General features: G+C 40.9%; 2 protein-coding genes, 1 long non-coding RNA gene, 1 other non-coding gene and 3 pseudogenes across 13 annotated transcripts; 2 read left to right on the plus strand and 5 right to left on the minus strand.

Moving 5' to 3' along the window:
* Positions 1-34,605: 34,605 nt before the first annotated feature.
* On the minus strand, positions 34,606-34,735 carry LOC121492291. Its single transcript, XR_005988187.1, has one exon. It is a non-coding gene; the product is annotated as a small nucleolar RNA SNORA1 (small nucleolar RNA).
* A 3,765-nt stretch (positions 34,736-38,500) lies between these two features.
* Positions 38,501-310,191, plus strand: EML6 (EMAP like 6). 7 transcript variants are annotated; one of them, XM_041754174.1, is made up of 42 exons: positions 38,501-38,723; positions 39,565-40,291; positions 151,962-152,121; positions 154,668-154,766; positions 157,369-157,437; positions 164,665-164,850; positions 166,445-166,580; positions 196,750-196,951; positions 198,627-198,764; positions 200,574-200,830; positions 203,223-203,435; positions 207,530-207,697; positions 208,912-209,018; positions 212,288-212,406; positions 214,482-214,668; positions 216,681-216,786; positions 224,430-224,523; positions 235,380-235,480; positions 236,819-237,021; positions 239,328-239,439; positions 239,714-239,841; positions 244,240-244,381; positions 247,281-247,433; positions 247,596-247,727; positions 255,436-255,524; positions 259,212-259,388; positions 266,758-266,959; positions 267,074-267,200; positions 289,152-289,230; positions 291,336-291,465; positions 293,087-293,185; positions 294,175-294,348; positions 298,037-298,245; positions 299,050-299,207; positions 299,871-299,985; positions 301,584-301,772; positions 303,145-303,317; positions 303,720-303,882; positions 305,204-305,307; positions 306,124-306,277; positions 306,634-306,734; positions 308,200-310,191. In XM_041754174.1, exons 2-42 carry the CDS (start codon positions 40,095-40,097, stop codon positions 308,222-308,224), a joined length of 5,877 nt encoding a protein of 1,958 aa, XP_041610108.1. In that variant the 5' UTR covers positions 38,501-38,723; positions 39,565-40,094; the 3' UTR covers positions 308,225-310,191. The 7 variants fall into 7 exon arrangements, 6 of the variants coding, with proteins under 6 accessions (XP_041610108.1, XP_041610103.1, XP_041610104.1 ...); XR_005987687.1 differs by lacking the exons at positions 294,175-294,348; positions 298,037-298,245; positions 299,050-299,207; ... (6 more) ...; positions 306,634-306,734; positions 308,200-310,191 and adding an exon at positions 288,038-288,072 and having other exon boundaries at positions 293,087-293,224; XM_041754169.1 differs by lacking the exons at positions 298,037-298,245; positions 299,050-299,207; positions 299,871-299,985; ... (5 more) ...; positions 306,634-306,734; positions 308,200-310,191 and adding an exon at positions 288,038-288,072 and having other exon boundaries at positions 291,368-291,465; positions 293,087-294,209.
* LOC121490467 lies at positions 213,944-219,538 on the minus strand. The gene is made up of 3 exons (XR_005987688.1): positions 219,440-219,538; positions 214,600-214,696; positions 213,944-214,123 (listed from the first exon to the last, which is right to left on the minus strand). It is a non-coding gene; the product is annotated as an uncharacterized LOC121490467 (long non-coding RNA).
* Positions 310,192-310,239: 48 nt separating the features above from the next.
* On the minus strand, positions 310,240-381,535 carry RTN4 (reticulon 4). Of its 4 annotated transcripts, XM_041754175.1 has the most exons (9): positions 380,707-381,535; positions 362,775-362,831; positions 359,690-362,095; positions 326,651-326,858; positions 322,088-322,226; positions 312,681-312,750; positions 311,895-311,941; positions 311,649-311,707; positions 310,240-311,248 (listed from the first exon to the last, which is right to left on the minus strand). In XM_041754175.1, exons 1-9 carry the CDS (start codon positions 381,272-381,274, stop codon positions 311,206-311,208), a joined length of 3,597 nt encoding a protein of 1,198 aa, XP_041610109.1. In that variant the 5' UTR covers positions 381,275-381,535; the 3' UTR covers positions 310,240-311,205. The 4 variants fall into 4 exon arrangements, with proteins under 4 accessions (XP_041610109.1, XP_041610110.1, XP_041610111.1 ...); XM_041754176.1 differs by lacking the exon at positions 359,690-362,095 and having other exon boundaries at positions 380,707-381,521; XM_041754177.1 differs by lacking the exons at positions 359,690-362,095; positions 362,775-362,831 and having other exon boundaries at positions 380,707-381,520.
* A 15,173-nt stretch (positions 381,536-396,708) lies between these two features.
* Positions 396,709-397,930, minus strand: LOC121491560 (annotated as a pseudogene).
* A 10,340-nt stretch (positions 397,931-408,270) lies between these two features.
* LOC121492324 lies at positions 408,271-408,427 on the plus strand (annotated as a pseudogene).
* Positions 408,428-442,636: 34,209 nt separating this feature from the next.
* Positions 442,637-443,273, minus strand: LOC121491762 (annotated as a pseudogene).
* Between the last annotated feature and the right edge of the window lie 86,325 nt (positions 443,274-529,598).

Genomic DNA, 529,598 nt, shown 5'->3' on the forward strand with positions numbered 1-529,598 from the left:
GAAGCAGTAAAATACGACTGTCAGGATATGAAATGGGTGTTAATTGATTAAAGGACGCTGTTGTCTCACTTGACCATCACTGAAGTTGAATGCATCCTCAATTGATGGTACCTCAGGGTTGTGTTTTCTTGGGGTACTTGAAGTGCTGCTGCTGCTTCCAACTAGTGTCCTCTTCAGTGGATGAAATAGAGTGTTATCAGACTGGGTGGTGGACACATCGTTACCACCCAGTGCTTGGCGCTGTTAGGGTTGGTTGTGTGTGGAGGGTCCTATGGCACTTCTCTCTGCGTATGTTATTTTCATTTTTTAGTTGGAATCCTTATTTTCTTTGGTCTAGTGGTAGAATTCAAATAGGAGAGGTAGGATAGGGCTGTGGGGGTGCTGAGTCTGTTAAGTATCTGCCTTTGGCTCAGGTCATGATCCTGGGATCCAGCTCCGCACTGGACCCCCTGCTCAGAGGGAGGCCTACTTCTCCCTCCGCCTCAGCCTGCCACTCCCCCTGCTTGTGTGTGCACACACCCACGCACACTCTTTGTCAAATAAAATCCTAGTTTTTTTAAAAAAGGGAAGGTTGGCTAAAAGCTTGAGTCTTTCCCATCATTCAAACTGACTTTTCTAAGGACACCTGGGCGGCTCAGCCATTGAGCGTCTGCCTTTGGCTCAGGTTGTGATCCCAGGGTCCGGGATCAAGTCCCACATCAGGCTCCTTGCAAGGAGCCTGTGTCTCCGCCTCTCTCTGTGTGTCTCTCATGAATATGTAAAATCTTTAAAAAAAATAAACCGACTTTTCTAAGCATGACCCATACACCAAAAGCCATAAAAAAAAAAAAAAGTTCAAGGTTTCTCTCACCATTGAGAGTCACAGTGAAGCCTTTCACTTTCTACCTCCCAATGCCAACTATCAATGGAATTATCCTCCTTGAAAGATGTCCCATCTTTGGCTGGTGGAAGTCCCTTCAAGTTGGCTTCTGAGTCCTTTTGATAAAACCCGAGTCACCTTTAATACTTTTCCTCCCTCCCTGGCATGACAAGCCATCCCAGGCTCACCAGTACATTTCTTACCCCCAGACCTGCAATCAGAACTCTCTAAGAAACCCTGATTTCTTTGAATGGAAAATGATAATTTCAAAACCATAATTTTTGTGTTAGAACTGCTCTTTGCTATTGGGTTGGTCCTTTTTTCTGTGTGAATCGGTAGATAAAAATAATTCATGAGTTCATACTGCAATTCAGGGTTTTTTACTTGACGTTTCCTCTATTATGGCATAATCTTTTCCACCCAGAATCAGCACTCAAAAGATCTGGGGGCATAGAATTAGAATATCTTAGGGTGACTCACTTGCTTTATCACACACATAAACTCAGTATAGCAATACTAATACCACCACCAATAAGAACAGTTTTGGGGTTTGTGGTGGTGGTGGTGGTGGTGCTACTACTTTTTTACGTTGTGGTACTTGTGGATTGATTCACACGTGGTTGTAAGAGATAACTGGGTTCCCCTCAGCAGTGCTCCCCATGGTCACATCCTGCAGAACTGGAGTGCAGTGTCCCATCCAGAGTGTTGCCACCGACCCAGTCAGGAGTCCACGTTTCCCCAGCTGCAGGATCCCTCCTGCTGCCCTGTTACTGCCACACCTTGCCAGCAACCAGCCGCCTGCTCCCCGACGTTAAGACTTGGTCATTTCAGAAGTGTCGTTTCAGGTATGTGTGCATGCAGTCACACAGGGTGTCACAAGCATGCAGGCCTGGCTGCTTTTCCCACTCAGCATAAATCTTCCAGGTTCCCGTCTGTGCGCTCACCCACTGAAGGGCATCGGGGTAGCTCCCAGTCTGGGGCTGTTGAGGAAGAAAGCTGCGATGACCGACCGTGTGTGCGGGGCGCTTGGGGTGGGCCTAGATCTTCATCTCTCCGGGGTGGGGGGCGGGGGCGGGGGAATGCCCAGGAATGTTGAGAACCGTTTTTAAAAACATTTTGCACGTGCTCCCTCGGCCCCACCCGCCCCTCGCCCCCAGGGTGTCCGGGCCGGGGCCTTCCGAGCTCGCCCCCTCCTGCCCGCTCGCGCCCCCTCGGGCCAGCCCGCGCTTCGGGTGAGGCGCTCCCTTGACCCCCAGGCCGCGTCAGGACTTCCCAAGGGAGAAGTAAGTGCGAGTCCCGAGTCTTGCAAAGTTCGGACCTAACATAGCACAGGCCACCCTAGAAAGAGGAGTTCTTCAAGGTTAAAAAAAAAAAAATCCAACTGGCTCGAACGTGGGAAAGGACGTTACCTCCCGTTGGGAGCGCGGAAGGCTTTTTTTTTTTTTTTCTTTTTTCTTTTTTTTTTTTCTAAAAGATGGGCCTGGTCCTGCAAGGGATTCAGGAAGCAGAACTGGAGGGGCCCGGTGTCTCCGGCGCTGCCCGGGTGCTCTCCCCGGCTGGGGAAGCGCCACCGCGGAGCCTCCCGAGGACGCCCCGGGCTGCCGGGGGGGGGGGGGGGGGGGTGCAGGACGCCCCGTCGGGCTGCCGGGAGCTCAGAGGGGCCGGCTGGGGGGGCCCTGGGGGGGCCCGGGTTTCCCGGGCCTGGAGCCTCCAGGCGGCCCTCGGGCTGGCTTCCCCGCGGGCGGGGGCGGCACAGCAGGAGGCCGCTGCCCCGAGCAGGGGGCCCCGCCCCGCCCCGCCCCTGCTCCGGGCGTCCCCGCGGCGCACGCGTCCTGGGGCGCGGCCGGGCTGGCACCAGCCTCCGCGGGGCCCTCGCTGGTCCGCTCGGGTGCGTGTCGGGCTCTGGGGCCCCCTTGTGCCCCCTTGTGCCCGGGAGCGGGGGAGGGAGGGGGCGGGAGGGGGCGAAGAGCCGCGGGGCGCGGCCCCTGCATCCCGCGGCGGGGGGAACGGGCCTCACCGCGGCCTCCCTGGGACGCGACCCCCTCGCAGTCGCCGTTGGCGCGGGAAGGGGCCCCCCGGAGCCTCCCCTGGTGCCCCGGGCGCCCTCGCGGGGAGCAGGTGGGGGGGCTGGGGGGGGCAGGGGGGGCTGGGGGCTTGCCACCCTCCTCACGTCCGCTTCCTCAGAACCTGGCTCTTCCAACCTTTAAAAGGGGACTGAAGGGGGCCCCCGGGTGGCTCAGCAGTTTAGCGCCTGCCTCGGGCCCAGGGCGTGATCCCGGGGTCCTGGGTTCGAGTCTTCGCCAGGCTCCCTGCATGGAGCCTGCTTCTCCCTCTACTGTGTCTCTGCCTCTCTCTGTGTCTCTCATGAATAAATACATAAAATTGTATAAAAAGGGAGGGGAGCTGAAGGAATGAGGTGAAGGCCACTGCCCTCCAAACCCCTTCCCCAGGGCCCCGTGCTGCTCACAGGAGGCCTCCCTAAATTTGTGCGAGGGCGCTGGCGGCGGGTGACAGCGAGCACACACCCGCACACCCACCGTGGGGCACGGCGGGCCTCGGGCCCAGGGTAGGACTGGATGACAGGTTGATTTGCTGCCCACGCTCCCGATGGGTCGGTATGTCTGTACCGTCCCAGGCCCACACTCCCGCCTGCGTCACTGTCACTCCTGGCCTCAGGCTGGGCTCCCTCCTGGTGGCAGCAGCCCCCCGTGCTCCCAGGGTCACATCTAAGAGGAGGCAAAAGGCTCCTCGTCAGGGATCCCTGGGTGGCGCAGCGGTTTGGCGCCTGCCTTTGGCCCAGGGCACGATCCTGGAGACCTGGGATCGAATCCCACGTCGGGCTCCCGGTGCATGGAGCCTGCTTCTCCCTCTGCCTGTGTCTCTGCCTCTCTCTCTCTCTCTGTGACTATCATAAATAAATAAAAATTATAAAAAGAAAAGTTGTTACTGTGCTCAATATACCTAAACAACTTAAAAAAAAAAAAGGGCTCCTCGTCCAAACACAACACAAAGGGGCCACAAGTTTCACTGGAAATGGATTGACTTCGCTCTCGCATCCCTCCCTGAACCACAAGAGAGATCACCTCAGGCCACCCAGATGCCCCCTGGTCTACCCAAACCACAGGTCGTTACAGCAGGGACATGGGTGGTTGGGCCCTCAGTGTCCCTCACCATATAGGATTGAGAAAAATGACATCATCAAAGGGTGGCTTGGGTGAGGTACAGTGGGGGGGGGGGTTGATGGAATCTGAGTGTGGGGACGCTAAAGCCCCCACTGTCTGCCCAGCTCCCCAAATGCTGCATATCTCCACATAAAAGTGTTGGCTTCAAAAGGGGTGGGGTTTGAGAAACCACTACTTTTTCTCTGAAAAGGAGAAACGGTGTTTCTAGAAGGGCCTCCTCTTGAAGTTAGGTTTGAAGCTCATTTTATTTAATTTTTATTTTATTTTGGGGGAGAGAGAGAGAATGGGGAGGAGGGGCAGAGGGAGAGAGAGAGAATCTTAAGCAGGCTCGACACCTAGCGTGGAGCCCGACGTGGGGCTTGATCGCATGACCCGAGATCATGACCTGAGCCAAAATCCAGTCGGACGCCCAACCCACTGAGCCACCCAGGGGCCCCACTCTTTGTATTTTAAAGCACATTTGCTAAGGTATTCAAGGTTGCCCCTGACCTTGCCCGTGTCCATACTGCCAGCGGGCTTTCCCTCCACGACGCTCGTTTGGGGTGCACCTGGCTCCAGAGAACAGACGCGGGCTACTGAGTAGGAAGGGCCGGGAGGGGTCTGGGCCCTCTTGCTACTGTCCGCAGGGTCCCCTTCTCCAGGGTCCCTGGAGGGTTGCCTTAGACACTAGGAAGCCCAGCAGCTGGAGAAGGTACTGGGATGCTGGAAATGTATGAATTAACCAAACATTTGGATAAGGAGTTGCATTTTTTTTTCTTTTGAAACCCAGTTCTCCAAAAGGTGCTCATTATCGATCTGGGGAGTCCTGAGGGCCTGAGGTAATGGTCGGAACGTCATTTGGCCAAGACACAACCGTGTGGGTGCGCGGTGGCCCCGGCGGCCCTCCCCTCCTCGGATCAGCTCCTGTCAGCGTGTTCCTTACAAAATCCTCACGGCGGCGGGCGGTAAAACCACCCCAGGTGTTCGTGTCCTAGAGGGCCCAGGGGTCCCCTGCAGCCGAGCTGGGGGTACTGAGCGGGCCCAGGGGGGCGGCCGGGCCTGGTGCCGCGGCAGCCCCCACCGCTCCCCTGCGGCTGTGGAAGTGAGGGGTGCAATGCCTGGCGTTCCTCGGGATTCACATTCCACAGGACAGTTTGCAAAGACCAACCGGCCCTTTTCATTGCGACCCTTGGCGTTTTCCTCATCTCTCTGTGGCGCTTCCCCCCGGGGAGGCCGCCCGGCTGGGGGACTGCGACCCGAGGGCCCCTTTGCGCCGCAGACCCTGGCGGGGGGCTGCCTTCAGAGCCCCGGGCCACCCAGAGGACCCTTGCAGGGGGCAAGCGGCGTGACCTCAGTGACCCGGGGCCGTGGCCCTATGCCCTGGGCCACGTGGGTCAGCCCGCTCGGCGACCGCGGGGAAGCAGAGGCCCAGCCCGAGCTGGTAGGGAGCCTACAGGGAGGGCGTCCCAGAATGTTCTGGAGCTCCGGCCTGGTCAGCCGCCGTGGTGGCCTCGTCCCCGCCCAGCTGCCTGGCGATCTTCGGCCTCTGAGCAGGGTGTTGCCCAGGCTGCCCCGGCACCATGTGCAGGCCACGAGCGAGCACAGCCCCATGGGAAACAGGAGCTGGTCTCCACCGGGACACGGGAGCACGAATGTGCCAGAACAGCTGGGAAAACCCGGCCAGGGACTGAGGCCCAGGCCTCTGAACCTCTGGTGTCCTGCGCTTGTTCCCCAGACAGGTGGCTTGGGCTTGCTGAGGACGGCGCGGCCTGTGGGCAGGGTGCTTAGCACCCTGAGTCTCCCGAGTCCTCAGGGCGACCCTGGGGCGCCGTCGCCTCCTGATGGTGCAGCGGGGGGAGGCAGCTTGGGGAGTTAAGTGCGGTGCGAGCCGCGGCTCGGGACTCGAATTCCGACGTGCCTCCCCGGGGCCACACTCCGTCCCTACTGACTGCCCTCCTGAAGCCGCTCGCCCCGGTTGGAGACCGACCAGCGCCAGCCAGCGGAGGGAAAGGGGGTCTCTGCGCGTCAACCATCCCCGGAAAGGGGGCTCCTAGGGGCCGTCCACCTAACTGCCACGAAGCCTGGGTCCCAGGCTCTCGGCCCATCGCCGGCCCCTCAGCACCCGTGTTCCTCTGGAGCTTAGTGGCCGAGCTGTGGGGTGGCCCCCAGAGCCCTGTGCGACGTCACTGCAGGCTGGCGGCTGCCTGCTGCTCGCAAGTCTGCAGCCGCCCCGACCTGGACTGTCCACGCACCGAAGGCCTTTCTGGGTCAAAGTGAAGGTCAAGCGGAGGACATGGGGACACAATACATGTTCAGAAGGAAAGACGAGAAGAAAGAGGGGGGAAAGGGGGGAAGCATCCTCCGACCAGCTGGGTCCTCTGTGGCCTCAGGTGGCAAAATAAATCATGGCTCAGCCCCGAACGCCGGGCCCAGGTGTGGTGTTTAAAAACCAGGAGAGGAAAGGAAGAAGGTCAGCTCCCAGCCTGTGTGGACAGGTTCATTCAATCTCCTTCACAGCTGAAGGCGGTCAGGACGAGCTATAGGAACTGATGGGCTCCGGTGCGGGGGGGGGGGTCAGACCCCAGCTCCGCGACGGTCACAGGCCCCTTTGTTCTCTGACTTGTCATTTCTCATTGCTCTGAGCCCTGACTCTCCCGCTGCCCACCAGACTCCTGGCTGTCGTCCCCGCCTGCGTAGAATTCCACGCGGTGAAACATCGTATGTACTTCTCTGTATAGTATTTTCTTTTTTAAAGATTTTATTTATTTATTCATGAGAGACACAGAGAGAGAGAGATACAGGCAGAGGGAGAAGCAGGCTCCATGCAGGGAGCCCGAGGTGGGACTCGATCCGGGGTCTCCAGGATCACACCCTGAGCTGAAGCCGGCGCTAAACTGCTAAGCCACCCAGGCTGCCCTAGTATTTTCACTTAAGCTTATGTCACAGTCTTATTATGTATTATACTTTGTGGGTTTTTTTTAAGATTTATTTATTTATTTGAGAGAGAGACAGAGAGAGAGCATGAATGGGGGAGGGGAAGAGGGAGAAGGGAAGCACCCACACACACACACCGAGTGTGGAGCACTAGGAGGGGCTGCATCTCAGCACCTGAGATCATGACCTGAGCCGAAACCAAGAATCAGATGCTCAACCATCCCGGGGCTCTAATATACTTTCTGATTCTTTTTTTTTTTTTTTTAATTTTTGGAGGATTTTATTTATTTATTCATGAAAGACACAGAGAGAGAGGCAGAGACACAGGCAGAGGGAGAAGCAGGCTCCATGCAGGGAGCCCTATGCAGGACTCAATCCCAGGATCCTGGGATCACGACCTGAGCCCAAAGGCAGACGCTCAACCACTGAGCCACCCAGACGCCCACACTTTCTGATTCTTATTTCAAGGGCGATATGTAATTGTCCATTGGGTCAACGCACCACCAGTCAGGAAAACGTTCTTCAAATTCTAGGCATTTAGCAATAAGATCACTCCCCACCAAAGAGACATGTTCCTAAAATTATTGCTCTGACTTGCTTCTTCCCAAGGCAGTTTTCCGTGGCCGTTAACTCCATCCATGTAGGGCCACTTCACAGACCACATTCCCCCGTAATTCCTTCCCTCAGTACAGCTTACAGACCTCCAAAGCTGGCCTCTTCCCACCCTTGTGGAGCTCATTGCCCTTTTCAGCTCAGAACTTCAATCTCAGCCACCCTGACAGCTTTGGGAACTTCACATTTCAGGAACTTGGGATTGGGTCTCTATCCTGTTGCTCCCTAAGATCTTCTGGGGTCCTAATGCAAATCTTACCCACAGCCCAGCACATTTTAGGACCACATCAGTAACTCCTCTCATATAGGCACACAAAAGATTAAGCCTCATCACACCTTGCCACATTTTCTTGGGAAAATGCTTTTTTGCTTCATTTTCCTATTACCCCTTTCTAAACCATCTATCCACTTAGTTGCTAACTATAAATAAGGGTAACAATCTTGCCCCTCCCCCCCCAACATTTTTTTTTTTTTTGTAGTAAATGCAATATAGCATCTCAGGCTTGCTTTGAGTTTCTTTGCCTACAAGCTAAGGTTAACTGGCTCTCCTATGTTTGACATTTCTTTTTCCTTTTGAGTGAATTTTCTGTTCAGACCAGGATCACTGAGGCTCCTGGATCACAAGTCATGAAAACCAGCTCTGGCTAGTTGAAAAGAATTTATTAAGGGCCCCAGGATGTCCAGGAGGGCCAGAGCACCAGGCTGAGGGTTTTTACAGCCAGGAGTGATGCCCAAAGTCCTGCTGCCTGCTTAGGACGGGCTCCTTCACCTTGTTGCTGGGTGAGGATGCACAAGCACCCACCACAGTCACGCTGCCTCCGGAGCTCCTGCCCTGCCGCCTGTGGTGACAGCAGGTCCTGCCCAGGCTCTCCTCCTTCCCATCGCCAGCTTCCAATTCAAAGTCGTGCAGGTGCATTCGATCGCTGACTGGGGCCCTCACCTCCGGGAAGGCTGGGAAGAGGCGTCCTAATTCTCTCTAGAGCGAGGGCCTGCCTCAAGAGGCGGTAGGTTCTGCAGACATAGAAACGGGGTTAAAAAGCGGGGTGGCCCTATTAGGTTTCTGTTGCTGCCACAACAAGTTACCATAAGCTTATGGCTGAAGACAACATAATTTTTTTCTCTTACGGTTCTGTAAATTAGAAGTCAGACACTAGTGTCTGTGGCTGAAATGTAGGTGGTAGTGGGGCTGCTTCCTTTCTGGATGCGTGAGGGGAGAATGTGTTTCCTGGCCCCTCCCGCCTGCATTCCTTGGCTTGTGGCTCTCTTTTTGCGTCTTCAAAACCAGTAATAATGGGTGCAAGTCCTCATAACACAGCACTCTGAATGTCCACATCTCTCCTCCACTTTTAAGGACCCTTGTGATTATACCCCACCCACCTGCTTAATCCAGGGCAATCTCATTTTAAGGTTAGTTAATGGGCAAACTTTATTCCTCTGTCATGTAAAGTAACACATTCCTAGGTTCTAGGATGAGGATGTGGATATCTCTGGGGGGCTGTTGCTCTATCACAGGTTAAAGAAAAAGCCACATGTCCACCACAGCATCTGTAACCTACTTATTTATTGAAGTCATCATGGTTTGGGTTATGCATTGAAATACTTTCTCTAGATTTTTTACTTTTATCAGTTATAGGGAATCAAACTATTTTCCCCAGTCTGCTCTTTGTTTTGGCATGGAATTTAAAACATTTAAATGTTAAGATCCACCCATTTTTTTCCCCTTTGTGACTTTATTACTTCATTACTGAGGACATTCATCTTTCATAGATCTAATAGCCTGGTTCTTTAGTGCTTTTATTTTTATTTTTATTTATTTATTTGAGAGCAGAGGGAGAGAGACAACTTGACTCTGCTGAGCCAAGAGCCGGATGCAGGGCTCCATCCCATAACCCTGAGATCCTGACCTGAGCAAAACCCAGAGCCAGATGCTTAGCTGACTGAGCCACCCAGGTTCCCCTTATTTTGTGCTTTTCACTCAATGCTTACCTTTGAATACATTCTCCTGAAGTTTATTTTGGTGTCCTTAATAAGGAGTGCCTCTAACTTCAGTTTTCCCCCACTTTCAAGCCAGTTACCTCAATACTACCAGTAAACAAACTTCACTTGTCCTCTTTTGAACTCTAATGTCTGATTTTAATTGAGCATCTGATATTTATTTAACACCGGATACAGCTTACATTATTTACTTGTTGTCTCATTGCACAAACACAACGTGAACTGGGGCCCATGTGTTTAGTTCACTGGCTAAGCGTAACACACAGCATGCAATCAGTAAGCATTTGTTAGGTCAGTGAATGAAAGTGTATTCATAATAAATTTTTTTTTAATTTTTTTATTATTTATTTACGATAGTCAGAGAGAGAGAGAGAGAGAGAGAGAGAGAGAGAGAGAGAGGCAGAGACACAGGCAGAGGGAGAAGCAGGCTCTGTGCACCGGGAGCCCGACGTGGGATTCGATCCTGGGTCTCCAGGATCGCGCCCTGAGCCAAAGGCAGGCGCCCAACCGCTGCGCCACCCAGGGATCCCCTCATAATAAATTTATATTTCAGTCCTATAAATTTATATTTATTTTGATTTCACTAATCCACCCTTTGATCCTCTTTCTAGTTTCTTAACTATATATGTTTTTCCACCAGCACTGTCTATTTTACTATTGGCATTTTCTAATTCTAAGAGTTTAATGCTATTGGGTTTTTTTACAGTTTTACTTTGTTGACACAGTACTTGATCAGATCTGACTATCTGTGTTTTAGAATGGGAGAGGTGGTAGGCAAGTGTATCAAATGGAGAGCAAAAACAGTACTGATTTAGCTCCAAGAAGGTGGGTACATTTCCTCTTAATGTTACCCAACTTTTCATTCTGTTGTCCTCTCAGGTTTAATGATTGATGACCTGTATAATTTAAATTCTTCAGCATAGGCACTGTGATATTAATATGTTCTTTCATCTACACTCTGTGAGTATTCAATTTTCCCAATTCAGGAATATACACTCCAGGGATCATTTGGCTACTAAATGTGCATCAGCTCTCTTGGTCTCTGATTAGCAACAGAAGCTCTGGTAAATAGACAAATGGATGTCATCAGCCAAATGACAGGTATACAAGATGGGGGTTGGAAATTATAGACAATTCCACTGTAACCCTAACAGTTTTTAAAATTTTTGGTGATAGTGGATTACCATCCATTGAATAAAATATCATGAGTTCATGCTGAAACCAAGTTCTTCCTTGTAATAAAAAATAAACAGGGATCCCTGGGTGGCGCAGCGGTTTGGCGCCTGCCTTTGGCCCAGGGCGCGATCCTGGAGACCCAGGATCGAATCCCACATCAGGCTCCCGGTGCATGGAGCCTGCTTCTCCTTCTGCCTATGTCTCTGCCTCTCTCTCTCTGTGACTATCATAATTAAATTAAAAAAAAATTAAAAAAAAATAAACAATAAATATAAATGATTGAATTAGAAACTCATCGATGCTACCTAAAATAGTAGGTGAGTTTCATGACAAACTGTGTTTTTACAAATTGTCAAAGTATCTTCCTGGTGATTGCTTATTAATGACTGTGTGCCCCACACAGTCAGAGTGCCCCTTTGTAACCAAGTCATCAAAGTTAACATCACCCAGTATTGGGACAAACCAGTGTCATGTGCTTCCTGATATGATGCATGGCATCACTTCTGTAGCATTCCTACCAAAAATGTACAGCCTTAATTTAATCACAAGGAGACATCAGGAAAAGCCAAAATGAGGAATAGTCTACAACCTAACTAGTCTTTACTCTTCAAAAATGTCAAGGTAGACAGAGGCACAAAATGATTGGGGTGCCATCCCAGGTTAGAAGAGGCAGACAAAAAAAAAAAAAGAGGCAGAGAGACTTCATGACCACTTGCAACCTGTGATCCTGGAAGGGATACCAGACCAAGACAAAAAATAGGTAGAGAGAACATTGCTGAGACAATGACAAAATTGGATATAGACTGTGAATTAGAAAAAATTGTGCCTATATCTAACTATATCCTGTCACCAGAATATTATCCTATTTGCATCTAGTTAACTTTCCATGCACAGAACAGAGCTGGGACTTCACAGAGATCCCAGAAACAGGTTGTAGGATTATTTCATGCCTGCTGGCTAATTAACATTTACATGAGTGAAGGAATTCAATCTAAGACTCACTTTCATTATAACTTGGTAGTGAGGTTACAGTGGAGGCCACAGATATTGATGAAAAGAGTCTGTTGTGAATGACATTGTTTTAGAGGGGTTTGCAAGCAACTGTTAAGTGTATGGTCCACCAGGGGGTGCAGCTATCTTGGGAGAGGTCTGCAACTCATGGGGAGGGTCCTCCTCCTACCCTTGTGGAAGAGGCACTGTTTTCTTTGGATGTCCTACAGATGGCAGGTGGGCAGACGGGTGGATTTATCAAAGCTAAGGATACTGATGCTATGTGACCCTCCCTTGTTCAGCTCCCTGCCATGGGCTTATGCTTAATTTTGTATTCATCATTTTATGTTCCCTTTTCCTTAAGCCATTCCCTCCCTACAAATTGTATAAGGTTCAGACCCCCCCACAATCTGCTGGGTAGTTTAGGTGTTGACGGCAGAAGGCTCTGAGGTGGGTCACATCCATACCTTAAGCCCCAAGGTTATTGTACACAGAGCTGGACATACCTGGTCTGTTTCCTACCCCGTTTATTTTTTTTAATAAATTAATTTTTATTGGTGTTCAATTTACCAACATACAGAAAAACACCCAGTGCTCATCCCGTCAAGTGTCCCCCTCAGTGCCCGTCACCCATTCCCCCTCACCCTCCGCCCTCCTCCCCTTCCACCACCCCTAGTTCGTTTCCCAGAGTTAGGAGTCTTTATGTTCTGTCTCCCTTCCTGATATTTCCCACACATTTCTTCTCTCTTCCCTTATATTCCCTTTCACTATTATTTATATTCCCCAAATGAATGAGAACATACACTGTTTGTCCTTCTCTGATTGACTTACTTCACTCAGCATAATACCCTCCAGTTCCATCCACATCGAAGCAAATGGTGGGTATTTGTCGTTTCTAATGGCTGAGTAATATTCCGTTGTATACATAAACCACATCTTCTTTATCCATTCATCTTTCGATGGACACCGAGGCTCCTTCCACAGTTTGGCTATTGTGGACCCTGCTAGAAACATCGGGGTGCAGGTGTCCCGGCGTTTCATTGCATCTGAATCTTTGGGGTAAATCCCCAACAGTGCAATTGCTGGGTCGTAGGGCAGGTCTATTTTTAACTCTTTGAGGAACCTCCACACAGTTTTCCAGAGTGGCTGCACCAGTTCACATTCCCACCAACAGTGCAAGAGGGTTCCCTTTTCTCCACATCCTCTCCAACATTTGTTGTTTCCTGCCTTGTTAATTTTCCCCATTCTCACTGGTGTGAGGTGGTATCTCATTGTGGTTTTGATTTGTATTTCCCTGATGGCAAGTGATGCAGAGCATTTTCTCATGTGCATGTTGGCCACGTCCATGTCTTCCTCTGTGAGATTTCTCTTCATGTCTTTTGCCCATTTCATGATTGGATTGTTTGTTTCTTTGGTGTTGAGTTTAATAAGTTCTTTATAGATTTTGGAAACTAGCCCTTTATTTGATATGTCATTTGCAAATATCCTACCCTGTTTAAATCAGACACATTGGGGCAGCCCGGGTGGCTCAGCGGTTTAGCGCCACCTTCAGCCCAGGGCCTGATCCTGGAGACCTGGGATCCAGTTCCACATCGGGCTCCCTGCAGGTAGCCTGCTTCCTCCTCTGCCTGTGTCTCTGCCTCTCTCTCTCCCTCTCTGTGTCTCGAATGAATAAATAAATAAATAAATAAAAATCTTAAAAAAAAAAAAGATTTTAAAATAAATAAATAAATAAATAAATAAATAAATAAATAAATAAATAAATAAATCAGACACACATTGTTTATCACCAGAGGTTCTTTGATGAAAGCAAATGATAACGGTAAGATACGCCACACATAAAATGCAAACATTATAAAGAGGCCCCAGATGTGGACTATAAATTCCTCATCCATTATAAATTATCAGGGAGAAAGGAAAGTTTAAAGATTAGACCTAGTTGTATGGTAAGTCCAAAGGAACTACATTTTGAAATCAAATGATCTTCCTCTTGAGTCAAAGTCCAAATAAATGAAAGTCTAAAATTGACAAAAATCCATCTCCCCACCCCACTCCCAATTCCAAATGGCTCCCTGTCTAGAAGGGTCTCCAGGCCTGGGTGAGCTGAGGCTCTTGTGGCAGCTCTAACCTGGGCCATCTCCCAGGAATGGAAGCAGTTCCTTAAGACACAGTCTTGGTTTCCACCAAATTAAGGAAATGAGTGACTTTCCACTCCTGGATAATTTTCTCAGGATAAAATATGTTCTTTCTGTTGTCAGGAAAGGAAAATAGAAGAAAAAAGTCCCTTCTTCCTCTGACATGGACCCCAGTCTGAAACAACTTTCTGAAGGATAGGAGGTCTTGTGGAGCTGTGGGAATGAACAGATAAAAGGTTGAACGTGTCGCTAGGCATTGCTTTCATGCAATGAAAAGCACTGTGACCAGTGGTGCCGTGCACTGTGTCATGCTCTGGGGTGTAGAGGTGAACAAGACAAGTGAAGGTGGGGCGCATGCATCCTCAAATGCAAGCGGTCAGGGTTCCCTCTTAGCTTGAAGGAAGAACACCTTTGCCAGAACAGGGTGTCATTGGCACTCATATCTTACCCACCCCCCCAACCAGGAATAAGAGTGCATCCTAATTTTATACCAGAATAATCCATAAAGAGAGCACCCATCTAGGAGGAGAAAGGGACAGAGCCACTAGGTCAGAACACACAAATAAAGAAGAAAAGCAATTGAACATTTGTTTCCTCTGGCCTTCCAGACATTAAGCTATGCCAGCCTGAGGGGGCTTCTCCTTAGGGATTCATGCCAGTGTGCATCCTGACACCGATTTTCAGGACAGCAGTTGTTTATTAAAGAGGTTGCCCACTTTACTTTTTTTTTTACTTTTTAATTTATTTGTTTTTAAGATTTTATTTATTTATTCATGAGAGACACAGAGAGGAGAAGCAGAGACATAGGCAAAGGGAGAAGCAGGCTCCATGCAGGGAGCCCGATGCGGGACTTGATCCCAGGACTCCAGGATCATGCCCTGGGCTGAAGGCAGGCACTTAACCACTAAGCCACCCAGGTGTCCCTTAAATTTTTATTTAAATTCCACTTAGTTAAAAAAATAAAAATAAAAAATAAATAAATAAATAAATAAATAAATTCCACTTAGTTAATACACAGTGCAATATTGCTTTCAGGAATAGAATTCAGTGATTCATCACTTACATAACAACACCCAGTGCTCATCCCAACACGTGCCCTCCTTAATGCCCATCACCCATCTAGCCCATCCTCCACCCACCTCCCTCCACCAACCCTCAGTTTTTTACCTGACATTAAGAGTTGCCTATGGAAGATGGCCCTGGTAGCTCAGCAGTTTAGTGCCTGCCTTCAGCCCAGGGTGTGATCCTGGGGACCCGGGATTGAGTCCCACGTTGGGCTCCCTGCATGGAACCTGCTTCTCCCTCTGCCTGTGTCTCTGCCTCTCTCTGTGACTGTCATGAATAAATAAAATATATTTTTTTAAAGAGTTGCCTATGGTTTACTTCTCTCCTCTGTTTCCCCCTTCTATATGTACACCTGTTTAGTTTATTAAATTCCACATATGAGTAAAATCATATGGTACTTGTCTTGCTCTGACTGACTTATTTCACTTAACGTAATACATTCTAGCTCTGTCCATGTCATTGCAAATGGCAAGATTTCATTCTTTTGAGGGCTGAGTAGTATTCTATAGAATATACACCACATCTTCTTTATCCATTTATCAATTGATGGACATTTGGGCTGTCTCCGTAGTTTGGCTATTGTAGATAATACTGCTATAAACATCATGGTGTATGGATCTGTATTTTTGTATCCTTTGGGGGTATTTGTAATTTACTATTGTAAAAAATGACTTTTTTCTTTCTTTTTTAAAAAGAGATTTTATTAATTTGACAGAGCACAAGCATGGGGAGTGGCAGGCAGAGGGAGAGGGAAAAGCAGATTCCCTGCAGAGGAGAGAGTCGGATATGGGGCTTGATCCCAGGACCTTTGGGATCATGACTTGAACTGAAGGCAGATGCTTAACCAACTGAGCCACCCAGGCTTCCCACAAAATGACCTTTTCTATCATTTTCCTGCTGCTTCTTAGGGCCAAGCCATTTCCCTTGGCTCTTTACTAGCTATATTGCTTTGAAATTCTGAACATGTTACCGACACTGCTCAGTGGAAATATTCCTTCTAGCTTGTGTGCACTACTTGAACATTCATCCTCTGCTAAATTGCGACCCCATCTTGACTTTCCTCTCACCGATCTTAACTGAGCAACAGGTGTTCAACAAATGCAGGTGGTTTACATGTTAAGTCCTTTCTCTTCACCTTTGTCTGCAGGGTGGAGATGTGCATTGTTAGGTAACTCTGATCAACCACATCTTTAACAGGAAGGGGGCTGCAGCCATTATCTGAGAGAAAGTTGGATATTTCGATGCTGGAGCATACACAGAATACAGAGGGAATTTTATACAGTTCTTAATTTTCCCCTTAAGACATCTGTCAGTCCATACCAAGCTTTCTAACCCCCCCCCCCCCCACCAACTCTTCTCTCAGTGTTTTTATCCCTTGTTCTCCCTATGGGTCTTCTTCATGGAGCAGAGTGCCCGGCTTCCCATCATCATAGTTAGGAGCTTGGGCAAGGTGGCTTTGCCCACCAGAGTTGGCTCTCGGGATAAGACAAAGGGAACCAGAGCCCAGGTCCATGTGTATCTAAAGGAGACTTGCAATGAAGAGGACAAAGAATGACCTCACTTCTTGGCCAAGATAGAGGGAAGGCAATATGGGTACCTCTGTGGCAGCACCAAGTGACAAATCTCCATGTCTTCCCAATTCTCTTAGGACTCTTTATCTGAACAAAGATGGTAGGCAGAACCAATTAAATATGGAACAGGCTCAGACATTGGGGCAGGTAATTAAAACCAACCACTGATTCAGCCATTCTGCTGATTTCTTTAATTTCCTTTCTATTTTAGGATTCTCACCTCTCCTCACCTGCAATTGTCAAAACAGAGTGAGAGTTAGCTGAGTGCGCTGCTCATGTCTAAATCAGGGATTATTCCTGTACTTGTAATTCATCAGCATTCATTCACATTTCTATTTTTACAAAGTTCCATGGTAACATCCCTAAAACAGGCTGTGTCCACAAAACAGTAAAATTGAAGGGAAGTAAACATTCAGATTACCCCGTTTACCCTGTTGATTGGCCATTGTGGTACCACTAATGATTTCTCCCCCTGAATTAACAGTTTCAGGCCAATTTAAGTGTCAAAACAACTTGTATTCCCAGAAAAACTAAGCTGGAAATTGTTTTCCAGGATAATAATAGAGCCACCAAAAGGACCAGATTCAAGGTAAATATATAATCTCTAACATTCCTCCATATAAGGAATAATTGGTTAGAAAAACATAACAGAAAGAGAGCCCTTCACAAAACAAAACCCATAAAATACCAAGGAATACTTCTAATGTGAAATATGGGTGACTTGTGAGAAGAAACCCAACCAACCAATCAAATTAACAAATGAAAATGGTAATGAGCTTCAGGAAGTCCTGACTAAATGAAAAGAAGAACCATGTTCCTTTTGGAATCAAGAATTTTATTTGTTTGTTTATTTGAGAGACAGCAAGAGAGTGCAAGCAGGGGGTAAGGAGCAGAAATTGAGGGAGAGAGAATTAAAAAAAATATATTTGTATTTATTTTGGAGAGAGAGAAAGCACAAGTAGCAGAGGTGGGTGGATGCGTGGTGGAAGGACAGAGGGAGAGGGAGAAGCAGATTCCCCCACTGAGCAGGGAGCCCAACATGGGGCTCTATCCTGAGGACCCTGAGATCATGACCTGAGTTAAAGGCAGATGTATAACTGACTGAGCCACAGGCACCCCTAAAAGAAAGATTATTAAACACACACACAAAACCAACCCAATTTCTACTCAAATAAATTAATATGTTTGACAAATTTCCAACAAAAACCATGGAAAATTTTTGAAAGATAAAATTATTTACCTGAAGAAGATGATGAATTAACATCAAGTTAAGAGATGGTGTCAAAGAAATGATCCTGATGATCCTGATGGGTTTGAGCACTACTATTTGTGAAAAGATGTTCTCAAACTTTAGCAAAGAGTGTGATACTGATGTAAATCAGTGGAACATTAGTAACTATTATAAAAACGGATGCTATCATGCATAAGAACCAGAAATATTATAGGGAAGGCCACAAGATCAATAGGAAAAGGAAAGATTATTCAAAAAATTCTATTAAGGAATTTCGATAGCCTTAAAAGTATCTATTCAAGTCTTCTAACATTGCACACAGATTAATTCTAAATAAATAAAATTTTTAATCAAAATATATAAAATTAAAAAAAATTAAAAATATATATATAAAATTAGAAGAAAATATAAGTGATACTTCTTTAGAGGAGTACAATGTACTCTTCTTCTGTCAAAGCATATATACTAGATATGAATAAACAAAAACCTAATACTCTACATGCAATAAAATAAAACAAAATGCAGGTGACAGAGGAAAAACATTTCTAATGAAAAGGAAAGATAAGGTGTCTAACACTTGCTAATAACTAAAATATACTTAAAAACTTGCAAACAAAGAAAGCCCTCTAAAATCCCAATATCAGCAAAGAACTTGAAAAAAATTTTAGGGGGAATTAGACTGGTTGGCACATAAATAGAAAAATTTTCATTTTCATTAGTTGCGAAAGAAATGTAAAGACAATTATAAAGAGTTTGAAAATTGCCTATTAGCAAATATTTTGAAAATATTAATCAATGCTAGTGATAGTTTAATGAACCTGGAGTTCTCATAAATTTCTACTGGGAACAATCCTTTTGGAAAACTTTTAGACAGTACATATCAGGCTTCTGAAAATATTTATACTGTTTGAAACAGAATTTCACTTTTGAGGATCTATTGTACATATGGAAAACTTCTTGTACAAACAAAATTATTCATGAAAGGATACAATAAAAAACATCCAAGTGTTCAGCTGTAGGGAAATGATTATGTAAACCTTGGCATATTCAGATAAGGGATACTAGATTGTACGTATTTGTGATTACGAAGTTTATGCATAGAAAAATAATACTAGGGATCCCTGGGTGGCTCAGCGGTTTAGCCCCTGCCTTCGGCCCAGGCTGTGATCCTGGAGTCCCGGGATCAAGTCCCACATCGGGCTCCCTGCATGGAGCCTGCTTCTCCCTCTGCCTGTGTCTCTGCCTCTCTCTCTCTCACATCTCTGTGTTTCTCATGAATAAATAAATAAAATCTTTAAAAAAAAAAAAAAGAAAAATAATACTATCAATGGGTTTTTTTATTTGATAATTTTTAAATATTGCTTTTTACATTACATTAATTTTTTGTGCGTGGAAAAAATAGGAAATACAAATAAGTAACAACACAAAAATATGTGAAATCTTATCACCCAGAGGCAATCACTGTTAATATTTTAGTTCACGTCTTCCCAAACTTAAACAACCAACTTTATATTTTAAGTAGATAGTACGTTCATATGGTTTAAAACCCAGAAAATATAAAAAGGCATATAGTGAAAAGTTTCCTTCTTGGGTTTATTTATTCCCCTAGTGTCAGTTTCCTACTCCTGTTCTTAGGTTTTAAAATATATTATGCATACACGCAAATACAAATAGAGATTGCTCTCCCTTGTAGCCCAAAGGGTAGCATACCATACATGCTGATCTGAAACTTGTTTTTTTTTTTTTTTTCCATTTACTGCTGTATCCAGGAGCACTTTCCATGTCAGTACTGCAGAATTTGTTCATTGTTTTATCAGTACATAGTGCACCATTGTGTGGACCTGCTGGAGTGTATTCAACTAGTCCACTGCCAATGTTCATACTTTTTTTTTTATTTATTCATGAGAGACACACAGAGAGAGGCAGAGACACAGGCAGAGGGAGAAGCAGGCTCCATGCAGGGAGCCTGACGTGGGACTCGATCCTGGGACCCCAGGATCACGCCCTGGGCCGAAGGCAGGTGCTAAACCGCTGAGCCACCCAGGCGCCGCAATGTTCATACTTTTTTTTTGTAGGTAAACTTCCCTTTTTAGTTTTCTATGGCTTCCCAATCACCTTTAATACATTTACATTTTTAAAAAGATTTTATTTATGTATTCGTGAGAGACACAGAGAGAGAGAGCCAGAGACATAGGCAGAGGGAGAAGCAGGCTCCCTCTGGGGAGCCCGATGTGGGACTCGATCCCAGGACCCCAGGATCATGACCTGAGCCAACAGCAGGCGCTCAACCACTGAGCCACCCAGGCGTCCCAGTAAATTCACATCTTAACAAAAAAGGAAATTTTGGAAGCATAGAAGTCTAAAAAGATAAGCCCCATCTCTGCAGAAATCTGCTACCATGAAGGCAACTCAATATTCAGTGACATGGTCCTATGGCAATATTCTGTGAAACAATCTGTCAGCATTTTCCAAAAAAAGATTTGCAATGCCTAGAGCGCCAGCCAGCCGGGCTTCCTGGTAGAGATGTCAGGGAGGACAGGGCTGCACTGGGTGACATGTTTTTAAATAGCTCAAGGGCCAAAGCACACTGCAGGGTGTCAGGCATTATTCTGACATTTCAGTTGGATATAAATTTAGAGCTGAATTTTTATCAGAATGAAATATGTGCACAGTGATGCTTCCCTGAGAGGAAATCTAAGGTAAACACCCGTGTAATTAAGAAGGTAATTTGTTACCATGCATTTCAGCTCCCTATCACTGTGTACCAACTACCCCAAGCCAAGTAGCTAAACAACATGTTACTTCTCATGGTTCTGTGGGTTGACTCTGCTCCATTGGGAGGAACTTCTGCCCCATGTTATGTGGCTGAAGTCACTTTCGCTGTTGTATTCCGTTGACAGCTTGGTTGGAAGTGGAACATCCAGATGGCTTCTGTGGTTTCCCCTCACTTTGCCTTTCAGGGATCTAGCTCTAAGCTGAAGCCTTCCAAGAAAACAGCACCCCCACCCACCCCACCCACCGCAGGTACTTACTAATGTCTTATTGGCCAAAGCCAGTCATGTGGGCAAGGCCAGACTTGAATACAACAGGGCAAGAATACCAGGAAGTGTTAAACTGGGGGCACTAAAGTAATAGACTGTCACACCATGTTTCTAATATTTTGTTTGAAAGGATGGGCTTATTTCCCTCTGATAAAGTCACAAATAGGAAGCAAGTGAAACATGGAAATAGTGCCAGAGGTCACACAAGTAAAGTTTCTCTAACTTTAAAAAACATCTCTCAAAGATGTTAGAAAAGTAAAATGTGTAAACTGCAGCATAATTTTGAGAAAGTGTCAATTTATCCAGCTAGTGGGAGACACGCTTAATCTATGTGTCCTTTTGACTCTCCTGGCCCAGGATTCTTAAGAGGATCTCTGCCTCTGGCTCCATATTTCTCTGCAATTTCTGCCTTCAGGCTGAAGCAGGGAGACATGAGTGGGGCTGGATGATACAGTGTCGGTGGTCATTGCTACCAAAGGGCTTGAGTCTCACAAATAGTAAATAGAAAAAAAAAAAAAAGGAGAAAGGATGTTATCAGAAGCAAAGCATTCACATTCAAAAGACAATGCTGGGTACAGGATACACAATTAATTAGTGGAGGAATGCTAGCAAGACAATTGGGATTTTGTAGATAAATTGAATTGGTTAGAAGGAAAAACAAAACAGATCAACTAAATCAACAGACCAACTGAATCTTGGCCAGCTGAGAGCAGGCATATTGGCTGTTAATATGGAAAATTAGTTTGACAATTAAAAAAATTAATGACAGTGGAGAGGATGAATGTTCAAAGAACTGCTTAAGCCCTGAGATAACTTAGCAATATCAAGAAGGAAAGGCAAAAAGAAGATAGTAGTAAAATAAAACCAAGCATCCCTGCAACTATGAATAGATTAAACTTGTTCATGAAGGTTGTATAATTTGGGAAATGATACTTTTTTTTATTCTCTTTCTTCTAGTAATTGCAGAGTAAATGCTGAAATAGAAACATGGATTGCATATGCAAAAACCTACTTAAAAGAAGAAATAGGTTGGTAAAAATGTGGCCTTCTGGGTAAATTTGCTTTATGTAATTGTTTGTTTCTGCAAAAACTAAAGATTCTAAATGGTGATTGAACAGAATGGAGTGATTCACTGATCAAATTATTTGATTGGATCAAAATGAAAAACTAACAATTTGATATTTTAAGCAATGAGCCAGATTGATATTCAAGTTATACTGGCTAGCCCCAAAATATTTTCTCCTTTGCCTGGGATTGGCCAATACCAAGAACCATGCTTCTTCCTAAAACAAAAAATATTTTGATGAAGTCTTTGTAGATGGCGTAGTTGTGGCCATGATAATGGTTTGGATTTATTGGTACATAGTATGTGCCAGATACTGTGCTAAGAGCTCTACATGCTTATTCTCAGTTAATCATCACCCCCATTTTATAAATGAGGAAATTGAGACACAGAGAGATGTTAAATCACTTGCTGAGAGTCACATGTCTAGTAAATGGTGGAGATAAGATTTGAACCAGGCAGCCTGACTGCAGCTCCAACATTCCACTGATTTCAGAGCTCTATTAAAACAAGGGCTGAGTAAATGAACCTGGGAGTTACCATAGCAACCAAAGAAAGGAATCTGAAGAGTTGTTGACATACCCATCTCAGTATTTAATCTGCTATTCCAATTTTCTTCTTTCTACTCCCATCCTTTTTTTCCTAGTGCTACTTTTACAAAGCAAACAATCTATCCATATAATTCACCCTTTAAGCCAATAGGATACTAGAAAAAATATAGTTCTGTAGATATCATTTATTTACACTTTTTTTTTCTTGTAGATTTAGTAAGAAAATAAATTTTGAATTTTTCATTGTATTTAAACAGCACGGAGTTGTTCTCTTAGGATACAAGCGAGATTCCTGTTTTAAAGACATGGTCCTCTGTCGCCATCTTGAGGAAGAGTTTTAAAAATCTCCTTTATTTTGGGATTGTCAATCTCTAGCACCTGCATGATTCAACCACAGATGATTATAATGTACAAAGACATAAAAGCAGAATTAAAGGACAAATTTTGTAGTGGACTTTGTGGCATCCCAACGTTTCAAGAGGTTCTAGAAACTACACTATAGACTAGAGAAATATGACTCATAAAAAGTGGATTCTAACATTTTTAAGGAAAAGCTATGATTTTCATCAAGTTCTAAAGCATTGAACTATCTTTCAGCAAGTTCTAACGTGAACTATTTTTTTCATAAAATACACCTGTAAGTACAGTCTTTGCTATCTAAAGGTTTATGTGCCAGGGGGAGACAACAAACTGCCTCTCTCTCCAAGGTTATTTCTTTTGGCCCGGAGCCCCTCTGTTCTTTTGTTTTTTGTTTTTTTTTTAATTTTCTTTTAAAGATTTTATTTATTTGACAGAGAGGGAGCACAAACAGGGGAAGCTGTAGGCAGAGGGAGAGGGAGAAGTAGGCTCCCTGCCGACCAGAGATCCCCCAACACGATGCGGGGCTCGATCCCAGGACCCCGGGATCATGACCTGCGCTGAAGGCAGATGCGTAACCGACTGAGCCCCCAGGCTCTGTGCCTTTCGAACGCACTTAGGTCTTTGGGGGCAGCCCCTGTCTGGCTGGCTCACCCTATCCCTAGCCACCAGCAAGGTTTCTGGCCTGTCACAGGCCCCCAGTAAACATTTGTCAGGTGGAATGTTTTCCTTCTTGTGTTCCCTAATCTGCCTTTGCTGCCTAACTGTGTGGATGACCCAGAATACACCAAAAATCTTGGTCAGGCCCAGCCTGCTTGTTTTATCAGTGAATAAAATGCAATTTCTCCCTGCCAACTCAGCCTCCGAGATTAATAAAGTAAATGCCTCTTGATTTTCACAGGACCTAAAATTCCATTATGAGCAACCCCCCCCCTTTTTTAAAAATATTTATTTATTCATTCATGAGAGACACAGACTGAGAGAGAGAGAGGCAGAGACATAGGCAGAGGGAGAAGCAGGCCCCATGCAGGGAGCCTGATGCAGGGACCCTGATGCGGGACTCGATTCCGGATCCCTGGGTCACCACCTGAGCTGAAGGCAGGTGCCCAAATCTGAGCCACCCAGGTTTCCCAGCAATCCCCTTTTTGAGAATAAGAATATCTTATTAAAATATTCACACTTGGGCAGCCCCAGTGGCTCAGCGGTTTAGCACTGCCTTCAGCCTGGGGTGTAATCTGGAGACCCAGGATCGAGTCCCATGTCGGGCTCCCTGCACGGAGCCTGCTTCTCTCTCTGCCTGTGTCTCTGCCTCTCTCTGTGTCTGTCATGAATAAATAAATAAAATCTTTTAAAAAATAAAATAAAATGTTCACACTTCATAGGAAAGTTAACATCTTGAGTACTATTAACTCTAATTTAGTCTGGGTCAAGGGCAGCCTTAACCACTGGGAACTACAGGGAACTGTGAAAGGCAATTGGCTGAGGTATGGCCAGAAAATATTAGAATTTCTATTTATGGCATCTTTTAAATGTGTTTGTTTTTCATGCTTTATAAGGTACATAATTTATAAATATAGTAGTATATGCGTATAATTTATTTTTCTATGTTTCCACATACATTGATGTATTCACTCAAAAATTTTTACTAATAAGTTTGAAGGCCACAGGTGAAGACATATCTTTGCAGTCAGGCCTCAGCCTGAAGTTCGGCTCTGTCATTTCCAGGCTGTGGGAACTTGGATCGATTCTTTACCCTTGATGCCTTTATGTCCTCTCTCACAAAATAAGGATAATAATATTACTTTTGCAAGGCTGTGGTGAAAATTGGAAGAATTGTCTGTTAAGTGTTCTGTCCTTGGCCTGAAGATTTTAACAGTTCAGTAAATACAGCTGGTTTTGTGGGTCTGTGACCTGTGCAGTCACACAGGGTCCCATGTCCAGAGGGTCATGAGTTTGGTTTAATGCTCTGCTGTCAGTCTCTTGAAATTCTTCACAATTTATAAAAAAGATTTTATTTATTTGCTTGAGAGAGAGAGAGGGAGAGAGAGAGAGAGAGAGAGAGAGACAGCACGAGCAGGGTGGAGGAGAGGCAGAGGGAGAGGAGAAGCACACTCCTCTGGAGCAGGGAGCAGGGAGCCTGACATGGGGCTCCATCCCAGGACGCTGAGGTCATGACCTGACCCTAAGGTAGATGCCTACCTGCCTGAGCCACCCAGGTACTCTGAAATTCTTCACAATTTGGGCACAGGGGCCTTGCATTTTCATTTTGTCCTGGGCCAAGCAAATTATGCAGCCCGTCTTGGTGAAGGGTGATTCTCATGCTGGCCTTGACATTATTTCAAATATATTCCCAAGATTAACTCAGTCTTTTTATTTTTAAATTATTATTATTTTGTTGTTGTCCACTCCTTTTCTTGTCTACTCCTGTTATCTTCCCCACTACCATCCCTAAAACCAACTAAGGTCATTATTTCCTTCCCCCCAAAAGGTGCTACTTCATTCCCAGGACTTCTGGCTGGAGCCGCCATTAGGTTCTCCCTTCCTGAGCCCAGAGCCAGGGAGGGGAAGTGACACATGGTGATGGATGGATGGAAGGAAGGATAGACAGAGAGGGACGGAGAAAGTGGGACCTGAAGGGGCTACTGCAAGCAAAGTGCCCACCCTTTGCAGTCTTGCCTCTTGGGGGCAGGAGAAGCATGAGTGACCATCAGGGCCAGGCCGTCTACGCAGACCACAACCCCTGTGGCATAGGCCAATGACCATCGCGGATACTCAGCACACTGGTGCCTGCTGTTTCAAGGCTGCTGTGGCCACACACACCCGTTGGTCCTCTTGGCCTTGGTTCCCCAAAAGCCAGTGGTGGCAGGAAGAGGGAGGAGAGAAGAGCAGCCCCTGCCCTGGGAGCCTGGCAGGCTGCACCAGGAGAGTAGCCAGCCTGGGATGGAGGCAGCTGGATCCAGGAGTGGGTAACCCACACATCATAGAGGCTCTGGTTGGGTGGCATCCCCTGGGAAAGGGCATCTAGATCCCGGAGCAGCCCTGGTGGCAGTGTGTGTGGGGGGCATGAGTTTCAGGGGCCACCCCCCAGGAGGCTGGGCTGGTTGGAGGTGGGCACTGGGATGGGATTGGGGTCAAGGGCAGTACCACATTGGGAGTGTGGGTGGGCAAGTAGGAGGCGGGCAGCTACCCCTGACTGGACAGTCGCCCAGGGTCTGGGGTCTGGGGTCTGGGGTCTGGGGTATCCTGCAGCGAGCGGAGGGGCCAGGCTCTGCGCAGGGGAGAGGGGCGACAGCCCGCTGTGTGCCCCCTGGGCAGGCTCCCTCAGCTCTCCTGGGCCAGGGGACGGGGCCTCCCCTCCCCCCACTGGGCGGCTCCCCCTCCCTGGGGTCCTGGGGGGCGGCGGGCCCGGCCGGTGTCCTGCAGCCGCAGCGCTCGGCGACCCGGGGGCTCTGCGGGGCCTTGACCGTGGCGGGTGGACTCCTGCCCGCCCTCGGAGTCGGCCTGAGGAGGGGGAAGGCGCCGGGCGGGACCTTCGGCCTGCATCCCCTCGGCCATCGCCGCCCAGTGAGGTCTTCCTCCTCTTGAGCGGCTGGGGGGCGCCTGCGACCCAGGGAGCCCCAGGTGAGGGCGCCGCGGCCCAGCAGGGGAGGCTCCAGACGTGGGCAGGGCCTGCAGGGGGGAGGGCGCGGGGGGCGCGGGAGGGGGGCGGGGGGCGCTGGGCCGGGCCGGGCGGGGCCAGCCCACTCCTTGGGCTCTGCTTTGCTTTGCTTTTTTTCTCTTCTCCTCTCCTCTCCTCTCCTCTCCTCTCCTCTCCTCTCCTCTCCTCTCCTCTCCTCTCCTCTCCTCTCCTCTCCTCTCCTCTCCTCTCCTCTCCTCTCCTCTCCCCTCCCCTCCCCTCCCCTCCTCTCCTCTTCTCTCCTCTCCTCTCCTCTCCTCTCCTCTCCTCTCCTCTCTCTCTCTCTCTCTCTCTCTCTCTCTCTCCTCTCTCTCTCTCTCTCTCTTCTCTCTCTCTCTCTTCTCTTCTCTTCTTCTCCTCTCCAGACTCTTCTCTTCTCTTCTCTTCTCTTCTCTTCTCTTCTCTTCTCTTCTCTTCTCTTCTCTTCTCTCTTCTCTTCTTTTTTCGTTTCGTTTCTTTTCTTTTCCCTTTCCTTTTCTTTTTCCCTTTTCTTTTCTTTTTCTTCCCCTTTCCTTTCCTTTCTTTTCTTTTCCTTTCCTTTTTTCTTTTTCTTTTCCTTTCCTTTCCTTTCTTTTTTCTTTCCTTTTTGTCTTCCCTTTCCTTTTCTTTCTTTCTTTTTTAATATAGTGTTTTGTTTTTAAAATTTTATTTATTTATTCATGAGAGACACACAGAGAGAGGCAGAGACACAGGCAGAGGGAGAAGCAGGCTCCATGCAGGGAGCCCGATGCAGGATTTGATCCCAAGACTCCAGGATCACGCCCTGGACCAAAGGCAGACGCTAAACCACTGAGCCACCCAGGGATCCCTTCCTTTTCTTTTCTTTTCTTTTCTTTTCTTTTCTTTTCTTTTCTTTTCTTTTCTTTTCTTTTCTTTTCTTTTCTTTTCTTTCTTTCTTTCTTTCTTTCTTTCTTTCTTTCTTCTTTCGTTCTCTTCTTCTTTCTTTTCTTTCTTCTTCTTCTTCTTCTTCTTCTTCTTCTTCTTCTCTTCTTCTTCTTCTTCTTCTTCTTCTTTTCTTCTTCATTTTATATGTTTGAGGGACGCCCGGATTATCTGGACCCTCTCCAGATTATTTTTATTGAATTAGGCAAATTCTGACCTCAAAACATTACATTCATAAATATTTCGGCATGTATCTCTAAAAGATAAGATTCTTTAAAAAAAAAAACATAATCACACTGCCATTATAAACACCCCAAAAGGTTAGCAAGATCTTAAAAGTCATCAAATATTAAGTCAGTGCTCACATTTCTATGGTTATCTCATAGTGGGTTTTTTTTTTTTTAATAGTTTGTTCAAATCAGGATCCAAATAAGCTCCATGAGATTGGTATTTCTGTTAATTATCTTTGAATAAGCAGTTTCCCCTTCACCTCTCATTTTTATTTCTCGTAATTGATTTTTTAAAAATATCAAAACAGGTTGTCCTTGAGAATTGCCTGAAGTCTGGATTTTGCTGATTGTATCCCTACAGCATTAATTATTATGCTCCAATATGATGACTGAAAACATTTAAAAAAATGTTTTGACTTTATAGAGTCTATCCTCTGGGATATGTCCATTTTATTCTTTTTGTCCTAAGATGTTGTTAAGACTCTGGAGTTGATCATCTGACGTGTTTTAAAATCTGTGTAGTTTTTAATTTCCCTTTCTCTTATATTGAGCATTTCTTTTTTTCACATGATTAAGAATCCCTTTTATTTCTTATGAACTACCTACTCACATTTTGCCATGGAGTTAGTGGTCTTATTTTTATCGAAACAAGCTAAAATATTAGAGATATTTACCTACCACTGAGCCACCCAGGTGTCCCTTCTTCTCACTTTCTTGTGATATTCTCTGCAAAAAAATCTAAAGTTTTTTTGGTAATTGAATGTATCCATCTTTGCCCTTTTTAGTTCTGGATTTTGCATCATGGTTAGAAATGTTTCCCCAGGGGCTCCTGGGTAGCTCAGTGGGTTAAGCATCTGCCTTCAGCTCAGGTCATGATCCCAGAGTCCCAGGATTGAACCCTGCATCGGGCTCCCTGTTCAGCGTGGGGTCTGCTTCTACCTCTCCCTCTGCCCTTCCCTCCCACTTGTGTTCTCCCTCATTCTGCTCTCTCTCAAATAAATAAATTTAAAAAAAAGAAAAAAGAAATGCTTCTCCAGGTTATAGATGAATTAACTCATGTTTTCAGTCAGAACTTTGATTTTTTTTTTTTTTTACATTTATATTTCTGATCCATTTGAAATTTATGCAGGTGTGAGGTGGGAGGAATGGATTGGATCAAATTCTATCTTCTTGAGAACATTTTTTAAAATTCAGGACTTTATAAAAATAACAAAGGGATCTATCTGTTTGAAATGCCTGGACCCACATTCTCTGCTATAATAGAAGTAGATAGTGAAGGACAAAAGAAGCCTTTTGCTCTATTTCCAGCTCATCCTTATTGAGAAATTGGTGCTCACACCTAGCGCCTGAGGCCAGGAGAATATTCCAGGCTTGGGTCTACTTGGGTCTAGCTTCCTCTTCTCTCAGGTCTGCTGGTCACCCTCCTGTCTTAAGGACCCTCACCCTGTGCAGCTCTGTGCTGGGAGCGTAGCTTCTTTGTCTTACAGACCTTCCCTGGGAGTTATTCCTCACATGTACGAGTGCTGATGCGGAGTTCATGTTTGGTATGGAATTTCTGGCAGTTGATCTTTGCAAAGGGCTTTGCTTACCACCCTGTTGTACTTGCTAACCTGAAAAGTGGTTTTGCTTCTCTGTTTGGGCCTTTAAAATTCTCTAACCTGAGTGCTTGAACGTCAGTGTTCTCTTGGCAGACTATATTCTCTCTGGCCAGTGGGGGAAAGGAAATATTTTATTTTGCTACCTTTGTGAGAAGGGTCACTTACAATAATAATGTTATCATGGGACACCTGGGTGGCTCAGTGGTTGAGCATTTGCCTTCAGCTCAGGGCGTGATCCCGGGGTCCTGGGATCGAGTCCCACGTTGGGTTCCCCACAGGGAGCCTGCTTCTCCCTCTGCCTGTGTCTCTCCCTCTCTGTGTGTGTCTCTCATGAATGAGTAAATAAATTAAATCTTTAAAAATAATAACAACAATAATAATGAAAATGTATTGAATGCTTACTGTGAGCAAGGCAGCAGGCTTACCCCTAACACTCATCAGGCCAAGGCAAGAATCCTAAAGAGGTCCATTCCATACGTCTACACACTTAAAAGTTAGATATCAAGCAACCTATCAAATATGTTCTTTCCTCTTGTCAAATGTACCTTGTGAAGGTACATTTGACCTCCTGGAAGGACAGATTCAAATGCAAAGCTCTTAGAATCCCTAGAGTCCCATGCCAGAATGTGGCAGTGTGAGAAATTGTCCCTGCCTCTAGGCTGCCTCTCTTCTCATCCCACCTCCTACTCCACCCATGAGAGGTCTTGAACACAAGTTTGTGGGTACTCAGTCCATGCATCCAAGCTTCAGGTACACGCTCTCTCACTCCCCAGATAGCTGTCCCTCCAGGTCATCCTCTGATCTGGGACAGTACATTCCGGCAGAGCAGTTCAGAAGATAGTCTTGCAAGTGGCCTCAGGGCCATTTATGTAAATAATTCCAGTGTCTCAGATACCTGGAGTCTGGCCTATGAGAGATGGGGGAGGTGATGGATTCTAGGAGGGCATGTCTCCATAACCCTGCAAAATATTTTTTCCATAAGGAAAAGGAAAGCCCATATAGGGCTCCAGGGTGCCATATACATATTTAACTCATTCAATCCTTACAGTGATCCTATGAGGTAGATACTATTATGTCCATTTTACTAATGAGGAAACTGAGGTTGAGAGAGGTTAGGTAAACAGCCCAAGGCGAAAAGCCTACTAAGTGCAGAGTAGGGATTACAATTTAGGCAATCTGGCTCCAGAGCCTTATCTTCTGAACTGAAAGGATTTCCCTATCACACTATTCCTTGATGCTTTCTGTGTAACCTTATTAATTCCTCCCCACAGCAGTACTGAGTTATCTGTTTGACTCTACAAGCATTCAGTATAGTTGTTAGGGGTCTTCACTGCTCACCGTCACCTGAGCCTTCTTTACAAATAAAATTAAGGTATCTTTAAGATATTTTCCGGCTCCAGAATCCTGTGTTTCTTATGTAGACATGATTGCAATTTCCCCTTCATGTAAGCTTGAACAATGTTCCAGAAAGTGTACTAATGGTAGCACAAAACTACTACTACTACTACTACTACTACTACTACTACTACTACTACTACTACTACCACCACTACTACTATTACTACTACTACAAGTAGTAGTTAGTAATAATAAGTAATACATTATCATCATAGGAACCTACCTACCATTGAGATTGCCACACATCTTTAAAGTTTTGGAATACAAATTAACATCTTCTATAGGAAAACCCTCATTGTTTTTACTAGGAAATGCTGCAAAAATTTTAGAGAAGAAACATTAGCCTATATTGTCCACTTAGGAAGAATATGTAATGATGTCAGATGCAGTAATCCACATCTCACAACCAGATGTGACCTCTATTAACCTAAAACGTACTGAAATAGGGCACCTGGGTGGTTCAATTGTTTAAGTGTCTGCCTTTGCGTCAGGCCATGATCTCAAGGCCCTGGGATCAAGCCCCTCACGGGCCTCCCTGCTTAGCTGGGAATCTGCCTCTCTCTTCCCCTCTGCTCCTCCCCACTATTCGTGCTCTCTTAAAAATAAATAAAACCTTAAAAAAATAAAATGTACTGAAAGTATGGCATATGTTATTAGTTATATGACTAATTTTTCATTTTTTTCTCTTTGAGATTAGAGATCTCATGTAGGAGTTTCAATGGGGGCATTATTAGAAAGGAACACAATAACAATTATTACCAGGAGGAGAAAAAAGGAATTATACCAGATCCCATGTTTGGGCTAAGAAATACCAAATGTGTGCTGAGATTATAGATGTCTATACATTGCAAGTTGGTCTGCAATTAAATTAGACTGGAAGTTAGACTTTGCATAGAACTGTAGGTAATTACATTTGAAAGACAGACCCTGGATATCTGGGAATGCTTTTTAGAATAGTTCTTTTCAAACATGGATTAAAGAGGTCTTTTCTTACTTGTCTGATCTAGTTCTTTCATGTTATCTTTATTGAATAGAGAATATAGAGAAACTCTACCTTTAATGAAAAATCGTGGAAACTATTGATTTGATCTTAGACTGTAGTGTCTATTACAGTTCAAGAGCCTTCCTCTTTAACCTTTGTTAAAAAAATGAAAAGTGTGGGGAAAAACACTTGAAAAGTTACTTTCTCCACAAATGATGGATAATTGCCCATTTCTTTTAGCCCCACCATTCTGTACATTCTAATGTGATGTATAGTTTATCCAAAATGTTTAATATTTCTATAAAAACATTAAACATAGGATAAGTCCTGGATGCTAGATGAAAACCATGAACTTTAATTTAAAAATCAATCTTTTCCTCTATGAATAATAATTTTTTCTCTAAAAATGAATGATACTTAAGGAATTACATGAAAATCATTATTATGTATAATATACAGGAAATCAACATGCAACGACCACATAAAATAAGTTAAACACTGATTTTATTTTTATTAGCCCTATTGGAATTTACATACTATGGAATCACACATTTAAAGTATACAGTTCAATGGTTTCTAGTATATTCAGGGTTGTGCAACTAGCATCACAATCTAATTTTAGAACATTTTTATCACCCACCCAAAAAGTCCATACCCATTAGTAGTCACACACATTTCCCCCACCTACCCATTCTCTGCTCTAGAAAGCCACTAGTCTACTTTCTATTTATATAGATTTGCCTCTTCTGAATATTCCATCTGTAAATACCTTGTGTGGTCCTTTGTGATTGGTTTCTTTTGTCTAGAATATTTTTTAAAAAGATTTATTCTAGAGAGAGAGAGAGAGAGAGAGAGAGAGAGAGAGTGGGGAGGAGGGGGAGAGGGAGAGGGAGAGGGAGAAAGAGAATCTCAAGCAGACTCCCTGATGAATGAAGAGTCTGACTCAGGACTTGAGCCCACGACCCTAAGATTATGACCTGAGTTGAAATCAGGAGTTGGATGCTTAACTGAGCTACCCAGGTGCCCCTTTTCTAGAATATTTTTTAAGGATCCATGTTGTAGCTTGTATCAGCAATTCATTCATTTTCATTGAGGAATAATATGCCATTATATATAGTTAAATATATTTATTCATTCATCAATTGATGGACATTTGGATTCCACCTTTTGGCTATTATGAGTAATGCTGCCATGAACTTTCATGTACAGGTTTTTATGTGGTTGGATGTTACGACTCTTGGTATATATCTAGAAGTAGAATTGCTAGGCCACATGGTGACTGTTTAACTTTTTTGAGGAACTGCCAGATTGTTTTCTAAAGCAGCTGCACCATTTACATCCTCACTGGCAATGTATGAGAGTTTTAATTTCTTCACATCCTCTCTGAAGCTTGTAATTGTCTTTTTGATTATAGCCATTCCATGGGTATAAAGTAGTATCTCATTGTGGTTTTGATTTGCAGTTTTGTGGTGGTTAATGATGTTGAGCATCTTTTAATGTTCTATTTTTAAATCTTTTACTTGGTTAATAATGTGGAATTTAACCCCATTAGGTGATAGCTGGTAAAATATTATTGTCAGTTTTTAGTAGTTCATTGCTAATGAGGTCAAGGCTGCACGATCTAGCTCTAAATGAATTGGTTAGCTTTTATAGAGAAGATTGTGGTTTAAATAGCTACACTCATATGTCCTAAGTCTGTTCAATGATTTGACAGGCCTTGATCTTGCCACTTAAGAAGGTGTGGATGGATCAACCAAAAAGTATGTCCTAATGACTCCAAATATTATTCCAATAAAAATACAATATATTATCAACACATATTTTTAAGAGCAATGATTTATTATTCTACTAAAAATGGTATTTGCTCATTTCAAACATTTCTGAACCATCAAAAAGATACAAAGAAGAAAGCAATAAATTGTTCTAAATCTCAGTTTTCTAGAAATAACCAGTTAGGTTTTAGGGAACTGTAATATCTTTAAACATATACAGTTAGATTTAGGGCCAGATGGTTGAATGCACAGAAATAATTTCATGAGAATGGGATCATATTAGATCAGCTTTTTAAAAATAAAAAGGTATCAATTAATTTTACCTGAGTTAACAAAAAAAGAAAAAAATATTTAAGTGAAACAAAGAATGATTAAATTGATTTAAAGCTCACCTCCCATTTTGTTTACCATGACTTCTCCAGTTCTGATTTTTTTTGTTCACGTCTTGAATGGCTGAATATCATCATCAGAAAGTTTTTTCAGGACAGCCCGGGTGCCTCTGCGGTTTAGCACCACCTTCAGCCCAGGGCGTGATCCTGGAGACCTGGGATCAAGTCCCACATCGGGCTCCCTACATGATGTCTGCTTCTCCCTCTGCCTCTCTCTCTCTCTCTCTGTCTCTCATGAATAAATAAAATTAAAAAAAATTTTTTTCAAAAAGAACCCCCATAGGTGTGATAGCAGAAACTTTTGGTGAACCATTACTTTTCCATTTTTTAGTATAATACTCCCAATTTTAGATGTACACACTGCTCCCAAGAATAGAGTGTATAAGCCTAGCTTCCTTTGCAGGTAGATGTCCTCTAAGTTCTGGCCAGTGAGGTGTAAGTAGAAGTGTTATATGAAAATTACAGCAAATATCCTTAGAGGGGGATGTGCCCATAATCTGTTCTCCTTCCTGCTAGCAAATGCAAGTTGCTATGCCTCCAGACTTTTTATGAAACTTTATTTTTATTATTTTTAAAGTCAATTTTTAAGGAATTCCACATGTTAATTCCTTCCACTGCCAATTACCTTAGTCCCTCCAAAGTCAGAATCATAACCTTCAAAATAGCCCTTTTAAGAAGAACTTTTGTTCAAACCACAGTTCACTGTCATTCCACAATTGTTTTGGTTGGGCTTCTTTATCTCCACTCGAATATGGACATGCTTAAAACCGCACCCCCGCCCCCCCCCCCCCCCGTAATCTTTGGGATTCAATTTCTTCAAGCAATTTATTTTAGTGCCCTAGAAGTCAAATTGAAAGAAGCACATGAATTGCTATTTTGGCAAATGATCTAAAATATATAATTATTAATTTTCCAGTCTACTCCTGAGCCTGGCAGAAAATGTTACAAGTCTCATTGTCACCACTGCAATAGATCTGCTGTGATGGAAGCATAACTTGTGTTTCAATATAGCCACAAAACTTCTTTAAAAAAAAAAAACACAACTTTTTTTTTAAAGATTTGAGAGAGAGAGAGAGAGAAACATGAGCAGGGGAGGCAGAGGGAGAAACAGACTCCCTGCAGAAAAACTTTAAAAACACCTAGATTCAGCAATTGCTAATATTTGCTTTATTTTTTCTTATACATACGTGCATGTGTATGTATATAAATAACACATTTCTTCCTGAGTCATTTGAAGGTAAGCTGCAGACATTTTACTCTTAAATATCAGGATATGTTTCCTAAAAATAAGATTTTTTAAAAAAAGATTTTCATTTATTCACAAGAGACAGAGAGAGAGGCAGAAGGAGAAGCAGGCTCCATGCAGGGAGCCTGATGTGGGACTCGATCCTGGGACTCCAGGATCATGCCCTGAGCCGAAGGCAGATGCTTAAACGCTGAACCACCCAGGCATCCCAAAAATAAGATTTTCTAAAAAATAACAGCAATTCCCTAATATTCTCTAGTGTCCATTTTGTATTCAAATATCCCCAGTTATTCCTGCTCCCCACATTGCCTTTTGAAGACTTAAAAAAACCCTAAAACTAAAAAAACAGGATCCAAGATCTAATTACATTGTATTTGGTTTTTGCATCTCTTTAGTCATTTTTTAAGTTTTTATTTTTTAAAGATTTTATTTATTCATGAGGGAGGGAGGGAGGGAGAGAGAGAGAGAGAGAGAGAGAGAGGCAGAGACACAGGCAGAGGGAGAAGCAGGCTCCATGCAGGGAGCCTGAATGGGATTCGATCCTGGGTCTCCAGGATCATGCCCTGGGCTGAAGGCAGGCGCTAAACCACTGAGCCACCCAGGTGTCCCTGGCCAAAAACATTTTGTGCAGCTTTTCATACTGCATCACATCAGGAAGTGGAAGAGGCAGTTTGTTCCGGTAATGGTGTACTAATTTTTTTTTTTTTTTTTTTAAGATTTTTAGCTAACCTCTATACCTAATGTGGAACTCAAACCCACAACCCTGAGATCAAGAGTTGCATGTTCCGACTGAACCAGCCAGGCACCCTGGTGATACTAAATGTGATAATTTGATTAAGATGTTGACCTCTAGATCTATTTAAAGGTAGATAATCTGTGGGGATGATTCTTTAGCATTACTCTTTATCTAATCATTTTAGTATACATTTATGACCTCTGCACCAATTACGTCATTGAATAATTTTCTAAATCTATCATTTTTCTTATATTAGCTAGTATTCTTGGGTAAATAGCTTTCCTTCGTCAACGGAGGATAAACATCAGTTTCCCCCAAGACACACAGTAAATGCTTACGATTCCCTTTAATTACTAATTGGCAGAGATGGTATAATAGTCCTCTTTAAAGTTTGCAAAGGATTTTGAGGTATTATTCTTGAAGTTAAATAATTTTGTTAAGATAGGCCTCCATGAAGACTATTCTATATCATTTTTTTTTTCTGGTATACAGTGTACCTTTTTAATCTGTAGGTTCAGTTAATGTATTACTTTATTTCTGAATACTTTTTCTGTTCCATTTGTTGGCTTCTCTAATTTAGGAATACAATGATCTGTACGTTGGGTTAGCTTTGCTCTCTCGTCATCTATTTCAATATCCTGTCTTGTTCTTCTGCATTTCTTGTGATAATTTCCAGTGTTGTTTCCATATTGGTAATTTGATTTCCATGCTTTTTTTTTTCTGTTGTTTCAAATATATTCATTAGATTTGAAATTGTGTTTACATTTGATTATGCCTTTAGCTTGGATTTTCTTTTTGCTATCCATCTTTAAGCTCTTGATATTTTGAATTCATATTGTAACTAAATTCTTCTTTGGTAGAGAATCTGCTTCTTTGATGTAAACCTTCTTCCAGATGGGGTTCTTCATTTATCTTTCTCACCTAATGTAAATTTGAGGATTTCGGTTTGCTTGGACTATGTTCCTTTCTGTTGTTGTTGCTTGTTTGATGGGGCAAGTCTTTCCAAATTGTTCTGATACATTGTATATGGATTCTTGACATTCTCTGCATTTTATCTAGGAATAAGTTGATTTTCTTAGAGCTATAGCTTGGTGGTTGTGCGTTGTTTTGTCATTTTTCTATAGCCTAATATTGGAAAAGGGTGGAGTAGGGAAAAGGATGAGATCTACAGAGATTCAGTATAGCCTCTGCTAGGGAACAGGCCTTAGCTCTTTCTTGAGATCCTATGAAATGTCCGGTTACACAGCCCATTACATGCAGCCAATGGTGTATCTCAGTTCCGTGTATTTTGGCTTATTCTCTTAGCTCTGCACAGGAATAATGAATGACCTGATAATGGCAAGTCCTGGTGAAACTTTTTTTTCTTCTGCTAAAGACTACTGTTTTATTTTCCTTGTCAAGGAAAAAAATTTCAATGACTCTCCCATTATTTTAAGGATATAGTGCAAACCTCCACATTCAGCTCCATCCATAATCTAACCTTTCAGGCTTATGTCGTCCCCTTTTCATCACACACAGACTCTCTCTTGCTCCGATTCTATTTACTGTCTCTAAATCCACGTTTTCCTACATCTATCTTTTTATTCCATAGACCCATGTAGAATGTTCTTTTCACTTATCTTTATCTCAATTCTACCTATACTTCCTATTTCCTCCATGAAGTATTTCCTGACTTATTATAACTGCAAAGTCTCTTCGCCTTTTGAATTCCTATGTAGAATTTGTCTCTGTATGATTCACTGGCACTGTTTTCCGGCCTGGGCATTACCGGTCGTGTATATTTTCGCTTATGTCTCAAATCGTTTTCGAGAATTTGTTTTTGTTTTTGGCAGTACCCTTTATCTGCATGCACAGTGCCACCTGCCATATTTGTAGATTCCTGCTCCCTTAAATAATAAAACCCCTTCCCATCTTGATTTTTTGCAGGCAGCAACTGCTCACCCAGACTCGGGCACTTCTACCCTCCTGGAGACTCTCCTACCTCTCACAGGGCTATATTAAAGCTTGAGGTAGTTGCAGAGTTAGTGAGAGCTTGGAAAGGACAAGACAGGCCCAATATCCCTTGTATTCTTACAGCCTTAGTCACTGAGATCTTGAAATCTCTTCCCACAATTCCACAAATTGTGGTTGCAATTTGAAAATGGGCCACTTCAGAATTCCCAGTTCACTCTGGGCAGTTTCAGGAGGAATGCCACGGGCATCTGCGTTTGAAGGCCCCGGCTGGTGGTTCGTGGTGTGCGCCCCTGCCCATTTCCAAAATCTGGGTATCCTCAGGTCACTTGGGAGGTGGCTCCCCGGAAGGCGCTGGTTCTCAGGGCAGAGTGAGACCACATCCCCCGGCGTTTTTCCTACCCGTGGCAGCGCCGCACTTTAACTCGCCGGAACGCACCTGAACAAACAGGAAAACTGAAGTAGGAAACAAACCAAACTTGGGCTTCAGTCAGCTACAGGAGCCCTGAGGGGCTGGTGCAGAGGGAGTCCTCCGGGTGGGCCACAGAGATCGTCTCTACTCCGACTCCACCGCTCTTCATAGATGCACTCGCACGCCGGCCGCCGCCTCGGTCCCTTAGGGATCGCAGGGCGCTGACGAGGGGTCGCCCTCGGAGAGCCTGCTCCGCTCAGCGGGAGAGCCGCAGGAACCGCCGACGCCGGCAACGGCCTCTCCACACGGCCCCCTCCGGGCGTGCGGAATCCTGGGACTCGTGGTCCAGCTCCGCGCGCTCCCCGCCGGAACTGGCATTGAAGGGACTACAATTCCCAGGATGCGTCGGGGAAGCGCGGGGCCGGGGGGGGGGAACCTGGGCGGGGAGAGGGAGGGGGCGGCCCGGGGCTCTGGGGCGTCGCGGTTTCCAAGCGCCGTGCTCTCGCCTAGTAACCGGCCGCCGCGGTTCCCGAAAGCGGCGCTGTGGCCCCGCCCCCGGAGCCCCGGCTGGAGGAAGAATCTGTCTCCCGCGGCGCCCCAGTGACGAAGCCCGTCTTCGGGTGCGGGAGGCGGGGAAGGGAGGGCGGGCAGAGGATTTCGCTCCTCAGTGCGAGATCCGGGACGTGCTGGCGGCGCCCGCTCGGAGCAGAGGTTAGAGGCAGAGAGAGCTGGGATGCTCTGCGGACGAGGCTGCATCGGGTGTGGGAGGAAGGAGCGGGGACCCCGGCCGGGGGGCAGTGCGCGCGGGGCGGGCTGTCCCTGGGGGCTGGCATCCCTCGGACCTGCGGCGGCCGAAGACCGGGGTGTGTGCGCGCACGCTGCGGGGTGGGCTGGGGGGCGCCCCTGTGCCCCAGCCCCCGCCGGGCTGGAGGCTGACCCTTGAGCCCCGGGGTGCCCGTAGGCAGCTCCCACCTTCCTGAAGGGGGGGGGGGGTGGTACACGATTTTTGCCACTTGTTAATTATTTAATTTCCTCTGGACCAGGTGCATTAGTAGGTAGCGCTTTCCTGCCTCCAATTGCACTAGTATCTCGTTTCCTCCAATTCAGAAAAATCTTTTATGACGCTTGCAGTTGGAGTTGCTGATTTGTGAGAACTGCTAAGTTCTTTATGTTTTTTGTTTTTTTTTTTTTTTTTTTTTTCCGGCCAAGAGAGGGTTCACGAGAGCTATGAATTTTAAATTGGAGCATCCAAAAAAAAAAAAAAAAAATGACCAACTGCATATTCGCCCCGGCTCAGCGGGGGAAACAGAAAGTATTCTCTCAAATCGTATCAGCAACCACCCGCCAGAAGCAGTTAGGGCATATTTAATATCATTCAGGAGGTAGGTCTGGAGGGGGAAAATGGGAGAATAGTTGATTAAAAAAAAAAAAAAAAGACCCAACACTTGGTTTAGTTTTGGGGATCGTTTTCTTGGGCTGCTGCTGACTTATACAAAAAAAAAAAAAAAAAAAATCTGTTTCTTTCTTCCTCTCTCTTGCATCCTGGGTGTAGACTGTCCGTTTCGGATCCGACGGTGGTGATGGCCAAGCTTGCCCGGGCCCTCGGTCACATCAAAGCTGTCACAGGATAAATCCCATTGCCTGCTGCGAAGCCGCCCCCCGCCCCCCGCCCCGCACCGCAAACTTCAGAGAGCGAACTGGGTGATCGGTGTTTGGAGATGCAGATCCCCGATTTGGAAGGCGGGGCGGCGCCCCCCCGAGCCTCTCCCGGGGCCCGAAGCCCGCAGGTGCAGTGAGGCGTGCGCGTGCGGGAGCTGGCGCCCGCGAGGACGCCCTGCCCGGGCGGAGCAGCCGGGGCGCCCGGCGGGGTCTGGCGGCTCGTCTCCGGCGGCGGCGGCGGATGATGGTGGCGGCCGGCGCCCTGGGCTGTGTCTGTGCGTCGCCGCGGAAATCAGCGCCCGGCGCTGCGCCCTGAGCCCTTGCAGGTCCTCCGCAGCCCGAGTCTCGGCGAGGACAGACCCGGCGCGCAGGGGCCGCGGACCCGCGCGGGGGGGGGGCCGGGGCCGGTGGGGTCGGCTTATCATGGCGGATCGGACGGCTCCCAGCTGCCAGCTCCGGCTGGAGTGGGTGTACGGGTACCGGGGTCACCAGTGCCGCAACAACCTGTACTACACGGCCGGCAAGGAGGTGGTCTACTTCGTGGCTGGGGTCGGGGTGGTTTACAACACCCGAGAGCACAGCCAGAAATTCTTCTTGGGACACAACGACGACATCATCAGGTAGGAAGGGTTGGCCTGGGGTGCTGGGGAGGGGTTGGGTGTGCAGATTGGAAGTGGGGGCTGGGGGTGGGGGGAGAAGGACGACCAGCCCGGCTCTCCTGGGGTCCGATCCAGGAGCCCTCTGGAGTAAGGGATTCGCTCTGGAGCTGCATGGAATTACAGAAGGGCTGCTGATGCTCGGGCTAGGGCACAAACGGGGAGGGGGGCAGGGGGGTGTGCAGGTGGGGAGGGGGAGATCTCTCTCCTCTTCATTCCCCTGGAAGGCTCTTGCACCTCTAAGGAGTTGAGCGTCCGGATGCTTTTTGGGTGTTCCTTCCTGCTACAAGTGGAAGGATCCAGGGTAACCATCTAACGCTTCTTCCTGCCCTAACTAGGTAAATGTAGGACCAGTGATCTGAACGGTGGGTGTCATCTGTGGCAGGCTCCTCAGTAGGTTCCTCAACACGCAAGAGGATTTTAAAAAAAAAATCTAGAAGAAATTTTGCTACAGGTAATCTGGAATCTTCATCCCAGATGCTTTGAAACTGGAAAATTTCTGCAACCGGGTGGGGAGTTTGTTCTGCAATATTTCAGCTGGCAGTGTTTTAATGACAAAACACACACACACACACACACACACACACACACACACACATATTTATGAACTAAATGGAGACTTCCACAACATCACAGGTTATAAAAGGCTGGCAGCTGCTGGACCACAAAATCCTACCATTCAGCTCACCAAATGACCAACATCTGGTAGTGGGTGGCCAAGACTGGTTAGAAAAACACAACTGCATAAATAGCCATCTTAAGGGGCCTTCCCCCATTAAACTGTAGAGGGACATATTTTGATTCTTGGCCCTGTCCTGTCATCTCTGGACCAGACGCGTTTTCCTCCAGCTCTTGTTAGCTGCTTCTGTGACCCAACAAGGTGTGGTCCAGATGCTGCTCACAGGAAATCCCATTCAGCCTTCGGCAGTTCAGGAAGATTTCCGTATGGGAGCCTCACCCACAGGGCAAATGACTTGCTGAGGCTAGAACTGCAACTGACAGACCATATTCTGTGCCTTCCGAACTTGTATGTTCCTTGCTGTATAGAACAACTTCTATCGCATTTTCAGAATATTGCCACTGGTGCTCTAAGTTTGCCTTTCATGATGAAATAAATGGTTATTTGGTGTAATGTTAATGGTTTTGATTTCTCCTTGGGGAGAATGATTTAAAAGTCTCGCTTAATCCCCCCCTTTTAGTGTTGAGCTTATTCTGGATCCCCCTTTCTTCCTGAGCCCTAAAGTTGAAAAGCTGTTAGAAAATATAAACACTTAATATTTGAAAAATACAGTAAGATATATATATTTTAAAATCTTGGCTTTTAGGAAAATGAAGATTTTAAGTATTAGGAGCTCTACTGTTCCCAGGATTTGATGGAACTTAATAGTGTAAAACTTTCTTCATGTCACATATGAGAAAATAGCTTTTTTCTTTGCTCCCCAATAAAATAATGGTTGTGGCTAGGGCATCCCACTTGGTTCTGTCCTGGAGATTTTGCTTCTCTAATTGCCAGCCTGATTATTAAAGTCACAGGTGCAAATGATTAAAAGTGACTTGTGAAAAGGTTAGATGTTTAAAAATTTAAACCCATTATGTTTTTGCTCTTTTTAATGTGGTACTTTCCATTACACCATCCAAATAAGATGTGGTCCTTTGGGAGAAGAGAGAGAGTGGCAATTAAACAGGAAGTTCCCTGGGGTTAAATAATATTGTTGTGACAGTTCACTGAATTACTTTGAGGGTTTGAACTCCTCATCTTCATTTTTTTTTCTCTAATAGGAGAAAAAATAAAGAAATGTACTGTTGAAACTGATGATGGGAAAAGGGTGGAGTTGCAGTAAACTGCTGCGATGACAGGCAGCTGGACTAGTGGGATTGTGATGATATATGGCTTTAGTTAAACACTCAGATTTGAAGAAAAGGTGAATGAAGTTGTTTGTAAGGCTGGCTGCAGAAAGCCTCAAGTGATGAAAAGAAAAAAACATAGGATTTAGCTTCTGGTCTTTTATGAAGGTAGTTCTATCATTACACAGAATGGTGGCAAGCCTACCTTGGGAGACTGGACTTTACTGCTAAATTTTTCATGATATTTAGTTGAGTCTGAGTATGTACAGGTGAGCAGAATACTTTAATATCCATATATGTCTTTGTACAAAGGAATGAAGTTAAGTCCAACAGATAAAAAAAGCCCAAATCACAGATCATTATGTAATTAAGGGCTATAAAGTTCGACTGTTTATGCTGTTATTTTTCTTTATCATATATATGTATTATATATACATATATATATTATTTTATGATGAACATAGTATGCAAACCACATTTGTTTTTGGCCTTAGTATGTGGGATTCTTGACTGCCATTTCTTTCATAATTTTATTCCCAGAAACATATTGAATATTTAAAATTAATATTGTAAATTGTTGGGAATATATATGTATTAACTGTGGATATGAACAGGAGAATTACGGTCTTTTATCTTTATGAATTTCAACTCGTGTTCCTGTTACACTACTAATTTTCCACTTAACATAATGCAGTTAGCTATTGAATGAGGAGGACTATAGCTAAGCTTTCAGTGCAAAAATGTTTGGGGTTTTTGGAAACATTACATCAACATTCAAGCTTCTAACTCTTGATTCCATCGAAGGAGATAATGTAAGTAACTGCCTATTGGCTTTTGCCTTAGCTTGAAAGCTATATTCATAGTGTGTATATTTCCTACTGCTTTATTTGTTGTGCTACTTTCCCCAGAATATTAACTAGAAAGCAGCCAAACAAATATTGATACCACACTCCGTTTTATAAAACCGTGTGATCCCTGAGATCACGATGAACTTTAATAATAATGTAGGATTTGTCAGAGCTCACTAGAGCTTAGCATATGTGCCTTCCTGATTTGACAGACTATGTGTTTAAGTCAGATTTTTTTAAAATGTTGATATGTGAAGCATAATGTGATTTATGGGCTGTGGAGGCTTAGTTTTATTCTTTTGAATGATTACCCTTCAATACAGATAACAGATTAGAGGATGATGCCTGTTTCAGCCCTGCTAGCCCTGTGACAGGGCAGGTACACACTAGGAGCAGCGTGTGCTTGCAGGCTAACAACAGGACTCAAATCGGGCTTCAAGGCAAGGCTGGTAATAGAGCCTGGAATATTTACTAACTGGGTTTCTACTTCAAGTAGCAAATCATGACACAGCTGGAGTAAATGAAAGAAAAGGTCATGAACACATTTTGCTGTCTGTCACCTCCCTTCCATTTTCAGTGACTCCACCTAAGACATTTATCTCCTGACTCTGGATTGGTATATTGTTTCTGACTAGTTCCCTGTCTCCATTTTCCTTTTTCTTGTTTTTTCACTCTCTATCACAAGGGAAGTTTTTCTGCCCTCGTACTCTTTCTGGGGGGGTGGGGGAGGGAGGGAAGGACTTTGCATTGACTTTGACCTTGCACGCACTCAGTAATGAACCCCACTGTGCTGTTTACTGGAGTCATCTGAATGAGTGGCTTGACCACTCAAGGCCTTGTTTATTTGTGAAATGGGGATAATAATACCTAAGTTGCAAATTATGCAACTTGTAGTAATGTATAGAAATGATTTAGCCTGGGGCCTGATCATGAGCTGGTATTCAATAACTGTTTTTTTTTTTTTATTTTTTATTTTTTATTTATGATAGTCACACACACACACACACACAGAGAGAGAGAGAGAGGCAGAGACATAGGCAGAGGGAGAAGCAGGCTCCATGCACCGGGAGCCCGACGTGGGATTCGATCCCGGATCTCCAGGATCGCGCCCTGGGCCAAAGGCAGGCGCCAAACTGCTGCGCCACCCAGGGATCCCAATAACTGTTCTTTGTAGTAGTATTAGTAGTATTTAATTAAAAGCACACATATACACCACAAATAAAGCAGGTTGTTCATTGTCCACCAGCTGAAGCTCAAACTCCTTAGCTTTCCATTCCCTCTGGCCCTAACCCATCTTTCTATCCTTATTTTCCTTTTTTTTTTTTTTTTTTTTTAAGTATAAATTGTTTGCTTCCCACTTGCCATATAAAAAGATGATCTTTACTCTGATCTTTCCTGCATCATACTGGAATGATTTATCTCCCCATCAACACTTCCCCACAACAATGACAAAGCAACGAATTGTCACACAGACTCGATTTTATTTTATTTTATTTATTTATTTTTTTCAGACCTGATTTTAAACCTAGATCCACCACCAGTTGGGCGACTTGGGGTAATTACTAAACCTCTGTGAGCCTTAGCTATCATCAGTAAAACAGCTTATCTACAAATTGGAGATTTAAAGGTATCTGCCTTATAGTTTGTGGAGATTACATACAAGGTGCCCTAATGTTTGGCAAACAGTAAGTGCCCACCACAGGGAACCTGTTTGTATCTACACTCTGCGTGGCCCCATCTGCTTCAGCTTCACCAATCCCATGAGACCTCATACCATCCTTAGATGAAGGCATGTTTTGCACTCCTGAAGTTTTGGGTCTTTTGTAACCACTGCTGCTCACTTAATATGTAGCACTTAGTACCTTTCTTTCATTCTGAATATTTTCATTTGTAAGTGTATATAATAAGATCTTTGAGGATGAGAATAAATTTAATAGAGCCAATATTTCTTGAGTGCAGACTCAGCACTAAGTGTGTGTATAGATTTATCTCATCCATCCTCTTAACAGCCTCTCGACATTGGTACTATTGTTAGCCTCAGTTTACTGGTGGGGAAACCAGGGCACGGTGGGGTTAAGGATCTTGCCCATGGTCACTATTTAACAGACTATAGAATGGGAATTGGAACCCAAGTCTGTCTGATTCCAAAGCCCAAAATTGTTGCTTCACTGTTTCTAAACTTTAAGAAAAAAGTCAGGGTGGTCCCTACCACTGTGTCTTATTTCTAACCAGAACTTAGTGAGCTTTTTGCTTCTTGTAACTCTAATTTTCTGTTTGGTGCTTATCAGTTTATCAGGAATATTTGAAGCTGATTGGTAGAACTCAGTCAAGAAGTGGAACTATGTTCAAGTTCACTTCAGGAACATTACCAGCTTTGAAACAATGACCTACTAGAGATAATTTTAAAAATTAAGTCTCAATTGTGACATGGCTAAAGTAACAGGGTGCTGCAAATATAATTGAACTTGTTGAATTTGAAGAGAGGGGTCTAACAGCCATGGCTGGGTCTAGAGTGTGGAGTAAACAGGTTCACACGAAGGCCTGCAAATGTGATTTCATAATCTTTTTTCTTTACAAATATTTTATTCATTCATTCATGAGAGACACACACAGAGAGGCAGACATAGACAGAGGGAAAAGCAGGCTCCCTGCAGGGAGCTTGATGTGGGACTCGATCCCTGGCCCCGGGATCATGCCCTGAGCCGAAGGCTGATGCCCAACAGCTGAGCCATCCAGACATCCTATATTCAGCCCTTGACCAGTTTGAATAAGGGGAACATGAGAGTGACTATAAAGAACCAAACCCATATTGAGTTGAGTACCTGTTCTGTGCCAGTTACTTATATATATGTATGTGTGTGTCTGTGTGTGTGTGTGTATATATATATGTATGTACATATGTGTGTATCTATGTCATCTCATTACATTTCTCTCTCTCCCATCTCTGAGAAGTAGTCTTCTTATTTCACTCTGTGCAGGAGTGACTCTGAGAGGGAAAAGGCTCTGAGAAGGAAAGAGATTTAAGCAAAGTTACTCAGTAGTACCATTGACTGTTTGTTGGAGCCCGTTTATTTGCAAGAGCCTGAAGTGAATGGTTTTGATGGAGGTTTATGATCTGTTCATAAATGATATTATTATTGTTTTTCTTATTAATAAGCTACAGTCTATTTGGTGATTTTTTTTAAGATTTATTTTTTCCCTAAATTGGGAACATTTTACTTGTTTATTCATCAAAACCTCATTTAATCTCTAGAAGGTACCAGATGCAGGGAGCGTAGCAGTGAACAAGACCACGTTCTTGCCTCAATTCTGGTGGTGGAGGCCAACAACGAATGAGCAAGAAGACATGGTGACTATAGACTGTAAAAAGTACTGAGAAGGGAATGATCATAGAGAGGAACTGGGTTGGTGGGAGCTACCTGCCATAGGATTCCAGAGCAGCTCTCTAGGCTGGTGGCATTTAAGCTGAGACCTGAAGGATGAAAAGGGGCAGATAAGTGAAGATGGCATGGCAGAGGAGAGGTTATATGCAAAGGCACCAGGGTGAGAAGGAATTTGGTGTGCCCAGAATTCTGGTGTAGATACCCAGAGAAAGACCAAGGTCATTGTAATTCTCATCCAGGTCATTAATGCCTCAGGGGTCTTGATACCATATGTCCTAGATTTTCCTGGACAGTCACAAATATTCCATTCAATTATTGTTATAGATATACTTGTTCTTATCATATCGTGGGTCTCTATTTTTAATTCAGAATATATGACCATGTTTTTATTTAGAAAGAATGGATACTGTATAATGAGTCATTGTTTGACCAACATTGTACAGGAATATACTTTCTTATAAAGACTGATATTGGCCTCACAATCAACAGTCAATTAGAATGTAGATTATACTGTGGCAAGTGACAAACTGTTCCGTGGCAGCATCTCTAAGCAGAGCTGTCCTAAGACCTCTCCTACCCACAGGGTTTTGGATCTGAACAGTTTTGCAATGTAGGTGACATTCTTGCCACCTAAAAAAAGGAAGCTACTGAGAAGGCTGACTTGCTGGCTTTGCTTCTGGCACTTACTCTTCCTGAAGCTATATGGAAAGCCATCTTTAATTCACAAGACTACACATCTTCAGCAGTCAGGCTTTCCTGGTAGGTTTGACCCAAGTTTGTCACATGTGGATTGGTCTCAAATGTAATTAAAGTGTTTGAGAGCAGACATTTCTTCTCACATATCATTCTTTGTAGGAATCACCTGAGCACTTGCTAAACTCTAGCTTTCAGTCAGTAAGTCTGGTATGAGGCCTGACAGTCTGCATTTCTAACCAGCTCCCAAGTGATGCCAATGCTTTTGGTCCACAGGCCAATTAAGATTTTAGGGACCTCACTGGTATGTTTTAGAGCTCACTAGACCAGTGTTTTTTTCAACCCAAATGATATTGTCAGCTAGCAAAATAGAATTTTAATAATATATATAATCGATACATTTATTAAATTCTTAAATTATGAGATGCCTGGGTGGCTCCGTGGTTAAGTGTCTGCCTTTGGCTCAGGGCATGATCCTGGAGTCTGTGATCGAGTCCTACATTGGGCTCCCTGCAGGGAGCCTGCTTCTCCCTCTGCCTATATCTCTGCCTCTCTCTCTTTCTCTGTGTCTCTCATGAATAAATAAATAAAATCTTAAAAATAAATAAATGAAATAAATTCTTAAATTAACAATTAATTTTTTTATTAGGATGGTGCCTAGACCTGTGTTCTAAATTCTCCAGAAAGAACCAAGCAGGGGTTGATTGGAACCAGTTAAGGAGATGTTGAGTTTGGAAGAGATGAGCAGTGGAAGAGATGTTCACAGCCTTTGTGTAGACATGTGTTTTCTAGTCCTTTGAGTATACACCTAGGAGTGGACTTACTGAATCATATGGCAACTCTGTGTTTAACTTTTTGAAGTACTGCCAAATTGTTTTCCAAAGCAATGTATAATCCCACCACCAATATCTGAGAGTGCCAACTCCTCCATGGCCTTGCCAACAATTGTTATGTTCTGTCTTTTTGATTATAGCCATCCTACTGGATGTGAAGTGGTGTCTTGTTGTGATTCTGATTTGCATTTCCCTAATAATTAAGAATATTGATCATTGTTTCATAATTGATGATCTGTATATTCTCTTTGGAGAAAATGTCTATTCAAATCCTTTGCCTATTTTTTTCCTATTTTTTAAAAAAGATTTTACTTATTTATTCATGAGAGACACACACACACACACACAGAGAGAGAGAGAGAGAGAGAGAGAGGGAGAGACATAGGCAGAGGGAGAAGCAGGCCCTCTGCTAGGACCCCGATGTGGGACTTGATCCCAGGACCCCGGGATCATGACCTGAGCCAAAGGCAGATACTCAACCACTGAGCCACCCAGATACCCCTCCTTTGCCCATTTTTAATTGTTGTTTTATTCTTAAGTCGTAAAAGTTCTTTGTATATTCTGGAAATAAGTCCCTTATCTGTTATTTGCAAATATTTTCTCCTATTCAGTGAGTTATTTTTTCACTTTCTTAGTGGTGTCCTTTGAAGCACAAAAGTTTTCAATTTTGATGATGTCCAATTTCTTTTTTTCTTCAATCCCTTATACTTTGGGTGTTAAATCTAAGACATCATTGCCTAATTTAAGTCATGAAGACTTATGCCTACATTTTCTTCTAAGAGTTTTAGCTTTGACATTTAGACAGATGATCCATTCTGAGTTAATTTTTATATTTGGTGTGAGGTAGGGGGAGTCCTACATCATTCTTTTGCATGTGGATATCTAGTTGTCCCAACACTATTTGTTGAAAAAACTGCTATTTTCCCTTTAAATTGTCTTGGATATCTTTAAGTTTTGAATTCCCCTAGCAGAGGGTCCATTCTTTTCATTTAGAAGATACTGAACATTTGGAGACCCAGAAACTGAATCATTAAAAAGATAACTTAGAAGTAATAGAAATCCGAGGCTTTGGTTGCTATACTACTTGAAAAGATGTTAGAAACTATAAGGATGTGTAGATTTTTTATATTTAAAGAATATAACCGTATTTATTCTTTGAGGAACCAGTGCAGTATTTAGTAACTGCTGGTTTAGGGACCAGCAATGGTCAATACTTTGGCTTTGTTTACTTCCAAAGAGTCTTGCTTTTTAAAAATGAATTTCCAGCCTTCAGCCTTGCTGCTGGAGATAGTTCTCTTGAGGCAGCCAAAGGGAAAGCAGAGAGAGTAATCAGAGAATGTGCCCCTTGACTTCTACCTCTTTTTTGGTTCATTCCTTTCGTCCCCCAGTTGGACGATCTCAACCCAGAAGTTGAAGTATTCCACAGTTACACACTAGTTTCTTTTGCCACTCCTTTTCCTATTAGCATGAAAGAGGGGAGTGTGGCGGGCCAGCAATAACTCCCTGAGATAAAATAATCTTTTTCTGGACTGGTAGTGCATAAATAGGTTGGTCAGAGAATTATTCTAAAGTTATTGAGAATTATTTTAAGGCATGAGGATTATTGTTAAGTGTAGCTGCTATGTAACACTGTCATTAAAACATTTTTCTGTGTTTGTTGCAAACTGATTTTATGGTAAGAATAAAACAGGATCCGCAAAGCACAGGATGCCTTCTAAATAAGAGATCAGTTGCAAGAAATTGAAACTTTTTCAAAGAAATACAATTAAGGAGAGGATCATAAGATGACAAGAGAATCTTTGGGAACTCAATTATAGAGAGTAGGCTGGCCTTTCAGGCATTGCACAGTTATCAGGCAGGTATTTCTTTCTCTTTCCCTGGCTCTTTCTCTTGTAAGAATCACAGATTCTTACAGATTCATATCTCTCTTTCTCTCTGAATAATATATGCCTTAATTGTCTATGACTGCAGACTGGCTTCTTAACTCAGAGATCCATTTTGCACATAGTCACCCCTCTCCAGAATTCATCTTCGCTCCTCAGTACACATGACCACCCAGCTTGGTCCTACAACACCAATTGAATCGATCAGTCTTTTGCATCTTAATTCCAAATTTCCAGGAAAGAGAATCTAATTGGCTTAGCGCTGGACAGAATGTCCACCCAATCCAATTAGCTGTAGCCTCCAGGGTGGGGCCATGTTTCAGAGGGCTGCCCTGTTAAGAAATTTTATCTAATGGGCAGCCTGGGTGGCTTCCTTCAGCCCAGGGTGTGATCCTGGAGACCCGGGATCGAGTCCCACGTTGGGCTCCCTGCATGGAGCCTGCTTCTCTCTGCCTGTGTCTCTGCCTCTCTCTCTCTCTCTCTCTGTGTGTGTGTCTCCCATGAATAAATAAATACAATCTTAAAAAAAAAAAGAAATTTTATCTAAGATAACACTATATGCAATGGGTAAAACTCAGAGCTTTCCCCTGAAGGTTAGGAACAAGATAAGACTGTCCATTCTCACCATTTTTATTCATCATAGTACTGGAAGTCCTAGGTATAGCAATCAAACAACAAAAAGAAATAAAAGGTATTCAGATTGGTAAGGAAGAAGTAAAACTTTCATTCTTTGCAGATGACATGATACTATACATAGAAAACCCTAAAGGCTCCACTAAAGAACTACTAGAACTGATAAATGAATTCAGGAAAGTCACAGGATACAAAATTAATACATGGAAATTGGTTGTGTTTCTATACACTAATAACAAAGTACCAGAAAGAGAAATTAAGAAAATAATTCCATTTACAATTGTACCAAAAATAATAAAATACCTAGGAATAAACTTACCAAAGATGTGAAAGACCTATACTTTGAAAATTAAAACATTGATGAAAGAAATTGAAGATGACACAAAGAAATGGAAAGACATTCCATGCTCATGGATTGGAAGAACAAATATTATTAAAATGTCTACATTACCCGAAGCAATTTACAGATTTGATGCAATCTCTATCAAAATACCAACAGTAGTTTTCACAGAGCTATCTATCTTTACAATCCTAAAATTTGTATGGAACCACAAAAGACCCTGAATAGCCAAAGCAATCTTGAAAAAGAAAAAAACTAGAGGTACCACAATTCCAGACTTCAAGTTGTATTATAAAACTGTAGTAATCAAAATAGTATTGGTACTGGCACAAAAAATAGACACATAGATCAGTGGAACAGAATAGCAAGGCCAGAAATAAACTCACAATTCTTTGGTCAATTAATCTTTGATAAAGGAGCAAGAATATGCAATGAAGAAACAAAAATGGTGTTGTAAAAACTAGACAGCAGGATGCAAAAGAATGAAACATCATACACAAAAGTAAACTCAAAATGGTTTAAAGCCTACCTGTGAGACCTGAAACCATAAAAATCCTAGAAGAGAATATAAGTAGTGGTTTGTCTGATATCGGCCATAGCAACATTTTTCTAGATATGTCTCCTGAGGCAAGGGAAATAAAGGCAAAAACAAACTTATTGAGATTATATCAAAATAAAAAGCTTCTGCACAGCAAAGAAAACCACCAACAAAACTAAAAGACAACCACTGAATGGGAGAGATTTGTAAAAGACATATCTGTTAAAGGGTTAATATCCAAAATATATAAAGCACCAAAACCCAGCACCAAAAACGCCCAAATAATCCAATTAAGAAATGGGCAGAAGATGTAAATAGACATTTCTCCAAAGAAAACATACAGATAGCCAATAGACACATGAAAAGATGCTCAACATCACTCATCATCAGGGAGATGCAAATCAAAACCACAATGAGGTGTCATCTCACACTTGTCAGAATGGCTAAAATAGAAAACACAAGAGACAAGCAGTGTTGGTAAGGATGTGGAGCAAAAGGAACCCCGTGCACTGTTGGTGGGAATGTGAACCCCACAGCTACTGTGATAAATAGTATGGAGGTTTCTAAAAAGTTAAAAATGGTTGATCCAGTAAATGTGCTACTGGTATTTACGCAAAGAACATGAAACACTAATTTAAAGGGATATATGTACTCCTATATTTGTTGCAGCATTATTTGCAATAGGTAAACTATAAAAGCAGCCCAATGTCCATCAATAGATGAATGGATGAAGAAGAAGTGGTATAGATATAAAATGGAAATTATTCAGCTATAAAAAAGAAATCTTGCTATTTGTAACAATGTAGGTGGATCTAGAAGGTATAATGGTAAGTGAAATAAGCCAAAGAAAGGCAAATACCATATGATTTCACTCATATGTAGAATTTAAGAAACAAAACAGCAAGTAAGTAAAAAAAGAGAGAGAGAAAGCAAAAGTAGACTCTTAACTGTAGAGACCAAACTGATGGTTACCAGAGGTGAGGTTGGTTGAGGGGATGGGTAAAATAGGTGAACTGGATTGAGAGTATGCTTACCTTGATGAGCACTGGGTGTTGTATGCAAGTGTTGAATCACTATTTTGTACACCTGAAACTAATATAACACTGTATGTTGACTAAACTGGAATTAATATTTAAAAAAAGAAAGGTTGTCTAATAAGGGAGATATGGGCTGAGAAGAAACAAATGGCAGCTCTAATAGAGGAGAGAGATAAGAAGAGGAGGTGAATGATTTTTTTTTTCTTTTGAATGGTTTCTTAATAGAGAAAAATAGGACAGTGGTGAGAAATACTGAGTTGAGGGCAAGAAAAGGGAAGGAACGGGATATTAAGAGGGCTCAACTACAAAATACTGGAGATATGACACATCATGGAATTTTCAGTTCTCCAAAGAGGCCATGCCAGGGTGTCTCGGGAATGCTGGCCAATGGCTGGTGACCATAGCCTCAGGGAGCGAAGTGGACCTCACATCTTTGCCTACTGGGGTGTCAGTGCTACTATTGAGGGTGTTCTCTCTGCTGGGGTCTGGTGGGAAAGGGAGAGGGGATTATATGGGAATGGGAGCTGATGCTGCAGGCACCAGGGAGGTGGTCAGATGGCACTCATGGGAGGCTTCCTGGGACTCATTCGGCACAGCTCTTTACCGATTGGTGAAGAAATATTTTCATATTTTACCTGGCACAGATACTGGTGCACATCTTGAACATCAGCCTTAGATATGAGTGACATGCATGGACCCTTAGATGATTTTGTGAGGTTGGCCATCCTATAGGTGTAGAAAATGAATCTTCCTATAGCCAGACTTAGAATCCACCTGAGGCTCCCTATTGCACAGGTTAAGATCTGGTTCCTGGCTCCCTCCTCCAGCTTGATGTTCCTCTCTGTCCTTCTAATAGCCTCCAGCCACATCAAACCCATTGCAGTTCCCTGAACCCAACTTCCTATTTTGTATCTTCAGCCTTGCAAAGGCCATTTAGGTTGCCTGAAATGACCCCTCACTTCTCTGCTTATACTATCTTGTCCTGCCTTTAATCTCAGTGTGGTGTCACCTCCCCCTGAAGCCTCACTTGACAACTCAAAGGCCTATTTAAGCCCTTTTTCTCTGTATGTCCAGGCCACCTTCTGGAATCATTGCATTGTATTACATTTGTTGACTTATCCATCTCTCAACCTGATTTGAGTTCTGAGTATGTTCTCTTGAATAGCACACATTGTGGGCTTAGTAAGTGCTCAGTGTCGTTTTATTTGTTGTTCTTCATATCTTAAATTATTTGTAAGGAGTGAGGTGTGAAATGGAGATGATATTTCTATAGAACTCATTTGTACATACTTTGTGAAGAGAAAATCCTGAAAATACATTGTCAGCTGGCATATAAAGGCGGGATTCAGAATCTTGTTTTAAAAAAATACTTGGATGGCAGTGCTGACCAATTACTGCACTGCTCTTAAGTCAGATCCCAAATCCTATTTGACTCCTTCCTTTCTACTATTTTCCTGGTCTGCATGGAAAATCTAGCCATTAAAGACAATCTTTTTCTACTGAAGTATGACTGTGGATCTTATAATGAATGTAACACTTTTTTTTGAACGGCTTAAGATTTTTTGACTGTGTCAAAAAAGAAAATCTTTGATTCACATCCTTTTAGATTTAGGAAACATGGCAATCTTTTAAGCAACTTTTGAAAATATGAGGTGATGTTTGTTAAGAAGGATGTTTGCAGAGATTGTAAAGTAACATCTGCTAGATCTAAATGAGGTGAAGTCTTTCCTGGCCCAGAAGAGTTTCACACAAAGATACAGAAGTAGGCGTTCAAGGGTAGGCCTCCTAGGGAAAGTAACTTTTGAAGGATGAAGAGCAGTTTGGCAGGTCAGGTGGAAAGAATAGGGGAGGAAGGAACACTAAGGAGGGAATGGCTTATGCAAAGTCTCAGGGGCTTAGGAGCCCAGATCTCCTGGAGCGAAAGTAAGTGGTTGAGCACTTTGGGAGTGAGGAAGATACTGTGGGAGATGAGGCTGAGTATGTGGCTTGGGGCTGGATCACAAAAGGATTTACAGCTCCTCCTACAAATTATGGGGACCAGTGGGAGGATTTAAACAGGGTGAGACAAAGCTGATTTATATTTCAGGAAGATCATTAAAGGCAGAGGATTTCTACTTTATTTATATTAACCTTTTCTTTGAGATTCCTCCCCATGCTTTTTTTTTCCCCTCAGTGCCAAACTTCTCAGTAGCAGAAGCATGGGATCAGGTCCTGGGGGATTTAACATTGCACTGGCCCTGTCTCTAGTCAGATGCCTGACTTTGGCTGGTGCTTAATGTGGGCCTCATCTAAAAATAAGTGAGCTGACTGTGTGATCTCTAAGACCCTTCTAAAATCCTTTCTAATCAAGGTGCTGTGATTCTGAATTGTCTCAGTTTACTGCCTTTGTTTTTCTTGTTCACTGCTTAACATAAAGAACTGCCTTCTCTCTCTACCAGCCATTGCTATCATTTTCTAAGTGACTCCAGTGACCTCCACTGCTAAATGGGCTGTGTCCAGTTTAACCTCTTCACAGCATTGGGTACAGTTGGCCACCCTCTACTCAGTACCCTTCCTTTTCTGTCCTGGAGGTGGTAGCCCTTGGTTTTCTCTTACCTCCCTGACTCACCTTGGTCTCTTCTTCTCTAAGTCCACCTCTTACATATAGGGGCCCCTCAACATTGCTCATCAGGTTTTCCTGCCCAAATTCACGCTGTGAGGCTAGTTATGAGGAAACAGACCAATATAAAGTAAGGGACTTTCTTCAACACAGCTGGCCTGTTCTTTGCAAAATAAAGGTAATTCTTATAAAAGATAAGATATTGAGGAACGGTTCTAGATTAAAGGGAACTAAAAAGATTCAACTAAGTGCAAGCTGAGATCCTGCATGGAGGTGGGGAGGATTGTTATAAATGATGGTATTGGGACATTTGGTGGAATTTGAATATGGGCCCACATATCCACATATTAGGTTAAGAGCAGAATTCTGTTGTAGCAGTGTGGTTATGTAGGAGAAAACCTGTGTCTTAGGAGATGTGTGCTGGACTATTGAAGAGTGAAGAGTCATGAAGGCTGTATATTGCCCTCAGCCATTTCAGTAACAGCAGCAGCAAATACAACAACACTAATGTGTCTGTGTGTCTGTTTGAATGTGTGTTTGTGTTCCTCATGGCATCTGTTCTCTCTTCTCACTCCATGTTTTTTCCTCAAGACCTCTTATCCATTGCCTCCTCCCTGCTTCTGTCCTCGCCCTCTCATTCTGTTCTCAACACAGCAGCCAGTTGATCTGGTTGCATTAGAAGTCAGGTCATGTCAGTTCTCTGCTCAGAATCCTCAGAATAAAAGCCAAAGTCCTTATAATGGCCTTTAAGCCTCTATGGGGAATTTGGCCTCCTGTTACCTCTGTGACCTAACCTATTTTCTTCCCATGCCTTGCGTTACTCCAGCCACACTGACCTCCTATCTGCTGCTTGAAAACCCAGGCACTTTTCTGCCTCAGGGCCTTTGCACTCACTGTTCTTTCTGTCTGGCTCTTTCTTCCCCCAGACATCCATGTGACTTTATTCACCTCCCTTAGTTCCCTGCAAAATGTCATCTTCCCAGTGAGGACTTCCCTGACCACCCTATTTAACGTTCAGACCCCTCTCCAACACATTCTTTATTATCCATCCCTGTTCTGTTTTTCTCCTTAGCTCTTATTTATTTTGTTCCTTGTTGTCTCTCTTCACTGGGATATAAACTGTATTTGGGCAGGACTATTTTGGTCACTGCCCTGCCTGCAATGCCCAGAATGGTGCCTGGTCTGTAGAAGATACTTAATAACTATTTTTGAGTGAATAAATAAATGACTTGTGTTTGTTCATTTTAGGATAACTCCCTTGGAATTTCTACTTAAAAGTAGGATTTCTTTTTAGACCTCCTTTGACCTTATGAAGCCTATGGATCCCATCTCAGAGTTATAGATTTGTTTGTTTTGTTATATCCTTTCATCAAAGTATAATATAGGTACTGAAAAGTGCACATTTGGATCAATCTTCACAAACCAATGCACCTATAACCCGCATCCACATCAAGAACTAGAACATTACCAGCACCACAGAGACCCCCTTGTGCCCTCTTCCAGCCACAACCCCCACTGCAAAGTTCACCTCTATTCTGACTTCTAACGGTGTAGATTGGTTTTGCCTAACGTACTTTAAAAAAAGAATAGTATTGTATGCATTCTTTTGTGTCTGGCTCCTTTCAATCAACACTTTATATATGAGATTCATCTGTGTTTCTACATGATTATTCTCACTTCCATATTTTTTATTGTGTAGCAATACCATAATATATTGATCCATTCTGAAGATGGGCATTTGTGTGGCTTCTTTTTTCTTTTGGCTATTATGACCATTCTAGTATGAGTAAACATATACGTGCAATTCCATGCAGGAGTGGTATTTCTGGGGCTACAGGCTGCACGTAGGATCAGTTTGCTAGGCACTGCCACACAGTTTTCCAGAGTACATATATCAATTTATACTCCCACTATCACAGAATAATGTCTCCAAATGCATAAAATAAAATACATAAATGGAATTGTAAAGAAAATTAACTGTTTTTGAAATATAAAATATTTTAATGTCATATATCACATATGCTTTATTAACTCATACATTTGAAAGGTCTAGATGTTTTAATAATTATGATTTCAAAGTAGTGATGAGTATACATGATGTTTGAGAAATCTACAAGTGAAATGTAATATGAAAATATCTGTGACATTATTGGTCTCAAGGTGACAGATACTGCTAATACTACTTCAATTTGTTGCCTACATTCTGAGTGATAGGAAATACTAACGTCTGTTACGAGCTGGCAAAAGTAAAGATTTTTAGTAGTTTTTAGTCCATATAAGTACATAGATCTTCCTGAATTCTATTAAGGCTCCAGGTTAAGAACCCCTAGCTTAGAGGAACAGGAGTGATTTACAACAGAGATTTCTTGAGTGTCTACTATGTGTCATTCACTGTGCTAGGTCCTGGGTATCCAAAAGTGAATACTATGCATCTCCTCTCAAGGAAATTATGATCATGAGGGCAATACTCATAAATAAATGAACAGCTGGATTGGGGTGTCTAGTTCAATGATAGCCCAAAGCATTTGAGAACCTTAAGACATATACCTAACTTATTCATGAGAGAGGGTGGTGATCAGAGAAGACTTTCTGGAGGAAGGAGCATCATTATATTTAGGCTCTGGTCTGGTTACTCTGGTTACAGTGCCAATAATGGATTATTGCAGAGTGGAGGCACTTGTAGTTATTCAGGAGTGAGGTCATTATGGTGGTAATGCAAAGAAAGCAATGAACATATTCTGGAGAGTCTAGACTCTTGATTATTGGAGATAGGCAGTGGGGAAGAAGGAAGGTGTGAGGAAATAGTCAAGTTTCTGTCATAATCACTTGGAAGGATGGTGGTTATCATTTACTGAAACAGATTGGGAAGTACATTCAAGGCCAATGGGTAATGAGTTCAGCTTTGAACATAGATTGAGGTGTCTGTGGGACATCCAAGATGTGATTGTACATACATATGGGTCCCTTGCTCAGTAGAGAGCCGTGGGAGTTGCAGTGAGCTTGCAGGAGTAGATGAGATCACTTAGGGACCACATGGAGGAAAGAGATGAGGCCAGGGTTAGGATTTTGAGGATGGTCAACTTTCAGAGAAAGGAGTGTGACAGGAACAGTCACAGGAGTAGGAGGAAAACCAGGTAAGAGGAGTACCCTGGTGGCCAAGAGCAAAGAGGGTGTCAAGGAGGCCTCAGCGGTCCCAGTAAAGAACCCCAACGTAAGTCTGGAAAAGGGCCCGTGAATTGACAATAAAAGTCATTGATGGATTGCTTTTACTACGAAAATAGTGGGAATGATTATTTTTCTCTGGGTTGTACTTTTATCTGTGTTTTAAGCTTTCTGTTACAACAGTTAGAATTCAAGGATCATTTGCTTTTAGCTTTACTTTTCTTCTTACATCTCCTTTATATATTTTGCTCACGCTCCAGTGAGTTTTATGCTGCAGTGATAGTAAGCAGTCATTTCTGCTTAATGACTTCTATCTCATGCAGACTGTAGCTCTTTTTTTTTTTTTTTTTTGGACTATAAGAGATATGGTTACAGACATTGCTTCTTGGTAAAAAGCCTCGCAAGTCTATTATTCTGCATAGTAGGCATGAACACAATCACTTTGGCTAGGCCGTTTTTATCTATGTGAGAGCCTGCCCTGCTGACAGTGAATTCACAAGTCATCCTTTTTGCCTGGAGTAACATTCAGTTTTTAGTGCATATGATAAAATGCAATAGAAGAGATATAAACTGTAGAATGTTTTATAATTATTTTCTTCCCAGAATGTCACTTGGATTTTTATATAATCTATAGGAGGAAAGTGAGAGGATGTTCAATTAAATAAACATGTGTTCAGTGCTGACTGTGTAAATGACAGTGTGTGGGCCACGGCCATGACAGTTATCTAAGCAGGAAACATTGAGTGCCTCTTGCTCCCTCCCTCTTTCATCTCCATTATCCAGTCAGTCCCAAATATGGTTGATCCTGTCCTCTCTGTCTTGCTGCTTCTGCTCTAGTTTATACCCCTATTAACTTTTGTCTAGACAGTTCTAGCAGCCTCCTGACTGGTCTTGCTGGCTCTGCTATCACTCCCCTACTCAATCCTCTGTTTGAAACCTGATTAAACTTTTAAAACAGAGATTTATGAGCCCATTTCTAAAAATTCTGATTCAATAGGTCTGGTTAGGAGTCGCCCAAGAAATTTTAAAGGATTTCCCCATAGAAATACAGATAAAGGTGTATATAAATGTGTACACACATGTACACATGCAGTTTTCTTGCTCTGTCCATTGAGAGGATTGACAAGCAATGACATATCAACAGCAGGAACACACCTAGAACCCAGAACTTGGTTTCTAAATACTATTCTCCTAAAAATAATAATAATAAATAAATAAAGAATAAAAAATCAGATCTTCTTACAAAAAAAGGCCTGGGGTAGGAAAGATGAGTTTGGAGTAGCTTCTTATGCCAGAAAGTATGGCAGTGCTCAAAGAGTAAGTGAGATGTTAAAATGATGTAAGAGCCAGCTTAAAGGGACTTCCACTGGCCACATGTGGGAAGATTCAAGCACAAATCATAAACCATTGGATAAAATAAACATGCATGCATTTGTTGTGATATAAATAACTAATGGGGAGAAGAGAAAGCTCTTTCTTCCTTCCTTTCTTTCTCTCTTTTTGAGAAAACTCTTTCTTGAATAGAATGTCAGCTATTAAATATAGCTAGAATACCGGGTGGCTCAGTGGTTTAGCGCCGCCTTCAGCCCAGGGCCTGATCCTGGAGACCCGGGATCGAGTCCCTTGTCAGGCTCCCTGCATGGAGCCTGCTTCTCCCTCTGCCTGTGTCTCTGCCTCTCTCTCTCTCTCTCTGTATCTCGCGAATAAATAAAATCTTTTAAAAAATATAGCTAGAATAATGGAGTTAGAAAATCAATAGATGTTAACAACCAGTGATGAAAGTTTGTTGAGGAATATGGTATTTACATAGAACTCCACCACAAGATACTAATTACAAAGGACAAACAGTAACTACATTAGAGAACTGTGACAGACACTCACCTTAATCAGATGATTAAAGTTAACAATCACAATAAAGACACAAACCAAGTTACTAAAAAAAAAAAAAAAAAAGCCGGGGCGTGTGTGTGTGTGTGTGTGTGTGTGTGTGTGTGTGTGTGAGACAAGCTTCCCCAAGTGATTCTGGGTTCCATAATTCCTGCACAGTATTAGCAATGAGATTGTCCTTCAAAAGCACAGATCTGATCTTTCCCTGCCCTGCTTCAAAATTCCTGCTGGCTCTATTGCTTCCAGAATGGGCTTCAAACACTGGGGCATGGCCCCACCCAAACTTTTTGCCATCATCTCCTACCACAACTTTGTCCCCCATCTTATCCCACCCATATGGCCATCCTACCCTACTCTTGGCAGTGACTTGAAACGGCTTCCTCTCTGTTACTGCTCATGGCTCTGCTTAGAATGCCCTTCCTGATCTGTCTGTGAGGCAGATTCATCCAAGAGGCAACTCCAGCACACCATCTCTGTGAAGCCCTCCCTGATTTCTCGAGACAGAATAAATGTCTCTTTACCTCTTTACCCCATTTTCTCCACACCTCTCTTATAGCATCTCTCTTCTCACACTATGTTGCAAATTTCCATTTGTGTGTCTCCTTGCCTCACTTGCCCAGCCTACTGGCCTCTCTGTGTCCTGGAGTCCCTTTATATGGTGGGAAGAGCAAGGGCTTCAGAGCCAGTCAGACCTAGGTGTGTTTCTACCACTTACTGATTGTCACCCAGCCATCCTCAGCTTCTTCCTCCAGACCTACTGATAGGTTACTATGAGAACTCAATTAGGTAAAAGCATGTAAGGAACTTTGGAAAGTAAATTAAAGAGAAATAGAGAAAAGAAAGCTCACTGGACCCTAGGTCAGTTTTAAAAAACCCATACATATGAATATTTTACATATATACATTTTCTCTGTAATCCTGCAAAAATTCAAAGGTATACTCCCATAGCTAGAAATTAACAGACCTGGTTCGGGACCCATTTCTGTTGGACTCCAAAGCTATGCTCTTTCTGTTGCTTAGAGACTATAAACCAGGAAGGAGAGACAGAGAGAGCCACAGTGACTTTAACTAAGAAGCCCAATGTGAAAAATGTTAAGTTAGAGTCGAAGTCTCCAAGTCACCCCTTCATGGGAGAGGGTGGGTGGTGGTCAGAGCAGGTAGGTAGATTGAGACCCAGAGTAGACAGGCTTTCATGAGGGTGGCTGCCAGAACGGATGAGGGTGAGAGTCATCTCACAAACACTGATTGAGTGCCTGCCAGGAGACACTGGTGGTGATTGCCTTTGTGACATTAAAGGACAGCAAGTGAAGTGAAAAGGATTAGGGCTTGAGATAGAACCCAAGAGACACCCTTACCTTTAATTTGGGAGGGGGTGTGCTGAAGGGGCATGCAAATGAGTAGACAGACAAGGAGAAGGTGGGGAGTGCAGGGACTGGTAAGGCAGGGGAGGAGCAGATGCCTGTCTCTCTGTGTGTTGTGGAGGGGCTGGTGCCAAGGAGGTGGTGAAGGGGTTCACTTTGGAGCTCAGCAAAGAGATGAACCATCACTGGAACACAAAAGAAAGGTCAAGAGAAGAGCATTTTCATTCTAGTAGTATGGGGGCAGAACCCAGATGGTTAGAGCAATGAGTAAGAATGAACATGTGGAGGCAGTAGGAAAGTGTAGCCTAATTAGGGCTACATTCCCACATACTTGGGCAGATACTTCCTGGTACCTGGGAGATTATAAGAGTCATCTTACTCATAGGCACCTATTCTGGGAGATTAAACACCCCCAAAATGCCATCTGTTTCAGTAGGGAATACTGAATGAAGGTGCGAGTGACCATCAACTACATCTCTTCCTCCCAAACTATCCTTAACCAACGGGCATGTCTGCTTTAGTGAAAAAACAAATCATGGAAAATCCATTTATTGTTTTCTTTAGGACAGGCTTGTGATTTCATCTGGTTTCACTGAGATATGTGTCATTTCAAGACTTGTATAGCATTCACGGTGTGCCTGGGTGGCTCAGTTGGTTAAGTGCCTGCCTTTAGCTCACGTCATGATCCCGAGGTCCTAGGATTGAGCCCTGCATCAGACTGCTCACAGGGAGCCTGCTTCTCCCTATCCTCCCTACTCGTCCTCTCTCACACTTTCTCTCTCTCAAATAAATAAATAAAATCTTTTTTTTTTTAAAGACTCGTACAATATTTGGCTTAAATGCTTTACAAACAAGAAGAAAAGAAGAAAATAAAACAGTTTTTTTTGCTGTTCTTGCTTACCCTTATAGTCTGTCTACACTGTAAAATTAAATTATAGGCTCAAATTTCACATAATTCAGAACTTATTTTTTTTCTGAGTTAGAGTAGCTTTTTAAATGATTTTTGTGTTGTTATTTTACAGATGGAAAATGATTATCTGCTTATAGGTATATTTAATTCCATACATGTCCTAGTTTCATCCAAATCTCAGAAGCTAATTCAGCAGCTAGCTTTTTCCTTCTGGGTGCCACAAAAAAGTGAAAATCATATTTCTAGCAATACATCAATGGAAGTATTGAGCAGTAGCATGCCACAAATGATCTTGTACAGGTGCCATATTAAGGAGGCAGTCACTCGGGAGACGTTCCAGAAGTGGTTATAGGTTGTCAGTTATTGGAAGTCAGTTACTCTTCTCCTGCACTGTGTGCATTTCAGAGAGACTACAGTATAGCACTGTCTATTTTCTGTAGCCCATGCTTGTTTGAAATGAACACAAATCCTTGATCTTTTCCCTTAACCATTTTTGGGAATTATAACTGGGATTTTGAAAAGTAATTTAATGAAATGTCAGGGGGATACACATTTTGATAAATATGTATAAAGTATATATAATAATTAATAATTTTAGAACTTCACCAAATGTCTCTGTTCATGGATAAATGCTTCACTTGTTTTCATAATGAGACCATCCTATACAGTGATGTTCAGAGCTGGCCACTTTACTTTTCTTATTAAGAAAACAAACAGCAAAGGGCACTCTTCTTTTCATAAGTGTCCTTTCTGGATAATAAGGCAACAGATCGGCTAGATTGGTGTTTGGGTGGTGGCAGATGAAAAAAGGTAGCCAGAAAATCTACCACAAAACGAAAAATCCCAGGAATTCACAACAGTGGAAGATAATGAGATCAAAACTCTATTAAAAGAAAATTAGATTAGTTTTACTTGGGGATTCTAAAAACCCTGATACAGGTACTAAACAAATATTTGTGAAATGACAGAAGACAAAATTGTTAACTATACGTTTCTACTATAATGTTGCTTGTTGCCATGCTATGAGAAAACTAGAAAGCCCACATAAAAATGAACTTAATTCTCACTTAAGACTAAAATGGCAATGAAAAATGGTAATTGTAAGGAGAGTTAGAACTTAGTAAATTTATTTCAGGATCTTTGTTTCATTTTATTAGGGTCCTAACCACAACTACTACTTAGCATGATTGATTTTATTGTATGTTATTTATCCTTGGGATGTGTGGAGAAAAAAATCTTTGAAGTCGATATGGAGGAATGTCAAGGAGTTCTTGTTTCTATTACTATCCCTGTTTTAATCTTGTTTATTCATAACTACGTTGTAGAAATTTATCTGGGATTACTACTTTATATTGCTACTTGGAACTGAGCCACTATTACTCATCCTAATTTTGTGCCTGGTTATATTTTCTTATAATGTATAAATTAAGAAAATTTCATTTTAATATGTGTAAGGTGTGCCAGTCATTCTAGAGGGAACAGATTCCTTTTAGTGCAGTTTATTACAAAAATAGTAAAGAACAAATTGTTTATTGATTTTTGGCAAACCACCAAAAGGAAATTACAGCTATTTGACAGAAAATTCAGGAGAAATAAACAGTAAGATGATGTAAGAAATGATCAAAACTGTGATTCTAATGGTGCCAAAGAAAAACTCAATAAAGATTTATTTCCTTTTCATACAGAATTTGCCCCAGTGCTTTCAGTTGGCATAATTTGTAAAGGAACCTTTGTTGAAATTATAAAATAAAAATTATAGGTATTATTAAAAACAGTCTTATAAGAACTTACACATATTGGGAGAATAGGGAATCTGATTTTGGGTTTTCTTCTTCTGGCTAAAGAGTCAGAGTCTGTCTTGTTTACCCTTGTCCACATATGCTCAGCACAACGTCTGGCATGGGGCAGACACTAAATAAATTTTTGTTGACTAGAATTGACTCAGAGGTCAGACTCTCCCTGTGTATGGCTATCAGAAGAACCCCTAGACTTCTAATTTGTCAATTCAGTCACTGTTTTATGCCTCAACATTCCTCTTGATGGGCATGGCACTTTGTCCACTATTGCAAGCAATACTGTAGCACACATCCTTATATCTGCTCTCTGGAGTATTTCTGTAGCTGATATTTCTAGAAGTAGAAAGACCAGGATCAGAGAATGTGTACTTTGTATGTTGCGACAGATACTGACAAACTACTTTCCAAAAAGAGATGTACCAATGTACGTGTAGGAGAGTGACATTCCTCTGCAGCTTCTACTGATCTGGTATGAGATTCATTTTAACTCCTCTGAAGTCAGAAGAAATGCAGACATTTTATTTTTATTCATTTATTTTAAAGATTTTATTTTTAAGTAATCTCTACACCCAAAACTGAGCTCAAATTTACAACCCTGAGATCAAGATTTGTATGCTCTACAGGCATATAATAAGACCTTAAGGTAATTACTTTTATTTCCCTTTTACTGATGAAGAACCTGAGGCCTAGAGAATTTAGTAATTTGCCTAAAAACAATAGGTAAAACTGTTAAGGTGGGATTTAAACCTAGCCTCTCTTACCCCAGGCTTTTACCCCTAGCCTCTCTTACCCCAGGCTCTAATTTACCATTTACCTAATTGTCTGGCCTATTTTTGTCACTTAGTTATTGTCATCTGATGGTGAGAATCAAGGATTTTCTTTTTTTTAATTAAAAAACATTTTTTTTAAGATTTTTATTTTTAAGTAATATCTACACCCAACATGGGGCTCAAACCTGCAACTCTGAGATCAGGAGTCACTTGCTGTACTGACTGAGTCAGCCAGGTGCCCTAAGGCTATTATCCAGAGAAAAATACTGGCATGTGTCTAATATGAATACCCATTATAATATATCCCTTTGTGGCAATCAGAGTGGTCCCAGTTGAAGAATCTAGATCTCTTCTTCCAAGAACTTCTGCTGGGCCCTAGGTCCTGACAACCTTTTCCCTGATAGCTCTGCTGAAAACAAAGGTAACAATCCCTATCAACTGTCCCTTGAACAGGGGGATCAGTTACTTTCCAAAAAAAGACATTGCTTGACAGAAACACTGTGCTTCAGCACAAAGCAGGGTCCTGCTTCCATGAGCTCTAAGACTACAAAGTTCCCCTGCACACCTCATCCCCTGGCCTGGCAGCCTAGCTGGAAACCCTGGCGTCTGGCTTCTAGATGACACTCAGGTGCAATGCAGATTAATAATCCTTGGCTGCTGGGACTGGATTCGCTTTTTAGGCCTGGAATGGCCTGGAGTAGAAATCTGCCATTCAGAGTGGCTCCATGATCACTTATTCACCACTCAGACCACACCCTGAAACACTCGCTCCTCCTGTAAACCGCAAGGATTTGATGAGAGCAGTTAGTGATTGGCATCACCACCACTACAAGTTTCTGGTGTTTTAAGACTTTGGGTTCAGGGTAACAAGACATGGTTTAAGTTGGCCTGAGGAAATAAAGGAATTTAGTGCCTTATGTCACTTGAAAGTTCCAGATTGGTGCTGACATCAGGGCCTACAGGGACTTGAATGACATTGTCAGTACTCTCCATCTCTTGGCTGTTTCTCTCTGGCCATTGGCCTCATTCTCCTTTTGATGACAGATTTCTTCCAAGCTAGGGAAGTGAGCAGCATAGTGATGCCATGGCCATGGAGTGCTGGCAGGTTTTCAGCCTCTTAGCTAGAGACCTCAGAGGAAGCAGGGAGCTTTTCCAGTGGCAGATTATAATGTTGCAGAGAAGACACTCTGATTTGCCTTGCATGAGTCATGTGTCCGTGCTTTGGATCTAGGATCAGGTATAATCGTTGTCTAGGCAGTGTAGGGAATTGTGATGAACAGTCCTCCAGAGATACGTGCTGGGGAAAGGTAGAGGTGTTATGACTAGAAGGAAAAGAAATGTTGGGTTGCCTCTCTAACATCTTTTTAGGTTGAAAATCAGAACCATTTTTATGTGACAAAAACAATTTTCTTAGTCAAAGGGCAAGTGACATGGGCATGTGTAATAGCAAATATGAAACCAACTACTAGTGTGGAGAACAGGGCTCACTTGCTTGGTTTAACTCCTGAGGAATAGACCAAGGTGTGAGGAAGTTTGGGCAGGAGCTTGTTCTTATCTGGGAGGGCTCTGATGGAGTAAAATGGAAGCTGCTTCTTCTTCTTTTTTTAATATTTAATTTATTTGACAGAGAGAGCGAGCCAGAAAGCAGGGGGAGTGGTGGGCAGAGGGAGAGGGAGAAGCAGGCTCTCCACCAAGCAGGGAGGCCCATGCAGGACTCAATCCCAGGACCCTGGGATCATAACCCGAGCCCAAGGCAGATGCTTAACCGACTGAGCCACCCAGGTGCCCCAAAACGGAAGCTTCTTAACAGAAAATTCCCTTTACAATACTGAGTAGAAGATTCACAAGGAACTTCAGTTATTTTATGCAAATCACAAGGGAACAGAGAGGATTAAATTAGAGCTTCTACCTCTAGAAAAAAAAAAAAAGGATTGGGTTTAAAGAAAGAAACTTAAAAAGGTAGGACAAATGCTCTGCAGCACACAGTGTACCCACACCCTGTCCCCCATATCCTCGTTAAACTTTAGGTTCATTTTCTTAAAAATCACTGAAGCTATTTTGTGGGGTTATATTTAAAATGTATTTTGCAGTTCAGACAGAATGTTATTCCATGTGGCTACACAGTAGCCTAAACGTTTTCCTAGTTGATCAGTGCAAGGTTTGTTATGCAGAGCATACTTGTGCCATTGATTGTTACTTTTTGGCTAATAAGTGCCTTCACTTTGCTTTCTGAAAAGTAAGGCAATGTGAATTCTGTAATCAAGTTCCAAGAAATAAAAGCAGTGGAACTTTGGGTTTTATAATGATATCTGAAATGCTTTAAGTTTGTAAATCCCATGGTGAGTTACTTTGGAGGAAAATTTGAGCATCCTCTGTGACTTCGGCTTCCAAAACTTTTTTCCTGCTTCCCCATCTGAAGGATGAGTTCATTCTAGGTCATCATTGCAGCATGTCTAGCAACCCAGTGTTTTCAGTTACACTGTGTTTAAATTATACACTGTACTTGGATTTGTCAGAAACCTCACAGAATCTCAGTTCTGCTGTTTTTAAAAAGTTTCTCTCTTTTCCCATTATAATATCTACATATGCTCATTAAACAAAAAAAAAATTGAAAATAAGGCAAGAAAGGGAAAATTGTCCATAGCTGGACTCCAGTCTCTGTTTACATTTTTGTAGACTTTAAAATTCAAGTATGCCCATATAAAAGGCACACAAATTGTCAGTGTTCAGCTTGATGAAACTTGGTCAGATGAATATATCCACATAACTTCCACGGAGGTCAAGAAATATAGCACTGCTATGCTACAGAACCTCTCACTTGCCCCCTCCCAACCATTATTCTTATTGGAAGATAAGTGCTGTTCTCACATCTCACATAGAAATGTTTCACTTGTTGGTGAATTTTATATAAATTGAGTCATACAATATGAGTTCTTTTGTGTGGGGTTTGACTTGCTCAGCGGCTTATCTATGAGATTTGTGCATGTTGCTGCATGTAGAGGTAGTTCACACTTTTTCATTGCTGTGTAGCATTCTGTTATCTGGATGTAATTTGCTGTGTTCACTAGTGGACATCTGGGTTGTTTCCAGTTTGGGACTACTATAAATAATGCCTCTCTGGACAATCATACACATGTCTTTTGGAGGATGAATGTGTGCTTTGCTATTGGTATGTACCTAGATTCTAGGGAAAACACATGTTCAGTTTTATTTTATTTTGTTTAAATATTTTATTTTATTTTTTATTTTAGAGAGAGAGTGTGAGTGTGGGGAGGGACAGAGAGAAAGGAAGGGAGGAAATCCTCAAGCAGATTCCTTGCTGAGCTTGGTACCTGATACAAGGCCTGATTCTAGGACTCTGAGATCATGACCAAAGCCAAAATCAAGAGTTGGATGCATAACTGACTGAGCCACCCAGGCACCCTACATGTTTAGCTTTAATAGATATACTACTAAAGAGGTTGCCCATGTAGTTGTGTTAATTTATACATGAGCCATAAATAAGAGCTCTCGGTCCTACACATTTTTGCTAATGCTCAGTATTGCCTATCTTTTTTAGTTTTAGCCATCCTTGTGGGTAGTAGCACATTTTATTTTTACTTTGATTTTCTCTGATGATCAATAAATCGAGCACCTTGTTGTCTGAATAATGTCCCTCCAGAGATGTCTTATGTTCCAATCCCTGGAACCTTATGAATATGTGACCTTACATCACAGAAGGAATTTTCCAGATGTGATTAAATGAAAAATCTTAAATTGAGGAGATTGTCCTCAATTATCCTGGGGGCCCAATGCAATCATAAAGTCCTTATATGTGAAAAAGGATGGCAGTAGAGTCCAGGAAGGAGACATCATGGGGGAAGCAGCCGTGCAGTGTGACAGGGTCTGAAAGGCTGTTGCTGACTTTGAAGATGGAAGGGACCCGCTAGCCAAGGACTGTGGGCAGCCTCTACACAGCGGGAATGCATCCTTCTCTAGAGCCTCCAGAAAGAACATAGCACTAAGGATATCTCCATTTTTGCCCATTGAGGCCTACTGTGAACTCTAGACTTCCAGAACTGTGAGGTAATAAATTTGTGTTGTTCTAAGTCACTGAGTTTGTGGTAACTTGCTATTAACAGCAGCAATAAGAAACTCATTCAAACACCTTTTCATATGCTTGACCATTTAAATGCCCTCTTTTGTGAAGTGCCTATTCAGGTCTTTTAACCATTTAAAACAACAGACTTCTCTTTTTCTTATTGATATATGGGAATTATGTGTATAATCTGGACCTGAGTCCTTTGTCAAGTCTGTATTGCAAATATCTCCTTCCAGCCTGGAGCTTGCATTTTTACTCTTAAGGACGCTTTTTGGTCACCACAGATTCTTAATTTAATGAAGTCTAATCTATCAATCTCATACTTTATGGTTAATGCTTTCTGTGTCCTATTTATACAAGTTTAGTTCCTGATTTTATATTGATTACAACATGAATTCCTTAACTGTTTCTCTTATAGTTGGATATTACATTGTTTCCTTTTCTCTTTTCATAAATGATGCTCTGATGACCACTTTTCTATAAAAATTCTGTTCTGGATTTGGGATTATTTTCTTCAAAAGTAGAATTACTCATTTATTTCTGTTGTTGTTTGTTGTTATTTTCTCTGAAACTTTTAGGAACTTCTCTTTATTTCTTGCATGCTGAAATTTAATAATCATATGCTCATGTTTGAGTCTCTTTCCATCCATTGTCCTAGCCTCTTGACCTTCCAGTCTGTACATTCACGAGTCTCAGTTCTGGAATGTTTTCTTGTATTGTTACTGTGATAGTGTCTGCCATTCTCCCTACTTTTTTCCCCCCAAAGTCCTTTTTAGTAACTTTGGAACTTTCTTGGTTCATCTGTAATTATAATCATATTTTCCTTATCATTATTATGTTTCCTATTTTCTGGTAGATTTTTTGAATTCTGTCTGACAAACCATCTTTTTAAACATTTTATTTAGTTAAATTTTTTTTAAAAGATTTAAAAAATTTATCTTATTTGATAGAGTGTACGCATGCACTCACATGTCAGAAAGAGAGTGGGAGCAAGCAGAGGGCTGGGCAGAGGAAGAGGGAGAGAGAATCTCAAGCAGATTCCATGCTGATCTCACAGCCCTGAGATTATGACCTATGCTGAAATCAAGAATTGGATGCCTAACCAATTGAGCCCGTGCGGGTGCCCCTGTCTTTTTTTTTTTTTTTTTTTTTAAGATTTATTTATTTATGATAGACAGAGAGAGAGAGAGGCAGAGACACAGGAGGAGGGAGAAGCAGGCTCCATGCCGGGAGCCCTGATGCGGGACTCGATCCCGGGATCCAGGATCACGCCCTGGGCCAAAGGCAGGTGCTAAACCGCTGAGCCACCCAGGGATCCCCCTGGGTGCCCCTATCTTCCAGAACTTCTATTGAATTTTTATTTGTATTACCATATCTTATATTTTGAGAAGCTCTTTGAAATTTACTGAGTGTTTCTTTTTTTAATAATTTCCTGGGGGATCCCTGGGTGGCGCAGTGGTTTGGCGCCTGCCTTTGGCTCAGGGCGGATCCTGGAGACCCGGGATCAAATCCCACATCGGGCTTCCTGCAGGGAGCCTGCTTCTCCCTCTGCCTGTGTCTCTGCCTCTCTCTTTCTCTCTCCGTGTGTGACTATCATAAAAAAAAAAAAAATTCCTGTTCTTGTTTCAGTATTTTATAAGCATTTTCTCTTATTTCTATGGAGATAGTAATTATGTTTTTTTCCTTCTGTCCCTTTCATGTCTCTATTATTTCAGCATTCTCCTTTTTTCCCTATATAATTCTATTGGTGTTTATTTTTTAGGTTTGAGGCTTTCATCCCAAGTTGGGTAGCCTTTGGTTCCTTTTGTATTTAAGAGCAAGACTCTGAAAAGCTGATGGGCAGCTCCATGTGAGAGAGTGGGGCTTGTTGAGTGGCTTCACCATAGGGTGTTAAGGAGGTGAGCCAGTTGCTTTCATCGAAAGGATGATAAAATGTTAGAACTGAGAGGTATTTTCTCTTGTGTTGGCCAGTTTTCCTAGAAAAGTCCCTGAAACTCTTGCCCTGAGGGTGGGACAGGTGGGCTCTAGGCCTTCTGCCAGAATTCTAATAGCTAAGTGGGGAGGGGATTACAGTTAAGCAGACTTGTTTAACTCCCTGGTTAGGCTTCAACCCTCTGCTCAGCTTGGCAGCCTGCCCAGGGAGTCAACCTCCAGACTTCTGCTGGGTGGGAGGAGGAGATTTAGTGGACTAACCACTCTGTACAAACTGTCAACGAGTCCTCCTCTCTGTCACCCTCCACTCCTGCCTTCAGGGTTACCTCACACTGCTAAACCCTGAGCCTTTCCAGATTTCTTGCTTCTTCCCCACTCCTCCTTTCCCACCCTGGGAGGCTTAGATTGCAACTTTCTTAAGGCTCTCAAATCAGTTACCACTTTATCATTTGCTTTTTGCCTCCTCTTTTCTTTTCTTTCTTTTTTTTTTTTTTTTAAAGTTTCTTGTGCATGTTTTTTCCTTTTTTGTTCTCTGTGAATTTGTGTCTTTTAGAACAAGTACCTATCTTCTTAGTTTGGTTTCACAAAGAAGCATAGGTAAATAAATGATTTAAAACTGGAAATCTTGTACTGAATTTTAAATGCCAATGACTGTATTTTTCATTTCTACAAGTTCTATTTGATTTTCAGCATTCTGTGTTCTTTTTTCTTCTCCATTATTCTTGCCATGTGGCATCTATAGCTTTTTTTTTTTTATCTTATTGACTTTAAGTATATTTAGAATCTTTCAAATTCTATTATTTCCAAGTCTTTGAGTGTGTGTGCACACATGCATGCTCATCTTATTTGCTTTTTCTCCTGACTCTTCTGTATGGTGGTTTGTTTTCCTTCATGGTAAGTTTTTGGTGGGATATTGTTTTTTGTGGAAGTCCTGCCTACCCTGATTATGGAGATGTTCCTACAGAGCAGGCTTAGCTTTTGCTTCTGCTTGGCCAGAATGTATTACATGGTTTCTCTTATTTCTGGGCCTCTCTCCATACATGTGGTTTCTGGAATGTTCTATCTTCTCATCTTTACTTGGCTTTTATTCAACAGGTCTCAGTTGGGAAATGATTTTCATAATCTCCATTCCCTGTATTCTCCCCCAGTAGCCTGTACTTCCTCCATTATAGTACTTTAATTATCCTGTAGTATAGTCACACATTTATTTTCCTCTCATCCCCTGATTAGATTAAATTCTGGAAGGCCAAGATCATGTTATCTTATTCATCATTAAATACCCAGCTCCTACCAAAATAGCTAGCTGAAACCAGATGTCAGTAAATATTCTTAAATGACTATGATGTTGTATCTTATTTTAAGAGGCTTTGTAGGGATAGATTACAGGTTGGTCTGAAGCACTGTTCTTTGTCCTGGTTTTGCTGCACTCCAGGTAACAGTCTTTCAGAAAGCCTTATAAGGTGATTCAAGGAGGCTACTGTCCAAGTAGAAAATGTGCATGGCTCATAAGTTGCCTTTTAGAGTTATAGACGTTCTTCCTGTCATCATCACTTATGTATAATAATACGTAAATGGATCGTATGCTTGAACAAAAAAATAGTGGTGGAATGCTTGGCACTTAGCATATGGTACAGCTTCCTGTGTGGCTCACTCTTCCCACCCACCAACAAAACCTCTTAGAGGGCATCACAGGGGGAGCACTTGCAGTGCGACCAGTGCGACTGTAGCCCCATGAGATGGGGAGACCGCTGACACTGCCCCACTGCAAGCCTGCCGCAGCCTTAGGCCCCCTGAGTGCACAGAAACCAAACCCTGCTGGCTGTGGTGGATGGGGGGTGCTGTGCACCATGAGACCTTTTCTTCCTAAGGTCATTATATCAAGATCAGGAGATAAGCTAACTTCCCTAATACATAGAAACAAAATGAAGAATACAGGGAAATATGTCCCAAATGAAAGAATAGGACAAAAATCACAGAAAAAGAGCTGAATGAAACACAGATAAGCAATATGCCTGATAAAGAATTCAAAGTAACAGTCATAAAGATACTCACTGGACTTGGGAAAGGAGTGAAGTATCTCAGTGAGACCTTCAATAAAGAGACAAAATGTAAAAAGGAACCAGTCAGAGAGGAAGAACTCAATAACTGAAATTTAAACAAAACAAAATGCCCTGGAGGGAATCAGTAGCAGATTAGAGAATGTGGAAGAGTAGATCTGGGGTCTCTGCATCTCACTTTCCTGGACAATGAGGCAGCTCCCATTAAGGGAATGTTTTCAAGTCCTCTCTCATTTGTGAAATGTGTGACTATAGAACAGCTGTGTGACAACCTGTTGAATCCGTAGTGCCCTCATTTTAGGTTGCAAGAGAGACATTCTAAATAGGTAAATAAATGATGTGCATATCTGATAATTAGACCCACAGTTTACAATGGCTTTGACTGGTATTTCTAATAGCTACCCCTCAAAACTTGAGTTTAGGAATACCATCTAAAGTTTTTGGTGTTTTTTAAAATAACTGAATGAGTGATTTTGGTTTTCTGGGTATTTCTTATGGTAACACTAGAATGAAGAAAGTAGTGGTAATTTGTAAGATTGTAGGAAAACACTGTAAGGATCCACTTATTTTGGAAGTACCAATAACATTTGCTAACATTTGCTTATTGAGTGCTTACCATGTGCCAGGCGCTCTTGTAAAAACTTTACATGTGTGAACTCATTTAAATACAAAGAAAAGTTGGGTTTATAGCAGTAAATCTTCATCGTCAGCCTGTTATGTGAATGCTCAGGGGAAAGTATTCAGAATCTGTTTGGAATTGGGACATTGTAATTACATCCAAATGTTAGGCTGTGCTAAGGTGATAACCATGCCTGTAATTCTTTGACTGTATTCTAGTAATGCTCAGTAATGGTAGACTCGGTGCTTTGAGCCAATTATCCCAATGAAGACAACTAAAAGTGTTAGATGAAATATACAAATAAAATCTTCTAAAAAGCATCAAAAGATAGTAAGACTGAATAATTCCTTGGTTGAGATTTCAGAGAGGCTGAGAATCAAGAGGGGAGCTGTTTTCCTCCCGTCTCTAGAGGAGTCTGAGAACCTGGACTTTTGGAGACCACACTAAATGAAGAATTCCATTTAGAATTTCTTTTAATGTGGGTCTGCTGGTGGCAAATCCTCTCAGTTGTATTTCTAAAGGATATTCTTTAGGCAGAAGGAGAGTGATTCCGGTTGGAAAGTCAGAGATAACAAAGACTAGTGGTAAATATGTGGGTAAGTTAACACTGACTATGTAAAACAATGGTAATAATATCTTGTTAAGTTCTAAGAATGTATGTAATATTTCAAAAATGCATAACAACAATAGCATTTAAGTTGAAATGTGCTAAATGGACTAAAAGTGCTCCAGATACTTTCTGGAAGGAGGGTGAAGGTATGGATTAACGTTAGGCTTTTATTTATTTATTTTTTTCATTTTTAAAAAATTTTTATTTATTTATGATAGTCACACACACACACACAGAGAGAGAGAGAGAGAGAGAGAGAGAGAGAGAGAGGCAGAGACATAGGCAGACTCCATGCACCGGGAGCCCAACGTGGGATTTGATCCCGGGTCTCCAGGATCACGCCCTGGGCCAAAGGCAGGTGCTAAACCTCTGAGCCACCCAGGGATCCCCAACATTAGGCTTTTAGTAGTGAAGGGTGTATGTTATAATTCCTGGAGTGACAACCAGAAGAATTGCAATTACAAATTAATATGGAGCATAAGATAAATGTCATAATAAACCTCTCATCTTTTCTAGAAGATCTAAAATTTGCCAGCCTTCTTGCCAACAAGAGGCTAGCTAACCTTCTTGTCTCTTGCTAGTGCTATTTTCTTTTGCATTTAAGGAAATAAATTTACATATATGAGAGAACAGTTCCTTAAATCTTAGTTAGTAAGTTCAAAGCAAGCTGCAAATTAATGTATCCATTTTCTTTCTGGAAATTATTTAAAAGAAATGGATTCCTTCATCTTGCTAACTGCCTGTGTGTCCTAAATGTATTTCCCTAGACTTTGCAAGTTGTTTGTGTAACCCCTATTGAAAAAGAGCTGATGTTTTCTAGAGTCTAGCAACCTCTCTAAAGTAGAATGTCCCCTTCCCCTCTTGTTTTGTTGTTTCATTTTAAATCAAAGTTTTTCGAGAGAACTTTCTGCTGGCATTTCTCTTCCCATCACACAAATCTTTTTTTTTTTTTTCCCATCACACAAATCTTATACCTGATCCAAGATTGAAGCTTGAAGTCAGACAAACAAAATTAGATGTAATACTTGGGGAGACGTCCTTCCCTCCCTCCTTCCTTTGTTCCTTCCTTCTTTCCTTTCTTCTGAAAGGGTTTATTAAAAATTTTAAGTACAGCTGAGGATGTAATATAGTTAACTCTCTTTAGGAATCAGCAGGACTCATTATATGCAAAGAGATCAAGATTCAGACTACGATTCTAGGCCATTGCTCTGATGTATTAAAAATGTTCGTAATTCAAAGTTAGCCTAATTTTCAGTATTCCTCAGTTTCTATCATTTTATAGTCAAATAGACCTCTGTCTTAGATTCACTTAGTGTTTATTTTGATCCATCTCTTTAATCTTAGAAAATTAATTTTTAATTTACTTAGCTAACACATGAATACATTTTTCTTAAACTTTAGAACATCCTAGATAAAACTTTTTTTTTCCATTCTTGGTCTCCCTCCAGAATCCCCAGAGGTTAACCACTGCTATGAGTTTGATGTGTATCTTTTTAGATCTTCATATTCACATATCTACCCAAGAATTTACACGGTATTCTTTGTGTGTGCATTTATCTTCTCTTTGTAAATAAATTCCCTTGCTGATAGGCGTTTTGGTTGTTTTGCTTTTCAAACAGTCCTTTGGTTAATATTTGTGCACATGGGAGAATGTACTTCTAGGGAGGTTTCTGAAGGTGGAGTTGGTCAGTCATAGCCATGCCTGTTTTCAGATGCAATATATTTTACAGAATTATACTACCAAGAGGCAGCAGTGGTGGAAAAGGACCCATTTCCACATACCTTTCCAGTATATGATGCTATCAAATGTAATTCTTTTTGCCAACATAACTCTATTGGGGTTTCTTTCCTACATGAAAAAGTAAGCTTATGAGTGTTCCATATTTTCCTCTTACCAGCAAACCTTGACAGCTAACTGCTCCTTGTTCCCTAGAATTTACAAGACTTCAAAAATGGTACCCTCCCTCCCCAAACTCTTTACTGTTTGAAATGAAGGGAATCTATTTACTAGAAAAAGAAATAGAATATATCTACTGGGACAAATGGAAAGAATGGAGGTACCCTCCTTATCTGGGGGAGCCAAGAAATGCAAACTTCCTCAATACAGAGAAGAGCTGAGGCTTGGCATGATGAATGGTGATCAGTGATGTTTTTATTAATCAGGAAAATTCTGAGTTCAGTAATCAGTGTCTTTGAGGTTTATGCCAGTGAAATTAATCCAGAGTTATTTTAAAAACAAGATTTCCAGCTTCTCAGCTTTATGATTTTAAATTCCTAGTATATTCTCCTGTGTAGTGTAGCTGAATAACATTGTTGAGATATTGAGTAGTTGTTTTTCATACAGTAATTTCATCTGAGAATATAATTTTAAAGGGATTACAAAGATCATTTGACAGTTCTAGTTTGTGGAGTGAACTTGCTCAATGTTATAAACTTGACTTTTGTATAATTTTGTAGATTGGAGAGTAGAACAGTGAATAATATGTTTTGATTTTTAAAATAAATGCTAAATTGAAAAAATGCATAAATCAAGAGGCCTAGTTCCACTAACCTTGGGGAAATATCAGGAATTTAAAAAAATTTGGTGTCTCTACGTTTATGATTACTAAAAAGAAAGTCAAATAAGGTATTTTTTGTTTTCAGAGAATGTGTTGGTTTTACCTAAAGTATGCTTTAATATATGAATATAACTAAAATACCAAATATTTCTTTAATCATTTTGAAAATCACAATGGCATAAAAGGAGATATTTATGAATAATATGTAATTTGATTGAAAGTGCTTATTTCACTAACATAAATCATGAGCTCTGTAGATACAGCTTGACTTTAATTTGTCTGAATTATATTATGGAAACATTTAAAATGGTTTTTTATGTTTTATTTATTTATTTTTAAAGGTTTTCTTTATTTATTCAGAGACACAGAGGGAGAGAGGCAGAGACACAGGGAGAGGGAGAAGCAGGCTCTATGCAGGGAGCCCGATGCGGGACTCGATCCCGGGTCTCCAGGATCACACCCCAGGCTGCAGGCAGTGCCAAAACTGCTGTGCCACCAGGGCTGCCCTAAAATGGTTTTTTAAAAAAGCGAGTTATAGGTACCTATACTTTAAATTTATTTATTTATTTATTTATTTATTTATTTTTTAAAGATTTTATTTATTTATTCACAAGAGACACACACAGAGAGAGAGAGGCAGAGACATAGGCAGAGGGATAAGTAGGCTCCATGCAGGGAGCCTGATGTGGGACTCCATCCCAGGTCCCTGGGATTATGCCCTGAGCTGAAAGCCTGTCATTCAGCTCCTGAGCCACCCAGTCGTCCCTATACTTTAAAATATAAAGTCTTTTTCAATTTTTTCTTTTGAAAAGGTTTCTAACTTATGGAAAAATAGCAAGAGTAGCCCACAGATTTATCTATTTTCAGTTATTTTGACATATTTGCCTTATCGGTTTTCCTCTTTATAGATATATATTATTACTTTTCTTCTTGAATCATTTGAAAGTAGGTTGCATACATTATTGCCCTTCACTCTTAATACTAAAACAGGGAACTGCAAGAATAAGGATATTCTCTTACATAACCACAGTACAGTTATTAAATTCAGGAAATTTAATATTGACATAATACTATTATCCAGCCTATATTCTAATTTAGTCAGTTGTCCCAGTAATTGCCTTTAGGGCAGTTTTTTTTTTTTCCTGCTACAGGCTCCAGCCCACATCATGTATTGAACTTAGTTGTCATGTCTCTTTTGTCTCCTTTCATCTGGAGAAGTGTCTCAGCTTGTTTTTTTGTCTCTTAGGACATTGATGTTTTTGAAGAATACAGGCCAGTTATTTTACAGAATATTCTTCTAATTGGGTTTGTGATATTTCCTTATGATTAGGTTCCATGTATGCATTTTTTTTTCGTGTATGCATTTTTGGGTGGAGTACCTCAGGAGTATTATTATATCCTCCTCAGGGCAACATTTCTGGAGCTTCAGGATGTCTATTCGCTGGTTATTGGTGATGTTAAATTTGATCATGTTACAACAGACCACTAAAGTGTTACCCATTTTCCACTATTCCTCCTCAAGCTTCTCCCTCCCCCAAATTTAGTATCCATTGCTGCTAATTTATGTCTGAGTTTCTAATTTTTAACTCTGTCATTCCTTCTATGTTTTATTAACCAGCATTCTGCTGTAATGAAATGCTTCCTGCTTCTAGTTATTTTGATGTTCAGATTATCCCCAGGTAGCTATTTCCTGTATCCTTGTCACATGCTCTTAAATTTTTTTTGATACTTTTTGACACAATTAGTTGTTGAGGTCCATCTTGTACTCTCCCTCCTCCAGCACTGCAATCACCCATTTCTCCAAGGACCCGTGTCCTTTTTTTTAGTGGGGACTGGTATTTAAAACCCAAGGTCTGTGACCATTAGTGTACTACAATGCCATTGCTTCTTGACCTTCTCAGCAGAGATGGGAAATATGTATACTTACATAATCTCATAGGTGGAGTGAAAAATATGGAGATATATTTAAAAATCCTGAGTGTATACTGATACTCTCAGTTCTAACATAGCTCCCACCCCCAATTCTTCCTAGTCCTCCCCCATTCCTTGTTTGTATCTTCCTCCTTCCACAGTGAAAACCTGGCTCACAGAAAATATTAATACATTTACTCCTTTGATTAGTCCTGCAATGCATATAACATAGTTTCAGGATTGCTATACACTGTCTGAAAAACAGGCCTACCAAAAAAAAAGTTCAAGGCTATTTGCAGTTCTTTTTCTTTACATTGAAAGTAGCTAGAGTTCAGAAGTTGCTTGGATTAGCTCTGTTTTTTTTTTTTTTTTAAAAAAAATTCAGCATGGTAATGTTATTCATGTTGGGATCATTTATTTTCACTTGTATTCATTTTTAGGATCCTCCCCACCATCTTTGTTGATGATTTTAAAACTCAAAAGTATACAAAAACAGTATATGCTCAGAGAATTATTACAAGCTTCTTCATTGTTAAATTAAATTTAATTTTAAAAAAGATTTTATTTATTTATTTGAGAAAAAGCAAGAGAGCACAGCAGGGGGAGCAGCATGACCTGAGCCAAAAGCAGATACTTAACCAACTGAGCTACCCAGGCATCCCTATTTTTTTGTTAGTAATCTGCTATTAAAGAATATTGATAATGTAAAATCAAGTGTAATATATACATATATATTACACTTGATTATATATATATGTATATATATATATATATATATATATATATATATATATGGCTGAAGGTATCTGTGTTGTTTTCCATTGGGTATGTGGGTAGAGGATATTGGTTATCTATTCTCTGAATCATAGAAAAAAGTTTAATACCAGGAGTCTAAAAGACTGAATTTAGTTAAAAAATCGTTAATATCCAGATTGGGAGTAATATTAATTTCATTGGGGAAAAAAAGACTCAAAGATTAGGGGACTCAGAAAAAAATGTTGTTGTTTCCCTGTATGACACCAGGGGGCGCATTGGCTCAGATGGACCCGCAGGCCTCCTCTGCCAGGCGGAGTCTGGGAAATAAGATGTAACATCCCCAGCCCTGCAGACCTCCCGCAACTGTCTTCTGTGCCCTGTGTTAGACTTTTGATCCAGGAGTAGGGTGGGAGTTATGAGCTAGGGTCATTCTCAGGCCTCCGGTTCCCTCTTCTTTGATCTCTTGCTTTCTTAGTCAACATTTTACTTTGTTTAGGTTGGCAAGAATGGCTAAGAGTTAAGTAACCTGTCCAAGGTCATAATTCAACCTCAAGCTGTCTAAATCTTTCATTCTGCCATTTGAGTAATGTTGTAAAGTACAGCCATGCATACCGTGTGCCTGTCTGCATGTAAAATTAGATCAACTCCATATAATTTCCTAATACAAAACAAACTGGCACAAAGTGGACATGGAGGAAATATTAGTCACACATTAGGAAATCAGAAAATTCAAATGAGAGCCAACTAAAGTAAATATGGAATTAATGAGATTAGACCAAGAGGAAAAAAGTTGAACTATTAACTCAACGTCTGATCCCCAAAGTCGTCATAAATAATTTCATTATCCCTACTGCCTGTGAAACCTTGTGTACTCCACTTGTATAAGGAATCTGAGGTACATTATCCTTAAATTGCACTTGTTTGCCTCTTGCTGCATATATAGGCTTATTTGCAACGCTTACATTAATGCTTAGTCATTCAGTGGCTAAAGTGATATCCTCTGACTTTCACTTTGAGAAAGACAAATTTGAACTGTGCCCTTGTCAGTAAATATAAGGGTGAATTTATTTTTAAGAACATCACCTATCTTACCCGTGTAGTGACCAGTTAAATAATATTCTGCCCATAGCAGAATCAAACCCACCTTGGAGAACTGGGGCAACAGAAGGCCAAGGTGGGCTTTTTAGCTTCTATTCGGTGTATGCATATAAGAGACACCAGATTCTTCTGTTTAACTTCTTCTATTTACAAAAGCTCTTATGGCAAAATTTATTCAGGAGTACTTCCATTAAAGCTTTTATAGGATTTTTTTCATCTGGGGTTGTTGATATTTGATTACACGGAAAGAGTTAAGTGTCATGTATGAATAGCTAGCCAATGTATGTGCTGGCAGTGTTTATTTGTTTTCTCTTTTTTTCTTTCACATTTTGCAATCAGAATATTCTATTTTCCATTTTATTATAATAACATCTTCTGGATATCTTACTTTGGAAAAATTACCTGTATTTCAAATCCAAGTGATTACAGAAGTTTTAGAAGCAATAAATATTTTATTTAGTCTTTAATTCTTATGTATAATTATGTGCATGTATAAGCATACCTTTAGAAATTATTTACAAGCATATGTATAAGAATAAAAATGCTGTTAGATCTCATCTTTTTGGTATGGTTTGTCACGATTTTAACTCTTAAACAGTGGCTCAACTTTGTTATGAATCAATTATGCACATCTGTAATCTTTATTTTATTTATTTATTTGTTTATTTATTTATTTATTCATTCATTTATTTAATTTGAGGGGGAGAGAGAGAGTGCAAGTGAGAGAATACAAGCAGTGGGGAGAGGCAGAGGGAGAGGGAGAAGCAGGCTCCCCGCTGAGCAGAGAGCCTGATGTGGGGCTCGATCCCAGGATCCTGAGACCATGACTTGAGCCGAAGGCAGATGATGAACTGACTGAGCCACCCAGGGGCTCACACCTGTAATCTTTAGCATTTAATTAAATATCTACTCTTTTGAACTGTTCTCTGATTATTTTATTATGTTAATTCTTCTTTCTCTATAAGTTTAAGGGCAAAAACATTTCAAACATCCATTTTAGTGTAGTCCCTACAACACCTAGGACTATCTCTATCACATGATAGGTACTTAATTATTATTTTTAATTCTTGGCCATTATTTATGTGCATACATTCTACCTTCTTTTTTAGTTTACATTTTATTTTGAAATAATTTCAGACTTAGAGGAATGTGCCAAGATTAATACAATGAATACCCATATATGCTTCACCCAGATTCCCCAAATGTTAATATTTTTACACATTTGCTTCAATACTTTCTCTCTTGTTCATCCACTTCCTCCTTTCATCCTTTATTCCTCCCTGTCTCTCTCCTTTCCTTCCTTCCTTCCTTCCTTCCTTCCTTCCTTCCTTCCTTCCTTCCTTCCTTCCTTCCTTCCTTCCTTCCTTCCTTCCTTCCTTCCTCTATCTATCTATCTATCTATCTATCTATCTATCTATCTATCTATCTATCTATCTATCTATCTATCTATCTATCTATCTTCCTATCTACCTACTTAGCTATGTATCCATCCATCTATCCCTCTGTCCATCCATATATATACATGCACATGCATATATACAAACATGTATATGTATATGGATACATATTTGGAACCGTAGAATTAGTTGAAGACTCATTTGATGACTCTTTTCCCCGAATACTTAAATGTTCCTAAAAACAAGGACTTTTTCCCCCCACCTAACTACATATAATTCTCAAGATAAGTGAATTAACATTTAAACATTATTATCTGAGCTACAAGTCTGATTAACATTTTGGCAGTTTTCCCAATAATGTTCTTAAGAGCAAAAGAAAATCCCAGATCATGTGCTATATTTATATATCAAGTTTCCTTTGTGTTCTTTATTCTAGAACATTGGCTCCATCTTTCTTTGTTTTCCATGAGCTTGACGTTTTTGAAGTGTATAGGCCATTTATTTTGTAGAATGTGTCTCAGTTTGGCTTTGTCCAATTTTCCTCACAATTTGGGTTATACATTTTTGGCAGAAACATAGAGGTGATTGTTATATTCTCTGTACATATTATCAAGAGGCACATAATGTTGACTTGTACTATTACTGGTGATGTTAACTGTGGCCACTTGCTTACGTGGTATCTGTCAGATTTCTCTACTATAAAGTTACTATTTTTTCTTTGTAATTAAGAAGTGTCTTGTGGGAAGATACTTTGGTACTATGTAAATATGTTTCTCATCAAACTTTCACTCAGGAATTTTAGCATCAACTGATGATTCATGCTTTAATCATTCATTACTTTGATGGTCACCAAGAGGTGGTTTCTAATTAAATTCTGCTTTTTATTTTGCTTATAAATATCCTTTATTTAACTTCAGAATTCTCATAGTTCTCTTAGCACTATGCCTTATTCTATTCGTGCATTATCTGGTGTTGACCACAAATAACTTCATAACTAATACTTTTTTTGATGATAGAATCATCTGTTCCCCTTTATTTGCAATTGCAGCTGAAAGTAGCACCTAATATATTAAATATGTCTAGCAGAATAGCCTGCTTTCATATCATTTTGTCAGAATTACTCTCCTTGAGTGAGATAATCACAGTAGGATTTTGTAGAGTATCTATTTGCTGTCACTGTTTCTTTGCAGCATCTTGAATCCTTCCCTGACACTGTTGTTGTGACAAAGTATTAGCTGGTGCAGCATAAACACAGTTTAATTTAGTCTTCACATGACAGCTTGACAATCCCTAATCTGCTCAGGATGCTATACCAATGAAGAAGAACCTGCAGCTGGAAAAATTCTAGATTCTCAGGAATCAACACAGTGATAGTTTTGTAGTTTTATTATATGGTGACAAAGTAGAATCTGCTAGATAAAAATAAATAAATGTATGTATTTTTATCAGAACTTGAAAGCATATTTTATTTGATCTAAAAAAGTACCCAAGCTTATACTTTTTGTCTGTAGTCTAAAAAGATATTTCACATGCAGATGATTTTATTTCTACTGTTTCTATTTTAATTCAGTTCTATGTAACGCGTATTTATTGAGTAGCCTGCATGGGCCTATGCAATAATTAGTAATGTGAAAAGTAGGTATGTATATGTATATACACAGGTATGTATATTTATATATATAAACATATACAATTGTGATAGTTTTAGCTTGCAAAAAAAGTTGGAAGGAATACTTTTGATCTTTTTATTTTATTTTATTTATTTTATTTTTTGTTTCTAGTTAGTTAACATGAAGTGTAATATTAGTTTCAGAAGTGGGATTTAGTGATTCATCCCTTACATGTAACCCAGTGTCACAATAACTGCCCTCCTTAATATCCATCACCCATTTAACCCATCCCCCCTGCCGACTTCCCCTCCAGCAATACTCAGTTTGTTCTCTATAATTAGGAGTCCCTTAGGGGTGCCTGGGTGGCTCAGTTAAGCATCTGCCTTCCACTCAGGTCACGATCCCAGGGTCCTGGGATCAAGCCCAGAGTTGGGCTCCCTGCTCAGCAGGAGTCTGTTTCTCCTTATCCCTCTGCCCTTCCCACCCATGCTCTCTCTCTCAAATAAATAAATAAATCTTAAAAAAAAAAGTCCATTATGGTTTGCTTCCCTTTCTTTCTCCTCCTCCCCTTCCCCTATGTTCACCTATTTTGTTTCTTAAATTCCACATTATAAGTGAAATCATATGGTATTTGTCTTTCTCTGACCGACCTATTTTGCTTAGCATAATACGCTCTAGCTCCATCCATGTTGTTGCAAATGGCAAGATTTCATTCTTTTTGAGGGCTGAGTAATATGCCATTGTATACATAAACTGAAATACTTTTGATTTAATGTTAAATTCCCTTACAAACATCTGTATAATATCACATTCTGGTTAAAGATTCTTGCAATATTATGGAATGAACTTCTAGGTAAGTTGTTTACATTGGTTCAGGAATGGATCTCTTGAAAGGTGACCTTGTAGATGAGATCATATTTGAAGGATTCTTCCTGACTTGTGATAATCTTGCTTCAGTTCTCATCATAGTTCCAAAACAAATCAGAAAAACATTTTTTTTTGATAATTCACTGGCTTTTAAGAACACTGAAAACATTCTGTTGAGTTTTAGCTGATCACAGATATGCCACTTATTTAGGTACTTATATTTTAATTAAAAAAAGATTTAGCAACTGTCAAGAAATCTGACCGATTTAGCATTGTTTTGGCTTCTTATTGCTAGAACCTACTGAGGGATGTGGCAGCTCATGGATTACATGCAAAGACCTTTCTAGGTTTGTCCCCACTGCTATTCTTGTCAGTGTGAGTGAAAGCATTCTGAATTGACTCTTGAAGAGTTTTCAGTGTGGCAGGCAACAGTAATGAGAACACTTGTCAATGGTTTATTTACATTAAGTAGATTATATTTTATCATTGTATTGTCAATTTGTATAAATATCTCTCTATGAAGTTTTCCATGAGAATTTACCTTGTTCATGGCAAACAACATGGTAGAGATGTTAAGAGTCAGTAGACCCAGATTCTAGTCCAGGATCTGCTGTTACCTTTTTGTGTGATCTTGGACAAGCCCCCATCTCCTCTTGATCTGTTTTCTCATTTGTAAAAGTATAGATTAGATCACCCCTAAGGATTCTTACAGCTCTTTTCTAGTTCAGTATACTATTTGTAAATAATTGGTTATATTAAAAATTTTATCTTTTTCCCCCACGAAGTAAATGGGATGTTGGCTTCTCTACAGATGAAAATCATGCAAAAAATTCTAAATCCAAATGTGTGGCATAGTAGAAATTGAAATATGTCAGATTTATATCCTCATAATGCCAGAACATGTGGCAATGATGACTTAGGATCTTAGCATGACTTGGACAAATGAGGGATGGTTTCTGTAGTAGACAGGGCTCAAATAGCTTCCCTGGAACTCCCTCCATTCCTGCATCACAGAGCTGGAGTTGGGACAAGCTTATGTGTCTGTGAGAGCTGCAGGGACCTTGTCTGTGTAAGATTTTGGCTCTGTGGGTCTGAGCTTTCAGCTGAAAGCTGGGCATCTGAGAACCGCACCAGCCAAGAAGCTGGGAAGTGACGTATTTTCATTAATCAAAATACAGTGTACAGACAGGCTGGTTGAGATATCAGCATCTGATGGAACTTTGTAAGTAAACTGGCAGAGATTTAGATGAGACAGGCTGGCTGCATGATGCACCTGGTGGGTTGTCAGGAAGCTTCAATGAATTAGTAGTGATGTCAGGAGATCACCATAATTCTAGCCTTAAATATTGCCATAGAGGATGCTGCAGAGGACATCTGGTTTTGCTTCAATTTATCTGTCAGAGCCAACAGCATCGGGCGCCATGGGACTAGACCTGAAGATAGTGATTTTAATACCATGTACCTGATTCATCATGAATTCTTATTCTTGAGAAATACTTAAGTATTGGCTCTATTTAAAAAAATTTTTATTTATTTATTTATTCATGAGAGATGCAGAGAGAGAGAGAGAGAGGCAGAGGGAGAAGCAGGCTCCATATAGGGAGCCCCATGTGGGACTCGATCCAGGGACTCCAAGATCACACCCTGAGCCAAAGGCAAACGCTTAACTACTGAGCCACTCTGGCATCCCAAATATTGGCTTTAAATGAATGTAAGAAATCTAAATCACAAAAGTAATATATGTTCCCAGTAGAAGTAAAACAGTGAAAACTACTGAAGTGTATAAAATGAAAAGTAGGACTTCTTACCTCCATCCCCCCAAACTCTCACTCCTGTGGGCAGCCACTACAAACAATTTTATTTTGGTTTTCCCAGGCCGTTTTCTAAGCACACCACCATTTTGTATATACCATGATTTAATATTAACTGTTACATTCTGTTATCAAATTTGAGATTTGGTACTTTACAGATAATCTTGAATTCTATGAAGTGGGCTGATGAAACCTTTAATATTCCACAAGTAAATGGATAGTCTACTGATCTACTCAGATATTTGGCCCTAGCTTCTCACCCTGGACCAGTCAGGAGCAGTTTAAGTAGTGATCTTGACTTTATCTAAGTGATGGGATTGTTCAATGTTGGGTAAGGAGACAGTGAACTATAAATAGGGTAGCTATATAATTTATCACCCAAATCAGGACACTTGGGATCCCTGGGTGGCGCAGCGATTCGGCGCCTGCTTTTGGCCCAGGGCGCGATCCTGGAGACCCGGGATCGAATCCCACATCGGGCTCCTGGTGCATGGAGCCTGCTTCTCCCTCTGCCTGTGTCTCTGCCTCTCTCTCTCTCTCTCTCTCTCTCTCTCTGTGACTATCATAAATAATAATAATAATAAAAAAAACAAATCAGGACACTTTGTGAGTCCTTCATAATTACCCTGGAATAATGGGTGTAAACTGGGGCTGTCCACACATATGGTGGTGGACACTAAAGGTTAACTCTCTAAAGGTTGACTTGAGACCACTTGCTTTCCTGTTCTGTTCCATGGTTCCTGGTTCCTGTTGAATTATGTGGCCATGAACTCTACTGCATCTGGCCACTGGCCCTAAAGGACTGATTTCTTTTCTTGTCCTTTGGTTTTTCTAATAGAGAGTCTGCAGGAATTCTTAGAGAACCTGCTAGTACTTAGAGCTTAGACTGTTACATTTTCTTAATTATTAATGCAAGAATAGTCCAGCATCCCTCTTTTCCACTTCTCCCTTCCTGTTCTCTCCTCAGTCAGCTCCAACTGGGTGTCTCTTGCCACGACTTCACCAAACCTGCCCTGCTTAACGTCATTGATGATGTCCACGTTCACAAATCTGGGGTAGTCATCTCTTCTTATTCAATACACTTGATTATTTCTTACTTCTTTGAACATGTTCTTCTCTTATTTCTGTGACCCCACATTCTTCTGGCCTCTCCCACATTTCCAGTGTCACTTTCTAAGTGTCTTTGGCTGGATGCTTCTCTACTTGACTTCCCTGTGTTGAAGTGCCACAGGGCTCTTCCCTGTCCACTGTCTCAGTTTTGTGCCTGTAATTAGCATCTTTATGGTGACGCCTATATTGGTATCTGCAGTCCCGATCCTTCTACTGAGTTCAAGACTCAAGTATCCAACTGCCCACTTCATCTTCATGTGGGGATATAAACCTGACAGGCCCAAACAAAGCCTTTGATCTCTCCTGCCCCTGCCCCTCTTAAACCTAACCCTCTTCCAGCCTTCCCTCCTCAGAACAAGGCACCGTTCACTCACTTGCTCAGGCCCCAAGCCCTTGGATCATCTTTGATTTCCTTCCATCCCACCCTCTCCTTCCCTGCAAGTTCTGTCCACTCTATCTCTAATATTCTGTTCCTCCCACTGATGCCCTTCCCTGCAGGTTGCTATCATCAATGCCCTGAACGTTTTTAGTAACCTTCTAGCAATTCTCCCTTCACTCTCTTTTGCCTCCCTGCAACTCATTTTCTACATAGTGGCCAGAGAGCTTGCTTGTTTATTATTTATTTATCATTCCAGTATAGTTAATATGCAGTGTTATATAAGTTTCAGGTGTATAATACAGTGATTCAACTATTCTATACATTACCAGTGCCCATCATAAGGGTTCTCTTAATCCCTTTCACCTATTTCACCTGTCTCCCCCAACCTACCTTCCCAGTGACCAGAGAGCTTGTAAGTTACTTTCCTTCTCCAAGTCTGCTTGGTACATCACATTGCACAGAGAAAAAAAAAATCCAAACTCCTTGCATGACCATCTGGCTTTTTGTTTAGCCTCTTCTCTTGCTCCCCTCTGATTTGCTGGGCACTGACAACTCACTGGCTTTGTTGGTCCCCAGAGCCACCAAGCTCACCCTATGTCATGGTCGTTGCACCTGCTATTCCTTCTGCCTGGGTTTTAATGCATGACTAGTTTCTTCTCATTCAGGTTTTAGCCTAATTTCATCTCCTTAATGAGGCCTTTCCTGACTTTAGATAGCAGTAGTCCATATCCACATCAGTGTTTATGCCATTACTTTATGTACCCTCTCTATGGAGTATGTATTTATTGTCATTTCTCACCTCCTTTGCCTCCTGGAATGTACAATTCTTACCAGCAGGGATGCTGTCTGTTTTGTTTACTTTCATGTCCCAGCGCATAGAACAATGCCTGGTGCCAGTTAGGCACTTGATCCTCATTGAATGGATAAACAGTGGTCACTCTGATCCAGAATAACTTGTGTCCCAGGTAGCTCTTCAACATCCTAAGTGACCCCTATTCATTTCAAAACGAACTCTGTTTATTGTTCTGTCTCCTCTTTTATTCAGTGCTGCATGGTCTTCCTGCTGCAGGCCTTTGTAAGCCATGTACATGCTTTTTCTGTGGTCAAGTCATTACCTTCCTATGGTATTAACATGGAGAGTGGCCTACTTGTTAAGAGACCAATCTAGGCTGTTTGCTAGGTTAAGCTAATATAAGCACCCAAGTAGTCAGTGTGAAAATTCGTTCTTTAACTCCCCTTACCTATTCCTAAAGGGATTGCATTAACTCGGCACTTTGTGGAGATGGCAAAAGAATTAGTCAAGAGAAACAGCTCTGTCATCCAACCTATGTAATTTACTGTGCAGTTAATCCTCATGGTATGCTATGGACTTTGCAGTTCTAATTACAGTTTGGGTTCACTACCTTCTCATCAGATTATCCCTAAGACCCTTAACTTAAGCTAGCTAGATTAAGTGTCCTTTGGTATTCTGGTATCCTGGTCTTTTTTTCAACATGCTCATTCTCTGTGATCCTCTGAGTCCCTATGTCACCTGTAATGCCCCAGGCACCATTTCTTACTCCTGCCAGAGCCGATACCTTAGTTGTAGGCATTTCATCCCTGTCTGCAGTTTTTCAAAAGCCAATATTTAAATTAGATAGCTTTTCTGCCTCAATTAATCTTTATCAAGAGTTCATCAACTGGATTTCTTTTGCTAATAGAAATATGCTAATTACATAAGTAAATGCAAATGTGGGTAATTCTGGATGCAGGATGCCTTCTGTGAAAATGAATTCTCTTAATACCATTTTCAGAATGTCACTACAAAATGCCTTCTATGAAATGGTAGCTATCTTGTATATGTATGTTGTATGTATGTGTGTGCATGCTTATATAAATGTGTGTGTTACACACACATAGGGACATATATAGTTGGGGTTGAGACAGTTCCTCACAGTTGTCCAATAATCTGTTGACTGATATCTCATCCATAGTTTCCTTAATGTATAAAAGGACCGTACACTGGGCAGCAAAACTGCAGCCTGTTTTTCTACTCTGATAGTTTCATTTGTGTTACTTCTTAAAGATGAGGATTAGAATTAAATTGACTAGGCAAGCAAAGCTGAAAATTGAATTAATTTCAGATTTGTAATGAAAAATGGGATCTCTCTTACTCAGGGTTAACTAGGACCCTGTGGGCTATACAAACGAAATCGACAGTCTCTCATTAAAATGATATTTTCTCCAGCGAAATGTACTGGCACTAAATAGTTTCTGAAATGCATTATGCTCCAAGATCACAGCTGCCATAAGCCTTATAGAACTGAGAGCACTTTTTATGAAATACTTAGAATCCGTAGCATTTATTAAAGTCGGTGCCATTTTGCCAAGTATTTATGGAATTCCTCCTCTGTGCCAGGCACTGTGCTAGGCAATAAGAATTAAGGATGATCACAAGTCATGATTCTTATTATCAAAGGGCTTCCAATCTAATGGGAGAAGCAGCTATACTTAAAGCCAAGCTTAAGTGACTTGATTCGTGATGTGAGAGAAGTACTATACAAATACCGAAGGAGAGGGGAATAATTCCATCTGCTTGGTTTGGACCAAAATGAAATAGGTAATAATAGATGTGAACTTTGATGGATAACACCAGACAGAGAATGATCATCCAGGACTGTAGAAGTTATAAAACATTTCATGTCAAATAAAAAGCTGTGGGACCAATTTTAACTGTGTTTTGTACCTTTTTTATAGAGATTTAAGAATTTCATTCCAAGAAAACATTCTCTCTGAACTGCGGCTACCTTTTTGTTCATGAGAATAGCAAACATTTATTGAATACCTATCATATGACAGATGCCTTATGCCTACAGTGTACTGGATGCAGTCCCAGATAGTACTCAACAGCAGCTCTGCAGTATAGGTAATATTATTAATATAATTTGGATGGGAGAGGTCAAGAGACTGGCTGACAGCTGGTAAATGGCAGAGCAAGACTTCGTACCTAAGTCCATTTGACTCCAGAGACCATGTACCCTTGATTCCTGTCTCCTTTACACACAACTGTTGCATGTGTGACTGCTGATTGATGGAAGTGATGATATAGGCAGAGTCCATGTGTACTATTCTGGATTAATTTAACCAGATGTTACATTTGGCTAAGTCTTAGAATCAGGCACTTTTCAATATTTTGTTGGCTCAGTGATCTAAGAGCTCAAGTACTAATGGCCCAGGACAGGGCAACTTTGGCTTGTTCCTCTATCCTCTTGTAAGAGGGTAACTGACTCATGAAAGGTGAGGCTCAGATGCTCAAGAGAGTAAAAGAGCCCCTCAGTGATCCAGATGAGCTGCTTCAGGAGGGGTCAGCCTTTGAGCTAACTGTCAAGCTAGAGGCTGTGGGTCTTACTAGGTGCTGATGCTGCAGGCCTCTGGCTATACTAAGAGAAACCTCTTTCCTCAGGAGGAGCCAGAGCTACAGTAAGTAACCATTGGCCTTAGGGATCTGAAGGCACCACTTAGCATCAAGACCTAGTATGTAACCCAAAGCTGGGAGGACCAACCACTTCAGAGAGGCTTCAGACCTGCTTTCTCTGGTGCTTCTTGTATGCTCACCTCTCTCTGCCAGCATTCTCAGCCAGGCCATCACATTGCTTATCTCAGAGCCATAACTGAACCTGGTCTTCCTCTCCCCAGCCCATAGAGATGGATGACTAACTACTACTCCCTTCCTCCTCCATTCCAGCAGATCACACCTGCAGGGCAAGCTTTCTTCCACCCCTCATTACTCAAGACAGGGAAAGGCACGCTCAGTTTAGAAGGAACTATAGGCCTAGAAGATTTATTAGCCGACATCTTTATCTGTAGGTAAAACATCATTAAATCACTACCTCCCATTTACATTGTCTAATTTCTCAGATCTCCAAGGAAGGAGCCATATCTCTGTCCTCTCTTCTGTAATCTCCTACAATATTTGTGACTGGGAACATCTTTCTTGCACATAACTTAAAGTCTGCATGCTTTATTTGAACATTCATATCTCTTTATTCTTCACTCGGAAGATATGGATATTCATAATTTGTACTTCCTCTAAGCAAAGTTATCATGAAATTTTCCCTGAGAGGCAGCTCAGTGTGGTATAAGATCATAAACGTTGGTGTCAGGCCTGGATTCAAATCTAGCTCTGCTGCTTACCATTGGTTTGCCTTTGGCCACACTGTTTAGCTCTGAGTCAGTTTCTTCATTTGTAAGGTGGGACAATATTACCTACCTCACAGGACTAAGTATGAAATGGTCCCCCCTGCTGACTGGCATAGCCTCTTTTTATCTTATTGCTTTGCTGTCTTCAGGAAGGTTGCTGCTTCCACTCCAGTCTTCATGTCTGTATCCCAGCTGGCAGGAAGGAGGAATGGTGCAGGGCCCTTCATCTCCCATTAACAACACTCCTGGAAATTGTATGACTTCCATCTTCATCCTGTTGGTCGGAGCTTCTTGCAGGCTCTGACTGGTTCCTAGGGAACCTAGGAGATGTAGCTTTAGTCTTGGTATCATTTCATATGCCCAGTGGACACTTGGATGCCCTATTTCTGAGAAAGAAGGGGAGTATTATAGGTTAAATTCCCCAGGGAGCAGACTCTGAGACAAATCTTAGGTTGAGGGATATTTATTAAGGAGTGCTTCACAGATCAATAGTGATCAAAGGGAGGCAGAAGCAGAAGGAAATGTCAAGCTACCTTGTAGGCCCCCTGACAGCCTCATTGGGCCCTCACAGGTTGCTTTAGAGATGAGATGTGCAGGCCTTTATATTCCTATATTGATCCGTCATGAGGTATGGGCAGGCCTGATAGTAGGTGTGACTTTGCATAGGCAACTCTTGGCAGTTAAAATGACCCTTGAAGAGGCTGACATCTGGAGGCCATCTGCCAGCAGCACTACTGGCAATCAGGCCCACAGGTCCTCTATGGAAGGGGATTGTGGGTGACTCATTTCGTCATCCATCCCAGGGAGAATGGGGAGCTAACATATCTGCCACACCATGTCACATAGTGGCTGAGAGCAGCAAATAAAATGTAGAGGGCTTTTGCAGAGGGCTGGACTTAGGTTAGTATCCTGTCAGTCTTAGCTGCGCGATCAGTGTTTCCCTAAGTTATTTTAACAGGATATTTTCTTTTTTATCCCCTTGATTAAAGTTTTTATTTATTTTTATTTTTATTTTTTAATAATAAATTTATTTTTTATTGGTGTTCAATTTGCCAACATACAGAATAACATCCAGTGCTCATCCCATCAAGTGCCCCCCTCAGTGCCCGTCACCCATTCACCCCCACCCCCCGCCCTCCTCCCCTTCCACCACCCCTAGCTCGTTTCCCAGAGTTAGGAGTCTTTATGTTCTGTCTCCCTTTCTTAACAGGATATTTTCGTCCCACAGCATCCTGTGGGACTAAAGGAGTTGGCCATCCCTAGTCTAGTGATCAAATTTAGGAAATACTGGGTTGTGAAACCTTTTGTTTGTACCCCATGATGGCTAATGTGGAGTTGAGGCTTCTTCTTGTGAGTTGCGTCAGAGAAGAGCATTTACATTGCTTTTGACTTTGGTTTTCACGTAAGTGGAAATATAAAGAGTGCTTTTCTAGATTTCAGATTCTGTATTATTGATATTCATTGCTTCTATCAGCAAATCTTATTTCTTGAAAATAAGATTAAGAAATGAAACAAACAAATGGATGCCTGGGTAGCCCAGTGGTTGAGCATCTGCCTTTGGCTCAGGTCTTAATCCCAGGGTCCTGGGATTGAGTCATGCACTGGGCTCCCCGCAAGGCGCCTTCTTCTCCCTCTGCCTATGTCTCTGCCTCTCTTTCTTTGGCTCTCATCAACAAATAAAGAAATAATCTTTTTAAAAAATGAAACAAATTATGGGTTAAACAAGTACTTACCATGCCCCCTGGGTGGGTCTGTGCCACCCAGTGCAAGACAGCATGCTTCACCTGTGCTCTGCTGTCCCCTCCTGCCTGGTGTCATTCCGCTCCCCCCACCACCCTCCCCACCCCGCAGAGTGTTCTTTGCAGCAGCCAGAGTGATCCTTTCAATATTTAAATCAGTCTTATCACCCCCTTTTCTCTCAACTCTACAGTAGTTGTCTGGTGCATTTATAATGAAATTCCAAGTCCTGGCCATCCCCTGCCAGGCCCTGTAGCTCTGGATCTTGGCCATGTCTCCAATCTCATTTCTGCCCCAGCTGGTTTGCTCCAGTTGCATGGGCCTCTGTCCTTTTGCAGATACCCAAGCAAGTTCCTGAGCCAGGACTTCCATCCTTGTGCTTCCTTGTGTGGGAATGCTCTTTCCTCCATTTGTGCTTGGCTCACTCCCTTGTTCCATTCAGCTTTCCTTGCCCTTCTGCCTTACCAGAGGGGCTTTCCTGAGTTCTCTAAGGTGTACCATTTGTCTGGTATGTCTCTTTCTCGTTTTGTTTTTCTTTATGGTGCTTATGATTTCCTGAAATTGTGTATTTATTTGATTATCATTCATGGTTTGTCTCTCTTACCAGATTGTAGGAGCTGAGAGCAGGCTTTTGGTTTTCGTATTGCCTATCCCCAGAAGAGTGTCACCAAGCAGGCACTCAAGACATTTTTGTGAGTGAAGGAGTGAGTACGCTGGTTTCTGGGAATACAGTGATAACTAGGACAGTCATGGACTCTGCCTTCATGGGAGATATGGTCTACAAACAAGGCCCACCAAGGCTCATTCCAACAGAAGGTGCAATGAAAATGATGGCATTTTCTCTTTTAATATATTATAATAGATAATTTTAATAGAGCTTCTAAAGTTGAACTATCCTTGCATTCTTATGACAACCCTACTTAGTCATGATATACAACTTTTTAAAATGCTCTTCTTGAGTTTGCTATTATATATTTTGTTTAGTATTGGCACGTAAGGATGGTTTTCTGTAATTTTCTACTGTCTTTGTTAAGTTTTTATAATCATGAGTATTGTCATGGTTATGTCAACTTCATAGGAGGACTTGGGTTGCTACCCATCTATTTCTGTTTTCTGGAGCAGTTTAAGTAACATAGGAATCCCTGTTTAATCTAGGTTTGGTGAAACTTGCCTCTAAAACTGCTTGGTACCTTTGTGTTTGATAGAAGTTTGATTATCTTTATAATTTTTATGATTTTGGTCTATTGAATTAGTTTCCTTGTCTTGAGTAAATTTCTCTAACTTTATTTTCCAGAAAAGATTTCATTTCATCTAGATTTTCAAATATATTATAAATAATAGGCTCCTTAATTCTTCTTGTATCTATAATTGTGTCATTCCTAATATTGCTTTATCATTCCTAATATTGCTTATTTGTGTTTTCTTTCAGTGGTCTTAATCAAGCTTGATGTTTTATCTACTTTGTTATTTCAAAAAACCTCCCTTGATTTTATTAATCAAGTCACCTTTGTTGTTGTAATAGTTGTTTTGTTCTCTGTTTTGTTGGGGTCTCTTTTTATTCTACCACAATTGTGAAAGTAAGGATACATGCACTTCTAGACACAGCTTTGCTGTCCACCTCCATCTCTACTCTGGAGAGCTCCGGCATTTACCAGAGTCTCTAAATTGCTTCTCTTGGATCTCAACATTTCAAAGGTGGGGGGGGGGGGCAGGGTTCCCAGCCCCAAAGATGAATTTGGTGCATATCTTAAGGTTTTAGCATGCTTTTCACTGTCTGGTAATTATTGGGGGGCGGGAGGGAGGCTGTTTTTGGAAAGTCACTTAATTGAGTATTTTGATGACTTCAGAACCACTCCTGCTTCTCACATTTGTTGGACTCTGAGCTTGGACTTTTTTGCCCATTTCGAGTTTGCAGATTTTTGTTTCAGATTCTATGTACATTTGAGCCCTTTGCTTTCTGTATTCCAGATATAACTCAAAAGTTTTAGTCTGCTGGTTAGCACCCTTTCTCAGTATTTAATTTTTAGCGAAGCAAGACTGTCGTGTGAGCTTGACAATGCAGAAAAAGCTCTGGAAATCAGAAACATAATTGTTGTTTTGTTGCATCCTTAAGGGGCCTCACTTAACTTCTGTATGTTGTAATTGGCCATTTGGGAGAGATGGAGCCATGAGCTCCATCCAGCGCTAGAATCCTTTCCTCACTCTGAGAATGGCAATGGCCCTCAGCTCAGTGATTCCAGTGACAGAAGGAGCCTTCTCCATGCTTGAGCAATTGGCATGGAATGTTGTATTAATGTAAGCTCACTTGAAAGTACTCACGTTTTCTTTCATAATTATTTTATAATTTGATTCCTTTACACCAGATTCCTATTGCCTTCAAGATAGACTTTCTAAAATCAATTTAATAAAATGATTGGAATTATTTACATCTGAACAAATACTAGTAAGAGTTCTATTTTCAAATGTAAGATTATAACAAAAAGGAAAAAAATTTAATGTTTAAATGAAAAGATAATCTATAGATGTTTATCATGTAATCATTCAAAAGATTGGAAATTTCAACTTGACCAGACTTTCTGTTTTCTCTTCAACTGTTTGGGATCATTTAGACAGGATGGAGTAAGAATTCTTTCCTATTTATGTGTACCTGAGAATCCAGAAATGTTTGGTTTATTTGGGATTATGTCAGAGTGTGCAAATCCAGAATTAATTCTCAAAAGAAAATGAGATGAAATCAGTTTAAGGTGGCAGGTGAAGGATTTGTATTAGATCCCACTAAAGCTTATTAAGTGCTAAAATTTATTACTAAAGAAGGTTCAGAAGTGAGTGAGGAGAGAGAGAAGAGTTTTCTGTTGGGATGTTGTGAAAGTTCTACACCCCCTCTCAAACTGGAGCTGAATCATAATTCTGACCCCTGAAGCTGCTACATTTCCAAAAGATGGCAATCCACAGTCTCTGTTTTCACTCTGCTTGAGCTGTGGAAGCCAGGCACTAAGTCAGGTCCCACATGTTTCCTTTTATTGTGGTAAGAAGAGAAAAAACTGCAATATAAATAGAAGCACATTGCAAAGAATAAAATATATATATATCTATTAAATACGTAAAATATCCTACTTTATGCACTTTGTAATTGCAATGGTAAAAATGGTGACTACTTCATACTTTTCCTTGAGAAATGACAGAACTTCAGAATTTATCATTTTAATAAAATCCTAGTAGGTGTTTTAAATGAAAGAGCCAACAAAAGAGGAAAACCATTGTGGTCACAGTCTCATGAGCTTGTCAGCGGTAGGACTTGAGAAAAGAATCCAAGTTTTTGACATGTTTCTCTTAGCCCTGTTTGACATGACACTGCCTTGTTCTTTTAAAATATCCTTTAAAAAAAACAAATCTTTAAAAAGTTGAAAAAGTTAGTTGAGATGATTGTAAACCTTCAAATAAATGCACAATGTGGAAAGAGACTTCCCTGTACCCTCTAACTGCTACTCTTGTTTTTCAAAGGTCATTACTCTTCATAGTTGGGAACTCTTCATAGTTCTCTCATAGTGGGTCAAAACTCTTCATAGTTTTTTTTTTTTTTTTTTTTGTGCATCAATCGACCTTTAATGTCCAAAAGAGGCATGGATGCAGAGCATAGGAGATGTGGTGGGGTCTGAGCCCCTGCTCCAGAAACGAGGGAGAGATGAACACAAACCAGACATTTCCAACTGGCCACACAAGTCTGGGAAGGCAGGGGGAAACACAGATTTGGACATCCATATCCTTACGGACAGTCAATCTTTAAAAAGATAAATGAAAGATAATACTAGCATACAGTTTTCTGTACATGAGGATATACTCCCAAATAATAAAAGCAATTGAGTGCCTACTATGTGCCTGCATTTTCTGAGCACTTAAACATTCCCCAAATCCTATTAGATATACCTATTATTATGCTCATTTTGCATATATGGCACAGAAAGGGGAAGTATCTTATGGGAGGACACACACAGAGCTAGCTAGCCCCAGGTGGGCCTAGCCTGGGTGGTTTCTTTTTTTCTTTTTTTAAAATTTATTCATGAGAGAGAGAGAGACAGAGATGGAGACAGAGACACAGGCAGAGGGAAAAGCAGACTCCATGCAGGGAGCCTGATATGGGACTCGATCCCGGGACTCCAGGATCATGCTCTGGGCTGAAGGTGGTGCTAAACAGCTGAGCCACCCAGGCTGCCCCTGGGTGGTTTCTTAATAAGAAGATGTAGCTTGTGGCTGTGGAATGGGAAGGATTTTCATTCTCATAATTGGCTCACATAGAAATTAAAATATTACCATCATGCTTAATCTAAATGTCTAAAACTCTTCGAATTATAGCAGTTTTCCTCTACTGGTGAACATTTTGAAATATAATTGTATCTAGACAGCAGTAGTGACAAATCATTCAGGTTAGAGAGTCCTAAGTATGTCTTAAAGCTTATATCCAATGCTAAAGAGCCCACAAATATAGTGAAATACATGTGCAAATTTTATAAATTCATTTAAAAATTGGTTAATATGAATTATCTTTGCTTCTTTTAATAATACTACACATAACAAAAAGGTTTATGTCTTTCATGCCAGTAGACTGCATTCTATGTTGTATAGGAGTTAGGCGTAAAATAATAAAGCATTAAAAATAAATCTATGTCTTATGTGGATTATTTAGTTATATTCTAAATTTCTGTACCACCTAATAAGTGCTTTCTGTACCTATATTAAATTTTACCCCAAATAGTAAGTTTTCCTTTGTTGCTAATTTTATTTGGTGATTAGTTTCTTTTGGTATTTCCCTATTAGTAAACCTTTTTTTTTTTTTTTTTTTTAAGAGAGAGAGAGCATGAGTGTGCAAGGTGGGGATGGGGGTTGGGGGGGTGGGTAGGAGGGAGGGACAGAAGGCAAGGGAGAGAGAGAATTTTGAGACCCTTAAGCAGGCTCCATGCCAAGCCGGATCTCATGACTCTGAGATGATGAGCTGAAATCAAGAATTGAATGCCACCCAGGTGCCCCAGTAAACAAAAACCTTTAAAAACATTTACAAAGTGTCATTTTATTTCTTATGAAGTATCACTTGTTTTTGAAATCAAATTTAAATATTGGGAAGCATACTAAGAATTAGATTTTAGAGTAATTGACATAGTAGTTTGAAATATTAGGAATATTTCTTAGGGATATTGAAAAAGACATGATTTTTCTATATTGGGATTATTTCCTTTTTCTTGATCAAATTCAGGGTCTTGCTTTTAATTTCAAAGGCCTGGTTCTTGCTTCTGCAGCCCACCTAAGATACAAGCAATAATCATCTGTTAATTAGTTTGGTCTTCTGGATAATCAGCGTTCCTGCTTTCAGTTCATTGCTCATCCCTCCACTGCATCTCCATTTTCTAAGAGCTTGATTAAAAGCTCTAACCTCTGCTATTGATAATGTTTGCAGGGGATATTAGGGAGTTCTGATTAATTGAATTTTTAATTTCATTGAAAACCAATTAAAAAAAACAACAAAAACACTTGGGCACCTGAGTGGCTCAGTGGTTGAGCATCTGCCTTCGGCTCAGGTGGTGATCCAGGGGTTCTGGGATCAAGTTCTGCATCAGGCTCCCTCTGCCTATGTCTCTGCCTCTCTCTCTCTCTCTGTGTCTCTCATGAATAAATAAATAAAATCTTAAAAAAACCCACCACTTATTGTAAAAACCCAGATTTGTTCTAATCTGGATTTTTACATTCTTCCCCAAGCAATATATTTACTGAATATAAGTATAATGGTTACTATCTGTAGGGTCAAACAGTATTATGTTTTGGACCTTCACCACCATCTGTCTATTGTGTAACCCATGGTAAGCCCCAGGTGTCTCATTTGTAAAGAGAAGATGAAGATAGCACCTGCCTTAGGGCTGTTGGGATGATTAAGTGAAATAATCCATGTAAAGGGCTTAGCATCCTTTCAGTGCATAGTGAAAGCCCAGTAAATTGTAGAAATTTTTATTGCTGTCAGTAACTATTAGCTTTGTCCCTGTGTATTGTTCTATATGGCGGGGAGGTTAGTGTATGTATGTATGGCAAGCATACATTATGTCAATCAGAAAATAATAATTGATAAAAGTCTTAGACTACATGATATCCTACATGATACATTCTTTACGATGCCTGAGAAATGTCACGTACTGACCTCATATCTTGTCTTCATGAAACAAAAAATTATTCATGTACTATAGCAGTTGACATATATGCATATTTATTTTTTATTGTTATGGATGTTATATAAGTATGTAATGGAACACTAATGTATTGTAAGCAAAAACCACACTTAATCTTTATTTTAAATTTATACTTTAAAATCTTCTCTTTAACTAGTTAATGTTTTTAAATAAATAATCCTCAGAACATCACAAAAAATATTCTGTATCACCATATGGTCAGTTTGTGTCCAGTTTGTAAAATCCTTTTCCATATCTGGAACAAAATTGTATTTGATTTTTGAGCTTATCTAACTAGATAAGGAGGGGAAATAGAGACATACACGTCTCCTCCATCTAATTTTTAAAATGCAGCTAAATGTGGATATTTGATGTTGCACAGAAAAATGTCCATGAAGTTAGTTGTAATTTATAGTGAATTGAAGCTATCTTGACCCAACTATGACAGAGTTATATATACTGAAAATTTTGAGGCTTGACTTAAAAAAAAATAGATTTGGGGAAGATAAGGCTTTTATTCATTTATTTTTTATTTTTTAAAGATTTTATACATTTATTTGAGAGAGAAAGAGAGAGAGATCATGAGCAGGAGGAGGGGCAGAGGGAGACAGAGAAGCAGACTCCCCGTTGAGCAGGGAGCCCGATATGGGGCTTGATCCCAGGATCCTGAGACCATGATCGGAGCTGAAAGCAGACGCTTAACCCACTGACCCACCTAGGCCACCCCAAGACACGGCTTTTTTTTTTTTTAATAAATTAATTTTTATTCGTGTTCAATTTACCAACATACAGAAAAACACCCAGTGCTCATCCCGTCAAGTGTCCCCCTCAGTGCCCGTCACCCATTCCCCTCCACCCCCCGCCCTCCTCCCCTTCCACCACCCCTAGTTCATTTCCCAGAGTTAGGAGTCTTTATGTTCTGTCTCCCTTCCTGATATTTCCCAACATTTCTTTTCCCTTCCCTTATATTCCCTTTCACTATTATTTATATTCCCCAAATGAATGAGAACATACACGGTTTGTCCTTTTCCGATTGACTTACTTCACTCAGCATAATACCCTCCAGTTCCATCCATGTTGAAGCAAATGGTGGGTATTTGTCATTTCTAATGGCTGAGGAATATTCCGTTGTATACATAAACCACATCTTCTTTATCCATTCATCTTTCGATGGACACCGAGGCTCCTTCCACAGTTTGGCTATTGTGGACATTGCTGCTAGAAACATCGGGGTGCAGGTGTCCCGGCGTGTCATTGCATCTGAATCTTTGGGGTAAATCCCCAACAGTGCAATTGCTGGGTCGTAGGGCAGGTCTATTTTTAACTCTTTGAGGAACCTCCACACAGTTTTCCAGAGTGGCTGCACCAGTTCACATTCCCACCAACAGTGTAAGAGGGTTCCCTTTTCTCCGCATCCTCTCCAACATTTGTTGTTTCCTGCCTTGTTAATTTTCCCCATTCTCACTGGTGTGAGGTGGTATCTCATTGTGGTTTTGATTTGTATTTCCCTGATGGCTAGTGATGCAGAGCATTTTCTCATGTGCATGTTGGCCATGTCCGTGTCTTCCTCTGTGAGATTTCTCTTCATGTCTTTTGCCCATTTCATGATTGGATTGTTTGTTTCTTTGGTGTTGAGTTTAATAAGTTCTTTATAGATTTTGGAAACTAGCCCTTTATCTGATATGTCATTTGCAAATATCTTCTCCCATTCTGTAGGTTGTCTTTTAGTTTTGTTGACTGTATCCTTTGCTGTGCAAAAGCTTCTTATCTTGATGAAGTCCCAATAGTTCATTTTTGCTTTAGTTTCTTTTGCCTTTGTGGATGTATCTTGCAAGAAATTACTGTGGCCAAGTTCAAAAAGGGTGTTGCCTGTGTTCTCCTCTAGGATTTTGATGAATCTTGTCTCACATTTAGATCTCTCATCCATTTTGAGTTTATCTTTGTGTATGGTGCAAGAGAGTGGTCCAGTTTCATTCTTCTGCATGTGGATGTCCAATTTTCCCAGCACCATTTATTGAAGAGACTGTCTTTCTTCCAATGGATAGTCTTTCCTCCTTTATCGAATATTAGTTGACCATAAAGTTCAGGGTCCACTTCTGGGTTCTCTATTCTGTTCCATTGATCTATGTGGCTGTTTTTGTGCCAGTACCACACTGTCTTGATGACCACAGCTTTGTAGTACAACCTGAAATCTGGCATTGTGATGCCCCCAGATATGGTTTTCTTTTTTAAAATTCCCCTGGCTATTCGGGGTCTTTTCTGATTCCACACAAATCTTAAAATAATTTGTTCTAACTCTCTGAAGAAAGTCCATGGTATTTTGATAGGGGTTGCATTAAACGTGTAAATTGCCCTGGGTAACATTGACATTTTCACAATATTAATTCTGCCAATCCATGAGCATGGAATATTTTTCCATCTCTTTGTGTCTTCCTCAATTTCTTTCAGAAGTGTTCTATAGTTTTTAGGGTATAGATCCTTTACCTCTTTGGTTAGGTTTATTCCTAGATATCTTATGCTTTTGGGTGCAATTGTAAATGGGATTGACTCCTTAATTTCTCTTTCTTCAGTCTCATTGTTAGTGTATAGAAATGCCATTGATTTCTGGGCATTGATTTTGTATCCTGCCACGCTACCAAATTGCTGTATGAGTTCTAGCAATCTTGGGGTGGAGGCTTTTGGGTTTTCTATCTAGAGTATCATGTCATCGGCGAAGAGGGAGAGTTTGACTTCTTTTTTGCCAATTTGAATGCCTTTAATGCAAGACACGGCTTTTAAATATGAGATTAAAATCACTCCTTTTTTTTTTTACCACCACAAAAAACTATTTTTCATTTTGTGTAGTACTCTCTCTATTGTATGTATCATAATATACTTGTAATGAGACCATGATGCTATTTTGTATTCTGTTATTTTTGTTTGATATCAGTATAAGTAATTCGCATCACAACATAATTATTATTATTTTTTAAAAGATTTTATTTATTTATTCATGAGAGACTCAGAGAAGCAGAGACACAGGCAGAGGGAGAAGTAGGCTCTCTATGGGGAGCCTGAATGTGGAACTCGATTCTGGGACTCTGGGATTACTACCTGAGTCAAGGTAGTAATGGCTCAACCACTGAGCCACCCAGGCGTCCCTAATTGTTATTTTAAATATTTGCGTTCTGGTGTATCATGTTCATGTTCCATAATTTATTAAGCTGTTTCCTTAATGTTTGATCTTTATGTAGTTAGAAGCTTTTAAATCAGTTAGCAAGCAATTAACTCTATTGTGCCTCTTTTATGTTAAATTAGGATAAATACTTATGAATTACCATGTGAACAAGCATAAATACTAATAAAGCTTTGCTACATATTATCATGTTTCTAAAAGTGTTGTGATGTTTTACTGTACCACCAACAGTGAATATGTATAACCCTGCTTTGCCAACATTGGATGTTACATTTTTTTGCAGCTTAGGAGTATAACATGGCTTTTAAAAATACTCTAGAAGACATCCAGATGGCCAACAGACACATGAAAAGATGCTCAATATCACTTATCATCAGGGAAGTACAAACCAAAGCCATGATGAGATACTACCTCACACCTGTCAGAATGGCTAAAATTAACAACACAGGAAACAACAGATGTTGATGAGGATGCGGAGAAAGGGGAATCCTCTTGCACTGTTGCTGGGAATGCAAACTGGTGCAGCCACTCTGGAGAACAGTATGGAGGTTCCTCAAAAGTTAAAAATAGAACTACCCTATGATCTATTTGCACTACTAAGTATTTACCCAAAGTATACAAAAATACAGATTTGAAGGGACACATACACCCTCATCTTTATAGCAGCATTATCTACAATGGCCAAATTATGCAAAGATCCCAAATGTCTTTTGACTGGAATGGATAAAGAAGAGGTAGTGTGTGTGTGTGTGTGTGTGTGTGTGTGTGTGTGTGTAGAAATATATATAATATATATGGGAATATTACTGAGCCATCGAAAAGAACAAAGTCTTGCCATTTGCAACAATGTGAATAGAACTAGAGTGTATTATGCTAAGCGAAACAAGTCAGTCAGAGAAAGACAACTACTGTATGATTTCACTCATATGTGGAATTTAAGAAACAAAACAGATGAACATAGAGGAAGGAAGGGAAAAAAGAGAGGGAAGCAAACCATAAGAGACCCTTAACTATAGAGAACAAACTGAGGATTATTGAAGGGAAGTTGGGTGGGAGGATGGGCTAAATGGGTAACGGGGATTAAGGAGGGCACTTGTGATGAGCACTGGGTATTATATGTAAGTGATGAACCAATAAATTCTTCTCCTGAAACCAATATTACACATATGTTAGCTGACTAGAATTTAAATATAAATTTGAAAAAAAAAACAAAACAAAAAATAAAAATACTCTAATTTTGCTGATAGGGAATAAAAACATCTTCAGTTTTCTGTTGACCTCTTTTTGGGTATATTGTTTATTGAGCAGCCTTCAGAGCTAGCATTTCTTGAGTACTTTGTCTTGTTCTAGGCATTGTGCTCCCCACAGCCCCATGAATTAGGAATTCTTAGGTCCTCATTTTATGGGTGAGGAAACAGGCTGAAAGAGGAGAAATAACTTACTCGAAGTTATCCAGCTAAGGCAGCTTGGGTGGCTCTGCGGTTTAGCGCCACTTTCAGCCCAGGGCCTGATCCTGGAGACCTGGGATCGAGTCCCACGTCGGGCTCCCTGCATGGAGTCTGCTTCTCCCTCTGCCTGTGCCTCTGCCTCTCTGCCTGCCTCTCTCTCTCTCCCTCTCTCCCTCTCTCTGTCTTTCATGAATAAATAAATAAAATCTTAAAAAAAGTTATCCAGCTAAATAAGTAGTAATCAGAGATTTGAACTCAGGCCATAGGATTCCAAAATTAAAACTAAACCCTTCCTCTCTATGTACAAATTTTGACATTGGTTACATTCAATGCAAGTATTTCCAACAGTCTTTGTCCTTTTACTTTTGGTTTGGTTCTCATTCTACTGTTTAAATATGTTTATTTTTGAAAATATGATCTTATTCACGGTGTCTGTTGCTTCAAAGCTAAGAAAGTTATTATCTTGAACATATCTGGCATTTTTTGCCAGTAATTTAAATTATTAATTAATTTGCATTTTTTTGCTAGTATTTTAATTATTATATTTATTTAAGCTTTTGTGATTCCTCTGCAGTTTATTTTGGTCACTAGGTGCTTTTTAACTCCTCCACCCAGCATAATTTTTTTTTAAAGATTTAATTTATTTATTCATGAGAGACACACAGAGAGGCAGAGACATAGGCAGAGGGGTAAGCAGACTCCTTGCAGGTAGCCTGATGTGGGACTCGATCCCTGGACCGGGTCATGCTCTGAGCTGAAGGCAGATGCCCAACTGCTGAGCCACCCAGACGTCCCATCATAGTATTTTAAACAATCCCTCCTTATTCTTTGTCTTAGAAATAAAAATTTATGAACTATTAGTTTCTATGTATATATTTCTATCTCTATATTTGGGTTATTTCTCAACTGTCCATTTTTTCCCCTTGCTGTATGTATCATTTATTTTTTGTTCTGGTGATTGGTTTTGATTTGGACACATGTAGACTACTGTGTCAATATAATGAATTTGTGAATTTATAGTTCATCATTGCTTTTGGGACTCTCTTGCTAGGCCACAGGGAATTAGAATCCTGGACCTTTTTGTTATTTTAACTTTGCTGCAGTATTTGTTGAGTCAGAAGACAACAGAATAGTTTAGCATCATATATACAAAATTCTGTTACCTCTTTTCCATCAAAGACGGCATCTTTCCTCAATAGAAGTGGGGAGTGAAGGACAGGGCATCTGTGGCCTGGACACCCCTTACCACATTGACTTGCTTGTTCCAAATGAGTCTTAATGTGGATGAGAACAGACCTTTGAAGGAATACAACACCAGCAGTTAACACATTGACCTTGGGCTGGGCTGAAGTTTTTTTGGGTTGTTTGCAAAGACAAATTCAATTTTTAAGTGCCTCACTTTTTACAAAATAAGACATAAATGCTATCATGTTATTTGAATATTTTAATATCATTTTAAAAACTAAGATCATAAAGGGATGAACTATTGTAAGCTTTTTTGGGAGGGTTTCAATGATTTTATCTCAACTTGCATACTTTGTATTATCATGATGAAGATCACTAAATTATTGTGTAGGATTACTGCATAATTGTGTCATTTGTAAAAAAAAAAAGAAAAGAAAAGAAAAGAAAAAAGAAAAGAAAAGAAAAGCTATTGAAGGTATAAACAGAGTGATTGCTGGATTTGAAACCTGCCTCTACTCCCTGGCTTGTCGAAGCCTCCCCTCTACCACCATCCTTTCTAAACCAAGTGGAGCTCTAGAAGCCTTGCAGAGTTTTGTAAATCCTGGGTATAGCTTTCCTTAAAAAGGCTGTACAGAGCTTTACACAGCATGTCATTGAGCAGAACATCCTGCTTCATCTGTCTGCCCAAAGTTCTTCCCCAGTCTTGCCCCTCTTGGTTGACCATTCACGTTTGTTCCTATCATATCCTCCCTCCCCTTCACTTTCTCCATCCCATCTTCTTTGTCCTCCTTTGTTTCTGCTTCTTCCGTGCAACTCTTTTCTGCTCACAAAGCTTCCCAGGTGTTGCCCCCTGGGAAGTACAGCCTGGTTTCCAGCTTTACCTGCTTTTCTCTGAGGAGAAACAAGCGCAAAACTCCTGGTTCATGAAATCCCTGACTTACTAAAGAAGTTGACAAAGAACAATAATAAATATTCAAGGGGACTTGGTCTTCTAAACAGTCAGCCCACATAAGCCAGTTGCTTCCAGGAAGAGGCCAGGGTGGTTGTAAGCAGGAGAGACGAGCTGGTTGGGCCTGTGCAGCAGGCACGGCGAGTGCCAGGTATGATTAGAGGTGACAAGGTGGAGTGGCTGTCCAGGGTGCTGTAGTCAAGAAGTTAACTGAGAGCAGCAATTGTAGAAAAGCTTCTGTTTTCCCTTATATCATCAATTTGAGATGTCCATGGTTGGCAGTAGAGAAGATGAGATGACTGGACCTAGCAGCACCTCTGCTTCCACTGAAAGATTTCTCTCTGTACTTCTTTTAGGAGGGCTGCTCCCTCTGTGAGTCTTTGATTCCAGCCCTCCTCAGCTGCTTTTGTCTTAACCACCCTAGAGTCAGAATGCCCTGGGCTGAGGTCTCAGAATTCTTGACAACAAACAGAATCTACTCTAGTGGTATAAACAGAAAAGTAATAAATAGCAGGATGTTCACAAAATCTCTAGAAGAGCCAGAGACCACACAGCTCTCCAGCCACACTGCGCTCTCCAACTCCCCTCCTGACCCTGTGGTGAGTTGTCTCTGCACAATGAAGAGTCTGTTGTGCCCTCTTCAGGGGACAAAGAGGGTAGGTGGACTGTTTGCACAAGCTAATATCCACCACGCACATATCAAAGTCTTTGGATTCCTTCCTTTGAAACTTCCTAAGAAGTTTCTGGATTCCTTCCTCAGAAACTTCCTAAGAAGTTTCTGGCAAATAATATAGGTCACCACTGAATCTAGATTCCATAGATGAAATAGAGCAAACAATTGCAATTACTCCCAGTTGCTTGAGGGATTGGATCCATATTGGATCCTGAAGCTCCGCTGAGACAACAAATCTGTAAAGCCTAAGTTAAAATCATGTCCTTCTCTTCCCTTAGAATCCATCCCCACACAGATTTCCCAAATTTATACCAGCCAAGTGAAACTTGTTAAACTTTTACAAGTTTATAAAATATTGCCATTATTTTGGTTGCGTAAGCCTTTTTCCCCCTGATTTGACTTTTTCTTTGGCCCCTAGTGTAGTTGATATTAGACTGTGATTATGGGTCTGGAAATAATGATGCAGGCACTGGTGGGACAGGAAAAGACAGGTTCCCTTCGAGGGATGAGTGCCTCAGGTGCACTCTTATCTTGTCTCCAAGCAAGACAGATTCTGCCTAAGGAGATCCAGCAAGACTCAAAGGAGTCCTGATTGAGGATCCAGTAGAGAGGGCTTTGAAGAGGTCATCCAGAGGCTAGCAGTGCTCAAGTTGACCAAAAGCTCACATTTTCTTATCAGTATCCTAACTTTCACATAAAAATTTGGCTCTTGGGGAGCCTGGGTGGCACAGTCAGTTTAAGTGTCCAACTCTTGGTTTCAACTCTGGTCATGATGTTAGGGTTGTGAGATGGAGCCTAGTGTTGGGCAACTTGGTCAGCAGGGAGTCTGCTTGAGATTCTCTTCTCCCTCTGCCACTCCCTCTGGTGCTCTCTCTAAAATAAATACATAAAATCTAGGGTGCCTGAGTGGCTCAGTTGGTTAAGTGTCTGATTTCAGCCCAGGTCATGATATCAGGGTCCTAGAATTGATCCCCAAGTCTGGTCCCTTCCACCCAGTGGGAAGTCTGCTTATCCCTCTGCCCCTCCCCACAGCACCCCCCTCCTCTCTCAAGCAAATAAAATCTTAAAAAAAAAAAATCTTAGGAAAAAAAAAATCGGGCTCTCCCTGGTCTTGTCCATGTCAATATCAGAGATGAAAGAAAATAAAACTTTATTTGTACCTAGATGTCAGGTACTTATGAGAATTTCAAGAGTATTTATATTTTAAAAGGGAATCAGGAAGATTGAATTGTGAAAAGACTTTAAAGTCGTACAGACTTGAATCTGAATCCTAGCTCTGCCATGTACAGGCTGTGTGACCTTAGGCAAGTTCCTTAACCTTTCTGAATCTCAGTATGCTTAAGTGTAAAGAGGGATTATGTATCCATATCATCTGTATCCTATTGGATTGTTCTTGAGGTTAAATGAGATGCTGTGTAAAGTAGCATGTAGTAAGTGCCCTTTAAATAGTAGATAATAGTCATTCAGTGATTAATAAATGCTTATGGAATTGAATGCAGTTTTAATTGTAAAGTAGACCAACTTGCTAATGAGGGACTTAGAGTCATGTGTGGAGAGGTCTTTGGCTTGAGGGGCTTTCTTGAGGTCCCTCAATTCAAATTTTATGGAAGGTTTGCATTACCTTCTCTATTCCAAGGTAGTTTGTGTGTTTAAATGGAATCTGTTCACATGTCTTTGAAACTTAGTAAAATGATCAAACGACATTTTTCATTAGAAAAATAACTGGTTATTTGGCTGGTTTTACCACTTCCATAGAGTCTGACAGGCTGGTATTATCTGTGGTGGTATTGGAAATTCTCAAAGGTGTTATTTCTGTACTTGTTTGGTTGTGGGGATGAACATTAATTGGCTTTTTCTAATAGGACCAAACTTTTTGAAACATTCTTTCAGAAGTTGAAAATTTATTTCTCCTGAAGTTTTTTTAAGATTATTTATGTATGAGAGGGAGAGAGAGAATGAGAGAGAGGAGTGGGGGCAGAGGAAGAGGGAGAAGCAGGCTTCCCACTGAGCCAGGAGCCCAGTGTGGGGCTCGATCCCAGGACCCCAGGCTCATGACCTGAGCTGAAGGCAGATGCTTAACTGACTGAGCCATGCAGGCGCCCCTCTCCTGAAGTTTTTAAATGATGAAAAATGTAAAGGTAACCTATACATTATTTGTTTGAAAAATGTCTTCTCAAATTTTATGTAGATAATAATTTATATATCTTAAAACTTATTGCTAGTGCTCTTAAGCGGTAAGGTTGAATAATAGGCAGTTATTTCTAAGAAGCCAGTTAAAAAAACCAGGTTATTTTCTGTGTGTACAATGGCACTTTACCCATTTTATAATAATATTGTATCTCCCACTGTCTTTCCACACACGTATATATTGTTTTCATTGATACATTAGTGAGTTAATTAGGCTAAAAAATTTATATCGTACCCAAGAGAATGTAGAGATAGTTAATTTCAGATTTAGTCTGATTGGGGGGAAGTATCTTCATTGTGCTTTGTACTCTGAATAATAGAATAAATTTCCAAGGAGTGGGAAACATAAATGATATTTAAATGTTATACACTCTTAATCGGTGTATGCACTACACACACAATTGTTCTTCATTGTCACCACCCATTTTAAAGCTGAAAAGCCTGTTCTTATCTTGTGTCACAACATTCAGATATGGACATTTGGGAGCCAAAGGCATAGTTCTAATATACTTGGAAGCAAAATCAAAATTAGTTATATTTTAAAAATACTTAACACCAGGCTTTGCTACCTTTGATCAGTCATGCCAGTGTGAATATCAGTGCCCCATAATGTGTGATACACATCTGTAATTTAATTTTAAGCTTTAAAAACATAAATATTAGCGACAAGCCTAAGTTATTACATTGCCACCAGTTTCTTCTGTACACAAATAAAATAGGTATAGAAATTAATTCAGAGTGGGATATGAAGTTTTCAACTTTATTTTCTGCTTCTCTGGAGTTGTGTTTGGGAACAGAGATGATGTCAGGAAGTGCTATAGGCTGATGTTTGTGTCCCCTGCAAATTGATATATTGAAGCCTGGTCCTCAGTGTGAGGCCTTTGGGAGGTGATTAGGTCATGAGGGTGGAGCCATCATGAATGGGATTGGTGCTTTATAGTCCTACCTACAGCCCACTGCATGCTCATTCAAGTGGGTTTTTTTTTCTCATCTCTTTCATCCCTTTTATCAGCAAGGTGCTCACATTCAGTTTATTTAGGGAATTCATTGATAGTTTGCTAAGATAAGAACAAGTCTCAGTTCTTGCTTTTGTTTTTACATAAGTCAATGCACCTTCAAACGTGAAAGGAATCCAGCAGTATCCCTCCACCCCTTTTTGTCATACAAGATTTTTCAGCATCGGTAGAGTTCTCTAGCGATACAAACCCTGCAGATGATCAATTTGTCCTTACTTCTAGTCCCACTCAGTGTACTCTATAATTAGAAGGAAGAATTGCCGAGGGACTATAATAAAATATTTACCTTAGACAAAAAGCCATACAGGTCCCCCTTTTGTTTTTCTCTATGTACCTAAGCAGAGCAAACATTATGCCTGTGATGTTAGCCCATGTGCTAGAGCAATTGAGAATGTAAGATTTATATAACAGAATTATATTTGAAGTTCTGTACTGTCCACACCTCTGTTTGCCTTCTCCTTGTTATGTCCAGCCCTGGATTCTAACTCAGAGTAGCTTGTGCCCTTGGGCAAGTCATTTCTCTGACATTGGCTTTCTTCTAATCTGTGAACTCTGAGGGTGGGATGAAATTATATTTGGGTTTCCTTTTAGTTTTGATTCTATGGAGTAATAAATCTGTTTCACCCAGAAAAATCCCAGCAGATCTCTTTAAGGATTAGCATAATGTCTATTACAGGAAGTTCTTTAGAAGCTTCCACAGAAGCAGATCTCAGAAAGCACTAGGACCTTCCAAGACCATCCCCATTTTTTTCAGCAATCTTTTTAAAGTTCAGAAATGTGATTTGTAGGAGTAATAGAAAGGAGTTTAAATTATAGCGCTGATGGGAAAACATTAATCTTAAAACCATGTATTTCCTTTTCACTTTTCAACATCTAATATTTCCTCTTATTCCTGTTGTGTTGGGCACAATGAAAAATGGATCTCGATACATTTTGTCCCTTCACTTCTAGCCTACTTTGTTAATGTCCCTTGGGCTGTCTCTTATAGTATTGGTGCCAATTTCTCTTTTTAGCAAGTTATTATGCAGATCTTTGGGGATGACTGTCAAAATGCTTAATAAAAACTTGGTATCTAAGCTAATGCTTGCTTTGGGGCTTTGAGTAAGAATCTGATGACCCAGCAATACTATGCTTACATATTTACCCAAGTGAAATAAGGACTTCCATTCACACAAAAACCTGTAACATAAAGTTTATAGCAACTATATTTGCAATTGCCAAATACAAGAGGAAGACTCAACTAAAGGGGGACAAAGACAGGACTGTGGAAGGTGACAAACTGTTGTATATCTTGACTGTAGTGGAGGTAGTTATATGACCACAGGTACTTGTTGAAACTCACAGAAGTATATACTAAAAAGGGTGAGTTTCTCTTTATGTAAAGTGTATCTTAATTTAAAAAAATGTAAAGTGTGGCTTAATTAATTAAAAATTACTGTTAAAAAAGTATCTGGAAACAAAAGTATATTTCAAATATTTGTTGAAGTACTTTTTTTATTATTGAAGTACTTTTTATGCTTAATGCTCTGTTGGGCACTTTGGGATAAAATAGAAATCTAGATGTTACAGAAATATAACATGTTCTTCAAAGGAGTTACTTATACTTTATTTAAGGAGATCAAAATTTAGAATTTTTAAAAGATACATTATTAGGGTGGGTGCCAGGTGGCTCAGTCAGTTAAGTGTCCAACTCTTGATTTGAGCTCTAGTCATGATCTCAGGGTCGTGAGATCAAGCCCCACGTCAGGCTCGGGCTGGGTGTGGAGCCTGTTTAACGTTCTCTCTCTTCCTCTCCTTCTGTCCCTCCCTTTCATGTGTGGCTCCCCCCCTCAAAAAAACAAAGATTTATTATTAGGAAACAAAGATTATTGGAAGGAGTCACTTTTTGTCGTTGTTCTTGCCAGAAAGCTAAGTAAATATAGAAATTGCAATCATAAAAAAATTACTGAAGATATAAACTACATTTTAATTACAGTGTCTGGGTTTTTTTTTGTATGTTGGTTTGAAATTTTTTAACGTTTCAACCTTGGGGGACAGGAGAAGAGAGGAGAACCAAGTCATAAAATAAGTAATAAAACACAGATTAACCTTGTTTTTCTGAGGAGTTACAGGTAAGAATTTATGAATTTATTTTAGTGCCAGCATATAATAAAAACTATCTTTGATGACCTTCATTTCAAGGAACATTTACCTTATGCAGCATATTTATGTATGTTTAAATTTTCTGTGCAATTCAAGGAAAACAAATGATTACTGTAAACACTAAATCCATTTGAACTTCCTCACACATACCCAGCAAGGGCAATTATCATTTCAAGACTGTGGAAGAGACTGCTGGTTACCTACCAAATATCTCTTCTTGCCCTCCTTAGCAACAGAACCCAAATTTTTTCCAGGGGAGCAATGTATCCATAAAAATGGCATTTACCAGCCTTTATTGGAGTCAGATATTGCTGGATGACTGCATAGTGTGTGGATTTCCAGAAAGTCACTCTGGGGGAGTTGGCTTCACTAGGGTGGTAGGGGCCATGGGACCTCTGTCTCTCCCCTACTCCTGCTGCCTGGAATACAGGCATAACAAGTGGAATTCCAGCTTAGTTCTCTTATCTTCCCTCTTCTGCCCCCTCAATAAACCCCTAGAACACCACTCCCTCTTCACTGAGAGAAAAAGTCTTTACTTAACATTCGATGAACAATTTTCTTGAAATGGCTTTGTGGTCCTCCCCCTTGACCAGCCTTGGCCCAGTAAACATGAAAAAAGCTGACCTTTACAGAGCATTTTCCACTTTCCCAGCAGTGTACTAAGCACATTCCATACATCTTCTCATATAACTTTCACATCCCTAGGAGGTAAATCCTATTAGTACCCACATTTCACAAATAAAGAAATCAAAAGTCCAGGATAGATTACTTAGCTGGCCTCATTGCTTGGTCCCACAGCATGGGAGCTGGGATTGCACTTGAGGGCTCTCTGCTTCCAGACTGTGCCATAACACTATGCTGCCCATTCATCTTCACTCAAACTCTTGTTACTAGAGATCATTTAAATACATTAGAGACACCAATTCAGCATTGCAGAGTCCATGCAGCACCTCTTTCTCTGTCGCTGAATATCACTTTGCTGTATTATACAATTTTGTCGTAGCAAGAGTCTTAATTTGACAACTTGCCAGCTATATGATTTCATTATTAAAATATTCTCAATCCTCTCCCCTGGCAGAAACATCTGAGAGTGTATGTTTAGGGGAGAGGGAGGAGAGGCCAAGAGTCAGTTCAGTTCTCTTTAATCCAGACCCTTCCCACTCCACCCCTCTGGTTCCTTAAACTGGTCCAGATGCTCCACTAAGGATCTCGTCTGCCTGCTTTCTCCGTAAAACCTTAGTGCCCAGGCCCCTTTTCTTTTAAGTGGAGTCAAGTCTTGGTCATCTATGAATGTTTGGTGAACTCAGGAATTAACTTTAATAATAAAAGGTTCTAAGTGTTGTTGGGTGCTTGGGTGGCTCAGTCACTGGGGTGCCTGACTCTTGGTTTCAGCTCAGGTTGTGATCTCAGGGTCGGGAGATTAAGCCCCTTGCTTGGCTCCACACTCTGTAGGAGGTCTGCCTGGGAGTCTCTCTCTCTCTCGCTCACCCTCTAAAATAAATAATAAAATTAATAAATAAAATCTTTAAAAAAGGTACTGAGCATTCTTACATAACAAATGCTGTATTTGTTGTTTTTTGTAAATACCTAAAAGGGGGTCACTGGATCAGTAGGCTCTGGTACTGGGACTAAAGTTTTTAAATTTTTTTTTTGACTTTTTAAAAAAAGATGTATTTATTGAGAGAGAAAGAGAGAGCACACATGAGCATTAGGGGAGGAGCAGAGGGAGAGAATCTCAAGCAGAATCCTTTCTGATGCAGGGCTTGATCCCACAATCCTGAGATCATGACCTGAGCCAAAATCAAGAGTCAGACACTCAGCAACTAACATTTCAGAATGCTGATTCATTTGTTAACTCTGCTTTGACCACACCATCTACCACTGACCTACTCTTCTTTATTTCATCATTGAATAGTCTTTACCCTAGAATTTTGTCATACCATTGTATTATTTGGCAACTATTTCTGTAGGCTGGTTTTCCTTCTTCAACCAGGTTGTAAGGTTGCATGAAATTAGTATCGTAAGTCTCATCAAACACACATTTAGCTCCTGTATCATGGAAAGAGAGAGGGTAGGGTTAAAGCATGGCTGGCCTCCTGCTACTCTGCAAGGAGTGTATACCCCGAGGGATAGTCTAGTTTCTTCAAGGGGCCTCAGCACTGTTTACAGAGTCACATACACCAGCCACGTGCAGTGCCCTGTCCTTGATGGTAAGCTAAGGGACTAAGAGCAAAATATAGAATCCAACTCCTTGTAGCAGGTGTGACTCCACATATCCAATACTTGATAACTGAGTGATCCCAATTCCCTGGTTCCTGGAAGAAACAGTGAAAAACAGAGGAGCAGGTTAGGGAGGTATATTTTTAATGTTTAAGACAAATGGTACTCATTTGGCTTCAGAAGAAGCTGTTCTGTGGAATTTGCATAATTGTCTCATGGACAAATTTTTCAGCAGGTTTCAATTGTTAGCATTTAAAAAGCCGACACCAAAATCTACATGAGATATACTCTCATTATCTAACTTATTAAAAACATTGGATACTAGATAAAATTATATAAATGAATGAAACTACAGTCTTTCTATGTGTGAAAGTTTAAGGAGATAGAGATTTCAAAAGATTCTGAAAAAGGAAGGAAGGGAAAGTATGATGCATAACCCATCTCGAGTATAAATAAAACCTCCAGGGTATCATATCTATATATGACATCTCTATATCTCTATCTAACTTTAACCAAAAGAAGTTCCCTCGGGAATCAGTCTGATTAATGGATTCTAAAAATGACTGATGAGAGAGAAAACATCTCCTTCAGAATTTCCTATTCTATTCAGTCTTTACTTATTACACCCAGAATAACATAATAGGGGCATAAAGAAGCTAAATGACCTATTTCTTTAGAGAATCTATTTCTTAAAGGAGAAATGAGATATTACCACTTCAGTTGAAATTCATATTTATGTAACTTGTGCCTTTTTGAAGAACACTGAATAAATTGAGGGTTTTGTTTTTGGTTTTGGTAGATTTCTTGGTAAATTGAATCCTATTTGAAATATGCTTGGAGAGTTCACTATTTTAAAGGAAAACTTAATCCTTTTATAATGAAAATTGAATGTAATAAACATGCGTGAACACGTGCATGCAGGCATACTTAATCATACTAGGCCTACAGTAAAATTTTGGGGATTAACACAGGCACTTGGAAGGAAATTTCAGTTCTGTTGTAGCGACATGATGTGAATGCATAGAACAAACCACTTTGGAGCACCACCAGACCCTATAGATCCAGGGCAAAAGCAAGTAATTCAGACCAGCACTTCTTGCCTTATTATGCTTCTCACCTGAAGCTCAAGTCATGAGGTGGGTGGGAGGGGGGGTGGCTGGGGTGAGGTGGATGGGATCTTTTTAAAAAGTAAACTCTGATCTGGTAGGTCTGAGGTGGTACCTCAGGCTTTTACATTTATAATAAGCCTCACCTGTTGTCAATGCTACTGGCCTGAGACCCACACTTTGAGTAGCAAGGGGCTAGTGTAGAACAATTAACAACCATGAGAGTTCAAAGAAGGAAGAATTAATATGGTCTGGCATGGAAACCTCTTTCCAACTCTACCTTTAGTAATAGTCGTGTTTTAATTTTTCTGCTTAGGATACACAAACACACATTTAAGCAGACAAGGCATCATAACTATATGTATATATACATATATGTATAAAAGTATGGTTTTAATTTGTTTGAGCTGCTATATAAAGAATACTGGGTGGCTTATAAATGACAGAAATTTATTTCTCTCAGTTTGGGAGGTTAGGAAATCTAAGACCTGTGCCAGCAGCTGCAGTGTCTGGTAAGTGCCCACTTCAAGGTTGCAGACTGCTGGCTTTTCACTGTGTCCTCAAGTGGCAGAAGGAGTGAGAGAGCTTTCCTGGATGTCTTTTAGAAGGGCACTAAACTCATCCAGGAGGGATGGCTTAATCACCTCCTAAAGACCTCACCTTCTGATACCATCACCTTGGAGGTTAGGATTTCAACATACGAGTTTTGGATGGGACAGAAATATTCAGACCATAATATATATATATATATATATATATATATATATATATATATACACACACACTTCCACTTGATGGTTCTTAGGAGTAACTCAGTAAATGGAAATGCGGGGGCAAATTTTGAAGGAGTACTTCTGCAACATTTAAAAATATTACTAAAGTAAAAAGTAATACCTATGTAAAATAGGGACTCCTTTTTAGATTTGAGGCAGATATAATAAGTACTGAATTTTGCATTCTGAGTTAATTTTCTACATTTCTGCTGCAGCTGACCTCTTGAAAAATAATAGTGTTTATCTGATTTCTCTATTTTTTGAAAACATCCTTTTGCCCATCATTTTATTTATTTATTTATTTATTTATTTATTTATTTATTTATTTTTAAGACTTTTTGTTTATTTATTCACAAGAGACACACAAAAACACACACACAGAGGAAGAGACACAGGCAGAGGGAGAAGCAGGCTCCATGCAGGGAGCCCGACATGGGACTCAAACCCAGGTCTCCAGGATCACGTCGTGGGCTAAAGGCAGTGCTAAACCACTGAGCCACCCGGGCTGCCCCTTGTCTGTCATTTTAAACCCACATTTGTGCACCACATAACACAATGTAATTATGGGTTTGGGTGTCTTGTTCATTTAATGAGAACAGAATTGAGATCTTTAAGTTTCTAAGAAATCATTTAATGACTTAGAATTATCTTGGCAGTTGTTTTGCAGCCTAATTGTCAGTGTTTTCAAGTTTCTTACTGACCATCTTAAGACTGTGGAGTCACGTTCACATTGGATGATTTTCTTGACAATGGTTGTCTTGAGGAGTTCATGGAGTTTCAGACCCAACTGTACAATCAGAGGGCCAGGTTCCACTGAAGACCATCCTTACTCTGACACCAAATGCAAGTTTGGAGGTTCCCAAAACCACTCAGTTTGATGACCAGCAAGAAAGATTCAGAGAACGCACTGAAAAGCTGTTGCACCCACTGTTATGATTTATTACAAGGAAAAGATCCAAATGAAAATCAGCCAAAGGAAGAGGTGCAGAGGGCAGAGTCAGGGAGGTTTGCAAATGCACGTCTTCCCTTGTTCTCTCCTGGTGGCATGAGGGCATGTTCCTGTCCTGGTAACACTGTGTCCCAGTACACAGAGTGTTGCCAACCAGGGAGGCTCACCCAGACTTTCTTTTTTTTTCACCCAGACTTTCGTATTCGAAGGTTTTTACTGGGGCTCCATGATTGATTGACTGCCCTTATGTTTGATGTCAGCCTCCAGATGAACTGTGTGACCTACAGCCCCATTGTTGGTTGTATTGTTAGACTTTCTGCATGACCCAAGTCTAAACAAAGCCAAACAAAGACATTCTTATAAGGCGTACATTATAATGGTCCAGAAATTATTCACAATAACAGAGAACAAGGTCAGACCTGCTTTCTGGACAAGACCATATTTTTTACAACCCCTAGGAGTATTTTCTTTTTCTTTTTTTTTTCTACTACAATCTTTCTTTTTTCTTTCTTTCTTTGTTTCTTTCTTTCTTTCTTTCTCTTTCTTTCTTTCAGTTCAATTTGTCAACATATAATATAACACCCAGTGCTCATCACATCACGTCTAGGAGTATTTTTCAAACTGCTGGTTGATACCCATTAGTTGCCAGTGAAATCGATTTAAATAGTCCCCATGGGCATTTCACCAAAGGTCATATTTCAAAAAGTTTGAACAACACTAGCTTACTCTAAATAAAAGTGGAACAGCCTCACTCAACTTGGGACTTGTTCAGGTGAGATGCTCTTGACTCACTCAGCAGTGGTCCACACCTTTGTATAAATTCCTTAGGGTTCTTGTTTTCCTTGTTTTGAGAAGTCCTTACAAGTGCTTACTGAGCTAATGTGATCTTCCTGTCATTTTATTTATTTGTTTGTTTATTTATTTAGAACGTGAGTAGGGAGGTACAGAGGGAGAAAGAGAATCTCAGGCAGGTTCCATGCCCAACACAGAGCCCAACACTCATTAATACAATCCTGAGATCATGACCTGAGCCAAAATCAGAAGGATGCTTAACTCACTGAGGCACCCCGGCACTTACTTACTTACTTATTTATTTATGAGAGAGCTAGAGTGGGGAAGATCTTCCTGTCATTTTGAAACAAAACATATGGGGATCCCTGGGTGGCTCAGCGGTTTGGCGCCTGCCTTTGGCCCAGGGCGCGATCCTGGAGTCCCGGGATCGAGTCCTGTGTCGGGCTCCCAGCATGGAGCCTGCTTCTCCCTCCTCCTGTGTCTCTGCCTCTCTCTCTCTCTCTCTCTCTCTGTCTATCATAAATAAATATGTACATCTTTAAAACAAAACATACATTGATCTTTACAGTAATGTAGGCGAAGTATCAAAAATAAGAATATAAAAAAAAGGGCAGCCCCAGTGGCTCAGCAGTTTAGTGCCACCTTCAGTCCAGAGCATGATCCTGGAGACCAGGAATCGAGTCCTATGTCAGGCTCCCTGTGTGGAGCCTGCTTCTCCCTCTGCCTGTGTCTCTGCCTCTCTCTCTCTCTCTCTCTCTCTCTCTGTGTGTGTGTGTGTCTCTCATGAATAAATAAACAAATAAAATCTTTAAAAAAAAGAATATAAAAAAGGCAGCTATTAATACATTCCTGTTGGGAATAATTTATTTGCATATGTATTTGAAAGATATTGGTGAATTGTAAATACTTTACACATTTTCGTGGTTATTTGGTATTCTATGACTTGGTTCATCTAACAACAACTTATTACAGTTGGTTCTGGAATCAAACAGTTGTAGGTTCAAATCCCAATCCTGCTACTGATACATTGTGACTTGGACAAGTCACTTATCTTCTCTTAGCCTCAGTTCTCTTATCTGTGTAACTGGGATAAAAACAGTGGTTTTTTTTTGTGTGTTACTGTTGTGATGGTTAAGTATAAGTAAATTGTCTAACACAATGTCTGACATGTAGTGGGTGCTTAACAAATTATTATTATTATTAATATCATATTTTTTTAGACTGGTGTTGGTAGTAAAGGGTTTATGGGGAGCAATTGGTTTCTAATGAGTCCTTGTTATGGAGAAATAGTCTGTGTAGTGGTTATACGTACAAGCTCTAGAACCAGACTGCTGGAGTACATATCCAGCCTCTACCATTTATCAGTTCTGTGATTTTGGGAAAATTGCTTAACTTCTCTAGACTTCTATTTCATTGGTCCATTTGTTTATTGTTGTACCAATACCACACTTTCTTAATTATCATAACTTTATAGTAAATCCTGAAATCAATTATGTAAGTTGTCTAAGTTTGTTGTTTTATAAGACTGTTTGGCTATTCCAGGATCTTGGGACGTCTGCTTAAAAGTTTGAATCAGGGCAGCCTGGGTGGCTCAGCAGTTTAGCACCGCCTTCAGCCCAGGGTGTGATCCTGGAGACCCAGGATCGAGTCCCAAGTCGGGCTTCCTGCATGGAGCCTGCTTCTCCCTCTGCCTGTGTCTCTGCCTCTCTCTCTCTTTCTGTGTCTCTCATGAATAAATAAATAAAATTTTTAAAAAAATGAAAGTTTGAATCAACTTGTCAATATTTATCAAAAAGCCTGTTGAAATTTTAATAACGATTGCAATAAATTAATCAACTTTGAGAGAATTGGTATCTTAATATTGAATTTTTCAATCCATGAACATGGTATATGTCTTCATTTATTTAAATCTTTGTAATTTCTCTCTGTAATATTTTGTAGTTTTTCAGTGAACTGCACATCTTTTTTTTTGAACTGTACATCTTTTGTTAAAATTTTTCCAAAGTATTCTATATTTTTGATGTTATGTAAGTGGCATTTAAATTTTTTCCCCACTTCTCAGCCAGTATAGAAAAATACAGTTGATTTTTACACATGATCTTATATCTTGCAGCCTTGTATAGTTATTATTTATAGTAGTTATTTTAGATTTATTAATATTTTCTATATAAAAAGTATCTTCTGGGAGTGGAGACAGTTTTACTTCTTTTCCAACCTTTATACTTTTTCTTTCTTTATTCTTGCTTATTTCACTGCTAGGACCTGCAGTCCAATAATGTAAAGTGATAAAATTGACATACATACCTTGTTTTTCACCTTAAAGGAATGCATTCACTATTGTAACATTAAATATTTTAGTTACTGGTGTTTCATAATTTATCAGATTAGGAATTTCCATTTTATTTTTAACTTTCTGAGAATTTAAAAAAATCATGTATGGGTGTTATTAAATCCCTTTTGTTAAATCCCTTTTCTGCATCTATTGAGATATTCATATGGTTTTTTGCTTTGTTCTGTTAGTATGGATTTACATTGATTTTTGACTGTTAAATCAACCTTGCATTTTTGAGACAAACTCTACTCTGTTATACATTTACAAATTCAACTTGCTAATTTTTTGTTAGGGAAATTTTGGATCTCTGTTAACAAAAAGCATTCATTTATAATTTTATTTTTTACTTTTTAAAAAGATTTTATTTATTTGGAAGAGAGTGAGAGAGAGAAAGAGAGAAGGAGAGAGAGAGAGAGGGAGAGAGAGAGAGATAGCAATAGAGCCTAAGTAGGGGGAGAAGGAGAAGCAGGCACCCCCGAGCTAGAATCCCAACGTGGGGCTGGATCCCACGGTGGGATCATAACCTGAGCCAAAGGCAGATGCTTAACCAACTGAGCCACCCAGGTGCCCCTATAATTTTATTTTTTTTAGATATTGTTTGCCAAATTTTGGTGTCAGTTTTTCTGGCCTCATAAAATAAGTTGGAAAGTTTTTCCTCTGTTTTCCACAAGCGTTTGTATAAGACTGGCATTATTTCAGATTATTTTGGCTGTTCCAGGATCTTTATATTTCCATATAAAAGTTTGAATTAGTTTCTCAAGCCTATAAAATAGCCTGTTGGAATTTTGATTTGGATTGTATTTAATTGATCAATGTTGGTTAGTTTACCAGTGAAACCATCTGGGCTTAGAGTTTTCTTTGTGGGAAAGTTTTTTTATTATAAATTCAATTTGCACATAGAAATATATCCAGATTTTCTCTATTGTGTGTGTGTGTGTGCTCACGCGTTTGTATGTGTGTGTGTGTGAGAGAGAAAATATGGTAATTTGTGTCTTCCAAGGAATTTGCCCACTTTAAGTAGTTAAATTTGATGTGTTATGTTTTTTCTCCCCTGTATTTCTCACCTCTCACTCTCTTTCACCAGTTTTGCCCATTTCCTGCCCCCCAGCTACCATCAGTTTGTTCTCTGTATTTATGTTTTTTTTCTGCTTTTTGTTTGTTTATTCATTTATTTTGTTTATTAGAGTCTACATATAAGCACATTTGGTATTTATATTTCTCTGACTTATTTCATTTAGCATAATACCTTCTAGGTCCACCCATGTTGTTGCAAATAGCAAGATCTCATTCTTTCTTTATGGCTGAGTAATATCCCATTGTGTGTATCTGTGTATATCACATCTTTCTTATCCATTCTTTATCCATTCATCTATCAATAGACACTTGGGTAGCTTTCTTATTATCTTGGCTATTGTAAATAATGCTGCAATAAGCATAGGGGTGCATTTATCTTTTTGAATTAGTATTTTGTTTTCTTTGGGTAAATACTGAGTAGTAGAATCACTGGATCATAGGATATTTCTATTTTTAACTTATTGAGGAAACTATCCTGTTTTCCACAGTGGCTGAATAATTTACATTCCCACCAACAGTGCATGAGAGGTCCTTTTCTCTATATCCTCACCAACACTTGTTATTTCTTTTCTTTTTTATTCTAGTCATTCTGACAAGTGTAAGGTCTCATTATGGTTTTAATTTGCATTTCCCTGATTATTAGTGATGTAGAGTATCATTTCCTGTGTCTGTTTGCCATCTGTTTATCTTCTTTGGAAGACATGTTCTTAGCCCATTTTTAAATTCAATTCTTTGTGTTTTTTTTTTGGTGTTGAGTTGTGTAAGTTCTTTATATATTTTAGATATTAATTCTTTACTGGACATATCATTTTCAAACATCTTTTCCTATTCAGTAGGTTGCCTTTTCATTTTGTTGATGGTTTCCTTCACTGTTCAGAAGCTTTTTATTTTGGTGTATGTAGTCCCAATAGTTTATTTTTGTTTTTGTTTCCCTTGCCTTAAAAGACATATCTAGAAAAATGTTGTTATGGCTGATGTCAAAGAAATTACTGCCTATGTTTTCTTCCAGGAGTTTTATAGTTTCAGATCTCATATTTAGTTCTTAAACCATTTTGAGTTAATTTTTGCATATGATGTAAGAGAATGGTCCAGTTTCATTAATTTGCATAGAACTGTCTCATTTTCACAGCATCATTTATAGAAAAGACTGCATTTTACCCCATTGTATATTTTTGTCCACTTTGTCATAGATTAATTGATCATATAATTGTTGGTTTATTTCCAGGCTTTCTGTTCTGTTCCATTGATCTATGTGCCTATTTTTGTGCCAGTACCATTCTGCTTTGAATAATACAGCTTTGTAGTATACCTTGAAATCTGGATTGTAATACTTCCAGCTTTGTTCTTCTTTCTCAAGATTCTTTGGCTATTCTGGATCTTTTGTGGTTCTATACTTTTTTTTTTTGTTCTAGTTCTCTGAAAAATGTTGGTATTTTGATAGAGATTACATGGAATCTATAGATTGCTTTGGATATCATGGACATTTAAACAATATTTGTCTTTCCATGAGCATGGAATGTCTTTCCATTTCTTTGTGTCATCTTCAATTTCTCTCATCAGTGTTTTATAGTTTTCAGAGTATAGATCTTTCACCTCCTTGGTTAAACTTATTCCTAGATATTTCATTATTTTGATTCAATTGTCAATGGAATTGTTTTCTTAATTTCTCTTTCTGGTACTCTGGTATTAATGTATAGAAACACAGCTGCTTTCTGCATTATTAAGTTTGTGTCTTGTGAGTTTACTCAATTCATTTATTATTTCTGTAGTTTTTGGTGGAGTCTTAGGATTTTCTATATATAGTATCATGTCATCTGCAAATAGGGACAGTTTAGCTTCTCCCTACCCAATATAGATGCATTCTATTTCTTTTTCTTGACCCATTGATGTGGCTGGGACTTCCAGTACTATGTTAAATAAAAGTGTTAAGAGTGCATATTCTTGTCTTGTTCCTGATCTGAGGAAAAATCCTCAGTTTTTCATCATTGAGGATGGTGTTAGCCATGGGTTTTTCATATATGGTCTTTATTATGTTGAGGTATGTTCCCTCTAAATCAACTTTGTTAAGAGTTTGTATTATGAACAAACGTTGAATTTTGTGAAATGCTTTCTCTGAATTGAAATGATTATATTATTTTTGTCCATTGTATTATGTATAGTATATCATATTGATTTATTTGTGAATATTGAACCATCCTTGTGTCCCTGGAATAAATCTCACTTGATTGTGGTGAATGGTCCTTTTAGTGTATTGTTGAATGTGTTTTGCTAATATTTTGTTGAGGATTTTTGCATTTGTGTTCATCTAGGATATTGGTCTGTAATGTGTGTGTGTGTGTGTGTGTGGTGTCTTTGTCTGGTTTTGGTATCAGGGTAATGCTGCCTCATAGAATGTATTTGGAAGATTCCCCCTTTTTTTCTATTTTTTGAATAGTTGAGGAGAATTAGTATTAACTCTTTAAATGTTTGGTACAATTTGCCTGTGAATCCACCTGGTTCTGGACTATTTGTAGTTTTTTGATTACTGATTCAATTTATTCTTAGTAATTGCTGTTCAGGTTTTCTATTTCTTCCTGATTCAACTTTGCAAGATTTTTATTTCTAAGAATTTATGCATTTTCTATGTTATCCAATTTGCTGGCATATAATTTTTAATAATCATCTCTTACAATCCTTTGTATTTCTGTGGTGTGTAATGGTGTTAAATATTCCCCTATTCTTTTTAATGTCTGCAAGATCTGCAGTGATATCCCTTCTTTCATTCTTTATACTGATAGTTTCTGTTCTCCCTCTTTCTCTCCCTCTCTCTTAAATCAGTTCTTTTGGTGGCTTATCTTTTTTATTAAACTTAATCTTTGAAAAGAATAATAAAAAAAAGAATCAATCTTTGAGCATGTTAATTTCTGTATTGTTTTCAGTTTTCTGTTTCGTTGACTTCTGCTCTTACCTTTGTTACTCCCTTCCTACTTCTTTTTGGTGAAATTTGCAGCAGCTAATTTAAGGGTAATATATTCTAATCTTTTCAATTCTTTTTACTTGCTGTGATTTAATATTTAGGTAGTTCTGAAAATTTATAACTTTTGAAAGCTTTTTGGCTTTCTGATAGGTTTTTTTCATTGCTGCTTAAAAGGATATCTACTCTATGTACATGGATTAGATTTTTTTCAAAGTAGGCTTTTTTTTCTATTTAAATTAGCAATTCACATAAAGCCTCTGCAAGTAAAAAAACTTCCACTTCCATTTGATAATTCTGTAGCACCCCTACATGTCTTTTTTCCACGCTGCAAACGGAATCATTAAAGAGAATGCCACTTTTGGAGAAATGCAGTGAACAAGACACTTGACTCAATATTAGACTTTAGATGTCATGAAAATTCTATGTGAATCTATAATAAATGATTAATCTTTGCCATTACCATTAATACTTAGATTTAAGTTTAAAAGAATATCTTGAGTTCACTTCTAAATTGAGTTAACTTTAGCTTCAATTAATAATCCTTCTGTAAGTTCCTGTCAGCCCATCTTTTCTCCTTGCCTTTGCAGTACCCACGTCCCAGCCCACAGATAAGTCCATTGTATCCTCCACCTGCAGACTCTTCTGGCTTAGCTCCTGAGACAACTCTGATGGAGGTAGTTTTAGCCCCTTCCCTGGCTACCTGAACCCCTTGCCTATGGGCTTGTGCATTGTTCCCCACTTTCATACATGTGAATTGAGGTTGCTACTGTGTACTCCATTTTTAGGTTCCCTTAAGGAACTTGTTAGTTAACTTCAACAGAAAGTTAAAACCAGGAAAGCGATGCTGGTAAGACTGAAGACATATCCTTTGGCTCTGGCCACTGGCATGATCTTCATCATGTAACTTCCAAATCTGTGTCTTTAGCCTTAACCTCTGCTCGTATTAGTGTTCTTCCCTAGTAGGGGGGGGGTGGGTACTTGCTCCTGAGCCTTACCTGGTACCTAGGGCATTGCCAAGCGAAGCTTCTTCCTCAGCCCTGCTGGCCTGTGTTGATTCTGAACCAGCATGCATAGCTGTTCTTCATCTTCCTCTCCGTCTGTAAGACTGAAGCTCCCAGGGAACCTGGTTTTCCTCTCCTGTTCCTGCCTATCTGTCTCCCACTGTGAGCCCCTCTGGTGTCTGCACAGCTTCTAGTCTGAGTGAAATCCCAGGCTGGTTCACACAATTTCTGTCTATGGCCTTTTCACTTCAAGTAAATGGTGGTGCTTTGCCATATCCTGAGAAATGATCATTCCAAACTGTTTGTACAACTTTATTTTTTATTTTTTTAAATTTTTATTTATTTATGATAGTCACACACACACACACACACACACACACACACACACAGAGAGAGAGAGAGAGAGAGAGAGAGGCAGAGACACAGGCAGAGGGAGAAGCAGGCTCCATGCACCGGGAGCCCGACGTGGGATTTGATCCCGGGTCTCCAGGATCGTGCCCTGGGCCAAAGGCAGGGGCCAAACTGCTGTGCCACCCAGGGATCCCTGTTTTTTTTTTTTCTTTTTTTTTTTTCCAGAGCCCCCCACCCAGGAGGACCCCACCCCTGAGGTCCTGACTGAGAGTGTGGGGGGGAAAAGCAAGAGAATGGGGCAGTGGTTCCACTGCAGGCTGGCGGTGGGGAAGAGGGCCCAGCCCCCCAGCCTCACTCGCCACCCTCAACAAAAACCCACCCAGCCAATGGGGCTCCTCCACGAGTGCTACAGCAGCTGGTTGAGGAGGACCGAATAGGAAGGGCTCACAGTGGGCACCCAGGATCTCCCCGAGGTAGCCTGAGCCGCCACCCCAGCTCCCAACTGGCAGGGTCTGGGGTGGAGGGGGGTGAAGGCACCCAGAAACCTCGGGACTACATCATCCTCACTATCCTGTCCTGCTTCTGCCCCATGTGGCCTGTCAACATCGTGGCCTTCGCTTATGCTGTCATGGTGAGCCCCATGGGACCCTGGCCCAGGCCTGCTGTGGCTCCCAGCTTCCTGCCAGCACTGGGACAAAAACCCCAGGAGTAGTCTTGCCTTCCCTCTCCTCTCTGCATGGATCTCACTTCCCAAGTATGGGGTCTATTCTAGCCTCTCCCTAGGACTTTCCCGTCTGAGCCACCATTGCCCTACCCCGTCAGGTGGGAGGGATGTCAAGACACGTTTTACCCAGCCTTGCTGACCTTTGCCCTCCTCCCCCTGCCTTTCCAACCCTCTTTCCTCCTTTAACCACTGTCCACGGGGCCTGCCCGTCTCCTCTGGACAACTCTTTCACCTGATCCCTGCTGGGCTGCCTTCTCCTGACCTGGGCCCATGGTGCCCCAACAACTTTAGAATTTTGAAATCTAATAGTATTCTTTGGTGGTGACACTAAAGTAGTATGTCTGCTATTTAAAATTATTTATGCTAACTTTGTATAATCTTTTCACACATGAGAATTTAATTTTTGTGCATTTATTCAGTTATGTAAGCATCTGATACCTTTACTCAAAAGAGGTACTCAATAAAGATTGTTTATTTTAGTTTTCTTTATTATGTGAGCTAGAAAGTTCTCTTAGGGATTTGTAATGGATAACAAATCCCTTTTCATAAAACGTTATAAGTATTTTGTGAAAATATGATAAAATACTCTAAGCATTGTGTAACCCAACATATTAGTCTTATCAAATATATTTCAGTAAACACAAGCTCATAATATTTGCACTAATAATAACAATCCTGTTAATTGATGAGAATTATCCATATATGTTCATTATTGGAAGAAAAAATAAACCCACTGTCATTTCAATATCATCATCTTCCTGGCTTAATGACAAAGAACATGCTCCAGAACCAGAATGCCTCAGTGGGTAGCAAAAGTGTGTGGATTGAAAGAACAGTGATCTGGGGTCTCCTGTAGTCAGAAAGAGAGTATATGTTGTGGAATAACTTATGAGGATATATTAAGGATAACCACAAAGGAGAGAAGCAAACGCAGGAATGTGGACATCACCGAGAATGCCAAAACTGGGAAGGCAACGCTGGGTGAGACCAAAGACATACCTTTTGGCTTTGGCACTGGTGTGATCTTCACTGTGTAACTTCCAAATCCATGTCTTTAGCCTTCACCTCTCTCCAGAGCACCGGACTGAGATTCCCTACATTTACTAGGCCATCTGAAGCTGCCCAGAGCTCAGTCTATCCAAAATGGAAGTATTTACTACTTGAGCAGTTTCTCATCAGACCCCACTGTGTTTCAGGCACAGTTAACACACGAGGCATGGTCCCTGCCTACAGTTCATTATCTCTCCCCATTGGCTTCCTTCCTGGGTTCTTTCCCAGTCTCACCTGGATAGCTATGCTCCTGTCCCATGCACTGCTCCTGCTATTTTGTCAGCCTGCTGATCCCATCTCCAAGGTTTGCCTCCCTACCTGTAGACTCCTTTGTGTCTCTTTTCATACTGCCCTGGTTCAGTGGCTTCCAAATAGCTTTTTAAAAGAAATTATTTTTTAAAATTGTGGTAAGGACACTTACATGAGATCTACCTCCTTAACAAATTTTTTAAAAGGTTTATTTTGAGAGATTTATTTTTAAAAAATATTTTTAAAAAAGATTTATTTTTAGAGATTTTATTTATTTTATTTTTAGGGGGAGGGGCAGAGGCTGAGGGAGAGGGAGACGAGAATCTCCAATAGACTTCCCACTGAGTGCTGAGCCCCGTGTGGGGCTTGATCCCATGACTCTGAGATTGTGACGTGAGCCCAAATCAAGAATTGGACCCTTAACCAACTTAGCCACCCAGGCATCCCTCCTTCACACATTTTTAAGTGTACATTACAGTATTGTAGGCACAGTGTTGTCCAGTACATCTCTAGAATTTATTCATCGTGTATAACTGAAACTGTATACCTGTTGAACAGCAGCTCAGTAGCTGAGTTGCTGAAATGCTACTAATTTCTCAGTAGCTTTCTGAAAGGCCTCAGCATGCCCTCTCTTGCTTCTCTGTTCTGTGCTTCTGATACAGCTCATAGCTCACTGTTTTTGCTTGTTTGTCTCCTAAAGGATACTTTAAATGATGTGAAATTACAGGCCATCCTGTCATCAGTATATCCCTACCACCTCCCACAGTGGCATTCAGTAAATACTTGTTGAATGAATGAATGAGTAAAAAACAGTTCAGTCATGTCTTGGTAATGTGATTTAATGAATACAGTGTGAGATTTGAATCTGAGCCTCCTCCTGACCTGTGCTGTGATCTAGGTCTCATTGTCCTCATATTTATAGTGGGTATATCTATCTGGGGTGGTGTGATGGATAAAGGTAGATAATATCACTTAAAAACTTATCAAGCTGTTTAAATATTGTTATTAATGCACAAAATATTTTCAGTGGTTTCCTGCTTTCTAAATTGATATTTGTCAGCATAACATTTATGCTCAGTATGGTTCTACTGTTTCAGTTCCTCTTTGTCCTACGTCCATGTGAACTTTTTTTTTTTCATGTGAACTTTTTATATACTTCCTGGTTCTCATTTCCTGGACACTTTGGACACCCCCTGCAGGTACATAACTCAGCACTTTTGCTTATCTTGCTTTTCACCCTCAATTGTCTTCCCACACTTACAGTCATCCTAGGTCCAGCATAAGTGCCAAGGGTCTTAAAAACCTCTCCCTCCCAGTCAGATTTAATCATCCTTCTATTCTCCAGCACCATTCAACACTTCGATTATTCTTCCTTTTATTATACAGCCATGGGTTCCTGTGTTGTCCTTAATGCTAGTCACAGATATTCCAGCTGTCTCTTCTTCCCAGCCCAAAGTCCCATTGCACGTCCCCACCCTCTTAGCGTTAGGTGTGGCCATGTGACTTGAGTTAGCCAATGAAATATGAGTAGAGGTAGTAATGTGTTGTGTAAGCTTTAAAAGCCAGTGTGTACTTCACCATGCTTTTTCTGCTCTAGCATGTTCGAGATAGTGACCAGTCCACCAGTCTGGGCTCCTGGGAGAGCCTGTCTGCAGGCTCACAGTAGCTGTATGGCATGAGGAAGGACTGAGCCACTGAGAGTTTAGGGTTCTCGGTTACTGCAGCATAACCTACCCTATCTTATACATTGCTTACCTGAATGTCTTTCTTACTGAGTTATAAATGCCTTAAAGGCAGGTTCTGAGGGATCCCTGGGTGGCTCAGTGGTTTAGCACCTGCCTTCGGCCCAGGGTGTGATCCTGGAGTCCCAGGATGGAGTCCTGCGTTGGGCTCCTGGCATGGGGCCTGCTTCTCCTTCCGCCTGTGTCTCTGCTCCCCCCCTTTCTCTCTCTGTCTATCATAAATATATAAATAAAAGAAAAATCTAAAAAAGAGAGGTTCTGTAACTAACTCACTGTAGAGAGTTCACTTCTAACTTCCCTGCACCTAGTAGGTGCTCAACATAATTTTACTTGAATCTTCCTAGAATCCTGGAGAAAGACACTGATTTGGGAAGAGCTGGGAGTAAATGATATTTTAGAATATTATATTATATTTAGAATATGTATAATATTATGTTAGGGTAAATATCCTATTTCAGAATCTTAGAAGGAGAGAAATTTGGGAAAGAGGGGAAAAGCTCCAGGGTGCAGCCATAGAAGTAGATGAAGTCTGTCACAGAGTCATGCCATACTGTCACTGGGGAGTGTCAGCTTTGTGCTTTATAACATTGGCTGACAGGTTCTAGAAAGACACTTGAAGTTTTGGATGTATCCCAACATGCTTTTCATGAAGTTATAAGATGTACATGCCATATTTTATTCTCTTGTTTTTTATTTCTTTTTTTTTTTTTAATTTTTATTTATTTATGATAGGAACACAGTGAGAGAGAGAGAGAGGCAGAGACACAGGCAGAGGGAGAAGCAGGCTCCATGCACCGGGAGCCTGACGTGGGATTCGATCCCGGATCTCCAGGATCGCGCCCTGGGCCAAAGGCAGGCGCCAAACCGCTGCGCCACCCAGGGATCCCTTGTTTTTTATTTCTAAGTACATTTTTTCATTTATAAGTTAATCAGTAATTTGCAGTGATTTTAAAGTTGTTAGTATGCATTAATGCAACATTGTTGTACTGATATTTTTCCCAGATTTATTAGTGAGATGTCTGCTTCAACATTAATTTGTAGACATAATTTTTTTTATAAAGAAAGGCAAAGGACCTGAATCATTCTAATTAGATAAATGTACAGTTTCAATAGCATTAATAGGCCTATTCATTTTACTGGCTCGAAAAAAAGACTAATGGTTTACATCACTTGAGTTTCAATCAGTTATGTCTATGATTCACAAATGTACCTTCTGAGCAGCTGAATTTGGGCCTTCATGGCATAACTCTATAAGTCCATTTTTCCAGAGGAGGGAAGATTTGCCCCACCCACAACTGCTATCCCCAGCATTATACTCTCCAAATTCACTTGTAGCTTCTCTCTCTCTCTCTCTCTCTCTCTCTCTCTCTCTCTTTCCTCATCAGTGAACTGTATATATGTAGATCATATTTGAGATTGGTAACTCCACAGAAGATTTGTTTTTATTTAAAGGATTTTGGCATTTATTTTTAAATATCATTTTAAATATCATTAGATTATTTATATTTTTAGTTAGAAATCTATTGTTTTTGTTTTTTTCCTTTTACTTTTTTTCCCTCTTTCTTTCCATTTATACACCTTTGCTCTTTTTTTTTTTGGAAATAAGGTTCTGCCTGGAATCCATTCACAACCCATGCCTGAGAGTACTATCCTCTGCTTTCAACCGAGGAGTCTGGTCGAGTCCTTAAGACTGTGGCAAAAGTTTTCGTATGGGGCCCCTGGCCATTTGGTTTTAGAAATCTATTGGCTTCATTTTGTTTAAATTTACTCCTGAATCATACTTTGTATACCATGATGTTGTTACCCATTCTCCTGTGGGGAGACATATTGATTGCTTTCTTTCTTTCATTTTTCTTTTCTTCTTTTTTTTTTTTTTTTTGGTACAGTTATACCAAATGTGGATGTAATCTCACAATGTAATATTGAATGAAAGAAAGCAAGTCCTAGAATACCTATAATAACACAGCATTTAAATAAAATTCAAATGCAATCCTGCATACATGCATAATAAAACTATATATTAAAAAGACTAATGCTTGATAAAGACAAAATTCAGGGTAGTGATATTTTCTTGGGAAGGGAGGAGAATGTGACTGGGGAGCATCATTGTTGGTAATGTATTTCTAAAACTGCTAATGGGCCTATGGTGTTCATTTTATTTTCTATGCCTTATATATACATATGAGTATATATATATATACATATATATATATATTTGAAATATTTAGTAATAAAAAAGAAAAAAGTTATTTTCTCTTGTGAGCCACATGCTCAACATCAAAATTATGGATTTTGATGCTGAGAAGTAAAATAACCCTTTGGAAACTGGATTTTTAATCTTTTGACAAATTAGATTCTTAATTGGCTATTGGAATCCAATAGATACTAAAAGAAGGATGGTATAATACAGACTGGCAAATGACACCCCACCGACCAAATCTGGCTGGCTACCTGTTTTTGTATGGCCCATGAGCTAAGAATGATTTTACATTTTAAAGTTCTTTTTATTTTGTATATTTTTTGCTTTTGTTTTTCTTTCTTTATTTTTTAAAAATTTAAATCCTGCTTAGTTACAATATGGTTCAATATTGGATTCAGAAGTAGAGTTCAGTGGTTTATTATTTACATATAACACTCAGTGCTCATCATAACAAGTACCCCCCTTAGCTAACACCCAACACTCATATCCCATCCCCCACCCACTCCCCTCCATCAACCCTCAGTTTGTTCTCTAGGGTTAAAAGTCTCTCGTGATTTATTTTTCCCTCTCTCTCTTTTCCCCCTTCCTGTATGTTCATCTGTTTTGTTCCTTAAATTCACATAAGTGAAATCGTATGGTATTTGTCTTTCTCTGACTTATTTTGCTTAGCATAATATACTGTAGCTCTGTCCACATCATTGCAAATGACAAGATTTCATTCTTTTTGACAGCTGAGTACCATTCCGGTGTACACACACACACACACCACACCACACCACACCACACCACACCTTCTTTATCCATTCGTTAATGGATGGGCATTTGGGCTCTTTCCATAGTTTGGCTATTATTGATAATGCTGCTATAAACATTGGGGTGCGTGTACTCCTTTGAATGTGTATTTTTGTATCCTTTGAGTAAATACCTAGTAGTGAAATTGCTGGATCATAGGGTAGTTCTATTTTTAGCATTTTGAGGAACTGCCATACTGTTCTCCAGAGTAGCTATACCTACAACGCAAGAGGATTCTCCTTTCTCCACATCTTCAACACCTACTGCCTCCTGTGTTGTTAATTTTAACCATTCTGACAGGTAGGAGGAAGAATGATATTTCAATACATATGAAAATTTTACTGTCCATAAATAGTTTTACCGGAACAGATGTATTCATTCATTTACATGTTGTCCATGGCTGCTTTCACACTTCTATGGCAGAGTTGAAGAGTCGAGTAGTTGCCACAGAGATGCTATGGCCTTGAAAGACTAAGCTTTTTTTTTTTTATAATAAATTTATTTTTTATTGGTGTTCAATTTGCCAACATACAGAATAACACCCAGTACTCATCCCATCAAGTGCCCCCCTCAGTGCCCATCACCCATTCACCCCCACCTCCCGCCCTCCTCTCCTTCCACCACCCCTAGTTCGTTTCCCAGAGTTAGGAGTCTTTATGTTCTGTCTCCCTTTCTGATATTTCCCACACATTTCTTCTCCCTTCCCTTATATTCCCTTTCACTATTATTTATATTCCCCAAATGAATGAGAACATATAATGTTTGTCTAACTCTTTATTACTACTCTAAAGAAAAAGTTTACTGGCTCCTGGTATAGTGGAAAGGAAACTGGTATTAGAGAGGTAAAATGAATTGGCTTTAAATTTTCAGAATCAGGCAAACCTTCCTTTGAATCTTCACACAGGTCCTTATTAAATGGTGCTCTCGGATCTACTAGAACTTCTTTAAAAGGGTAGTCAATGTCAAAATGCCCAGCAAACTACTGGCGCACATTAAAGACTTACTTGTTTTTTCCTTTTGAGATAAAAATCTGGTTTACATTAGCCCAAAGGATCTGAGTAAGACTTTTCTTGATTCTTTGCAAGCTTATATTAGTCATGTTTGGATAATTTGCCTTTATGGACTGAGCTTAGACAAATCACTTCATATTTTGAGCCTTACTTTCCCCATCTGCAAAGTAAGAACATATTAACTATCAGCCAAGGATTAATTGAGGATTAACAAAAACAATGGTTGTTAACTGTTACTGGGTCAGGTCCTTTGCTCACAATCTGGTTATTTGTGTGGTACCTTTCTCCAGAGAACATGTTATTCATTTGAAATCCAGCATTTTTTTTTTTTTTTTAGGCCAGCAAGGAAGCTGAACTAACAATCTAGAGGTCAAGCTGATGTAGAGCTTTGCCACTAACTGGGAGATTCTGGGAACAACACCTAGCCACTCTGTACCTTATTTCTTTGTGGTTAAAGGAGGATCAGGGATGCCTGGGTGACTCAGTGGTTGAGCATCTGCCTTTGGTTCAGGGCATAATCCCGGAGTCCTGGGATTGAGCCCCACATTGGGCTCCCCACAGGGAACCTGATTCTCCCTCTGCCTATGTCTCTGCCTCTCTTTCTCTGTGTCTCTCATGAATAAATAAATAAAATAGTTTTTAAAAAAAGAAGGATCAGATAGCTGCCAAGAAAGATCAAATAGCTCAGGACTTAGGTGTTAAAGGCACCAACTACTATTCCATTAAAAAAAAGCTTAAATTAAGGAATACACTTTAGCTAGAATTTTTTGGGGAGTAACTGTTTTAAAACTATGGACATTTCTTATCATCAAACATGTCCTAAAATTATCACTGTGTTCAGAGACCCCCACTACATGCATGTTTTTATATTATTCCTAAAACTAGTATAAACTGGCTTAGAGGCTCATGGACCACACTTTGCCCTCCAAGATGGTAAATTTTTTTCTGGGCCCATTGACACAGCCTGCATTCCGTGCATTCTCACTGCACCCCCTGGCATATCAGATACTTGGATGGGGACATGCATGAACCACCATTCTGGACAGAAGGTACATTTTTTGGCCTTAAGCAATTCTTAAACTTTTTATCTTTATCGGGTGAAATCAGATATGGGGCAATGCGAGGGGAGGTGGAGGGTTTAACTTATGTCTACGTAGTATGTGTGTAGGACCCTCAGTTCCAGACTAGCGAGGCCCTTCTTGAGGGTTAAATTTGACCACATGGGCAAAGCCTCTGGAACAGGAGCTGACAGGTGACTCCCATTGCATTAAAGGTTAAGAAGCCTAAATAGTTTTCTTTCATATACTTTGTTTTCTTGGATTTACTTAACCCCAGACATTAATTTTTGCTCTGTAAAAACTTCCCATTAGAGTTGAAAATCATTCCTTATGACATGTCTGAGAATGTGAAGTAATGCAAATGGGCTAGGTTGGCCTGGACATTAAAATGCTGCTTGCATGAATTTCTGTCTCTGGATGGAGTCTTCTTTTAAAGGGAGAATTTATTCATGCCTGACTCCCCAGTGTGATGTCATGCCTCTGCTCTGAGGAGGGCATGCTTGTCCTTTTTATGAAATTATAGAATATAGATAAAGCTCTTTTTCTCCTTGCTGAACCATTTGTGCTGAACTAAAACACAAAGGAAAATCAGTGACCTTGAATTAGGCTTGTTTGCTGTGTTCTTGGCTTTTAAAGACCCTTTCTTCATTTCTGTTTAATTAACATTTTTGCTATACAAACTATTATAAGGAATCTAATGTGTAATTTTTCAAAACCAATATCACAAACGTGGTTATTTTTAATTTTGTACCTAATTTAGTTAGAAAAGCATGCGACTCTATGAATTAAAATGTTATGCCAGAATGGCACTTGTGGAATTGGATTTTAATCTCCTGGATAATTTTAGATAAATATTTTTGGGAAACTATTAATGTCGAGTACAAACTGCATTTTTCATGATTTTTCTTCTCTACAGAGTTTGTGATGGAAATTATATGCATGAAGGCTGCCTATATCATTCAATGTGTTCCTTCACCTGTCTTCCTCTTATTCAGACATTCAGAGCTATGTGTGTTGACTTATTTACCAATTCAACAATTATTTATAAAACATCCTTTAGGTGCCAGGCACTGTGCTGATCCAGTGTCACTGATGAGAAAACAACTACAAGAGGGCAGGGATTTTAGTCTAACATTCTTTGAAAATACAGTAGAATGGTAACTAGTGACCCCAAGAAGAGAAAGAATGAGACAAAGATAATCATTTCAGTTTTATTTTCCATATCTAAAAATCAAAATAAGTAACTTATCTCACATGTTTAAGGTTTTAAATTTAGTTCGCTTGGTAATAAATAATTTTAGTTGTCATGCTAAAGGCCTTGTGCCTTATAGCTTCTATTTGTTGAATGCTCCTTGAGTCCCAGACCTTGTGCTAAATATTTACATTTACTCCATTCTGCAGATAAGAAACTTGAGGCCCAGAGATATTACTTAACTTTTGACATTCCTACAGTCAGTAAATTGAAATAAGGTTGAGATTCAAACCAAATGCAAGTCTTTAGGATTCCAAAGTTAGATTTTTTATCCATCACACACATTTCCTTCATCCAGGGTCATAGATCAGGAGCAGAAATCAATGAAATCACAACATGTACTCAGAACAAGAACTCAGATGATCACCAAATCTAGAAATCACAAAGTATACAAAAACAATGATCCAGATATAAGTTGGACATCAAAAGTTTAAGATATGAAAATAAAATGTGATTTACCTAAGTCTATAGTGAGTGTTTTCTGTGCAAGGCACAGTGGTATGCATTGTGTGTGTGGATAAGAATATGTAAGGCTGGTGTGTATGAAGGTAGGTGGATGAGTGTGTGTGTTTAATGTGTGTGCGTTTGTGTGCTTGTGTATGTGTGGTAGATGGTGGCATTGGGAAATAATCATTAAATCAGGCTATCCTTGTATAGCTCACAACATGAGATGCATGTTTAAAACAAGCCCAATCATGATGCTAGATAGACTGTGGTTAAGTGCAATGAAGGATTATGAAGTGCTTTCCTAAACACTAGCAAGGGGCCTAAATCAAAGCAGTAGTAGTGAGACTGCAGAAGAAGGGACAGACCTCATATTTTTAGAAATGTGCAAGATCAGATAACTTGAACAACTTTCCCACTGAGAATAATTAGAAATGCTGGATAAAATATTTAAAATATAATTTAAAATTTATTTCTGAATAAGCTGGTAAGTCCAGGAATGCTTAGAGCCAAAAATGCAGTGAAGGTTGAGACCCAGAGAAATCAGTCAGTATTCAAGATGGTTTTTGCTCTGGGGCATGTACTAACCTCTGCTGTTTCTGACCTTCCATTTGGATGACCTCATGGGGTGTTGGTGACAGAGATAAAAAATGGTCTAATAGTAGATGCTGGTATAGCTAGAACTCTAAAGACCTGGACCTACATTTTATTTTATTTTATTTTTTTTGGACCTACATTTTAACAGTAAACTAGAAACAAAACAAAGCAACTCCCTTGTATAAGACATAAGACATTAATAAGGAAGAGGGAAATAAAATTTCCTTTTTGAAAGTTTATGATCACACAACAGCTCTCATATAGGCTTCAAGCACAGATTCACTCTGCTTGTGTGGTCTGACAAGACTTCACACAATGATCTTTGCACATGGTATGCCCAAGTGTGCACAGAACCAAGTACAAGTCCTACAGAGGAATGTATACTTTTTTCCTGAGTTTCAAAGAATTCCCACAGATAAAATTCCAAGAAGCATGAGACTTCAGTAAAAAAAGAAAAAAAGAAAAAAGAAAAAAATCACAATGTATATGAGAAAATTTTCCCGAGACAGGAAAATGTATGGAACAAAATCAGGTCCATGAAGACTTTAGATATTGAAAATGAGTATGATTAATATGTTTAAAGAACTAAGATAAGAAATTAAATACAGATTAGGAGCAAGACACTATTTATTTATAAAGATTTATTTATTATAGACAGAGAGAGAGAGGGGCAGAGACACAGGCAGAGGGAGAAGCTGGCTCCATGCAGGGAGCCTGATGTGGGACTCGATCCCGGGTCTCCAGGATCGCGTCCTGGGCCAAAGGCAGGCGCTAAACCACTGAGCCACCCAGGGATCCCTGCAAGACACTATTTAAAATAAGATTTGAAGAATTGATTAGAGCTTTGAAATAAAGATAACTGAAGAAAAGAAGGTATTTCTGAATAAATGGTCGAGGACAGAAAGGTTTAGAAATGTGGAGAATACTGTGAGGAATCATATTAGAATTATGTATCTGATGAGACTGTATTTCAAGAACAGGAACAAAATAAAAGACATTTGCAGGTAATCCAAGAACTTTTTCAGACCTCCACTAAAGGAATATAAGAGATATACTTAAGATGGAAAGAATGATCTGAGACTGAAATGTCTGAGGCAGGAAAAATGAGAGCAAAATAATTGATAAATGTATAGATAACTAAACATTAACTGCATGAAATAATAATAATGTCTAACTTTGTAGGTTTAAAAAAAAAAACTAAAGTAATGGTAAAATTAGAATGTGATGTGAGCCAGGACAGATAGGAATTAAAAAGTGTTCTCAAGCTCTTATGTGGTTAAAGAAGAAGTTACAGATAACTCTTTAGATTTTTGTAAGAATGCATGTTAACATTTCTATATTAATCTTCAATAAAACAATAGAAGACCCAATAATTTTTAAAAAATGGAAAAGAAGAATGAAAAAAAAAAGAAATGAAAAAAGGATTAAAAAGAGAACAAAACCCAGAAAACAAAAAACAGGATGAATAATGCATAAAATAAATGGCAGAAATAAATCCAAATATCTCAGTGGTTACATAAAGTATAAATAAATTGTACTCTCTAGTTAATAGCTACAGATTTTCACTTGGGATTTAAAAAGTCCAGCTATGTATTTTTTAAAAAAAGATTTTATTTATTTATTTATTTGTTTGAGAGCGAGCGAACAAGCATTGGGAGGTGGGCAAAGGGTGATGGAGAAGCAGACTCCCCACTGAGTAGGGTGCCTGACTCGAGTCTCAAACCGAGGACCCAAGATCATGCCCTGAGCCAAAGGCAGATATGCTTAACCAATGAGCCCCCTAGGCACCCCTCAGCTACATCATTTTGTTAGAGATACCCCGAACAGTTAAGAGTGCAGAAAGGTGGACATTAAGAAGATCAGAAAGATACACTGGGTAAATCCTAGCCAAAAGGAAGCCTATATAGCTCAATTAATATTTTACAAAATAGAATTTAAAACATAACCAGATACTAGGGCTAAAGAAAGTAGCTACATGATAATAAAGTTGTTTACCAGGAAAATAAAAAGTTCTAAGCTTGTCTGTACCTAATAACATAGCCTAAAAAATAAAAAGCCAAACTCAACAGACTTAATTGGAGAAATTGATCCATTCACAATCAGTGGGAGATACTGGCTCTCCTTTCTGTGGTTGTTAGATCAAGCAGTCCAAGAAAACCACAAAAACAAAAAAGCAAAACAAAAACAACCAGTAAAGGAAGGGACATCGCAAGAGGCATTTCTGAGGTTGGCTGTTGTCAGTCTTTAGAAAGCCCAGTCATGAGAAGAGTACTCTTCCTCTCTTTTGGCATAGCAGAATCCAAGTTATAATTAGTTTTTGCCCTTAGAGCCTGGAGGTCTAATAGCACTCTTTGGCACCTGGTCTACTAAGGGCACAGATGCCAGGTACTTGCTCAGCAGTTTCTTATGGTAATCACCCTTTTAAAAATACTAATTCATACCCCCATGAAAAAGCCAGTTTGCTTATTCTGGCCCCTTCTCCCTGGGCCTCTGGGATCACATATTCTTGCTTTACCATAGGACACAAGTGATTCAAAGACAGATGATCCTGCATCATATTTTGATCTTTCCAAATTGCCCACGTTGCATTGAAGGTGTCTGTGGTGATGAGAGATAATGGTAGTGGGAGGGGACTTTCCTTTGTAAACCATCTCGGTAGAAACAAATATCCTTGCACGTATGGATCTTAAAAAGATTTTAATTAGTCATTATGCCGAGTTCAGTGTTATTGTTACAATGATTGAATTCCAGCTGTTCAGAATTGAGGGTGGTGGTCAAAAGTCAAGTGTTGACTTCTAGTTCTGGCAAACATATGGGACTGAGATGACAGATGCATACCTTCCCACCCATCCTGCTCCTCTCCAAACACATAGAAATGCTGGAAAAAATATAACACCCCAATGTAAAGACAGAGAAAAACTTGAAAGGGAGGAAAAGAGGGGAAGGAAAAGGAAAAAAACAAAACAAAACAAAAAGGGAGGTGCTGTCATCCAAGAGCAAAATAAAATAAAACCAAAGCTCTAAGTGCAAGAGTTGCTGTAGTGATGGTACCCCTAGTTCCCAGATGCTCAGGGGGTGGTTTGGAAGCAACAGTTCCATAAATATAAATCCTGATCACAGTCAACTAAGTCATTAGATATACAAATCTGGCCTTTATTAGGAGAAAATGGGGCTTCAGCTGAACCTAATGCTTAGCCTTAGAATAGACTTGAGGTTGAGAGTGGCAATAAAATTTGGGGCTCTTTTCTAGCTTTACCTTTGCTTTGTATCTTCATCATGCTACCGAAATCCTCCTCTAGCAGCTCCAAGTCCTCAGTGATGACTTGGGTTTAAGTGTTTACCTTAGACACCAATTGCCATTGTCAATGCATTGGAGAATACCTTGTATTTTGATCCAGCTGATTAGCGAATTAGCAAGTCAGGTTAACTCTGCATGGTCAAAGAACCAAAACAATTTTAAGATAGTCATTTTATGGCACTCCCACAGAGTTGTGCAACTCTGTAATTTTAAAAAATCAAAACCGGCCACTTTGCCATTTAGATGACCATCCACACAGAGGAGGTACTTCTAGGGTTTTTCACATAATGGAGTATTATAATCTCATAGGTGTGAAATACAGCTGGTTACCTCTCCCTGTGGTTATGACTCTCCAGTAACAAATGGAGCACCATCTGAAATGTTTGATGTAGAACGTTTTTAGGAAATGGAAATAACAAAATCACTTAGAATTCAGGAGTGGAATAAGAGGCCATATAATACTGCCTTGAGATCTTGTGGCTCGTTGGCATGGTGTTAACATAGTTGTGAAGCTTGCCTTCCACCTTCCAGATCCCTTGGGAATATAAACCAGGAAATAAGACTTACCCTGAAAATAACTGCATGCTATTTTACAATAGAATTAGAATATTCCAAGAGCAGAACAGATAGAGGTAGTAACATTTTGCCATCTGGCAAAGCCACTAGACCAGATGGATTCACTAATGACTTCTCTAAAGTATTTAATCAGACCTTACTGAAACACATGACTGGCATATTTAATTATCCTAAATTAACAGGACTTCTGCCAAATATAGCCCTCAATGCTTGAGTCATGCTCCTTGTTTGAAGAGGAAAAAACAAGATGAATAGCTTCAGAAAGCTGGGTTTCACATGGACCCCTTTCATTAGTGAACCTTCTCATTACCAAATTGTTGTGTTACAGTCTTAAGGCAGTATTTCTCCTTTTTCAAAGAATGAATTGTAAGACAAGCCATGCTGATCAAATTCATTTTATCAGTAACAATTGTACTTGATGAGAACATCTGGGGGTTGATAAATCTGATATAGTCATCAGATATCCCTTCCTACTTCCTGCCTGTGGAAGACTTATAAACCACCAGATACATTCTTTTTTGCACAACTGAGTCAATTTTTATTTCTCTGTAACTATTTTTTGTTTTTATTTGCTTTAATTTTTATATTTGTATCAGAGCAATATAGATACACAAACCAAAGATTCCTGAAGGCTTTATATAATGAAAAACTGCCACTGTTCCACCTTTTCCTATTCCCAATCTACTTTCCAAAGGAACACTTGTAATTCTTAGGACTGTTTTTTTTTCCCCAGGTGGTTACCTTCACATCTCAAATCAGTATAATTAATTGCTATTTTGTGATTAATCCATTTTAGAATCCAATCCATGATTGACTTCCTTCTAAGATACTTAATGATGTAGTTTACATATGCCATTCTTCCTTTCCTTTCCTTCTCTTCCCCAAAGGGCTATTTCATTATTTGTAATTCCCTTAACATTTACCTTTGTCACTCTAAGTTATATTTTTATACCTTTGTTTTTGGAGTCATCAACTCTGGACAGCATCTCATGGCTCCCACATTTGTATGGTGAAGTATTGACATGAACATTCCACTGAATTCTCTAGGATTCTTTCTTCAGTATGTTTCTGAGTCATCCGTGTTGATGTGTGTATCAGTAGTTCATTCCTTTTTATTCCTGAGAACAATTCCACTGTATGAATACATAATAATTTCTTTATCCATTCACCTGTTAATGGCCGTTTACATTATTTTCAGTTTTTTGCTTTATAAATAAAGCTGCTGTGAACATTTGTATATAGGTTATATAGGTTAGACATATTTTTTCTCTTGGGTGTCTAGGAATGGAATTGCTAGATCACATAATAAGTATATAATTTAACTTTATAAGAAACTGCCAAATACTTTCCAAAGTGACATGTCATTTTACATTCCCATCAGCAAGGTATGTACATTGCAATTGCTCTATATCCTCAGCAACACCTGGAATGTCACTTTTTAACATTATAGTTGTCTTTGACAATGTTTAAGTCTTTTGGCCATATTTTTAATTTGGGTGTTCTCTTACTATTGAATTGTAAGCATCCTTTATGTATTGAGAGCAAAAATCCTTTGTGAATTTTCTTTACCAGTCTATGGCTTGCCTTTTTTTTTTTTTTTCCTAATGGTATCTTTCAAAGAGCAGAAGTTCTAATTTTGAAGTCCAGTTTACCACTTTTTTTTCTTTTATGACTTGTGTTTTTTGTTTCTTCTCTAAGAAACATTGTCTTTCAAAGGTCACAAAGGTTTGATTGTGTTTTTTTTTTCTACCAGTTGTATACTTTTAGCTCTTATACTAAGATCTCTGGTCATTTGAGATAACTTTTGTGGATGATGAGATGTAGATGTTGAGGTTCATTTTCTCCATGCAGATGTCTAATTGTTGAAAAAACTATCCTTTTCCCTTTGATTTACCTTAACACCTTTGTTGGAAATCAATGGACCATAAAAGTGCGGGTCTGTTTCTAGACTCAATTCTGTTCCATCAATCTATATGTCTATCCTTATACCATACTATACTGTCTTCAATCTGACTCTTTTCTATAAAGGCTTCACACAGAGCTTTCCCTTCTATTAACATTTTTACTCAGATGTATTGATTCTAGTAGTGGAGTCTAAATTCTCTCACCATCAATTGTGACTGGGTTAGATTTCCAAATCCTGTTCTTGCCTAGGATATTTTCTCCTTAGCATAGCTTCTTTAGATAACCAATCCTGTACATTTCATGTGGTTCTTAACAGTTTAATTCTCAGAGGGTAGTCTTATTTTAAAATTTTGAGGCTTAGTTCACAATAAGTCTGTGGAGGTGAGTTTCCTTGGCTTAGAATGTCAATCCTCAGGGGTGAAGGGTGGGTTTCATATATATTTGTTTTGAGCAGATTCTATCACGTGGCAATTAATTAATAATGACAACACCTGTATAATGCTCACTAGGTTTTAAGCATTACTGTTTTAATAGCTGCCTTAGGATTTATTAAACCCTCACAATTATACCTACCTTCTTTCAGGTAGGTACTATTCTTCTTCTTCTACGGGAGAGAAACAGGGCCACATAGACGTTGAGTAATTTGCTGAAATGATTTGTGAGAAACTATTTTGTGCCAGTAAGTAGAGGAGATATGCTTCAGTGATGTACTGATGCCTGTTTTATAACCGACATATACCCTCAAAGGTTTGTGATAAATTTTACTGGTATAAATGATGGGTGGCACATAATTTACAAATAATAAAAAAAATAACACTCTATTGTAAATTCTACACAGCCAATTGATTCTCATAGAATGCTTTCATTGATTTTTGTTGAACTCATGTATCTGTGGCCAAACTTTGGTTGCAGTTCAACTATGATCTGACAAAATCAGACAAGGAATGAATGCTTGATTACTCTCTGGTTCAGAAAAGAAGTCCCTCACATCATTGACAAATGAGTGTAGTTTTGACATGAATGTTGGTATTTTCGATTTATTACCAAGACAATAAAGATATATATTAGAACTTTAATCATTTGCCAATGATGTAAGCAATTTCTCTGCTGACCTCGATGGTATTTTTTGTATATTGGAAGAATATTTTCTCATTTTTTTTGTGTTATTCACAATATAACAGCTATAGACATGATACCCTTTATAAGTTTATTCTGCATTATTAACATTTTATCCTTGTATGTCTTAAGTGTAGACAACCAGCAAAACAATATATCAAGCCTTTATTTGTAGTTGATTGATTTCCATGATGTAAATACTCCCACAATGGCTGATTTCAAACCACTAATGTGATAGTATTGAAAACAGAGTTCAAAAAAGATGTGCAGTAGCACATCATTCTATAGTACTTCTACCATAGAGAGAGGAGAATGGAAAATAACCTCAAGATAATAGTTAAATGTAGTAAAATCATTAGGAAGTAATGAGTTTTATTTTTTTTTTAATTTTTATTTATTTATTTATTTATTTATTTATTTATTTTTTGTTTTTTAGTAATGAGTTTTAGTATGCATTTTTTAGGGGTAAGTTTATATAATTTAATATTTGAGAGTGGTTGCATTTAACAATTGATTCTCAAAATTGCTAAAATTCAACAGTTCTTGCTGGTCAGTCTGAGCTGGCTTCAGCATGCCACTGCACGCTTTGATCCCAGGCAGCAAAACCACTATGCTCTTGAGCCGTTCTTCAGTGTGGTATTAAAGTATTACTAGAATATATTTCCATACCAATACAGGTATGGTGGTATGAAGCAGGTAAGATATATTGCATTTCTTCATTTTCCTAAATCACATTAATTCCTATTAGATGTACCACTCATTAAGATTGTTAAGGAGTCCAACTTGAGGAACCTCCATGCTCAACCATACAGGTACCCTCAGGCTCACACAGGTCAGGAACATGGCAATGGACCATTGGTGGTCTGTCCACATTGCCATCACTTCATTCATCCTCCCCAGGCCCACCTGAAAGGCAGGGCCCTCCCCCTTGGTGGTTTCAGATAAGGTCCCAGTACTGGTGATGGCACTCTAGTGCTAAGGGTGTCCTGGGGGATAAGGCCCTGAGCACAGCCACCTCCATCTGTGGCCACACTATCTCCAGGCTAATGCATTCAAATAAAGCTTTCCTTTGCCTTTTCTTCCTCTGGTGCATATCCACTGAGGCTGGCCACTCCCTCTCCAGCCCAGCAAGCAGCTGCCTCCCCACTGCTCTCAGACAGTTCAGCCCAATCACCTGGATGCACTTATATCTCCAACATTGGGAAGTTTCTTTCAGTGTTATCTGTAGGATAAGCAGGGAGAAAGCTTTCATGCTTTCCTGGTGAGACTACTTTAAAAAAGAGACAATAACATTAATTTATTACTGAGAGAATCACTGAAGCAGCCTGGGCAAAATGAAATGAGGCTTTAAAAAGTAAAATCGGGGAGGGGTGCCTGCCTGGCTCAATCAGTTGGGCTGGGCACCAGACTCCTGATTTCTTGGGTCATGATCTCCAGGTTCCCTGTTGGGCTCTCCCTCCTTCTGCCCCTCCTCCCCTCAAATAAATATATAAAAAAATTTTTTTTTAAAAGTCAAGTCAGGGCCTCCTGACTCTTGATCTTGGGGTTGTGGATTCAAGCTCCACATTGGGTGTAAAGATTACTAAAAAATAAAATCTTAAAAAAAAGTGAAATCAGAAGCATGAACATTTTTTAAATGCTTCACTTGTAACAAGTACTCAGATATAATTTTTTGCCTCCAGGAATCAAGAATAATTAGTGCTGATTAGTGTTTTCTGTTTAACCTTTATAAGCAAGGCTCCCTCTTTCCACTACCCATTAATTCTCATCTTCTCCTCACACAACATATTTGGAAATCTTCCTGATTTCATTTGACATCAGAAAGACATGCTTTTGCCCTCTTGGCATGCTGGAGAAACAAATCAATTCCTTCTCCCAGATAGGGTGATGAAAGCCCTTCTCTGCAGTGCTTTCTATTGCTATGGTAACAGAAGATGGGATTTCCCAAGGGAACAGATTTTTATATACACAGAGAAAGGCATTCTTTAAAAGCTTGATCCCTTTTTTGTTGCTGCGTGTATCATACTATCAATGTAATAAGCTGAGTACTGAAGAAAAAATAGGATGACACCAAACCTTTTCATATAGGTGTGGAGTAAGACCTCCATTGTATCGAGACCCTCAGTGAAAGGGAGTCAGTTTTTAAAGTTTTTTTTTTTTAATTTTTTTTTTTTTTTTTAGTTTTTAAAGTTTTAAATATTGTGGCTTTGCTATTATAAGTAGAATGATTTGCAAAATTTGCAAAGGGCAAGTTTTCTTAGAAGAACATAGAAGAGATTTGATTTATGAACTCTCAAATGGCAGATAGACTTAAAATATAAGTAAGTAGTATCAATACTTCCAGTCACAGGAAGACTTACAACAGTGTGATATGGTGAAGGAGATGATGAGAGACTTAGAGTAGAACAGATATTTTGTGTAATGGTGGTGCTTTCCACTTCTGTAATTTCCTCCCTGGAAAGTACATAATAGTTGGACATTTCATGGACGAAATCTTATCAGAAGGAATTCAGGAGGTATGATTCTTTCCATGGCAGCCCCTCAATCAGATAAGGGGACCCAACCTCCTTTAATCTGTTGGCTCATCTAAAGGCATTACTGTAGGGTGGCTTTTTAGGCTCAGGCACTTCTGTGGAAGGAGCAAAGAACAGTTTTGAAATATGCAGCAGGGCTGGATTTGTTGTTTTTTTTTTTTAAGATTTTATTTATTTATTCATGAGAGAGGCAGAGACACAAACAGAGGGAGAAGCAGGCTTCTTCCATGCAGGGAGCCTGACGAGGGACTCAATCCCAGGTCTCCAGGATCACACCCCAACCTGAAGGCGGTGCTAAACCACTGAGCCACCCGGGCTGCCCTGGATTTGGTTTTATGTGAGGAAAATACATACAGATATACACATCTGTCATATGAGTGCTTCTTAACTAAAACTCCAAAGATGTTTTGGGACTGGACAAAAGCAGATCCTGCTCAAAATGACTTTTCTGGAATATCTTGAGTTCCTAAATGGAGAGGTTTGGGAAGAAGGGAATAAATACCTTGATGGGGCAACCTGGGTGGCTGAGCAGTTTAGCATCGCCTTCGGGCCAGGGCGTGATCCTGGAAACCCAGGATCGATTCCCACTTCGGGCTCCCTGCATGGAGCCTGCTTCTCCCTCTGCCTGTGTCTCTGCCTCTCTCTGTGTGTCTCTCATGAATAAATGGGTGAAATCTTAAATAAATAAATAAATAAATAAATAAATAAATAAATAAATAAATACTAAATAAATAAATACAAACCTTGATGGTAGCTTCCAACCTGCTTATTATAGAAGTGCTTCTGCAACTGTCCCATTACTGACACCTTATATATTATGCTCTTGCAAATCCAGAGATTAAAGTTTGTTGGTTTTCCCTCTGGTCTCTGATGAGGTTTAAAGAGCGCTGTTGAAATGATATGACAAATTTAAAATAAAGGTAAAGTGCCACTTGGCTGTGCTCTAAAAGATACACAGATACCTTCATTCTGTTATCAGGTAGAAGGAGTGACGTTTCTAGGGAGCTGATGAGAAGGTAACAATTGGCAAAGTGGGTAAAGGTTGTTCTCTGTTCTCTCTATTCTTGACAAGGACATGGATAAGTAGAAACATTATGAGTCATTTTTTTAAGCAATCAAGTTGCAAGCAAGCCAGAGAGGTGAGGTCAGAGAGTCTCAGCTTACAAGAAGAGAAACAGGTAACTGATAATGTATTCAAATGGCAAAGGAAGAACCTGGATCAGTGGCAATTATGTGCCAGGAAGAGATGGTGTAAAGAACAGCTTAAAAGAACTTCTGACAAAAGATTAAAAAGTAAAAATTTCCAATGTGAACTTTTTAATGACTGTGATAATGTTATGACCCTTGATGTAAAGGAAAAGAACAAAAATAACCAGAGTAAAGATATTTGAAATCCATAATGAAATGTTTTTGGGTCATACCACTAATTGAGTAATTTAGACTGGGAAGTTATTTTGAAGGTCTCTTTCAAGATTTCTTGAAAGCTGCCTATTTTGCCCTCCACCCCATTCAACAAAGCGAGAAAGGTTAGGGATTTTGAAATTATAGTAAGAAAACTGCCTGGAAGAGCGATTTTTTAAAATTCTGGGAGCTTCGGGACCCTAGAAGTCTACCAAGTATCTCAAATATTTTTTTTAAAAAGATTTTATTATTTTAGGAGGATGCAGAGGGAGAGGGAGAAGCAGACTCCCCACTGAGCATGGAGTCCGACTTGGGGCTCAATTCCAGGAGCCCAGATCATGACCTGAGCTGAAGGCAGACCCTTAACCGACTGGGCCACCCAGGCGCCCCTATCTCAAACATTTTTAAACAGAAGCTGTGATCTAGCAAATGTTTCATTTATGTCTCATGATAATGTCTCTGACCATCTAGGGGGAAAACACTCATTCCTCTTTAGTTTCCAGTTCCTGTGTAGAACCTACTGCCTAGGTCAGTGTGGAGAGGCAATACGGCAGCCGTGATTGCTGGCATTATTTGCTTCCTCTTCGGCAGGCACTTTATTGCTTACTCTGCCATATAATGTTCCAGGGACTGTGTGTAGAGTGATGGAAGCAGCCCCTGCCCTCATGGATCATACTATCCAGTCAGATCCTCTTCTTCATAGCCCTTAGGACTCCAGGGGTGGTGCTAACCTAAGGCGTCTCCTTGGTTTCCTCACTAAAAGTTGGGTTAAGGCCATTTTTTTTTCCATGATTACACCTCATAGGCTTTAAACTCTAGGGCTGCAAATTCTGTGAGTTTAAAAGTTGCCCATGCAAAAAACTTCAGTCAGCTTTGACATGCTCAGGCTTTTCCTTAGCCTTCAGCATCCGAAAACTTTTTCTCTTTCCCTTAAATATCTCTTGACTCATCCTTTTTTCCAATCCCCTCGACCCCTCCTTCTCTCATTATCTGTCACCTGTTCCCTTAATGGCCTCCTCGCCTTCTCTCCTAACACTTCTCATCCATCTGTCCTTCCCACTGCCTCACTGCTGCTAGAGTTACCTTATTAAAAAATGCAACTATTCATGCCATGTCCTCTAATAATTGGCAGTGGGGCCCTAACTTCCCGGCCCGCTTTAAAGGGCTTACAAGGCCGCCCTGGCCTACCTGACCCATCTCATTTTCTGCTACTCTCTGCAAGACTAACTCTGAGTATTGCCTTTGCACACGGATGCCCTGCGCACCTTTTATACGTGTTCTCTTTTTCTGGTGCTCCGTGTAAAGACCCCCGAGGATATATTTTCCAGCAGGCACTTGTTAGATGGAGACTCAGATCCGGGGCCACCCAGGGGTTCTTACCCCAGGACGCCGCTGCAGGCCGTCAGGACTCCCGAGATCCCGCGGGGATCCGAGATCTTCCTCTGGGGAGGGTGGTGGGGCGGCAGCACCCGGGCCGGTGCCCGCGCCCCGCGCCCCGCGCCCCGCGCCCCCCCTGCACGCTGTGCCGGCCTCCCGGGCGCCCCCTGGCTGCCCCTGCATCTGGACCTGCGCTCAGCCCCGGCGCATCAGAAGCCCGGAGCCCCCCGCCCCTTGTTTGCCTTCCTGGGAAACCCCGCACACTGCCCCCCCGCCCCCCGCGCAGGTGCACGGCCTCCCCGCCCCTGTCCGCAGGGAGCATTCGCGCACCGAGGGGGCTCGGGTGAAGAGGCCCGCGGACCCTCGCAGGGTGGGCCCCTGGCTGCCGCCGGCGGGACCCCTGAGGATGTGCAGTGACTTGGACCTTCGCGGTGGTCGGATTGGGCCCCCTGGGGGCCGCCGCCTAAGGCCTTGGCTGTCCGAGTCCTCCCTCCCCCCTGAAGGTCGTAGGCTTGCGGCTGGGGTACGTGCCTTGACTCCCCGGCTCTGGCCTCGGGCGGTACCGTCCCTGCGTAGCCTTTGGGCCAGAACCTGGCCCCCACGCCCGGCCTGGCCACCGGGAGGAAGTACCCCACATGGTGCCTGAGGGCGGGGGGAAGGGGCACGAGGCATCACGGAGGGTTGGCGTGTGCTTGACAGGTGATGCGAAGCCAGACTTCTTGCAGAGGGGTCTCCTGGAGGTGTTACTCATCTGTGAGCCCCCCCCCCCACCTTAGGTCACGCTGCTTCGGGCAAGAGGTGTTGCAGCAGCACCTGGGGCCTGATCGGGGTCCTTGGGCCGCCAGCCCCTCCTCTCCCTGCCCCTGCATCTGGCCCCACACCTTCTCTCCTACAGCAACGTTGCGCACCGTGCGGGCTCCACCTGCACCCCCTTTGTTTAAAAAAGAAGAAAACAAAACCGTCCGGCGTGGGGAGCAGTACCCAGGACGAGGGGGGCCAGGAGGAGGTGGGCAGTGGGGGCGTAAGGAACACCTGGGAAGACAGCGAGCGGCCCTGCGGCACCAGGTGCAAGGGCCTGGGGGGGGGGGGGCGGTGCTCAGGAAAGGGGATGTACTCTTAGGTCCTGCGCTGAAGACCACACTGGGTTTGGTGGGAGGCCAGGAAGGGAGCTCAGTGGGGCGAGGACGAGCTCGCCAGGACAGCCTAGGGAGCCTGGTTGCTGCAGAATCTGGGGGAAGCACACCTGGAGACCCGAGAGAGGCAGGAAGTCACCTGTGCTTGAAAGACGCCTTGTGTCCACACACAGATGCACGTGTTGGTTGTATCTAGATGCCAGATAGACAAATGATCATGAAACTTGCTTCGGGTGTTCTGAGCCTGGTGCTGTGCTGAATGCTCTGTATTTTACCTACTTTTACGTTGGAACTCCATTATTATAGACGAGACACCTGAGGCAAAGAGATGAAGGTCCCCCCAAAAAGCCAGAAGGGACTTGGGACAGCAGTGTGCAGATCCAGATCTGATTATACAGCATATGTCTGTATGAAAATCATGCTGGGACTTTGCGACGTCCTAAGCTCGAGCTAAAACAAAACACGGGAAAAAAAAAAAAAAAAGTAAAATGCCGAAGTTTGAAAAAAAAAATTTGTCTAAATAGATGTTGAAATTGAAAAGGAAAAAAACTTGTGTAAACAGTCATCTGCTAGTTTTTCAGATAGGTGATGTGCCTTTTAAAAAATTCTCAACACCTATTTTTAGAAAGGTACAACTTCTTTACACAATGATTTAAAAACAGAGTAATTGCTCATCTAGGAATGATAATGATGACATTTCTCCCTCTTGACTGCTATACACTCTGAAATTCTAGTTGGTATTTGACAAAGTTTTATTTTGATTGGACTACAGAGGAAAAAATGTTACACAAACCACAAGCATAGTAATTTGTGGTTCTTTTGGTGTTACAGTGATTTATGTAAAATAGAAATTTTCATTTAAAATACATAATCTATGGCAACCGACACAGAAACAGCACTTGACTCTGAGACCCCTCCGTGTTTTGAAATCCTAATGAGGATGGCATCCAGAGCTTGTGCAAGCAGGTTTAATTAATTCTGAGAAGTGCAGTTTTTCCTAGCAACAGCATCTTTTTTTTCAAATTAAAGTCAAAAGCTAACTTGAAAAAGCTGAGTAATATCTTCAAAGTAAGTAAATATCCTGACATAAAGCAATTATAGAACTATCTAGGTTTTCTAATCATAGAATTATTATCATAATAGTGTCTAATTTTAAGGTAACCAAATAGGTAAGATCAAAAGAAATTAGTGTTAAACTGTGCTAAGCTTCTCTTTGCCATTCAACACTTCCATTAGAGAAGTCAGGTAATTTATCACTTTGAGGACAGTACAGACGCTTTCTCTTGAGAGTGTCTTGTTAGATGATTGAAATGAGAAAGAAATGTGGATAAAAGAAAATCAATGCTTTTCTTAACTTTGTTCAGGAGGATATGAAAAAGAGGCCTTTTTTTTTTTTTTTTTTCTTTTTCAGCCTTGCCTTACACCCAGATAAAACTCTCGTTGCAACTGGCCAAGTTGGGAAGGAGCCATATATATGTATATGGGATTCCTATAATGTCCAGACTGTGTCTATTCTTAAAGATGTCCATACACATGGAGTCGCCTGCCTGGCTTTCGACTCAGATGGACAGGTGTGTGTCTTTTTCCATTTCCGTTTTCTTTAATGACTTCTCACAAGTCACCCAGAATTACAGTGCACATAGCGTATAGGCTCAGAAGGCCCACTGACCCTTGCTGCTTCCCCTTGTCCACCTCCTAGAATCCTCTCCTGTCAGAACCTTTCCAGCTGTCTCGTTGATACCCAGCTCTGGGTAGGTTCCAGTTTTGTTTCCCCTAGTCTCACCATCAGATGAAAAGCCTCCAGAAGGAAGTCATGAACTTGAGTTGATTGGACCTATTGTGACTCAGCAATTCCACTCTATCTTCCATTTTAGTTTCCTAAATTTGAAATCAGTGTTGGACCTAACCTTTTTCATAGACTTCAAGCCCTGAGCATCTCCTTTGCTTTTAGAGGATAGCATCCTTTTAGAGGATAACACCTCCTAATAATTCACTGAGAAGATTCTCTTTAACTCTTTACCTCAAGGTCTCTTCTAACTGCTGCTTCTCCCTATCCACTCCTGCAATTCAAGCAGCCACTGAGTTATGTGTGTTTGAGTATCTTTACAGTCCCTCTGAGTGCATTTTCACCTTCCAGTTCTCTGCCACCATCCTTTAGGTTCCAAATCCATGCCCTGCCTGACAGTTTGAATAACCTCTAACTTGGCTTCACACTGTTTCATGCTAACACATTTCACCAACTGAAAAAAGTGTGAGAGTATTATTTTAAAAAAACACCAAAAGTCCCATTTGTTCAGATTGGCAGTGGTTGACTTCCTGACTAAATTCAATGAATGTTAGCATGCAGACACAAGTACAAATGTGAATGTAGGCTTAGATGTGTACTCATAAGCACATTCTCTGATTTTGTTTTTGTAACAAACAACAGAATTTGTTCTGAAGCATTACAAGAAAAATGTAATGCAGCAGAAGGAAATCCAGCTTTAACATTGACTTCTTTGTTATTTTGTGTTAAAATCTTAGCTGTTCTCTTTTAGATTCCATTTGGAAGGGTGAGGGTTAGGGTGGACTGCATGGTACTCAACTGTCAGCTGAGAAAAATAACCTATTTGCTTGCCATGATGGATTTCCCAGCTTGTTGGTGCCTATTGCTTCGGGTCTGCCTTATTCCCTGGACAGAGTTCACTGGAATCGAGTGATATTTAGAAAATGACAAATGGCCCATCACCTCTCAAACAACAAAAGGCAATAGAAATGCTTTTTAGGTAGCTCTGGGGCCTGTCACTACAAATGGACGAAATAGATTACTTTTGGCTTTTTTTCAATCAAGAAATGTGGGTTTTACCTTAGTGCCCATGATTAAAAAAAGAAAAAAAAAAAGAATAAGCTAAATGAAATTCACACACTTCAAATTTTTCTTATATGGATAAAAATGCAACCACATATTATAATTTCCATTGCTGGAATGCTCTATTAAAACTTACAGCAGAGAAAAAAACCCTGCAAAGACACCCTTTCTTAAGGGCACATTTTTAAAACTTCCAACCAAGTATTTTTTTTATACTAAATGTTACTGATGTAACAGTTACAGTAAACCATCTTTACTGAAGAAAATGGAATAATCCCTGCAGAACGACACGTTTGCATTTAGCTAGATGTGACTGTGTCATTCTATATATATGCATACACACTCAACATACTGAGTGAAATACATAAGCTCAGATACTCTTATTACTTGGGTGCCACTGTGTTTTCAAAACCCTTTGACTTACATTATTTCACCAGTGCACACAATAATCCTACAAGGCAGACATAACAAGTATTTGGCATTCGTTTTACAAACAAGAAAACGTAATGTTAATTTTCCAAGTTCATATGTCTGGCTCCTCACAAGTCAAAAGAGAGGCCAGATCTACTTACACCCAGTCCAGGCCTCTCTGTCCATTACACAGTGCTGTTTCCTTAAGCAAGGCGTCTTGCTAGAAGCTCTTAATACATGTTTTGATGATCTCTATTTTGTACATACTTAGATGTGTTAAATTTTCTTTTCCCTTGAGAACAAGTTCTGCTATAAGCCCAAAGAATTTATGCCAGGAGATGAAGTACTAGATTACTTTTACCAGCATGTCCCCTGAAATGTTTGTGGAACTATGAAAATTAAGAATGAACATAATGTTCATTGATGGGTTTTCTTCCCTATGTGTTTGTCAAACCCTTTAATTTTGGCAGTTTGACAAGGCTTTTTTAGACCATAGAATCCTAGACTGTTTTAAATCTCACATTAAGATTTTAAATTTAAAAATTTAAACAATTTGAGAAAAAAAATTGAACCTTGCCTTCAGGTTTTGTTCCTCTGATGTTCACCAGTTAAATCAGAGGCTTTGAGACAAATGAGTTACAACTTCTAGGTTTTTGAAGTTTCAGTATATGCTAATAGAAGTCATCTCTGATATCTTTAGTTGTGGACTCTAGCTGGATTTTGAGAAATAATATTTTTTCCTATGTTCAGTTTCTGGCCCTGGGTGGGGTAGTCAGTGACCATTTGTTGAAAGAAGTCATGGATAATAAGAAATGTGCCCATCTGTTTCAGCTATTAAATTGTTGTTCTTATTCTTAGCGTTTGGCCTCTGTGGGATTGGATGCCAAAAACACAGTCTGCATTTGGGACTGGAGGAAGGGAAAACTTCTGGCCTCCGCCACTGGCCACTCTGACCGGGTAAGAGGAGCTTGTTGGATGGATCCATGCAGTTTCCATAAATGTGAGGGAATTATGCAGTAGCTTAAAAACAGTTGTACTGTTTTTAAAAGTAAATTTTCCATGATAAGATTTTTTCCTACATGTTCAACCTAAAAACTGACTTTAAAAAAATCACTTCATGATCAATAATTATGTCAGCATGATCTCTTCTGCTGATCGGTTGCTTTCTTTAAATTTTTACTACTTTTCATAGGCAATACAAGTTTTTGATACTGGCATTTAGCATCTTCATAGAATCAAAATAGGGTTGAATTTGAAATTGTATGTAAAGTTTAGATATATTCATTTGGAAATGGAAGTAGTTAGAAAATATTCACAAAATGTGTTTACAAGAGTATACATTTTAACTTTAAATGAATATAATGACAGTTCATTAAAACTGTGGCCTGCTTATCATAATGGAGTCCATGTGATCAGAAATAATTCCATATAGTCACAGCAGGCAAGATAGGTTATGAAGCAGATCATAAACATATTTCTCCATGCATTATCTTGCATAATTTAAATAATTTGACCGCTTTATTAATTTTCTAATTTCAAAAAAAGTGAATTTGCCTGACTATCTTACACTGATTGCTAGCTTTATATTTCCCCTCAGTGTAAGTGTTCATGCAGAACGAGGCCTGAATTAGATATTCACAGTCTCTTTCTTTATGGGAATTCTAAAAATTTTTTTCATCTACCGATGGAGAATCATGATTTTAAGGTGACTCTATAGTTGTTGCTACACATTTGGGCAAATTGTACTCAAGTATTAAGTTCTCAGGAAGTCCAGGAATGACCAGCAGTGGAACTTTGGTGTTGGAAGAGGCCCAGCACCCTCCTGGTCCCAATGGTTTCTACCCCTGGCCACAAGTAAGAATTCCCTATGGAGACTTTTCAGTGTAGTGATCCTTAATTAAGCTCTACTTGCAGGTTATTAACTTATTGGTAGTTAATTGGTATTAACTTCGTACTTAATGAACAGGTTGAAAATATTTGTGGTGCTCACATTTTGGATATGTTTCTGCTTATGATAATCCCATCATATCTTATAAAGTAAGTTGGATTAGACTATATCAATATGTGAATTTCTTACTGTTTTGCTCATGTATTTTACACCTTCCACTTAGAAGTAAATTGTGAAAAGTATAATGCTACTCTAGTGCAAACTCTATCATTTTGAGAGCCTAGAATGTTTTAATGAAATGCTGTTCTTTTAGAACACTGTTCTCCAAGACCCCATAATTTGTATCACACAGTTTTGTTCTTTATTACTGGTGCCAATATGAATTATTACTGGCTCCTTATGGGCAAATGATTATCTTCAAGATTATTTTAGTGGCTAAAATACTTAATCTGTAGCACTCATTTGTGTAATGAGTGCTTTATAGCCTATAAAATGATTGTAATACATTATCTTAATTGATCTCAGAACTGAGGGGTTATTTTATAGATGCTAAAACTAGCCTGAGATTGCATAGCTAAAATAGGCTCCGAGTCTCATTGGAACTTGGTACTTGGACCAAGTGCTCTTCAGTGCTCTTTCTGTCGTCTATAATTGTTCCTGTTTACCTAACTGAAGGTTATAGGTCCTCCTTTTCTCTCTGATGATTGGTCCATATTTCTCCTTCCTATGTGATGAGAAATTAGCAGCCTAAGCTCTTTCTCTGATTTAGACTCCAGCCTTGACAATTATTCCTTCTCTCTATTAGAGCTTCACAGAATGTGGTCCTTGGACTGACTGTATAAGAATCTCTTGGGGTCTGTTTAAGAATGCAGTTGCTTGGACCCAATTTCATACCCACTAAATTAAAATCTTTCAGCTGGGCTGGTGAAATATGCACTTTGAACAATTGCCACGGATGATCTGACCCTCAAGGTTGACCGGTTCTTCTCTTCCTCGTTCCCAAAATGGAAAACTGCCTGCAAACTGTCTGGTAGCTTTTCTTAAAGAATGATAAATAGTTTTAGTGGATATGTTTTCAGTTCCTTGGAAAACTGAAAATATAATAGTATTTTGAGTCAGATTAAAATGCTAAGCTAAAGGACTATTGCAGGTGGGCTAAGTTAGGTGCCAAATAAATGCCTCTGCCTTATGTTTATGAATATTAACTTCTATGATTATGAGAAAGTATCAGCCACATTGAATTGCAGTTGACTATTAAAATTTTCCTGCTTAAACAATTCATAATTCTTTTTATTTTTATTGCAAAGCTATCTCAAAGGCATTTTGTTATCATTATGGAGAGGTATAGAAAATTTAATAAAAAATTATTCTAAATCATTACAATTTGTTTACCCTGGGTGGACCAAGTTAAAATATGACACCAGCTTGTTTCAATGATGGTGGTTAATTATTATTTCTTTATTCAGGCCTAAGGTAAGTAGATATGATGCAACAAAATGTGTGTTAGCAACTCCTTATCCATTGCCAAGCCAAATGCCCCCATTGTTCAGTCTACGTAGGTAACATTGTGTTCTAAGTGTTAGGATAGAGTCTTGGCAGTTGAACTGATACCTGAAAGAAGGCAAAAATGCCTAAATGACCAACATAGCAATTTTTAATTGTTTTAAACAGATTTTTGATATTTCCTGGGATCCATATCAGCCAAACAGAGTGGTTAGCTGTGGAGTAAAACATATAAAGGTAAAGTAGTTTTTTAAAAAACATTTTTTGATACCTTGAATGAGAAGAATTTAACGTGCTTATGTACATAATTTGATGTTGAGAAGTGGCTCAGTTTTATTTGTGTATCTTAAATTTGGAGCTGTTTTACCTGTTTCTTTAATCTTGAAGCAAGCTGACATCAGCTGATGGGGCTCTTTCAGAACTACTATGAAAGGACCATCAAGTGGAGTCCCAGCAGGCAGCTGAAAAGAAAACTTTGTTAATTAAATGCTAAACTAAATACTCATAGTACTTCTAGGATTGCAAGTTTTAAAACAGTTCTGATTTTAATACTGTGAATTAAACTCTTATATTTTGATGAATGTTTTACACATACTGCATACCAAAACTTGGTTGTGTTGATACATTCTTTTAGAAGGAAGGTGCCATGTTGGGTTGGATATAGAAATAAAGGGATCCATAATACAAACCTACCTAGGTCATTGGTTTTTAAATGCCTCTGTCTTCCCCTAGACTACACAGACTGAATTATCACAGGTGGCCCAGGATCTACCTTTGGCTATTTGCTTCATTCCATTTTGTTAAACAGGTAGCAAAGTCAACATCATTAACTTTCTTTGCTCCAATATAGCAAAAATTTCTGCTGGGCCCTGGTATATACCCCAGGATCTTCTCTCTACAGGTTTGTAGCTAATTGAGGTTAAAGTTCATAATTGAAAGAGTGTAAGGATTACTTGCTTGACTCCAGCAAGTGGAGATCTCTGCAGGTGTATAAAAATATTGAGTTTTTGTCTGAATGGAGTGGGTATCTATATTATTCCCCCAACCAAATCCTCCTGTTTCCCAGTTCTTTTGTCCTTCTTCGAGTCTAGCTTTCTATGATCCTCCCCACTGTTCCTACTTCATGGTTAGAAAAGAATAGATGATGAGATGCTCAGAAATAAATATAATGAGGTATGCAAGACTTAGCTAAAGAATATTACAAATCTTTACAGAGGAATATAAAGGGAGACATGAGCAAGTGGAGAGATAACCTTGGTTCTGGACATGATGTCTAAAAATTACAAGCAATATCATTTCAATTATATTCAGTACAAGGTCAAATAAAATCTCCAGAAGTTTTGTTATTGTCATATGACTTTTCTTTTTAAAGATTTTATTTATTCATGAGAGAGAGAGAGAGAGAGAGAGAGAGAGAGGCAGAGACACAGGCAGAGGGAAAAGCAGGCTCCATACAGGGAGCCTGACATGGGACTCAATCCCGGGTCCCCAGGATCAGGCCGTGGGCGGAAGGTGGCGCTAAACTGCTGAGCCACCCGGGCTACCCATGACAATTCTTTTTCAATTATTCTAAGTTAGTCTGGAAAGATAAAAAAATGAGAATAACCAAGAACTTGGATTAAAAAAAAAAAAGGATAGTGAAGAGGAAACTATATTACTATTTACTAAAGCATATTATGAAATTAAAATAATTAAAATATATCAGACTGGGATAAGGATAAATAACAAAACAAGACTGAGAAACAGACTTTAAAAGATATAAAAATTTAGAATATAATAATAGTATCTACACCAGTGGGCCCTAGGACAGTTTGTTATCTATTTTGGGGAAAAAGTTATATATATAATTATTTCATACCCTACACTAGAATAAATTCTTTATGAATCAAAGAGTTAAATGTTTAAAAACCTATGAAATAACAAGAAGAATATCTAAGTAAATGTTTAACTGCTCCTAAGTGTGTGAAAGGCCTTTCTGAATGTAAAAGCAAAGTAAGAAACCATAAAGAATAACCATCATAGATTCAATTATATAAACACTAAAACATTCTGTCTACCTGACCCTCACCCCGAATAAACAAAGGAGGCAAACCAAAAAACGAGCAAAGTGTAAGCCACAAGCATGTTAGATAGAATTTTGGTTTGTCCTTGAAATGTCAAGACCTCTGGCAAACCTGTAAAATGGACAAAGGACATGTGTAATTGACAAAAATAGAAACATTGTCATCTAATAGATATATGAAAGTCTAAATCTCATAAATCAGGAGTAGAAATTTTAAAATAACAATGTTTTTATTTTTAATCCATTAAAATGTACTTTTGCCAAAATTTAGTGAATGGACATTCTAAAACCTTGCTGGTGGACAGGTAAATGAGTACCAGAAATGAGTGTTTCTGGTCTTTCATTTCAGAAATTTGGTAATATCTATCAATAGCTTTAGAAATGTTAATATTCTTTGAGCCAGTAACTTCTTTTCAGTGTTAGTATGTGTGGTGCCAAAGAGAGCACAGCAAATAATTGCATATCTTGGAATTTATCTCAAGGAAATTGTTTGGAGTATGAACCTAGGATGGGTTCATTGTTGAATAACTTACCAATAGCAAATAAAACTAGACAAAAGAAGACATGAAGCCACCTGACCTCAGGTGGTTAAATAAAATATGGTATATCCATAGGAAGAAATGCCGTGCAATCATTACAAGTTATGATTTAGATGATTATTTGATGTTATTAGGAAATATGCAAGATTCATTTACAGTCTACTGGTTGGGATAAATTTGTTGCTTTGATCATTTTTCTTTTTACTTTAGAAGTAAAGTATATTTTCATGTAGGAAATAAATTGAAAAGAGATCCCAAAATGTTACACAGTTAACCCTGGGTAGTGAGTTGATGATTAATTTTTTTCTTTATTTTAAAAATTATCTTACAATAACATGTATTTCCAAAATAAGAAAAAAGTAATGAAAAAAAAAAAACAGAAGACAAAAAGATAAGCCTATAGGTTCTATTATTCAAAGGTATCAAGTGTCCTACCAATACCTTAGGATTTCATTAACATTTTGTTATCCTTGTGCAGAAACCTGAGAATGTGTTTGCTCAAATACAGGAACTTTTTGCTTAAGTAGCAGTTGGAGGGTCCTACATTGGCTTATATGGGCCACCTGAAAGACTCGTTAAATTTGATAAACATTAATTGCATTCCTACCATGTGAAAGACTAAAAACTTGACCCTACTCTCAATTTGCTTGATGTATAGCAATTAAAACATTAAAACAGAACATTCTGAGAGAGAGGCAAACCCAAAATTCTCTAGCGATAAAGGGGAGATCCCAACTGGTTAGAGGAATTTTAGGTGTTCCAAGAAGGGAATGGTATTGTTTCTGAGCCTTGTTGGGAAGATGAGTGTTTGGTAGGGAGAGCTGCCTTCCAGGCAGCAGAACCAGAAGAGGGGAGGCATTGCCCTTTAATCAGGAGTTATAATGGGTAGGCATTGGTCACCCATAGAATCATGGGACTAGGGAGCAGAAAGGTCCTTAGCCCATCATATGTTCAAAGATTATCAACGTTTTCATCACTAAAGATCCTCTTTCCTAACTTTCCTAGGAAACCAGTATTTCAAAGAATTTTAGCCAGAAAATAACTAACTGATAAATAACTCCCTTTACATAAAGTTTTTATTAATCAAAGGTGTATGTATCTGCAAACATTTATTAATCAAAGGTGTATGTATCTGCAATCTAACAAATGGCAAAGGCACTGAACTGTTCTTTTACCAACAATTGAACAGTTTGTGAGATCATGATAAGCCTCATTTCCATTACGCTTTCATGGCTCTCTAGAAGTCTGGGGTTCTGACCCCAGAGCCATCATCCAACCCACATATCCTACAGTGAGAAAGTCAAGACATAGGAGGTTATTTGACTTTGAATCCTCATTGTTATCTCCTACTTGACTCTGGGAAAGTTATTTAATCTCCTGGATGCTGAATTTCTCTCAAACAAAACGAAACAAAACAAAAAACCAGAGGGTTGTGGATCACTACCTTCTGAATTTATAAAGAATTACATTAAACAGTGTATGGAGCCAGTGAGGGCACAATAATGTTCATTTTTTCCTCTTCTCCTGGAATCACAAAAATGATGGCAGAGAAGATTTAAACTCAGTCTCTAGCTCTCTGTATAGAACTTGTCCCACTTGGAAATTATTTCTTCAATGATCTATCTTGGCCTGACTTTACTCCCAAAAACAGATTATTAAAAATAATAGATTAGCTGCTTAATTCATGAATTATTCTCCAGCTTCTTCTCTATTTATTTCCATTCTTGGTAAACTCTTTTAATCCGTTAATTCTAAAAACAGAGATACACAAAACCCTGGAACTTCGTTTAAAAACACCAAGAGTGGAACGCCCGGGTGGCTCAGTAGCTGAGTGCCTCCCTTCAGCCCAGGGAGTGATCCTGGAGACCCGGAATCGAGTCCCACATTGGGCTCCCTGCATGGAGACTGCTTCTCTCTCTGCCTGTGTCTCTGCCTCTCTCTCTCTCTCTCTCTCTCTCTCTCTCTGTGTGTGTCTCTCATGAATAAATAAAATCTTAAAAAAACAAAACAAAACAGTAAGAGCTGTTTATCCCATTAAATTTGTTATGTTTTAGCAGACATTTTTTTCTAAGCAAAACTGAATATTTTTACCTCAAATGCAATAGTCTGCAAATGCCCATCTAGCCATCTTTATCAATTTTGTTTAGAAAGAACCCACAACAAGTTTTAGCAGGCTTTAGCAAATACTTTCACTATATGTATTTTCTAGAACCAATTTGAAGATCCCCACCTTTCCCCCCAATCCTACCTAACAGCAAATGAATGATTCCAGTGACAAGTTGAATGCAAAAATCTTTGATGCACTCCAAGAAAATATTTTTTACGAGAAATTTTTGCAGCTAGGGTGAAAACCTTTCTGGTTTTGCAAATTCTCAGTGTTTGGCAGATAGGTAAATTTCAATTATCTGAAATGAATGCTTGAAAACAGTAGCAGAAGGGACATTGGAGTTTACCTAGAGCCAGATGAACTCCAAGGTACTTGCCAGTTCTAACAAATTTAGCATTACAATCTGGGGATGGAGACTGGGGAAGATAAACAATGTCTGTTCATTTGATGTGGATTTACTGATGTGTTGCTACCTTAAATTGTCACTGTTTTTCAAATAGGAAATCCTTCTCAAGAAATAATTCAGAAATTTGCCGTTTCTACAAAAAGTTGCTTATCCTGGCATTACATCTATATATGCCTTTTTAGAGAGTCATTTGATTATTTGGGATGTTTCATGTTGGCACCGTTCTATCCTACTGGGTGATTAATCAGAACAACCTTTGTGTCTGAGGATAATGGTCTATGTTTTGTGTTGTCTGTTAGGAATATTTCTATAACTCGGCGTTGTATGTTAATGATGAGTCACTGAATGTTACTTCAGAAACCAATATTGCACTGTATGTTAACTACCTAAAATTTAAATTAAAATTGTTAAAATTTCAGTAACTCAGATCAGAGGTGCACATTCTAAGTTAAATAATAACTACGAAATAACTACTCTTCTTTAGGGATAATGATTACAAAATTATTACTCTCCTTTTAATCTTCCCATAGCGGAGACATGGTGAAAAAAGTAAATGTCTACCTTCTTTGGTTTTTGGCATGTTTCTACTTCTAGTAAGTGTTTATACCTGGTAGTTTGTTCAGGTTCAAGGGTAATACTTAAATAGGAGATGTTTTCTGAAAGCGTATACTTAATTATCTTGTCCCCAGATCTTTTGTTCCTTCCATGTGTACTTTCCATAAAGGTAATAAATACCCAAAGAAACAAATCACTAGAGTTGACACTTCCTCCTTAATTAGAGAAGAATCCTGTCGTGGCACACCTGCCTCTCCTCCTCCCTAAGGACCACCTCCTCCATTGCTGCCAGAGTCCCAGACTTCCTGGGTGGTACAACCATCCCAGAACTACTTCCCTCAATATTTTAAGAAGCAGCCATTTTTCCTCTCCCACAAGCACAGAATATTTGGCTTGTCAGTGATTTTTCCTCACACTTTTCTTGTTACCTGGATTTGCCTAATCCTGTTCTTTTGAACTCCTGTGCAACTTCTTCTTCCACTGATCCAAATCCTAGCCTTGTTCTTTCCAAAGAATTCAACACAGTTCTCTATTTTTGAATTTTCTTGCCACTTGTATGTAATCTGAATACACTACCTTGAAATTGTCTCTTGCTTTAATTGTATCTTCATTAGATTTAAAGTTCTCAAGGCAAAGATCAAGATTTAAATTTTTTTCATGTAGAACACCCATTAAGCCCTTACCTTCAGCAAACCATGTCGGCTTCACTTTTCCCTCACTTCCAAATGAGGATGATAGGAATAGTTGCATTAGCCTGTGCTCAGGGGTATTATGAATTAGGGATAATGATTATGAATATCAAATAAACGTAAGGAGTCTTTATAAACTAAAGGGCTGGGGATCCCTGGGTGGCGCAGCGGTTTGGCGCCTGCCTTTGGCCCAGGGCGCGATCCTGGAGACCCGGGATCGAATCCCACGTCGGGCTCCCGGTGCATGGAGCCTGCTTCTCCCTCTGCCTGTGTCTCTGCCTCTCTCTCTCTCTCTCTCTGTGTGATTATCATAAATAAATTAAAAAAAAAATAAACTAAAGGGCTATATACATGGCAGGAAAGTTATATCAGTTCATAAATTTAAAAAACCATGTCAAAGCAAAATACTTAATTGCTGTATAACCATGGAAGTTTTGCTGTTGCTTTCTATAGTAGCTCAAGCTTTATGCTTGATGGTCTTCCACATGATAAATTATGCAATGAAAACTGAAAAGCTTAATCAGTTATTCAGTTATATAGAAAGATAACTCATATTTAGAAAACTTTTTGAGTAACATTTCTACAGTGAAGATTTTTATCACATTTTTAGTTAGACATTATTTCCAAATACATATATATATATATACACCCAAAAATGTCTAGAAGATACATCAACATGTTAAGTGGGACATTCTAGATACCTCCATTTTCCTCTTTATATTTTCTGAATTTCAAAATTTCTTCACTGTGAACCTATACTGCCTCTGTAATTTGACTAAAAATTAAAGGCCTGATGATTCTTCCATTTTATTCCAACTCTGAGAACACTGATGTTTTGTGTTTAATTACCATTAAACACTTAGCAAATTTTGGGAATTTTGTTACTTTGAAAGTTTAAAAAATGCCATTAAAAGTTTTTCTTATACTGCTAGTAGTTGGCTAAAAGGTTTTTGCGATTCTGTAGGTTGCAGTAGAACAAGTTATGTGTGCCTCGTTTGGCTATAGCCAATGATATAGAATGCACTGAAATAGAAGCAAATACCAATAATGTGATGCATCAGAATGAGTACATTATTTTTGGATCTGTTCATCTTATTGCTTTCCAGTTTTGGATGCTCTGTGGAAATGCCCTGACTGCAAAAAGAGGGATATTTGGCAAAACAGGGGATCTTCAGACCATCCTTTGCCTTGCATGTGCCAAAGAAGACATCACCTATTCTGGTGCTTTAAATGGAGACATCTACGTCTGGAAAGGGCTCAATTTAGTCCGCACTATCCAAGGAGCACATAGTGTGAGTGTATCCATGTGAAATTTGGTGGTCGTTTATGAAATAAGTTGACATCACAAATATGTGTTTCTTCTCCTGTTACTTTAGAATCAGCAGACTCTGCTGAACACTCTCTAAACATTCATAAAAACTTTCCCAAATTAATTCTGTTCACCTAAACGAAATATTTCAAAAATGTAATAATTTAGCCTTCACCTCAATTATTGATTGAGTTGCTTAGTGTTATTATTCACTAACATCTAGAAGAATAGAACTATTTCATCATCCTTTTCATCTTATAGATTAATACTTCTCAAACTTTAAGGTACCTATGACTCTCCTGGGGATCTTGTTAAAATGCAGATTCTGTCTCAGTCTGGGATGATGCCACTGCTACTAGCCTGTGGCCCGTGCATTGAATAGCAAGAATGTGGATAGCTGTTGTTTCTACATTGGCTGGTAGGGGTAGATTGTCCTCACTCTGAAGGAGTGAGAATCACCTCCATATCCCAATTACAAGCTCTTAAGACACAAACAGGAACTATTGATAAAATTCTCTCTTTTGATGGTCTGTTCTGTAATAACAAGAGCAAACTTTATTTCTGACCATTCTGCCTTCTTTTGAAACATAGGATAATGGTTACATTGCTGTATCTATAGATGATAAAATAGAAATGCCCAGAGGAATGGGGAGATGTGAAAGCTGAAGCCTATTGTAGTAAATGAAGATTGGGTAAAAAATTTTTAGAAACTCCCCAGACCTATAGCTTATTGCCTCCACATTGGCCCCCTATTACTTGTAATATGAAGAAAAATTGAAGTGCATCTTAGCAAAATACCTTTCATTGTCTTGTATGTTGAACCAGTTTTCTTGGCTTCACTAATTATTAAACAGTTTTATAAACAATCCAGAGGTCCATAGTTGTCTTCGTGCATAAAAGCAGCTGCCTTAATGACCTAATTTCTCTTCACACTGGATCTTATGTGAACAGTATATACTTGTAACAATTTTCAATAGACCAGGTAAATATTTTCCTGTGGAAAAGCATCTTTAAGTTATGTAACTATTTCAGATGTGAAAAAAAATCATCTGTATATAATGCTTAACAAACTGACACAAATGTAATTTGTCTTCAGTTAGGATCAGGCGATGCCTTCTTAAGCTCACTGAGATGCATTTTGGGCACCTGCTTACCCGTGAAAGTGTTTATGTTCCTAGCTGGGATTATCTTTGTTTGATTATTTTGAATGGCAATTTATATGAAACACCTCCATTGTTGCCTTTTCTTTATAAAGATCAGGTGTCACATAAACAGTTTGATCTTCATATCTACTTTAACCAAGGAATTAGTGAATTTTTTTTTTCAATTTGCCGTCAATTCAGTAATGGTTTAAAGGAGCATTTGAACTAATTTGCTTTGGTAGTAATTATGATCAATTTTTAATGTAGCCAAAATGAAGGATGTTATAAATGGCTACCTGGTCTATTGTCAGGATTTCAATAGAGAACAAGAGATTTGAAACTTTTTTGTTTTGTTTTTGCTCTTTTTTAAAATGGTCAATACCAACTATAATGGCTATTTAGAATCATTTCAGTATTATCTGGCTTACTCAACAGGCTGGAATTTTTAGCATGTATGCTTGTGAAGAAGGCTTTGCCACTGGTGGACGAGATGGGTGTATTCGATTATGGGACACTGATTTCAAACCAATAACCAAAATTGATCTCAGGGAGACAGAACAAGGATATAAAGGTAATATATGTATTAATACCCATAACTTTAAGAGATAAGCACAATATGAAGTTCTGTATTTATATTGGTTTCTCTGTACCCCATCTTATTCCAGAAAGGACTTAAGGCAGTTTACATAAATAGAAAGAAAATCGAAAGTGTATTAAAAGTAAATGGATACCCCGTCTTCCTCATTTGCATGAAGGTATCTGCATGTATTAGTGATATTACTGCTACAAAGATCAAGGAGATAATGGAAAACTACTGAGTGGTATCTTGGGAAATGGGACTTTGAGTTATAAAACTGAGAAATTCTGGATAAATTGGTGACCCCAAATGAGACTGCACCTAGCTTCCAAAAATAAGTAAATAATTGTTGGGAAAAACAAGACCAAAAAATAGCTTTAAAGTAGTAGCCCATAGTAGTGGGATCAGAGTTGGGGACCTAGGTTCAAATCCAGATTTTACCTGTGATAGATTTGAGTCGATTTTTTTTAAACCTGTGGGCCTCAGTTTCCTCATCTATAAAATGGGAATGTCACTAGCAACAACCTCATAGAGTTGTATGAGGCTTAAATACACTTACAGAGTGCTTAGAATAAGTCATGGTACAGTCAGCACTCAACAAATATTAGCTATTAGTACAGTATACTGAGTATGTGTAGTAGGGAATACAAAGGAGTTTGTATACATCTTTTTAAATTCTCATGATAGGCTTATAATCTCATTTTTACAGATAAAGAATTTGGGCTTGAGAGAGTTTAAAGTGGAAATGTGAACAGAAAAGATAAGTCACAGGCAGTGTTAGTACACTAAGTAATGGAAGAGGCCCCAGATCTTGCTCATGGCTCCTGCAGCCAGCTCTGAGAGAGGGGTGCTCAGTACCATGAGTCATGCCATCCATAAGATGAAAATTTACTCATTGCTCAGGTGAAGGTGAATTTCTCTGACTGCTGAGATGGGAGAAGAATTACCTGAACATCTTCCTAGAGAGGACTCTGACATGAAATCAAAAGTCCTCAAAATGCATGGAGAGAGCTATTACTCATCAGATTCTTTTTCTTGAAGCCCCTCGATGCAAGCTGATGGCCATGTAGCCACAGAGGTTCCTCCAAAGGCCAAATTGCCTGGTGGTGCTCAGAGCTCTGTGCTAGGCTGAGGTAGATTCCAGAAGACTGAGAGAAGAACACTACCTATTCTTTAGGTCATCCTCCTTAAATAATGTTGTTGTCAACCAAACCTTGCTTAAAAATTAAGCATTAGGGAAGTGAGCAGAATATCATACTTCCTACACATATCCAGAGTCCAGCTTCCTTAAATATCTATTAAATATGAGAAGTCAGCCAATCTGGAGATTGGATTGTTGTCTTCTTATGGAAGCTCAGAATCTTGGTTTGGATGCATTTCTGAACATCAGGCACACGGGTCAACATTCCGAGTTGTAAAATGTAGTGTCCACCTCAGTGATCAACAAGGAGACAGCCAAGGCTCTTAAGGTCTTTGCTACAGAGATGAACCAGTATAACTTTATCCAGAAAGATATTTCAAGCAGATAGAAGCAAGTAAGCATCCTGAAGAGCTAGGTAAAACAAGTTATTAAAGCAGCCAAAAATGTTTGACCTTGAATCATGAAACTTCTTGCTGTATGTTTCAAGGTAAACTGAGAGAAAATCATATACTTTGGTAACAGATGAGTTAACTTACTGGGTGGGATTATTGACCATAAACTGGCTGGATGTTGGGCAGCTTCAGCCATCAGTGATGATTCCTTTTTGGCATCACTTTATCCAGCTCATCCAAAAACTGTATCACATAACTAGGGTATAGATTTAAGAGTGGGTATCAGAAGAGAAACCATATTTACCCTGCTGTACTTTTCTATCTGATGGTGAGTCCCTAACTTTGGGCTCTCAAAGGAGAGTTCAGGAGCCAGTGCAGAATGAGCATCCAGGTAACCAGGGGTTTATATTGTTTACATGGCCAACTCCTGTCCCCCGGAGTCAGAGGAAGATGGTCAGGGACACCCTGCATTTTGTGTCAGTCTCAACAGACAACACACACACGCACACATGCCCTTGCCAAGGTCAAAGCAGATACAGGTGGTGCATGGAATACAGGAAGCATGCCTGCACCTCCCAGATGCCGCCTGTAGTGTCTGGGCTTAGTTTATCAGGATGGAAATTGGCATGTACTTACAGATGGATGACCAGTGAGACAAGAGTCTCTATTTCTGTGGGAGTAATGGACTGTGCTTTTTAAAGGATCTTGAAGACCTTTCTGCAGTCTGAGCCCAAGGGAGCCTTGAAAATTTGTGCCATTCCTCAAATGGCAGCCATATTCTTCCCACCCTCTTGATTTTTACAATTACTGCTCACTACCAATATTCTTATTTTCTTAATATCTTACTTTGATTTTAGCTCACTCTTTTTTTTTTTTTTTTTTGCTTCTCACTATAAGCAGTAATATCTGTGAAATCATGGCTTTAATACATTGTTTATATATATGTATTTTTACCCACTAAGGCACTAACTATTGAAATAAAAAAAATTGTCCATGTAGTATCCACCCCTCCACCCCCATCAGCGGTGCCCTTGCCTGTCACATTTTTGACAACACAGTAACAGAAGTCCACTATGTACTAACAAACTTCCTAGGAAATGTTGATGTTTATTCTAGCTCTCAGTGGGAAAACAGCAAATGTATAGCGTCAGAAGAATGACAGCCTGGTTGAAGTGTTGGTAACAACCCCAAGTCCAGCTGAAGTTCCTCCAGTTTGTGTGGACAGGGCCAAGCAGGGGAAGCCTAGATGTGCTTGTGCCCTCTGCCCAGCCATAGTACATCCTCACCCTGAGGCAGGGAAGGAGGCTGTTGTGTCCAGAAGCACCTTGTATAGCTCAGAACGGGGAGAGATTCTCAGAGTAGCCCTGTCTGTGGTGGTCTCAGAGGCCGGCTGCCCAGGCCTCTGGTTTCCATGATGGTAGGAGAGGGGCCAGCATGAGGTAGGAGACCCAGCACAAGGATAGGGATCAAAATATGTAGGGTATGAGGAGAGGATTAAAAGTAATTGAAATGTAAACCATTTCTAATCCAGCTTCTTCACTAGCCAATACCTTACCATTGGTCCTCTGAGCATTTGCTTAGAATGTGGGGAACAGCATGAAGGAACAGGAGTGGAAAGGAAAGGGTGTGGGGAAAGGATGAAACAGGAGGAAGAAGAGCAGACAGGACATTTGGGTGTACTTTGTCTCATCTCATCCCCCACCCCCCAAGAGAAGTCTTGGCTTTCTCCTCCACCTTCGGCCTCTTGGCCTCAAAAATGGAAACAAAATACACTTGAAAGGAGCAGATTCAAGCACAGCAATGTTAGAACATTTTTGCTGTTGATTTGGACGTGAATCGACCTGTACAGGTGGCTTTATACTTGTAAGAATTTCTTGATGTAAATGAGCCTCCTTCTGCATTTTCGCTCTTTGTGTAATAATGACTCTTGAATTCGCTTCAGTGGAAATAGAGTGATTTCTCGTTTTACTCAAACAGCTTTCTAAACAAATTTAGCAAGAGAATTAATCATGGCCATGTCCCAATTTCCATAAGTAGTACCGATATTCCGTGTTTCTTAAACATAAAAGTGAAAATTTAGAAATTGCTCTTCACTAGCATTTGGGCCATTTATAAAGCATGCATATTTAGTCTGCTGCCTGTGAGGGCTGCTCTTGCCACTCTTGTAGACTTCCAGAAAATCTACAAAATGGCCATTTCCAAGTTGTTTTGTGTAAACAGTCTTAAGATATACATGTATTTGCTATTAATTGCTAAACATCAAGAGAGATGAAACAATGTTTACATTCAGATAAACACTAAGCTCAGGGGAAAAAAAGCAGTTGATTATATAGAGAGACAGTATCAATCAGTTGTCTTACTTCTTTTTAGTGTTGAGCTTGAGCTAATTTAGACCTTTGATTTCTAGTGAAAACAATGAACCCCACTCTGGATTGAAGGTGAAGCAGCTTTGGAGGTGGGTCATGCTCACATCCTTAGGAAATGTGCAGAGCCAGAGCTGATGCTTGGGGCTTTCTGGCCCCTCCCCAAGTCTTAAACAAAATGGGCTTCATAAGCCAGGAGGGGACAGCTCCGGTGGTGCAGTGGTTTAGCGCCACCTACAGCCCAGGGCGTGATCCTGGAGACCTGGGATCGAGTCCCACCTCGGGCTCCCTGCATGGAGCCTGCTTCTCCCTCTGCCTGTGTCTCTGCCTCTCTCTCTCTCTCGCTCTGTGTGTCTCATGAATAAATAAAAATAAAATCTTAAAAAAAAATAAGCCAGGAGGATCATTCTCAGTCAAAGAAATAGTAATAATTCATTTACACCAATGAATTTTACATTTTTGTGAGTGTCAATAGATTTTTGCTGAGTGGTGAATCTGCAAACAATTTTTTTTTGCAAACAATACACGATAATATAAACCAACAACTTAATTTGTCCGGGATCTCTTATCTACAGTTCTAAAGGCAAAACACTAGGAATTCCAAAAAAAATTTTTTGAGAACAATAAACTTTTTTTTATTGTGATAAACATTATAACCATTTTTAAAATTTTAATTCCATTATGGTTAACATACAGCATTATGTTAGTTTCATGGGTACAATATAGTGATTCAACAATTCTATGCATTGCTCAGTGCTTGTTGTAATAAGTGTACTCTTAATTTCCTTCACGTATTTCACCCATCCCCCCACCCACCTACCCTCTGGTAACCATCAGTTCTCTACAGTTTTTTGTTTTGTTTTTTGTTTTTGTTTTTTAGTTCTCTACAGTTAAGTCTGGTCTTGGTTTATATTATGTCTTCTTTGTTTCTTAAATTCCACACGAGTGAAATCATACTGCATTTGTCTTTGACTTATTTCACTTAGTGTTTTACTCTCTAGCTCCATTCATGTTGTTGCAAATGGCAAGACTTCATTCTTTTTTATGGCTGAGTAATATTCTACATTATATACATACCACTTCTTCTTTATCCATTCATCTATCATTGGACACTTGGGCTGCTTCCATAATTTAGCTATTGTAAATAATGCAACAAACACAGGGGTCCATATAGCTTTTTTTTTTTCATATATCTTTTTGAATTGGTGTTTTTGTTTTCTTTGTATAAATACCCAGTAGTGGAATTACTAAAGCATGTGGTAGTTGAATTTTTAATTTTTTGAGGAACCTCCATACTCTTTTCCACAGTAGCTGCCCCAGTTTGCATTCCCACTAACAGCACATGAAGTTTCCCTTTCTTCCACATTCTCCCTGACACTTATTTTTTGTTTTTGTTTTAACCACTATGACAGATATGAGGTAATACCTCATTGTGGTTTTGATTTGTATTTCCCTGATGATGAGTGATTTTGAGCTTCTTTTCATGAGTCTGTTGGCCATCTCTATGTCTTTAAAGAAATGTCTATTGATGTTTTCTGCACATTTTTAAAGTGGACTATTTGTTTATTTGGCTTGAATTGTATACGTTTTTAAAATTTATTTTGTTGGCTAACCCTTTATCAGATATGTCATTTGCAAATGTCTTCTCCCACCCACTAGATTGTCTTTTAGTTTTGTTGGTTGTTTCCTTTGCTGTGCAGAAGCTTTTTATTTTGATGAAATCCCAATAGTTTTTGTTTTTGTTTCCTTTGCCTTAAAAGACATATCTAGAAAAATGTTGCTATGGCCAATGTCAGAAAAATACTGCCTGTATTCTCTTCTAGGATTTTTAGCCTTTTAGATCTCACATTTAGGTCCTTAATCCATTTTGAGTTTATTTTTGTGTACAATGTAAGGAAGTGGTCCAGTTTCATTCTTTTGCATGTAGCTGTCCAGTTTTCCCAAAAGCATTTATTGAAGAGACTCTTTCCCATTGCATACTCTTGCCTCCATTGTCAAATAAATTGATCATATAATCATGGGTTTATTTCTGGGTTCTCTCTTCTTTTTATCCATGTGTCTATTTTTGTGCCATTACTGTTACTGTTTTGATTACTACAGCTTTGTAGTGTATCTTGAAATCTAGGATTAGAATACCTATTTTGTTCTTTTTCAACATTGCTTTGGCTGTTCAGGGTCTTTAGTGGTTCCATACAAATTTTAGTATTTTTTGTCCTAGTTCTGTGAAACATGCTATTGGTATTTTTTATAGGGATTACATTAAATCTGTAGGCTGCTTTGGGTAGTGTGGACATTTTAACTATTCTTCTGATCAATGAGCGTGGAATGTTTTTCCATTTGTTTGTATTATCTTTAATTTCTTTCTTGTTTCATAGTTTTCAAAGTACAGTTAATTCACCTCCTTGCTTAAGTGTATTCCTAGATATTTTATTACTTTTAGTGCAATCGTAAATAGGATTGTTTTCTTAATTTCACTTTCTGCTGCTTCATTAATAGTGTACAGAAATGAAATGGGTTTCTGTATATTGATTTTGTACTTTGTGGCCTTACTGAATTCATTTATCAGCTTTAGTAGTCTTTCAGTGGAATTTTTAGGGTTTTTCTCTCTATAGTATGTCATCTGCAAATAGTGAAAGTTTCATTTCTTCCTTACCAATTTGGATGCCTTTTATTTCTTGTCTCGTTGTTGTTGCTAGTGGTTCTGGTATTAAAATCATAGAATGATTTTTTAAAAAACTTGGTTGAATAGTTTGAGAAGAATAGGTCTTAATTCTTCTTTATATGTTTAGTAGAATTAGCATGTGAAGTCATCTGGTCCTGGACTTTCCTTTGGTGGAAGTTTTTTGATTACTGATTCAATTTCCTTTCTGATAGTAGATCTGTCCAAATTTTCTATTTCTTTATGATTCAGTTTAGGGACGTTATATGTTTCTAGGAATTTGTCCATTTCTTCTAGGTTGTCCAATTTGTCTAATTATTTTGGCATGTAATTTATCATAATATTCTTCCAGGGTTTTTTTTTTATATTTCTGTGGTGTCATTTGTTATTTCACTTCCTTTTTTTAAGATTTTAGTTATTTATTCATGAGAGACACACAGAGACAGGCAGAGACACAGGCAGAGGGAAAAGCAGACTCGCTGTGGGGAGCCTGATACAGGACTCAATCTCAGGACCCTGGGATCATGACCTGAGCCAAAGGCAGACCCTCAACCACTGAGCCACCCAGGTGCCCTTCTTCTTTCATTTCTGATTTTGAATCCTCTCTCTTTTTTTTTTTTTTTTTTGTGTTTGTGGTGGTGAGGGGCAGGAGGGAAGACCTGATAAAAACTTTCAATTTTGTTGCTTTATTCAAGGAACCAGCTCCTGGTTTCACTGATTTGTTCTATTATTATTATTATTATTATTATTATTATTATTATTATTTTAGTTTATTTCATTTATTTCTGCTTTAGTCTATATTATTCCTTCTATTGGTTTTAGGTTTTGTTTTTCTTTTTCTAGGTCCTTTAGATGTAAGATTAAGTTGTGTATTTGATTTTTTTTTTTTTTTTTTTTTTTTTTTTTTTGCTTTTTGATGTAGTTCTGTATTGCTATACACTTCCCTCTTAGAACAGCTTTTGCTGCATCCCAAAGGTTTTGGATCATTGTGTTTTCATTTTCATTTATCTCCATGTAAGTTTTGATTTCCCGTTGGTGTTTTGGTTGACCTGTTAATTGTTTAGTAGCATGTTATTTAACCTCCATGTATTTATGTTCTTTCTAGATATTTTTCTTATGGTTGATTTCTTGTTTCATAGAGTTGTAGTCAGAAAAGATGCATGGTGTAATTTCAATCTTTTTGTGTTTGTTAAGACTTGTTTTGTGGACTAATGCATGATCTATTCTAGAGAATGTTCCATGTGCATTTGAAAAGAATGTGTATTCTGCTGTCTTAGGATGGAATGTTCTGAGTATTATCTGTTAGATCCATCTGGTCCAAAGTGTCTTTCAAAGCCACTGATTCCTTGTTGACTTTCTGTTTGATGTATCATTGATGTAAGTGGGACATTAAAGTCTGATACTGTTATTGTAAACTATTGATACTTCCTTGATGTTTATTATTAGCTATTTTATGTATTTAGGTGATGTCATGTTGGGTGCAGAAATATTTACAGTAGTTATGTCTTCTCATTGGATTGTTTCCTTAATGACTATCTAGTGTCCTCCTTCTCCTCTTGTTACAGCCTTTGTTTTAAAGTCTATTTTGTCCAATATAAGCTTTGCTACCCTGGCTTTCTCTTCATTTCTATTTGCATGATAAATGGTTTTCCATCCCTTCACTTTTAGTCTGTATGTGTCTTTAGGCTTGGAACAAGTCTCTTATAGGTATAAAGAAGTGTCTTGCTTTTTTACCCATTCTGTCACCTTATGCCTTTTGATTTTAGTGTTTAGTTCATCTACATTCAAAGGAATTATTGATAAGTATGTAATTATTGCCATTTTGTTACTTGTTTTATGGTGGTTTTTGTAATTCTTCTCTGTTCCTTTCTTTTGCTCTCTTTTACAGTTCGTTGGTTTTCTTTAATGATATACTTAGATTCCTTTCTCTTTATTTTTTGTATATCTATTACTGGTTTTTGATTTGTGGTTACCATTAGGTTTTATATAAAATCTTATGCATAGAGCAGTCTATATTAAGTTGATGGTCACCTAAATTTAAACCCACTCTTTACTCCTCTTCTCTCCCCAAGTTTTAGGTGTATGGTTTCATATTTTACCTTTTTTAATTTTGTGAATCCATTGACTGATTTTTATAGATATAGTTATTATTTTGTGCTTTTTGTTTCCTATTTTTCTTACTCCTACTTATGGTCTTTCTTTTCCCCTCAAAGAGTTCCCTTTAACTTTTCTTGTAGGTCTGGTTTAGTGGTCATGAATTTCTCTAAGTTTTATTTGTCTGGGAAACTATTTTTTTTTAAAGATTTTATTTATTTGTGCAGCCTGGGTGGCCCAGTGGTTTGGTGCCGCCTTCAGCCCAGGATGTGATCCTGGAGACCTGGGATCAAGTCCTGCATTGGGCTCCCTGTGTGGAGCCTGCTTCTCTCTCTGACTGTGTCTCTGCCTCTCTCTCTCTCTCTCTCTCTGTGTCTTTCATGAATAAATAAATAATAAAATATTTTTTAAAAAGATTTTGTTTATTCATGAGAGACACATAGACAGAGGCAGAGACACAGGCAGAGGGAGAAGCAGATTCCTATAGGGAGCTTGTTGTGGGACTCGATCCTGGGACTCGGGGATCTCGACCTGAGCCAAAGGCAGGTGTCCAACCACTGAGCCACCGAGGCATCCCTCTTTATCTTTCCTTCTATTCTAAAGAATAGTTTATTGGATAGAATATTCTTGGCTGTAGGTTTTTTTCCTTCAACACTTTGAATGTATCATGCCACTCTCTTCTGACATGCCACTCTCCTGACCTGCAATGTTTCTGCTGAAAAATTAGTTTATAGTTTTATGAGGTTTCCCTTGTAGGTAACTGTTTTCTTTTCTCTTGCTGCTCTTAAAATTCCCTTTTTATCACTACTTTTCACCACTCTAATTACTAGATGTCTTGGTGTGGACCTCCTTGAGTTGATTTTGGCCGGGGCTCTACATGCCTCTTGGATCTGGATTTCTGTTTCTTTCCTCAAATTTAGGACTTTTTCAGCTATTACTTCTTAAAATAAATTTTCTGCCCCCTTTTTGTCTCTCCTTTCCTTCTGGAATCTATATAATGTAAATGTTATTATTACACTTGATGGTGTCACTGAGTTCCCTAAATCTATTTTCATTTTTTTTTATTATTTTTTTCTCTCTCTCCAATTTAGCTTGATTGCTTTTCATTACTTGGTCTTCCAGGCCAGTGATCATTCTTCTGCTTCCTTCAGTCTACTGCTTATTCTATCTAGTGTATTTTTAATTTCAATTATTGAGTTCTTCATCTCTGATTGGTTCTTTTTTTTTTTTTAATCTCTTTAAGGGTCTCACTGAGGTACTCCATTCTTTTCTCAAGTCCAGTGAGTATCTTTGTGACATTTACTTTAAATTCTCTATCAGGCATATTACTTATCTCCATTTAATTTAACTCTTTTGCAGTGATTTTTTTTTTCCCGTTCTTTCATTTGGGACACATTCTTCCATCTTCTCATTTTGTCTAACTTTCTGTATCTGTTTCTCTGTGTTAGGAAAGTCAGCTATGTCTCCTGTTCTTGAAAGTGGTGGCCTTATAAAAAAAAGAGGTCCTATAATGCCCTATAGTGCAATGTCCCCTGTTCACCAGAACCTGGTGCTTCAAGGTTGTCTCCTATGTGTGTTGTATGTGTCCTACTGTTGTGGCTGAGCCACTTTTGCCTTTAGTCTAGTCCTCTGCAGTGAGTCTGCTTGCTTGTTGTAGACAATGTTTGGTCCCTTGTATTGTCAGTGGGCCTTAGTCCAACTTGGGCTTGAGTTGAGTCAGAACAGGCATTTGCCAGAGATGTAGTAGCACTGAACTGCAGTAGAACATGAGAGTGGAATGCATATTGTTAGCAAGGTTTGCATAGGTCTGCCGTGGAAGGGACCTGGAGCTGGGGGCTATCTAGAAGGGGCATGTCCACAAGGGGACACAAAGGTGAGACATAGTATTAGCAAGTTAGGTAGGAGTGTTGGTGCTACTGTGCTGGTTCCTGCAGGTGTCTGTGTGTTTAGTGTAGGGGTGGGGGAGAGAAATGGTGCTTGCCAGCTCCTGTGTTCCTGGAGATGTCTCCCAATGACCCCTGCCCCTTCAGCATGCTTTGAGATTAGTAAACAAATTTACTTTTTCTATACTCTAGGCATTTTTCAAACTGCTTCCTTTATGCTGCATCTCCACAGAGCTGTTTGTTGTGCCCTCTAAGAGTGGGGACTTCGTTTCCTTTCACTCTCCTGGCTCTTGCAGAGCTGAGCCTGCTGATTTTTAAAGTTCAGGTTTTAGTCCTCACTGATTTTAAGAACTTACAAAATTCAGCCCCTCTGCTTTTCAAAGTCAAATGTTAAAGAGATTCATCTTCCCTGAGTGGGCTCCCTGGTATGAGAGTCTGTTTTTCTCTTCTCTGTACCCTCAGCATCTCTCCCTCCCATGGAAAGTCCTGTGGGTCCATTTAACTCCCAACTGCTTCTCCACCCTTCCTCTCCTCTTCGGTGTGGCCTCATCTATATTTAGCTGTACAGAATTTGTTCTGCTAGTCTTTGGGTCCTGTTTCTGGGACACTTAGACTGATGCGGGTATTATCTAGTTGTATCTGTAGGTCAGGGTGAGCTTAGGATCTTCCTACTCTTCCATCTTCCCTAGAAGTCCTCCATTTTAACTATTTCTAAGTGGGCATATCTGTGGCATCAGTTAAGTCCATTCATATTGTACAATTATCAGGACCATCATCTCCAGAAAATTTTTCATTTTCCCAAACTGAATCTTCATACCCATTACACAATAACTCTCCTTTCTACTCTTCTGGCCCCTGGAAGCCACCACTCTACTTGCTGTTTCTATGAATTTACCTATTTCAGGTACCTCATACAACTGAAGTCATACAGGATTTGCTCTTCTATGATTGGCTTATTTCTCTTGGCATGATGTCTTCAGGATTCATCCATGTCATAGTATATGCTAGAATTTCCTTCCTTTTTAAGGCTGAATAATATTCCATTGTATATGCCACATTTTATTTATCCACTCATCTGTGATGGATACTTGAGTTGCTTTCACCTTTTGGCTATTGTGAATAACGCTGCAGTGAACATGGCTGTACAAATATCTCTCTGAGACCCTGCATTCAATTCCTTTGAATATATATCTAGAAGTGGAATTATTGGATCATATGGTATTTCTATTTTTAATTTTCTTGAGAAACTGCCATACTGTTTTCCATAGCAGCTGCACTATTTTATATTCCTACCAGCATTGCACAGGGTTCCATTTTCTCCACATCCCTGCCAAGTCTTTTTTTTTAACAGCAGCTATTCTAATAGGTGTGAAGTGGTATGTTATGGTTTTGATTGGCATTTCCCTTAAGATTAGTGATAATGAGCATTTTTCATAAGCCTGTTGGTCATTTGTGTATCTTCTTTGGAGAGATTTCTATTCAAATTCTTTGCCTATTTTAAAATCAGGTTGTTTTTGGGGTGCCTGAGTGGCTCAGTCAGTTAAGCATCTGCCTTTGGCTCAGGTCATGATCCCAGGTCCCAGGTCATGGCTCAGATCATGATCGAGCCCTACATTGCTTCTCCCTGTCTCTTTACTGCGCCCCCTATTTGTGCTCTCTCTCTCTCTCTCTCTCTCTCTCTCTCTGTCAGATCTTTAAAAAATAAAATCAGGTTATTTAGTTTTTTTGTTGCCACATCTTAAGAGTTCTTTATATATTCTGAATATTAATTCCTTATTATATTTGTGGTTTGCACACATTTTTTCCATTCCATAAGTTGCCTTTTTACTATGTTGATTTTCTTGTGATGCATAGAAGTTTTTAATTTTGATGCAGCCCAATTTATTTTTTTGTTGCCTATGCTTTTGGTATCATATCCAAAAGAATCATTACCAAAAATACTGTATTATGAAGTTTTCCCCTAAAGATTTTATAGCTTTAGCTTTTCTGTTTAGGTCTTTGATTCATTTTGAGTTAATTTTTGTATATGGTATAGGGTAAGGGTCCAACTTAATTGTTTTTTTCCCCCATAATATTTTTAATAACTTATTTGATGGTGAAACTTGACCTGAACTTACATGAGGCTGTTTATCTTCATGTGTGTGAATATTCTTACACATCACTGCAGAAGCATTTGATTTCAAGGTGCTGTTCCAGACCCCATCATATCTATTACATGAGTCCAAAATCCAAAATCTTCTACCACAGTGCAACTAACCCCAAGGAATTAGATCATATGGTATTTCTAAGGAATCTCAGATATATGGGATGGTGGAACGCTCAACATATTTTTCAGTGAAAAATACTGGAATTTGCAAGCTGGTAGAGACATTGGATGTGAGCACACAGAACTCTCACCCTATGGATGAATATAATAAGGTCAGGTCATAGGCATCCAGCTAATTGTAGGATTTGGGCTCTAATTTCTATCTTACTTCAAACTTCTTGCATTTGGAGTCAGATCATTTTTTTAAAGATTTTATTTATTTATTTGTGACAGAGCAAGAGAGAAGCGGAGACACAGGCAGAGGGAGAAGCAGGCTCCATGCAGGGAGCCTGATGTGGGCCTCGATCCCAGGACTCCAGGAAGGCAGATGCTCAACCACTGAGCCACCCAGGGATCCCGGAGTCAGATCATTTTGAAAACAAATTTATGATCTGCATAAAATAATGAAGCTTAAATGACTTACATCAATAGCAAGAAAGCCAAAAATAATTCTTACAGCAAGGCAACCAAAATGAATTACATCAATGGTAATAAATACTTGGAGTTACTGGTTGTAAATGATTATGTCTAAAGGAACATAGTAATTATTCACATAGTATAAGCTGTACTCATTCAATAAACATTTATTAAGCTTCTCCTAGGTGTCAGATACATTCCTAGGAACTGGATAAGCTCTTCTAAAAAGCATGTTTCAGGCATTTTTTTTTTTAAAAAAGATTTTATTTATTTATTCATGAGACACACACACACACACACACACACACACACACACACACACAGGCAGAGACACAGGCAGAGGGAGAAGCAGGCTCCATACGGGGAACCTGACATGGGACTCGATCCTGTGTCTCCAGGATCCCACCCTGGGCTGAAGGTGGCGCTAAACTGCTGAGCCACCGGGGCTGCCCCATTTCAGGCATTTTAATGGAGTTTTTTTGTGTATTTACTTTAACTTCCAACACATACTTGTTGAATTGTGGCTCTAATGAACTTTCTAAACTCTGAATCCAGAGATATCTTGTATTATTAGGGCAGGCAGCATTAAGCAAGAGTAGGAGGCTAAACTCCCCAGGATAGGAGATGCCCCTTAGACTTTTCACCACTTCTGCTGCCCCATTACTGGCCTGGGCCACTATCTCTCCCATAGATTTCTGTAGTTGCTCTATACCTCATGTCCCTACTTCAAAAATTATCCTCAGACTAGCAGTTAGAGGGATTATTCAAAATTTACGCAAGCCAAATCACATTATTCTTTTCCTCAAAGGATCAAAGACCTCAGGATGGTCTACCAATGTCTCCCTCCTCATGCCTTCCTCCTCCTCCTCCTCCTCTGCCCTCCCATCTGCTCTGCTTACCACTGCTACCTGTGATCTCTGCGCTCCCGGGCTGCCCCCTCTCCTGTAACGCTCTGCCCAGCATCTGCATGACTACTGCCCTCTTCTTCAGGACTTTGCTCAGATGAACCTGTCCTAATGCCTCATGTAAAACTGAAGCCCACTCTGCCTCTTACTACCCCAGGCTTTCCCCCTCCCCTTTGCCAGATCTACTTCTCACCTTATAACAACCCACATAATCTGCTTTTTATTATGCTTATGGCTGTTGTCTGTTTCCACATGAGCAGTGATCTCTTTGTTCACTGACGCCTCTCAAGGGCTTAAAACAGTGCCTGGCACCTGCAGGTGCCCTGGAAACAGCTGCTACTGCTGAAGGAATGAAGAGTGCATGAAGAGGAATGTGAGTGACTGGGGCACAGAGCCTTGGGGAGGAGCACAAGTGACAAGGACACAGGACACACAGCTTGGTTTCTTTCTTTGTGTCATCCTGGGTGTTCAAGCTTAAACTCTAAATGATAGAAGGTCAGAGAAAGGTTTAGGGAGGTACTTATGGCTGTCACTTCGGATAAGTCACCCTGTTCTGGAGCAGGGGGCAAGATTGAAGGTGGGAATCCAGGTTGTTCTTCCCCACTGTTTATTGTTCTTAATACTGTTTTTCTGCCTCAGACAACATTGAGGATCATGGAGTTGAGTTCTCAATCATGGGTTATTTTGTCCACTAGAGGACAGTTGGCATTGTTTGGAGATGTTTTTGATTGTCCCAGCTGTGGAGTGTGACTGGCATATCTGACTAGATCCCAGGGACACTACTGAACATCTTAGAGTGACATTTGCTGTATGATCAGTGCACAAGAAAGAATTATCCAGCACTCACTGTTAACAGTGCTGTGGCTGAGCAAACTTGGTGTAGAATATTCAAGAGACTAACTCTCAAATCTCAGAACACCTTGCTTTGCTTCTTTTGTTTACAATAGAAGCAAAGCAAGCGCCTCCTATTGTTCTCCTGCTTCTCTGGGTGGCTTCCTTCCTTTCCCCTGTCCCCTCTCTCTCTCTGTCTGCCCACCATTGTCCTTGGGACCATGGCATCTCCTTCACTGTTGTTCTGCTGAGAACATGGAGGTGCTGCAGGGGACCTAGCACGAGCAGGAGGTGGGGATGGTAAAGTAGGCTGCCAAGAGATGTGTGTGGCATTGTTCATTCAGACTCGGGGTGGAATGTGGTGTCAGACAAGCAGAAGCTGACTGGTTCATTCTAATCCCCTCTAAACACTCTTTCTGAGCATATCTTACATAAAAACTAACTTGGGTGTTTCGTTGCTGGCTGAGATTGGTCATGTGTTTCTATTTTCTGAGGACCTGTTAAGCTGTGTAGATGCTTTAGATTTCCTGTGGCCACAGGATTTGGGATCTTGCGGAAAGAATTTTGAAGTAGTCAGGGATGGTGAAGAGTAACTTTCATTATGAATGCTGTTGGAATTCTCAGGCAGAGAGCCCATGTAGACACCAGCAGCAGGCTGTGGGCTTTTCGTGCTACAGGGAGCCTGCTGACTAATTTAGGGCTAGCCCCTGTCCGGCCTGTGATGAGGCCCAGCGGCTCATGTCGCAGCTCCCAGTGCCCACTCCGTGGAGATCTTTGTGCTAAGTGCTCTGCATGCAGGGTCCCATTTAATCCTTAAACAGGGAGTCCCCAGGTATAGCAGCTCCCAGGGTATGAGAGCTGTGTGATCACAGGTGACCTGTGCTCACGAATCCCCGAAGAGACTCCCTCCCTCTTGTTTCCTTCAGGTTCCCACACTCCACCTTCAGTGTTACCCTGAGGACACGAGAACCGCTGAGAGGGCCGGGAGTCCCTGGCCTGCTCTAGCCTCCCTCCATGACTTAAGTCAGCCCCTCCAGAGGGGAGTCAAGAAGCCTCAGAGGGCCCTGCTTTCATTTCCACATCCTCTCCCTATACTCATCTTCCCTCTGAGTGAACTCGCTTTTGTGAGTGCCTTTTTATTATCTTTTACCTCTTTACTGAGGGCTCTCCTAGTATTGCATCTTTAATGAGGTTGGGTTTATAGGAAAAAAAACATCACCTTATCTTGTTTAATTCTTGGTATTGGTCCTGGGAGCATATCCACAGAGAAGAGCATTGCCTTTGTGGGGAACAGTGTTTGCTCCAGACTTGAACTGAATCCTCATTTTTGTTCTTTGTCGCTTGCCCATTCTAGGACTTGAGGCAATTACTGTACATAGTCAATGTTGTCATTTCCTTATTTGTTCGATATTTCCTGTCCCCATTTAGGGCCTGGTGCTGTCCGTGGGGCCTCCTTCCAAGCCATTGTGAGCATTCCTAGTGTGTATGTAAAGTTCTGGGCTGACGTCTGGGTAATGTCAATGATGATCATTTTTGCCCATTTCCACAGCTAGCTTGTGTGACTTGGACTTCTCAGTGTAGCACTGCCTTTTTTGCTTTCTGCTCATCAACTTGGGATCTCTAATCTGCTAGGGCAGAATTTTCCACCCTATGGCTAAAGAACCATTGCATTAGAATCAGCTAGTGGTATAGCCTGGAAATCGGAATTTTCAACAATGTGACAAGGTCTCGTAAGACATGTTAGGTTGGGAACAGCTTGGTGGTGGTTCTCAACAAGTGGTTCTCAGCCCTGGACAGCACAGACTGTCTTCCTTTCTCGGGCCAAATAATTGGAGGGAAAGACCATTTTATTCCCCATATAGTTTGTCCTGTCTTTGTGGGTTGGACCATAACTTTCCCTTCTAAGAGTCGGTGGTGCTAGCACATCAAAATAACAAACAACAACACTTAAGTTGTAACACATGGAGGCAACTAAGAAACTCTGGGAAAGGTGCATGCTGTAACTTCTTCATAGCTCCTGGTGTTAACGCTGCCTGGAGCTGGAATCTGCATATACAACAGGGTGCTCTACACTGAGACTAATAAAAACTTGGTGGTTAAGATAATAACAACTCGGGGCACCTGGTGGATCAATTGGTTAAACACCTGCCTTTGCTCAGGTCATGATCCCAGGGTCGTAGGATCGAGCCCCGTGTCAGGCTCCCTGCTCGGCAGAGAACCTGCTTCTTTTTCTCCCTCTGCCATTCCCCCCTTGCTTGTGTTCTCTGGTGTGCGCGTGTGCCCACTCACTGTCTCTTTCTCTGTCAAATCTTAAAAAAAAAGATAATAACAACTCATATTTATTAATTTCCTAAGTGCCAGACCCTGGGTCAAGTGTAAATATATGATTATATTGATTCTTCATAACAGTGCTGTAAAGTATGAGTGCCAATATTCTCTCCACTTTACAGACAGGGAAATTAAAGATTTGAAAGCCTGAACAGCTTGCCATGGTCACAGCTGGGAGGGGCTAGGGATGGCATAGAAGACCAGCCTAGGTACTTAACCGTTCAGTGAACTGATGGAAAAATAAGCAACGTCCTTTAGGTCTGTGTTGATGTTTGTGATACTCATGGACTAGATCTACCCATGCCCTGGTTTCAGGACATTTGACAAAAGGATTGGGAAAATGCTGTTTACTACTCTCTGGTCTGAATATAAAACCCTGCAAAGGGCAGGTGAGATTTTGGTCTTTGCCTCAGAGGACTTTTTAAGTGGGTGGTTGCTCTTTACTGCCATCTGCTGGCTGTCTGGACCAAGCACAGGCCAGAGCGCCACATTTCCCCTAGAGCGGTGTCAGGGAAGGCCAGCTCACCAAGTCCGCAAAATACCTTCAGCTCCTACTGTCAAAAGTCTCCGAAACATGCACTTATCCAGAAGAAAAGAGCACTTCTGTAGTTTTAAATAATTGGGATTATTTTTTTTCCTGGTGCTGTCTTTATCATTGGTGAATTTCTAACCGTGTTCCAAATAATCCCTTCTGTTTTTTTGGACTCCCATAGCAGAAGGCAAAAGAGCAAAGACACCTTCTTAATTTCCTGCTGCAGTGGCCGCCTTTGCCAGTCGGGCTAGGAAACCACGGTTACATTGCTGTTCTCTGCATTTGTGTCAGAGAAGTTAAAACCAAGCCTCAACAGATAGAAGGCCGATGGTGTGAGGACACTGTTGGGGATCCGCCGCTCTCCAGGGTCTCTCCAGGACGTACCCAGGAGAGACTCTGCCGTTCTCTCGCCAGTCTTGCATGCAGAACAGCAGCTAGGTTTAGAAATGATGAAAACAAGATGTTATTAGGAAACTGGAATACAGTTACCCACTGCGGTGTTCTCAGGACGTGATTCCTGTTTTCAACGGTTATCTTGGAAGTCAGAGTGGCCCTATCCATCCTTTTAGGTAGACTCCTGGGGTTAAAAAATACTGTGACTCCTCATGTGACAAAATACAATTCATCTGTTGGAAGAAGGGAGTATTTGTGGAGAGCCTGAGTTGGTCCCTGGGCGGAAACTCTTCACATCTCATCAAGTTTATGTTGTAAACAATGAAAATGTAACAACTCCTTCCCTGCTTCTTTCTCCTTCCCCCTCCGCCCATCTTTAGCCAGAAAGAATCCGTATCAGTTTTACTCGACGCCCTTGCCCTCTATAAAGCCTCTCCATATGGTGGCTAGTTTGGTGGCAACCTGCTATGAAACACACACGGCAAGGTACTGAGGGAACCAGGGGTGGGGTCCTCAAACTCGGCCTCTTGGTCTCTTGTTTTCTGGCCCTCTCCTTGCCAAACCCCTGAGGCCCCATGGAGGGATGCAAGAACTCTGGACGCAGTCGGAAAGCACAGTGGGTGCTGTGTAACTTGACTGGCTCATCAGTTTTCACTGAGTTGGAGAGTTTTTCTTTGTTCCTAACCCTCTTTTAAAAAAGACAAAGCAAACATTTTTTAAATGTTAACATTTGGTGATTCCAGGTGGCAGATTATTTGTAACAATATTCTTGTACCTTTCTGTATTTGCTCCCCAAAATAAGTGGGTAAAAAACAGTTGGGGTAGTGGGGAGAAAAAAAAATGTATGCTGGACCAAATACAATGTCGGATCTTTGGTAGAAATTTCAGTTTTCAAGCCATTTAGCCTCACGGAGCAGGATATGCTGTCGGAGGCCATGGGGAAGAACAGGCGTGCTCATGCTATAGGGCAGCCGTAGGGGCCAGGCCTGCTGGGAAAGGGTCAGTCAGTCTTGAAGACAGTCAGTGGAATTATGGAGGGACTGTGGTTTGAATATTTAGTAAGAGTTAAACTGTATAACAGATTGCTGAGATCTGGGTGTACTATCTGTATGTGTATATCATTTTTATTGAGATACAATTACCTATTCATTTCCTGTGTACGTAATGATTCCATATCTGTATATGTAGCAAATGATCACAATACATAGGTACTTTTTTTTTTCTTTTAATGAGGACTTTTAAGATCTACTCTCTCAGCAACCTACAAATCTACACTACAGTATTATAAACCTATCATTTTCATGTTGTTCATTACATTTTCAGGACTGACTTACCTTATAACTCTGTGTTTGTGTCTTCTGACCACCTTTCCCCCTTTCACCTACCTTCCGCCCCTCTACCTGGGCAACCACCAATCTGTTCCTTGTATCAGTGAATTCAGGGGCTTTTGTTTACTAGTTTGTTTTTTAGATTCCACATATAAGTGAATTGGAATAATATTTGTATTTCTGTATCTGACTTACCTGGCTTAGCATAATGCCCTCAAGGTCTACCCATGTTGTCCCAAATGGCAGGATTTCCATTTTTATGGCTGGATAATATTCCATTGTGTGTATATCACATTTTCTTTATGCATTCATCCATCGATAAGTAGCACGAACCTAGAATCAGCCTATTATAAATAATGCAGTGAACATGGAGTTTCATTTTCCTTTTGAATTAGTGTTTTTGTTTCCTTTGGGTAAACAGCTATGTCAAATTGCTTGATCATATGTTAGTTGTATTTTTAGTTTTTGAGAAACCTGTTGCTTACCATAGTGACTGAACCCATTTACATCCCCACCGGCAGTGCACAAGTGTTCCCTTTTCTGCATGTCCTCACCAATGCATGTTCTTTCTTGTCTTTTTTTTTTTTTTTAAGATTTTATTTATTCATGAGAGACAGGCAGAGACATAGGCAGAGGGGCAGATGTACCCTGTGGGGAGCCCGGTGTGGGACTCGATCTCGGGACCCTGGGATCATGCCCTGAGCTGAAGGCAGATGTTCAACCAGTGAGCCACCCAGGTTCCCCCTTTCTTGTCATTTTTAATGATAGCCACTGTGTGGTGATATCTCATTGTGGTTATGATTTGTGTTTCCCTGGTGATTAAGGATGTTGAGCACCTTTTCATGTACCTGTTGGCTATCTGTATGTCTTCTTTGGAGAAATGTCTACTCAGATTCTCTGCCCATTTTTAAATTGGAGTCTTTTTTTGTTTGTTTGTTTTTTTTGCTCCAGCTGTATGAGTTATTTGTATATTTTGCATATTAATCCTTTTTATAAAAGATTTTATTTATTTATGCATGGGAGACACAGAGAGAGGGAGAGAGAGAGGCAGAGACCCAGGCAGAGGGAGAAGCAGGCTCCATGCAGGGACCCTGATGTGGGACTTGATTCCGGGTCTCCAGGATCATGCCCTGGGCCAAAGGCAGGTGCTAAACCACCGAGCCACCCAGGGATTCCCACATATTAATCTTTAATCAGATACGTGATTGCCAATATATTCCTCCATTCAGTAGGTTACCTTTTTTTCATTATGCTTTTACTTTCCTTTGCTGTGCAGAAGCTTTTTAGTTTGATGTACTCCCACTTGTGTAATTTTGCTTTTGTTGCCTTTACTTTTGGTGTCGGAGCCAAAAAAAATCATTGCCTGGAATGACTTCAGAGAGTTTATGTCTGTTTCTTGTAGGAGTTTTATGGTTTCAGCTCTTATGTTCCTAAATCCATTTCAGGTTAACTCTTGTGTATGATGTAAGATAGTGGTCCAGTTCCATGTGGCCATCCAGTCTTCCCAGTACCTACTATTGAAAAGACTGTCCCTTTCCTGCTGTGTATTCTTGACTCCTTTGTCATAAATTAATTGATCATATATGAATGGGTTTATTTATGGAATCTCTGTTCTGTTCCATGGATCTTTGTGTCTCTTCTTTTGCCAATACCATACTGTTTGGATTACTATGGGTTTGTAACAGTGTTCAAACTCAGGAAGCAAGTTGCCTCCAGTTTTGTTCTTAAGATTTGGCTACTCAGGGTCTCTTGTAGTTCCATACAACAAATTTTAGGATTGTTTATTGCACAAAAAAATGCCACTAGAATTTTGATAAGGATTGCATCAAAACTGTAGGTTGCTTTGTGTAGTATGGCCATCCTACATAGTTTAACAATCTTCCTCCAATTCATGTGAACAGAGTATTTTTCCATGGTTTTGTGTCATCTTTGGCTTTTTTCATCAATGTCTTATTTTCAGTCTACAGGTCTTTCTTGTTTAAATTTATTCCTACTTTTTTTTTTTTTGAGGCAATTGTGGATGGGTTTCTTTTCTTAATTTCTCTTGCATCTGATAGTTCGTTTTTAGCATGTACAAATGCAGCAGATTTTGGGGTGTTGATTTTGTATCCTGCAACTTCACTGAATTTGTGACTAGTTCTAAGTCTTTTTGTGATCTTTAGGGTTTTCTATGTATCAAATGTTATCTGCAAATAGCGACCGTTTTACTTCTTCCTTTCCAATTTGGATGTCTTTTTTTTTTCTTGCCAGTTGCTCTGGGTAAGACTTCCAAATACTACAAATAAAAGTGAATAGAAAGTGAGAAGAGTGAGCATCCTTGTATTGTTCCTCAAGAAAAAAGATTTCAGCTTTTCACCATTGAGTATAATGTTACCTGTAGACTTCTCATGTGTGGCCTTTGTTATATTGAGGTACATTCCCTCCATACATGCTTTGTTGAATTTTTATCACGAATGAATATTGAGTTTTGTTAGATGCTTTTTCTGTATAATGAGGTGATCATATGACTTATATCCTTTATTTTGTTAATGAGGTGTATCATATTGACTCATTTGCAGATGCTGTACCATCCCTCCATCTGTGGAATAAATCTGTCTTGATCATGATATATGAACTTTTTAATGTATTGTTGAATCTGGTTTGCTAATATTTTTTTGAGGATTTTTGTATATATATATTATCAGGGAAACTGGGCTATAATTTTCTTGCGGTGTCTTTGTCTGGTTTTGGTATCAGGGTTGTCTTGACCTCATAAAATCAGTTTGGAAGGGTTTCCTCCTCATACATTTTTTTGGAAATACCTTAGAAGGATTAATATTCATTTTTCTTTAAATGTGTCACAGAATTCACCAGTGAGGCCATATGATACTGGACTTTTCTCTGTTGGGAGGTTTTTGATTACTGATTCAATTTCCTTACTTGTTACTGGTCTGTTCATATTTTCTACTTAATTTAGATTGGATGTTTTTAGGAATTTTTCCATTTCTTCTCGGTTGTCCAGTTTGTATGCATATATCTCTTCATAGAGGTCTCTTAAGGATCCTTTGTATTTCTGTGATATCAGTTGTAATGCCTCCTATTTCATTTCTTTTTTTTTTTTTAAGATTTTATTTATTTATTCATGAGAGACACAGAGAGAGAGGCACAGACATAGGCAGAGGGAGAAGCAGGCTCCATGCAGGGAGCCTGAGGTGGGACTTGACCCCAGGGCCTCCAGGATCACTCCCTGCCGCTGAAGGTGGCGCTAATCTGCTGAGCCACCCCGGCTGCCCCTTCCCTCTTTCATTTCTCATTTTTTCTGGGTCTTCTCTTTTTTCTTGTTAAGTCTAGCTTAAGGTTTGTGTTTTACTTATCTGTTAAAAAACAAAACAAAACCCAACTCTTAGTTCCACTGATATTTTCTATTATTTTTTTAGTCTCTTACCTCATTTATTTCTGCTCTGATCTTTTACTTCTTTCTCCTAACTTTGAGCTTCATTTGTTCTTCTTTTCTAGTTCCTTGAGCTATAGATTTAGGTTGTTAACTTAATAATCTTTCTTGTTATTTAATGTAGGCTTTTATTGCTGTGAACTTCCCTCTTGGAACTGCCCTTGCTGCCTCTCCTAGGTTTTGGCATGTTGGATTTCTATTTCTATATGTTTTTCTCATTTGATTTCTTCATGACCCATTGGTTGTTCACTAACATGTTTAATCTTCACACATATATGAATTTTCCAGTTTTGTTCTTGTCATTGATTTCTAGTTTCAAACCACTGTGGTCAGAAAAGATGCCTGATAGGATTCCAATCTTCTTAAATTTATTAAGAGTTGTTTTGTGGCCTAACATATGATCTGTCCTAGAGAATATTCCATGTGCACTTGAGAAGAATGTGTACTATGCGGCTTTTGGATGGGATGTCCTTTAAATGTCTTTTAAGTCCATCTGGTCTAATGTGTCACTTAAGGTCAATGTTTTGTTATTGATTTAATGTCTGGATGATCTATCCACTGATGAAAGTAGGGTATTAAAGTCTGCTACTATATTGTATTGCTATCCATTTCTCTCTTTAGGTCTGTCAGTATTTGCTTTATATATTTGGATTCTCCTATGATATGTGTATAAGCATTTACAAATATATTCTTTTGTTGGATTGATGCCTTTATTGTTATATAATGACCTTCTTTGCCTCTTACTATAGTCTGTCTTCACGCCTATTTTGTATAGGTATCCCAGATTTCTTTTGGTTTTTGTTTGCATGGAATACCTTTTTCTGTTCCTTTACTTTTAGTCTTTGTGTGTCCTTAGATCTGAAGTGAATCTGTTGTAGGCAACACATAGATAAGTCTTACTTATTTTTTTTTCAATCTATCAGCCACCCTATATCTTTGGATTGGAGAATTTATCCATTTACATTTAAAGTAATTACTCACAGGTATTACTTCCTGTTGTTTTGTCAATTGTTTTCTGGCTATTTTGTAATTCCTTCATTCTTCTCTTGCTCTCTTCCTTTGTGATTTGATGATTTTCTGCAGTGTAGTGGTATGCTTAGATTCCTTTATCCACTATAGTTTTGCTTTGTGGTTACCATGAGGCTTTCCTAAAACAACTTATAACGGTCTATTTTAAGTTGATGATAGTTTCAGTTTGGATACATTCTAAAGTATAAATACATTTTTATTCCTCCCTCCCGTGCTTTTTTTTTTTTTAATTTTTAAAATTTATTTACTCAGACACAGAGACATAGACCATGGGTGAAGCATGCTCCCCACAGGGAATCCGATGCAGGCCTCAATTCCCAAACCCAGGATCACGCCCTGAGTCAAAGGCAGATGCTCAACCACTGAGCTACCCAGGCATCCCCCATGGTTTGCTTTTGATGTCCCAACTTACATCTTTTTCTTTTGTCCATTAACAAATAATTATAGTTGTTTTTACTTTTGTCTTTTATATGTAATTAACCCACCACCTGTGCAACATTAAATTATTCTGAATTTTACTCTATATCTACCTTTACTAGTGAGATTTATAATTTCATATGTTTTCCTATTATTGACTGGTGCCTTTTTATCTCAAAGAAGTCCCCAGAACATTTCTTGCCAGGCTCTTCTAATGGAGATGAAGACTTTTAGCTTTTGATTGTCTGGAAAAGTCTCTCTCCTTCAATTCTGAAGGATGACTGTCAGGTAAAGTATTTTTAGTTGTCAATTCTTTTCTTTTTATTTTATTTTTTATTTTATTTTATTTTTTTTAAAGATTTTATTTATTTATTCTTGAGAGATAGAAGGAGAGACAGAGCCAGAGACAGAGCCAGAGACACAGGCAGAGGGAGAAGCAGGCTCCATGCACCGGGAGCCCGACGTGGGATTCGATCCCGGGTCTCCAGGATCGCGCCCTGGGCCAAAGGCAGTCGCCAAACCGCTGCGCCACCCAGGGATCCCCTCTTTTTATATATATATTAAAAGATAGTTTATTTTACCTGATATGAAATATTTCAAACATATTAAAAGAATGATCATATAACAAGGATCCAGATTCCCTCTACCCAGCTTTGGCAAATCTTATCATTTTTACCTTCTTTGTTCTAAATCTTTTTAAAATTATAATGAAACATAGACATAGTAGAAGTCTATATATCTGTCTCTCTCATTTAATCTTTTCTCCCTCCTTCTAGAAGTTTACACCATCTTGTATTTGGCATCTATTCCATCCATGCATTTCTTTTATTGTTTACTTTTACTACAGATATAAGCATGCATAAACAATAGACAGTACTCTGGGATGTTTTAGATTTCTTCCTCTTCTTCTTCTTCTCCTCCTCCTCCTCCCCCTCCTCCCTCACTCCCCCCTTCTTTCTTCTTTCTTCTTCGCAGTTATTTTTTTTCAGCAAGTTAAATATATTGTGCCACTTTCACTGGCCTGCAAAGTTTCTGCTAAAAAATCAGCTTATAGTCTTAATGGGACTTCTCTTGTACAAAACACATTGTTTTTCTCTTGCTACTTTTAAGATTCTCTCCTTATCTTTAACTTTGGACACTTTAATTATAATGTGTCTTGGTTTTCTTTGGGTTGTCTTATGTGGAGCTCTCTGTACTTCTTTGATCTGGAATGTATGTTTCCGTCCCTATGTTAGGGAAATTTTCAGTCATTATTTCTGCAAATGAGTTTCCTGCCCCATTGTCTCTCTCTTCTCCTTCTGGGACCCTTATAAGGCCAATATTAGTCTACTTGGTGTTGTTTCATAAATTCCTAAAGCTGTCTTTGTGCTTTTTCATTCTTTTTTTTTTTTCTTTTTTGCTGCTCTGATTGGGTGAGTTCCACTGCCCTCTGTTTGAGTTTACTGATCTTTTTCCTTCTTCATCTAGTTTCCTCTTAAACCCCTCTAGTGTATTATTCAGTTCAGTTATTGTTTTCATCTCTGTGATTTCTGTTTGGTACTTTCTTATATTTTTTCTTTCTTTGTTGAAATTCTCACTTTGTTAATGCTTTGTTCCCCTGAGCTCAGTGAGCATCTGTGTGACTGTTATTTTGAACTCTTTATCAAGTAAATGACTTATTTCCAATTCATTGGGGCTTTTTCTGAGATTTTATTTTGTTCTTTCATTTGGAACACATTCTTCTGTTTGTTTTTTCTTGACTCTCTTTGTTGATTTTTCTACATTAGATAAAACAGCTACCTCTCCAGGTCTTAAAGAGATGCCCTCCTGTAGATGAATCTTCTTGTTCAAATTTGCCCTAGGTCTTGGTTGTCCCTTAACCCTTTATGATTGTATAAACAGCATACTTGGTTCTCTGTCTTTCCTAGTAGTTGAGGGGGTACCAGGACCTGTCAGTGTCAAAGGGGAGGATCTTAGCACCTATATTCAGTCTAATTGGAGACCAGACCTCAGGTAGCAGCTTTTAAAGTTTGTACATATACCTCTTTCAGGGAAAGAGCAGGAAATGGGCATTTCTGTTTGTTTTCTCTGCACTGAGCCCTGGGGTCATAGCTAAATTAATTGTTTGTGTGTTTGCTTGCCATGCTGTTGAACCTGTGAACATACGCTCTGGTGGCCTTTAGAACCAGGCTTTCAAGAGATGTATCCTCTGGTGGCCAGCCAAAAAAGCTGGGGTGCCACACCTGAGCATAAGCTCCTTTCTTTGAGACACTGATGACCTGGGGCAGGACAGAGGGAGAGTGCAAAGATGGTAGCCACTGGCTTCCCTGGTCTCTGGAGAGGATAGAGGTATGTATTTCTCAATTGGCCCCTCAGGCCACTGCTATGAAGATAACTTAATAGTCTCTTCCATAGAAAGACTGGGATTCTCATTCTGCTCTGTCTCTGCTACCTTGGGGGGTAGCTGGTTAAGAACTGTTTCTCCATTTGTTAGGGTGCTTTGGGAGCCAGGATTGTAGGCACTGCTGGCCTCCAGAGCCAGGAGCTCAAGGATGGCTCTTGGGCAGTAGCTACAAAATCCATGATGCCCTTGTGTGCACAGGCTTCTTTCCAAGAGATTGCAGCAAACTGGAACAAGGCAGAGGGAAAGTGCAAATGTAGCATCCCCTAGCCTCCCCAGTCTTTGAAGAGGATTTCAGTACGCCTCTAGATGTGTATTATATTAGATGCCTCCCCTTCAGACTGAAACTTTAAGCAAATAGTCCTCTTTCACAGAAAGACTACGTATTTCTGTTTCCTCTGCACAGGGCCCTGGAGGAGAGCCACAATGAACCACTACTTTTTAGTTTACTATAGCCTTGTTGAGCTCATGGATAGAAGCCCTATTGGCTTTCAAAGCTAAATATTTTGGAGGCTTACTTATCTCCCAGATGCAAGTCTTAAACATTGGGGCATGAGCCTGGCTTGTTCACTGTCCAAGCTGTAGTCTTGAGTATATGGTAGGTACTTAATAAAAACCGTTTGAATAAATGAATGAATATGTCCTTCCTTCCTTTCAGTGTTTTCATCGAGGATGAGGATGTTCTCTTTTATTTGTTGGTATTTCCAAGGACACAAGAAATGTCTGTGATTCTCATGTTTTATTTTAGTCAACCATTTTTATTGAACATATGCTACATGCCAGGCACTGGGCTAGGTACTCAGGATGCAACAGTGAATAAAACTGAGAAAACTCTTATATTCACACACACTAGTGAGAGGAAATGGATAACAAATATAATAAAAAGTAAATTATTTGATTTTTTTGCTGATGTTGGAATAGACTATTCCTCTTCTTGTTTCTGAAGAATAAAATGTTGAACCTCTTCTGTAAAAAGAAATCATAAGTGACCCAAAGCCAGCTGAAGCAAACAAATTTACTCTTGTCCTGAAAGAAATGGGAATATGTTAATTAGAAAATGGTAACTAAACCTCTGAAAAAGTGTGAAAAAGAGAGAAGGACAAAAAAAGGATCAGGGCAAAAAGATGGTTGCTACAAGGCAGAGATTCCTCTACTGCTGAGCTGCCTGCCCTGTCATTCTGCAATCTTAGCCTGGCTGCTTTCACCACATATGTGTCCTTCCCAACCTTGAAAGCCCATCATGATGTTTGCTGGCAGGATTTTGAGTGACCCTGAACTAGCCGTTGCCAAGGTATCTCTACTTACTACTCAAAGCAGGAATAATAAATCTGCCTATGTGCTGTCTCCTTCCATTTCAAGGCACACACAGTGAATTCAGAGCAAGGGGTAAAGAGAGTTACTGCATGTAAAAATAGCCTTGTGCCTTAAAAAAAAAAATACTTTTTTTCGTAAATAAATGCATCATCTCATTGGCTCCTTTTAAGACCACTGTGAGTTGATTAAGGTGAGGATTATAGTTAGTATGTCCATATAGCCCCAGTTAACCCTTCTTTTGTCCAAGCATTCCATTTGGCGTAGCACTTATCCTGGACATTTTAAAAAGATTTTATTCATTTATTTGATAGAAACAGAGCACAAGCAGGAGGAGCAGCAGGCAGAGGGAGAGGGAGAAGCAGGCACTCTGCTGAGCAGGGAGTCTGACATGGGGCTCAATCTCAGAACCCTGGGATCAGGACCTGATCTTGTCTTGAAGACAAGACGTTTAACTGACTGAACCACCCAGGCGCCCCCTGGATTTTTTTTATAGACTTAATTTTTTTAGAGCAGTTTTAGAGCACAGCAAAATTGAGTGAAAGGTATGGAAATTTCTCCTAGGCCTACTGCCAGTGTACATGCACAGCCTTCCTGACTATCCACACCCCCAGCAGAGTGGTACGTTTGTTACAGTGGGGGAAGCTACATTGACACATCATCGCTCAACGCCTAGAGGTCACGTTAGAGTTCGCTGTCAGTGTTACATATTCTGTGGGTTTTGGCACACGTATGATGACAGGTCTTTACCATTATAGTGTTGTACAGAATAGTTTCACCGGCCTGAAAATCCTCTGTTCTCTGCCTCTTCTCCATCTTCTGGATTTATCAGTTGGTACTCAAGTGTAATTATAATTTCATATTTGAAAATATTTTGATAGAAATGTTTACTTCAACACGGTAAAGCTGCTTTCTTGGTTAAAAAGTAAATATTTTTAAAGTACATAAGTTTAATTTGCCTTTCAGAGTGGTCCCAACGTAGGTGATAAGTTATGTGGTCTCCATAATCACAGTCTGCATTTAATGCGGAGAAAAACTGGTTTCCACAGAGAAAGGGACACTCCCTGGTGTGTCTGGCCAATCAGGAGTAGGGCAGGACTAAAGCCTTGAGATCTGAGTTCTGGTACTTTCTATACCAGAGACACGAGGCCCACCGGAGGGACAACTCAGGTCTCAAAGCTTACCACATCCCTGCTGTATTTAAAGTAGTTATGAAAACAGGATTCTATCTGTATTTCTAATTCAAGTATGAGAAAAGGCACTAAGTAAATAAATAACGTACCCAGTAAAGGATCAAAATAGACCACAAGAAGCCCAAGAAATAGAAAATCAGGCAGGCAAATGAAGACCTGTGTGGAGAGGATGTATTTCAAAGGAGTACTGTGCTTTTGGAGAGGATTCTATAAAATGTTAAGTCAGAGGAGAATAGCATCTTCACTGACAAATGTTTGGTGGTATTTTGAGACTGAAATTAGTTTCATTTGCATATTTCTGGGACATGGTACATCTGTTTATCCAGCAAAATGAGTCTAGGTTCTGATCAAATACATAGTAAACTTGCCCAATATGGCAATTAACCATTCTGTAGTATCGCCCACATGTAATTTTAATACAGTGTTAGCATCCTAAAGATTGAAGTGACTCTTAACTTTTACACAGCAGATCAGAAGTACATTATTTCAAAAAGGGGTCAGTTTTCCTAAAGACCAATTTCTCCTCACACTCGTTTTAAGATGTAGTATTTAAAATACATGCTGATGTAAAAAAAACACATAGTTACCCTACATCAGATGGGAGTGATTACTCGTGTGTAAAACCTAGATCACAAGGAGCAGGGTAAATGACCAACACATGCAAGGAAATGGTAAATAATACAGAATGGTGTGTGGAGTTGACATTTCCCTTCCAGGGTTTTTAAGATGCATGGCGTTAGATGCTATCCTGCTGAAAGGATATTTAGATGTTTCTCTTTATTTGTAAATGGTGTGAATATATGCTTTTATTTTATTTCTTTATTTTCGCCAGGCCTCTCTATCCGGAGCGTGTGCTGGAAAGCAGACCGCCTTCTAGCAGGGACCCAGGACAGTGAGATATTTGAAGTGATCGTGCGCGAACGAGACAAGCCAATGCTGATCCTGCAAGGCCACTGTGAGGGGGAGCTCTGGGCTCTGGCCCTGCACCCTAAGAAGCCACTGGCTGTGACAGGCAGTGACGACCGCTCTGTCAGGTGAGGCCTGGGCAATGGCAGTTGTCATCTCCCTGACTGCCTTGGGATTACAGATTTATTGTGCCCAAATTTGCTTGTTATTTAAGAGAAGGATAAACCATAGTACAGAAGCACACAAGTTCCAAGTGGAATGTTGAGACATTTAGCTCAACAACACTTGGCTTCTTAGCATTTTGTTGTTGCTATCTTTCTTTGGCTTCATCTTAAGTCATGAAAATGCTCCGAGAAGTGAAAATACACTGCTACTAGTTAGATAGGCTCCCATTTCTCTTTCAGTTGAAGATGTGCATTCATTTGTGGTAAGATTATATTTCTCCCTTGTATGTTGGGTCCTCTGTAGGGGGCTGCATGTGGCATTTCACACTTTTGTTATAGACATTCATCTCCATGGGTGAATTCATGAGTTTGTCTTCATCAGGACTTAAATTTCTGATTTTCAGGATTCTCTTCAGTGTGTGAGTAAACAACTATTTCTTTGCATATTCTCAGATGGAATTTTGAACATTGTCCTCAAACCAAAGGAAAGTGCTTGTTCCTAAGAAAACAGGCAATTTTATTAGGGCCTCAAGGATTCTTGCTGTGGATCGTTTGTTATTTTTTGAGAGCACAGCATTACATAAAATGAGCAAAATGAGCACACTTGCAGTATCTCTGTGACTGTTGGAAGGCTGATCATAGGTTTTGAGGTACTTGAGGAAGGCTGTGCCCTGACTTCAGTATTTCTGTATTTGCTGCTGACCTTTAAATGTGCCCAACAACAAGTAGGCCAGAAAGAGTGCCTGCCAGTGGCGGGGAGAGGCTTCTGGGTTGATTGGTTGATTGATTACTGCTTCTGGGTTCTAATAGCTGAATTAGAACATTGTAGACTAGACTGGAGGTTCCTGCTTCCCCTCTGCTCTTGTTCATACTGTACGCCTGTGAATCTGATCAAGGCACAGTGTGCTCACTAATGACGTATAAATCCAAAAGTAAATCCATTTTGTGATCTCTACCAAGCTCTGAAGCCCCCTCAATCTAAAAGATCACACTTGTGTCTCCACGTGGCCTAAGTATTTATTTGGTTGAAGCTTTTCTTTACTCAACTTACTCTATTTTCTTCCTTATCCTTGACTCTGAGCCTTCTCTCAACAGGCAAAATGGTGCCACCATGTTGCTCAAGCACCTGAGATACCCGATTTATACACATCCAGATAGAAATGATTTCAAGGAAAGTCTTTGGCTTTTATATTTTGGCAACTTTGATGTATCTTAGAATTGCAAACATCTCCAAGGAGCCCTGTCAGAATTTGTCTTATTCCCCTTAACTATGAATTTGGCTAAAATTACAAACAGTCTTTTACACTGAATATTGAAATTTAAGAAGAGTCTAAGTCCTAATTTCTTGAGAAAGATCAGCTTAGGGATTTTATAAGGATGGCACAGTCTACTGGGGAGTGATAGTTTCTGCATGCTAGTAAGGCAAAGCTTACATTGCTTAAAATAGTACAAGGCTAAAAACAGCGTGAGATGATGAATAATGGACGAGGTATCGAAAGACTACCATGAGCTTTAGGCCCAACGGTGCAGGCTGCCTCAGGGATCAGTAAGCTCTTCACTGTGCAGCTCCCCATTTTCAGGAGCATGCTTCCATCTGGACCATGATTTTGTTTTGTTTTTACTTTGTTCTTGTGCGTAGGCTGTGGAGCCTGGCCGACCATGCCTTGATTGCCCGCTGTAACATGGAGGAAGCAGTTCGCAGTGTGGCTTTCAGCCCTGATGGATCTCAGCTGGCCCTGGGCATGAAGGATGGCTCTTTCATTGTGCTCCGAGTCAGGCATGTACCGATATGGAAAATGATATCAGAAATGCTCTCTTGTTGAAACTAGTTCTCCTGGCCATAATGTATGCTAGGACTTCAGGAAAAATGCTTTTACTCTTTCAAATAGAACACTTTAGATTCACAGTGCCCTATCTGTAATTCCTAAATCCAAACATTCAAAAAATCCAAAGTTCTTGGGTAATTTATTTGACAGCACATCTTGACCAAATGAACTGATTTGAGACTGTTTATTGCCTATTAATCTCTCAATAGGAATAATTATCATGCGATATGCTACAAAATATTAATGTGGTTAATATGGGGTGCTGGGGATCCCTGGGTGGTGCAGCAGTTTAGCGCCTGGCTTTGGCCCAGGGCGTGATCCTGGAAACCCGGGATCAAATCCCACGTCGGGCTCCCGGTGCATGGAGCTTGCTTCTCCCTCTGCCTGTGTCTCTGCCTCTTTCTCTCTCTCTGTGTGTGTGTGACTATCATAAATAAATAAAAAAATTAAAAAAAAATATGGGGTGCTGCCCTAACTCATACTGGGGATGTTACATAATATATTGTATGTGAGCCTTTCTAAAATCCAGTGAATAATGAACTTCCAAGCTCAGCTAGTCCCAAGAGGTTATGGGTTGTAGGAAGCCAAGAAAAGAGAAAGAAATGATAAAGCAATCTCCAGCAGTGCCAGATTTTTAGAGGTGAGCTTGAGTAAAGGATTTCTTTCACTTATAATGAAAAAGAAGATGGAGTATCTCATATTTATTAACATCCTGTATTTACTGGACAAAAATTATGACTCACACTTGTAATTTCTCTAAGCACACTGGTTGTTTTTTTGGCTTACACAATTTGTGATTACAGAAAGAAAATGAAGCTGTAAATTAGATACTGCATGTTTTGTACATAGAAAATTCTATAAAACTTTGAAAAATGATCTTGGTGTAGTTTATTACACTAAATTCTCATTACCAGCCACACATAAGTGATTACTGAGTTGGTGGGCAACATTTTCTTTCTCTGCTTAGTGGATGGTGTGAAGAGATGGCCAATTACCAGATTTTTTTCTTTTTTGATGGATTTCCCAGCCAAAAATATCCCCCAAAACCCTATTTGATGACATTACAGTAAACTCTAATGTGAGTAATAAGAAATAGCAGGGGAGGGCAATTACCATGTAGAAGCTGATATTCGCCATTATTTGTGCATCGATTTTGTTGGGAATAGAAGAAGTTGTTGGTACTGGAACAGGGGACCTGCTAGTCACAATTCTATCTCATGGTGGCAACTTTCCAATAAGGGCAGCAGTTCTTACCAGAACCTGATCAGAAGGGACACAAGATATTCCAGTGTCTGATACATGTATGCATTGTTGACCTTTCATGGTGAAGATTAAATAATTACATGAGAATTTAACATTTAAAAAAGTCATTGAGAAAAAGTAACCTGATGTAGTTTACCTTCTTCCGGGACATGTTTTTAAAACACTTTCACAAACCCCAAATTTCTCAAAGCACAAATTTTAGGGAAAAATAATACATAATTGACCATGAAAGCCAATATGCATTTCATTAAATTTTGTTGTCTTTACTTTGGAAACCCAAAATATCATTTAAAATGTTGGTTGATGTTCCCTAAAATGGCCAGAAATGAAATGGTGTCTTCTATCTTTCTTCAGCAGTTAATCTCAGAGTTCCTGTAGGTGTCCTCTCCCTTTTGAAACAACATTTTCTCTGACATACACATTTTAAGACGTGGCTTGGGTTCCTGTTTCTAGATTTGCTGCTTATCCCCTTTTATTGCTGCTCTTTATTCTTATAGAGATATGACAGAAGTGGTTCATATCAAAGATCGAAAAGAAGTCATTCATGAAATGAAATTTTCTCCAGATGGCTCTTACCTCGCGGTGGGATCCAATGACGGCCCAGTGGACGTGTATGCCGTTGCCCAGCGATACAAGAAAATTGGAGAATGCAGCAAGTCCCTTAGTTTCATCACACACATTGACTGGTCTTTGGATAGCAAGTACCTGCAGACCAACGATGGCGCCGGAGAACGCCTCTTCTACAAGATGCCGTGTAAGTTACGTGGGCGTTGGGCATTGGAGAGAATCAAGACCTTGAACCACATGCAGCAAACATGTATGACTGTCGTCATGATCTCAGGGCAAGGAATATTTTCAGAGACGCCACCCCCCACATCTCAAACTCTCTAAGAAAAGATTAATACATTGAAACATATTAAAATAAAAACTCAAGGCACAATGAAAGAGGTCACAGCAAGACAAGGCACAGACTGGACGGAATGCTTGCAATGGTTATAATGGGCAAAGGATATACACCTAGAAGTTACAAAGAACGCCTAAAGATAAGTGAAAGGAAAAGGATCCTAGAAAGATACTGAAAAATGCTAAATGTAAAGATACTGAAAAATGCTAAATGTACCAGTATGCATGTTCCTCATTTGCTATGATAGTTTTAGTCCGAAATCGGTGTTCTTCATAAATAGAAGTCTTTAGGATATCATTTATTGAAATATGCTAAGTGGGATTTAAAACACAATTTTTAAGAAAGTTTTTATTTATTTGAGAGTGAGACAAAGGGTAAGTTAGAGAGAGCGAGCGAGAGGGAGAGAGCACAAGTGATAGAGGAGACGCAGAGGTGGAGGGAGAAGCAGGCTCCCTGCTGAACAGGGAGCCCTATGCAGGACTCGATCCCAGGACCCTGGGATTATGACCTGAGCCGAAGGCAGACGCTTAACCGACTGAACCACCCAGGTGCCCCTAAAAAACACAATTTTTACTTGTCACCTCCACTCTCTTTTTTAGAAGAGGTTCATCAGACTTCTATAATATTTAGTGACATTTAGTTTGTAACACTACAATGGCAGACATAAAAGGCAAATTTCTGTATTGTAATCTTTGCCTATGATTTTTTTTATAGAAGGGGATATTTTTAGTATTTATCATGAATCTTGTCATCAAATAATATTTTCTTAATCTTTTTGTTGAAAAATCATTTACTAGGAAATAATATATACCATCCAATGTAATTTCAGCTTCTAAAAGAATCTCTGCTCTGTCAAATTCATCAGCGCACCATCACTAGGTACATATTTCTGTGTGTCTACTTTCTTTGCTTGCAATTCTTTCATATATATTTTCCATATGTGAAAAATCATGGAATACATGTTTATCATTTTCAATAACAAAGTAACATTCTGCTCAGTGATAATAGCATAATTTGCTTTCTTGTCTTCTATGAGTGAGCATTTGGGCTCATTTCTGGTTTCTTTGCTGGTGCAGACGGTGCCTCTCCAAATATCTTTGTATAAGGGGTATTTTCTTTCCTGAGTTACTTCCTTGAACTGTATTTTACAAAGGAGGAATGCTGGGTTTAAAAACTATGGTGTGTCAGCTCTCTGATTTTATGTTCGTCTGAATGAATTTTTATGGGATGCTGTCACAGTCCAGAATTTCTGCATGCCAGTATTTGACATCGTACCAGTAATGTATGAGTGTCTGTTCTCGCAGATTCTTTATTTGAAAACGTTTGTTTATTTTTGAAGAAGAAACTACGAGATAATACACTAAATTGTCTTGATTTTTGAATTTCAAAATTGTATATGGTTAGACATTTTCCCAAGCATTTGTGTATCAGTGTGTTTCTGCCTTTGCATGCACCTGGGTGACGTCCCTCAGCAGCCTTTGGTACACACTGGGAGTTGTGCCATACACTTGAGAACATTTTTGGCACAACTGTCAGAACTATTTTCCCTAACTGCTTGTATTTACTTCATCAGAAATGGTGGATTTTCATTGTCTAATGCTTTTAAATTTAAATAATATCCATTAAATGTTTACACTAATTATTGGAGCCTAAATTTTTAAAAAAATCACTTCTATGGTTCTTTGAATTATGAAGAGTAGTTCAGAATAAACTTTTTTTTTTTTAAGATTTTATTTATTCATGAGATAGAGACAGAGAGGCAGAGACACAGGCAGAGGGAGAAGCAGGCTCCATGCAGGGAGCCTGATGTGGGATTCCATCCTGGGTCTCCAGGATCAGACCCTGCCTGGACTGAAGGTAGAGCTAAACCACTGAGCCACCTGGGCTGCCCCAGAATAAAATTTTAAACACGTAGCAAAATGTTGGTGACTAAATATATGATTTCATAAAAATTTTTTCATCAATAATACAAAGCATACTATCTGTATAGTACTTTCGAATATTACAGTAAAAACAATGATCATTTTCTTTCTTTTCTCCGTATCTGAGTTTTGATCATGCGCTCTCTCTAAACCATGCTGGAAGAAAAAAAAGTCACCAATTGGGAAAAGAGATTAAAATCTTGAGTTTCCTTGGTTTATTAAACTTCTCTAAACCTTTATAAGAAAAATGGATAAAGTAAATTAGAATGTGCTTTTTATTTAAATGAAACATTATGTTACTGTGTGTTGATTATTTCCAGCTGGGAAGCCTTTAACAAGCAAAGAAGAAATCAAAGGGATTCCCTGGGCCTCCTGGACCTGTGTGAAAGGCCCTGAAGTGAGTGGAATTTGGCCAAAGTATACGGATGTCACTGACATCAATTCCGTGGATGCAAATTACAACAGCTCAGTGCTGGTTTCCGGCGATGATTTTGGACTGGTTAAATTGTTTAAATTTCCTTGTCTCAAGAAAGGTAAGGCCACAAGAGAGATTTCACTGAATAAGTATTTAATCTAGAATGTATACACAGTGTAATTAAGACTGATTTTCTTTTTGTCTCTTCTTGCAGATTATTCATTTTTGTATTCATTTTTACTCTTTTACACTTTCAGATAAAATATGTTACTGATATTATTTACTTTTGATGTTCTAAAATACAGAATTTTACAAATTTAAGGCATAATTTGTTTACAGAGTTATTTCTAGCCAGTTTGTGATTCGTAAGCTTTATGTTTCATTTTTTAAACAAGTCCTAGTTTTGTTTTTATTTATGTAAATAAACACTCATAATTTAAGTTATGTATTACATTAAAATATTGCAATTAAAATTCCTTTATGCTGCACAGCTAATTGTGCTTATACATGGAATGCCAAGCAAAGTCCCTCTAGATATACTTAAGATAAAAATCTAAGATAAAAATCTAAAGGTGATTTTTGTGGTGATAACACAGTTCGCAGACCCCTTGTAGCACTAATCTTGCAAAGCTAATTTACATAACTGGTGAAATTTTTGAGAGGGAAGCTTGGTTCAAGAAAATTCTCCCCTTGCCTTTTGTTGTTTTGTTTTATTGTCAAAATCTTGTCACGTCTATTTTGTGGCATCTTCAGACTTTGTAGGATGTGACTGGAATAGCCATGTAATGACCCTGTCTTTTTCTTCCTTACAAAACTGAGCCAAAGCCCCTACACAGATTTTTCTGAGACCGCCCACCAGCACCCTGAAAACCTGATCTTCAGAAAGTGATCAGTGGGGACGTGCTGTGGCCTAAAAACTCGCTCACTTGAACGATTTTAAAATTAAGAAGGGAAAGGGATTGAAAAATGTAATCAGAAGGTCATTTTCGGTTAACTGGCAGTTTTGAAGCTGCAACAGTTACAGTTGAGAATTGAATATAAAATGCACAGCAAAGCTGCCATCATTTACACTTGACAAAATGGCCATCACTTTAAAATGCTTGAGGCACAAAATTACCTCAACATGCCTAATTCACACTCTTCTCTCCCTGATGGGTCTTTTGAGACAGGGCCTATCCTGTCAGATTGAGCAATGTACTTGAGGAACTTGAGTTAGGCAACCAGAAGCAATGAGGGAACTGACAAGAAATATCAACAGGGCCAGAAGCAATACTGTGGGTCTCGAGGATCAGGACTTGGGAAGAAGTTAACTCGCCGAGAATTGGTGTTTCCTGCGTATCACCCTGCCTTGTAGGGTGGTCTTGGGCCTTGAAATAGGAATGGAAACAGAGACGGTGGGTTTGTTGATGAGAATGAGGGAGGCACTGAGCAGTGCTGTCTGTCCAAGTGAGACACCTTGATGTGTAAAACACCCCTGAGGATGCTGGCGTACAGGAGACATTGCAGAATAAGGGAAGGTTGACAGCTGAGTGACAGTGTGGTGGGAGGAATAAAACCCACCTCAGCAGTCTGCGGAAGTATCCATATTTTCATAGCAAATTGACTTGTTCTACTTTTCATGGCACACGGTTTATAAATCTTGCAGTTTGCCTCAGAGACATTCAGACTTTTGTGGCCTTTGCGTGCCCGAACTCACACATACTTCCCTTTTGTGGCAGGGAAGTTCAGAAAAGCGTGCTGTTGACAGGAACAGTAACCGTTGGTGGAACTTGTTGCCCAGGGTACCAGTGGCAGGAATTCCTCCATGAGCAAGGGCTGGTGACCATGAGAAGTGTGGAGGCTGAGCAAGCATTGTAGTTTTCCACAGTGATTAAATAAAACTCACAATCAAGTTAATTGACACATTTGCAATTAATGTGTGTAGGCTTCTGCTGCACAGTATGTGGACACGAGTGTTCTGCAGTTAATGAAAATGCTGACAGTGGTTTTTACTTTTACATCGCCAAACTGATTTTTTTCATTTCATTTTGACAGTGTTTAAATCTTTTGAAATAACTAGTGTCGATACTGATAATTTTCCCTGATGTCATTTAGACTACATTCTGTTTGACCATCACCGTACAGAAAAATCCAAAGCCTTGCTCACGGACATTTGCCATGTCTTAGCACCTTGGCACCACTCCTTCTCCAAGGGAAGGCTCTCCTGTTTGACTGACTTGTGTGCTGCTGCCCCATTAATCCTTGACACAAACACAGCCATATATGTACCCACACAGTCCTTGAAGAACTCCCTCCTAAAATAAGTGTCCTGGATGTTGTAAGACATGGGTTGCATAAACTATGGACCTTGAGAAGAAAAGTATTGGGTTTTAGTAGAGCGTGGATGAGCTTGATGCAGTACAGAAACACAAAAGTCAGTGTGGCTGGAGTGTGATGAATGAGGGGAGCATTGTGTGATCAGAGGCTTGAGAGGGCAATGGGGACCGTGTCATGAAGGGCCTTATATAGCCACTGTTAGAAATTTGGGTCTTATTCTAAGTGTGGTGGGGAACTATTGAGGGCTTACAATGGAGGAGTGACATAACCAATCTAAGTTTTTAAAAGATCACCTTGATACCATGTGGGTTCGGTTAGGGAAGGGGAGGCTTCAAGTAGACTCTTGCACAAATCTAGGTAAGAGACGATGTGGCTTGGACAAAAGTATTAGAAATAGATGTGAATACAGATGCCTGAGGTTAGGAAACAGTGTTTAGATAGAGCTGAAGGTCTTGCTGATGGATTGGATGTGGGAAAAGAGAAGAACTGAGGGTGACTCGTAAGTTTTTGGCTTGAGCAGTGGGGTGGCTGGTGGCACCATTTGTGAAGATGGGAAAATGAGCATGGAAAAGGCTGTGTCTGTGTGTGTGTGAGAGAGAAGGGGATAAGGAAAAGGGGAACTCCTCAGACTGTATTGTCCATGATAAGTTTGAGACACCCGTTAGACATCGAAGTGGACATAGCACATGGGCCATCAGCAATCCAGGGAGAATTGAGCGTCAGAAAATGAACGTTTGGCAGTGGAGGGCATATCAACGGTACTTACAGCCGTGGGAGTGAGGGCCATCAGAGAGGAGATGAAGGCAGAGGCCTGAGACTTCCTCGTGTTTCACAGAACAAAGGGAGGCCTTGTAAAGTGACAGTGTCCTAAGCAAAGCCTGGGAAGAGATGGATGTGGCCTTCCTTTATTCAATAAACATTTGTTACGTACTGTTCTAGAGGCTGGAGATAATCAACAAATCAAGCACAATTCCCTGCCCTCATGGAACTTTTGTTCTTCTGAGGAAATAACAATAAACAAAATATAATCACATCTCGTGTTTAGACAGTAGAGTGCTCAGATGGGGCAGCTCGGTGGTGGTATTTTGAATAGTGTGGTCATTTTCACCTTCACATACACTTAAAGCATTACCTCTCCAATGAGCATTTGAATTTGAAACACGTTTTAGTTGAACAGATGGCTTTCTCTCCCATTAAAGAGGTTCCCTTAGAGGGCCTGTTTCTGAAGGAGGGATGCTGTGCTTGCTGGCCTCCTGAGCTCTCCCATAGCCTTTGGAGTACTAGGCTTCCACATAATAGGATGGACCCTGCTTGTTTCAATGACTGCCTTTGTGCTGCCCTGTACCAACCCTGTACTCGAGACCTTAGTGGTACAGCTACAACCAGTAAGTGCCGAGAGCTTTCCTTCTGCATTCATTGCCTGGGGATGGTGTTCACTGAGTAAAGCAATCAGTGCAAGGGAACAAAATTTCATTCTCCCAGCACTACATCCATAGGACCTTGAACAATAATTTGACTTTTTTTCCCCACAGAATTATTCTGTTTCCCTATTGCAAAGGACTTCCTGTCTTGTATTTAAATAAGAATGTGTAAGATAATCGTTCTTAGACATTTTATGTTCAGAATCAGTGAAGCAGTAGCCATTATCTGGAACAGGTTCAGACGTGTCTTCAGCTATAGGACTGAAATTTTAAGGCCATTTTTAGACTAATCCATACTGGAATCATTGAGAGAATTTTGGAAGCCTTTGCTTGTTATGATACATAATATTGAAAATTATGTTTTCTAATATACTTAAAGATTTTATTTTTCAACGTGAATAGGAGTTGAATTTTTTTAACCAGTGAATTTTATTTTTTTTCATTACTAATCTTCTCCTCAAAAATATGTTTTCAGGAGCCAAATTTAGAAAGTATGTGGGCCATTCTGCACATGTCACAAATGTCCGCTGGTCCCATGACTTTCAGTGGGTATTGAGCACAGGAGGAGCTGACCACTCAGTTTTCCAGTGGAGATTTATTCCAGAAGGTGTCAGCAATGGTCTGTTGGAAACAGCACCCCAGGGTAAAACCAATTATACTTTTTCAGCATTTTTTGTCAATAAAAATTTCAAGGAATGTCTTAACATCTCTCCAGAAGATAAAGACTTAAAGCAGTTTTGAAAAATTCATTCCTATTATAAAATTTAAAATTAAAAAGAAAAAAACCTTTGAGACACATATGGGTCGGTTGGGTAACTTCCTTCAAAGGATTTTGTTTATGCCATACAAGTTGAAGGTCAAAGGCTTACATGAAGAATTAGCCTTTGAGAATAACAGGAACAAAGACAATTTAGCCTCTTTAGGACAACTGAAACTGTGGCAGATCTCCGTGGTGAGGCAGCAGGGAGACAGAGTAACCTTGGGAGTAGGTGTTGGCTTCATAATGAAGTTCAAAGATTGGCCTGCAATTGGGACGAATGTGTTCCATTTCAGTGGATGTGTAGTCTTTCTATTTACTGTGATACCAGCAGAAATAGATGGCATCTATTTACTGTGATCGCCAGGCGATACAATTTAAAACCAGGTAGGAAATATTTTCATCAGGAGAGTTTCTGCAGATTTTGATGGTGGCAATTACCACCACTTGGTAGACATGGTGGCAAAAGAGTAAGGGGATATTTATTGAACTAAACAGTTGGATTTCCTTTTGCTCCAGGCTTCATTTTGGTAGAACCTTTCCCTGATCTTTTATTTCTTTTGTCTTTTTTTTTTCTCTTTTCAAAGTAAGATTTATCTTATTTTTTTTTAAGATTTTTTTAATTTACTTATTCATGAGAGACACACACAGAGAGAAAGGCTCTAGAGACAGAGAGAAAAGCAGGCTCCATGTAGGGAGCCTGATGCGGGACTCGATCCCAGGACTCCAGGATCACACCCTGGGCCAAAGGCAGGTGCTAAACCGCTGAGCCACTCAGGGATCCCCTCAAAGTAAGATTTAAAACTCAAAGATTTGTTATCTCATAGAAGTGTGGAAATGGGTTCATCTTGCAGGGAGTGGTAGGAGGAGGTAGTGGTCCTGGTCTGTTAACACTCCTGAAAGGGAGTGTGCTGATCTTAACCAAAAGATGGGCGGGGGGTGGGGGGAGTTGTTTTAAGAACCTACATCAAAGTAAGAGACAATGGCATAATGATGTTTAAATTTACTTTGCTAAAGTAAAGAAAATATTTTTTTAAAAATTATAAGCTGTCTTGGGTCTTAGAACTTTTGCTTGTTTCTCACGGGTTGTGTTTCTACAGAAGGTGGCACTGATTCCTACAGTGAAGAATCTGATTCGGATTTATCTGATGTGCCAGAATTGGACTCTGATATTGAGCAAGAAACTCAAATCAATTATGATCGCCAGGTCAGTAAGCAGAGAGCCTCAAAACAGATGCCTTACAGCCCAGAATGTCGATCTCCTTGGATTTGGATGTTGCACTAAAAATGGCCGGTACTTATGCAGAAGAGAATCAAGACAAGGATAAGGAAATCACTTACTTCTTGTCTTTAAGTACAGATTGAAAATAAGGCCTTTACCCATTCACATTATTAAAACTTTTTATGTGGGAGGTAGTAGCAAATTTTAAAACTGACCCCATGCAGGGTTTTCTGCCTCTCTAGCACCCAAAACTTTAAAATATTTTTTTTGCAGAAAAATATGCAAGTAAGCTACAGGAATTTTCATTTTCTTAACAGATCATAAAAGCATATGTTTTCTTTACAGAATTGGTAGCCTCAGAGCCATGGTCATTTGGAAGGGAACTGGTACCCTGCTTTCCTCTTTCAACTTACATAGACCATTATGAAGACCATTATCCATTTAATTAAAGTAAAAGCCCAAATACAATACGCGTGATCTCACATCAGAATTCACCTCTAGTAGAAAAATTACACAATCATAATCAAATTGGGTCCTAGGTTTTTGAAAGCAGACATTTCATTTTAATGCTAAACAGTGAGTGTTAAACAGAGCAGTCCTTCACAGGAATCTGGGGACTTGTCACTATTTATGGTTGATAACCATAGGTGTTCTATTTTCTTCCTTGTCATTTCACAGACGTATGTGAAGCAGACTCTGTACATGAACATGGAGTGAATAAGATTTCAGGCTCCAGACATAGCAACTGTCAGTGTTGCCCATGGAGATTAACCATACAGGCCTGTGGCAGCTGCCATGTGTCATGTGGCTCTACAGGGCTAGATCCTGTGCTTTACATATACCAAGTCCAACCCACGATAACCCCGAGAGGTTAAGGACTTTGCCCACGTCCACATCACCCAGGGTATTAAGAGAAGAATGTGGATCTGGGCTTCTCTCCAAAGTGCACATTCTGTGTATTGCTTGGCTTTGCCTCAGCAATAAGCACTGAAACCTTTCCAGATGACTTTTTTTTTCACCCCATAATCATCACTCACTGATTCAGTGTTTGAAAAATTAGTACAAAGGCAGTCCAACTGATGGTTTGGGTCAAGTTCGTGACTAAATCAGCTTGACTGTGCATCAATACAATGTGTTGTGCAATAAAACTAAAGGTGAGGATTGAAAGGAAATTATTAACGTGGAAATATGCACACACCAAACACTATTGTACCCTGATATCAAGGGGAAATGGAATTTAAGCAAAGTGAACATAAAATTTAGGGGAAAAAAAGCAATTTTCTTTTGTTGGGAATTTTGTATTTAGCAAAAAGCTGCTGGTTTAAGAAGGAAAGATTTGACTATGCTGAAATCCATGCCTAGGATTTATGTATTCTCCCTGGCATCTTATTTACTAAAGCTTTCATCTATATTATTTGATTTACATTATTTTTTGTTGCTGTGTTACTTGAGCAGGAAGTTTTATTCTGTTCTAGAGATGGGAATTTTAGGTCCACAGAGGTTAGGTTATGAGAATTGTTCAAATATGCAGTAGAAATGCCAAGCCCAAAATTCATTTCTCTTGAGTAGTTGATGAGCTGAAGAAAAGCATCATGGGCTCAGATAGATAATTAACTTTAGCTTTTATAAGCTTAGTTCATTGCATCTGCAATAGACAAAGCAGTAATGAGGTATCTTCTGATTTCCTTTTTTTTTTATTTTAAAGATTTTTGGTTAAATCCTAAACCAGAGACTTTATTACGATAATATATCATAATAAAGCTCTATCAAATGAATTTTTCCTTTATGAGGGTGAGCAATTATTAATAGATTTACTTCATCTTGAAAGTGTTAAATTGCTATCTCTTGATGGTAGGGTATGAATACATGATAAGAAAACAGATTACTTTTTATCTACATTTAGATTCAATTATAGGAAATGTTCTCTGAGTTAGTTGCACATTTTAGATCCTAGGTTAGACGAAGAGCTTTGCTCTAAATCTCAGAGTCTGATCTGTCAAGATACATGAGATCACAAAAGAAGATTATTCCAAAGAGTGATCACCAGGATTCATGGGGTCTGCATTTTGCAAATGTCAGAATCATCAAGAGATTTCTTGCCATAGAGGAAATATAGCAGAACATTTTATTGATTTTTTTATTGATAATTTTATTGAATAATATCCTTTCTTATTTACCAGAAAATTAATATATTTTCTGAATATACATTACTTAAACTCAAGATGATCTAGAATCCCAGTGATTCAAAAGGTATTTCAAGACAGTTTTGTTGGAAAGTAAAATTTATTCTCATTTCTTATGTCCTCAATTTGGTTTATCTTTTCAAAGAACCAACTCTTAGTTTGTTCACCTTTTCTATTGTCTTATTTTCGATTTCATTTATCTCTGCTCTAATCTTTATTATTTCCTTCCTTCTGCTAATTTTGGGCTTAGTGTGTTCTTTTTCTTATTCCTTGAGGTATATTGTCAGGCTGTTGATCTGAGAGTTTTCCTTTTTCTAAGTGTATGTGTTTATAGCTACAAACTTTCCTCTTTTCCTCTTAGGATTGTTTTTGTTGTATCCTGTAAGTTATGTTGTGTTTCCATTGTCTTTTGTCTCAGATATTTTTAAAATTTAGTTTTTGATTTCTTCTTTAGTCCATTGGTTGTCCAGAAGTGTATGGTTTAATTCCCACATACTTAAGAATTTTCCAGCTTTCTTCCTGTTCTTGATTTCTACTTTCATACCGCAGTGGCCAGAAAGCATACTCGATGTGGTTTCAATCTTCTTGAATTTGTTGAGACTTGTTTTGTGGGCTAACATATGATATATCCTGAGAATAATGCATATCCTGCTGCTGACAGATGGGATGTTCTGTATATGTCTAGTGGGTTTATTTGGTCTGCAGTGTTCTTCATCTACTGTTTCTCCATTGATGTCGATTCTCTGTCTGGATCATCTATCCATTGTTCAGATAGACATTTTCCCCCAACTATTGCACTACTGATGTTTATTTCTCCTTTTAGTTCTTTTAGTATGTGCTTTATATATTTGGGTGTTCTGCTGTTGGGTATGTATTTAAAATTGTTTTATCTTCTTGATGAATTCACCCTTTTATCATTATATAATGACCGACTTTGTCTCTGGTGACCATTTTTAGCTACTTATTTTCTCAAAAACTTGATTTCCTACAGTTAAAGATCTGAAAATGCCAAGATATTAATATGTTTGAAATCTGGAGAGTCTCGAATAAATGTTTCTGCTATGCTTTAAGGTTTACAAAGAAGATCTACCTCAGCTAAAGCAACAAAGTAAAGAGAAAAACCATGCAGTGCCCTTCCTCAAAAGAGAAAAGGCTCCTGAGGACAGCTTGAAACTCCAGTTCATACACGGGTGGGTGCTTGTCACCAGCCTTATCAGCAGACCACTGTGGTCCCCTCTTCTTGGTGCTGTCCCACTTCAGGCTGGCTCTTCTCTCCAGTGTGCACTTACCTGAAGTTAATATCTTAACCATGATTCTCTGTTCAGTTGTGTCAGTTGATGTTCTGTAGCCATAACAACGTGTGTCTTTAGATTTTTCATGCTTCCTTGACTTCCATGATGTTATGTTTCTGCGGCTCATTGTTACTGCCTTCCATCCTCTCCCCCAATCCTGCTCCTGTGACGCCCATATCTCTGGCTCTGTTTAGCTGGCTCCACCTAGGACAATATTTTCTTCAAACAATTTTGATCACATATGCCCAAAATAATTTTGATTCTTAAAAATACTGTACAATCTTTCACATTTGAAATTGACATCTAGAATTTTTCAATGTTAGGTTAAATGATTGTGAAGTATATAATATCTGGTGTTTTATAAATAGATCATTTAAGGGGATCAATTGGAACCTAAGTGTCATAGATACTTGATTCCCACCACCATCAATTTAAAAAAAGCTCATATTTCTATGCTACTTCTCCCATAGAGTTTATACTAATGTAGTATTTTTATGCTTGAAAGGCTTTTATCGATCACCTTACCATACTTTTTGCAAGGAAATAAATGTTTATAAGCGCAATTTAAATTTTAATCCTAACTCTCTAACTTGTGTTGTCTAGTATGGTATCCACTTAAAGCTGCTGAGCATGTGAAATATGGCTAGTCTGAATTCAGATGTGTCATATGTAAATGCACACTGTCTTTCAAAGACGTAGCATGAAAAAAAGAATGTAATATATCTCATTAAAATGTTTTATATTGAGGGGCGCCTGGGTGACTCAGTCGGTTAAGCATCGGACTTTTGATCTCAGCTCAGGTCCTGATCTCAGAGTCATGAGTTCAAGCCCTATGTTGGGGCTCCATGCCTAGCATGGAGCCTACTTAAAAAAATTTTTTTATATTGATTATATGATAATATTTTAGACATAATGGGTTAAATGTTCTTAAAATAAACTTCATCTATTTTTAATTCTTTTTTAAGGTAGAAAATTTTAACTTACCTACATGCTTTGCATAGTATTTCTATTGGACATTGCTGCTCTCAGTGTTCATTCTTTTTTGGATTGAATTTTTGTTGCAACTCTTAGTAGTACCAAGCTTATCATACCAACATAAATATAGCACAAATTCTAATAAGTGTTTACTAAATATAAGCAATTTTATTGGAAAACAATTTTAATAACATTTTTTCAGTGAGTTCCTATATATATATATATACACACATATTTTGCTAGAATGTAATAGGGTTTAGTGTTGATTCTATTCCCATTTTTTTTTCATTTTTAATAGTCATAAGCACTGAGAAAGCTTACTCACATAAATAAGTAGATGAGAATGGAAACAATTTTATCATAGCAACCTTCCTCAGTTCTTTAAACTCTTCTTGCAACACAGATAAGTATATCTTATAATTTTGATACATCACACAAAAATAAAGTTTAATAATCTATTACCTGACAATTCAGTTAAATCACTCTTCAATTTTGCTAAAAGCAAAGAACTGGAAACCACTTGATTTACAAAAGAACTTCATGTCCAGTTGTTGGAAATATTCACTTTCAACATCCGCACTTGAGTTTGTTTCAGTGTCCCAAGGCTCAACACTCCAGGGTGATATGCCATAGTAAGATTCTAGGTGGACAAAAGGAATGACTTTCTTAGAGGAAGGGGATAGAGGGGAGGTGGGAAGGGAAAACCTGCACCTTCACATAGGCATGTTCTCAGACTGGTCAGTTGTAAGAAAGGTTAGTTTCAGAAAGGATCTAGAAACAAATTCTTTTAAAATTATCAGTACCCATTTGCCCTTAAGACAGTGCTCTCTGAGGTCCTCGTACTCTTGTTGAAGATTGCGGACCTTAGCAACTACAGATACCTGTGGTTCTACTTGTGCATGTCCATATCAGCCTGTTAGCTTTGCCTTCTGACTTCTCCTTCTCTGTTGACTCACTGTCCATTCAACCCCTGTGCATTTCTTGGACCTGTGCTTCAGTTACAGAGGCTACGACTGTAGAAACAATCTGTTCTACACGCAAACTGGAGAAGTGGTCTATCACATTGCTGCAGTTGCTGTTGTGTATAACAGACAGCAGCACTCCCAGAGACTGTACCTGGGGCATGATGATGACATTCTCAGCCTGACCATCCATCCAGTAAAGGACTTCGTGGCTACCGGGCAGGTATATGTCTATCCTCTGAGATGGGGGCCTGCCAAAGAGAGAGAGGGTTTAGTTTTGCACCCAGTTTGCATACTAGTCCAAGAAATACTTGGTAGAAAAAAACATGAGGCACAAAGCTGAAGATTCAATGAATGCTGGGTCATTTCATGATGGTGAGAGCATCACTCCGTACGTTAGAGCACTACTGGGAAGCCTCTAAGGGATTTCATACTGACATGATATCTGTGAACAAGATAAACTAAAACCAAAATAAATTCCATAAATGCAGTCTCGATATATTTTCCTAATCACTATATACCCAGTACTTAGTATATCCTTTGTAATCAATCAATGTTTATTGAATGAACCATCTTTTAATAAAAGCATAACACTTGGTGAATAGTTATTCTTGTAAAACTTAGTCATGAATTTTGACTAATCCATTATTTTATATTTTAACCTTTCAAAAACCAAAATTCTATCAGAACCATTTTAGAATGCCTAAACTTTGGATTGAATCTATAATTAAAATGCCACTCAAAACAGAGCCCTGTATTCAATCATTTTGTGTGTAGAGAGAGAGAAAATCAACTTCATAAACAGAAAGTCAACTTCATAAACAGAAAAACCATTAAACTCAGATTTATTATCTTGTGGCAAAGCAATTAATGTTAATAGTATTTTCAGTTTTGTACTCTTTTCTTCCAATGTATGGGCTTCAGTTTTATTCAGTTTTATCATGGACTTTATCATGATTCTCAACATGTAAGTGGCAAATTCATGGAAAAACATGTGATATGAGGGTCAGAGATTAACATGAAACAACTATTTCTGACGCTTCACGTACAGGTAGTAGAGAAGTCTTTGCACAGAGTTCATAGCCTTGTGTTCATGAGATCAGTGGTGAGGTTGAGGGCAGGAAGGGAGTCAGTCCCCAGAAACATATGTAAGTGTTGGGGGAGGAAAGTCCATAGTTTTTATATTATTTATAAAAGGATTATAGTTCTTCAAAAGAAAAGTGCCATTAACTGACATGTTGGTTTGCTACCAACTATTTCTTCTGAATTAGCCGACATGGTTAAGTTTCATAGAAGTAAATGATGACTACTTTGCATTTTTACATTTCACTCTCCTCTCCTCCCTCTCATTTTTTGTTGTTCTTTTTGTTGGTTCATGTGTATTTAATAACCTTCCTTTGAAAAAAGAAACAGATTGGTTCTTTGCAAAGAAGCAAAGAACTGAGGAGATGCCATATTCTATTCTGTAATTGGCAAGAGGCAAACCAGTGACAAGTACACCAGTAGCCACCCCAGGGGTTCCTGGGCCTCCATATACCAGTGTAGGAATTGGCTAGAGTCTCCTTAGTTAAGGGCATCTTCTATGTCCCATTTTCCCTTTTATAGTCATTACACCCAACAGGGTTCTTTCTTCCCCTTACAATTAAGTGAGAAGATCCATTTTACTACTAAATCTTTTTCTGTTGTTGAGACTTAGCGTGAGAGAAGTTTGTATCCCCTTGAGGAGAATCCACCTTAAGACAGGTAAGCCCTGAAGCCATCATTTTCCTGGGCGAGAAGCAGGGCCAGGTCTTCTTTGGATGGGTAAAATAATTGAGATGGGTAAAAGAACTCTGAGGCCAGCTCCATAACAACATACAGGTCACTTCCCTGACCAAGAAATGGAATCGGAGTTGAGAAGGCAGGAGAGAGAAATGTTGAACTAACTGAGAAAGCACAGTGAACATCTGATTTGGAGTTTTAAGTACCTTCCCTGGGAACCATGCACCAGGTTAGACTGGACTGGCACCCAACTTGATGCCCAGGACAAGATTGTTCAACTCCTTGCACCTCCGTTTTCTCATCTGAAAAATAATGGAGTTGGACCAGATGATTTCTGAGAGGCCTCCTACTCTCCAAATGTGTGGTTTTGGATTTCTGTGCAGCACCTGACTCAAAGACTCTAACAATGACTCTTAGGAATCATTCCTGTTAAAAATTTTTAAGTAGTTAATAACACTCATCTTGTTATTTAAGGTTGGAAGAGATGCTGCTATTCATGTGTGGGACACACAAACTCTAAAATGTTTGTCACTATTGAAAGGACAACACCAGAGAGGCGTGTGTGCCCTCGATTTTTCAGGTAAGCACCATTGGAGTCCTTGATGGTTCTGCATTTACTTAGGGCTGGGTTTTTTTATTTGAGTTTTGTTTTTACAACCTCTTGTTTAGTCAAGTTCTCTGTGTAATAGGGTAAGCCCTTGGTATGTCAGCTACCTGGTTGCAGACCGGGAATCAGAAATGTGAATATCTCACAAAAAATGTGGCCTTTAGATTACACGTCCTTTCCTGGACCTTCTCATTTCCCCCCTCCCAAGTCATTATCCAGAGCTCACACTGTGCTCTGCATTTGCTTGAGCAGTTTGAACCCCAGAGCAGCTGTTGCTGTAGAAAATCTTAGTTGCAAATGTCTGGCAGCGACTCAGAACATCAATTTCATCTCTCCAAATAAGTAGGAGCAGGGCGCTTGCAATTTAAAATATAAAGAACTAGTAGGAGGGCTACAAATTCTCTGCAAAGGACCACTTTACAACACTTCTGTTTTAGAAATGAATTTCATATTGAAAAAAACAAAACTGGATTTTGCATCTCCTTAATTTAAGATTTGAACACAGTGCTATTAGAATACCAACTGATGAATGTAATTTCCTTTAGAGTGAGGCCATTTCTTTAAGCTACAGTGGGGAATGAGGGCTTATCACCAAAGGTGTTTCTACCTGGAATTTTTAATCCCAATTGTAGAAGTTAGATTGGTAAAAAAAAAAAAAAAAAAATTATAAACTTTCTCCTGAAAATTGGTTCTATAATTTCTTTTTTTCTAAATTCCAATCAGATGTTTAATATGTGGAGTGTGTGTAATGTTAATCATTATGTTCAATGACTCCACAACTCCATTCTCTTTCCTGTGTCCCCCCGTCTCTCTACTTTCCTTGCTCAAGTCTGAACTCCTCCTCATCTCTGCCATGGTGATCATGCTGGACTCTGATTCCATTCCCACTTTCTCTAGTCCATTCTACCCAGTTCTAGAGCTTTCTGGAAACTCAGCTGGCACCACGTGGACTCTTCTTGGCTGGCTGACTCAGGGCTGAGCCCTTGGTTGGACATTCATGGCCTTCCATGATGTGGCCTCAACCTTCCTTTGGGGTGTTTCCACCCACTTACCTATTCATGTGTCTTTATGTCTCCCTAACTGTGGAACCTAAATGCATGACTGTCCTTCATTTGCCTCTGCCCCTTTCCTCATTCTACTGACATGTGTCTGTTCAAGTCCTACCATCCTTTAAGATCAAACCGAAAGTTTCTAGGGAAAAATAACCTGTCCTTGTTCTGTATCCCTTAGCCCATGGTTGTCATTGCTCTTGCGCTGACCTGTCAGAGTTCATGTGCTACAGCAGTGATTTGTGCTATTGCCCTTCTCATACAATAAGCTGCTTGGCCAGCAGAGCCCATCTCTCTGCTCCCCACTGCACATTTTATAGTGCTGCGAACACAGGAGCTACTCCAAAAATGTGAAGAAATGAATGAGAATTTTGCCTAATACATTTTGTCTTGCCTTTCACTACTACTACTAGAACTTCACATTGTAAACCATGTTTGGGTGAAAATCACCTCTCTTTATTTTTTGACCTATAGTAATACAGAGCAGTTGGGGGGGATTTTTTTTGTGACACGCACATCTTCACATACTGCAAACTACAGCACAAATCCAGGCTTGGAGCCTGCTTCTCCCTCTGCCTGTGTCTCTGCCTCTCTCTCTCTCTCTCTCTCTCTCTCTCTCTCTCTCTCTCTCTCTGTGACTATCATAAATAAATAAAAAAATTAAAAAAAAACCAAATCCAAATTGTTATATCATTATTAGAAGTTATTTAATACTTTCTGTGGTTATTGAGCTAGTAAAACTCCAGGCTAAAGAGTCCCTACTCCATGCTGGCAGGCATGTGAGGTCGAGAAGCCATGAGTACTGAGGGAAAGAGAACAGTTCAGCATGCCACCTGCCAATGGGAAGCCTGAATTACACAGCTAGTAACTGTAAATACAAAGTAAAGTCCTAAACTTCCAGAAGTTTGATGGACCTACAGTTTTATAATAGGAATGTTGTATGTCCTTGATAAAATGGTAAAATCTAAAAGGAAACCATAATTTGAGTTCAAACATGTTTCTCTTCCAAAGATATGAATGAATTTTTTCTGCTTTTTTTCATTCTCCTACCCCTCAATAGCTAAACTGCCCTTTTCCTAAAATTAATTGTGCTAGCCAACACATATGTATATACTTAATATAAAAACTATACTACTATGTTCTAGAAAAGTAGTAAGATACCCATTAACAAAAATAAATAAAATACTAAAACAGAAACATGTATTAAAGATGGAGAATCGAATAGATTCATATTTTTGGCAACATTAAAAACTGACCCTCTAACTCCAGCAGATAATTTGGCACCATATAATAAAAGCTATAACTCAAAATGACAAGTATGTGGATTATGTGTATTTCATACATATTTATATATCAAGTTTAGTGAAAGAGAAAAAATAGAACTCACAATAGCATCTCTTTACTGATTTCCACTGAAAATGTGTATATGTGTATTAACATATAAGCAGAGTGGCAGGAAATTTAGAATAATATAGAAATAGAATTGAATAATCATTAGAATATTTTCAATGTAGAATTAATTTCTTGGTTTTTAAATTAAGATACATCAAAAGATCTAATGTCTGTTACTTACATACCTTTAGGAAAGGGATTAGAGGAATGTTGATCAAAGACATTGAATAGAGATGAGTTCTAGCGATAAGCTGGTACCCAGTAACTTGCCCTCTGCATTTCCGAGAAGTCCTCTCTCCTCTTTCCTTTGCAGAAGGAGAGATTAAGTGCATTTAGAAATCTTCGCCTTGTAAGGCAGCTCCTCACATCAGTTGCCCAGGGAGAGAAACCAGATGCCTTAGAAAGAAGTGGAGAAACTGATCCTATCACTGCTTCTAATTCCCGTTTTGGGCAAATAAATATTAAGTTATGAAATATTTTCTGTATAAAAAGGATATTTCAGTTTCAACAATACCTTCTCTATTGCCCAGATAACAATGCCTGGGGAGGAGCCACGTTTGTTCAGCAAACATGTTATTTTTTGATTGTGGAAAATTACATTTGTCTCAGAGTTCAAGTACAATGATGATACATAAATGGCAGAAAGGAAGCTAATTGATAGTTTTAGAAAACACTGCTGTTAAGGACTATTCGGGAAGACCTTCAACTAGTATCTCTTGTGTTTGATCCATCACTGTGAATGTGTAACCCATACATGAGGTAAATTATGGTGGGTTTTTTTTTTTTTATCTTTGTGCTCTCTCTGGCACCTTCTGAAGGTGTGAGCATAGGTCTCTTTGACTTAAGTTATATTGATAGTACTTTGTGTCATAATGATAAAACAGAAAGCCCTGTATCGCATGATAGATCAAGAATGGAGATCCAGAAAGTTTGGTGGCATGGTGAGGGTAAACAGCAAATGATGGCAGATCCTGAGCTAGAACCCAGGTCTTCTGGCCTTGGTGCAGTGAGAAGGCCACTAAGCATGGGGTTTTGAGCTGGCAAAAGCTATACCAGGAGCCCTCTTCCCTGAGTCGTCTTGCCTACTCCTGCCTCTGCCCTCTACCAGAGCCAGGGCAGGGTGAACTTGTAGCATGAAAGTCATAGCTGAAGTGCTCAGTGTCACTCCCTTGACCCAAAGGCAAGTATGTCCAGCTGCCCTGCCCCCACTTGCCAGTATAAAGGTGGAAGAGGCATAGTGGTGCATAGAGGCTGCCACATGAACAGAACAGCTCCGGGTAAAAAGAGAGCCTTGTCCTAGAACAGCTCTGAACCACACATTTATGTGAATAGGAACGGAAACAACTATTCCTTTTTCTTTTCTTGAAAAGTGGTAGAAAAGTGAGTAGCTTAAGTTAAAATGCCAAGAGAGATTACTTAGATTTCCCTACTGAACCACATAAACAGGGCACCAACATTGGCCATTATCTACCCAGTGGCACCATCTGTGTGCCTCAGGACCCCGTATCCATCCATCTCTTATAAGCCAGCTCATTTGGGGAGGTGGTGTGGAGATCTGATAGTAGTACATTTGTCTCTTATTAGGAAAAGAAATTGTCGTGGAAATACAAAGCAGGCAAATGATGTGAAATCTAGACAACAAATAAGCAATCATACACGGGAATTTAGATTATTCTTGCCATTGTTCCAAAGCAAATGAAAAGACATTTTTAATGAAAAGCATTTCTTACTACATAAACCGTAACTCTACGTAAACAAGAAGGAATGAATTTATCTCACTTAATTGAGCAACTCTTTAGCTTTGTTAATTTATTACCACCGTCTAGGGAAGATGGAGCCATCTTTGATTTTGTGCTTACAGGACAAAAGGTGCTTCCACATGAATAGAAAACCACATTAGGAACAGAAAGTTTCGACAACGTTAATTTTTTTAGCTTAGTATCCTACTCATATTTTTAAAAATCTTCACTGAATAGTACTGATTTCCACAAGGGCACCTCTAAGACTAACTGGATTTCAATGTGTTCAGTTCTGAAAATCTATGCATTTTTTATGAGCCCCGAATGCAGGCACCAACTTGTAATTGAGTAGAAATTTACTCTTTCTACTGTGCCCTTTACTGTTGACATTAAGTGCCTTAGAATTATTTCTAGACTATGTCACAAAATATCCATAATTAATACATACTGTGCCTGGAAAGATTTAAAAGGACATTACCTTGACTCTAAAAATATGGCTGGAAAAAAAAAAAAAACAAACTCCAACTGGTCAAGGAACAATGGATTTTCAAAGCTAAGGCCAATCTCTTTGGGGGCAGGTGGGGGAAGGTAAAAACTGGGAAAAAATAAAAAGGTAGCCAATTATATTTCCAGACCATGTGCTTTGCAGAAATAGCCTACACCTGCAGAATTTAAGAAAAGGTCACTGTCCTAAAAGAGAGGTATGGTTGTTGAGGCGCGACTGGATTTGTACTGTTTCTTCATTTCCCTCATAGTCACGAATTGGGGCAGAAAGGTATATAACCGTGAAGACAAGCTGGTAGGGCCTTGCAGAAATGCTAATAAAAAGACCCTCCCCCCCCCCCCCGCCAAAGAAAAACACTTTAATTTACCCTGAGACCTTCTCAAGAGACACAGAGCTTGAACCATCATTTTAAATGTGTGGACCCTTGTCTTCTAAGGACATATTAATATAGCTACACTGGTTATAAAGGGAAACACAAAATGTAGACTCAATAAATGGGAAAAGGAGACACTGAATATTAGTGCCATGTTTTTGAAAGAAATGATAATTAAAACAAAGTTTGTAGAGCTAGATAATACAGCACATTGTGTTTACCTTCGTATAACCCATCCACACATTCTTTTTTTTTTTTTTAATTTTTATTTATTTATGATAGTCACAGAGAGAGAGAGAGAGGCAGACACACAGGCAGAGGGAGAAGCAGGCTCCATGCACCGGGAGCCCGACGTGGGACTCGATCCCGGGTCTCCAGGATCGCGCCCTGGGCCAAAGGCAAGCGCCAAACCGCTGCGCCACCCAGGGATCCCCCATCCACACATTCTTGTCTTCTTTTTTTTAGAATTATTTATTTTAGAGAGAGTGTGTACGAGTGCAGGGAGGGGCAGAGGGAGAGGAGAGAAGCAGACTCTGTGGGGCTGGATCCCAGGACCCTGTAATCGTGACCTGAGCCTAACCAAGAGTCAGAGGCTTAACCCACTGAGCCGCCAGGGTGCCCCCATACACACATTCTATCTTTATCTCCCTCGTCCTCCTCGGCATCGCCAGTATCCTTAGTGTTCACTGGAAACTAGCTTAGTAGGAGGATCACAAAGGAAATGTGATATGATTACTGTAAGAGCTTATAATCCGAAAAGGGAGTAAGGAAACTCTGATAAATAAGTAAAATCACCGAAATACAGAGCCATACTACTACAGAAGCAGAGCCAGGCTACCCCAAGAAGTATAGAAAGAGTAATGTTGGTAATGAGTAGGAAGCCATTATCAATTCCCTCTCCCAAACATTTAGAGAGAGGCCTAAACAAATTAAAGCCTGATAACGATTAAGCCTAAGGACATACTCACTGTGACTGAAAAGACACATTTGTTTATAGTTATCACTTGGTGATCCTTTAGCACTCTTGGAAGGCATAAATGTCTCGTCTGGTACTGAGCCTAAGAGCTTGCAAGGGTTAATGTAACTCTCACATCCTTGTCTCATACTCAGTAGGAGTCCAGGATTGAGGCGGATTTGTTCCTTAAGCGAGGCTCTTCTTTCTCTGATTCTGCTCCTGCCCCTGGAGAAGGAAGCTTGGTAGCTTGAGGAGACAGTTTGGCACACGTAAGGGCACTCACAGGTTGGGCATTGGTTAGCACTTGAGGAGGGATGCCAGATTTAGCAAATAAGAAATGCAGGAAGCCAACTAAGTTTTTAGTGCAAAATGTTCCTTGCAATGTAAATATAAATACCTAATTTTAAATAATTATGTATTTTGTACCTATTTATACTAAGAAGTTATCCATTATCTGAAATTCCAGTTTAGTTAGACTTCCTTCCTGGCCACTCTTATGTGGTATCTACCCCAGACCTGCCTTTGAAAACACCAGTTAAGATCCTGAGTGGATGAGAAACAGTTTATCTTGTGTTTCTTTGCCCTCACACTGTGGGTCCTCTGTCATCCAGGAAGACACCTACTAAACTGATAGTGAGTCTGGCCACCCATCTCCCAGTCAGCATGGAGCTAGGGTGAAATAGCTGGCCCCAGGCCTTCTTTCTGTGAATCTGGCTTGTGAGGAAGAAGGGAAAGACTTACTGACTATATAGCTTTCCTTGGTCTTGAAGGGAAAAAGCATATTAACTATTTTGATTTTCAATTTAATTACACTGACAATGTATTTTAAGGGTTTTTTTTTTTTTTTCGGATAACAACCCAAGTGTCTACATTATAGTAGTCATTGATGATATTATAAATAATACTTCATACTAAGGGAAAAGGTCTACCATATTACAAATGAAAAAAGATCAGATAATAGCATGTTCATTATCATCCTGGTTTTTTTTTTTTTTTTAAATAAGCACATTTGTGTGGAGAAATGGGATAAACTCCAAAGGTAGGCCTAAAAACTGGGAAGATTTTTAAATTTCCTTTATATTTTCCAAATGTCCTATAATAAGCATACTACATTTGAAATGGGGAAACCAAGGGTTTAAGATTTTTTAATTATAATATCTTTTGAAAGACTTTTTGAAATTAAATTTAGTTTCTATAATGCTCTTATCTTGGAGGTTTAAATAGAACTTGGTTTTTTAAAGCTGGAAATAGACTGAATCACAAAGCCAAATGGCTCTTTGAGTAAATGTCATGAGATTTGTTTGTCATAAAATACACAGTGTTTTTGTGACGTACCTGAGAGGCTTCCCCCAGTTCCATGTATCAGACTGGAATGTTAGGTCAGTGGTTTAATTCATCAACTAGTTATGATGCATTAAGCTCAACTAATTACTAATTATGCATTTCATGCAGTGAGCTCTCTCTAGTATATGATACTTCTGATGTTTTGTAGCCTAAATAATATTCTTAAGACCCATTTCATATTTGTCTTTACAGTACATGAAATGTTTTGGTTTTTCATTGGAGAAATGAGTCATTTGCCATTTGTGTTGTTTTCATACAGCTGATGGAAAATGTCTGGTGTCGGTTGGTTTAGACGATTTTCACAGTATTGTGTTTTGGGACTGGAAAAAGGGAGAAAAGATAGCCACCACAAGGTAAGGCGGTGCTGGGGTCATGCAGCATCCTGCTGATGCTCTCACTTCAGTAAAGGTCAATGGTTTTCATTTTCTGGTGAAATGTCATCCTCAAACTCAGATGGAATTCACATGGAAAGCTTAACACCTATGTGAAGACATACTGCAATATTTCATGGCTAATATTTGTTTCGGGGACCTGGAAAATTCTGAAACCCTTTCCATAGAGTTACTCATCACTTCACTTTTTGTAATATATGCATTGTCTTTATCAAAGCTTTCTCCAGGAGCAGAAGAGTAGCTTTTCTCAGCCGTGGGCCTCGCCCCTTGTTTTTCGACTGTCTTGCATCTGGTAAAGGAGTGTCAATGTCACTCGAGTCAGAAGTACCATTTGTCATGAGGCCGTGGCATGCAGGAAAGGAGGCCCCATCGTGTGCATCTGCCACTCGCTTTCAAAGCAGACAAATTGTTTCCCTAATCTCTCCATCTTATAAATAGACTTTCCAAGACTGACTGCTGTTTATAAACCACCTGTCCTCCCTCACCCCAGCCTCCCTCCATGCTGAATCAGCCCTAAGTCTGAACACTGCTTTCTACTCCTACTTACATTGGGCTTAGCTGTTTGCCCGGCCGTGGTCAAGGGTCAACATAGTTGGCAGCCAAGGCCCAGTGATACAATTTGTTGCCCAAGAAAGGTTATCAGCTTACCTCTCCACTAGTTCTTCTCTGCATGATCTAACTTCCTTTCTGTCTTGCAGTATAAAGTCATTTTTAAGTTAATGGCTTTGAATCTCAATATTCACTTTGTAAATTAACATTTCCCTTCACAGTATTAAATAGGAAGGATGTTATTTTGGCAATTGGATTTAGTAAATGAAAATCTATAAATTGCTGGGGCCTAGAGCAGGAGGAGATGGACCCTTGAGGACTCCTGCTGACCATCTTAGGAAAAAAACAGAAGATTTTCTCGTAAGTGCTATTGAGACAAAATTCCTGGCAGCAAATGACAGCTCATAAATCTGCCTGCCCAACTGGGCTTTCTTGGTCCCTTTCTAGTATTCCTCACTGTTATATCATTCTCTGCCAATACTCAGATTCATCTCTTAATTAGAACTTGCTCTCCATTTAGACTAATATACCAAATTTTAGTTTAATATTTCTGATAACATACCAACTGCATTGCAGATTATTTCAGGCAAAGCCCATGTCTGCACTTCAAAAGCAACAGAAAAGCAATTTTCCTGCTAGAAAACCCTCTGTGGCTCCCCCGTTGTATGCCAGAAACATTCACTGAAACAGAAGAAATACTTATTAATATTTTAGAGGTATATATTTATATACGAGGTAGTGTTGCTTCTATTTAATTACTACAAAGTGACTTACACCATTATGTTAGTAACACACTTTATTTTTGGAATTGCTCCTAAGCCTTATGTCACATTCCCCAAACAGGACACCTGCAAAATTGCCCTCCAAGAATATTTTTGCAATTGTAACATAAACCAGTGCTCTTTCCAAGAAGGAATGTTAAGGATTGCTAAAGTTCTTTGAAGACTACTAGGTTTTAAAATAATAAATAAGTAAATATTTACATAAACACCTGCTTACATAATAATGTTTATATAAATTTATATAAATATAAATGTACAAATAAATAAAAACTCTTTGGTTTTAAGTCACATACTTGAGCAGATAGAAACTTTAAAAACTGGGGCATAGGGACGCCTGGCTGGCTCAGTCAGTAGAGCATGAGACTTTTTTTTTTTTTTTTAAGATTTTATTTACTTATTCATGAGAGACACAGAGAGAGGCAGAGAGAGAGGTAGAGGGAGAAGCAGCCTCCATGCAAGGAGATTGATGTGGGACTTGATCCCAGGACTCCAGGATCATGCCCTGAGCCAAAGGCAGACACTCAACCACTGAGCCACCCAGGCGTCCTTGAGCATGCGACTCTTGGGGGGTTGTGAGTCTGAGCCCCACATTGGGTGTAGAGATTACATTTAAAAAGAAAAAAAACCTGCGACATGAAAGAAGTGACAAAAACAGATGACTCTTTACTAATGGTACCTTACTGGCTTCAAGGAGTCTTCATACTTCCTGAGTGGGCTTAATTTGCCCTCAGAATGGTCAACTCTGTGACCCCTCACTTTGTACTTCTCTACTCAGTCATGCCTGTGTTGGGCACTAGCCAGGCTTATCAGTGAACCTCCTTCTGGCCACCTGCCCTGCTCTGGCCTGACGGTGTTCTATGACAATCCCCATCCCCCAGGACAGGAGAGTTGCCCATGGAGGGATGGGCAAGTTAGAAGCCATGACGGTGTCACCAGCAGTGCTGCTCACACCCAGGGCTAAGGTGTGCCCCCTGCATGACACTGCATTCTCAAAAGCCACCTCTAGGGACACCTGTGGCTCAGTGGTTGAGCGTCTGCCATTGGCTCAGGTCATGATCCCAGGGTCCTGGGTTCAAGTCCTGCAATCAGGCTCCTTGCAGGGAGCCTGCTTCTCCCTCTGCCTGTGTCTCTGCCTCTTTCAGTGTGTCTCTCATGGATGAATAAATAAATTAAAAAAAACACACCTCTAGTTGTGCAAATGTTTAACTGAAGCTCCTTTTTTATCAGCTCAGGGATGTTAGAGAAATTTAGGATTGGCATGTAGAGATCTTCTTACAAGATTTCTCTAAGACCTTAATCCCATCTCTGAACAATTCTTCTGCCTCTTGGCTAATTTCAATGAAAGATTTCAGTCACCTCCATTACAAATGAATTTTTTCACTTTTTTTCCCCTTTTGAAAGTCATTCAGATTTTAGTGTATTATAAAAGTAATCCATTTAATAACTGAAGCCAATCTCGTATGGGCAGTAGTTGAATCGCCTAATATTATTGTCCCTCAGAGAAGAATAATGACCTAATCAAGTGCTTCTATGTCCCTTTATCTGCATTTCTGATGCATCAGTAACAGGACTGTGGGGGACAGTGACCAATTATTCTTGACATGCTTCATCTCAGAGGTTTGAACAGTAGGCAAAAGGTACAGTTATCAAGGTACCTAACAAGAATTCTTGCACAGTCGGTGTGACATAATTGTGCTACTGGAAGCTTAGGGACAAAAATGTAGGCCCAGAAAGAGGAGGCATGTAGAAGTGCAGATTGTGTATTTCCATGTTGCATCTAGCGAAATGATAAGGTCTCCCGCATACCAAACTGGCACTTTTCTTTTCTCACTTTCCTTTATGAAAATGTGCAATCTCTTTTTAAAAATAACATTTATTACTCTTTTCTGTTTTCAAAATAATGTGTAATCATTAAAGAAAAGTTAGCACAAAAAAACTAAGAGAAAAATGAAAATCATCCATAATTCCATTACCCATGACCTAGCCAACAATTTAGCATACATTCTTTAGTACACATTGTTCTAGTATTTTTATTCATGTGTAAGATCTTCCACATATGGCTCTGTAACTGGCTTATTTTTTTCACTCACAAGTATGTCCTCTCACTTTACTTTTGCTATTACTTGGCTTATTCTGTATTATTATTTGATATTGTAAGCTGTTTTGTTTATTTTTTATGGGGAAATGTTATCCTTTTTATTTTTTTAATTTTTATTTAAATTCTAGTCAACGTATAGTGCAATATTGGTTTCAAGAATAAAATTCAGTGATTCGTCCCTTATATACAACACCCAGTGCTCATCACAAGTGCCTATCACCCATTAAGCCCATCCCCTTACACCCTCCTTCCATCAGCCCTCAGTTTGTTTTGAGTCTCTTAATGGTTTGTTCCCCGCCTCCCCCTTTATCCCCCTTCTGTATGTTCATCTGTTTTGTTTCTTAAATTTCACATATGACTGAGATCATATGATATTTGTCTTTCTTTGACTTATTTCACTTAGCACTCTCTAATTCCACGTGTTGCAAATGGCAAGCGTTCATTCTTTTTGATGGCTGAGTAATATTCCCTAGTATCTGTATGCCACATCTTCTTTATTCATTCATCAGCTGATGGACATTTGGGTTCTTTCTATAGTTTGGCTATTGTGAACATTGCTGCTATAAACATTGGGGTGCATGTATCCCTTCAAATCTGTACTTTTGTATTCTTTTGGTAAATACCTAGTAGTACAATTGCTGGATTGTAGGGTAGCTCTATTTTTAACTTTTTGAGGAACCTCCATACTGTTTTCCACAGTGGCTGCACCAATTTGCATTCCCACCAAAAGTACAAGAGGGTTCCCATTTCTCTACATCCTTGCCAACACCTGCTGTTTCCTGTGTTGTTAATTTTAGCCATCATGACAGGTGTGAGGCGGTATCTATTGTGGTTTCGATTTGTATTTCCCTTATGATGAGTGATGTTGAGCATCGTTTCATGTGTCTGTTAGCCATCTGTATGTCTTTGGAAAAATGTCTATTCTATTTCTTAACTAGATTACTTGTTTATTGGATGTTGAGTTTGAGTTCACTATAGATTTTGGATACTAACCTTTTATCAGATATGTCATTTTCAAAAATCTTCTCCCATTCTGTAGGTTGCCTTTTAGTTTTGTTGATTGTTTCCTTTGCTGTGCAGAGCTTTTTATCTTGATGAAGTCCCAAAAGTTCATTTTTGCTTTTGTTTCCCTTGCCTCCAGCAACTTGTCTAGTAAGAAGTTGCTACAGCCGAGATCAAAGACGTTGCTGCCTGCACTTTCCTCTAGGATTTTGATGATTTCTTGCCTTACATTTAGGTCATTCATCCATTTTGAATTTATTTCTTTGTTTATTTTTATTTTAGATTTTAGTTATTTTTTCATGAGAGACACAGAGGGAGAGACAGAGACATAGGCAGAGGAAAAAGTAGGCTCTCTGTGGGGAGCCCGATATGGGACCCAATCCCAGGACCCTAGGACCATCCTCTGAGCCCAAGGCAGATGTTCAACCACTGAGTCACCCAGGTGTTCCCATTTTGAATTTATTTTTGTGTATGGTGTGAGAAAATGATCCAGTTTCATTGTTCTGCGTGTTGTCCAGTTTTCCCAACACCACATGCTGAAGAGACTGTCTTTTTTCTATTGGATATTCTTTCCTCCTTTGTTGAAGATTAGTTGACCATGGGATGCCTGGCTGGCTCAATTGATTAAGCATCTGACTCTTGATTTTGGCTCAGGTCATGATCTCAGAATCATGAGATTGATCCCTGCATTGAACTCTGTGTCAGCGCAGAGTCTGCTTGAGATTCTCTCTCTTCCTACCTGTCTGCCCTTCCCCCATGCTTGGGTGCCCCTTCTTTAAAAAAAAAAAATACTGGTTGACCATATAGTTGTGGGTCCATTTCTGGGTTCTCTATTCTGTTCTGTTGATCTGTGTCTGTTTTTGTACCAATAGCATATTGTCTTGATGATTACAGCTTTGCAATATAGCTTGAGGTCTGGAATTGTGATGCTTCCAGCTTTCCTTTTCTTTTTCATGTTTGCTTTGGCTATTCCGAGTCTTTTGTGGTTCCATACAAATTTTAGGATTCTTTGTTTTTTTCTGCATTTTCTGCGAAAAATGCCAGTGGTATTTTGATAGGTATTGCATTAAATGTATAGATTACTTTGGGTGGTATGGACATTTTCAATCACGTTTGTTCTTCCAATCCATGAGCATGGAATTTTTTCCCCATTTTTTGGTGTCCTCTTCGATTTCTTTTATCAGTATTTTTTAGAGTACAGATCATTTACTTCTTGAATTAGGATTATTCATAGGTTAAAAAAAAGATTATTCATAGGTATCTTATGGTTGTATATTGTAAGCTGTTTTAAATCTTTTCTGAAGATGGGGTATAAATCAAACAGTCTTTCACCCTTCTAAGTTGTGGGCTACAACAGGAAAAAAAAAAAAAAAAGAACACAAATCACAGGACTAGGCCTCTAAGCAATGAAGGGTTCTGAATAGGACATTTGGAAGCCAACTCATCTGTGTGCAGCTGCCCTGGACTTCTGGAAGGAGCACATTCCTTCTCTCTCCCCCTGTGCTTGCCAATAGAGAGTACATGTGGCCCTATGTGGTCAGTTACTTATGACTCTGGTGTGAGGAATCATTATTAAGATTGCAGGGGGTGGGGGAGACAATCTTCTGCATTCTTACTTTCTGCTTAGGACCTGAAACTCCTGTTTTATTTTTTTTTACTGACATAGTTGTAGGCAACTACCCTAAAGATTTAATAAGTGTCTAAAGGAAAAATAGCTGACATATCCATGAATGTCCTTTATTTAGATGTTGCCATTCACTAACATTTACCTGCCATCATTCATCACCTTAGAACTTCAGCCACAACAGAAAACACCCTGGTGTTTTTATGACATCAAGAAATTAGATGAAAACTAAAAAGTGCTCTCAAACCATTTTTCCAACTATCTAAATAAATCACAAAACAGTCCTTTTTTCTGTGTGGGAAATGTAATTTGTAATGATTTAGAATCTGTGGGGATTTTCCTCCAATCAAGAAATCTTCAGACACTCAATGTCTTTTATGGTTATCTTGTCTATTTCTCTTCTTGGTGTTAAACATATTTTCTCTTCTTTCATATCTAAACTTTTGTCTCTCTGTCCTAATTTTTCCTGATACTTCCAGTGATATATCTTGGCCCTAATGTCCACACATCACTTTGGACTTTCAAAGAAATGAAAGTTCAAACATCAATTTCTTCTCCTTTCCCTGCCTGTCACTCTAGGGCACATGTAGTGGGCATAGAGATGCTCTGTCCTGTTCTTCTAACTTGTTATGGAAAGTTTCAAAGTTACACAGAAGTGGAGGAAATAGCATAATGGACTTCCTTTCACCCAGCTGCACCATCCTAGAGATGGCACAAATCTTTCCCTCCTCCTTTGTTTCTTTTACTTCTTTACTAGAACATTTAAAAAAAAATTTGAGACATCACATCATTTGATCTGTATATACTTCATTAAGCATTTCTAACAATTGAAGTATAGTTGATACGTTAGTCTCATGTGTACAAGATAGTCATTTGACATTTATATACTTTTTTTTTAAAGATTTTATTTATTCATGAGAGACAGAGAGAGAGAGGGGCAGAGACACAGGCAGAGGGAGAAGCAGGCTCTATGCAGGGAGCCCGACGTGGGACTCAATCCCGGGGTTCCAGGATCAGGCCCTGGGCTGAAGGCGGCGCTAAACTGCTGAGCCACCTGGGCTGTGCTATATACTTTTTAAAATGCTTACTATAAATGTAGTTATCATCTGTCACCATCCAAAGTTGTTAAAATATTGACTGTATTCCCTTTTGTAATTTTCATCCATAATTTATTTATTTCATAACTCTAAGGCTGTACTTCTTAATCCCCTTCAGCTATTTTGCCCATTCCCCAAGCCCCATCCCCTGTGAAACCTCCAGTTTGTTCTTTGTATTTATGAGTCTTTTTTATTTTATTTCATTTGTTCATTTGTTTTGCTTTTTAGATTCCACATGTCAGTGAAATCTTATGGCATTTGTCATTCTCTGACTCAGTTCACTTAGCTTAATACTCTCTAGGTCCATCCACGTGTTGCAAATGGCACGATTTCCTTCTTTTTAATGGCTGAGTAATATTTCTGTGTGTGTGTACACACCGTATCTTCCTTGTCCATTCATCTAGGGATGAACACTTGGGTTGCTTCCATATCTTAGCTATTTGTAAGTTATGCTGAAATAAGCATATGGGTGCATAGATCTTTTGGAATTAGTGTTTTTGTTTTCTTTGAGTAAATACTTAGTCATGGAATTACTAGATCCTATAATATTTCTATTCTTAATTTTTTGAGGAAACTCCATACTGTTTTCCAGAGTGGTTGCACAAATTTGTGTTCCTACCAACAGTGCCCAAGAGTTCCTTTTTCTCCACATCCTTGCCAACACTTGTTTCTTATGTTTTTGGTGTAGCCATTCTGACTGGTGTCAGGTAATATCTCACTGTGGTTTTAATTTGCACTTTTCTGATGATGACCAATGTTCAACATCTTTTCATGTGTCTGTTTGCCATCTCTATGTCTTCTTTAGAAAAATGTCTAGTCAGGTCTTACACCTATTTTTAATGGGATTTTTTATGGTGTTGAATTGTAGGAGTTCTTTATATATTTTGTATATAAACCCCTTATCATATGTATCATTTGCAAATATCTTCTCCCATTGACTAGGTTGCCTTTTTGTTTTGTGGATGGTTTCCCTTGCTGTCCAAAATTTTTTTATTTTAGTGTTCTGATAATTTATTTTTGCTTTTGTTTCTCTCGCCTGAGGAGACACATCCATAAATATGTTGTTGAGGTCAGTGTCCAAGACATTGCTGCCCATGTTTTCTTTTGTGACTTTTATGGTTTCAGGTCTCACATTTTGGTCTTTAATCTATTTGCATTTACTTTTGTGTATGGTATACGAAGGCAGTCTTGTGTCATTCTTTTGCATGTAGCTCTCCAGTTTCCTCAGCACCATTTGTTGAAAAGGCTATCCTTATCTGTTATAAATTCTTGCTTCCTTTGTTGTAAATTAATTGACCATATAGGCATGGATTTATTTCCTGGTTCCCTATACTGCTCCATTGATTTATATGTCTGTTTTTGTGCCAGTATTGATTTGTTTTGATTACTATACTTTGTAGTATATTTTGAAATCTGCTTTGTTCTTTTTAGATTTCCTTTGTCTATTCAAAGTCTTTGTGGTTCCATAGAAATTGTAGGGTTGTTTGTTCTAATTCTTGAAAAATGCTATTAGTCTTTGATAGGAATTGCTCTAAATCTTTAGTGTGCTTTGGACATGCTTGTAAACCATGAGCATGGTATATCTTTCCATTTGTTTGTGTCATCTTCAGTTTCTTTCATCAATGTCTTATAGGTTTTAGAATATAGGACTTTAACCTCATTGGTTAAGTTCTTATAGGTAACTTATTGCTTATTGTTTTTGGTACAATTATAAATGGGATTGCTTTTCTTAATTTCTCTTTTTACTGCTTTGTTATTGGTGTATAGAAATTCAACAGATTTTTGTGTATTAATTTTATATCCTACAACTTTATTGAACTCATTTATTAGTTCTAATAGTAAGGCCACATATGAAAAACCCACAGCTAACATCATACTGAATGGTGAAAAACTGAAAGCATTTCCTCTAAGATCAGGAACAAGACAAGGATGTACACTCTTACCACTTTTATTCAACATAGTACTGGAAGTCCTAGCTGCAGCAATCAGACAAGAAAAAGAAATAAAAGGCATCCAAATTGGTAAGGAAAAAGTAAGACTGTCACTATTTGCATATGACATGATCTTATATAGAAAATCTTAAAGACTCCACCAAAGGTTCCTCTATGTCTTCTCGATGGCTTGATAGCTCATTTCTGTTTATCACTGAATTTGCATTTACTTTTGTGTATGGATCACTGGTATTCTATTGTCTGGGTATACCACTTTTTTTTTTTTTTTACTTATTTGCCTGGACATCTTGATTGCTTTCAAGTTTTGCCAATTAGAATTAAAGCTGCTATAAACTCTTATGTGCAAATTTTCTACATTTATGCTTTGTTTTTTTTGTTGTTTATAGAGTCATTTATTTCATTATAGTTTTCAGTTGGTTTTTGTAAATATTGAAGTTGTTGATAAGTTGTTGATTCTGCACTTAAGTTTGTAAGCTGTAGCTTGACTAAATTATATTGTTTGTAGTTGTTTTTACATTATTTTCTTTTGAATTTTCTAGATATATAATTGCATCATCTGCAAATAGAAATAGTTTTACCTCTTCCATTCCAACTCTTATGCCTTTAATTTTTAAAATCTTACCTAATTGCACTTGTTAATATGCTCAATACAAGGTTAAATGGCAGTGGTAATAATCTTGTACCTGACTCCACTGGGAATGACATTAAGTAAGAATCTGACTTTTGAATTCACACACACCAAAACAAATCATGAATAAGCTACTGTTTCAGCACTTTCTGTTTCTAAAGGATAATGGCACACAACATCTGGAAAGCCAGCTTGTCTGTCTATAATTGTTTTTGAATGAATCTGGGTTTTTCAATGAGAATCTTCAGGGAAATATAAGTGACTAAGAGATAAGTCTCCATTAATTCCTAATTTATTGATTGCTGATTGTTTTTTAATCGCAAGTATTAGATTTTTGTCAAATACCTTTTCAGTATCTGTGAAAATAACACAGTTTTTCTTATGAATACTAAAATAATAAATTATACCATTTGAATCCTTAATAATAAACCACCCTTGCATTCAGTCATAAAGTATTTTTTAATCTGTTACTGGATTTTCTTTCTTAGAATTTTATTTAAGATATTAGTATACATGTTCATAGGAGATACTGGTCAGTTATGTTCTTTTTGTTAATCACTTCTATTTGCAAAATGAAAGTTATGTCCTAATATACTAGAGAAGACTATCAAATAGTCCATTAAATACAAAAAAAATCTACTAAGTCCAGCAAATCCTTAGGTTCTAATGTGAACCTACTCCAAAACAATATTTCCCTGGCACTATGGAATACCAGGTCTAAAGGTTCAGACCTATAGTCAGTCGTCATTTTTATATTTGTCCTTCTACATCTTGGGTTATGAACTTAATTTTATCTTATGGAGACATTTTGATCCATTATAAGTATTTCATTAATTTGTTGAAAGCATAATTGAATAGACTTTGGTAGCAGTATGAGGGTAAGAAGAGATGGCCACATGCAAAGAAAAGTCTAAGCTCATGATTTCTATATAGACCTTATGTCTATGTGTGTGTTTTAAATTATTTTCTAATTTACCTGTCCTGTTAGATGTATTTAGTGAAAGTTAGACCAAATGTATGCTTTTAATGAAACTGTGTCAAAGCTTCAGGACAACTAGATTTTTTTGTTTGTTTGTCTCTTACAGAGGACATAAAGATAAGATATTTGTGGTTAAGTGTAACCCACACCATGTTGACAAACTGGTTACAGTTGGGATGAAGCACATCAAATTCTGGCAACAAGCAGGTATTGTTGTTTGGATTTATCATTTATGTGGTTGAGCATTTAAAAAAAAAACCCAGCTGGAAAAAAAGAAGCCCACCATAACTAACTAGCTGGTCTCTGCAGTTTAAAATTAAAATGTACCTAGCAGACATTCTCTTCCAAATTCACCTTCGGCTGCTTAATGTGTCTGAGTTAAGAACTCAAAACACTCTGTATAATTCTATGTATGTTTATCAATATCTAGAAAGCTCTGGGAAATGTTCTACTGTGAAAATAATTATTTTTATATTTAATCATCTGTTCTGAAAGCTGTAATTATGTTGGAACATTGAACAGGAAATAAAATAATCACTTTGGGTGAATAATATTTTCAATATTTTGAGGGTCCTTTTATTAATTCATCACTGAATTTAGATATGACTTAAACTGCAACACGATACTTAGTAGGTGATCCAAATAAGTTTTTTAATATTGATATATTATAATATATTATAATATTGATAATAAGGATAAGTGAATTAGCATATCAAAACATGCAAGGATATCTTATTTTTCTCACTAATAAACCAGACCTATTATTAGGATTGTGAATTCTAGTATTGGCTTAGGTACCACACATAATCTTACACTGGACAAAATGTAAATATGCAACAGGTCCAGTACTTTCTGCTTTTAAAGGAAAGACAATGGCATCCAACATGACTGGAGAACCAGCATATGCATAGTTTTCTGGAATAGGTCTGGGTTTGTCAGTGCTACTTAGGAAGTGCCGGGAAATGTGGATGTCTCAAGGACAAATCTGATGTATCTTTTCCTACACAGTGATTTATTTTCTCACCCTAAAGTTCCCATGGTAAAAATGAAGGCAAAAACATACTTAACTTGTTTACATTTTTCATTACTGCTAGTGTTGTTCTCATTTTCTTTGATCAACATTCATGAATACTTTCCTAGCTACCCCAGGCACTGAGTCGCCCCTCCTCAGACTGGCACAGAACTGGCATTGAACATTGGTTAGATGCATGTCTTGTTGTTCTGAGATCCATCAGGGCATCCCCTCTCCAACCAGAACCTAAGTTCACTGAATGAAGAAACTCCTTCTCCTTGTTTTATACCCCAGCATTGACCCTACTGTGTCTACCACAAAAGAGGGATTCAGTAAACATTGAATTAATAAATGTGTAAATGAGAAAGCCTCGTATAATACTTTTGTTTATATTGTTTTGTGCCATCTTTATACATCTTTCCATATACATATAATATAGACACACTGGGTTTTTCATTGAAGACCATCATTCCAAATGCTCATAGAAAGTGTCAGTTTTTCAAAAAATAATAAATGCTCTTGGTCCACTTCAGGTGGGGGCTTCACCTCTAAAAGAGGAATTTTTGGAAGTGTTGGAAAATTGGAAACAATGATGTGTGTTTCTTATGGGCGAATGGAAGATCTAGTGTTCTCAGGAGCAGCTACTGGAGATATTTTTATTTGGAAAGATATTCTACTACTAAAGACAGTGAAAGCTCATGACGGGCCTGTGTTTGCTATGTATGCATTGGATAAGGTATGGTGTATTTTCATCATTAGCTTTCTAAAATTATAAATTAGTCTGAGGAAGGCGCACACTAGCAGGATGCTTGCTTGTCTCTAAAACCTGTCCAAACTGGGAAGTAATTGTCATGAATGGAGAAGAGTACAAATATTTTAAAAATTACTTTCATTTATAATTATTTATGTGCAGCTCCTCTTTTCATATTAATTTTTCCCGGCTCTTATCCCTGAGAGCCCCTTAAGAAGTGTTGGGATAATGTACACACCCAGTAGCAGACGAGTCCTGAGAAATACTTCAATGTTCTCTTCCTCCTTTGTACACAATAAGCAAAGACCTTAGAGTACCAAATGGTTCGATTATTGTCCCACTCAGTATGGTTGAGGTTTAGCTGATAACCAGTGTAGACAGGTTCAGCTTTAACAAGAGTGTTAGAGTGAAGTCTTTTCTTTGCCAATATTAGTTTTTTCCAGAGAAACAAAACCAATAGGATATGCATACACATAAACAAAAAAGAGATTATAAGGAATTGATTCATGTGGTTATGGCGACTACAAAGTCCCACTGTGTCATCTGCAAGCTTGTAGACCCTGGAAAGCTGGTGGTGTAATTGAGTGAGAGTCCAAAGGCCAGAGAACAGGGATGCCACTAGTGTATATCTCAGTCTGAGGGTGGGAAAATATGAGATGTCCCAGCTCAATGAGTGAGACAGGACAGACAGGGATAAATTCCTCCTTCCTCTGCCTTTTGTTCTATTTAGGCTCTCAAAGAATTGGATGATGCTCACCCACAATGGGGAGGGCAGTCTACTTTATTGAGTCCACCAATTCAAATATGAATCTCGTCTAGAAATACCCTCACAGACAAATACAGAAATAATATTTAATCAGAGCACCCTGTGATCAAATTGACACAAAATTAATCACCACACCTGCTGTGTTTCCACTTAAGCTCTTCTTTGTCCTGCTCCATCCAGTTACCTTCCTGCCTTATAGTGTTGGTGTTTTCTAAAAAAAGATCACACTTATTAAAATACCTTGTTCAACCACTTTACCAGAAAAATCCATTTTTTATTCACTGCCAACTTGCTGGTGGCACCAGTTTGTCTGTACTCTCTAACTTTTGAACTTAAGTATAAGCTGCCCAACACAGCTAACTCAGTCAAGCCTCATTTTACATTTACCTGTTCCCAGGGAAATATGCTGATCCCATTACAGAAGTAGATTCTTATACGTGCAACTACAATGGCTGTTTTTGTGGTTAGGCTATTTTTTACTGGCAAATTTGTTTTGGCTTAAGCTGTATGTTAGACAAAACTAACGTAGAAAGCAAAATTTATGTAGGTCTAGAAGTTGATGTGCTATAACTGGTTTAAACTCTCTCATTGCTTGGTAAGTTAACCTGAAACATCATGGAAAATACAAGGATGTCACAATGTAATATACCAGATTTGAATTTAATTGGAGATTGAGTCTCCCCTCCAAATCTGTCATGAGAATACAGGTATTTAATGTAAGAAACTTCAAAATATTATTTCCTTACGAACTTCATTGAAATAAAGGAAACTAAAACTCTCCAAGGAAACAATGAATTACTTAGTATTTCTCATTTAAAAAAAAGGATTTTCCTAAGAGCAGTTGGTATATATAATGTGCCTGGAAGGAAAACTAGAAAAGCCAGGAAATCATAAGCTCAGAATAAAAATAAGGATCGCTGTTTAGGAAAAACAAACAAACAAAAAACAAATTAAACATTTTACTTTACAGGTTTTATAAAAATTAATTTGGATTTAAATTATTATGGTCATTGATGTCCATTGAACAAAATAGGATAGTTTTGTTACATGAATTGCCTAAGTTGCTCTTAAAAAATAATGATGTTTTCTCCTGGAAGTAAATATCTCATTTAAAAATACTTAATAATCCTTTTTAATTGTGATGTTAATTCCAGTTCATTCAGTAGAAATAGCTGAAATACCAGAAAGTCTGCAAGGCTTTCCTGTTCCTTAGGCATCCACATTGAGGTGAGGGATTGGGTGCAGAAACAGCCATCCATGACCTATGGTGCCAAGTGCCAACCAAATGTCTGAGGAGAGTGTAAAGAACACACATTGAGAATGTGCTTTATCTGCTAGAGAAGTAGGAGAGAGATGCTTCCAGGAAATATTATATTAATATTGTATTATCAGGTTTTTCAGTCTCCTATGCTTAGGAAGAAAACACAGACAAAGCTGCTTTTCCCAAGGGGGTCCTCTTTTGAGGCCAGATGGGTAACTTGTCATTTTGATGTGTATTTAATCCTTCCTATGTGTGCCTTCACAGGGTTTTGTAACAGGTGGAAAGGATGGAATTGTGGAACTCTGGGATGATATGTTTGAAAGATGCTTGAAGACTTATGCCATTAAAAGAGCAGCATTGTCAACCAGCTCAAAAGGTGCCACCCACGAATATGTAATAGAAATCCTTCTTTTCATAGGAATGGAAAAGATGGTACCAAAATTCTTGGACAGCCATTACTAAATCAGTTCTCTTCTGCATTTAGACCTCTCACTCCTAGTAGAAATATCAAGGATGATTGCCTACTATCTAGTAGTTTTGAACTACAGAGACAGAATATATTATGATTATGAGGTTTTTTGTTGTTCTTGTTCTACTAAATACAATATTTGCAATATTAAATACAATATCCCCCCCCCCCCAACACACAGGCTTGCTTTTGGAAGATAACCCTTCAATTCGTGCCATCACTTTGGGACATGGACATATCTTGGTGGGAACCAAAAATGGGGAGATCCTGGAAATTGATAAAAGTGGCCCAATGACACTACTCGTTCAGGTACTGTGTACATATTCTAACGCACAGTTCCCATCAGAGCTGGGACTAGGGTGTGGCGAGGGGGCCGTTTAGCGTCTGTTGTTGAAGTAGGCACTTAGTCTCAGGATCACATAACTGCTGTGTTAATGACCTATTGCCTCATAACAAATTGCCAGCAGACTTAGGAGCTTAAAACAATACCCATTTATTATGTTAAGGTTCCTCTGCATCAGGAGTCTGAGCATTGCTTAGCTAGGTCCTCTGCTTAAAGTTTTACAAGACTATAGTAAAGGTCAGTGCTGCATTCTTATCTGAGGCTCACCCAAGGAAGGATGCCTCCAGGATCACTCAGGTTGTTGGCAAAATTCACGTCCTTGTGGTTGTAGGACTGAGGGCTGCATTTCTTGCTGTCTCTTGGCCAAAGGCCACCTACAGCTGCTAGAGGCTGCACACAGTTCCTCGCCACATGGGATTCCCCAGCATGGTTGCTTGCTTCCGTGAAGCCACCACAGTCTTATGTGACATAGTCTTATCAGATACATGTAATCATGAACATCCCACCTCTTTGCCCTATTTTATCGGTTGGCAAATAGATCATGCTATACTCAAAAGGAGGTGATTACACAGGAGTGAAAACCAGGACGACTATGAGGGTCACTTCACAAACGTGTCCACTAGTCTTCCCTCTGGCCACAATTATTACTGTCCCTACCACATGCAGAGTACATCCTCCCCACCCAGGGTCCCCAAGAGTGTTATCCCATCACAGTATCTGTTCAAAGTGCATGTCTCGATCAAGTCCAGATGTGGAGGAGGATCCTTAGGTATATTTCTTCTTGATCTGTCAATCTGTAAAACCATCAGGACAAATTATTTTCTCGACTCATACCAAATATACATGTGTCTCCTTAGGTTTTTTTGCCTTGTTCTAGTTTCAGCCTCGATGCATATAAACACCTGAACTACTTCTTACCCTTCCTCTCCCCTCAAGAGTTATATTCAAGTAAAATCACATTAAAATAAACATCAACAGAATCCTCAAAGATCAATGAAGTGATTAAAATCTCACTTGCGGGGGTGGGACTCCGTGGAGGTGATAGTCCCTGTCCATTTGGTGATGGACAAACCTTATTTATACATGGAAGAGGCTCGGGTAGTGTTGAGGGTGCAATTTCAGAAGGTGGAGTAAAAAGAATACACACTGATTATATAAGATTCAGGACTCCTGTGAGTCCAATGGAGAAGCTTCACCTCTTTCTCCTATAAACTTGCTATATTAGAGATGAACCCCCAAATCCCCCTGAGAGTGGCCGTCTGATTTGCTACATCCTTGGGAACAGATCTGTATACCCACCATGGTTCACAACACTATGAGGTGTTAAAAATGCATGTCCCCAAGCTCCACTCAGGATATCCTGCATAAGAGTGTGTTTAAAAAAGAATTCATTGTTAAAAAAAAAAAAAAGAATTCTTCGTTAAAAACAAACCTCAAAAACTCTGTAGCTGGGATCCCTGGGTGGCGCAGCGGTTTGGCGCCTGCCTTTGGCCCAGGGCGCGATCCTGGAGACCCGGGATCGAATCCCACGTCAGGCTCCCGGTGCATGGAGCCTGCTTCTCCCTCTGCCTGTGTCTCTGCCTCTCTCTCTCTTTCTCTGTATGACTATCATAAATAAATAATAAAAAATAAAAAAAAATTAAAAAAAAAAAACAACTCTGTAGCTGATTGTGCCAGGTGGCCAGGACTGAGAATACTCTACAGATACAACCATGCAGTCGGACTTCTCTATTCTCCAGCTGATCTTGAGTTTGTTGTTTTCCTCTAAATGAATTTCTTTGTCTTTCTGGTCATGACTATTTAATCTTATTGAAAAATGCTTATTTCTTTCTAATCCCCAAATGTTTGAGATTTTAACTTGTTTGCATACATGTTATATTGCTAAAATTTTTTTCAGTTCCATGCACTGATTTAAATAATAGAATAAGATTTAAGCTCTAAGTTTTCTAATTAAAAAATATTATAATTGAGCTTAGTTCATTTCAATATGTTTTAAACTTGAAAATAAAAGCTTTTGACCTTTTCATTCTCTATAATTCTGTTCTTTCCCATATTTCTTTCGATTGTTCTAATAAAAGTAGCCACAGGTACTGTTTATTGAGCACCTATTGTGTGTCAGGCAGTACTGTTGTACAAAATTTATTTCTTCACAACAGATTTACTCAGTTGAAATTGTTTTTTAGATGAGGGACCCAAAGCCCGGTAAATTGCCCACCACCCTAGGCTAAGAACTGCCGAGCTGGGTCTCTGACCAAGGTTTGTCAGATAACAGAGCCTTTCCTCTTTCGCTCCACCAGGCTGTTCTCCAGATGTCTCTTAGCATGGAGACTGCCGGAGAGCCATATAGAAGGCATGGCCTCCTGGGCTATGGGCAGGCAGTAAAGCTGCTGGAACCTTTAGAAAAAATGTTGGTTACTGCCATCTTGTCTCCTTAGACTTGTACTGATCTTTTCTTCTCTGTCAACATCTCTCTTTCCTCTTCTTGTCTATCACTCATTTTCCATTTCCTCCTAGCTAAGGCTAGCAAGTGCTAAGGCTAAGAAGTTCAATTGAATCAGCGTTTGTTGGGCTCCTACTGAGATCAGCCCTGTGTCAAATGCTGTACACAAGTGGAATAGGGCTTCCTGTCCTTTTGGGGCTCACGGTCCTGCTCCAAGAGAGGATAGACGCAGAGAGAAAGTTTAGGAACAGGTGGTGTGATTAAGACCATCCACTGTCCTGCTATGAAAAGATACGAGAACCACTTTGCCCGGTAGCATGGCAACTCAGTGTCATTTGGAATAAATTGCTTATTTTTTAAGAGAAGGAAGGGTGTGTTGGGGGACGAGATGAGTTCTGAAATTCCCATTGTATATTCTTTGAATATAATCAGCTCTCAGTTATGCAGCTATTTACTGCCAGCTTTACGGGTGGTCAGAAGGAAGGTAAGATTCCAAGCCCCTTCCTATACCACTCGAGATATGTCCAGCCTGTCTTGCTCATTGTCCATTCCTATGTTATACAGAAATCTGATCCTGTTAGATTTGGAAAATACCGTGTTTAAGTCAGTATACAAGGCAGCGGTTTGAAAGGGTCTCAGAGCCACACATCTCCGTCCTCAGGCAAACTGCAAAAGGGACTTGGTCTGGGAAAGGGCTCCAAGCAGATCCACCCTGGGAAAAATCAGAGTTGACACCTGACCCATTCTCTGACCATGATCTTTGGGGTGGGGGGCTTCTGAAAGAAAGAAAAAGTAGAAATCTGGGGATGTACTTAATAGTGTAGTTGAATAAATAAATTCAGAGACAGTATCTCCATCCTTGGCCCTTCTCAGATATTTGAATGTCAGCTCTATTTGGAACTTTGTATCTTCTGCCAAATTACTGTTTTGCTCAAACAGTTTCCCTGTTCAACCAGAATCATCCAGTTTCTCATCAGAAAGCCACCTGTTCCCACAAGCATTCCAAGTACAAACACCTTTCCGATGCCTTTGTATAGTCTTTCTTTTTGCTTTATAAGCAAAGCCTCTTTCTAAGTAGCCACCAAAAGAAATTCGGTGAACAGTCTGGTCTGTTCTATTGTTCTGTGCACAGAACAATAATCTATCCTTTACATTGTTTATTGAGTGATAAATTGTAGGAATTAGAGTAATTTTCTCCCTAATTGTTCATTGCTTTAAAACACTTTCATCTCATAATTTCTAAGCCAGTTTAGGTGTGTTTGCGATAAGATACAGATATATGGAATTGGTCCAATGTCTATTAAGCACTGTTCAGTTTCCTGATATTCACTGTACAGGATAATTTGTGAACAAACACTAAACCTGAGTTATTCCTAGGACACTTGATATGAAAACTGAGCTCTCTTTATTTTTGTTTGCCAAATGCTATGCAAAGAACTAATATTGAATTAAATTAACAAGAATATCACTGTCTAATTCCTCTGACAGAGATAGGTGCTACCTACATCTTTTAGAACGTGGGTTCATTCATAAAGGTGTTTTGTGTCATGATCAAGCTGTTTTACAAGTGTATGTGTCCCTTTAGATACTATGTTAGCTTGATATCAAGCCAGAGGATAAAATGCGGGTATTTTATTATTCACCCAGATGTTTCTAAAAGGAAAGATATTTGGCATCATATATACAAAACATGAGCAGTGAGTCCATGTTTTGCTTTAGCATCATGTAGGTCCATCCTTAGATTCAAGTTCAGATGAAAATAATTATTCAGCGCATTCATTGTGGCTCAGGGAAGCTACACCGTGTGTTTATTCATATTTGAACCTGTTTAGGATACTCTCGGCTGGGTGTGCAGCACCGTGCAGCAGGAGGACTAGCCAAGAAGCATGAACTGAGTTGATATCGCCTTGTTTCCCTTCCGCAGGGACACATGGAAGGGGAAGTATGGGGGCTGGCTGCCCACCCTCTCCTGCCCATCTGTGCAACGGTGAGCGATGATAAAACGCTTCGGATCTGGGAATTATCTTCCCAGCACCGGATGCTGGCAGTACGAAAACTCAAAAAAGGTACACGATCTCACCTTACACATCTGTAAACATATTTGCCAACAACAGAATGTGTTGTGTTCATTCTTTGACTAATGTTTACTGAGCGGGCCTGCTACGTGCTCCCACGTACGCTGGGTAACGGGAATTCAGTGTTTGTTGCTACAGATACAAATTCCAGAAAACTGGCCTGTTCTATTATTTCCTCCATTTTTCTTGCACTGCACAGACATTTGCCACCTGGGGGCAATATGTCCTTCTTCTTCTCATGGAGAGCTGTGGGAGTCTGTTGAAACCTAGCAGCTTGTAAGGAACGCTGTTTTCTCTTTATGCTAACAGTCTCTACAACTGATTTTATTATTGAAAATCATAAGTCAGTTTTATAGAACAATAAATAGTATCAGGAATTGAGTAAATATGTATTTAATGCCCTTCACCACTAGAACAAAGAGGTATACAAAGAAGTGCAAATTCAGCAAACATTTATTGAGTGGCTTCTGTGTGTCAGGGACTGGGGATCCCAAGATCCCAGAGATGGACAAATTCAAACAGAGTGCCAGTAGCAGATGGTCCATTCAAATAGGGCAATTTGAGAAGAGTCTAAAAATTGGGACCATTTGTTAAAGGGGGCGGAGAGGGTGTTGAGGAATGACCAGGGATAGTACAGCACCACACAGGTGGTAGCTACCAGGTACCTTCATCAGCCCTAGGCCTGAAGGGGCAAGAGGAGAGAGCAGTGCTGGAACCCTGAAAGTGAGAGCCATGTGAGATGACAGGCCGGACCAGAGCTGGAACCCTTGGCCCAGGGATGCAGCCAGTGCCCAGTGACCCCACAAGGGAGGCAGCTAGGGGGGTACATACCCCAAATCCCTGTTCCCCCTTCCTTCCTCACTCTCTTGAGTCTCCCATTTGTGATCCCCCTTGGCCAGACGCAGTCAGAAGCCAGAGGGCAAGGGAGGCCATAGATGCCATCTGCACAGGCCAGCGGAAGGCAAAGAGCAGGGCGGAGAGTGGCTGTAGAGAGACAAATGAAAGATGTCTGGCACAAGCACGCTTGTGTGGAGGCTCAAGAGAAGGCCTGCTGCCAGGGACAGCTTCAGCATGGAGAAACCCGAGAACTGAGGCTCAGGGCATTTGTGAGAGTTTGCAGGAAAGGATGAGATTGGGGTCTGACCCCCAGACATTTGTATGAGGCAGTTTTACACAGAGAGAGACATGGAGACTCTATGGCAGGGAATAAAATGACAAAAGATGTCAAGACAACAGGAACGGAGATGATGGCTGGTCCTGTAGAGCCCGTGACTGCTAGCAGTCTGCGTTTGGTCTTCATGGGGACCTAAGGAGTAAGGCTGTTATTGTTACCACTTACAGATGAGGAGACCGAGGCACAGAGAACTAAGGCTGTTTGCCTGAAATTGCACAGCTGGTGGGTGATTGAAACTGAATTCAAACCCCAACAGGGTGGCTTCTGAGAGCACAGCTGTGGCACTGCCTAAGGCTGCTTTTCTCCACCTTTTGCCTTTCTTTACAGTGGACTTGGGGCCTTAGTAAGCAGTGGGGCCGGGATTCAAACCCAGGTCTGACTCCGAAGCCCCTCCGAAGTCTTACCCACCAAAGACTGAATCATTTGACCACTGATTTATACCGGGAAAATTATATACCAGGACCTCCTTGTGAGTGACTTCAACATCAGACATTGGACTTTATCCACCGGGTTGAAAATTAGTTTGAAAGAACAACTGCTCGCATATCTTAGACGGAATGATCATTCAACCCGGTTTGTAGCGGTTGTCCTGGTGTAATTATTAATAGCTCTCCCTTCCATTCTGAGAGATGTCCTGGTTTGTACAACAAAGTGTACAGTTAACCTAATCTTGATGACTCTCCTCAAGGGCAGGCTTGTCTTTTGTTCTCTCGGCCCCAGCACCATGGATGACTCACAGTACATAGATAACTTGTTGCTAGCTGAGTGAATGAATGAAGATGTAATTTAGATAAGGCAATTTGAAATTACTGGTAGCTTTCAGCACATCATCAACAGTGATGGAGGGGCGTGTGCGGAAGCTGAGTTTGGAATGCCTTAACGCAAGGCTGTGTGACTATCCCCATCCCTGGGGCTGTGCTCACCAAAGTCTTGACAATAAGAAGAGAGGGTGGGGCAGGGGAGGGTGAGGAATATTCTTAAACAGGATTCCTACTGGACACCCACACACTACTGGACACCCACACACATAGAGTCCACACTCATTCAGAATGTCTCCCTGTGACCCTGCAAAGCAGTGGAAAATACTGCTCATTTGGCACTGGCAGCCCATACTGTTTAGTTTAGTAGATACCTTTTGAGAGAGTGTCATCCTTGACAGAAGAGGCAAGGTAAAATCTTTCTCGAATTATGCATTAGGATCCATGGATCAAAGACTTTGATCCATGGAGTGACAACAGTCTCACAAATTCTCTAAAGCAAGTTTTGTGTGTAAGGCATGATACCCAAGATACAGTTTCTAGAAAGTGAATTCCGGAATTCCCGTTCTTAAGTATCATCTCTTTTCTTGGGAGCGAAGATACTGGTTTCACTAATCTTTCACTCCTTTCCCCCATTCACTCCACGGGTCTTTTGAAAATCCCAGCTATTCAAGTAGTTAAGAAATAAAAGGATAAACCTTAAAGAAGTAGAAAATGTTTTGTTTGGTGGGTTGTTGTTGTTATTGTTTTAGCATTCTGATCAATATCCTTGGGTTTGAAGGGAAGATATGTTCTAAATTACAAAGTTTTAGTTCTTCTCACAAATATATTAAAGACACAGTCCCATGTGTCCCGTGTGTGTGTCATAATGCACATGTGCAAATATCTCCCTCTCTTCATTGAGTTTGTTTGATAATAGAATCATGGTAACAACTGTTCTTTGTGGATTCTTTTGTAGGTGGAAGATGCTGTGCCTTCTCCCCTGATGGGAAAGCCTTAGCAGTTGGCTTAAATGATGGCAGTTTCCTGGTCGTAAATGCTGACACTGTTGAAGACATGGTCTCCTTCCATCACAGAAAAGAAATGATCTCTGATATTAAATTTTCAAAAGGTGAAGACTACAGCAGAAACTTTCTAGAATATGTTGGGACAAAAATTTGTAAGAGTGGACTATTTGAATACTTCCTTGACCTTTTCCCCATTTTGAAATAAGCTCCTGGAAGTAAATTCCTATATAAAACATTTTGGTGTTAACTGCCCATTTTCTTTATAGATACAGGAAAATACCTTGCTGTGGCATCCCACGATAACTTTGTGGATATTTACAATGTACTTACAAGCAAACGGGTTGGCATCTGTAAAGGTGCTTCCAGTTACATTACACATATTGACTGGGACTCAAGAGGTAAAGTATATTGTGGCTTTTAAATGATAATTTTTGTTTTAAAAACGTCAATATCTATTCATATATTGTTTCCAAATAGAATAGTTGAGTTTTAGAGAAAAACTGAATGGAGAACCTACAACAAATATAAATGACTGTAATTTTACAACCCAGGGGTACCTGTTGTTAGCATTTTGAGTAGTTTTTCTGTCTTATTACTAGTACTACAGCTATTACTATTAATTCAAGCCATTGAGTTTTAAGACCTTTGAAGATACAGGATGCCTTCACTTACCCTAGAGAGCCAGTCCTTCACCTTTGGGTTCAGCACTCTGTGTCCTTGCCTTGCATCTCCTCCTCCCCATTTTCCCTTTTCCTATCAATGTTCCACCTCCCAAAGAACTGCCCAAGAGGTCGCCACAATTTTCACCTTCCGACAGAGGTAGAGAGCTACATTCAGCTCACCTGAAATTACCCTGCTCTCCAAAACTCCCGGCCGACCCCCTACTTCCTCCAAGTCACTCCCATAACAAATCTAGTTTCTACCATGTTTGAAGTATTAAAGCCAGAAAATCTGGATGATTCATAAGTAAGACACAGTTCCTACAGTTCTCCACAAGAGTTTATAAGTTCATTGAAATACAGGCATCCAAATGGTAAGGCATGGGAACGAGAAGCAGTGAGTCACAGGCAAGTGGCATGCAGGGCCTCTGAATGGGCCATGTCAGCATTAAGCACCCGGCGTGGAGCATGATTATTATAGGGTGGGTCACTTTTAGATCTCATCCCAGTAACTTGGCTGAAGTTAGAGTTTGGAGTAGGCATCTAGGAATGGGCAGCGTCCCAGCTTTCAAAGTTTTAGTTGACTGTGATAGGAAAGCACCAAGCCCAAAGGTGTTCAGAGGAAATAGCTCACAAGGGAATCCATGGAGGAGGAAAGAGCTCACAAGGGAATCCATGGAGCCTCATGGAAGCAATGTCCTTTGAGAGGGATCTTGAAAGATAAGTAGAAGTTCACCAGACGGTGAATTCTAGGATGAGCATTCCAGGCTCAGAAGGAATATGACATGTCAAGAGAGGAGGTGGGAAGAACTGGGGAGATTAAGAAATAGTGAGTAATGTTGAGTGGCTGAGGGCACAAAGCTAGAGGAATGTGGAGAGACAGACCAGGACAGAATGCAAAGGAACCTTTACGTCATGCTAGGGAGCTGAGCCCTGAACTTTATCCTGGAGGTATTAGGTAACTCTAAGGGATGTAGAGTGGGGCATTCCCTGCCACCTTGGGGAGGACGAATAAGCCTGGAGTTGGGAAGCAACTAAAATCAGCCAGGAGAAAGAGGTGCTGAGGGCCTCAACCAAAAAGAGATTATTTCAGAGTTGCCAGAATTTTGCTTCAAGTGTTTTTTGAAGTGCTAGCCATAGACAGACAGATCCTTCTGCTAGGTGGGTATGCATTTATGACTGTACTTGCTGCCCTAGAATATTTGGACTTTAACTGAGCCTTACAACCTGTAGGCGTTTTATGTAGCGCAATAGATAGACGAAAGTGTGCCATTTATTGTAAGGTGTAATTCCCAGCCAGGACAAAGGGAGATCAGATAAGTCCCTCTCACTTTCATGTCAGAGCCCTGCCAGACACAGGGCCGAGGGCCCCAGCTGGCATCTGTGAGCAGGGAGGACGCTGGTGGTCTGAGAGTCCTCTAGGAAGCAGTGAGGCCGAGGGGTAGAGGGAGACACTTGCTTTTCAGCACCACCCCCTTCCCCATTTTGGATGTTCTCTGCTTTATTGTTTAAAAAGAAAAAAAGAGTGCTTTCCCCCTGTGTAATCTCTTGCTAGCATCCCTATTTATGCCATTGTGGGAAGAAGGTTTAGAACAGTCAGGGCCAGCCTTATGCATTCATAGAATAGAGTGTGGAGCATTTTGTTGAGAATCCAACACCCACACACTATGTGGCACAACATGTGAAATCCCACCATTACAGTGACCATTGGGGGTAGGCTACCCTCAACTATTATTTACATGTTATAATTATTTCCAAGAGAAAATGGGACATAGGAAGAATATATTTCAGTTGGGAAGATTTTTTATACTAGTTTCAATTGCTGTAAACACAAAATTTACCGTCTTAACCATTTTATTTATTGAAGTTCAATTTGCCAACATATAGTATAACACCCAGTGCTCATCCCGTCAAGTGCCCCCCTCAGTGCCTGTCACCCAATCACCCCATCCCCCCACCCTTCTCCCCTTCCACTATCCCTTGTTCGTTTCCCAGAGTTAGGAGTCTCTCATGTTTTGCCACCCTCTCTAATTTTCCCCATGTTTAAATGTACAGTTCAGTGGCATTAGCTGCAACCATATTGTTGTGCAACCATCATCACCACCCTCCTCTGTAAATCGTCTTGTGAACCGACACTCTGTACCCATCAAACAGTAACTCCCCTCTTCCTGTTCTCCCAGCCCCCACTAACCTCCATTCTCTATTCTATGTCTCTGAGTTTGACTACTCTAGGTATCTCACGTAAGTGGAATAATATAGTATTCGGGTTTTTTAAAAAAAGATTTTTTTCATTCATTTTAGAGAGAAAGGGAAAGAACATGAGTGAGGCGAGGGGCAGGCAGCAGGGGAGAATCTCTAGCAGACCTCCCCAACCCCCCCCACCTCACCCACCTTAATACCCCCACACACACACTGCTGAACACAAAGCCCGAAGCAGAACTGGATCTCAGGACCCTGAGATCATGACCCAAGCTGAAATCGAGTCAGATGATCAACCGATTGAGTCACCCAGTGCCCCCAGTATTTTTTTTGTAACTAATTTATTTCACCTAATATAATGTCCTCAAGATTAATCCATATTGTAGCATGGGTCAGAATTTCCTTCCTTTTTAAAGCTGAATAATACTCCACTGTATATATAGATTACGTTTTGTTTATACGGTCATCCATCGACGGACACCTGGATTGCTTCCAACTTTTAGTTATTATGAATAATGCTGCTATGAACATGGGTGTACTAGACTCTGCTTTTAATTATTTGGGGGTCTGTACCCAGAAGGGGAATTGCTCAATAAGATGGTGATTCTATTTTTAATTTTTTGAAGAACCACCATACTGTTTTCCACAGCAGCTGCACCACTTTACATTCTTACCAACAGGGCACAAGGGTTCCAGTTTCTCTACATCCTCACCAGTACTTGTTATTTTCTGGGGGCTTTTTTAGTGAGGAGATCTTTTTCATAGTAGCCATCCTTATAGGTATGAGATGGTATCTTATTGTAATAGGTTCTTATTTGCATTTGGGGAAGTTTTCTTTTAATTCTGCAAATGTGTAGACCCTGTGTAAAATGCTAGGGGATATAAAGAGGTGTAAGTCTTAGATGGAAAGAGCACTTGGCCCGGATCAGTGGGTCGCAAGCATGTAGATGCCTATGTGACAGTCTTTATAAAGGCCCTCAGTGTGGAGCCATCACACCACTTCCATAATTCTGCTCTAAGCCAGTCTCTGTGATCCAGCTGGAGCTCAGGGTGATAGACAAGGTCCTGGGAGTAAGGAGGTTGAGGTCTTTGAAAAGCCTCCTCATCTCTTGTCCTAGGCGGCCCCTTGGTTAGCTGAGAGCATCAGATCAAACATTTTCTATGGACAGAAAGGAGAATAGAGTGTTTTCAGGGTGGGGTTCTACTATCCAGAGAATAAGTGCAGGTAGGCCCGTGGATCTTCTCTGGTCTGACTCCAAGGTGATTGCTGTGACATGTGTGTCACGTTGGTATGCCTGGGCTCGTGATACCCCAGTTCCCCAAATGCCTGACCTCAGAAATGTGCCATACTGCCTCAAAACCAACCTAGCTTTTCACGGTGAGGCCTCGAGGGTCTGGCAAGGGTAGAGAGCAGAATTCAGGAGCAGGGTTCCGTTTCATTCCTTTGATATTGTCAAAAATAGTGAACACATTTGCCAGAGCCAGCTGGTCTGTCAGGGGCGGGGGATGCGCAGTCAGCAGCCACTGCAGCCTTTCGTGTCCATGGCAACCACGGGTCCTAAGAAACCAAAAAGCGCATCAGGCTTTTGCAGAAATATCAGCTACCCCTGAATGAAAGCTCCTGTACAGAATGCTTAAGAAAGAAAAAAAAAAGGTGGAGAAAGAGAAAATATGGAAGAGTATTTTCTGGCTGATACTAGTTCCTTTCAAGAAACATCAGGATTGCAAGATTTTGACCAGTGAACAGTTTGGGTAATAATAGAACTCTCCTTGTCATTTTCAGTGCAAGTGGTCTGATACATTTGGTACATTTAGTATGAATTTCGGGACTCTTCTTTTTGATTGTTTTATTTATCCCTGAGAGATGCAGAGAGAGGCAGAGACATAGGCAGAGGGAGAAGCAGGCTCCCTGTGGGGAACCTGATGCAGGACTCGATCCCATGACCCTGAACTGAAGGCAGTTGCTTAACCACTGAGACACCCAGCTGTGGGACTCTTCTAACTTGTAAATTATTTAGCAACAGGGATGATGGATGTGAATCATTTTGTGGATTATATAGCTCTATACACCTGCAGGGCGTGTGGTTTCCTGTATACCTGCTTAGTAGCAAGGACATCTGGCTCTTCAGCTCTCTTCCTCCTTGTGAGTAGAGCTTTCTAAGTGAATAAAAATGTGCAGATTCTGAGAGCGCAGGGTTATTGTTACTAAGGGGGAACTATACGTGGATTATACAGTTTTTTTGCTCTTTTCTTCTTTCCAAGCTTATATGACAGAGCAGAAGGCAGCAGAAAAAAAGAGTGGTGACCTAAATATTTCCTCTATGCTTAAAGAAAAGAGTAATAACCACAGTAAAGAATAGGGTAGGGGGAGGAATCACACCATAATTCCACTTTCCTAACACAAGAATAGTTGCGGTTTTTAAAAAATTTCTTCATATCCTTGGCTGCAAGGAACTCAGGCCCACTCAGCTTACATTTTTTTAAACAATAATAAAGAATGAGCTTATTGGGGAGATTTGGGGATAGCTCGGAGAATCTAAAAGCAGGAAGCAATGTCTCCTGAGGAACTGGCTTTAGGAATGAACCAGAAAACCAAACCGGCACCTCTCCCCTCTTCTCTCCTCTCCTGCTCCAAGGCAGATCATTTCATTGTCCACTGCTGTCATCACTCTGGTGTCTGCTTTTGGCCCCTCCCTCTGCATAGGCAGCTTTCCTTATTCATTTGTTTGTGGTCCACTCAGTTGCCCCCAAATGCCACCCTCACTTCCAAAGTCCACATCTCATCCCAGCAAGGCACCCACTGATTGGGTCTCCTAGATTCTAAGTTCCCAGGAGAGGGGATGCCATCTCCAGCCTGGCCCCTCCTGGGTCAGTGTCCTCCTCCAGAGGGCAAACACGACCACAGGAGTCCAGCCCCCGGCGGGGGGTGGTTCTTAGGGAAGGACATGAGCTAGGTTGGTACCCCATAGGCATTATGTGCAGTTGCAGCAATTCTGGTGCTTGTCTCCTGTGTTTAGGTGGTGGAAGGGGAGGAGGGTAGGGGGTGGGGGTGACTGGGTGGTGGGCACTGAGGTGGGCACTTGACGGGATGAGCACTGGGTGTTATTCTGTATGTTGGCAAATTGAACACCAATAAAAAATAAATTTATTATTAAAATTTTTTTTCTAATAATCCTGCAGTCATGAAGTGCTTCACTAAACTGTTCTAATAATTTTGGGGTGTTCCTTAAGTAAAATATTATCTTTGAAACTACGGTGTAAATTGTTAGGATTATCTGGAAATTACAGTTCTTTTTGAGTTCTCTTGCCATTTAGATGGCCAGAAGTCATCTAAAATTAGCCACTGAATCAAAGGAGGTTTTCACTGAATCCTTTGATTCTTTTTCCAGATCATTTGTTATTTGCACTTCCTCCTGAGAATCCTAAAAAAATCCTTAAAAAAATATAGGTCTGTTTAATTCATTGGAAAAAACTGATTATTCATCTTCTTGTAATACCAAATAGCCGCAGCTAATTTAACTACCTTTTTTTTTTCTCGTTTATGTATGTTCAGGGAAATATACCCCTTTCAAAGGAAACTTCTTCAAATTCACTTGCTCCTCATGGCCAAGGCTTCTCATCACCATATTAAAACCCAACAAATTAGGAACAATTAAGGTTTTTCAGTTACACAATTGGAGAGCCTTATTTTTAATTCATCACTGAGAAATAGTCTCCAGAAGATTAGCCAAACCAGATTGCCAAGCCAGGTGGTTGCCACCTAAGCATTAAAGAGCATGATAGGAGCCACAAAGTTCTTATTTTGGTATTACATTTGCAGGAAAGACATTTCAAGACTACTAGATGTACAGGGTTATGGGGAAAAAGCAGGTGTAGAATGGTATGATGTAACATATTCTGTGTAATATACACAGAATTATTTACAGATGAGATATTAGGACATTTGAGGTTTGCTTTGGAATTATCTGGTGAAGGCTCACAGAACAGGGTTGGCCATGTGCTAATAACTATTGAAGCTGAACATTTGGGCACATGGGGGTTCTTCATACTCTTCTTATTTCTACATGTGTTTGAAATGTTCTGTGATTTTAAAATGCTGAAAAATTACTAGCGTCTGTATCTTTTGAGTCATTTAAATTTCAAGCCATAAAGGATTAGTGAGGTGTTAAGAGGAGAATCAGGGTATCTAATCTTCTTCAACATTAATCACATTGAATCCAACATTGTAATTTTATATCAGACCGAAAGACCATTTTTGCTTAAAACTTTGTTTTGGGAAAATCTTGGATTTCTTTACACATTTTCAAGTCAGGTAAGGGAGGAGGAAGAGTATTTATAGGTTGTTTTATGCATCCTTATCTTCCAGTTTCCAAACTTTAAAGGACAAATTTAGAATTTTGGCCTGGGTAAGTGTGGATGCTTGCCACAACGTTCTCACTTCTGATGCCATAGTTCTTGCCAATGCAGTTTCCTTTTATTGCACACTTGTGCAACCAGGAAAACGAGCAAAATACCTAGATTTTGTCAAGCTTTTGAAAAATAGGTACTTCCTTGCAACAGAGTAAAACATAGCAGGCTTGATTCTTTTTGTTGTTGTTGCTTTTTAAAGATTTTATATATTTGGGGCACCTGGGTGGCTCAAGTGGTTGAGCGTCTGCCTTCGGCTCAGGGCATGATCCTGGGGTCCTGGGATGGAGTCCCACATCGGGCTCCCTGCATGGAGCCTGCTTCTCCCTCTGCCTAAGGTCTCTGCCTTTCTCTCTGTGTCTCTCCTGAATAAATAAAATCTTTTTAAAAAAGATTTTTATTTATTTATAACAGAGAGACTGACAGAGCACGAATTGGGGTGGGGTGAGGGCAGGAATCTGGCAGAGGGAGAGGGAGAAGCAGACTCCCCACTGAGCAGGGAGCTAATGAGGGGCTCTATCCCAGGACCCTGGGATCATGACCTGCACCAAAGGCAGATGCTTAACCAACTGAGCACCCAGGCACCCAAGCAGGCTCGATTCTATGAGGGATGTGCAAGGTCGGATCTGATGAGGTCCGCATGAACAAACTCCTGCCTTCAGGGTTTATACCATGCCATGTAATTGCCTTTACATGAACTTCGGGAAAACTCATGATTTAGTTGCTCAATTTATGAGACTGATTAAAATGAATCAAAATAGTTGCAACCATGCTTATCTCTTTATAATAGGAAGATAAATGCAGATGTAAATTGTCTCTCTACTCCATTCTCTCATCCCAGGAAAATTACTGCAAGTTAATTCGGGTGCCAAAGAACAACTCTTTTTTGAAGCTCCAAGAGGCAAACGGCATGTAATCAGACCTTCAGAGGTAATAGTCATGCACAGAGCTTTTTAAAAAAGCGTTTCATGAAGATTTAATCTGTGCATTTTAAATAAAAACCTGTCAATCATTATCCACCGGTATGGGTTATATTCAGTGTACCTTTAAGCTTGCTTATTTCTTAACTCTGACTGCTTAGTCTGGTTCCCCACATCCTGAGAACCTGCGGATTCCCAGCACTGCTGATACAGCATCATGCATTCAGCCTTCAGCTGCTTCCTTTTTCTCTGTTGGAAGACAGTGACAAAGCTAACAGCCTGGATGCCACATATTACTTCTTCCATTGGACATGCCCTGTCCTTTTGTGCAAAGCTTTCTGGGAACAGAAAGTTTTGAAACTTGCCTTCTCACTCTCTACTATTTACTGTAACAGTATCTTCCGCAACAACAGGGAGAGAAATTACTTTTCAAAACCAAACGCATCTACAGCTTGACCATCCACTTATATCAACTCTTTGCCTTTTTCCTGTTTTCCTCATGTCATATCCTTCATTTTTTTAATTGTTGAAGGCAAAGCCTATATTCAATTTTTGAATCCTTGAACCTTTCTAAAGGTTCAGCTGCTCTTGTGTGCAAGTGCCTCTTTTGGGGTCTGCAGGGTATTTTCACAGAGGGAACGATGGCCATCAGGTAATTGGCTGATTGAACACTAAGAACCTCCTCTTAGCCCCAGGAGACAACCCAACTCCTTTATTTGCTACATAACCTTTGATGAAAGGAAAGGAAATCTTGCTTCCTGAGAGGGAAAGGGTCAGCGGGTACACTGCTGAGGGATGAGCATCTCCCTCTCTCTACTTCAGTTCGCAGGTAATAGAAACCATCCTATCATTGCAAAGTGCTCCCAGGGACACTGGGACATGTGCCCATTCATGTTTTCATGGTTTCTAAGAAGTATTTATGCAGTACATAGGAGACAGAAGTTATAGACGATGGCATTATAGTCCTGGAAACTGTTTCCTGATCATTTGCTCTCACTCCCAGATTCTGATTTATTTATCTCTGATCAGTTGTCATTTTAACTTTTTAAAAGAAACTTCTGTAGCCTTGGGTAAGAAATATTTTAAATTATGTCATTTGTTCCCTGGATACTTGGTGAATGTTCTGGGCAGTTCATATGCCTATACTTTTGTCTTCAGAACAGCCTCGTGTGATGGTTGTCAGTCCCGTTTTACAGATAGGGGAACTAAGGCTCTAGGAGAATAAGAGAACCATGGTGTGGTCCCAGTCGCGAGGGGTCTTTGTGTAGCTCAGCAGCCTAGGCCCCGGGGCCTCTTGGATTTCTTCTGTGTGTTTAAGCATCATTTTACATCACTTCATCTGTATTTTCCCTTCATGTTCTGATGCCCCAAAATAAGTATCCTAAAATAAAATTCAGTCTAACCAATTGGTGGAGGGGGAATGATGCCAAGTGGGGACCAGTGAGCAATTGCTATATAAGAAGGCTGTGCACAAGAGGGAAATTCATGTTCTAAGGCTTCTGTTGCGCTGTGGTACACAGCTGGTATTCTGGAGGCCGACCTCTGCTGCTGCTGTCTGGGGAGGCTATCCAGCTGGTGTTTCCGTGGCTGGGTCCCCCTGGTCTTGCACTGGAGAGGGCACTGGAGAGGCAGCTCAGCATTTCCATCAACAGTATTACCAGGCCCTTCTGCTGCATATGAAGGATTTGGGAAATCTTCTTTTCAAAAAAGTTTATTTTTTTTAAACAGTCATGGGGAAACTAATACAAAGCTTACTCAGCAAATTGTTAGGTATGACACATATTAAAATGTCTGTTTAAACCTATCTGACACAGCTCAGGGCAGTTAAAGCGACACTAAAGTGGCCACCTCTCTCAAGCTCGCTTCCCCTCTGCCTCCTAAGCCGGCTGTGACTTAAATGGCTCGCCTCTCTGGGCTTCGGTCCCTTCCCCTGGAAAGTCATGGTGGTAATGATATATCTGCCCAAGGCGAGGTGCTGTGGAAAAGACCCTACTCCCATCTCAGTTCCAGGACTTTTAGCAAATTTACCCCTTTGGGGTTTCGTGGGTTACAGGAGCCCTTCTTAGTGTTCCATTTTCAATGCAGTTTCCATTGCAAACAGCAACTTAGGTACCTGCTTAGGGACCACAGTGTCCAGATCTGGCCGAAGATGACCTGCTAGGGTGACCACAGGGTGGTCAGCCACAGCTCTCCCTCCTTTGGTGCCTCAATCATGAGGCTGGGGAGAGTGCCACACAGGGCACTGGCCCTGGGGGTGGGGGTGGGGTCTCAGAAGTGGGATCTGCAGCCTAGAGAGGAGTCAGCAGCCAGAAAGCCTACTTGTGGAACCAGCAGGAATGGTTTCCTTCTTCTCTTCCTGCCAAGGCCAGTGTAAGCCACCTCAGGTCACCTCAGTCTGTGGTCCTGCCTGAGGCACCCCTAATCACCAGGGCCAGCACGGCTCTTTGGTTCCAATTCTTTGCAGGCCAGGAAGGAACACAGAACATTAAATGAGGAGAAATTTGAGTCATTAAAACATGCCTAACGCCTCCCCATGTTGTCATTGAAACCCTAGCAGCGTCTTTATCTTGTCGTTTCTCTGTAATGCTAAGATGTACCAGCAGATCACATCCCTCAGGAAAATCTAATACGCAGGGAGGTTACTATTGTTTATTTTAAAAAGGAAAGCCTAAAAAAATTAATAAATAAAATAAAAAATAAATAAAAAGGAAAGCCTAGATTATAACAGGATTTAACCGATACGAATTTTAAATCTTCCATCCATGAATTTTAGACAAAATACTTTTCAAGGATAAATATATATTCATGGCAATGCAGTATGAACAGCTCTTCAGATGTTTAAGATAATCTCTCTGTAGCATACAGGATATTAAGGTAGCTAAACAATCTTATTACTCATTCCTTCTAGAAAGCAGTTCTTCAAAGCAAGAGTTGTATCTGTGACTTAAAAATATTTTGCTCACAGATTAGCCTCACTGATCAAAGTAGCTTAGTGGTTCTCACTTGGGAGCAATTTTGGCCCCTCCTGCAGGGACATTTGCCCCTGTCTGGAGACAACCTGGGAAGGAGAACTACTGGCATCCAGTGGGTAGAGGAGAGGAGTGAGCTCAAGTACTACCGTGCACAGGACAGCCCCTGACACCAGAGAATCACCGGGCCTGAGATGTTAATAGCACTGACACTGAGAAAACCTGGTCTAGTTTATGGCTTCAACAATGGCAAATACCTAGAGAAGAATGAAAAAACTTTCTTCTTATCAGATTTCCACAATTCCAAAATGTTGATTTTATCAGTAGAAAAATAGATGGCTACCTTGACTGTAGTGTTCATTGAGATAATGCTTATACCACTCAAATGCAGCTTAGCACTTCCACACCTCAGATCACAGCACAAATGCTTGAGGTTGTTAAAGTCATCAGTTAGAATGACTCAGCTTCATATCGCTTCTTTAAAAAAAAAAAAATTCAAAAAAAGATCACACGGCATAAGGAACGTAGTCAGTGGTATTGTCATAGAGTTGTATGGTGGCAGATGGCAGCCACACTTGCGCTGTGCGTAGCTTAATGAACGCATGGAGTTGTCCACTCACTTTGCTGTACACCTGAAACTAATGTAACGTTGCGTGCCAACTGTGCTTCAATTGAAAAATTTTCCAGGCTGTGTGAAAATATATTCATTTTCTTTCCTTCTTTTTCAGATTGAGAAGATAGAGTGGGACACATGGACGTGTGTCCTAGGGCCTACCTGTGAGGGAATCTGGCCTGCGCATAGTGATGTGACTGATGTCAATGCTGCCAGTCTGACCAAAGACTGTTCCCTCCTAGCCACTGGAGATGATTTTGGTTTCGTTAAGCTTTTCTCCTATCCTGTCAAGGTAATACTGCATGTTTATTATATATACTTGCTCAACCTCATTAATAACCTAAAATCTATGTTTTGTATCTAAGTGGATTGTTTTTCTTTTTTTGTTTTTTGTTTCTTTTTCTAAGTGGATTTTCAAATATTGAAGGCATAAGCAGTCAGTAATGTCACCGGCAGCCCTCTTGTTATGTATGCCGTCTAAACACCTCATGACTTGTTTACTGTCGAGGTCTGACTCTCGTCCTCATGGTCTGGAATTCCTCCTGGAAAGGCCTTCAGTGGCCATCAAATCCAACATCCAACCATGGAGGAGGAATTTCTCTACAGTGTCTTGGGCCAGTGCCCTTCCCGCACATACTAGCATACTCCAGAGAGGAGGGATGCATTACCTCACAAAGTAGCCCAATTCATCTTTAAATAGTTCATATGTCAAAATATTCTGCTCTATTTTCAGCTCAGAGCTGAAATTTCTTCTCGTTAGCCAAAGTTCTGCCTTCTGAACCATCACCACATAACCATGGTCCTCCAACGGCCTTCATATGGAGGAAAATAGTATGTAACTCTCCAAAACCTCATTTTCCTCAGCCTAAATGTGTCCGGTTCTTCAGCCATCTCCCACAGGACATGGTTTCCAGCTGTCCCTGCCTCTGAGCACGCTCTGTGTTATCAATTTCTTTCCAAACCGTCTCTTCTGAAATAGAATTCACCACTTGGGATGTTGACCAGCTCAGGCTCAAGTGGGACACTTACCTTCTTTGGATTTTCTATTTGGATTAAACTAAAATGTTACCAACTTTTTGAGCTGCCACACTATACAACTGAATCATAGATCGCTTTCCCCAAAAAAAAAAAAAAAATGTTCAGGTTATCCCTCATCTTATATGTACACCACTGATTTTCTAAAATTTGAACTTACAGAACTTTCTACTTGTACCCAATAAGATTCATCTTACTACATCTCATAATAAGATAACCTATCAACCTGTCAACATCTTTTAAATACCTTTTCAAAATACTTACTTTCCTTTCCAGATCACATTATCTTCTCATTTCACAAGTGGAGGTTTTAAATCATGGAGAGAAAAGAAGAGAGACTAGCACAACCAAACAGCACTGCCAGGAGCCTCATTCATTTTGATATTTGGCTTATTGATGTACACATCGAGTTAGAGTTCTTCAGTCAGTAACAGACATTGACACTCACCTGATTGTGCTAACACCGAGCTCACATTTCTATCTCTAGCCCAGTGATACATCATTAATGGCTTGGAAAATATCATGCTAAAAGCCACATGGACTCTATCTCTGGTATCCTTCATCTCTCCTTCTAATAAACCAATCAGTAAAAGATAAGTAGGTCATAGTGAACCCCCGTCACCGCCTAGTGATCATTACTTCCTTTTCCAAGTGCTTATTGACCTTTTGTGTAATAATTCACCTTAGAATTTTCCAGGGATTGCATCAACTCATGAATCAATATTTGCCAGAGTCTACTTGTTTCCCTTTTGGATACAGGAACTTTTTATGTTTGATGCCAGGCCTCCTGGTTTCTAAACTCCCCAACTGTTATTGACCTTACTTCTAAGGTCACACCAGAAGTACCTGTATGTAAGCCCATACCTCTGTTTTGCCCTTTCTGGTTTGAAGAGCATTTTCTGTATAGAGGAGATAAGTAAATCTGTTTTTTGCTGCTATCAAATAAATCATCAATCTAGGAAATGTTCCTAACTTTTGTCTATTATTTCCTAGCCCTAAATATATCTTTAAATTCCTTTCCTGTCTTAGTTTTTTACTTCAGCATTCCTGAAACTATATTAAAGTTGTCTGTGTGAGACTTTTGTATTCATCCTTGGTTATCTGCTCCTGCATCACATGTACACTTCATACCTGAACACACCAGTTCTCTCAGCAGCAACTTGGATTTCTTTAAGTGCCTTCCTCTTTGATTTTTCACTTGTTAGTATCCTGTCAGATTATTATTTTTGTAGTTTTTCCTAAGATACACTTCTGAATATGTCCAGTGTTCCCGTCATTATCCATCCCAAATTCCAAAACCACCTAGTAGCCTTCCCCCAGTGATTGATCACTTCACCATCACTTACTAGCCCTGCTTCCTATTTTCTCAGAGTTCAGTTCTCTTTGGCACTTTTCCTTCCTACTTCTACTTTTTCTTTTTTTTTTCCTTTTTTTTTTTTTACTTCTACATTTTTTGAAATGACCTTGCCCACAGGACAAGTCAGAAAATTAGTGATACCTGGTTTTATTAGACAGGTTGTGGCAGATCTTTAGATGGCTAAATTTCCCATGTATCGTGCTCCTGAGCTACATACATTTGCTCTTGGTCTTGGGAATTCATCTCCGCATCCCCAGCCTACCCAGATGGGCTGCTTATAGCAGAAATTTCAAGCTATGGTACTACAATTCCTGAGTTCCAAGGAGGTTCCTCAGGGACAACCCTAGGAAACAAGGTAGGGACCAACTGAAGGGGCTCTAGGGCCCAACCCCTGGTTTAACCAGAGTCACTCTGTTTTGTATTTTATACATTGAGTTTCTGTGTAAGATTTCTTCTAACATTTTGTCATGAAAATTTTCAAACATACAGATAAGGCAAAAGAATGATACAGTGAACCCCTGGAACCCCACCACCTAGATCCTACATATAATTCAAAGTAAACTGTAGATATCAGGATACTTACCCCTAAATGTTGCAACATGCCTGTCATCACCTATAGTTCAGCATTTGCTTATGACGTTTTTTAAGTAAAATTGTATATAGTTGAAATACACAAATTTTTTGAGATTCCTTTTGATGAACACTGACAAATGTACATGATCCAAACACCTATCAAGATACAGACCACTATCATCATCCTAGGAAGTTTCCTCATGCTAACTTTCGGGTCAGTCTCCAACCCCCTACACCTCTGTTCTCACATGAAAAGACTATTCCATTGTTTTTCCCCATAGATAAGTTTTACCTGTTCCAGAACTTCATATAAATGGAATGATCAAGTAGGTACTGTTTTGTGTCTGGCTTCTTTCACTCGGATGTTTCTGAAATTCCTCCTTGCTGTTCTGTGTAATAATAGTCTGTTCCTTTTTATAGCTGAGTGGAATTCGATTGTATGGATAGAACGGAGTTTGTTTATCCACATGGCTATCAACGGGCACATGCTTTCCCAGTGTTTGGTTGTAATAGAGCTTCTATCAAGATCTTTTGGACAAATCTTTGTGGACATGTTTTCTCCCTTTTATGTAAATACACATACAAGTGGAATTTCTGGGTCATAGGGGGAAATATATGTTTAACTTTTTAAGGAACTACCAGACCTTTTTCCTAAGTGGTTGTATCATTCTACATTCTCATAGAGAAGGTAAGAGAGTCCCAGTTGCTAACATTCAGTGTTGTCAGACCTCAAAATTTAGCTGTCCTGGGGAAGCAGATAATATGATCTCATTGTGCTTGTAATTTTTGTTTCCCTGATGACTAGTGATGCTCAGCACTTCTTTGTTTCCTTGTTGACCATTTATGAAGTGTTTGTACAAATCTTTTGTCCACTATTTTAAGTTGGATGATATCTCTTTATATTCTTGAGTTCTACTATGTAAGATTTGGTTGAAGAAACAGTTTTGTAATTTAAAAACATTTGAAAACCACTGGTCAGTGTAAACTGCTTTGATAGTATCACTTCTGGGACGTCTGGGTGGCTCAGTGGTTGAGCACCTGCCTTCAGCTTAGGGCCTGGTCCTGGAGTCCCAGGATCGAGTCCCACATCGGGGTCCCCGCAGGGACCCTGCTTCTCCCTCTGCCTATGTCTCTCTCTCTCTCTCTCTCTCTCTCTCTCTCTCTGTGTGTGTGTGTGTGTGTGTGTGTGCCTCTCATGAAAAAATAAAATCTTAAAAAAAAAAAAGATAGTATCACTTCTCTTTCTTTTCTTGTTCTTAATCTGATTTTTCTGGCACACTTTTACTCCTAAATATGTGGACCCAAGCTGATGAATATTTCTAGCTGTATTGTCATACTTCTCCAATGCTCTGAGTCTGCATGTTGGACAAAGTTCTCCATCTGTTATGGACTGAATGATTCCCCACCAAAATTCATATGTTAAAACCCAGCCATCCAATGTGACTATATATATAGAGAGAGGCATTTACAAAAATAATTAAGGTCAAGTGAGATCATAAGTCTGGAGTTCTGATCTGATAGGATTAATATACTTGTAAGAAGAGACACTAGAGAGCTTGCACGGGTACGCGCGTGCTCTCGTGCTCTCTCGCTCTCTCTCCCTCCCTCCCCCCCCTTCTCTACTCCTGTCCCTCCATGCACACACACACACACTGAGAAAAGGCCATATGCACACTTTGTATGTACTCATAGATGGATGGTGTGTCTAAACCAGGAAGAGAGCTCTCACCAGGAACCAAATTGACACCTTGATCTTAAACTTTCCAGTCTCTTCCCAGAACTGTGAGAAATGAATTTCTGTTGTTTAAGCCCCCAGCATGTGGCACTTTGTTAGGAAAGCTGTACCACATTAAAACACCATCGCATCACAATAATCTATCATTGAGTTCCATGTCGTCAGGTCATAATGACACCTATAAGATCTCATCACTACACTTAAACCTCTTTGCCCAAAATTCAAGTTCCAGACTATAATGTCATGTCTTCTTGACCTTTTTGTTGTTCTCCTTTTCTAGGAGTTACTTGGCCTCTATTTCAGGCAGTTTTCTTTCAATAACTAACAGGTGTTCTTACATATACAGTTTCACAGTTTAAAATCTTCTCAATGAAGTATTGGTCCCCTGATAATCACATTATTTCCGACCTCCATAGAATAAACTCTCCTTTCCCAGAGTCTACCTATTTTTCTAGTACCTTAAAGCATGTATCAGAAAACTCAGTTCTGTCCTTGGACACCATCTATATAGCCAGCCAGTTGTTTCCATAGCCTCCATTCCATTCCCTTGCAAGCTGTGCCCTTCCACTATACCAGCGAGGTTAAAATACCACTATGTCATTTACATCTCTCAAACCCACCCTCAAGGTCTCAAGTCTCCTTCTCAGAAAGTCAAAGGCTCTAGAGAATGGCTCTTCTGAGAGGAACTTTGTCCATTAAGTGTTAAAGGCAGAGAAATTCTATGTGAAATGTGAATCTGAGGAAGGGTACATCTCTTTCATCAAACTCTCAGGAATTTCTCCCCTAACAGCAGTTAACACCCAGCCCTGTAGAAACACATTCCAGATTCTCTGTTCTTTCATAACTCAGTGGAAGAGGAAAGCAGTGGTAGTGAGTACCGATGGGTGACACAAATGCATGGTTTGACATGATGACCTGGAAGGACAGCTCATCAGACTGGCTGTGCCAGGTCTTCAGGAGACTCCTTCCATAGGCCCTAAGGGAGCCACCAAACATCCCTGCTGACCTCTTCCTCCTGGGGGAGGAGTTGGTTTCCTGGAAATATCTAGTAACTGTGAATTCCCTTTATTGTTCCATGGAGCTGTGATCTTGTTTCATATTCTGAGAATCTTGAATCCCCTTCTGCTGCAAGAACCTCAGTTTTGTTAAATCACGTCAGAGACTCATAATTTTTTTTTAAGTTTATTTATTTATTTATTTATTTATTTATTTATTTATGATAGACATAGAGAGAGAGAGAGAGAGAGGCAGAGACACAGGAGGAGGGAGAAGCAGGCTCCATGCCTGGAGCCTGACGTGGGACTCGATCCCGGGACTCCAGGAACGTGCCCTGGACTAAAGGCAGGCGCTAAACCGCTGAGCCACCCAGGGATCCCTGAGACTGATAATTTTTCCCTCTTTCTCCTCTGTCACTTTCTTTCCCCCTGCACCCTGATTATGATCAAGTTATAATCATTTTTCTCCTGAACCTTTCTTTTTGGATTTCTTCTTCCATCCTGTCTAGAAACCCTATATACCATTATATAAGTAGGAGTATGGAGAGGCATTCCTCAGGCTCTTTTTCTTTGTCCTCCTCAAGAAATAAGCTTGTGTTGGTGGTAGATACAGTGGGCAGGTTGCTGTTTCCAGCTGGAAGACCAGCAGGACACGTGGCCACTATGCCTGTCCTCCTTGCTTCCATGTCTTCTGGATCTCACATAGATCTATGTGAGTAGTGGTTTCCCTTGGAAATCCTTATTGTGCTCTGCCTGTTTTCTAGCAAACTAGTGGCTCTGGAAGGCTTCCTGGAAATATGGCCTTCCTGTTTGCTTCCCTAATGTTTCTACACACAGTACTCTGCTGAGGGGTGGGCATTTTCACTCGTTGTCAGGTAGGGGTCCGCCAAATACCCAGAGATCTTAAACGAGCATACTTCAGAGTCACACACTCTGCTGCACCTGTCTCCTGCCATGTGTCTGTGCTGGTTTCAGTTTCCCTAGCATGCCGGTCCAAAACCCTCTGGAAGTCTCTTCCATTATTGAGTCCAGTTTCCATGGGGGATACCAATGGCCCTCTCACAACCTCAGGAAGAGCATGCAGCTTCCCACATTGGTTAAGATATTCTCTGATTGTTGCTGAGAGGATGGAAAAAAAGTCTCCCTCTTTAAAATGGCTCTCGCTGGAGCTGTTTTTGCCAGGCTGTGGCTCATGAGCCAAAAATGGAAGCTGGTTTCTGGTGGCAGCCTCAGCTCCCCTCCACATGTCAGGACTGTGAGCAGCTGACTCATATTCCACCCTCATCCTTCTCCACCTGCGATAAATATTGTATGGCCTGGGTATGAAACTCTGGAGAGCTTTCTACAATTATTCATAAAGTGGGCTCTTATATTTGGTTATGCTTGTTGAAAAGGAGCATACTTTGTTTTAAAACCAATTGTTTTAATGTTTCCCGTGAAAATTGTTTCTAGTATCCGTGGCAGAAACTGCTGTGTTTGTTTTAAATCTTACTTTGGGCCCCAGGATTCTAAGAAGTCCCTTGCTCTTCTGTCCTAGCCTGGGCTTTGGTACAAAAGCCACTATGGGGGATGACAGGGAAAACATTTCTGATCTCAAATGTCAGCCAGATTCACCATCAGGAGTTTACACTAGAGACCTGTGGGGAATGTACATTTGATATTTGAGAGAAACAAGTACTTAATTAGGCTCTCACAAGGAGGTTCTGTAGTCCAACGTTTTGTTCCTTCCCTCAGAAACCACATACTGAGGACATGATGAGCCAGGTAATGTTTTCAGTAAAAAGAGACCTAGTTCCTGCCCTCATAGAGCTTACACTCTAAAGAAACGGAGGAAAGTGGCTGCTTAGATCAACTGCTTAATTTGTATCCACCAGAAGCCACTCGGGAAAATAACATGGATGAAATAGTCTGAAGGCAGGACTCCTAAGACTCCAGATGGGGTAATCACCAGTTTCTGGCTTCACAGGGCCAGCATGCAAGATTCAAGAAGTATGTGGGGCACAGCGCGCACGTCACCAATGTGAGGTGGCTGCACAACGACTCTGTGCTGCTCACGGTCGGTGGTGCTGACACCGCCTTAATGATCTGGACGAGGGAGTTTGTGGGGACCCAAGAGAGCAAGCTAGTGGACAGCGAGGAGTCAGACACGGATGCGGAAGAGGATGGAGGTGAGTGAGCCCCACCTGCCTCTAGCCGGCTGCCCCTTCCCGCACAGCACCCATCCACCCCATCCCCGGCCCACTGCCCACCAACTCCACACCCGTTTCTTTCCATTGTTTGAGGCTATGACAGTGACGTTGCTAGAGAGAAGGCCATTGATTACACCACCAAGATCTATGCTGTGAGCATCAGGGAGATGGAAGGTACCAAACCACACCAGCAGCTGAAAGAAGTTTCAGTGGAAGAAAGGTATGGTGTCACCAGGTTTGTTTGCACTTATTACATCTGATGACAAGATTTCAACAAGAGTTTATTTTCTTTGCCCTCAGAGTTGCTACTTAAGCTAGTCTGTGGTGTATATGCACAGAGTCTTAACCTGCATACAGATTAAAACTGGGGAAAATTGCCCACGGCCCTTGACATATGGCAAAAGCAGAAGCTGGTTGTGGAATATGACTTGAATAGACATGAGATTTGGTTGAACCAGGCTTCCCCTTGCCTAGAGAGGGTGTCAGGATAGCCAAACACTGTCTGGAATGTGATGGCTAATGGGAGACATGCTGATTAGAGAGGTGGGAGGGTGGGAGGGCCTCTAAGGTCCTGAAGGAATATTTGTGGGTTGTGAAAAATAATCCTCTATTCTAACCAGAGTCTGTGCATTACACTGTATCACTTGGTGTACCTTCTCTCATTGTGTCTTCACCTGCCCAAGATTGTTCAGATGGGTTTAGTGATTCTAGACCTAACCAATTTGTTTTTGCCGTCTCAGGATCCTTATATATAAAGAGGGTTTGGGATGTTATTTTAGGCCTTTTTGATGTGCTGTTGTAAGTATTGAAAAGAGAAATAGCCAAATACTTAGGCATTTTTTAGGAAAAAAAAAAAAGCTCATAGCTACTGCAGTTACCTAATTTACCACATTCATACTAGGCAGGATAAACACTCACTAAAACTCTAACATCAGAAGAGAATTTCATGGATGACAAAGATGTTTGAAGAATTCTCTGTGGATATTGACATGGATTCCATGTTCACAAGTTCCCTGGTTCCACTATGAGACCAAGTTGCTTTTTTGCATTCAGTGTGGCTTTCTGCCTATTAGGCAAATTAACTACTTCAAAAATTTGATTTATCACTTCTTACAATTAGATGGGAATGTAGATATAAAGAAATAAAATATATAAAATATCCCCCCCCCCCGCTTCAGTCCATTGCTAGATGTTAAAATAAGCTTGGTAATATATGCCCACTGATGGAATCTGATTCAAAAATCCCTAATCCATCCCCAGCATCTTTGTTAGACGTCTACTATAAAGATTCGGAGTTCTCTTTTGATTAAAAAAAAAGTTACAGAGATTTTTCTGCAGTAATATATGAATTATAGTTTATCTTGCTTGCCACATGGTTTTTCTAGAGGCCACAGAAAGAAAATACTTTTAAAGGGCCTAATACTAAGAATAAAGAAAAAATGCCCATCTGCACAGAAGTGCCTAAATAAGCCTTGCTCTTAAATAATCCACCCTTAAAAACATTTGGCATAAATTAAACATTCTTTTGGGAAAAAATTACCAAGCCTCTCCAATGTCACATAATATTATGAAATGAGTTGACTTGGCTATTATTCCAAGGTTCTCCTGGCTGATTTCTACAACCCTAGTGCTTCGTCATGCCGAGACTTAGACTGTCCACTAAGATTTATAAATCTAAGCAGATTCACAATTCCAAACCCTGCAGCTGGTTTTTAACCTGAACTGAGGCTCATCTGAACTTCTCCTTGTCTCGATGTCTCTTTGGGTAGGTCTGTAAAAATTCCATCCTTGTTCACTTTAGGAAAAAAGTGTGAGAGTTGCAGGTACAGTGGACCTTTAAGAATGCCAATATCTAGAAGCTGCCTCACCATATCAGCTTGGGAACTGTCATAATGTACATTAATTAGCAACCACAGGATTGACTTTTTTATATGCACAAGAAAAAAAAGTGCTTCATAGTATTAAGAGATCTAGGGGTTGGCATTTCAGTACTTTGTTGACTTTTCAAAATAATTCACACCAGGGTATAACGAAGAAGACATGTAGTGAACAAAACATTTTTGAGATAAATACAGGGTCTGGAGGAATAATCAAGCCTTTTTTACACAGAGTAATATCCTTGGTAACCTAAAAGCCTTGACAGCTTCAGTTCCCAGAGTGGGCTGTAACCAGAGAGCAGGATGTCAGCTGCAAGGCATGCTGGGAGCAAAGCTCGACCACTGCAGGAAGGGGTGAGCAACGAAGGAGCAGCAAATGGTGTCTGAATCAACAGCCTCCATGAGGGCAAATCATAATCAGAACCAAAACAAGCAGTCTCCACCAGTCCTTGTCAGTAATGTTAGCAGAATGTGAACCTAAGATAGGATGGTGGACAGCGTCTGAACTGCAGAAGAGAGAAGGGGGTGCCAGACAAGGTGGGACGTTCAGAGACTTTGTGAAAAAGCAGGATTAGAGAAGGAAGGTGAGTGGAGAGAACTCTTGACAATAAGCTAAGCAAATACATCACCTGAGTCCTCGCCTGGGATAAGAAATGGACTCTGGGGGACGCCTGGGTGGCTTAGCAGTTGGGCGCCTGCCTTTGGCTCAGGTCAAGATCTTGGAATCCGGGATTGAGTCCCACATCGGGCCCCCTGTGGGAAGCCTGCTTCTCCCTCTGCCTAGGTCTCTGCCTCTCTCTCTCACTCTGTGTCTCTCATGAATAAATAAATAAATCTTTTAAAGAAAGAAAGAAAGAAATGGACTCTGTGGACTCCAGCATCCCAAGAAGAAAAGAGAGGGAGGCGCAGAGACAGAGATGCTGGGGACCTCATGGGATCAGATAGTACCTGGCTTCTCCCTACCAATATTCAGGACTGTCAGCCCTGACATTCTTCCCTTTCACTCCTTCAAGCCTTCCTGATTGGAGAGACAGAGGCTCTTCCTGACCTGCCCTTCATTGTTCCCTCCTGTGTATACCTGCAGATACCTGGGTGCCTTTTCTAAATACCTGGGCCAAGACACACCCCAGTAAGACTAATGGGAGACAAACATTGGAGAATTGCAAGAGGCGTGAGCCTGGACCAACCACTCAGTGCAAGGACTTGTTTTTGCCTTTTATCAGTGTTTCAGAAAGTTCTGCTTCTGGTTGAAATCCTTTCCCACTTTAGAACCGTGAGATGAGCGCAGGATCCATCACACTGAAAACAGTTGCCTTGCAGACAGCTGCACATTATGCATCAGTTAGTTTTTAAGCAACTGTGTTTCTAATTCCTCACATTTCAGATAGTGCTAATTAGACTCAGTTCTAATTAGACTCAGTTATTTGATTTTAAAAGAGCATGAGGCTTTGGATTGTGCTTCTTTGTACAATTTCTAACTCACCCCGAGTTCTTACTCTTCAGAAGTCACACGATCTTTAGTTCCAATCTTTTGAGAAGTAGGAAAGTGGAGAGAAATTGGTAATTGCTCTCAAAAGAATAGAGTTACACCTACCAATTACATAATCCCTTACAGGTGTGTTATCAAGTATCCTGGTCACCCCCTTGAACTGTGCTCTAGCACACTGGAGTGCCTTGCCTCTTTCACCTCGCCACACTTGTCGAGCCAGTACCCAACCTTGGCAGAACTCTTGGGTAATCCTGCTGCTCACCTGCCACGTGTGACATGTGGCTGAGGCAAGTCATGAAATCTTTTCCAGTTTGGGGAACCTATGCTTTTAGACCTCATCTGGACACTCAGGGCCACTGCATATGCTCTCCGTCATCCTCTGCTGACTCCAGTTCTGGTCTAAAGCAACCTTTCCAAAGCTCTCCTGCCTCTCAAGCTCCCACCTCCACCTTGACACACCCCTTGCTTCTGACTTTTGGCCTCATTCCTACCTTGCCCTGTTTTCTTAATATTATGCCTGTTTCATCCACCTGCAAACTTAAAAGTATTACTTAATAAATACTTTAAATGGTAGTTCTTTTTCAGAAAGGAAAAAAACAGGAGAGGGAAGCATGGTTTTCAGAGCAATTTAAGATACAAAACGCCTACTATCAGCACAAGGGATGATACCAAAATACTGTGTTCTCACTTCAATAAAAACAGTTCTGAATTCATCAGGTGACAAAGTCCCTGAAATTTGCTCAGCTCCAGATTCCTAGACTTGCCTATAAAAATTAAGAAGTTTCTTTCACCACATTACCAAGGCTATACGAAGTTTGTATGTCATTTTTTAATTTATAAGGTACCACTTGGTTTCAGGGAGGTCACCCAACCCAAATTGGCCTAAACAAAAGAAACCTATTGTCTGACACATCCAAAAATCCAGAGATTGGGTGACTTCGAGTGTCACTTGACAGAGAAATTCAAATCTTGCTGTTCTCTCTCCATATTTCAGTTCTGCTTTCTTTCAGTTACTGCAGTTCAAGTAGCAAAATGACTACAGTGCCTGGACCTTACAGTCCAGCAGGAAAGAACTGCCTCTGACTGACAAGTCCTCCAAATGGTTTATGATGTACTCTTGGCTCTGGTGTGTCACACGACCACCCTTCAACCAATCCCTGCTGCTCTATAAAATATGAGCCTTTTATTGACTGTTTTAAGTAAGCAGCCATATGCCGCCCATAGACTAGCAGTGTAATCACCTTTATCAGAAGTAAAAGTCCAAGGTGGTTAACAAAATTTGATTTCCGTATGAACCCAAAGCAGGACATGCCTTCTGCCCTCCCATTTTTCTTGTCATATACACACTCTTAAAATGCTCCAATTTAAACTATCCCACATAAATGATTGAAAACGCAGTCACCCCTCCCCAAAGAGTTTCCAGTTACTGTGTCCAGCCTCACATTCAGGATCTTCGGGAGCTATGAAGTTTTCTCAGTCGGGTCCAGATAAAGATCTTCATAGGCCTGTGACTAACAATAATGTTGACCACCACTACATGCCAAATAGTGTGAAGGGAGGACAGAAGGAGGATAGTCTTTTAAACTGCCTCTTAGAAGGGGAGAGCGTGAGATACAGTATATAGAGGTGTATACTATACTAGTATACTAGTCCATATCCGTTTACTAGTCCATATCCGTTTCATCCTCTGCTGGCTGAGACAGTCACAGACGCCTGCCCTTGCCATGGACATGTTATGCACGACTCAGTAGTAATACAGATGTTAGAAGATGTTAATAGGCAGAGGATGTAAAGATTGTGTTTGTCATAACAAAAGATACACGCACCAAGTGAACACAGAGTAGGGGTAACACAATATCCTCTCTGAGGACCAGCTTCCCCTAGTCTTTCAAATTCCTGCTGGAATATAAATGATGCACCTGTGGGTTAGGGATTCTGTGAGGCACCAGAAAGGACTGGTCATTCTTATAGGAGAACTGAATCCTCACCCTACCCCACCCCCATCCCACCCCACACTCCTCCTGGACTCGTCCAGAAACCCTGGCTCTGTGCTTGGCCACTCCCCCAGATGACCATGACCAGCGCACACAGTAAGACAGGGAGGAAAGGTCAACTTTGAGAGACATCTCCCAGAAGACCCAAGCTTTAGATCCGTCTAATTCCATTTTTATCATTTACCCTCTGACCTAAGGGCTGGCATTTTATGGCAACTTAGCAGGAAAAGGGCTTTTGACATCTCAGATTGGTAATGACTTGGAGTCTCAAAGTGAGTTGTATCAGTGAAGCACATTACTTTTTTTTTTTTTTAAATCAATCAAATCATCTTTCATTCTTTCTGCTCTCCTTTTTTCAGGATAAACTAAGCACCGGTTAATTGAATACTGTTGGTATATATTCCTTTTCAAAGGCATAGTTCTTATTTGTCTCTTCTTAGGTGCAGCTGATTCTGATGGTGTTTTTGTTGTCACTTTTTAATGTTTGAGCTGTCACTGTGATCTTTAGCAGACCTTTCTTTGGGTTGGTATATGTGGCTTTTTCACAATACCATCAAGTACTTCCAAAATTGTCCAAAAACAAACAAACGAACAAAATTGTCCTTATGTTTTGACAAGAGGTCAATCCCATATTCGGCATTGGTTTTCCTGTCCCAGCAGGGAATCTAGTTTCTGTGAGGGCACTTTAGTTCCTCATAACTACTGGAGGTGGCTTAAATTGTTATAGACCTAAAATAGAAAGAAAAAAAAGGGACGCCTGGGTGGCTCAGTGGTTGAGTGTCTGCCTTCAGCTCAGGGCATAATCCCAGAGTCCCGGGATTGAGTCCAGCATCGGGCTCCCTGCAGGAAGCCTATTTCTCCCTCTGCCTACTTCTCTGCCTCTCTCTCGGTATCTCTCATGAATAAATAAATTTTTAAAATCTTAAAAAAGAAAACTTTTTTTAAAGTCATGAGGTATACTGATATTTTAACTCTTTTTTTGCCTTGTTTTAATAGGACCTTTGCCGTGCTTCGGTGCACCATATTATATATACTGCATTTCTAAAGATTATATTGGGTGGTGTCATCTAAAAGATGAGAAAGCTTTCTTTTCCTTTTCTGGTTTTGATTCTTGGCTCTAGCTCTCTAAAGTTGGCTTCAAAGACTATAAAAATATAGGGCGCCTATTATATAGAATTTCTTAGAATTAGGGGACGATGAGAGAGAAAACCTAAGTGTTTCAGGTTTGACTTAAGCTCTCTGTCAGTTCTGACTCCAGCAGGAAAGCAAGAGCCCTCTGAAAAGGAAGTAATTTGGAGAGAGTTAAATGAAAGGCCTAGTAACAAAGGTGTGGGCAGGATATAGAGAAACGACAGGGATGGGGTAGCCCCTCCACCACCTTGGGTCTGAAGAGGGTGATGCTGTTGCCAGACCTGGGGAGCATTAGCTGTAGGAGCAGACTACCTGACAGGAGCTGAGACCTGGGGGAGAAAGTTGAAGGTAACCGATCTGAATCCCAGCAAGAAGCTCTCCGGGGAGTAAATTCCCCAGGTGTATTCTCCTCTGACCCTCTCACCTTCCCCTGATTTTCCCCTCAAGCTGAGGCAGTCAGAAGCTAAAGGACAAAAGTGCCTGTTGATGGGAGCCTCAAAGGTCAGCCATGGAGGGCTCAGAGCAGGAGGAGAGAAGGGTAGAGAGTAGAATGGAGGGGTGGAAAATACCCTGCTCATGCTCCTTTCATTTTTTTTTTTTCTTGATGGGAACTAGTATTATTATCACAGAAGAGAGCCTCTGGTCATTTTAATGTTGAATAGTAATTCCTATCATTTATAAATGCCTTTGAGTATATATATACAATCAATTAAAGATCCCAGTAAATATTACCAAATCAGTAGCAAGAATCATTACAGACATTTAAAACTCTACCCAGCTTTAAATGAGTCAGTTTTGATGAGCCATAGTTTTACACTGCTGTCAAGGGGTGTCAGAAGAATTGACCTATAGAAAGCATTAGTACACCGAGAATGGTTGCTTTCTAAAATTGGTATTTTCTATTCACGTTACATTTTTACATTCTCACATATCTTTAAAAATAACGTGTAAACATCTTTGGCCCATCTCCAGAGGTTTTTATCTTCACATTAAGAAAAAGAACAAATTAGAAACTTTGAGCTGTACAAATGTCTAGTGCCAATACCCAGGGCTTTTTTTGTATGGATTAAATTATCGTGCAATCCCAATTTTGGATTCTGAGGTAAGTGCATGATCACGACACAGGTGGATCACAAAGACATCTTTTTCATAACTTATCGACAGGATCCATAGTATCTCCAGATGTGTCATGTGGTCTATTATTAAAATCCGCAGGAGCTGACCAGCCATTGGTCTTTCAAGTTTCACGCGGTTGGGCCGTGGTTCATTGTTTGTTTTGAAATGTCTCCTGTATGACACACTTGTTCCCATCTCCTCCTCCCCAAACTGCTTAGATTAACCATCTGCATAGGAAATAGGAATAATGGAGATTTTTATTTGATATATTTAGTTGGGACGTGCGTTCAGACAAAAACCTAACTCTGTGATGAGAAATACAAAATAAATACCGACTGAACTACTTTTATGGAAATGGGCATATAAATATTCAGTAACTTCTGTTCCTCTAAGCGAGGGCTTGCGTTCTCAGGGCACCTGGGTCAGCAGGCTGTATTTGCTCAAGGTCCTTTATTAACAGGCACTGAGGCCTGCAGCTTTTGGCTGTCTGTCCAGGGATGAGGAAAAGAATGTGGGAATTGACCCTTTCTGTTTCTATCTTTATAATATATTTTCCACCTTTCACTTGATGAAGGAGGGGTTCAAACCCTTCCTCCTGCCTTCTCACTTCAGGAGCTGTGTCACATAGGGCCACCAGTCAGAATCGCACACTCAGCGTGAACATGTTTCCCCGTCCTCAGCCGGGCCCTGGGCTTGTGGCCACTTGTCCTGCCTTCTCAGACTGGGAAGGTTGTGTCTCCCTTGAGAAAAATGTCTGAGGTGGAAAAGTACATTTTTGACACCTAAATTGTATTGTCTTGGCACCAAGTTAATGTGGTTTACTTATGAACTATAGACAACTGTAGAAATGATGACATTTATAGGTTTCGTCATCTCTCGATTAGATGTACTTGGTCTAGCTGTTCAGCTGTCTGACCTGGCTCTGTAACATGTACCCAATCGTGTTGTAAAAAGAAGTTTCAAGAAGCAGTGTTTTTTATACACTTGTATCTAGCAAGCCTTATGTCTTCATTTAATACCATTTGTTTTCCAGAGAGGGAAATCTGTAATATAATTAGAAAATCACTTTTAAATTTGAATATCATCTTTAGTGCTTTTGTCCTAAATGATACAGAATTACAGGGTCGAGTGGCTGTCAGGAGAAACATTTAGTACACGTGTGTATCTTTTTTTTCATTTCCCTATCATCCAATAGTAGGTAAATATTAATATATCTCCTTTTTTTCTGTTTTCTTCCCAGTTTTATTGAGAAATGATTGACCTCACTCTATAAATTTAAGGCTTACAGATGGTATGATTTACATATATTATGAAATATATTGCCACAATAGCTTCATTGAGCCTCCCTCCATCCTCTCACAGAAATACAGTAAAAAAGAAAGAAGGAACAAAAACATTGTCCTTGTGATGAGGACTCTTAGGATTTACTGTCTGTCCTATATATCACACAGCAGCGTTAACTATGGCCCTCACGCTCTACATTACATCCCTAGCACTTAGTTACCTTATAACTGGAAGTTTGTACCTTTGACCACTTTCTTCCAGTTCTTCCTCCCTGTTCCCTTCTGCCTCTGGTAACCATAAATTTAGCTTGTTTGTTTCAGATGCCACACGTAAATGACAGCATATGGCAAATGGCGTGATTTCCTCAGTTTTTAACGGCTGACTAATATTCTACTGTCTCCACATCATTATCTTCATCCCTTAGGTTGTTTCCATGTCTTGGCTATTGTAGATACTGGTGCTGTGCACATGGAGGTGCAGATGTCTTTTTGAGTTAGTTTTTTTCTTTCCTTTGGATACATTTCTAAGATGTGGGATTATTGGATCATATGATAGTTGTATTTTTAATTGTTTGAGGAACCTCCATACTATCTTCCACAGTGGCTGTAGCAGTTTGCCTTCCTACCAACAGTGCACAAGGGTTCCCTTTCTCCACATCCACTCTGGTATCTGTCTTGTTGTCTTGAGGACGGCCGAACAGATGTGAGATGATGTCTCATTGCGGTTTTAATTTGCATTTGCCTTATGCTAGTGATATTCAGTATCTTTCCATGTACCTGTTGGCCTTTCCTATATCTTTTTTGGAGAAGACCTCTCTTGAGGTCTTTAGCCCATTTTTTAAGGTTTTTGTTTTTTTCTTTTGCTACTGGATTGTATGAGGTATATATATATATCATCATATATATATATATGATGTTGACCCCTTTTCAGATACATGATTTGCAAAAAAATTTCCCATTATGTAGATTGTCTTTTCACTTTTTTGATGGGTTCTTTTGCTGCACAAAAACTTTTTGTTTGATGTAGTCCCACTTGTTTATTTTTCAGTTTGTTGCTTGTGCTTTAGGTGTCATATATGTCATGGAGCTTTGTTGCTATGTTTTCTTCTAGGAGTTTCCAGGTTTCATGTCTCACTTTCACGTCTTTAACCCACTGAGTTAATTTTTGAGAGTGGTTTAAGATAGTGGTCCAGTTTCATTCTTTTGCATGTGAATATCCAGTGAACCCAGAACCGTTTATTGAAGAGACTGTCTTTTCTCCATTGAGTATTCTTGGCTCCTTTGTCAAATATTAGGTTGACCATGTATGCTTGGGTTTATTTCTGGGCTCACGAATCTGTCCCATTGGTCTGTATGTTTTTATGCTGGTACCATACCGTTTTAATGACTGTAGCTTTATAGTACAGTTTGAAATCAGGAAGTATGATATTTCCTGCTTTGTTCTTCTTTCTCAGGATTTCTTTGGTTATAGGAGTCTTTTGTGGTTCCAAATAAATTATAGGAATGCTTTTTCCTACTTCTGTGAAAAATGCCATTGGAAATCTAAAATGGGGATTGCAGTGAACCTATAGATGGATTTTGGTAGTAGTGGCATTTTAACAGCATTAATTCTTCCAATCCACGAACGTGGGATATTTCTTTCTTCTTTAATTTTTTTCATCAAGATCTTACAGTTTTCAGCATACAGATTTTCACCTCTAGCTAAATTAAGTCCTAAGTATTTTATTATTTTTTTTATTTTTTTTTTATTATTTATTTATGATAGTCATACAGGGAGAGAGAGAGGCAGAGACACAGGCAGAGGGAGAAGCAGGCTCCATGCACTCGGAGCCCGACATGGGATTTGATCCCGGGTCTCCAGGATCACGCCCTGGGCCAAAGGCAGGCGCCAAACCGCTGCGCCACCCAGGGATCCCGTATTTTATTATTTTTTTAAAGATTAAAAAAAATCTTTATTTATTCATGAGAGACACAGAGAGAGAAAGAGAGGCAGAGACACAGGCAGAAGGAGATGCAGGCTCCATGCAGAGAGCCTGATGTGGGACTTGATCCCGGGTCTCCAGGATCACGCCCTGGGCCGAAGGCAGGCGCTAAACTGCTGAGCCACCCAGGGATCCCCTATTTTATTATTTTTGATGCTGTTATAAATGAGATAAATTTCGCTGTTTTTTCAGAAAAGTTGTTAGCATCTAGACATGATACTGATTTTTTTGTATGTTAATTTTGTATCTTGCAACTTTAGTCAATTCATTGTTTAACCCTAACAGTTTTTTGGTGGAGTCTTTAGTATTTTCTATATATAAAATCATGTAATCTACAAATAGAGAAACAGTTTTACTTCTTCCTTTCCAATTCTGATAGCTTTTATTTCTTTTTCTTGCTTGTTTCTCACTAGGACATTCTGTACTATGTTGAATAGGAGGGGTGAGAATTGTTACCCTTGGCTTGTTCCTGGCTTCAAAGGAAAAGCTTTTAATCTTTCACAACTGAGCATGATGTTAGCCGTGAGCTTGTTTTATATGACCTGTATCACACTGAGATATGTTCCTTCTCTGCCTAATTTGTTAAGAGTTTTTTCTCATGAGTCAATGTTGAATTTTGTCAAATGCTTTTTCTGCATCTATTAAAATGATCATGATTCTTTTCTTTAACTCTATTTTGAGGTATCACATTGACAATTTGCTCATTTTGAACCATCCTTGCATCCCCAGAATAAATCCCACTTGGTCATGGTGAATGATCTTTTCAACGTGCTACTAAATGAAGTTTACTGGTATTTTATTGAGAATTTTGGCATCTATATTCATCAGGGATATTGGCCTCTTATTTTCTAGTAGTGTCCTTTTCTGATTTGGCATTGGGATAATACTGACCTTGTAAAATGCGTTTGGGAATGTTCCTTCCTTTTTGATTTTTATTGGAAGAGTTGGAGAAAAATTGGTGTTAAGTCTTCTTTCAATGTTGGGTACTTTTCCCTAATAAATCTACTTCATGTTGGGCTTTTCTTCATTGGGATAATTTACATATTTTAAAGTAGAAGTATTCCTGTTAAAATTTTTAATTTGAAATCATTCTCCATTTGTGGCCATTTTTTATAGCAAAGCTGTTAGTTAATAAAGTTTTTTTTTTTTTTTAATCAACTGTGTTATCACTACCATTGCCTCAACATTTGAAACCTTTGGTGTCTCTAAATTCCCCTTGTCTTTTGATTCTGGAGTCTTTAACTTTTACAAAGAGTTGGCTCAGTGAAAGTCAAAGCAACACTTAGCTCCCTTGGGGCTTTCTTTTACATCTAAAACCTCAATAGATGTCCAGTGTTTATCTGGAAAGTGGCTGGCTGCATTCTGGCAAGGGCCTGAGGGAGTCCTTGGCATTAATCCCACTCTGACAGCCATCTGCTTGGTCATCACAATAGGACAGTGATGTCAGTGATGGAAAGATGACAATACAAGAGTTAGAGATGTAAAGTTTCTTTAATTTTGGAGCATTGGAAAACCATAGGAATGGTTACATAAGGCAGGAACTAACAGCATCTCCCTCGCCAGTGTTATAACAAGGCTTCACAAGTCCCCAGAGGACCCCAATGAAACAGCATACTTATGAGAACTTTTTCCAAGTAAAAGAGGCTCCCCTTACTGTTCTCTTCAGGGTTTTATTTCATATGTTTTAATATTCCATCTCCTCCCCAAACACATACCTGAGTGTTCAGGATAGTCTGACTACATGCCTGCAAGCTCAAGAGGCATAACCACTTTAAAACAATTCTCACACACTACACCATGTTTGCATGAGATCAGGGGAACTGACTTCAGCTTTGCCAGTCTTGCCTCAGCATGCCCTGGTTTCAGGTTGTGTGAGGTTATCTCCAGCACAGTGAGATAGGGTCCTTGGTCATCCTTCTGCTTACCTGTTGTGCCTGCCAAGATCTTCCTTGTTTGTTCTTGTTCTTTGTGGCCAAGTCTGAGATTGGCTTTGCGGAGGATGACCTTTTTGGGCTTTGCTCTATTATTCTACTCCTGTTGGTGGGAGGCCTTAAGAATTGAGCAATCACAGGCCTCTGCTGTTTGCTAGGTTTAGAGATTCTCATGAAGCGCCTCTCCCGCAGCTAGGATGTCAACTCTGTGAAAGCAAAATTTCTGATACAGTGCCTCTTCTCCGAATTCGCTAACAGTGCCAGGACTCGGTAAATGATTGTTGATTGTGAATAAAGTCCTTAACAATTTAACAAGATTTAGGTTAATTTCTAGTTACTAATACCCACTAGGTATCAGAGTCTGAGATCCTGTTGGCATCTTGTCTTTATATCCATAATCCAGTTTGGAAATTTCTTCCTCTAAGCATTTGGCACCCCTGGCCATTTTTCCAGCTCTCAGGTTAGTCTCCCCCTGACTTCCGCCTTCAGGCAATTCCAAACAATAGCCCTTACTCTTAGTCTCTGTGGCATTGAGAGTAACTATCTCCTTTTTCTGGCAAGGAGTGTGTGACACAGATGATCAGGGATTATCCAGGGACCAGGCACCCCCTCCCTCATTCATATGTGCTGTGAGCTAGCTTCCGGGTGGATGGGTGAATGGTGCCTCCAGTAGTCCCCACACACAGGGATTTGTCCCTAGGCACCAGTGGCCTGCTGGTGGCCCCCTGGATCCACATTTGAGTGACCCCAGCTGTCAATATCGCAGTGTCTCTCCATAACCCCCACTTGTGGACCTACAGGTAAATCAGGACCCTGAAGGGTCATCATCTCCCCATCTCACTAGTGCTCAACTATGAAGGGGGCAGTTTGGGCACCCCCAAACATGCATGAGGGGGGTGCTTGTCCTCAATGGAATCCCTCCCCCAGTCCTCCATGGTGCATGAAATTATGTCACCCTCCATCCATCTCAGCTACCCAGTATGAGGAGATGCCGGGGTGGCATTGCCGGAATTATTCTTAGCAGGGGATTATAAAGAAGGAGTCTGTGAATACTCCTACATTAATATTTTAGTCCCTCTGTTACATTTTTAACTATCAATCTCTACCATATGTTCCTTGGGAAACCAAGAAGCTTTTACCAATCCACAATTAGAAACAGATTCTGAGCCTTTTATAAATGTTGGTTTCCTCATCTCTGAACAGTTGGGTCCCAGCACCAAATGACCGCAAGACTGCACTCTAGCACTAGGGTTTTGCAGACCTTTTCCTAAATTGTGCTTATGGCTGAATGGGGAAGGCCCTAAAATTTATCCTCTCCTATTTTATCACATATCTTCTGAATCAGTTTATACAGATTTATGAACTTAAGCAAAAAGAAAATCCTGTAAGGAAAACTATACACCATGTGTTTATAAAGAAACAATAAGGGAATTTTGGTTTTGTTTCAGCCCCAAATTAAGAGCCTCCTTTAATCCTTGGATCCTGAATATATTGGTCCATGGTGTCAAGATACTTAAAGTTCCACTGAATTGTCAATTTTGTGTGAGTCTCTTAGTTCCTCAAGGGTCAGCACCGGACTGTCCTGGTTACTGCCGTGTGCCTAACACGGTGCCATGCTCATAGTACCTAGTAAGTAAATATTTGTCGAATGAGTAGATGAATGGATGAACTTACTTAGCCTGCTTCTCTTAATATTTAAATCTATTAATCTGTCCTCAAAATGGCCTACAAATCCCTTCGTCGTCAGCAGCCACATCCATCCATGTAGAATCTGGCCACGAGACTGCTCTGGGTTCAATAATTTTATCTTCATACTATCTGTCTGTTAGGAATTAAATGACTGTTCGGTCTGAAGCCATTTAAATAGGCAAAAAAGACCTGAAAAGAAAAGTCTGCGTTATTGTAGCCATCACATCTATTTTACATACAAAGCTTCTTTGTCAGCAGATTTAAAGTGAAACAACATGTTCACAAGTGGTGAAGTATAAAAATATTGCAAAGGTTAACTAGATTGGCCTGAATTGGAAGAAACCGCCATCTCTAGGTAATCCCTAATTTTTCTTCTAACCTTTCCTGCTATGTTTAGGGAGAGAAACCTCTCCCAAGGTTGTTTTGTTTTGTTTTGTTTTGTTTTTATGCTGTATTTAGGGGCTCCTGCGTGGCTCAGTCGGTTAAATGTCTGCCTTCCACTCAGGTCATGATCCCAGAGTCCTGGGATCAAACCCCACATTGGGCTCCCTGCTCAATGGGAGTCTGCTTCTCCCTCTCCCCCACCCCTCTCCCCCTTGTGCACGCTCTCTCTCTCTCTCTCTAATAAATAAAATCTAAAAAATAAAAGTAATAAAAATAAATAAATGCTGTATTTAATCAGTCACTGCCCATTTCAGGTTTGCCTGAGGCATGATGAACTTGACAAATCAGGACTGTGCTCCCCTCCACGGGGAAATAAATGAATAAACAGCCTGGCACTTCCCCTTTCCTCGCTCCACTGGCCTCACAGAGGCCCTTTGTCATCACTGATCAGTAGCTGCTTTGTGAGCTCAGATGGTAAGAGCTGCTAAGAACGCACCATCTTGCTAACAGGTGCTTCTGAATTCACCCTCAAATTTCCCAGGTCTGAGCTGTCAGACCCGCTACACCCTATCCCAAAGTTTGGTCTGATAAGTGGGAAGGAGCCTCGAATTCTATGTTTCCATCCCATTCGTGCTGATGGACTGACCTTAGAGCCTAAGAATCGGCTCTTCAGGGACCTGCCGTTGCGTGGCTATCGCGTGGAAGCGAGGCTCAGACCTGCCTCCAGGGCCGCGATTGCACGTGTGCGGGGCAAGCAGGGCAAGCAGCGTCCCTGCTCTTCCAGGACGTTTCTCTCTAGGCTGAGTTGTTCTTTATTCTGTCCCTTAGTTTTGTCTAGTTCTGCTCTCCCAGCTGGTCTGAATAAGGTAGCAGGTTTCCTGTTCTTTAACAAGGTGGGAGGAAGTGAAGTATCCATTAAACTCCCCAGATGCTCCCCAAATGCTGCCATTAGCCATTCCAAAGGCCTATTGCTTGCCTATGTAGCTCTGTGGAAAGCAGAATAGTTGGGGTTTTTTTAAGGGAATGTAATGCTACCTTTATAAATGATTTCCCTTATTCAATTAATTCTCTTGATTTTATGTATTGTTTGAAGCAAAAGAATGACTTCTATGTAACTGACAATTTTAGGAATGAAACCTACCATAGTTTGTTTGTTTTTTATCATCAAAAAAATGTGTGCCAGGGCTTGTAAATGCAGAGGTGGAGTGATTTTTTTTTTTGAAAGATTAATACACCCAGGAAATCATAGTCTTACAGTATAATCAGTCAACTCAAGCCCCCTGGCTCATGGAGACCGCACACCACACATAAGTGAGCAATTTTCTGATGAGAGGAAGCATCTCTTTCAGGACAGTGACAGGGTTGGGTGCAGTTGTTTTTGTCGAGCCTCTGAACATCTCTCAGATTTCCATTTGGAGGGAATGGGTGCTATCAGGGTCTTTTCTACTGTTGTGTGGTCATGTTGTGGTAACTGGGGGGAGATGTTTGCAGAAACAATTGTTGGGGTGTGTGATTTGTACCCCTTGAAACAGCGTCTCTGGCTATAAGGTGTGGGGAATCTGGGTGTTTTGTGTTTGTTAAGCATATTGGCTCACTCTTTAGCCACCCCCACCCTACTCCTTTGAAGTTCCCGTCATGCTCTGCCATCTTCTCTCCCTTCCTGTTCTTGTCAGTTGTCAACTTCCTGTCTCTGAGGAGTTCCCCTAATGATCAACTGACTGACTGACCCTGGCTCCTGCCAGCCATGGGTTACATCATCACCATTGTCCATCAGTGACTTAAACTTCTCTCCTCTAGATTTCTCATTCCCAGTAATCCTGATCTTAATCCTCATGAAAGCATCTTCGCCTTGATGCCTCCATTTTTTCTAGATTCATCAGTTTCTCCTGGCCTCATTATCTTTTTGTCTGCCTGAATGCCACTTGTCCAGTCCTGTTGGCTCTTCACCCCTGTATTTCTCCTACAGCACATATCTCCATTCTTCTGACTAGAAAATTGCACTAGTGTAGATTGCCCTCACCAGCGTCCATGCTGCCAGCTGCACTGAAGCCCTCTCCAGTGCTCCTTCATGTTCATTCTTGTCTTTGGTTGTCCCCCTCTGCTAGTCACTCGATAGTCAAAGACAATTCTGTCCCTTCCTCATCCTCCTGCCCAAACCCTACCACCTCCACTCTAGGTACATGGCTTTTCTACCCTACGTCACTGAGAAAACAGAAGCTATTGGGCATGAACCACATCTTGGCATTTCTTTATCTCTTCTCTGTCTTGCTTCCCATTCTTCACCCATGTTAACCGTTCACTCCTTTTCTTCTTAGAGGAATGAAATCCCTCTCACCGAGACCAGTACCAAGTCTCTCCTTCACTCTCTAGCCCATTCCATCAGTCGATTAGGTGATTTTCTAATAATCACATTTAAAAAGTTAAAAGAGATGATGAAATTAATTTTAATAGTGTATTTTATTTAACCCAATATATTAAAAATATTATTTCCACATATAATTTATTGTGAAAATTGTTGAGTCATTTTATATTCCTTTTTAAAAATTATTTTTACTAGGTCTTCAAAATCTAGTGTTTATTTTACAGTTACAACACACTTTAATTTGGACTGGCTGCATGTGGCCAGTGGATACCACATTGGATAGTGAAGTTATATCCATTTTTCTCTCACTTACTTTTTAGAAACCATCTTTCCTGGCCCTCTGACTACCTCTTCACTCATTTCTTCTCAGTGTCCCTGGTCTGCCCCCTCTTCTAGCCATTGACATGCTGTTGGTCCTCAAGCTTCTACTCTCTTCTTGATCAGTCTTGTATATTCCACCCATTGGCTGATGGTTATCTGAGTCACACCTCTTAATTGAGCTTCCAGCCCTCTGACGTCCAAAGTTTACCATGCCACAATGCAGCTCATCATCTTTTGTCATGACTCTTCTCCTCCTGTCTTAGTCATTGGTACCACCATCCACCCAGGTGCCCAGGCAGAAAACTGGTATTCCACTTGGATTGCTCTCCCTCCTTCAACCCATAGAGCTAATCAGTTACAAAGTTCTTGAAGTCTCCTTTACCAGTATCCCTTTAAAGATTCATTTTTTTCCTTTTTTGCAACCTTTGCTTTAGTCAAGATCTCCATCATTCTTCCCTTAGATTATTGGAGTGGCCTCTTCAGTAGTCTGCTCACCTTACTCATAGTTCCCTCCTTTCCATATTCACCAAAAATGGCCAACTCAGGGACTGTATCCCCATTTTTGTTTTTTTAAAAAAAGCGGGGAAAGGAGGGGGCTGCATTATAGGATTCAGTCCAAAGCATTTTGAAGATGGTGGACTTCCCTCAGGGCATCCCATAATTCTCCTGTCTGACTCTCTCCCTTCCTCTCCATTTCACCACTGAGCAGTTTCCACAGGTGGTTCTGGAAGACCTATAAATACATTTAACAAAATCCAGCTCCTTCTATATTGATAATGCAGATCTCCCTTGGCTTTGTAGAATTTTCTGCAACCTGGATTTATCCAAGAGCAATGGTCCTTAACCTCTCACTCTCAAATCACATACGTCTTTGAAAACTTGCTTAAAACCTGCCTCATGTCCCCAGAAAAAATGCCCAAGTACAAACACAATTTAGCATGGGTTGTTAGGACTCATCGGAGGACAATGCTCAAACAGTGTTCAGATCATCTGCTGGCTCCCACCAAAAAGGATCAAAGGTAGCTTGGTTTCCCAAGACATTTTGAAAAATTCTTGGAGCATTTTATGGCACATTTTGGGATCTTAAGAAAGCTATGGTTCCTCCAAGGACCCTTTAACGTTGTCTGACTAACAACACTGAAAACAATTCCAAACTTGCATTTCTTGACTAAATGTAGCTGATTTTCTCCACACCCACACCCCTCTTTATAGAAGCTGTTTGCAACAACTTTGTTTCTTACCGGCTTTCTGAGCCTCAGTCCCCAGTTGGCTGTCATGTTGCGCTCATCTGAGGGTGTGACTGGTTTTCCTCACAGCCTCCGTCTTCTGTCCTCTCAGACGCTTCCCTAAGAACCTTGGCTCTGAGCCCTCTCCTGTGTATCTCAGGTCATCATGTGCTCCGCTCCCCCAGCACCCTGGGGAGGGGGCAAAGAGGGGTGAGCACCGGGCCCGGCCACCTCTGGGGGCCCCCGTGGGGTGAGAGGCCGTGTCAGTAAGACCCCACACATCTTCAAGGGAGTCTAAACTTTCTCTTCAGCAGCCCAGCTGCCGGATGACAGGATTGCAGCACCAGTTGACCTTCTCATGGTCCTTCCCTGCCCAAGAATGTGCCATTTCCACAGAGGACACAGGGCGGTCCCGTAGGGACTCTCCCCACTGACGTGGGTGGCTGTTGCAGCCTGCACCCCCAGCACTGGACGAGAACACTACCGCCTCCTTACTTAAGCCTGTCATATGCTCGAGGCCACAGGCCTCCCCTCAGCTTCTTGCCTCTACTCCCTCTTCCTTGGCAAAGCCGCTCTTCTGCTCTCTCAGAGCTCAGGCCCATTCGTCATCCTTGCTCCTGCTCATCCAATTTGTTTGCTCCTTTGCCAGGCTCCCTCCTTAAGTTTCTTGCCCAGTGGAAACTCTCTTCTTTGTTTACCTGAGTGGCCTCAGAGTTCCACTTGCCCCCAGAGGCCCCTTTGTATGTCTGCTCCACCCCTCCGGGATCCCCACCTCCTCACCTCCCAGGCTCTCCTCCACCTTCCCGAGTCTCCCCGCTAATCCCTGCTGTGCTCACTCCGGTCCTGGCTCTCCCTGGCTCTCCAGTCCTGAGTGCCCGCGGGGACAGCCAGCTATAAAGAGTTTATTGGACTGAAAAGTGAGTGAATGTTCTCATGCACCCTACTCTTTCCCACCTCAGCAAAGCTTTTCAGAGTCACATTTCCAATGGCATCTGAATCTGGAAGGATTTAGATCTGCTGAAAAATGCCAAACCTCCAGCATTTGGCTGTGTTTGAGATTTTTGGCAGTTCCTCCCACGTCTGATGTTATGAACGCTGTTTATAGATGCCTGGAAAGAAGCCTTTAATGCTTGTATTGTGTTTTAACTTGCTTTCCTTTGGAGGCAGGGAATTGTCAAGTAAGTATTCACAGCACTCTGGAAAAGCCCAGGTGTTCGATGAGCATCCAGTACTAAGCGTTCATGCAGAATCCACAGCCGCGAAGGGTCTATACTTACAATCCGCTGAATTTGCCACCATGCAGGTTTCTTCCTTTCGCCCCTCTCATCTTCAGTTTTGAAGCAATACAGCTATAAACATATGCTTGTGAAATAAGAAAGAAACATTCTGAGATTGCTTTACTTTTTCAGTTTTTAACTGAAAATCAAGGTGAAAAAAAAGCATCGGATTGCCTCAATGTGTATATATATACAATCTCGTGTATATATAAGTACGCAGTGTCTGTGCTTGTATGCATACTCTGTATACACTGTATAATATGGAACATATTATACAACCTGTGTGTACCCTGAAAACGAGCCCTGTGTTTAATCTCCAATTCCGCCTCTGAACCACGCTGTAGCCCCAGCGGCCTCCTGCTCCCATCTCAGACCTCGGCTTGCTTTTGTCACACACTTGAACATTCTAAGGTGAAAGAAGAAACCCACGGATTTCATTTGAAAGTCCCACTAAAACAGAAGAAAGAGCAGATGTCCTGGGAAGTGCTAATTAATGTGAAGGAAGTGTCTAATTGCGAGAACTGGCATGCCCCCAGCCTCCCGGTTTTGCTCAATTTGGCAGCAATGACATCAGCCGGGGGTGTCGTTTTTGCAGAGATGTGCTCACTCCCTATTCTTCAGTGCAGATAATAATACCATTTGATCCAATTATCACTTATGATTACATAACATGTTTTGATTGAAGAGTTTCTCAGAAAATAAAGGTAACTTGTTTTTCCCCAGCACAAAAATGCAGGCCGTTCCAGCAGGCAAGCTGCCCTACCAAGAAACACTGGGAATTATTAGGCTAAATTATGAGTCGAACTGGATTCGGAAACAAAGCGTCCATTGTGCATAACTCCCAGCGACATCCAGGAGGATGTTATTGTTTCTCTGACAACAAGTTTTTCCCCAGCACACTCTCAAATAAGCAGAGTCCCCAGGCGCATTCGCAAAGTCACGGAGAGTGTGCGGGAAGCATTGACAAGGCTTCCTTTTTTCTCCCCATTCTGTAGGCGCTTTAGTGCAGAGTTTGCCCAGAGACGCCAGGGTATGAGCTTTCTGAATTTGTAGACTGGTGCACTCTTTCATTTCTGTTTTAGTTCTTTGCTGGCATGCTCGGGAAGCATGGTTTGTGCCACACAGGAATGTCTGTTCACTTGGATAATGCTTGTGCATGAATGAGGTGGTTGCCAATGCGGCTCTAAACTGTACTAAGTTTCTCACTTGGCTTTGTTTGCTGCTTACAAGGGGATCAAGGTAATCCTTTCTCTTTGCATAGCCCAAGAGCAATAACTAATGGATTTGGAACAGGCAGCGGGAGCCAATGCAGGTCTCCCGTGCCCACCCCCCATTTCCTAAACCCCAAGAAGTCGGATTTTAAGGGAACCCCACGTTACAAAATGTTGGCCAGCTCGTGTAAGAGTGGGGAGCTCACCTGTCATAAAATCCCTTAGCTAAATCCGGAGGCTCAGATCCAGAACTGAGAAGGGAAAGGCGAACCTTGGCATGCTGGTAGCCATAGATCGTAATCCTGAGGTGCAGCGCAGAGTGGGGGGATTCCATCTGCTATCTCCCCCCTCCCGCCTTCCCTTCTGTGTGTGGACAGTGACCCAGGCACTGGGCCACGGGGGCCCGTTCCCAAGCCTGACTTGTAAGTCCCACTTCACACTGGGCCATGATCTCCAGCCACCTGATTCTGAACAACACAGGCATGTCCCTGCCTGGGAAATGGCCAGTGGGTTTAGGAAGTGCAGCCTCTTCCTTCTCCTTCTCAGGCTCCCCCTTAGTTCACAAATCAGCTCCCCCCCCCCACATTCTTCCTGGCCCCCGGAGGTGGAGAGCCTGATCCCTGACTGGATGCTTTAGGTGTGGGGAAGCCCACGCCAGCGCCCCTAAACCGAGGCCCTGTCATGCAGGACCCTTGATGTCAGAATCTACCTTTTCTTGGGGAGCTGGTGGGGAGGGAGCCGAACAGAACAAATCCGAGTTGGAGGGTCTGCTGAGTAGGGGAGGAGAGCGAGGCACCTGGCACTGCCCTTAGCTGAGCACCCTGGACGAGTAACCTTGCTGCCTTTCCTTCAACGTTCTGGTGTTTTGTTTTGTCGTTTTGCTCGCTCTCCGTTCCAGACCGCCCGTTAGCAGAGCAGCTCCCCAGCCTGAGAAACTCCAGAAGAACAACATCACCAAAAAAAAGAAACTGGTTGAGGTGAGGAGGTTAAACTATTTTGCTTTTAATCTGGTATCCGTGTTCTAAGACCTGCCTGGTGGACATCGCCATCCGCGCGTCCCGTAGATACCCGTGAGGAGGGTAGTTCTGCTGTTTCCATTTTACAGAGGAGGACACCAGCTCAGAGAAGTTAAGTGGCTGATGAGGTCCCATGCCCAAGATCTCCCAACGCCCAGCAAGTGGAGACAGATTTGAACTGGAGGATTGCCACTCTGTGGACCTGCTCTTTGCTAAGCGGGGCCTCGGAGCTGCTGTTCCTGCCCTCAGAGCCCCCCACCCCCGCCCCCTTACCCACGTCTGGCGGTCCTCAGATCTCTGTAACTCTTCATACTTCACCACAGCTCTAAGACCCAGGAGAGTCCCACACTGCCCTGGGAGATTCAAGTGCCTGGTTTCAAAACCTTACCCAGGAGCCACCTCCCAGCCTCAGCACCTGTGATTCACCACAGACCTCCAGCCCCCAGACACAGTACCTAATGTTCTCTGACGCTGCTGTGGGCCTTCAGGCCCTTGTGTTTTAGAAGGCGCCTCCTCTTCCCTCCCCACACCCTGGTCTTTCCAAGCTCTTCTCTGGCATCTTCCCCGTGCAATCTTCCCCGATTCTCCTTATCCTAAACCCTCCTACGCTCCCTCATGCACACCCCTCATCCACAGCTCTTGTCACACACGGTGCCACCATTATTTCTCACTACCTGTCTCTCCTACCACCCTGTGAACTCAGAAGAATCCATCTTAAAAAAAAAAAATTTTTTTTATTGGAAAAGGAGGACTAATTGGGGAGATTTATGATGGAACAGAGCACAGGTCGAAGATGCAGCTGAGCTTTAGGAAAAGACAGGATCCAGAAGCTGAAAAGCCATCATAAACCAAGATGGTGCTTCTCTCTGCCCTCAGGACCCTGTAGGTCTGGTGCATTCTTCTCTCTTTCTGCAGACTTCTTGAACTATTTTGGTAGATGATGGGTATGACCTCGCACCTGAGTTCCTGTCCTCTCACGTGGTTAGATAGTCAAGCCTACTAGTGTCTTCAATTCTAAATTCCTGGAAGAAACCATCTGACTGGCTCCATTTGACTCAGTTGTCCACCAGGACGAGGGGTCACACATTACACATGCAGCTTCTGGGAGACACGTGGGGGTGGGGAAAGGAGGAGATGAGTTTTCCAGGCAAGAGAGATTCTATTTTTTTATTTTTTTTAATTTTTTTTTTGCAAGAGAGATTTTAAAGAGCAAACTTCTAAAGATAGGGAAGCTCACGACATGTGGGCTAAATAGACAGTTGAGCTTGACCGAGGGGTACAGGGCACGTGTGAGTAGGAGTAACTGTGCCAGCTTAGGAGTTTGGGCTTTATCCCATAGGTGGTGAAAGTCAGTGAATGTTCTGGAGTGAGGAGAGGTGGTGATATTTTAGGACAATCAATCTAATGTTTGCACCCGATGAGCTCCGGAGAGAGAAACCAGGGAACCTGGAATCAGGAACCTAGAGGAGAGGACCCCCAGCTTCCTAACTTGTGTCGCACCAGCCAGCACAGTGCCTGGCGCAGACGAGCTGCCGACGGCCCGTGGTGTCCAGTCGCCTTCATAACGGGCCTGATCTTAATCGGCCGCTGCTCTTTGTCACGGAGGACAAGACGGGAAGACGGGAAAGGCTGGACGCCCGGGACAGTATTGAAAAAAACCCAAAAAGGCAAATGATGTAGCCACTCTGTAGGGCAGGCACCTGCAACAGGACGAGCGTGGCGTTTGCCTGTCTTGGGCTCTGCCCGTCCCGCTGGCGTTGGTGGAGGCCCAGCAGAGCTCGGGGCGCGGGCGGCTCCCTCAGGCCGCTCACAGAGCCTCTCGGTGACCGCACAGGGCGCCCGGTCAGTCCACCTGGACTCCCCTGCAGAGCCCGGGAGCGGATCGGGCCTCTAGAAAACTGTGCAGTTGTGTGTGAGCTGGTCCCCCTAGCTGCTCGGGGAAACTGAGGAAAGGGCTGCACTTTAGCCTCACGGGTCAGGAAGCGAGAGGCCTCCAGCGGGGGGGGCGGGGGGGTGTTGGCGGCCCCTGCCCGCCCTGAGGCCGCTCTCGTCTGCGTGCCATGCAGGAGCTGGCTCTCGAGCACGTGTTTGGCTACAGGGGCTTCGACTGTCGCAACAACCTGCACTACCTGAACGACGGCGCCGACATCATCTTCCACACGGCGGCGGCCGGCGTGCTTCAGAACCTCTCCACGGGTAACCCAGCCCCGGGCCCCCTCCGTCCCCGCGCTCGCCTGGGCCGAGGAAGGGCCGAGGCCAGAGGACACCCTGGGGCAGGGGGCGGGCAGACTCCTGTGGCCCGCGACCAACACCAGCGCGGCGGAACCTCGCTCGTTCATGTTTAATGGGGACCAATTTTTTAGCAGCTCAGAATTTCAAGTCTGGCTTCTTTTCACTAGTTAGCCCTAAGAATGAGAACTCTTTTTTTTTCCTTTTTTTAAAGATTTTATTTATTCATTCATGAGACAGAGAGAGAGAGAGAGAGAGAGAGAGAGAGACAGGCAGCAGGAGAAGGAGGCTCCCAGCAAGGGCCCGATGCGGGACTCGATCCCAGATCCCAGGATCACACTCCGAGCCGAAGGCAGACGCTCAACCCCCGAGCCACCCGGGCGGCCCAAGAATGAGAACTCTTAAACCATAAGCAAAAACACCCCCAAATGTCCCTAAACTGTAGGATGATTCAAAGGCAACAAAGAGTTTAAAGAGAAACACTGCAAGCCAACAGAAGCATCCAGAAATTCATTTGACACCCGTATCTTTGCCGCTGGACTTACATGTGTGCGCCTCTCGCCTCACTTGCTTCATATCTTAAAACAGACCCCCCCCTTTCTTTTTTCACATCTGTATGCTCCTTCCCATTTCTGCACACTAGTTTATGCATTCCTTTTTAAAAGATTTTTATTTTTTTAATTTATTAATGAGAGATACACACAGAGAGAGAGGGGCAGAGACACAGGCAGAGGGAGAAGCAGGCTCCATGCAGGGAGCCCGATGTGGGACTCGATCCCAGGGCTCCAGGATCAAGCCCTGGTCTGAAAGGGGCACCAAACCGCCGAGCCACCCGGGCTGCCCTATGCATTCATTTTTAGACAGTGAAGTCACTGCGCACATAATGATTTGTCAAAACATTATTGTTTTGGGGAGGAGGAGGGCCTTGACATTTTTTATATGTGTTCTCTTTTCTTAGTAGCCACTTATCATTTTCGTAGCACCGTGCTATTTCTTCGTCCATCAGTGCCATCACTCACCTCTCAGTTCTTGGGCGTCCGGTTGGGTTTACAGTGGCCTCCTAGGAAGCCAGCAGACCCATGTGCCACAGTAGACGATGATGTATTTCTGGTCCTTTCTCCTACCTCCTGTGATATACATTGAGTTAGGGCATGAGGGGGTGAAGACCTCACCTGTGTCATCCAGGCACCCAAGTGGCACTTTGAAAAATAATGAGGATTTTGAAGAGAGTCCCTAAGTATTTTCCTATTTCACAGCTTTCCCTTCCAGACGAGTAACTGGTGTTGTTTTGCTCATTTAGGGTAGTAACTCTGTTACCGTTTTTGCCCCGGGGAGCCTTGCCCTTGGACTGTGCTCTGGACCCACACGGGCAGTGGGAGGGAGGGGTAGAAGGGGAGCTCTTCTGCTCGGCCTGGAACAGAATATGTAAATGTAAAAACCGATCTCCTAAGAGATCTAATGATCCTAAAATTGAGACCTCGTGGCCTTCATGGCTCATGTTTACAGGGCATTTGCACACCCTGCATAATGTTTCGAGGCTGCCCCAAGAGGCAACCTCGAGGCTCACTGTCCCATGTCTGCCCCTTAGGGAGCCAGAGCTTCTACCTGGAGCACACGGACGACATCCTCTGCCTCACGGTGAACCAGCACCCCAAGTACAGAAATGTGGTGGCCACCAGCCAGATAGGTAGGAGGGTCCTGCAGCGAGCTCTCCCCAGCTGAGCAGGCGCCCTGACGGGCAATTATCCGGAAAGGGAGTGGGCGGGTTGAGCCTTGAATATATCTGTGTCACCTGAGTTGCAATACCCGGTGACTGGTGATTGGGAGGCGTCGTAAAGTCAGACCAGAGCCCGATAACCCAGATAAACGGATGCCCCATCCCTGTGGACTTGTGAGGATAATTCTCCAGACACCCGGCGTCAGATTAAGGAACCTCTCATCTGTGGCCTGGGATGGTGCTCGGCAAGGGTGGCTTGCCGTGTGTGTGCCTGGCTCTTCTGCACCCCAGGAAACTGCCAGTGACAAACGTGAACTGGCTCACATTTGTGAGAAGTCGTGTTGTGTTGTTGGGTTTTCGTTGTCGTTGTTGTTGTTTTTCGAACTTCGTCACTTCGAAGGCGGTTCCTACAACATATCCTTCTGCTTGTTTTCATTGAACCCATGTCCATTTTTAACTTTCATTTGGAGCTTCCTGATGCTGGTGTTAAGTGCTTCACTCGTAGAAACGTGACTTATTTTAGCTGTTGTCTTCCCTTGACGCTTCCTCATTGCCATTGTCCACCCACCGCAGTTGATATTACGGAGACCCAAGGTAAGGCGGCTCCATCCGTGAGTAGTTGGAGTCTGCACAGCAAAATCATGCCGCTGCGTCATGTTTGCTGATTGTATCTGGCTAACCCGCAGATACAATCACGGATCTCACCAGTTTCCTCGGTATAGACCCCTCCACGAGTGTGTGGGCCGCACGCAAATGCCCCCGGGCCTCTGGCTCCGAGAGCCCGGCAGATGTGTCTCGTTGTCCCTCGCCCTGGCCAGGTCAGGCTGTAGGCCCCTTGGGCCCAGTAACAGTAAGGCCCCCTGCTCACTGGTCTTAGAAAGGCTGCGGGGTGACCCCGGGCGTTGCGTGGGCCCCAGCGCGCTGCGGCCTCAGCTGTGTGTCCTGCCTCACGCATTCAGGAACCACACCTTCGATCCACGTCTGGGACGCCATGACCAAGCACACCCTCTCCATGCTGCGGTGCTTCCACTCGAAAGGGGTCAATTACATCAACTTCAGTGCGACCGGGAAGCTCCTGGTGTCGGTGGGAGTGGACCCCGAGCACACCATCACCGTCTGGCGTTGGCAGGAAGGTAGGGGAGCCAGGCGGTGTGTCCCTCGGGGAGGCTTGCCTGTGGCCGGCGTGGGGCTCAAGCCTCCCGGGGCCCCACCCCGAAGCCCCCCCTGGGCACTGCTGCTGCTGGTCCACAGAACCTGGGGTGTCTGGATCCCAGAGAAACTACTTATCAGCCCCCAGACTCCACGGCCCGGGGAGTCCCAGGCTGGCTTAGGGAAGGGTCTGTGGGCACTTGAGGAAAGTGCCCGAATGCCGCAGCCTTCCTCCTCAGACAGAAGACCTGGGTCTCCTGCATTTTGGTCCTAACTCCCTGCCTACCCAAATTTCCTTGCCCTTGGCGTTCCTTCTGTGACCTCTAGCTCCTGCTGTGGCCTTGCCACCCTTGTCACCTTATTATGGGAGCTGGGACAGGATTTTACCATTGTGGTCTCAGAAACACTTTTTTTTTTTTCATTTTAACTTTTTTGACTTTTTTATAATCGAGGTTTACGTTTAATGTAACAGGATTTCTTTCTTGCCTCACCCAACACACACACACACACACACACACACACACACACACATACACACACGGCTGCTACTAAATTTATGATCATGTTAGAATCAGAGATGTGCAATCTTTCGAGTGTATTCCCAGGTTGGCAGAACAGATCCAATTAGTTAGGACGTTAATGAGGTCTGTCTCCAGCCCGGCAGCCCGTATCTGGGGCACGCTGAGCCAGGCACACACAGAGGTGGCGCTTCTCCAAATCAGGGCTTCTACAGAGCTGGGAGCCAAGTTCCAATCCCTCCTGAGAAAAAGAGGTTGGGAACCTGCAGACTTTGATGATGAGACTTGTTCATCCTATTCAGTCCATTTCTCATTTTCTTGCTCATCAGAGCACTGTGTCCAAATGGCCCCATAATCTATTTTGGAGATGCAGCTTCATTTCCTGCCGTGTTGAGTTGGTCTTAAATAGATTCAGCCCCGGATGAGACATTGAGGGTCTTAAATGATAGACTCAAAGCCTCATAGCTTTGGAAAGACTGGAAAGTCCTCCTGACTGGTCCGGATCCACCCCAAGGAATAACAGTTCCTGCAAGTGCAGTCATGACAGGCTGACTCCCATAGTCGGTCGCATCCTTGCAGGAGGGTGACCCAGGTCACATTCCAAGGCAGCCCACCCACTACTAGAAATCTCTTGTAAAGCCCTATCTTGTGAGGGCCTCACCTGCTTCCATACGCCTTTCCTCCATGGCGCTGACTCTGCTGTCTGCACCAAGTCTGCCTCGTTCCTTGGAAGAGAGTCACCCTGCCGGGCCCCCACGCACAGGCTGGCCTTTCGGGTCAGGCCTGCTCTCCTGATGTCTGCCACCTGCCCCTCTGGGCAGCACCTGCTCCAGCCCTGCCCCAGCACAGACTCCGGCTCACTGGGGTGCCTTTCGACCTCCAGAGGGGGGTGCCTTTCGACCTCCAGAGGGAGGACTGGTAGAGCCAGGACTCTCTCTCTTTTTTTTTTTTTTTTAATTTATTTTTATTGGAGTTCAGTTAGCCAACATAGAGCATAACACCCAGTGCTCATCCCATCAATTGCCAGGACTCTTAAGCTTTTAAACATGACCGAGAAAAGCCTTGTTTGGGAACTTTCTCCCTTTGTCTTTGCTGGAACCAGCACTTGGGTGTCTGCAGAAGGGTTCTGAGCCATTAATAATGTCTACTGTCGTGTCACCAACCACCAGCTCTTCGGAGCCGATTGTGTGTGGTTTTCTCTTCACTTCAAGTCCCGCTGGCAAATGATAGTTTTGAGGGAGGCCTGTCTACGTTTTTGTTACCATTAGAGAGCATGTTATTTATTCTTCATTTGTCCAAGGACTGTTTTTGTGGCACTCCAGGTGTGTGTGTGTGTGTGTGTAGTTAAGAAACAAAGGTGAGTACAAAATGAGCTTATTATATAAAATGCATGGTGTCAGGTCCTGGATACTTGAATGAAACTTGTTCTGAGCAACATAGAAACCAATGCAAGGAGGGACACAGTAATCCCCACAGTTAGAAGTGTCTGTGGATTAAGACCAGGAAGAAACCAACAGTAGCTTAAAAGAAAGTGTGGGATAAAGCAGCATTTCCCCCATGACTACAGAGAATGATCCTGTCTCTTTAGTGGCCACTTGTATTGCTTCCCCTGTAATCCAGCTGTTCAAATGCCATTTTTGCTGGAGAAGAGAGAGTTGTTCATGTTTTGCCTAAGAGGTGTAGTTTTTTTTGTTTGTTTGTTTGTTTTTTTACTGATTGCTCACGTTAGCTCTTTGTCTCCTGTAAGTATTGCCAAGGTTTGCTCCCCTTGTGGTGTTTGTCTTTTAACTTTGTTTATAGTATCCTTGGGAACTGGGAGTTTTCAAACCTCTGAGCCCTAGGTAGGGAGGTGTTTGCTTTTGAGACTGACTGCCCTGAACTGTAAGGGGCGGGTCTCTATCCCCTTAGGGAAGGGCTCTGGGATGGGATCTGAGGGCCCGGGTCCAGCTGGGTGAGAATCCACCACTGCCACCCCGCTGGAAAGCCGTTTACAAGCAAAAATAATAATAATAAATAGTGAAATAGATAAAGAAGACTAAGAGTACACTTACTGCGATGAGCACTGAGAAATGTATAGAAGCGCGGAATCCATATAGTGCACACCTGACTCTAATATACCGCCGGATGTTAGCCATCCTGGAATTGTTTAAAGATGTAAGTGAGGAGGAGGGGAAGAAAAAAAAGGCCCCATGAGTAAATAGGGAGAGGAGATAATTAAGAGGAAATTGGAGCTAAAACATTAAGAATAAGCTCAAAGAAAATGGGAAGATATTTAAAATAAAAATTAAAAACTTAAAAGGCTGAAAATCATGAGGTAAAAACAGATGAGTGTAAAACGGAGGCTGAAAGGTGAGCCTGCAGGTCTAGAACCGATGGGGAGAGTGGCCATGGCACCAGCGGACGGTCCCCAGTCACTGTGCCAAGCTCAGCTCATGGGGTTTCACCTGTTCCAGACCTTTTAATCCTCACACCACCTTATAAAATGTGAACTCTCATTATCCCCAAATTACAGATGAGCCAACTGAGGCAACTTTCCCAAGGTTGCTCTACCTTGGTGGAGCTGGGATTGGCTGAGGATGAAAACTAAGGCTCTGCAGATGAGTCAAACACATAAATAAATGGGGTTGAGGAACAAACTGGTAATTAAATACAAAAGGTAGAATTTTTAAGCCCAAAAACCATAAAAGAAAAAGGAATGTGAAGGACTTTATTTTGAAGGACTTAAAAGCAGAGAATCTTGTAAAGACATTAAGAACCGCCTCAAGGAAGGAGCATCTCCAGTTACATTCCAGGGGAGGGTTCAGCTATTCCTTGGTGAGGTCAGAGACCAGAGGTGAGAAATGAAGGGTGCCCTTTGCCCTTTTTTCATACCTGGAAGCTTCCGTCTCCAGGGCCATCCCTTCCTGCTGTGTTCATGGGTGCCTGGATGTGTCTTGTGGGGGTGGAGTGGGGTGGGGGTTATTTTAGCAGCACTGCTACTCTGGAAATCTCCCAGACGCTCTCCTCTCTGCCTTGGGAGCCGCATCTGAGGCAGGAGGGGTGCTGTTGAGGAAGGAGGAACACCTGCAGTGTGCCCTGGGCCTGGCTGGGATGAGAGCCATCCCCAGCTGCAGTGAGGGAGGACCCACCTCAGCAGACTCTCTCACCCACACAGGCGCCAAGGTTGCCAGCCGAGGGGGTCACCTGGAGCGCATATTTGTGGTTGAATTTCGCCCGGACTCAGACACACAGTTTGTGTCCGTCGGTGTCAAGCATATGAAGTTCTGGACCCTGGCGGGCAGCGCCCTGCTTTATAAGAAAGGGGTCATCGGGTCCATGGAGGCTGCCAAGATGCAGACGATGCTCTCCGTGGCCTTCGGTGCTGTGAGTTCCAGCAAAGCTTCCTGAGAGGGGCCCTGACCCCTGGGCATGGGCATGGGGAGGGGGGCACATACAGCCACAGAGCTGCAAACAAGAAAGCGGTTTCCACATTTTCTCCTTTATTGGCTGACTTGCAACCATTTATTCCCTTTCCTTAGCATAGATGGGTGAGTTGACTGCATTTTCCCCAATTTTTCCTCTCAAAATACTCATGAGGAAAGGTAGGAGCCCCACTCAGGGCAGGAGCTTCATTGTTCTAGAGGCAGACTGACTTGCAAGCCTGTCAGGCTTGGGTTAGGTGCAGAGGGTGTGGGCCCAGTTCCCACCCTGGCCAGCCTCCCGGCTCCTCCTTTCTTGTGCCATAGATGCCCCAGCTGACACCCTTAGCCGGCACAGGCTCATCTGGGGACATTCTGAAACCCAGCCGACTCTGGGTCCTGCTGGTGTGGATTCGTGTGCACCTTGTTCGAGAGCCCAGGAATGTTTGGGCTCTTACCTCTTACTGCAGCCAGCTGGGGCTGGATCCCAGGATGGAGGTTCATTTATGTGTAGAGGTGCTCACCGTGGGGAAGTCCAATGCTCCCAGACCAACTCAGCGCATTTCAGAGCCAGGAAATTTTCTTATCATATGCACCTCGTGGTTTCCTGCCAAGTCTTTTGCCTTTCCTTGGCGCAGAAGGTCAACTGGAGTGTGCACTTCTGCTTCTCCGGCTCTAGTTCCCTAACCGGGGAGCAGGCGGCTGGGAGGGGACCCCTGTGAGAGCTGCTGTGAGGGTCCTGGTGTGGACGGTGTCCCTTTGTTTCCAGAACAACCTCACTTTCACGGGTGCCATCAATGGAGACGTCTACGTGTGGAAGGACCACTTCCTCATCAGGCTGGTGGCCAAGGCTCACACAGGCCCCGTCTTCACGATGTACACGACCCTTCGGGACGGACTCATAGTGACCGGTGGCAAAGAGCGGCCGTAAGCTGAGACTCCTCCAGGGACAGCTGGTCTTTCCTTACTGGCTTGGGAGACAGTGACAGAAGCATTGCCCCCCTGGGAGAAGATGCAGAGTTTCATTCTCCCGTCTTGTCTGCATCAGGGACCTCAATCTACTGTCCCGCCCAGAGGACCCCAGGCCAAACCCTTCAGAAGGACGAGTCACAGGGGGAGAGAGGTGGTTTCGTGGTAGTTGAAAATCCAGAGAGGTGTTCTTGGACAGCCCCGTGCTCCCTCCGGAGCCTTTTGGGGGACGGGAGGATGGAGAGGACAAGAGGGAAGCTCCTGTGGGGACAGAGATTAAAAATGAAGCAGGAAAATAGAGAAGCATTGCTCTTCGTGTTTGATCTGATAATAACATGGTTTGATTTATTTATTTATTTATTTAAATTTTTATTATTATGTTTTAGACTGCAGTCCTCTTTCCTTCTACCGTAGTGGCATTTGAAAGTATTCTAGGAAATTCACCAGTTCAGCGGGTTGTCACCACTCATTGGTGGGGCGGAGAAAGAGGCCATCCCGGAGGCTGTGCCCTGCTGGGCTCCAGGGGCTGTGACCTTGATGATAGGGACGAGGAGCCTGGAGTGCCATAGGCACGCCTTAGGACACGGGCCACCGTGCCAAGTTCCTCTTGATCCTTTTTAGGACCAAAGAAGGAGGTGCTGTGAAATTGTGGGACCAGGAGATGAAGCGCTGCCGGGCCTTCCAGCTGGAGACGGGCCAGCTGGTGGAGTGCGTGCGCTCCGTGTGCCGCGGCAAAGTGAGTGGGCTGGGCCGGCCTTCCCCCAGCTGTACCCCCCCTCTCCCCCCCGGGGCTGGGCCGGGCTGGGCCCGAGTGAGAGTCAGTGCAGCCACCCACTTGCCCGCCGCTGGGCCCTTGAATCCTGAAAACAAGCCTCCAAGGTGTGACTTGCACGGCGGTGGGCCGCACACCCAGGTAGCCCTGGCTGGGCGACCTTGGGTGTGCTGCTTAACCTCCCTGTGTCCAGCACATGGGTCGTTGTGAGGATCGCGTGCATTATAACGCACGGGGCCTTTCATCCTGCCTGGCCCGTGGCCACGTCCCGTGGATGCTAGCTGCTGCTGTCCCGGGCGTGTTGGGTGCAGAGATAGTCGATGATTTGCCCGTGAAGCAAATTCGCCCAAGCCTACAGTTACATGGTCAGTAAGTGGGGGGACTAAGGGGCCATCAAACTGACTCAGAGCCATGGGCATTCAAGTCATACCTGGGCTGAAAATCAAAAACAACTTGTGGGGTTAGCTATTTTGTTGTTTTGTTTTGTTTAAATATGGACATCCAGGCTCTTGGCCAGAGCCGCCAAATCAGAATCTTAGTTCTGATGTGTGTGTTCCTTTTCTCCCTTTTCTTTTTTTAATTTCCCAAGAAACTCAGAGATACTTGAAAATAAATTTCAACCTCTGTTTTATACCTTGTGTTTATATTATTGAATTATTATCAGCCTGAGAATTTGCCTTCTGGATGTTCCCCATAAAAAAAAGGCAGACATGACTCGGACAGACAGGTCTTGGAGTCTCCATAATTAGACATTGAGAGCTTTGTTTTTAAAAAGACAAATGGCAGTCATCTGGTAGGGTAATGAGACTTCTGGGAGGTGGAGGCAGAGCTAGGACCAGAACCTGGAAGTCATTAGGAGACGGCCTTTTGTTCCGTGTGAGGAGGAGCCTAGGAAGACTCTGAGCCGTCCAGGAGCAGAACCCGGCCGCCCTGCTCTGTCGGGAGCTGGCCATCAGAGGAATGTCCTGGCAGAGACCAGATGACAGATGGAGAACTTTGTGCAGATGCTCTTACCCTTGGTTGAGGAAGAAAAGGAAAAGTGAGAGGGTCACGTAAGGATGGGCAATTTAGTTATTAACAACAGAACCCCTCTAGGCCCTTCCGGTGTTAGTACCTTTGCCAGCAGAGCCACTTTGCCAATTTGCTCTGTGTTTTTCTGTACGTTTTATTTAAAACACAGATCTGCTGCTGCTTTTTTTTTTTTTTATCTTATCTTCATCTCTTTGCCTACCAGTCTCTCACCTACTAGATATCTAGTAGATGATAAAATTATTTCATTTTAAATTGTGGCAAAATATAGGTAACAGTTTACCATTTTAACCATTTTTGAGTGCTGTCTAGTGGTACATTCACACTGTTGTGCAACCATCGCCACCATCCACCCACAGAACATTTCTTACCTTGTAGAACTGAAACTCTGTACCTATGAAGTACTAACTCCCCTTCCCCCTTCCCACCAGTGCTCCACCGTTTGACTTTTCTCTGTGAATTGGACATGGTATGTCATATGAGTGGGATCATACAGTATTTGTCTTTATTTTCTAATGTTTTTATTGCAACAGGGAAAAATTTTAGTAGGAACCAAAGATGGTGAAATAATTGAAGTTGGTGAAAAAAATGCTGCTTCCAACATCCTGATCGATGGGCACATGGAAGGGGAGATCTGGGGCCTGGCCACTCACCCCTCCAAGGACATCTTCATCTCTGCCAGCAATGACGGCACAGCCCGCATCTGGGACCTGGCTGACAAGGTGAGGGGCCTCTCTGTCCGGGCTCGGATGCCCCCGGTGGGCCTGGAGTTAGGAGAGGTCCGGCCAACATCAGGCTGGAGATATGTGGGATGTGACGGGTGAGCAATTGAGTTAGAAAGGCTAATAATGAAAGTCCCACTCACACACACCCAATCCATCTGTCTTTTAGCTGCATATCCAGCTATAACTATAATACAAGGATAATCTGAAAATGATTTTTCTCTTGTTGTAGAAGAGTCCACAAAACCTTAAAAATAAAGAGATACATCTCCCTTGGATGGGAAGACTAAAAATGATTTATGATGTCAGATGTTGCCAAATGGAACATTTCAATCAAAATCCCAACAAAGTTCCTCTTGGAGTTTAGAAAAAAAATTCAAAATAAAAAAATCCATCTTGAGTAAAAAATAGCAAAGAGTGGCCTGGGGGAAAGATTATTGTTAGCAAGTCTTACCTGATATTAAAACAAGCAGTTAGGGGCTCCTGGGTGGCTCAGTGGGTTAAGCGTCCTACTGTGGCTTTCTTCCAAGATTGTGAGATCGCTCTCTTGCATTGGGCTCTGTGCTGGGCCAGGACTCTGCTCGGCATTCTTTCCTTCTCCCTCTGCCCCTCTGCCCCTCCTGCCAGCTTGCTCGTGCTCTTTCTCTCTCTCTCAAAAAACTGCAAAAATTAAAAAATAAATAAAATGAGTACTTGAGTTCTAACAATTAAAATAGTTGGGTGCATCACCAAATAGCCAGTAAATATTTAAGTAAAAGTTTTAGTATGAGGATGAAAGAACAGACAGGTAAGAGCTGAAGCAGGGTTGTCCTATTCACGTTAGTTTTCATAATTACTTACCGTGTTTGTTATTAACCACGGCTGTCATATAGTGAATACCTGCTCCAGTCAGGTGCTCCGCGATACACGACCGCTACTGCTTGCGGCCGCCTTGCCCAAGTGGCACTAATATCACCTCTTTCCAAATGGGAAAACGGGGAGGTAGTGACCCACCCAGGTAGTGACAGGATTCAGGGCTTCAGCCAACAGGTGTGGAAGCTCCGGCCTTTTCCCTGAGCAAGGGGTGGCCGGTCTAAGGGGGTCCAGTCCGGCTTGCTGCCTGTCTCTACAGTCAACCAGCGTCGCTTGTGTGGCAGCGTCCTGCTGAGTCACGCTGGGAGGGTGCAGTGGTTGCCAGAGACCACGTGGACCCCTGTGGGCCCCGCGATCACTCCCAAACCCCCAACAGGAAAGGCCCACCTGTCTCCGGCCGGATACCTGCTGCCTCCCAAGCTGCTCTGGGTCAAGCGTGCAGGCCCCTCGCTCCTGGGGGCACCCACTAGAGGCAGCAGGCGGCCTGGGGGCTCAGCTAGTGCCCGTCCTATCCACGTAGAAGCTGCTCAACAAGGTGAACCTGGGCCACGCGGCCAGGTGCGCGGCCTACAGCCCTGACGGGGAGATGGTGGCCATTGGCATGAAGAACGGGGAGTTCGTCATCTTGCTGGTGAACAGCCTGAAGGTGTGGGGGAAGAAACGAGACCGGAAGTCGGCCATCCAAGACATCAGGTGCGGAGCAGGTGGTCTGCACGGGAGAAGGGTGGTGGCCATTCCCCAAGAGTCGCGGCTGGAGAGCGGGACCCGTGAGGGGCCTGCAGCGCGGAGACTGTCGCTCGAGTCCCAGCCACGTGTCCGCTGAGTCCCTGGGCAGTGTTGCCCGAGGAGGAGCCACACCTGCGGCGCCCTTGTCCGGCGGGCTGCTTGTCCCCACTTGCTTCCTGCTGCAGGACGGCACCGGAAACGGCCGGATTCCCTGGAATGTATGAGGAGGGATGGACACGGAGTCCCCAAGGGAGGGAGTCCCCAAGGGAGGGCTGCGCCTCGGAGACCCCTCCCCGAGCGGACCTCCTGCCCGGCCCGTCCAAACAGCCCTTCTTCTCACGGGCCATGCTCTTGGATCGCTTTTTCTAGAATCAGCCCGGACAGCAAATTCTTAGCCGTCGGTTCTTCTGAACACACAGTTGACTTCTACGACCTCACTCAGGGCACGAGCCTGAATCGCATTGGCTACTGCAAAGATATTCCAAGCTTTGTCATTCAGATGGATTTTTCGGCGGATGGCAGGTACATCCAGGTATGCTTCAGCTCTGCGGAGCTCCCGGGCAACCAAGAATAGTGATGATGATGATGATGATGATGACGACGATGATGCCAGCAGTAGCCACAACAGTGGCGGCTTATGGCACCTGGGAGCTTGCCTTGGGCCGGGCTATGCATGAACATCCTCGTCCTAGAAACCCTTTCAGTCCTGTCCTTGGGTAAGAAGCGCAGGCGGTGGGGCCCCGGGCGCCCTCCCCGCCCCTCCCGTCCAGGCTTCTTGACCCCGTCTCCGGGGCTGTGCCTGCGCCCTGCGGCTCCTTCTACTTAGTCCTCTCAACTCCAAGTCGGAGGAGGGTGGCCCGTCCACACGGGGACCTGGACTCCAGGCCCCCACCATCCCCGGGTCCCCGGGGAGCAGACAGGTGGGAAGGGCTGGCGAGGGCTCCCGCCGCTGGGACTTAGAGAGCTGGAAAGAAGACGCTGTGGTCTCCAGCATGCGCCCCACTAGGCGCTTATGGAGCGGGCCTGGAGGTGGCTACGGGCCGGGGAGGGAGCGGGGACCGGGTCATCAGCCACCAATGGGGACTCGGCAGGCGCTGCCTGCAGGCACTGGGCCGGAATGGGGAAGGCTGATCACGAGATCACAGATCACTAGAGCTGATTGCAGAGGAGTGCAGGGTGCCGCGGGAGCACTTACAGGCGCGGGGCTAGAGACCCTTCCTCTCCCGCGGTGGGATTTGGGCTGCGGTGGAGGGTGTGGAGGAGTCAGCCACAGAGCAGAGGCGGGAAGGGGCCTCTGTAGGGAGCCCTGGCGCCTTCCCCTTCCCGAGCGGCGGGAAAAGCTAGGGTGCCTGGCTAGAGGGCCCGCGGGGCCCATGGGCAGGCTTCCTGGAACATGCTTCTCTCCCCCTAGAATATTCCCACAGAAGAAAGGGCCAGAGCCTCCAGGCTTCAGAAATCATCCGGGCTGCTGCCGTCCCTGAGAAAACGGGCATAACCCAGTACCCAAGGGCCTGTTTCCCTGGGGACAGGGATCCCCAAACCGGAGGGAGCATCTGACACCCGGAGGCTTTGGCAGAGCAGATGGCCGGGCCCACCCTCAGGGTGTCTGCCCTGCTAGGTGCAGGCGGCGCCCGGCCGTCCGTGTTGCCACCCAGCTGCCGCTGCTGCTACTGCCCAGGAAGCACATTTGGGGAACCCCTGCCGTAGGACTTGGGAAAAGAGCCAGAAGATGAATGGGGAAATGTCCCAGGCCCGGGGACCCAGAGGCCTGGTCGTGGTCTGGGAAACGGCGTACCAGAAGGGGAGCCCTCTGAGCCGGAGAGGAGCTCACGGCCCTGGTTGCCTCCCCACAGGTGTCCACAGGAGCCTACAAGCGCCAGGTGCACGAGGTGCCCCTGGGGAAGCAGGTCACCGAAGCCGTGGTCATCGAGAAGATCACCTGGGCCTCCTGGACAAGGTGACTGGTCGCAGGGAAGGTCACAAGGGAGTCTCGGGCCAGCTCGGCCTCCAATTCTGTGTGTGGCTGGGATGGGAAGAAGCTCAGAGAGGGCGGTCCGTCCTTGGGTGGAGGGGGGCGGGGGGGCAGGGAGCCAGCAGGCCTCTTGGTACCAGTCTGGGCCGCTGGCTTTGATCAGACCTGGGCTTTCGAAATGCAAAGACCCCCCCTTTTGTGAAATCCTACTGTGCCCAACCTCATCCAGCAAGTTCAGAGGGAAACGACCTCCCAGCTCTTGGCTCAGCCGGGTGCACCCCAGGGGGGTGACAGTCACACACAGGTGTGCCCCGAGGGGGCCCACAGTCACCCACAGGTGCGCCCCCGAGGGGGTCCAGTCACCCACAGGTGTGTCCCAGGGGACCCACAGGCATGGGGAAGGGGAGCCGCAGTCACCCACAGGTGCGCCCCCGGGGGCCAGTCACCCACAGGCACGGCCCGGGGGTCCGCCCCGCCACTTGGCAGGACGAGGGGTGCCTTGCTCGTTCTGGGGGAGGATGCACCCAGCTGTGAGCCTGAGGGTGCCCACCCGCGCACACACTCACATGGCCCGCAGAGGGGCGGAGAGAATCAAAGGTGGGGGCAGCTTTTCCTTTGGGGTGTGAGGGCCTGGGACAGAGCAGTAGGGCTGGGGGTAAGCGCAGGGAGTGGGAGGGGACAGAAGAGCCACGTGGTCAGAGCGGATGATGAAACGGCCCCACCCTTGTCCCGGGGCGAGGGTCCCCCACTGTGGGCGCCTTGTCCTGCATCTCTGTCTGACGCCCCCTCTTGTTCTAACAGCATTCTGGGGGACGAAGTCATTGGCATCTGGCCACGAAACGCAGACAAGGCTGACGTCAACTGCGCGTGTGTGACCCACGCGGGCCTCAACATTGTCACCGGGGACGACTTTGGGCTAGTGAAGCTCTTTGATTTCCCCTGCACCGAAAAATTTGTGAGTCGGGGGGAGCGTCGGCGCCACCGGGCTGTCCTGCCTCCTGCAGACACGGGAGGAGGGGCACGCTGCCAGCCACCTGGGGTCTGGGATCTAGGACGAGGGGACGCCCGTTCAGCCCCGGGGATGGGTGCGCCTAGCCTTCCTGTCTCCCTCTGGGCCAGGGGCCGTCCTGGAAGCCGGGGGAGGGGGCTGGAAGGGGCGCACAGATGCCCCCGGGCGCCCCAGGCAAGAATGGGGCCCGTAACCGGGCATGCACACCCGTGGGCGGGCGGGTGCCGAGCTGCCAGAGGGGAGCCCGGGGACCTGGGGGGGCCTGGGTCTCTCAGCCGGCGCCCTGCGCTTTTGCCCCCCAGGCCAAACATAAGCGTTACTTTGGCCACTCGGCTCATGTGACAAACATCCGCTTCTCTCACGACGACAAGTACGTGGTCAGCACCGGAGGAGACGACTGCAGGTACGACTGGCTGGCCCGGGCCTGGTCTCGTCCTCTCCTGGACCCCGCGCTGGTGCCACGGTGTCAGCCCCCCTTCCCAGGGACACAGGGAGAGCTGACGTCCTAATGAGCACAAGGGTTTTGAGTATGGTCTTCAGTGTCTGAGGGCTCCCCCCCCCAGGATGGGCCCACGTCCCCCCAGTGCTGGCCTGGCGGGGGCGGGGGGGAGGGCATGCGGCGGCTGGAGCCCGGGGGCGGGCGTCAGGACAGCAGCGAGGGGCACCATTGCCTGTAATCAGGTTAAAACCACCTCAGTCTGTCGGCCTTTGGGCTCCCAGCTGCCAACCCATCACCAGAGCTCGGAGGAGAGAGGATTAATCCACAGGCAGGAGAGACCCAAAAATAATAGCAAGGCTGTTCCCCTGAGAAACAAGGGTGTCCCCTGATTTTACATGAAATCAGACGAGGAGGGAGGCCGTCAGGCCAGGCCTAGCTGGCAGCAGAACCTCAGCCAGCGGCTTGGACGGGAGACAGGCCCGGGTCCTGCTGCGGCGTGGCTGGCCTTGGGGCGCCGCGGGAGGAGGACATGGGCCTCCTGAGTGTTTCCAAGGCCGCTTCCCTGTCCCTCCGAGGGCCCTCCTGACGCCCGCCTGGACGAGCAGGACGAGGCGGGTCCCAAGCCCCTCATTCTCCGCCTCTCAAGTCCTTGAGGGCTTTACTGCAACAGGAATGCTGGTTTCATTCCAGCCCAAGCCGAAGCAATACGGAGTGCAGGTATCTCAGTGGCCTGAGAGGTTGTGGAACAGGCACCTGGGGAGAACCCAGGTCCCAGCCCAGAGGACGGTGCAGGGGACGGCCCCAGAAGATGCTTTCCGGGCAGGCAGCCCGCGGGGGGTGGGGTGGGGGTGTCTCCAGGTGGCTGCTGACAGCCGCACTCACGCCCTTGAGATAACGCTGCCCGCCGCTCCCGCGGAGGGCAAACTCCCTTCAGAGCCGAGCCAGGCCCTGAACAAGAGACACAAGTGACCTGGTCACCCCAGTGCGGGAGATACGAGGTGACTTTTGATTTACTATAAAAGGCCTAGGAGTAACCTTTAAAATGCAGGGCCCCGAGGCCTCTGTAGTCCCGGGAGCGTATTCTGATCCCTGGCTCCGCGCTCGACACTAGAAAGGGCTCTTCTACTCAAGTGGACTCGATAAAACCTTTTCAGCAGCAACAAGAGAGCTGGTGTGAAGTCAGATCGCCAGCAGCCCTCACATTCAGCACTAGGCTGCCAAAAGAGCCAAAGCCAACAAAAAACAATAGACTTAAAAAAAAAAAGCAGGTCTTTAATTGGTGGCAAGATCCCTGGTTCATCTTTAGAAACTGGAATCAGCGGCCAGCGCACCACCTGCGCAGGGCTCCGGGGCACTTGGTCGAGACTGCCTTTGGTCTCTTGACACAGGGAGCGTGTCCGCAAGGTGAACGTCTTTTCTGCTTTTTCAGTGTGTTTGTGTGGCGATGTCTGTGAATGCCAGAAAGCTCTTTCTTGCTGCGGCTGCTGCTCCCCTCCCCCCAGCCACCGCGGAGGCACCCGAGGCCCCTCGGAGCCGCCAGTGCGTGCTTGCGCGAAGCGGGGTGACTGCGCCCATCCTCTGCGACCTGCGCAACTGCGATGCCAAGAAGGTCAGTTCTCAGATGGGAGGAGGGCTTGCCTCCGCTCCTGAGAGGACATACTAACCACACTGACAACAACCCCATCTGCTCATGTAGCCCACTGACAAAATTTGAAGCCTCAGTTACCCTAACCAATATGTAGCTTTTAATTTGCATCACAACTTTTACAGAAGACGTTTTGCTATTCTGTTTCTATATACTTTAAAAATGTTCATTTTTACAAATAAGTTGAAGACCGCTTCAGTTAGATGCACCTAAGCGCTAGAACGATCGATAGCCTCAGTTCTCCACATTTAGCTTTCAAAACCAAATGAGCCATGTATAAACAGGTTGAGAAACTTAATTTTTTAACGTTTCATTTGCAGAGTTTTATATCCATTAAGTGCCTTTGAAAGTTTCCAGTTGTGTGGGCTGCTGTCTCACCTCCCACAAATATTCTCCTTTCTACATATGGTGCTAAAACTTCAAAACTGAGGAGGGCTACAGGACCCTTAACAGATTCCTGGTCTGTCACCCATGTCATGTGTTTATGTCACGGCTTCCTAAATGCAAGACATCGGTTACCTGCTTGGGAAATAGTGGCAGGTGAGCAGCAAAGAAACGGAAATTCAGGAGGGAGGGGTAGAAGTGGTTTTCCACTGTCGAGTGCCAAACCTACAAAATCCAAATAGAAGTTAAAAAAAAAAAAAAGTACAAAACAAACCCCTGTACTATAAAATAGAAGGGGGGGGGGGGGGAAGCTCACATGGGTCTAGGAGGATGAACTCTTAATCCTAAAATGGTAATAAATGAGGTGACCCAAAGCCGTAGGGGGTCTCTCACCCCCAGAGCGGGGCTGACTTGACCCCATGGATTTGTTGAGGTGAACTATATAGGTCAAGTCCAGATGAAAAGGAAAAGAAAAATCTCTGCAAAACAAATTCCTAAGCCCAAGCAATATTTGATAAGATTATGAAACAAAATAAGCTAGCTTAGAGCTGGCTGGATGACGGAACGTGACCCGGACAATCGGAACCCTGCCTCGGTCACACGTCACCCTCGGCCTGCCGCGGACTCCAGGAGGGGCTGACCGCACACGCCGCCGGGAAGGCTGGTGAGGGGCTGGGGGCGCTGCGCACACACACCGATCAGTCCTCCCTGTCAGTGAGGCAAAATTCTGGGTCTGGCGTTACTGGCCATTTGCAGTTGTCAGTGTAGAGAAAGGGGAAATATGAAGCATTTTCAACTAAATAGACTAACATTTACCCAGAAGTGCTTCAGCATTCTAAACGGATTAGATCACTCATGAAGCTATTTTTATATGCCAGGTTATGAATGCCTTACATTAATCCCGATAGGCTGTTGGGTCCCCAGTTAGAGCCCCTGTGCAGTCCTAGCTCTGTCCTCTGTAACCGTGTGACTGGTGATGCCGAGAACCGTGTCTGCCGATACTGTACCACCGACCTTTCTTCGTCATCAGACCTTGCATTGACAGAACCACGTGGAAGACTAAATTGATCAATGAGGATATGTACAACTATATTTAAAGAGCAATAGTGTCTGTGTCAAGAAACTTCTTAAATCTTCTTTGTAAACATTTCTATGGTATGATTTTATGTATGTTCATAAATCCTGCACTGTGTTCTACTATATGTTAAAATATTGGTGCATGAGATTTATTTTCACTTAGCAGAGTATAAGAAATACAGAATTTGAAAGCATTTTGGTACGTGTCAAATAAATTTGATTATGTAAACACAGCTGCACTACGCACTGGGAAGCTTTCTGAGAGTACGAGCCACCACTCCCTGGTTGAAGCAAAGGCTACCCTACCCCTTGGGTATACTTTTCAGCTGCTGCCATTTCATGGAACCAAAATACCAAAAGTACTTTAAGTCTATAAGCTTTATTGATACTTTGCTTTTACAGTTCACAATGCATTCCACAGATTCAGTACAGCTTAAACCACAAATGTATAAATCTTCATTTTATAATTTTTTGCATAACAAGGTTTGATATTTGCAAACAACGTTTTTGGAAGCATTAGATTCAGTCCGGAGATTCAGAGTTTATGACAAAATGAACTACAGTAAGTCTGTGCAGTGAAGTTTATGTTGAGGAGTTCTATGTGCATGGCATCGCTTCATGTTGAAAACAGATGGTAGTGTTCCTAGAAATAGATTTTCTTTTTCTAGCTTATGTGCTTTGGAACTATACACGTATAACCAATGACGCTCTGAAATATCAAGCACTGTGGGGTAGCCGGAAGGTAAAGGTCTAAGCTTTGAGAAACACTATATATAGATATATATATAATCTATATTTACTTATATTGGCAATTAATATAACAGTAAAATTCACAATACACCTAGAACATACCAGAAAGGCAAGCTTTTTCCTCTTGCTTTAGTGGTATGATCTCGTCTAAACATATCATTTCAAAAAATCTGCATCAATCTACACAGACCATACACAGTGCACAAACTGTGAAAAGGATTATTTTTTTCAGCTCCACTTTCTCTGCGATTCCCCTCCCCCCTCCCCAAAAAACAGCAAGACTACCTGCAACAAAGTGTAATATACAGCTTTCTCAGATCTTCTTTTATTCACCAGTGCCTCATATAGGAAAAACAAATATGATTACGGTTTAAATCCATACATAGCAGCTTACAATACTTAAGATGATGAACACATGGCAGTCAAGACAGGTAATTTTTCCTCAGACACCGCAATGCTAAAAATAAAGATCTGTGAAGCTGCAATGTCAAGGTTTCCTTCTTCCCTGACCCTCCCCCATGTAATCAAATGAAGATCCCCTTTAAAGATAAACTCCTATTGTTAATGATTTCTGGCTTTTCATTCAGCTTTGCGCTTCAATCCGGGGATTTTCGCTTGGATTCTACAAATGAAAAGGTTGAAAAAAAAAAAGGGTCAATGAAATATTCTTAAATTTTCAGTATTTAAAAATGCTATCCTTCAAGAACTGCTTGGATATTGATCAGCTTCTATAAGACATGAAATCCTGAGGCTGTCAAACTGAACTATGAGCTGTAACTTTGCCACCTTGCCTCATGAATTAGCTTTAAAACCTTAAATACAACACCTAGCAAACACAGAAATCAATGATGCACATGAAGAGAAAGATCTTGCGGCAATTGTCGCACTTTTCAGGTATGATTAAGATTTGCTACTGATTAAGGTCTGTGAGGTGAATATCCCACACGTGGTTCTCTAAGCCCAGCACACCTTATCCTTAGTATGTATTCTTTTTTTTAAAGTTATGGATTTTAAATACTTACTTAGCCATAGCATCTTTAACACTCTTATTTGCAAGTCCTAGATAATGATCTATCTGCACCTGAAAGAGAGGTATGAAAGGAGTTACTAGAAAATTAACATTGTTAAAGAATCTTATTAACTGTTACTATGTTTCAGCAAGGTAAAGCCTTAATAAAGGATTTCAGAACCACATTTTTCATTTTTATCAGGCTTTGGAAACCAGCGCTGATAGGCTTGTATTCTGAAATCTACAGTTAAGAAATTACCTGATGCCGTTCATAAATAACAGGAACGCTGAAGAGTGAAATCAGAGCTGAAAAAAGGAAAGACACAACCTTTAAAAATAGACTGGTATGATTTAGGGAACAAACCCTGAAAAGCCATCAAACTAGTAAACTTCTCAGACAGCCAGGCAGTGTTCCTAATGAATGAATAAGCACTTGAGGTTCTCCTGGAGGCGCCTGCTGGTGGGGGGCCACGCGGGAGGAATGAACGAGTGAACGAAGCAAAGAATGCTGCAGGAACCGTTCCTCCCTTAAAATCATGTCCCACAGACCTTATGAAATACAGGCATCCTGCGTTAGTCTGATTGATGACTGCACCCTCAGGCAAGGCCAGCCTCCACTTGGTTTATCACTGTTACCTGGAGCATTCTTTAGGAACTTAACTATGCAAACGCTGGATTGACCACCCACTTACTGTGTGCCTTGGACAAGTCATTTAGCGACATTCTCAATCTCAATCATACAGTAAGAATCTTGACTTGCCTTATGACAATGACCTTATTTGCACTGACTACAGCTTTCCATTTGCAAAGCTGATTTAAAAAAAGTAGCATCGGGATCCCTGGATGGCTCAGCGGTTAAGCATCTGCCTTCTGCCCAGGGCGTGGTCCTGGAGTCCCGGGATCAAGTCCCACATATACATATATATTTCAGTATCAGCAATTTATTTAAAGAGCTCACAATGTCTCCACTAAAATGTTTCTAAGCTCCTGCAAACAATCTTCTCATATTGTGCAGTTTTTCCTTCAAATCATTTTGTAGACTTACCCAAAATCAGTAGTGTCAGACCATTGAACAAGGCACCAACATAGGTAAATACCCACATCAACACTGCAAACTGTAAGAAGATAACATTAGCCTATTAAAAACAATTCACACAAAGTCGAAGCTTTCAAATAGAAGCATCCCATCTGAATGCCAACCTACCAGAGGCATAATCGTTGGAGAAGTGGCAAAGTAATACGGTATTTCACCTCTGAGTGAAATCGAAATCTCAGAATCCTAGTAATAATTAAAACAGATTTGATTCATTTTCTCTGGACTACACTACCAAGTAGCTTAATTGTTTTCTCTGAGATCAGAAAACATGCCAAAGGTATACGTTACCCCTTCAGCTTATTACAGCATGGGAAGCCTGAAAAAGTATGAGAATTTGTGATTAAACTTGAGTTTAAAGCACTAACAAGTACTTCAAGATCTGCATGAGCTGAATGATTCAGGCATTAACACCTCAGCTGAATAAGCAACAATGAGGCAGGGAATAGTTATGATCAGAGAGAAGGGGGTTCAAGTAACAAAAATACCACCTCCAGCATCGTATTAAGGATCAGAGGCATTGTCTGCACAGTGATACACGTTTTGGTAGTGAATCCTGGAAACGAGGATGCCTCAAACTTGTATACCTGTTAATAAATCTGACCATTAATATTCTTTTAGCCACTAACTTCTGTATTTAACAAACACCAATATAGTTCTCACTATATCAACCGTGCCAGGCACGGTTTTAAATGTCTTACAAATATTAACTCCTTTATTCCTCTTAACAACTGGGTGAGGCAGGCGCTGTTATTACCGCGGCAGATGCAGGTAGCTCAAGGACGGAGAGGTTTGCAACCCCGCCTGCGGTCGGCTTTCACTGTCCCCTCTAGGGGCGGAGAACTGCACTGAGCTAACTCAACTCTCCTACTTCACTCATCATGGTCTTAAAATCTTGGTTTTATTTTTTATTTTTTAAAAATCATCAAAGCAGCTAGGCAAAGGCTGTTCTAAAAAGGGATTTCATTTTGTTAAGTCCTTTATTTGCTCTGCATACCTTATTTAAGAAAAGAAAGGCTGAACAAGAGGATTTCAGAATTTTCTTCCAGTTCTAAAATCTGGTTCACCTCTTACAGGACAGATTCGATGACATGCACAAAGCAGTTCTTAGAAGACTTAGAAACAAAGTCAGTCTGGATTTTATTATTCTTAATCAGTAATTCCTTTGCTTTCTATTACAAGGCTTCATGTGTCTGGCACCAGCTCTGCCCTAGTTAGTAGTTAACACAATAGGATGCGACCATCTACAGTGATCAGTCAGGTACGGACACGGTGTAAGTGAAAAGGAGAGGGGAGGGGAGTCAGTACCTCCGTCTCCTGAGGCAGGGATAGGCAAACCTTTGCTATCAAGACAGATGATAACCACGTTTGGAGTCTCTCAGATATTCTTTGGATGTTATCTCTGAAATTTTTTTGAGTACTATCCTTTACAAAATTTAAAAGCCATTCTTAGCTCCCAGGCTATCCCCAAACAGGCCATGGGCCAGGCAGTAGTTTGCAGACCCTTGAACTAAAGCATATATTCCTCCATATATTCACTCGTGCAACAAAATCTGGTTGTCTACTAAGAGCCGAGTACCAAGCCGTAATGAAGGTGTTCAAACTCTAAGAAGCACATTTTCAGCAGTTCGGGAACACGCTTTGGATTCCTCCCCCATCGGTTCTACACATAGCAACCTCTGATTACCCCTTCAACTGAATTTAACTAACGTCCAAGTGACTAGATGTCAAGCATTCTTAACACCTGCCAGGTGCAAATCAAAAATTAAATGCTGCCCTGGTCTCAGCAACTGCTGTGGCAGAAAGGTTTGAATCATGACTCCAGTTAGCAAGCCTTTTCCTTCTCACAGAAGGAGAGTTTTACAGACTCCTATTGCAGAAGCTAATTATAACTTCTGCACTTAAGCAAATTTGCTACAGAACATTTTCATGTTTTTTATCCATCGCCATCCACAAATCTAAAGAGAGAAGCATCAACCTTCCACGTTTTAGAAGAAATTGCTTTAGCAATGAGGATACCTGTGTCGAGACAGGATTCAGATACTCTAAGACACAAGCTAAGAAGTCCTAATTTGGCCATTAAGTCACCCACAAGGTCGTACTCCAAATCCACAAGGAGAGACACTCAAGATTTCACACCTAGGCTATCTAAAGGACTCAAATGGCACTGGACTTGCCTCGTGGGGGACACTTCCTAAAAGCCACACTACCCAAAGGCAAAGAAAAGAACCGGGGGAAGATTAAATGTCTGTGGGACCTGGCAGGTGCACTAAATGAAAGAAGCAGCATGGCTAAGGACTGAGGCAAACAGACATCCATACTCGCCCTCTCATGGAGGCTCCACAGACTGTCACCATGCAAGTATTCCAGGCCCATGTTACCATTAAAATTTCCCATTTTAAGAGAGAAACCAGAGATTCACATTTGTATGTGTTATCATAGAACTTTGAAATATTGTAACTAAGTCTGGAGAAAATTTAACATTTCAGGGGCCCAAAACAAAAATGCTAGGTAAGATTTTCCAGGTAATACACAACAGAAGAGAAAGACACAGTAGTTAAGGACATGCATCTAGCAACTGCTCAATCACTGGAACTGTTATATAATAAAAGCAACATTTTTTTTTTTGCAAATATATTAGGTCAGTGAATCTCATCACAATGCCAGAAGTGCTATTATTATCTCTATAGAAGACCAAACCAAGACAGAACAATTAAGCAAGATACTAGACCAGAGGTCACCGTGATCTCAGGCTTATCTGACTCCAGAATCAATCTGCTCTGCTCTACTGTAAATTCACCTAGAGAGCAACCATTATTAGTGGGAATTTGTCACGAATGTGCATGCTATCATAAAGAGCCAAAGAACAGGTCCATAAGCATTTTAAAGAAACAAAACAGGCCACTTGCATTTTGGACCTACAAATTCTATGCTAGTTCATGGCAACTATTCTGTGCCATGATAGCCAATGCATACATTAACAGGGAAATCAGATCATCTCCTTGGGCAGTAACGACAGGGGAGGAAAAAGGACTAAAGTACAATGAAGGTCTAATATAAAGTGAGCAAAGGCCATGGTCTTGTTTATCTTTTGTCCCAGGGGAGGAGAGAGAATTAAACTAAACTGTATCAAAAACCTCATTCAAGAGCTCCCTAGAGCTCTTTACTAGATGATGTCTCAACAACTCAGGGGCAACATTTGTTAAGGAAAATGGAGGAAGGACAGTGCAACAGAATTTCAGATATTACTCTGGCAATTCTGACGTTTTCAAACTTTTTCTGCATTCTTAAACTGAAAGTTCTTCGACCTTTTGTTACATCTTCAGCCTCATCCATTAGTATCACTTTGATTGCCTACATGTTTCCTAGCCCATTATGCTTCTGATTTTTCTGTGATCCGGAGAGAACAGAAACTGTCAAAATGTGTATGTTAGATTTTAATGTTCTTTTGGGTCAGCTATTTCTGGAGTTCAGGCCTCTTTGAGCTCACTTTCAGATTTAAGATTGTATTCTGGAGCATTATGTGCAGGCAACTATAGCTAAAAATTTTCTTGCAATTTTAATATGTATTTTCACTGAAAATCACAGAACTACAGTCATACAGAATCTAGTCTTTATAACCCAAAAGCTGTATTACAGAAAAAAAAAGAACCTTTGCCCAAATCATGTGGTCTTAATATCTCATAAATAAAATTACTAGATTTTTTTCTTCAAATTTGAGGTTTGAAAAGGCAGGATCCCTCTGATGAAACCTGGGAGACTGGGGGCGCCTGGGTGGTTCAGCCCATTAAACATCTGTCTTCAGCTCAGGTCATGACCCTGGGGTCCTGGGACTGAGGCCCACATTGGGCTCCCTGCTCAGCGGGAACCTACTTCTCCCTCTCCCACTGCCCCTCCTACCTGTGTGTGCACTGGCTCTTGTTCGGTCTCTCTGAAGTAAATTAAAAAACAAAACCAAGAAAACTTGGAGCCTTATTCAAGAAGCTGCAAAGCTGACCCCCGCAGGGACTGTCCTATGCCTCTTTTCCAGTGGGGGTGGTGGTGAGTGGGGGGTAGGAGTGGGAGAGGAAACCTACAGCTTGGAGTTTATAGCTTAATACCACTACTTTTAAAAACAGTAATTCTCCAAGCAGTATCCTCAGGAAAGTTCAATCACAATTTTAGGAGAAGGGACTCCCCTTCCTTCTCTTTCTTCCTTCACAGATACCAGTAAATTTTATAGCTCCTCAGGTGGTTCCAATGTGCAGCCAAGACTGAGAACCACCGTTTTAAAAGGAACCCTATCAAAGATCCCTTACGTGGAAGATCACAGAAACAGAATTTTCTTACCCCTTAAAAGTAGGGGGTGTAAACTACTGTATACTAGTTTTCTGGTACTCATGGGTATTATTTGAAAACAAGGTTAACAGATATCACTGGGTTCCATAAAGTTATCCTGCCCCTTTCTGACTTCTCAGAGGCTAATAAATGTACCAGATTCTCCAAGAAAAGGCTTTCTTTCCTTCATTCTCCTCCGCCGACCTGATGTCTGGCACTCAGTGGAACAAACCCACTCTAAGAAATATAACCTTTAAAATAAATCCTGAGGATTGGACAAAACATTTGGCTGCAGTGAAATTTTATACTAATATTTGAAGTAAGTTCTACTGAATGGAATTAGAAATATTTTGTTAGTGATTTTGCCCATAATATTTGACTAAAATTAATCCTTTGGGAAATAAATGCATTGTTGCTCCATCTGTGGATACTTGAAATCTTTTCTAGGGCTTAGAAGCTTGTAGTTAACGGCAAAGGAGCAAAACAAATGGAACCTTTTTTTTTTTTAAGGTTTTATTTCAGAGAGAGTGAGTGAGGGGCAGAGGGAGAAGGAGACTCCTCACCAAGCAAGGAGCCCACAGGAGGCTCGATCCCAGGACCTCAGGATCATGACCTGAGTCAAAGGCAGATGCTTAACTGACTGAGCCACCCAGGCACCCCACAAATGGAACTCTTACAGATTAATTTAAAAGGAGAAGTCTGTGAAACAGGTCTTATTTGTCCACCTCAACTGAAAGGTTGTCATCTGGACAATACTTAGGCCAGGCACAGTGATAACTACCATGTCATATCAAATCTTTTTCAGCAGGCAGGAGGCTTGATGCCTCATGAACTTTGGAGTTTGGTTATTATCATTATTTTTAATCACATTTGATTATGTGTGTGTTTTTTTTAAAATCATTGTCAAAAAAAGTCATGAGCAAGAAGAAAAAGTTTTACATACTAAGAATAGTGGCTTTGAAATTTTCACTTTCTGAAGAAGAAAGTTTCAAATAGAAGTAGTGGTAATTGTGACCTAGAATTTAGAAATGTAGATTATATAAATGTGAGGGCATCAAATTTATGAAGACAGTGAGTTACAGAGAAACCTCTTTCAAATTTTTGTTTAAAAGCTATTATTTAAAGTATGCCACAGAGCTTGATACCATGTATATTTTCGACATTATAAATTTATGAGACTCCACTGCATTTTCTCAAATTTAGAGTGATGTCCATTTTCCTAATGATGAATCATACAAAATCAAAGTACTTCCAGTTAGAAGCTGGTTCCTTAAGTTTTTAAAGATTCAGTGTTATTTCACAAGTTTGTCTGGAAACTGCAGAGACGATAGCTATTTATTAGCAAACGTTCAAAAGACTGAGACTCCAAATTTAAGGAAATAAATCAGTCTAATAGGGCAAATTGATTTCTTCTTTACACTGAAAAAAACAAAAAAAAATGAGAACTGAAAAAAACCTTTTTTTTTTTTTTGCTTGCTTTAGGGAGAATATCACTCTACTGGCTGCTGTGGCTTAAAGGCAAAAAGTAATAGAATCAGAAGGAAATAATTTTCTTTTTAAAAGAAAACACTCTAAAAAACTAGGGGAATAAGAGTGGTAAATGCTTAAGGAACTATCTATAGAGAGAGAATACGAAGTCATTTTTATAGAGTCAAGAGTGTTAAGGTTTTTGTCAGCTTTTTTCAATAAGAGACATTTTAAGCAAGTACCTTGTGTTTCTATAATACCCTTATTCAGTAGAAGTAAACAGAATCTGTACTACTCAGACACAATGACATAAAGATTTAACTTTAATAAAAAGGGGTCAATTTTTATTTGAATTTTTAATTTTAAGGGGGGGTCAAAAGGTAAAAAAAAAGTTTTTTGACTTTGGAGGTACCCTAGGTACCCCAGGACAGGAAGCAAAAAGAAAGAAAAAAGAAAAGGTTTAACTAAAGTCTCCCAAGTAATACAACCACCAGGTTTAACAAGGAAGACCCTCTGTGTATATCATCAGAATGTACAACTGAATTACCAAGTGCTTCATACCATAACCTTTGCATAGGGCAAGACATACCCAGCCTTATTCTTTTGCTTCACCAGATTTTTTAGACCTAATGCAAAGGTCATTCTATGTGTTAGTATGCTGAAGCACCTGTTACTTATTTGGAGCCCTGAATGAATTACCATGTGGAGAAGTCACCGAGCAGCTTTCCTGCAGCTCTGGGTTTGCCAAAAAACACTGCTCAAGAAAACCAAATAAGTTTTCTTTTTCTCTTTTCAAAAGTACTGCTGATTCATAAGAAGAAAAAGTATTAGAATATAATTCTAATGCAACTCCTTTTTTTCCCAATATTAAGAAAAAACATTTTTAAAGAAGAAAACTTCATAAAAATAGTATTTCAGGAAGTAAATCTGCCATGTTATGTGCCACTTTGTTACTCAAAAGTCACATACATAAAAGTCACTCAAAGCAAAAATTTATCAAGTTCAGTTTCTCTCATTTATGCTAGTTTCATCATGAATAATATACCTGCTTTAAAAAAAAAATCTACGGTAATGTTCAAAAGAAATTAAAAACTGAGATTTAACAGCAAAATGAAATTCTTCATCTTAGAGAACCAATTTATTCATAAAATTTCCTCATCCTTTTTCCAAGTATCTGTGCAAAATATTTAAAAAGGTGTTTAGAAACCTAACATTTCCATGCTCCGCTAGCCTTTGCCAAGTATTTCAACACAGAACTGTGTACACACAGGACTGTATAGAGGATAATAAAATCTGAAAGAACAAAGGAGTTTTCTTTTTACTGAAGACATGTGGAGACTTTAAACTAAAACCTGTTAAGTAAATCTGGAACATAATAAATATTCCCAGATCAATTTTTTTTTTGTTGTTTTTAAGCAGATTTAGAACGCCTCTTCTCTCAATATTATAGACATACTGAGCTGCCTTCATGACTACACTGTGCAAAAATGAAGGATGATTTTTTGTTTCTATCTGCTGCAACTTTTATTAAGTCTATCAAAACAAGGACTCGCTCCTCTATCAAGCTTCATGATGCTTTTGTTTGAAGTCACCCCCAGTCCAGCAGTTTAATCACTAAATTCAGAGATGGACCTTTGTTGTTTGAAGCTCTATTTATACTGCTTCTTCTCAACCAATACCCAGCCACAAACACTTCACCTTAAACTGTACTAATACCTTCTCGATTTTTCACACGGTCTACCCCAGCTATCAAGTTATGATACAGCAAATACGACCTCAATGAATAGGAACTGGTTCTTCTAGCGCCCATATGTAGGACGTTCTATTTCATTTACTCCGAAGTATTTTTGTTCCCTTTGAAACTAATTAATCAAACATCCCAAATAACATAGCTATCTTTTATTTACAGACATCAGATAATTTCAAAGCACTACTACAGAATGGCACTAAATGCAAGCACTCTGTACAAAGATATTAAGTAACAAAAAGAAACTAAATTATTTTCCATTGATGTTATCTGTAAGTAACTGAGAGTCCAGGTTGTAAGCTGAGAGAAGGACATAGTTGAAAATAATTATCTACTGGCTTATTAAAGTTGTTTGTTAAAAGCATTGAGCATTTAAACCTATTCTGATCAGTTCAGAAATTGTTTCACTGAGTCTAAAGGCCCTGTCATCGTATTGCTAGGACATCCCTAGTTTGCACGATAAGTTGCAAACTAGTACATATCTCTCATGAAAGAAAAATCATTACGTACTACCATAGTATGTTTCTACCTAAGCTTAGACTGAAATGAATCGGTCTTAAGCAGAGTCACAGGCGATAATACACAAAACACAAATGGTAAGTTCTATGTAAAGAATTAAAGTCCCGGGATCCCTGGGTGGCGCAGCGGTTTGGCGCCTGCCTTTGGCTCAGGGCGCAATCCTGGAGACCCGGGATCGAGTCCCACGTCAGGCTCCCGGTGCATGGAGCCTGCTTCTCCCTCTGCCTGTGTCTCTGCCTCTCTCTCTATCTCTCTGTGACTATCATAAATAAATACAAAAAAAAAAAAAAAAAAAAAATTAAAAAAAAAATAAAAAAAAAAAAGAACTAAAGTCCCAGTGTTTGCAGCTCATGTTTTAAGTTGTTTTGGGGCTTGCTTTGAGTTAGTGAGCTTCGGGAAAGTTTATTTGCAAGGTGAGACCCTAACAGCTGCTATAGCAAGATCCAAAACCTAAAGACTTCCAACAATTACCAACTGAAGATTAGTTGTAATTCCAAGTATTAAAGCATTTACAGAAAAAACATTCCAAAGAAGAGTCCAAGATATGAAATAGCTTATGTGTGTATATAAATGAAACATAAGCTAAGAAATTAAGTACCAGACTCTAAAATAAAGGCAAACAGATTAAATCCCATCTGGTATCAATTCTATTAGATAATCTTTATTCCCACAGTGAAAATTCCCTTTAGTTTTCTCACCATTTTTTTTTTTTTATTTATGATAGTCATAGAGAGAGAGAGAGAGAGGCAGAGACACAGGCGGAGGGAGAAGCAGGCTCCATGCACCGGGAGCCTGACGTGGGACTCGATCCCGGGTCTCCAGGATCGCGCCCTGGGCCAAAGGCAGGCACCAAACCGCTGCACCACCCAGGGATCCCTCTCACCATTTTTTTATTGCATTTTCTTCATTTAGTTTTTTATATTAATCCCAGTATAGATAACATACAGTGTCATATCAGTTTCAGGGGTACCATACAGTTTCAATAATTCTATACATTTACTCAGTGCTCATTATGATAAATGTATAATCTTCTCACTTCTAATCTTTCTGGTCTCCAAAAATATGAATTTGTAACTCATTTTCCTTTAAAAAGGAACAGTACTAAAAAAAAAAAAAAAAAAAAAAAAGGAACAGTACTTTCCTCCATCTTAAATACTTGACAGGATTCTGATTTTTGACACATAGATTTATAGTAACATGATTTCACTACATCTCTGTCATTTACTTTAAAAGAAAAGCAGAATTTTATACTCTACTCTTTTGATATTAAATTCTAGGTATGTCAGAAACGGAAGGCAAATAAACTTACCTTCAGAGAATCAACTAAATCATCAACTAAAAAGAGGCGTCTCAATTCCTTTATCGTGCAGTTCACATGACCAAGAGCAGAATTACTGTATTTCTGAACCAACTCCTCAGATATAGCGACTTCAGATTCCAAATATGCCCTGAAAAACAAAACACATCCTGTCACTGATCAGAGTATTTGTCCTGGATGTCTATCAATCAGCAGTAATGTAATTGTAAAAGAAGACATTAGTTAAAATATTTTACTATAAAACCTGGATTCCAAATTAAGCACAATGTGAAAATTCACCAATCGATGCATATTTCACGGACATGCACACGGGCAGCTGATGAGCACAGAAAAAGATCATTTCCTTTCAAGTCAGACTGCTCTGGACTTGATTCTTATACTCTGCCACTTACTTGTCTATGTAACTTTGCAGTTATTAATTATCAGGAGGATTCAATGAGTACAGTGCTTAATGCAAGCAGGCATAAAGAAGCATTCAATAAATGGTAGCTGTTATGAGGGATTTGGGTTTTTTCTCTTTAAGCTGACATTATGCAGTCTCATTGGGTTTTCCTAACAAAGATCCTATTCATTCCCAAATACTACAGTCTCTCAGCATAACTTTTAGAGGAAACTGCCCAATAGGTCAAGGTCCAGATTGTGAAATGGCTACCACAAGTATGGTGTTAATGCTAGTAAAACATAATAGTTACTGTCCACGTAGATACCCCATTCTATACTAAGATACCTGGAATCGTTCTATTTAGGAAGACAAACTGTAATGAAGAAGAAGAATCTTCGGCAGGAATGCAAGGAACTGTTTTATTAGTTATTATTTCAAAGAAGTCATTTTATCTTGGTAGAGTAGTACCAATTCAGAAATGCTAAGCATTGCCTTCTATCGTTGGAAGCAGCTCCTTATAACCCAGTCTCTCTTCATCACTCCCGATGCTGGTGGACACTAGTTACTCATCCTGGAAAGAACAGTCATCTGATAATTCCCTGTCCCATGGTTTACTCCTATAATATGTCCCAAATATGTCTCTTCATTTTTACTCACTATGTTATCTCTCTAGTTTAAGTGTTCATTATTTAAAAACTGGAATATTCTGTATCCAAATGAATCGCTCATCTGTTTACATACTAATCCATTCCTTTAGTCAATGCCAGGTGAGTTTTATTTTAGCTCTCTTAGGTAGTGCTACTTAGACTGAACTCAGGTAGGAGTTAGAAGACCTGCTACTATCTAGCCATGTAACCTTGCAAAGTCATTTGACTTCTCAGGGTCATGGTTCCCACTCTATAAAATTAGAGAAACAGACCTTCTTAAATATCCAGGCACAAACCTTCTGTGATTCTATGATTCCAACTTTTCAACCAGAACCCTCTTCAATCTTTTCAACCTAATATTTTACTACTCACTATGTTGCAGCCAAATATGAGCCATTAATCATTTTTTAATCCTACTACCTTTGTTCATCATACTGTTTTCCTAATCCACAATGCTCTCCTCTTACCTCTAGTAATAGCATATCCAGTGAGTTAGTCCATCTCAAATCCCACCCATATATGAGGCCTCTTTGGCTCTTTCCCTAAGATCTTATTATGCAATTCTAACAATGCTTTCTTTTGTGGTATTATTATAGCATTAGCCATATCCAGCCCTGACATACAGACATGTATGTGTACACTTGTATATTTTTCCTACTAGAGTATAAACTGTTTAAGACCAAGAAAATATATTTACAATGATGGCATAGCACTCAGACAACTTATTGATTACCAGCAGGTATCCAGTTGTTATTATCAAGTTAAAAATGATCGAATATTCATATCTACCCTTAAATCAGCAATAATTTATTTGTGCAGCTTTAAGAGACACAGAACAGAAGCTGATATAACTTTGAGTTCGTATTCTGCTTCTTTGTACCACAGTTTTTGTTCTTGCAGAAGACAAGATGCCTGGCCAACAGGCACAGAGTGGCACTCTCCATCAGTGAAATCCCATGGATATTTACATTCATTCAACTAGCATGTATGTAATATTAATGCAATGCCAGCACTGACATCACTCTTTTCCAGAGACCAGAGGTATTAGATATAGACAGGATGGTACCACCTTTAGAAATGTGACTGGGAGAACCTGGAAAAACTGTCCAACAGGATTAATCTGGCATGTTGGCTGAATTTATAATGACTCTAAAAAAATCCTCTGAAGAATAAAGTGTTTCTAAAAAAATAGGGAGTAAGACAGCCACCAGATTTTTTTTTTCCCCAAAAGTCTTCTTTAAAATCAAACAATGTCTCAAATTGATATTGCAGATAATTTAGAAGTTTTGGCTTGACAATATTTTTATATTATTTCAATATATCTAATTAAAAATCATATTCCTGTATGATTTTTGGCATGATATGGCTACCATTTTGAAGCTGCAATTTCAAGTTACTGAACTTCAAATGTTTCCCTCTCTGTGGAAAAGAAGAATACCATCTGTCTCATTAAGTTGTTATGAAAATTAAGTCTGTGCATAAAAGGCCAGGGACATATGAGCCACTCATAAATGTTGGTCTCTCTCCCAAACTTTTTTTTTCTCTCCCCAACTTTTATAGCATCATTACTTCATCAATATGAAGAGAGCTAAATAACCAATCTTTACAATAAGCAAAATAATATAGATTGCAAAGTTTGAAAATTGGTTTACATTTACCCCTTAATATCAACTATATATGTTCTAAGTAGTTATATACTCATTCATGCCCACAGATACCTGCCTTACCAAAATAGTTTTAAAATATTCAAAATCTATTTGAGAAAAAAAATGATGTCTAAATACAAAACAATTAGAAATCATTTCAAAGCCAATAGGAAACGAATTCTCAGCTCATTTGGAGACAGTATTAGGGAAGCCTTCAAAAAGTTACATCTTGAAATCAAACACAGAACCCAATAAAAAGTAAAATAGTTTGGGCAGCCCCGGTGGCGCAGCAGTTTAGTGCCACCTGCAGCCCGGGGAGTGATCCTGGAGACCTGGGATCGAGTCCCACATTGGGCTTCCTGCATGGAGCCTGCTTCTCCCTCTGCCTGTGTCTCGGCGTCTCTCTCGCTCTCTCTGAATGAATAAATCTTTAAAAAAAAAAAGTATAATAGTTTAGGTCATCTGAGAAGCTAAAAAGGCAGCATGAATGGGCACAACATCCTAGAAGAGGCAAATGAGAGACAAGATAAAGATATTTGGACTTGATCCTGTAGTGAACAGAAAGCCCGTTTGCCTAAAAATATAAAAGTATCTGAAGAAAATCTGACAACAGCTATAAAAGCTGAAACCTAGGTAACCAGAACCCAATTTGGTAACAAGTGAAGCCCATCCAGAGTAGACAAACTTCTTCTGTAAAGGCCTAGGAAAGAGCACTTAGTTAGGCTTTGAAGTCCACATGGTTTCTGGCACAATTGCTGCTATTATAGCATGATGAAAACAGCTAAATGATTGAGTATGCCTATGTTCAAATAAAACTTTATTTACAAAAGCAGGATTTGGTCCCTGGCTATAGTTTATGGACTTGTGTTCTACACTGAGGAAGCAGGAGAAAACAACATAACTTAGTTCTTTATGTGAGATGGAAACAGATAACATCAAAATTGGGAGCCTGAAATGAGGATAGCAGTGATATTACTGATAGAAATTGACAAGTTTGAGGGAAAAAACATTTATTTACAGACATGATCAGTTAGTGGCTGTCAAGGGCGGAGTGGGAAATGACTACCGATGGGTAGAAAATGTCTTTTTGGTGTGTTGAGAGTGTCTGGAACTAGATGGTAATGGTTGTACAATTCTAGGAACATATTAAAACCACTGAATTTTATAAATACATGAATTATATCCTAATTTTTTAAAACTGGGGAAAAAGACATGCTGAGTCTGAAGTCAGAGCAGAAGCTCCAAACTGAGGTATGTCCTAATTGGTAATGGCCAATTAGGTATGTGATGCAAGAGTGTACTTATAAAAATAATGGCAGAAGATGATCATTTCAAGACAAGAAACAGCCACACAGACACACACCAAAGGACAACAGGACAATACAAAAGTATGCTTTACGGAATAAGAAGAGAAAACCAGTCAGAAAAGGAAGGGCAAGAGAACACACAGGCACAATAAGATAGCATTATAGAAAAACACGCACATACTAGTGGTAAGAAAGGTATTTCAAAGATCAGATAGCATAAAAAACAATAAAGAAAACAGAACTTTCACCAATCCTAATCATGTTAAAAAGATATAGCTTCTATTAAAGCAAAATTAGATAATCAATACCTAGTTCTAATAAATATTACTAACACATAGAATTAGGCTAATGACATATAAACTCAGTTTTTTCCATCATGAGCCCATGAAATAAATTACCTTTAACCCTCAAAAATCTCAAAAGCAGATGCTTTGGGTATAGTTTTTTAAGCAAACATCTGCAATGATCTTTGAGCAGTAAAAAATGCATGCCTGTAACTCTACAGAATGAGTCTTAATATTAATCCTGTTTATAGTGTTGCCAATGTGTGCCTTGTTTTTCAGACATCTCACCTGAATGGGTGGCCTTCATCTGATTTCTGGATAGCTTGGATCACACCCTTATATATCCTAAAGCTGATAGTCACAGAGAGCAGGGCCAAGACAATGTAGGCCGTTACACTCACAATGCTGAATACTGTCAATGAAAGCAGCAGGAATAAGCTGGCACCAAACACTACTCCAGTCTTCTTAATGTCTCTCCAGTAGAGGAGGTCAACAACTAAAAATTAAAAAAGAAGAAATCTGAAATTAGAACATTATTTTATCTACATCTCGATTTCACACATTTCTATTTGTTCCACCTACAAAAATTAAAAGGTCTCTAGAGTAAAACGAAAACTTAAAGTACTAAATAATTAACTTTGTAAGCTACATTTTAAACCTCTTCTAATTTGTAAATTAGAATCATACTTGCATCTGTTTACCATAAATTTTTCTCATGCAAATATGTTTCCTTCATGTCCAAATCACTCTGGCTATGCAAGACTGTTCAATATTGCAAGCCCCGTATAGCAGACTTTTAATCCAAAACAAGTTTTCTGAAAAATCATCTTGAGGGTTTTCAACTTCATTCACTGCATGATATAAATACAAATAACAGAAAAAAATCCTAACTCACTAATGATGTAAAAATGTATTTATTTGCAAAAAAAAAAATCAGTAATTCAAAAAATGTTAAGAAACAAAACTATGAAAAACTACACATAAGAGTGCTACAAGCTTTGCTTTTAAGAGAGCTCTCTTTGAGAAACATGATGAAATTGTTTCCTACCCTGGCTATCATTAAAACAAAAATTTCCTACAAAGTCCAAAGACAAAGGGTAACAGCCTTTAGGTTACCTGAAAAGCTACTTCTCTTTGAGAGTAGATACAGTGCCTAAAAATGTAGGTGTCCAAGAAAAAGAGAAAAACTAAATGTGTTACACTGTTATATAATGTTTATTAATAGAAAGGAGTCAGACAAAGCCAAACTTAGTAAGTTTGCTCTTGGCTTATGGTCAGAGCCATTGTGGGGATCAAATAACCATAAGCCTGCTGTGGTCTTAAGGTTGGGTTATGTACAACACACAAAGAATTCTGCAGTGTGCCAAAGGATTCTTCTTGAATGCACAGGCTAAACATAATTCGTCTCTCTCTAGATTGTGAACCCAGGGAGGGAAAGGCTAATATTCTTATAGTAACATAAGTACGGGTATATTCTTCAGTACAATCTGAAGTACCTGTTAAGTTTTAAGATCAAGAAGGTAACAGAAAAATCACATTTCTAGGGGCTGCTTTGGTCTTGAGGTTCTCTAACGTATGTAACTTTCCTTTAGTTTTGTTCTATTCAATTAGCTTCCACTATTGTAAAAATATATAGTAGCACAACTGAGAAATCACCAGAACTTGAAGTAGTGTATCTATGCTATTAAAATATCATGAATAATGCCATATTGAATAAAGAGAAAGCAAGCAGTGCTAATAGTTTTGTGACATTCAGCAAACCTTTATTGAGCTGACTCTATTCAAGAAACTCAACCCAGTAGAATGAATTAAGAATCTGAAAATGGGGATGTGGGATTTTCTTTAAGGCCCTGTCCAACGATAAAACACTCCAATTCTAGTAAGACAATAAGACACATAAAAATAATGACAAAAACAAAAAATAACTGTTGCACCACCATGAGAATTCAGAAAAGAAAAAAACCTGAAGAAAACTTTTCAAGACTGTGAAAAAAGTTGAGGTGGGTCCTAAAGAATGGGTAGTCCTGAAAACAAAGATGCAGGCTTCATTATAAGTCTCTGCTGCAAACGGTTCTCATAATTAATGTATTTTTGTTGCTTTTTTTAAGGGGTACAATGAGAGGGTGGGGGAAGCAATGATAAAGACTGCCCTTGGTAACATAATTCTTTCCTGTGAGGCTTCCCTGTTCCTCAAACAAAGCACTTAGATTCTGGTGTTGGATCACCTACACTCAACAACTGGCTTCATAATTTATTAGCTATGTGACCTCAGCAAGTCACTACATCTCTCTGTACCTCTGTTTCTGTATCTACAGAATGTGTATGCAAATAGGAAAGATTCTATTCAGATATTGTGAGGATTAAGTAAAAAAATGAATTAACAAAAGCTTTCATTAGTAAGACAATGAATATAATGCACTTAATATAGTACAGGGCATATAATAAATTCTTAAAAATGTCAGGATTGTTATTTGTTGTTATTATGAACATCATCACAGTCACTATCACATTCTTACCGAGGTATTAAACAGAAAGAAAAGAAAATTTCAGCCAAGTTAATAAATTATATTGCTGTTATAAACATACTTTATAAGCCACATGGAAAAGGATTTTCAAACTCATTTAAGATTTCACTAATACAGAACAGAAAGTTGATAACCCAGAATAATCAGCAAGTAAAGTACACCCAAATTTTTAAATGAACAAATGCTGCCTTTAAAAAAGTATGGTTCTCAAGTGCTCCAAAATATTTATTAACCTTCAAGATCATTACTGGTTTTAAGTTAAAATAAATTCAGATATCTTTACTATTCCTTACCATCATTAAATAAATTCAATAAGACCTGATTATAAAAGAAATGACTTCCAACTTGAGATGTACGACATAAATGACTAACCTAATTACCTAACATAACAGCTAGGTAACTGACTGTTTCAATGATGAACTAAAAATTATTTATAATTGGTCTATGATTTCTAATACACAACCTAGTACTGGCTCTGCAACTGTACAACTCTGGATGAGACTCCCAATTTCTCTGGACCTCAGTTTTATCATCAGTAAACAGGGCATCAGATAGATGATTTTTCTTTTCCCTTCAGAACTAACACATGGTTAGTACAACAATACACAATCAGTCCTGCATTCAAATTCCCAATCAGTGGATGTGAATTAATGAGATTTTATTGTTGTATCATCTGTGCCAAATATAAATCTTAAAATATCTCCTTCCTTTTTAGTTTTTGATTTTCTTGAGAGGGGCTTAAATATTTTTATTCATACCAGTCCTTTGAAATGAACCTTACTAAAAAAAAAAAAATAAGTATCAAACCTTATTAAAACTTTAGGAAGACAAAAATTCGTATTCCTACAATTTTCCAATCTATTTTTAACTATATCATTATGATCACAATATGATAGAAGCTTAAAAAAAAAAAAAAAAGAAAAAAAGAAAAAGACTGAGAAGCTACATACCTTTTAAGTCTGAGAGATGTTTCAAAAATCTTTTCCAGGTTGCTGATCTACATTCTCCACACAACCCCCCGTATTGCCTGAGTCAATATTTACCAGGTTTACATTGTGCCAAATACTGTTTATACATTATATAACATTATCTCTTTCAATTATTAAAACCCTAAGAGGCCGGCTTTCACCCAAGAAAGTGAGAACCAGTTCTTATATGATTGGACTCAGATCACTCAATTAGTAAGTGGTAGAACATGGAGTTCAACACAGACTTCCTACTGATCAAACTCATATGCCCCATGTAAGATGAACCAAATTGAAGGTTTAGCACATTAATGTCCTTCAAAATGTCACATATACCTGTTGGCAGATAATCACCATATGTGAGATGAATCACAAAGGCCAAGAAAGTCAAGGTAAAACTAACAATAAGATAGGTTAATTAATAAGAGACACAAATTTTAATGTGCCTACTTGACCTACAGTTAAATCCAAAAAGGAGGAAAGAGCTCTTATTCCAATATACCTAAAGGTACTTTCTCACAGTTGAAAACTGTAATCAAGTTGTGAAAAAAACATCTTTAAAGAGCCATGTGAATCTAATTAAGTAAAATAAGAAACTGTATCTATGGAAAAGTACATCAAATTATGTAGCTAGTAAGGACAGTGATGTAGATCTATATTATTAAAGAAACATGTCCATATTGATAAAAACAAAATGTCACAGAAAGATTCATATAATAAAATTTTAAAAACAGGATAACCATGAAGTCTGAAAGGATATCTAGTAAATACAGTTCGTACACCTCTGGGTAGTAGGGCTAACAGATAAGTTAAATTGCTTCTTTATTTCTTTCTATGCCATTTGAAATCATCTCTCTCCCTTCCTCATGGCAAACATGAATTACTATTATACTTAACAAAAAAATTCACCCCTTTCCCTTCCTGTTCAATACCGCTAAAGAACCTTTTCACACAAGTGAGGCCTTCCCTAATAGGTTTTCCTATGGGGAGGAGAATATAATGTACACTAGCTTAATAAATATTTAGATCCAGGTGATGGTTAAAATTTTAACAGTAGATAACTAGGTTGGTAACTGTGGTGCTTTGGGTTGAATCAACTCAATTTCCCCAAAGTTGATGATACTGGAATAGCCATATATTATGTCCAGTAGTATTCAGTGATTACAGCCTAAAATAACTACATAAGGGTACAGTAAACTCTAACCTACTACTTTCTTTCTCCTATCGTTTGATTCCTAGAATACAGTCTTTTCAATAAATGGAAGACCTCTGAAAATCTCACGTGTAAGCCAATATCTATTACATAAACATATGCAAATAGCCATACAAGAATACTTAAAAGCAGATATGTTTGAAAGCTTTGTTAAAACAAGCCCTAGAAATGCCCTACTGGAGCCAGAGACTCTTAAAGCACTGAGGAGGAATAAAGGGAAGAGTCAAGAGAGATAAGACAACCAAGTAAAGAAGTCATACATAAGACAAAATTAATATATCCTAGAACAAGAAGGTCTGAGAAGCAGTCTACACTCTTACCAAAGTCACTATGCAAAATATAGAAGGATTTCAGTATTTTTCTGTAAAGAAATCTAAAAGATTGCTAATGAAGCTGTAAGGATGCAAAAATACTAAATTATAAAAATATTAGCATTGGGCAGCCCTGGTGGCTCAGCGGTTTAGCGCCTGCCTTTGGCCCAGGGTGTGATCCTGGAGAACTGGGATTGAGTCCCACGTCAGGCTCCCTGCATGGAGCCTGCTTCTGTCTCTGCCTCTCTCTCTCATGAATGAATAAATAAAATCTTAAAAAAATATATAAGCATTGTCCAATATTTCTATTCCTTCAGATTCTTTAAATTGGTTTTAATGAAGAAATTTAGCAAGATTTCAGAATTGTTTATTCTCAATTAGAGGGAAGTAGTCATAGAGTTTTAATAAAATCCTGAGAAATATATCCATATGCTGTTGCTTCTAATATTCATCAAGAGATTTATATCAGTTAATTAATTTAGATTTTCGGGATCCCTGGGTGGTGCAGCGGTTTAGCACCTGCCTTTGGCCCAGAGCACAATCCTGGAGACCCGGGATCGAATCCCACGTCAGGCTCCCGGTGCATGGAGTCTGCTTCTCCCTCTGCCTATGTCTCTGCCTCTCTCTCTCTCTCTGTGTGACTATCATAAATAAATAAAAATTTTAAAAAAAATTTAGATTTTCAATCCAACTGTCAAAATCAGGCAGACATCACAAGACAACTACAAACCAATATTCCTTATTAATACAGAAACAATAACCCTCAACGAAATACTAGCAAAATAGATTCAGCAACACATAAAAAGCATTATACACCATGGCCAAGTGGTATTTATCTCAGAAATGCAAAGTTCATTCAACATATGAAAACCAATCAGTATTAATAGAATTAAGGTCAAAAACTGCATGATCATCACAATAGTCACAGAAAAAGCATCTGACAAAATTCAGTACCCTTTCATTAAAACTCTCAACAAACTAGGAATATAAAGAATGTCTTTGGGCTACAAAGGATATACAAAAAAAAAAAAAAAAAAAACAGATAAAATCATACTTAATGGTCAAAGACTGAAAGCCTTCCCCCAAAACCAGGAACAAGACAAAGATACCCAATCTTTCCACTAATCAACACTGTCCTGGAGGTATGAAGTAGAGTAATTAGTCAAGAAAAAGAAATAAAAGACATCCTGACTATAAAGGAAGAAATTTAACCATCTCTATTTACAGATACCATGATATCGTATATGTAAAATCCTAAGGAAAACAGCTACTGGAATAAAAGCTTGCAGGACATAAGATTAAATTAATATACAAAAATCAATTGTATTTCTTTTTTTTAAAGATTTTATTTATTTATTTATTTGAGAGAGTGACAGAGCAAGCATGAACAAGGTGGTGGGAGGATGGGCAGAGGGAGAGGGAGAAGCAGACTCCCCTCTGAGCAGGGAGCTGATGCAGGGCTTGATCCCAGGACCCTCGGATCATGACCTGAGCTGAAGGCAGATGCTTAACCACCTGAGCCACCCAGGCACCCCTCAATTGTATTTCTTTAAACAGCAATGAGCAATCTGAAAATGAATTAAGAAAATAATTCCATTTACAATAACATCAAAAAGAATATTTTAAAACAAAGTGAAAAAAATCCCCAAGACTTAGAAATTGAAAACTACAAAATACTGTTGAAAGAAATTAAAGACTTAAATGGAAAAGACATATGTTTATGGATTAAAGGCATTATTATTAAGATGGTAATACTCCTTACACTAATCTACATAGAGTACAATCTCTGTCAAAATCCTGTCTTTAACAGAAATTGACAAGCCAACTGTAGACTTTGTATGGAAAAGGCAAGGTATCTAGAACAGTCAAAACAATCTTGAGAAAGAATCACAAACATGGAGAACTCACACTTCCTTTTTTCAAAACTTCCTACAAAACTATAGTAATCAAGTCAGTGTGGTAGTTGCACAAGGATGGATGACAGATCAACGGAATAAAATTAACAGCACAGAAATAATCCCTTCATGCACAGTCAGTTGGTTTCGACAAGGATGTCAAGACAATTCAATAGGAGGAAATTTTTCAACAAATGGTGCTAGGACAACTGGATATTCAATTGCAAAAAAAAAAAAAAAGAAAAGAAAAAAGAAGTTGGACTCCTATCTAACACCATATGTCAAAACTATGGATCAAGATGGATCACAGACCTGTAAAGCTGAAACTATAAAATTCTTTGAAGAAAAAAATAGGCACATATCTTCATGACTGTTAGGTCAGGCTGTAGTTTCTTAGGACACCAAAAGCACATGCAGTAATGGAAAAAAAATTAGACCTCATTAAAATGAAAAACTCTGGGATCCCTGGGTGGCTCAGTGGTTTAGCGCCTGCCTTCCGCCCAGGACATGATCCTGGACTCCTACATCGGCTCCCTGCATGGAGCCTGCTTCTTCCTCAGCCTGTGTCTCTGCCTCTCTCTCTCTCTCTCTGCGTCTCTCATGAATAAATAAATATAATCTTTGAAATAAAATAAATAAAATGAAAAATTTTGTGCATCAAAAAACACCATCAAAAGAGTACAAAAACAACCCTCAGAATGGGAGAAAATATTCACAAATCAAACATCTGATAAGGGACTTTTATTCATAGTATATATATATATATATATATATATTATTCATAGTATATATATATATTATTCATAGTATATATATATATATATATATATATATATATAACAACAATAAAAAGACAAGGCAATTAAAAATGGGCAAAGGATTTGAACAGACATTTCTCCAAAGAATATATACAAATGGCCAATAAGCAATGGAAAGATGCTCAACATTATTAGTTATTAGAGAAACGTAAATCAAAACCATAATCAGATACCACTTCAGACCCACTAGAATGGATAATATTAAAAAGATGGACAATAGCAAGTGTTGACAAGAAGTAACAAAGATTGGGACCCTCTTATATTGCTGATAGAAATGTAAAATTCAGCCACTGTGAAAAACAAATTTGGCAATTTCTCAAAAAGTTAACACAGATTTACCACACAATCTAGCAATCCTACTCTTAGGAATTTCCAGTCAGAAGACTAGAAAACCTGCGTCCACAAAAAAATTCTATTCATAGCAGCATTATTCCTAACAACCAGAAAAGAGCAAACAACCCAAAAGTTCAAAAATTGGTGAATGGATAAACAAAATATGGTATATCCATACAATAAAATATTAGAGGTCCATAAAAAGGAATGAAGCACTGATACATGCTACAACATGGATGAACCTTGAAAACATCATGCTAAGTGAACAAAACCAGGCAAAAGGTCACATATTGTATGGTTCTCTTTTTATGTGATGTCTAAGAATAGGTGACTCTATAGAAACAGAAAGTAGATTAGTGATTGTCAGGGGCTGGGAGAAACAGAGATAAGGAGTGACTGCTAATACGTATGGAGTTTTGGGGGGTATGGGTAAAAATGTCCTGGAATTAGATAATGATGATGGTTGCATAATTTTATGAATATATTGAAAAATCAAGGAATTGTACGCCTAAAAAAATTTAAAACTAAAAAAAAAAAATCGTTTTAACATGTTTTTCTCTAGTAGGTTGTAAACTACACAAGACAGTACATTTCCTTAATATCTATCATATCCCCAGAGCTCAGCACAAAACCTAAACCAACTAAACGTTCAATAAGTATTATTGATTGATTAGAATGAATGCATACTTTATGCCAGTTTGAGGCATGTACTAATTCTAATTCAAAAGTTTTTTCTGTGCTTTAGATTGCACAGGAGTTTTATGTAAACTATTTTCAGATATCTACACTTACTCAATAACAAATAGCAATGCTTTCAGATAACTTATAAAACAGCAAATATTATTTTACAAGCTCATCTCTTCTTACTACACCCTGAAGGACTGATGAATGCCTTTCATCTTTATACTCCCATTACCTGCTTCATTAATATCTTCTGCAACGTCTGAATAGTGGCCAGATTATTCTTAGCAACAGAAACAGTTAAATTTAAAACTATACTATTTTCAAATTAAAATAAAGTACATCTTTAAATATAAAATAGAAAGTGACTATAATGCTGATTTGGGGTTCTTCTGTGATTATTAGCTATTTATGAATAAAGAGTTAAATGGCCTCTTTATTCTTGAGATACCAAAATTAAGACAAAGGGCTTGTACAAGAAAAGCCTAACGTTTCATGGTTCCTCAAGTCTCCTTCTATACTGAAGAGTAAAGCATTAATCATGCAGGGTAACCTACCGGAGCCTTTAACTTTAGTCTTTAATGAAATATTCATGAAATATCCTTTTAAAGATCTGAGATTAATTGAACAATGCCTGTCCTCTCATAACTGTGGGAAATGCTTATGGACTACTATATTAAAATGATGCTGATCAATTTAAATAAATTCTGGTTGTTTAGAAAAAAGTGACTTACTGCAGTGCTTGCCCATTTTTATTTTCAAATTAATAATCTTAAAATTTTTTACTTTGTGTTTTGTACAGTGCTCAGAGCAGTAGCAACCTTTTCAAAGTAAAATTTTAATTTAAAAACTCTGTACACTGCAATCTTTTCTTCAAAATAAAAACTTTTGGCCCAATACAGAGTAAAAAGAGTTGCCTACACTTGGTAATCATAAAATGTCATCTGTCATAACTAAAAATAGTGCTACCATGCATGCCTTACATACAAAAGTCATCCAATTACATTTTGCCTCAAATCAAATTCTTACTAAGCTCTTCCTTGAATAGCCTGAAGTCAGGTTTCAATTTTAAAATCTTTTGTCAAAAAAAAAAAAATAAATAAAAATAAAATAAAATCTTTTGTCTAGGGGGAAAAATGTTGAACTAGCTGGTCCTAAAAACACTGGTAGGACAGAGAATGCTGGCAGGACTAACTACTTCCTAAGCAAAAGCAAATATTAAGTTTTCTTTCATAGAGTCAGGCAGTTAAATGGGAAATAAATAAATATATATATATTAGAATGATAACAAAATGTCATTTTACAACCATAATCTTTAAATAATTATATATCTATTAGAAAATCACAATCCTTAAATCAGATTCTTCCCAAGGAAAAGGAAAAGTGACTAGAACTCAAGAGTTGATCATTTAACCCTACATAGTAAGCTTTTACCTCCACCCAGTAAGCACTCACCAAGCTAATGAATGACAGGTGGAAGGTCCAAAAAAGATCGTGCAGAGTGGGAACTTAACTCTTTCAGCAAAGACAGTAAGAAGGGCATGAGTCCTATTTCTTCCTTTGATTTACCATCAGTTATGACCCAGACTAGATCACTTAACCTAGTTTCCCCCTAGTATAAAATTAGAAAATAGATACCCAGCTAGGTAGTGAGGCTGAAAAGAGATTTCACACATGGAAATATTTGGTGAACTTAAACACAATAAATAAAGGCAATATCCTGAGACGAAGTCAAGTAGGGCAATCAATATTAAATGCAATGCCTCACAAAGCCAAGATTTTTTAAAATGTGAATTCAACTTTCTCTGAAAGCACAACTAATTTGGTTTCAGTGAGCAAGGTTCAGGTTCATGGATACCTACTATTGCTACAAAGTAGCTCAACCAAACAGTTGGCAAAAATACCAGCATTTCCCTTGGCCATCTCCTCCTCCTGTAACTAGAGTTTCTGAAAAACCACACACAATTTTGGGTCCTTGTCTCTTATCACTAAATCTTTCCTGCTTTATTTCCAACAACATTACAGCACAGTGGCCAATTTCTACCACCACACATCTGAAGGAAAAACATTTCAGGCAAAATCAGCATGAATTCTATACTTGTCTTTTCTATAATTCAGTAGTCCCCTATTCTGAGCAAGAAACTGTCCTGAGTCCTTTGCATACTGAGCTTGGAAATATTATTAAAAAAATTATGTAGGGCTATAGACTGAAATTCAAGTCTAACCACAAAAGTCTCACTTTCTCCATACCACATTTTAATTTAAAGGAGTATGTCAATATTCATACTCATTTATAGTTAAGCCTCATTTATAAGTTAAATTCACCAATTTACTTAATTAGTTCATGTAGCTTTCAATATTTCCTTTAATCTCACATTCTATTTATAGCTTTATTAGAAGGCAAAAAATACAGTAGAAAAAAATTCTAACTTCCCACTTCCAATTTCTCTAAACCATGATAATTTTCCCTCCTCCGGAAAATTTATATAGCTAATTCCATTTTCTCTAAGGTAAAGCTAAACAAAATCTTTAAGTGTGCAAAACATACATATTTCTTTTTTTTTTTTCAAAACATACATATTTCTAATCAATGATTCTCCCTACCTGTGCAAACTTGAATAACATTTAATGTAAAGGATGTCAAAATAAAGATACTTCCTATAAAAAGCCTATTCTGTTAAATTTTGGTAAGCGTGCAATTATTTATTTTAAATTACTAGAACTGATCAAAATGTACACAAATGTAAACATGAGATTAGAACAGACATTGGTTCATTCAATGCATAATTTACTATGGTTTAAATTTTATTTCTTGTTGACATCCAAGCATTACAACATGACAAGAAATAGGAACCAAACTTTAGAAATAGGAAATCACTGCTCAAAATCCTATTTTCTACTAATAAAAACTAAATGGAAAACACACTGTTCCCTACTCTAGAAACTTGAGAAGCTTAATAGACTGGAATGGGGAAAGGGGTTCAAAGCAAATTATTAGTACAAAGAAAGAGAATTAACTTCAATAGTAGGTAAGCTAATTCTATTTATATAGATGGTCCCTAACTTGGACGATTTGACTTCAGGATGATGCGAAAGCGGTACATATTTAATGGACATCATACTTTGAATTTTGATCTTTTCCTGGGCTAGCAGTACACGGTACACTACTCTCACGATGCTGCATGACAGCAAGCTGCAGCTCCCAGTCAGCCACGCGATCATGAGAGTAAACAACTTATACAACCATTCTGTTTTTCACTTTCAGTATAGTATTCAATAAATTACATGTGGGGGCACCTGGGTGGCTCAGTGGTTGAGCATCTGCCTTTGGCTCAGGTCATGATCCTGGGGTGCTGGGATAGTGTTCCTGCACAGGGCTCTTGCAAGGAGCCTACTTCTCCCTCTGCCTGTGTCTCTGCCTCTCTCGGTCTCTCATGAATAAATCAATAAAATCTTTAAAAAAAATTTAATTAATTACATGAGATATTCAACACTTTATTATACGAGGATTTCTGTCAGACTATTTTGCCCAACTGTAGGCTAATGTAAATATTCTGAGCACATTTAAAATAAGCTAGGCTAAGCTATGATGGTTAGGTTTTTTAAATGTATTTTCAACTTAATAATATTTTCCATTTATGATGCATTTATAAGGATGTAACCCCATCATAAGCTGAATAAGATCTGTACTTCTATAACCATTTGTACCTACTATATTTACACTGAATATAAATTAAATGCTCACTAGAATAAACAGCTGATAGTATAGACAATTAAATGAGGTAATATTCATATTGGAACACTGAAATAGACCAAAACAACGTATTTTAAATTATTTTAGGTTATTTCAGTGGAAAAATATACAAATGGGTGCATACAACAAAAAACAGCTATAATTCCTCTTATTCTTATGAAAATCATAATTTTATCAAGTCTGTAGTCTGAGAGGAGAAATTCCTAAATCTATCTCAATGCCCAACTCTTAACAGTGGACTTCCAGGGGTATCAGTAATATTTGATAATTTTTAATCTTTAAGTTGTTTTGAGCTCCTTAAGTAAATGCTATATAGGATAAATATACGATAGTGGTGATACAGTATTTGAGGAGAGACAACAGTATTTTAGTGTCAATGAATACCTTACATAAATGCTTAAGTGGTGACTGGACTGAAATGTGAAAGCTCTAAAGATTTAAAAAACGTATGTCTATACATTTTTACACACACACACACACACACACACACACACACACACACACCAGTTACAAAAGTTAGCACAGCTTCATCTGTGATAAAGTAGAGAAACAGAAAATTTGGTCTCAGAATACTGCTCCAAAGATGCAAAGAGAAGTGCTGGTTAAATTTAGTAACATTGGGGAGCCTAAATTCTAGCAAGAGATGAGATCAATCAAATAAATAAAATAGGAAACTTAGGGGATACCTGAGACCAAAATAAGAATTCTATTCACTTCTTAAGTATTCTTCCTACATTTAAGCCTGTCATCCAATCCCTAAGGACAAAATTATTCTCTGGCTCAGAGTCCCCACGAGTATTTTGACCATACTCAACAACTAACCACACCTACCTTCTTTCACTGCTAGTGTGAAAGATTACTGCCTATTTTATTGCAGAGTGAAGACCACAAAAATACATACCATGTTCAATAAAATGACACAGACTATAAATGACAAAAAAATCAAAACATGGGTCAATTTAGTTAGGTTTTATATTTTTCAATCTTCAGTTGTTCAAGTACAAGTAGAAACTGTAAAATAAAAACAAAAGCCCATGTCATTAGCTGTGTGGTCCTAAATAATTTAATCTCTTTCATTTTCTTGGTTTCATTACCCATAAAATGAGAAAGTCAGAATAAACAACTAATAAGACACTTTGCCTGCATTTTTCAAGAATGTATGTCTAGGGTTCAAGGCCAAGAATAAACCTCGCTGAACATCAGAGCTCTCAGCCTCTCCCTTCACCGAGGTATACAGAACCAACAAGGAGACCCAACGATGAAGCCACCACTATTTCGGCCTTCCTGGAATTCACTGGCTAGATATACATGTATAACCAGATACTTATCTATACAGACATCTATAAAAGATCTATAGATATCTTGACTCTTTTTCTAGCCTCTAAATTCCAGGAAGGCCGAAATAGTGGTGACTTCATCACTGTATCTCCTCGTTGACTCTGCAGGGCTTGCAGAAAGCGAAGTAACGCCACCTGAGAGGATTAGTAAAGATCTCAAGGAAGACTGGGCCTTTGATAAGTACAACTTGGGGAAAATGAAATGGGAAGAGGGGGCATTTCAGACAGAAAAAAACACAAGCAAATGCAAAGAACTAGCATATTTAGGAACAAATCCTTCAATGGAGCTGGAGACAGGAATAATGAGACATGGGATTATAAAGATTGGGACTAAGCCATGGAATGCCTTTTCAAAGTCCAGGATAGACAGTATGAACTTAATTCGTAAGTAAAGAAAAACCCCTTAAGTGTTATGATTACAGCCACACTTTAGGAAGATTAACTTGGCTGCAACACATAGGATTTAGTGGAAAAACCAGTTAAGAGTTCTGGTAAGGAACTGGGAATACCCAGACTTGGATAAATAAATAAAACAAAGGAGATATTTCCACCATTGCTCCCACTACATATCCATACAAGACTTTAAACTGTATATAAAAGAAAACATTTGCAAATTTACTTTTTTAATATAAACCTGGTTTTCATCAAGTGATTTAACTACTTAAAACTGATAACTATCTTAGAGTTAATACCATCAAAAATGCATACATAATACTTAATCTTGGCCAAAGTTTCAGAAGACACTTCCATTCATTTGTATGATATTGTGTACCACCTTTAAAAATAATAATTTATACCATCTTTCTGGAAGGCAATTTTGTACCATGAACCAAAAACCTAAATACTATAAAACCCAACAATTTGGAAATAATTATGGATAAAAACAAAGATTTATATTCATTACAGTCATTTTAGCATTGTTTATACTTGCAAAAACATTAGGAATAACAAATATTTAGATGGGATTAACTGTACACACTTAGAATACTAACCATTAAGACAATGTAGAATATTTAAAAAATAAAAGGCTATTTCCCCATTTAGTGAAAGATTATAGAACAAAAGGTACCGTATGACCCCCCCAACATATACATACACACACCACTAAAATTAATATACCCAAACAAAACCACTCCATGTAAAGCAATAGTTTTAGTCTTCAAGAAGCCTCAACTTCCTACAACAAATGTATATACATTTATGTATGTATGTATGTACATATAGTGTTGTGCAGCTAAACCAAGATCTAGAAGAAATATCCACTGAATGCCTAAACATCATGTTTCAACTAAGTCTAGAACTGAAAGTAAAGGCCTTCCTCCAAACAGGGCTCAAAATTGAATAATGCCAAAGTTCTTTCTCGAGGCATTTTTGGGCTTCCCCAAGAAGTAAGTGAGGCATTTCACGCAGCAAGACCCCTGCTCCTCTCTACCTGAATGTCAGTATGCATGTATAACTGTATCCATATTCAGTAACCTTAAGCCTCCAAAGAAATTGCTGGTGGCTTATCAAAAGTAAAGACCAGGGGGCCTACAAGAATCTTTGCAAAAAAGTATGCTCCAGAAATGGGCCAAAGGCAGTTTGTCTTAAGATATAATCAAACTGAATTTTAATGCCAGAAACATTTCTGTCGCCATCCTACAGAAACTCCTCTCAAAGGTCATGTACAGCACGTTAACTGCCAAATTCAGAAAGCACTGTAATAATAGACGGTGTTGCACAGGTTCCTAAAATTCCACGGGGTCCACAACCATTTCTCAATCTTAATATTAAACAGCTCCTCTGTACTATTTAACCATTCAATTCCCAATTCTTTATTTCTCTGAGCTTCACAGAAGTTCTATATAGTCACTTCAAATTTGAAGCTTCTAAAACCGAACTTGGCATCATTTCTGTCTATTTCTACTGATACAAAAAAAAGCACTAGCACTGCCAGTGTTCCACTCCGACTGAAATTTCATGTTGTCCTTTGAGACCCTCCTCACTCTAGTCCCACAGATTTATGCCAAATGTCAAGTACTACTTCCTTGAGTTTCTCAAATCTGTCACTTCCCTTTCATTCTTATTTCAGGCCAACTTTAGGCATTATTTGCTTTAAGTATAGACACAAATACTAACTTCTGCCTCTAAGTTCTTCTCAAATTTATCTTATAAAGCACCCCAAACCAGTCTCTCAAACCTATCATTTTATCATTCCTGACTTTAAAACTTCCAAAAGCTCTTTATTTCCTTCCTGGTAAAATCCAAAAGTCAATGTCCTCTGCAATCTGGTCCAGGGAATCTTCTCATAAAACTAAGAGAAGCTTAAAATTGGGAGTCTAGAAATCACACAAATGAGGAAACTGAATGAAGACCAAAAAAGGTAAGTTTCTTACTCTGGCCAATATTAAGTCACCAGACTGGAATCTTGAAAACTTACATCAGTATTTCCTAAATTTGCCTGATAATAACATGAATGACACCAAGATTTTTAATATACAGATTGCCAGGCCCTTCTGCTATAAATTCCGATTTGGTAGGTCTGAGTCCGCTCATGGGAATCTGCATATTTAAGAAGCCCTAGGTGATTCTCCTCTTCAGGGAAGTTAGAGAAAACCTGACCTAGATCTTACAAATCTTCTAATCTTCTATATTCTCTGACCATATCAATCTGATCTTTTAACTGCTACCTTATACTCTGTTCTATCCAAAAAGCTCTACTCACTGTCTCTCTTATATCTTGTTTAGAGGTTATATCAAACCTCCAAACCTTCCTATTCTAAGCTCTTCAAATGCTTTCTATATAACCCCAATACTCCAGTAATATGGGGATTTCATTTGTTCTCACTACGCTAAGAATGGAAAATCAAGGATAAAAAACATCTAAAAGAATATAAATTATTACTGGTCTTAGCCTGAAAGATAAAATGTCTTAAACACTAGTTAACCAGCAAAAAAACAAAACCTCAAACTTTTTAAAACACTGAAATCAGAATAGTTCTCACTTATGTTACACTATTATACTCCACCATCATTAGATGATGGATTGTGTTTCAACCATGGCATTTAAGGCAGGGAGGAAAAGTAGGGAAAAAAATAGGGGCCTAAGTATTTTTTTTTTTTTTTTATAAACCCAGAGCCTAGATTTGATTCTTTCCTCTACCATCACACACTTCTCATAAAACGAAAAAAAAAAAAAAAAAAAAAAAACCTCATTTCCTCATAAAATGGGGGAAAACTCATTCCATGGCAGCTTTGCCTCCTCAGTGATTTCCATTTAAGTCATAATCTGTAATCTACAACATTAAAATTAGCTGCTGACAAATACTAAAATATAACTTCACCAATGAAGCAGAAAAATAGGTACCAAGCAAAAAAACCAAAGACAAGCACTAAAATATTAGGCCACTCCATTTAACATACAATGTGAAACTCCCCAGAGATATCCAAGAGTAAATGTGATTTTATACTTAGTGCCTAAAAATAATCAAAATAAATCTCTGGCATAATATGGGCTATACTGGATCTTAATTTCTTCTGTCTCAAAAAATCCCTACATTAGTTCAGCAAATAAATAATTTAAAATGTTATTAAATAGTCTAAGATTTAAATTATTAATACAGAACCTTAGTATCTGCAGAGTAGACCCTGATGTAACTTTTTTACCTATTTTTTAAAGCTTGTTTTATTTGTATTATTATCACTACTATCAATTTTAATTATCAAAAACTAGTGTATCAATCACCTTTCATTTTGTAATACTCATGGTCAGAAGGATGAAAAAATAAAAAGCCTTCTTTTCATCAAATTCACATATAAAGAAACCATAAGGGTAAAAATCCAAAGCTGTATTATTTTCTATTCTTTATATTATAACTATAAAAATCTCTGTCTCAATGGGAACTCAATCTCAAACTCACCTTTTACCCGCATTTCTTTATTGAACCAATTTTTAAAATTATTATAATTAGCTTCACATAATTAGCTTGCTTTTAGAAACATTATCACAAATTCTGCTAACAACTCTACTATAGAAGGAAATAACATTTTTTAAAAACTATAAAACTTGAATGTGCCCAGAAAAAAAACTTGTGTGTAATATCTACTTAGACTACTTAAAATAGCTCTAATAATTTTTAAGACAATTTATTACAAGTGGTCCAAATATATAGCCTACCAACTTCTCTTTTAAAAAAAAAACAGCACATTTAACCATCTACATAAAATATTCATTACAGTAAACATTTTAGCACTTATGGGCTTAAATTCTTACACAATGACCCACTGAGACTTGAAAGGATCTGCTGGGCTATCAAGGGGGAGGAAAGGGGATCAAGATCACTGATTGGTTATTACAAGGACAAAGGTTAGAGACTTAAATATAGACATGCATTTAAAACAACCATGTATACATTAATGATTTCAAGATATACAAAAATATAAACTACTTAAAGGGTGACTGGTAATGACTTTAAAGGTTCAATCAGATTTCCAAGAAGAAATAAGCTTAACTGCAAACGCAGTATTCTGCTACCTACAAATCTTGGATAGAATTTCAACTACACCAAATCAGCTTTAAAAAAAAAAAAAAACTTAGTCACAGAAAATATGCCATTATGTAATACAAAGATAGCTATGCGGATTTATTGCGCCAAAGTGACCAACAGATAAAATAAGTTAAAACCATACCGTTTACAACGTACAAGATTAAAGAACAGTACCTAATCAAGGATAGGACTGTGAAGCCTAAACCCAATGCCAGTGAAACAGAGAGCGTGACATTTTCTCATACACAACCAAATATAAAAACATATGAAATAGCTGTTTTAATCTTTCCTTTCAAAGCTTTCTCAGGCTTCATTTTCAGTCCAAGATATATCTAAAATTGCAAAGCTTATTCATAGAAATAGATTATTGGTCACATAAAAAAACTGAATAGAAGATTAAAAAGCAGATATACCCTTATCCTTCCAATTTTTCTTCTGACAGTCCATCTCTTGTCACGATCTGCCCTCCAGATGCAATTATCAATTATGCATACCAACAGAAAAGCTGTAACTGCACAAATCTACCCTGTGAGACATGAAATATCCGTTTCCTCAACCGAAGTCTGCAGTCCCTGCTGCACAACTGCAGCAGGACTGAAGTCACCTGACGTCTTCTGGGTGTGGAAGAGTCTGACGCAGTGCAATCTGTAACTAGGCTACTAATACTCAGGCACTACCGCCTTCCTCCTATGTGTTTATTGTTCTAGTCCTTTGCTTGTTGCTCATACCAAAGAGAGCCACTTTTGCAGGGGGATGGGGTAGGCAACCAAAGAAAGGAAAGAAAAGAGGGCTGTTCTTTTAGCAGAGTTAACCACTGAATATATTTGAAATGCACTTACAGCTATATGTAATTTTTTTTCTTTTCATAGATGAGTGAATTATGCTGCTGATTTTCAGTTTCATTGAAAACTCTAAAATCAACAGTTACCTAATAAGATAAAAATGGACTGATCCAAAGAAGGATAATAGCTTAAATTTCAAGCCTGGGAAATGCTGAATCTCTTACTTTCTCCTGAGTTTATTAAGGCTTAAAGCATTCAATATTTTGCAGCCTTATGAGGTGTGAGTGTGAGAATCACGAAGTCAAATTATTATATTAATATTTACTGAATATATGCTACTTCAAAAGGAAAAAAGGCTTTATTCAATCTCAGCAATCTCATCTTTCTAAGGTAATGCTATTTCTTCTTCTGTTACAATTACGGAAATCCAGAGACTTAAAATTAAAATATACATTTATTCCTAATCACCACCTGCTACAACTGAATCTTTCAAAAAATACCTATTAAACATTACTGCAGGAACTATTAATAGACTCTTAGCTGAAAGAGAAATATTCATGAGGTAATTATATCATTTGCCTTGGGAAAATGATTTAAGACCAAAGCAAAACTTTACTGATAAATACAAAAACATATCTATGTACAGAACTTCCAAAATTTTTGTTCAACTTCCTAAAACTGGCATTCATTCCAGTGCAGAGTATTGGGTCTTTACTAATGTACCATAACGGGTTCAACTGATGCTAGCTAGCATTTAACCAAGGCAATATGTAATGACGAATCAATTAAAATATTCTGAAGTGTGTAATATGATGTATTATAAATGGCCCATGTACAAAAGTACATACTTTTTTTAATTTTTATTTATTTATGATAGTCACAGAGAGAGAGAGAGAGAGGCAGAGACACAGGCAGAGGGAGAAGCAGGCTCCATGCACCGGGAGCCCGACGTGGGATTCGATCCCGGGTCTCCAGGATCACGCCCTGGGCCAAAGCCAGGCGCCAAACCGCTGTGCCACCCAGGGATCCCCAAAAGTACATACTTCTTAAGATGACATAGCTACATTGAAATTGGTACAGTATTTTCTGGAACTTGCAAAAAAAACTGCCAAATCCTTAGAATCAGAAGTGGCCTAGTCAATGACTCAGTTCTTTCCCTATCTGCCTTTTAACTCCATACATAAATAAAGTAAAGCAATTTTTATTTTTTATTTTTATTTATTATTTTTAAAAGATTTCATTTATTTATTCATGAGAGACATAGAGAGAGAGGCAGAGACATAGGCAGAGGGAGAAGCAGGCTCCCTCTGGCGAGCCCAATGTAGGACTCAATACCAGGACCCCGGGATCATGCCCTGGGCTGAAGGCAGGCGCTAAACCGCTGAGCACCTAAGGGTCCCAAGTGAAGCAATTTTTTAAAGAAAAGTCTACTATTCTACTAAGCTCAAAAGTTAATATCTAACTTAAAATTTTATTCATTGGACCCACGTATAATGTGGTATTTGAGAACCCTGTTGCCAAGTCACACTATGGATGAAAAAATCTGGCTTCTCCAAACAACAGTTTAAAACCTCAAACTATCGGGATCCCTGGGTGGCGCAGCGGTTTGGCGCCTGCCTTTGGCCCAGGGCACGATCCTGGAGACCCGGGATCGAATCCCACATTGGGCTCCCGGTGCATGGAGCCTGCTTCTCCCTCTGCCTGTGTCTCTGCCTCTCTCTCTCTCTCTGTGTGACTATCATAAATAAATAAAAATTAAAAAAAAAAAAAAAACCTCAAACTATCCAGTTAAGTATAAAATATTTCCAAAATACTATCTGTAACAAAAAATCCCTCGAAACTAAAGACATGTAAATACTTTAGCATTAGAATAAAGCACTCCAAAACAGCGCCCGAACACTGCTTTCAAGTCAGAGATTACTATAAAAAAAAGGACAGGGGGGAAAAGTAAAAATAGGAGCCCTATTTTACATCCTGATACCTAATTCTTTAATTTTTAGGGTTTTTGCAACTATTAAGTTTGCAGGAAAAACTAACTCATAAATCAGTTGACATTTTGCTCATTTCTTTCTTAAAAAGTTTTAAAAGGGTTTTTTTAAGTTTGGCTAGCTGAGCAAAAAAAAAAAGTACTTATTTTGAAACTTGATACAAATCTGTTAAAAACAAAGCCATATGAGCCATGCTTTTAATGAGAATCAAATGAATTAGCTAAGCAAAAGGCCTTAAGACAGCCCCTGACAGAAAAGTAAGCCCTATATAGGTCCTAGCTATTTAACACTATTATTATGCTATGAGTAACAATCAAACTAGTAGGAGAATAAGGTACTTAAAACACATTTAAGAAAGCCCACATATTAAGCCATTCAATTCTATGGAATAACCCAATATCTTTCTAAACACATGCAAACGTGCATGTGCATGCATGTGCACACACAGACAAATGATTGTGCTTTGGTACACAGTAGCACTACACAGTTCCATTATACTCCAGGCTCAGGAAAATTTATATATGGATAGTTTATAGGTCCTACTCCACATTAAATCCCAACATAACAGACAAATAAAGGACATATACATCTGTTAAAAACTTACCTTCATTTATTTTGTTTTCCTTCGAATATTTATTTTTTTTTAAATGCTTTCAAGGAAAATTTTCAAATGGAAATATTTCAACTTATAAAACAGCACTTTGATTATTTGGGACAGGAACCTATTTTCCATTAAAAGTAAAGGCTTCCTAAGGAGGGGACCACAGAAGATTCCTTTATTTACAATGCAAGTAAATAAAAGTACAGTTTAATTTTAAGTTCTACTGTATAAAGGAGGTGGAGGGGTGGGAAGACAATCCCCTTTTTAAACACACAAAATTACCTTAAACAGAACTTTTGAAATAAATTTTCCAAAGTTCATGTTTGGCAATGTCCCACTCCTCAATATCCACATCCCCAGTGCACAAATCATGACAAAAAAAAAAAAAAAGAAAAAAAAAGAAAAAGAAAAAGAAAAAGAAAAAGAAAAGAAAGAAAGAAAAGAAAAGAAAGAAAACCTCTCCAAGCATAACCCTAACTCCTTTCCAAAGGGTACCATGCTCTAAAATACACTAGATTTCTCTTTTCCTCATATCTCAAATCAAAACTCATTTCCCAGCTCATTTAACCTTAGTAGGAAAAGCATACAATTAAGTCAATTCCTACTGAAGAATAAAAAAATTTATGAGGTTATAGAGAAAGGAAGAGTGTGAGTGCGTGCATGTGTGTGTGTGTGTGTGTGTGTGTGTGTGTGTGTGTCTAAGTGACAGGATTTCAGACTGAATACTGTATTTTGGAACAAGCAGCAATACGTAAGTCCACTCAGCCAGCCTCCCCAAGATATCTGATATTCCTCCTTTCCCATTTCTTTTCTTCCTTAACTTCTGAACCCCAGAAAAATTCAAGTTTTTGTTTTCCTTATAATGTTTAGAAATCAAGGCAAATAAATGAATAAGTGGCCATATGGATTTAAAGTGTTACTCTCTAATTTGGGGATTGCTAGTATGCAACTCTTGATAGTTAAAAATTTCTACTTTCTGGAAACAGAAAACACGATTCTTTTTTTTTTTTTTAATAAAGAAACAATTATAGTTACACAGGAGTTTCAAACTTATTTCAAAATTTAATTATTCTGGGCTATACAAATATATAAAATTAAACATATGTCTCATTACTGAAGTCTTAACAAAGCTGTTCAATACCATATGCTGTAATATAATGCCCTCTATGGACTAAATTATAGCACTTCAACATTAACTATTAAATTGAATCTGAAAACATGGAGAAAGACTTGTCTAGAAAATGAATGAAAATGCAAGTTAAAATGGCAGAAAAATAATGAGTATTTTAAAATCTATAAACAATTTCATATTAAGTCACTAAAAACAAATACTAAAATCCATAAAGAAATTGAAAGTGATACTACTCAATAACTAAATAAGTGCTGGCTTCATGTATTGTAATCTAAAATAAATATACAAATTCCAAAAGATCCAAAGCATTTTTAAATTCAGAATCAAAAAATTAAATAGTCCCTAGGCTCTGAACAGATCTTTTAAAACCTGTAAGTCTTTACCAAAATACACAAGTTTGGGAGAATCTCTAAGGTCATTATATAATGTTTAAAATAACATGATTCAAGCATTTGACTCAGTACAATGTGTCAAAATCTTTTTATAAAGTCATTTTTAAAGTTAGTTAATGTAAAGCAAATATCTACAATTCACTAAGTTTCTCTAGTCTTCTGAATTTATTCCATATAGTCAATTATAGAGCATGCCACAGACCTATTTTCTATATACAACACTAGATGGCACCAACACCCATACAGTAGATTGTCTAATTCTGGGCATGCAATTCCACAAAAACTGTGTTCAATTTTTTGGCTTTTTCTGCCTGATACTAGGGAACTAGAGATCAGAAAATGATGGCAATAGGAAAACAACTCCACCACCAAGAAAGCATGTGGTATAAAGTGATTTCTGACCAGAAATAAAAATCAATTTTAAATAGCTAAGAATAAAGTATAAAAATACTACGTATATATATATATATCTTCCTATGTGAAAACTGAAAATGTCCACTAAAATGTAAATTAAAATTGTTCTGAAAACTGTAACATAAGAGGAGGTTGCATCCTTGTATAAAGAACTCTCACAGAAACAGATGAACATCTAAATTTAAAAATGGGCAAAGGGTATGAACAGGCAATTCACAAAAGAAATAAAAATAGTCAAGATACATGGAACATGTATGTTAACTTTCACTAATAATCAAAGATCAAAACTTCAAGATACCACTTCCATCTATCAAACTTTTTTGTTTGTTTTTAAGTGCCAAATACAAAATGTCTGGGAAAATACCAAAGAAATAAGTCAGAACAGGAGTCTGAGGGAGAATAAGGTGACTAAGTTGAGACAGAAGACTTACTGTAATTGTGCTCTTTGAATTTTGTATAATGTGCAAGTATTACCTAAGCAAAAAATAATATCAATTGTTGGTGATAGAGAAATGGGTGTTTTCTTATTCTTTTAGAGGGGGAAAAAATTAGCACAACTTTTCTGATAGCCAATTTTTGTCAAAATTCTTAAAAATGTTCACTCATTTACCTAGGGTTCATTTCTAGTAATTTATGGAAAAGAATAATTCAGATATGTAAAACATATTTAAATGTAAGGAGGTTAATAACAGCATTATTTATAAATTAAGAAGTCAGAAACCATTTAGGAATCCAACAATAGCAAGCTAGTTATACACAATACCAAGGAACACTAGACATTAAAAAAATCATGCAGAATGATGACATGGAAACGACAGCATTATATAAGATACTGCTAATATTTTTAAAGCTATCAACAATGTATAGACTATGATCCAAATGTGGTAAAACACTTGTTTTCTTTTCACTTCATTATAAAGTATCCATATGCATAGAAAACAGGCCAGAAGAGTATATTCCAACAATTATTATGTCTGGGCAATATGATTACAAAATTTTTCATCTCAATAATTTTCTCTACTTCTCAAATTTGTACAATGAACATGTACTATTGCAGATTGCTTCATGCACTGTTGGTCTGGCTTTACTGACAACAGGTCCTTCAGACAAATTCTGCCTAGTGAAAGTACTGAAGCTCAAATAGATTAAAATACCTGCCCAAGGTCATACAGCTAATCACTGATAAAGCCAGTGTTACAAGTCAGGTCTATAAGATGCCCCAAAAGAAGTTCTTTCAACCTTATATTTTATGGACATATTTCATAATTATTTTCAATCTGTATTGAGCCCATAGTAAGCACTAAATAAATCCCCATTATTTTGACATTTGTTCAAGTTATGTTTAAGTAAATAAAATCGATTCTTTTATTCTTTGTCTCTAATTTAACTATATTATAAATTTAAATTTAAACTAAGAGTTTCCAGTTAAAGATTATTTCTATTCAATTTGTTAAATTAAGCATTTTAATTTTTCAAGGTACTTAAATTTCTCACTTTTATCAGATTACTCAGCATCATAATCATAGTCAAACTAAGAATTATCAAAGTGTCCTAAATATGCTCACTAAAAATGTATTTTAACCAAAATACCAAACCTTAATATTTATAATGCTTTACTGAGAAATGTCAAAGGCTATATAGCAAATTCTTAATGTAACAAAAATGTTTTAAGTCATTAGCACTATTTAAAGAAAGCTCTTATTCATGAACACATTTAACAAGCATATATAAATTGGCAAAGAATAATTTTTAATTTTTTACCTAGATAAATGGGCCCTTTTAAAGTGAGTCCTTTATTAAAAATGGCAACACTATTTTATTCTTAGATATCACTTAGTTTAAGTACAGTGAGTAAACAAGTTGTTGGTGGTTTCCACTTCATTCACCAGTAGTTCCAAAAACAGTCAGCAAAACACAACCTATACTCATTTATGAACAGAAAATATTCTGTGCATTATTAGCAAACCAAGCAACCAACAAACATATATTAAGCAATCACTATCAATAAGTCAAGATCTCAGTGGTTTGGATGAGACATTAGCACCTTTTTTTACCAACAGCCTACCAACAACAACATACATAGCAGTTGTTCACAAAAGAGTTATTATTCAGTGTCCACATGAAAGCAAAAATGTTATCTTCATTTTAATATCCCCACATATGGAAAACTACTTTAGAAATATTAAAGGATTAACAGAACGAGTAAATGTATTAGCAGTGTTAGCAGCCAGGGTTCTCACTATAGCTGGAGCATACAAATATGAAAAGAAAGAATCTCTGAGAATGGATTGGAATTGGAAGTATCTATGTGAACTCATGATTTCAAATACAAGAATGTGTATGTGCTTATGTTTATTTGTATGTATGTATACAAGCATTTCCTAGTCTGTCCACTGAAAGGCTAAAAGCGGAGAGCTCATGGAGGCAAGGAGCACAACTAGAGTCCCACTCTTGATCTCTAATACCATTCCTAACTAAAAAAGAATCAGGGATCCTTTGAGAAAAGACTGATTCCAGGGCTGGGACAGAGTAGCCATAAGATGAGCCTACGTTGGGATCCCTGGGTGGCGCAGCGGTTTGGTGCCTGCCTTTGGCCCAGGGCGCGATCCTGGAGACCCGGGATCGAATCCCATATCAGGCTCCCGGTGCATGGAGCCTGCTTCTCCCTCCGCCTGTGTCTCTGCCTCTCTCTCTCTCTGTGACTATCATAAATAAGTAAAAATTAAAAAAAAAAAAAAAAAAAAAAGATGAGCCTACGTTTTGTTATGCTAGAAAATAAGAAGTGCTTCTCTCTCCATCCCTCCCCCCCATAAAAGGATAGCTGCATATATTTGAGCCAACTTGAACAGAGCCCTTCGAAATCTGGGACAATTTACAACCAACATAATTAAGTACAGCAACGAATTATAAACCATTAGGGGGGAAAGAAATTCATCAATCCATATTGGTAATTAACAAATTAAATCATGGGAAAGGAGGGCTCTTGTTAACAGTAGAATTACATGGATGACTGATAACTTTTCAATTCCAACACTCCCTCCACATTTATCATTTTGCAGCCTTAATATGAAGATTGAATTGAGCAAGATTCATCAATAGACACTAAATCTAGGAGGGAATTTTGATGGGGAGCAAGATATTTGCATAGTCTTGAAATGTCATCCATTAGACTGCTTATTAGCTGTAAGGGAAGAAGAAAAGAAAAAAACTATATAGTAAGAAAATGAGGGACCACCTTAACCAGATGGTGAAAATTAACCTCATCAAAGAAGGACTTCTGAATAATGCGTAACTTCAGATATGATACCATAAGAAGGGTAAGAGGTACCACAACATCTTCATTTTGGCCATGAATCGATTACCTCAATCTAATCACTGAGAAACTGGAAACGAACACAAATTAGGATGTTCTATTAAAAAGAGAGGGGATGAAGGGCCTATGTCCTAAGAGATAAATAGTGGAAATTTAAGAGATAAAAAGAGCCAAAAACATGACACCTAAAATAAATTTTGGCCCTAATTGAATCTTGTAGTAGAGGGACACTATACAGGGCACATTAGGTTAAGTGTCACTGTAGAAACAGATGGTAGATTAGAAAAAAGTACTTTGTCAATATAAATTTAGGAAGTCATAGTGATACTGAGGTTACATAAGAAAAGACCCTTTTTGAAGAATTTAGGATAAAACAAGATGCATATAACTTACTGTCAACTGGTTCAGGAAAAATAAGTATGTATGTAGGTATCCATATTTAGTTATTATCTTTAAAAGGAGATAACTGATAAAGCAAATGAGGAAAATGTTAATAAACTTAGATGAAGATTCAGACTTATTTGCAAAATAGTAAGACATTCTTTGCACTATTTTTCTTTTTGCAATTAAGTCTGAAGTTACTTCCAAGTAAGTTAATTCTTTAAAAAGCAACTATCCTTTAAAAAAAAAAAATTCTCCTTAATGATACCACCATTTATTTCAATTCTGGTTAATTCCAGTCACAGAAAACTTAGCATCTAACATATCATAAACCCTCCTTTAGCACAGACTGGTTTTTCAGTTTAGTTCTGAAAAAAACCTAGATGTTTCTTTTCATCTTGTCACCCATGGCCAGTGTGCAAATCCACTAAGTCCTTAGATGCAAGTGAGTAGGTTCTACCTACTGACCGTAACATCCACATACATACACCTGCCCCAAAGATATCAAAACAGAATCTCAAAAACTTTTTACCATATTTATATAAATGAACAGGCTCATGTGTCCACTCACGTTTGCTACCTCTAACTTCCATAGATCTTTCATTCTGCAAAGCCATCTCTAATATCCCAAGGTAGAGCTGGCCTCTCTGCACCCCTACTATGCGCTGGTGATCTACTTCCCATCATTCTACACTTCTATCCCTAACCTGACATTCCTAAGCCAGACTTCCATGCCATCATCTGAGGAAAGCATTTCAATTGTCATGTGGTAGTGCTGCCTATCAGTTAACTATTCTCTTCAGAAGTTTCACTATCTTGGTCTATACACAGTAGTATAAATGAATACAATGATTAGAATATTTTATCTTCTACCTGTTGTTTTATTTTTAAAATGAGTGAAAAGTGAAAAATTAAAGTGCTGACAATAATCACAATATATTTTAAATAAAAATGGAAACCAGGGATCCCTGGGTGGCGCAGAGGTTTAGCGCCTGCCTTTGGCCCAGGGCGCGGTCCTGGAGACCCAGGATCGAATCCCGTCGTCGGGCTCCCGGTGCATGGAGCCTGCTTCTCCCTCTGCCTGTGTCTCTGCCTCTCTCTCTGTGTGTGACTATCATAAATAAATAAAAATTTTTTTAAAAATGGAAACCATGTATCTTTAGCCACAAATTTTAAGAAAAACATATATAAAGTGCTGAGCCCAGATCAAAACCTGCCTCTAAACAATGAAGTACAGCTAAAGAAAAAAGCAAAATAAATGTTCTTAATTACAGCCTGAGAGAAATCAATACTTATATTTTATTATTAAAAATAGTTTGATAAAACTCCTTAATTAAGGGAGAAGAGGGAGACTAGCATTGATTTTTTTTTTCATGACAAATTGTATCCAAAAATATCAGTAAGGCATCAAAGTCTACATCATAACATTTTGATCATCCTCCTTACAAAATCAGCCTTTCTTCTCAAAATTAAAATTGAATTCTGCCAAAAAATGTCATTTTAAGAAAACAAGGAGAATTCCGTAATATTAAATAAAATATTAATTTCCTCAGATAATTTATCAATGCCTTAATGTTTAAATGCATATTCAGTAATATATTCTTTTTAAAACACCTAAGTATATCACAGTTAGGGATGGTATAAAATTTTTAGCCATCTGAGAATACAACCTAATAACCTTCTTAGTAGTTTCTTTGGTACATTTGATTTCAGTACACTTAACCATGACCTTTAGGAAGATGGGGAAGCACTTGTACCCTTATAATGTGTTACAATGTTTAGCTATGCCCTTACCAGTCTGCCTCCACCAGCTGACTGAAAGTTGCACAAGGGCAAGACATTGTCTTAATCCTCATCTTCCTTCACACTGCTTCCAAAAAACTAGTACAATGCTTGGTATTATAAAGCACCCTAAAGCAACTATCCACTGCTTAAAACAGATGCCTATTAAAATTAAAGTCAAAGAAACTAGCAAGTCGCAAGAATCTAATTCAATCTCTTTGCTCTTACAGAGAAGGAAATTAATTTCTAGACAGATACAGTGGTTGTCAGTTGGACAGCAGAGACTAGAACTCACATCCCCTGCAGTGTTTTTATTACACCACAGTGGGTTTCCTTGCAGGACTTCTGTAGCATACATACATTGGATGTATTCAAGGAGTGTTCTATTCACTAGCCAGCTGCTATGACAATTAAAAAAAAAAAAAGCTGAGTAAAAGCAGCATGAGTAACAGTTTTCTAAAGAGAATGCTCAACCTCTCCTTATACTTCTTCAACCATCCCTACTTAGTCTTCAAAGACACCGCCCTCTTCCCTTACTTAATTCTAAACTATTAGGCTACAATCAGTACAGACCAAGATCCCTAGGTTTAGTAAAATCAATCCAAGGAACTGCTGACTCTGGAGGGTTCCAATCTACTAGAGGATTGCTAGCAATAAGTTTTGGGAGGAAATGTTGGGATAGAGAAAGTGGGACTTCACAGGCTGTTATAAACCATTGCTCACATGACTGCTTATCTGTGATCTTTACCCATACTATATCATTACCATGCTGCTCTGGGATTCTCAGACTCTCCTTTCTACCACTGTCTCCTAAACCATTTTTACTGTGCTGTTAAAAAAAACCCATTCCAGGGGATCCCTGGGTGGCTCAGTGGTTTAGTGCCTGCCTTTGGCCCAAGGCGTGATCCTAGACTTGATCCGGGATCAAGTCCCACATCGGGCTCCCTACATGGAGCCTGCTTCTCCCTCTGCCTGTGTCTCTGCCTCTCTCTCTCTCTCTCTCTCTCTCTCTGTGTCTCTCATGAATAAATAAATGAAATCTTTAAAAAAAAAAAAATTCGAGGGGCGCCTGGGTGGCTCAGCTGGTTGAGGTTCTGACTCTTGGTTTTGGCTTAGGTCATTATCTCAGAATCATGAGATGGAGCCCCACAACAGGCTCCACACTCAGTGCAGAGTCTGCTTGAGATTCTCTCTTTCCCTCTCCTCCTGCCCCTCCCCCTGCATTCTCTCTCTCTCCAAACAAATAAGTCTTTAAAAAAAAAAAAATCCATTCCCCATTGTGAAGTATCTCCTCTAATCCTCAACTTCTTTACTGAACATTCCTGCCACTACCTCCTCTCACTAAAACCTGGCTCTTCCTGAGGCTATTGATTTCCCTGTGTAACTCTAATAGAGGCTATTTTCTTACAGCAGCATACCTGAGGGAGAGGAAGGGAGGCCAGCACCCTTCTTACTTCACCAACACTACTTCTAGACTACTATCTCAGAGGGCTTGGGCAAAAGTCCTAGTTATTCAGCTATGGCATTCTCTATCTTTCCCAATTGCCTCCATCTACCACACTGCCAGCTGCCCCACTTGCCCTTTTACCAAAGTCTTTTGTCCCTAGTTTCTAATCCTCTCCAACCCACATCCTGCTATCATCCTAGGTGACTTCATGAGAGCAATCCAACTTCTTAGACTCATGGTTTATATCACCTTAGCTCTAGCAACCTTCAGCCCACTCAACTTCAGCTCTTGCCTCATGGCCAAATTTTGGCCATTATCATCCATCTGGAATTCTCAATTCAACATCTAACAAACAAATACACATGTGCAATTCTACTCTGACCACAACCTGCAACCATTCTAGTGTTCATATTTTTATTCTTTTTCTTTAGTTCTTAGATTTAATCTGGACCACAAGTTCTGTGACCTCCTACTCACCTATCAAGTCCCCCTGCTCTCTTCTTTACATTCTTCAACTTAGATTCCACAGTCTATCATGTCAAACTACTGTTATCCTCATTCCTTTGATTCACTGTCCTTTCACTGGGCCCCTCTAGCAAAACACAAGCTTGAATCAATATAAGCATTTGCCTTCCCTGAACCAACCTATACCCAGGATGTTAGGAACAATTAAACAAAAATCACCCTATCATACCAGACTACCCTTCAACCTTAACTGGACTCTTAATATAATGCCTTTGTTTCCCTAGTCAGACCTCATCTACCAAAGTATGTTCCAGTTCATTCTCAGCAAATGACCTAACATGTTGCTTTAAAGAATAAACATCAACCATCATACACTTCCCCCAACTTCCAGCCACAAAACTAGCAGTATCAACACCATATTTTCCCTTCCACTCACTATAATCAATGTCTTCCAAAACTGTTCCTTTTTTATATGTCAATTCCTCCACCTGAATTCTGGATCCCATCCCATTTCCTCCTGACTTTCTACTAGCACCTTTTTTTTTTTTTAAGATTTTATTTATTTATTCATGAGAGGCACAGAGAGAGGCAGAGACACAGGCAGAGGGAGAAGCAGGCTCCTTGCAGGGAGCCCAACATGGGACTCGATCCCTGGTCTCCAGGATCACACCCTGGGCTGAAGGCAGCACCAAACCAATGGGCCACCGGGGCTACCCTCCTCTATCTTATTCTTGCTATCACTCTTTCTCCATGATCTTAAACTTTTCTTTTTTGGAGAGAGAGCAAGAGAGTGAATGGTGGGAGAGGGGAAGAGGGAGAGAGAGAATCTCAAGCAGGCAAGACTCACACTGAGCAAGACTTGATCTCACCACCCTGAGATCATGATATGAGCAGAAATCAAGGGTCGTACACTCAACCGAGTCACTCAGGCGCCCCATGATCTGAAACTTCTTTAAAATCTTAAAAATAAATCTTAAAAAATTTAGTGTCCATTTACACAAATCTCCTTCATTCCTCATCCCTAACTCTGCCCACCCACATCACCTGCCATTGTTACGCCAATACTTCCCCTAGTTTTTGGTAAATTCTCAAACCTTATCTTATTCAAGCTCTCTTGCATTCAATAATGTTGACCAATTCTTCCACCTTTAAAGCTTCCGCATTTCTTGGCTCTCCCTAGTTGATATCTATAGCTTTAATTACTGTCTCTGAGCCCAGGATAAATATACACATATAGTCAAGGTCTCTCTCAAAAGCTTCATTTGTGTAACTTCTTAGAAGTCTTGTAGGTTACTTTAATACCAATATTCAAAACTGCATTTCTTCTCTTCTTAAACCCACTTTTTCTCTCATGTTTCCTAACTCAAGTTTCTCATATTATCATACGTATATTTGAAAACACAGTTCCTGGAGCCATCTTTAACTTCTCCCCTTCTTCTTCATGTCCATATCCAATCAAACATCAAGTAATGTCTCCATGCTCATCCCACTACCTTAATATTTATAATCTCCTCTTTCTTAGATTATAGCAACAATCTCTAACCTGGTCTCTCTGCCACTAGTACTACCCATCTCCAATACGTAAGTATACTCAATAAATAAACTATAATCACTACACATCTTCATAGAAAACACAGCTAAATTAGAATGCTAAATAAAAAACATACGTGCAAAACACTACACAAATCAAGTGTGAGGGAAATGTAGTGTCAAAAGAAAAAATGACAACCCCTACTTTTCTGAAGAATTCATTACAGCATACCTCAATTTATACTTTGCAACAAAATATCTGCTACTTAATATGCTTAACTCTATACCTACTACCGGAAAACACAGCAGTATATTGAAATATTGGGAGACACATTACAGAAATATGCTTTCATAAAAATTTAAAGTAATTTCTGGGGAAAACAATAGTAAATATATATGAAGATATTTTGTTCTAATACCTCTTGCTCTTCATGCTATGTGTAAATACTGAAGGAAAAGAAAAGAAAGACATGAAGCCAATTCTGATAAAATGTTCTAGATCGCTGGTATAATATAAAAAGGAACAATGAATAATTGTGTGGAAAAAAGTTAAGAGCAAGGGCAAGTAATGAGTATAAGAAGGGTTAAAAAAAAAAGCACTAAAATTTCTGGGACAAAAGAATTCTTTTCAACATGATATATTAGACACTATAAACTATAATACTACAGAAAATGTAGTAGAATGTTCCATCATAAGTCAAAAGGTGCCAAGAAACTACAAAACAATGTATAGACTGATTACCTGAAGTTTTACTCAGCTCTGCTGAAAATATAGCAGATGGTGATCTGTTCTCTTGTTCTGTATCAGAAGGGGTTTTTTTCTCAGCTTCTTTCACAAGAACTGTGGGTTTGACTATACTGCCTATTTCTGTTTCAGTGGCCAAAGCAGAAACATCTGGAGGCAGTGAGGGCACCTTTGAAATATCAGACCTATCTTTGGAGAGTTCATCTGGGACATGGACTTTATCTTCATCTTTAGGTTTTACAATCTTGAAAGAAAGGTCATGGGGTAACTCTGAGCAAGGTAATGATCCAGCTTCATCCTGAACATTAACAATCTCACTTTTTTGGGATACTTCTAGATCAGTGTATTCCCCAGTTAATTTAGGAGAAGAATCAGTTTTAGAACTGACAAATGTAGGAAACTCATCTATAATCTCAATTGGAGATGAATCTGAGAATGTTTCACTCTCCCTTACTTTTGCTTCCTTAGCAATAAATAAGTCACCCTCTGAATAAACTGCAGTATTGAGCTCCTTCATCTGTAAAGGAATTTTCTCCTTTTGGGTCAATGGTGAAATTTCATCAGGTGATAAGGTATCTTTTGTGGTATCTAAACTGGGCTGAAAAGATTCCAGATACGGCTTTCCCCCTTCAGGTGGTAGTGAAGCACTGAGTTTCTCCTTATTTTCATGTTCTATCATTGACTGAAATGAAGCTTCCTTGAGATTTTCATTCACAAGTATCACAGCTTCATCTTGTTTCTGTGGAACTTCAGGTATTGAATCATCACTAAATAAGTCAACTGGTTCAGAATCAGGTGAGGAATCTTCAACTAACTCAGAATGGTCAGCCACTGGCTGTGCAACTTTCGCTATTTCTGAGTAATCAGAGAAATCTGAAGATGGTTCAGTAGAGAGCTTTGTTTCTTTAATTAAATCACATGCAATAGATATATAAGGAGCTTCTGTTTCTTGAACAGCTACATTAATATTTTCAGGCTCTTTAATTTCTTCCTTTATTCCTGATACATTTTTTAGTGATACATTCATGGCCTCTTCATATGGTGGGGGATTTTCAGGCTCAAGTTTTATGCTTTCATAATTAACTGAAGGAGGAGCTTCTAATTGTGATGAACTGGGCTGCACTGCAGAAGCACCAACACTAGGAACTATGGAATTTAATGGTGCTTCCATAACAATGTCAGGCAAAACTGGTGACGGAGTTGCTTCAGATTCTTCAAAAGACGGGCAAAGCTGTGCCGCCACAGGGTAGAGTGACTCCTGCATAGCTTCTGATGTCTGAACCAAGTCCATTTTTGTTTCAAAAGCAATCTTTGTACCTGTAGCTTCATTCAATTCACTTTCACATGCTTCCTGTACTAAATCTGGGGTTAGACCTTCAGCCATGTTTGCCACTACTTCCTCAGTCACCTTTGACAAATTATCTGTTGTGACATAATCTGCCTCAGAATCCTGTGTTGCTACAAGGAAAGGATTTGATGTTTTGGTACTAAAATTCTTCTCTGTTACAATTTGGGCCTGTTTTTCTTCTATCTTTTTTTCATCTGTCTTATTTTCTGAAGTATGATCCTCCAACAAAGGAAAAATGTTTGTCGAAAGGTTTTCAGTTGCTGCTGGGTTAAAGGGAGCACATGTGATATACGCTCCTGAACCATCTTTTACAGCTTCTGGTGTACTGGGAAAAGAAGTATCATCATTACTGCTTTCACTATCTTTTTCATGATTTGTTTCCTCAAGGCTGTCAGCAAAACATTTCTTATCTACTCTACTCTCTAACTTGCTCTCTATATTACCTCCAGCACCCAACACATCACTATCTTGCTTATGAGTATCTTTTACATCCCAAACTCGCTCAAATGGTTTGAAGTCTGCATATTCTTCCTTCATAGGAGCTTCTGCTGCAATTCCTTTTTCATTGAAACTGTCCTTTATTTTTTCTGGAGACATAACTTTGTCCTCTTCTTTAACTGATTTATTAGTAAGGGCTATGGGTAATTCTTGTTGATTACAAAGGATGTTATTACTAACTAAATCCTCTTTTTCATCTTTATTCTCTTCCCTAGGATTTGCTACTATTGCAGATTCTGCTTTTGGAGAGCCACTGAATGATAATCTCATTTCTGAGTATTCCAATTGCGAAAATTCTGTTAAATCTCTGTCTACAAATGGATTTTTTGCCTTCTCTGTGAACTCTTTAGAAGCTTCAGTTGAGGTTTCTTGAAGTGTTCCTTCGGTGGGTAATACTGTTGGTAAATTACCAAGATATTCATGTTCTTTAAAAGAAGCAGCTGAGAGGGGAGACAGAGAAGGAAGAGAAGCAGCAGTTTCAAGCAGGACAGATGGAAAATCCTCTTGACCAGTGGAAACAGTGCTACCTGGCTGCTCCTTCAAGTCCATAATTTTTTCTGTGACCATGGACAGAAAGGAAAGTTAGAGAATGCCAGCGTTCTCAGAGTTAATGCAAGTTTTATGACAGATTCAAAATACTGTTAGTAAGGAGTTAATGTTAACTAAAATTAAATGTTAATAACAATAATAATCAAGTAGTCTTGAATCATTACTAAAAAAATTAAAGTTATTGTCAATAAAACGTGCATGGCTACAGAGGCAAGTACATGCTATGAAAAGGCATAAATCAAGTCTCTGAGAAAAAACCTCAAGTGTAATCAATGGAGAAATGCTACTTCTAACTAATTTTAGAGGAAGACAAAAGAATTTGGGGAAGAGAGTTTGACAGTAAAGAAAAGACACTGAGTAATTAAATGCCAAAGAGTAGTATTCATTTCTACTAAAACCTTTCAGCTATAAGCAAGTAAACTGTATCTGGAAAAAAAGGACTAATCAGTATATAAATGTAAATCAAGGGTCCAAGAATTCCTCACATTTTTCCAATTATTAATCAGGTTCTGCCCATTTTTCTCTTGGACATAGCATTATAAAATGTAAATTTCAACTTTTTTCAATAGACAAACATTCTTGGAACCATGCTAATTTTTAGTAAACTCAAACCACTCTGTACAGTTAATAAAACTAACTAAAAAGTTAGAATACACAGAGAATAAAAGGCTAGCAGGAAGAACTTGCCTGCAGAGGAGTGTATCACAGGCTCAGATGCAGCAGGAAGAGCAAAAAGTGTCTCATCTGAAAAACAAATAGAATATAACCTCAGCAGAAATAAAGACAGAGTTTGAAGGAGACTAAAGGTAAGAGGAGCAAGCAAGGGTTCAGTTTGTAATGAGTTAACACAAAACTTTTACAAAGAAAAAGCCAAGAGAGGAAAGAATAAGTAGTACTATCAGTAGTAACATTAATTCAGATTAAATTATATTTATTATAAAGATGATTAAATGATATCCATAGAACCTATCATTTCTCAAGGGGCAACAATGTTTCTATTAAAGAAATTTCATAAACCAAAGTGCCTTTAAAATATTATTCTCAATTATCACGTGGCATCTAAAGCTTTTATTCACATTTCCAGATAGGTAAGTTATTTGCCCTAATCAAAGCCAAAAATTCTAAAAATCCATTTGAATAAAATAATTACTTTTGCTTAATCCGGTTTTTTTTTTTGCATATGTTCAGTTCAGAAGAACACTTTTAGAGAATCATGCATATTTTCTTATATTCCAGGTTGTTTACCTTTAAAGAAAAACATTCTAATAGTCACTGTACAGTATTCTGTGAGGGCATCAGTCCTATGTACCACTGTCCAAATTGCAAAGAAAACACTAATTGTCATTAGGAAAATAATTATCAATCTTGTTTTGTTTAAAATTAACATTGAAAGATACTTTTTTTTTTAAGAGAGAAAGAGAACCCACACAAGTGGGGGGAGGGGTCAAGTGACATGGAGAGAGAGAATCTTAAGCAGGCTCTATGCTCAGTGCAGACCAAAGCAGATCTCTAGACCCTAAGATCATGACCTGAGCCAAAATCAAGAGTCCAAAGCTGAATCCACTGAGTCACCCAGACATCCCAAGGAATACTTGTTATTCTAAGTGCTTTACGTGCAGGAACTCATTTTACTCCTTACAACTCTATTGTTTTAAGTGGAGTTAATATCCCCCATTTAATAGGTAAATTTTTAAAAAATCAATCAAAACAACTAAGTCACAGAGGAGTAATTCACTCAATACAGAACTAGTGAGACTCTGGGTAATTCAACTCCAGAGCTCGTTTTTTTTGACCAATACACACTATGTTATGGACTGAATGCTTGCGATCCCTTCCCCAAATTCGTATGTTGTAGCCTTAATCTCCAATGTGATAGTGTTTGGAAATGGGGCCCGCTGGTAGGTCATGAGGGTGGGACCATGGTCTGATAGGGTTAGTGCCCTTTCAAGAAAAGACATCAGAGAGCTTGCTCATGCCTCTGTGGCAACACTTCCTCCACTTCCCCACTCCTCCTCTCCCTCTGAGCAACATTAAGAAGCCATGTGAGCACACACTAAGATGGCAGCCACCTGTAAGGCAGGAAAAGAGGCCTCAGAATGAAACCTACCCTGTCCAATCCTTGACCTTAGACTTCCCAGCCTCCAGAACTGTGAGAAATAAATTTCTGTTGTTTAAGTCACCCAGTCTATGGTACTTTGGTCTGGCAGCCTGAGCCAACTAATATACCACATATTGGCATACTAACTTCCACAATGTCACTTTATATCTGCAATTGGAAGATCTTAAGCTAAAGGTCTAGGTAGTTTACACTAAAAAAGCACCTCTAGCAAAACATAATTTGAAACAGCCTGAGGAATGACAGGAAGGTATTCCTTTAATGGAGAGGATCCAATAAATCTGGACATTTCTATATGGAAGGACAAGCTGAGAAATGTTGATCAACAGGAAAAAAAAGATGTGGTTATCATGAACATGGACCAGTCTTCCAAGGATATTCCTTTTGATGAGTAAGAGAGTTAAATTCACAATGTCATATAAATTTTAGATAAATCTATCTTGGGCATAATACAGTATCTTAAGGATTCTTAGATGGGGTGATGAGGGGAATATCCACAATACCCATTTAAAAAGGTCTCTCATAACCTAGAATAATGGGTTGGATGGGCAACTCATCCAAACCAGTAAGTCATACTACTTGTAAGATTTTATAAAACACATATGTACACTTTTAAAAAATGTTTTATTTGAGACAGGGAGAGAGCATATGTGAGCAAGGGGAGGAAGAGCGACAAGCAGACTCTATGATGAACTTGGAGCCTAATGTAGGGCTTGATCTCAGGACTCTGAGCTGTAATTAAAGAGTTGGGGGCTCAACTGAATGAGCCCCCCAAGTGCCCCAGTGTGTACACACTTCTGCAAAAAGACTTACTATGTGATCGATCTTCTTTGATACAGTTTCTCATTTGTAAATGAAGGAATTTGAGAATTCCTTTCAGTTAAAATAATTATATAGTCTTGTATAAAACTGAGATTTGCAGATCAAAGAGCAAAACCAAATAATTACACAGCTGTTCCATCTAAATAAAAAGTAGCAACTCCTTAACAAAATGGCTGTCTTGGGGCACCTGTGTGGCTCAGTGTTTGAGTGTCTGCCTTTGGCACAGGTCGTGATCCCGGGGTCCTGGGACTGAGTTCCACTTCTCCCTCTGTCTATGTGTCTGCTTCTGTGTCTCTCATAAAATCTTAAAAAAAAAAAAAAAAAAAAAAAAAAAAAAAGCTGTCTTTTTCAGCTAGTTAATATAATTAAAAGCCAATAATGCAGGGGCCAGTCTTCTTGGAAAGTGAACTCAAAACATGTTACTGTTAAAATTAGAGGGAAAACAAATTACAACTAAAATTATACCAAAAACTTAAAAGTACTTTAAAAAATGTATCCTTATTCCTAATACCAGAATCTCTCTTATAGTGAAAACTATATTCCTGGCACTTGGCCAAATGAGAAAGATTACAAATTGGTATTTCAAATATTTACTACATTTTGAAAAAAGAAAACTTGTAAATTGAGAGTCTATCTAAATTAACCATGAAACAAGTACTGCATTTCTAAAAGCACTTAGAAAAAAAATCCAGAATAAGTTGCTACCATCTGGCCCTCAAGAAAAAGAGTTGCTCTCATTCCTCCTAAAGCAATCATGGATCATGGGATCAAACTGCCTGGGTTCAAATCCCAGATTCATCTTACAAATGTGTGACCCTGAAAACAATATTACCTATCCCTTCAGTGCCTCATTTCCTTATTTGTAAAACAAGAATAATAATAGTACCTACCTCAAAATGTTGTGAGGAAGGGAAGGGAAAGATTTAGAAACAACTTGCCCTAAGTCACAGAGCTAGGAGGCCAAAGAGTGAGTATGTAAACATGTCTAACTCAAGTCCATGTGCTTTATCTTTTGAGGGAAGGAGTTTAAGTGCAACTGGTGTAAATTCTTCTTTATCAGCCTTTCAAGTTTGATCTCCTGAGATAAGATATATTGTCATCCAGCAAATACCCTGTAATTATCTGAAATATTTGGTTAGTTGCTTCTACTTCACAATATAACAACATTTATAAAGATAATGCCATGAGACACCTGGGTGGCTAAGTGAGCGTCCGCCTTTGGCTCAGGGCATGATCCTGGAGTTCCAGGATCAAGTCCCACATCAGGCTCCGGCAGGGAGCCTGCTTTCCCTCTGCCTGTGTCTCTGCCTCTCTCTGTCTCTCTTGAATAAATAAATAAATCTTTAAAAAAAAAAAATGATAATGCTAGCCAGGCACATTTATTTCAGACGTTCTTTCAATACTAAACCACCCTACAAAGTAAGTTCTACTGTTATCATTTCAGAAATAAACAAACAGGTATAAAAGGTTAGGTAACTTCCCCAGTCACAGAACTGAAAAAATGATGGATTAGAAATTTGAATTCAGAGTATACAGGTCTATGTGCTTTTCTTTAACTACTCTGTAGTACTTCCTTTCCTAGACTTTATATTAGAATTTTAAAATTTTTAAAAATAAAATTAAGGATGTTAAAGAAAAATTTTTATTGACAACACTTACATATCATAAGCTTCCAAATTCTAAAGCTAAAACACCTACAAATTACTTTGTTTTGGAAAAGATTACTGATTTTAGGTTAGTCTTCCTTTTTCCATAAAAGTTCTTAACTTTCACAGACGAGAAAACTATTTTATAATCAGGGACACTATATTAAAAGTGTAACATTTTGAATTACTGAAACATGTTATATATACACTTATAATACTGGGCTTACAAATAAAGGTAAACAACTCCCCCTCTTTCCATGATTATGTCATATTCTAACTACTGGATAAAACTGAAACTTTAATCATCAACCTCATTTGTGCTATTCTGAACAAACAGAAAAAAATAATATTAAGGACTTAAATATACCCACACTAAATAAAAACAGTGGCATATTTAAATAAATACGTTTTCACTAAATAATATGCAAAAGGGTAGCCCGAACTTTTCTATTAAGTCTCTCTACCGCCATCAAAGTAATATTTCTAAAAAGGCATTTCTATATATTCTCTTGCACAAAACATTATTTAAAAGCTTCCAATTATCCACTGAATTGTACCTGAAAACCCTTAAAGCCCTACACCATATGGCCCCAACTTAACCATTTAAACTTATTTCAACAACTTCTCACGTGACATCTATGATAACCTAACTATTCCTAACCAAACCCCTCCTTCCACCTCCTGCCTATCAGAATGCTGACATCCAATAAAACACAAATTCATCATATTGAGCCTTACTTTCTTTTTCAAACATACTCATCCTTATTTTTGCTAATCTTCTACCACATTTCCAATTATCTAAGCTCAGAGAATTAAGTAACTTATTCAGTCATATAGCTAGTAATGACAAAGCTAAAAAAATTTAACTATCACTATAATCAGATAGATGTTTATTTCCTTATTACCCTCAGTAAAATGAATAGAATCACTATACTTTTGACAGTATGAAGGATCAGTACCATTCATAAAACCACTTTTTCCAAATGAACTATTCCTTTGTTGGCACTAATGCTAGATTCATTTCCTTATTCAAGCTTAAATTTGGAGAGCAAATTTAGATTGTTTCTAAACTATATATATACTTTGAATACTAATTATTTCCATTACACAAGGATCAGTTTCATAATTAAAGTTCACTGAAGAGATTTTTAAGTCAGTCATTTTTTAAAAAAGTAAAAGTGTTACATCAGTTTTTAACTTATTACTGGTCAATTCAAAATATGCTGTCACAATCTCACTAATGTTCACATACTCTTTTTTTTAATATTTTATTTTACTTATTCATGAGAGATACAGATACAGAGCGAGAGAGAAAGAGGCAGAGACACAGGCAGAGGGAGAAGCAGGCTCCATACAGGGAACCTGACGTGGGACTCGATCCCGGGTCTCCATGATCACGCCCTGGGCTACAGGCGGCACTAAACGGCTGAGCCACCGGAGCTGCCCTGTTCACATACTCTTTTTTTTTTTTAATTTTTTTATTTATTTATGATAGTCACAGAGAGAGAGAGAGAGCCAGAGACACAGGCAGAGGGAGAAGCAGGCTCCATGCACCGGGAGCCCGACGTGGGACTCGATCCCGGGTCTCCAGGATCGCGCCCTGGGCCAAAGGCAGGCGCCAAACCGCTGCGCCACCCAGGGATCCCATGTTCACATACTCTTATACTGAATATTTTTCTTGGCATCTTCATTTTGAAACCTATTTATCAACCCAAAGTATAACTGGTCAATAAATATCATAACTAATTTATAAAACACAAGGAAATAAGCTGCATTTTAAAATCATAGAGAATTTCTGCTATGAGAATAATTCTATCAGATTAACCTAACATAAATAATTATAAAACTGGGCAAAATATATGAAGCAACTACATTGAGACCCTAGACAACAGGAAATACAGGGCGTGATTCTTGAGAAGTGGGAAGCACACTTAATGATGCCCTGGCTTTCTGCTTGAAAGTCCTTTGCCAATAGCACATGGAAAAGGAGCCCAAGAATAGTACATTCTTGCTGAGTGTCTGGAATTTGTGGAGCAAGGTAACATAGAAAAGAAAACTTCATAGAAAAGGAGCTCCAGAAACCCCTGGACAGAGAATCCTTTTAAATCTTCGGCTGAACTAGGCTGCACAAGACTTACACCAAGGCCAAGCAGAGAATCTATTTTAAAGCTGTGAGCTGAAGATATTCTGGAGGTCAGACTCTACTGGAAGACTTGATCAAAAGTCTTTAACAAACCAGCATGGAGAAATACTGCTCAACACCCTAAGTATAAAAATGAGACCCCAGAAAAGGCATACCTTAAGAGGAAGACTACTTTAATTCTAAACTAAAGGTTACCTAGTCTAGGTTACTTGGTCTAGAATTGGGACCAAAAGCAGCAAAATATGGCTTGTGGGCGGAAGTTATACTGGAAGACAGCCAAGTCCATTTATGTGATGTATTATCTATGGCTACTTTGCAAGGGCAAACAAGTAGTTACGAAAGAACCTGTATGACCCACAAGCCTAAAATATTTACTGTTGTACTCTTAAAAAAAAAAAGAAAAAAAAAAAGCCCAACACTTGCTCTAGACCCTAACTTTAAAATCAAGACTTCAAAAGATCAAGATGATTTGCCAGCAAATTAAGTGACTTCCAGGACAATACTAACAATACATCCATGACAACCAGTATAAAATAAAATATTGCGGGACATGAAAAGACATATAAAAATCGAGAATAAGAAAAGACAGCCAATATAAACAAAGAAATAATGTAAACATCGCATTAGCAAACATTAAAAAGAAAACTAAAATAGCTATTAAGTACGCACAGCAAAAGATGGGCATAACGAGTGAATGGTCAGAGAATCTTGATAGAGAAATACAGACAAGAAGAGAGAACCAAATGAAAATTCTAGGACAGAAAATAATATTAAGTGAAAGAAAAATTCCACTAGATGGGCTTAAAAGAAGAGTGGGCAGTAGAGAAGTAAAGGTCAATAAGTTTAAAGAACAAGCAATAGAAACAATCCAAACTGAAGCACATCATGGGGGAAAAAATGCAGAGTCTCAGCAACCTGTGAAACAATTAAGCAGTTAAATTATATGTAACTGGAGTCCCCAAAAAAGGCAACGGTGACTGAAGCAGAAAAATAAAGATAGAACGACCTTAAATTTGACAAGCGTGATGGAAAATACCAATCCACAAAGCCAAGAAGCTTAATGAATAAACACTGAGTAGAATAAACATAAAACCACAAAGAAGTACATTGTAGAGATCAAATTGCTGAAAACCAAAGACATAGAAAATCTTAAAAACAAAGGAAACAGGCAGGGAAACAACAATCAGAATGACTTGACCGTCACTAGAAATAATGGAATGCAAAAGATAACATCTTTATATGATAAAAAATAATTATATAGTTAATTATTATTCACTGACTATTTGCCAATTGTGTACTCACTAAATTGATATTCCCCAAAGCAATACTTAAAGCAGTGGACGTGTGCAGAGCAGTGAAACATTCCAATCACCCAAAATACATCCCCAGGTGAGGTCAAACAAGGCAACCCAACCCCATGCCTTGTCATACTAAAAACAAGTGTACTTTTTGCAGTTTATTTAGTGCCATATTTTTGGGGGGCGGGGGGGGTTGTGTGTGTGTGTGTGTGTGATTTTGTTGGTGACTTTGCTATTTAAAATGTCTTCTAAAAATAGTGCTTTAGTACTCTCTAGTGGTCTTAACCCCAAGAAGGCCATGATGTGCCTTACAGAGAAAGCACATGTATTAGTTAAGCTTCATTCAAGCATGAGTTACAGTTCTGTTGGCCATGAGTTTAATGTTAATAAATCAACAATATACATTAAATAATGCATCTTTAAAACAGAAACACATGAAAAACAAAATTATATATTTATTGTTAGCAAAAATGGTATGACTAGAGGTTCATAGGAACCTAATCCTATTTTCCCCTAAAGGCAATGATTCAGTATTTGCTAATTCAGTGCTTTCTGTGACTTCATAGAACTTAACTACCATGAACACCAAGACTGACTGTATTCATCAGAAATATGCTTCAAAAATACAGATGAATAAAAATATTATCAGATAATAAAAGATGAAAACAAAAGCTGAAAGAAATTATCACCAAGATGCCTATATTACAATAAACGTTCAATGAAGTTCTTCAGACTGAAGGAACACAATACCAGGTAGTAACCTGGATATTCAGAAACAAAGAACAAAAATGTTAAATGTCTCAATACAAAATATTCTCATTTCACAATTTCTTTAAAGTTATGGTAAATATGAGTAGATGCACATAATTATTCTCACTTAATTTCTCTAAAGAATAATTGATCTTTGAATCTCAAATAATTACTGTATGCAATATAAGTGGAACAGGCAGGCAGACTTACTACGTAGCATAAATTCAGTTTCCCTAAGCTCCTCTCCGGCAAGACAGCCCATGCCAAGCGTAAATGTCACTTACTCAGTGCTGCCCTATGGGAAATGGGGCTTAGGGAACCTGCACAAGAAAATGCTGATATTTATTATCACTGCTATTATCACTGCTTTAAGTAATGAAGTCTTTTGTCTCTGACCCAGACATCTGTGTCTTCTGCCAGCATTCAAGAAACTATGGCAGGCTATCTTACTAGTTTGTTATAGGATAAACCCAATGTGTGAAACTCTAAAATGCCAATTCTCTATATGGGCTTCTCTAGACTCAAAGCAATCACAACCAAATTCCAGCAGACATTCTGTAGACATGAACATGCTGATTCTAAAATGTATATGTACATACAATGGACTTAGAAAAAGCAAAACTAGATTAAAAAAAAAATTAAAACTTGGAGTAGGCATACTACCTGATTTTAACATTACTGTAAAGTTATAGCAATCAAAACAGTCTGGTATTGGTATAAGGATACAAAAAAAAAAAAAAAAGATCAACAGAACAAAATAGATGTATATAGACATACTTCTATGGCCACTGATTTTCAACAAGGGCACCAAAGCAATAGAGCAAGACAAATTCTTTCTCAAAAAAATCTGCTGGGATAACAGAATACCTATATGAAAAATAAATCCCCATCTATAACACTTCCACAGAAAAACATTAAATCAAGATGTATCTTAGATTTAAACACAAAAGCTAAAACTACAAAGCTTCTAGAAAAAAACAGAATGTCTTCACAAACTTGGAGTATCTTGGACAGCACACAGAAAGAAAAAAAACGAAGACTTCTTCAAACTTAGAAAATCATACTAATCAAAAGAAACCATCAAAAAAATTAACAGGCAAGCTACAGATTAGAATATATTCACAATGTATATATCTGACAAAAGACTTGTATCCAGAATATATAAAGAACTCCCTACAATCAGTAAGAAAGACCTACAAAGCAATAAGCAACAAGCAAATTACCTGGATATTCACAAAAGAAAACATACACATAGCCAATAGACATGTAAAAGTCCTCTAATTCATTAATGATTAAGGAGACCTAAATTAACACTATAATGAAAAACAATTACATATCCACTAAAGTAGCTAAAATGAAAAAGACTGATATCAAATGTTGGTAAGAATGAGAAGCCACCACAACTCTCCTATAATGCTGGAAGTGAACCATTTTGGAGAATTTTGGCAATTTCTTACAAAGTTTAATATATACGCAGTCCATGACTCAGCAATTCTACTCAGTTACTCTTACTCAATTCTACTCTCTTGGGACACCTGGGTGGCTCAGCGGTTGTCTGCCTTTGGCTCAGGGCGTGATCCTGGAGTCAGGTGATCAAATCCCACATCCCACTTCCTGCATGGAGCCTGCTTCTCCCTCTGCCTATGTCTCTGCCTCTCTGTGTATCTTTCATAAATAAGTAAATAAAATCTTAAAAAAAAAGTCAAGTTTCATTCACTATTCTGTCTTTATGTTTCAAATTTTCCATAAAAAAGCATAATTTCTAAAATCCCTCCAAAAAAAGAGATAAGGCAATGTAAACATACTAAAATTATATCATAATGAATCAATTTTAACCAGGTTTACCCACAACTCTTTTAGCAGACAATTAAAATACGTAGGCTTGAGTCTATCAATGCTAAACTTTTAACTACAGCTCCTGATGAACATGTTTCATTAACAAATTTTTAGCAAGAACATCAAAAGAAAGCCTGGTGGAATAAATCTTATGATTCATGGGAATCCACCTCTGCACTAGGCTCTATGGTCAGTGAGGAGTCCACTTGACTTTAAAGATAAGTAAGTCTTTAAAAAAATGTTTTCATGCTTTTGATCAGCTTTACCTAGCACTGCTAAAACACTGAGATAAATAAATTTAATAATGGCACCTTCCAAATACTCAAGTTTATATGTCAATCTGTAAAACTGGAGAGGAAAAATATGCAGGCACACCTAGAACCCAATTAAAGCTTTTTTTCTCTTTTCACAAAAGCTGCTGAAAAGTAAGTAAGTTTATGATTGCTCTTCAGTACAATCACAAGACTCCTCTGGTTTTAAGACAGCAGAAAATTCTTTACAACTAGAGACTCCTATTTTTCCCTTAATCTGGTGCATGTAGTTCTCCTAAGTGCAACCTCTACTCAACTCTTTGTCCCCACATTTAGCTCTAGGTCTCGCTTTAAAGTAAAGAAAGGAAAAGAGAAAAGATGAGAGGAGACCAGAAGAGAAGAGCTAATTTTTAAAGTAGCATTGGACTTCTAAGGGACCACGAACAACAAAACTTTATAAGCCTTCTGCACCTATGGTAACAATTCCATCAATGAGAAGAACAAGCTATTAAAGAAATCACGTTTTGTTTTGTTTTAAACCAGAGGGCCACTTAAGTAAAGGATTCAAAGACTGCTTAAACAATAATCCAATATTTAGTAGCTACAGCTCTTACTATAAGAGCATAGAAAATGTTTCTTCCCTTCTCAAGAATTTTTTTTTTTTTTTTAAGAAACAAAAAAGTAAGATGACTTCTCTTTACCAGTCTATCTATGATCAATTGAGAAGAGGGGACCAAATACTTATATAACTCAGCATTTCAAAGTGTTTCGTATAAAGTAGGCTAGAATACTTATTACTTTTGAAAGCCTATATTTCACATAATAATAAACTAATTTTAAAAAATACATGGTAAAAAAATAAAAATAAAAAAATAAAAAATAAATTAAAAGTACATGGTAATAAAAATGTTTGTAGAAAAAATATGTAATATGCAAAGAAATGTATCAATTTTCCCCTAAATTAATGCATAAATTTAATGTAACCATACTATAATTCTAACGGAAGGAGAGAGGATTAAATAAACAAATTTTAAAGATAATATAGAAAACTATACATGCATAGAAAGCCAGAAAAAGTAATTCTGGAAAAGCCCTTTCAGTTAATATTTCATTTGTAAGTTATAGCAATTAAATTAGTTTGGTGCCTATATATGAAAAGACACAGACATGGAACAGAAGAGGAAATATTTCACCCATACTACAAGTACATGACAAAAATGGCATTTTAAAATAGTAAAAATGAATGATTCAACACAAATGATCTTGGAACAAATGAGAAATCGTGTTGAACAATTATATCACTACTTCATTCTATAGAACAAAATAAAATGCAGGGAATTAAAGAATTAAATGTTAAAATGAAATCATAAAAATCATAGAACTACTAAGAGAAATATGGGAACAATTTTTACAATGTTAGAGAAGGCCTAAGAACTACACAAACCTCAATGACTTATATGACTCAGGGCATAGAAGATGATAAATCTGACTACATAAAATTTCTGCACAAAACGATATACCAAAGGTCAAAATACAAGCAACAAATCATAAGAACAGTTTTTAAGACACAACAAAAAGCTAATTTCCTTACAACAGATCAAATGTTCCTACATCTATAAGAACAAAAACCCAAAAGAAAAATAAGCAAAAGCTGTGATCAGAAACAATCTATTGACACCTAAGCCAAAAAAAAAAAAAAAAAAGCCTCTGAATTGTAAACTGAAAAAAAAAAAAGAAAAGAAAAGAAAAGAAAATTTGCTAAGCCATTTACCAGTCTTACCAATATACCATGTTGGTAAAGGTATTAGGAAAAGGTACTTTAACTCTTTGTTATACAATTCAGCATCATCTATCAAAGTTTTATTTTATTTACTTATCTTTTTTTAGATTTTATTTACTTACTCATGAGAGACAGAGAGAAAGGTAGAAACATAGGCAGAGGGAGAAGCAGGCTCCCTGTGGGGAACTTGATTCAGGACTCGATCCCACAACCCCGGGATCACGACCTGAGCCAAAGGCAGACACTTAACCACTGAGCCACCCAGGTAACCCTCTATCAAAGTTTTAAATGCACATATCCTTTGATATGTGCAGTTATTCCACCTGCAAGAATTTATCCTACAACACATACAACATGTATTCCCAAGAAGTATATACAGGTATTAACACTAACATTATTTATATCAGAAAATGTTGAGAAACAACCTAATTAACCGTCCATAAGAGATTCATCAATAAAATGATACATCCATATACACCTTGTATAAATAAATAAATGCTTTCATTCATAGGACTTGGGATTTTTATTGGAAAAAATACTGTAATTCTAGGACTATCCAGAATTTGAAGATCAGTTTTCATCTATGTTATCATATTCATTCAACAAATCTGAGCACCTACACCATATCTAAGGCACTGTGCTCAGCAATAAAGATATGTCACATAGTCCTTTTCTTCAAGGGAAAAAAGTAATATAGCCCCTTAGCTCAAGGAGCATACAGTCTGGCAGAGAACAGAAATGAGTAAACATACCATTACCATATATAGTACAGTATATACAAGGTAAGAATAGAATGTTATGAGAATACATAAGCAAAGCAACTTAAAAACAATCCTTCAAAAACCAAAATCAACAGCTTAAATGTAAAATTATTAACACTCCTCCTTTAGAGTTCAAAAGAATCTTGAGGCCATCAGTTTGAGAAGACCTTAGCAGCAGTAAAGCTGGGTCCCACCATTTTGCAGGTCTGTGTCCTACAGGAACCAGCCACAAAAGTCATATTCATTCATTTAAACATGAATTATGGTCTGCCCTTACAGTTCCCATTCCTGGTGCTGTCACCCCCAGCGGGACCCTCTAGGCTCTATATTTAGAAAAGTCTTAATGTACTTACTGTAAGGCTAATGTACCTACAACATTACTTCTACTTAATCAGAAGTTTCAGGAAAGAATCAAGAAATATTCACTTGGTAGGTACTTTTCCTGGGCTAGCAAAGTACCTTCAAAATACGCCATTTATTTTGGGGCCTTGCATCAGCAGTGTTTCAAATAAATTGCTTTTAGGTAGATTATGAAATAACTACACATAAACTAGAGCCAATTATTTGACGATAGATAATATGCTTTTTAGAAAATTTCTTATATAAATTAGCAAATCTTCCAACTTTACAGGCATATAGTGCTAAAAAAGCATGTTTTTAAATACTATTCCTCATAATGAGGGATTTACCAAAGGTTCAATATATATTCACCACTTCATTTTAAAAAGGTTTGAGGGCGCTTGCCAGTTACTAAAAAGGACTATAAATTTGACACAGAACATCCTCGGAACCAACCTAAAATGTAACTCAACTTATCCATAACGAGCAGAACAGTTCCCAACTTTTATTCCCAGTCAGAAATTACAAATGGCTTAGCAAGAGAAATTATTTAGAATCTATAAATTCATCAGTTCTTTCCTTGTTACCGTTTTCGAAGGAGGATGGGGAATGGAACAGGCAGGATAGCTCTTTTAGAAGCAACTGCTTCCTGGTAGTGTCACATCACTGTTTATTTGAATTTTTTTTTTTTTTAATTTATTTATGATAGTCACAGAGAGAGAGAGAGAGAGAGAGAGGCAGAGACACAGGCAGAGGGAGAAGCAGGCTCCATGCTCTGGGAGCCCGACGTGGGATTCGATCCCGGGGCCCCCAGGATCGCGCCCTGGGCCAAAGGCAGGCGCCAAACTGCTGCGCCACCCAGGGAATCCCTGAATTTTAGATTAAGAACTGGTACTTAAGATTTTAAACTATACATCACTCATCACTCAAAATCTTTTAGCATTTCTACTATGTGCTTTTATGCCACTGTACATAATCATATAATTAATGACTTTATAAAAGACTAATAATTTTTAATCCCAAGCCATAAAAGCTATACTTATCAGTATTCAATTCTATATAAATTTCCATTCCAATTAACAAATTTGGACAGTCTCTGCAACTGATTTAGCACCAACATTATTTTTCTTTGTATTTATATCCTTTGCCTCCAAGTCCTATCAATTCTTCTTTCATAAAACATCTTTTTAAACCTAACTATAAAAACAGAGATTTGTAGCCAAAAAACCATGCTTCTTATAATTTCTCATATTCCTCCTTCTATCCCATTTCACTGGCTGAGGTAGTAGTGAACTAGTTCAGGCTCTAGTCACCTCTTTCAGAACTACTGCAAAAGCGTTCTAAATAGGTCCCCTGTTCTTTCCAATCTTGAAGACGGTCATCAATTCATTTTTCTAACACTGCTTTCATGATGTTATGACTCAGTTCAATAATCTCCAATGGCCTCCCAAGGCCTAAAGCAATAATTCAGAACAAAGGTAAAAAAATAATGAAAGAACTTTACATTTTGCCAACAACAACAAAAACATTTTTTGTTTCATAATATAAATTACCAAAAGCAAGAGCAACTGTAGAAGGCAGAGCATGGAGAAAGACAGGATGATAAAACCCTAATACCTTACTCTTCGAATCCCCCTCAGAATCCAGTTCTACCACATGTTTTCCATCTTAATTAATACTGGTTTAGAACATGCTTCAAAGACTAGATGAATGTCATTGTTAATGTTTACATTTCTCTCAACAGTTTCTATCCAGCATTTCCTTCGCATGTACTCAAAGCCCATTATTAACCAACTACCTTTTCGAAGTGAAGCCAAATATTTCTCCATGAAAAATGGTCAAGTGACAGGCTTCCGTCTCACTTCATTACTGCATTACAATAGATCCAAGCACAACAGTAAACAGCAAAATTACTACTTTCCTCGTGATGGGAATTGGAGCTTATTCAAAAATTATGTAAACAACAATGTTAAATGCACAAGTGTCAGAAGTCAGCCCAACTCAGTAAATAAAAGCCTCTTCCCATCGGGCTTCTCTATGTCTTTAACCATGCTCTGCACATTTCTCACTTTGTCTTTACTCACATCAGTCCTTGCAGTTCCTCTACATTTTCAAAACTGTGTTTTGCTCCAAAATCACAATATAATTATTAAAGAGCACATTTCTAAAGTAAACTTCTTTAAAAAGCCAAACTTTTTACCATGACCTGTTAGACACCCCAAATGATCTAAGTTTACCCCACCTCCCTACCATCACCTGACCACTGTCTTACAAGTTTTTCTCATTAGTCTTCTTTAAAAAAAAAAAAATTTTATTTATTTATTCATGAGAGACACGGTGGGGCGGGGCAGCGGCGTGCGGGGACACAGGCAGAGGGAGAAGCAGGCTCCATGCAGAAAGCCCAATGTGGGACTCCATCCCGGGGCCTCCAAAATCACACCCTGGGCTAAAGGCAAGGGCTCAACCACTGAGCCACCTCATTAGTCTTCTTACTAGACTTGCCAACACACACAGCTAATTCCTGCCTCAAGGCTTTTGCCTCCCTATGGGTTGCTTGGAAATTTTTACCTGCAGCTCAAATCTCACCTCCTCAGAAAGGCATCTCTCAATGCCACTCTACTTAAACCACTCCCCACACACAACCCAATAGTTTTCCATACCACCATCCTTATCACTATTCTGAGTTCCTTATTTATGTGCTTATTATCTGTACTCCCCTTATGGAGAACACATGTGTCTTGCTTATTGCTATACCCTCACAGCCCAGAAGAGAACCTGTCTCTTTGCAGGTAATCAATCAATCATCAGTTGAACGAATGAACAAACTGCTCAGAACCCGAGACTCACAGAGATGGCTTAACTATCCATGACTATAACCATGGATGTCCAGTGATTTACTAAAGCACTTAGGTTTCCAAATAGCTATCATCAATACAGAATTAGGGAACTTTATAGAGATAAGAGTCCCTGAGTAAGCAATATTCTCTCCTTTGTCTTCCAAACTTAGTATTCCACAAGTCAAAATTCCAAGAGAATATCACCTCCTGAATCCCTAATGTTCAAAGATCAGAATTCCTCTTTGTTCCCATGCTGGAATACAAGATGAGACAAATCAGTATTCCTTTGTTAATCATTAGATTTCCCATTTGCAAATTTATTACTTTTTATTTTTCTACCTCACCTTAGTTTCTCTTACACGTGTTTTTTTAATTCAGAAAATGAAAGACTGAGTTGCTCTTCATCTTCTAATATCTTTAGTGTAATGATTTTGTGTAACGTGTTTTGAGTTACTTGTGTAAAGTGTTTTGAGTAACGCTTTGGGGTATGTCATTATCAAAACGTTATTCAGAAACATCACAATTGGCTTACTTCCCCATTGTGGAGGAATGAACTGAAAAAAAATTTCATTTTCTCCTAGAAAATGAACCATTTGTAAAATCCTACAAGGAAGGCTATAAAGATCTCTCAGCAGGCAGTCACACTACCAGATTCTTGCTCTTTTATACATAAAAAGAGGTCCTACTGCTTGTTGGTAGGACACTTTCTGCCCCCCAAAATAACAAGACATAAGCTAATAAACTCATAACTTGTAAGATTCTCCCATCTCTAACAAATTTGATTTTATTCTCTTCCAAAATAAACAACTTCCCCAAAAGGAAAAGGGTAAGGAAACAATGTTCCTTTAAATATATACATACATGCAAGTACTAAAGCGAATAAAAAAAAAGATTTGGAAACTGTGTACAGACTATTGCAGATTTGACCTAAAACATGTAACTACTAAGAAAGAGTATCTCTAACCGCTACGTGGAAAAAAAAAAATAATCTTTCTCAAAACATTAAGTCTCCTGGCTGGCTGATCCGCCACAAAGTCAATTGGCCTATTCGCGGCAAAAAAAAAAAAAAAAAGAAAAGAAAAAAAAAGAAAAAAAGAAAGAAAGAAAAAGAAAAAAGGAAAACAAACAAACCCCACAGGTTTCCCTTCCCTAAGAATGTCAACCATTTTGCCTCTTTTCCTCTCGGATTCAAGAGCCTAAAGCACCCTGACAGCAAATCCTCTCGCTCAGCAGCCAGGACCCGGTGGAAGAACTGCGCCTCCTCGGTCCACAGATGCTCAGATCGCACTTGCCCGGCGCGGCTTAGCTGGGGAGTCGCCACATCACCGCGGAGCAGGCAGGGCGGCGGCGGGACTTTGCCAGAACTCTCGCCTCCCCAAATCCGCACGCGCCGCACCACTGGAGGCGCTCTCCCGTCGCCGCGGCTGGGTCAGGGAGCATGTTTTCCACTGGGCAGCTCCCCGCCAGCGCGAGTCGAGAGGGAGGGGGATGAGGCGCTGCGGGGGGGGGGGGGGGGTGACACCCAGGCCAGGGAGAAGGTGAGCGGGGGTGGGGGTCAGCGCAGGGCTCAAGGCTGCCCGACGGACCAGCCGCAGAACTGCGCCTTTTCCCTGGGAGCAACCCAGACTGGCAGACAAAAGATTACGGGCGCCAAGGCCTTTCCATCCCCACCCGGGCGCCCAGCCAGCGCCCCGTATCCACAACCCTAGCTCCCCGATGCCAACCGAGCCCCGGGAGGGGTGGGTGCCTAACTTCCGGGACGCAGCAGAATAGGGACCGGGGGGAGGAGGCCGGAGCAGGCGGGGTGCACGTGCTCCCCGACTCCGAGACAGACAATAAAGACCAAGCCCGGGTTTCCGCGGCCGCCCCACCCTGCTCCTGACGGCTCCTGCCAGGGGGGGCGCCTTCGCCCGGAGGCCCACGGACAAAGCCCCTGGGGCGGGGAAGGGGGCTCCGCCCGAGGCAGGGGGGTGCACACAAAAGACGGAGGGGAGCGCGGGGCTGCGCGGGGCTGCGCGGGGCGGAGGGCGCGGCACTCACCCACTGAGCCTGAGGAGCCTCTGCGCTTGGGCGCGGCCGGCGTGGAGGGGGGCGCGGCGGGGGCCGGGGCCGGGGGCGTCCACGCGGGCTCGGCCTGGGGGCTCACGCCGGCCGGGGGAGGAGGGGGCGGCCGGGCCGGAGGCTCGTCGTCCTCGGGGAGCTTGGAGGGCGAGGCTGAGGCTGCGGCAGCGGAGGGCGGGGAGGGCGCGGGCCCCGCGGGCGACGTGGGGCTCGGGTCCCAAGACGGCGGCCGCTCCGGGGCGGCGGGGGGCGCGGTCGGCAGCGGCCCGCGGGGCGCGGGGGGCACGAAGTCACTGCCGAAGTCCAGCAGGGGCGCGCCAGCGACGGCGGCAGGGGGCACCGGGGCCGCGGACAGCCCGGCGGCGGGCTTCCTCTCCAGCACCTCCAGCTCCTCCAAGTCCTCGTCCTCGTCCTCCTCGTCTTCCTCCTCCTCGTCCTCCTCCTCGTCCTCGGGGTCCCTCACGAACTGGTACTTGAACGGGGGCTGAGGCCGGGGCGGGCTGTCCGAGGACGAGGAGACCAGAGGCGACTGGTCCATGTCTTCCATGGCCGGCGGGTCGGAGATGCTGCTGCAGCGGCTCGTCTCCACGGGACGCTTCTCCTCGGGGCCGCGGGCGGTTGTGGGGGTTGGGGAGGACTGACAGGGGCAGGGCCGAGAGAGCCCGGAGACCTGCAGTGGCGACGGCTCCCGGAACAATGAGACTGCTCCTCCTGCCTCTGCGCCCGTGATGCGCCACCCGCCCCGTCCCCAGTTGCCGCCACCGCCCAGGCGAGCGAAGGAGAGAGGCCGGCCGATTCTCCGCCCCGTTTGGCGTGACTTACCCTCCCCGCGCGGGGAGAGGCAGGGACTGGCGCGGGAGGGAGGGAGCCAATCGCCTACGGGGTAGAGATGACGGGCAACCAGCTGGCCCAATGGGAAGACGGAAAGAGAAAAGTGGGTGGGGCCATTTGGACTTCCCCTCTCCTACCGGCTGGGGTGAGTCCGGTGGGCGGGGCTTGGAACTGAGAGCCCCACCCTGCACCTTGGGTCAGATGCGGGCTGGGCCGGGGTCGCGGCTTTGCCCAGAGCCAGAGGGCAGCGGGCGGCTCGGGTGCCGCGGGGGCTTGCGCGGGGGCTTGCGCGGGGGCGGGCGACCTGCCGCAGGACTTGCGGGTTCCTGGCCCGCACCCCCGGAAGGGCGTTATCATGGGGGATTGGGGGTGGTAACTTTCCTCCCAGGAAAGGAAAAAACCCAGAGTGGTTGAAAGGTACTATGAAGTGTAGGCCCTAAGGATTTAAGTATACGCTAAATATTAAAAGATTTTGAAATTAAAAGATTATTTTTTTAAAGCTTAAATGACTAGACCACCTCGTTACTACTACCTTCACCACCTTAAAAGAAATTTTTTTTTTTTTTTTTTTTTTTGGAGAGCTTTAAGGTCGTTCTCTGTCCAAACTGCAGACTCTGGATGAGGTAGGCAAAACAGCAGGGCTTGGACCGTCTGGACGACTGGGCCCATTTCAAAGTCTGCTCATCCAGGAGGGTTTGGGGATCTGCCTGCTGCTGGACTCGTACGTGGTAGAAGGATGAGTCACCCAAAGAGAGAGAGAGAGAGAAAGAGGAGGAAAGTGGAAACATAATGATGCCTTGGAAGGCAAATTTGATTCACATTACATTTCAGTCACCTTAGGCTCATGAGTCAACATTTAAGATGATTCAGGCCTTCTGGGAGTCAGGAAGCCCGGTATTCATTTGTTTGATATGCTGGAAGGAGCATAATCTCCCCCGTTCCACTTTTTCCAAAACTGAAAAGGAAGTTTAAAGGAAAGCGGTCGAAAAAACATAAAAGTATCAGCACGCAAAAGTTTAGAGAACCCCTTTTATGTTTCTGGTATACCTTACAAAGATATTCACTGCATTCCTATTCTGGACGCCCTGGAGACAGAGATAACTTGCTTTCAGATAGCTCACAGTCTAGGACCTCACTGTCCAATATATTAGTCATCAGGCCACTTGTGGCTATTGAGCCTTTTAAGTGTGACTGGACTGAAATGAGATATGCTGTAAATTTAAAATGCATACTAGAGGAGTGCCTGAGTGGCTCAGTTGGTTAAGCATCCTGCTTGATTTTAGCTCAGATCATGATCTCAGGCTGATGGGATCCAGGCCTAGGTCAGGCTCCTCCATCAGTCCAGAGTCTGCTGGAAATTTTCTCTCTCCCTCTCCCTCTCCCTTTGTCCCTACCCCCTAAAGTAAGCAAATCTTTAAAAAAATAAAATGCACACAAGATTTTGAGTGGTAGCAAAAAATGAAAACATCTCAATTTTTATATACTGACATTTTGTCATTGATATTGTCAATGTATTGGAATAAATATACTAAAATTATTGTCACTTTTTTTTACTTCTTAAATGCAGCTTCTAGGATAGTTTAAATACACACATGATCACATCATATTTCTGTCGGACACTGCTTAGTCTAAATGATTAAGAAATTTTGATTGCCATGGGGAATCATTGGTTATTTAAACAAATTCTTAGCTCAAACTAATTAATATTACTCTAGGCTTAATTTAGGTATAAAAAAGGAGAGGCAGTGGTTGGGGAAGGAAGGAGGAGAGATGAATAGGTGGAACAAGGAGATTTTTAGAGCAGCGAAACTATTCTGTACAATAATATAATGGTGGATACATCACGTCATACATTTGGCAAAACCCACAGAACTATATACATCACAAAGAGTGAACCCTAATGTAAGCTGTGGACGTCACTTAATAATATATCAATACTGATTCATCACAACAAACATACCATACCAATGTAATATATTAGTAATAGGGAAACTGGTTGGAGAGGGGGCATGGGAGAGTATGAGAACTCTCTGTACTTTTTCTGTTCAGTTTTTCTGTAAATCTAAAACTGCTCTAAGAAATAAAATGTATTAATTCTTAGAAAAGGAAAAGAGAAAGCAAGATTTCCTGGGAATGTTACCTGACCAGGTTAATTATCAGCAATACATTCAGGACCTGGCATATCCATGCCACAAAGTCAAACTGGTTTTATTTCTACAAAATGGCTGTGAGGTGCTTTGAGTTTGTTTGGTTTTATCTTGTGTTATTTTTTAAGAGTAGGAAGAGAGAAATATGAATGTAGAATTTGGGGATGGGGGCAGCACCCGTGGCTCAGTGATTTAGTGCTGACTTCAGCCCAGGGCGTGATCCTGGAGACCCAGGATCGAGTCCCACGTCGGGCTCCCTGCATGGAGCCTGCTCCTCCCTCTGCCTGTGCCTCTGCCTCTCTCTCTCTCTCTCTCTCTCTCTGTGTGGTGTGTGTCTTTCATGATTAAATAAATAAAACCTTTAAAAAAAAAAAGAATTTGGGGATGGAAGTTTAATGTCATACTAAAAATTTTAAGCAAAGCAGATTCCTACAATGATAATTAAAATAATCATGGTTCAAGTTATGTCAAATATTATCAAAAATGTATATTATTTTCAACAGCATACACATTCAAAAATAAACTAGCAAAATTTTATGATACAAACTTTTTCTAATAAGTAACAATTTAGCTATCAGTAGTTCAGTCTTCTTCATACTGCTTTTCCCACAATAATTGTTCTGAAACTCCCTAATGGAATGATTTTATAGTTTTCACATACCTTATTTGTAAGTTGTTTATATGAGATCTCTGCATCCATATATCTGTGTGCCTACTATTACTAAAATGGTCTCAAGAGAATATCTTTAACTATTAAAAGTGGCAGAAAACGGGGCACCTGGGTGGCTCAGTTGGTTAAGGTTCTGACTCTTGATTTTGGCTCAGATCATGATCTTGGGAGTCATGGGATTGAGCCCCACATCAGGCTCCACATTCAGTGCAGAATTGGCTTGAGATTCTCTGCCTCTTCTTCTGCCCCTCCTCCCACTTGTGTACATACTCTCTATCCTTAAAAGATATAAATAAAATCTTTTTTTTAAAGTGTCATAAAAGGATAATTACAGAAAAGTGGTAGATTTACAGCTTTTTTTTTACAGCTTTTATAATAAATAGCAGTAAATATTGAGGCAATAATCTGAAGCAGAAAAGAAATAAAAATTGTATATTATCGAGCTCAATGACTTCTAAAATGTAATTTTTGATGGATGAATTAAGAGTAAGGAGTTTACCTAGTGTTTATAGAATGGTCAACAAAGCATAAGAAAAAGGAAATGTCACTGATACACCAGAATTAAAAGGAGAGTTAGTTACTCCATGTAAATAGTGTAACTTAGTTAGTGTAACTCCATGTAAATATCTTACTAACAAGAAAATTCTGATGAGCATTTGAAATGCTTAAAAGAAGAATATAAATTCTTGATCATAATAATAATTAGAAAAAGAATTACTCAATTATTTTTGAAATTATCTTACCAGAACTAGATTAAAGTTTCCAGATACCACAAGTTAGTAACTATTCTCTTAGAATACTACAAGATATCCATTCAGCTTGATGGAATTCTAGAATCTCAGAGTTGGAAGGACTCTAGGAAGTCAGGTTAACCAATCTCTCTCCCATTACAAGAATTCCTTATAGAAGGATTTTTTTTTAAACTGGTCATCCATGGCATATTAAAAACAGCCACAAACTTTTTGCAACAACTCCCATCCAAGATAGGGTGAATTTTCCCACCTTTTCTGAGCTGGCATTGTGACTTTCTTGACCCATAAAATGCCCTGGAAGTGAGTTCCAAGCCTGACCAGCAGAGGTATTGCAGTTTCCCTCCTCATTCTCAGCACACTGAAGGCTGAAGGTGAGATACACACGGGGAGACAGACCTAGCTGTCCCAACCATAGAGCTGAGGTCCCAGAAATGTGAGGCCATCTCTGGGACCATCTCTGGGACTCTGCAGCCAACTCACAGAATCATGAAAAATAATAAATCTTTGTTGTTTTAAACTACTACCTTTTGGGGATGGTCATTACACAGCAAAAACTAATTTAAACATCATCTGTTCTGTGCTTTATTCATTCATAGATGAAATATTTATTGGGTATTTACTCTGCACCAAACACTTGGGAATACAGCATTGAAGATATCAGCACAAATGTGCTTGAACATTTTCAGTACAGGGAGACTCACTATTTAAGGAAATATCCCATTCAATTTCTATAGAATCCTACCTTATTGCAGAAGGCTGAATTGATCCCTAATCTGGTAGACATTAAACAAGTTAACTGTCCTTGTAATCATGTTTGCCTCCTGAAAGAGTTAAAAGGCATAGGATAGCTATACTCTTGTCTACATATTGCAGGATATGGACTCAAGTTGGTTCAGCAACCACAGGAGAAAGATGAGAGGTAGATTCCTGACAAATCTATTTCAAGAGCTGTGCACAACTTTTTTGTTTACTGAAAATGACTTGCCAATATTCAAGAGCACCATTGAATTACATTCAACCTTTCAATTAAAAAAAAAAAAAAACTGAAACATCATGTTGGCACTACTAAGGGAAAAACTAACAGCTTGCTATGTCATTGTCCCTACCATTCTGCATGAAATGAATCTTTTTGTGAAATGCAGCTCATCATTCTGGCTAACATCTTGACTTATACTAAGTTCATTCTGTAATAAGAATTGAAATATAAATATAGTGAGATCAACATCTTCAGCCATATAGTTAAGCACTAAAAATTAGTGCTGGACTTAAAATCAAGTTTTTAAGTTCCAAAAAGAAATCACATAATAGTGAAAGTGAAAGTCATAATTAAAATTGAACCTAGTCTTTCTCTTTTAACCTTTTTGAGTCCTCTGCATTAATACTGTATTCCCTTAGGCTAAATTCAATGTGTACCATTTCTCTGGTGAAATGTATTGTGATGTAACAGAAAAACTATTTTTGATTCAGGAGAAAATTAATTTTGATCTAGCAGCACAAATTCAAGCAGAGAAATTCCTAAACCATCTTAGAAAAACAAAAATTTACCTTCATGAGAAAAAGGAACTATAGAAAAGAGTTCATAAAATTATCTGAGTTATAAATAATTCGTTCCAACATCTCACCTATTCTTCCTAATACCTAAAGACTGAAGTGTAATTTCTGCTGCTTTATCTTCTATGGAAATAGAAACCAGGTAATCACTATCTTTACAATAAACATTACTCATTTATTCAGCTAAAATCTATCGAGCTTCTAGGTTCTGGTGATAAAGAATGAATAAAACATACTTATTAACATCAAGAAACATATGATTGAGTTTACATAAGAATATATAGGAATATACATATAAATAAATGTAAATATATTCATATATATGTGTGTAAATATATAGAATAGACCCATACTAATGTAACTCATACTATAAATGTACAATATACATATTATATACTCATAATTAATACAACATAATTCATACTATATGTGTATGTATATTAGAGAGAGAGAGACAGATGCACAAACAGACATATTCCAGCAGGATTTGGGGAAGGCTTCACAAAAGAAATTAATCTTTTAAGGTAGAGTAAGAAGGAAAGTTATCCAATGAAGGGGGAATAGCACCTGCAGAGGCAGGGAGGACTGAAACTCCAGCACAGATTCAAGGCATAGAGAGACCTCTGGGATGGTTAACTGAAGATAAACCCAGAAAAATAAACTAAATGCAGACTGTGAAGAGTCTTGAATGCCATGCTAAAGAGTGAAGGTGGTATTCTCTAAGTAAAGAGTTATTGAAAGTCTTTAAGCAACATGGTGAGAAAAGGGAACCTGGTTGACTCAGTCAGTTTCTGACTCTTGGTTTCAGTTCACGTTGTGATCTTGCAGTCATGAGATCGAGCCCCACATTGGGCTCCTCGAGAAGTCTGCTTCAGATTCTCTCTCTCCCTCTCCCTCTGCCCCCCACTATCACTCACTCTCTCTCTTCAATCAATCTTTTTAAAACTAGTGGGGTGACATGATAGCTAATTTATAAAAATAACAATGATCGGGGATGGGTTGTGGACACTAGAGAAAGTAAACAATATTTAAGATGCAATTCTAATATTACATGTAATCTTTGCCCAATAACTTGGTTATAGCTACTGTGGCTTAAGTGGAACATAATTACTACTTGTAATTTAAGCAACAATTGATGAGGGCAGGAACCAATAGCTTAGAGAAAAGGAGAAGATAAATTTGAAAAACACTGAAGGAACTTGAGGACTAATAGGATAGAGGGGCTGATGGAAAAGAAGAAAAAAAAAGGCTAAAATAAGCTTAATGCTGAGGTGGCAAGGTAAATTGGTGCTATACCAGTGCAAATGCAAAAAAATCAGGAGAGAAAGCACAGAACTGGTGAGTAATGCTGAGGACAATATGATGACATTAGTTTTTAGATACAATGAACTTGAGTTACCTGTAAAATATTGGAGTAGAAACAATGAGGAAGCAGCTGCAAAGCCAGGGCTGGGGCTTAGGATGGAGATTTAGTCTGGAGACCAGGTACCTAAACTCGTAAGTTAAGTTTTATGGGTAAAGGTTTGGAGCAAAATTTTAGGCTGGAAACAATGGACCAGGTTCATTGCATACTGTCTGCTACCCTCAGAGAAAAAGGCCTAGAAAGGAGCCATGGGAAACACCAAGGTGAAGTACCTCTGGACATACTTGAACAATGCTATTTATATTTAACCTTACTTTTCCCTTTTCCAGTTAAAATAAATAAAAGCAAAATAAAATAACAACAACAACAACATAACAACACCCTTTTGCTTTTCTTCCTAAGTCAAGTTCTTTAGTTTGCAGTTATTTTATCTTTTCCATCCACCTTAAATATTATACTTGGAACTCAAAATAGGATTCCAGTAAGTACTCAATTATATTTAGCACTAAGTAGTCTATAGTAATAGGGAGAGCACCAATAATTTAAACCAGGGATCCCTGGGTGGCGCAGCGGTTTGGCACCTGCCTTTGGCCCAGGGCGCGATCCTGGAGACCCGGGATCGAATCCCACATCAGGCTCCCGGTGCATGGAGCCTGCTTCTCCCTCTGCCTGTGTCTCTGCCTCTCTCTCTCTCTCTGTGACTATCATAAATAAATAAAAAAATTAAAAAAATATATTAAAAAAAATAATTTAAACCACAGATAATCCTCAAACTCTCATTAAGCTGGTCACTCTAGCCTCTCAGCCAAAAACAAGTAGTAGAATTGCCTTGTGAACTTTTGCCTCTACATATACTAACCATCCTCTAATAAAGATACTGAAGAGAAGGAAATGGTTGAAAGAAAAGCAATAAGAGATTAAGCAAGCTCCATTAAGTTAAAAAATTAGACAATAAATGATCCTTTCATATACTACTTGTATTTATGAGGTATAGGATTCTTTTTTAATCAATATCAATATATCTTGCTCATTATTCAACTTGTTTTCTACTTTCCAGAGAACTCAGGAATACATTCATCACTGGAGATGTATATTGCCTTGCAAGTGTCTTTTTTAAAACTCATTTTCCTTTTATTGCTACAAACTCACTGTGATCTGGCATTTCCATCTTATCTTAGTATTATTTATTGTCCTGGATGGAAATCTTTCCTGTCGAGTAGTAGTAGAAATGTAAGTCATTTGTGCATAAGGTACCTAGAAGAGTCAAATACCTAGAGGTGAGGAATTGAACAGTGAGTATCAGGGGCTAGAGGGAGGGGAAATGGGGAGTTAGTGTTTAATGAGTAGACAGGTTCAATACAAGATGATGAAAAGGTACTGGAGATGGATGGTGGTGGTGGTTGTACAACAATGTAAATATATGAAATGCCACTGAACTGTGTGCACTTAAAAATGGTTAAAATGGTAAATTTTATGTCGTGTATATTTTGCCACACTAAGAATTTTTAATTGCAATTTAAAAAAAATTAATAGAAGTTTTGGAAGATAAACTTGTAAAACCTTGCAAGAAATAGAAAAAAAGAACAAAAAGGTATATCAGCAACAAACAAGTAGAAATTATAGGTTTTTTTTTTTAAGTGTTATCATTTACAACGGCACAAGAAAACATGAAATATTTAAGGATGGATTAAATAAAATATGCCCACTACCATTACACTGCAAATATTGCTGAGAGGAAATTTTAATAACTAGAAGGACTTCAACTTGATTTCAAGATTCATGATAAAGCTACAATGATTAAGACAGTGTGGTACTAGCATAAAGATAGACAAATAGATCAATGGAATAGAATAGAGTCCAGAAATAGACCCATACTATATAGCTAATTAAGTTTTGACAAAAGTACCAAGGTATTTCAATGGGGAAAAGATAGTCTTTTCAACAAATAGTGCCAGAACAAATGGACATCCATATGCAAAAAAAATAAATAAATGAAAGTCAATCAATAAAAAGAATTTTTATTCTAATCTCAAATCATATGCAAAACATTAACTCAAAATGAATCATGGGCCTAAATAGAACATCTATAAACTATAAAACCGTAAGATTTCTCAGAGTAAACATAGAATAAAATCTTGGCAAGGATATACGCTTTTGCAAGTATAAAATGGTACAATCACTTTAGAAAATTATTTGGCAATTTCTTAGGAAGTTAAACATACCTAAAACCCAGATATTCCATACCGAGGTATTTTTTTCAGAAGAAATGAAAACTGGGAATAACCCCTATGTCCATTAACTGGTGAAAGGACCTGCAATTTGTGGCTTTGGAATCCCACCCTGCAATAAAAAAGAAACAAACTATTTAGATACATAGTATGAAAGAAACTCCAATGAATTCTATTAAGTGAACAAAGCAAGACACAAAAGCCCATATACTCTATGATTCTGTTTATGTGATATTTTAAAACAGGTGAAACTCAGGGGGAGAGGGAAAGGAAGGAGTGTGACTGCAGAGGGGATGAGGGAAGTTTTTGGAGTAATAGTGGTGACGGCTACATGACTATATACATTGTCAAATTCATTGAACTGAACAATTAAAATGGGTGGACTTTCTTGGATAAAATTTTTATCTCAATAAAGATGGATTTTAAAAAATAGACAAAGAGACATAAGACAAGAGATAAGAAAGTTAAATGATTAATTTGAAAGACTTATGAGTCACTAACAAGAGATCCACAAAGAAAGAACAGAAAAAACACCAAGTTTCCTATTAATCTAGTTTGCCCTCTAGAAAGGTGAATTTGCAGTATGGCAGTTCATGCTCCATGACAGAGCATTATTCAAGTTTATATTTTAACTTAACCTTATAAATGTCTGCAGATCTTTTGAATGTCAGGAAATGTTTTAAGACTATTTCCTAAACTGTTTTCCTTCTCTAAACCTCCCTTTATCGTGATGAAATTGATGGTGCTATAAATGCAAATCTACCTTCAGTTGTTATTTAGATCTTAGAATTGGGGTTGCTTGTTATTTTCAGATGACTATGTACTATACAACTTTTTTTTTTTAGATCTAGTTTTTCTCCTGTTTTCCCCAAAAAAACTTAATTTATTCAAACTAAACAAACAAAAAAAACAGTTCACCCATTTCTTCCACTCCTCGCCCCCCACCTTTGACAGCTACCAATCTGTTCCCTATTATCTATGAGCTTGGGTTTTGTATTTTAGATACACATATAAGTGAAGTCATATGGTATTTGTCTTTCTCTATCTGACTCATTTCACTCAACATAATACCTTGTAGGTCAAAAAAAAAAAAATACCTTGTAGGTCCATCCATGTTCTTCAAATGACAAGATCTCATCCTTTTTTATGACTAATATTCCATTATATGTGTATTTGTGTATATATATATATAGCATATGTATATACACACATGCATATACACACACACACAACACATTTTCTTTATCCATTTATCTATTCTATTAACCATCAGATTGTTTCCATATCTTAGTCATTGTAAATAATACCACAGTAAACATAGGAGTGTATATATCTCTAGTTAGTGTTTTTGGTTTCTTTGGATAAATACTCTGCAGTGGAATATTGGATCATATGGTATTTCTATTTTTAATATTTTGAGGAACCTCCATACTGTCTCCCACAGTGGCTATACCAATTTGCATTCCTACCAACCATTCCTTTTCCTCCACATCCTGTTATTTCTTGTCTTTTTGATACTAGCCATTCTGACTAGTTTGAGGTGAGATCTCATTGTGGTTTTAACTTGCATTTTCCTGACGATTAATGATATTGAGCATCTTTTCATGTGCCTGTTGGTCTTTCATGTGTCTTCTTTAGGAAAATACCTATTCAGATCTTCTAAAAATTTTTAATTCAGATTGTCTTTTGCTCTTGAGTTGTATGAGTTTTTAAGTATATTTTTTTATATTAGCCCCTTATTAGGTATATGATTTACAAATATTTTCTCCCATCTGGTAGATTATCTTTTCATTTTCTTGATGACTTTCTTTGCTATACAGAGCCTTATAGTTAATATAGTACTTTGTATTTGTTTACTTTACTTCTGTAAGTAAACAGATTGGTGTCAGATTAAAAAAATCATTGCTAAGACCTGTATCAAGGAGCTTACTGCCTATGTTTCTTCTAGGAGTCTTATGGCTTCAGGTCTTGCATGCAAACCTCTAATCCATTTTTTTTCTTTAATCCATTTTGAATTAAGTTTTATGTATGGTGTAAAATGGTAGTCCAGTTTCATTGTTTTGCATATGGCTGTCCAATTTTCCTAACACCATTTATGGAAGAGGCTATCCTTTCTTTCATTGTATATTCTTGTCTCCTTTATTGTAAACTAATTGAGCATATATGTGTAGGTTCAATTCTGGGGTCTCTATTCTGTTCTAATTATCTATGGGTCTGTTTTTATGCCTATATACTGTTTTAATTACTATTGCTTTGTAATATAAAATAAATAGTTTAAAATAAGAGACTGTAATGCTCAAAGAGACCCATACCAAAACATATTATAATTAAAATGTCAAAAGTTGGGGCACATGGGCGGCTCAGCGGTTGAGCATTTGCCTTTGGTTCAGGTTGTGATCCCAGGGTCCTGGGATTCAGTCCTGCATCAGGCTCCCCACAGAAGCCTGCTTCTTCCTTTGCCTATGTCTCTGCCCCTCTCTCTTTGTGTCTCTCAAGAATAAATAAATAAAATCTTTTAAAAAATAATAATTTAAATGTAAAAGGAATAAATTCTCCAACTGAAAGACAGTGGTTGAATGGATAAAAAAACAAGTTCCATCTATGTGCTTCCCACAAGAAACTACTTGAGATGTAAGAACACATACAGAAACTGAAAGTAAAGGGGTGGAAAAAAATATTTCATGTAAATGGAAACCAAAAGAAAGCTAGAGTAATCATACTTACAGCAGACATAATAGATTTCAGAAGAAAGACTGCAGTGAGACAAAGTAGGTATTACATGATGATAAAGAGGTTGATCCAACAAGAGGATATAACAATTGTAAATATTTATATACCTGACATAGGGTACCAAGGTATATAAAGCAAATATTTTTTTAAAGCAAATATTAATAGACATAAAAAAACTAAATTTTACTAACATACATAAAGGGAGAAATAATCATACAATAATGGAAGGAAACTTTAGTACCCCACTTACATCAAAAGATAGATCCCCAGATAAAATCAATAAAGAATCATCAGCCTCAAATGACATGTTGGATAAGGTGGACTTAGATATTTGCAGAACATCCCATCCCAAAGCAACTGAATACACTTTCTTCTCAAGTGCACAAAGAACATTTTCCAAGATAGATCATACGTTAGCACAAAACAAGTCTTAGTAAATTTTAAGAGAACTGAAATCATATCAAGCATCTTTTCCCACAACAGTGGTATGAAACTAGGAAAAAATTCATAAATATGTGAAGATTAAATAACATGCTATTGAACAATCAATGAATTAAAGAGTAAATTTAAAGAATACTTGGAGATAAATGAAAAGAGAAATATAACAAAACCCATGATATGTAGCAAAAGCATTTTGAAATGACAAATTAATAGCAATAAATGTCTACCTCAAGAAAAAAGAGTCCTAAACAACCCATCTTTATGCCCCAAGGAACTAGAAAAAGAAAAACAAATAAAGTTCAAAAGTTAGTAGGAGAAAACACAAAGATCATAGCAGAAATAAATAGAGACTAAAAAGACAGTAGAAAAGATCAATGAAATGAAGAGTTAGTTATTTTAAGAGAGAAACTAAATTAACAGAGGAGGTGTTACAACTGATACCACAGAACTACAAAGGATCATAAGAGACTAATATGAACAATTATATGTCAACAAATTGGACTACCTAGAATAAATAGATAAATTCCTAAAAAAAAAAAAAAAATTACCAAGACTAAATCATAATGAAATAGAAAACTTGAACAGAATAATTACTAGTAAGGAGATTGAATCAGTAATCAAAAATCTCCCCACAAACAAAAATCCAGAACCAGATGGTTTCACTGGTGAATACTATCAAACATTCAAAGTACTAATAGCAATCCTTTTTAAACTCTCCAAAAATAGAATAGAGAGAAAACTCTTCCAAAATCGTTTTAGGAGACCAGCATTACCTAGATACCAAAAGCAAACAAGGATGCCATATAAAAAGGGAATTATAAGTCAATATCTCTGATGAACATACATGTAAAATCCTCAATGAAATTAGCAAACTAAAGTCAGTAATACATTAAAAGGATCATACATTGTGATCAAGTGGGACTTATACCAGGGATAAAAGGATGACTTAACACAAAATGAAGAATAAATGTCATATGATCATCTCAATAGACACATTAAAAAGCATCTGACAAAATTCAACATTCACTTATGATAAAACTCAACAAAGTAGACATAGAGGGAACATAGTTCAACATGATAAAGGGCATATCTAACAAGCCTTCAGCTAATATAGGCAACAGTGAAAAGCTGAAAGATTTTCCTCTAAAATCAGAAACAAGACAAGGACGCCACTCTAGCCACTTTTTTTTAACACAGTATTGGAAGTCTTAGAGCAATTAGGCAAGAAAAAAATAAAATGCATCCAAATTGGAATGGTTGCCACAGGGGAGGGGGCGAGGGGAATGGATAAGATGAGTGAAGGGGAGTAGGAAGTGTAGTCTTCTAGTTATGGAATGAATAAGTCACAGGGATGAAAACTACAGCATAGGGAATTTAGTCAATGGCACTATAATAGCATTGTATGATGACAGATGGTAGACACACTTGTGATATACAATGTATATACAGTTGTTGAATCACAATGTGACCCACTTGAAACTAATGTAACATTGCTGACTATACTGCAATAAAAAATTGTATAATTCAGTGCCAGCCACTCACTTTTTATACAAGTTATGAATAAGATATGACAGAAAAGACAATGCAATTCAGTAGAGCACAATATTATTTTTTTAAAGATTTTATTTATTTATTTGAGAGAGGGAAACAATGTGAGAGAGAGAAAGAAAAAGCAAGCATGAGCAGGGGAGAAGGTACAGGGAGAAGGAGAAGCAGAGTCCCCACTCAGTAGGGCTTGATCCCAGGACCCCTGGATCATGACCTGAGCTGAAGGCAGGTCAACCATTAACCACTGGAGACACCCAGGCACCCCTACAATTTTAGATCCAGTTCTACCACACTTTGGCAAAGTGACCTTCAGGAATCTCTGGGCCTTACTTATCTCTACTGTAAATCAGGGAGTTCAACTAGATGACTGCTAGCTCTGATCTACCTTCAAGATTTTTTTTTACTGTTGTTTATTGTTAATTTTTCATTTCTCTTTTGAGTCAACACCAAATATTGGGATGAGTAGCTCAGAACGATGTATTTTACAGAAGGACATTTTCAACAATTATCTAAACTAAAGATGGTGCTGGCAGACTTATTACAGCATTCAGAAGACTTTAGAAATATAAAGAGATCTTTTAGAGCCTTTTTTGTAAGATGAAAGTTTCCTTTTATACATTTCAAAATAAGAAAAGAGAGAAAGAGGAGAGTTACGCAATGTGTTTAACTTAGATGAGCTTCTTTTCTCAAACTTTATCCTTCTCATTTCTAGAAACAAATATGAAATTATGTAGAAAGCTGAAAAGACTTGGAAATATACTCAAGAAAACCATAGTGAAGTCAGTGATTCTGCCAAATTTCTTAATCAAAAATATAAAAAATAATGCCCACAAAACTTTTGTTAGGAAATAGGGAAATAATGAAGGAGTTCCAATTAAGGTCTAGTTAATGTGCAATATTTTATTCCTGTGGATTTTAACAGTATATTATTTCATTTATCTCTTTATTCCAAATAGAGTTGAAGTTACATTTATTTATTTATTTATTTATTTATTTATTTATTATTTATTTATTTTTGGTTTTGGCCAAACTTTTTATTTAGTATTCTGTAGTTGCTTAACACACACTTAAATGGTCTTATTGGGGGAGGGGATCGAGGAGGTTCTTGTGGATTCCCAAGGAAATGTCAGAAAGGCAAAATATGGCCAGGATTATCCATTTGCTTTTTTGGATTTACTGGGTGAATAGCACTTTCCTTACATAAGCATCTGATCTCAGGTTTTTCATTACTGAGAACATTGAGATTTCAGTTTGAAGACACTCTGGAATCCTAAGAGTAGCATACCCCGACCACCCTCTAATAGGTAGTTTGTTTGTATGGGCAGAAGGAGTCACCTCTCCATTTCAGAAGGCTAGATGTTTGTGGAAGGTCTTAGAATTGCTTTGCCTCATTTACTGGGAAAAATCAGATACAGGAAGTGGCCTTTAGGGACCCTTTTAACTTGAAAAATCACAACACTAGTACACAAGTCAAGTCTTAACACATTTAACATTTGCTTATTGACAGCCATGTCATAAAGTCAAATAAGATTAAACAGGTTTTACTTTTTTTCCCCTCACAAGAACATAAAAATTATGGAAGGGGAACTTAACAGGAAACCTTAAAAAGGTAACATAAGTTTTCCTTTTAGTAGTCCTTGGGTAGTTACGACAGAAAAGGTTCCACTTTTTTGTTTGTTTTCTTTGAACGGGGATTTTGGTCCAAAATTTTGTTTTGTGTTTAATATCTGCTTCTGCCTCCCCCTCTATCAGATCAGCTTCCTCCATGGCCACCACCTCTTGGAGCTCCGCGGCTTGAACTGCTGTAGGAATCACGTGGAGGAGGGTACCCCCTTTCCATAGAAGGGGGAAGCCCTCTTTCATGCCTGCCAACCGGGTCACGACCTCTTGAGTAGAGGTCACTTCCGCTGCTTGAGTGTCTCCACTTCCGCTTCCGCTGCTTGAGTGTCTCCACTTCCGCCGTATCCGTCACGTGAGCTGCTGTAATCATCACAGCGACTGCTTCCACCGTAAGATGGCGGGGGCCGTCATGTAGGTGGAGCACTACGTGAGTTACCATAACTCCCAGATGAATCTCTGTGGGAACCTCCACTTGGATGATCTGAATAGTCACGGTCACGACCATAGCCATCTCTATCACGATAGCCTCTTGATGGGCAGTCATCACGTGAACTGGAATGCCCATAATCACGGTAAGTATAATCTCTTGGTGGTGGTGCATAATCTCTCTTGTATCACGAGAATTTGGGTAATCTCTGCTTGAATGGCTGTCTTTAGTAGAATATCCATCATCTCTTGGGGACAAATACAGATCTCTACTAGAGGGCAGAGGTTCCCTTCGAGTTGGGCCTCCATCACTGTCTCTTCTGCTGACACAGGAGCTCTTCCTCCCCTTCCACTGCTGCTGTGAACTGGTCCTGAAGGGGCAGATCTTTTAGGAGGAGTGGTGGTGGTCCTCTTCTTACTGGAAGTGGTCCCCTGGAAGAACTCATGTTAAAATTCATGGAATAGCCACCATCATCCATGTGCCTTCCACGTGAAGGAGGTCCCCTGGTTCCTCCACTTCCTCCTCTTCCGCCCCTAAGACCTCTTGGAGGGCCTCTGCTTCTTGGAGGTGGAGGTGGTCCACGTCTACCACTTTCAAATGATGGTTTTGTGGCTTGTTCTACCTTGATGGCTTTTCCATCTAAGGACTTTTCCATTCATGTCTCTGGCTGCATCCTTAGCGTCTGCTGGGCTCTCAAAGGTGACAAAAGCAAATCCTCTTGATTTGTTGGTTTCATCATCTTTCATCTTTCATCAATAGAACTTCCACTATTCGTCCATATTTGCCAAATACTGCTTCCAAGGGCTTTTTCATTTGTTTCCGTATTGAGGCCACCAATGAAAAGCTTTCCTGGGCGATCTGCTTCAACCATTTTTCCCCCTGGTGAGAGTCAGAGGGGTGACGACCGTTCCAAGCTCCTGCGAGCTCCCCGCAGGGGCTTCGTAGCAGCTCAGCACAAGTGAGAGCCACCGGCTCTGAGAGTGGAAGAGGGAAGCCGCTAGCACTACTGCGCAAAGACCATTTTTATTTATTTTTTTTTTATTTTCTAGAAGTTACATTTTTATTTTATTTTTTTTAAAGATTTAATTTATTCATGAGAGACACAGAGAGAGAGAGAGAGAGAGAGGCAGAGACACAGGCAGAGGGAGAAGCAGGCTCCATGTAGGGAGCCTGGCGTGGGACTCGATCCCAGGTCTCTAGAATCAGGCCCTGGGCTGAAGGCGGCGCTAAACCACTGAACCACCAAGGCTGCCCTAGAAGTTACATTTTTAAATGAATATGCACATATTCCTAAAAGATTAACAAGAGTTGTCTTAATAAGTAATTAGGTGTTGTTATGAGTGGAACTGTATCCCCTCAAAAAAAGATATTTTGAAGTCCTCACTCCTGGTACTTTAGAATCACCTTATTTGGAAATAGGGTCCTTATAGATGTAGTTGGTAGGATGAGGTCGTTCTCCAGCAGGGTGCACTTCATCCAATATGACTAGTGTCCTTCTAGGAAGAGTAGAAGACAAACCACATAGAGAAGATGGCCATGTGAAGACAGAGGCAGAAATTACAGTAGTGCTACCACAAGCCACAGAATACACGGGGCAAGAGTGGATCCTAGAAGATTTGGAGGGAGCATGGCCCTGTCAACACCTTGATTTCCTACATTTGGCCTCCAAAAGTGTGAGTGTGACAAAATAAATTTCTATTGTTTTAAACCATTCACTTTGTGGTACTTTGTTATTGCAGACACAGGAAATTAATCCAAATATATACCCAATGTTACACATGTGTTCATGCAAACACACACACACAGACACACACACAGAAAGAGAACTCTCATTTTAACCAAATTACTGGATTTCTAAAAATCTAGTATAGTGATGAAATTTGGGGGCTGTGAACTTGAGAAATTAATTATAGTTATGCACGATACAACATTTACACAGTCTTTTAGGATACCGCATTTCCAAATATTTTGTACTGTAGGGGAACTGTGTGAAAAGAAAAAAACAAATATTTACAAAGGAGAAATAACACAGTATCTTTGAGAGAGGCAAGACAGCCTACTCTGAGGTTTAAAAAATTCAAAGGAAAATAGCTATAAGAGAACTATTTCTTTTTTTAATTTTTTCAAAAGAACTATTTCTAAATGGGCAGCTGCATTACAATATTTGTTATTACTAGACCATTTGAGTCTCAAAATAAGAATTTGACAGCAACAATAATTTCGTAATTTCATGATGAAACTTGGACAATTTTCACAACTTTAAATATGAAAACAATGAGCAAGGATGTGATACACAATTTTTTCCATGTCCATTGATACTAAATTTAGTATCTGTATATGATTTAATTTTTTGAAGAAAAACTGAAAGCTTTATTGAAAGGTATTATAGAGACCTAAAAGATGTAAAAAGATGTAAGACTCAGTGTCATAAATTAGGAGATGATTAGTCCCAAATTGATTAGTATGGTCAACAGAGTTCAAATTCCCAAGACTTTTGTTGTTGTTATTTCTTTGAGAGAGAGAGAGACGTGGAGGGGGGGTGGGGAGGGAAGAGAGTACAAGTAGGGAGAGAGGCAGAAGGAGAGGCAAAGGGAGAAGCAGGCTCCTGCTGAGCAGGGAACCCTATGTGGGGCTCAATCCCTGGACTCTGGGATCATGAGTTAAGCTGAAGGCAGACATTTAACCAACTGAGCCACCCAGGCACCCTTAAATTACCAAGATTTTTATATGAAATTAGACAAGGTGTTTATAAAATTTACATATAATGAATAGTTGAGAATACCAAAGACCCCTTCAATTCCCTTTCTCTATCTGGCTCTGTGAAACCCCAGTTAAAACCAGCTCTGCCTTCTCTAATTTTTGTATCATCATTGCTGATTGTAGCTAGAGAAAAGTATGTAACTATGCCAACCAGTCTGAATTCAGATTCATCATCACTGATCTCAAGTATACTCTAATGCTGTCAATCACACTACGTGTGTGACTTTATTGGAAATGTTCTTGAGAAAGCTTTTAGGGAGTCATAAGCAGTTCTGGGTCTTTTTTTTTTAAGATTTTATCTATTTATTCATGAGAGACACACAGAGGGAAGCAGAGACATAGGCAGAGGGAGAAGCAGGCTCCCTGTGGGGAACCCAATGCAGGACTCAATCCCAGGACCCCGGGATCATGACCTGAGCCAAAGAAAGATGGTCACTCACTGAGCCACCCAGGCACCCCAAGCACCTCTGTATCTTAACTGGTAAATTACGATTCAAGTATGGCATTCTTGCCTGTTACAGGATCATCCTGATTCTTTGAAGCCTTATAGACAGTTCATAATCATTCTCCATATTTAGATCAAAACCTGTCCAAAGCAATAACCTATTTGTTCTTTTGCATTATCAAGTCTCATCCTAGCTTAGTTATCAATTTGACTTTCATCTCTTTTGTCACTTTTTTAAAAGATTTATTTATTTATTTATTTATTTATTTATTTATTTATTTATGACAGATATGGGGAAAGAGAGAGGCAGAGACACAGGAGGAGGGAGAAGCAGGCTCCATGCCAGGAGCCTGATGTGGGACTCGATTCTGGGACTCCAGGATCACGCCCTGGGCCAAAGGCAGGCACTAAACTGCTGAGCCACCCAGGGATCCCCCTCTTTTGTCACTTCTAATAAAGCACTGCTGTTACATCCAGTGTGGATGGCCACCACCTAGGAAGACAGCATTCAAATGAATGATACTACTACTACTCATAATAAAAAAATTAGAAGAGAAAATATTATACTAATTTGGAGCTACAATGCTCTTAAAGGATTTTTTAGTTCATACATAGCTTCCAAATCTAAAGCTTGTGAGAAAGGTGGCATTTACCAAAAACAGCTGGAGGAGTACATGACAACCAGGCCCACCGCCCAGTTAAGACACACTTAGCTCTGCAGGCTCTCAAATGAACTACATCAGCAGATTTTCAATCTTGTTAACTATATTTTTAAAACATGTTCAACAATTTGGCAATCACTGTTTTGCATACAGCCTTCACCATAAGGTAGGGATAAAAAGCAAAGATTCTAGAGTCAAATTTACTTTGGTTTCCATCCTGACACTACCACTTACTAGGTTTGTGATTTTGAGCAATTGTCGTCTCTGTGCCTAATTCCTCATCTCTAAAATGGGAAGCATAATTGTGGTCACCATAGGGTAGTTTCAAGAATTAGTTGAAAAATCACAAAATACTTTTAAGAATGCCTAGCACACAAAAGTACAGTATACAGGTTAGTTTTTATTTATAAACATTATTGAGGATAGGCTTTTCCAAGATGGTGGAGGAGTAGGAGACCTTAGTTTTGTCTGGCCCCAGGAAATTAACTAAATAGCTATCAAATCATTCTAAACAACTGTGAACTCAACCAGAGATCTAAGAAAAGAATTGCTGCAATTCTACAAATAGAAAAACCAACCGTTCTCTGCAAGAAAGACAAAACCAAAAGAAAAAAAAATCACCTCAAAAAAGAGAACAACAGGCAATACTACTGCCAGGGACCTAACCAGTATGGATATAAGTAAGATGTTAGGAGTTCAAAATAATGATTATAAAGATACTAGCCAGGCTTGGAAAAAGCATAGAAGACACTAGAGAATCTATTTCTGGAGAAATAAAAGAAATAAAATCTAATCAAGTCAAAATCAAAAAGGCTGGTATGCCTTTGTGGTTCAGCAGTTGAACGCCTGCCTTTGGCTTAGAGCCAAAGAGTCCTGAGATCGAGTCTCCACATTGGGCTTCCTGCGTGAAGCCTGCTTTTTCCTCTGCCTATGTCTCTGCCTCTGTGTGTGTGTGTGTGTGTGTCTCTCATAAATAAATAAATAAAATCTCTTTTTAAAAATCAAAAAGGCTATTAAGAGATGGTAGAACAATATTAGAATAATTGGGATCCCAGAAGAAGAGGAAAGAGGGGAGCAGAAGGTATATTGGAGCAAATTATAGCTGAGAACTTCCCTAAGCTGGAGAAGGAAACAGGCATTAAAGTCCAAGAGGCACAGAGAATCCCCCTCAAAATCAATAAAAAAGGTCAACACCTTGGCATATAATAGTGAAGCTTGCAAATCTCAGAAACAAAAAGAAAATTCTCAAAGCAGCTCAGGACAAGACATCCATAACCTACAAGGGAAGAAACATTAGACTGGCAGCAGACCTATGCACAGAGACCTGGTAAGCCAGAAAGGACTGGCACCATATATTCATCATATACCATTATATGGTAAGTGAGAAAAATATGCATCCAAGAATATTTATCCAACTAGGATGTCATTCACACTAGGAGAGATAAAAAGCTTCCAGGACAAACATAAACTAGAGGAATTTGTGATCACTAAACCAGCCCTTCAAGAAATATTAAAGGGGACACTTTAAGTTAAGAAAGAGCCCCAAAACAACATAGACCAGAAATGAACAAGGACAATCTACAGAAAGAGTGACTTTACAAGTAATACAATGGCACTAAATTCATATCTTTCAGTAGTTACTCTGAATGTAAATGGGATAAATGCCCCCATCAAAAGACATCAAAAGGGTATCAGATTGGATGAAAAAGCAAGACCCATTGATACACTCTCCGAAAGTGACTCATGTTAGACCCAAAAACACCTTCAGATCGAAAGTGAGGGAGTGGAAAACCATTTATCATGCTAATGGATATCAAAAGAAAGCTGGAGTAGCAATCCTTACATCAGACAAATTAGATTTTATTTTATTTTTTTAAGATTTATTTATTTATGATAGAGAGAAAGAGAGAGAGAGAGAGGGGCAGAGACACCAGAGGAGGGAGAAGCAGGCTCCATGCCGGGAGCCCAATGTGGGACTCAATCCCAGGACTCCAGGATCGCGCCCTGGGCCAAAGGCAAGCGCTAAACCACTGAGCCACCCAGGGATCCCCAGACAAATTAGATTTTAAACCAAAGACTGTAATAAAAGATGAGGAGGGACACTATATCATAATTAAAGGGTCTATCCATCAAGAAGATCTAACAATTGTAAATATTTATCCCCCAACACAGGAGCAGCCAACTGTATAAACCAATTAATAACAAAATTAAAGAAACACATTGATAATGTACAATAATAATAGGGGACTTTAACACCCCACTCATAACAATGGACAAATCACCTAAGCAGAAGATCAACAAGGAAACCAGGGCTTTGAATGACACACTGGGCCAGAAGGACTTCACATATATATATTCAGAGCATTCCATCCAAAGCAATAGAATATACATTCTACTTTAGTGCACATGGAACATTCTCTGGAATAGATCACATATTGGGTCACAAATCAAGTCTCAACTGATACAAAAAGATTGGGATCATTCCCTGCATATTTTCAGACCACAATGCTTTAAAACTTGAACTCAATCACAAGAGGGAATTTGGAAAGAACTCAAATACACGGAGACTACAGAATATCCTAAAGAATGAATAGACCAACCAGGAAATTAAAGAATTTTTAAAAATTCATGGAAACACATGAAAATGAAAACACAACTGTTCAAAGCCTTTGGGATGCAGCAAAGGTGGTCCTAAGAGGGACATATATAGCAATTCAAGCCTTTATCAAGAAATAAGAAAGTTCTCAAATATACAATCTAACCCTACACCTAAAGGAGCTGCAGAAAGAATAGCAAATAAAGCCTAAACCCAGCAGGAGAAGAGAATTAGTAAAGATTAGAGCAGAAGTTAATGAAATAGAAAGCAAAAGAACAGTAAAACAAATCAATGAAACTAGGAAGTAGTTATTTGAAAGAATTAATAAGATGGGTAAACTCCTGGCCAGACTTATCAAAAAGAAAAGAGAAAGGACTCAAATGAATAAGATCATGAATGAAAAAGGAGAGACCACAACCAACACTGATGAAATATAAGAACATAGTATGAGCAACTAAATGCCAAAAAATTGGGCAATCTGGAAGAAATGAATGCATTCCTAGAGATTTATAAACTACCAAAATTGGAACAGGAAGAAATAGGAAACCTGAGCAGATCCATAGCTAGCAAGGACATTGAAGCAGTAATCAAAAATCTTCCAACAAACAAGAGTCCAATGTCAGATGCTTCTGAGAGGAATTCTATCAAACATTTAAAGAACTAATACCTATTCTTCTGAAACTGTTTCAAAAAATAGAAATGGAAAGAAAGCTTCCAAACTCTTCTATGAAGCAAGCATTATCTTGAACCCTAACCAGACAAGGACCACCAAAAAGGAGAATTATAGACCAATATCCCTGATGAACATGGATGCCAAATTTCTCACCAACATACTAGCCAATAGGATCCAACTGTACATTAAAGGGATTATCCCAAGTGGTATTTATTCCTGGGCTGCAAGAGTGGTTCAGCATCCACAAATCATTTAGGGTGATACACTACATTAATAAAAGAAAGAACAAGAACCATATGATCCCCTCAATAGATGTAGAAAAGGCATTTGACAGAGTACATCATCCTTTCTTGATTAAAACTCTCCACCATGTAGCTATAGAAGGAAAGTACCTCAATATCATAAAAGCCACCTATGAAAAGCCCCAGTAATTATCATTCTCAATGGGGAAAAACTTAAAGCTTTTCCCCTAAGGTCAGGAACATGATAGGGCTGTCCACTCTCACCACTGTTGTTCAACATAATCCTAGCCTCAGCATCAGACAACAAAAAGAAATAAAAGGCATCCAAACAGGGAAAGAAGTCAAACTCTCACTCTTTGCAGGTGATATGAAACTCTATGTGGAAAAACCAAAAGACTCCACCCTAAAATTGCTATAACTCATATAGGAATTCAGTAAAGTAGCAGGATACAAAATCAATGCGTGGAAATCAGTTGCATTTCTATACCCTAACAATGAGACAGAAGAAAGAGAAATTAAGAAGTCAATCCCATTTATAACTGCACCCAAAACCATAAGATATGTAGGAATAAACCTAACCAAAAAGCCAAAGGATCTGTACTAAGAAAGCTACAGAACATTCATGAAAGAAATTTAGAAAGACACAAAGAGAGAGGAAAATGCTCCATGTTCATGGACTAGAAGAACAAATATTGTTAGAATGTCTATGCTACCTAGAGTAATCTATATGTTCAATGAAATCCCTCTCAAAATACCACCAACTTTTTTCACAGAGCTGGAACAAATAATCCTAAAGTTTGTATGGAACCAGAAAAGACCCTGCATAGTCAAAGAAACATTGAAAAAGAAAAGCAAAGCTGGTGGCATCACACTTTCAGACTTCAAGCTCTATTACCCAGCTGTAATCATCAAGACAATACTGTAATGACACAAAAACAAACACGTAGATCTATAGAATAGAATAGAAAACCCAGAAATGGACCCTCAACTCTATGGTCAACTGATCGTCAGCAATCTTCAGAATATCAGTGGAAAAAATTCTCTTCAACAAATGAATAGTGTTGAGAATATTGGACAGCCACATGCAGAGAATGAAACTGGACCATTTTCTTACAGCATATACAAAAATAGACTGAAAATGTATGAAGGACCTGAATATGAGATAGGAATCCATCAAAATCCTAGAGGAGAAGACAGGCAGGAAACCTCTGTGACCTCAGCCACAGCAACTTCTTGCTAAACATGTCTCCAAAGGCAAAAATGAACTATTGGGACTTCATCAAGATAAAAAGCTTTTGCACACAGCACAGGAAAGAGTCAACAAACCCAAAAGACAGCCTACAGAATGAGAGAAGATATTTGCAAATGTCCTATCAGACAAAAGGCCAGTATCCAAAATCTATAAAGAACTTATCAAACTCAACACCCAAAAAACAAATAATCCAATCAAGAAATGGGCAGAATGGGGCACCCCGGGTGGCTCAGCAGTTTAGCGCCGCCTTCAGCCCAGGGCCTGATTCTAGAGACCTGGGATCGAGTCCCACGCCAGGCTCCCTACATGGAGCCTGCTTCTCCCTCTGCCTGTGTCTCTGCCTCTCTCTCTCTGTCTCATGAATAAATAAATAAAATCTAAAAAAAAAAAAAAAGAAAGAAATGGGCAGAAGACAAGAGCCAGTTTTTCTCCAAAGAAGACACATAAACGGCCAACAGATGCATGAAAAAATGCTCCACATCAGTCAGTTTCAGGGAAATACAAATCAAAATCACAATGAGATACTACCTCACACCTGTCAGAATGGCTAAAATTAAGAAGTCAGGAAACAATAGATGTTGGTGAGCATGCAAAGAAAAGGGAACATTCTTACACTATCAGTGGGAATGCAAGCTGGTGCAGCCACTCTGGGAAACAGTATGGAGGTTCCTCAAAAAATTGAAAATAGAGCTACCCTATATCCCAGCAATTACAATACTGGGTATTTACCCCAAAGATAAAATGTAATGATCCCAAGGAGTACCTGCACCCCGATGTTTACAGCAGTAATGTCCACAATAGGCACACTAGGGAAAGTGCCCAGATTTCCATTGACAGATGAATGGAAAAAGAAGATATGGTGTGCAGAATATTACACAGCCATCCAAAAGGTGAAATCTTGCCATTTGCAATGACATGGATGGAACTAGAGGGTATTATGCTAAGCAAATAAGTCAGCCAGAGAAAGACAAGTATCATATGATCTCACTCACATGTGGAATTTAAGAAACAAAACAGAGGATCATAGGGGGAGGGAGGGAAAAAACCAAGATGAAATCAGAGAGGGAGACAGACCATGAGACTCCTAATCAGAGGAGACAAACTGAGAATTGCTGGAGAGGGGGAGTATGGGGTAACTGGGCGATGTAATGAGCACTGGGTATTATATAGGACTGATGAATCACTGAATTCTACTTCTAAAACCAATAATACACTATATGTTAATTAATGAAATTTAGATTTGGAAAAACATTATTGAGGATATTTCATTCAGTAAATTAAGAATTTCAGACAAACAAGTCCTGGGACGTTCTGAGAAGGTAGTGCTATACTTGGATATATGGATGGATGGATGGATGGATGGATGGATGGATGGATGGATAGGAAGGGAGGAAGGATTGCTAATATTTGTTCTGCCCGGAAAATCTCACGTAAAGAGATAACATCCCTTTAGCTTATTTCATATAGCTTCTACTAACACCATTCTCAACTCACAGATAAGAAAAATATTGATATGAGATAACATCCATGAAGTTCACTTAGCAGCATCATGACATGTGAATACATTAGAGCCATATTCTTTATGTACGAAAATTAGATATTGTAACTTAGGCAATATTTATTTTTCTTACCTCCATTCACCCCTGTCTTCTTCAAAAAGAGCTGTAGGAGGATCTGGTGGGAGCCATATATCACTGTGCTCTATTATTCTCAGTGATTTGGCAGTGGACTTTGTTCCTGATGAGGTAATACCCAGGAGACAACCAGAGGTGGTAACACAAGCCCTGGCTACAGAGAGGATAGCAGAAAGCAGCCAAAGGGAATTGGCCCAGGGAAACTTGTAAAAACTTTAAATAAAAATAGGGATAAGCAATCCTCCATGTCCCAGGAGAGAATGCTACTCAAGAAGTGCTGTGGCTCTCCTGAGTTATTTCCTGCCAGTAGGAAAAGAGATAATTAGTACTGAGTACCTATCTGGGCCAATAGGAGCCTCAGGCCCATGACAATTAAAAGCTCGTTTTCTATGGTCAGCAAGACCATTTGAGCAGGCACCTCAGGGGATATTAGGTTGGCCCTATACAGGCTGACTCTCTGGCATCCGTGTTTGTACTGTTTCCCACCTCTCTAGTCCAGAGCTGATCGGCCAAGGATGCACACATGACTCCCGTCAGGCCAAATAGGGTCGCTCTCTCTCTCTCCCTCTCCCTCTCTCTCCAAATTTGCACTGAGAGATAAGAAGCTGGGCTGCTCACTTGAACAGAGGAGGAGTATACTCAGGAGCAGAGGGACGGCTGTGTTTGGACTTAGGCATGCCAAAGCAACAGTCAGTCTGCAGAGAGAATGAAAGAGAGAGAGCAGAACCCAATGGGCAGTTAGTCAGACAAAAATTAGCTGCTTGTGTCCTTGATGGATTCCAAGTCCTCGTTCCAAACCTTCCTGAAACCTGGCTGCACTTTCTGCCTTCCTTGTAATACTCTATTCTTAAAATAAATTCCCTTTTTGTTTATACTGGTTCAAAATAAATTTCTGTTACTTGCAACGAAAAGAGCCTTGACCAATGAAGCTACATATATGGTATTATCTGTGGCATTAAAATCTTTTTGTTAACTTTGAGCGCTGACAGCATTGTAGCCAATGAGGTTTATCTGAGGCACGATTATCGCTAATTAAAATCTTTTTGTTGATGGTCACCTGTAAAAGGCAGATGGGGGTGAGACTTCCCTGGCTAACCTTCTTACGTAGTTTTGACCTTCAAATTATGAAACTGTATTACCTATTCAAAAACTACCTAATTTAAATACTATTGTTGGAAAAAGTTCTGCATATAGTGGTTTACGTTTTTCGCCTCAAAATTCAGAGCACCTCACATTTAATGCAGAGTAAAACAACAGGTCAGAATTTTAAAACTCACTCCCACAACCCTTAGAAGTTCTCTAATGGAGGATCAGAGGATATGCGATGAGATATATATTTCCTATGTTTAGTAAGAGGCCTGAACTAAAAGTATGACTTAGTATTCAGTGAGGAACTCGAACTTCTCCATGGATCTCTCTGTGATGCCATGAAAACTCCTGACCTAGAGAAAATGCACAAATGTAAAACATGCAATTCCAAATGGTTCGTGCATGCTTTCAATCCCCTCCATGGATGCCAACATAGGACAACTTAATGGGAAGTGAATTTACATACCTGAAAGTACTAAATAATTATATAGCGGTTCTAAATATCGTAGTGTGTGGCACAGCAAGAGTGTTAACAAGTCAGACACAGAAAAGATCGATGGATTTGAATAATTCGAGGGATTTTTGGAGGAGCTGAGAAATGATCTCAGTCTCAAAAAATCGGTAGGATTAGTAGTGACATAAAGGACATAAAAAATACAGCCCAGGCGTAGTGTCAAAAGGAGCAAAGCATGCGTGGGAACCGTAAGGGTACGGGCTTAGCTAGAGCAGGAGTTTGTGTTGGATGTGGACAGCACCTAGCACAGAGTTTGGGATTTGTGTACTCGATGTGTAATAATTATTATTGTTATTACGATTAGAAGTGCAAGATAAGGTCCTATAGGTAAGTGGAGACCATATTCCAGAGGACCTTGAATGTCAGAGTAGTTAAGTCACTGTATGTTTTCAAACAGGAAAAGAATTTGATTCAGTCAAACTATTTGGAACACAGAAAGAATGACTCGGAGAAAGCGAAGAGAGACTGAGGAGTAGGGGTATTTCATTGGGCTTTATAGGACTAAAGGTAACTAGTATTTAAACAAGGATGGCAGGTTGGAAATCAGCAACATATTGGGGGGGACCTGAAAAAATGGAGAGGCCTTGAGGAATGATTAGTCACATCCAGGGGATAAAAGAGAGGGACTAGGGAGAGAAAATATTTTTAAATCTCTTGTATTGTTCTTACTTATTAAATGGTACTAAATTAATCTATTTTTTTATAGGTTCTGGAAATGCTGTCCTCTTGGAATGTTTGTTCTGGGTCAAAGGTACAAACGTTCTCAAGGAAGCCACCCCAAAGCTCGCAGCAAAATGAGGCTGAGCTGTGACGTAGGAGGGAAGCGGGCTTCTCCTCTGCCACCAGCAGCTTCTAAGTGAATGTGTAGGTGGTGAGAATGTGAAATGTGCCACACAAAATCACAGATCCTTTTTTACTCGTAAGGAATTTCTGTGATATACGTGCCAGCTACCAGCCACTTTCAGCCTTGTCTATGCTTTTCACAGCTTCTGCTGTGTAGATGAAATTTTAAATGAACTTCTCGTAGTAGGATCCAAAACATTCTCGTACTGTGTGAAGCACGACTCATGGTAGTTGGAGGTTCTCCTTTCCTCTTGATCACAGTGGGTCTGCTGCTGCTGGAGCTCGGGGCAAAGAAGAAAAATAAAGTGGTGCTGCCCATTGCTGAGAAAAATGGGCGAGGGGTGTGAAGAGGATAAGAATGAAAGTTGTACAAATCGCCCCTACAGCCAAGGTGCACTTCAGCCAATCCTAGGGTAGCTCGGTTCGTTGCACACCGTAGGGTCAAAAAGTCAATCCTGGCGTAAGTTGGGGTTTTCAGAAGGTAGTGTCATCTGTCAACAATGTGGCATCAGAGAGCCTGGGCTCTGATATCAGATTGATCTCTTGCTATGGAGATGACCTTGAGCAAGCCAAGTAATCCTTTTTTTTTTTTTTTAACCCAGCCTGCAGCAAGGTACCATTTTGAGAGTAACTGAAATGTGGTCAAAGCTGTTTGTAAATAAAACCAGCGCAGAAAAAGAAAGTATCGCAGGGATTTTTGACTTTTGTTTTACCTGGGTTGATCCTGACTCCCTAAGAATGAGATCTATGATTTAGGCTTCATTGGTTTTCGCCCATTGCGGGGCTCCATCTCATGACCCTGAGATCAAGACCTGAGCTGAAATCAAGAGTAGGGCTCTTACACTGTGCCACCCAGGTACCCTTAATTTCTTTTTAAAATTGAGGTATATGGGCAGCCCGGGTGGCTCAGCGGTTTAGCGCTGCCTTCGGCCCAGGGCCTGATCCTGGAGACCCAGGATCGAGTCCCACGTCGGGCTCCCTGCATGGAGCCTGCTTCTCTCTCTGCCGCTCTCTCTCTCTCTCTGTCTCTCAATAATAAATAAATATAAAAATATTAAATTGAGGTATAATTAAGATACAGTGCTATAGTACTTTCAGGTGCACAGTAAAGTGATTCAACAGCTCTGTATATTGGATCGCCTTTCAGGCCTTAAGAACCACCCATTTTGACATTTTCCCAGGTATCCACACAATGTTCTTCACAACCAGGATCCATCTGGTTGTCAAGACCCCTCAGTCACCTTACAATAAATCAGTCCTTATATTCATGAGACTGAAATGTTAACATCTGGTCACATCTGGTTGTCATGTCCCCTCAGTCTCCTTACAATAAATCAGTCCTTATATTCATGAGACTGAAATGTTAAACAGACAGGAATCACTGTCTTACAGAATGTCCCAATTTCTCAATCTGTGTGATTTCTTCGTCAGGGTATCAATTATTTTCTCTTTTCCTTGTAATTCCTATAAACCTAGAAGTTATGCCAAAAGGCTCAATTCGACTCAAACATTTTTTTTTTTTTTTTAAGTAGGCTCCACACCTAGCAGGGAGCCCAAGGCAGGGCCTGAACTCACGACCCTGAGGTCAAGACCTGAGCTAAGATTAAGAGTCAGGTGGTTGCCTGGGTGGGATGCCTGGGTGGTTCAGCGGTTGAGTGTCTGCCTTTGGCTCAGGGTGTGGTCCTGGATTCCTGGGATAAGTCCTGTATCGGGCTCCTTGCATGGAGCCTGCTTCTCCTCCCTCTGCCTGGGTCTCTGCCTCTCTCTTTCTGTGTCTCTCATGAATAAATAAATAAAATCTTAAAAAAAAAAAAAAAGAATTGATTACTTAACTGACTGAGCCACCCAGGTGCCCCTAGACTCAACCATTTTTGGCAAGATTACACCATAGCTGGTACTGTGTACGTCATATTGTATCACACCAAGAAATAGCATAGTTAACTGCTGGATTAAGGTGATGACAGACAACTCCTCCACTATAAAGCTACTTTTTTTCTCCTGTGGACAAAACGTAATTTGTTTGGAGTTTTTGAGGGTGTTTTTATGAAGATTCTTTTCTCCTTAGCCATTCACCTAAAATTTACCTAATAGTTTTAACATAAACTGATAATCTGTGCTCAAGCAATAATTTCATTAACTCACTCATCATTTTTAACTGTGTATATAACCTCCTCCATCTTGAATAAAGACCACGTTGACCTGTCTGATTCCTGCTGGATGGAAGCATGATGGCTGGAGCTTGTGCAACCATTTTGGACTGTGAGGTGGAAGCCATGCTGAACTTGGTGGAGTGGTTAGAATGAACCTAGGTCTCTTATGATCATAGAGCTATCAAACTAACATTAATTTTTTAGGTTATGTCTAAACTTTGTATAAACAAGCGAAAAATGAACTACTATCTTTTCCAGCCATTGTATCTTTGGGTTTTAGAAGTTGAACCAAATCCTAACTGATACAACAAAGAAGACAATAAACAAGAAGACAAGTATATCTTTACAATTTTGGTAAATGCTATTCAAAAAAATAGAATACAAGGATAGAAAACAGTGGACTACTTAGATTGGGTGACAAGGAAGTCCAAGGAGGTTACATTTAAACTGAGAGTAGAATGCTGGGGAAGAATTAACCATGGAGGTTTCAGGGAATATCCTAAACAGAGGAAACCTTTGGTGCAAAGTGATGAGGTGCGAAAGGCCTTGCTTGACATATTCAAAGAATTAAAAGGACACAATGTAGCTAGAGCTTAAGGGCACCAGACATGGTAGGACAGCTGAGCAGATGCCACATGGTCCTGGATTAGTGAGTCATGTTAAGAGTAGGTCAAAAGAGTGGGTCTCCTTTGCTTTTTTGAAGCAAAGGAGATTGGTGAAGACAAGGTGGGAAGTAGCACAGCAGAGACCTCGGGGAGTCAGAGTTCCATTTTAGATGTGCTGAGTTCAAGACATTGAAGCAGGGGTGTCTAGCCAGCAATTTGATATAAACATCCAGAGCAAGACAGTAATATGTGGCTTCCAGTGTTTTTAAAAATTCCACATCTACAAATTACCACTGTTGATACTTTTTTAAGATTTTATTTATTTATTTTATTCATGAGAGACAGAGAGAGACAGAGAGAGGCAGAAACACAGGCAGAGGGAGAAGTAGGCTCCATGCAGGGAGCCTGACGGGGTACTCGATCCCAGGACCCTGGGATCATGCCCTGGGCTGAAGGCAGACGCTAAACTGCTGAGCCACCCCGGCTGCCCCATCATTGATGCTTTAAAGCAACAACAACAATGACAACACTTTGATCTCTCAGTACATAATCAAGATAAAGGAACCACACTAATCTATTTCTGATAATATTAATAATGGTTTTGGGCAATGAATAAACAGAACCATGTTTGTGTTTAGAAACGTGATAATGTCAGAACATTCTAGATGTTAACATGTTCTGTTGTAGTTTGCTTAGAAATGAAACCCAAAAATAATTTGCTAATTACTATTGGCTGTCATTTTGATAAAATGATGTGAGAGAATGCCTTCAAATTTTGTTTGACTTATGATATGCTGCATGAAATATTAATGCTTGATTTAAAAGATCTGAATTAGGTAAAATATTAATTAAAGATAAATCATTAGGGAACTCTCTTGCACTATTGGTGGGAATGCAAGCTGGTGCAGCCAATCTGGAAAATAGTGTGGAGGTTCCTCAAGAAGTTAAAAATAGAGCTACCCTATGACCCAGCAACTGCACTACTAGATGTTTACCCCTAGGATACAGACGTAGTGAAACGATGGGACACCTGCACCCCAATGTTCATAGCCGCCATGTCCATAATAGTGAAACTGGAAGAGGCAGAGATGTACTTCAGCAGATGAATGGATAAAGAGGATGTTGATAAGAATCTTGACACTGGATTCCCTTTGAATCTGAACCTTTCCCCACCTTCTGCTGCTATTTGGAGTGTAGATACTTGACATGGTCCACTCATTTATCTTTGTTCCTCATCATGCTCCTACCTTCTGGAGTCTATTTCTGAGCTTTACTAAAATGCTTTCTGAAAATGAAGTGCTAAGATAAAGAATCAAATTCTGGAATTATCTAAACTCAGTAACACCGAAGACATGAAAATCCATAGAACCATAGCTCTCAGTGTGTTGATAAATAGCACTTTTATTCTCACCTTGGGTTTCTAGTGTGTTATGGTAATGTAACATACTACCTTTCTATTAAAAAAAGATGTGGAATATATATATATATATATATAATAGATATATATATATATATATAATGGAATATTACTCAGCCATTAGAAAGGATAAATGCCTACCACTTACATAACATGGATGGTTCAACTGGAGGGTATTATGCTGAGTAAATAAGGCAATTGGAGAAAGGCAATCATCATATGGTTTCATTCATATGTGTAATATAAGGAATAGTGAAAGAGAACATAAGGGAAGGAGGGAAACTGAATGGGGAAAAATTAGAGAGGAAGACAAACTATAAGAGATTCCTGACTCTGGGAAACAAAGGGTTGAAAAAGTGGAGGTGAGTGGGGGGATGGGGTAAGTAGGTTAGGGGCATTACAGAGGGCACTTGATGGGATGAGCACTGGGTATTATACTCTATGTTGGCAAATTGAATTTAAAATAAAAGAAAGATAGGTAGCCCCGGTGGCCCAGTGGTTTGGTGCCGCCTTCGGCCTGGAGTGTGATCCTGAGATGCAGGATCGAGTACTATGTCGGGCTCCCTGCATGGAGTCCGCTTCTCTCCCTCTCCCTCTGCCTGTGTCTCTGCGTCTCTCTCTCTGTCATGAATAAATAAATAAAATCATTTTAAAAATAAAAAAAGGAAAAGAATGAAAAAGATAAACCATTAATTAGAACTTTCAAATGGTGAGAAAACACATGACAGCAAAATATATTTTTAAAAGAAACTTCCAGAGTCATCTCAGGTGTAGATCATCCATAGCACTCTTGTAATAATCATTAATATTAAAAACAACAACACAAAAGTTTTTAAATCATCAAAGAATAGATTGGATTTTTATACCAAAATACAAAGACAGGGAAAGTATGATTATTTACTTAAGAAATGCTCATCAGTGAGAAATAAAAGAGTTTTCTGATCTTCAGTTCATCAGAAACCAATTTAAGTATAACAAAATTCCAGGTAATTGAAGTTTTCCTCATCTTAAATTCTATGCTTCACTAAACATATAAATTATGTCTTTTTTAAAAAAAGGTTTTATTTATTTATTCATGAGAGACACAAAGAGAGAAAGGTAGAGAGACAGGCAGAGGGAGAAGCAGGCTCTACGCAGGGAGCCGGTCATGGGACTCGATCTCGGGTCTCCAGGATCAGGCCCTGGACTGAAGGCGGCGCTAAACTGCTGAGCCATCTGGGCTGCCCCGTAAACATATAAATTATGTCTTAATTTAACTTTCCTCCTTTAGGAAGAATCACTTATCTGAAATTGATTTGATATCAAATTAGTTTTTTTAAGATTTTATTCACTTGAGAGAGAGAGCGCACCATCGGAGGGGAGAGGGGCAGAGGGAGAGGGAGATGCAGGCTCCCTGCTGAGCAGAGAGCCTTATGTGGGGCTCGATCCCAGGACTCTGGAATCATGACCTGAGCAGAAGGCACTTAACCAACTGAGCCACCCAGATGCCCTCAAATTAGATTACTATTACAAATAAACAGCTTTAGTTTTTCCATTTGGAGCACATATATTATGTTCTATGGGTTTTTAAATAGTACACTCAAAATAAGCCAGTAAGCATATAATGGAAAGAATGCAAATGAAATCACAGAGATAAGTTTAGCTGGTATATTACTGATTGATATCTTTAGCCTGAAAGAAGCCACTGGTCCTACTCTTACAGAATATCTTCTGTATCTAGCATTCTACTGGCAGAGCTTCTTCATACCAGAATCCACTATCATACATCCAGCGCATACAAACAGATTTTACTAAAACATTTATTTTTATTTATATCACATTTTCTTTACATTTATGCAGCTAAAAAATTTTCTTACATCTCACTCATAAAAAAAAAAATCTCACTCATAATTTCTGTATTTCACCCATCTGCCTTCTACTACTATTTGCTAGTGTGACGGGTGTGTTGTACTAACTCCATAAAGCGTTGCCTTTATAGGCATATTCTGACATTTAAACCAAAATGAAATTAGGTAAGACTCTACCAAAGAAAATAAAGGGATATGTCTACCAAAAGACATATAAAGAACGTGCATTAAATCTTTATTCATATCTAAAACTTTTAAAAATAGAAAATCTAATATCCATCAACAGTAGAATGGATAAATTCATACAATGGAAAACTATACAGCAATTAAAAAGAACAATTACTGCTTAGCAATTACTGCTACACATGATAGGGGTCAAACTCAGAGAACTGCTGTTGAGCAAAAGAAACATGTACACACCAAAATACAATAATACAGTATAATTCCATTTCTATGAAGTTTAAGAAAAGACAAGATTGATCTATGGATTAAAACCAGAACAATGGTTGCTGGGTTGAGGAGGTGTTATTGGCTGAGAAGTCAATAACTTTGATCTAAGTGGTAGTTACACAGTTATACAAACACATATATACACATGCATGCATATGTATATACACATGTAGAAAATAAACTTTAAGATTAGTGCATTTTACTATATGGCTAGATACCTCAGTCATTTTTTTAATTCAGCAGTAAATTGTATTACATCTTTCAAATGACCAATAGAATTTTAAAAAGGAATAGAACTATATGAATTGAATGGAATGATATCCAAGCATATTAAGCAAAAAAAAGCAATTGGCAGCATACTTTGTTTACAATGATCCCACTTGCCTGTGTTTGTGTTTTAATAAATATATGTATGATGGTATACGTATGGACAATTTCTGGAAGGATATACAGGAAATTTGATAGCAATTACCTTAGACTATTGGCATGTGGGACTAATGGTTAGGGTTTGTTCCTAGACTGGTTTTTCTTCAGTTTATACTTTTTTATACTTTTGATAAAATTTCTAATTTAATTTAAAAGGTTTCTTTAATCGTTTCTGTTTTTAAAATTGCATTAGTTCAAGATATATGAAATAAAGTATACACTGAAAAAAATGAGAGAATATTGAGTTTCATATAGTTCAATCCAATACAATGAAAAGATATAAATAAAATATATAAAAACATTCCTTTGGACATTACTAACTCAGATTTTGAAATAATTGCATGTCAACATAAAGAATATAACTCAAAAATCAATATGATTTGATTATATATTGAATTTAATCTTCATTGCCCAAATGTAACTTAATAACCCCTTCTCAAATGGATTGTAATTTGAACTGTTCACAGACCAATAATTTCTAATAGTTTCTGAACCTATATATAATATTACAGAAATACAATGAAAATGGAAAATCTGGGGACAGATTCCAGTTCTTTCACTGCTATCCGACCTAGGATAAGCTGCTTGATTGCTCTGGACTTTAATTTTCTTTAGTATAGCATGGAGACAATAATGCCTAACCTATAAGATTACACAAAGGATTAACTTATTGATGCATGTAAAAGCTGTTTGGAAAGTATAAAGCACTATCCAAATGTAATCATTATTGTTTTAAATATGGAAAGGAAATAGCCCATATTTGCTTTGAAGAGATCAAGTTTTCACTACCCCCATATTGCAATTGATGATCTTCTAGATGGGTAGTTCTCTATAGAGATCTTTGATCTCAGGATCTCTTCAGACACTCTGTCGTGTGGATTTTGGTTACTAATATTTACTGTAATATAAATTTAAGCTAAACATTTTTAATATTTATCTTAAAATAATATTAATATACCCATTCATGTTCACATAGATAACTTTTATGAGAAATAGCTATTTTCTCTAGAGCTAAAGAGAAACATCATTTTATATTTTTGCAAAATTTTTGAAGCCTCGCTTAACACAAGACAGGTGGATTCTCATCTCTATTGCATTCTATCTGTTGCAACATACTGTTTTGGTTGAAGTATATGAAGAAAATTTGACCTTACACAGTAAGTAGTTAGAAAAGGAAATATTTTAATAGCCTTTTCAGATAATTATTGATATAACTATTTGATACTATATCAAAACCCAGTAAAGTGATAGTTCCTTATAGGTTATTTACAAAGAACCTAAAACCAATGAACTTGGTTCATTGCTTTTTTTTGTGAACAAAAAGTTCTCATCAATGAAGTCCTCCTCTGCAACATTAAAATCCCCTGGTCTATCTTGTACTTTGAATGGCTCTTTCACCCATCCACAGTTTGGTAACATTATTCATTGGCCATACAGAAAATATCAGCACATAGACTTATTCAGGTCTTCCTGACACATTTCCTTATATGATACTAAAAATTCACATTAATTGTTATCACTACTCAACTCATCAAAAAAGTCTTTTAGTAGTGGGAGACTGTCAGATTCACGGTGGTACATACAACTTTACCAAAATTCTGATTTTTGCTTAAAAACTCAAATTTTAATGTTAGAAAATACTGTAGTAGATTCTTTTCACCCTTATGACAGGCTCAGGGTTCCTGGGTGGCTCAGTAGGTTAAACACCCACTGGGTTTCCCCTGGGGTCAAGATCTCAGCGTGGTGAGATGGAGCCCATGGCTCCAGGCTCAGCAGGTGTCTGTTTGAGATTCCACCTCTCTCTCTCTCCCTCTGCCTCTCCCTTCTGAAGTGAGCGCATGCTCTCTCTCAAATAAATAAATAAATATTTTTTAAAAAAATAACAGGCTCACTTCATTTGTTTTTCTGAAAACTTCTGCCAAACACCCAAGTTTAAACAACCATAGTTTGTATTTCAATGATTCTTTCAAGTAAACATGCTGTTCCATGGAAACAAAGTGGCTGGCTCAGTTTGCACTCCAACAACTGCCTAGTTTGCTTTTCTTCAAGACAATCGTTGCACTTTCACAACTTCGGTTTGCAGCCACAGCACCTTACATGTACGTCCTACTCTGTCACCCAGATTATCAAAAATACAAATTTTCAAGGGTCAAGACTTAACAACATATAATAATTTTTATGGTTCAACAAGGGCCTTCTTAAGTGAAACTGATCTTTTTTTTCCTTTTTGTTTTACTGTGAGAGCGCAGAGGGGAAGAATTCAACGACAACTAGGAACCTTTAGAGCCATCACGTAAGATTTCGCCTGGGTACCTGCAGTGCTCATTACGTGTGTCACCAGGCCATGACTACCGAGGAGAATGGCACAGGCAAAAGAAAGGCAAATAACATCTTAAGAGCAGTAGGAAAAAAATTTTGGAACTTTAAGACTCCCTGAAAGAATCTCAGAAGCATAGGGGGTTGGGATGGGGTAACTGGGTGATGGACATTAAGGAGGGAATGTGATGTAATGAGCACTGGGTGTTACATAAGACCCGTGAATCACTGATCTCTACCTCTGAAACTAATTACACATTATATGTTAACTAATTTGAATTTAAATAATATATATATATATATAATCTCAGGAGCATCCAAGGACGGGGGGGAGGGCGGGGAGAGTCACACATTGAGACCCGCTGAGCTAAGATGGTAGTCCAGCTGAAGATGATGGATGCCTTTTACCTAGCTCAGAGCCGATCCTAATGAGGCTGATTAAAATAGTTATGACTACTCCAATCATGTTCAAGAAATCAATTATTTAGGATATGTAGTTCTAATCTTTATTACTGAGATGCAAACACTATTTCTCATCCCTGTCAGCATTCTTCTGAAAAATTAAAATTAACATTACTTGGCCCTCTGCACCTCCCTCCTCACAAAAAATCAGCAACTCCCTATAATACTTTAAGTGCTCCTCTTAGGGGCACCTGGGTGGCTCAGCCAGTAAACGTCTGCCTTCAGCTCAGGTCATGATCCCAGGGTCCTAGGATCGAACCCCACATCGGGATCCCCACTCAGTGGGGAGCCTGCTTCTCCCTCTCCCTCTGCCTGCCACTCCCCCTGCTCCCCCTTCTTGTGTTCTCTCTGTCAGAGGAATAAAAAAAATTTTTTTTAAAATAAGTGCTCCTCTTAATAAGTACATTCAATTCTGCCATTGTCTAAGAGCAAGCTGAAAATATCTGCATGGCCAAAGACTACCCATGCATAGTTTATTAACATTAAGCAGATAGAGTTACAACGTATAGGAGAGTATAGACTATAATTATTTACCCTCCTTTCAGGAGAAGAGTAGAAATTTACCTCTAGAAAAATTAGCCTGTGGGTTTTAAGGCACTCAGGGCAGACTTCTGCTTCCTCTATCCAACCATTCTTCCAAAAATAATAGTTGAAGTTTTGAGATAGGCAATCCCCAAGAGAGGGCCAACCAACATTCCTGGTGGCGCCTTCAGGGCCTGCAGCTCCACCCACCAGCCAGTCTCTGCCCAGACTCATGCTTACTTAGTGAATAAGAAAAAGGGGCCCAGAGTGGAGTGGAACCACATCAGTGTGCGTCAAAAAGGCTGAGGTTGGAGAAAGATATAGGAATATGAATGAAGCCAAGGAGATAGAGGGGATGATGACTCAGGAGCAAGGACAAAGAGAAGCAATGACGAATGACGACAAAGCACCAAATACGGGGGAGAAGGAACACATGAGCAAGCTCTCCTTAATTTAACAGTTTTGCCATTTAGTTTATGTAATTATGCTGGCCGAGACTGAACCTGTGACAAATAGAGAGCCTGGCAACCACCATGCACCAAGGCAGAGAGACATGCAGAGACACTAGAGCTTTGGCACTAGTGACATTACGGGCCGGGTAATTCTTTGTTATGGGGGCTATGCCCCCATATTGTGCATTGTACAATATTTAGCAGGATCCCTAGCTGCTAACTACAAGGTGCCAGTAATACTCCCTCCCAGTTGGGACAGCCAAAAAGGTCTCCAGACATTGCCAGATGCCCCTGCCGAGAGCGGTGAGGCGAGGGAGCAAAATTGCCCCTACTTAAAAACCACTGGTCTTGATGTATTATTATCTCAGCATATAAAACTCTCCATTCCTTTCAAGTACAAACAGCTGCTCTGATTTTTTTTTTCTTTAATGTAACTTTAAATCTCTAAGCTCAGGTTGAGTTTTGGGGAATACTTTCAAATTCTGCCAGGTCCTACAGTAATCATTGATGGGCTACCAGGAGGCTCCCCCGTGGGATCTACAAGATAAAATGTCTAGCTGAGAGTCAGTCATCTAGGGTTCTATTCCTGCTCTATAATTATTAACTCCTTAGGCCTCAGTTTCATCATTTCTTAAATGGGTACAATAGCACCTCACCGACCTTCTGACAGGTAATTATAAGGATACAATAAAAGGAGCTGTAAAAGTGCTTTGAAGAGTTAGGAGAAAATGTAATCAGACATAATTAACCTCAAAACGGAAACCCATTAACAAATGACTTGAAAGTGTTTGATGCTCCCTTCCTCTTTTAACTCTACATGATTTGCTTGCCAGCATAGAAGTGGGACCATTTGCCACGAAAATACCAGTCACTTACTTGCTACTGCTAGTGAAGAGGACAAGTGTGATCCAATCCTAGGACAATGTTTGCAGGCAGTCACTGACTTCAGGCACTTTATAGATTAGGTCTTCCTAATCTAGACAGTAGACCGGACCCTTCACCATAGCCAGGCTGCAGTTGTAACAGGAAAAAAAAAACCTCCAAATGTACCCCAGCATTTTTTGAGAGATTCTGTGGATTTATTAGTGAAGGTGGGGTAAAAAATTGTAAAAGCCATAAATAGTTTAGGAGAGATGACTCTGAATAGCTTTGTGACACAGAGGTGCTGTGGTGACTGACTCAGCTTGAGGATTTTAGGAATCCAAGAGAAGAGAGAAGAGTAGAAAGTTGGGAGATTGCTAAGATAAACTGCATTTACTTGAGAACTTTCCAGAATACAAGTAGAAGTGTTCACCATCTTCCTCCGCCTGCTTCCTGCACTAAATGGTTCCCATTACTACCCCATATCATTAAAATATTCTTCCTTTATATGGGCGTGCACAGCTTATGTAAACAATTCCTTATTGGAAATGTATTGTTTCTAGCTTTTCTTTCTTTCCACTTTCTTCCTTTTCTTCTTTTTTCTCTTCCTTTCTTTCTTTCTTTCTTTTCTAGTTGTAAATAAAACTGAGTAAGCACCATCAAAAAATTGTTATCTGTATTTATATGTTTCCTTAGATGCTGCAGAGTTTCTGGGTAAGAGGCATATTTTTAAAGATTTCATTTAAAAAATATTTCATTTTTGATAAATTTTTTTGAAGGCTCCTCTCTTTAATTATGATGGTGCCATCTTGCTGTCCTAGATATAGCTGTACCACTTAGCACTTGAGCACATGTCTAATGATACTTGATACACCTTCTAATTTTGAAATTATCCAAAGGAATGTTTACATGATCTTCAAATTTGGAAAATCCCTAAATATAAAGATCACAACTACAATCATTCTTTTTCAGGATTACCATTTGCGCTTTGTACTTCTTTAAACTTGCCATATTTACTCCAGGAAATCAAAAGTGAAAGCATTCAAGTGTTCTTTCTGTAGCTCTACCCCCACAAACAAGCTTGGCCAGTTGTTGGTCTTCCTTGTTCTGTCATTTTCTTGAATTGCCTCTTCTAATGTCCACCCCATCCCCCATTCAATTATTTATTTCTGCAATTTTATTACACAATTCTAGCAAGAGGCTAGGCTGGATTTTACATATTTTAAAATAAATTCTATACCAAAGTTTTGCTGTATGTACTACGCAACAAAAACAAGACTATTCTAACTAGCCAGCTTTTCTACAGAAACCATTTTTTAAATAGAGTTTATTGTTGCATGTAAACTTAGATGAGCTTTCTCTTTCCTGCCAGGGAAAAACTTTATATCTCATTATTTACTTCTTTCCATAAATATCAAACAGCCAAGAGCATTAATTCCATATTCCAATGTGCATCTTATCATATGACTATTTGCAGTAGTGTCTACAAATAACTTCATAGAAAACATAAATATGCAACAGCATAACATTTGGTTGTGACTATTACAAGAAATGGTAGCAGTAATTCAGTATTCTTGTGTTGTCCATAGGCTTAGAGCAGGAGGAAAGGGGGACTTTGGCAGCAAGCTGGTTGGTCCACTTAAGGAAATGGCTGAAAACTGCCCTAGAATCTTCCAGGAAGAATTCTGAGAACAACAACAGAACTCTAACATGTGACATTTGTATGAAGCTACATTATTTTTTTTAACTTATTTTTTATTTGTGTTCAAATTGCCAACATATAGAAACACCCAGTGCTCATCCCATCAAGTGCCCCCTCAGTGCCCGTCACCCAGTCACCCCCAACTCCTACTCACCTCCCTTTCTACCACCCCTTGTTCGTTTCCCAGAGTTTGGAGTCACTCATGTTTTGTCTCCCTTTCTGATATTTCCCACTCATTTTTTCTCCTTTCCCCTTTATTCCCTTTCACTATTATTTATATTCCCCAAATGAATGAGACCATATAATGTTTGTCCTTCTCCAATTGACTTACTTCACTCTGAAGCTACTTTATTATATCAATGTGCAAAAATACCAGGGATCTATCTCTTAGGTGCCACTTGAAAATACAACCTCCAGAATTCTCCTTTGTCTTCAGACTGCTCATATTAATGGCTTTCTGGGGTCATTTGCTGTTTCGATGTACTGAAAATTCTCATCTAACAGGCTGACTCACAGGTGCTGAGAACCTAAAAAAACATTAGAAATAAGGAACAACTGTCTTCACCTACAAACAAAGAGACTGATAAATGTGTCCAGCTTACTCACTGGTAAGTGGCAGTACCAGGGCCTGAGCCTCAGTCCCTGACATGAGGTGTGGAGCACCACCCACATTAAGCTGATTGATCTATTAGGCAAAGACAAGAGAAGAGCCAAACAAGGTCGTCAAGGCTTCAAATCTCAGTGCCTGTGGAGGTGATGGGGAAACCCAAACCAATCTATGGAAGCAGAAAGTTAGACCAGTGCTAGCACGAAACTGATTGCATCTGGGTGCTTGACTCATCATGAAGGAACAAGTAGTACGTCTTTTTCCACCTCTTGGGAGGACAGGCAGGGCTTTGGGTCCTGGAGGGCTAGCTAGCCTTCCTTGCCCCAGAGGAGGGATAGGTGACCTTTGCTTTTTCAAGCCTTATCTACTGCGTCTGTCAGGTAACCTAGATGGGTAAAGAACATGAGTATAAAAACAGTTGGTTGTCCAGTGGGAACTGTGGCAGTGCTGCCAGATTTTCTGATCTTTCAATGAAATCTCTTGGTCTTAAAAAAGGAAAAAGAAAGGAAAACAATTTCTTTTGGAAGGAAATGACATTATACTTCTTTTTTCTATATTCAGATCTTTCAAAAGGGCACACTGGCTTTATTCTTTTTTTCAGCTACTACACACAAGAAAATGAACCCCAAATTCATTCTTTGTTGGATTTAAACGGCATCCATACAACATAGCATTGTATGTGTGTAAATGCACAAACATTTTGAATATTAACATTTCTGATTATTGTACTAATTGTGAATCCAGAGGGTTTATTCGTTTCATCCCAGTGATAGAAAAAATGGATGGACGCCCCCTTGCCTTTGAGCTATTTCAATGCATCAAGTATGGGGGAAAGGAGACCTCAACACACTTAAATTCTGCCTTTTTTCTTCATGCTGATTTTAAATACAACAGGCATGTTATTCTCTTCAGTAGATGGATAATTTACTTGGCACAAGGCCTAAATTGAATTTCATTCTTGACATAATGACTAAGCATAAATGTGCAAAAATGTGTATCTATTATGATTGTATCTGTAATCTCTGAAACTATGAAGATTATTTCTCATCGGCTCTACCATTTTCTGGTTCAGAGTATAGGCTGACAGAGCTGTATATATTGTTAATACAGGAACTAAGATGTATTATCTGCCCAGTGCCTCGGTCTCCACTGGCTTTCTATAAAAGCACTAGTAAATAGTCTCTGTAACTGTTTTCATATGCTCAGAAGTTACATCACAACTAAAATTGGTTATTAGAGATACATTTATTCCCTGAAAGTCAAGGAAAAAGAAGAGCCATATTAGGAGCAACCACCAAAAACTAAACCACCACGCTCCCAAATAAGGTCCTAAAATAGGCAGTCCCCTGATGGGCTGCCTTAGCAAGCCCAATCTTGGTGACTAGCCCCATTTCACACACTCGTGGCCAGGTGTTTGTTCCCTTCCCTATCAGACAGGACTGCTTTGGTGCCAGCAGGACTCAAAGCCAAACCCACTAGCTATGACAATCATCATGATTTATGACAGATGAGGTCTTCTTTCATGCATAAGTGCACACCCTGTTGGTGTAACAGCCACTTACATTGATACAATCCTTTTAGGAGACCAATTTACAACATGTTTCAAGAGTCTTGCCTGTCTCTATCCTTTGACCCAGTAATTTCACTTAAGAAAATAATCCTAAATTTTGGCAAAGCTCACTAAAGCAGTCAACAGTTCAGCAAATACATAGTGTACTGAGTACTACACATCATAAACCAGGTTAGATGTTGGAATTAATAAAATCATGGCTTGCCCTTGGGACTTTGCAGTTGACTGGAAATGCATTTTTACTGCTTACAGAACATCTATATGTGCCAGTCATTCTACTAGGCATTTTTATGTTTTCTCAATCATTATAACCTATAAAGTAGTGCCACCCACATATCACACTGCTGTGGCTGAGTAACTTCCCAAAATCATAGAGCTAAGTAGCATTTCTGAAATTCAAACCCAGGTCTAGAGATCTCCAAATTTTGTGCTTTCCCCACTAAAACTTGCTACGTTACAATTTAAAGGAACAGTCACAACAATCAACATATTGACAACCGCCAAAGGTAAATAATCAAGAGATGAGTATTTAAATTAATATAGATAGGTTGGATATGTAGACATTAAAAGTGATGTCTATGACAGTTTGTCAAAACACAGAAAAATGCTTGCATGTGAACATACTAACAAAAGCAGGATGTGCATTTCTGCATGCAGAATGATCTAAAGTATGTTTAAAATAGACACACAGAGGAAGGAAAAATACCCTTTTTTTTTTAAATAGGCAAACCTATATTTTCACTTAAATAGTACAAAATTAAGGGAAATTGTAAGAGGAAAAGTTGTGCTTCCATATGTAATCCAGATAAAGTGGCTCACCCAAGCCTGCAGAATTCACTTTTTAAGAAGGGCACTTGATCCTCTCTCTTTTCTAACAGCCATACAAAATCTCCCCCCTCCTTTCCTCTTCCCTTGACCTAACTTGATAATTGGGGTTCTTTGTAAAAATAGAAGCAATAGGTGGCACAGAGAGATATATAGATTGATGGGAAGGAAATGCCTCATGCAGTTGTGGGGGCTGACAAGTCTGAAATCTGCAGTGTGAGTGGCAGGCTTGAGACCCAGGGACGAGTGGATGCTGCTGTCTTGAGTCAAAGGCAGTCTGGATGCAGAATTTCTCTCTTGTGTGGGATCCCAGTATTTCTTCTTAAGACTTTCAATTTAAGATTAGGTTGGAAAAAAAAAAAAAGATTAGGTTGGATCATGTCCACTCACATTACCAGGGGTAATATGCTTTACTCAAAGTCTACTGATTTAAATGTTAATCACATCCAAAAAACACCTCACAGCAACTTCTAAAACATATTTGACTGTACAACTAGGCACCAGAGTCAAGCAAGTTGACACATAAAGCTGTCGCAAGATTCTTCTCTGATCTACACAGAAAAAAAAAAAAAGGAATTTGTATTTCAGAGCCTTTCTAAGCTCACGCCATCCTTTGATGCACATTAGTAAAGGCCCCAGCCTCTAGCAATAGATATTATAAAACACGAGTATCCTCTTGTTATACATTTGTTGGGTCATAATAAATTGAATTTGTAGCTCCTTCAGGTTGACAAAATATGTTCATGGATATATCCTGTGTGATCTTCACAATAATTCACTATTGTCGTCCTCATATGGCCAGAATTAAAGCCAGATAATTCATTTTTTCTTTTAAGATTTTGTTTACTTGAGAGTGAGAGTGCAAGCAGGGGAAGGGGCTGAGGGAGAGGGAGAGAGAAGCTGAAGTAGACTCCTGGCGAGACCCAGAGCTGGACGTGGGGCTTGGTCTCACAACCCTGAGATCACGACCTGAGCCAAAATCAAGAGTCAGACGCCTAACTGACTGAGGTGCTCCAAGGCCAGGGAATTCTTGGGACATGTCCAAGACTGTAGAATTAATAGGCATCAGAGCCAAGAAAAGTCAGGTCTTCTGAAATCAAACCCCTTGTATTAAACATATACATACCATGGACAGAAGTGCCACAGGTCCTCAAGGATAACAGCTATTTTAATTTAATTCAATTTCCCAATTAATCTACATTGAAAACACATAAGATGGAGATTTCTGGCTTATTGCCCAGGAATATAAATCTGTGTAACAAGTTCAGGAGGTGTTTGGTTTGTTTGTTTTTTTAACTTTGATTAAAGTACAGCACCCTACTCAGATCATACATTTACAACTCAAAGAATTTTCACAAAATGAATACAACATAACTGCTAACGAGAGCCAGAAATGGAACATGACTTGCATCTCCGAAGCCCCTTAAGACCCCCTCCTCAGCCAACACCTTTCCCATAAAGATTACCACCATCCAGAAGTCTATCACCACCAACCAGTTTTGCCTGGATTTCCATGCTACATAAATGTAATTCTATTGTATGTGCTTTTGTGGGTCTGGCCTCCTTTGTTTTACAAGAGATCTGTGAGATTAATCCACTATTTTTTTAGGTGTGTCACTCTTATGTAGCATCCTATGTATAAAAAGTGATACCATTTGTTTCTCCAGTCATCCAGGTAACATTTTGGGTTGTTTCCAGCTTAGGGATACTGTGAACAGTGCTGCTATGAACATGCTTGTATAGGAGTCATGGTCCATCCACGTATGTATTTCGGTTTGGTATACACATAGAAGCTAAGTCTCTTGGTCGCATATATGCCTAAATTCAATTTTACTGAAAAGTGCCAACAGCTTCCCAAGTGGTTGTACTAATTTACACACCACTAGCTGTTGATGAGATTTCCAGCTGTTCCACACACCATTAGCAATTGTTATATTTTCAATGTTATGGATATATTTTACAGCACATGGATCTATCCAGAAGAGCATATACATATGTTTGCATTTTTAAAAACTTAATATAAATGATATCCTGCTGAAAATAGTTACAATTTGTTTTTGATATTTATTTATATTTATGCGAGTCCAATTTAGTCTCTTTTACTGCACTACAACATCCCACTTTTCAAATCTGAAGACTGTTGATGCCCACTTAGGTTGTTGCCATTTTTGCACAATTAGCAATGACGATGCAAAGACTCACATGTGAGGATTTCTATAGAAGGCAACGGCTGAATGATCGTAAATGCATATCTTCAGTTATACTAGATAATGCCAATTTTGCTTTCCAAAATGGTTACGCCAACTTCTACTGCTATAAGCAGCCTCCAAGGGTATCCTCTGCTCCAGAATTTTTTTTAAGATTTTATTTATTTATTTGAGAGAGAGAGAGAGAGAGAGAGAGAGAGAGAGAGAGAACGCACACATGAGCAGGAAGAGAAACAGAGGGAGAGGGAGAATCAGGCTCTCCACTGAGCAGGGAGCCTGACTCAGGGCTCAATCCCAGGACCCTGGGATCATGGCCTGAGCCAAAGGCAGACACTTAACAGACTGAGACACCCAGGCGCCCCTCTCTGCTCCAGATTCTTGCCAATAACTTGTATTGTCAGGATTTTTAAAATGTTTGTCAAGCAGCTGAATGTGTAATATTCTTAACTCTCTTAGCTTTTCCAAATAATTTATAAATACATATACTTTCATTTATTTGCAAGGAGGGAAACAGCTTCATTTCCCTTCTCTCTTCCTACAGAGCCATTGCTCTAGAACATCAGAGCTTTCCACATAAGTGGCTCAGGAAGCTACTTGATTGTGTGTGATGTTTGAAGATCATGTGCTGGGCAGTGTTGCCCAATGCCTTGCACATACAGCTAGAGCGGGTCTCTCGAGTATAGTGCTTTAAGCTGCCTTCTCCCAGCCAGGACACGCGTAGCTGGCAGGTCAAGACAAACTAGGCACAGCCCACAGAGGGGACTCCGTGAGTATTCCAGGGCATAGGGAAGGAACAGAGGGTGGGAATGATGACTTTTCCCTACTTGGCCTGTATAAGGATTATCTTTTGAAAAATGCAAACCACACATGCATTGTTTTGGATTAGCTTTTAGGTGATTTGGCAATATTTTTTTAAAGGTGTAATTTTTTAAAAAATATATTTGAGAGAGAGAGAGAGAGAATAAGTAGGGGGGAGGGGTAGTGGGGAGGGAGAGAGAGAATATGAATGAATAGGAGGGAGGGGCAGTGGAGGGGGGAGAGAGAGAGAGAGAGAGAGAGAGAGAGAGAGAGAGAGAGAGAAGCAGATCTCCCGCTGAGCAGGGAGCCTGAGGAGGGGCTCGATCCTAGGATCTTGGGATCATGACCCAAGCCAAAGGCAGATGCTTAACCACTGAGCCACCCAGGGGCCCCTGACAATATTCTTTAAATTCTTTTTGGCTTAGACTACACTAATGTCCCATCAAAACCTTTTGTTTTATATTATTTTCTCACATGTTCTCTCAGGAGGACTATATATGGAATACGTTCAGAGCAGGGCACTCCCTGGATCTAATAACCAATATGTGGGGCTGAGCAGGAAGGACAAACAAGGAATCACAGCTAGAGGGTACTTTAGAAATCATCTCATCCAAACACTTCATTTCACAGAAAAGGAATAGGAAGACTTGCCATGTTTGCAGATGATGAAGCAGGGTGTTGCCCCAGCCCCACAGCGAAGCCAGATCTCATCTTCCCACAGCAGCATCTTTGCTCCATCAAAGGAGCACACATCGTGGCTATAATCCAGAGCTGCTAACCCCCTCCTCACTTCCTGCAACCATGGTGTAGTCCTTCCGGGCAGGGTCCTTGACCTGGGGTCCATGGATAGATTTTAGCAGCCCCCATGATGCATGTTCCTGTATATACATTTTTCTTGGGTGAGGGCCCATACCTTTCCTCAAAACACCCGGGAAGCAAAGTAGGTTAAAAATCACTACTGGATTTGGTGAAAGTAAGAAAGAAGACAATCTGAAAGCAGAGGAACTGAGACAGAAGGAGGAACAGGGCAAAGGAGAGAGGGAGCTAAAAAGGCAGAGTTCTACAACAGCAGGACCCCCCATCAGGGATGCAGCCTCCTTAGGCAACTTGGTTTTAAGGGGAAGCCTTAAAACCTTATCTGGTTCCCATCCTCTGGCCAGAGATAGCACCAGAATAAGATTATCTTTAGGATCTTTTATCTCAGAATGCTACAAAGAAAGCAAAAGGGTTTAAAAAAAACAACCCATAGCACATTATCTATCAGTAACTGAAGTATCAGCATGAATACTAAAACCCAGCACTAAAATAGTATGGTATTAAAATACCGACCCCTTCCAGGAGGACGCTGTTAAACCCTACACTCCAGGGTGAGAGGAGGGTCTCTGCTTTGGCACTGAAGTCACAGAACCTGGAATGGGACTTTTCTGCTTCTCCAGTTCTTTCTGGTCACATCCCATTTTGATACACCCAGCCACTTTCCTGCATCAATTGCGTATCTGTCTCCTTGTGTGGATGTGCTTAAAATTCAGGGTTCAAACAACAGAGACGTTCTACTCCAACTAAGCAGACAGTATCAATGGCATGTCTAGTGCTTCAGTCATTTGTTTTTAGTTATCATTTCCTAAATCCGTAAATGCAAAGGTTTTAGTTATCATTTCCTAAATCCGTAAATGCAAAGGTACAAGTATTTCCTAGAGCAAAATGCCTTCTCCTGGCCCTCGCTCATCTGCAAAGCACTGTAGTCCTGATGCCAAAGGGACTTAGTCCAGGTATGTGGTAAAAAGATGCCTCCTGGAGGGTGTCTGGAGGGCTCAGTTGCTTAAGAATCTGACTCTTGATTTGGGCTCAGGTTCATGACCTCAGGGTCCTGGGATTGAGCCCCATGTCTGGCTCTGTGCTCAGCAGCTTCCCTCTGTTCCCCCTGCATGCTCTCTCTCTCTCTCTCTCTCAAATAAATATATTCTTTAAAAAAGAAAAAAAAAAAAGATGTGTCCTGGGACCCCTGGGGCATGGACTATTTTCCCCTTTACTGTGATCAGTGACTGGGAAGGGGCACCTAGATGAACCCTCTCCCTTCCTCCCTACCCCTGAGAAGCTGTCTGGATGTCCGAATAGGCACAAGGGGTCAAGGATGCTTCAGGGATTGTTAAAGTTGAGAAAGGCTTACTTTTTGCAAACAGTAAATGTTTCCTAAAGAGAGATTTGCTTAATGAAAGTTTTTTATTTTTTTCTGAGTTCTCTCGGTTTTTTCTAAGTGTATTTTGATTTGAATATATAAAAACAGATCTGGAGCTGCCTTGGGGGGAGGGTGGGGCATGGGTGGAGAGAGTTTGGTTCCGCTGCCTGGAGAAGTCCAGGAATATGAGATGTTATAGGGGCATAGAAATATATTTTAAAAAAAGAAATATCCTAAGATATGCCTCATGTACAGCAATCCAAGACATTTTGAAAACAAGGAAGACCAGTATTCCATTTAATATTATTCAAGTTATTAAAAAGATATTTGCGTTATTCTAGTATTACCCCCGGCTCCCCAAACATGCACGCTCCCCTCTGTCTCCAGCAAATCTTGAATGCCGTTTCGGACACACTCAACAGCTTGACTGAATATGGAAATCAAGGAAGTGACTGAATTCCTTCTGTGAGGGAAGGGTGTTGCAGAGGAAGAAGAGAGAGTCCATAAGCTGCACGGATTCAAAAGAAACAGAGGCTGGAGCTGGACGTGACAAGGAATGAAGCCACCTCCTCCTCCCTGTCTACCAAGATCATTCCCCCAAATCATCTTGAGGTCTTTTGAGTTCCCTGAAAGTGGGGAAGGCTCCGAACCCATTCTAAGGGGCAAGGAGATTGCAACTGATGATTCCCAAAGACCTTTCTCCAGCCCTGAACTTGGAACCAATCGCCTCCCCAGTTTCTCCTCTTAGATCCCTAACAGATAACTCGAGTCTAAAATGACCCCAAACCAAACCTGACTCCATCTCCAAACACGCTCTTCCCTTCTTCTTCCTCATCTCAATTACCAGCCCCCCATCCACGTAGTTGCTCAAGCCCCAAACTACAAGGCCTCCTGGTGTCCTCTTTCTCTTCCCTCCATTCCCCCAGCAGCAGGCCTCACCAGCGCCACCACCAAGATGTATCCCAAGTCTGGACATTTTGAAAAAGGACTCCCACTTCCTCTGTTTTGACCTGAAACTTTCTAATTGATTGAGTTCTTCTTTCCAGTTTATCTCAATTCCAGCAAAAAACCCTGTGGGCAAAGCATCTTCTCAAGAAATAAGAATGGCTCTGAGCCAGCAAGACCCCACCCGAGACTGATTCCAAGACAATGACAGACCTCACCTTTACTGCCCACCCCCCTGCACCCACTCACCTTCATCCCACATTTTCCTTATATCAACCGGGAAGTACCTTCAGGACGTCGGGGACAGCCTTCAAGACGGTAGGCCCCGCTGCATGTGAGCTCCAGGAAGGGAGAGCGCTCATACCGCTCCTGGGACGGTACCCGGTGCAGAACACTGCTCAATAAAACCCGTGGGATGAACGCACCTGACCCCCGCTTGTTTCCTGCTCTCTGCCTCCCAAAGGCCTCCCCGACCTGCAGCATCCGGGTCAAGCCTCAGGCATCAGAGTTTGGTCATTTGATGGTGGCCCCTAAATCAGGTAAAATGGAGCACGCACACGTGTGGATGGGCCCTGCAGGCTCCCCTGGGAGAGGCCAGACCCGCCAGGGCTCGCTGAGGCCCTGGGAACACTCACACGAGACAGAAGTTTCCTTCTTTTTTTTTTTTTTTTTTTTTTTAAGAAGTTTCCGTCTTTTGAAGGATTCCATTCTGTCCCTTTTCAAACCTGAAATTTTCTGCTCTTGCCATTTTTCTCTTCAGACTCTTTCCCAAAGGGTAAAACCTTTCTGGTTGACCTTTAGTCACTAACCGCAATTAGTGACTACAAAATTTACTTTTTCAGTTATCAATTCAGTGTTGCTTACTGCATCTGCTAACACACCGTGTGTGTGTGTGTCTGTGTGTCTGTGTGTCTGTGTGTCTGTGTGCATGCGTGCATGGCAGGATAAACAGCAGCCAAGGAGGGCCTTACCTTATTCCGGTTGGTTGAAACCACCCTCAGACAGCCTGAGATGCATTTCGTGTGCCTGCAAGTTGCTGTAACAGCTCTTGTAGTAAAGGAATGTTGCACATGTTTTTTATATACACAGAATTTGTGTTTGTTCTTAGTAAATACCTGTAAATGCTTAGTTCAGGGGCGCCTGGGTGGCTCGTCAGTTAACTGTCTGACTTCGGCTCAGGTCGTGGTCTCAGGGTTCTCGGATGGGGAGCCCTGGGGCCAGCTCTGCCCTCAGCAGGGAGTCTGCTTGTGCTTCTCAACCTCACCCTCTGCCTCCCCCCAGCCCCAGCTTGTGCTGTCTCTCAAATAAATAAATAAAAATGTTTAAAAAAAAAAAAACTTGGTTCAATAGATTCTCGAGTTGAAGTGCTCAAAAATACAATTGAAATGCCATTGAACTCAAAACGGTAAAAAATATGTGTCCCTGGGATCTCTGGGTGGTGCAGCGGTTTGGCGCCTGCCTTTGGCCCAGGGCGCGATCCTGGAGACCCGGGATCGAGTCCCACGTCGGGCTCTCTGCATGGAGCCTGCTTCTCCCTCTGCCTGTGTCTCTGCCTCTCTCTCTCTCTCTCTCTCTCTCTCTGTGACTATCATGAATAAATAAATAAAATTTAAAAAAAAATATGTGTCCCTGCTTGTTTTATTTATGTGTGTGTGCTTATACACATGCGTACACTTATACACACACACACACACACACACACACACACACACATACATCTTGAATAAATTAAGCAATAACCTCCCTGGACCCCCAAGAGAGTGTTCTTCATCCTTCTGCTTTGCCATAAAGTTGTTTATTGTGGTTGAGGAAGGTCCTGGCTCTCATAACCTCAAAGCGATCCCCCAGCACGGCTTAGGGGTAATATTTCTCCTAGAGCAAGCCCCACGTCATTTCCTGCATCTGCCCTGAGATCTGGAGTATGCCAGGACACCCATAGCTCTCCCCGCATGAGACCAGGGGAATTAGGAGAGGGTCAAAGACAAAGAAGGGAAGCAGGGAAAGAAAAATTAGTAAGAGGAAAAGGATAAAAGAGTAAATGTGGCCAATTCTTCCCTCCCCTGATTCCAGATAACGGAAGACAATCTGGGGGTCCTTCAACTAACTCCTCTTTAAGATCTGCCAGGAAAAAATGAATTTCATTTAGATGGGTGTCTATGGTCGGCATGGTTTGCTTTATCTAAGGAGAATTGGGAAAGCAATGGGGAAAGCAATTATAAAGGGGAAAAAAATTCTTGCTTTTCATCTTTTTAAAGGAATATGAGAGAGAAATACTATAAAAGAGTCCATTCTCAGGACGCCTGGATGGCTCAGGGGTTGAGCATCTGTCTTCGGCTCAGGGCGTGATCCCGGAGTCCCAGGATCGAGTCCCATGTCGGGCTCCCTGCATGGAGCCTGCTTCTCCATCTGCCTGTATCTCTGCCTCTGTCTGTGTGTCTCTCATGAATAAATAAATACAATCTTAAAAAAAAAAAAGAGTCCATTCTCCTGCAATGACTGCAATCCTACACTAATACATCTGAGTAGCAAAGGAGACAGAGCCACAAGGGATGGAGTTGTAGTCTCTTTATCTCTCTCTTCCTCTTGCTGTGTAAGGACATAGCAAGAAGAAAGCCATTTGCAAGCCAGGAAGAATGCTTTCACTCGGAACCAAATCTACATCACTTGGACCTTCCAGCCTTCAGAATGGTGAGAAGTAGGGATCCCTGGGTGGCGCAGCGGTTTGGCGCCTGCCTTTGGCCCAGGGCGCGATCCTGGAGACCTGGGATCGAATCCCACATCAGTCTCCGGGTGCATGGAGCCTGCTTCTCCCTCTGCCTGTGTCTCTGCCTCTCTCTCTCTCTCTCTCTCTCTCTCTCTCTCTCTCTATGTGACTATCATAAATAAATAAAAATTTAAAAAAAAGAATGGTGAGAAGTAAATGTCTGCTGTGTAAACCATCCAGTTTACAGTATTTTGTTAGAACAACCTGAGCTAGCAAAGACAGTGTTTTACCTGAATCCATTCAGCAGAGATTTCCTGAGCCTGACCAGGTACTGTCCCAGGGCTGTAGACTAAAGCACCGATAAAGCAGATGAGGTTTTACCTTCATGGTGGGACTTTGATTCTGATGGGAAGGTCAGCCACAGACAATAGGCAAGTAAACAAGCATGTGAATTATAGATCATAATAAAATCCATTGAAGAAAACACAACAGGGGATGCAATGGGGAGTGATGGGAGGGACTGCTTTAGATCTGGTAATCCAAGAAGGCTTTCTGGGGAGGGAACATTTGCGCTGAATGATCAAGAAGAGCCAACTAAGAGATAACGTAGGGAAGTAACATTCCAGGCACTGGGTAGTCATGGTGTTAATTTGTGCCTCAGTGAGACCTGCCAGTTACCTCCGAGTTAGGGCAGGCAGGGAAAGAATAGACTTTACATTGACTTGGTTATTAATATCCAGAAGTGAAAGATACATTGCAAGAAAATTCAAATAAGAAGCTTTAGATTTTGAAAACCAATGAAATGATGGTGGTCTCAAAATGACCTTATACTCCACACAAGGCCGTCTCTGCATTTTCCACATCACCATCATCCATATAACATGAAACATCTATACGACATCATATAACATAGCTTCCAGGTTGGGTTTATTAGACAGTGGGATGCATTTGCTGCAATTAATAGACCAATGTTGACATGTTAACTAAAGTCAACACTTTATTCAAATTTCTAGTGTCTTTTTTTTTTTTTTTTCTGTTCTGCAATCCCACCCAGAGTACCACATTGCACTTAATCATGTCTTCTCAGGCTCTTCTTGGTTGTAATTTCTTAGGAATTCCTTGGTTTTCAAAAACCTTGGCAGTTTTGAGAACTAGTAGCCAGATGTTTTGTAGAATGTCTCTCAAATGGGATTTATCTGATGTTTTTCTCATGATGAGACTGCAGCCATGGGTTATTGGAAAAAGGACCAGAGAGGCCAAGCACCATTTTCAGGACATCATATCAAGGGTACATAGTATTAACATGACTTATCACTATTGATGTGGACCTTGATCCCTCGGCTGACTTCCAAGTTATTTTTGATTCTTCACTCTCTCATGCCTAGAACCCTGCCAGTCACTGGGCCTCACTTAATTCCAGGGTCTCCCCCAGACCCTACTCATTGGCATCATCTCAACAGCCTCTAGTCTAAGCTCTCAGTTCCTTCTTAGCATCCAGCACCACACTATCAAAGCTGTCTTCCTAAAATAAAACTCTCGTCATTCATATCCTTGCTCTGGACAAATAACCCCACTTAGGAACAAAATTTTGCTTTCACTGGAAGATAAAGTCCGAGTCTTCCAGCATTACATTTAGGCCTTTTCCTCAACCTGATCACAAGTGACTTTCCTGTTTTGTCTCCTGTCTGACCTCTACACTAGCACTCCGTGGGTCACACCCCTGCTTGTTCCTTCACACAGGCCACCAGGTTACAGTTTACCACACTTCCATTATGTAACAGTCATCTTTCTAGGTCCTGAATCTTTCTTGGCCCTTTCTAGAAACTGCTAACAAAAGGCTCCTTATAGTCAAGGAGTGTGGTGACGTTCAAGTGACAAGCATTACAGACAGGTAACTTCAGGGTATGGAAGTAGGTGCTAGATACCAATTTGGCCATGTGTAAATTGCAAAGGGAGCATCTGGGCCAAAGCCCTTCATGGTGGCTCTGGTACTCAGGGGGAGATTACACAAGGGACATGATATCTGACCAAAGATTTGAAGAAAGAAAATAGTTCACCAAGTGAACGAGAAGCCGAGAGAAGGTCTAAACAGAGAGTACATCAGGCACAGGATAAATCATGGCCATTAAGCAATTTAATATGGAAATATTTGCAAAACATGACTATGAACTAGAATATGACAAAACAAGCTAAGGAACTTGGATTTTAACCCACAGGACAGTGTTTTTAAACTGTGGGTCTGAAGTCGACTTAGTGAGTCTCTGACTATCATTACTTTAAAGTGAAATAAAACAGGAGGAAAAGTTGGTTTGTGGACATTGCATTTGTTACTGCACATATAAATATTTGTATGTCCTGCTTTGCCACGTAAACTATATTTCTTACTAGAAATCACATTTAAATAAGTGTTTTAAAACACTGCTATGTGGGGGTGGCTGACTGGTTCCGTTGGTAGAGCATGTGACTCTTCACCTAAGGGCCATGAGTTCAAGCCCCATGTTGGGTGTAGAGCTTTAAAAAGCAGTGCTATCTGGAGGTCTCACAAGGACATATAGCAGGGATGTGTGTCCAACAGCATTTTTCAAACTTCCCTGAGGGTAATAGTAACTCAGGGCCCTTGTTGAAAACACAGATTCCCGGGCCCCAACCTATACTCACAGCATCAGAAGTCCAGCAGAAGCCTGGATATCTGCATTTAATAAACACTCCATGTGTTTCTTATGAGGGAAACTTGGAAACACTGCTATTCTGACGGCAGAGTAGAAAAGAGATTGGAGTGAGAAGGAACTGGAGGTGGAAAAGCCACTGGTATTGTCTGAGAGATGGCAAGGCTTGTCCCTGGGCCACAGCTGTGGACAGAGGAGGAGGTGGGGCTGCAGATTTTTGGAAAGTGGGCTCTCAGATCGTGAAGGGGCACACAGGTACCTAGGTCTTGAAGGTCTGTATCTTGGATGCCTGCATAAATAGTGACCACAGGAGAAAAAGAGTAGGTTTGGGGGGAACGTAATGAGTAGGGTTTTTGCACACAGTGAATTTGCAGTGAAATCCATAATGAAGCACAGGCATTTGCAGCTCAGGAAAGGGGTCAAGGGTGATGAGAATTTTAGTCATTAGCATAGAGCATGAAAAATAAGATTCCCAGGGAATCATCCTTACCATCTCAGGACTTGCCCTCCATAAGAGAGACCTTCACCCAGTCCTTTTCTCTGCCTAACACAACCTCAAGAGCTATGTCTCCAACTCTCACCACTCCAGGTGGCATCAACCCCAACACTGAGCTACAATATCTCGTTTCACCCACTGTCATATCTCCAGCCATTTCTCATTAGTGGTGTGTTGTTTTCCTTTTTCTCCTGTGAGAGGCAGAAACAGTTCTGGATTCCCAGCACCTAGCACAGAGCAGATCCCTAACAAAGGTTTGTCACATTGTGGTGAAGACTTAAGGGTAATTCATCAACTTGGATTTAAAATTCAAGCATTTCAATGGTAAATGAATCTCTTCAAACAATAGCTACCAAACTATTATAAATTATTGCTGGTGATATTTCATGAAACACTACCATCTGGTTTTTATCTTTCTATTTCTAGCTGAGGGTTTTCACACTTTAATTTAACAATAGCTACTAAAATTAATCTCTTTTTTTCCATTGCATAGCCCAGGAAAGGCATACATTAAAGTCATGAGCGTAAGGTTTGTTTCATCTTCATACGTAATGTATTTGGGGCTGAATCGCTCATGTATTCTTTGATCAGAAATAGTGTGTACCTTGTGTAGTAGCCCCAGAATTACTTACTACATTTAAAGACAACATTTTATTTAAATTTTCCAAACATTTACAACGGTAGAAAGAACATTAATAAACCTATATGACCCAACCTACTTCAATAATTATCAACTCATGGCCAATCCTGTTTCACCTCTACCCCCAACTTCATTGCATATTATCTGGAGGCAAATCCCAGAGAGAGCATACTATGTCATCAGTAAAAGAGAAGACTTTAAAATAAATTTTAAAAAAAATATATATATATATACACACACACACACACATACCATTATACCTGGAGATATTACCAATATTACCAGTTCTTGAACATTATCAAATATTCAGTCATTAGGCAAATTACCAACTCTCATAAATGTAATTTCATAAATGTAATTTCTTTACAGTCTAGAAAACTATTAAGATTTAAATAAGGCCCACACATTGCCATTGGTTGATATGCCTTTTGAGTCTCTTTTAATCTATAGGTTTCCCCTTCCATCTTTGTTTCTCATAAATAATTTATTGAAGAAATCAGGTCCTTTGTCCTGTAGAGTTTCCCACAATCTGTTTTTTTGCTGTTTGTATTCCCATGGTAGAGTGTAACATGTTCCTCTGTCCTCTATACTTTCTCTGAAATTAAGAGAATGAGAAGCTTTATGAGATTTGGACTTTTGGGTAGGACTTTTTCATGGGTGTTGGTGTGTTCTTCCTTTTTCCAAGAAGCGGTAAATATTGTTTGGTTGTCTTTTTCTTGTTTCATAAACAGGGATGTTCAAGGTCTAGACACATTAGTTCTTTAGGGGTTACAGAAAGGTGATACTCTAATTTCATCATTCCTTTGACATTTAGCAGCTGGAATACTTCTATAAGGAGAAGCTTCACCTCGTGCTTTACTCAGTTACTCAGGGATGTGATTCACATCAAAAGGTTAGAAAAACAATAGAATTCATTTACCAATTTTCAAATCAATAATTACCTACCAGTTATCTTCTAAATGTGACCAATTCTTTGAGCATCATTATGAACTCATAGACTTAAACATATTTAATGTTTCAACTTACTGCCTCTTAATATTCAAAAAGTCCCATCTTTGGCCAGTGGGAACCTCATTAGGTTGGCTCCTGTGCTCTTTTGGTACAACCCTAGTAGTCTTTGATAGCTTCAACTGTCTATATAACAAGATGCTTCCAGTTTCACTTGTTCATTTCCTGCCCTAGACCTGGCTCCTTTTCATGGGAGATGGAATTGCAAGACCTTATCAGGGCTCTGGGGGTGCTCACTGCACCACAGCTGATCTGATCTTGACTTTGAAGTTTTAAATTTCTCAGACATACTAGTGGCTAACTGTGCAGACTCCAGAGGTAGACTGCCTGGGTTTAAATCACCACTCTACCCTTATTGGGTATGTGACCCTGGGCCAGTTTATCAACTTCTCCATGCTTTAGCTTCTTCAACCGATAAGAGATGAATAAGAACCACACCTAAATTCATAAGATCCTTGTGAGATTTAAATGAGGAAATTCATGTAAAATGCCTAGAATAGAGTCTGGCACAGAAGGCTGTGTAAAAGTTGGCTATTAATATTCTTCTTACTAATTTCTTTGCAACCTTGTCATTACTGCCTGCGCATACTGTGGGTCATCTGGGATGTAATACGGACTTACATTTTATTCATATCTAGTGACATACTGATTTTTAAAAATTAAGTCCCATCTGTAGCATTCATCCCATTAATGTGTAGCTCTAAATGAGGCAATGGTTAGAACATATTAGAACATTTCCTATAAAGGAATCCAAATTCAACAAAGCTAATGGCATTCATGAAATTCCCAAGTACCAGCGTACTTCCTGCTTTTTTTTTTTTAATTTTTATTTATTTATTTATTTATGATAGTCACAGAGAGAGAGAGAGAGAGAGAGAGGCAGAGACATAGGCAGAGGGAGAAGCAGGCTCCATGCACCGGGAGCCTGACGTGGGATTCAATCCGGGGTCTCCAGGATCGCGCCCTGGGCCAAAGGCAGGCGCTAAACCGCTGTGCCACCCAGGGTTCCCTACTTCCTGCTTTTTATACTCATTTGGAAAGGGGTAAATTGGTAAAAGCTTGACTGGGAGCAGCCCAGCCATGGATTTAAGTTCTAGTTTTGCACGGGGGGCATTGCCAAGCCATGTTTGCCTGGTCTTTCCTAGTTGAGCACAGGGAGCTATTAGAGGTGGCCTTCCCCCCAAAGCCCTCTAGCTCCCTTTTTAATCAGACTTGTAGAGCTTTAAGACATGTTGCAGATCACATAAATCTTAACACTGGTTCTGTCTGGAACCTCACCTATATTAAATCTTGATCCATTTAGCAATTTGCAATACAACTCTTGCTTTAGGTTTGAGAGATTAAAGATTCCAGGGCTGCTGCCACTGACTGGTCAAAATAAAGACAGTGAAGGGGAAGCAGAAGCCCAGGGGGCTGTTTCCTTGCTGGTTCATGAGATCGCAACAAGGCCTCTAGGTAGCTCTCTAGACTTGAAAACCCAATAGAGCCCTAATATGAACAGCCTCTAAAGTGGTTATGCCATGAGTTCCTTAAAACAAAGACATTTGTTTGCAATTTTACACACTTGCATCACTGACATATGGTTGCATTATAATTGCATCAGCTGGGCCAATTGTCTATAGAGCTCTGGCCAGAAATTCCCAGGATACACCAAGATCTATCATTGCTTAAACAAACATTGACTCACTTGTTTAAAATTTTTTTTTCTCTTTTTGTGTCTTATTGCACTTTTTAAAGTAGCTGTTTGTCATTAAGATGACATTTAAGGAACCTTGAAAATAATAACTAAAAATATATATATATATGTATATATGTATAACATATATATTTGTCAAATGGAAGTGGGTGGGTGTAGACAAATAATGGTAGATTCATATAATAGAAACTATCCTGTCACTAAATAAAGTGGATGTTTAAGTATTGACAGTTATCTTTAGATATCAAAAGAACAAAAGCAAATTTCAAAGCAGGATGTATAGTAGAATCACGTTTAAGTAAAATAGTAATTATTGCATATGTTGATAAATGCATAGAAAAAGATCTGAAGAAAGATAGTCCAAGCTGTTAATAGGGTCTATTTTTAGCTCCTTCAGTTAAGAAGTTAAGCCACTCACTCTTAATTTCCGCTCAGGTCATAATCTCAGGGAGGACTCAGCGTGAGATTCTTTCCCTCTGCCCCTCCCCCCACTCACACACTCATAAATAAATAAATAAATAAATAAATAAATAAATAGGTTTTTTTTTTAAATAGAGCTATTTTTAGGGATGAAATTAATTGATTTTTCATATATATTTCTATACTCCTTGGAATTTCTTATGAATAAGTATTGTTTTTTCTTTTCTTTTTAAAAGATTTTATGAATTTGAGAGAGAGAGTGAGCACAACCAGGGTGAGGGGCAGAGGGAGAAGCAGACTGTATGAGCCCATGTGGGGCTCAATCCACGGATTCCAGTATCGTGACCTGAACCAAAAGCGGGCCCTCAGCCAACTGAGCCACTCAGATGCCCCAAGTACTGCTTTTTCAATTAGGAAAAAAATTATGTTTTTGAAAATCAATGTTATTATAATGTGTTCAAAACATCAAAAGAATCTATTATTAATTATAATAATATTAGTGAGATTTCTCATGGTAGCTTCTCAGTTAAGAAGCATGATATTAGTAAGCTTCTGTGAAAATAGCTATTATTACTATAATAACTGATGTAGTAATAAAACAGTATAACTAGCCCTCACTGAATCCAAAACAATTTAGTATAGGGTTTTGTTGTTATTTAGGGGTGTTTGGTTTGGTTTTTTTTTTTTTTTTACACTTACCAATTTATTTAAGATGTAATAAATTTGAATCAACAGCAAGATGAAGAGACACAGAGTGAGGCCAGGGAAAAGAGTGCATCGCTCTCCCCATATCTCCAAATCACAATATTGCAACCAGCTACTCTAACTGTACTACTACTCAGCTGTCGTCCCACCAGGTCCTGTCTCAGGAGGAGGAGCCCAGGTAGCATAGTGGTTGCAGTCAGCCTCCAGCAGGGTCAGCGTCAGTGACCCCTTAGGCTTCCCTTCCCAGCTCCTCCTCCTGCAATGGCTGGGACTTGAAAGCAAATGGTGAGGCCAGCCACCAGTGCCCCCTGCAGGGGGCCAGCGAGGTCATCACTCCAGCTGTGCTTGTGGTCAGATGTGTGGGGGAAGCCAATGGGGTGCAAAGGCCAAGGGGAAGAAGTGCACTGTGGGCCACAGAAGTCGTGCCCACTTCCAGCGGAGCTGGGCCTGCACACAGAGCTCCAGGAGCAGCATGCTGTACATCCCAAAGGGGGAGTATCCCAGTGGAAAGGCAGTCAGCTAGCCAGGCTTCCCCTGCACACCTTCTCCAACTGCACAGAGTTCGCGCAGTTGCCGGGGCTCGAGTGGGGGTCACACACCTCCAGGAAGTTGGACCACAGACTGGCCATCGTGTACTTGGCCCAGGTCTGTTAGCGACTGACTCACTGCAGCCCCAACAGGAACTTCCCCATCACCTTGTCCACGGCAGCCACATCGTGGCTGAAGCGGTTGAAGTTGGAGTGGGAATAGAGGAGGTCTCTGGACACCAGGGGAGGCCTCGCTGGCTGAGAGGGGGGTGATGGTGGCTGTGATGGTGACCCCCACCATGAGTCCACAGGTGATGGTGTCTGGACAATAGGGTACCAGATAGTGTCCTCTGCAGTAGAACCATTCTTCTACGGGTGTTTCCCAGAGTCAGGATGGCAGAGAGGCTCCAATCAGATAAAGGCAGTTGGGAAGATGGCAGAGGAGGAAGATCATGAGCCGCCACCTCCTCCTTTGCACATACCAAGGCTACAACTTCATACAGAACAACTTGCTCTGAGAAGAAACCTGAAGAACAGCTTTTTCACAGCTGAAGATAAAAAAACAAAGCCACACTGAAAAGAGTAGGAGGGGCAGAGACACAACATCCTAGCATGACAACCCACAAGCCTGAGGGCTATCACAGAGATGGAGGTCCTCCCGGAGGATCATCAGGCACACCCTGCCCTGGGGTTTGTACTGGGAAGACTAGCTGCCATAACATCTGGCTCTGAACATCAGTGGGGCTTAACTCTGGGGTAGCTGGAGAGCTACACAAACCAGGATGCCACTCTTAAAAGGCCCACACACAATCTCACTTGCTCCAAGATCCACACAGAGGCAGCAGTTTTAAAAGTGCCTGGCCCATATATGAAGATTGACCAACTACAGGACATGCATCGGAAGGGCAGAGATGAGTAGGAACTTTCTATAGGAATGGAAGCACTGATAGGTACCATTTTTCTTTCTTTTTTAAAAAAAAATATTTATTTATTCAAGAGGGAATGAGAGGCAGAGACACAGGCAGAGGGAGAAGCAGGCTCCATGCAGGGAGCCTGATGTGGGACTCGATCCCGGGTCTCCAGGATCACGCCCCGGGCAGAAGGCAGGTGCTAAACCACCGAGCCACCTGGGCTGCCCGGGTACCTTTTTTTTACACTCAGTCAGCCTTGCTTCTCCATCCACCTTGCTAGTGCTGTTCACCCTGCACTGGCATTCCCCTATGGACCCATCCTGCCCAACATGTCCACCTCACAGGTGCCCCTCTAAGGAGGCTCCCATCCTGTCACACCTAACAGGAAGCCCCAGCAAGGACCAGTGCCCCTCAAAAGCGACACCTTCTCCAGGGAGGAAGAGCACCATTAATTACCTGGCCTTAAAAAAAAAAAAAAAAAAATTACCTGGCCTTGTAGCCAGACCACACCAAGGGCTAACCCCACCCACCATTATGCCTGCAGCAGCCACAGCTGGGCCTCTAAGCCATCTAGGCCAAGGCCAACTCTGCCCACCTGTGTGCCTGCAGCAATGATGGCCCCACCACAATAGGAGGGCTCATGCAGCCCACATAAGAGACACCTCTGGAGTGCTTCATTCTGGTGACTGGGGGGGATTGGGCTTCTGGCTCCATCAGACTCCTATATAAGGCCACTCCCTTCAAGACCAGGAAACATAGCTGACCTACCTGATTCATAGAAATAAACATACAAGCCAGACAAAATGAAGAAACGGAAGAAAATGTTCCAAATGAAAAACCAAGACCAAACTTCAGGAGGAAAAAAAAAAAAAAAGCTAAATGAAACCAAGATAAGCAATCTACCCAATAGAGAGTTCAAAGCAATGGTCATAAAGATATTCACTAAACCTGGAAGAAGAGTATGTGAATTCAGTGAGATATTAAACAGAGAGATAGAAAATATAAAAAAGAACCATCCAGAGCTGAAGAATATAATAACTGAAATGAAAAATATACTAGAGGGAATCAACAGCAGATTAGAGGATGCAGAAGAAAGATCAGTGATCTAAAAGAGAGTAGTAGAAATCATTCAAGTTGACTATCACAAAGAGAAAAGAATTTTTAGAAATGAGGATAAGTTAAGGGATCTCTGGGATAACATCAAGTGTACTACCATTCACATTGCAGGGTCCCAGAATGAGAAGAGAGAATAGGGCAGAAAACTTGCTTGAAGAAATAATAGCTGAAAACTTCCCTAACATGGGGAAGGAAACAGAAATCTGGGTCCTGGAAGCACAGAGAACCCCACACAAGGTGAACCCAAAGAGGTCCACACCAAGACACATAATAATTAAAATATCAAAAATCAAAAATAAAGATTCCTAAAAGCAGCAAGAAAAATGTAACTAATTACATACAGAAAAAAACACCCATAAAACTATCAGCTGGTTTTTCAGCAAAAATTTTGCAGGCCAGAAAAGAGTGGCATGGTATATTCAAAGTGCTAAAAGGGAAAAACCCACAACCAACAATACCCAGCAAGTTTCTCATTCAAAATTGAAGGAGACATAAAGAGTTTCCCAGACAAATAAAAGTTAAGGAAGTTTACCACCACTCAACTAGCCTTATAAAAAGTGCTAAAGGGATTTCTTTAAATAGAAAAGAAAAGACTATAACTGGAAGAAAATTATGAAAGAAAAAAGTCCACTGGTAGGAGCAAACATACAGTAAAGGCAGTAGATCAATCACTTAGAAAGCTAATGTGAAGGTTAAAAAAACAAAAGTAGTAAAATCAACTGTATCTATATTAATTAATTAAGGGATATTCAAAATAAAGATATAAAATATGATGTCATATACATAAAATGTGGTGGGAAGCGTGTAGTTGCTTTAAAATGCCTTTAAATCACATGACCACCAACTTAAAATAGACTGCTATGTAATAGGATGTTATATGTGATCCTCATGGTAACTGCAAAGCAAAAACCTATAATATATGCATAAAAAGCAAAGAAAGGAATCCAAGCATAATGCTAAAGAAAGTCATCAAATCACCAGGGAAGGTAGCAAGAGAAGGAAGCAACACAGGACTACAAAAACCAGCAAATAATGAACAAAATGACAATCAGTACATACCTATTGATAATTACATATAAATAGACTAAATGCTCTAATCAAAAGACATAGGGTGACTGAAAGACCCATCTAAATGCTGCCTATAAGAAACACACTAAAGACCTAAAGACAGGAGCCCCTGGTTGTTCGGGTTAAGCATCCAATTCTTGATCTCAGTTCGGTTCTTAATTGCAGTTCTGTCAGTTCAATCCCTGCGCTGGGTTCCTAACTGGGCATGGAGCCTACTTTTTTTGTTTTAAAGATTTTATTTATTTATTCATGAGAGACACACAGAGTCAGAGACATAGGCAGAGGGAGAAGCAGACTCCCTGCAGGAAGCCTAATGTGGGAATCAATCCCAGGACCCCAGGATCATGACCTGAGTCAAAGGCAGATGCTCAACCACTGAGCCACCCAGGCATCCTACGCCTACTTTTTTTTTTTTTTAAGTGAGGTAGCAACACTTAGATAAAACAGAATTTAAAATAAAGACGATTGTAACAACAGATAAAGAAGGGCATTACATAATGATAAGAGGATGTAACAATTGTAAATATCTATGTACCCAATATAGGAGGACCTAAATATATAAAGCAAATTTCAAATATCCAAAAGAGAAAAATACACATTCTTTTCAAGTATGTGGAACATTCTCCAGGATTAGGTCACATGTTATGCTAAAAAACAAGTCTCAATAAATTTAAGAAGACTGAAATCATATAGAGCAAGTTTTCCAAGCACAACAGTATGAAATTAGAAATCAAATATAAGACAAAAAGGCTGGAAAAAACAAACATGGGGAAGCTAAACAACATGCTACTAAACAACCAGTAGGTCAATAAAGAAATGACAGTAAATAACAAAATACCTTGAGACAAATGAAAATGGAAATACAACATTCCAAAATCTTTGGGACACAGCAGAAGCAGTTCTAAGAGAGGTTTACAGTGATATAGATCTACCTCAAATAAACAACATAATTTTATACTTAAAAGAACTAGGAAAAAAAACACTTTCTTTACTCTTTGAAAAGATCAACAAAATTGATAAACCCCTAGCAAGACTCACCAAGGAAAAGAGAGGACAAAATAAAATCATAAATAAAAAAGAAATAAAACCAATGCCACAGAAATTTAAAAAAGATTATAAGAAACTACTACAAAAATTTGTAACAAAGTGGAAATAGACAAATTCCTATAAACAAAATCTTTCAAGATTGAACAAAAAAGTAGAAAATCTGAACAGACTGATTGCTAGTAATGAAGTTGAATCGGTAATCAAAAAACTCCCAACAAACAAAATTCCAGGACCAGATGGTTTCACAGATGAATTCTACCAAACACTTAGAGTTAATACCTATCCTTCTCAAACTATCCCAAAAAACTGAAAGGAAGAAACACTTCCAAATTCATTTTCTGTGGCCAACAATGATACCAAAACCAGACAGACACTACAAAAAAGAGAGAAAGAGAGAGCAAGAGAAAATTGCAGGCCGGTATAAATATCCCTGATGAACACAGATGCAAAAATACTTAACAAAATATTAGCAAACTGAATTCAACCTTTATTAAAAGAATAATTCACCACAATCATGTGGGATTTATTCCAGGGATGTAAGGATAGTCCACTACCAGTAGATCAAAATGATACACCATTATAAGAAAGTAAAGGATAAAAATCACGATTATCTCAATAGATGCAGAATAAACATTTGACAAAATTCAATCATTCATGATAAAAACTCTCAACAAAGTGGATATAGAGGGAACTTATCTTAATATAATAAAGACCATATATGATAAACCCACAGCTAACATTATACTCAATAGTGAAAAGCAAAAAGCTTTTCCTTTAAGATCAGGAACAAGACAAGGATGTCCACTCCCACCATTTTTATTCAACATAGTTTTGGAAGTCCTAGCCACAGCAATCAGAAGAGAAAAAGGAATAAAAGTCATACAAATAAGTGAAGAAGAAGTAAAACTGTCACTATTTGCAAATGACATGATACTGTATACAGAAAACCCTAATGACTCTACCAAAAAATTATTAGAACTAATAAACTCAGTAAAGTCACAGGATACAAAAATCAATGTACAGAAAGCCATTGTGTTTCTATACACTAATAATCAACTATCAGAAAGACAAATTAAGAAAACAATCCCACTTACAATTACAATCCCACTTACAATCCCACAAACAATTCCCCCTAGGAATAAAATACCTAGGAATAAATTTAACCAAAGAGGTGAAAAACCTGTACTACAAAAGCTATAAGACATTAATGAAAGAAATTGAAGACAACACAAACAAATGGAAAGATATACCATGCTCATGGATTAAAAGAGTTAATATTGTTAAAAATGTCCATACTAGCCAAAGCAATCTATAGACTGAATGTAACCCCTATCAAAATACTGTTCACATTTTGCACAGAACTAAAACAAAAATTCCTAAAATTTGCATGGAACCACACACACACACACACACACACACACACACAGACGTATCTTGACAAAGAACAAAACCAGAGGTATCAATCACATATTTCTATACTACAAAGCAAATCAAAACAGTATAGTACTACTAAAAATAGATCAATGGAACAGAATGGGGAACCTAGAAATAAACTCACACTATGACAATTAAGGTATTAATATACAATGGGGATAAGGTAGTCTCTTCAATAACTGGTGTTGGGCAAACTGGACAGCTACATGCAAGAGAATGAAACTGGACCACTTTCTAACACAACATACACAAATAAACTAAAAATGGATTAAAGACCTAACTATAAGACCTGAAACCATAGAACTCCTAAAAGAAAAGATAGGCAATAAATTCTTGAACATTGATTTTACCGCTATTTTTTGGATCTATCTCCTCATGCAAGGGCAACAAAAGCAAAAATAAACTACTGGGTCTAGCTCAAACTAAAAAGCTTTGCAAGAAAAGGAAACTATCCACAAAGTAAAAAGGCAGCCTACTGAATGGAAGAAAATATTTGTAAATGACATATCTAATAAAAGGTTAATATCCAAACTATATAAGGGACTCATACAAGTCAACATCCCAAAAAACAAACAATCTGATTTAAAAGAGGTGGAGTGGTGATCTGTGGGTGGCTCAGCGGTTTAGCACCTGCCTTTGGCCCAGAGCGTGATCCTGGAGTCCCGGGATCAAATCCCACATTAGGCTCCCTGCATGGAGCCTCCTTCTCCCTCTGCCTGTGTCTCTGTCTCTCTCTCCCTGTGTCTCTCATGAATAAATAAAATCTTAAAAAAAAAAAGAGGTGGAGAATCTAGATAGACATTTTTCCAACAGAGACATATAGATGGCCAAAAGATGGTCAACGCCACTACTCATCAGGGAAATGCAAATCAAAACCATAATAAGATATTACCTCATACTAATCAGAATGGCTAGTGTCAAAAAGATAAGAATAACAAGTGGCGATGAGTATGTGGAGAAAATGAAAGCTTCAAGTACTGTTGTACATCATGAATATAAATTGGTACAGCCATTTATGGAAGTAGCACTTCCTCAAAAAATTAAAAATAGAAGTACCATATGATCCATCAATTCTACTTTTGGGTATTTACCAGAAGAAAATAGAAACACTAATTTGAAAAAATATATACGCACCCTTAAGCTTATTGCGGCATTACCATGGAATGTAAAGTACAACATACAGAATATAGCTAATAATGTTGTAGTAATGTTTTATGGTGACAGACTGTCACTACACTGGTCATGGTGAGCATTTCAGGATGTATACACATGTCAAGTCACTGTGCTGTGCACCTGAAACTACTGTAATATTGTCTGTCAACTATACTTCCAAAAAACAGAAAAATAATGTTTCATACCATGTTATGGCATGAACCAACCCTATGCATATCTTGGAGCATATGAGAAATTAACTAGAATTCCAGCATGTGAATAAACAATAAGCAAGTAACTGTTCCTCTGCTCAGATTCTTATGGCTAAAGTGATTTTTTCCTTTGAATAAGGGCTCAGTAACTAAAATGCGTATTTAATCAGCATATTCAAATTTTACAAAATCATCAATCACGGGTATATATTTTGACACTTGTAAATCAAATTTTAAGAAAGAACATAAGTAGGGGCAGCCCCAGTGGTTCAGCGGTTTAGCGCCGTCTTCAGCCCGGGGTGGGATCCTGGAGACCCGGGATGGAGTCCCATGTCAAGCTCCCTGCATGGAGCCTACTTCTCCCTCTCTCTCTCTGTCTCTCATGAATAAATAAATTAAACCTTCTAAAAAAAAAAAAAAAGAACATAAATAGATGAGAAAGCTTATCTTCTTTCCTGTTAGTATTTCAGTTCTATATCTAACTCCTGGATTTTAAGGACTTCTTTTTTTTTCTTAAGGACACATTTTTAAAGTCTCTGGTCTTATTTTGAATTACAAAATTAATGAGTCAATCTTTTAAAAAATTATTAACACCAATTTTCTTAAAAATGAAATGTGCTTAGAGAGCCTGAGTAGCTCAGTTGGTTAACCACCAGATTCTTTTTTTCCTTTTTTTTCCAGACTCTTGATTTCTGCTCAGGTCAGGATCTCAGGGTCATGAGACTGGCTCCGTGCTCAACAGTGAGTCCTCTTGACATTCCCCCTCTCCCTCTGTCCCTCCCTCTAAAAAAAAAGGAAAAAAAAAAGCTTTTATTTCATATCCTACAGTTCCGATCATGCCCACATTCTTTATTTTTTCTTTTTTGTATATTTTGTTTATTGGAGTTCAATTTGCCATGCCCACATTCATTAGGCCTTTCTTTTGAACAGATGATGATTTAGGGGACAAGAGAAGGCAACATCAATATGTCAAGTAAAATAGAACTGAACTGATAGTTGCAGAATTGGACTTCCTTGAATACAAATAATCTGCTATTACTCCAAGCCAAGGCTCAGCAGATTTTTGCTGTAAATGACTCAGACAGTAATGTTTTGGGCTTGTGAGCCATGCAGTCTCTGTCACGATGGGGTTCAGGACACAGTGTCCCCAAATACGGCACCTTGGCATATTAGATATCTTAAGCTAAAGGCCTTTTTTAAAAATGGCAAAAGCAGAAGGTCCCTCAGAGTTCCCCTTCAGTTATATTTCTTTCCTGAAACAATCATAAAATTCCCATGTGAGAGGGGGAAAGAAGACATTCTTTTTTTTTCCCCCTTAATATGTATTTATTGGAGAGAGAGAGGGAGAGGGAGCAGGGGCAGGGGCAGAGGGAGAGAGAATTTCAAGCAGACTTCTATCCGAGTGCAGAGTAGAGTTGGGCTTAATTTCATGACCCCAAGGTCATGATCCGAGCCCAAATCAAGAGTCCAGCCTCCACTGACTGAGCCACCCAGATGCCCCAACCAAGACATTCTTATCACCAGAGGGCAGGGAACTTAAGGCCAAGAGGTCTGCGTGAACAAACTTTGTTAAACTAACTCTTATCTTCCGAATTACTTCTTTCCTATCTACCATCTTCCATCCCAAATATCTTTATCTTGTCAATTCTTCACAAATATACCATTTGCCTCAAAGTTATAAAGGCTTCCCACTCTGGTCAGTTCTGGTCTTCATTCTCTTACGAAATTTCCCATGTAAAAATTCAATGAACCTTGTAGGCTCTTCTCCTATTAATCTGTTAATCCTGACAAAGGTCAGCTTAATTTTCAGACCTAGTCAGGGACCCTAAGAGAGTCAAAGAGACATTTGTCCTGCCCTACCATTGAAATGACTTAACTCTGCTTTTGTCACACAGCCATAGTCTATACTTAAACAAATGGCATGCCTATTTTTCAATAAAACATGATTTACGGACACTAAAATGTGAATGTTATTTAATTTTCACATGTCATGAAATATTCTTCTTCTTTTGATTTTTCTCCCCAATCATTTAAAAATGTAAAATTCATTCTTTGCTGGCAGGCCTTACACAAATCAGGCGGTAGACAGATGACCATGGCCATACGTTGGGGGGTCTCTGCTCTAGGCCAACGCTTGGTACTCAGAACCTGTTGCTTCTCTTGAATCCTGGAATTGAGGGGCAGGGAGGAGAGGGAGGAATCCAAGAGATTTGTGAAACAAAACATCATAGTGTTACTTTTCCAAAGACAAATTTAAGCAGCCTCATTAACCTAAGAAGTCACTGTCATAACAGACATTTTTAAACCAAGTTTTGAAAACATTTAAGGGAACAATGAGTTTTAAAAGGCAGTCCTGAATGAAAGAGCTGTTCATTCCTCTCCATTTTTCTTGCTGGACTTTGGGGAATAGTTGCTAAAAAATAAAAACAAAAATGAAATTTTACCTTAATTAATTGGTGAGAAATACCACCTCCTTGTTGCTTTCATGTACATTTGTTTAATCACTATTCATATGGAATTTTTTCCTGTTTATAAGCCATTTATATTTCTTGTTAATTGCTCATTGCCTTTTGCCCATTTTTCTAGTAAGATATTTTTTCTAATTTATCGTGGTATATTGCTATTAACTTTTTACCTACTACATGTAACAGGTATTTCCCTAATCTCCTCTGCTCTTTTATTTTGTATAAGAGGTTCATGATAGTTCATCTTATTATTGTCAAAACAGTCTTGTCTTTTACATTTTCTTTCCTTTATGCTTAAAATGAACTTCCCCATTTCAAGATCACACATTCAATTATGTTTTCTACTATTTGGGGAACTGCATTTTTTTTTTTTTATATTAAGCTGCTGGGATTTGGAATTCGGTTTGGTGTACAAGCTAAGGACCCAGTAATATTTTCTCAAATAGCTCACCTATTTTCCTGTGTTCCAATCCTGTCTAATCTTTGCTCTCAGCTCACATGCACGTCCCCCACAAAAGCTCTCGGGATCCCAGCTTGGGAGCGGGCTCATGCTCCTCTTAATTCCTAACTGTTCCTCCTGCCCTTGGTCTCCCATGGTTCTTCTTTCTTTCTCAAAGCATAATTATCTGTGCAATCTCCTCTATTGTACCACACTGTAAGCTCCTTGAAAGCTGGCATTGAGTTTTATTCATCTTTGTATCCCCCAAAGCCCTTATCCAGGGCCTCATACATTTGTGGAAAGAAAGAGTGAGTGATGGCAGGCCCTACCCCCATGCCTCCGCTCCCTCTCCCAGAGGGAGGGCAGATCAAACCTCACAGCGAGGAAGGGACTGCCTGCCCCGTGCAGCTGGGGGATTTGCGGTAGCCACAAGTCCAAGGCAGCTCTTATTTAAACACGGCTGGTATTTATAGAACGAGGTCATGTACTCCAGGCTGAACAGATACTGAAGTGAAGAGAGCTGTCAGTCAGGCTCTGGGTAGATAAAGGGTACTCTGGGCATGCAGAGCCCGTGCACCCGTGAGCAGCAGGAAGGGCCAGGCCACTCCCTGGACAAACACGGATCCCAAGGCAGGATTCCTCCCCCTTGACCAATTATAATCACAAAACCAGAGACTGTGAGATACTTTGGAGTCAGAAAAGGCTACAGTGGAGTGAACCAGATTCTGGACAACTTCCACTATGAGAGCCAAGGTTTTAGCTATAAATCACACTTTTCTTATCATGTTAAAATTTTTTTAAAGTTATTTATTTACTCATGAGAGACACACAGAGAGAGGCAGAGACACAGGCAGAGGGAGAAGCAGGCTCCTTGTGGGGAGCCCAATGCAGGATTCAATCCCAGCACCCTGGGATCACACCCTGAGCTGAAGGCAGACACTCAACCACTGAGCCACCCAGGTGCCCCTTTCTTACGTATGCGTGTATGCATACACACACACACACACACACACACACACATTTAACAATATTAGCCTATATTCTCCAAATTCTAAGCTGTTGAGCACTTAGTAATGTGAATGCCTATTTGCTGCCACTGTGGAGAGGGAGCAGGGTGAAGGATGAGCCTGGAATTCTACGTGTGTGTGTGAATGAATTATATAGAGAGAACAAACATTTATTAGGGGCAGACAATCCCTTGCTAGCCATGGGTGTGTGGGGTTTTTTTTTTTTTGTTCTTATTGTTACTTTTTTGTTTTTGTTGTACTTTGAGTAGAAGAGTCCGAGAGAGCATCTCCAGGGGAGGGATCGGGGGAGAAATGCTAATAAAAGTCAACCATTTGGCCTTGTCTCTATCCTTACCAATCTCTCCTCTCTTATTACTCTGACCTGCAAAAGAAATAAATAATGGGCCAACTTCTATGATGAAAATTGAAGAAAATACTAAGGACAGAGGATCTACAGGAACAATTATATTCCTCAGAGAATAGCTCCAGGACCTCTGTGCTCAAAATGCTCCTAAGAAAATAGCAAAGACAAGGCCAAGGCCAGACGCTTTTTCAAGCCCATAGTATTTTCTAGTGACAATAGGCTCTGCTCCAAGTATCGTTCCTTAATTATGAGAAATGAAGTTGCTTCCCATCTACAGATTGAACTATTATTTTTAAATTTGCCCACTTATGAAATGTTTCAGCCACGATTCTTAAAAGATCGATAAGCTGTAACTCCTAAAAATCTTGAAATTAAAAAAAAAAAAGCCCAGCTATCTACAAAAGAGTGGTGACTTCCTTTCAAAAGGCGATAAATGTCTAAAATCATAAATCATAATGTGAAGTCCAGCAAGTGGATGCCTGCATGGGAGAAAGTCGCTAAACAGCCTGGGCCTGGTAACAGATAACAACGGTAGGGAAGTGTCATCGCTGATAACAAGCTGCTCGGGGTGACTCACACACACACACAGCTTCAACTCCTCTGATGGCTTCTGGTACTGCACATTCCTCACATTTCTCCCGTGCTATAGAAGAACCAACAGGTGTGGCATCACGTAGCTAGGTGGGCCCCAAAGAGAAAATGCATGCATCAGCTTCCATAAGAAGGTCCATCCCTGGAATTTCTGCCCTCTGACATGTTTTATTACAGATATTCCCCAACTGTTCTGATAAAACACCTTCTAGAAAAGGGAGAGCTTGAGCAGCATGGCTACTTTGCTAGTGCAAAGGGGTGTTACTGTGTAGGCCTCATGTTAGGGGCCTGTCAGACGAGAAGCAGCACACAGCTAGTGATTCAGAACATGTGTGTTGATATCCCCCTAAGTATTTGAAAATGAAAATTATTCAGTCAAGGAAAGAGGAGACTGAAGGAGCACCCAAATAAAACTGTAGACCTGGGGAAGGGTAGTCTTTATTCCTTGAGGGGGTGACCATCTGCCTCTTGACTGAAGAGTAAGACATTTGGCTTAATGCTCATAAGCAGTGAGAGAAAACTTTGGGTGAAGAAGGGATGTTAAATTGTGGAAATTATAAAAAAAAAAATCTGGGGGGATCCCTGGGTGACACAGCGGTTTAGCACCTGCCTTCGGCCCAGGGTGCGATCCTGGAGACCCGGGATCGAGTCCCACGTCGGGCTCCCTGCATGCAGCCTGCTTCTTCCTCTGCCTGTGTGTGTGTGTGTGTGTGTGTGTGTGTGTGTCTATCATAAATAAATAAATTAAATCTTAAAAAAAAAATCTGGAATCTCAATTTCAGAGGGTCTCGCTCATCAGTAGAAAGTACAATTGTGGGGGCACCTGGCTGGCTCAGTCGGTTGAGCACATGACTCTTGATCTCAGGGCTGTGAGTTCAAGCCCCATGCTGGGGGGAGAGATTACTTAAAAAAACAAAATCTTTTTCAAAAGAAAGTACGATTGCTGCTATAAATGAGGTAGGATAGTCCAGATGACGCCTCAGAATCCCTTCCCACCTCCCATTTTCTTATGATAGATATCTACCCAAGGTTACAATAATATCAAAAGAAGCAGAACATCACAGACACCTTATGACATATCAGAGCCAATAAAGACTCGAAAAAATTCTTGCTGATAAAGAAAGCAAGTGTCCCCAAACAGCATTTCCTGATTGCTTATCAATAATGCAGACCGATGTTAGTCCATCTTAAGAAACATATATATCCATTTCGATCTTTATTTGCCTCATTCTTTAAACAAATGCCAAATGTGTTCACAATAAAATCAAGAGCCAACCTCAAATCAGAAAAAATACAGATTATTTTTAAAATGTACATTTCCTTTCTTTTTACCGGCTTGCCTATAAACCTTGGGGAATCTGCTAGTTGCAAAGTTGCTTTTTATTTTCCAATAATTTCTGAGAGAATATTGAAATACTTGTGCACAGGAAGCCACTATACCTTAAATTTACCCTTCCAGGATTTTAAAACAGAAAAGTAAGTGGGGGAGATAATGGGAAGGAAATTTTTAGCAGCATCCTCATACCCTAGACTCAAATGGATGGTGGAAGTCAGGTACCAATATCCATAGCAACTACGGAAAACAGTTCTCTTGGCATTGTCCTTTTGCAGGGTCACTTCCTTTTGTGACACCTCACTCAATCTCAGGCAGAAATAAATGCTTTCCCTCTTGTTCCCATCATTTTGCTTCGAGTGTGTGTGCGGGTAGAGAGAAGGGAGGGGGGGACTGTCCCCCCATCCAGGACCACGCTAGTAGCTTTCCCCTCATGGCCACCTCCCACCTTCTGCTGGGTGTCTGAGGCTCCCTGCAAGGGCCCATTCTGGAGGGTGTCTGGGGCTGTTGGAGGGGTGGGAGTCCCCACTGGGTAGTTTAGGTGGGGCTCAAAAAAAATTAAAGCCCAACTGTCAGGCCAGGTAGGGTGGTAAGTGTTTAATAAATGTTAACAACCATCCCCACCCTTCTTTCTTCCAGACACATTAAACAGAAACATGCACTAAAATCCCCTTGAAAAATATTCTGTACACCTGTGGCCATTCATCTAGCCGACTGCTGCCTGCCTTTTGTCTTGGTGACTGGCTTAGACTCTGCAGTATGACTCAGCGTGAAGGCCGGCTTTGTGGGCAGGCTCAGCTCTAAAAACTGCTTTAACCACCCGAGGTAGCTGATTGCAATGGGCCTCTGGGGCCCCTGCTCCAGTGATGACAATCAAAAGAAAGTGAACACTGGAGCAGTACCTTCCAATTGAGTGCTACTGAAATCAAGGAACAGCTGCACCTGGCCTTGCAAAGAGCTCAGAGGCGGGGCCTGAGAGGCTCCCCAGGTGAGCTTGCTTAGCACTGTCCCAGCGCCCCCTTACCAGCCTCTACTGGGCTGTATTGATGATGTTTGACGGTGATGACAACAAATACTGTTGCTAATCAAAGCAATTAATTATTTGCTAAATGCTTGACATAGGTCGCCTCCCTTACCAACCCGCATAGCCCTCCCGCAAGGTAGAGAGTGAAATCCTCACTCAACAGATGAAGAAACTCAGACTCACTAAAGCCAGCTGGTGATGAAGCAGGATTTGAGCCCAGACCCAGGGAGCCAGGAGTCCAGACTCTTAACCACTTCAACACCACTGGCTTTGGAAAAGCTGCACTATCCACACCCGTGTGGTCCTAAATCTAAGCATGCGGAGGAAGGGATAGGAAGCCCCCCAACTGACCTCTGAGCTTTTCACAGAGTAACCTCTCCCCAGGCACTGCCCACCCCCACACACACCCCCACCCCGCCCCAGTGAACATGGAGCCAGGCTGCCTCGGCTGTGTCTGCAGCAGCCCTCGGACACTCTTCCGGAACATGACCCCGTGGCTCACTGCATCCACGCTGCCACTGGCTCCAGGCCCAGCCTTGCAGCTTGCGCCGTCTCATGGAAACAGATTTCCAAATGGATAAACCCTGGAGTTTCAGGGATGGGCCTGCATTTCTATAACTGGGTAAATATGGGTTGAAGGAGCAAGGATAATTATAACAGATAATCCCTAACTCTCATTTAACCATGAATCAAAGCTCTCCTCTGCCAGAGAAGTCAGCACAGTGGCTCATGACTCTGCCAACTCTCAACTGGAGCTTGTGGAGCAATGAAACAGCTAAAAGCAAAAAAAGGGAAAGTGGGAAGTCTGGCACCTACGAAGATGGGGAAATTGGTTTCTGGAGAACAAACTGTAGAATGAAAAACCGTGGTCAGAACAACACAGGCATCCAGGAACTCAGAGGAAGGTGGTAGATAGTAGGCCCGGCCACACCAGGATTCCAGGACCTGGATGCAACCCGAAGGCTGGCATGAGGAGGGGGAAGACAGTGACCTGACAGGGAGAGAAAGGCTTTGTCCTGTGCTGTCACTAGAACAATAAAAAGGCTCGTGAGCAAGAGAACCCCCTGCTTCTTCTAGAAGTCGGAGAAGCAGCCTGGGCCCAACCAGGAATGGGGGGAAAGTACATTCTCTTCTTTGGCAGGGGAGTATTGCTTAACTACAGAAAAAGATCCCTCAGAGCTCCAGTAACATGGTTCCTATAGTCTGGGGACACTATGGAACCAAACTCAAGCCCCATCAGTGCTCACTGACTACAGACTCAGACCTCAGGTGAGGCTAGGGTGACCTTCCCCCGCCTTAGCATCCCTGACTATTCAGCCCTCCCTTGGGAAGCTCCCGTCAGCCTACAAAGGGGGGAGGAGACAGGGTGGCAGTGGCAGCTGCTCTGTGGCCCTTATTGCACTTGGACAGCATTTTGGGTTTCCTTTCAGCAGGTGACTTCGCACACCAACTTGTAGGACCCGGGAACCCCAGCATAGGTAAACTGGCTCATCAGCCTTGCTTCATCACCCATACTGCCCCCTACCCCAGCTGAGAGTTGTAGGAGTACGTACTACCTTCATAGGAAGGGGAAGGAGAGGGGACCCCCAGTCCACAGTGGTTGGGGAACGTGGGTGGATCAGATGGCCAAGGAGCCTCCGGCCTAAGTCTGGTGCCAAATGGACAAACCCCTAGGAATGCTCTTGGCCATCGCTCTCTAGCCAAAACTAGAAAATCAAGTACTTTTGATTCTAGGTCCTAAGGAGCTAAGCCAGGTTGGAAAAGACACATGTCTATGCTCAGCCCACTGGCCCCTGAAATGGCCTCACAAACTTGCTCAGGGAAATCGTATTTTCTTTGTTCTGGTTGAAAGTTTCTTTTGTTGTTGTTGTTGTTGTTGTTGTTGTTGTTGTTGTTGTTGTTTAAAACGTTAAATATACAAGTTTATAGAAAAATGTAGACTTTTCCAGCCTGCAGTTTAGAATGACCTGTCTTTACATCAATCTATAGTAAGACAGGCACAGTTAGAACATTTTGTGATGTCACTTGGTCGTCTGGGACTTGGTGCTTCTTTTGTGATGATGCTGGTTGGTTCTTCCCCCTGCTTCTGTGAATTAGTCTGCAGCTCTGCTTTGCAGTCTGAGACATGAGTCAGCACAAGGAAAAAAACTCACTTCTCCAAGCAGGGGCTGGCACTAGAAGGGGACAAGGAGGCTCCAAAGTCCAGGTCAAAATTGCTTAAGGAGACTCCAGAGAGGCATAGGAAGTTGGCCTACGCACCCATGCTGCCTTTGAAAAGTGGTCCTGCTGCATTCTCCTCTGAAGCCTCTCTGGCTGCAGGGGCTCCGGGGGGGGGGGGGGTGACAGTGTGAGGGCTGAGAGTCCCTGTGTACCTCCTCCTCTCGATCCCAGGGGACATTAGAGGGTGCATCTGACAAGCAGCTTTGAAGACAGCTTCACAACCTGAGGTACTTGTCCACTGTTACTCCTGTTCATGCCACACTAACAGTTACATTTGGGCTTGCCAGTCTCGTGAACTTGGGATACAGAAGCCGGGCTGGGGGCGGGGGGATATTTAAAATTTCCCCTCCTCCCCAGCTCAATCTACCAAATTATATTCTCGCCACACAGGTTAATCGTGTGTATTAGTTTTCTACAGCTTCTGTAACAAATTATAACAAATCTAAGTAGCTTAAAACAACATAAATTATCCTTATAGCTCTATAGGTCAGAAGTCTGGCACAGATCTTGAGGTGTCAGCAGGCCTGCATTTCTTTCTGGAGCTCTAGAGGACAACCTATTTACTTGTCTTTTCCAACTTCCAGAGGCGCCCACATTCCTTGATTCGTGGTCCTCTTCCTTCGTCTTCAAAGCCAGCACTGGCTGGCAGTGTTTCTCACATGGCATCTCTCTGAAATGGACCCTTCCACCTCCCTCTTCTCTTAGAAGAGCCCTTGCGGGCCCTACCTACATCAACACATTCCAGGGGTTGGGATGTGGGCATCTTGGGGGGGCTGTGATTCTGCTTACCATCCTACAGAAGGTCTTTAACAACGGTGAGAATAAAAAGGAGATGTCCTTATCACAAAACTGCAGAAAAAGAAGGGAGGTGCCCCCCCCAAGTCTAAAGTTGCCGAGGTTACTGCCCAGAAAGCAGAGTCTCTTCCCAATAGCCCCTCAACATTTCACTCCAGGGGGCTGAATCTTTGTCACCAATAGAAGGAAAACAGCCCATCAAGCTCTTCCCTTTCTATGTGATGCTGCTGCTTTTACCACATGTGGGCTGAGGAACTCTTCAGTTACAGTCCCTAATACGTCACTGCCAAATGACTGCCAATTCCTTTAAGCCGCCTTTTCTAGATCATTTTCCAACCCTTGAACCGTTTTGACTGCTCACTGCTATAGAATCCCAATTCAGTGAGGCATGACACTTTAGAGCAAGCCAGTGCTCCATAAAGTGACAGCTAAGACCCTCTGGTATGCATCTAACATGACTACCATTGTTGTCACCAGCTTCTGTTGCAAAGGACGAACGAAAAAGAGCATCATGTAACAAGCGGACAGAACCATCCTCAAATTCCAAAGCCAGTCCCACTTGTTGTCCCAGACTGATCTGGGATGGGCAGCTGGTAGGACCCTGGCTGTGCTAGAAGGCACGTGAGAGGTGTGAAACGGATCATGAGAGAAACACACCAACAATACCAAAACCGAGACATAAAACGAAGATAAAAAATATGTACACACACACAGAGCCATACACAGAGTGGTTTAGCACAAAGACTTTGGTGTCAGACTAATTCCACCACATACCAGCCATGGGATCCCGGGCAGGTTCCTTAACCTCTCTGCACCTCTGTTCCCTCATTCGAAAGTGAGGGTAACAACAGAACCAATCATACAGGCTTACAGAACTTGGCGCATTGAAAGCATTGCTGTTAGCTGAAATTATTATTAGCTAGATGCTATGTTAAGCATTTTTCAAGCATTTCTCAATTAATCATCAAGATAGAAGAGAAAAAAGCACCATGAGGTATGTACTATTATTATAATCTTCACTTTTAAGATAGGAAATAAGCTTCAGGTCATATAGTTGGTAGGCAGCAGAGCCAAGGCCAGAACCCAGTTTGGTGTGACTCAGAAGGCTGTGCTCCTAACCTCTGTGGGGGACAAGAGTCTGGGAACAGTAGCAGTGCCTTAGAGGTCGGGTCTCTTCCACACTTTCTAGAGTGTGCTTTATGCACAGTTGCTGTTTGTGTGCTAGATCAGAAAACCTGAGTGAAACTACCACGAGGACAAATGTGTGTTGCTTTGAAACAGCCCTGGGTCATCCCATACCGATCCAATACCGCACACTGGTTGAATAGCGGGTGTTGAGGCCCCCTGGGAGCTCAGAATCTGAGCATTTCCTTTAGTGAGATGCCACCTCCCGACCATCTCCTCAGTCCCCTCCCTGCCACAGAGACACAGTTGGAGCCCTGTGGCGACAATTCCCAGTCTTCATTCAGCAATGTCCTGGGAATCAATGGTTGGCTCAAGAGCACCATGAAACTCTTATTAGCTAAATTAATTTTAATTTGCTGCAATTTTGAAGGAAAATCTGTGCTTCCCTGAAGTGTCACTATGGATCCAAAACAATGAAAGGGCATTGCGGCTGTACAAAGGACAAGAATTGTTGTATTGAAAGCTTAATGAAATCTTGCAGACAAAATGTTGAGCAAAAGAAACCAGACACCAGGAATGTGTACTTTGTGATTCCATTTAGATAAAGGTCAAAAACAGGCAAGACTACCTTGTGCTATTTAGGGATGTATTTTTAGATTGTAAAAATGTAAAGGAAAGAAAGGTAGTGATTACCACAAAAGTCACGAGAGTGGTTACCTTTGGGTAGATAAAGGGGTTGGAATTCCTTGGGGGAAATGGGCTCCTAGGGTTCTGGCAAGGTTCTATTTCTTGACCTGGGTGGAAATCACACAGGCTTACTTTTATTATAATTCATTTCATTTTCTAGGGTTCCCTTCATATAATTCATCTCCACGCTTTTCTGTGTGCTATACTTCACAATAACAAAGGTTGGGTTTTGTTTGGCTTCACTAAAAGAATTTGCAGGAACCCTACTTGAGAAGACTTTTAAAAAGCTTTAGGAACTAAATAAGTCTTCATTGGACAGACAAGACCTTGAGGTATCATCAAGCTCAGTGATTTTTTAAAGTTTTGCATGTAAAACAGCCATCTAGAGAATCTGACAAAACAGATTCCTGGACCCCACCCTCCAGAGATTAGGATTCAGTAGGTACAGAGTCTGAGCCCCAAGATCCTGAATCCCTAAGGGGTTCTCGGAATAGCACTGATCTTGTCTGTTCCTGAAAGTTTGCCCTGTCCTTTAAAAGACACCAAGGAAACAGTCCATACAATATAGGATACAAGATACAGTCCTCTAGTTGTTGGCTAATTCAGACCTAGCTACCTTTTAATCTTGACAGATCACTGAATTTAAGCATTTTTAAAAATATTTGAGAAAAAGAGAGAAAGCATGAGTGGGGGAAGGACAGAGGGTAAGAATCTCAAGCAGACTCCCTGCTGAGCATGGAGCCCAACTTGGGGCTCGATCTCACAACCCTGAGATTATGACCTGAACCGAAATAAAAAATTGAAAGCTTAACCGACTGAACCATCTAGGCACCCAAGTATTTTTATGTGAAATAATCTTCCTTGCCCCCCAAATACACACACACACACACACACACACACACACACACTTTGAACATAATCAATTATCTGTGTCATTTTGATCTTTTACAAAACCAGGAGCTAGTGTTGCGGTTTCTGAAGTCATGCAACCAGCCATCCATGCAGAGGTAAAAGGATGAAAAGGTTCTAGCTCATGGGATCCTTAAGAGAATGTTCTCCAAAGCAGATAGAGGCACAACCATTTTGTTATTCCCTGTTTTCCTGACTGCTATCAGCCTTCAGCCATCAAATATGGATCGCTGCCAATTTATGAGCAAGAAAACAGCCTGACTGCTCCGTGCCTAAATTCTGCATTATATTTCCTTATGCTATACAAAATGCAAAATAGAAGCTAAAATTAGAAGCTGAGGTGCTAGTGAGGCTGATCTGTGTAGGGAGAAGGCAGAGAGGAGATGTCACAGGGAAAGATTCAGGGGAGAGCTGCCCCGGGCTCCTTCCCGAGCTGTCACAGCAGCAGGGGAAAGAAACACAAAGGAAGGGGAAGGCAGGCAGGAGGCTGACAGACACCCCACTTACAATACCTGCAGAGAATCCTTGTGGGCTTTTTGGGTTCCCTAAGAGAGCCATGACCTATTTTTTGCAATGTTGTTCACGTATTTATCAAAATGCATTCTTGGTGAGTCACGGTCAAGTTTTCTGCAGTTTTCCAATAACAAGATTCAGTTTCCACGCTGGGGGCTACCGTCCGTGTCTCCCCGCAGAGCAGTAACACAGCCAGCAGGTCCAGGCTGATGGTGGACACGACGAACTTCTTAAGGACAGGGAAGCCGCAGGTTTCTTATTTTAAATTTAAATTCAAATTCAATGTGCCAACATCTAGTACACCACCCAGTGCTCTCCCATCAAGCGCTGTCACCCAGTAACTGTCACCCAGTCACCTATCCCCACACCCACCTCCCCTTCTGCAACCCTTTGTTTCCCAGAGTTAGGAGTCTCTCCTGGTCTGTCTTCCTCTTTAGTTTTCCCCCCACTCAGTTTCCCCTCCTTCCCTTATGGCCCTTTTCACTATTTCTTACACTCCACACACGAGTGGGCCAGAGCTGCAGGCTTCAATGAATCCACCTGAATAGCTTCGTGCACAGCCTGGAGTGTATTAGGAACAGAGGGCGGAGGCCCGAGCCCCGGCTGGCTCACCCCGAGCTGAGCCACACAGGCCTGCGGGGCGGGGGCGCAGGCCTCGAGGGGGGAGGACACCCTATAACGCCCGGGCTTAGGGGGCACTTCGCCCGGCACCTCGGGCACCCCTGGTTTCAGCATAAGGCCGTGTCCTCGGGGGCAGCGACAACCCCGCCGAGCAGGAGTCAAGATTGTGCGAGTATTAGGGGAGCAGAAAACCCCAACCAACGAGGGTCAGTGTCGGTAGGTCCCCCGGGGCCTCCCAGGAGGTGCAGGCCACGAGCACGGGGGCCTCCGGCCTCACTGGGCTGCTGGGCAGAGACGGACCGGTGGACGCCCCCTAAGGATGCAGGGGCGCGGGGTCAGGCTCTGGCTGGCCCCGTCTCATCTCCCGGGCTCTGGGCCCCCGGGGCACACACGGCCGTGGGGGGCTGCAGGGGTGGGAGGGGCTCCCAGTGCACCTGCGGAGGGCGGAGCCGCACAGGCCCCGAGGCTGGCGGGGGAGGAAACCCAGGGGCCGGAGGGCCCCCCCACCCAGCCGTTCTGCCAGCACCCCCCCACCCCATCCTCCCATCCCCCCATCCCTTCCACCCCTCTCCACCCCCTCCCCCCACTCCCATTCCTTCCACTCCACCTCCCCCCACCCCCATCCCTTCCATCCCATCCCTTCTACCCCTTCCTCTCCCCCACCCCTCCACCCCATCCCTTCCACGCCCCCTCCCCTCCCCCTCCCTTCCATCCCCCTCCCCCATTCCTCCACACCCCCTCCACTCCCATTCCCCCTACCCCTACCCCCCTCCCCATCCCTTCCACCCCCTCCCCATCCCTTCCACTCTCCTCCACTCCCTCTCCCCCCACCCCATCCCTTCCACCCCCTCCTCTCCCTCACCCCCACCCCATCCCTTCCATCCCCTTCCACCCCCTCCCCCATTCCTTTCACACCCCCTCCACTCCATTCCCCCTCCCCCCACCCCTCCCCATCCCTTCCACCCCCTCCATTCCCCCTCTCCCCTCCACCCCCCACCTGCCCGCTCCGCTTGCCGGTCCACGGCTCAGCGGCCAGACGACCAGCAGCAGGGCAAATCCAAAAACTGGGACCTGAACAGACTAACTTGGAGGTGGTTAAATAAATGTCCAGATGAGTTTTTCGGTGTTTCTATGCTCCTCTGACTCCTGTTCTAAAACCAGTGAAAAACGTCTGAGTGAAGCCCTGGAGCTCTGGCTAAGAATATAGTGTTATTATTAGAGCAATTGGGAGGGAGTCATGCCACCTCCGGGCAGGGCGCACTGGGCCGTGTGGGAGGCGACTGTCAACAGCTGCTGGGAGGAAGCTTGTTTATTGTCAGCAGCCTGCAGAGATGCAGACAGACTCGGGCCCCACATCACACCCACGTAGCTGCAGGCAACAGCGGCTCCAGACCCTGCGCCCAACTGCAGAGGTCCGCGGGGTCTCCACTCAGCGAGGACTCAACCCACAAGGAAACCCAGGAGCCCCCCTCCCCGAGGACAGCTGGGAAAATCCTAACCAACCAGAGACTCCCAATAGCAAACTGCAGTACCCAACGCCTTGTCCACCAGACTGAACCCAAGAACCCAGAACTGGCTGCGAATCCCACATGATAGCTCCATGTGAGAATGTTCTTTATTCAGCACCAGATACTTGAGCACCTACTCTGGCAGATGCATGGACCTGGGAATAGAGCAGTGAAGGAGACAGTCCCAATCCCTGCCGCCATGGGGTTGACTGTCTGGAAGAAATCACCTGCAATTAAACTGGTTGTTATGTGATGAATGTTGTAATATAGCTGAAGGAATCAAGAGCATAATAGTAGGGGACTCAACACAGGAATCGCCTTAATAGGGAAACTACTAAGAGACAAACTATTGGGGTCTCAAGGGAGGTCAGCCCAATGGCCATCCCTACTTTTTCTCTTTCTTCAGCTAATTACACTTTTAGCTAATATCTACCCATCTGGTGTGTGTTCTATTTCATTATCAGCCTCTTGAACATAAAGCTTTGGGAATAAATAATAATAATCATAGAAACACCAACCAAAGAACCCAGATTTCTCTGGGAAGCATGACAGATCCCTTTATCCACTGAAGTCATTATAATCAGCATGCTATCATCATCTGCCATTATTCTTACTCTTCCTCCTGACAGCAATAATCACCCCAGGCCTCTCCCCCAAGAAGGCCCAGCCCCTTATGGCACCAAATAAGCAACCTCGTATCAACTAAGAACAGAGAATGAAGTAGACACCTTCAACCCCAAAGATAGAAAAAGTGAAGAGATGAGAAGTTTCATGGGCTTCCCGAGCACAGCAACCAGGGTGAAGCTTTTAAAACGTAAGTCAGGTGATGTCTTCTCTTCAAAACCCTGCCCTTTCCCCAACTCCCTAAGACTAAAAGCCAAAATTCTAGCAATGGCCCACAAGATCCAGCTCCTCATTATTTGTCAGACTTCTTCTTCTGGCTCATTCTGCTTCAGTCGTTTGTCTCCTCTCTGGTTTTCTTGAACATGCCAAGCACACTCCCTCCTCAGGGCCTTTGTATTGAGCATTCTCTCTTCCTAGAACTTTCTTCCCCGTATATCTACATCCTCACTCTCCCACTTCCTTTGAGTTTCTGCTCCAATGTCACCTTGCCTGTTTGTAAGCGACACCTTCCCTGGCCACCCTGTTGATGACAGCAATAGTCCCTCCACAATCCTTGTCCTCCTTACCTGCTTTATTTTTCTTCAGAATTGCTATCACTGCCTGACACACAGGCTACTTTCTTTGCCATCCATTGCTTCTTGAGGACAAAGGTGTTTTGTTTTGTTTTTCCTGTTTTTTCTGTTTTCCAATGCCCAAAACAGTGCCTGGAACATAGTATAACCTCAATAAATATTCAGTAAATAAATGATAGAATGATAAATTAGCTGGGAAAAGAACAACATCAAAAAATGGTGTTGAGGGGCACCTGGGTGGCTCAGTAGTTGAGCACCTACCTTTGGGTCAGGGTGTGATCCTGGGTCCTGGGATCGAGTCCCATATCAGGCTCCCTGCAGAGAGCCAGCTTCTCCCTCTGCCTGTGTCTCTGCCCCCACCTCCTGTGTCTCTCATGAATAAATAAATAAAATCTTTTAATAAAATATGGTGTCAGGATTTTTGGTGTTCCAAATAGAAAATAAATTCAATTCCTACTTTACTACACACCGAAGCAAATTCTAGATGGATTAAACATCTAGAAATGAAAAGTGAAACCTTAAAACTTTTTTTTTTTTTTTTTAGAGATAGAGCGTGAGCCTCTGTGCATGGGAGTTGGGGGTGGAGGAGTGCTGGGGGGAGGGAAAGAGAGAATCCCAAACAGGCTCTATGCCCAGCACCGAGCCTGATGTGGGGCTAGATCCCATGACCCGGAGACCATGCCTCCAGCCAAAAATCATCCTCGGAGAATTCGTGTGTCACCCTGAAGAAAGCACTTGTGGTAGGGCCATAACAAGGCCAATCATCTGGCCTGGACAAACGACCAGGTCTGCTTCCCTGTCTCCTGTTTCTCCATCCAGGGAACATTCTCCTTCTTGGCTGGCAGAGCTGAGGCCATCGCCCCGCACTCCAGCACCACGAGAGGATGAGGAGCTGTGATGACCTTGAAGCACTAGTGGTCACCCCCAGTGCTCAGCTGACCTCTCCCTGGCCTAGATCACCAGACTGGTGGCCGAGGTGGGGGAAGTAAGTAGCACAAGGCACTGAGTAATGGTTTCCTCTCTACCCTGGGAAAAATAAGTCCTTCAAGCTGTTTATCAGTGTGATGTACCTACTTTACAACTGGGGACGCACGGGGTTTTCCTTCGTAGAGCACGGTCCTGATTGTTATGGGACCCTTGGCTCAGAGTGCTTCTGGCTCACGGTGCAAAGATGCCACTGCTCCCCCCCAAGTTTGCACACACACCCCAAATCGGGGCTGACCCCACAGGCGTGTACTCTGTGCAGGCCCAGAGTCCAACTCCCAGATTTGGTTTTTTTTTTTCTTTTCATAAGAAATTTTTTTTTTTAAGATTTTATTTTTTTATTTATTCATGAGAGTCAGAGAGAGAAGCAGAGACACAGGCAGAGGGAGAAGCAGGCTCCATGCAGGGAGCCCGACGTGGGAGTCGATCCCGGGTCTCTAGGATCTTTCCCTGGGCTGAAGGCTGGCGCTAAACCACTGAGCCACCCAGGGATCCCCCAGATTTGGTTTAATGCTCCGTAGCCACTACCCTGAAATTTCAGATGACATTTTTTTTTTTTTTTGAATTTCTGTTTTGCAAGCAAAGTCTGATGAGACGACAAAGCAAGCGTGAGCAGAGGAGGTACACTGGCCCCCACGCGCACACGCACACCTTCAGGCCGGTGAGCAGAGCTTCAGGCGTGTGCTGAAGGCACAGCCAGGCCCAGCTCTGAAACCAGCTGTGCTCGTGGAAGAAGCACCCACGGCAGCAGTAGCAGCCACAGCCCCCAAGGACAGAGAGGCCCCCCCAAGAAGCAGAGCCAGGGCAGCAGTGGGGGGCCGGTGTGCCCAGCCATCCCCAGAGCCCATCCCTGCAGCACCTGCACACATTCTGACTCTCCAGTTGGAGAACCAGGGCTGCCAGGCCTCAGGCAGCAAACTGTCAGTAAATTACCACAAAATGAAATGGTGCGCATGGACATTGTAATAAAACCTGTCAGAGAGCTATTTGAATCCTTTAAAGAGTTTAGAAAAAAAAAATAAAAAAAAATAAAATAAAGAGTTTAGAAGCTCTAGTTTTAAAAACTTTCACAGTGCCACAAAGCAAATATCCACAAGCTGAGAAATAGAATATAAATTTTAAAGACCATTACTTTCAACAGAAAGGACATTATTTTCCTTTGAAGCTTGAGATAAATCAATTATTAATAAGAGATGATTTAAAACTAATTTTTCTTATAATGGAAGATAAAGCAACAAAAGGCATACATAAGCATGTTTAATTATACACTAATTATGAAACTGCTTTCAATTTCTTGTACAATCTCTACAAGTTACAGGAAATGCCAGAGGAAACATTAAACTGCCATTGAATAAATTTATTTTTAAAATTAAATTCAGACTTACATGAAGCTCATCATCAGCTCTAGATGTACTAACATTTTTATTTTGAAATACTTGAAATTTACTTTGAAATACCAGAAATTTACCCCAATGTTGTTTCAGCCCCTAAAATATACCTAACATTTCCAGGAACCATTGCACCAACAGAGAGATCCTTCTCAAAAATAACAATTATCAAAAATCATTTGAGATCTTGCATTTGCCAAGAATGACTAATTTCACTTCCAATTATATCAATTGAAAATGAAGTTTCTGAAAGTATAACTTTTGATGACCTGATAAATGAATTTGCAAAAAGGCAAACCCAAAAATCTTATGATCAAGGTACTGTGTTAATAAAATACTATCGGTACTGGATCACGTAATATTATACAATGCCAAAGGTATTACTCTATTTGCATTTGTAAGTTTATCCTATTATTCATGTAATACCATTATGCCTATTATGTTTATAAATAATAAGAGCTTCTTAAAAGAAAAAGTCTTCTCTTTCAGAACTTTTAATGGCACTGCATTCCTGCTTTTTGAACAAGGGCCCTAAATTTTTATTTTGCACTGGGCCCTGCAAATGACACAGTCAGCCCCACCTGGACTGTTTTCCAGAGGTGATAGAGCTGTGACCATCGCCCTCTGTAAAGAAGGCTGGGCACCTATCTGTTAGACAGCTGGCCTTCGGAAGTAAACTGGCCCATTCAGAGAAGGCCCGGGGATCTTGCGTCCTCACACACTGGCCCACAGCTGAGCAAAAGCAAAATAATGTGCAGGCCAATCATAGGCCTCTCCTCTGTCAACTACAGTGGAACTCCCAGCGTGCGCACACACACACCCCACCCCCAGCCACATGGACTCTGCAGTGAGTTATGGCTCAGAGCATCATCCCAATCTCCCTCTCTTTTGTCGGTGTCTTTTCCTTCTCTGATGAACATCTGCACTCCTTTGGGGACGTGGCACAGAGAAAACTGTATTCCTATTGACGGACATCAGCATGATATGTTACATTTTTGTTATCCAGATGCCCATAGCAGGTTTTTCAGCCTTTGCCTCTGAATACTATTTGGTGATTCCTGTTCAGATACCCAGAAGCGGCTCTCACAAGGCCATTTCCCCAAAGCTAGAGTCTTGGCAATGGATGAAAGCCCTGTAGGACTGCAGGCTCAATTGAGAAAAAGAAAGTCAACCTTCCAGGGAGGAGCTGTTGGGATAGAAGCTGTGTCAGCTGATGCTCCGCTGTTCTCCGCTGAACAAGGGAGCACAGACTCTGCTGGCAAGGTGATCTCCTTTTTATTTCCTTTCACACAAAACCCATTTGGCAACTTTCATAAAAACACAACCACAAAAGACACCTGGGTGGCTCAGTGGTTGAGCGTCTGCCTTCGGCTCAGGGTGTGATCCTGGGGTCACTGGGATCTAGTCCCATATCAGACTCCCTGCAGGGAGCCTGCTTCTCCCTCTGCCTGTGTCTCTGCCTCTCGTGAATAAATAAATAAATAATCCTTAAAAAAAAAAAAAACGCAACCACAGGAGGGATTATCCTTGAGCCACCTGAGCTCTAGACCCTTCTCCAGTTCCCACTACCATACAACTTGATGACTTGACCATTTCCTGCCTTGTCCTGTTTTCTGTCTCCATGTGCGTACATCACAAGCTCCTGGAGGACAGAGACCACATCTTCTTCTTCGTGGGTTACCCAGACTCCAAGCATGATGACAATACTATAGTTCTTAGAACACTTACAGTCCCACTTCCCATTCGTTAACTTGTCAGCCCTCACAGCACACCTCTCCAAGCCAAGGTAATGCTCCTTTTACAGAGGAGATCATTCCGTCTGACCAAACCTTTGTGGAGCAGGTGTCTTTAAAAGGGCACGCATCACTCTCTTGGCACGCCCCGAGCACAGTGCATATTACCACGCCAGGTATTTCATGAGACCCTGTGATGACAGATGTTTCCACGTTTAGCATCAGAACCATAACCCAGTGACTGTGTTTTCTACTACATGGCAGCGCATCCTGAGACTACCTCTCCTGTTACACCCACCTGCATGGTTCTGGGACTGCTGAGCATGTCAAGGACTTTGGGCTCGAGGGGACAGAGCTCTCCCAAACGTGAGTCTTCGAGGTGGCCTCCCACTTCCTGCACTCTTCTGAGGTACAGTGGGCAGCAACAGTGCTTGCTAAAGGCACCCTGCCTAGACTTGCTTCATGGCAGCAGTGACTATCCACAAGCCATGGGTTCTGTTTCTTGCCCTGATAGGTGAGGAAAACATAGAGGTGTAGGACTCCAAAGCACAGCTTCCCCCACCCCACCCCCACCCCCCCACCTACCCCCACACACAAGGGCTTCTCTGAGTGACTAAGGCCTGGCAGATTCTGGCCAACAGGACAGTCCCAACTCACTGCAACTTTAATAAATGGGTTTCACATATTTATAACCATGGAGTAAGGAAGACCTACATAAGGTACAAAAACAAAGAAGCCATGAAGAAGACAATGACTAAAAGCCTGGGCAGAGTAATAATTCTATATCACAATATTAAGAGAAAGTGGTATATTAAAATATCTGCAGCAGTTAGAACAAAGGATTAAGTCAAGATGAAACCACTTAAGAGCATAAAGGTGAACAAAAAAAAAAATGGCTGCACTAATGCTTCTTCCAGGCCATGCCGCCCTCGAGTGGAGCCCAGTACCGCCCTCAAGACACGACGAAGGAGGCTGGCAGCACAATTTCTGTCGAAACCGGCTAGATCCTATATTTCCCTATAAACCCCCAGCCCCTTCCTCTGGGGGGGCTTGCAGTTTTTGAAGGCCTTAGCCTGTTGTAGCCTCCTTTGCCCGGCAAAGGAATAAACCAGCTTCTTCCTCTACTACACCTCTGCCCTCGGGTTACATATTTTTGGCTCGGGAGCACAGAGGTTGGTTTTCAACAAGTATCAACAATCTTACGGTAAGAAAAAAGGGTGAACAATTTAATTAAGAAGGTGCACAAAATGTAAAAGAAATATAAATGGCAAACAGCAAAGGAAAATATGCCAAATCTCGCTATAAACAGAGAAATGCAATTAAAATACTAAAATATAATTGTTTTCTCATGAAATTAGCCAACATTAAAGAGACTAATAATAATCAGTATTGGACCTTTACCTAGACTTAGCAAGAAAAAAAAAAAAAGGAGCAAAGACTCGAATAAAGAAGATTATATATGAAAGGAGACATTACAAATGATGCCACAGAAATGCAAAAGATCGTAAGAGACTACTATGAACAATTATAAGCCAACAGATTGGACAGCCTAAAAGAAATGCATAAATTCCTAGAAATACATAACCTATCAAGACTGAATCATGAAAAATTAGGAAACATAAACAGACCAATAACAAGTAAGGAGATGAAGTCAATAATCAAAAACTCCCAACAAAGAAAAGCCCAGGGCTAGCTAACTCCACTGGTGAATGCTACCAAACATTTAAAGAAGAATTAATGCCAATCCTTCTCAAAATCTTCCAAACAATTGACCTGAATAGACTTCCAAAGAAGGTATACAAATGGCCAACAAGTACACAAAAATGTACTCAACATCACTCATCATCAGGGAAATGCAAATCAAAACCACAATGAGATATCACCTGACACCTATTAGAATGGCTGTTATCAAAAAGACAAGGGATTAAACAAATACTGTATGGTCTCATTTATATGCAGAACCTAAAAAAGCCACACTCACAGAAACATAAACAGAGTAGACTGGTGGTTGCCAGGGCCTAGGGGATGGGGGAAATGAGGTGATATTGGTCAAAAAATACAAACTTCCAGTTATAAGAGAGATAAGTTCTGGGGATCTGACCTTCAGCAAGGCAACTACAGTTATTATGATATGGTGTATTTGAGAGCCCCTAAAAGAGTAGATCTTAAGTGTTCTCACCTTAACAACAGCAACAAAAAATGGTAATTATGTAAGGTGATGGATGTGGTAACCTCACGGTGCCAATCATTTCACAATATATGTATCACATCATTACATCGTGCTCTTGAAACTTAAGAATGTTATATGTTATATATGATGATATCTCAATAAAGCTGGAAGAGAAAAAAAGTATCTAGTGTTGGGAGTTAGGACAGCAGGTAGGTTGCATCAAATTTCAAAATGTCTATGCTGGGCCACCTTGGTGGCTCAGTGATTGAGCATCTGCCTTCGGCTCAGGTCACAATCCCGGGGTCCTGGGATCAAGTTCTGCATCAAGCTCCCCACAGGGAGCCTGCTTCTCCCTCTGCCTGTGTCTCTGCCTCTCTGTGTGTCTCTCATGAATGAATAAATACAATCTTTAAAAAAATAAAAATAAAACATCTATACTCTGTGATGCAACATTCTACTCCCAACAGCTAACCTAGAGAAGCACCTGAACTTGTAAATGAAGGATCATGTAAAAAAAAAAAAAAAAAAAAAAAAAACAATGTTAATTACAATACTGTTTATATAAGCTCAACACTGGGGACAAACTGAAATGCCCTCTAATAGGGCACCTGGGTGGTTCAGTTGGTTAATCATCTGCCTTTGGCTCGGTTCATGATCCCAGGGTCCTGGGATTGAGCCTGCTTCCTCCTTTGTCTCTGCCTCTCTCTCTGCCTCTCATGAATAAAAATCTTTAAAAAAAAAATCCTCTAGTAAAAGCATGGCTTAATAACACATGGGACAGTCATAGCAGGGATCACTATGTAGCAGTTAGTAAGCAATTATGCTGAGCACACAAATGGAAATATTCCTAAGACATAAATTTAAAAAGGTGAACTGTTCAATATGCATTGTAGAAAGCATTTATTTTTTCAAACATGTACACCCACAAAACCACACATTTCTATATGTACCTATATAGGTAAATGGATAGAAATACATCTGAAAAAATACATACTAACATGAAAAATATTGTTCTCTCTGGATAGCAAAGTGGACTTGGGGATGCAGCAGTGGAGAAACTTTTGCAATGACTGTTCTGTGAATTGACATTATTACAAGAAAACTGTATTCATACATTACATGTACAATTTTAAAACGAGAAGAAAAAAGGAACTACCATGGCCTCAAGGGCTGTTCACAGTAGATCTATAAAATCCGTCAGGTCTTCCTTTCCTTGGGATAACATAACCTGACCGGGGCATGAGGCAAGGGGCCAGGGTAGAGAAAGGGAACCACCGCCTGCCCGGTGCCAGACCCACCCACAGGTCCGTACCTCTCCTCCCGGACCCTCTGCCTAGCCAGGATCTTTCCTAGAAACCCCTTGGTGTCCCTTCCCTCCCTTTCCTGATTTGATTCCACTATGTTTACTGGTGTAAGGCCATTCTCTCTTCTGTTTTGTGTTCCCTCATATTATGATTTTTATAACACTTGGAAAGCAATGCACCAGTTTCATAGCCTACCACGATTCTTCATAAATTCCAGGAATTGAGAGATGTTATTCTACTTTCCACTAATGCCATAGGTCAGGCTCCCTGGAAACTAGCCTCTGAGATCTGCATGCAAGAGAAGAGCAAAGAGAAGCTCTTACTGGCAACACATGCTCCTGGGAACACCAGCTCTGGGGGAGCGAAGACAGGACTGAGTAGAGGGAAAAGTGGGGTGTGCTGCAGGCACAACGAGGGCCTTGGCAGATCCCAGAAGGAACTCTGGAGCTGACGGGACACTTGGAGTTATTCCAAAATGAGGAACAGGGGCTGGACCTGTCCACCTCCACCTGGATCAGTCATTGGATGTGGGGTGACCTGGGAAGGGAATGTCACTTTGGCCAAAGCCACTTGTCTCAGCTGATGGTGAGTCCCGGGACAACCTCGGCCATGGGTGGCAGCTGGGGGAATGAGCACCGCAGCCTTGAAGGGGAGGCTGGGAAGTTCACCATGCCCAGAGGAATTTGGAGCTGAGCAACCATTCATCTGTGAGGGTGAAGGATATGAGGCAAGGGTACACGTTTTTAAGATTTTATTTGAGAGAGAGAGAGAGAGAGAGAGCGCACAAACAGGGGGAGCAGGAGAGGGAGAAGCAGGGAGCCCCACATGGGGCTTAATCCCACGACCCTAGGATCATAACTCGAGGTGAAGCCACCAGGCACCCCAATGGCATACATTTTTATCTCCATTTTACAGGGGCAGAAACACCTGGTATGTTTTCTGCTCTGTCTTCGAAGTCGGGCAACAATGCAAGCGTGGAACTGGGTGCCCAGGCTGAGCCACTGCGTATGAGGTTTACCTGCATCAGATGCTTCTCTAGGATTCACGAAGTGCAGTTCAAAGGGGGAGGAAACATCTACATGATTGCGGCAGGGGGCTCAGGGGGAATGGTCTGAGCAGAAATAGGCAATAATGCTTTGAGTTTAAATGCCCTGGAAATGATTTCACTTCAGTTTCCATATCTAGAAAGAACTTCACTCACAGCAAATCAAGTCTGTTGCTTGAAAAGTAAAGAGAGGAGAAGAGGAACACCACATATGGGGTGCTGCTAACATCCCGGCTGTCTGGAACCAAGTCCAGGGGCTCTCTCCCCTTCTTGTCCCATTGGTGATCTTATGCATGAAAACCCTCCTGTAGAGTCAAGGGCTTCCATCAGGCTCAAAAGCTGAGCCCAGTAAGGACCCAGGTCCAACACAGAGACGTTTATTCTTATGTCACTCCTATTCACAAAGGAAATAGTCGCTCTTTCCCCCACAAACTCTGAAGAAACCTGTATGGCCCGATTTGGACCTTATGCTTATATTTGGCAGTTCTAGATCACTGGGGGGAGGGGGAAGGGAGACTAAAAGGCTCTGATGCCTTCAAAGACCTCAGGTTGCAAAAAAATGGAGGAAGAATTCAGGACATTGCACCCTGAAAATCTTTGACTTGTCAAACTCTTGCTACCTGGCAGGTCCAGACCAAGCCCCTGACAAGCATGGTCTTCTTGAAACCTCACCACCCTGAGGCACATGCTAATAATATTAGCTATTTTACAAGTACTGATATTTTTGTTTTACAGGTGAGAAAATTGAAGCTCAGAGAGGTAAGCTGCCTGAGATCACAGAGGCACAAGTAACATAGGAAGTTTTCAGTCTGGCTTTCAGCCAGGTCTGGCTGATACGAGGGAGGTGGCTTAGACTCAAGGTCAGACACGACTTGGAAAAATAAGAGCAACAATGGAGATGCATTAAGAAGATAATTACTATGATTTTTCTGAATAGCAGGTTGAAACAGGGATATCCAAGAGCCTTGCAAAAATCCTGGACCTCCTATTTATGTCACTGTACAAAGAAAATCAAGCATTTAATTCCCTACAGATTACATAATGCTCTTTTTAGTATGTTTCAAATATATATTTACTATTTATTATAAGTACTTACCTATTATTTAATATTAATATTTTTTAATTTATTTATTCATGAGAGACACAGACAGGCAGAAGGAGAAGCAGGCTCCATGCAGAGAGCCCAATGTGGGACTCGATCCCAGGACTCCAGGATCATGCCCTGGGGCCAAAGGCAGATCCACAACCACTGAGCCACCCAGTTGCCCCTGTATTATTTTTTTAATAGAAACAAATTAGCGTAAGCATAAAAACATGCAGAAGAGGGGCTCCTGAGTGGTTCAGCTGGTGAAGCTCCTACCTTCAGCTCAGGTCTTGATCTCAGGGTCCTGGGATCAAGCCCTGCATCAGGTTCCCTGCTCAGCAGGAAGTCTGCTTCCCCTTCTGCTATAGGCCTCCCTCCCCTGTTCATGCTTGCTCTCTCTTAAATAAAATCTAAAAAAAAAAAAAAAAAAAAGTCATGCAGGAGAGACATAAACACCTGTGGGGAGAGAGGTGGATGAGGAACCTTTTAAGAGGCTTCAATTTATATTTATATTATACGAATTCTTAAGATGGGCGATGAGGATAACAATATTCATTGTACTATTGTCTCTACAAATGGTAGAAAAAACAACATAATACCCTTTCTATTTCAAAACAGCTTATAACTTTGTCAAAAAGAAAAACACTTCAATAAGAAAACTCATAACAGCTAAGCAGTAACACGTTATTTAAACTTGTCCTTGGTGTTAGCTTATTTTGACTCTTCCTCTAATGTGGCCATTATATGGCTCTTTACTGCTTGTGCTCAGCATAACTATTGCGAGAATCACCCATGCTGTTCCACGCCTCAGAAGCTCATTCCTTTTTATTGCGGGGTAGTATTCCAGGATAGGAACATAGTCCAGTTTGTGTATCCATTCCCCTGTTAACAAACATTGGGGTTGTTTCCATTTGGGGGCTATCACAGATCAAGCAGCCATGAGCATCCATCTAATTTTACTTTAAGATTTTATTTATTTATTCATGAGAGACACAAAAAGAGAGAGGCAGAGACACAGGCAGAGGGAGAAGCAGGCTCCTTGCAGGGAGCCCGACGTGGGACTCAATCCCGGGACCCTGGGATCATGCCCTGGGCCGAAGGCAGACACTCAATCACTGAGCCACCCAGGTGCCCCTTACTTTTTTATTGTGGCAACCAGGTATATTGAAATGTGCTCACGTTGGATTTCTATAGAACAGTAACCTCTAGATTCTCTGCTAGGCCCTCCACCTTCCCTGCTCAACCTGGCTGCCTGCTTAACTGGGTTTAACTCAAGAAACCAAGCCAGGTGCAGAGTGGGGCACTGTTGTTACAGAGGTGAAGGGCCCAAGAAGAGAGAGACACTGGGTACGCATTCCCACTGTGCCCCCCAAACCAGCCCTTTCCAGCGACTGCCTCAAGGCACCGGCCATCTGGAGGGGAAGGAGGCAGATGAACAAGCAGTCACCTCAAATTCAACACGAGAAGCCAGAGAGACATGCGTAAAAGCTCTGGTGACGAAAGCAGGAAGCACTTACATCCATCTGGGGAACTCAGGGAGGTTCCCCAGGAGATGGTATTTGAACCCGGTCTTGGAAGAAGAGTAGAATTTACCAAGCAGGGTTGGGGGAGGGCTTTCTAAGTGCAGGGGAAAGCTCAGGAAATCCCCAGGGCAAGGCAGATTCTAGGAACTGGGAAGAGTGAGCAGAGAGGACGGCATGGGATGGGGGCAGGGGGAGGACAGGCCAGAGGAAGCGCCTGCCACACCCTGGTGAGGGGTTGGTCCTTGTCCTGCAGGCACAGAGCCAGGGATAAGAACTAGGCGAGATGGTACTTTGGAAGAACACCCAGGGAAAGAAAACAGGAGTGAGGAGTACTTGGAGGATGCCACTGGGAACAGACAACAGGGACTACGTTCTGGAGAGTCCCATAGCAGATTGCGCAGGGATCGCCAATGCTATACAAGGCACACAGAAGAGCCAACTCCAGTGTCCCTTTTGGCTGGTGCTCCTGTGTGGTCTCCATCTTCCCTTCCTCAGTTCCAGTGACCCCCTCCCCAACAGGTGTCCGTCTCACTCTGCCCAGACCACCCAGCCCACTGTTGGCACAGAGAGATTTAAACTCCCGGTCTCCTGCCAACTCAGTTTCCCCTGTGACTTTCCACCACCTATAGAACGGAATGTCACTTCCCTGAGATTGGCGAGCTGAGCCTACCCACCGGCCTGTGCCACCTCGCTCCACCACCCCAGCACTTGGCAGTTCTTTCTTTCTCTCCCTCCCTGTACGCCCTGCCCACCACACACACACACACACACACACACAGTACAATAATGCACTGATTCTCCATCTCCATGTTCCCTTGCTCTTTGTGCCTTGTCACAGGACTTGGCCCAGATCAAACACAAAATACCCTCCTTTCCTTCCAGGTAGGGCTTGAAGCTCCTTCTCCAGAAGCGTCCCCTGAGGACTTCAGACCCAGGAGCTTGCCCCCTGTATACTGGGGCACAAGATTGTGGATTGCGCATGGATTGCCCTCTGTAACCTGCTTCACTCCTACTAAACTGTCACGTCTTCGTCTTTCATGTTTGGAACTGGAGTGCTGGGGATAGATTGGAGAGTGAACTGACATAGGCAGGAACTGCCTTAGGAATGCTGGGGTCAGGAGGGCACACAGAGGGATGAAGGCAGGGCCCCAAGGGCCATGGTCTGGCCATGCACCAGGATGTCTGACCCAATGCAGTGTGGAAAGAGGGCCAGAGGTGATCTCTCCAGACAGGGTAGTTACTCTATTCTCTACTCTGACAAGTCCTGGGAAGGCTTATTTTATCAAGAGGGAGAAAGAGCTGTATGAAAATAAGAAAAAAAAATAGCCAGAGCTTCATGCCCTTAATATCTTAATGACTAAGATAAAGAAGACAGAATAGACATTGGATGTACAATGCTTTGGCCAATCTTTTTAAAGGAGCAACAAATAAATGTGATCTACAGGGCAAATCTGCATGGGATTAATCAAGTATTTACCGAGCTCTTCAACGTATTCAGCATCGTCCTTGAGCTAGGGAAGATACTATAGGTGAACCTAAGTCAACTGTTCTTGTCTTCAGGCGCTACCTCTCCTACTGTGGCAGCAAGAGGCATACATGTGAAGACATCTGGGGATAAATGTATTCTAGGTGGGGAGGACACGTTGGTAAATGTCATAGAGATCTAGAAAAGGGATTCCAAACTTTACTGTGCACATGATGTACCCAAAGGGTCTTAGTCAAATGCAGATTCTGGTTCAGCGGCTCTGGAGTAGAGCTCCTGAGCATTTCTCGAGCTCTTGAGCATCTTCTGCATTTCTCACATGTTCTGAGAGAAGGCCAAGGCTTTTGGTCCAGGACCCATTTTGAGTAGCAAGGACCCTAGTGAATGGAGAGAACCTTGTGAGCTGGAAAGCTCCATAAACAAGGAAATCTGAGACTGAGGGCAGGGGGGCCTGGATGAGGCAAGAGGAGCTTTTCAGGTGGGGCCAGCCTTAGCAGTGACCTGGAGCAGAGTGAAGCTTCGCAGGTGGGGAGAAACGCAGACACAGGAAGTGGATGTGCCAGGGCCCCCCGTGTTCTCATCAGCCAGTGGCGACAACTAAAAGGGACTAAGTTATGTGCCATCTTAAATGCCACACTGAGGAGTCGCAATGTATTAAAAATGGGAATAGTGAGCTGGGGGTGATTCTTGAGTCCAATTTTGCTGATCCATTCAAGACAAGCAGAAGAGTGGGAAATGGGTCCCTGTGCAGAAGAGGAGGAGAACTGGAGTATGGTTTCTCTCACTTTGTACTTGAAGAGATTCCATTCGGCTCCCTGATGCCATGCCCCCATCCCTCACCCTCCAGCCCCTCACCGCAATCCAGGCCTCGCTCCCTGAGTCCCGGGCTCTGGAAGCCTTGCAGCAGGAGAAAGCTAAGTCCCAGATGATCTAGCTACAGGAGAAAGAACCCTTCTTCTGCAGTTCCGTGGAGTCTTTCTTCCTCTCCGCGAATGTATAAACAATTCGACAGCACATGATAAAAGTGAGGGGAGGGGGGCCCCACATTAATTTCCTAGAGGCAAATGATAAGCTGGCAGGTCTGGCTCCATGGAGGAGATAAAAGCTCCAAACACAGCCGAATGACTCTTGGGATCCGAGCCTGGTACGGATGCAAATTAAAATAAAAACTATATAAACAGCAGCACAATCGCACCATTCAGGGCTCCTTCATTAGCAGCCAGCGCTCCAGTGCCACTGCCCACAAAGACAACTTCCCTTTCTTCTCCCTTCTAACTAGTTTCCAAGCTGGTCAACAAAAGGAGGCGAAGGACAAAAGCAGTTCTAATTGATGAGGCTCTGCAGAGAGGGTCGTTGGGGAGATTCGTTTTGTGTGTGCAAATCAAAAAGCAAATGTGATGTGTCAGACCAGCTGAGGACAGGCCTCCTGCTGGGGAGTCTGGAGGTGCCAAGTTCCTCTTCTCAAAGCTCACCACAGCATGGTAACAACCCAACGGTCACATCCACCAGCCCAGGCCTCCCGGTGCCCGATAGAGTCAACTTCCCAAAGTGCTGCCCTGTGTAGGGGGACCTTGTTCAATGATCAGACCCACGATGCAACGACTCACTACCATGGCGGCCTCTATTCTTCACTGTAGAGGACAGAGTTCATTCATTGTATTACCATGAAGCATCGTTGTGGTGGGCAGTCACTGGGGTGAGGAGACAGTTGGACCAATGTCCATCTTCTTCTGAACGTTCAGGCTTCTGGAGGGAACCTCCACAGGTTTCTCCTCATTGTCTTCCCATTTGGCTAGCATTTCCAGTCACCTACTCCACTCCAGGAACCTCTTCAAATGACCCAGCCCTCCAGCTGTCTCCTCACCCCACATGCCCTCCTCTCCAGCCATGAAGATCTCTTCACTGTTCCAGATTTCTTCACACTCATTGTCCATCCTGCACCCCTCTCCAAACTTGGAATTCCCTACTATTTCCCTGCTATAAGTGAAAACCCTCTCAGCCAAACAAGCCTTGTGTTTTATCATTTTTTTTATTTTTATTTTTTTTAAGATTTTTTATTTATTCATGAGAGACACAGAGAGAGACAGAGAGAGAGAGAGAGGCAGAGACACAGGCAGAGGGAGAAGTAGGCTCCATGCAGAGACCTGACGTGGGACTCGATCCCAGATCTCCAGGATCAGGCCCTGGGCTGAAGGCAGTACTAAACCGCTGAGCCACCCGGGCTGCCCAATGTTTTATAATTTTAAACTAGAGTAGGTGTGCCTGAGTGGCAGTCAGTTAAGTGGCCAACTCTTGGTTTTGGCTCAGGTCATGATCTCAATCAAGGTCATGAGATTGAGCCCCATGTTGTGCTCCACGCTCTGTGTGGAGTCTGCTTGAGATTCTCTCTCCCTCTGCCCCTCTTGCTCATGCTCGCTCTCCCTCTCTCTCTAAAATAGATAAGATAAATAAAATAAATAAATCTTAAAAAAAATAAAATAGGGTAATAATCCTTGCTCTATGCATTTCATGGGCTATTGGAAAGCTAATATGAAATGGAGGACGTGAAAACAACTGTAAGTGGCATACGTATAATTAACAGAAATGTCTTCATTGAGGCTATAGCACTGGACCCTTTAGTGCCTGCCAAAAACCTCTCGATTGTTAAATGAGGCAGTTGGTGGTGGGGAGGGGGGCTGGGTTCCAGGGAATAGGAAAAAATGAAGATTCTTGCACATTAACACTAAAATGAACTTACAGTATTTTTAAATGATAGAAACCAAAACAAAGTGGATCATCTCTTGCCTTGGCTTCTTAGAAGTTCCCCAGGAGCATCTTGCCAGTGCATGCCTCACACTCTGCTTTCCCCAGTTTATGCTTCCAGCCACACTGCTGGCATCAGGTGCAAAGGCTGGTGCCTAACAGAAAGAAGGATCAAAGAGAGTAGTAAGGTTGGGAAGGTCGCTTTTCTCTAATTTTGACTATTGCTTTACTTTGTCCATATAGGGAAGATGCCATTATTTCGAAGATGGATTGTGGTCCTGTTCTTTTTCAGCTTATACACTAAGAAACAAATAAGGAACAGAGACAGGGAAGAGATATGAAAGTCCTATGAGCAGACTGCCCTTTCCATCCCTCCCCAAGGAGCTAAGTGGTCACTAAGCTGTATGGTTATTCTCTTATCTTCCCAGCTGATAAGGAGAAAAGAGGTGTTATCTGCCACAGGCAGCCCCTGACTTTAGGGGAGGAGAACCCCAGCGCTGGTGGTTAATAGCACATGAGCCAGCACTGTTTTTCCTTGACACTTCCAAACTCTGGCTGCGTCAGCCTAAACAATGCTGTTGGAAACAGAACAATAGAGGGTTGGAATGCTCGGGTCTTAAGTCTTTTCCAAACCACACTCACATCACCACTGGCATCCCACAACTGGGTGGCTTAAAACAAGAGGCATTTGGGGGTATCTGGGTGGCTCAGTCAGTTAAGCCTCTAACTCTTGATTTCAGCTCGGATCATGATCTCAGGATTACGAAACTGAGCCTGACATTGGGTTCACATGCTGGGCATGGAAACTGCTTGGGATTCTCTCTCTACTTTGCTTTCAAAACCAAAACAAAACAAAACAAAACAAAACAAAACAAAACAAAACAAGAAGAGATATTTGTTCTTGCACACTTGGGGAATCCAGAAGTCCAAAATCAAGGTGTTGGCAGGGTTGGTTTCTTTTAGAGGCTCTGACATAGAATCTATTCCATGCCTTCACTGTGGCTTATGGTTGTATTACTAGAATTCCTGCCCCCAACTTCTTAACTTTTTCTTTTCTGTCTGTGTGTCCTCTCCTCTTCTTTTAAAGACACTTATCATTGGACCCAGGGCCTACTCCATGTCCAGGACAATCCCATATCAAAGTCCTTACATAACATCTGCAGAGATCTTTCTTCTAAATAAGGTCACCTTCACAGATTCCAAGGGTGAGGACTTGAACGTATCTTTTTGAGGGACCACTATTCAACCACTAAAGTACCCAAAGGGGAAGGGAGAAGAGGAGGAAACCACACTGAGCTCCTATTTAAACCTCTAAGACCTCATGGGGCAAGATGAGTACTGGAGTTACTGAGCCAAATTATGATAGCAAAGGCCATGGTAACTGAATGGGCCTCCAGGATGGTTGTAGCAGGGAAGAAGGGGAAGTAGCCTAAGATCTGCCCTCCACTGAGACCCACTGAGGTCACTAGGTGGCTAGAATGACAAAGTCAGAGAAGAAAGTCAGTTCATCAATTTCTCCCCCCACTCCCCCACACCCTTCCTCCCAGCTCATCCCTGCTGGGTGACCTATGAATAACCCAGAGCTTTGTATCCTCCTGGGGGTAAGCAAGGAAGCAGCCTGCCTGCCCAGCAATTAGCTGCCCGTCTCATGGAGGTCAGCCAGCTCTGTCCACACTGGGACTGCTCAAAAGCCTGCACTTCCACAACTGATTTGTGAACACAGGATTCAACACTTATCTTTCTCATGCTGTGGTTAATATTTACAAAAGGAAAAGCTTTCTAAAACTTAGTTAACAAAATTTAATTTAAGGATCAGAAAAAGGCACCAGATACAAAAATTCTAAAAGCTCCTTTCTCCAAGAAAGGAAAGAAAGAAAATATTGAATGAGTCCCAAGTTTCAAAGGAACTATTCCTTAAGTTAATAATGTGACCGCCCTCTAAGAAGTGCCTGCCAATTGGGTAAACAGAAGTTGTGTCAGTGAAGAAAAGTCCTGAGGCCTGAGATTGCAGGCCTTTGGTCAAGACCATGCCCATAATATGGTCTTACTTTTCAAGCCTGGAGTCCATGAACTTTTGCCCATAGTGTTAGGATGACAAAGTCTAGCAAATGTTGTCTGAAAAAATTCTATAGACGAGAAGCTGAACTTGGTGTCTGTTGCATATACCTTGTGTTGGTCACTCTGCTAGATGCTAGAGATATAGCCATGGACAGCAATTCTAACACGGCCCTGCCTTCACAGAGAGGGAAGAAGGGAGGTCTTAACTATCACATAAATAATGCGACAAAGCATTATGGGGTGTCATGGGTGTAATGGGGGTGTCATGGAGGCATACATTGGGACATTCTGCACACCTAACAGAGGGTTTAAATGAAAACACAGGACATAAGTATTTTGTCCCTAATGATAATGAACTCTCAAGTGGGTCTGCTCTAAAGATTTTATACATATTCTCTCTACAGTATAGTGGATGGAGCTTCCTGCCCCTCCAGGAGCTACAACAATTTGAAGCAAACCTCCATTCACATCTTGGGGCTGTATGCCCATTGAGCCATGAGAGGATCCTAGAGCCCCTCAGGGTAGGAGAGATATCCTTCTGGAAGGTTAAATGCAACAGAAGCGGGTCCCCAAGGCTGAGATCAGAAAATAAGGCTCTAACCACCTCACAGTTGTTAGAATGCTAATATCAAAAAAAGAAAGAATATTTTGCAAGGATGTGGAGAAATTGAAAATCTTATACATTGAACATAAAAGGCTACAGCTGCTATAGAAAAAAGTATGGAAGTTCTTCAAAAATTGAAAGCTAAACTACTATATGATCCAGCAATCCCACTTCTATTTATCCAAAAACATTGAAATCAAGATCTCAAAGAGGTATTTGCACTCCCATGTTCACTGCAGCATTATTCACAATAGCCAAGTTGTGGAAACAATCCAAATGTTCAAATGTTCATCAGTGGATGACAGGATAAAGAAAACGTGGTATATACATACAATGGAGAATTTTTCAATTTTTTTTTTAAAGAAGGAAATCCTGCCACATGCAACAACATGGGTTAGCCTTGAGGACATGATGCTAAGTGAAATAAACCAGCCACGGAAAGGCAAATATTGCACGGTTCTACCTAAAGAGATACCTAAGATAGCCCCATTGAAGCAGAGAGTAGAATGGTAGTTGCCAAGCGCTGAGAGGAGGTGAAACAGGTAGTTGCTGTGCAATGGGTATAAAATTTCAGTTATGTTATTTGAGTATGTTCTAGAGATCTACTGTACAACAGTGTGACAATAGTTAACAATTCTGCATATAATACTCTTCAAAATGTGTTAACAGGGTAGATCTCATGTTAAGTGTTCTTATCACAAGAAGAAAGAAACAGACAAGACAAGGAAAGGCAAGAAAAGGAAAAGAAGGAAAAGACGACTTTAGACCAGGGGTTGACTAGGGCCAACAGGTCAAATCCAGCCTGCTGCTTGTTTTTGCAAATACATAAAACTTTATTACAACATAGCCACATGCATTCATTTACACATTTTATGGCTGCTTTCACACTACAAGGGCAGAGCTGAGTACTTGTGATAGAGACAGTATGACCCACAAAGCTCAAATTTAAACCCTACACAAGAGTTGTCGGCTGTTGGTCCTCTTGGTATTCTTGATATTCTGCTACTACAAAACTTGAAACATAGGGCTCCTGAGTGGCTCAGTTGGCTCAGGTCATGATCCCGGGGTCCTGGGATGGAGCCCCCACATCAGGCTCCCTGCTCAGCAGGGGAGTCTACTTTTCTCTCTCCCTCTGCCTCTCCTGCTACCCCCACTTGTGCTCTCTCTCAAATAAATGAAATCTTAAAAACAAAAACAAAACTTGAAATGTGTCCTATTGCCAGTAGTCTTTCACTCATCTGGACTGGGAATAACTTAAAAAAAAAGGATTGTGGTTAATAAGGATTTTATTTATTCATGAGAGACACAGAGAGAGGCAGAGACACAGGCAGAGGGAGAAGCAGGCTCCCTGAGGGGAGCCCGATATGGGACTTGATCCCAGAACCCTGGGATCACAACCTGAGCCAAAGGCAGATGCTCAACCACTGAGCCACCCAGGTGCCCCTATTAGCCACAATTCTAATTCACATGCTCCAAGGTTATTATGTTCAATAAGGTCGTCACCAGGCACGTGACTATTTAAATGTAAAGAAGTTACATGTGGCCCTTTACAAAAAGAATCTTGCACCCCTTGATTTAGGTTCGCCAGTGCTCTCATCAGCACCCCGGAATGTCTCCCACACCTTTACCTGGGCTGCTTTAGAGGAGGGGGGTGCCAAAACCCAACAAAGCCCCTATACAAGGAACATCAGAGGGCACTCATAAGCACCTAGCATAAGCCTGCCTCTGTTTTGAAAATATGGCATTTAGCCCTCACACCAATGTTGCAAGACAGGAATGATCCCCATCTTACACATGAGAAGACAAAGTCTCAGAGATGTGAAAGCACATTGCGGAACCGGCAAAGCCCTATGTGAACTTCGATCTGCTTCTCTGCACATCTTATCACTGCATCCAATTTCCATACTGTCTGCTGTTTAAACAGGTCTATACAAATACCAGGAAGAAAGTTCTATCGCTTTGGATAAAGAAATGACCAGCAGGAACTATGCTAAGTGAATTCAGTCCGTATGGTAGATGGGATCAGCGAGTCGGGTCCTTGCAGAGCCGGTTATCACTGGGTTCCTTTTTGAATTTTTATAGTTATGTGCTACGGTAGGGGTGCAGGGAAGAAGGGCCACTATTCAGAGCAAAGTTTGCCTTATGAGAAGACTCTGGAAGACCTAGCTGTTGCCTGCCGATTTATTATCACTTCAACAATCACATTATAAACATTCATGCTCCTCATCCAAAGGAGAAAACCAAGATTGCGAGGTGGTTCTGGAAACTACCTCAACAAAGGACAGTTATAAGACCAGGGGCTGTTTAGTTCAGAGATGAGAAGCCCTGATGGAAGCATGCTGGCTGTGCATTATTTCTTCAGGAAGCTCTGCCATATTGAGAAGAGCAGCCTTCTGTGCGTTATGCCAGAGTTGAGAATGAAGATCAATAGTTGGAAGTAAAATGGAAGCAGATTTTGGCTCAAAAGCTGAAAGAATGTTCCAACAACTGCAAATATCTAACACTGCAACGAGCTGTTGAGATGATGCGCCTGCCCAGCTCTAGAGATGTCCAAGCAAGAGCTAGGTGACGTCTGTCAGGAATACTGTGGCACGGGCTTTTGAAAAGTGTGGAAGGTTAGACTAGCTCATCTCTACAGGCCCCTCCAATTCAAAGAGCCTGCAAGTCTGCGAACAGAGAGACCAGCCCAAGGACCACACTGGGAAAATGAGTGCTTTGAACCAAAGGTGCTCTATCCAATTCCTCCCACATCCTAATTCTAGCATCTCACTAAAAGCTGGACCAAGCCCCACTCACCTACGCTCCCAATCCAGGACTAGCCAATATTCATGGCTTAACTATAAGAAGAAGGATTTCTCCATTTGTCAAGCCAAACTGAAGGTCGCTGGCTTTGGAGTAGGTAGCCAGAGAGGGGATGATGAAAATAATATTAACTGATATTTACACTAAACTTTGCTACTGGGGATCCCTGGGTGGCGCAGCGGTTTGGTGCCTGCCTTTGGCCCAGGGCGCGATCCTGGAGACCCGGGATCGAATCTCACATCGGGCTCCCGGTGCATGGAGCCTGCTTCTCCCTCTGCCTGTGTCTCTGCCTCTCTCTCTCTCTCTCTCTCTCTGTGACTATCATAAATAAATTTAAAAAAATTAAAAAAAAAAGAAACTTTAAAAAAAAATAAACTTTGCTACTTACAGGGGGGATCTGTGATCCAATTAGCCTTCCCAACAGCCTGCAGAGGAAATAAGACATGTTAGTCCTTGTCATCCATTTGTATTAAGAGGTTGCCTAGTTGCCCTGCAAATGCACACGGCCATAAACCTGAGCGACACCTCAAAGGAGGTAGGGGCCACGTTGGAAGACACCATTTTGACCAATGCCCTATGGATACCAGCTGAGAGTTGGGGACTATTAGTTACAATTTGTGGTTTTCATAATGAAGGTGGTCATGTGGGCACACAGAATGTGGCAGAGGGGAATATACTGCTCAGGACAACACACACTTACACTATACACTTTCTACAAACCTACCAGTGTCTTCCAGCGCTTAAATTATTAGAATGAGTTTCACATCCTGAGGATGCATTCAGCCTGGGAGGCTAGATACTGCAAGTGCTAATTATCGAGGCTCATGCCCTGTAAGTATAGGTTATTGTTCATCGCTCCCATCAGTGCTACTGGATTTTATAGCCTGTTTTCCCATCAGGTCTGAACTGAATCATCCCCTCTTCTGTCACAGCACTTGCCTTTGGAGGCTCCCAGAAGGCAAACAGTGTGCAAATGTTAGTTAACCTATGGGCTGATTAGAGGATGCTTGCAAACGGTCACCTGGAGAAGCCTTTCAGTGTTGCTGGGGTTGTTAGAATGATCAGAAAGACCTTGGAGTAACTGGAGGCTGCCATCTATGCTTCTAAAATTAAAACATTCATCATCGGGGGTTCCCTAGGTGGCTCATGGGTTTGGCACCTGCCTTCGGCCTGGGGCGTGATCCTGGAGTCCCGGGATCGAGTCCCGCATCGGGCTCCCCGCATGGAGCCTGCTTCTCCTCTGTCTGTGTCTCTGCCTCTCTCTGTGTGCCTCTCATGAATTAATAAATAAAATCTTAAAAAACAAAACATTCATCATTGGGAACATGCCTGCCAGCATTTACAACAGGCAAACTTTTAGTGAAGACCGACACACGGAGGAAGGTAGGGGAGAGCATTCCAGGCAGAGGAGGCATTTGAACAAAGGCAGAAAGGCATGAAAATGAAGGGCCTCTGTTGCATAACCAGAGCACAGAGTATGCTCAGGGAAGCACCGGGAGGCTGAACAGTGGCTTGGAGCTACGCTGTCGAGTCCCTCAATGGCAAGCTCTAGAGAATGCTTAATGCCATAGTCCAGGGATGGTCAAATGTGCTGGTCAAAATCACCTATAGGGCTTGTGGTGCCCCTCCTGCAGAGTCTGATTCAGTGGGTCTGGGTAGGGTCCAAGAATTAGGTTTCTAGCAAGCCCCAAGGTGATGCCGAGGCTGCTGGTCCAGAGACCAATTTTGGCAACCACCTCTGTAGTCACTCAGCACTGTTTTGAGTAAGGAAGAAAGGTTATCAGAGCTTTAGGTTTACTCTCTTTAATTGACCAGTTTGAAGGGCCCATAATTCTGTGATAAGATAATAGAAGGAAAAGAAAGAGAAACACTCAGCCCAGGTACTGGGTCTGTGTTCAGTGGGGAGATCTGACCAAAACTTCTCACTTCTCACCCAACTGGCAGTAAGGCACAGGACTCCTGTTCCTCACAGAGGAACAATGGAGGGGTGCCTGGGTGGCTCAGTTGGTCAAGTGTCTGCCTTTGGCTCAAATCATGGGTCCTGAGATCGAGCCCACAATCGGGCTCCTTGCTCAGCTGGGAGTGGGCTTCTTCCTCTCCCCTCTGTTCCTCCCTGACCCTCACCCTCATCTCTCCCCTTTCTCTCAAATAAATGAAAAAGAGGAAGGAGAAGTAAAAGAAGGAGAACAACAGAACCTCACGAGTTTCTTAAATTACCAGATAAAGCATGCCACTTATAAAACTCTAGAATGGAGTTTTCAAATACAGAACACGTATTTTCTTAGTGTCAGTTTTTCTAAAGTATTTATCATGTTGGTTGTCAGTGACCCCATTAGCCTGCTGAAGGAGTCTTTCATAGCTTTTCTTCCTCCAGTCCTGATCTTCTAGATGTGAAGAGGGAATGAAAGATTGTGAGATTTATTCTGAAACATCTTCAGTTTCACTGCCAGCACAGAAACAGCAACTAGGAAAACACTGGAAGGGCCCAAGGATTGGCCCTGTCTATAGGAAGTCCTGACACAGCTCAGATAGAAAAGTCAATATGGAATTCTTCTTGGCTAATCATCAAAGATGCTGCCCTGACCAAGGTGGACATGTGCTTTAGGGCAGAGTGGGAGGAGGAAAGAAGGGGAAGGATTTTTGTGGGTTCTTTTCCCCTGGGAGTAGGGATGGGAACAAGTTAGTTTTAAATCCTCTCCTACTGGCCTCGTTGATTATAGGAAAAGCTATGACCATCCACACCAAAGAATTATTAGTGATTCAAGCTTAATGCATGCTTTATTTTCTATTTTCTTCTAGAGTCAAGTGCTTTAGTCCAGTCTAGCTGGAGAACATTGTATTTTGAGGCCGCATTGCAGAAGAGGTAACACCCTGACCCGGCATTTGGAGGACCTGGATTCTTTTACTGGTTCTGCAACTCTGCATTTGAGTAAGATCTTATCTTCTCCAGACCTCAGATTTCTCATGTGGGGGAGTAGCAAAGTTGTGTCTGCTTATCTGTATGATCCTGCCATCACTGATCCTAAGGGATTCTGTACCTCATATGCCGAATCCAGCTTCATGGAATCAGAGTGTCCTGAGCAGTGGTCATGGTACCAATTCCCCTTAGACAGTTTATTTTACTTGAACTCAGCTAAGTTTAATTCCCTGGTTTCTCTCTGCTGGCCGGAGAAGACCAGAATGGAGGAGTTTCCATATAAACAGGAAGAAAATGATCTAGGAAATTAATGATCTTATCTGGTCAGAATGAATGAAGTTCAGTGTTCATCTCCTCATCAGCATTATTCTTTTTTCCTCATCAGCATTATTAAGAGCGTTTATGCCACCCAGAGAAACAAACATCATTGGTCATTTTAATTGACTCCCAAGGAGGTCTCAACATGACTCTTCCCCTTCGGAGTCAATAAGGTTGGCCATTCCCATGCTTAGCTCACACTCAACACTTTCTCTCCCTACCCATCACCCCAACTCTATTCACTCCGCTCTATCATGTGTTTATGTATCTGTTTTTCCAATCGCCCCATCACAATGTGATCCTCTCTGAGGACAAGGACCACAGTTTGTTCTTCTTTACCTGATCTTTGTGTTCTGTACCCAACGAGTCTGGGGAAACAATTAGGGCACAACTATAATGCCTCTGAGTCCTGATTCTCTGCCATAGTCATTCCTGGAAGTCCAAACTCTCCACAGAGTTCCCACCGTTCCCAAACATATCCCTTGACTCCACTGCCTGAAGTGTTGATAGTCCTTCCCTATAGTTCTCGGCAGCTACGCCTGGTGGAAGAAGAGTCCACAGAGCTCACTGCCACTGGCAGCAGGAGACCAGAGCTCTGCCCTGTTGGTCCCATTCTCTCCATGTGTCTGTCCTCTCTCAGTTTTTGCTCTTGTCTCTAATGACAGAAGGGGAAAGGTCTTCCTCCACCAGTGTTAACAGTGAGACTCCTCCCACCTCCCTTGGAAATCTGATATTCTCTATGTACAACTCTGTCTGAAGTGAGCAAAGCATTCCCAGAGCTACACAAGAGGACACTGACTATCCTCCCAATGTCTTATTCCCACTCACCATGAGCGGGTGTCCAAGGTCAGGATAGATAAGAATGTAAATTTTTTCCTACCCCATATGGTCCTTCTCCACATGATGCAGTAGGATCACCTACTTTATAATTGTGAATATAAATAAATTTTTAGCAGTACTAGGGCTCAAGTTAAGTCTCAAGTTCTTTTATCTTTTTTATTAGAAAGTCTTAAGAGATTCTCAGGGGGAAAAATGACATTCTGTTGGCATTTAAGGTTCTATTTTTAAGTAATCTCTACACCCAACATGGGGCTTGAACTCACAATGCCTAGATCAAGACTCACATGCTCTATTGACTGAGCCAGACAGGTGGCCCTCCACTCCCAACTTTTTTTTAAGATTTTGCAACAGAATGTTCTAAGTTCCTAGGAAGGTGAATCTTCATTTGTGTTCTCTAGGAAGCCTATTACAGTTGGTTATGGAAGGTAAATGTTTGACAAGCAGATAAACATACTAGAAAATTCAGTCTCATCTTGGAAGATGCAAAGTCTGGCCCAGAAGTTTTGGGTCATGAAGGTAGTTTGTAGGACAAAGTACATAGAAAAAGAGGTGGACAGACTTCCACCTAGGTAGTACAGGTTCCCATGGGCAGGAGGAGTGTAGGGAAAAGGAGGCTAGAGGCCTGAGAAGTGGGATGGCAGGAAAGGGCATGTGGAGAAAGCTGGAAAATTGGGGCTGGAAGAGGCTTACAAAGACATGGCAAAATGAGACCAGGAAAGAAGCAATCAAGGCAGGAAGATGCCAGATACCTATATGGTCCAGCCTGCAGCTCTCTCTCCAGAGAAGACCGGGATGGAGAAGTGTCAGTATAAACAAGAAACCAACAGGGAATGCTGTACAAATAACGGTCCCACAAAGACAGAGGTAAGATGCTGAGTCACCCAAATATCTAAGACTCAACTGTGGGAGTCCTCTGTCTGCATCCATCTCTGTCCTCTCCGAATCCCAGAAGCCTTATGAGCTTTTACCGTACTCCACCCACAGGGTTGCCACTGTCTCCCCACCTGGAATATAAACCTGTTTTTGGTGTGTGTGGTGTGAAGTGACACAGCGAGCCCCCAGGTGTCACAGCCTCTCTAGAAGGGCACTGAGCACAGGGTAGCCACGGAGTGATGGGACTGTGATCCCAGACCAAAAACCAGGAAGATGGCACAGACTTCCCATCAGCCCTGCAGGGAGAGCAGTTTGCCAACCTAAAAACCCGTAAACACCATGTCTGAAATATCTCTGTCCCCTGAAAATCCTTATAGGGCTGTACAGGTGGGAGAGCCCCTGAGGGGCCTCACGAACTTAACCCGGCGACTAGGCTCTGAGTGTCCACTATGTGTCAGACACTCCACAGGCGCTGGGGCCACGGGGACCCTACTTGTCAGAGCCCAAAGCTCCCAGTCTCATGGTGAAGATGGGCACTAAAGAAGAAATCACATGTGTGATGAGGGTTACCAGAGGATCCTCAGAAGTGCTCAGACATTGAGCGGCCAGTCTCCTGCTTTGGTATTGTGTTGGCATCTCCTGCCCCTCCAAGAGGTGGCGTGGAGGGCAAAACAGGTCAACTTCCCGCCACAGACTAAAGAAGGAAAGCTTAGGTTGCTCCACTAACCATCAGCTCCCCAGTCAAATAGAAATCAGAGTGGTGGCTTCTGTTAAAGGGAGCATGGGAAATAAAGGACACTGGCTTTACCACATGATGATGAATCCATAGCCCATAATGTCCTCCTACAGGCTGACATGCGTTTTCCCATAAGGCGGCTCTACTCAACCTTAATGCCAGTAACACCCTAGAGAGCTGGAGGCTCTGACTTCCTGCACCCTCACCACCTACAGCAGAGCCGTGAGTTCTGGAGTAAATCAAGAGGGCCTCTGAGCCTTGGGGCTGCAGTCACAAAACCCATGTGCTGAACGTCTCCAGGAAGAAGCCACTTCCAAGTCCAGAGCCTACTCTGAGAGAAATTAGGCTGTGGATTAGAAGCAGCAGAACATGGGGCAGCGGGGAGAGTGCTGAGCAAAAGTGGAACGTGCTAAAGACCCAGGGAAATAAAAGCACACAGCAGTCTGGCTATCTGGGGGACAGAGGCCCAACCCCTGAATCTCAGCTGCCTTGAGGGAGGATCACTGAGCTACAGCTGTGTCGTATGATCCCAGATATTGATGGCCCGATGTCACTGAAACAAAAATGACATTACCTTAAATGTGTAATAGTTAAGAAACCAGGACTATATTCCACATGTTAAAAAATCTTGAAATTTTTTACTCCAAGAGGTAAACTTTAGATGCTAGAAGGAATATACTGTTTGGAATACAGCATTTTCTGAGAAGGCTATCTATAGAAAGGTGGAAAAATAGAACGTTACCATGTATAAGAACTGGCTCTAAATTGCTGCCTCACTGTGCATCCTCACCTAAACAACTAGGCATCAAGGTGGTGATTACCACCAATGGGAGGAAGGAAAAAATGTCCTACATATAGAGTATTGATGGGGGTTACGTAATATGGAAATTTCACAAGTATGTTGTAGATTTAAAAAACAAAAACAAAAAACAAACCAAAAAAAACCAGGCTCTTCTAAGGAGCTAATGATGGCCTCTGGGCAATTCTGGTCCTGGCAATCCATCAATAAAACAAGCAGCTACCCTCCAGGTATGAAAGGCTAGGATCCCTCTAAAGGGGTTAGTGACAGCCTGGCCTCTGAAAGAACCACCAAAAATCAATATTGATTACTCGACAATGACATTTAGAGGACATCAAACACTAGAATGATTGTGTCAGGGCGCCATGTGCCAAAGCCAAACGCTTGCATTTCTGAATGGCAAACCCGACTCAGGAGCAGATGTACGACAAGGAGGACGCAGCCTGGCTGTGCTGAGAGCCATGGAAACTGTGTTGCAAGCTGCTGTCATTAAGCAACTAATGACACTCCCAAAGCCGGCTTCAGTGCATAGTTAAGACAGGTTTCAACTCATCAGCCACCACACCCATTGTCTGAAAGCATCACAGAAAGGATAAGCATAAAAGCAATCAAATGAACTAGGGCAAAGTTAACAACGTCCAGGTAAGCTATGCCGTCAGAAAACCGGGCCTTCTGGAAGCAGTGGGACAGAGGCCCAGTCGTCAGTGCCCAGTGGAACCACCTGCTTTTACACCTGGACAGGTGGTCAGGTAGGATTGAGGGGACTCCCCTAAAGCTCAAGAGGGGAGAGGGACCTGGGCAGGACAGCAGTCTGCCCCAGACAAATGCTTTCCTTTTCTGAGGTCTGTCATCCCCCACAGCTGGAAACTATGAATGTGCAGGCTTTTATACGAAAAAGGCTGTGTTTGGTCTCAAATGGCATTTCAGCCAAAGGCCAAGAAACGGAAGGAGGGTACTATGTTGTGCCCAGCACAGCCAGCCTACGCACACATCATTGGGTTGAGTGTGGGCACTGCCAGCATTGTGTTTAGTACCAAGCACTCTGCAGTCACCTTTTCTGCCAGGAGCTGCTTTCTCTGGACAGATTCCACTGATTTGCCCTCAGAAATCTTTTTTTTTTAAATTTAATTTTATTTATTTATGATAGGCACACAGTGAGAGAGAGAGGCAGAGACACAGGCAGAGGGAGAAGCAGGCTCCATGCACCGGGAGCCTGACGTAGGATTCGATCCCGAGTCTCCAGGATCGCGCCCTGGGCCAAAGGCAGGCGCCAAACCGCTGCGCCACCCAGGGATCCCTGCCCTCAGAAATCTGAGAAGAGTGGCCCAGGAGCCTGTGGTGTGTAGTGGAAAGGATGTGGCTTTGACACCAGGTGGGCCTTAGTTACAATCCTGGCTCTCCTACTTATTAGTAGGTCACTTCCACCTTTTCCACTAGCCACTCTGAGGCTCAGTCTCCCCAAGTAGAAAGGGAGACTAATAATACCTCTCTTTCATATTGGTTTTAAGAATTAAGGATCATGTAATATCCTGCAGAGGATGGACACATAGAAGTTGCCTGGTAAATAATAGCTTTTATTATTAGTTACTAATATTATCATATGGGGTTCATTACTACATGGGAATGATTACAAGGAAAGTAGGAAGAGGTTTTGGTACAAACAAGCAGATGGGCTTCACTTATTAAGAAAGATTTTTCAGACCACCCTGTAGCTCTCCTATAGAAAATGTTCACCAGGGGCGCCTGGGTGGCTCAGTCAGTCAATCATCTGCCTTCAGCTGGGGTCATGATAGCAGGGTCCTGGGATGGAGTCCCACAGAGGCTCTCTGCTCAGTGGGGAGCCTGCTTCTCCCTCTCCCTCTGCCTGCCACTCCACCTACTTGTGTTCTCTCTCTCTCTCTCTCTCTCTCTCAAATAAATAAATATAATCTTAAAAAAAAAAAAAAAAAAAAGAGGGCAGCCCAGGTGGCTCAGCAGTTTAGCGCCGCCCGCAGCCCAGGGTGTGATCTTGGAGACTTGGGATTGAGTCCCACATCGGGCTCCCTGCATGGAGCCTGCTTCTCCCTCTGCCTGTGTCTCTGCCTCTCTCTGTGTCTCTCATGAATAAATAAATAAAATCTTAAAAAAAAAAAATGTTTACCAGGGCAAAATCCTGCTTCCCACAAAGGTATTAAGAGTATATAAATATTCCTTATTCTCTTTCAGTTTCCCACAGCCCTGCGATCTGCAGTGGGCAAGTTTTGTCTTGTTTCTGTGGGTAGGAGAAACTGAGGTACAAAAGATCACCTAATTCTGAGTCAAAGGCACCTCCCATAAGTAAACCCAGGGATATCAGTCTCCACTCTTTCTGGATCCGAGCTGTTCTAACAAATGATTCATATTGAAAAATATCTCAATTTAAAAAAAGAAAAAAGAAAAAAAAAAAACAGTCCTACAATAGAGGCCACTAGGTTTTTGGCAACCAGGAAGCTAACCTTCAGAAGCTGGTCTTCCATAGCACCATCCTGTGGCCATCGCCCCTCTCTTGGTTGTGTCTGCTCCTCAAGAGAGGGGGCAGGAGGAAACACAAGTAGACTGAACCCCACAGCACACTTCCTCGCTTGGGCCTTCTGGGCTCAACCAGCAGTGGCCATGCTGCCTTACAGGGGATGGTGTCGACTCCGGGCATCAACCCACTCAAATCTTGGCACTCACACCCCACCTGCCAGTTCTTGGGAATCTGCCTCTGCACCCAGTAGGCTAATTAGGTTCACCGAGCCTGGAGTGGGAACACGCAGAGGGGCCCTGCGACCTGGCTGCTTCAGAAGCGAGCACCTGCTTTGCAGGACTCCACATTGGGTTTTGTTTCCCCCTTTGTTAGATTATTTTCTCACCTCTCTCAGAACCATGCCTGCTGCATACACACACCTGGACCAAGACCTTTTCTTCTAAAACTTGGTACGCTAACCCCAGGGATGAAGCTGAAGCCTGTGGCCAGATGGCTGCCAGAGACCAGGGAAGAAATCCCTTCTCTCCATGTCCTTCCTATCAGGTGGACAGCTCATGCTTCCACTGGAAGAAGCAGAGGCTGGAATTCCTTGTTCCTTTAGCTGGATAGTTCTGATTGTGTATTTGGGAGAAGAGCACAAGTGAGACTTTCATAAATAGGCACTTGGGTTTGCACCTAGCAGAGTGACTTGAACGTAATAGGAATAAAAATATCCGTTGAATGAATGTTCATTTTCTCGGCACTCATGCGTGCTTATTTCGTGTCTTGCTACTTTTCTATTGTACCTTTTTTTTTTTTAAAAGATTTTATTTATTTATTCATGATAGACACACAGAGAGAAGCAGAGACTCAGGCAGAGGGAGAAGTGGGCTCCATGCAGGGAGCCCGACATGGGACTCGATCCCGGGACTCCAGGATCGTGCCCTGGGCCAAAGGCAAGCGCCCAACTGCTGAGCCACCCAGGGATCCCCTTTTCCATTGTATCTTAAGTCATAATATCCCAGCTTTTGTGAATGCAAATTCTGCTTAAATGCCTTTAGACAAACCATCAGGATTTAGCTATGTTCAGGACACGCTCAGGTGAACAATTGCAAGAACCAAAAATCATGGATCTCGTCAGTCATTTTTCCGGCTGAAGTGACGCAGAGATCTGTTAAGTATCATCTATTTCAGGGACCACATGCATTCCTCTGTGCACAGCGAGAGGAAACCAAAGCAACTTCTTGTGACAAGTTCCAAAAGCCAAAGAATCTAGCCACCTAGAAAGGCCTCCCTGGGGCCTGCAAGACTCTGCTGCCGGGTCGCCAAGACAACAGCAACATAACAAACATCACTAGCACCAGCCCCTGCTGGAGAGGCTGCTTCAGAACACATTTGTGCCTGACCCCCCTCCCCAGAGCCCCCCTTCTCTTCTTTCCTCTTTTGCTGGCTGATTCTACTGCACCATTCAGAAGCTCTGCAACACAGAACCGCTCCCTCTCCCCGCACCTTCCTCCCGCCAATCCTCCCTGCAAATGTCCTGAGCACACCCTCCATCCTGGACTCTGCTTTACTCCTTAGACTCGCCCAGGCCTTGCTGTGCTGATGGGGCCACTCGGCTTCAGAGCCCTACGGAATCCTGCAGGACTGAGATCCCTCCTTACCCTTCCTTCCTCTCCTCTGGGTCTCACGAGTGGGAGGCACTCGACCAATATTCATAGCAACAGTCTACTCCCTGCTCCCTGGACTCACCAAGCACAGCCCATCTCGGGGCCCAGGCCGCAGCTCTGCCTCCTGCCCACAATGTGCTCCTTGCTCCCTTCCATTTATGCAAATCTTCACTCTCCCTCACCACCAAAACCGAGCCCTGAGCCCTCCGAGATCTTCTGGAACCCCCTTCTCTTGGCAATTAACATACTGTTTTTTTTTTATTATTATTATCATTAGTTTCTAGTCCCAGCTCCTCAATTAATCTGAGGCTCCATCTGGGCTGAAGCAGCTGCCAGAACCCAACCAGTGGGCTGCTCAAGGTGAGAACCGGGGCCCTAGTCCACAACTTCATCTCCAGGAGGAGGTCAGGGAGCTTTCCCAATCAGACCCTGGGATAACAAGTGAAAGACACCTGTGTGGTGCCAGAATCAGTGTGAATGATTTAGACTCAGAGGCAGGAACAAAGGAACAGAACAGGTGCAGAAGCTGAGGGGAGGATGTGCTCAGTCCAGAAGGATGCCCCTGGACAAGGCTCACTTGGCCTGACGCTCAAGTCCAGACCCAGCCCCCTTAGGCAGGAGAAGTAGCACTCCCCAACTCTGGCACTGACACTCTTGCCTAGGAGCTGTTGAATCCCTGACTGTAACACCTCCCCCCCACCCCCAGAACCTAGCACAGGTTTATACAAAAAACAAGGTTTTCCATTGGAAGGAAGGGAAGTAAAGAGGGAAGAAGGGAGACAAGTGGATTGTTGGTCTACTCCTCTCTGCTAGTTCAGAAGGCCAAAGCGAGCCCAGGTAAACTGTGATCCCCACACCCGCCCACTTGCACTCACCTACACACTCAGGTGTTTTGTAATAATTGCCACATCTTTCATGATTTGGGCATTGCTTTATTTTTTTTTAATGTATTTCTTTTTTAACATCTCTATGCCTGACATGGGACTCAAACTCACAACCCGAAGATCACGAGGCTCGTGCTCTACTGACTGAGCTAGCTACGTGCTCGGATTTAGAGACTGCTTTAATCGCTCTGGTAGGTCTTGAGTTTCTCAAGCACAAGGACTTTATCTGCTCTTTTTCTGTATCTACCACTGAGGAACAGTCGCTGGTTCTGGGCTCCAAGATGAGCATGGTGGGTCTCAATGCACAGCTCATAAGCAGCTTGGAGCAAGAGTCTGCTTCCAGTTAAGCGAGGGTGCTTGGGACACCCCTGTGGGTTCCACTGCTCTGTTGTATAGTTTCTGGCAGTTATCGCTTGCCTGACTCCCAACCAGAGTTCCCTGCTCCAATAAGTCTTCCCTCTGCCTCTGCCTATTCAGAGGACGCAGGTGGCTGTGCCCTTTTCCCCCGTGACCCTTCCCATGACCACAGGTCTGCCTGGGTCCTGGCCAAGTGCATCAAGAATGGACTCAGCAGGAGCACTGCCTGGACTCTCCATGGGCCCGCCCTGTCTCCCTCTCTACCATTTTTCCAGATAGAATCACACCAGGAAAAGGGAAAGTTATTCTCATACTGTGGTTATTACACTGGCCTCTCCCTCTAATCACATGCAAAATTGGAAAACTAAGTGCATCAGGGGAATTCTGAGCAGTAAAAACAAAACAAGATTAAAAAACAAAACCCATGTGCCTATCAACAAAAGAAGGAGAAATTCTGCTCCATTAGGTGAAATCTGATTTCAGATCAATGAGTGTAGATGGAGGGGGGGGAAGCCCACATGACCCAAGAGTGAATTAAAGCGGCCATGCAAAATCCAGAGAGCACAAGGGAGGAGGAGGTTTATGCTTATATTTTCAATCAACGGCAGAGAGAGGCTACGGGAGAGGGGCTGACCCAGTCAGAACTGCAGAGAAGCAATCTCTCTGACCAGGCAGACAGGCGGGCCTCGGCTCACCTTTCCTGTTCCAGGCCTGGTGGGTTATCTGGGAGCAAACAAAAGCCTGTCTCTTATCAGGTGGAGCACACAGACAGTGCTGATCCAGCCCTTGACCCACACGGAGGCTCCCCCCGGAGCTGACCTGCAACCTGTGGCTAGGCGGGCCAGGCCGGGGGTGGGGTGGGGGGGACTGCTCCGTCCATTATACAGGTGGGAAAACTGAGTCCCAGAAAGATTTGCTCCAGGTCACCAGAACTTGAACCTGGCCACTCTCATGCCAAGCTTAGAGCTCCCTGCACCATCCCCCAGGCCCCGGGCCTCTGCAGGAAAGGAAGGAACTCAGCTGGGTAGTCTGTGAGGTCCCTTGGGCTTCTTTCATCCCTTCTAAACAGGAAGTGAGAGCTCCAACTCCTGTCCAACCCCCAACCTGCCCTATTACTTCCGTTAACCTCCAGGGCTCAATAGACTTTCAGTGGCTACAACCTGGCCTTTGACCCAAAGGCATCCAGTCAGCCACACTCTTTCAGGCCAAAGCTTTCTCTTGTAAAACAAATCTATACAGAGAGATTTCTACCAAGGAGACCCCACCCAGCTCAGCCAAAGAGAGATAATGGGTGGGTGACACGGCTTCCTATTTTAGGAAATTTGTCAGTTCTCTATCAGCAGAGCCTGGGCCTTTGGCCAACAAGGCCCGGGAGAGAGGAAGAGTGAGGAGTCAGGGCAGCTGTAGTGAACTCGTGTCCCCACCAAGGCTCAAGGGCTCAGTGTGTGGGCGGGAGGGGGTTGTGGGTGGGGGATCAGCCTTCTGGGCTCCTGCTAGAGCCCGTCCACAGTGGCCTGGCCCAGTCTACCTCTGCAGGGTCTTCCTTCCCACGGCCGGGCCCACTCCCGCCCTCTACCAAGTGTCCACAGAACAGGCCCAAACCAGCCTTCTACTCCTATCTTCTCTTCAGAGAGGAAGAAGCGGCCCCTACAGCAGCTCTGTGCCCCTGGGGATTTCCTCTTCTGTAGAAAAATCACAGCAGCACCTTCTTCGTGGAATACAATGGTGATTAAATGAGAAAATGTGGGGGCACCTGGGTGGCTCAGTCAGTCAAACTGCCTTTGGCTCAGGTCATGATCTCAGGGTCCTGGGATGGAGCCCCTCATTGGGCTCCCTGCTCAGTGAGGAGTCTGCTCCTCCCTCTGACTGCCCCTCCACACACACACACACACACACACACACACTCGTGCTCACTCTCTCTTGCTCTCTCTCAACTACATAAAAATCTTTAAAAAATAATTTAAAAAAATAAGGGAATGTGTGTGAAGCACCCAATACATGGTGGACACTCAAACCAATGTCATGTGCCCCTTCCTCCCAGGAGCAGTTCTGATGGTCCTGGGGCCTTGGCCCCTCATAGGTCTCAACAGCATGTATGAGGTACAAATCTGTAGGGTACTAACCCTTACTTCAATTTCCAAATACAGTCTTCCTTCTTATAGGAGGTTTTTGACCTCTTATCCACAGATTTCTGATGTTAATGCAAGGTCTTTCTTTGAGAACTTTCCTCAGCTTGGCCCCTGCTGCCCTACGTTCTGAGACTCAAGCAACCTCAAGAGCTGAAGCCAAACTTCTGTGCCTAGTAAATTGGGAGTGTGGACATTCTCTCTTAGACCTTTTCAAGCTCAACAGTAAGAAGGGTATCAGTGGCAAGCTGGGGGCCCCAGCAGAGCTGGTGGGGATGGCCAAAGGAGACAGTGTCAGCAGCTTCCAGAGAATGAAGTAGGACATTTCAGGTTCAAATCTCTGCACAGGCCCTGGGCCAGTGCAGCATAATGCAGTGTGATTACAGGAAGCAACGTAAAAATCAATATTGAACGGGCAGCCAGCCCAGCACCTATGAAAACAGACAACCGTTGGGTCCTCTCCCCTCAGGATCTGGTGGCCACAACCAGCTACAGCACAAACAAGCCATCTTTCTAAGTCAAACCAGTATCCTGGGTCTGAGAAATGATAAAAGACAACTCACCAGAGCTCAGGGAGGGGTTTTAATAAAGCCTTAAAGCACCTAAACAAAGAGAAGCTAAAATGAGACAAATCCCCCGAAAGGGCTGTCAACCGTCATCATCCTAATGGCCCCTGTTACCTAATGACAGGGGCCAGGAGGTGGCAGCAAGGAGGTGGCGGTACCTCATCATCACTCTCCTCACGGAACAATGGCTCCCCTTCCCCATGGGACACACCTCCTGCTCTGGGCCTGCCTGCTGGTTGATGAGGTAAATAAGGAGGCTAGATTTGTTCAGGGATAAGAAAGCAAGATAGAAGAGATGCAGAAGCACAGAGTCCTAGCAGACAAGGCCTCCTACCGAGCATTAGAGACCCCAGTGATTCCACGAGGAGACAGGAGGTGGGGGTTGGGGGGGATGCAAGATGTTTGCTGCTCTCTGCTCCCCTACTAGCATCCCTCCTTCCCTGAGATCCTTGGAGCACATTTGTAAACTACCTGCGGACACCAAGTTCCCCAAACCCTGTCGCACATCTTTTCCTGTTCTATTTCAGCAAGGGCGGCCTTTTTTTTTTGCTTCTTTAGTGACACCTCACAGATAATTTTCTTCTGGACCAGGGCTGGTTTTATCAGATAATCCAGGCATCTACTCAGTGTCCACCAACATGTCCTATTAAAAAATGAACGCTGGGGGATCCCTGGGTGGCGCAGCGGTTTGGCGCCTGCCTTTGGCCCAGGGCGTGATCCTGGAGACCCGGGATCGAATCCCACGTCGGGCTCCTGGTGCATGGAGCCTGCTTCTCCCTCTGCCTATGTCTCTGCCTCTCTCTCTCTCTCTCTCTCTCTCTGTGTGTGTGACTATCATAAAAAAAAAAAAAAAAAAGAACGCTGGAAGTGCTTAGGTGGCACAGTCAGTTAAGCATCCGACTCTTGGTTTTTGGCTCAGATGGCGCGTTTTCTCAGGGTTGTGATATGCAGCCCCTCTTTGGGATCCCTGCTCAGCACAGAGTCTACTTAAGACTCTCACTCTCTCACTCTCCCTCTGTCCCTCCCTACTATGCTCTTTCTCTAAATCGTTTTTTAAAAAAATATATGAATCCTGTAGGAGGGTTGATTTATTAACTAAAGAAAGGAACAACAGCAGCAAAAATTACCCACAGACGATGGATCTGGGTCATGGGGGGCAGTGTGTGGTTCATCTAGGACCCACTCAGGAGAGATGGCCTACAGGACAGGCGAGGAATCCTAAACTGTGCAACCACGTGGGAGCCCCTCTACGCCTATGCTTCTGGCCCTGAGACTAATGTCCCGAGGACATCCCAGTATTTTATAACCCAAACTGAGCATTTGTGCCTCTCTCCAGGGTGGAGGCTGGAGCCTGGCCTCCCGTGCAGAGGTCCTGCTGCAAGAGAAAAGCCCAGTGTGAGGAATGGGGCCTTGCTGACAGTGACCCGCAAGGCGCATCCGCCACACCTGCCTCTCTTCCCCTTTCCTCCACCTCCCAGAGTGGGAAAAGGTTTCTTTTCTGTGGAGCCCACAGCTGATGAGCTGTAAGGTGCCACCTGCCCTCAACTCCCCAGTGGCAGTCCTGTGGGGTTGCCATGGAGCCCTGCAGGGCCACTCGGCTCCCAGCAGCAGCTCCACAGGCCCCGTCAATGAGCAAGGGCCCCGAAACCTCACTCCGGCCCATACGTTCTTCATTGAGCCTTCAACTTCCTTTCCTACTGTCAACCCTAAAGAGCAGAGGCTAAAATAAAACTTTCAAGGAGGGGACTGGTCACTGCAGGCTATAGACAACCCTGCTGGGACGCCTGGGTGGTTCAGAGGTTGGGCGTCTGCCTTTGGCTCAGGGCCTGATCCCAGAGTCCCAGGATCGAGTCCCACACGGGGCTCCCCTCAGGGGGCCTGCTTCTCCCTCTGCCTGTGTCTGTGCCTCTCTGTCTCTCATGAATAAATGAATCTTTAAAAAAAACAAAACAAAACAAAAAACCCTGCTGATCCATAGGGCAGAAAACAAGGCCCTGGCACAGGGCAGGGGCTCAATAAATAGCTGTTAAACTTTTAAACGAAGAAGTGAACAAAAGCAGCTCAACTGTGATTTAGGCCTCTGGAGGAACAGCCCCTGAAAAGGCACGGCCGCCACTAATAATGGGCACCTTGGGTGTATCGTTTTTGATCTTTGCCACAAGAAGGGGCCCTGGAGCTGGGCTGCGCCATCGTCTCCACTTTGCAGCTGAGGAAACCAAGACCTTGCACAGAGACGGCCTGACCCGGTGGGCAGCACCTCGGTGGCGGCGGGGCCCTGGCTCCCACCCCCACCCCGGCCTGCTGCCCACAGGCTGTCCTCGCCCTTCCCTGGCACCGGACGTCTGAGAGGCGCAGGGGCCCAAGCGGGGCCGTCGGGGCCTCAGCTCCCCGAATGATGAAATATTTATTTGGTGATAAGACCTTGCCCTTGGGATCGCATGGCCGCTGCGGCCCGGATTGCCTTACAAGAGCGCAGCCCTAGTGTCAGTGCTGCTGCCCGCTGGCCCCAGGGCTGAAGGGCCGCTCGCTCCGGCAACCCCTCGGGCAGGGACGCAGAAGGGCCAGGGGGAAAGCCTAGGCACCGGCCGCGGCCTAAGCGCCCCTCGGCCCCAGCCCCAGCCCCTTCCCCGGGCCCATCCACAGGCCTCCTGGCCTCGCTGCTTCCCTGTCCTCCCGCAGTGACCTGGCCCGGGAGCGGCCGCCCCCTCCTGCCCACAGGGCCCTGTCCCCTGGGGCTGCGTGCGGAGGGAGGACCACCCTCCTACTGTCAGGAGCCATTAGGGATAAAATGCACAGACGTGGAGGCAACTGTGAAGGCTGAAGAGGACGGAGGGATTGCCCCCAGTCACTGTCCCTGTGACTTCCCTTCTAGGTGGGGTCTCCGAGCCCCGCGGCCTCAGGCCCCTAGGACGGCGCCCGCTGCGCTTCATTGGCCTCGGCTGGGCCAGGGCGCGCCCTGTGGCAAGGGTGTGGGCCTACCCATACCCACAGCTCCCCCCGCCCCATATTCTCAAGAGCCCCTGGCTCAGACGTGCTTTGGTGTCAAGGTTTAAATGAGGTTACGCATAAGAAGGTCTACATAGTGTTTTAAAATAGATACACTATATATACTATATGATAACAAAGTTAGCTGTCCCTGTCCTCCGTTTCACTCACCTCCGTGTGTTCTGAGCCCCGGACGCTGACCCCCGAGAAAGGCATCCTCCTGGGCACCCGGGCCGGGACTGCCAGGTTGGCCAGTGGGAGGCATCGGGCAGGAAAGGGGTTCCCGCCCCCAAATTCCCTCCTTCCCCTTTAGCCTCAGGGAAGTCATGGCTCCTGGATGCTGGGGCTCTCTGGGCATCTCCCTATTGTTCCCTTAACCCTACCTGCCTCTCGGCTGATCTCTTAGAGTCTTTCATTTGAGCCACCTGGGATTAATTCTGTCTTCCTGTCGGGCCTCCGACTGATAAACTCAGTGACACCCCACAGCGGCTGACAGGGCCACCCCAATGTGTTCCCACATCACTGGGAGCAGAGAAAGCTCCCACGGTGTCCGCTGATGGTTGTTAACTTATCTTCAACACAGAGCTTCCAGATTCCACGCAAGGCGACCTTGCCCTTCCTCCCTCCTCCCGTCTTTCTGGCTGCACATTCTTACAGAGCAGCTCGGCGTGGGCGGCCAGCAGTCTGACATCAGGATGGAAGAACACAGAGGCCTCAGAGGTTCTGCATTTTCTGGAATCTAATGATTCTGCTGATCCTCTGGTGTTTGGCAATAGCTATTTCGATGTCGAGATGCTTAAATCACTTCTTTGTTCTTTCTGCCGTGTAACTGGGGCACCACTAGGAGTCTGGAGGAATTGCTGTTTGAGGTAGGTGTTTTGGGGGGGAAAGGATTGTTTTTTTCCCTTGCACTTGGAAGGAAGTCAGATTTGTCTGGGATCTTCTCCTGCAGCAGGTCCACAGCTGACCCCTTCAAATGGCGCTCCTTCTGTCCCTCGGGTCTCCAGCTTCCACGTAGCTGTGAGCCTCACTGCCAAGTGCCGCTCATTCGTTACACATTCATTTATTAAAGCCCTGCCAAGTGCCAGGTGAGACTCAGGGCCCCGGGTAACGTTAGTGACCAAACCCGGGAGGTCCTGTCCTGGAGGACCTCACAGTCTCTAGCAAGAAGGGAAGGCCAAGAAAAAGCTCAAGGAATTAACAGCCCCCAGGGAAGAGGGAGCAAATGGGGACGGGGGCTCCCCCTGGCTCTGCCTCTGGACCGTGAGCGTTCCAGGGCGGGATCAGGGCCACAGCTAGCCTATTTTCCACACCTGAGAGCATGTGCTTCATAAATAAGTAACCACACCTGAGTTACTATGCAAATAAGCTCAGCTCTGCTCTTGGAACAGCCGGGTTCACTTTTCCACGAGCCTTTTCCGTCCACTTTCCACCCTCTGTGCTGTCTTGACTCTGCAGCCCTCATTTATCATGGTCTGTCGTGACTTAAGGAGACAACACGCCTGAAAAAGAAAGGACAATTTGAAGGGTCTTTATCTGGCCTCCCTCAGCCTGGGTTCCTTTCAAGGGCCAGTGTTTACCCTGGCCCAATCTCCTGCAAAAAAACCCCAAAAACAAAAAAACAAAAAAAGCAAAACAAAAATCCAACCTGCAGAAAGTACCAGCAGCCATAGCTCAATCCATTTAGATTAGGAAAAGGAGGGAGGCGGCTCTCTGCAGCGCAGCCCCGGCCAGTCTGGGTTCACCTTCACGTTAACTCACAGCCAGAGACACTGCTGCTGGGCACTTGGGGATTTCAGTTCCGGCTGATTTCCAAAATGTTCTGGGGATCCTAAGCCTTCACCTCCCCCCAACACTTCCAACTAGGCCGGGAGGCACCCTACATCTTGCATCCCTCTGGGACAGGAGGTTCCAGGAGTGTGCATGAGACAGGAAGCGAAGACTAAATCAAAAACCTGCCATCCCTTTCTGTTCCCATTTCCTTTTGGGAAAACCCTCCAAATCCCAAAGTCACCGAATGTTGGAGTGAGGAGAGATGGGAAGCAGGAAATGGCTCAGGCCAACGGCCCCTCCTCAGGTCGGAGAGCTAACAGAGGACACAGGCCTAATCAGAGTCCCCCGAGCCAGGGGCTGAGCTGCCCGGAGTTCCAGGCCAGCAGCCTGCCTGGGCACTGCTGCCCTGGGAATTCCTGCACCAGGCTCGGGCAGAGGGCACCAGGGGCGTGAGTGGTCACTCGGGGGGATGGGCAGGCAATGGAGAAACTCCCAAGAGGAAGAAATCAGCTGAGGGGATCCCTGGGTGGCTCAGCGGTTTAGCGCCTGCCTTTGGCCCAGGGCGCGATCCTGGAGACCCGGGATCGAATCCCACATCAGGCTCCCTGCGTGGAGCCTGCTTCTCCCTCTGCCTGTCTCTCTGCCTCTCTCTCTCTCTCTCATAAATAAATAAAAAATTTAAAAAAAAAAAAATCAGCTGATACTTAGTTTGCCATCCATGGAGGCTGGCTGTCACGAGGCTCAAATTGGAAGCAGGTGAACCTGCCCGAAGAGGAGTGAAGGAGGGAAGTGGGGGAGAGGGTGGGAGGGAGGAAAATACATTTCAGAACAAACAGAATCTATGACTTCACTTAGTCCGTGCTCTAGGGTAGCAAGGGTTGGCCGGAAATGGGGTAAGGGCTGTACATCCCTGCAAAAGGGAAAAGGCTTCTTGCATAGGTAAAGGTTGAGGCAAGTCTCAGGTGTGAGTAGAAGACAGGGAAAGCTGCCCGTGGTGAAGGCAGGGATATGGGCCCAGATTCGCTTTCCTGAATGATTTATTTCCCACCCCCCTGCATGTGGAGGGCTGCTGGAAGATGACTCCAGGCTGTCAGCCGTCTTTGGGAGTGCCTGGGCCAAAGGGAGCTAGCCCGCCTAAGGTCATGCCCTCCTCCAGTGGCAGCCCCCAGCCAGTGACCCATCCATGTGAGAGACCTGGCCCTCTAGCCCCACCTGGAGATGGCTTCCCAGCTTCCCAGTTTCAGAGCTTTCCCGGTCAGCTGACTTCTTTGTTGGGCTTGCTTCAGGTCTTAACTCCACCCCCCGCCCATCCTACTTTCTCCCCTCCCTTCACAGTGTGGGTAGCGAGAGCACAGTCCCCAGGGAACAGCCTGCACAGGGATCCCCAGCTCAGTCAGCCTTGGGGTTGGGGGTGGGGGGCAGTACCCAGAGGGCAACACAGCTCATGAAGTAAATATACAGAGCTCCAAGGAAGGCAGAGGGAAAACCTCCATCCGTTGAAGCTGGTCAAATAACCCATCCCTATAGAAGAACGTGGCCCACGTCCTAATTTAGAGAGCGAAGTCAATGCTCTGTCTAGGTTACCTCACTGCCAACTACAACATGGGTATTGAGCCGTTCAGGTGCCAGAGCAGTGAGACTGAAGAGGCCATTCCTTTCCTGGTAGGACCACACCCTGAGCCAGTCAGCCAGAAACAAGTCCAGGCAATTCTTAAAGCCCTTTAAAGAAGACTCCCAAACCACCCCGGATGCTGGCACCCCTTGCAAAGCAGATAGCCCTTAACTATCAGAAGTATTCTGACATACATTTAAATTCTTCACACTCTGTATCCATTTCTTTTTGTGACCTTAGGCAGAGGTAGAAAACATTTAGAAGCTTCTCTGCTTAATGACCCTCTATGATTCCTCACCAGTCTTTTCATCAAGGTAAACGATTCCATTTCCATTAGTTTATCCACAAACGGTCCTGCTTTCAGTCCTATTATCACCTCTGTGGCTTTCTGTGAAGGCCACAAAACACTCTCTTTCAGACCTTGGTTTGAATGTTGGTCATTTTAAGGGCCATGCCAATATCTCACCTGTTAGAGTCAACTTGATCATCCTGTGTGAACTATGGCACCCCAGGACACAAGGCTCCATCCGCAAGCCAGCAAGGGCCGCGAGCCAGCAAGGGCACTTCTCCTCGGTTACCACTCACCAACGCGGGCATTCCCACAGCCTGGCGGTCCTAACAGGGCTCCTCGCTGAAGAAGTAGGAAGGCATCAAGAAGTGGGAAGAAGGATAAACCTGAGACCACATAGTTCCTGGGAACAGAAAAGACACTGTGTCCCAGAGAACCTGCAGGGAAGAGGGACTCTACAGTGCTTGGCCAGAGGCAGGCCGCTCATGTTTGGGAGAAATGAGCTTCTGCCTATGTGAGACCACTCAACACACTAGTTACTTCTTTCTTACTGAGAATCCTTGAGATAATTTAGATTGCTGAGTTGTGAATTGAAAGTGAGACAAGCCCTTTTTTATTTGTTTCCTTGTGCTTACCTCAGGATGCTTTCCGGATCTGCATGGTGAATAACAATTTACCAAGGACTACATTCACTTATTTTGCTATATTTTTGATCCTCTTTGCAGGAAAACCACCCAGTAATTATTATGTTTTAACCGCGGATTGATGGGGTTTCTAGGCTCATTAGGAAAACCCACAGCAATGATTTTCAACCGTTTGCCAAGGCCTGCAGACATTTCTGCTAGTCATGACTGTTGCAGGGGGAGCGGGGAACGCTACTGACATCTAGTGGATAGAGGCCAGAATGCCGCCAACCATCCTAGAGCACACAGGACGGCCTCCCACAACAAAGAATTATTTCGTCCAAAATGTTAGTGCTGAGATTGAGAAACCCTGACTTACAAATAATTCCAAATAAGACCTCCAAAATGTATTCACTTATTCAGAAAGCTTCAGGCATTACTCTTTCCCCTCTTCTGGCCTTGGGGAAATTATAAGCTGTTGACCAACAAGCTCACAGCCTTTCCTTTTGTGTGTGTGTGTGTGTGTGTGTGATGGAGTCAGAGCTGTGGAACAAAGACAAGTAAAACCCCAACTGCAAAGTGAAAACAAGCTTGATCTTGGCTCATGGACTCCCTTCAAAAGGTATACATTATGTGGGCATCTGTGAACAGGCAGGCCAACTCAGAAAATAACAAGGAATTCTCACTAAAAACCATAAGATACCTAGGAATAAACCTAGCCAAAAAGGTAAAAGATCTGTATTCTGAAAACTGTAAAACACTGATGAAAGAAACTGAAAATGACACAGAGAAATGGAAAAATATTCTATGCTCATGGATTGAAAGAAAAATGTTGTTTAAAAGTCTATATTACCCAAAGCAATCTACACATTTAATGCAATCCCTATCAAAATGCCACCAACATTCTTCGCAGAGCTGGAACAAACAATCCTAAAATTTATATGGAACCTCAAAAAATCCCAAATAGCCAAAGCAACCCTGAAAAAAGAAAGGGAACATTGGAGGCATTACAATTCAGGCCTTCAGAATTATGATCAAAACAGTATGGTCCTGGCACAAAAATAGACACATAGATCAGTAGAATAGGATAGAAAACCCAAAAATGAACCCCCAACTATATAGTCAACTAATCTTCAACAAAGCAGGAAAGAACATCCAACGAAAAAAACGACAGTCTCTTCAACAAATGGTGTTGGGAAAACTCGACAGCAACACACAGAACAATAAAACTGGACCACTTTCTTACAACATACACACAAATAAATTCAAAATGGATGAAAGATCTAAACACAAGACAGGAAGGAATCCATCAAAATCCTAGAGGAGAACATAGGCAGCAACATCAGCCATAGCAACTTCTTACTAGATATGTCTCCTGAGGCAAGAGAAACAAAAGCAAAAATCAACTATTGGGACTTCATCAAAATAAAAAGCTTTGCACAACAAAGCAAACAATAAACAAAACTATAAGGCAATCTACAGAATGGGAGAAGATTTTTGCAAATGACATATCTGATAAAGGGTTAGTATCCAAGATCTACAAAGAACTTCTCAAACTCAACACCCCCAAAACAATAATTCAGTTAAATGAGAAGACATGAATTGAATCTTTTCCAAAGAAGACATCCAGATGGCCAACAGACACATTAAAAGATACTCAAAATTACTTATCATCAGAGAAATATCAATCAAAACTGTGAGTTAATCACCTCACACCTGTCAGAATGGCTAAAACCAAAAGCACAAGAAACAACATGTGCTGGCAAGAATATGGAAAAAAGGGAACCTTCCTTGCACCGCTGGTGGGAAGAAGAACTGGTTCAGCCACTGTGAAAGACAGTATCGAGGTTCCTCAAAAAGTTAAGAATAGAACTACTCTAAAATCCAGCAACTGCACTACTAGGTACTTACCCAAAAGATACAAAAATACTAATTCAAAGGGATTCATGCACTCCCACCTGATGTTAATAGTAGCATTATCAACAATAGCCACATTATGGAAAAAGTCCAAATATCTATCTACTGATGAATGGATAAAGAAGATGTGTTGTATACGTACAATGGAATATTACTCGGCCATAAAAAAGAATGAAATCTTGACATTGCGGTGACGTGAATGGAGCTAGAGAATATAATGCTACGCAAAATAAGTCAGAGCAAGACAAATACCATATGATTTCACTCATATGGAATTTGAGAAACAAATGAACATGGGGGAGAAAAAGAGGTAAACGAGGAAACAGACTCTTTACTATAGAGAACAAAACAGGAATTCTCAGAATTACTTCCTAGGTCAGGTTTTAATCTGGGACAAAGAGATGCCTCTTGCTCTCAACTGTGTATTAGTCTCATCTTCCCCACTTTGAATCAAGGATTGAACACTATATAAGCAAAATAACCAGGTACCCTCTTCAACTGGTTTTGAAACCATCCCAGTGATTTTAAGAAAACAGACTTCCCACAATCTGGAAGTAAATTATCAGCCTGGGCTATTTTTGTATAGACATTTCTTACTTTTCTGAAGAATAGACTGTGTCAAAAATTTTTGAAGCTAAAATTATGATATAAGCAAGAGCTTTGCAGCCAGCCTATGCTTTAACCTAGAGTAGGACAAGCAGAAGAGTCAGCCAAGTCACAAGGGCCCAGTCAAGCATATAACAGTGTGGGATCACTGCATAACTGACAGGATCCAACAATATGGCCTTTGAAATGTCTTGAAAAGAAATCTTATGTCTAGAAAACAAAGCCCTCATTTCCAGGCCCCAACTCACCCCACTCATTCCACACTTATCCCTGCTTCAACTGAATGAAAAGCTTGAAGAAAAAAGAAAAGGTGCTAGAAGTTTAAAACATTTTTTTAAAGATTTTATTTATTTATTCATGAAAGACACACAGAGAGAGAGAGAGAGGCAGAGACACAGGCAGAGGGAGAAGCAGGCTCCATGCAGGGAGCTTGATGTGGGATTCGATCCCAGGACTCCAGCATCACGCTCTGGGCCGAAGGCAGGCGCTAAAACGCTGAGCCACCCAGAGATTTCCCTAAAACATTTTAACGTAGAGTTTTTCTTTAAAGGACCATCTTCTGGGATGCCTGGGTGGCTCCAAGGGTTGAGTGCCAACCTTCGGCCCAGGGCATGACCCTGGAGAGCTGGGATTGAGTCCCACATCAGGCTCCCTGCATGGAACTTGCTTCTCCCTCTGCTGTGTCTCTGCCTCTGTGTGTGTGTGTGTGTGTGTGTGTGTGTGTGTGTGTATGTGTGTGTCATGAATAAATAAATAAAATCTTTAAAAAAAAATTTTTTTTAAGGACCATCTTCCTAAGAATGCAACCCCCCCCCCCAAGAATAGTTCTCAACGAGGATTCTGGGAAGGATCAGAAGCACCAGGAATCTGTCTTTCCATCTAGACAACACTTGCTTTGGCAGAATGTTTGCCAGTTTAACTATTTGGAGACTCTAGAGTCTAGTATCCAAGATCTATAAAGAACTTCTCAAACTCAACACCCCCAAAACAATAATTCAGTTAAATTAATTATTTTAAAACATTTTTATTTTCTAATGAATTATTTGAAGGCTTGTAATCTCCAGGGGAAGGCTTGGACAGTGAACTGTGGCTCACTCAGGTCAATTTCAGCTGTCAGTACAGTAGCAGCTCCGCCTCTCACATCCCCAGCCCCATAGCAGGCAGCTGTGCACCTGCTCCTGGAGCACTGGGCATGGACTGTAGGAGCCAGGTGGATAATAAAGGGCCTATCTTCCAAATATAGGGTATGTGTGCTCTGATCACTGTCAGTGGCTTCTGGTTGCACAGATGCCAACAAAGAGGAAGTTGGTTGTTGTTGTTGCACCTCCCCCCATCGTTGCAAGCTTCTCCTCCTTCCAGCTGAAGTGACTTCCAGGGGATTCAAAGGGCCAGTATTCTCTTGTTTCCAACCTCCATTTTTCTTGTTTTCCCTTTTTGGGAACCAGATATGAAAGAGTAGGACATACAAAAGAAACTCCATATGCAGGGAAGATTAGAAAGTCTAAAGGTGCAGGCTCAGAAAAGACTTGAAAAGACGTTTACACCTCAGGCAGATCCTTGGCATGGAGACAGCTTACAACAGTCAAAACCCCAAAAACAATTTAAAAAAAAAAAAAAAAGAATGCCTGGGTGGCTCAGTGGTTGAGCATCTGCCTTTGGCTCAGGTCGTGATCTCCGTGTCCCGGATCAAGTCTCACATGGAGTTCCCTGCAGGGAGCCTGCTTCTCCCTCTGTCTGTGTGTCTGCCTCTCTCTCTGTGTCTCTCATGAATAAATAAATAAAATTCAAAAAAAAAATTGGAGGGCAGAAGGCAGTGCTATTGAAAGTGCTAAAAGAAAACTGTCAACCAAGAATCCTAGATCCAGCAGAGCTGTCCTTCCAGACTGAGGGAGAAATAAAGATTTTCCCAGATAAACAAAAGCTGAGGGAGTTCATTACCACAAAGCCTACCCAGAAAGAAATGCTCCAGGGACTACTGCAGGGTAAAACAAAGGAACACTAGGCAGTAACTTGAAGCCCAATGACAAAAGAAGGATCTCAATAAAGCTAAACACATAGCCAATTAGAAGACCTAGTATCACTGTAATGATCGTTTGTAACTCCACCTTTTGTTATCTGTGTGACTTAGAGAAAAACATATTTTTAAAAAAGTATTAGTCTAAAAGCTAATATTTTTGTAACTTTAGTTATAACTCTAATTTTGTTTTCTACCTTATTTAAGAGACTAATCCACTTACAAGAATTCATTTATGGTTTTGGGCACACAGTGTTCAGAGATGTAATTTTGTGACATCAACTACATGGGTTGGGAATAGAACTGTTAAAGGAACAGAGCTGCTTTTTTTTTAATTTAGTAAAATACATATAACAAAATTTACCATCTTAACTGTCTTTAAGTGTCTGATTCAGTGTTAATAAATACATGCATAATGTGCTGCCATTACCACCATCCATCCCCATAACTCTTTCATCTTATAAAACTGAAATTCTGTACTCATTAAACAATGACTCCTGGCGGGACTTGGGGGCTTGGTCAGTTAAGCAGCTGCCTTTGCCTCAGGTCATGATCTAAGGGTCCTCGGATTGAGCCCCACACTGGGCTCTCAGCTCAGCATGGAGTCTCCTTCTCCCTCTTCCTCTGCCTCTCCCCCAACTCATTCTCTCTCTCTCAAATAAATAAAGTCTTTAAAAAAGAAAAGCCTCCTCCCTTTAACCTCTGGAAACTGCCATCATACTTCCTGTTTTTATGATTTATTCTCTTAAGTAATCTCTACACTGAACATGGGGCTTGAACTCACAACCCTGAGATCAAGAGTCACATGCTCCACTGACTGAGCCAGCCAGGCACTCCCTGCTTTTATGTTTTTGGACTAAGTACCTCATATAAATGGAATCATATAATACTTGTCTTTTTGACTGTGATGTGTTTAAGAACTAATCAGTATAAGTCCTCACCCCACCCAGAGAAGCTGGGAAAAAAAATGAAATAGCATTCAGACTTTACAAGCAGATTGTTTGCTCTCTGGACTGGTGAAGGTTTGCAATTCAAAACCCATGATTGTTAACCCATAAATGACTAGATCTTCAAGTAACTTGGCAGAGATCTTTGATAATTCAGTCCCATTGGTGAGAGCTTGAAATGTACCCAAATGTACCCTAAAACCCTAAAACTTTGTGCTTTCAAACTGTGTGAGCATGTGTGTGGGGTGAGGAAATGGATGGGAGTTTGTTATTAGACGTGTTGATCTGTGTGTAACCAGAGTTCAAGGTTAACATGTGTTTCAGGTTAAGCACAAATCCAGCTAAAGCCAGCCCTGCATGATCTGATGCAAGAAAACAAGATAACAGGATCTAACTCATGCAACTGTTTGTTCCTTAGATGAAAAAGGTAGATCCTCCTCAGTGGCTTTAACACATCAATACACGTGGGAGCTTGACAGTAGAGTATGAACACAATGGAGGACTGAAAACATTTAGTGGTAATTATTCCTGTAGGCAGTTTGAAAATACATGGCATCCCCCCACAGCCATAATGGAATTTCTACTAAAGAGCTCGCTAAATAGAAACAAGGATCTTTAGGAAAATCTTCAAAATGTATTTTAATAACTTCTTCTTAGAAACTGTAATGCTGCTTTTTTTTTTTTACCAGTCTCTGGCAATACAATTGAGGAAGGATATTGACAGATTAATTAGCATGAGAGAAAAGGGCATCAAAATTACTTAAAGAGCATTTATCTTTCCCTCCTTTAACAAGCAAATTGCACCTGTGCTACTTTCCAATTTCTACTTTCCAATTTCTACATTAGAAATTGAAATGGCCTCCATTCTAGATCAGTAATAGATATAATATCTTTAAGTTTTGAAGAACCCTGCCTTCTATTACCAGGGCATCAACAAATTGGGCATTCTGTAGCAGCTTTTCTTGAATAAGAAAACACAGTGGCTATTTACTTTATCCATGCAAAAACCATTTAAAATTAATGGATACAATTGGGTACCTGGGTGGCTCAGTTAGTTAAGCAGCTGACTCTGGATTTTGGCTCAGGTAATGTTTTCAGAATTATAAGATGGAGCCCTGTATGGGGTTCTGCAGGGAGTCTGCTTGAGATTGTCTCTCTCCCTCTCCCTCCATCCAGCCCTCGCTCTCTTCCTCAAATAAACAATATTTTTAAAAAATGTGTGGGGATGCCTTGCTCAGTGGTTGAGCATCTGCCTTTGGCTCAGGGGAGTGATCCAGGGGTCCTGGGATAGAGTCCCATATCAGGCTCCTCATAGGGAATCTGCTTCTCCTTCTGCCTATGTCTCTGCCTCTCTCTCTCTCTCTCATGCATAAATAAATAAAATATTTTTAAAAAATTTTTGTAAATAAAATAAAATTTTAAAATAATAAAATTAATGAAGACCAGAAATTCAATTTGGCCTCCTGAGTTTAGGAAATGTTTCAAATCGGAAACCTACAGATCAATCAAGTTTGATCTATATATGTGTTTTGTTCAGCCTATATATACTCTGACAATCAGAACTGTTCACACCAAATCAACATCTCCAGCTTCTGATAGGGAAATTCTGAATCCATAATCCTGCATGACAGAAATTGGTTGGAACTTACTATAGTTGTCCCTTTGGAAAGTCCCCAGATCCCCCTATGCCTGATTGTCAAATACCTCAGTAATTTATAGTAGTATCAGCTTCTATAGGTACTTGAGTGACCTTCAGTTTGGAGTTTAAGAACATCAAGGAGAGATCGACACAGATTCCAAGACACATAGGGTACCTGTAGATAACTGACAATAAAAAAGAAACAAAAAGAAATTACAACTACTACCAAGTTGACAACTTTATATGTTCAGTAGTACTGCTACAACTGTGTTAAAATGTTGTTGTTTTTTTTCCACCTGAAACTAATATTACACTCTATGTTGATTGGAATTTATATAAAAACGTGAAGGAAAAAAAAATGTTGTTTTTTCAGAGAATGGAAGAAATTTCCATGAAATAGAGAAAGTTAGAAAAATAATCCATGAAGCTTATACTTTGATTTTTAACCTATGCTTTAGTAGTGTAACAGAATTGAAGGCAACTAAAAAGTAACATTTTCATCTGTTAAGGTTAAAAAAGTGATTGGATATAATGGTTATTTCTTAACTAATCCAGGATTTAGAAAAAGCCCTACGTGTTAAGAAAACTTTTCATTAGATTAAATTTTTGTTCCAGAAAATCTTTAAACTTTTCCAAATGAAATTAATAGAAATTCACTTTGATAAATGATTAACTACATTAATTAAATAGATATGTAAATACATGTAAGTACAATTAAATCTTTCTGACTCTAGAAAAAATATTTTCCTCTCTTTCACTGGTATGGTAGGAAAAAAACAGCTAATCTGAAGTCAGAAATTTAGTGTATCATGACCCTTACTATGATCTTCAGCATATTGCTTTGCCTTCTGGTCCCTTGCATTCACCTATAAAAATGGGGATCTTAATACCTATTTCACAAAATTATTGTGAAGATTTTCACAAGAGTATTTATCAAAATAGGACAGTGTCTGGCACACAGAAAACACTTAAAAATATTTCTGTTCTTTTCGTACATGGGAGGCAGAGGTTCCCCACAGAAAAATGAAAAAAGCCATGGGAAATGAATAGGTATAGAGCACTGAGGATTTTTAGGGCAATGAAACTATTTGGAAACTGTAATAGTGGATATTTGTCATTATAAATTTGTCCAAACCCATAGAATGTACACCAAGAGTGCACCCCAATGTAAACTATGGACTTTGGATAATACTGATGTGTCGCTGTAGGCTCACCAAATGTACCAAATGTATCACTCTGGTGGGGGATGTTGATAATGGGGAGTTTGTGCATATGTAGGGGCAGGAGATCTATGGGAAATCTCTGTACATTCTGCCCAATATTGCTGTGAACCTAAGCTGCTCAAAAAAATAAAATCTATTTTTTAGAGCCACAGGTGTAGAAAAATATGACTGATTTTGACTGTTTCTAACCCAATGTGAAATTTCTATTACAGCCATTTCATTATAGCTGTCAGAGGATAATATTACAAATCAAACATTAATACAGTGCTGACCCTGAAAATAATAGCTATTAGTATGACCTAATATACACCCATCAATTTACAACCTAAAATACAAAGCAGGAATCCAACAGAAATGCACCCATTACATTCACATATAAGTACAAGAATGTTCACAGAAGCACTATGTGTATTAGCCCTGCACTGGAAACTGTTTTTTTTATTTGTTAATTCTTTTTAAATATTTTATTTATTTATTCATAGCAGACACAGAGAGAGGGGCAGAGACACAGGCAGAGGGAAAAGCAGGCTCCATGCAGGGAGCCCTGACGTGGGACTCGATCCGGAGCCTCCAGGGTCACGCCCTGGACTGAAGGCAAGTGCTCAACCGCTGAGCCACCCAGGGGTCCCTGGAAACAATTTAAATGTCCATCCCTCGTATAACTGCTGTGCTTATCTAATGGAATAATAAATAGCAATGAGCATGAACAATGGCAAATACATACGGCATGGAAAAATCTCACAAAAATAATAAGGGGCAAAGAAGCAAACACACACACAAAAATTCATTATGATTTCATTTATATATAATTCAAAATCAGGCAAAACTGACTTTGGGGGCGGGGCAAGACGGCGGAGGGGTAGGGTCGCCAGGTCACCTGTCCCCACCAACTTCCCTGGATAACTTTCAAATCATCCTGAAAACCTACGAATTCGGCCTGAGATTTATTTATTTATTTATTTTTTTTTTTTTTTTTTTTTTCGGCCTGAGATTTAAAGAGAGAACAGCTGGAACGCTACAGAGAGAAGAGTTCGAGCTTCTAACAAGGTAGAAAGACGGGAAAAAAAAACAATCAAGGATGGGAGGACCCCCAGGAGGAGCCGAGCTAAGGGCGTGGCGAGAGTCCCGGACAGGGAAGCCCAGTCACGGAGAAGCAGGAACTTTAAAAATCCGCACCGGATCCTTCCCGGAGGGAAAAGGCGCTTAGCAGGGACCTCGGGCAGGACCCCAGGAGGGGCGGTGGAGCCCCCAGGCTCCCGGGTCACTAACAGGGGAGGTGCCCCCTGGGGGAGAGCGCCCACCCCCGGCCGAGTGCCCTGGAGAGCTGGAGCAAACCCGCAGGGCCTCGGGAGCAGCTCAGGCGGAGGGGGCTGCGCAGCCTGGGGAGCGATTCCAGCCCCCCGGATCCCAAGGCGCCGGGGACACAGCCCAGGATCCTGCACTGCCCCCGGGACAGGCGGAGGCTGGGAGGACACAGGACAGCGAGGACACTCCTGCCCCCCGGCACCCCCCCGCCCCCAGAGCATCCAGGCCCCTGCAGACTGCGGGAGCTGACTCTAGGGCTGGAGAGCTGGCCGCCGCCACTGTTACTGTACCTCCTTGTGTCACCCTGTGCCTGGGACAGAGCAGGGCCGCCAGGGAACAGGGGCCTCAAGGGATAAACAGCTTCCACTGAGCTGTGCACCTGGCAGGGAGCGGGGCAGCTCCCCCAGGTGGACACCTCAGAGAGCACAGCAGGCCCCTCCCCCAGAAGACCAACTGGAAGGACAGGGGAAGAGCAAGTTCTTGACCAAGCAGTGCTGGAAAGCTCCAGAGGAAGTCGAAGGATTTACAGTATATAGAACCAGAGGATACCTCATTTTTTTTTTATTTTTTTTTTCTTCCTTTTTCCGGTACAACTCATTTTTAGCCACTCTGCACTGAGCAAAATGACTAGAAAGAAGAACTCCCCACTAAAGAATCAGAAACAGTACTCTCTGCCACAGAGTTACAGAATTTGGATTATAATTCGATGTCAGAAAGCCAATTCAGAAGCACAATTATAAAGCTACTGGTGGCTCTGGAAAAAAGCATAAAGGATCCAAGAGACTTCATAACTGCAGAATTTAGATCCAATCAGGCCAAAATTAAAAATCAATTAAATGAGATGCAATCCAAACTGGAGGTCCTAACGACGAGGGTTAATGAGGTAGAAGAACGAGTGAGCGACATAGAAGAAAAGTTGATGGTAGGAAGGAAGCTGAGGAAAAAAGAGAAAAACAATTAAAAGACCATGAGGAAAGGTTAAGGGAAATAAATGACAGCCTCAGAAATAAAAATCTACATTTAATTGGGGTTCCAGAGGGCACCGAGAGAGACAGAGGACCAGAAAGCATATTTGAACAAATCATAGCTGAGAACTTCCCTAACTTGGGGAGGGAAACAGGCATTCGGATCCAGGAGACAGAGAGATTCCCCCCCCCCCCAAATCAATAAAAACTATTCAACACCTCGACATTTAATAGTGAATCTTGCAAATTCCAAAGATAAATAGAAAATCCTTAAAGCAGTAAGAGACAAGAGATTCCTAACCTATATGGGGAGAAGTATTAGGTTAACAGCAGACCTCTCCACAGAGACCTGGCAGGCCAGAAAGGGCTGGCAGGATATATTCAGGGTCCTAAATGAGCAGAACATGCAGCCAATACCGTATCCAGCAAGGCTCTCATTCAGAATAGAAGGAGAAATAAAGAGCTTCCAAGATAGGCAGAAACTGAAAGAATATGTGACCACCAAACCAGCTCTGCAAGAAATATTAAGGGGGACTCTGTAAAAGAAAGAAGAAGTCCAAAGAAATAATCCACAAAAACAGGGACTGAATAGGTATTGTGATGACACTAAATTCATATCTTTCAATAGTAACTCTGAATGTGAATGGGCTTAATGATCCCATCAAAAGGCACAGGGTTTCAGACTGGATAAAAAAGCAAGACCCATCTATTTGCTGCCTATAAGAGACTTATTTTAGACCTAAGGACTCCTACAGCCTGAAAATGAAAGGTTGGAGAACCATTTACCATTCAAGTGGCCCTCAAAAGAAAGCAGGGGTAGCCATCCTTATATCAGATAAATTAAAGTTTATCCCAAAGACTGTAGTAAGAGATGAAGAGGGACACTATATCATACTTAAAAGATCTATGCAACAAGAGGACCTAACAATCATGAATATTTATGTCTCTAATGTGGGAGCTGCCAAGTATTTCAATTAATAACCAAAGTAAAGACATACTTAGATAATAATACAATAATACTGGGAGATTTCAACATGGCACTTTCTGCAAATGACAAATATTCTAAACACAATATCTCCAAAGAAACAAGAGCTTTAAAACTTTTTTTTTAATTTTTATTTATTTATGATAGTCACACAGAGAGAGAGAGAGAGAGGCAGAGACACAGGCAGAGGGAGAAGCAGGCTCCATGCACCGGGAGCCCGATGTGGGATTCGATCCCGGGTCTCCAGGATCGCGCCCTGGGCCAAAGGCAGGCGCCAAACCACTGGGCCACCCAGGGATCCCCGAAACAAGAGCTTTAAATGATACACTGGACCAGATGGATTTCACAGATATTTACAGAATTTACATCCAAATGCAACTGAATACACATTCATCTCAAGTGCACATGGAACTTTCTCCAGAATAGACCACATAATGGGTCACAAATCAGGTCTCAACTGATACCAAAAGATTGCGATTGTCCTCTGCATATTTTCAGACCATAATACTTTGAAACTTGAACTCAATCATAAGAAGAAATTTGGAAAAAACTCAAACATGTGGAGGTTAAAGAGCATTCTGCTAAAAGATGAAAGGGTCAACCAGGAAATTAGAGAAGAATTAAAAAGATTCATGGAAACTAATGAGAATGAAGATACAACCGTTCAAAATCTTTGGGATACAGCAAAAGCAGTCCTAAGAGGGAAATACATCGCAATACAAACATCTCTCAAAAAATTGGAAAAAACTCAAATACACAAGCTAACCTTGCACCTAAAGGAACTGGAGAAAGAACAGCAAATAAAACCTACACCAATCAGAAGAGAGTTACTTAATAAAGATTCATGCAGAACTCAGTGAAATAGAGACCAGGAGAACTGTAGAACAGATCAACAAAGCCAGGAATTGGTTCTTTTTTTTTTTTTTTTTAAGATTTATTTATTTATTTATTTATTTATTATTTATTTATTTATTTATTCATGATAGACATAGACAGAGAGAGAGAGAGAGAGAGAGAGAGAGAGAGAGAGAGAGAGGCAGAGACAGAGGAGGAGGGAGAAGCAGGCTCCATGCCGGGGCCCGACGTGGGACTTGATCCCGGGACTCCAGGATTGTGCCCTGGACCAAAGGCAGGCGCCAAACTGCTGAGCCACCCAGGGATCCCAGGAGTTGGTTCTTTGAAAGAATTAATAAGATAGATAAACCATTAGCCAGCCTTATTAAAAACAAAAGAGAAAAGACTCTAACTAATAAAATCACGAATGAAAAAGGAAAGATCACAACCAATACCAAAGAAATACAAACGATTTAAAAAACGTATTATGAGAAGCTATACACCAATAAATTAGGCAATCTAGAAGAAAGGGACACATTTCTGGAAAATCACAAACTACCAAAAGTGCAACAGGAAGAAATAGAAAACCTGAACAGGTCAATGACCAGGCAGGAAATTGAAGCAGTCATCAAAATACTCCCAAGACACAAAAGTCCAGGGACAGATGACTTCCCAGGGGAATTCTATCAAACGTTTAAAGAAGAAATAATACCTATTCTACTAAAGCTGTTCCAAAAGATAGAAAGTGATGGCATACTTCCAAACTCATTCTATAAGGCCAGCATCACCTTAATTCCAAAACCAGACAAAGACCCCACCAAAAATGAGAATTATAGACCAATATCCCTGATGAACATGGATGCAAAAATTCTCAACAAGATACTCGCCAATAGGATCCAACAGTACATTAAGATTATTCACCATGACCAAGTGGGATTTATCCCTGGGATGCAAGGTTGGTTCAACACTCGTGAAACAACCAATGTGATATCACATCAACAAAAGGAAAAACAAGAACCATGTGATCCTCTCAATAAATGCAGAGAAAGCATTTGACAAAATACAGCATCCATTCCTGATCAAAAGTCTTCAGAGTGTAGAGATAGAGGGAACATTTCTCAGTATCTTAAAAGCCATCTACAAAAAGCCCACAGCAAATATCATTCTCAATGGGGAAACACTGGAAGCCTTTCCCCTAAGATCAGAAACAAGACAGGGATGTCCACTCTCACCACTGCTATTCAACATAGTACTAGAAGTCCTAGCCTCAGCAATCAGGCAACAAAAAGAAATAAAAGGCATTCAAATTGGCAAAGAAGTCAAACTCTCCCTCTTCGCAGATGACATGCTACTGTACATAGAAAACCCAAAAGACTCTACCCCAAGATTGCTAGAACTCATACAGCAATTCGACGTGTGGCAGGATACAAAATCAATGCCCAGAAATCAGTGGCATTTCTATACACTAACAATGAGACTGAAGAAAGAGAAATTAAGGAGTCAATCCCATTTACAATTGCACCCAAAAACATCAGATGCCTAGGAATAAACCTAACCAAAGAGGTTAGAGGATCTATACCCTAAAAACTACAGAACACTTCTGCAAGAAATTGAGGAAGACACAAAGAGACGGAAAAATATTCCATGCTCATGGATTGGAAGAATTAATACTGTGGAAATGTCAATGCTACCCAGAGCAATGTACACATTTAATGCAATCCCTATCAAAATACCATGGACTTTCTTCAGAAAGTTGGAACAAATCATCTTAAGATTTGTGTGGAATCAGAAAAGACCGTGAATAGCCAGGGGAATATTGAAAAAGAAAACCAGAGCCTGGGGCATCACAATGCCAGATCTCAAGTTGTACTACAAAGCTGTGATCATCAAGACAGTGTGGTACTGGCAGAAAAACAGGCATATAGATCAATAGAACAGAACAGAGAACCCAGAAGTGGGGCCTCAATTCTATGGTCAACTAATATTTGACAAAGCAGGAAAGACTATCCACTGGAAAAAGGACAGTCTCTTCAATAAATGGTCCTGGGAAAATTGGACAGCCACATGCAGAATATGAAACTGGACCATTCTCTTACACCATACACAAAGATAAACTCAAAATGCACGAAAGATCTAAATGTGAGACAAGAATCCATCAAAATCCTGGAAGAGAACACAGGCAACACCCTTTTTGAACTTGGCCACAGCAACTTCTTGTAAGATACATCTACGAAGGCAAGGGAAACAAAAGCAAAAATGAATTATTGGGGGTATCCCAGGTGGCTCAGTGGTTTAGCTCTACCTTCAGCCCAGGATGTGATCCTGGAGACCTGGGATCGAGTCCCACGTTGGGCTCCCTGCATGGAGCCTGCTTCTCCCTCTGCTTGTGTCTCTGCCTCTCTCTCTGCATCTCTGTGTCTCTCATGGATAAATAAATAAAATGTTTTTTAAAATGAATTATTGGGACTTCATCAAGTAAGAAGCTTCTGCACAGCAAAAGAAACATTCAACAAAACTAAGACAACCTGCAGAATTGGAGCAATATTTACAAATGACATACCAGATAAAGGGCTAGTAACCAAGATTTATAAAGAACTTATTAAACTCAACAGCAAAGAAACAATCCAATCATGAAATGGGCAAAAGACATGAACAGAAGTTTCAGCAAAGAAGACATAGACATGGCCAACAAGCACATGAGAAAATGCTCCGCATCACTTGCCATCAGGGAAATACAAATCAAAACCACAATTGAGATACCACCTCACGCTAATGAGAATGGTGAAAATGAACAAGACAGGAAACAAATATTGGAGAGGATGTGGAGAAAGGGGAACCCTCTTGCACTGTTGATGGGAATGTGAACTGGTGCAGCTACTCTGGAAAACTGTGTGGAGGTTCTTCAAGGAGTTAAAAATAGACCTGTCCTACGACCCAGCAATTGCACTGCTGGGGGTTTACCCCAAAGATACAGATGCAGTGAAACACCATGACACATGCACCCCAATGTTTCTAGCAGCAATGTCCACAATAGCCACAGTGTGGAAGGAGCCTCGGTGTCCATCAAAAGATGAATGGATAAAGAAGATGTGGTCTCTGTATACAATGGAATATTACTCAGCCTTTAGAAATGACAGATACCCACCATTTGCTTCGACGTGGATGGAACTAGAGGTATCATGTTGAGTGAAGTCAATCGGAGAGGGACAAACATTATATGGTCTCATTCATTTGGGGAATATAAAAAATAGTGAAAGGGAATAAAGGGGAAAGAAGAGAAAACGAGTGGGAAATATCAGAGACGGTGACAGAAAATGAGAGACTCCTAACTCTGGGAAACAAGGAGTAGTGGAAAGGGAGGTGGGCGGGGGGTTGGGGTGACTGGGTAACGGGCACTGAGGGGGCCACTTGACAGGATGAACACTGGGTGTTATGCTATATGTTGGCAAATCAAACTCCAATCAGGCAAAACTTATCTATGGTGTGAGAAGTCCGAATAGTAGCTCTCTTTGGGAATGGGATAACAGTGGCTGGACCAGGTCTTCTGTGATTAGGGGTACTGTTTCTTCACTTTGGAGTTAGTTACACAAACATGTTCACTTTGTGAAAAATTATTGAGCTCTGTCTACAGTTATAATTTGGGCATTTTTCAGAATTTCTTATTGGGTTGTATGTATGTTTATATATCAATAACATTTATCAAAAACAATAAAGCAACAGTAAATTTACAACATGAACATTAAATATGGGAGATACCTAACTTGGCATTTATTCCTGCAATTATTTATTGAAATTCACTTTGTACCTGGTACTGTGTTTGATTTTAGTGATGCAATGGTAAATGCTATAGGTTGAAACGTGTCCTCCCCAAATTCCCATGTTGCAGCCCTAACCCCCAGTCCTCATTATGTGCCCCTATTTGGAAATAGGGTCTTTACAGAAGTCATCAAGTAAAAAGCGGTCATGAGGGTGGGCCCTCCTCCCATATGACTGGTATCCTTATAAGAAGAGGAAATTTGGACACAGACATGCATAAAGGAAAGATGATACAAGGGACAGAAGATGGCCACCTATAAGACAAGGAGAGAGGCAGAGGCCTGCAACAGACCCCTCCCTTACAATCTAAGGAACCAGCCCTACGGACATCTTGCTCTCAGACTCACAGCCTTCAGAACTGTGAGACAATACATTTCCAGCTGTTAAACCACTTAGTTAGTGTACTTTGTTTTAGCAGCCCAGAAAACTAATACAGTAACCCTCCCCCATTTCCCACATCCTCAAAAGATAATGTCCTTGCCCTCAATTAAAAATATTGTCCCTGACCACAGCCAAGATAACAATAAAGGACAGGTTGTAAAAGGGAAATTTAGCACAATTAAGGAAGTCATGAAAGCCTTCCCTGAGGAAGTTTGAACTAAGCTAAGAATTGAAGTAAAAGAAATTATTGAAGAGGTAAAAACAAAGGGATTAGCCTTCTGGGTAAAAGGAATAGCTACTGGGTGGCTAGTAGGTTAAGCATCTGATTCTTGCTTTGTTTAGATCATGATCTCAGGGTCGTGGAATCAAGCCCAGGTAGGGCTCCCTGTGCTCAGCAGGGAATCTGCTTGACGATCTCTCCTTCTCCCTCTGCCCCTCTCCCTGCTCACACACACCTACCACTTTTAGGCAACAGGCTTGAGCAAAGGAAGGTAGAAAGAGCCCACAGCAACCCCCTGGCTGCTGAACACAGAAAGGCCCATCGGCGACCCACATCAAAATATCCATAGGCCATAACTGACCAATGGGCCATTTACAACCAGGCAGAGTTACCAAAAAAGAGAAGATTCCAGAGGTCACCACACTGCCTCACCCTCCTGCTTTAAATACAGGCCACTACCCACTGCCTCCTTGCAGATAGTCTCTCCACCATGCACCGTCCATCGTGCTGCCAGTGGCTCCCTTGCAGTGTATCCAGTAAACTGCTATTTCCTGCTGAATCCTTTCACCACTGGCAGCAGCACCAGCTTCTTCCCAAAAATCACCCCATATTTGAGGGTCCCCATCTAATCAGGAGATACCACATTTAGTCACCGCACCTTACAAGAGGAACAAAAAAGAAGCACATATCGGGTTGGAAGAAAGTGAGGAGTACAGTAGGAGAGAGGCTGGAGAGGCAGCAGGAATCCTGATCATGCAGGCCATGTTAGGGATTTTGAACTTTATCTCAAGAAGCAGTGAGACAACCACTGAGTATATCAATATAGTAAAATGTGAAGTACTCAACATACCTCTAAGTATCCTTACCCAAAAGCTGAACGTAATCTACCCAAGTCTTTAGAAATAACTTCAGTTTATAGTTTTGTTTTTTTTTTTTTTTTTACCTGCATGTACAGGACTGGGCAATCATATCCTCATACTCCTTGTACAAGATACTCCCATTTGCCTCAACCAAAAGGATGCTAATGGGAACATACTTATAAGGAACACAGGATGGCTGGGGGACACTCTGGTCTACCAGCTCATTGACAAGGTTCTGGATGATGGCATGATTGGGGGAATTGAGACCATAGTGTAGTACCCGAGGGCAGGCTCCTTTACAGTAGTTTGGGGTATATAGATGGGGAGCAATAATCCAATGATCCCAGCCCAACTGATGGAAGCTGACTTGGAAAGGGTGGAGGGAACACTGGTTACTTTTAGGCCCATCATGAATAGAACAAATAATGAATAATGAATAGAAGAACAAATTAAGTAATACCATAAAGACAAATACCAATCAGACAAATCTAGAATGTGGAATATTCCTAGTAACAACCGGCCAGTCCAACCAGTCAATGGCAAAATGGGGGAAAAAAAGGTGGGGGGGAGAGGAGGAGGCATAACTCTAGTTGTGGAGAAACAACTAAACAGAACACATGAAACTTGTTTAGATTCTTATTAGAACAATTCAACTATGAAAAGACATTTTTAAGCAACTGGTGAAATTTGAATATGGACTGGATATTAGATGGTACTAAGAAATTATTTTTAATTATTTTTAAAAGTATGCTGTGTCTTGGAGTGCCTCAGTGGCTCAAACAATTAAGCATCTGCCTTTGGCTCAGGTTATGGTCTCAGAGTCCTGGGATGGAGCCGTGGAACCCTGACAGCCCCCTGCTCAGCAGGGAATCTGCTTCTCCCTCTGCCTCTTGCCCCTGTTCGTGTGTGCTCACACACACTCTCTAATAAATAAATAAAATCTTTTAAAAAATAAAATAAATACATAAATAACATGCTGTGTCTTTCCACTAAAGCTGTAATCTTGATAGCAGAGATCATCCACAAAAAGAAGTACTCAGTATGTGTTGTTGATTCTGATGCTGAATCTTGGCATTTCAAATGGAGGCAGGTCAGGAGGTACTGGGGAATCATTTGTATCTTTGCAGAATTACAGAATTTTTGAGTTAAACATGACAAGAGGAATTATCTAATCAAAATAAATTCATGAGGAAAAGGACACAAAGCCAGACTGTGGCAGCACTGGTCTAGCATGCAGGCTCCTGGGCCAAGAGAGCTCAGGATACCATCTCCCGGGTGCAGCTCATGGGAGGTTCTGACTGCTTCCACGCCCCATGCAGCTCACAACTCAACCCTTTCTCCTTCCCCCATGTGATTTCATATTCTTGCTCTTCCTCCTAACTCCATCTCCAGACATTTTAATTTATATTCACTTGACAAGTTTCACATTCCTTGGGAAAACTGCCAAAAGTAATGCTAACAGAGAAGGAATAATAATGAGGGGAGGAAAAATATTTTAAAACCAAAGCGAAATTAACAGTAACAATAACAGCTGCTATTTCAAGCTTTTTCCACATTTATGTTCCTACTTCATTCTCCTGGCTGTCATGGACACATTGTTTTCCTAAGTTCTGTCAATGGACACACACAATAGCTTTGTATTGATCTTACAAGTCTCAAAGAAAGAAAGGTTTTAAGCTGTTGAGAGATTAAAAGTCAATGCTGCTAAGGACACCTGGGTGGCTCAGTTGGCTAAGCCTTTAGGTTCACGTTATGATCCCAGAGTTCTGGGATTGATCCCTGCATCGGGTCCCTGCTCAGCTGGGAGCCTGCTTCTCCCTCTGCCTGCCACTTCTGCTTGTGCTCTCTGTCAAATAAATAAAATCTTTTTAAAAAAAAGTCAATGCTGCTAAAAATAAATAAATATCTGTATTACTGTGCTTAGCAATATATGAAAAAACTGAGAACTCAGCCAGTAGTCTTCTGGACTTATAAGCCAAGCAACGCTAATATAAACGTGGACAGATAGCTCAATATAGATAATAAGACATGTCAACATATCAAATAATCCAAACAAGGATTTGTATACAAATACAAATGGATACGTGGGATTTAGTAAGTATAAGCCAAGTAGAGGAACATGTATTTCTGAGACCTATTACATAGAAATAACAGTTATCTTCTATGAAATTCCTCCATTATGGTATATACTTCTAGTACACACACATATGACTAATCCTCATGACAAACCTTTTGAGGAGGTATTACTGCCCATATTTTACAAAGAAGAGGTAAGATCAGAATTTGAATATGAGTTTGTTGATTCCAACTACATATTCTTTCCACTATAGCGTAAAAAATAGACAATTTAAATTTAGGAGGGGAAAACTCGACTTTTTACTCTGACTCTATCTAATATCAGCTCACTGTAACCATGTTCCATGATCAAGGCTGACATTCCGCTGGTATG

Source organism: Vulpes lagopus, chromosome 5, assembly GCF_018345385.1.
Source record: "Vulpes lagopus strain Blue_001 chromosome 5, ASM1834538v1, whole genome shotgun sequence".
NCBI lineage: Eukaryota > Metazoa > Chordata > Mammalia > Carnivora > Canidae > Vulpes > Vulpes lagopus.

Bases quoted from the DNA above. Each gene is read 5' to 3' on its own strand.
- EML6 (XM_041754174.1), top strand. From the start codon at position 40,095: ATGGCGGATCGGACGGCTCCCAGCTGCCAGCTCCGGCTGGAGTGGGTG. The intron at 216,787-224,429 runs GTAAGCACCATT...GTTTTCATACAG, and splicing joins GTGTGCCCTCGATTTTTCAG to CTGATGGAAAATGTCTGGTG. The intron at 237,022-239,327 runs GTATGGTGTATT...GTGCCTTCACAG, and splicing joins CTATGTATGCATTGGATAAG to GGTTTTGTAACAGGTGGAAA.
- RTN4 (XM_041754175.1), bottom strand. From the start codon at position 381,274: ATGGAAGACATGGACCAGTCGCCTCTGGTCTCCTCGTCCTCGGACAGC. The intron at 362,832-380,706 runs GTGAGTGCCGCG...TTTGTTTTTCAG, and splicing joins AGGCTCCTCAGGCTCAGTGG to ATGAGACACTTTTTGCTCTT. The intron at 311,708-311,894 runs GTAATTTCTTAA...CCTCTCTTTCAG, and splicing joins TTATTTATGAACGGCATCAG to GTGCAGATAGATCATTATCT.